The 548,923-nt window shown below is 42.3% G+C and overlaps 3 protein-coding genes, 4 non-coding genes and 1 pseudogene across 11 annotated transcripts; all 8 read left to right on the top strand.

Moving 5' to 3' along the window:
- The first annotated feature begins 46,194 nt into the window (after window positions 1-46,194).
- LOC129549943 (small nucleolar RNA SNORD58) lies at window positions 46,195-46,260 on the top strand. Its single transcript, XR_008684744.1, has one exon. It is a non-coding gene; the product is annotated as a small nucleolar RNA SNORD58 (small nucleolar RNA).
- A 75-nt stretch (window positions 46,261-46,335) lies between these two features.
- RPL17 (ribosomal protein L17) lies at window positions 46,336-49,786 on the top strand. The gene is made up of 6 exons (XM_055417341.1): window positions 46,336-46,390; window positions 46,478-46,518; window positions 46,990-47,124; window positions 47,385-47,483; window positions 48,524-48,715; window positions 49,695-49,786. Exons 1-6 carry the CDS (start codon window positions 46,351-46,353, stop codon window positions 49,740-49,742), a joined length of 555 nt encoding a protein of 184 aa, XP_055273316.1. The 5' UTR covers window positions 46,336-46,350; the 3' UTR covers window positions 49,743-49,786.
- LOC129549942 (small nucleolar RNA SNORD58) lies at window positions 46,589-46,653 on the top strand. The gene has a single exon (XR_008684743.1). It is a non-coding gene; the product is annotated as a small nucleolar RNA SNORD58 (small nucleolar RNA).
- LOC129549944 (small nucleolar RNA SNORD58) lies at window positions 47,231-47,297 on the top strand. The gene has a single exon (XR_008684745.1). It is a non-coding gene; the product is annotated as a small nucleolar RNA SNORD58 (small nucleolar RNA).
- On the top strand, window positions 48,765-48,828 carry LOC129549940 (small nucleolar RNA SNORD58). The gene has a single exon (XR_008684742.1). It is a non-coding gene; the product is annotated as a small nucleolar RNA SNORD58 (small nucleolar RNA).
- Window positions 49,787-49,937: 151 nt separating the features above from the next.
- On the top strand, window positions 49,938-55,426 carry C28H18orf32 (chromosome 28 C18orf32 homolog). 2 transcript variants are annotated; one of them, XM_055417342.2, is made up of 3 exons: window positions 49,938-51,438; window positions 53,707-53,894; window positions 54,846-55,426. In XM_055417342.2, the coding sequence occupies exons 2-3, from the start codon at window positions 53,730-53,732 to the stop codon at window positions 54,909-54,911; spliced, it is 231 nt and encodes a 76-aa protein (XP_055273317.1). In that variant the 5' UTR covers window positions 49,938-51,438; window positions 53,707-53,729; the 3' UTR covers window positions 54,912-55,426. The 2 variants fall into 2 exon arrangements, with proteins under 2 accessions (XP_055273317.1, XP_055273318.1); XM_055417343.2 differs by having other exon boundaries at window positions 53,704-53,894.
- Window positions 55,427-74,109: 18,683 nt separating this feature from the next.
- DYM (dymeclin) lies at window positions 74,110-465,299 on the top strand. Of its 4 annotated transcripts, none has more exons than XM_088833353.1 (18): window positions 74,110-74,398; window positions 97,739-97,930; window positions 128,062-128,114; window positions 137,167-137,260; window positions 138,221-138,354; window positions 148,611-148,683; window positions 178,241-178,366; window positions 179,699-179,841; window positions 216,667-216,849; window positions 221,602-221,780; window positions 224,119-224,244; window positions 240,133-240,246; window positions 241,555-241,649; window positions 291,430-291,594; window positions 337,309-337,411; window positions 384,204-384,386; window positions 399,087-399,200; window positions 463,909-465,299. In XM_088833353.1, exons 2-18 carry the CDS (start codon window positions 97,791-97,793, stop codon window positions 464,056-464,058), a joined length of 2,175 nt encoding a protein of 724 aa, XP_088689479.1. In that variant the 5' UTR covers window positions 74,110-74,398; window positions 97,739-97,790; the 3' UTR covers window positions 464,059-465,299. The 4 variants fall into 4 exon arrangements, with proteins under 4 accessions (XP_088689479.1, XP_088689478.1, XP_055273313.1 ...); XM_055417338.2 differs by lacking the exon at window positions 291,430-291,594 and adding an exon at window positions 87,054-87,159 and having other exon boundaries at window positions 74,113-74,398; XM_055417337.2 differs by lacking the exon at window positions 291,430-291,594 and having other exon boundaries at window positions 74,113-74,398.
- Window positions 465,300-479,760: 14,461 nt separating this feature from the next.
- On the top strand, window positions 479,761-480,245 carry LOC129549602 (ferritin light chain pseudogene; annotated as a pseudogene).
- The last annotated feature ends 68,678 nt before the right edge of the window (window positions 480,246-548,923 follow it).

Below are 548,923 nucleotides of genomic sequence, written 5' to 3'. Positions count from 1 at the left end.
GGACACGACTGAGCGGCTAACACACACACACAGGATAATACAAACAGCGCTGGGTGCCTGCCGCGTGGTAGGCGCTCTCATACCTGGGGCTGGAGGGCTAGAGGGACGCCTCTAGCGACACTCCCCTAAGGAAACAGTGAGCCAGGCTTGGGGATCTCAGCCTCGCAACCAGTGCCGCGTCGGGGCGGAGGCGCGCCACCCCCAGCGAGGGGCCTGAGGCGGCGTCTTGCTCTCCGTCCTGGTTTCGCACTCCTCTTCCCTTCACTGCGCGCGTCCCTGCTCCTCCCGCGGGTGCAGGCTCCAGCTCCGCGCCCGGAACCCCGGGCCGAGGGCGGCCACCGCCCCCCGAGCCTGCATCTGCGGCGGGGGTCCGGGGCTGAGCCCCGGGCCCTCGGTCGCCGGCGGCCAGGACGACTCCGGAGCGGCTGCTCCTCCACAGCCCTCGGGAGCGCCGAGGAGGCAGGAGAGGAAAGCGCCGCGGCCGGCTGCGCACCGCCATCCGCCTGCTCCCAGCCAGGCGGCACCTTTGACCGCAAGTAACCCCGCGGAGGCCTGGAACCGGTCCAGCTCCTGCGGGCGGAGAGGAAAACCGCCCGAGCAGCCCCGCGCCCCTTCCTCGCCGTGTCTGCTTCCCCGCCTGGGAGATCTGTGTGGGGAAACCAGTCTGGAGCAGCTGCTCCTGTTCCGACCTATCCCCGTTCCTTTTGTCACTCCAGTTGCCAGCGCCGAAGCGCGCTTCGTCCGTCCTGTACTAGAATTCATCAACAAGAGGCAGGCCCGATTTTTTCAGTGTAAAACTCACTGGTCATGAGTAAATGGTACTCCCAGATATTTTTTCCCCTCTTCTTAACGCTCCCTTTCTTCACTGGCAAACTATACAGACATAGTCAGGTATCATCTCCATTCTACAGATGGGAAAACTGAGTCAGAGGAACAGGCTGTAGCTCTGAAGCAAGTCTCTGATAACCAGTTCTCTCTCTTCTGCTCTTAGTTTGATTTAGCCAGTTGGCCTCTAAATAGGAAAGTTTGGGAGCCAAATCTCCATCTCTTGCCTGGTTGAGTCAGTAGGAGCCTGTGAGTCAAAAATCCCCTTCTCTGTTCTGAGTTACTCAATTCATAGACCCTAGAACTTTAAGTGGACAGTGTGGAGGGTGTGTCTTGGGGACCTCTGTCACAAATGAGAGTCCCTAGAAGAGCTAGGTACTCCTGCAAAGCTGGTTATCCTACCTGGAAAAAAATAAGATTCAACAAGATCAATACTCATCTTTTTAACTGCCAAGGCTATGAAACCTTTTAGATTTTATTACTGGTTGGTTAGAGCGCCCTCCTGTGTCTCTATATTAAAACATCATGTGAGAACTTTCAAAGGACATAATGAAGCTATAATCACAGCATTAGAGTGAAAAATAATATCAACTCTCTTATGCAAAGCATAACATATGTATAAAATAGGCAAATATTTTCCAGAAGAACCTCAAAGAGGGCTTGGGAGCCTCCTGTGTGGAGGAAAACCCTGTCTGGGGAGTTTCAGCAGAAACTTTGTATCGGGGTCTCAGGTTACTCTAGCAAAGGTTCTGAGCATTTTTCTAGGCAGTCTATCATCTGAAGACACCTTCCTAGGTTAGAGGAATGAACCTCCCTTCCATAAGAGGAGCTTGCTTTCCACTTCAGAAGCTGAAAAGCAAACATACACCTTACCAGCCTCCCTTGCAGCTAGAGTTCCTGGTTTAAACTCAGCCAATCAAACTGTAAGGTGAAAGCCAGTGAGTCTAGAAGCACACAGCCACTCCACTCTGCCAACAGGGCAACAGGAGCCAGCTCTGCTTTGGGTGGGGGAGGAAGAGGGTGGGATGGTGGCATCATCCCCAGACCAGCCTGCAGTGGGACTTGGGCAATGCAGTCTGCCTGAGTATACTTTCCAAGCCTGATTCTTTTGCCCTGCAGATATTCTGATATTTTAATTGCAGTAATTCTGATTAATATTAAAAATATGCTTTTTAACAGTTCCACTCTATATTACAATTATTTTAAATAGATAAATTAAGATTTTTAGTTGGAGTTTCAATATCAAACTCTCAGAAATTGACAGAATGAACAGGAGGATATAGTAGACCTGAAAAGCACTATGAAGCAATTCAACATTAAGATTTATACAGTTTTCACACAACAGCAGGATACAAATTTTATTCAAGTTCCCATAGAGTATAAACCAAAGACACTGGAACATATTCAGGAATACAAATAAAGTAAGGTGCAAAAATTTCATGGTCTAAAAAAGTATTGAAATCATACAGAGTTAGTAACCAGTATCAAAAGATATTTGAAAATAACCCACATATTTTCAAGTGCAATGTGACATTTACCAAGAGAAATCTTTGACTTAGCCATAAAGTTAGACTCAGTGAAGTTAGACTGAATAAAACACAGAGGCTGATTGCAGAGAAGAAAGCATTTAAGTGAGAAATCAATATCAAAGATATTTTTAAAACTCCATGTATTTGGAAATTAAATGTCCACTTTTGAAGGATGGTTGTATCTAAGAAGCCATACGAAGGAAAATCAGAAAGTATTTGTAACAGAATAAAAATGAGAGACCACCACCTGTAGGCACCAGGCTCCTCTGTCCATGGGATTTTCCAGGCAAGAATATTGGAGTGGGTGCCATTTCCTCCTCCAGGGGATCTTCCTGACCCAGGGGATCAAACCCATGTCTCCTGCATCTCCTCCATTGACAGGCAGATTCTTTACCACTAAGCCACCTGAGAATCCTCTGTGTGTGTGTGTGTGTGTGTGTGTGTGTATCACTTTGCTATACATCTGAAACTCACAAAAGAATTGGAAAATATAGTTAAATACATAGCTTACTCAAACTCCACTTTCCAAGGTCAGAGAATGAAATAAAAAATAGAAAAGACTATTAGGCTGAGATGGGACTTAGTTCAGTTCAGTTCAGTCGCTCAGTCATGTCCTACTCTTTGCGATCCCATGAACCATGAACCACAGCATGTCAGACCTCCCTGTCCATCACCAACTCCCAGAGTCACCCAAACCCATGTCCATTGAGTCAGTGAGGCCATCCAACCATCTCATCCTCCTTCTCCTCCTGCCCTCAATCTTTCCCAGCATCAGGGTCTTTTCAAATGAGTCATCTCTTTGCATCAGGTGGCCAAAGTATTGGAGTTTCAGCTTCAACATCAGTCCTTCCAATGAACACTCAGGACTGATCTCCTTTAGGATGGACTGGTTGGATCTCCTTGCAGTCCAAGGGACTCTCAAGAGTCTTCTCCAACACCACAGTTCAAAAGCATCAATTCTTCGGATTTAAAACAACTCTAAAGAAGAAGCCCCAACTCTTGGCTGGCACTTGGATCCCCTGAGTGATGTTGACCACAAAATTTGGAAAGAAAGTGCCAAATCTCCATCAAGGAGGTAACATCCTCTGCTTACTTGGCTCTTAGCTCTGGGCGACAAGCAGGAGTTAAAGTAGCTTGACTCTTGGTAAATTCAAAGACCTGAGGTTTCCAACTCCTGAAGCTTGTATTTCTCAGAAGCAACTCTTGCTCCAAAAGGAATAAGCTAGAGGAGCATTTCCCTATGTGGGTCTGTGATGTTAACAGGTGTCCTATGGAATAAATAGGGCAACACTGAGTTAAGGAAGTTAAAACAGGCTTCTACACTGCAGGACTTCTCAGGGCTTTTGCTGTACTTTAACACTTCAGTAGCTTCAGGTTTGAGATTAAGACCCTTCAAATGGCCTACGACACCCTCCATGGACCGGCCCAGTGAGGGGCACCACCCTGTCTTTTAGCACCCTCCCCTCCTCTTCCTGCCTTCTGGCGATCCTGGCCTTGTCTTAGCTCCTCTGTCTGGTCTGTCCAACCCAATACCCACGGGCTCTTGAGCACTTGAATTGTGGCAAGTCTAAATTGAGATGTAAGTGTAAAATGCATACCAGATTGTGAAGACTTGAATAACAAAGAAAACTAATTTTGTTCTTTTTTTTTTTTACCTCACTGCAACTCATGTAGGCTCCTAGGTCCTTGGCCAGGGATTGAACAAGTGCCTCCTGCAGTGGAAGCTCAAAGTCTTAACTACTGGACCACCAAGGAAGTCCCTATAATTGTCTCTTTAAAGCTTTCTCTTGTTTGAATACTTGTTTTATTTGGCTGCCTCAGGTCTTGGTTGCAACATGCAGGAACCTCGTTGCAGTACAAGGACCCTCGAGTCTTGGCTCTCTGGCTCAGTAGTTTCTCCACGGCCTGTGGGATCTTCCCGGACCAGGGATCGAACCCATGTCCCCTGCATTGACAAAGCAGACTCTCAAACACTGGACCATCAGGAAAGTCCCGACATAATTTTTTATGTTGAGTAAATGTTGAAATGGCAATATTATAGACACATTGAGTTGGGTAAAATGTAATAATAAAATTAATTTCATCCTTTTCTTTTTACTTTTTCAATGATTCCTGGAGAATTTTTCATTTCATGTGTGGCTCACATTTTATTTCTAGTGAACATTCTAAAGGAGAAGGCAATGGCAACCCACTCCAGTACTCTTGCCTGGAAAATCCCATGGAAAGGGGAGCCTGGTAGGCTGCAGTCCATGGGGTCGCTAAGAGTCGGACACGACTGAGCGACTTCACTTTCACTTTTTACTTTCACACATTGGAGAAGGAAATGGCAACCCACTCCAGGGTTCTTGCCTGGAGTATCCCAGGGACAGGTGAGCCTGGTTGGCTGCCGTCTATGGGGTCACACAGATTCGGACACGAATGAAGCAACTTAGCAGCAGCAGCAGAACGTTCTAAAGCATCAACATTTGACCTTTGGCCGATTTAATGCTAACTCTTATCAGACTTCAGATATCTGCTTGGGTCCCTTCTTCAGATCCCTGGTGTAGATTTCCTGTAATAATGCTCTTTTCTTTTATAGAATTTACCCAGGTCTTCAATTAGACATTATCTGTTTGGCTATTTAGTTCATGTCCCTCCCCCTGTAGTGTATTAAGTCCCATGAAAGCAGCAGCTGGATTTGTTTCTGTTGTTATTCTTTCTCCCAGAGCCTAGCATTAAGCTTGGTGCGTAGAAGACTCATTAAGTATTTGTTGAATGACTACATAAATGAAGTGTGAGGTGAATCTCCAAGAAAGGGATAAAGTATTCAACTTTTGCTAAATTAACCGCTGAACCCTCACCCCATAAACGGTTTAGCGAAGGATCAGAATTCCCCAGGAATGCAGTTTGAGAAGCACTGGATTGGGGGCTGTAACTACAGAGAGAGAGTTAATTGAGCCCCAGTTTAAATCTCATCTGCAATAGGACCTCAGCTCTCCTATGTTCTGAAGGTAGCTCTGGTTTGTTTTATGTTTCCTTTCTCTGCAAATCACAAGCTTTAAGACCTTGAATTCTTCCACTTAGAAGACAACTAAAGCAGGGGTCCTAAACTTCCTGGATCTAGTACCTAATTGCCTGAAGTGGAACTGATTTAATAATAGCAGAAATAAAGCGCATAATAAACGTAATGTGCCTGAATCATCCCGAAACCTTCCCCCCACCCCCCATCCTTGGTCTGTGGAAAAACGTTCCTCCATGAAACCAGTCCTTGGTGGCAAAAAATGTTAGGGATCACTGATCGAAAGGAAGCAGAGTAATTCTCCTTAATAAAGAAATTTTCATGCAAATTCATACGCAGCTTATGCATGATTGTATGGTTCTCTCCTGCATCTATACAAGCACAGAGCGGGTGAACCATTGAGTTGAATCAGGAATTTGGGTGGTTTAAAGGAATTTACCTAAAGACCATGTCAGTTCTGACGCATTTCTTTTGCAAAAGAGAGCATGATAAGGGGCTATGTGATCAATTGACCCAAAGGTTGAGGCCCAAGCAAAGATGGTCAAGTCAGACACTCATACCTCCTAAAAAAAACAACCAGGGCGGTTCGGTTCCCATGTTATTTTAACTCTCAGTGTTAAAGCAAGCCTTCTGGGAGACAGTTGTTTTACAGTGTTGTGTTGGTTTCTGTTCTACAATGATGTGAATCAGCCACATGTGTGCTTACATCCCCTCCCTGTTGAGCCTTCCTCCCACCCCACCCCATCCCACCCCTCTAGGTCTTCCCAGAGCCCAGAACTGAGCCTCCTGTGCTGTGCAGCAGCTTCCCACTAGCTATCTATTTTACGCATGCTAGTGTATATATGTCAATTTAAAAAAATGCACACATTAAATGCAAACCTTTGCAAAATATTTTTTTAATAATTAAAAAAAATGTCTTCTGCAACTAGCCCTGCATACAAAAGCTAAATGTCACTAAGGAATTGGCCAAGAGCTTGGGGATTCTGAGCAGCCTGGAGACCAGCACCATCCAGGGAAAGGACCAGAGGACCACGGGTGGCCGTGGGCAGAGTTAGCCAGCTGAGCAGAACCCGCTGTCCCACCTGCCCTACCTTTTCCCTCGCCCATCACTTCCACACAGCAGAACAGAGAGAGGAAGAGTCGAGGCAAAGGGGCTTATTGCCAAACTGAGAAGCTTTGTAAGTGTTTCCAGACTGGAGAACTGGATCACCAAACTAAGTTCATTTTTAAATGCTCTGGGCCTGTCCAAAGCTCGGGGGGCGGGAGTGGGGCAGGGGGAGGAACAAGAACAAAAACTTTTAAACCTGACTCCAAAAGGTCCACTTTCTAGCAAAATATGTTTACAAAGAACTGACCTCAGGATGTCTAAATAGACCAATAACCACAAGAAAAGATTGGAAGAGACCAACAAGCTTATCCACATAGACTCCCAAGATGCCAGATGGACGTGATTCCCCAGGCAAATTTCCTTAAACTATCAAACCCTTGGTTAGATATCATTTTTTCACCTATTTCTGTACCTACACCTATTAACACATACTCACAAGCTTGCTAAATTAAATTAATAATGACTAAGTTCATTGGAAGGACTAATGCTAAAGCTGAAACTCCAATACTTTGGCCACCTCATGCGAAGAGTTGACTCACTGGAAAAGACTCTGATGCTGGGAGGGATTGGGGGCAGGAGGAGAAGGTGATGACAGAGAATGAGATGGCTGGATGGCATCACCAGCTCGATGGACATGAGTTTGAGTGAACTCCAGGAGTTGGTGATGGACAGGGAGGCCTGGCGTGCTGATTCATGGGGTCACAAAGAGTCAGTCACGACTGAGCGACTGAACTGAACTGAAAATTGAAGCAGCCTTTCAATTCTGCCTACCAGTTAGCCATATGTGCTGCTGCTGCCAAGTCGCCTCAGTCGTGTCCAACTCTGTGCAACCCCATAGACGGCAGCTGACCAGGATCCGCCGTCCCTGGGATTCTCCAGGCAAGAACACTGGAGTGGGTTGCCATTTCCTTCTCCAATGTGTGAAAGTGAAAATGAAGTCGCTCAGTCGTGTCCGACTAGTAGCGACCCCATGGACTGCAGCCCACCAGGCTCTTCTGTCCATGTGATTTTCTAGGCAAGAGTACTGGAGTGGCTTGCCATTGCCTTCTCCAGCCATATGTGCTAGACTCTCCCTATTCCTCCTTCTAAACAGTGCTCTCACACCTCCTCCTTTCCCCTCAAACCTCCATGTCCTTACTCTCACCTGATGACCTGGCTTTCCACTTTACTGGAAAAATAAAATCGATCTCAAAAGTACATCCACAAGCCCCACTGCTGCATACCCACCTGTTTGCACACCCATGTCCTCAGCCTCACTTCCAGCTACCAAAGATGAGCTGTCTGTGCTTCTGAGCAACCCCCTCCCTGCACGTGCACACACGCTCCCGCCCACACACACATAGTCACACCCTAGATTCCATCCCTTCTCACTTGTACATGGACATCACTCCAACAGTTCCTCCCTCTCTAATGGATCGTTTCCATCAGCATACAAACACAGGTTACAATTTGTCCATCTTAAAACATTCCAGGGACTCCACTTCCCTCTCCAGAGTCACCCTATTTCTCTTCTGCCCTTTACGGTAACATTTCTTTGGATTCCCTGGTTGCAAGCCCTCTCCTCCCTTTCCCTCTTGAGTTCCACCTTTCCCCAAAACACCTCTCACCAAGGTCACCCTGCACAGCCAGGTGGCTCTCAGTTCTCCTCTGACTCCATCACAATCATTCCTGCTCCTTGAACTCATCTGGTTTTCCTCCCACTCCCTGGTCCCTCTTCCTCTGTCTCCTTTGTTGACCGACTTGGAGGAACCCCGGGTTCATCTATGGACTTCTTCTGTTTCACACCTAAAAATCACTCCCTTGATAATCTCATCTGCTTTCATACCTTCAAAGTCATCCACACATGATTCTCCAGTATATTCTTCTAGACTGAACCTCCTCTCCGAACTTCAAACTTGTTTATCAACTTATAGGCCTAAAAGGCACCTCACACCTACCATGTTGAGAACTGAATCTCTGATCTTCCCCCCAAATCTACCCTTGCCTCTGTCTTCCAAATCTCAATAAATGGCAAACTAATCCTTCCAGTCACTCAGGTCAAAAACTAGAGTCAGCTTTGCTCCCTTTTTCCTTATTCCACAATCAGTATCCAACAAATTAGCGTGACTTCACCTTCCAGATTCATCTGTGGCTGGTGAGAATGGGAAGTTGCCATGCAGCATAGGGAGCAGTGTGGCGTTCTGTGATGACCAGGAAGGATGGGGTGGGGAAAGGGAGGGAAGCTAGCGAGGGAGGAGATGTATGTGCAATTATGGATGATTTGCATTGTTATACGGCAGACACTAACACAATACTGCAAAATTTTTAAATATATATATTTATTTAAATGAAAAAAATAAAAAAGATTCATCCTGAATCTGACCACCACTTACCGTCACCATTGCTCCTTCCATGGTCCAAACCACCACCATCTGTCACCAGAAATAAACCACGTGTAATACACTCCTGCTGCTGCTGCTAAGTCGCTTCAGTCATGTCCGACTCTGTGCGACCCCATAGATGGCAGCCCACCAGGCTCCCCCGTCCCTGGGATTCTCCAGGCAAGAACACTGGAGTGGGTTGCCATTTCCTTCTCCAATGCACGGAAGTGAAAAGTGAAAGTGAAGTCGCTCAGTCATGTCCAACTCTTAGCGACCCCATGGACTGCAGCCTACCAGGCTCCTCCGTCCATGGGATTCTCCAGTCAAGAGTACTGGAGTGGGGTGCCATTGCCTTCTCCAAATATACTCCTATGTTGCCTCAATTCATTCACTGTAAAGATTAATTCTTACAGGGACTTCCCTGGTGGCCCAGTGATTGGAACTCCATACTTCCACTGCAGAGAGGGCAGGTTCAATCCCTGGTAGGAGAACTAAGATCCTGCATGCCTTGTGGCATGGCTTAAAAAAAAAAAAAAAGTTTCACTCATATATTAACGTGTGAGGTTCTGCAAGTTCTCCTCTTGACCTCTTGGACAGTAATGCAGACTACTTCCCTAGCTCACCGCCTCCTCATCCTGGCATTCTGACTGTTCTTTCAACACACCCTGCAAAGTCCCACCTCAGAGCTTCTGTTTTTGCTCTTACCCCTTCTGATCCCCAGATATTGTCAGAGCTCACTCTCCCACCTCCTTCAGACTTTTGTTCACATGTCATTGGGGCTTTTCTGACACCCACTTAAAAATTCAAAGCTCCTCCCAGCACGTCTCCTTCCCCTGCTTTTTTCCCCCTGCTATTTTTCTCCATAACACTTCCCACCATCTGACATATTATATCTCAGCTACTTACTTGTTTACATCCCACTGGCATGAAAGGGATTTTTGTGTATTTTAACCATTTTTATATTCCCAATTCCAGGGCTTAACAAATACTTGTTGAATAAATGCATTAATAAATTCTGAAGCTTTTTAAACTTTTTCAGAGCCAGAGAGGAAAATAAAAGCTCCAAAATGTTTTCTGCAAAGTCAGAGTAACGTCGATCCGAAATCTGACAAAGACTGAAATGCAAAAGAGAGAAAGGAAACTAGAAACCAATCTCAGTTCAAATATTTTCAGTAAATATTGCCAAATAAAATTCAACAGTGAATTAAAAGGAAAATATATCATGACCAACTGAAGTATATTCAATGTAAATATGGCTCAATTCAAGGAAATCCATAAACATAAATGCAAGGAAATCTATAATTCACCACATTTATACATCAAAGTGGACAAAAAAAGTTACTTCAACAGATGTTTGAAGAAATTAAAAATAAGATAATCCAGTAACAAGGGTGATTGCATAATTACTTTGCAAAAATCTCTACTCTTCCAATGCCATGGGAAGGGTTCTTTAAGTAGCATACAAGCATGATAGATAAAAGGAAAACATAATAATCTTGACTACACAAAATTTAAAAAAAAGGCTTCAAACAAACCCAAACTCAAAACAAACTTATCTTCATAACAGAAACAGACTCACAGATGTAAAGAGCCAGACTTGTGGTTACCAAGGGGAGGGCGAGGGCGAGAGGGATGAACGGGAGCTTGGGGTTAGCAGATGCAAACCATCACATTTAGAATGGAGAAACAACACAGTCCTACTGTATAGCACAGGGAACTTTATCCAATCTCCTGGGACAAACCATAATGAAAGAGAATATTTTAAAAATGTATATATGTGTATAAACCGAGTCACTTTGCTGTACAGCAGAAATCAGCACAAATCAACTATTCTTCAATTTTTTTAATGTCAAAAATTAATAAATAAAATAAAAACCTATCTGCAGCTTGAGAGGGAAAAAAAAAAAGACTTCAGACAAACTCAAAAGACAATTTAAGGATTTCCTTGGTGGTACAGTGGAGTCGAACCTGCCTGCCAATGCAGGGGACACAGGTTCGATCTCTGGTCTGGAAAGATTCTGCATGCCAAGAGCAACTAAAGCCTGTGCACAATTACTGAGCCCTGCTGGAGGGCCTGCAAGCCACAACTACTGAAGCCTGTGTACCTAGAACCCTTGCTTTGCAACAAGAGATGCCACCACACTGAGAAACCTGTGCACCGCCACAAATAGTGCGTCTGTGATTCATGGGGTCGCGGAGAGTCGGACACGACTGAGCGACTGAACTGAACTGAACTGAACTGATCTTCACAGCTAGAGAAAGCTCTAGTGCAGTCATGAAGACCCAGTACAACCACAAATAAATTAATTAATTAATTTTAAAGAGATAATTTAAGCTGTTAGAAAGCATTATATACAAGAACTCATTTTCTAGATTTTTAATAAAATTTTATCCAAAAAAACAATTTAATATGTCACTTCATGCATATTAGAAAAAGGATCTCCTTCCTCAAGATACTTCACTTTTAGGAAGGACTATAACGATGCTAATTTTTTTAGGACAAGACAGTTCATTGCTGTCTGCCAGAAAAATGGCAAAATAAATATTAAAATTGGGAACTTCCTTGGCGGTCCAGTAGTTAAGACTTCGACTTCCAATACATGGGATGCCAGTTCGATCTCTGGTCGAGAGTTAAGATCCCACATGGCTCGAGGCCAAAAATCCAAAATATAAAACAGGAACAATATTGTAACAAATTCAATAAAAACCTTAAAAATGGTCCACATCAAAAAAAAACTTTTAATAAATATTAAAATCTATGATTTCTATGATGTGAATAGTATCTGCTAGGTTAGAGAATATGCAACCCACACAACCATTAAGAACATCTGTTAGTCTAGACTTAGATCATTGTAAATAGTATTATTTACTTATATGAACATCCACCAGGATTAAGTTAGTGTTGGATATAATCTTTTTTTTTGTAGAATTACAAGCATTCTTGGTCCCCTCCCCCACCAAATTCCAGTAATACCTTCTAATCATCGGAACAATCCTAAACACTGCCAGAGTTTTCCAAAATCCCCCAGGAGATGGCCCTCCTCTTGGAGAACCAGTGATGTAGATTGACTGGAAGACATAAAGGAAGATTTTAACTCTTCATTTTACACATTTCCATACAGTTTGAATTTTTCACCATGTGCATTCATATAAAATGAACAATTAAAATATAATAATATAAATAAACTACATTACTACTCTAGAAAGGAACTAAATATTAGGGGTGGAAGAATGATTCCAATAAAAGACACAGTATTTATCCCACTATATAATAGTAACAGAGGTCGAAAGTCCACCAGAGTTTCAGCAGTGACTAGTTGAAAGAGCATGGTCTGTAAAGCCAAGAGCTTGGATTTCTTCCCCCCAAAATCAACAAGCACCTCTGCTTCGTCTTGCATCTCGAAACAGATGGATGGCATAGAATGCAGCAGTGTTCAGACTTGCTCAGATGAGAAAGCACCTCAAAGTCATGGTGCTTTTTGCTGAAGAGCATTAAATTTTAAAATATTTCATTTTATCACATGAGCTATGATCTCACATAAAACTGCTTATTTAATAAGTGTGTTGCTTTAAAATGTTGGATTAATTAGGTTTATCCACTATAAAACAAAGTGAAAAAACAATTACAGATACTGATGAAAACCCAGCTTTAGAAGCAATATTGGCCAGTTCTGAGTTTTTCCATTACTACTCCTTTGTTGCTGATTTGTGGTCTTTTATCTGTTGGAAGCACGCAAGTAGTAGGAAGCACAAAAACTTTTTTAAGAAAAATTATGCCTTTTCTGTAAGCCTAAAATAAGTTCAAAGTAAAACTTTTTAAAATGGTAAAATTGAAATTAAAGGCTGTGGCTTGGTTAAGAGCGTTGTACCAGTGTCAAGCCCTGAGCTTTGATCACTGTACTGTGCTCACGTAGGAAGTCAACATTAGGAGAAGCTGGGTAGGGGATAGGAAAGGCTCTGGACTACTGTTACAGCCTTTCTGTAAGGCAAAAATTAACCCAAAATAAAGTTTTTTAAATTATGGGAAAACACTTGAATTTGAGACTACTGTGTACATCAATTTTTTTCCTGCAAATTGAGAGAAGGCAATTATTCCCTTTCAGTTAAGAATGTTTTATCTCTTCTGGGGACTTGCCTGGTGGTCTAGGATCTACCAAAACAGGGATCCCAGGTTCAAGCCTTGGTCAGGGAGCTATATCCTGCATGCGGCAACTAAGCACTAAGCAGCCGAATAAATAAATGAATAAATAAATAAGAATGTTTTATCCCTTCTTGAAATGCACCAGAGCGAGCACAATTTGGAAAACACAGTTTGGGGCTGGGGAAAGCAACCTCAGACCCCAGCTTGCAAAAAGTCCTTAAGTGATTTTAACCCACACCCTCAGCAAGAACCACTGGGGAAATGCTGTCTGAGGTCTCTTTCCAAACCCTTCGTCTTGTCTACTCGGCAAACTCTTATTTATCCTTAAAAATCTAAGTCAGAAATCACCTCCTCCATGAAGCTCTCCTTGCCAGGAAGACACCAACTAGAATTCTAGAGACATTGTTTCCCGATGAGGTGAATTTACACCGTAAACCAAAAGGAGCCAACTCCCTCAAGGGTAGACCATAGTGGATATCATGGTTCATCACCCAAATGCCCCCTTCAGGTCCAAGGCAGGCATCCCCCTAGAGACGATGGGAGTGTCAACTAGTGAGGATTTGTAACTGAGTCTCTCTCCCTGGGAGTTATTCTTGGCTTAAGGGAATTGCCTGCCCAAAGTCACTCTCCCTTCTTTGAGGGCAGCCTGTATATATAATGTCCGGTCAACTGTGGAGTACAAAGGCCAGGTTTCCTTTGCCCCAGTTCAGCACAGCTCTGCAGGCCTGACTGTGAGGCCTCTATGGCATCACAGTTGACCTCCTCCCTCTGCCCACTCCTGCTGCCCTGGGCACTCACGGGTAAGATCCCAAGAGCATTTCCCTAGTAAGCCACCTGCTCCCAAAATCCTGCTTCAGAGTCCATTTTCTGGGGAATCCATCCTATGACAATCACAACTGCCAATATTTGGAATTATCCTACCCCCTTCAAGAAATGGATCCTTCATTTTGCTGTACAAAGTCATTACCCACAGCATAGTTGATTGCAACATGTCTCTAACAGCAACATATTGTAAAATCCATCAACAGAGAACCATAAATCACGGCTATGGTCGAATGATGTGCAGCCATATGAAAGAATAAGGAAGCACTTTATGTCATTATACGATGCAATCTTCAATTTATAAATTTAAGTGAAAAAGCAAGATACAGAAGAGTATGCACTCATGTTGAGGTTTGACAGAAAACAGCAAAATTCTGTAAAGCAATTATCCTTCAATAAAAATAAATAAATTTAAAAAAAAGAAGACTGCAAATTATGCTATCATTTTGTTTAAAAACAAAAAAAATACGTGTACATGTTCATATATTTTTAATTGATTTTATTTGCTCTTTTGGTCTGCTCTGAGTCTTTGTTGCTGTGTGAGTGTTTTCTCTAGTTGTGACAAGCAGGCACTAGCTACTCTCTTGCTGTGATTGATGCTCGGGCTTCTCCTTGCGCTGGCTTCTCTGGTTGCTGAGCACAGGCTCTAGGGTGCTGAGGCTTTAGTAGCTGCATCACTCAGCAGTTTTGGCGGTCAGGCTTAGTGGCTTCTCGGCATGTGGAATCTTCCCAGACCAGGGATCGAACCCATGTCACCTGCATTGGCAGGCAGATTCTCAACCAGTGGACCACCAGGGAAGTTCCATGTTTATATATTTGTAGAATATTTCTGGAAGGATTTAGAAAAAAACTAGAAACATTAGTTGCCTCTGGGAAGGACATTTGAAAGGCTAGGGGACAGGGTGGAGATAACTTCTTCAGGGGGGTTTTGTTTTTTACCCCATAGCTTTTTTGAACCTTTTGAATTTCAAATTGTATAAATACTTTATTCAAAGCTAAATAAATGAAAATAAAGCAAAAGAAAGTTAATGTTAAGGACTGAAAAGAGGCCTTGGGCTTGGAGAGCAGTAGCCATGGAAAGTCCTCAGGAAAGAGCTTTCAATAGAGCCGTGGAAACAGAACTCTTCGGGGGACACCGTGAGCACAGAATAGGAAAAGAGGAAGAGAGAAAGAGGAAACAGAGGTGCCTCTTCCAAGACGTCTGGGAGAGCAGGCAGGAGAGGCTCCTTGGGGCTTCCCTGGGGGATCTGGGCCAAACAAAGCCCCTTGCTGGGCTGGCAAACTAGAACCCCAAACTATGCCCATCCAGGAACAAGCCTCGCCAATCAAGCCTCTCTCCTTTAAGTATCTGACGTGGGAAATGCCAAAGAATTGACTAGGAACCTAAGAGGGAACTCTCTTGCTTTCTCCATGATCCAGCGGATGTTGGCAATTTGATCTCTGGTGCCTCTGCCTTTTCTAAAACCTGCTTGAACATCTGGGAGTTCACGGTTCACATACTGCTGAAGCCTGGCTTGGAGAGTTTTGAGCATGACTTTACTAGCGTGTGAGATGAGTGCAATTGTGCGGTAGTTTGAGCATTCTTTGGCATTGCCTTTCTTTGGGATTAGAATGAATTGATGCTTTTGAACTGTGGTGCTGGAGAAGACTCTTGAGAATCCCTTGGACTGCAAGAAGATCCAACCAGTCCATTCTAAAGGAGATCAGTCCTGGGTGTTCATTGGAAGGACTAATGCTAAAGCTGAAACTGCAATACTTTGGCCACCTCATGTGACGAGTTGACTCACTGGAAAAGACTCTGATGCTGGGAAGGATTGGGGGCGGGAGGAGAAGGGGACGACAGAGAATGAGATGGCTGGATGGCATCACCAACTTGAGGGACATGAGTTTGAACTCCTGGAGTTGGTGATGGCCGGGGAGGCCTGGCGTGCTGTGATTCATGGGGTCGCAAAGAGTCGGACACGACTGAGCGACTAAACTGAACTGAACTAAAAGGGAAGCCAGAGAGATTCACTGAATCAGAATGGCAGAGGGGCCGAAGCCAGCTATGAGATAAAGAAAAGATGCACGGAGCAGCAGGAGATTGTGGGGAGCAATGTTTGAAAGATGAAGGCATCAAACACAGAGAAAGCTGAGTCACAATAATGGTGGCTACATGAGGCTCAGGTCTACGAATGCTGCTCCTGAGGTTGCCAGACCTGCCTTAGACAGGAGGGCGAGGAAGTGTGGTCCTCAGAACAGCAGCATCAGCATCCTCTGACAGCTTGTTAGAAACGCACGTTCTTGGCCCAGCCCCAGTCCAACAGAACCAAAAACTCTGGAGGTGGGGCCCAGTGATCTGCATTTTCACCAGCCCTTCAGATGACCCTGATGCGCCTTACAACCACTGCTATAGACCTTAGATCCAGAGGATTCAGACCCAAGCTGAATTATCAGTCCTAGGATTCTTCTGTGTGGACGATTCCTGCCTGTGTATGTCTTTACAACAAAAGCAAAGCAAGCAAAGTTGCTCAGTCGTGTCCGACTCTTTGTGACCCCATGAACTCTAGCCTACCACACTCCTCCGTCCTTGGGATTTTCCAGGCCAGAGTACTGAGTGGGTTGCCATTTCCTTCTCCAGAGGATCTTCCCAACCCAGGGATTGAACCCAGGTTTCCCGCATTGTAGGCAGATGCTTTACCATTTGAGCCACCAGGGAAGATCAGTACTAACTGGGCCCAACCAAAGATAGCATAAGCTATCTAGCAGAAGACCTCGTTTCCTGCTCCAAACGTGCCTAATACAACCTTACCTCAATGGGAAAGCCAACTCCTGCTCTTGTTTGGAGACTCAGCTCAAAGGCCACCTCCTCCGAGAAGCCTTCCTTACAGATTTCTCTCAGGCTAAGTTAAGTGTCGCTCTGCTATGTTCCTGCAGTCACCCCCTTTGTTGTTCGGTCCCTCAGTCATGTCCGACTCTCTGCGACCCCATGGACTGCAGCACGCCGGGCCTCCCTGTCCATCACCAACTCCCGGAGCTTGCTCAGACTCATGTCCATTGAGTTGGTGATGCCATCCAACCATCTCATCCTCTGTCACCCCACTTCTCCTACTGCCCTCAATCTTTCCCAGCATCAGGGTCGTTTCCAATGAGTCAGCTCTTCGCATCAGGTGGCCAAAGTATTAGAACTTCAGCTTCAGGATCAGTCCTTCCAGTGAACATTCAGGGTTGATTTCATTTAGGATTGACTGGTTTGATCTCCTTGCTGTTCAAGCCACCCGCTAACCTCTGGCATATCCCATGTCCTGTGATCAAGGACCTATTTGTTCATTTTCCACTAGAGTTGGGACTGTGTCTTCACTGTATCTCCAGAACTGGATACTCAATTAATACTAGTTCTTAGATATTATAATTAAGCAGTCAATTAATAAACATATATGGAATGATTACTATTTTCCATGGACCATAGTAGCTTCCTTAAACAATGCCTAACTCCTCTCTTGTGACGTTTCCCAGGAGGGCAAGCCTGCTGAGCCGTGATAATCGTTACTAACAGGCGGGCGGCAACAATCCAAGCTGAATTAGCCCTTTGTTTCTATGCAGGGAATTCCACATAGTTGGCAGATAATCACAAGGCAGAAGCCACAGAAGATGGCCCTGGGACCTGCCCAGCTGACTTGGTCTGTGTTTGAGATGCAGATAAAAGGTCCCTTCTCTCAAGGATCCTGCCTAACAGCGAGGCAGACACGTAACAGATCATTTTAACAGAAACTACCAGTTCTAAAAAGATGATAGAACAATAACATATCAAGGGAAAAGAAGAGGAAAGAAAATAAGAAAGTAATCAGTATACACACATAACATGTATAAGTGAACTAGCTCTGTGTGTGTGTGTGTGTGCAAGTGTGCTCAGTCGTGTTCGACTCTTTGTGACCCCATGGACTGTAGCCCGCCAAGCTCTCTGTCCATGGAATTTTCCAGGCAAGAATACTGGAGTGGGTTGCCATTTCCTTCTCCCAGGGGACCTCCCCAAGCCAGGGATCGAATCTGTGTCTCTTGTATCTCCTGAATTGGCAGGTGGATTCTTTACCACTGAGCTACCTGGGAACCCCCAAACTAACACTGTGAGTGGATCAGTTCAGTTCAGTTCAGTCACTCAGTCATGTCCAACCCCATGGACTGCAGCACGCCAGGCTTCCCTGTCCATCACCAACTCCTGGAGCTTGCTCAAGCGCATGCCATCAAGCCGATGATGCCATCCAACCATCTCATCCTGTCATCCCCTTCTCCTCCTGCCTTCAATCTTTCCCAGCATCAGGGTCATTTCCAATGAGTCAGTTCTTCACATCAGGTGCCCAAAGTATTGGAGTTTCAGCTTTAGCATCAGTCCTTCCAATGAACACCCAGGCTTGATCTCCTTTAGAATGGACTGATTGGATCTCCTTGCAGTCCAAGGGACTCTCAAGAATCTTCTCCAACACCACAGTTCAAAAATATCAATTCTTCAACGCTCAGCTTTCTTTATGGTCCAACTCTCACATCCATACATGACTACTGGGAAAACCAGTGGATAATGAGTGAATAAATAAGGGAAAATATATATATAACGGTTACTGTCCTCATTTCTACAACTAGTCACAAGGCTATAGTGAGTATTTATGACTTTCTTCTCCCTATTCCCCATTTCACATTCCATCGGTCCTCAGCCACTATCTTAACTGCTTGCATTCTTTCCTTGGTACCAAGACCCAGACCTTCATTCCTGAGAAGTCTGAATTCTCAGTGGGTCTGCCTTTCTCCAGTTCAGTCACTCAGTCATGTCTGACTCTTCGTGACCCCATGGACCACAGCACCCAAGACGGATGAGTCTTGGTGGAGAGCTCTGACAAAATGTGGTCCACTGGAGAAGGGAATGGCAAACCACCTCAGTATTCTTGCTTTGAGAACCTCATGAACACTATGAAAAGGCAAAAACATAGAACACTGAAAGATGAACTCCCCAGGTCAGTAGGTACCCAATAGGCTACTGGAGATCAGTAGAGAAATAACTCCAGAAAGAATGAAGAGTAGGAGCCAAAGCAAAAACAGCACCCAGTTGTGGATGTGACTGGTCATAGAAGCAAGTTCCGATGCTGCAAAGAGCAATATCGCATAGGAACCTGGAATGTTAGGTCCATGAATCAAGGCAAATTGGAAGTGGTCAAACAGGAGATGACAAGAGTGAACATCGACATTTTAGGAATCAGAGAACCAAAATGGACTGGAATGGGTGAATTTAACTCAGATGATCATTATATCTACTGCCTTTCTCAGTGGCTGTATTTTTACATTAACTTCTATCATTGGACATGGAAGTCCTAAGAGACACCCCAAAGAACACGCATGGTTCTAGACATAGTCCTCTTTCTCCCAGTGAAATGACAGTAACCAAATTTCCTCAGGAACTGGGGTCAGTCATGCCTGAAGTATGCATAAGCAAGTGGCACTCTTGTCTTCCAGTTCAATGGAATCATGACGGAGTCTCCCAGTGGAACCATTCCTCTCTTGGGATCCAAGACCTCCACAGCCACAGATCCCAAAGATGCAAGAACTGCAGGCAAAAATTCTGTGAATGGGTTAAGTGTCAACATTAGTGGAGCCACTCCCAGTGTATCCCTTGATTTTTAGACCCTATGCTCCACCTGTGGGATAGAGCAGCACCCTATCTTGGTTACCGATTCAAAGCATAGTCTACATCCTGTAGGCTGAAACCTTGGCATTTCAGGTTGTCAATCCCAGTTAGCACTGTACCTAGGCCTTCTATCCCATCACTCAGGCCAAAGGGGGCCACATGGTAAGAACAGTGATGTCCATGGGTTTGAATCCATTGTTAGTTCTTGAAATCAGTCCCTTGGTCAGAAGTAAGGTTATATGGAATGCATCAAGTGTATGAAGCATCCTATAAATTCATAGATGGTGATGGTGCTCCGTGTCAAGACTGGAGAAGGCAAGACTTCTCTGGTGGTCCGGTGGCCAAGTCTCTGTGCTCCCAAAGCAGGGGGCCCAGGTTCGATCCCTGGCCAGGGAACTAGACCCCACATACTGCAACTGAGACCCAGCGCAGCCAAATAAAAATAATTATAGAAAAAAAAAAAGACTGGAGAAGGCAAATCCACTTTCAGAATACTATTTATTCCTTTGGGAACAAAATATTCTCCCCTTCCTTAGGAAAGGGGCTCAGGGTAATCAGTCGGCCACAATGTGGCTGGCTGATCTGCCAGGAAAAACGGCTCCTTTGGGAGCTTACGATGGTCCCTGCTGTTAGCAGGTTAGGCTTTCAGGAAGAGCAGTATCCTTATTAGTTTTGGCCTTCCCACATGGTGCCAGTGATAGAGAACCTGTCTGGCAATGCAGGAGACACAGGAGCATTAAATTCCTCCTGTTTCATAGACCCAGCAGTTTCTCTTAAGCTGGTTAGCCCTATCAATACAGATACATTTGATTGGCTTGGGTTTTGAAGGTACTTTCATAAATTTGCTACACCACCACTGTTGTTTGCCTGGGAAAATCTTATTTCACATCTCAAGGTTCAGCTTGAAAATTCTTTCCTTTCCAAAGACTGTCTTGTCTCCTGCTTCTCCCCATATCATCTCATACTTGCCCTTGATTTCATTGCTCTGCACCTGGACTCTCTCAGCACCTGGATTCCATCACATGTTCCATATTATTGTCCCCATGTCTGTCTTTGACTGGGTTGAAGATTTCTTGTGACAGAAACTAAATTTTATGCACCTATTTATACGTGTTGAACATGATAGGTATATAATAAACTTTCACAGGATGAACAGGAGAGTGATGATGGTGACTTCCTCTCCTTCAAACAAGCACAAGGGGCTGGCAGGAGGGATGAGAGGGGAACTATTGTTTGATGGGGTCAGAGTTTCCTTTTGGGAAGATGCGAAAGTTCTGGAGATGGATGGTGGTGAGGGTTGCACAGCACTGTATTTAATGCCACTGAACTACACACTGGAAAATGGTTAAAATTGTAAATTTTATGCATGTCTACTTTGCATAATTTTTTAACAAAACTAACAACTAAAATACCCTTTATTCTCACCTACAAGATGAAGTTCCATACACTGTTTCTGAGATTGACCTCCAGGATCAGGATCTTCCCACAAGGAAGGAAGCAAGTCCATGGAGTTTCACTGCAGCCTTACTTACAAGAGCAAAAGCAAGGCAGGAGAAAGGACAACTCAAATGTCCAGTAGGAAAATGGATAAATAAGTTGTACCAAGTCATACTATGAAATACTCTATAAAATTGAAAATGAGTCATGGAGAACTTCATTGATTAAGCTTATGTGAATTAATTCACAGATTAAGCTTATGTGAAAAACAAAGGCTGCAAATTTCACCTACAGTATGAGTTAATCTTAAAATGAAACAATATAACATGCTGTTTATAGCCACATTCATATGCTACTGCTGCTAAGTCACTTCAGTCGTGTCCGACTCTGTGTGACCCCATAGACGGAAGCCCACCAGGCTCCTGCGTCCCTGGGATTCTCCAGGCAAGAACACTGGAGTGGGTTGCCATTTCCTTCTCCATTCATATATATACTGTTAATAAAAGTATAAAAGCATGCAGTTTCAAGTGAGTGATTAACCTGAAGAAAGGATGCAAGAAGGGCTGAGAGTCTCAGCCTTCAATATTTTGTTTCTTACACAAGGAGAGGATTCTGGGCTTTCCTGGTGGCTCAGTGTTCTTGCCTGGAGAATCCCAGGGACAGGGGAGCCTGGTGGGCTTCCGTCTATGGGGTCACACAGAGTCGGACACGACTGATGTGACTTAGCAGCAGCAGCGGTAAAGAACCCGCCTGCCAATGCAGCAGATGCGGGTTCGATCCCTGAACCAGGAAGATCCCACATTCCTCGGAGAAACAGCCAGTGAACACGACTATCGAGCCCAAGGGCCCAGAGCCGCAACTACTGAGCCCACGCACCGCAGCTCCTGAAGCGCACGCGCCCTAGAGCCCATGCTCTGCAACAAGAGAAGGCACCGCAGCGAGAAGCCTGGGCACCGTAACGAAAGAGTAGGCCCCACTCTCTGCAGCCATGGAAAAGCCCATGCAACAACGAAGACCTAGCACAGAAGCATCGACAAAGATAAAATAAATAAAGGAGAGAATTCCGAAGTAAATAAGGCAAACGATCCACATGTGTTCAATCAGGTGAACAGGCTATATGGAGGTCAATTCTATTTGTGTGTATCCTGTCTTCTAAAATGATTTCATTAAAAAGTTGATTAAGTAAAGGTCCGGTTCCTTTGTGACACATGCCTTGACTAACCAAATCCTCAGAACACAACAGTTTACAACCCAAACATGTGTTTATTTACCAACGCCTGAGGCAGTGCCAGAAGATTTGAGTTTGATGAAATAATTGCAATAGGATGATTTGGGCGACAAAAACCTCACATCAAACTACCTGATATACATAAGTACAAGTTGGTACGCATACACACAGACAGAAAACAACCAGCTGCAGAGTGCTGAATGAAAACTCCAGAGTGCCCACAGGAGTTCAGCAACAGAGCAGAAATGGAATGTCCTCACTTTTGTATTAAGAACCAACCTAGATAGTATATTAAAAAGCAGAGACATTACTCTGCCAACCAAGGTCCGTCTAGTCAAGGCTATGGTTTTTCTGGTGGTCATGTATAGATGTGAGAGTTGGACTGTGAAGAAAGCTGAGTGCCAAAGAATTGATGCTTTTGAACTGTGGTGCTGGAGAAGACTCTTGAGAGTCCCTTGGACTGCAAGAAGATCCAACCAGTCCATTCTAAGGGAGATCGATCCTGGGTGTTCACTGGAAGGACTGATGCTAAAGCTGAAACTGCAATACTTTGGCCATTTCATGTGACAAGCTGACTCACTGGAAAAGAGTCTGATGTTGGGAAGGAGTGGGGGCAGGAGGAGAAGGGGATGACAGAGAATGAGATGGCTGGATGGCATCACCGACTTGATGGACATGAGTTTGAGTGAACTCCGGGATTTGGTGATGGACAGGGAGGCCTGGCGTGCTGTGATTCATGGGGTCACAAAGAGTCGGACACGACTGAAGTGACTTAGCAGCAGCAGCAGCAGTGGCTGTTGGAAGAGTCTTATAATTTTTAAGGAAATAATCAGAACTAAAGCAGGAGGTATAACAGAACAAGGGCTTCCCAGGTGGCGCTAGTGATAAAGAATCCACCTGCCAGTGCAGGAGGCGCAGGAGACATGAGTTTGATCCCCACGTCAGAAACATCCCCAGAGGAGGAAATGGTAACCCACTCCAATATTCTTGCCTGGAAAATCCCATAGACAGAGGAGCCTGGCAGTCTACAATCTATAGGGTTGCAAATAGAAACCACTGATGCAACGTAGTGGGCTTCCCTGTGGTTCAGCTGATAAAGAATCCGCCTGCAATGTGGGAGACCTGGGTCCGATCCCTGGGTTGCAAAGATGCCCTGGAGAAGGGAAAGGCTACCCATGCCAGTATTCTGGCCTGGAGAATTCCATGGACTGTACAGTCCATGGGGTCACAAAGAGTCGGACACAACTGAAACTTAGCATTCATATAATAGTACAATAACTGTGTAAAATGTGTATGGGTTATCTGTCTGTCTCTGCGTGTGTATTTGGGAAATCATACACCAAAATATAAAATATTGACACGTTTTGGGAACTCCCTGGCCATTCACGGTTAGGACTCTGTGCTTTCACTTCTGTGGCCTGGGCTTGGTGCCTGGTTGGGGAACTAAGATCCTGAAAGCTGAGGTGAACAGTCAAAAAAATAAAATAAAATACTAACAATCCAATCAAACTCTCTGAGTGCTTGAGTTATTTGGTGACTTTTATTTTATCTATTTATTTGTCTGTATCTTTTAAATGAGGGCTGCTCAGGTGGCTCAGTGGTAAAGAATCCAATACAGGAGACACAGGAGACGTGAGTTCAATCCCTGGGTCAGGAAGATCCTGTGGAGAAGGAAAAGGCAACCCACTCCAGTATTCTTGTCTAGAAAATCCCATGGACAGAGGAGCCTGGAGGGTTATAGTCCATGGGGTGGCAAAGAGTCAGACACGACTTAGTGACTGAGCAACAACAAACTTCCATTACGTCATTTCATCCCCAACCCAGCAGGGGAGGTGGTATTAACAGCCTTCCCACTGTCCAGGTGGGTTCATTTTGAATCGAGAAATATTTCCTGCCACACAGCAGGAATGAATGTTCAAAGAGACTGAGAGCTTTGGGCAATGTTATCCCCCAGTGCTCCCTCAATGCCTCAGCGGTAAAGAATCTGCCCGCAATGTGGGAGACGCAGGAGATGCGGATTAGATCCTTGGGTGGAGAAGATGCCTTGGAGGAGGAAACGGCAACCCACTCCGGTATTCTTGCCTGGGAAATCCTATGAATAGAGGAACCTGGCAGGCTACAGTCCATGGGGTCGCAGAGTCGCACATGACTGAGCGACTGAGCACGCACGCACGAATTTTCTACAACGAACAAGTTTCACTTTGGTAAAGTGGGAAGAGATAGTATTACGTATATTTAAGTTTGGTGGGGAGATACTGCCATGGTTCTTCCTCATCAATGTAAAATAAACCCTTTTCTGTTTTGCATCCATTGGTCCCCGGTTCTGTTGTATTCTCAGGAAGGCAAACAGACCCAAGCTGGGCCATCTGAAGAGAGGTGAGGTCAAAGCTTGCACTGTGGCCGGGTCACACTGGACCCATTCGAAGCTTTCCAGTAGCCGTGATAGATTTAAGCATGTCCACACTTGAGATCAGTGAGTCGGGGAAAACCAGTTTCCTCTCAGGAAAAGAAGGCTATAATCAGCCCTCCCCTTCCAGAAATGCAGTGATGTGTTTAAAATATTTATTTATCCATTTGGCTTCATTGGGTCTTAGTTGTGGCACTGGGGTCTCTGCTGTATCATTGGGATCTTTTGTTGCAATGTGTGGACTCTCAAGTTGAGGTTCATAGGCTTTAAGTTATGGCATCTTAGGTCCCTGACCAGGGATCAAACCCATATCCCCTGCATTGCAAGGCAGATTCTTAACCACTGGGCCACCAAAGGAAGTCCCAGAAATGCAACAATTTTAAAGCTAGTCCAGCTAAAGACAAGTTGGTGCAGGGATGTTTTGGTCTGAGCACTCCTGAAGATCTTATAATAACACCTGGCCTTTGCACAGCACATTGAGAGAAACAGTTTCTCAGACATCATCTTCACTGACTCAACCAAGAATTCTCTCTCCTCCAACCATCCCAACCAAAACACACATTGTATCCAAAATACGGTCTGTCTATGCGTACGTCCACTTTCCTGGGAAGAAGGGTCCAAGTTTTCATTAGTTTCAACAGATTCTCCAAGGAGTATGTTGACCCCAGAAGATTTAGGACCACTGGGGTGACAGGTGCAGCCCAGAGATGTTTTTTCCTCCTCTGATACTAGAAGGACTGGGCTGCATGGTTTCTACAACCTTTTCTAGCTCCGACTTCACACTGTCCAGCCCCCTGGGAGCCAAAACTTATTCCCAGATTCTGGAGGTAGCCCGACCTTCAATGTCTATCAGGGCCTCCCACGAGACTGCTTTTAGAGCAATAAGGATGTCTGCCTGCCTGGTGACAGGATTTGTAGCCAACAAAACCCTCCATGCAGGCTGTCTGGCTGCAATTTATTCCGCTCTGTCACTTTGACTGCAGCCAAGTGCCAGAAGAAATTTGAATCTGAATGCTGCTGCTTCTGAAATAAGCTTAGAAAAATATACAGGCTCTCTTCAACAAAGAGCAAGCCTAGCTGAATCTGAAGAACCCTGTTTGGGACGGGTTAAAGACACACAGGCAGACACTGTCCAACGGAGGCGAGTCTCGGGAAACTAGACGGAGATTAGCTCCTTACCGGAAGGAGAACTTGAGCCTGCAGGAGATGCAGTGGCTTTGCCTAGAAAGATGGATGAAGGAAGGGTGTGACCTGGAAGGATGGGGATATGTTAGAAAGCCGCTACTGAGCTCACCTGAAGCTTCCATTGGTGAAATCATGGGGCTTAGTAGGGGAAGGGCTACTTCCATTGGAAGGATGTTTGTTGCAGCACGGTTTGCAACAGAAGCAGATGGAGACACATGTGCCTACTTGTGCATCCCTAGGAGACCAGGTGAATGCACCGTGGAATACTGTCTGGCCGTTAAGTGAGTAAGTAAGAGCAGGAGGGTGTAGAAAACACTTTTCTTCTTAATTGAAGAAGAAACGACAAGGTCAGCACCTGAAGCGCATACAGTGTGCAACACTTCATGGGAATATGCTTCTGTTTTCATACAATGTCTCTGCAAGAATTCTCAAGGAACGGGTTAGGAGTGCAAAGCAGACCAGTGGTGCTAGTGGTAAAGAACCCGCCTGCCAATGCAGGAGACATAAGAGACATGGGTTTGATCACTGGGTCAGGAAGATCCCCTGGAGGAGGAAATAGCAACCCACTCCGGTATCTTTGCCTGGAAAATCCCACAGACAGAGGAGCCTGGTGGGCTACAGTCCATGGGGTTATAAAGAGTCGGACACGACTGAAGTGACTTAGCGCTTTTTACTAGATACCTTTATCTAGACCTTTCATCCTGCATACCATGTGCCTGTATTCCTGCTTGAAAATATAAATAAATAAAGACGTTTTGAAAGAAAAAAAAAACAGCAGCAGCCACTTTCCTCCAAAATTAGCTCTGCCATGGAACCATCTTCCCTTCCCAGATGTAGTGGTTTATGTGTGAACTGGCTGGGTATATCTATCTGCAAGCTTCATATCTGTGGATTCAACTAGTCACAGATCACAGAAATTTGGGGGGAAAAAAATCCAAAGAGTTCCAAAAAGCAAAAACTAGAATTTGCCATGTATCAGCAACAACTTACATAACATTTATATTGAATTTACCACTATCGCATTTACCTTGTATTGGGTATTATAAGTAATCTAGAGACAAAAATGTACACTGGAGGATGTATGTAGGTTATATGTAAATACCACGCCCTTTTGTATAGGAGACCTGAGCATCCTCCAATTTCCGGTTTCCATGGGGGTCGTGGAAAACCACCCCGTGTGGATACTGAGGGGCCACTGTATGGTAGGTTCCCTTCCTCTGGAGGGCCCTGATATGAGGGCTTGAGGGGATCTCTGTGACCAGACCCCTGGAAAGGCAGAGGTGAGGGCACCTTTATTGCCTGCTGGAGAAAGGGCCAGGTGTGAGACTCCCTCAGGGGGGTGGCCACGGACCTCGCTCTTGGGTGGCAGAGCTGGGAGGAAGGCAGCCTAACCTGCCCTCCGTCAGCCAGCACGTGGGGCGAGCCCTGCCCTGGTCTTCCCACGGACACTTTGCTTACTCCCTTAGCATCAACTGGTTGGTCCCTTTGTCTCCTCCTGGCCCTTCCTTACGATGTGACTTTCTTTTTCTCCTCCCGCTCTCCAAGTCTTTTCTCTTCTGTGTCTGCTTTGTGAGCAAGGTTACACCAACACAGCAACAATAAAGATGTTGCCAGGTTTCTGGTTCCTCCCTGCTGTGATCCTATTTGTCTCAGTTCAGTTTCTGGTCATGGCCTCTGAAGCCAGCCATTTCTGCTGAGTGTAAAAGACAGTCAATCAGCCAGTTACTTTGTCTCAGAGAACCAAGAAATAAGTTTAACCGTTTCCCCCCAGCTTTTATTGTTGGACCAAATCAGACCAGGCAATTCAAGATGATTGAAAATGACATGTATAGATATCCTCTTTTTTCCTCTCTTCCCAACTTATGACACACTGCATTATTCATTCCGACTGTGTCATTCAGTCTTCATTTCACCATGAAAGGGGGCATAAAATGATCTGAAACTAACATCCTTGCATTGGGTGGTCCCTTTGAAATAAGTCTCCTTCCATGGATCCCAGCTTTAATTAAGCAGTCCATCCACAAAGACTAAACCAGTTATGATTAAGGCATCACTTTATGCACTGAAAGAAAACAAAGGAGCAGAAAAAGAGCTTATGTGCAAGAGGGCTACACAAAGCACACACACAAATCGATCATAAATTAGCTAAGCAGTACAGAGCTAAACAAACGACAAATGAAGTCACTGTGGGCTAGAGGGCTCTGAAGGCTCTGGCCTGGGCATTGATGACAGACAGAAGTCAACAAATAATCCTTCTTTAACTTCCATTTTAGGGGCTTCCCTGGTGGCTCAGTGGTAAAGAATCTCCCTGCCAAAGCAGGAGACACGGGTTCCATCCCTGGTCTAGGACGATCCCCAGGAGAAGGAAATGGCAACCCAATCTAGTATTCTTGCCTGGGAAATCCCATGGACAGAGGAGCCTGGTGGCCTACAGTCCATGGAGTCGCTAAAGAGTTGGACATACTGAGCACCCGAGCATGCCGCCACGCATTAATGCTGCCATCAGGGCTGGAGCCTCCCTGGTGCTCTGTTGACTAAATAAGAGAAATAGACAAAACTGTCCAAGCGAATGAGAGCATCAACAGATATAAAAGCCCAGAGACACAAGAGGAGTGTGAACAAACCAGGCTGGCTGGCTTATGGGGAGGAAAACTGAGAAAGTGCAGGTCCACTACCAATCCCCCTGGGACACACACACACACACACACACACACACAGGCGCACACACGCACAAACACGTGAACACATACACTCCCCGTTTTCCTCAAATTACACTTCTGCCTGAGAGAGTATGAACAAGCAAAGGATTAATCATGCATCAGCTGAATCAGGGTTGGAAAGGATAGCTTTGACTGATGGGCCCTTGTGCCCCTAGGAATCCACCTCCAAACCCTTTCAGCAGGATTAATGTGATGGTCTGAAAGCTTCGACCTGAGTCTTTCTGACTTCCTGTCAGAAACTCTTAGAGGAAATGATAGCAATTCTTTTCAACAAAGCAAATACATAAATGAAAGGAGCTTTGTTATCTAAGCAAAGTTACACACTTTGTCCCAGAACTGATAACCTTTGGCACAATTTCAGTTACACACAAAAGCATTCTCAGTGAGCTGAGGAATTCGCGCGAGGGGCAGTAAACAGCGGGTGAGGGGTTTACTGCAGCTCATTGGTTCTGCAGCTTCAAATGGACAACTCTGCCATCAGGTGACCAGCTAAGACCTCTCTAACTGGGAACTGTTGCAACCTCAGCCAGTGTGGTCAGGAAAGAATGGAGTATGACCTTCCAAAAGATAGGGCCTCCACTTTTCCCTGGTCAGTGGGTCTTTTTATCCACACAGTCAGGATAATAAATTCAAAGAAAAGTTTCCACGTGGGAACAACTCCCGCCATCATCTTGACCTTAACTCCCAGGCAGATGGTCAGTGTGAGAAGGGGGAGCTTTCTGGGGGCCTCTGGATGGATTCACAAGCAGAGTGAAATCTAACTTCCTCCAGGATATTTCCTCCACCTGGCCGTTGGGCTCTGCAGTGTCCACCTTGGACAACCTCTAGGAAATACAGACTGAGATTGTGAACCCTTGCCAGCAAATCTTCACCCATTGGTGGAATCCCCTCCGGTGTCCTGGACAAAGTTCATCCTGTCGTTGGTGCTGAGATGAAGGTGATGAAGGGAACAGGCCACTTCAGCAGGCAGTCAGCTCATTCTGTTTAAGTCACCTTAAATGCTGTTGCTGCTGCTAAGTCACTTCAGTCGTGTCCGACTCTGTGCAACCCCACAGACGGAAGCCCATCAGGCTCCCCCGTCCCTGGGATTCTCCAGGCAAGAACACTGGAGTGGGTTGCCATTTCCTCCTCCAATGCGTGAAAGGGAAAAGTGAAAGTGAAGTCACTCAGTTGTGTTCAACTCTTAGCAACCCCATGGATTGCAGCCTACCAGGCTCCTCCATCCATGGGATTTTCCAGGCAAGAGTACTAGAGTGGGGTGCCATTGCCTTCTCCACACTGTAAATGCTAGAAGCCCTTTATTTGAGGTTAAAGCTATTCCTGATAATGCCCGGTATTGATTGTAGTTCTATCTGTGCCCTCATCCATGTGGTAACCCGAGTTTCAGAAGATTGTCCATATGAATCCCACCTCCGAGTCCTCTCTGATCCAGGCCAAATGCCCTCTGCTTGCCTTTGTGGAACCCAATGACTGTGAACTTCAAATTCAACAGGTCATGTTTGGAATCCCTTCTCAGAGATGGTGGAGCAGACAGACTCCGAGATGGTCCTATGAGACCCACACCTGTCTTCAGGCCCCTGTGTAATCTCCTCCTCCAAGTATGGACAACACTTGTGACAAGCTTCCCACCCATCAGTTCAGTTCAGTTCAGTTCAGTCACTCAGTCATGTCCAACTCTCTGCGACCCCATGAATCACTGCACGCCAGACCTCCCTGTCTATCACCAACTCCCGGAGTTCACTCAAACTCATGTCCACAGAGTCGGTGATGCCATCCAGCCATCTCATTCTCTGTCGTCCCCTTCTCCTCCTGCCCCCAGCCTTTCCCAGCATCAGAGTCTTTTCCAGTGAGTCAACTCGTCGCATGAGGTGGCCAAAGTATTACAGTTTCAGCTTTAGCATCAGTCTTTCCAATGAACACCCAGGATTGATCTCCTTTAGAACGGACTGGTTGGATCTCCTTGCGGTCCAAGGGACTCTCAAGAGTCTTCTCCAGCACCACAGTTCAAAAGCATCAATTCTTCGGCGATCAGCTTTCTTCACAGTCCAACTCTCACATCCATACATGACCACGGGAAAAACCATAGCCTTGACTAGACAGACCTTTGTTGGCAAAGTAATGTCTCTGCTTTTTAATATACTATCTAGGTTGGTCATAACTTTCAGAAAAACAGTAGCAGCAGTGTTAGTCACTCAGTCGTGTCCAACCCTTTGCAACCCCATGGACTGTAGCCCACCAGGCTCCTCTGTCCAAGGGATGCTCCAAGCAAGAATATTGGAGTGGATTGCCATTCCCTTCTCCAGAGGATCTTCCTGACCGAGGGATTGAACCCAGGTCTCCTGCATTACAGGCAGATTCTTTACCATCTGAGCCACAGGGAAGATCTAGAATACAGAAAAGGTGACAGGATATCACTGCCATGATTGTGTTACATAAGATTCTAACAGACCTGGTCTGGTTTTGATGGGCAAAGGTGGTTTGGAGCAGGGAACAGTACTTGAGAATGTTAAATCTGGAAACTGCCCTGACTTAGAGGGTTTCAGAAAGGAAAGATATCTGAATAGGTGGCAGAAGACAGAGGACTAAGAAAGGGGAGCCGACTTACCCCCATGCACCTTGTTTAAGGAATCAGCACACAGACTTTAACATTCCAAGTTCCAGCACCTGGAGGACTCAGTAATGGTGATGACATCATCTCCAGAAATCATGTCTCCTGGTCTGTGCTCAGCCTACTTAGACTGCTGGCGGTATTACTGCATGTATCCCAGTGTTTCACTTCATTAGGTCTGAGCCGAAGAGCCTTATTTTTTAATAATGTTTATACATTTATTTTTATTTCCGGCTGTGCTGGGTCTTCATTGCTGCCTGGGCTACTCATAGTTGCAGACTTCTCGTTGCAGTGGCTTTTCTAGTTGCAGAACATGGGCTCGAGGGCGTGCAGGCTTCAGTTCAGTTCAGTTCAGTTCAGTCGCTCAGTCGTGTCCGACTCTCCGCGACCCCATGAGTTACAGCACGCCAGGCCTCCCTGTCCATCACCAACTCCCGGAGTACACTCAAACTCATGTCCACAGAGTCGGTGATGCCATCCAGCCATCTCATTCTCCGTCGTCCCCTTCTCCTCCCGCCCCCAACCTTTCCCAGCATCAGAGTCTTTTCCAGTGAGTCAACTCGACGCATGAGGTGGCCAAAGTATTGCAGTTTCAGCTTTAGCATCAGTCCCTCCAATGAACATCCAGGATTGATCTCCTTTAGAATGGACTGGTTGGATCTCCTTGCAGTCCAAGGGACTCTCAAGAGTCTTCTCCAACACCACAGTTCAAAAGCATCGATTCTTCGGCGATCAGCCTTCCTCACAGTCCAACTCTCACATCCATACATGACCACGGGAAAAACCATTGCCTTGACTAGATGGACCTTGGTTGGCAAAGTAATGTCTCTGCTTTTTAATATACTATCTAGGTTGGTCATAACTTTCCTTCCAAGGAGCAAACGTCTTTTAATTTCATGGCTGCAATCAGCATCTGCAGTGATTTTGGAGCCCAAAAAAATAAAGTCTGACACTGTTTCCACTGTTTTTCCATCTATTTCCCATGAAGCGATGGGACCAGATGCCATGATCTTTGTTTTCTGAATGTTGAGCTTCAAGCCAACCTTTTCACTCTCCTCTTTCACTTTCATCAAGAGGCTTTTGAGTTCCTCTTCACTTTCTGCCATAAGGGTAGTGTCATCTGCATATCTGAGGTTATTGATATTTCTCCCAGCAATCTTGATTCCAGCTTGTGCTTCTTCCAGCCCAGCCTTCCTCATGATGTACTCTGCATATAAGTTAAATAAGCAAGGTGACAATATACAACCCTGACGTACACCTTTTCCTATTTGGAACCAGTCTGTTGTTCCATGTCCAGTTCTAACTGTTGCTTCCTGACCTGCATACAGGTTTCTCAAGAGGCAGGTCAGGTGATCTGGGATTCTCATCTCTTTCAGAATGTTCCACAGTTTATTGTGATCCACACAGTCAAAGGCTTTGGCATAGTCAATGAAGCAGAAATAGATGTTTTTCTGGAACTCTCTTGCTTTCTCCATGATCCAGCAGATGTTGGCAATTTGATCTCTGGTGCCTCTGCCTTTTCTAAAACCTGCTTGAACATCTGGGAGTTCATGGTTTACATATTGCTGAAGCCTGGCTTGGAGAATTTTGAGCATGACTTTACTAGCAGGCTTCAGTAGTTGCAGCATATGGGCTCAGGACTCTAGAGCATAGGTTTCATAGTTGTGGGCCATGGGTTTAGTTGCTTTGCGGCATGTGGGATCATCCCAGACCCCACCTTTGAACTGTGGTGTTGGAGAAGACTCTTGAGAGTCCCTCGGACTGCAAGGACCAGTCAATCCTAAAAGAAATCAGTCCTGAATATTCATTGGAAGGAGTGATGCTGAAGCTGGAGCTCTAATACTTTGGCCACCTGATGCGAGGAACTGGCATTGGCAGTGTGGATTCTTAACCACCAAACTGACAGAAAAGCCCTGGGAGAGTCATGGAGGGGGTACTGCATCCTTTTTACCTTTGAGTCTCCTGGTCAGGTCCGTTTCTCAGGCACTGTAGGCGCTCGTTCAGTTTCCATGACCTGAAGGCAGTTGGGAAAAAAGCTCAGTAATTAGTCTTTGCAGAACTTTGCTGGGAAAAGAGGGGAAGAAAGGCACAGAAGAAAGGAGTTGAGGGAAGAGAAAGAGGAGTTGGAGGAGGGAGGGAGAGGCAGAGTGGGAGCCCCAGGGAGGCTGAGAGTGGAAGCCCTGGGAAGGAGTGAAGGACACGGAGGGGCTCTGAAGAAAGGCGGCAGGGGTAGGGCCTCCTGGAGGGCTCCTGGAGTAGCAGACTCAGCCTTCTTCCATGAACCAGAAACAGACTCGCAGATATGAGAACAGCCTTGTGGTTGCCAAGTGGGGAGTGGAGGAGGGTATTTGGGATTAGCAGATCACATCAGATCAGATCAGTCCCTCAGTCATGTCCGACTCTCTGTGACCCCATGAATCACAGCACCCCAGGCCTCCCTGTCCATCACCAACTCCCGGAGTTCATTCAAACTCATGTCCACAGAGTCAGTGATGCCATCCAGCCATCTCATTCTCCGTCGTCCCCTTCTCCTCCCGCCCCCAATCCTTCCCAGCATCAGAGTCTTTTCCAGTGAGTCAACTCGTCGCATGAGGTGGCCAAAGTATTGCAGTTTCAGCTTTAGCATCAGTCCCTCCAATGAACATCCAGGATTGATCTCCTTTAGAATGGACTGGTTGGATCTCCTTGCAGTATAAGGGACTCTCAAGAGTCTTCTCCAACACCACAGTTCAAAAGCATCGATTCTTCGGCGATCAGCCTTCCTCACAGTCCAACTCTCACATCCATACATGACCACGGGAAAAACCATTGCCTTGACTAGATGGACCTTGGTTGGCAAAGTAATGTCTCTGCTTTTTAATATACTATCTAGGTTGGTCATAACTTTCCTTCCAAGGAGCAAACGTCTTTTAATTTCATGGCTGCAATCAGCATCTGCAGTGATTTTGGAGCCCAAAAAAATAAAGTCTGACACTGTTTCCACGGTTTTTCCATCTATTTCCCATGAAGTGATGGGACCAGATGCCATGATCTTTGTTTTCTGAATGTTGAGCTTCAAGCCAACCTTTTCACTCTCCTCTTTCACTTTCATCAAGAGGCTTTTGAGTTCCTCTTCACTTTCTGCCATAAGGGTAGTGTCATCTGCATATCTGAGGTTATTGATATTTCTCCCAGCAATCTTGATTCCAGCTTGTGCTTCTTCCAGCCCAGCCTTCCTCATGATGTACTCTGCATATAAGTTAAATAAGCAAGGTGACAATATACAACCCTGACGTACACCTTTTCCTATTTGGAACCAGTCTGTTGTTCCATGTCCAGTTCTAACTGTTGCTTCCTGACCTGCATACAGGTTTCTCAAGAGGCAGGTCAGGTGGTCTGGGATTCCCATCTCTTTCAGAATGTTCCACAGTTTATTGTGATCCACACAGTCAAAGGCCTTGGCATAGTCAATGAAGCAGAAATAGATGTTTTTCTGGAACTCTCTTGCTTTCTCCATGATCCAGCGGATGTTGGCAATTTGATCTCTGGTGCCTCTGCCTTTTCTAAAACCTGCTTGAACATCTGGAAGTTCACGATTCACATATTGCTGAAGCCTGGCTTGGAGAATTTTGAGCATGACTTTACTAGCGTGTGAGATGAGTGCAATTGTGCAGTAGTTTGAGCATTCTTTGGCATTGCCTTTCTTTGGGATTGGAATGAAGACTGACCTTTTCCAGTCCTGTGGCCACTGCTGAGTTTTCCAAATCTGCTGGCATATTGAGTGCAGCACTTTCACAGCATCATCTTTCACAGATACAAACTATCATATATAGGATGGGTAAACAACAGCGTCCTACTGTATGCAGGGAACTGCATTCCATATCCTGTAATAAACCATAATGGAAAAGAAAAATATAAAGGAGAAATGAATGATGAGGAAAAAATAAAAGGAATTCTTCCTCCAGGAATAAGAGAGCATCTGGACCCAGGAGCGCTGGACTTGCTGCAGGGACAACTTCCATGGTTCCCAGAACAGGAGCACCATCTAGGCACAGTCACTGGTACTTGCCAAAACTATGTCTCAATTTTTTTATCCCCCTTAAAAGTGTGGCCACTGTAGAAATCACTGCTCAAGGTAAGTGGGAATGATGGGCAATCGGCAGCCAGGAGCCAATAGCAGAGAATCCTTTTACCCAAAGACAGGAATAGAAACCTTTCCATAGTCGCACTTGATTGTATCTGCATTAAGAAATTCAAGCAGAATACCCAAGAAGTAATAAAAATGATGGTTACTCATGGACTGACGGGTAGGAGAGTGAGAGAGATGGGGAAAAGGATAAAAGTGAGACTATTTTTATTGCTTTTTAGTATTTTTAAAATATTTAATATTTTAATATTACTTTAAATATTTTAATATTTAGTATTTTAATATTTTGAAATTTGAACACCTGAATGTATTCCCTGTTGTTGCTATTGTTGTTGTTTAAAGAAGTCAAGACTTGAAAAAATTGTCTGCTGCTAAGTCGCTTCAGTCATGTCCAACTCTATGCGACCCCAGAGACAGCAGCCCACCAGGCTCCCCCATCCCTGGGATTCTCCAGGCAAGAACACTGGAGTGGGTTGCCATTTCCTTCTCCAGAAAAAACTGTCTAGTGAATTTCAAATGCAACAAAGAAAAGAAGTCCCTTCAGAAACAAAGAGAGGGGAGCAAAAGTTGCATCCTTTATGTAGTTGCCTTTCAAAGCTGGGAGTGTCACAAAGCAAAAGATGCTAGGCCAGTGTTTTTTATTAGAGCAGTTGGGTAAGTTGGGGGCCCCTTGCACAGAAAGCAACAGAGGAATGTCTCTTCGCCTGTGTAGTGAGAGGGTTAGGCTAGAAGCCCTCATCAGCCCCTTCCAGCTCTCGTGCTCTCCCAGCCTTTGACTGCCTTCTCACCTGGTTTGGTGTTAAAGGCGGGGCTCTGCTTGGCCCCACTACAAGCCACCCTTTGTAGGGCAGAGGCTGCGTCATCCTCAGTCTCTTTCCCCTCCTGCCCCATTCACAATCTCACCTTTGGAAAGCTTGAGAGTCAGCCCAGTTTGGAGGAAATACATAGTTCCTGACATCAAAGTCACATTTACACGTCAAGGTAAACAGAACTTTCCAGGCACACCCTTTGCCCACAGAAATGTTAAAAAGCTTTCAGTTCAGTTCAGTTCAGTCACTCAGTCGTGTCCGACTCTCCGCGACCCCATGCTAAACTGGTGCCATCTAGTGGCCCAGGGTGTCACTCAGGACCTTGTTCTTCAAGGGAAGCTTTGTGAACATTAGGGTTTCTTTCCAGGCTAGCCCTTGGAAAAATTGTGAAATCCAAGGCAAATTTTCCCATAGTTACATCTTTCCCTCTTGAATTCTCCCCCGTGACAGGCAGGCGTACTGGAAAAAGAGCAAATGTAGGTTTCCGGACGCCGATTAGCTGTAAGAGTCAGGGCAAGTGACCAGCTCCCCTGAGCCTCAGGTTCATCCTCTGGGAAATGTGGGTAGCTCAATCATCCTTTCAAAGTCAATGTGGGTCATAAGCGTGATGAAGTGTACACAGCACTCAACATACAGTAGATGTACCCTAAATATTTGTTCCAATCATTATTTCATTTTTATTTTTTGCGGCACCACTCAGCACACAGGATCTTAATTCCCTGACCAGGGATGGAACCCATGACCCCAGGAGTGGAAGCTTGGAGTCTTAATCACTGGACCACCAGCAAAGTCCCTAGTACATCATTATTTTTAAAACAGGAGTGAAAAGGGAATCCCTGGTGGTCCAGTGGTTAGGACTCAGTGCTTTTACTGCCAGACCAGATTCGATGTCTGGTCGGGGAACTAAGATGCTGCTGCTGCTAAGTCACTTCAGTCGTATCCGACTCTGTGTGACCCCATAGACGGAAGCACAGCCAAAAAACAAAACAAAAAAAACAGAAGTGAAAAGATAAATATTGAGCTCCGGTTCCCGGAAGTATTCAAATAGAGGTTGGATAATTTCCTGTTTGGATGCCAGCAGGAAATAATTCCATGCAGAGAAGTCAACAGAAGAGGCATTAAGGAACTCGAGTGATGGGGGCAAAGTTAAGGGAACTAACAAGAGACATTTAGACATCCAGAGACTGGCAACCAGTGAAAGACGTTTCCATACCTACAACAGATTGGGCAAGAAGGTATCAAAATGGAGTCCAGAGCTATCTGAGCTTGGAGGATAGACCACCTGGCAGAGGTTGGAGTCATAAAGGGATGTAGCCGCCCCAGAACCTGGTGTCAAGGCAAGAAGATGGCTACAAAAAAATAGCCCCAGAAGTCAGCTGGCAGGGAGGCTTGGGTTGTAATCCCTGGGCTCAGCTTCATGGGGCACAGACATCAGAGAATGGATCTGGGGGACACCCAGAGAATATCCAGTGCAGGGTGTCATAGAGGAAATCCTTGCTTGGGGGGAAAGAAGCAGATTAGGTGATTCCAAGAAAAAATTCTAAGAAGTGTTAGGGGAACCAGTGACTGAAACCACTCACCCTGCCCAGGCAAGATAGTAACCACTTGCATGAGTTAAGTGGATCCTTTACCAGCTGAGCCACCAGGGAAGCCTAAGAATACTGGAGTAAGTAGCCTATCCCTTCTCCAGAGGATCTTCCTGACTCAGGAATCAAACCGGGGTCTCCTGCATTGGAGGCAGATTCTTTACCAGCTGAGCTAAGACCTGGGTCTGGTCCCTATCTTAAAACAGGAGGAACTAATAAGAACTAAAGGAATGTGAAACTAACAAGCTATTAGTACCAGCAACTGCAAGAAGCTGGGAAAGATAAAAAGGAGAGAGAAGACTCCAGTCCACACAGCCTACCAACCTCCCAGAATCCTCGATGAAATCCATTGTGACTGAGCGATGCACGCGCCACCGGGAAGGACTCTGGGTCAGAATGACTGGCCAGAGACAACCCAGAAATTAGTCCCATCCCCATAAAACCTGAGACTTCGAGCCATGTGGAAGAGCAATTCTCCTGGTAGCCCTTACCCCGCTGAGTGTCAGACAAGAGTCTCCTCTCAGGCCCTGGAAGGGATTCCCCTTCCTGTAACAGAAAAAAAGCAGGAATAAATGTCTAACTTTGCGCGATTCACTATGTCTTTTAACTTTCTCTTTTTCCTAGCAACCCAGTACGATGGGTTTATTATCTTTTTTTTTTCTTCTTCCACCCACAAGTGAAGGAGAAAAGCTCAGCAAAACCAAGTAACTTGCACTGAGACACCTGACTGGGGAGAAGTGGAATTCTATGCTAGTTACTGGATGTCAGTTCCCCTTCTAGAGCTTCCTGGGTGGCTCAGCTGGTAAAGAATTTGCCTACCAATGCAGGAGATGCAAAAGACTCAGGTTCAACCCCTGGGTGGGGAAGATCCTCTGGAGAAGGAAATGGTAACCTGCTCCAGTATTCTTGCCTGGAAAATCCCAAGGACAAAGGAGCCTGGCAGGCTGCAGTCCATGGGGTTGCAAAAAATTAGACACAACAGAACAAGAGAACGCACACACACACACACACATACAATGCCCCTCTATCCCTCAAATGACCCCCCTCCCCCACTAGTTCTAGCTTTGGGAGGTTGGGAAAAGACTGATTGGAGGCAGGGAGGAGTTGACAGAAGCACCCCTTCCTAAGAGGCAAAAGAAAAATGACTTCATCCTTGGTGTAAGGGATTACATTTTCCTTATTGTCATGTAAAGAATTCCCCTTTCCTGGCAGAGGAGGCCAGTTTCTTACGGAAGATCAAATAGCATTATATGGAAGGCTCAGGCTGGGGAAAGCCAAGCAAATCCTGCTAAGGGATTAAGACTTTTTTCCCCTGGCTCTCCGGGAGCCCTGGAACTAACTGTCTGAATATTTTTCTATGGGGCAGGGGAGGTGGATGGTAATTCTACAAGACAGAATATTGAATAGTCTGAAAATCCCAAAGGCATTCTTTTCTGAGATGGTCGGACTAATTTATACTGGCCAGCTGATTGAACAGCCAGGCAGATGAATCTTCTCCTAAGAGATTGATGGCTTCAACTGAAAACAGTTGTTTGGACAAACTGTCAAACTCCTACAGGGCCCACTTGACATCTGTGTTTGTCAGGTCAGCGAGGAGAACGGCTCTGACTTTGAGAGGCTGAGGGTTTGTTGTTGCCTGCTGCTCCCTGGAGATCTACACAGCAATTGAAGCCCCAGTGGTCGCCATCAAAGAATTCACTGGAAGAAGGTCCCAGGGGAGCCATGTTCCAATCGTGTTTGAGGAGTCCAGAAGCATTTTCTGTTCCATTCCTGTTACCCAAGTGTGGCCTCTCTGTGCACCAGAGCCAAATCAGATCAGGGTGGCTCTGTGATATGGTAAAAAAATCTGCCTGCCAATGCAGGAGCTGAGGGTTCGATCCCTGGGTCAGGAAGATCCCCTGGAGAAGGAAACGGCAACCCACTCCAGTACTCTTGTCTGAGAAATCCCACAGACAGAAGAGCCTGGCAGGACAACAGAAAAGGATAGCTTTATTTTTTTGCCAGGCAAACAGGAACACACCGGGCTCCTGCCTAGAAAAACTGCTGCTGCTGCTAAGTCACTTCAGTCGTGTCCGACTCTGTGTGACCCCATAGACGGCAGCCCACCAGGCTCCCCCGTCCCTGGGATTCTCCAGGCAAGAACATTGGAGTGGGTTGCCATTTCCTTCTCCAATCCGTGAAAGTGAAGTCGCTCAGTCATGTCTGACTCTTAGCGACCCCATGGACTGCAGCCTACCAGGCTCCCTCTGTCCATGGGATTTTCTAGGCAAGAGTCCTGGAGTGGGGTGCCATTGCCTTCTCCCTAGAAAAACTAGGTGTCTCAATTCCAGAGGATTTGATTAAGTGTTTTATAACAGTGGCTCAAAGATGGGGTCTTCCCTGGTGGCTCAAACGGTAAAGCGTCTGCCTACAATGCGGGAGACCTGGGTTCAATCCCTGGGTCAGGAAGATCTCCTGGAGGAGGAAATAGCAGCCCACTCCAGTATTCTTGCCTGGAAAATCCCATGGACGAAGAAGCCTGGTAGGCTACAATCCATGGGGTCGCAAAGAGTCAGACACGACTGAGCGACTTCACTTTCACTTTCTGAAAAGATTAGGTTTTGAGCTGGGCTTCCAGTCCCTTCCTTAATCTCAGGCAGTCCTCTTAATCTTGATGAACTTCTCTGATCTCTTTAATCTTGCCTCAGGTGGTCTCTTAGCTGCTGCTTCTTGAATAGCAACAGTTGGGATCCACCCTTTGGAACTCAGGGAAGGTCATGGAGGCTGGAGTCTTGCCCATAAGAAATGGGGGACAGAAAGGCCTCCGAGCCTGGGAGTCCCACAGGCCTCCACTCAGTTTCATTCCCACCTTCTTCACTCTTACCCAACTCATCTTACCTCATCTGCTACAGCTTTTCTGGTATTTTTCAGGGTTTTCCAGAATCTAATCTGAGGTTTCTGGCCTTACCAATCCACCCAGTGTCAGAGCAAGAAGAGTCGTTCTTGACCTTGCTTTCACCAGGTTCACCTTGATGACTGCAGTAGCAGTGGGCTGAGAAAGGGAGACTGTGAACTGGGCACCAGAGAACACTCTAACAGCTGGAATCAATCAGCCAGTCAAGAGATGGACGGTCCTCGGAACTTCCCTGGCAGTCCAGTGGCTAAGACTCCACGCTCCCAATGCAGGAGGCCTGGATTTGATCCCTGGTCAGGGAACTAGACCCCCAAATGCTGCAAGGAAAGATCCTCATGCCACAAATAAGACCTGGCATGGCCCCCCTCCAAAAGAAGGACAGATGGACGGTCCAGAGGCAGGATGGAGAAGCACAGGCTGCCCATAGTGAGCTGAGGTGGTGGTGTTGTTCAGTTGCTTAGTCGTGTCCAACTCTTTGCAACCCCATGGATGGCAGCACGCCAGGCTTCCCTTTCCTTCACCATCTCCCGGAGCTTGCTCAAACTCATGCTCATTGAGTTGACAATGCCATCCAACCATCTCAATCTTCTGTCGTCCCCCTCTCCTCCTGCCCTTAATCTTTCCCAGCATCAGGGTCTTTTCTAATGAGTCAGCTCTTTGCATCAAGTGGCCAAAGTATTGGAGCTTCGGCTTCAGCATCAGTCTTTCCAATTAATATTCAGGATTGATTTCCTTTAGAATTGACTGGTTTGATCTCCTTGCAGTCCAAGGGACTCTCAAGAGTCTTCTTCAGCACCACAGTTCAAAAGCATCAATTCTTCACCATTCAGCCTTCTTTATGGTCCACTCTCACATTGGTACATGGCTACTGGAAAAACCAAAGCTTTGATTATACAGACCTTTGTTGACAAAGCGATGTCTCTGCTTTTTAGTAGACTGTCTAGGTTTTTCATAGCTTTCTTGAAAGTGTTAGTTGCTAAGCCTTGTCCGACTCTTTGCTGACCTCTATCTATGGAATCTTTGCAATGTTATCTATTGCATTTAATAGACTACAATATCATGTAGAAGTAACTTTTTGTTTTTCTTTTTTGGCTAAGCCACTCAGCTTGTGGGATAATAGTTCTCTGACCAGGAATGGAACCAGGTCCCCAGCAGTGAAAGCTAGGAGTCCTAACCACTGGGTTGCCAGGGAATTCCCAATGACGTAACTTTTTTAGTTCTTTTTTTTTTTTTTTTTGACGTGTACACGCTGCTTTATTTATTTTTGGCCATGCTAGGTCTCCACTGCTGCACACAGCCTTTCTCTAGTTGCAGTACACATGCTTATCGCAGTGGCTTCTCTTGTGGAGCGCCACCTCTAGGCTTGTGGGCTTCAGGAGTTAGAACACAGGGGCTCAGTAACTGTGGCTTGCTGGCCGTAGAGTGTGCATGCTTCAGTAGTTGTGGTACCTGGGCTCAGCTGCTCTGTGGCCTGTGGAATCTTCCTAGACCAGGGATTGAAACTGTGTCCCCCGCATTGGCAGGCAGATCCTTGTGCATTGTACCACCAGGGAAGATGCAACTTTTAAATGCACTGGGAAACCAAAAAAGTCCATGTGACTTGCTTTATCACAGTGCTCTGAAACTGAACCCACAATATCTCAGAGGTATGCCTGTATTGAGAGAAGCGGAAGACTGTGGGCTCAGCTATGGGCTGGCACCATAGTTAGGCAGGCTAATGAAGGTACCAACTTTTACAGCTTACAACCACAAAATCATGTGACTTTTACCAAAATTTCTTGAATTCATCTACCATCCTCCATTCTGTTTGCCAAAAAAATTAAACTGAACCTCATCAGTTCAAGCCACTCCCATCTTTTGCCAGCCTCTGGCCTTGCCCCCGAGGCATCCCAAATTTCTCTCTATAGAGTGATCTTTTCAAAAGTGAATCTGATCAGGTCACGTCCCCCATGCCCATCCCCAAGGGTTTAAACACTTTCCCTCATTGACCTTGAAGATGAAAGTGTCTCAGTCATGTATGACTCTGCAACCCCATGGACTAGACAGTCCATGGAATTCTCCAGGTCAGAATACTGGAGTGGGTATCCTTTCCCTTCTCCAGGGGATCTTCCCAACTCAAGGATCAAACCCAGGTCTCCTACACTGCAGGTGGATTCTTTACCAGCTGAGCCACAAGGGAAGCCCGTTGACCTTAAGTTAAATTCAAAACTCCTTGATAGATAAATAGGCTCCCTCCAGATCAGGTTTGCCACTTGCCCTTACCTCTCCCCACCCACAACCGAAAGGAATCCAAACCCTTGCAGTTCCCATGGCAGAATTTCCTTGCTGGCAATAATGATTGTTTCTCTCTTACTGACTGTATTGCCATGACCAGCTAGCTCCTTCTGGTCATTCGTGGTGCAGCTGCCATGTCGTCCGCTCAGGGGAGGCTTCCCCACTCTACGTGTTCACCCTCTTTAGCAATTTCACACTGTGTTCAAACTGGCTGCTCACCTCCTAGTTACCTATCCCTCTGTCCCTACTCTCATTCTAAGACTTCGGGTTCCTTGGAAGCCGAGACTCTTATCTGTTAGAGCACAACATCCAGCACAATGGCAGGCATACAAGTGTTCGATGAATATTCACTGAATGGCTAAATGAACAAGTCAACTGATTGCTAAGGATGACCCCTATTTGCAGTACACAATTGCTTTAATAATTAAGATTTCTTAGAAATAAATATAGTAAAATTAAAATATACTTTTCCCAGTACATGCAAAAAAGAAAGCCTTTTTTCCCTTGAGTATTTTCCTAAGGGTTTGTAAACTTGTGCCATGGACCTTTTTTATACTATGGTTTGTGAACCCCCTCACACGATATTTTTGTGTGTGTGTGCTTAGTCGCTCATTTGTGTCCGACTGTTTGAGACCCCATTGACTGTAGCCCACCAGGCTCCTCTGTCCATGGGGATTCTCTAGGCAAGAACACTGGAGTGGGTTGCTATGTCCTCTTCTGGGGGATCTTCCCAATCCAGGGATTGAACCCAGGTCTCCCATATTGCAGGTGGCTTCTTCACCTTCTGGGTCACCAGGGAACTCCTGTTATTTTTAAATACAAGTAACAAAAATACTATTACAAAAGAACCAATATGATTGCTGTGTGGTTTGCTGCCTACATTCATAGTGGAGAAACATGTTAAATTTCAGACAGAAGTTCAAACCTCAATGTTTAACTAAACAGATTGGAGGACAATATGTATATCAAATACAATTTAAAGAGTTCACTTAAATTTTACAGAAAAGTCACTGAGGCTATAAAAGGAAGACCCAAAGCTAAGTGATAACACCACCAGTGGCTCTAAGTGAATAACCAGTAAGATGACCTGGGTGAGAAAATGCACCTTGACATTTTTATTTTTAAGGAACAGTTATCTTTTGCCATATGAAGATGGACAAGTTGCAGTGGGGAAACAAGATCGCAATCTTGAACCAGACCCTTCAGTTAGTACATCCTTTACATGCGCTGCTTTACAATTGATTGTGTGATATTATCAAACTGAGAATTTATGATTAATATAATTACATCCCTGGAGAAGGCAATGGCACCCCACTCCAGTACTCTTGCCTGGAAAATCCCATGGACCGAGGAGCCTGGAGGGCTGCAGTCCACAGGGTCGCTCAGGGTCGGACACGACTGATCAACTTCACTTTCACTTTTCACTTTCTTGAATTGGAGAAGGAAATGGCAATCCGCTCCAGTGTTCTTGCCTGGAGAATCCCAGGGATGGGGGAGCCTGGTGGGCTGCTGTCTCTGGGGTCGCACAGAGTCAGACACAACTGAAGCGACTGAGCAGCAGCAGCAGCAGCATAATTACATCCCATCCTTTGGATCTCCCTCATTTTTCCTTTTGGGCTTCCCTGGTGGTCAGAGGTAAAGAACTGTCTGCCAGTGCAGGTGATGAGGGTTTAATCACTGGGTCACAAAGATCTGCTGGAGAAGGGGATGGCAACCCACTCCAGTATTCTTGCCTGGGAAATCCCATGAACAGAGGAGCCTGGTGGGCTACATTCCATAGTGTTGCAAAGAGTCAGATATGTTTTAGTGACTAAACAACAACAGCAAATTGTACCTTTACAAATCATTTTCATATAATCACGTAACCAAACCTAATGAATCTCGATGAATAAATGTCTCATCTATACCTAAATAGTATGTAGTATTGTCCTAGAACTACAAACTTGTTTCACTTTGTTTGCGTGCTGTGATTCATGGGGTCGCAAAGAGTCGGACAGGACTGAGGGACTGAACTGAACTGAACTGAACTGATCCTTGATTGCCTCATTTCACTCCCCTGGTGGCTCAGACGGTAAAGAGTCTGCCTACAGTGCGGGAGACCAGGGTTCAATCCCTGGGTTGGGAAGATATCCTGGCGAAAGAAATGGCAACCCATTTCAGTGTAATTGCCTGGAAAATCCCATGGACGTAGGAGACTGGTAGGCTACAGTCCATGGGGTCGCAAAGAGTCGGACACGACTGAGCGACTTCACTTATCCTTGATTAAGTATGTTATGTTAATTTCAGATGTACAGCGAAATGATTCAGTTATACTTCTACATATGTATTTTTTTTCAAATTTCCTTCCCATTTAGGTTGTTACATAATACTGAGCAGAGTTCCCTGTGCTATACAGTAGGTCCTTGCTGGTTATACATTTTAAATAGAGCAGTGTATACATATCAATCCCAAACTCCCTAACTGTCCCTCCCCACCTACACTTCCCCCCTGGTAACTGCAAGTTCGTTCTCTAAGTCTGTGCATCTGCTTCTGTACAAACCTGTTTTTAATTGACAGATATTTAAAATACATAACTTTATTTCTGTATACAAAAAAGGAGAATTTTGACACGGTCCCTAAGCCTCTAATTCGTTTTCAGATCTTCTCAAACATATTCCACATTCCCTTTCTCCTCCGCCTTCCCCCCTACCTCTACAAATCTCGTTTCTTTAGGCCGGGACTCTCGCGAGATGTCGAGTTCCCATGACTTCTCCCATGACCCACCGTTCTTCCTTTTCCGGTAAGCGGCCTGAGGTGAGTGTCTGTTCGGTATCTTTCTCTAGTGATGAATCCTCCGGTAATCCCTGCCATCCTGGCATTCTCGGCGCCAATTTCGAGACCCTCAGAAGGAGGACTCTCGCGGCTACTGATTCCTCCCTGGTGGAGCAGTCCTGTGCGGGGGGACGTGTCGGAGGCCCCGGCTCGGCGTCCCTTTTCTGTCCGGCCTTTACAGGCCGCAACAGGCGCGATGGGCGAAAATGGGGGTGACGAGGTTAGAGGCCGGCTGTGGTCGGTGCCGACTCCTGAGGGCCAGTGTCTCGCGGTGAGTGGGGGCCGCGAACGCAGCGCATTTGGGGCCGAATGAAGAGAAAGTTTGCGGGGGAACGTCAAGTCGGGTCGAGGTTTACTCAGTGGCCGAACGTGAGTTGAGCTGCGCTTAACGCGGGTAATACCCTAAAAGTGTGTGGAAAGCTTGGCTTTTTTGTGTATCTGTGTAAAGGAGGTTACTGTAGAGAGAGCATGTGGAGGCGTGTCGTTGGGTCCAGTTAACTTTGACCTGAAGGATTTGATGCTGAGCAGGGCGCTGGGCTCTTCCGCACGGATACTTGGATCCAGATTTGGATGGAAACAGGCTGTGTTTTCTTCCAGAGGGTTAGGGGAAGGGCGTCCGTGTCAACGCTGCTGTAGGCAACTGGTGGTCGTAGCTGAAATGATTGAGAGGGGCATGGCTGCAATGATGGCATTTCTTAGGACACCTTTGGATTAATCATGAAAACAACTACTCTCTGAGCAGCTGTGGACAGAGTTTATAGTACGTAAATATTAAACTGAGTTGCTGTAAATATATGTTGACAGTTATTCTTGCTCCCAGGTGAACCCTAAAAATGGTGCGCTATTCACTTGACCCAGAAAACCCCACAAAATGTAAGTGAGCAAGCAACATTTCTTATTTTGGAGTATGAGGCACCCAGATACCAAGAGTAACCAAAATTTTTTTCCGGTATTTTTTAGCATGCAAATCAAGAGGTTCAAATCTTCGTGTTCACTTTAAGGTATGTGAACTGTAGTTATGCTCTGAAAGAGTTGTTCCTTGAGTATTTTTTAACCATTCTAAAAAGGTAGCTGCGATGATGTGTTTCTTAGGACACCTTTGGATTCACCATGAAAATAAATCATTTCTGAGCAGCCACCTTTTAATGAACACTTTGATTTAGGATTTGTGGAATTAAGTAAAATTACCAGAGAACTGCTTGAGAACCTAGTGCACAGATCAAGATAATGGGAAACGTAATTGTAGTTTACAAGATAATGGAGAACATGTTAACAGTGAATAAACATGTTTAGGATTCACGTTTCTCCACCTTCAAACCAAGCCTCCCTGGCTCATAACAGATTTTGTATTATGTTGCAAGAATGGAAAGGATTTGGTTCTTGATAAAGGTTGACACGTTGAAAATACTGGAATTTGTTTAAATCTGATTTTTTTGAAGGATGGTTAACTCACAGCTTACATTTATGTTTAGAACACTCGTGAAACTGCCCAGGCCATAAAGGGTATGCATATCCGAAAAGCCACCAAGTATCTGAAGGATGTCACTTTAAAGAAGCAATGTGTGCCATTCCGTCGTTACAATGGTGGAGTTGGTAGGTGTGCACAGGTAAGAATTCATAGTTGTCATTTTAAGAGACAATTTATTAGGGAAGGGAGTAGATGAAGTAAAAATTAAAATGGCCAGCGTCTTCCTTTACTGAGGCTCCTTATGGTTGCTGTGATAACAATCTTGGGACACCTTTGGATTAACCATGGGAAAAAAAACATGTTCTGAACAACCTTGATGTTTGTTGAAGTAAATTCATCTTGTAACATTGATTTAAATTGAGGGAAATTACTAATAAACTTTCTGGTTTTGTTTTTTAGGCCAAACAGTGGGGCTGGACGCAGGGTCGGTGGCCCAAAAAGAGTGCTGAATTTTTACTACACATGCTCAAAAATGCAGAGAGTAATGCTGAACTTAAGGTACTTACACTATAAGCATCTTTATACATGCAGCTTGGATTGTTAACTCAGTTACAGGTGTTGTCTGGATCTATTTCCTTGGTTGACTTGTTTTTTCTTTGATTGACTTGATGAAAGTAGCAAAAGTTCCCCATTAAAAGGGTTCTTTTAAATCTCTTTCAGTTTCCAACAGGAAAAAAGTTTTGTTTATAAAGCATATCAGGAGCATGGTCTGCAGTAATTTCAAGCCTAAGACTCTAGAATTACCCACACACACACAGACATAATTCCCGTACATGCAAGAGAAACGCTTTTTTTTTTTTCTCGAGTATTTTACCAAGGGTTTGTAATCTTGTGCTGTAAGTGTTAGTGCTTAGTAGTGTCCAGCTCTGCGACCCTGTGGACTGTAGCCTACTAAGATCATCTGTCCATGGAATTCTCCATGCAAGAATACTAGAGTGGGATTGAACCAGGTTTCCTGCATTGCAGGCAGATTCTTTACCATCTGAGCCACCAGGGAAGCCTTTTTTATACTGAGGTTTGTGAACCCCTTCACAGGGTATATTTAAATACAAATAAATACAGTTACAAAGGGACCATATGATTGACATGTGGTTTGTTGTCTGCATTCATAATGGAGAGGTTAAATTTCAGAGGTCAAAACAGTAGTGTGTAACTGAACAAATCCTGTGCCAACTAAACAGATTTATCCATTTGAGCAGTAATCCTTTACCTTTTTGCATTTGGAAAACTGGGTTAGAACTGGAATTAATGTAGGTCTGTTTAGCTGTAGCCCTTCTACCTGCTAAGCCTTGCTGTCAAAATCAAGCTTAGACATAGATCCTTTGAGATTCCTGTAACTCCACTCACTAATGAATACCACTTATAAAATTGGTGCAGTTACCAGCACTGAGTTTTGGTAATTACTTTAGATTTAAGAGAGGGAACTTAGAATGAAATTTTTTTAGAAAATAAATATGCAATTTAAAGTCATAAGGACTTGAATGATATAGTTTGTGGTGTTAAGACAAATGTTACTTGATTTTGCACCCTTTTCTCAGGGCTTAGATGTGGATTCTCTGGTCATTGAGCACATCCAAGTGAACAAAGCCCCCAAGATGCGGCGCAGGACTTACAGAGCTCACGGTCGGATCAACCCCTACATGAGCTCTCCCTGCCACATTGAGATGATCCTTACTGAAAAAGAACAGATTGTTCCTAAACCAGAAGAGGAGGTTGCACAGAAGAAAAAGGTACATTACTTAGTCTCTGCTCTGTTTCACTTGGCGCATTAGATTGTGGTTGCTGTGATGACTAACTTAGGACACCTTTGGAATAACCATGAAAGGAAACTATTCTGAGCAACCACCAACCTCTTATAATCATTTTATTTTGGTTTTCATAAGTTTCATTGTGTTTTTTTTTTAATCTTGGAAGATTATTACTTTTTTAATTTATTTTACAATGTTGTGGTCTTTGTTGCCACACATTCACATGAATCAGCCATGGGTGAACATGTGTTCCCCATCTTGACCCTCCCTCCCCATCCCATCCCTCAGGGTCATCCCAGTGCACCAGCCCTGAGCCCTGTCTCATGCATTGAACCTGTACTGGCGATATATTTCACATATAATAGACGTGTTTCAATGCTATTCTCTCAAATCATCCCACCCTCGCCTTCTCCCAGAGTCCAAAAGTCTGTTCTTTACATCTGTGTCTCTTTTGCTGTCTCGAATGTAGGATCATTGTTACCATCTTTCTAAATTCCATATATATATGCGTTAGTATACTGTACTGGTGTGTTTCTTTCTGACTTCACTCTGTATTATAAATAGGCTCCAGTTTCATCCACCTCATTAGAATTGATTCAAATGCATTCTTTTTAATAGCTGAGTAATATCCCATTGTGTATATGTACCACAGCTTTCTTATCCTTATTAGTTTCCTAACAGCGAGTGGGAATTTTGTATTGTTCAGTGTGTTAAAAAAACTGTTGATTAAATGCTGATGTCCACATCTAGGTGGCCATGACCACTTCATATGTAATTTATCTGGAATGGAGCACCTCCTCCCTGCAGCCCCTTTCTCCAAGAAACTTATTTTCAGTAAATGATTATATTTAGTTCTTTAGCCGGAACCCAGGAGTGACTCACATCCTAATGGGTCTGTCTTAGATGCCTGTTTCTGCTGGAATCATTCTTCTAACAGTGCTTTTATTTTTGTTTTCCCCAGATATCCCAGAAGAAACTGAAGAAACAAAAACTTATGGCCCGGGAATAAATGCCGCAAAAAATAAATGCAAATAAAAGTGTTGGTTGTCTTAATTAGTAAATGTATTTCAAGTGTTACCACAAAATGGATCAAATGAGTTTTCATTAACAGGCTGTTTTGCATCTTTTGGTACTTTGTATAAAATGGAATTGAGAACATGGGAAAATTTCTGACGGTCTTTTCCACCTACTTTATTGAACTTAAAGCGCCTAAGTCTGCTACTGAAGTAGCATTTACTGTATTCAGTTATGCATCCATAACTGACTGGGGTTTTAGAGGCTTTTCAGTATCCCAAAGAGGAACCTTAGCAGTGGTTGACTGTCACCTCCTAACCCAATCCAGCCCGAGTTTATGTTGATTTACCTGTTCTGGACTTTTCATCTAAACCACAATGCTTTGACTTAGCATGTTTTTTTTTCAGGGTTTTTGTTGTGGCATGCGGTGTTAACTTCAATCGTGTCCCCTTTACAACCTCAGGGACTAGACTGCCAGGCTCCTCTGTCCATTGGATTATCCCAGCAAGAATACTGGAATGGGTTTCCTCCAGGGGATCTTCCGAACCCAGGGACTGAATTTAGTGAACATTGGAGGACCTGCAGGGCTCCTAAAGCAGTAGCGTTTACTGTGCCACCTGCAATATGTGTGTTAGCTGCTCAGTCCTGTCCGACTCTGCGACCCCAGGACTGTAACCTGCCAGGCTGGTTTGTCCATGGAATTCTCCAGGCAAGAATACTGGAGTGGATTGCCATTCTCTTCTCCAGAGGAACTTCCCAACCCAGGGATCGAACCCTGGTCTGCATCACAGGGAGGTTCTTTACTGTTTGAGCTACCGCAATGTAGAATCAGTGAAAGTTGCTCAGTCCTGTCCTACTCTGCGACCCCACAGACTACAGTCCATGGAATTCTCCAGACCAGAAAACTGCAGTGGGTAGCCGTTCCCTTCTCCAGGTGGTCTTCCCAATCCAGGGGTCAAACCCAGGCCTCCCGTTCTGCAGGCAGATTCTTTTACCAGCTGAGCTACCAGGAAAGCCCAGGATCAACCAAAGACTAGCTGATAGTAGCCGTCCCAGTGGTACAGCCATTTTTTGTAAGATAAATCCCTCTCGAAATCGACTTGGATGTTAATCTCCCCTGCTCTGGAATTTAAGGCCCTTGTAGTGGATCTTGAAATGGGGAAGGAAGTGGCAACCCTCTCCGGAATTCTTGACCGGGAAATCCCACGGACAGGATTCTGGCCGGCTACAGTCCATTGGGTCGCAAAAAGTCGGAGACTTAGCGACCGAACAGGATTAGGAGCTCAGTCACAGCGGCATTAAAAACAGCCTAGCCGTCTCTGAAGGAAGCTTCCAACAGGTGGAGAGCCGCTCGCAAACGCGCCATCCTCCGGGCTCAGCGACCCGGCACCTGCGAAAGGGAGCACTTCCGCGTCGCCAGCCGGCTCGAGTGACTGCTGCGGCCGCGCCGGAAGTCGGCCGCGCCCCCGGCGGGCGTCCCAGTTACGTCCGGCGCGTCGTCAGGACGACGCAGGCGCGCCTTTGTCGGCCCCTCCTGCGGTGGCTCGGCTGCGGCGCGTCCCTGCGACCCCCCTTCCGGAAGCGTGGATAGTGCCCGTGGGACTGGGTCGTCGCCGGTCAGCCGGACCGGTAGTGGCCGGGGAGATCGGGGCGGCGGCCTCGGTGCGCAGCGCGGCTCTCCTGCCCTCAAGGTACACCGGCCCCAGCCCCGCGCCCCCGCCTCCCGTCCACCTAGCCCTTTGCCTGCCCTGCGCCCGCGTCCACCCGCTCCTGCTTACCTCCGGATCCGCTCTCTGGCCTGAACTGTCGGTATCACTTTTTATCATCGTCACCCCCGTTCGCTCTTCCTCTCTTCTGTCTCTCGGTCCTTACCTTTGACTCGGCCTGTCCCGCTCTCTTGTCTCCAGACTGATTTCTGGAGGACTGATTCCTTCCAGGAGCTGACGTTCCCCCTCCACAGCTGCTCCCTGTTCTCATAAAGCTTCAGGTTTTTCCTGTTCCATTGTTTTGGATTAAGTCGAATGAAAGAAATTCCTGTCCTCCAACAGTTTCGATCCATTTATCTCACTGTGTTGTAATATTCGAGAATTGGCTTGGAGACAGTAAAAAAAATTATTTTTTATCAATTTATCATAACCACCTCCAGACCTTTCTAATCCACAGTTTCTAGGCCTTTCCAAGCCATAATTATGACAGAAGTAACTAGTAGTAATTGTTCTTGAGAATTTATTTAAAATAATTTCAAGTAGGTTAGAAACGTGAATCTTTATGATGGAACGGTTGCAAGTCATAGTATTATCCTAGTGCTCGGTAGCGTTGCCAGTTGTTTTGAAGGGTTTCGCTGCTCTTTAAAGTTTGTTAGAAAAGGGAATAACATGATGATTGTGTGTTTTGGGAAGGGAAAATGCAAGAGCGTTGAACTGGGAAACCAGAATTAGGAGTTCTGCTTTTAGCCAGCTCTAGTTAACCTAAAGTGTCAACTTTTGAATCTATTTTGGGTTTTTTGTCTTATAGTAAGGACACTTAAATAGTACTTACCATATTCGGACACTGTTCTGAGCTTTGTATGTCTGTTTTCTAGCCCACACTACATCCCTTTGATGTAGGTACTAATATATATCTTTTTCTACATATAGAAGAATTAAGGCACTGTCTGGTCAAATAACGTGCTCAGGAACACTGTCTAGAAAATAGTCAAAGCAGGTCTCAAATCCAGGCAGCTGCCCTGGTTCCTGCTTGATTATTATGCTACGGTACTTGTAAGACCTAAACCAATCTGAAGCTCTTCAGATGAGATTCTAAAAGTCTAGTAGCCAAAAAATAATGATTCCTTGTAAAATGCTGAAAAAGATTCTCGATTCTTTGGTTTATTTTGATCAGAGGATATGTTCTTTACAATTTTGGAACAAAATATTTTTGGCAAATTCCTAAATTATTGTAATTTGGCTAGCACGTGTGTGCGCTAACTTGGCTTCAGTCGTGTCTGACTCTTTGTGACCCTGTGGACCATAGCCTGCCAGGCTCCACTGTCCATGGGATTCTCCAGGCAGAAATACTGAAGTGGGTTGCTGTGCCCTCCTCCAGGGTATCTGCCTACTCAAGAGATCCAACCTGCGTCTCTTCCGTCTCCTGCCTTTGCAGGCAGGTTCTTTACCACCACTCGTGCCACCTCAGACTAGAGGACTCTTTTAAAGAATCCAGTTATGAATCCTTTGTAAAATAGCGGTCATTTCCTGATGTACATTTACATTTTTATTTCAGATTGGATTATCTATATCATTCCTCGCTTGTATTGTGAATCATTTTAAATTGCCTAGTTTAACAATGCTTACTCGTTCACCAGTAATTACTTCGAATTCCTTAATGTTTTGGTGACTCCTTTTCTTTATATGTAAATGGAAATGCCAGAGTACCCAACCTCACTAAGTGTTTTGAAGATTAAATGAGTTGATGTGTGTAGAGGGCTTAATTGCCTCATCCTCAGTGCTAAGAAGTGTTGGATGACCCCATGGACTGTAGCCCTCTAGGCTCCTCTGTCCATGGGATTTCCAGGCAAGGCTACTAGAGTGAGTTGCCATCTCCTTCTCCAGGGAATCTTCCCCACCCAGGGACTGAACCCATGTCTCTTGCATTGACAGGCGGATTCCTTATCACTGTGCCGCCTGGGAAGCCCTGTCTTTGCCTTATCACCAAATTTACAGTTGTGAAACAGTGATTGGAAAGTTTTGGAGGCAGGCTTATCCTCACTCTTATTTTCAAGTCTACCACCTGTTACTCCTTTCCCGTGTAGATAGCAGCATTTTTATGAATAGACTCTCTCTTTACGATAGTACCTGTAGTGTGAATTAAGTTTTTCCTTCAGTGTAGGAATAGTCTTTTCATATATTTTAATCTAGGTAAATTCCTTCAGTCATTAATCTATGATGATCTAATTTGTTTTTTCTGCTGTTTGTCAGTAGTTCAGGAACTCACATCCGGGACAATGGTGTGCATTCCCTGCATCGTCATTCCAGTTCTGCTCTGGGTCTACAAAAAGTTCCTGGAGCCATATATATACCCTCTGATCTCCCCCTTTGTTAGCCGTATGTGGCCTCGGAAAGCTATACGAGAAACCAATGATAAAAACAAAGGCAAAGTAGACTATAAGGTAAGAACATTAAAATGCCTTGAATGGGTGGGGGTGGTACAATCAGGGTGAAATAGTGACTTTTGGAAAGTCAGGTTCTTTGAACCAGAAGCTTCATTAATATGTTTAAATTTTCAGAGAAGGAGAAATACCATATGATATCCCTTATATGTGGAATCTAAAAATAAATGATACAAATGAACTTACTTACAAAACAGAGACAGACTTACTAAACGAACTTATGGTTGCCAGAGAGAAGAGATAGAGAGTCTGGGATGGTCATATACACACTGCTATTTTTAAAATAGATAACCAACAGGGACCTACTGTATAGCACATGGAACTCTGCTCAGTGTTATGTGGCAGCCTGGATTCGAGAGGGTTTTGGGGGAGAATGGATCATGTATATGTGTGGCTGAGTCCCTTCACTGTTCATCTAAAACTATCACAACATTGTTAATCAGCTGTACTCCAATACAAAATTGAAAGTTCAAAAGAAAAAAAATACTAAATTCTAAATTTCTCTCTTTTTAAAAATAGGTGTTTGGAATTTTCTATTTATAATTAACACTTGCTTTAAATTAAGGTTTTAAATAAGTCCTCTGATTTATGCATTGGCTACTTGCAAGAGAGTAACAGTATTTCCTGTCTGGTAAGAGTAACAGTAACTAGCTAATAAAGGACAAAAGATGATTCTGAATAAGCCAGTTTCTCTGATTGACGACTTTGGTAAGAGATGTAATGAGTAGATTCATAGAGGTTTTCTTGTAATGCAGTTATTGTTTTAAATGAATATTTAGACAGCTGTGTTTTCTTTAGTGTTGGTGATTGTTAAATTCAATCACCTGCATGAATTTAACCATCCTGCACATTTCCAGTAGTTTTTTCATTCTGAAGTTTGTGTTTTTAAAGAGAAAATCTCTTACAATGTCTTTTTGTTGTAATGATATCTAAAATGTTTTTTCATTTTAGGGTGCAGACATAAATGGATTACCAACAAGAGGACCAACAGAAATCTGTGATAAAAAGAAAGACTAAACTGATTGTCCCGAAAGATCTCATTGTTTTAAAAATGGACCTGATACTATGAAGCACCTTCTTTGTAATTGTCTCTGATCTTTTTCCAAGACCAGAATTTGGGTTAGATATTAATAGTTTAGACATTTACCTGACACTAACCAGGGAATACTGTTACTAAGTCAGTACCTAGAAATCTTGGGGGCTCTAGCTTTTATTCAGGCTCTTCAAATTCGAGGAGTGTCATTTTACTGTGAAACATTGCAGTGAGACTGTGCCGTCAGATGAAAGGTAGTTTTTGGAGATGATAATGACTTGAAATAAAGATGTAGTTACTGTCCAACTCAAAGGAATAGCTTATCTGTGAGAATAGTAATTACTGTTTATTGCTCTGAGGAAGATAGAAAAGACAGGGAAATAGGGGAAACCCCTCTGAAAAATGGAACATCTTTTACATAAATGTCTATGTAAAATGTAATATAAAATTCTAATCCTTGTTCCTTCTGTTCCTACAAATGTATTAAATATTCAGTTTAGCTTGTTGTTCCCTTTTTTTCTTTTAAATATTTAGAAGCAAGATTTTTTAACCACATCAGAAAGCAGGATTGGAATAGTGTGATGGCATCAGGATAGTTATGGGGCAGTGATACTTTCTTCTTTTTAAAAAAAAAAATTTAGATTGTGTCAGTTATTTTGTTCCATAGTAACCCTGAAGTTAGTGGTTTTTAGCGACAGTGATGTGACTGGTAAGTTACTTGCTGGTCTGGGCCTGTCTGCGTTGTCTTTCATCCCTGGGCTTCTTCCCTCTTCTGCTGGGATATACAAATATTCAAAGATGACAAGACATATCTTTATATAATGTTTGTTCTCTCTGAAGCAAGAAGTTAGAAGGAACTCCCCACCTTGGGTCCTCAATGAAGTCCTAGATCTTAACTGAGACTCTGTTAAACTGTGTCTGGTTAAGTCATTGATCCACCTTGAACTTCCTCTGATAGAAATGAATCTGTTTCAGCTTTTCTGCCCCAGAACACCTGAGGGATTAGATAAGTTCCTGTTAGCAGCTAAATCCAGTTGATTAGTTTGGATTGCTTTTTAAGGTATTAAAAACTATATTGCGAAAGTAGCAGATGTTCATAGTAGAACGATGCAAGAACAGGTTAAATGAAAAATGAATGTACTTTCTCTGCTCCCTTCCTTTATTCCGGCTCCAGAGATGGTGACCACTGTTGGCTTTTCCTATAGCCGTCTAGCAACTTTGTTAAAAGTAGTTTTTATTAAACATACCATTTTTAAAAAACCAAATAATATTACAAGGTTTATAATATCCTTATTCTCATAGTCCCCAAAGGATTTACTCATTTAGCTGTTCCTTTTATCTCATGATTTATCTTCATATTTCTAAGTGATCCATGTATACAGTTTTTGGAGCTATCAGCTGTAAACATTACTGACTTCTGCCATGACTGAGATATAGCTATTTTACATGATATTCCATCTTCTTCCACATCCTCCAAATATTATTTTTGTAAATTTTGAGTCAAAATTTGCAAAATTTTACCTATTGATCAGTTTGGATATCATTATCTGTGCTCTGGATGTCTTCCATTTGTCCCTCCAAATCTTTGCTTCCCTCACCCTACCCTCCTGCTCAAGAAAGCTGTGTGAACTACATCAGTGGGCTTCCTGTGACCTCTGGCATCTTTTGGTTCTGCAGCAGGAGATGGGAGAGAGGAAAGGAAGGTGGGAGGTCAGGGTATTTTTTCCCTTGGCTCCTTCCCTTCAAGGTGTCTTCAGGTCAGATGTGTTCCTCAGCCAGAAGTCCCTGAACCTCATGGTGGCCAACTCCACACGACTCCTTCCAGTTTCCACTCACCTCTCCCTCTCCTTGCTTCTTTGGGCCTAGGGCTGATGGCATCTGCTAGTACTGGCTCTGGGTCACTGCTTTATCTCACAGGTACCCTCGTCTCCTCGCTGGGACACTGATAGGATGAGCAGGTGACCGCGGCTCACTGTTCGGGTTGTGAGTGTAGTGCGTTCGCAGAGCATTGCTGTTCTGCAGTGACTCCTCTCCCTTTTCTCCCCCTGCACTTCCTCCGTTGACTAGTTGCTGCCTGGTGCAGGGCGCAGGGGCAGTCCTTAGGACTTCTCTTCACCACTCCTGTGTTGCATCTCTTGTTCCCTGGACCCCACATTATTCCTCTGTTGGTTTACCCCTTCATTGTTCCTGAAGCGTAACAATTTTTCTAATTCAGTACTGAATTTCTTAAAGTTAACACAGATAATTATGAAAAGTGATTCCCCTAGATCATCCCAGTTCATTTAAACCTGGCTTCCTTAGAATCTCTGATCTTCTAAGGCCATTTCTACTTATAGCAGTCTCACATCAGAGAGAGAGACTAGTGGTTCCCAATCTTGTGTTTTTACATACTACTAAAAATATATATATATTTTTAAAAGTTGAGTGGATTTTCCTGGTGGTCCAGTGGTTTAGAATCCGCCTTGCAATGCAGGGCCCACAGGGTTGATCCCTGGTCAGGGAACCAAGATTCCACTTGCCACAGAGCAACTAAGCCCAAGTGCTGGAGCCTGAGTGCTAAAATAAAGAGCCAGTGCTGCCAGAAATTTCTTAAAAAGTTGAAGAGGATGATCCATAGTTAGGGGAAGCACAATGATTGAAACCGCCCACCCTGGCCAGGCACCATAGTAACCATTTGCATGAGTTGTTCAACAGGAGGTCCTGGTAAGGAACGTGGAACTAATAAGCCTCCACCAACCAGAAGAGTTTGGGAAAGGTCAAAAGGAGAGACCACATGTCCGATCACCTCCCAGAATCCTCTCTGGCACTCATCTTGGCTGAACAAGGGGTGTACCACCAGAAAGGACTCTGAAGTTAGAATGATTGGCTGAAGACAACCCAGAAACTAATCCCATCACCATAACACTCGAAACTGCAAGCCATGTGACAGCTGTTCTGGGTTCTCTTACCCTACTGCTCTCCACCCGGCTGCCCTTTCCCAATAAAATCTCTTGCTTTGTCAGCACATGTGTCTCCTCGGACAATTCATTTCGGAGTGTTAGACAAGAGCCCGATTTTGGGCCCTGGAAGGGGTCCTCCTTCCTGCAACATAGTTGCCAACTTATTATTTTGCCAAGTGAGAAAATATTAAAAGGATGTGATTTATTATTACCATTAATTTCATAAAAGACATTTTGACAGCAAGAGTGAAAAGGAACATGGGAATAAATAACAATAGCCTATTAACATGAATACATTTATAAAGGATATCTTTGTGTTTTCATGAGAAATTCACAATTTTGGCCATGTTTTTATGGTTGCTGAAAAATCATCTATCCTTGGACTGGATTTGGTTGTCACTGTTCTATACCACACAAGTATTCTCTTGCTCCACCCCATATCAGCCCTAACATGTCAGTCTATATTATATATATGTTAAGTGTAGAGGCTAGGATTCCAAAGCAATACCATTTAAATTGTCTTGAAATATTGACCCTCTGCAGAGCAGTCACGGTGGCTGATAACCTTGTCGGACAGACCTTAGTGGGAATAATGGGGCAGAAGTGGAGAACAGTGTAGACTAATTAACATTGACTTGTTTTCAAGGTTTGATTTTGCTCACCTTTAGCATGACTTTTTATCTTAACCGAGTTTACAACTGATTTTGTGCTGCTGCTGCTAAGTCACTTCAGTCGTGTCCGACTCCGTGTGACCCCATAGACGGAGGCCTACCAGGCTCCCCCTTCCCTGGGATTCTCCAGGCAAGAACACTGGAGTGGGTTGCCATTTCCTTCTCCAATGTGTGAAAGTGAAAAGTGAAAGTGAAGTCACTCAGTCATGTCCGACCCTTAGCAACCCCACGGACTGCAGCCTACCAGGCTCCTCCATCCATGGGATTTTCTAGGCAAGAGTACTGGAGTGGCTTGCCATTGCCTTCTCCGAATTTTGTGCTAGTTAACTGCATTTCCTCTCTTGGACGGATACGTTTTCTCAGACAGTCCTTTGAGGTTCTGAAAGACGGGTTTTGTCATGTCTTTCATTATTGAGCTTCATTCCAAGGAAACAAGTGAGACAGTAGTTACTCAAAATGACCCCCTCTAATGTGTTGATCCATTCAACAGATTGATAGGATTGAAAAGAACTACCCACTGATCCTAAACGTCTTGAACTATCTAAAGCTAAATGTCCCAGGTTCACTTTTAATCAAGAGGAAATGGTGGAAGGGAAGTTCTCTTGTGGTTTCCTCCCAACATAACCACCAGCTAGTTATGTCCTCAAAGTCATATTTGTTAATAAGGCAACAGTTCCTTAAGAAAGACTATGGGTAGATGTATTTAAGTGAAGGGAGAGGTTAGATTGAGAGGGTATGACTGTAGTTGCAAAGTATACTTAAACAGTCCAAATGTTGAGCTGGTATGGACCTTCAGATACACCTAACCCCATCCTCTCATTTCTGCTAAAATGGTTAAATGACCTAAAAAAAAATAACCCAGATGTTGGAACAGGGCAGGTTTTCTGCAGGACTGCTATGTACACTTGTGCTGTGTGCACTGCCCATTTTCAAAGGGTTCTGTTCACACAGAAAACAACTGTAAATAATGCCCTGAGATCTATGCATAACACACCCACATTCCTAGAGGTCCTGCTCCTGTATCGTAATTCAGCAGGTGAAGTTTCACACTTCCTTGGTGTATTCATTTTCTATTGTTGCATAACAAAGTATCACAAACTTAGTGGCTTAAAACAACACAAGTTTATTATCTCACATTTTCTGTAGGTCAGCCATATGGGTAAGACATGGCTGGATTGTCCACTTAAGGTGTCACCAGGCTGAAACCAGGATATTGCAGTTCTCATCTGGTCTTCCAAATTCACTGGTTGCCAGCAGAATTCATTTTCTTATGTCTGTAGCACTGAGGTGTTCCCACTCTTCTCTAGTCAGCCTGGAACCACTCTTAGCTCCTAGAGGCTACTTGTAGTTTCTGGGCATGTCGCCCCTATAGTCAGCTCACAGTATATATGTTCGCTTTCTTCCAAGGAAGGCAGAGCACATCTTTGACTTCTAAACTGGGACCACCAGAGAAAATGCTTTTAAAGGGCTCATGTGATCATGTCAGGTCCAAGTAATTTCCCTAATTTAAGGTCAACTAATTTTGGATATTAATTACATCTGCAAAATTCTTTTGCAGCAGCATTTAGTTTAGTATTTGATTGTTGTTTGAGAGAAGATGTGTGCACATCAGGGGCCAGGAACCTAGGGCAACTGTCTGAGAAGCTATTGGAGGTGATGGAATTCCAGCTGAGCTATTTCAAATCCTAAAAGATGATGCTGTTAGAGTGCTGCACTCAATATGCCTGCAAATTTGGAAAACTCAGCAGTAGCCACAGGATTGGAAAAGGTCAGTTTCATTCTAATCCCAAAGAAGGGCAATGCCAAAGAATTCAAACTACTGCACAATTGTGCTCATTTCACGTGCTAGCAAGGTAATGCTCAAAATCCTTCAAGCTAGGCTTCAACAGTACGTGAACTGAGAACTTCCAGATGTACAAGCTGGATTTAGAAAAGGCAGAGGAACCAGAGATTAAATTTCCAATACCCGTTGGATGGATCACAACAAACGAAAAATTTTTCAAGAGATGAAAATACCAGACCACCTTACTTGTCTCCTGAGAAAACCCTATGCAGGTCAAGAAGCAACAGTTATGCAATTGGACGTGGAACAACAGACTGGTTCAAAATTGGGAAAGGAATACGTCAAAGCTGAATACTGTCACCCTGCTTATTTAACTTGTATGCAGAGTACATCATGTGAAATGCTGGGCTGGATGAAGCACAAGCTGAAATCCGGATTGCCAGGAGAAATATCAATAACCTCAGATATGCAGATGATACCACCCTAGTCGCAGAAAGCGAAGAGAAACAAAGAACCTCTTGATGAATGTGAAAGAGGAGAGTGAAAAAGCTGGCTTAAAACTCAACATTCAAAAATCTAAGATCATGGCATCTGGTCCCATTACTTCATGGCAAATAGATGGGAGAAATGGAAACAGTTACAGACTTTTATTTTCTTGGGCTCCAAAATCACTACAGATGGTGACTGCAGCCATGGAATTAAAAGATGCCTGCTTCTTGGAAGAAAAACCATGATAAACCTAGACAACGTATTAAAAAAACAGAGGCATGACTTTGCCTACAAAGGTCCGTATAGTCAAAGCTATGGTTTTTCCAGTAGTCATGTATGGATGTGAGATTGGACTATAAAGAAAACTGAGCACTGAAGAATTGATGCTTTTGAACTGTGGTGTTGGAGAAGACTCTTGAGAGTCCCTTGGACTGCAAGGAGATCCAACCAGTCAATCTTAAAGGAAATCAATCCTGAATATTGTTGGAAGGACTGATGCTGAAGCTCCAATACTTTGGCCACCTGATGTGAAGAGCCATCTCATTAGAAAAGACCCTGATGCTGGGAAAGATTGAAAGCAGGAGAAGAGGACCACAGAGGCTGTGATGGTTGGATGGCATCACCAACTCAATGGACACGAGTTTGAGTAAGATCTGGGAGATGGTGAAGGACAGGGAAGCCTGGCGTGCTGCAGTCCATGGGGTTGCAAAGAGTCAGACACGACTGACTGACTGAACAACAGCAGCAACATCCTAATTTGACCCCAGCAGGAGGCAGACACAAATACACAGTGACCCCGCTTCCTAAGTTCTTCAAGCACGGCGCGGAGGATAGCTCCACTATCCGCTAATAGGAACTGCAGTGGTCTGGCTGTCCAAGTAACTTTTTTGTGAGGTGTGGCCTCAGGGCTCCAAATAAGGAAAGATGAACAGGGACTCTGTGCACTTAGCTGTGTAGCTGGGCCTTCTTGCAGGCAGGAGGGACTTGAGAACTGAGTAACCTCTCACTCAGCCAGGCAGGCAGCACCCCAGACCTGAGGAGTCACATCCTCTGAGCATTCTGGCAGCTGGGTCTTATCTGACTGCTAAAGGCTGGCATTGCAGGGAATTCATCATTATTGCATGGAGGCCTAAGGGACTGCTCATTCCAGTCTTCTGCACAGCTTACTGGCTGTCCAGTAAGTCTCTGTGTCCTCACAGGTCCCTAAGTCTCAATTTCTCATCTCGAATAGAGTTCAGTTCAGTTCAGTCGCTCAGTCATGTCCAACTCTCCGCGACCCCATGAATCACAGCACGCCAGGCCTCCCTGTCCATCACCAACTCCCTGAGTTCACTCAAACTCATGTCCACAGAGTTGGTGATGCCATCCAGCCATCTCATTCTCTGTCGTCCCCTTCTCCTCCCACCCCCAACTTTTCCCAGCATCAGAGTCTTTTCCAGTGAGTCAACTCGTCGCATGAGGTGGCCAAAGTATTGCAGTTTCAGCTTTAGCATCAGTCCTTCCAATGAACACCCAGGATTGATCTCCTTTAGAATGGACTGGTTGGATCTCCTTGCAGTACACCCAGGATTGATCTCCTTTAGAATGGACTGGTTGGATCTCCTTGCAGTCCAAGGGACTCTCAAGAGTCTTCTCCAACACCACAGTTCAAAAGCATCAATTCTTCGGCAATCAGCTTTCTTCACAGTCCAACTCTCACATCCATACATGACCACGGGAAAAACCATAGCCTTGACTAGACGGACCTTGGTTGGCAAAGTAATGTCTCTGCCTTTTAATACGCTATCTAGGTTGGTCATAACTTTCCTTCCAAGGAGTAAGCGTCTTTTAATTTCATGGCTGCAATCAGCATCTGCAGTGATTTTGGAGCCCCAAAAAATAAAGTCTGACACTGTTTCCAGTGTTTGTCCATCTATTTCCCATGAAGTGATGGGACCAGATGCCATGATCTTCATTTTCTGAATGTTGAGCTTCAAGCCAACCTTTTCACTCTCCTCTTTCACTTTCATCAGGAGGCTTTTGAGTTCCTCTTCACTTTCTGCCATAAGGGTGGTGTCATCTGCATATCTGAGGTTATTGATATTTCTCCCAGCAATCTTGATTCCAGCTTGTGCTTCTTCCAGCCCAGCGTTCCTCATGATGTACTCTGCGTATAAGTTAAATAAGCAAAGTGACAATATACAGCCTTGACGTACTCCTTTTCCTATTTGGAACCAGTCTGTTGTTCCATGTCCAGTTCTGACTGTTTCTTCCTGACCTGCATACAGGTTTCTCAAGAGGCAGGTCATGTGGTCTGGGATTCCCATCTCTTTCAGAATGTTCCACAGTTTATTGTGATCCACACAGTCAAAGGCTTTGGCATAGTCAATGAAGCAAAAATAGATGTTTTTCTGGAACTCTCTTGCTTTCTCCATGATCCAGCGGATGTTGGAAATTTGATCTCTGGTGCCTCTGCCTTTTCTAAAACCTGCTTGAACATCTGGGAGTTCACGGTTCACATATTGCTGAAGACTGGCTTGGAGAATTTTGAGCATGACTTTACTAGCGTGTGAAATGAGTGCAATTGTGCAGTAGTTTGAGCATTCTTTGGCATTGCCTTTCTTTGGGATTGGAATGAAGACTGACCTTTTCCAGTCCTGTGGCCACTGCTGAGTTTTCCAAATTTGCTGGCATATTGAGTGCAGCACTTTCACAGCATCATCGTTCAAGATTTGAAATAGCTCAACTGGAATTCCATCACTCCACTAGCTTTGTTCGTAGTGATGCTCTCTAAGGCCCACTTGACTTCACATTCCAAGATGTCTGGCTCTAGGTCAGTGATCACGTTATCGTGACTATCTTGGTCGTGAAGATCTTTTTTTGTACAGTTCTTCTGTGTATTCTTGCCACCTCTTCTTAATATCTTCTGCTTCTGTTAGGTCCATACCATTTCTGTCCTTTATCAAGCCCATCTTTGCATGAAATGTTCCCTTGGAATCTCTAAGTTTCTTGAAGAGATCTCTTGTTTTTCCTATTCTGTTGTTTTCCTCTATTTCTTTGCATTGATCATTGAGGAAGGCTTTGAGACTTGGTTAATTCCCAGTGTCCCTTCCCAGTGGCAATTTTATTTGATTATCTGTGCATCCAAACTCTGCTTGAATACATGAAGTGATCAGAATCTCATTTTCCTTCCAGGTAGACCATTTCACTACTAGGAAGCTTAATTTTACTTCACAACCTATTGTGAAGTGTTTTTCAGGCCATTAAATGAGCTTTCTACATCAACTCTTTCTCATAGGATTGTCTGGAGATTTTAACAAAATACAGTACATAGGTCGCAACAACTTGTAAATGTGAATGTTTAATTATTAGTATTGATCTTATTGTCAAAAGTTCTTACATGGAACTGAAATCTGCAAGCTGTAACTTCAGACCTGTGGTCCTAATTTGTTTCCCTGGCTCACCAAAAATAAATGGGCCATGGCTTCTGAGAACAGTAATCATATTTTTCTCAAGTCTTCTCTCTTTTTTAAAAAATATTTATTCGGCTGCATCTAGTCTTAGCTGTGGCACGTGGGGTCCTCACTGAGTCATCAGAGGTTTTCACGAGGGTGCTCGGAAGCTCTAGTTACGGACATCAGGCTGAGGTGTGGTGGCCTGTGGGCTTAGTTGCTCCATTGCATGTGTGATCTTAGTTCCCTGACTAGGGATTGAACCCACATACCCCACATTGCAAGGTGGGTTCTTCATCACTGGACCACCAAGAAAGTTCCTCTCAAGTCTTTTCTTAATCTAGTGTGCATCCTCAGTGCTGTGACGGAGAAGGCAATGGCAACCCACTCCAGTACTCTTGCCTGGAAAATCCCATGGATGGAGGAGCCTCATAGGCTGCAGTCCATGGGGTTGTGAGGAGACAGACACAACTGAGCGGCTTCACTTTCACTTTTCACTTTCATGCATTGGAGAAGGAAATGGCAACCCAGTCCAGTGTTCTTGCCCAGAGAATCCCAGGGACGGCGGAGCCTGGTGGGCTGCCATCTATGGGGTCACACAGAGTTGAACATGACTGAAGCGACTTAGCAGCAGCAGCAGCAGTGCTGTCAGCCATTTCACATTGGACATGAGACCTCTCTCCCTCCTGATTGCCCGTCACAGGATAATCTAGTTCTGGTTAATGTACAGTATATGTCCCTTATGAGGGACACCCAGAAACTGGCAACTGTCAGTACATGTGAGTTGATTACCACCTGGATTTTGTAGGTGAATTAAAATTTATAGAAAAAGGCATGCTACATGCGTTACTTAATTTATCTCACAGAAACTATGACATATGAATGGGATGTTACTGTCTCCAGTAGACAACTAGTCTCAAAAAGGTTAAGTGACTATTATCGCTGCATGTTTGTCTCCCCCCACCTCCAACCCCAATTTATATATTGAAGCCCTAACCCCCATGGGACAATATTAGGAGGTGGGGTCTTTTGGAGGTAATTAGGTTTGGGTGGGGTTGTGAGAGTGGAGCCCCTATGACAGGATTCGTGTCTGTATTAGGAAAGAAAGAAACTAGCCCCTCTTTCTCCACCATGTGGGGCTACGATGGCAAGAGCCATCGGCAAACCAGAAAGAGTATTCTCACCAGATAGCAGATAAGCCAGTGCCTTGACACCAGAGGCTGGACTCTCTGACTTCCAGAATTGGGAGAAATAAGCATCTGTTGTTTGAGCCACCTAGTCTATGGTATTCAGTTATAGGAGATAACGAAGAACTGACTAGGGTAGTGACTTTCTCAAATCATTCAGCTCATGATTATGGAACCAGAATTCAAAGTCAAGTCTGACTCCGAAGTCTGCTCTTCTTTTTTCAGAAAAGTTGGAAATGGGAGCACTGTTCACCAACAGGCTTGAAACAATAAGCTAAAGACAGTTTTGATACTGCTTGTGGAGTGGCCTTCTAATAGGCAGAGGTCTTTTTTGGCTCTTTAGTTTCTAAGAGAGACAGCACCCTCCAGGTAAAGATTTGTTCACACGTGGAATCTGTTCCAACTTGCAACACAGGAAATCTGCACTTCTGGACTTTGTAAACTGGTAGTTATAAAAGATTCAATTTAGGAGGTTTTGAGAGACCCCTGGTCTACCCATTTGGCTCCACTTTATGACCCAGCCCTTCTTTCCCTCCTGTTGTTGTTGTTTTTTAAAATTATTATTTATTTCGCTGCATTATGTCTTGGTTGCAGCTTTTTTATGTGGGATCTTGTGCTGCAGCATGTGGGCTTCTGTCTAGTTGGCATGTGGGATCTTAGTTCCTGGACCAGGGATTGAACCTGCGTCCCCTGCATTGCAATGCAGATTCTTAACCACTGGACCAGCCGTGAAGTCCCTCCTCCTGCTTTTAATGTTCTGAATTTTATATTTCATGTGTTTACAAGTCACTTTAAATACTTTGGAGAAGAATCTAAACAAACTAACAACTGAATAATTAGTCCCAGCTCTTTCCCCTTTTCTCCATCGTATCTAATCTGAGTCTTCCGGAATACAGGCAAGCTCTTTTAGTAGCCTGCTCTACTTACTGAATTTATATTTGTCATGTATGGATGTGAGTTGGACTGTGAAGAAAGCTGATCGCCAAAGAATTGATGCTTTTGAACTGTGGTGCTGGAGAAGACTCTTGAGAGTCCCTTGGACTGCAAGGAGATCCAACCAGTCCATTCTAAAGGAGATCAGTCCTGGGTGTTCTTTGGAAGGACTGATGCTAAAGCTGAAACTCCAATACTTTGGCCACCTCATGTGACAAGTTGACTCACTGGAAAAGACTCTGATGCTGGGAGGTATTGGGGGCGGGAGGAGACGGGGACGACAGAGAATGAGATGGCTGGATGGCATCACTGACTCGATGGACATGAGTATGAGTGAACTCCGGGAGTTGGTGATGGACAGGGAGGCCTGGTGTGCTGTGATTTATGGGGTCGCAAAGAGTCGGACACGACTGAGCAACTGAACTGAACTGAACTGAATGGGAGCCTTGGACTATGCCAATAAACAGAAAGTCCCTTCTTTAGGAAATTTACATTCCAGTAGCAAGGAGGCAAATAAACAGATAACTCTACAATGTGTCAAGGGGTGAATAAAAGCGGTGCAGAAATATGAAGGAGGGAAAGGATGGATAGTGCTGGAGTAGGGTACAGGAGGTGAGGGTTGGGAGGTGTCCCTATTTTATGCAGGGTGGACAATATCACATTTGACCAGTCTTGGAGGAGATAAGGGAGAAAGTCTTCACAGTGGTCTAAATTAATTATAATTTGTTTTACTTATTGTCTTCTACCTGAGCACCAAAGAGTTGATACTTTTGAACTGTGGTGTCAGAAAAGAGTCTTGAGAGTCCCTTGGACTGCAAGGAGATCCAACCAATCCATCCTAAAGGAAATCAGTCCTGAATGTTCTTTGGAAGGACTGATGTTGAAGCTGAAACTCCAATACTTTGGCCATCTGATGCAAAGAGCTGACTCATTTAAAAAGACCCTGATGCTGGGAAAGACTGAAGGCAGAAGGAGAAGGGGATGATAGAGGATGAGATGGCTGGATGGCATCCCTGACTCAATGGACATGAGTTTGAGTAAACTCCAGGAGTTGGTGATGGACAGGGAGGGGTGTGCTGCAGTCCATGGGGTCGTGAAGAGTTGGATGTGACTAAGCGACTGAACCGAACCAGAAACAAGGGCTTCCCTTGTGGTTCAGCTGGTAAAGAATCTGCCTGCAATGCGGGAAACCTGGGTTTGATCCCTGGGTTGGGAAGATCCCCTGAAGAAGGGAAAGGCTACCCATTCCAGTATTCTGACCTGGAGAATATAGTCTCTAGACTCTATAGTCCATGGGGTCACAAAGATTCGGACACGACTGAGCAACTTTCACTTCACTTCACCAGAATGTAAGTTTCTTGAAGGCGATAAATAATACAGTTGATAACATCCCAGTGCCTAGAGCCATGTCTGGAATTTATGTGGCATATAATAAAATATTCATTACTAAAAAAAGGGGAAAGAGTGGTCCAAGCAGAGGGAACAGTAGGTGCCTTAGGTCCTGACCTGCGAGTGTGCTAGGAGTACCTGCAGGGAGGCCCTTCCAATTAGGTCTGACAGAGGCAAGTGGAGGTGAGATTAGAGGGGTGGGAAGCGGTTGGGATTGAGGCATCTTTTAGGCCATTTAAATACTATTGGATTAAAAAAAATTAATTTAATTTTTGGCTGCACTGGGTCTTTGTCACTGCGGGGGCTTCTCATGTTGCTCTGTGGCTCCTGTGGCTCAGGGGTGTGAAGGCTTCAGTATTTGCAGTTTCCGGGCTCTAGTGCACAGGCTCCATAGTTGTGGGGCACGGGCTTAGCTGCCCCATAGCATGTGGGATTCAGAGCTGGAACCATGTCTCCTCCTGCATTGGCAGGTAGATTCTTTACCACTGAGCCTTCAGGGAAGCCCTGGTGGTTTTGATTCGGAACGAGGTGAGAAGCCACTGGAAGTCTTTTAGCAGGCAAGGGACATGGCCTGATTAATGGAGATGGAAGGACAGAACTATGTTTAGAGCTTCAGAGAAAATCAAGATTACAGAATAATCTCATTTTGAGATTTGCAGCATATTTCATTCTTTGGGTAAACCTAGGAAAAGTTCCATCATTCCATAGCCATTTATTTGATCATATTAGAAACCATTTACTACTGAATGATCATGGTGGAAAAATTTTTTGTTGTTGATTTGGTTCAGTTCTGTTTGTTTTAACGCTAAAGGAAATTTCAATTTTGCAGGTGTAAATTTTATTAGAACGATGTTGAAGAGGACTTCCCTGGTGATCCAGTGGTTAGGGCTCTGTGTTTTCACTGCTTGGTCCTTGGTTCAGTCCCTTATCAGGGAACTAGGGGCTGCTGTCTAATTGTGGTGCTTGTGTTTCTCATGGTGGTGGTGTCTCTCGTTGCTGAGCCCGGAAAGTGGCTCAGTAGCTATGGCTCCCGAGTCCCAGCGCACAGCTCAGAAGCTATGAGACATGGTCTTAGTTGCTCCCCAGCATGTGGGATCTTCCCAGATCAGGGACTGAACCTGTGTCTCCTGCATTGGCAGGCAGATTCTTTACCTCTGAGCCACCAGGGAAGCCCTATGTGTTTTCTGTTCTATAGTTACTTTCTAAGTAGCATGGCTGTTTGTACAGTCCCAGACTGGGAATGTGTTGGCAAGATAGGTAGCCATTTGGGAGTTTTCTTTTAAATTTATTTTTATTTATTTATTTACTTTTGGATTCACTGCACGGCTTGTGGAATCTTAGTTCCCTCAGTTCAGTTCAGTTCAGTCCAATTTCTCAGTCGTGTCTGACTCTTTGCGACCCCATGAATCACAGCACGCCAGGCCTCCCTGTCCATCACCAACTCCCGGAGTTCACACAAACTCATGTCCATAGAGTCGGTGATGCCATCTAGCCATCTCATTCTCTGTCGTCCCCGTCTCCTCATACCCCCAATCCCTCCTAGCATCAGACTCTTTTCCATTGAGTCAACTCGTCGCATGAGGTGGCCAAAGTATTGGAGTTTCTTAGCATCAGTCCTTCCAATGAACACCCAGGATTGATCTCCTCTAGAATGGACTGGTTGGATTTCCTTGCAGTCCAAGGGACTCTCATGAGTCTTCTCCAGCATCACAGTTCAAAAGCATCAATTCTTTGGCGATCAGCTTTCTTCACAGTCCAACTCTCACATCCATACATGACCACGGGAAAAACCATAGCCTTGACTAGACAGACCTTGGTTGGCAAAGTAATGTCTCTGCTTTTTAATATACTATCTAGGCTGGTCATAACTTTCCTTCCAAGGAGTAAGCGTCTTTTAATTTCATGGCTGCAATCAGCATCTGCTGTGATTTTGGAGCCCCAAAAAAATAAAGTCTGACACTGTTTCCAGTGTTTGTCCATCTATTTCCCATGAAGTGATGGGACCAGATGCCATGATCTTCATTTTCTGAATGTTGAGCTTCAAGCCAACCTTTTCACTCTCCTCTTTCACTTTCATCAAGAGGCCTTTGAGTTCCTCTTCACTTTCTGCCATAAGGGTGGTGTCATCTGCATATCTGAGGTGATTGATATTTCTCCCAGCAATCTTGATTCCAGCTTGTGCTTCTTCCAGCCCAGCCTTCCTCATGATGTACTCTGCATATAAGTTAAATAAGCAAGGTGACAATATACAACCTTGACATACTCCTTTTCCTATTTGGAACCATTCTGTTGTTCCATGTCCAGTTCTAACTGTTGCTTCCTGACCTGCATACAGGTTTCTCAAGAGGCAGGTCATGTGGTCTGGGATTCCCATCTCTTTCAGAATGTTCCACAGTTTATTGTGATCCACACAGTCAAAGGCTTTGGCATAGTCAATGAAGCAAAAATAGATGTTTTTCTGGAACTCTCTTGCTTTCTCCATGATCCAGCGGATGTTGGAAATTTGATCTCTGGTGCCTCTGCCTTTTCTAAAACCTGCTTGAACATCTGGAAGTTCACGATTCACATATTGCTGAAGCCTGGCGTGGAGAATTTTGAGCATGACTTTACTAGCGTGTGAGATGAGTGCAATTGTGCGGTAGTTTGAGCATTCTTTGGCATTGCCTTTCTTTGGGATTGGAATGAAGACTGACCTTTTCCAGTCCTGTGGCCACTGCTGAGTTTTCCAAATTTGCTGGCATATTGAGTGCAGCACTTTCACAGCATCATCTTTCAGGATTTGAAATAGCTCAATGGAATTCCATCACCCCCACTAGCTTTGTTCGTAGTGATGCTCTCTAAGGGTCACTTGACTTCACATTCCAAGATGTCTGATTCCAGGTGAGTGATCACGCCATCGTGATTATCTTGGTCGTGAAGATCTTTTTTGTACAGTTCTTCTGTGTATTCTTGCCATCTCTTCTTAATATCTTCTGCTTCTATTAGGTCCATACCATTTCTGTCCTTTATCGAGCCCATCTTTGCATGCAATATTCTCTTGATATCTCTAATTTTCTTGAAAAGATCTCTTGTTTTTCCTATTCTGTTGTTTTCCTCTATTTCTTTGCATTGATCGCTGAGGAAGGCTTTCTTATCTCTCCTTGCTATTCTTTGGAACTCTGCATTCAGATGCTTATATCTTTCCTTTCCTCCTTTACTTTTCGCTTCTCTTCTTTTCACAGCTATTTGTAAGGCCTCCTCAGACAGCCATTTTGCTTTTTTGCATTTTTTTTCCGTGGGGATGGTCTTGGTCCCTGTCTCCTGTACAATGTCACGAACCTCCGTCTAGAGTTCATCAGGCACTCTATCAGATCTAGACCCTTAAATCTATTTCTTACTTCCACTGTATAATCACAAGGGATTTGATTTAGGTCATATCTGAATGGTCTAATGGTTTTCCCTACTTTCTTCAATTTCATTCTGAATTTGGCAATAAGGGGTTCATGATCTGAGCCACAGTCAGCTCCTGGTCTTGTTTTTGCTAACTGTATACAGCTTCTCCATCTTTGGCTGCAAAGAATATAATCAATCTGATTTCGGTGTTGACCATCTGGTGATGTCCATGTATAGAGTCTTCTCCTGTTTTGTTGGAATAGGGTGTTTGCTATGACCAGTGCATTCTCTTGGCAAAACTGTATTAGCCTTTGTCCTGCTTCATTTCATGCTCCAAGGCCAAATTTAGGATTAAACCCAGGTTCAGGGCAGTGAAAGCCCGGGTCTTGAACCACTGGACCACCAGGGAATTCCTGGAAGTTTTCTTTTTTATTTGTACTTAAAAATTTTTCAGTGTATTTGTTTTCTACTACTGCTACAAAAATATTATCACACATCTAGTGGCTTAAAACAAATAAAATTTATTATCTTACAGCTCTGTGGGTGACTAGTCTGACTCAGTCTCACTGAGCTAAAATCAAGGTATCGGCAAGACTGCATTCTCCTCTGAAGGCTCAGGGGATAATCTGTTTTTCTTGCCTTTTCCAGATTCTGGAGGTCACTCCCACATCCTGTCTCTCGTCATTTTTGAAGCCAGCGATGCCTGATCCTCATGGCTGAATCACGTTATCTTCTGCCGGAGCCATATTTATGACTCACTTTTTCTGTTTCCTTCTCAGTTTCTACTTTTGTGATCACATTGGGCCCACTCTGATAATAAGGGATGATCTATTTTAAGGTCATCTGATTAGCAACCTTAATGTTATCTGTAGCCTTAATTCCCCTTTGCCATGTAACCTAATATCTTTATAAGTTTTGGGGATTAGGATGTGGACATCTTCTAGGTGGCCATTATTCGAGCTGCCACATGGAATGATTTTAATCTAGAGAAGAATTGCAAAGTACAGATAGTTTCAGAATATCCTCTGCCCAGTTCCCTTAAATGTTAGTATCTTACTTAACCATCACACATTTGTCAAAACTAAGAAATTAACATTGGTTATCCTTAACTAGGGGCTTCCCTGGTGGCTCAGAGGTTAAAGCGTCTGCCTGCGGGAGACCCAGGTTCGATCCCTGGGTCGGGACGATCCCCTGGAGAAGGAAACGGTAACCCACTCCAGTATTCTTGCCTGGAGAATCCCATGGACAGAGAAGCCTGGGCTACAGTCCACGGGGTCGCAAAGAGTCGGACACGACTGAGTGACGGAACGGAACGGATCCTTAACTAAAGTCCAGACTTTAGCTGGATTTCATCAGTTTTCCCACTATTGCTGTTTTTGGTTCTGGGATCCAATCCAAGATACCCCTTGCATTTAATGTGAGAGTTTTTATGGCTTTCTTGTTAGTGCTTCTGCACTAACTAGACACTGAAATAGTCAAATCAGTCAAAGTTATTGTGCTATTTGTGAAGGCAGTATTGAAAGTTGGTGACCAAGGATGATACTTTGCACATTACATACACAATAAGTAGTTTTCAAAAGGCTGCTACTCCACCTCATGCATTATATATTGTGAAAACCATTCCTATTATTCTTCTCTGATTTATCGTGTTTGCTTAGCAACATTATGACAGATGCCTAGGAACACTGGTTTCTAGTGAAACTTTTATTTTAAGCTATCCAAAAACTACAAAAGGGAGAGGATATTAAATCTCACAAACAGGATTGCCTCGAAGTAGAATAAGTTGCTTCTTGGTCTATAAGTAAGTTCTGAAGAGATGCTCACAATCATTGCTAGGTCATTCTGGGGTAGAACAGACTGTAGTTTTTGTAGAGGCAAAATTCTAAAGTACTTTGAGGTTTATTTTGGTGCTTGACTTTCTTTTTGCTTCATAAATTTATCATGTAATTCATATATATATTACAAAAAAATTAGAAAACACATTTGAAAAAACTATTTTTAATCATGCATGATCTTATTCCCCAAAGAGAATAACTGTTAATACTCTTTTAGCCTCTCCCCCCTTGGGAGTATTATACATAATCATTACAAACATAATTTATTGTCCAATTTTCAAAAATAAATTATATTTATATGGAATAATACCATACATACTGTTTCTACTCCATGTATCATGAACACGGTAGCCATGGCGTTATTTACAATGGTTGCATAGCCATGTCCACTTCTTTTTAGCTAGGCTTCCAGGTATCTTGTATTTTAGTATTTTTTTGTAGTAATTCTGCAAATTCAGAGAACCTGCTAGCAATAAAAGCTGGAAAAGTATATGTAAGACCTCTATAATACTTCAGTATATTGGCATATACTATTTATATGAAAGAAATAACACTGTTACCTATCTCACAGCGTTATTTGAAGAAATTAAGTATTGGACAGCACATAGAAAACAATCCATAATCTGAGCTGTTGATTACTATCATGACAGCGACAAGCGTTCTGTATGGGAAGTATAATCATGGTCTTGTACACATATTTTATGTGAGAAAACCGGCTGGAGAGGTGAACTAAAGGCTCAGTGACAGCAGTCTGGTAAGCTCGGCTTATCTGACTACAAATTCCATGCTTCTGGCGCTGCACCATATCGACACTTATGTTGGACCTGTTCTTTCTGACAGGATGGCAGGCTGTCCCTGCTACCCGAGCTCCATCGAACACTATTTTCCTATTTCCCAAATTCTTCAGCGTCCTCCAAGGAACTGCTTGATTCTGAGGTGACTACTGGGTAGGAATGAACAGGGGCCTTTAATAAACGTAAGCTCCCAGCACAAGCGCTGCGGGGTAAGCCAGGACGTCAGCACTAGGGTGAGAAAGTCAGGCAGCGTTTGGGTTTTGCCACGTGGCTTTGCCGTTACCCCGGAGGCGCAGGCGGGCGGAGCAACGCCTAACGCCCCGGCTCAGGACCACACTTCCCAGAAGCCCGCGCGCCGCACGCCTCGTGACCGCCGGCTGGCGCGCGCTGGGCCGTTCGGGCCCCCGCGGCGTGCTCCGTTCGCTTCTCGCTTCAGTCCCCGCCTCCGGGCCTCCGCCTTGACGCTGCCCGGGCCGGAGCCGAGCCGAGCCGAGCCGAGGAGCCGGAGCCGTGAAGACGTGGGAGACATGGAGGTTTGAGGCGGCGTGCGCCACCCGGCCGCGGCGGTGACCGAGGCTCGTCGTGTCCCCGCTGTTACCCGACGTGTGTCCGTGCGCTGAAAGCGGATCTCCCCGCTGGCTGAGGCAGGTGGGCTGTGGCGCCGCCCCCCGGCCGCGCGGCCCTGGAAGCCGGGCGGGGCCGCCAGCCCCTCGTCAGAGCGGCTTTGGGAGCAGCCGCCCCTCCCCGGGCCGGGACTGGGCGGAAGAGTGCCCCAGCCGTGCAGGGGCTGTGCCCGGGCCGGGAGAGCCGCCCCCCGCATCTGGGCTTCAGTGGCACTCGGCGCCGCGAAGTGAGGCGGTGTTCACCGAGCGAGTGCGTGGGGCGGGCCTCGGCCCGTGTGGGCCACCGAAGAGCGGGTCGGCGATGAGGGAGGTGGGGTTGAGGTGGCCGGTGGGCGTGTGATGGGCAGCCGGGCAGTAGTACTGATTTTTTTGTGGGGGGGCACATTTTTATTGAGATGTAATTTACATACCATAGAATTCACCCTTTAAAAGTACGATCAAAGTATAACTCAGCGTTTTTTTTTTTTAAACTCTGTATTTTAAAAAGCATAGTCACAGGGTTGTGCAGCTATCTTAATTTCAGAACATTTTTGTCACCCAAAAAAGAAACCTGTACCCATTAGAAGTCACTCCTTATTCTCCACTCCCCGTCTCCCTGGCAACTAGCGATTGTGTTTTAACTGAAAGGTGAGAGGGTGGGAAGTTAGCTCCTCGAGTGTTTGTGAACAGTACTGGGTTAACAGAGCTGATAGGATGAAAGTACTGAAATACAGAGAAGCAATGGGATGATGGTAATAGGGCCAGCCGAGGGGTGCGCAGGATAGACTTGCTAAGGGGGAGAATGAGTAGAATCCTTGGAAGAGGGAAGGTTGGAGGGAGAGATGTGTAGAGAGAAGGTGTGCTGGAAGAGATGAAAGCGTGTGTGTAGGCGGTGGAAGACGGACCCCGGAAGAAAGTGTGTGTGTAAGAGTGTGTGTGTGTGTGTGTAGAGCACCCTTTCAGAGGGACCCTGGCTTTGGGCGGATCTATTGAGGGCTCAAGAGAGGAACTGGAGGTGGGAAGGAAGAGGATCTGTGGGGATGGGTGAATGGTTCCTGCTGAGCTTGAAATTTAGGAATAATGTAGATTTCTGAATGGTTATCCTGCTTTGTGTTGTTTATCTTAGATAATTCTCTCTGCAACTCAGATAAGCTGAGCAAATACAACTCTTCCCATTCTGCAAATGAAGAATCAGCCTTTTAGCTGATAGGTAACTTCCTGAAACTCATTAAATTAGTAAATAAGGCAAAATGAGTGGGAATAAAGTAGTAATTGATGCACGTGGATTAAGTGGCAGAAAATTGAGGTGGGGCAGATGTTATAGGAGGGCTTCCCGGATGGCTCTGGGAAAGAATCCACCTGCCACAGCAGGAAATGTAGGTGAAACTCGGGTTCGATTCCCTGGAGAAGAAAATTGTGACCACTGGAGTGGTCTTGCCTGGAGAATCCCATTGACAGAAGGGTCTGGTGGGCTACAGTCTATGGGGTCGTAAAAGACTCACAACAAATGTTACAGGAAGGAGTTTAAACTATTCAACTATTAAATGTCTTAAGAAATCCATATTATGATAAATAGGTCAGGGACTTTGTACTTTTTAGTTTGGAAAAGTTCAACCTGGGCTAATATAATATACCCCCATGTACCCATTACCCAGCTCTAAGTAACTGAGGCTAATTTAATTTCATTTATGGCTCTGTCAATTCCTAGTCCCACTCCATTTTGTAAATATTTGAGTATATATCTCTAGAAGATTGAGTCACTCTTTTTAATATACCCACAATATGATTAACATACACCCCAAATGATCTCTTTTATATTTAGAAGGACTTATTTTTTAAAATGTGGCATCCATATGATACTGAATAAGCAGTGCAAACATTTTGATGTTTGACTTTCTGAAAAATACAATATTGTTTCCAGATTTTTGCAGTCAATCCTGCTCTCCTGACACTTCTATTTTCTTGGTTAATATGGTTCATCCTTCTATAGAAAGTTTTAAGAATTGTCACTTTGGCTGGCTTTTTAGTGGATGGAATTTTGTGAGAGCATGAGAAAAATAGAAGTGAACTAGGCAACCCACTCCAGTGTTCTTGCCTGGAGAATCCCAGGGACGGGGGAGCCTGGTGGGCTTCTGTCTATGGGGTCACACAGAGTCGGACACGACTGAAGTGACTTAGCAGCAGCAGCAGCAGCATACCACAAAATGCACAAATAACTGTTATCTCTGATAATGCTTTAAGTATTTGGGCAGTTTGATTATGCTTGTCTCCTCTAGATGATTTCACATATTGTTAGAAGTTGTTTAATGTGTGTATGTTAGTTTTCTATGATTATTGTAACAAATCACAAATTTAGTGGCTTAAAACAATACAAACATTCTATTTTAAAATTATTTATTTGGCTGTGCCAGGTCTTAATTGTGGCATGCAGGACCTTCCATCTTCATTGTACCACGTGTGATCTTTAGTTGTGGCGTGCGAACTCTTAGTTGTGGCACATGGGATCTAGTTCCCTCTCCAGGGATGGGACCCCTGACACCCTGCATTGGGTGTACAAGAGTCCCAGTCACTGGACCACCCGGGAAGTCCCCAAGCTTATTCTTTTGAAGTTCTGTGTTTTAGAAGTCCAAAATGGGTCTCACTGGGCTAAAGTTAGTTGGTCAAGCCTGTCTTCCTTTTGGAAAGTTTCTACGGGAGAATCTGTTTCCTTGCCTCTCCCAACCACATTCCTTCGTTTGTGATCCTCTTCATCTTCAAAACCAGCCACATTGCATCTTTCTGTTACGCAGTTGATCTGACCACAGCTGGGAAAGATTCTCCATTTTTAAGGATCTGTGTGATTAGGTACACCTGGGTAATTTCCCCCAACTCAAAGTCCTTAACTTAATGATTCCTGCGAAGTCCCTTTTGCCATGTGAAACACCAGAATCACAGGTGCCATAGATTATAGGATGTAGACATCTTCGGGAATTGTTCCTCTGCCTATCACAGTATGTTCGGGGATACTTTGTTAAGTGACTTTGTTTGCTATTAAAAATGCAGTGTGTCATCTTTCACTTCTAAGATAATGGAGTTAGTGCTAGAGAGGACTGTTTCATTTTTCCTTTAATGACGGTAAACAGATAATGTGGGAAATGTCTGTGACATTTGGAGTGAGACCTTTTAAAAAAAAGTGTAATAATGTGTAAAGTCTTTCTGTATTTCATTTTGGTCTTTTCACATTCATGTTTTTTAAGTATTGTATACTTGCAATCAGAGTGTACATATAATGCTCAAGTCACAGGGTACTCTGGGGCACTGATGGTTCCCTACCTAGAGTGAGAGACCAGGTGCTGTCTGTCCTGGTGGGTGATGGAGGCACCTCCACTTCAATAGGAAGACAGCGGGAGAGAACATTTTCAGGAAGACCGAACTACTGTGAGAGTTGGGCTCAATTCCCTTCCAGGATTTTCCTTAATGTGACTCAGCTGCGTGGTTGTGGGCCTGAAAAGCAGAGGAGCAAGTTGTCCTTTGCTGTCTTCCTTTCCCAGGCTGTGGAGAAGATGCTGAAACTTCTTGGTGGAGATTTCAGTGGAGAAGATGCGGAAACTTCTTGGTGGAGATTTCAGAAAATCCTGTACTTTGGCATCCTGTTTCTTGAGGGGGTTCCACTTTCCAGCTTAGCCCTCAGGGTCTTAACTGCATCTGAGCATGAAGGTCCTGTCTCTCTGATGGTGGTGTGTTTTAGCTTACCGCTAAGCTAAATATAATGAAACTATAATAATAATATTAATAGGTAATAATTACTTATTAATAAGTATAATGGGAATTGTTAAATATCTGTGCCTATCTTTAAGCTTATTTTCTGTAGTAAGATTCTTAGTTGAGCTTGACATTATGAACTTAAAAGCTGCTTTCAGTTTTAAGTGATCCTCGTGTTGGTTTGTTCCTAGACGAAGTAATTTAGTAGGGCTGAGAACAAATTTACAGAGCTCTTATATGTTACAGACTTTTTGTTTTCATTCTTTTAGGAAAGTTTGGTCAATAGTTTTTGATGTCTTCTCTAGTTTTTAGAATTGTTTTAAAAATTCAGACACCAGGCAAGGGGTGGGGATGGGTGAAATGGGTGAAAGTGGTCAAAAGATGGAGACGTCCAGTTATAAAATAAATCATCTAGGAATGTAATGTGCGGTGTGGTGACTGTAGTCAATAATACTGTATTAGATGTTTGAAAGTTGCTAGGAGTAGATATAAAATTTCTCATTACAAGAAAAAAATTAACTTTATGGTGGTAGATGCTAACTAGACTGATTGCGGTGATGATTTTGCAATACAGTATTTGTTGTGTTGTCCATGGATGGCATCACCGACTCTGTGGACATGAGTTTGAGTGAACTCCGGGAGTTGGTGATGGGCAGGGAGGCCTGGCGTGCTGTGATTCATGGGGTCGCGGAGAGTTGGACATGACTGAGCGACTGAACTGAACTGAACACCTAAAACACCTAATATAATGTTATATTTGAATTATATCTCAGTTGAAAAATGCAGGCCCCCAAAGTGACTAACTCTCTGATAAGGTCATTGGGAAAAAAAAAAAACAAAAACTTTTTTGGTATGTAATATGACTGATAATAAATTTCTTTTTTAAATTGAGTCAGTCACTGAATCTTGACAATTATTCCTTCAGACTATCTCTTGCAGCCCTCCACCTTAGGATATTTTCAGAGCCTCCTTTGTCAGTCAAGATTTCATTTGGGTATACATGCAAATACTAGCTTCAGCATATCATCACTTTGTTTCTTATGTAAAAGAAGTCCAGAGGTAGACAATTCAGGACTGATACAGTGGCTCTACTATCATTAGGGTGCTGTGCTCAGTCGTGTCTGACTTTGTGACCCTACGAACTGTAGCCCACCAGGCTCCTCTGTCCATGGGATTTTCCCAGCAAGAATACTTGAATGGGTTGCCATTTCCTCTTCGCAACCTAGGGATTGAGCCCATATCTCCTATGTTGACAGGCAGATTCTTTACCACTGAGCTGCCTGGGAAGCCCACTGTCATTAGTGACCCATCCCCTTTTTGAGCTTCTCACCGTGTCATCTCTAGGGTATGGCCCTTGATTTCTGTGTCCAGATGATTATTTATGGCTTGTCAAATAAATGATCTGACACCCACAAGACGGTTATGGACTAGATGTTCAGTTGCTCAGTTGTGTTGGACTCTGCAACCCCATGAACCGCAGCACGCCAGGCCTCCCTGTTCATCACCAACTCCTGGAGTTCCCCCAAACCCTTGTCCACTGAGTCGGTGATGCCATTCAACCATCTCATCCTCTGTTGTCCCCTTCTCCTCCTGCCCTCAATCTTTCCCAGCATCAGGGTCTTCTCAAACGAGTCAGCTCTTCCCATCAGGTGGCCAAAGTATTGGAGTTTTAGCTTCAACATCAGTCCCCGCAGTGAACGCCTAGGACTGATCTCCTTTAGGATGGACTGGTTGGATCTCATTGCAGTCCAACGGACTCTCTAGAGTCTTCTCCAACACCACAGTTCAAAAGCATCAATTCTTTGGCGTTTATCTTTCTTTATAGTCCAACTCTAACATCCATACATGACCACTGGAAAAACCATAGCCTTGACTAGACGGACCTTTGTTGACAAAGTAATGTCTCTGCTTTTCTTTTTTTTTTTTTCTGCTTTTCAATATGCTGTCTAGGTTGGTCATAACTTTCCTTCCAAGGAGTAAGCGTCTTTTAATTTCATGGCTGCAGTCACCATCTGTAGTGATTTTGGATCCCAGAAAAATAAAGTTAGCCACTGTTTCCCCATCTATTTGCCATGAAGTGATGGGGCCGGATGCCATGATCTTAATTTTCTGAATGTTGAGCTTTAAGCCAACTTTTTCACTCTCCTCTTTCACTTTCATCAAGAGACTCTTTAGTTTTTCTTCACTTTCTGCCATAAGGGTGGTGTCATCTGCATATCTGAGTTTATTGATATTTCTCCCGGCAGTCTTTATTCCAGCTTGTGCTTCCTCCAGCCCAGCGTTCCTCATGATGTACTCTGCATATAAGTTGAATAAGCAGGGTGACAATATACAGCCTTGACGTACTCCTTTTCCCATTTGGAACCAGTCTGTTGTTCCATGTCCAGTTCTAACTGTTGCTTCCTGACCTGCATAGATGTAGATATTTTGAAATCATCACTGTACTGGGGAGGAGTTCACTAGAAGACTGAGCGATAGATGCAGTATTATGGTACAGTGGGCATAGTAGAAGAGATGCCCTTTAGGAAAGTCTCCCCTTCGGGCATCAGCTTGCTTTCTGGCCTTTTTTGCTTCCTTCCCTATTCCAGCCATGTTGAGCTTCTTTCAGTTCCTGGAATGGACCCTGCCTGTTTTGCCTAATCCTAGGCAATGGCAAGCCACTCCAGTACTCTTGCCTAGAAAATCCCATGGATGGAGGAGCCTGGTAGGCTGCAGTCCGTGGGGTTGCTAAGGGTCAGACATGACTGAGCGACTTCACTTTCACTTTTCACTTTCACACATTGGAGAAGGAAATGGCAACCCACTCCAGTGTTCTTGCCTGGAGAATGCCCGGGATGGAGGAGCCTGGTGGGCTTCTGTCTATGGGGTCACACAGAGTCGGACACGACTGAAGTGACTTAGCAGCAGCAGCAGCAGCAGGCCTACTCAGAGGCTTTTCTCTTTACTTTGAACCCCTGCACCCAACCAGGCCAGTCCTTCAGGTCTTAGCTTTTGATGGCATGACCTCTGGGAAGCTTTCACTGAGTCTTGGATAGTTGCCATATTATAATTTTTTGTTGATTTGTCTGTATCTCATACTCAACTGTAAATAAAATCCATCTTTCCCAGTTTTAACCTTGGCTCTTAGTATTAGGCTGGCCACATGATGGGCACTCACAAAATACTGACAGGAGTCGTGCTTCCATAACCAGTATGATGGAGCTTAGGTGTTGCTAGTTTGTTTTTTCAGCCCTGCAACTCTTCTTTGATATTGGCACATTGAGTTGTTAATATGAATCAATGATTGTGAAATAGTAAAGCACATTCTCTCCAATTTAGGAGATTTGACTCCAATTAAGAGTTAATAATACTTAAAGCAACACTTGCGGATTGTTAGGAAAGATAATGTATAATAATGTATAATATTATTTATATTTTATATAAAATATTTTATAATAATGTATAATATTATAAAAGATCAGCAGTCCCATGTCTTACCTGCTATCCTTTTTAGTGTGGTTCCTGGAGACAACTACTTTTAACTATGTTTGTAAGTAATATGTCTAAATGACTATATTGTGATTTATCAATTTTAGGTAATATCTCTTGACTCGTGTTATGGTAGAAGAGGTCCTTTCCTCCTCCTATCCCTCTTCCAGCCCTTTTGGTGCGAAAACTTAAGAATTGGTGCTTAGGGTTTACACTATTATGACTGCATAAATGTTATTGCTGAGCTGAGTTTACCTTGTTTTCCCACCCCCAACTCTATTTACTTTATGTTTCTATGAGCACATTACTGATTTTTACCAAATATGTGGAAGGACCTGTGGGGATTGCAACCCAGGAAACTTATGCAAGACGTTACTCTGGCTACTGCTGTTGCCATGAGCAGTGATTCGCTTTTCATCCCTGTCCCAGAGGCTTCGTTGTCTTTGTTGGTGCTCAGGTAAAGTACAACCCCAGACCTTCGCAGTTCCCGACTTGACTTGAATGTCTTGAATGAAGGCTCCTGTCTCTTATTCATACTTTCGGTTTGGAACTCCTGTTACTAATCTGTTAAGACCTTCTAAATGGCTCTTATTATTTTTTGTGTCCTGTTTTCTATTTGTCTTCTTGTTCTTTTTTTTTTTAATTTTTTGTTTATGTTTGGCTGTGTCCAGCCCTAGTTGTGGCGCGGTAGGCTCTGCGTTGGTGGCCCCTTCTGTTGCAGCCTGCGGGCTCTCTGTTGTGGCGTGCAGGCTTCTCTGTAGTTGCAGCGTGTGGGCTCAGTAGTTGCAGCCCTCAGGCTTAGTGGTCGGTAGGATCTTAGTTTCCCGACCAGAGATTGAACCTGTGTCCCCTGCATTGAAAGGCAGATTCTTAACCACTCGACCACCAGCAAAGTTCCTTGTCTTCTTGTTCTTGATTATGGGTGTTTCCTTGACTTTATCTTGTCTATTGAATTTTTAAATCAGTTTTTAATGTCAAGTTTGTTTTCTTGTTTATATCCTTGACATCTTGTTCTTGGTTTATGGGAACAGGGTGGCACAGTGGTAAAGAGCGTGGTTTCTGAACCTGGACTGCCGTGGCCTGAAGCCTGATCTGTCACTTTCTGACTCTCTCGTCTTGGACTTGGGCACATCACTTAACTTTTCTTGCCTCAGTTTATTCTTCTAGGCCCAGAGTTGGCAGACATTTTGTCTAAAGGGCCAGATCATAAAAATTAGGCTTTGTGGACCCAGAGGCAAAATGAAGAACATTATGTAGATACTCACATAACAGGGGAGAAAAAATTTCTACAGATGTTTATTGATGAAGTTAAAAATATAGTGCTAATAATGGTTGAGAACTTTTTTTGGTAAGAGAGGTTTGCTAATGAGAAGAATGAAATTTCTTTTGGGGAAGAAGGGATACCATATTACTTAGTTGGAGTTCCGAGTTACTGTTTCCTATCATCAGAATTTATCACAGATGTTCATATCTAATGCTGATGTGTAATGAGATTGTCTGTATTTCATCTTTGAATATACCTTTTTGTTATTGTTGTTTAGTAACTAAGTTGTGTTCAACTCATCTGTGACCCCATCGATTGTAGCCTGCCAGTCTCCTCTGTCCATGGGATTTCCCAGGCAACAGGTAAGTATTGCCAGTGGCTTCCCTGGTGTCTCAGGGGTAAAGAAACCACCTGCCAATACAGGAGATGTGGAGCCATGGGTTCAATCCCTGGGTCAGGAAGATCCCCTGGAAAAGAAAGTGGCAACCCACTCCAGTATTCTTGCTTGGGAAATCTCATAGACAGAGGAGCCTGGCAGGCTATAATCCATGGTGTCGCAGAGAGTCAGACACGACTTAAGAGACTAAACAACAAATATTGCCAAATACTGACATCAATTTATGAGCATATATATAACTTTTTGGCTACACCAGCATGGCTGGTGGGATCTTAGTTCCCTAGGCACGGATCGAACTTGTGTCCACGGCAGTGAAAGTCCAAGTCTTAACCACTGGACCGCCAGGAAATTCCCTGTGTGGTTTTAAGGTTTTAATAGTGCGTGTTAATCGCTTAGAAGGCATCTATAGAATTATGTTAGATTCATTTCTGATATTTACCCTTTAGTAAATCATTCCACTGTGACTGATCACTTCCAGTTGAGATTATGTGGAAACTCTTTGTTGCACAGTAAAATAGTTTTTGAAATGTGGAAAGTACTTTTGTACCTGCATTGAGGTCTGAAAAATGCTATTGGAAGTATAGTTTGACTTTGAAAAATTTATCTATTGCATACTTTTGTGGGATTGGAGATTTCAAGTCTTATTTTGATTTCTGACAGCATCAGAAGTGTGTAAAACAGCTTGCTCTTGTGATTCACACAATATCAGTTAATTTTACAGGTCAGTGCTGTTGGCCTTCTAATTTTAGATTGAATTCATTGAGAAATGTTACTAAATCTGTAGCAAAAACTAATTTCCAAAGCCATTCAGTGTTTAATAACAGTGGTTGAAGGGGGTTCTTCTTGTTCAAAACAGTTTCAGTCTCAACCCTGAGCTTGAAAAATTTAAATAAAACTACTGTTACTAAGCCATTGTATTGTTGCATGGTAGAATGTATCAGGATATTCAACTTTTATTTCTAGAAAAACTCTATGGAATTGATAGTTCGTGAGAGTGGATGAAGTTAACTATTGACACTCCTGGTTCAGTAGCAGGATAGATTTAAATATTTTATACCGAGTATTCTGCTCATATAATGAATAGGCTTTAAACACTTTGCATTTTAAAAAAATAATTTACTTAAAAATAGAAATACTAAATCTACATGTTAGCATAAATAACAAGTTTTTGTAAAAACGTGTTTATTTTCCAAAGTAAAACAAAATTTTGTAAACACATTGCATTTTCACAAGGTTTGTAAACTTGTCCAGGTGAGCTTTTTTACTACTCCACATGTTTGCCACCATCTGTTGTTATTCATCTTAGCAGATTTCACTTCAGGTTATACTGAATTACTATCTTCAATTATTTTGGAACCATTCATGGCCGTAGTTGTTCCGTACAGACTGTTCTTTTAGCAGTTATTCTCACTGAAAGACAAGTCTTAAGGATGTTTTATTTTCTCTGGACACATTTCTTTCTCTGCTATAATCAAACACGGTTTAACTCATGATTGGTGAATGACTTGCCTTGCTTGGTTAACAGATGAACCATTTGGAATCTTGCTCAGTTGTAGCCTCATTTTCATTTTTTTATTTTGCTTGTGGTGAAATGATTTTACATTTTTAAATTTTCCTGATTGTTGTTCTGATAAGTTGAGAATGAGTGCTGTGTGGTGGAGCAGGTCATGTTGATAATGTCTTCCCATCTTGTGTTCTGACACAGCTATGATGCTTTTACATGATAAACATAGTACTTCAGCATCTAATTATATATTCATTTTATTTACCTACCTGTTTGGCTGCACTGAGTCTTAGTTGCTACATGCAGGATCTTTAGTTGCGGCATGTGGGATCCTAGTTCTCTGCCCAGGGATTAAACCTAGGCTCCCCGCATTGGGAGCAAGGAGTCTTAGCCATTGGACACCAGGGAAGACCCTTCAACATCTAGTTAGATTTAAAAAAAAAAATCTACACTCCTCTGTGACTTAAAAGTGTGACATCATGGGACTACCCTGGTGGTCCAGTGGTTAAGAATCTGTGCTTCCACTACAGAGGGCATGGGTTTGATCCCTGGGCAGGGAACCAAATTCCCACATGCTGTGCCAAAAAAAAAAAGGGGGAAATATGAATGAATATCAAAAACACTGGAAGGTAAGACAGAAATTACAAAAAAAGGAAAAAACATGATCTCAGAGTCTGCTTTTGTTCTTGTTTTGATGAGAGCTACCCACTGGTAATTTAAACGGTTGAAGTATGGCAGTATGCCTGACACCTGCTATGCTGTCATTGTCACATGTGTCATCGAGATTTGTTGTGCACTGAGTAAGTGAAGAGGAACTAAAAAGCCTCTTGATGAACGTGAAAGAGGAGAGTGAAAAGGTTGGCTTGAAGCTCAACATTCAGAAAACAAAGATCATGGCATCTGATCCCATCACTTCATGGGAAATAGATGGGGAAACAGTGGAAGCTGTGTCAGACTTTCTTTTTTTGGGCTCCAAAATCACTGCGGATGCTGATTGCAGTCATGAAATTAAAAGACGCTTACTCCTTGGAAGGAAAGTTATGACCAACCTAGATAGCATATTAAAAAGCAGAGACATTACTTTGCCAACCAAGGTGCGTCTAGTCAAGGCTGTGGTTTTTCCCGTGGTCGTGTATGGATGTGAGAGTTGGACTGTGAAGAAAGCTGAGCACCGAAGAAGTGATGCTTTTGAACTGTGGTGTTGGAGAAGACTCTTGAGAGTCCCTTGAACTGCAAGGAGATCCAACCAATCCATTCTAAAGGAGATCAATCCTGGGTGTTCATTGGAAGGATTGATGCTAAAGCTGACACTCCAATACTTTGTCTACCTCATGCGACGAGTTGACTCACTGGAGAAGAGTCTGATGTTGGGAGGGATTGGGGGCGGGAGGAGACGGGGACGACAGAGAGCGAGATGGCTGGATGGCATCACCGACTCTGTGGACATGAGTTTGAGTGAACTCCGGGAGTTGGTGATGGACAGGGAGGCCTGGCGTGCTGTGATTCATGGGGTCGCGGAGAGTCGGACACGACTGAGCGACTGAACGGAACTGAACTGAACTGAACTGAGTAGCAGTGAAAAGTACCAAATACAGTCCTTGTCCTCACAACTCAACTGTCGTATCGCGAAAGCCGATTTAGACAATTGTAAACGAATGACCATGGCTGTGTTCTCATCGAACTTTATTTGTCGACACAAAAGTTTTAATTTCATATGATTTCCACATGTCACAAAATACTGTTTTTCTCTTGACTGCTTAAAAGTGTAAACATCATGCTTCATGCAGCAGGCTGGATTTAGCACTTGGGTCATAATTTGCTGACCAATGAGAACAGCAGTACTTGTCTTAAAGGTTGTGGTGTAGGTCAAACAACTCAATGTGTGTCTAGCACTTTGAGTAGGACCTGCTGCTGCTGCTGCTAAGTCGCTTCAGTCATGTCTGACTCTGTGTGACCCCATAGACGGCAGCCCACCGGGATCCCCTTTCCCTGGGATTCTCCAGGCAAGAACACTGGAGTGATTGCCGTTTCCTTCCCCAATGGGTGAAAGTGAAGTCGCTGAGTCGTGTCCAACTCATAGCGACCCCATGGACTGCAGCCTACCAGGCTCCTCCATCCATGGGATTTTCCAGGCAATAGTACTGGAGTGGGTTGCCATTGCCTTCTCTGGGGTAGGACCTGGGGATATAGTAAATGCTATTAAATCTTTGCACTTACTATTTTTATTATCTCCCTGAAGATATTTATTTTTAAATTTTTTCCTTAGAATCACCTGTTTTCTGATTAATTTCTTTGGTTTGTTACTGTTATTATTTATTTATTTTCAGATTGGAGGCTTTCCTCTCACAAGTTTAATCATTTTTGGTGGCCCATTCTTAATTAAGATCAAGACTCCCAGCGTTGGTTGGAAGCTCTGTGTGTGAGCGGATTGTGGTGAGTGGTGGGTTGTAGGCAACAAGCCAGCTTTGTAAATGGGGGAAATCCCATATGTCTCGTTCCCCTTCCATTTCTCTTAGGAGGAAGCCTCCAGTCTACTGCCTGGAAGGCTGGGAAACCTGCTGTGCAGCAAGCCCACCTGAACGTCACTCCCCCGTTTTCATCCTCTGCCTCGTTACTGCCTCCAACCTTGTCTTCAGAGTCCAGAGTGTCTCCAGTCAGATTTCTGCAGAGTGCACACACATGATTTCCTACTGGGGTGGGCGGGCGGTGGGGGGATGGGGGGAGACTTGAGGCCCGTGCCTCACCCAGTCTTTCATGGTGCCCTTCTCAGTTCTTTTGCCTTCCCAGTGTTTCCTGGGGTGGATTGGCTTGCTTCTTGTTAGCGTCTCCTTTGGCAGGCAGGTATGCTGGGGACGTCCTCAGCTCTGCCAGATCAGTCACTGCCTCTCTGTCACCTTTCCATCTTTCACACTTCCTCTGATCATACACTTGTAGGCTTATATCTTTTCATTTTCATTACTCTCATTTCACTGAAGTGGAATACCCAACTGTACTTTCTCAGTATAGCACTTGGAACATAGTAAACTTGAAGAGAATGTTCCATTACTTGGACTAATGGCACTTGTGGTGTTTCACATGTCCTTTGGCCAGTGATTGCTGCCCACTGTTTCTCTGGACTCTTGCTTCAGGGATGAGGTTTTGCCTTAAAGTCTGTTGTGTGCAAATGTGTGTGTGTCTGTATACGCACATATATACATTCTCCAATATAGTTTATGATTTATGGAGCCTCAGCCGAAGTTGGGACAAAGTACACCTAGCATGTTATTTGCATATTTTGAGGGTGTTAGGACAGAATTTGGTGAATCAGTATGTATAGAAGAGGAGATTTACTTTTTATGTGAAGAACTCGCCTGCCAGTGCAGAAGACATAAGAGACGCGAGTTTGATCTCTGGGTCTGGAAGATCCCCTGGAGGAGGGTGTGGCAACCCACTCTAGTATTCTTTGCCTGGAGAATCCCATGGGCAGAAGAGCCTGGTGGGCTGCACTCCCTAGGGTTGCAAAGAGTTGGATACGACTGAAGCAACTTAGTATGCATGCACGCACATATATCAGATATTTCACAAATTAAATGAAAAATGCTGAGCATATTATTTCTTGTTCAGAGGATTGTTTTCACTCATGATGGTAAAGCTGACTAGAGCAAATAACTGATCAGAAAATACTAAAAAGCAGTATTATATAAGTCAGACAGCAGACCAAGGTGTAGTTAAATTAACTATGAAAAGGGAAAGTGTAGTTACTCAGTCATGTCCAGCTCTTTGCAACCCTATGGACTGTAGCACGCCAGGCTCCTCTTTCCATGGAATTCTCTACGCAAGAATACTGGAGGGGATTGTTATTTCCTTCTCCAAGATTAACTATGGTAGTTTAACATGGTAGTTAAATTCCAAATGAGTAGTGAAGCTAATGAGCACCCTTGGACTAGAGAAAAGAGTGTGCTCGTGTTATGTTTAGTGACTAGGGTTTCAGGTGCTGTGGGACAGGTGTGCTGGGGGAACGCGGGTGTGGAAGGCTAGAGTAGAGGAGTGGATGAACAACCTTGGTGTTGAGAACAGGCCCGCCTTACTTTGTTTTGGTTCTTATTTGCAAATTGAGGTTCATACACTGCTTGTATCAGAGTCTCTGTGGATGCTTTTTAGAAAATGTAGGTGCCTGGACTCTACCCTGACATTCTGAATCTTTGAGGCATAAGCATTTGCATTTTTAGCCTCATGCTCCACTGGTGTTTTTTACGTACCTTTAAGTTTGAGAAGTACTGGTTTGGAGGATGGTTGGAAATAAAGTTAGAATGTGAGCTTTCAGACTATTTGAAGGTCTTGAATGTCAGTACTGGGCTTTTCAGGTAATGAAGAATCATTTAATATTTTTTGAGCTGGTGAGTGAAGTGGTGGAAGTGGTAACTTCACTAATATTAAAAATAGGTTTAATATTTTTCCTTGGCTGACCCTACCCTGAACCAGGTCCTTTACTGAGTGCTTTGCATGCGTCATATTGCTTCATCCTCAAAAAATCTTAGGGGTTGTAAGTATTGTTGTTTTCTTGTGATGCAGTGGGGTTTGATAAATGGTAAAATGGAGATTCAGACTGATGATTCAGGCTTAGCAGGGTCTAGCATGCACTAGAACCTTTGGTCTTAATTTCAATGCTGCACTGAATTTCCTGTTTTTTAAGGATTTATGTAGTAGTGAAGTGTGCAGAGTGAATCAAAATGGAGAGACTGGAAGCAAAGAAATGACAACACTCTTGCGCTGAGTCGTGTCAGGTTGAAGCAGCATGGTCCTGCATGGAGGCAGCAGGAGGACCAAGAAATCTGTTTAAAAGATGACGTGGAGGATTGTGGGTATTTCAGCAGAACCCACAAGACGTGGTGATGTTGTTGGAGAGACGCCCTATTAAGTGGTGAAGACCAGGGACCCTGGACTTAGCCAGGTGCCAGTCCTGCCTTTGCTACTTCCTATGTCTGGGACCTCATGTGTGTGGTAAATTACTTAACCTGTCTGTGCCGTAGTTTCCTCACCTGTAAAATGAGAAAACTGTGCCTGCCTTTCAGATTTGTTACTGGGGACTGGATGAGCCAGCGAGAGGAAAGCACATCGTGTATGTCAGTCTGTTCCTGGTGCAGCTGCTTGTGTGGTTCCTCTGCCTCTGGTGCTCCTGTGTATTTATGTAGCTTCGGGTAATAACTCCAGATGGCTGGATGGCATCACCGACTCTGTGGACATGGGTTTGAGTGAACTCCGGGAGTTGGTGATGGACAGGGAGGCCTGGTGTGCTGTGATTCATGGGGTCGCGGAGAGTTGGACACGACTGAGTGACTGAACTGAACTGAACTGAATACTTTCAAATGTCTTATAATAACTTACTGACAGATTTGTCTCTCCCTGCAGGATTTGAGTCCATTAGTGGCAGGGACCTGGTTTTTTACTTCTTTTTCATTTTCAGTAACCGTCACATCACGTGCATTTATAGCAAGTGTGTAATAAGCTTGTGAGGAATATATGCTTGGATAAGTGAGTGAGATAACTTGAGCCAAGGATGCCGATAACATTGACAAGGAATAGTGACTTTTGGAGGGGTTACTTGTTTTGGGAGACAGATGTTAAATTCTACTTTAAGATTTTTGATGATAGCAAGACATCAAATTGAAATGTTCAATAAATAGAGATTTATGCTAGGGTTTTGACTGAGAAGTCAAGACAAAATATTAGTTCTGGTGTCACTCAATAGAGTTTAAAGCACAAACCAGAAGCACATAAAGATCCTTCCTGAAGGACAGCAGAGAAGGAGAACAATCCTTTTTTTTTAAACTTTACATGTTTCTGGTTTTATAAAAAAGTCAAACAGTGTAGAAAGACAGTGTGAAAAGGGACACATCCTCCAAATTTCCAGTCCCATTCTTCAGAGGTAACCAGTCTTGGACCGTTGCTTATGTTTTCTTCCAGAAATGATCTACTCTGTATAAGAATTTACATGTTTATTTAAAATAATGGTATTTTACTATATGAGCTCTTCTGTGTCTTTGTGTTTGCTTTTACTGGTATTTGCCGTATTTGGGATCTCTTTACACATTAACACATAAGGTCTACCTCATTCTTTTCAGTGGCTACATTGTATTCCATTATTTGCTTATTTATTGTAATTAATCTCCAGATGATGGTCATTCCGGTTTTATTGACAGTTTGCTATTCCAAATGATTAACTTCTGGATGTATCGAACTTGTCAACTTGTATGAGTTTATCAAAACCAAATTTTTGGCATACTTAAAAATTTGACAGATGTTGCCAAATACTTACGTATTCATGGTGGGGGTGCCTGTTTCCTTACTACTCTCACACTGTGGTTAAGGTTTTGTTTTTCAACCTTTACTAATCTAATGGGTAAAAATGATACTTTGCTGTTTTAATTAGCATGTTTTGTTCCTCATTTATACTGAAGATATAATGATATCTTTATTAGCTGTGAGACCTTGGCTATTTCAGGAAGTTTTTTTTTGTTTTTTTTGAGTATTGCCTCTTTGGCAGGTGCTTTCGGTTACCTACGGGAATCACGATGTACAGCCTAATTTGTGCTTCTCAGGGGTAATCTATCTTGGAAGATACATCATATGTACTCCAGAACAGTGACATTTAAAGGGAGTTTTTCCATAATGGGCACTTTAGGCTAGAGTATTGGGAAGAGGAGACTGGTTTTGAGCAAGAGTGGCATCAGTTTTACACATGTTAAGATTGAGTTACTGATTACATTAGCTTCCCTGGTAGCTCAGCTGGTAAAGAACCCACCTGCAATGCAGGAGACCTGGGTTGGGAAGATTCCCCTGGAGGAGGGCATGGCAACCCACCCCAGTATTCTTGCCTAGAGAATCCCCATGGACGTGGGAGCCTGGTGGGTTACAGTCCATGGGGTTGCAGAGAGTCGGACACAACTGAGCAACTGAGCACAGAATTGACTGCGTTGCATTAAAGATAGGTCTACTGAAAGCATCAGCATGCTGCTTATTCTATCTGTAAAGAGCACTGTTATCCACAGAATTACTGGAGATATATATATATATATATATGCATGCATGCTCAGTTGCTTCAGTCACGTCTGACTCTGAGACCCTATGGATTGTAGCCCACCAGGCTCCTCTGTCCATGGGATTCTTCAGGCAAGAATACCCAAGTGGGTTGCCATGCCCTCCTCCAGGGGATTTTACCAATGCAGGGATCAAATATGTGTCTCCTGTATTGCCGGCGGGTTCTTTATTGCTGAGCCACCGGGGAAGCCCTTATATAAATATAAATGTAAATATATGTTATATTAAGTTTAGGCTTCTGTGGTGGCTCAGTTGTAAAGATCTGACTGCTAATGCAGGAGATGCAGGTTCGAGCCCTGGATCTGGGAGAGCCCCTGGAAAAAGAAATGACAACCCACTCTAGTATTCTTGCCTGGGCAGTCCCATGGACAGGGAAGCCTGGCAGGTTACATATAGTCCATGGGATCGCAGAAGAGTTGGGCATGACTTCAGTTCAGTTGGTCAGTCGTGTCCGACTCTTTGCGACCCCATGAATCACAGCACGCCAGGCCTCCCTGTCCATCACCAACTCCCGGAGTTCACTCAAACTAAATAACAATGACAACAAATGCTTAAGTTTAAAAAATAACTCAAGTGTTCTAGTAATCAGAGGTTGGTACAGGAGAGATCTGAAAGTAGAATCGTGGAAACCATTGGTGAACCTAGGAGAGAGGCTCAGTTACTGACACATTGAGAAAAAGAAGAGCTGAAAGCCAGAGAAGTCTTCTGATGCGCAGTGAGAGTGAAGAGCCATAGGAGTTGAGGTGATTGGCCAGTGGGTTTTTGAAGTTCCAATTTATTCTGGTTTTCATTAGTAAGGATCCTGGGGGTTCCACACACATTGGGTACAGGTGATTGTGTGTGTGTATATTTTTGGAATCCTTGGCATGAATCAGATGCAGAAGAGATGCCATTGGGCCTCATTTTTCTGCTTTGCTTTCTGTGAGGGTGGGAAGCAGGTGGAACTTTCTGGCAAGAGTACCTCATGGCTAGTTGTCTGCTTGGCTGAGCTTGTTCCTTGGTGTTGCAGCTGCCTCGGGTGCTGCCTTCACTCTCTGTTCTCAGCAGATAGTACTTCGTTGTTGCCCAGGGGAGTGAGGGTAGGGGTAACTGGGCAGGATGTCCTAGGCAAGCCTGTTGCCCCTGGGCTCTGGCCCTTTTCTGGCTGTCTGCCCCTGGACTTGGGTTGCTGTTCATACTCTTGGTGCCTTGATTGAAGGCTCTTTTGCTTGTCCTGTGTCATTTTTCTTTTCAGTCCATCTCCAGCTGTTGTATATTTTATAGGGATTCCTCACAGTCTCTGGTTTTCTGTGTCTTTTTGAGCATGGCTGTGTAGTAATTGACAGTGTGTGTGCGTGCGTGCGTGCGTGTTATTTCTAGGGTTGGGTGAAGAAGAGAGGAGGAGGAGGCACTGCATTCTGTGTTCAGCTGGCTGTCTTGGTTTTCCTTGTTAGCCTTCTGTTCAGTCTCCTCTTGCAGTACAGGCTTCATTCCTGTCGTCTCAGAGAGGTTTCGTATTGGTCCTGGGTGGAACAGTTGTTTTCATACTTTGACCTGTCCTGGCAGCTTTGAAAATAAAATTTATTTTGTATAAATCAGCAGAAAATAGGCAAAGGATATAAGCAGGTAATGGCCTCATTCACAGCACGAAAGATGAAATGCAAATTAATGCTATATTGAAAACTATTTTCATTTATCAGTTTGCGAAGATTGAAAAGTGTGATTAAAGATTGGTGACTGTGGTGTGGAGAAATAGGCATTGCCGAAGAGGGTAGAAGTCAGCAACCTCTAAGGAAGGCAGCGAGGCAGTGTAGGAGAGGAAAGATGATGTCCCCTCTCCCCTTCTGAGTTCTTAACTGAGGCCCTGTGGTGAAAGGTAAACGGGGGAGAAAAGAGAAGTTTGTTAATATGCATACCTCATGGGAAAAAATGAGTGGCTCCTGAGATGACTCAGAATTCAGGTTTAAATGCCATTTTTAAAAGGGGAAGGGAAAGGGGAACATAGGCCTCTTAAGGGGGAGTAAATGGTTTTTAGGAAGGATAAATCGGCCTCAGAAGCACAGATGAGAAGTGTGCTATTTTGTGACAAAGTTTATCTCAGTGTTGTGACAGCTTCTTGGCGCCCCTGTGATAAGAATCAGTCTTCCTTGTGAAACTGATCAATTTATGGTAACAGAGTTCCTTTTGGAGAGTCTGGCTTCAGGCAGATTAGGAGGATTCAGAAAAGGCCTCACCCTGCATTTACTGTTTTCGAGTGCCTGCAGCTCAAAATAAAGTGTCACAGTGGCGTATTTTGAGGTGGCATATTGTGCTGCTCTTTAGCAGTATCTACCAAAATTAGAAATACATGGGATCTTTGACCCAGCAATTCTGTTTCTGTGGATTTTTTGTACCTATATACTGATACATGTGTGAAATATTTTGTATATCAGATACTTACTGGTGAGTTATTTGTAGTTTACAAAGGACCATAAATTATGTAAATGTCCATCATTGTGGGACTTATGGAATTAAAAACCAGAGTGTTACAGAGTTGTGAAAAATAAATGAAGTGCTTTATCTATAGATATGTAATGATTTCTAATACACGTTAACTGGGAAGAGCAAAGAGGCATATGTAGTGTGTTACGGTTTGTGTAAAAAGGAAAAAATATGTGTTTATATATACACAGAAAATCTGTGGAATGACTCCCAAGAAACTAGTAATATTTTCTCTGAGTTGAGAAACTAGGTGGTTAGAAGGGATGGGAGAGAGACTTTTTATTGTATATCCATTGAACCCTGTATATTTTGTACCATGTATGTTACTATAGTATTCAAAAAATAAAATACAAATAAGAAATCAGGTCTGACTTAAATTTTCATTAATAGACTCTATGATATTCTTATTGTTGCCTTATGAGGTGGATGGATGGAGTTTTGCTCTTTTGAAAAATTTATCATTTATGGACCTAATTAAACTGCCAAAGTAAATTTTTAATTGATTGTTGTTAAGGTACCAAAAGAAAAATGAAGTACTTGTCTATTTGATTGAGAACAAAATGTTTTGATCTTCGTTTTTTTCCTCAAAGTAGTTTTATATGCAGCATTTTATTTTTTATTTTTTTTTGTTGTTGGCTGTGCTGGGTCTCTGTACTGGGGTGCAGGCTTTCCCTAGCCGTGGCACAGGGGCTTCTCCAGTTGCAGAGCGTGAGCTCTAATCTGAAGCGCGAGGGCTCAGTAGTTGCAGTGCACAAGCTTAGTTGCTCCCTGGCATGTGGGATCTCTTAGTTCCCCAGCCGGGGATGGAACCCATGTCCTCTGCATTGGAAGGCAGATTCTTTATGTGTCTTATCTTTCCATCCCTTTAATAGGGTTTTCATAGACCAAAAGTTCTTAGATTTGATGGAGCTCAATTTATTGATGTTTTCTTTTATGGGTTGTGCTTTTGTGTAATGTCTGAGTATTTCCTGTCCCCAAGTCACAGTTTCCTCCTGTGTTCTTATCTAAAAGTTTTATACTTTTTAAGTTTACATTTAGATCTGTAATTCATTTTGAGTTAACTTTGGTATAACATTAAAAGTTTAGGTCAGAGTGTGACCTGTTGATACCCAGTTGTTCTAACATCATTTTTTGAAAAAATTGTCCTTTTATTGAATTGATTTTGCATTGTTGAAAAACTCCAACTGGCTGCAGTTTGGTGGGTCCATTTCTAAGTTTTTTTGTTTTGATTTATGTGTTTGTCACTGTGTCTTTGGATTTAATTCTCTTTTTTGACCAAACATGAAACATGTGTGACCTGTCAGTAAACATGCATCAGTCAGTTCAGTTCAGTCGCTCAGTCGTGTCCGACTCTCCGCGACCCCATGAATCACAGCACGCCAGGCCTCCCTGTCCATCACCAACTCCCGGAGTACACTCAAACTCGTGTCCACAGAGTCGGTGATGCCATCCAGCCATCTCATTCTCCGTCGTCCCCTTCTCCTCCCGCCCCCAACCTTTCCCAGCATCAGAGTCTTTTCCAGTGAGTCAACTCGTCTCATGAGGTGGCCAAAGTATTGGAGTTTCAGCTTTAGCATCAGTCCCTCCAATGAACATCCAGGATTGATCGATGGAAATTTTAAATTTAGATTTTGGGAGCTATCAGCTTTAATAATTTATATTATAACATTAAACTGTATCCTACAAATAGATTTGCTTAAGGTTGTTAGTGGTAGGCATCATAAAAGAATACTTCACATTTTTATCACTATTAATTTAGTTATGATGTTTTTTGTGTTTTCCATATATGTTAAAAATTTAAGTTTGAGTCAGAAATGGAATAGTCAAGGAGGTGAAAAAATATTGAAAAGTATCAAAGTAATATATAGACATAGGTTAAAAGTCAAATAATATGATGGACTTACGATGAAAAAACTGTACTACCACCCTCCCCACTTGAGTCCTTTTCCCCAGAGGTGGCTACTCTCAAATCTCTGAGCTGTGGCTTCTTGTTACTTACCTCCTTATTTATAACTAATATGCTTTTACTGTTATTTTCTGATTCAGTAATTTAAAATATTTTCTAAGATTGACCTCCTACCTACTTAATAGAAGCCAGAGATTTCACATTCTTAAAATAATTTTTTAATGTTTATTTTTGTTTATTTGGCTGTGCCGGGTCTTAGTTGTGGCATGTGGGAGTAGTTCCCTGACCAGGGATAGAACCCATACTCCTTGAATTGGAAGTTCAGAGTCTTAGCCACTGGACCACCAGGAAAGTCTCAATTTCACATTCTTAAGCCCCCACTCTCATTTCTTTTTCTGGCGTTTCCCTAGTATAGTTATTACCTCACAATTTTTGTTTTAGTCTTTATATTATAGTGGTTATATAAATATTCATGGCCTGAAATGATTATACCCTATGACTACACAAACTTTTCTTGAACAGTGTTTTGTCCCCCAGAATACATAATTAAATCATTTACTTTGTGTTCTGAGTAACTGTGGTTCCTTCCCCCTACCTTCCATATTCTCTGGTATTTTAAAACTCTACTGAATAAGGTCGGACACATCAGGTGACCTATATCAGTTCTGTGTTTTCTTCCCCAGGAGGTCAGTGGGCCATGCTGACCCTTGTTCCAGCTGTTGCACAGCTCTTGAAATGTAATTTCTCTTCACCTATCTTGTGTTGAATCCTGTTTCCTCAATTCCATGTCTTCATTTTTCTTGGTTTATTCCCTCATACTGAAATTTTCCAGTAGCTTCAAATGTGTGCATGGGAGGTTTTTGAGTGTTGGCAAGTCTAAAAATGCTGTTCTACCTTCACACTATCTGGGAGCTTTTGGCTAGGTATAGAATTCCAGTTAAAATGTTTTTTCTTAATTTAAAGGCATTGGTTCCTTATCCTCTAGCTTCCAGTATTGCTGTTGCGAGATTAAGAAACCAGTTGTTTTCTTTTTAAGAATTAATGTATAAGACAGATAGGAATAGAGGGTAATGAAACAAAACCTTTGTATCTCTTCTCCATTTTCAGCAAATCTAAACAATAATCTGTTTCTGTTCCTTTCCCTTTTCTTTTCTAGAAAGTATTTATGCAACTGAAGGCTCCCCTTTCCTCATGCGATAACATCATATGAAAGCATTCTTCTGATTTTGCTTTGTATTTTTCCCATATGTGTTTTAATACTTGTAGTAGCTATGAATATATCCATAATATTGTTTGTACATTTTAAAGTCATGTAAATGAAATTACGCCATGTCATTATTCCACAGCTTTCTTGAAATAAATATTTTTGAGATGTGTGCATGTTGGTAATTGTAGATCTAGTTAATTCATTTTCACTAGTGTATTGTATCCTATTGTTGAGATTAAAAAAATAAAGGGAGGTATGATTTTTTTTAAAGTAGGTTTATAGTTTGTTATATTTAGGTCATGGGTAGGAAAAGTATGACAGTTATTTTGAGCACGTTTGAAATTTCTTTTTATTCTTTGTAGGTTGTTTTGTGGAAATGAAGGTTTAAGGACAAGTTATCCACCAGATTAAAAGATGGGATCAAACAGTAGCAGAATTGGTGATCTTCCTAAAAATGAGTACTTGAAAAAGTTATCAGGCACAGAATCTGTCTCTGAGAATGATCCGTTCTGGAATCAACTTCTGTCATTTTCTTTCCCTGCACCAACAAGCAGGTAAGAGGTAACTTGGAAATGGAACATTTGTATTGAGGGCCGCATAAACTTGTGTGGGATCCTGGTTTTGGAAAAACTTTTATTTTAATGTTCTCTCTCTGTTTGTTATCCATGTACTGGTAGAAAACCCGAAAGTTGTGAAAAGGAGGAGATAAGATTTTCTCTTTCCTTTTCCCCGCTCAGCCACCTCCTTTCTCCAGAGATGATTCCTGGTAGCAGTTTCTTTTGAATTCTTCCAGAAATCGTAAAACCATGTATTTCATGTAGTTGTACAAGACTGTTTAAAGACAAATGCTAGCATACCACACATACCTTGCTTTTTTCTTCTTGCCTGCTGTCCTTGCTTTTTTCCCACAGTTAATATGTACCTGCCTTATTCTTTTAAGTGACTGCAGAGTATCGATCTGTGCTCAGTAGCTCAGTTGTGTCTGACTTTTTGTGACCTCATGGGGTGTAGCCCGCCAGGCTCCTCTGTCCATGGGATTCTTCAGGCAAGAATACTGGGGTGGGTTGCCAGTCCCTTCTCCAAGGGATCTTGCCGACCCAGGGATGAAACCAGTGTCTCCTTCATTACAGGCAAATTCTTTACCGCTGAACCCCTGGGGAAGCACCAAGAGTATCCACAGATTATATGAAATCATTTTGTTATTGGTGAACATTTAGATTGTTTCCAATATTTTCTTATAACAGATAATGCTGCATCCATAATTTCTCATGCATACAAGTAAATTTCTAGTATAAATTCCTCAAAGTAGTAGTGCTGGATCAAAGTATATGTGCATTTGTAATTTTGGTAGATATTACCAAACTGCTTCATGGACGTTGTACTAATATATACTTCTACCATCAATATATGAGAAGGTCTGCTTTCCCACCCCTTTATCAGTTTAATGTATTCTTTGGCCTTTGCCATTTTGGCAGGTGAGAACCAGTATTTCCTTTTTAACTATTATAAAAACTGACCGACATATAACTATGTAGAGTGACTAGAATGTTGAATTCCCATTATTCAGTATGTGGATTTTAAGGATTTTGATTTATTTTTAATAGTTTTATTATGATAGACTGAATAATTGCCCCCTAAAGATATCCCTAGCCTAGTCCCTGAAATCTTTGACTATGATGATATGTTGTAGCATGTATCAATATTTCATTCATTTTTATTCCTGAGTAAGATTCATTTATATGAATATACAATCATTTGTTTATCTGTTCATCAGTTAACAGCCATTTGGATTGTTTCCATATTTACTTCATCTATATTTTAAAGTATTCTGAAGTAAAGTAAAATACAGACATTTTCTTTATAATCATAATACCATTATCACATCTTAACAATCACAAAATTAACGGTAGTATCACACAAATAACAATAGTTTCACTTACCCAGCCCTTCTTAAAATTTCCCTAGTTGTTTTGTAGTTTGTGTTTTACAATTAGGAAATAAATAAGGTGTATATATTGCATTTGGTAGTTATATTTCTTGAATGTCTATAATCTTGAATAAAGGTATATATTTCCTAACTCCTCCCACTGTTTTTTTTCCCATATGCCTATGCTGCTCTTTTTTTTTTTTCTTTTAAGAAACTGGGTCAGTTTTTCTGTAGACTGTTCCACCTTCTAGATCTACGTGACTACTCCTTATATTTTGGTTTTTTTATTTGAATTTTCTATAAATTGAACATCAGATTTAAAGATTATAAAGTTTGGGGTAAAAGTAATTCATAAGTGATGCTAGGTACCTTATTCAATTAGGATACAAAAAATGTGAAGTCTTAATCAGTTATCATGCTAAGACTGAGAGGTTTGGTTGTGGTTTAGCATCCATTGATGATTTTGGTTCCAATCACCTATTTCATAAGAGATTACAAAATGGTATTATTTTTAATTTGGTCATTTCTTGTGCATTTATTAACTGGAATTCTCCTGTAAAGGAGTGCTTTCATGAATTAAGTTATAGTAAAACATAATTTTTACTATATTATTAATAAGGGGAAACAATTCTTCTACTGATTTTCAGTAATGAAAATGGTACAGTAGTGACAACTAAGTCTGTATTTCTCCTCTCCCTGACCCTAGAGTTGGAAGGTCTGTCTCTCTCTTTTGACTATGAATTAAATATATATATATATGTAAAATGTATGTATATGTGTTCCTTTAACAATCAAGGTTATGTTTGTTTTCATATGTTTGAGGATTAAGGATTATTGGTATTTTCTTTTTGTGAATTGTTTATTTTGGCAATGCATTTTGATTTCTGAGTTTTAGATATAGTTGAATTGGACTCTACAAGGTTGACTTTGTTTACAGTTTTGTGATAATGTGAGTTAGTTGTATATTATGGGAAGCGACTACATATTAGTGCTTCTGAGATCCTTGGAAAATTAAAGGTGGTTGTGGATTGATGAGAGAGGTCAAACTAAAGATGAGTACATTTTGTATCAGTACATTTTGAAATCATTTCCTTAATCCTGAAGGAATTATCATTGAGTATCTCTGCTCATGTTGTAATAAAACTTAGAGGAAAAAAGAGCACATAAAGAGAATATTATTTGTTATTCAAAATAAATTTTCTTTTCACTTATGTAAACTGTATTACAATCCATTTGTGCTCTGCCAAGAGCATCCGACAAGGTCTTTCCTTGTGGTGGTAGTGTGAGAGCAGAGTATGGACTGCAACAGCTGGAGTCATGGTAGGACAGGCATTTAGGAAGTTTTGTCCCCTCTTTGACTATTAGCTGAAAGAAGTGCAGCTGAAACTGTAACCATAGGAGATGTTATGCTTCAGAAAAACCCACAAGGAAAAGTATTGCAAGTAATGATAGTAGCTGTTGGATTGGGCTCTAAAGGAAAGGGTAGAGAGATTCAGCCAGTTAGCATGCAAGTTGGAGATAAAGTTGTTCTCCCAGAATAAGGAGGCACCAAAGTCATTCTAGATGACGAGGATTCTTTCTTATTTAGAGATAGATAAAATCTGAATGGGAAAGAAAGAAATTAATAATAGCTAAAGTGCTCTTTAGAAGGAAAGGAGGAAGAAGATGGTGTATGTGTGTGTGTACTTGATTTATGCAAAGCTGGTACTTCAGAGCACTGGGAAAGGATGAACTTCTAAGCAACAGTGGTGGGAATAAATTGTTAGCCATTACTGTCTATTTCTTGACTTGTGCTGGTGCCTTGCAGTTTGAATTATTATGGCTTTATAGTTTATCTTGCTAATTATTGCTTTTTCTCAAAGATCCTTTGCTGTTCTCATTTATTCTTCATGTCATTCAGTTCAGTTTAGTCGCTCAGTCGTGTCCGACTCTTTGCGACCCCATGAATCACAGCACGCCAGGCCTCCCTGTCCATCACCAACTCCCGGAGTTCACTCAGACTCATGTCCATCGAGTCGGTGATGCCATCTAGCCATCTCATTCTCTGTCGTCCCCTTCTCCTCCCACCCCCAGTCCCTCCAAGCATCAGACTCTTTTCCAGTGAGTCAACTCGTCGCATGATGTGGCCAAAGTATTGGAGTTTCAGCTTTAGCATCAATCCTTCCAATGAACACCCAGGATTGATCTCCTTTAGAATGGACTGGTTGGATCTCCTTGCAGTCCAAGGGACTCTCAAGAGTCTTCTCCAGCACCACAGTTCAAAAGCATCAATTCTTCGGCGACCAGCTTTCTTCACAGTCCAACTCTGGCATCCATACATGACCACGGGAAAAACCATAGCCTTGACGAGACAGACCTTGGTTGGCAAAGTAATGCCTCTGCTTTTAATATGCTATCTAGGTTGGTCATAACTTTCCTTCCAAGGAGTAAGTGTCTTTTAATTTCCTGGCTGCAGTCAGCATCTGCAGTGATTTTGGAGCCCCCCAAAATAAAAGTCTGACACTGTTTTCACTGTTTCCCCATCTATTTCCCATGAAAGAGTAAAAAGCTATAAAGTGAGGAAACTGTACATTGCGGTGGAGGACGGATCAGTTCAGTTCAGTTCAGTCGCTCAGTCGTGTCCGACTCTCCGCGACCCCATGAATCACAGCACGCCAGGCCTCCCTGTCCATCACCAACTCCCGGAGTACACTCAAACCCATGTCCACAGAGTCGGTGATGCCATCCAGCCATACCATTCTCTGTCGTCCCCTTCTCCTCCCGCCCCCAACCTTTCCCAGCATTAGAGGGATAGCTAGTCAAAATATCCAGAAAAGCTTTGTTCGTGGTGGTGCATATACTTTTGTCACTTTGAAGTTCCACTTTCCTCTCCCCTGCCCTCAGCTCCTCAGTGCTAGTATTTGGTATGTGACCTGTAGAATGTTAACATTGAGCTGGCCTTGAGGTGGAAGGTGACACCTCGTTGATAGTCAGGGATGGTATTACTTACTTTATGAATTTTTCAACTCTAAGATGAATATCTGTAGGGAAGACTCTGAATCCAAACATTTCTGAGATTGCTCACTCCTGAAATTCCTTGGATCCCATATGTGCTTTCCTCAAGTGCAGCCAACAATTGATGTCTGCCAGTTTTTTTTAGAAGCACTAAGTCCTTTAGGACTAATCTAATCTTTCCTTACTGTAAACTGTTTTTGGCACCAGGGTAGCAAGATTTTGTTATAGTTTCCAGGCATGGATGAAAAACGTTCAGATTCTTCAGTAGTTTTCAACTTTTCACCTTATTAAAATTCCTTGTGAAGCAAAGGTGTGAAATAAAATCAAGATTAAATCTAGAGTAAATTTTAAGTAATATACTGCTTATTTTTCTTAATAAAGTGTTTTAAAATTATTTATATGACTAATTTCATACTAAAGTGAGAAGGGAAAGTGCTTATTGCTTAATCATGTCTGACTCTTTGTGACTCCATGAACTGTAGTCTGCCAGACTCCTTAGTTCATGGAAAAGAATACTGGAGTGGGTAGCCATTCCCTTCTCCAGGGAATCTTCCTGACCCAGTAATCGAACCCAGGTCTCCTACATTGCAGGCAGATTCTTTACCATCTGAACCACTAGGGAAGATATAGCAATGAAATAAAAAACAGTGCAGAGCTAAAGACAGAGGTAGTAAAATCATCTTTGTCTGCAGTAAATAGTCAAGAGATAAATGAAACAGAGTTGTAAAATATGATGTCCAAACGCTAAGCTATATATGTATATAGTTACATATAAACTTCATGGTAGCCACAGACCAAAAATCAATAATAGATACACATGCACAAAGAGAAAGGAATCCAAACATAACACCACGGTTAGAAGAGAGGACAAAACTACAAAAACTACCAGAAAATGATGAACGAAATGGCAATCAGTACATACCTATCAACAATTGCTTTATAAATAGACCATATGCGCCAATCAAAAGACATAGAGTGGCAGAATGGATACAAAAGCAAGACCCATCTGCGTGCTGCCTGCAAGAGACTCATTTCAGATCTAAAGACACTGAAAGTGAAAGGATGGAAAAGCTTTCCCATGCAAATGGAGACAGAAAGCCTGGATAATGATACTTATATCAGACAAAATAGACTTTAAAACAAAGACCGTAATGAGAGACATTACATAATGATCAAAGGATCAATACAACAAGCAGATACAACAGTCGTAATTTTATATATATATATATATATGTACCCAATATAAGAACACCTAAATATATAAAGCAGTTAACAAACATAAAGGGAAAAATTAACAGTAACACAGTAATAGTGGGAGACTTTTAACACCCCACTTACATCAGTGGACAGATCATCCAGACAGAAAATTTGTGAGGAAACCCTGGTCCAAATGACACATTAGACCAGATGATTGATATATATATACATACACACATACCTCCATACATATTAACATTCCATATAAAAGCATAAGAATAAGCACTCACACATATGATTTCAAGAAAAAATGGATTAATTCCTAGGATATGCAATCTTCCAAGACCAAATTAGCAATAAATAAAGAATATGAGTAATGAAATTGAATCAGTAATCAAAAGGCTCCCAAAAAACAAAAGTCCAGGACTAGATGGCTTCACAGGTGAATACTTCCAAACATTTAAGGAAGAAATAACACTTACTCTTCTCAAGCTATTCCAAAAAACTACAGAGGAAGGAACACTTTTGAACTCATTCTGTGAGACCAGTGTCAACAAAAGCAGATAAAGACTACACACAAAAAAGAAAATTACAGGCTAACACCACTGATGCAGAAATTATCAACAAAATATTAACAAACTAAATTCAGTAATACATTAAAAGGATCATATACCATGATCAGTTGAGATTCATTCCAGGGATGCAAGAATGATTCAGTATCCACAAATCAATATGATATACCATATTAACATATTGAAGACCAAAACATGATCATCTAAGTAGATGCAGAAAAACTGACAAAAATTCAACATCCATTTATGATTAAAAAAAAAAATAAACCCTCAACAAAGTAGATATGAAGGGAACACACCTCAGTATATGACAGGCCCACATCTAATATCATACTCTGTGGTGAAAAATTCAAAGCATGCTCTAAGATCAGGAACAAGACAAAGCTGTCCACTGTTGTCCACTATTTTGTTCAACAAGAGTTTTGGAAGTTCCAGCCAGAGCAGTCATACAAGAAAAAGGAGTCCAATTTGGAAAGGAAGAAGTAAAACTGTCACTTTCTGCAGATGACATGATACTATATATAGAAGATTCTAAAGATACCACCAAAAAACTATTAGAATTAATAAATGAGTTCTGGACTGCAAGGAGACCCAACCAGTCGATTCTAAAGGAGATCGATCCTGGGTGTTCATTGGAAGGACTGATGCTAAAGCTGAAGCTCCAATACTTTGGCCACCTCATGTGACGAGTTGACTCAGTGGAAAAGAGTCTGATGCTGGGAGGGATTGGGGGTGGGAGAAGAAGGGGACGACAGAGAATGAGATGGCTGGATGGCATCACCGACTCGATGGACGTGAGTTTGAGTGAACTCCGGGAGTTGGTGATGGACAGGGAGGCCTGGCGTGCTGTGATTCATGGGGTCGCGGAGAGTCGGACATGACTGAGCAACTGAACTGAACTGAAAGTTTCAGGTTACAAAGTTAGTATACAATCTGTTGTGTTTCTGTACACTAACAATGAACTATCAAATAGAAATTAAGAGAATAATCCTATTTCAAATTGCATCAAAAGTATTTGGGAATAAATCTAAACAAGGAGGTAAAAGATGTATACTCAGAAAACTATAAGAGACTGATGGAAGAAATTGAAGAAAACACAAACAAATGGAAAGGTATACCCTGCTCATAGATTGGAAGAATTAATATTGTTAAAAAGACCACACTCCCAAAGGCATTCTATAGATGTAATGCAATCCTTATCAAAATACCAATGGCATTTTCTGTGGAAACACCGAAGACTCTAAAGAGTCAAAAATATCTTGAGAAAGAACAACAAAACTGGAGATACCACATGCTCTTGATTTCAAGCTATACTACAGAACTACAATGATCAAAATAGCATGTTATTGGCACAGAGACAGACACAAATCAGTGGAACAGAATTGAGAACCTGGAAATAAACCCATGCACTTTTATGTTCAGTTAGTCTACAACAGAGGAGGCAAGAATATACAGTAGGGAAAAGAAAATCTCTCAGGAAGTGGTGCTGGTAAGACTGGACAGCTCCATGTAAAAGAATGAAATTAGAGCATTCTTTGACACCGTATACAAAAATAAAATGGATTAATTACTCGATGTAAGACCCGAAACCATAAAACTCCTAGAAGAAAACATGGGTAGCATATGCTCTTTGACACTCCTGTTAGCAGTATTTTTTGTGTCTCCTTAGGCAAGGGAAACAAAAGCACAAATAGACTAGTGGGACTCAATCAAACCAAAAAGCTTTTGTAGAGCAGTGGAAACAGTTAAGAAAATGAAAAGGCAGTCTACTGAATGGGTAAAGATAATTGCAAATGATCTATCAGGTGAAGGATTAATATCCAAAATGAATAATATGATGAGGGATTAATATCCAAAAAGAACTCATACATCTTAACATTAAAAAAAAAACAAGCAACCAGATTTTTAAAAAATGGGTAGAGAACCTGGATACACATTTTTCCAAAGAAGGCATACAAATAGCCGTTGGACACATGAAAAAATATTCAGTTGCACTGATCATCAGGGAAATGCAAATGAAAACCACAGTGAGATACTACCTCACATCCGTCAGAGTGGCAGTCATCAGTTCAATTCAGTCACTCAGTCATGTCCGACTCTTTGCGACCCCATGGACTGCAGCATGCCAGGCCTCCCTGTCCATCACCAACTCCCGGCGTTTACTGAAACTCATGTCCATTGAGTTGGTCAAAAAGACAACAAATACGTGTTGGTGAGGATCTGGAGAAAAGGAAACCCTTGCGCACTGTTGGCAGGAATGTAAATTGGTAAAGTCGAACTGTGATGCTGGAGAAGACTGTTGAGAGTTCCTTGCACTGCAAGATCAAACCTGTCAGTCCTAAAGGAAATCACCCCTGAATATTCATTGGAAGGACTGATGCTGAAGCTGAAGCTCCAGTACTTTGGCTACCTGAGACAAAGAGCTGACTCATTGGAAAAGACCCTGATGCTGGGAAAGATTGACGGCAGGAGGAGATGGGGATGACATAAGATGAGGTGGTTGGATGGCATCATTGACTCAATGGACATGAGTTTGAGCAAACTCTGCGAGATGGTGAAGGACAGGGAAGCCTGGCATGCTGCAGTCCATGGGGTTGCAAGAGTCGGACACGACTTAGCAACTGAACAACAACAACAAAGTCACTATGGAAAAAAGTATGGGGTTTCCTCAAAACATTAAAAATAAAACTACCATACAGTCCAGCTATTGCCCTTCTGGGTGTTTTTCCAAAGAAAAAGAAAATGAAATACATGAATTCCTATGTCCTTTGCAGCACATTTACAGTAGCCAAGAAATGGAAGAAACTGAAGTGTCTATTGATTGCTGAATGTATCAGAATTCTTATAGCCATTTACTTTTACCATTTGGATTGCTTCCAGTGTTTTCCTATTACGTATAATACAGCAATAGCCTTATATGTATGGTAGAAGTGATTTCTATCCTGTGAGTAAAGGATGGTAAAATGACTTCCATTAATTCTTTCAGTTCATGTTGGCAGGGCATGAGAAACAAGTGTTAACAGGTCAAGAAGAGACTTTATGGAGCACTGATAGTGCTGCCACATGTATTTCTTGTTTTTTTTGAAAACTGATAAGGCTGGTCACATGTGGTGGCCTAGCAGCTCAGAGGGTCCTTTGACCACAGAGGACTGACTGGAAAGATCAAAATCTGTCCACGTGTCACCCATTTTTGGTACACTTGTTAGAGAGCTGAGGATTAGAATTGTGATTCCTTGTGGGTTCTTGTTAAGTGGATTTGGTGAAAGCATTATGGTAAGGAGTTTTCTTTGGGGTAAGTGAGTGGTAGATTGAAAAGTCAACAAACGTTTACTAATACGCGAGGCACAATTTTGTGGTTCATGCACTCTAGTGGTAGAGACAAGTTAACTAAGCAAAATGCAGTATTTAGAATATTAGAACATGAAAATAAAGGAAGAAAAGTTGAAAGATGTGAAAGGGAGACTAAAATATGAGGCAACTTTGATACTTCACAGTTTAAACTTCACACATTGTAATAAAGAAAAAATTGATGTTAATTAAAAATAGACATGCACAATTGGACTATGTCTAAATGCTGTTTCTTGACTTTGTAATCCACAGATTTGTAGTAAATCCCTAAATGTATTTCATGTAATGTATAAACAACAAAGTTATGAAACAGATATTTAAAAACCGATATCTACGTCTCAGCTAAATAAAGGATGCTTTCTAAAACTTTTTGTTTAGTTGCTAAGTCGTGTCCCACTCTTTCATGACCCCATGGACTGTATAGCTTTCTAGGCTTCTCTTTGGGATTTCCCAGGCACGAATACTGGAGTGGGTTGCCAAAAGCTTTTATTTTAAATTGATATTTGATTAGTGCATTAACACTGAATGAGCTTAGCTTTCTAGATTTGAGAGCAGTGCTGAGCAGTGTAGTGACACCTTGTATGCTTACCAAGAATGAGAATCATTCTGCCAAAAAGTGGGCAAAGCGTAGAGAATAGAAAGAGCAGAACATGATTGGGGGAGCATAGATTTTGGAGTCAGGCTGACTTTGTCTTGCACCTCAGCTCTGCTGCTTATTAGCTTTATGAATTTAGAGTGTGTGCATGTGTGTTCCGGAGAAGGCAATGGCAAGCCACTCCAGTACTCTTGCCTAAAAAATCCCATGGATGGAGGAGCCTGGTAGGCTGCAGTCCGTGGGGTCGCTAAGGGTTGGACACGACTGAGCGACTTCACTTTCACTTTTCACTTTCACACATTGGAGAAGGAAATGGCAACCCACTCCGATGTTCTTGCCTGGAGAATCCCAGGGACGGGGGGAGCCTGGTGGGCTTCCGTCTATGGGGTCACAGAGAGTCGGACACAACTGAAGTGACTTGGTGGCGGTGGCGGCATGTGTGTTCAGTCCTGTCCGACTCTTTGTGACCCCATGGACTGTAGTCCATCAGACTCCTCTGTCCATGGGATTCTCCAGGCAAGAATACCAGAGTAGGTTGCTGTTTTCTCCTCCAAGGGATCTTCCCAACCGAGGGATCAAACCCAGATCCCTTGCATCTCCTGTGTTGGCAGGCGATTCTTTACCGTTGAGCCACCTGAGAAGCGTAGGCAAGCCCCTTAATCTCACTGAGCTTGTTGACGCTATGTAAAATGGCAATGATATTACCTACCATGTAGATTTGTAGGGAGGAGAAAAACCATAATGCACATAAAGTGTCTGACTTTCCTCTTCTCTCCCATTAATTTAAAAGATCAAGGGCTCTGTCTTGAGAGTTACTCTAAAATACTTGAGGGTTGGAAGTAAGCAGCACAGATTTAACCGATTTTCTTATGACTTTTATTCTCTGATTGAAAATCGTATGACTCTTTTGAATTAATCGTTCAACTGTTTTAAAAATTAAGCCAAACACAGAGTATGGTAGTATTTGTCAATGTCCTTTTTATAAAGGCTACTTTTTAGAAACCTTCATTGCATAATGAAAATTGTATTGTGTATACTGAGCACTAGATGGTGCTCAAATAAGGCAAGAAGGCAGCTTTTGGCACTGTCGCATGATCACTAAGCTCATTCTTTTCTCAGCACCAAAGTAATGCATGTTCATTTTTAGTACCTTTATATACAGGAAAGCCCAAGGAAGGCAAAAAAAATAAAAATAATACTAATCTGAAGTAACCGCTGTTGACTTTTGGTGCAGATCTTGTCAGTTCTCTCATTTAAAAATGCTTGCATTATATTCTACACGTTGTTTCTTTAACTCACATGTTCCTCATGTCGTTGTTTTCACATCACATAATTTTAAGTGATTATAGAATGTTTTGTCTTATAGATGTCCATAATTTATATCATTGAACGTTTTGGTTTTTGATTAAATGAAAAACTATGATGAACTTCATTTCAGTCAAGTCTTTGTGCTATCCCGAACTGTATATCAGGGCTTCCCTGATAGCTCAGATGGTAAAGAATCAGTCTGCAGTGCAGGAGACCCTGGTTCGATTCCTGGGTCAGGAAGAACCCCTGGAGAAGGGATAGGCTACCCACTCTGGTATTCTTGGGCTTCCCTTGTGGCTCAGCTGGTAAAGAATCCGCCTGCAGTGCGGGAGACCTGGATTGGATCCCTGGGTTGGGAGGATTCCCCTGGAGAAGGGAAAGGCTACCCACTCCAGTATTCCGGCCTGGAGAATTCCATGGACTGTATAGTCCATGGGGTCGCAAAGAGTCGGACAGGACTGAGTGACTTTCACTTTCACTAACTGTGTAACTAGAGTGAGTTCTTAGTAGTTGATTTGCTGGTAAAACAGTCTGTTTTTTTTTAATCACACAAATCTTTCGTTGTATAAAAGTTAGAAAATACAGAAACAAAAGGGAAAATAATAGTGTATCCTCCTCACATAGAGATAACCACTTTTGATATTTTGGTATGTTTTTCCATACTTTAAGAAAGCTGTTTATTTGGTTGCGTAGGGTCTCAGCTGTGTCATGTGGGATCTTTCGTTGTGGTGTGTCAGCTCAGGCTCTCTTACTGTATGCCTCCCGTTTGTTAGGTACTGTTTTTAAGGGCTGAAAACTTTGTACTGAGCATGAGGGACAAGGTTCCTGTCCTCATGCAGCTTATATTGTAGTGGAACAGATGGGCACTAAACAAGTAAAGAAATGAATGCATGAAGTCATTTCTGAAAAGTGAAGCAGAGCAAGCTCATGGAGAGTGGTCGAATGGGAGCAAATGCCAATGGGAGATTTCTTTAGCCAGAGGGTCTCGGGGAAGCAGCATTTAAGCAGATGTGAGTGAAATCAGGGAGCCCTGCATGTTCTGGGGAGAGACTATTCCACCAGGTAGAAAGAACAGCAGGTGTAACAGACTTGAGGCGGGACTGCGTTCTGCATGTTAGAGGGATAGCAAAAAGGCCAGTGTGGCAGAGCAGTGAGCAAGGAAACAAATTACATAAGGACTTTTGGCCATGGCGAAGATTTTTTTGTGCTGTGTGGTATTCCAGAGACGAGCATGCTTTCATGTTGGTATTTGGGAATTTAGTCTGCTGCTGCTGCTGCTGCTATGATTTATTAACTCTTCTATAATGTGGAAAGGTTTTACTCACATAGTTTATTGTGGTGTCATTTACATAATATAAAACTTATCATTTTAGCCATTTTTCTTTTCAGTTTAGCCATTTTTAAGTGTATGATGTGGTGGCATTAAGTACATTCCCAGTGTTTTACAGTGATCACTGCTCTTCATTTCCAGAACTTTCCATCATCTCCAACAGAAACTGTACACATTAAACTCCCTATTCCCCCACTTCCCAGACCGTGGTAATCTGTATTCTGCTTTTTGTCTCTGTGAATTTGCCTATGCTCTGTTACCAGGTATAAATGAAATTGTTTAATATTTATCCTTTTGTGTCTGACCTTTTTCACTTAGCATAATATTTTCAAGGTTGATTCATGTTGTAGTTAGCATACATCAGAATTTCGTTTCTTTTTAGGATGAATAATATCCATTGTATTTCCCACATCGTATAGTGTTTTTTTAAGTACCAGTTTGTTGTACTTTTTCTATTTCTTTTAAATAAATGCCTTTCATTTCTCTTCCACATTGTTAGGTTCTGGTTCTCTCTCTTGATTTTCTTTTTTCAGGGATCCTCTTTGCATTATAAGGAATATGTTCATTCTCCTAAGAGAGTGTACTGCTGTAAACACGAGTGTTAATTTAGCAGTTATTTATCGAGTACGTGCTGTGTGCCAGGTGCTGGGCTCACTGCCTTAGGTGGGTTTCCTCATCTAGTTCTCACATCAAGTCTGTGAAGTTGGTACTACTAATATACCTGCTTGTCAGAAAACAGGCTTGGGAAGGTTTTCCCAAGTCACATGGTTAGTAGCTCACATGGACCAGATTCAAACCAGCTTTATGTGTCTCCAGAGGTGACTTCTGGTGGGTATCATGCTACATGGTCTCCATTTGGAGGTATAGACTGATCACTGTCTAGGCTCAAATAATGGCTAAAGAGATGCAACATGAACTTAGAGATGCTCATCTTCAAAAAAACAGTCCCCAGGTTTATATACTCAACGTTTTCAAGCACTTTCAAAATGAGGTTTGTAACAACACATACTTTGTTTGAGTGCCATTATTTACAATATGAATGTAATAAATATATTATTTACAATTAATATTGATGGATAACCTTGCCTCAAGTGTAGTGTGTCTTCTCTGTTTAAGGGGAGCTGCCAGAATGAGCCCTTCTCAGAATTTCTTGATCTGTTTCCTCAATTGAGAAACAGGAAAAGAAACTTTTACTAAATTAGGTCACAAGTTTTTAACTGACAGAAACTATTAAGTGACTGTACTTTTTTTTTCTTTGAATTTTTGATGCCTGTCTGTGCTTTCATATTTTTATTCTCTTTGGCCCACTTTATATATGATTTTATTAGAGCTTCTCAAGTTGAAACAATCTCCTCTGTCATTAAGGTGGGCCTGGGATAACTCCTAAACCGTTTCCTAAACTCTGGTTTTTTCATCATATGTTCACTTGAATGGTGACCAAGATAGTGTACTTGGCCATTTTTCTAAGGGAATAAATAATTTGAGACTATTTTTTGAATTTTATTTTCCCAAGTTGAGGAACCAAAAGAAGTTTAGTTTTTACATCTTGAGTCACAACCTTTGTTCCCCTTTGTTTTATTTATATACTTTTCTATGCAGAATCATTTGAAAAGACACTTGAGTTTGTCCAGGGTTGATTGCTCCCTTAAACTAAAAGCTTACGTGGGGGAAGACAACTAATTCTGTTTAAAGCATTAAAATAAGGGAGAAAATGAGTTTTGCTCCAAGTGTACTCTTCTTTCCTTTTCTCACTGTGTTGGTTGGAATCTGAATTTTAAGTCATTTTTTCTGTTGTTTTCTTGAGAAAAAAAATTGCTGTATGATCTTGCTGGTGGTGGTTGCTGAAATTTTGACATTTTAATAGTTATGGTTTCTTTCATTTTAGCAGTTGAATGACAGTATATAGGATTGTCTGTGAATCACATGAATATAAATACTTTTTGGTTCTACTTGGTGCATTAAAAAGTGCTATAATAAACTTATATGCAGTTTTTATCCTTTGACTTTTTCCTATGAATAGAGTCTTTTAAAACCTTAATGTTCCCACAGTTTAACCACTGAATGGGCTGATTCTTGTTAGTTTTATGAATGATTTCCATAATTCTTTCTTTGCTAAAGTAAGGGGGGAAATGTCTTTAGAAGTGCTTCTATGCTTTTCTGAATGGTTACTTGTTGATTTTACTTAGGTTGCGTCTTAAACTGACAAACATGCAGTCTGTTGGAGAATGTATGCTGTGGGCTGAAAATGACACTGTTAATATAAAGTGTCAATTTTGACATCATTTTATAGTGGAATTTTCAGTGAAAAAGACTTATGAATTTTCATGTTTATTTTATGAACCTCATAGCTACTTAAATTGTTTAGCAAATCAGTGTCAGAAATCTATGAATAAATCTCCCCTCCACAATTTTCTGCCCATCTGCTTTTCATTAAAAGATTTGAACTGTGAGTTTTTGTTATTGAGATTCATATATGAGATTGGTGTGCTTAAAAGCAAAATAAAACCGGTCTAAATTATTGAAAGTTGTGAGTTAGGGAATATGTAATTTAAAATTTTAGCTTTCTTACCAAACTATGGTTTATGATTTCCTAGCTATTACAAAAATGATCTATCATCTTACCACTTTCCTTATTAGACTTAATTTTTCTATTTTCTTCTACTTCTTTGTCATTCACATACTTTTTAAATGATTTAAATCATAACAGATATAGTTTTTATAATGGATAATACATCTATGACAACTTCATTTAGGTATATATGGAAACTCTGCTTAGTTACTTGTAATATTCTAGGTTGATGTTATGTGGGTTTGCCTTAATAAAAATGTAGCTAAATATTCATATTGAAAGTGTATTACGTGGACTTCCCTGGTGACTCAGATGGCAAAGAATCTGCCTGCAATGCGGGAGACTTGGGTTTGCTCCCTGTGTTGGGAAGATCCCCTGCAGGAGGGCATGGCAACCCACTCCAGTATTCTTACCTGGAGACTCCCCATGGACAGGAACCTGGTGGGCTGCAGTCCATGGGGTCACAAAGAGTCAACACAACTGAGCGACTAAGCACACATTCTTATTTTGTGACCAAAGTTACTTAGCTTCTTTGTTTCCATCACTTGTAGGATGATGATAGTCCTATTTCCTCAGTCAGCTTTTCAGGGTTTTTAAAAGAAGTCACATGAAATAATCAAGGTGAGAGAACTTGGAATAGTATATAGGCTTATACACACTGCTTCCCTGATGGTTCAGATGCTAAAGAATCTGCTTGCAATGCAGGAGACCCAGGTTTGATCCCTGGGCTGGGAAGATCCTGTGGAGAAGGAAAGGACAATTCACTCCAGTCTTCTTACCTGGAGAATTCTGTGGACAGAGGAGCCTGGTGGGCTACAGACCAAGGGGTCACGAAGAGTTGGACATGACTGAGCAACTAACACTTTCACTTTATACATATTACAAGTTGTAGCTAATCAGATATATTTGCATATCAGCAATTAATATGCTGAAGTATTTTTTTTTAAACAAATTTATTAACATGTATATGTCACATGTACCTGGAAGATACCCAGGGAAACTTGGTACCTCCCCAAGATGGCCAAAGCCACCTGCTTAAATATCATCTTTAGCTAAAGACGAAAAAAAAAAAGGTTTCTTTTGGTTGAGGGAGTCAGGGAGGAAGGCCAGTCACGGGAAATTACCAGGAAAAGCTCAGGCTTCTCTGTCCATGGAATTCTCCAGGCTAGAATACTGGAATGGGTAGCCATTCCCTTCTCCAGGGTATCTTCCCAAGCCGGGGATCTTCCCAATCCAGGGATCGAACCCAAGTCTGCATATCGTAGGCGGATTCTTTACCACTGGAGCTACCAGGGAAGCCCAAAAGCACAGTACGCAAAGGTAAATGTAAATCTAAATGCCTTCTCCATTGGTAAGCATTTCTGGAAATAGTCATTTTTCTCTTCCTGGTAATAGGAGACACCTTTACATAAATTAAGATTGTCTTTATAAGTGTAATTTCACCTTACTAAAAGGTACCTCTTACCTTGTTTTCAGAGCTTCTCCTGTTTCTGCAGTTTCTCAATACAACCAGCTCAAAATGATCTTTATATCGAAGAGACATATTTTGGGGTGGCACATTTTGCTCCTCTAATTCCCAACTTTGAGACTGCCCATTAAGTTCTATTTTTTATAATAATATTTATTTTTGGCTGCACTGGATCTTCATTGCTTTGTGCGGGCTTTCTCTGGTTGTGGGGAGCAAGGGCTACTCTCTAGTTGGTGGTGCGAAGGCTTCCCACTGTGGTGGCTTCTTTTGTTGCGGAGCGTGGGCTCCACGGCATGTGGGCTCAGTAGTTGTGGCATGTGGGCTCAGTAGTTGTGGCGTGTGGGCTCAGTAGTTGCCGCTCCCAGGCTCGAGGGCACAGGCTCAGTAGTTGTGGTGCATGGGCTTGGGTGCTCCATGGCTTTTGGGATCTGGGATCCAGCCTGCATCTTCCATATTGGCAGGTGGATTCTGTTATCACTGAGCCACCAGGAGAGCCCCCTGTTGAGTTTTACAGTCTAGAATCTGAGTGAACCATTCCAAGTGAATGATATCTCAGTGAACCATCCCAAGTCCTGAGAGTAGGATCGTTATCCAGTTAAAGGGTCATGTCTCATCTCAGGACACAATTTTTCAAGTGAGCTTACAAAGTTAGGCCTATGTTGTGCAAACAGTCAGATTTATTGAGTCATTTCTATAGAAACGTAAGAAAAGTGAAGGTTAGTGACTAAAACAGAGTGTCAGCCCGGTTTCTGAGTCCTGAGAAGAGCTGGTTAAGAAGATTTCTAGATGATGGGCTCAAGGAATCTTTTTTCTTTTTGTTGTAAAATATAACTAACAAAATCTACCATTTTAACCAATTTTAGGTGTACACTTCACTGGCATTAAATTCATTTACATTGTGTGCAAATGATCACCATCTAGATCACCCTCTAGAACTCTTCAGCTTTTCAAGTATATGCTGAAGTCTTTGCACATACTTTTTTTTTTTTGCCACGCTGAGAGGCACATGAGATCTTTGTGCCCTGACCAGGGATCGAACTCAAGCTCCCTGCCTTGGAAGCACAGAGTCTTAACCGCTGGAACCACTGATGTTCAGGGAAGCCCTGAACATCTCTTTTTTTGTAGAAAGTTAAACAGTTTTTTTCCTAAGTCTCCTCTTCCCATGTTGAAATACTCCCAAATTCTAAATTATATGAGTTCAAATTACTGAAAATTTGCTAAATATAAACAGTACTTAGTTGCAGTTTTGAGTTTTTAAAAATAAATTATTTTTCTCTGAAGTGTGAATAATTTTTTTTAAATTTCTGATTTTATGTGGGAATCCAAATTGATTCTCCTTTTGAGAATATGATATGATTCTTAGGTTGCATTGTTGTTCTACAACCAGTTGGTAAGTTTCTTTTCTAAGATTATATACTATTCTACCTCTTTTTCCTTTCTTTAATCTCTGAGATCCAACACCATGGTCTGACAGTTTCCATTGGTGCTCTTATGTTTCTTAAAAATTCAAAGTGTGGACAGATGAAGAATAAGACACATGGGTGGATAGAAAAGAGAAAGTCAAAACAGAACAAATATGTTGGATGGTAGAAGCTGCCTGAAGGACCACAAACAGTTCCTTCTGAGGCTGTATGCTGGCCCTGTGATGTAGATCATAGGTCATCAGTTACCAGCCTAAGTATGCAGTTTCTGTTAACTCCAGTGGTGAGTATTTTACTGGCTGGGTGTAGCCTGTCTGACCTGTTATACCAGCTGACTGATATATTGTAAATAACTCATATATATTTTTGAGTAAAGTATTAGTTGCTTAGTTGTGTCCGACTCTTTGTAACCCCACGGACTGTAGCCCTCCAGGCTTGTCTGTCCATGGAATTCTCCAGGCAAGAATACACGTGACAATTATCAGGAATAGATACTCAGTTCATTAGATGATCCATTTTATATATTTATTTTGGTTGTGGACACTTGAATTCTTAAACTACAGGCTTCTTATGAAATTAGATTTTTTTTCCCCTACCAACAAATGTTCCTTCTTGTTTTATTTGTCACTTTTGGAAAACTGCTTGTCATCTGACAGTGGTACTCTGTTGATGAATGAAGGGATGTATGCTGTAACACTGAGCTCTGGTTTTTTTATTTTCATATACAAACTAATGGCTGTGTCTCCCTGAGGTTGTGGTGGAGAGCAGATCTAACCATAAGGCCAGGGTTGTTTTTATTTTATTCTGTCACCTTGTGAATTGTAGCTGATGACATCTGGACACATTTTCTGCATAAGGGGGTGATACAGTTGATCATCTCTTTTTATAATGAAAAAATAGCCACAGTTTTAAAACATTTTTAATTGGAAGAGGACAATTGCTTTACAGTGTTGTGTTTCTGCCATACAACAGTGTGAATCAGCCAAAAGCATATGTTTGTCCCTTCTCTCCTGAGCTTCCCTCCCACCCCACCCCCCATCCCACCCCGCTAGGTTTGTTGTCTCAGAGCTGAGTTTGCTGTATCCACTACTTTTTACTTTGTGTTTGCTAAGTTTCTTCATTTTCTATCACAATCGAGCCTTTCGGTATCTTCTTCACTATACCATTCTCCCTATTAAGGCCAGAGTTGTTTGCCATGTCAGAGGATTGTAATTCAGAGTTTAAATCCAGAGAAGTTGTAAACTCGGTACAGTGGTTCTTGATGTGCCCCCCCTCCACGTTAGCTAATACAAAAGTTGATTGCCTGGTACAGTGAATGATTTTACATGGTGTTGAATAGAACTTTTAAAAAAATTACAGTGGCATGATAATTTGCCAGTTAGATGTTGCATCCTTTATGAGTTCCTCTCATAGGCCCTTTTAACGTGGGGAAAATGTCTGAATTTGTCATGAAGGTTCTTATGCTTGCTTACTGTCATCATGTGCTTATCTGAATATAAAAATCGTTGGATTTAGTGGAAAAGATCTGGGTTTGTAATTTTGCAGATTTAGGAATATTTGTGGGTTAAGCCACAGTTATGCATTTTGGTGGGAATGGTAATTGGTTAGCTCTGTGGAATGCAATTTGCAGTATTCACCAGAACAGAAATGTCATTGATCTAGCAATTCCACTTCTAGAATTTATATTAAGGAGATGATTGGACAAGTTTAAGAAATGTATGTAGAGAGATATATGTGTAAAGACAATTGGTAGCAATGTTTATGATAATTGAAAATTGCTAACAATCTAAGTGCCAGTAAGGAGATGTGATGAATGAACAAGGAAATAAAAATGATGCATCTGCACACTGGAACAATATACAGGCAATAATAATGAGTGTTTATAGATACAGAAAAATCCACACAGCGTGTTAAGTGGTTAAAGTCACTTAACGTGCTGTGGATTTTTCATTCATATAGCATAATCTCATTTAAGCAAGACTGTGTTTTATATATATGTATTTTTAAAATGTATATATTTATATAATTCTTCTGTTTAAGTTTTTACAGCTTTATTTTTATGATTTTTAACTTATTTTGAAATAATTATAGATTCATAAGAAGTTGCAAAAAAAAAAATAGTACAGAGAGATTTCTTGCACCCTTCCCTGTTTCCCCGATGGTATCATCTTTTGTAACTCTAGTTCAGTACCCAAACCAGGAAATTGACATTGGTATAAGCCACAAAGATAATTGAGAGTTCAGCAATTAGTGCAGTCATTTGCATGTGCATGTAGTAGTTGTTTTAATCACTAAGTGGTGTCCGACTCTTTTGCAACTCCATGGACTGTAGCCGGCCAGGCTCCTCTGTTCATGAAATCTCCCAACAAGAATACTGGAGTGGGTTGCCCTTTCCTTCTCCAGGGGATCTTCCCAACCCAGGAATGGAACCTGGGTCTCCTGCTTGGAGATCACTGAGCAACCCAGGAAGCCGTGTAGAGCTCTGGACAATTGTTTGACATGTTAAACACCACCACAGTCTAGACGCATCACTGTTGCATCCTGGCATGGCTCCCTTGTGCTTTCCCTTCATAGCCACACCCATTTTTGTTTTATTGGAATATAATGCTTTGCAGTGTTGTGTTAGTCTCTGCTGTACAATGAAGTGAATCAGTTATGTATATACATATAACCCCTCCCTCTTGAACCTCCCTCTGAGCACTCCCATCCCACCCCTCTTGATGGGACCCCCATCCCACCCCTGTAGGTCCCCACAGAATGCCGAGCTGAGCTCCTTTGCTTACAGCAGGTTCCCACTAGTATCTGTTTTACACGTGGTAGTATATGTATTAGAGAAGGAAATGGCAACCCGCTCCAGTGTTCTTGCCTGGAGAATCCCCGGGATGGGGGAGCCTGGTGGGCTGCCGTCTGTGGGGTCTCACAGAGTCGGACATGACTGAAGCGACTTAGCAGCAGCAGCAGCAGTATATGTATGTTTAGTCCCAACTCCCAATTCATCCCACCCTCCCTTTCCCCAGCCCTTTGTCTGCATGGCCATTCTCTACCTCTGCATCTCTATTCCTGCCCCCAAAATAGGTTCATCCATTGTTTCTACCTTCCCCATCTCTAAACCCTGGCAGTCACTAATCAGTTTTCTGTCTCTGTAATTTTGTTATTTCAGGAAGGTTATTTAGAATCATACACCGTGTAACATTTTGAGATTGGCTTTTTGACTCAGCATGGTATCCTTGAGTTCTGTTCAAGTTATTGTGTATATCACAGTTTACTCCTTTTCTTTTTTTGCTGAGTAGTATTCTGTTGTGTGTATACTATAGTTTGTTTAAACAGTGACCTATTGAAGGACATCTGGATTGTTTCCAGTTTTTGGTTTTTATGAATAAATCTTCATAAACATTTGTGTACAGGTTTTTGTGTGAACGTAAGTTTCTGTTTCTTTGAGATAAATGCTTAAGAGTACAATTACTGGGTCATGTGGTAAATGTTTAGTTTTATACAAAACTGCCAAAACTGTTGTCCAGAGTGGCTGTATCATTTTACATTCTCATGAGTAATGCATGTGATATCCAGTTTCTGTAGATCCTTGCCTGCATTTGATGCTATCACTCTTGTTTAACAGCTCTGATAGGTGTATAGCGTTACCTCATGGTGGTTTTAGCATAGTTTGTTTTTGCAGTAACAAATAAAAATCAATTTCTCTTTTAAAAAGAAAAATTGCCTTGATTTAAGTTTCTTTCCTGCCACTTATTAAACATCACTTAATACTGAGAAGTTTTGCTAGGTGAATAAGGAATATTGATTTCCTTTGTAATCCACTGGGGTTGTGATTCTACTGTAGTAACATATTAATGGAAATAAAATCAAAGCAGATCATCTACCATTGTTTGACATAGCTGTTTTGATGCTATTTCAAAATGTAGAACTACTTCAAAAATTACTACATTATGCTGTATACTTCCCCTCTGCCCTGTAGAGAGAAGAAAGGTGAAGATTGGCAAAATACTTATAAGATGCATTAAGGAATAAATAAATGCAAAGTTGACAGTTTAACACTCATGGATTTGTTTCCATTTTTTGTTGAGTACGTGGAGCTGAGTGCTGAGTACTTTATGTGATATAGTGTGAATTGAACTCTTAAGCATTTATCTCAAATAAATAAAAACTTATGTTCACACAAAAACCTGTACTTTCTGAGTACATTATAGTGTAGCCCTCACAACTATCCTATCAGATGGTCGCATTCTTACCTTCATTTACATGTGAGGAAACTGAGATGCTCAAATTAAGTATCTTGGCCAATTGGATTGAGGAAGCTGGAATTGAAATATGTGGCTTTGGAATTTTTCATTATATGGGAACATACGTTGTCTTCAGTAATGGGAATGGTTGGAAATGTATTGTGCCAGAATGAGTTTGTTAATTGATGGTAATGGTTAAATTGAGAGGTAGCACACCTGGGGTATAAGAATTGAAAGTGACCAGCCTGTGAATCTAGTGGCTATAAAGTCATCCATATTATTTCCGTTGCTGTTTCTTCCCAGTGTTCCAATTTGGTGTATTATTTTTAGTGGAATTAAACTAGAATTTTTAGGGATAATGGACTTGGCTGAGTTCTGCTCTGATAACGGTTAGTGGTTTATCCAGGTTTCCTGGCCCAACAGTGGGCAGCAGTGGTCAGTTACAGTGGTTGTTGGGTGAGCACACGGTTAGGCTTTATTGTATGTGCTGCTGGGGGCACTATTATTCCTGTTGTTACTGTCACGTTATCTTGTCTTTGCTAAAAATCTGAGGATGATTGAAGACATTTAACCATTGTTTACCTGAAGCACCTTGGTGCTGTTAGTGTATATTTTTGAGTATCTGTTTATTGGTTTCCTATTTTATGTAGGATAAAATCCAGACTCCTTAAGGTGGCATTAAAGTTCTTCTCTCTTTTGCTTTTTTTTTTTTTTACCTTGCAAGTCTTCTTTGCTACCTACTCTCCCCACTTACTTGACTTTCTCATGGTGAATGTTTGTGCACTCAGCAGAGGTGGCAGAGACGACATTGATTATTTGAGACATAACTTAGAAGTCGTCAGCCGTGTTACTGATACTTAGTGGGGCCTTTTGTTGTGGAAACTCTCACTGGAGCGGGTAGAGAATGAGAGGTTGGTGTTGATGACAGTTCTCTTCCAAGGGATAGTCTCTTCATGAAATCGGAGCAGAGAAAGGGATAGACTTAGGATATAGCCCAGAAATGGCTGTGGTAATGTTTAAAGAACTTCCCTGAAGCTGTGAAAATCTTGATAACCATTCCCTTGCTGAATTATCTTCAGGAAAGCCAGTGGCGGTTCTTAAAACTGGAAAAAGCCCTAGACCAGTTTCAGATACTCCCGTGTGCATGACAGGTTCTCGAGCTCTTCGGTCCCATCGGTCCTGTTGTCCACTGGGATGTCACCTGTAAAACTGAGATTCCTGTTCTGTGAATCCATCTGGTTTTGTTGCTGCTGGAGTGATAGTGCTCTGAGGAGGAGGAGCCTGGTCTGCTGTCACATATAGGGATTGCTTCGGACAGAGCCACACCTGATCCTTGGATCGATAGGATTGTTTATCTAGGGTTTAGTTCCCTTAGCAAATGTCTGCTTGAGATGACTAGTTTTCAGTATTTATTCCTGATCTCCCATTAATGACATTTCAGATTGACCTGCTTGTGGAGTTAATGTATACAGGAAGTTTGAAGACCTCGGTGATGTTAATTTATTTAATCTGTATTGGTGTGACTATTTGACTGCTGCTTCTATGCCCCACTATTGTATGCTTCCGGTGCTCCAGAAGCATTGTTGCTTTCAGAAACAGTATTCAGTTTCTAATTGTAATTGTCTTGGAAACATAGGCATATTTTTCTGTTGAGTTTTACTTTTATTTACTGCAAATGATGATTTGTTAGTTGCCTGCTGCCAGAACATCTGAGCTTATTTGTTTAACTCAACAGTACTGTGCATAGATGCCTGTAACAGTTACCAACCACCCCAGTTGCTTACCACCCCTTTTTAGCTCTAAATCAAGCAAATGGGAAAGAAGATTATTCTTAAAATGTTCCAAGAAGTTCAGAAAATTGGAGGATGGGAGGAAAGGAATTCTATTATAAGTCAGTGTGTTGCTTTTGGCAAGGGTGTCCCTGGCTGATTTCCTTTGTAGAAATAACACTTCAGAGTGCAGAAAATGCAACAAACAGAGCTCTGTAAATCCTTAATTTCATAGGTAACTGTCATGTGTTTTTCTTCTGACTGAGCCACTGTATCAGGCATGGTGGGGGAAGGCACGGGTGAATAGACACTTTCCCTCTTCTCACGGAGCTTATAGTCTGGACATTCAAGATGCTCTGACCTGTGGTGGTGATTTTTGAGGAGATATGATGGCTGGGTATAAGCTGTGTTGGATCATGGCCATCTGTAGGGGACCCAGGCCTAGGGGCCTAATCACAGAATGGCAGTGCTGGCTGGCTCACTACCAGACAGAGCTTTCCAACAGAGGTGGGATGGTCCCTTGAGCGACCAAGAAACCAGCCTGCTTCAAAAAAATATATTATTTTACATTTGGAAACAAATCTGGTTTTGAATTGTGCTGGAGAAGACTCTTGAGGGTCTCTACCACTGCAAGGAGACCAAACCAGTCAATCCTAAAGGAAATCAACCCTGAATAGTCATTGGAAGGACTGATGCTGAAGCTGAAGCTCCAATACTTTGGCCACCTGGTGGGAACAGCCAGCTCATCGGAAAAGACCCTGATGGTGGGAAAGACTGAAGGCAGGAGGAGAAAAGACAACAGAATAAGATGATTGAATGGTATTACCAACTCAGTGGACATGAGTTTGAGCAAATTTGGGAGATAGTGAAGGACAGGGAAGCCTGGTGTGCTGCAGTCCATGGAGTCCCTAAGATCGGACCTGAATTAGTGTCTGAACAACAACAGCAAAGGTGTCTTTAAAAATACTTTAATAAAAAATTTAACTTGGGGATGGACATTGCCTTGAAAGCTAGAGAATGTGAATTGTGTTTCCTGAGGGATGGGGAAGGAATTAATTTTGTCCTCTTAAGTGTCTGACAAAAGGCTTTCATTGATGTGGTGCATTTTTATTAAGTGCGTGATTTGTACTAGGCTGGGAATGTGGTGATGAGCCAGGAGCCCCTCATCTAGCGGGGGACACAGATAGATAACTGGTTTGTCTTGCTACAGGGTGCTCAGTTTCATGGTTGAATGCTTTTGGGATAGAAACCAGGCTTCTTGCCAGGGCTTAGGTGATCCGAGGTGGTTCCCTGGAGGGAATGGTGTCCAAACCATCCTCACTGATACATGTTGGAATTTTTCAGGCTAATACTGTATTCAAAAGAAATCAGAACCTTGTATTGGTTTTTGTTTTGGGAACACTCAGTACATTTCTGTTGAGTGTAAGTTGAGAAACTGAACTCTATTCCAGCCGTCTGGTATATTTCTCCAGACTTGTAGTTAGTTTACTGTTCTCCGGTGTTGACTAACCTCTGCTTCCCAAAATCTGCCAGGCTGTCTGTGACTTCCATGCCTTTGTATATACATTCCTTTTTGTGTGTGCAGCTGCCTTCTCTTCCTCCTTCGGGACGGTTACTTCTTCCGGGATGCCTTTCTTGACTGCTCATAGGGTGGGTTGGGTGCACCTCCCATAAGCCCATGCATCGGGCTGGGTTTGATCTCTGTACTTCCCCTGCACCAGAGAGTCTGCTTCTTCATTCCAGTGTGTAGCCTGGAGGCAGAGACAGCATATTTCACAGAGCCCTGCATGTCCTGGGCACCCAGGCACTGTTTGTTGAACAAGTAAATTCTGAAGCTTTTGAAGGTTATAGCCACATGTGTATAATTGAAGCTCTTGGTTCCAGCTGGTTTTAAGAGAGTGTTATTGACTGAAGAAAGTAGACGTACCAGTGAAACAGATTTTATACATGTGGTCTAGTTATTAACCTCATAAAACTCTTTACAATCTTTTGCATTTTATACCTCTTTTATTTTTGCCCAAGTAACCCATAAATTGAGTAATTCATAGTTCCTACTTCTTGCCAACTACTAATGTATATTATTAAATCTGACCACAGTGATTTATTAATTAGAAGTCTTTTGGTTGTTAGCAAAAATCAATTTGATTTAGCGTATGTCAGTAAAAGGAAGGGGCTTATGTGATGAAGAGACAGGGCTGTCTCGTAGAATCCCAGAAACACAGCTAGGCTTCAGGAAGAACTGGTCCCAAGAATTAGAAGGCCAGCGGGAATCCTGAGTGTCCTTTTTGTTTATCTCTGCCACTCCGTTTATAGAGGATGGCTTCATGTAACCCTCAGTTTGGCAGCCCATTTCCAGCCATGTGGATAACCTGTCTTTCCATCTCAGTTCCAAGTTCCCTAAGACTCTGGTATGGCTTAGACTCTGATCTAGTCAGCTATGGCCAGGGAGTGGGGTCAGGCTGAACAAGCCTGTCTGCCTCTGCTCACCCCTGAGGAGTAGTTGGTGTGACTGTAGAAGAAAGGGAAGGGAGGACAGCAGACAGATAATGTGTGGTGGGCAGACACTCCAGAAAATACCTAATGCAGGGGTAAAGACCAGGGACATATGAACAGTTGACTGTACAATCGTTTCTAGGTAATTTTGGCTATAAGTTTTTCAATCTTAGAAGAAACTTTAAAGATTTACTTTGAAAAAATATTTATCTTTGAATATGAATATAATTTGGGGCTTCCCTGGTGGCTCAGAGGGTAAAGCGTCTACCTGCAATGCGGGAGACCCGGGTTCGATCCCTGGGTCGGGAAGATCCCCTGGAGAAGGAAATGACAACCCACTCCAGTTTTCTTGACTGGAGAGCCCCACGGACGGAGGAGCCTGGTAGGCTACAGTCCACAGGGTCGCAAAGGGTCAGACATGACTGAGCAACTTTCTTAGAGATTCTTAAGGTAATAGCATATTCACTGAAGTAGTTAGTTCTAGCTTTGTGTGTATGTACAGCACTTCTTCTGCATGATACTGACTTCAGTTGCTGGGAGACAAGTTCTGGAGTAGCTTTAATAGAGAAAAAAGGTTAGACTGGCATGTATGTGAAGTTTTCTAGTAGCCATATTAAAAATGTAAAATGAAACAGGTGAAATTCATTTTGAAAGTATATTTTATTTGGTTCAACATATCCCCAAAGTTAGAATTTCATGAACATAAGGACTAATAATGAAGTATTTTCTGTTTTTTAAAAAATCTTTGAAATCCAGTATGTATTTTGTATTCCAGTGCATCTCGGTTTGTACTGGTCACATTTCAAGTGGTCAGTCACTGAGTGTAACTAGTGGTTACCATATTGGACAGCATAGTTCTAGAAACAGTTAAAGTAATCCATTTTCTTTCATAGTTTCTCTAAAATTTTCCTGTTAAAGGCGTCAGTACTTATGGATTGTTCTTTTCAAAATATGCTTCAGCAGCAACAGCAGAGCACCCTGGGAGGTAGGGATTTTTCATCTCGCCCTGAAAGAGTTGACTATGTGGAAGATTCGCCGTGTGCCATGTGTATTGGCAGAAAAGAACATTTTCAAACCAGTCACCAGGCTGTTAAAGGCTGGTTCTTGTTCCTCCTAGACTACTGATTCCTGGAATGTTACTTAAACTCCTTGGAAGCCTCTCTTTGCTTATCTATTAAAAATAGGGTTTGTAACTGTCCTGCTCATTAGAAGAGGTTTTCATATGCTAATAAATCTGAAAGGGCTTTGAAAAACTTCAAAGTTTTTACGTTATACAAACGGAAAGCATTATTTTTATTTATTAACAGGGAAAAAAGTACTGCATTTTGGCATCAGTAGTAGCTATCATTGAGGTTTTACTTTATGCCAAGCACTGTTCTAAGTGCTATATTACATAATTTAATAATAACAACACCTTTTGAAGCAGGTACTTTTTTAAAAAATAATTTCTGTTTTACGTATGAGAAAGCTAAAAGTTAAATGATCCAAAGTTTACACAGCTAGTAAGTAGTTGAATTGGAATGCCCCTTTTTTTAATTGTGGCAGAATATATACAACATAAAATTTATCATTTTAACCATTTCAAAGTGTTCACTTCTGTGATATAAGTACATTCACATTGTTTAATTATCTCCACTATCCATCTTGGGAACTTTTTCATCTTCCCCAACTGAAACTCCATACTCACCACATCCTAGCTTGCCATCATGTCCCTGCTCCCCACCTCACTGTTCCCAAACACACCAGCAACAACCACCTTTCCACTTCGTCTCTGTGGGTTGCTTACTCTAGGAACCTTATATATGTGGAGTCATACAATATTTGTCTTTTTGTGACTGGCTTATTTCACTTACCATAATGTCTTCAGTGTATATCCGTGTTGTAGCATGTGTCAGGATTTTCCTTTTTAAGGCCAAATAATATTCCATTATATACATGTGCCGTATTTTGTGCCATCATTCATCCTTTGGTGGACATTTTGTCGCTCCTACCTTTTGGCTGTTGTGACTAGTGCTGCTGTGTATCTCAGTGTACAAGTATCTCTCCGACTCCGTGCCTTTAATCCTTTTGGGTTATGTATAGCCAGAAATGGAACTGCTGGATCATATGGTAGTTCTGTTTTTGATTTTTTGAAAAAGTGGCATACTGTTTCTCACAGCACTTGCTCCATTTTGCTTAACCGTCAGCAGTACTTACAAGGGTCCCAGCTTCTCTACGTACCCTCCAACACTTTTGTTCATTTTCTTTTCTTTTCCTTCTCTTTTTAAAAAATAACTCCACCTTAATGGATATGAAGAAGTATTCATTGTGGTTTTGATTCTCATTTCTCTAAATGACTGGTGATATTGAACATCTCTTTTCTTACACGTGTTGGCTATTTTTATGTCTTTGGAGACATAAAGTCTCCAAAATCTGAATCCTTTGCAGATATTTAAATTGCTTTTGTGTTGCCTTTGTTGAGTCAGAGTTTTTTAAAAATGTATTTTGGATATTAATGCCTTATCAACTATATGATTTGCAAATATTTTCTCTCATTTGGTTGGGTTGACTTTTCACTCTGTTGATAGTATCCCTTGATATGCAAAAGTTTTAAATTTTGATGTAGTCCCTTTGTTTTCCTTTGATGCCTGTGTTTTTGGTGTTATATGTAAGAAACCACTGCTGAATCCACTGTCATGAAGCTTCCCTACTTTTTAAATCTAAGAGGTTTGTGTCTGTCTCTGTCTGTGCCTCCTGTCTGTGTGTCAGTTTGCATCTGCCTCAGTTTTTCTATATATTTATAAAGTATTGGCGTTTATATATGTGTCTTGTCTCTTGCATGGTTTCTTTTTCAGTGTCGTTGAACTGTTTGAAAGTATAAAAAATAATAGCATTTATCTAAAGAAGTTTAATCCTATAATAAGTACTTCCCTTGGACCTGGGCACATGCGTCTCCTGCCTTGTGCTCTGCATTTGGAAATACCTTTCTTGAATTTTTCTATAAGTCCTTCCAGTCCCACCTCTCCTCTCTGCTTCAATACCTAAAAGGCAATGCACCCCAATTGCTTTCTTTTTAGGCGTTTCATGTTGAGAATTATAGTAAATTTTCTAATTACATTGAGAATAGAAGCTTTATTTTGCTGATGTTATTGTTTACCACTGTACACTGTATTTTCCTTCTGAATTGTTTTTCTTATGTTTATTTTTATATATTCCTTTAACTGGTTAGTATGAACATGATTGAAAGTGAAAGTCGTTCACTCATGTCCAACTCTTTGAGACCCCATGGATTATGCAATCAATGAAATTCTCCAGGCCAGAGTACTGGAGTGGGTAGCCTTTCCCTTCTCCAGGGGGTCTTCCTGATCCAGGAATTGAACTGGGGTTTCCTGCATTGCAGGCAGATTATGATTAGTGTTATAGATAGGAACATGATTAGTGTTGTTATAGTTATTAATTACCTTTCTTCTCTTTCTCCAGTACTGAGTTGAAGCTCCTAGAGGAGGCAACCATTTCAGTCTGCAGGTCTTTAGGTAAGGAGGAAAAATGAGTGTGTGTGTGTGTGTGTGTGTATAATGTGAGGCAGTTATTTTAAAATTTCTGTTAACAAATTTTGTTACTGCAATATGAATTGAATTAATGAAGTGATGTGTTTTTGATGATGATGATTATAATAGTACCAATTATTCTTGGTGCTCATTGATGCCACTAGAGGGTACCATTCAGTTAACAGCAGTCAGACACATCGTTGCTTAATTTGCAGTCATGGTAATGGACTCTGCTAAGACATAGAGCTTGTTCTTTTGCAAAGTTTGAAATACTGAGAAAAGCCCCAAATATCATTTGCTTTGTAGTTGCATGTATAGTTCTAGAGAATATAGGATCATTCATCCTTTGCCAGTTGCAAAAGATGCTGTTGTTGGTTATCTTAACTAGAATAATTATTACTCATTAATAGGAAAATATATTTGGAAGCTTCTCAAATTAGTAATAACAGCCTTGTGTTAATGGGAAAGTGCCTGAGCTCTGGAATTATTTTATGGTCTTAATTATAGCTCTGCTACTTAATTATGAGCTGAGCTTTAATTTCTTAATCTAAATTGCAGAATTTTCATGAGGAAAAGTCAGATAACATGAAATATCCAGTACAGTGCCTAGCATTTGTCATTATTCATTATTTCTGTCAATAAATGTTACCTTTTTTGGACCTTACTTCTCAAATACTCCAATTGTTACCAATTGGAAAGGAATGTATGCCTTAAAAAATGTGGATAATTATACTTAGGTTTCACTGTTGCTTTGAAAATTAGAGATAATATATCTGTGAAACAAGTGGTGTACAAGAGCTTAATGAGTGATGACAAGCTTGTTTTTAAATCAAGCTTATGGATATACTCCATGTAAGCTAACTCCTATTTAACTTTGCCAAAAACAGTCTTTGATGAAATATTTTTGCTTTTAAAAACAAATTACGTTGGTAATGATAGAGGTGTTATTATAATAGTTGCCTTGAATTTTTTCTTCAGTTATAAGCATGGATTTTGAGAATTTTGTACTAAATTTTGTACCAATCCTGGGTGTTCATTGGAAGGACTGATGCTAAAGCTGAAACTGCAATACTTTGGCCACCTCATGCAACGAGTTGACTCACGGGAAAAGACTCTGATGCTGGGAAAGGTGGGGGGCGGGAGGAAAAGGGGACGACAGAGAATGAGGTGGCTGGATGGCATCACCGACTCTGTGGACATGAGTTTGAGTGAACTCTGGGAGTTGGTGATGGACAGGGAGGCCTGGCGTGCTGTGATTCATGGGGTCGTGGAGAGTCAGACACGACTGAGCGACTGAACTGAACTGAACTGAGAACTGACTTTTGAAAACCTGTGTGACAGTTTGCTGAAAATTAATTTTGTTTAACAGTGATATCAATGCAGTTATTATGATATAATTTTTAAGTGACCTTGGGGTTTTTACAAAAATAGCATTTTAAAATTGGGAATAATGCTTATTAATACAGTGGAAAGCATACTAAAATATAAGAAAGGCAGTATTTGCTCATATTCCACAAGCCTCACAAAGCTGTTGTTAACATTTTGCCTTCTGTTATTTCTTCTTTGGATATACATTTACATACATATTAAATACACACATACAATTATTTTAACCTGTGTTTTTCACTTGGTAACATGAGGCCATATCACCTGTGCTATATGACATGTTTAGATTTCCTCATCCTAGACCTGTTGGTTTGTTGCAGCTTATCTAGATTTTTCTCAAACTAAGGAAAGCAGAGACATTACTTTGCCAACAAAGGTCCGTCTGGTCAAGGCAATGGCAAGCCACTCCAGTACTCTTGCCTGGAAAATCCCATGGATGGAGGAGCCTGGTAGGCTGCAGTCCATGGGGTCGCTAAGGGTTGGACACGACTGAGCGACTTCACTTTCACTTTTCACTTTCACACATTGGAGAAGGAAATGGCAACCCACTCCAGTGTTCTTGCCTGGAGAATCCCAGGGACAGGGGAGCCTGGTGGGCTTCCGTCTGTGGGGTCACACAGAGTCGGACACGACTGAAGTGACTTAGCAGCAGCAGCAGCAGCAGCATTGTATATTTAAGTATGTCATGCTATATTTAAAACCACTTTGGAGAATCAGTTCAGTTCAGTTCAGTCGCTCAGTCATGTCCGACTCTCCGCGACCCCATGAATTACAGCACGCCAGGCCTCCCTGTCCATCACCAACTCCTGGAGTACACTCAAACTCACGTCCACAGAGTCGGTGATGCCATCCAGCCATCTCATTCTCTGTCGTCCCCTTCTCCTCCCGCCCCCAACCTTTCCCAGCATCAGAGTCTTTTCCAGTGAGTCAACTCGTCGCATGAGGTGGCCAAAGTATTGGAGTTTCAGCTTTAGCATCAGTCCCTCCAATGAACATCCAGAATTGATCTCCTTTAGAATGGACTGGTTGGATCTCCTTGCAGTCCAAGGGACTCTCAAGAGTCTTCTCCAACACCACAGTTCAAAAGCATCGATTCTTCGGTGATCAGCTTTCTTCACAGTCCAACTCTCACATCCATACATGACCACGGGAAAAACCATTGCCTTGACTAGACGGACCTTGGTTGGCAAAGTAATGTCTCTGCTTTTTAATATACTATCAAGGTTGGTCATAACTTTCCTTCCAAGGAGTAAGCGTCTTTTAATTTCATGGCTGCAATCAGCATCTGCAGTGATTTTGGAGCCCCAAAAAATAAAGCCTGACACGGTTTCCACTGTTTTTCCATCTATTTCCCATGAAGTGATGGGACCAGATGCCATGATCTTCGTTTTCTGAATGTTGAGCTTCAAGCCAACCTTTTCACTCTCCTCTTTCACTTTCATCAAGAGGCTTTTGAGTTCCTTTTCACTTTCTGCCATAAGGGTAGTGTCATCTGCATATCTGAGGTTATTGATATTTCTCCTGGCAATCTTGATTCCAGCTTGTGCTTCTTCCAGCCCAGCGTTCCTCATGATGTATTCTGCATATAAGTTAAATAAGCAAGGTGACAATATACAGCCTTGACGTACTCCTTTTCCTATTTGGAACCAGTCTGTTGTTCCATGTCCAGTTCTGACTGTTGCTTCCTGACCTGCATACAGGTTTCTCAAGAGGCAGGTCAGGTGGTCTGGGATTCCCATCTCTTTCAGAATGTTCCACAGTTTATTGTGATCCACACAGTCAAAGGCTTTGGCATATTCAATGAAGCAGAAATAGATGTTTTTCTGGAACTCTTGCTTTCTCCATGATCCAGCGGATGTTGGCAATTTGATCTCTGGTGCCTCTGCCTTTTCTAAAACCTGCTTGAACATCTGGGAGTTCACCGTTTACATATTGCTGAAGCCTGGCTTGGAGGATTTTGAGCATGACTTTACTAGCGTGTGAGATGAGTGCAGTTGTGCGGTAGTTTGAGCATTCTTTGGCATTCCCTTTCTTTGGGATTGGAATGAAGACTGACCTCTTCCAGTCCTGTGGCCAGCGCTGAGTTTTCCAAATTTGCTGGCATATTGAGTGCAGCACTTTCACAGCATCATCTTTCAAGACTTGAAATAGCTCAACTGGAATTCCATCACCTCCACTAGCTTTGTTAGTAGTGATGCTTTCTAAGGCCCACTTGACTTCACATTCCAAGATGTCTGGCTCTAGGTCAGTGATCACGTTATCGTGACTATCTTGGTCGTGAAGATCTTTCTGTACAGTTCTTCTGTGTATTCCTGCCACCTCTTCTTAATATCTTCTGCTTCTGTTAGGTCCATACCATTTCTGTCCTTTATCGAGCCCATCTTTGCATGAAATGTTCCCTTGGAATCTCTAATTTTCTTGAAGAGGTCTCTTGTTTTTCCTATTCTGTTGTTTTCCTCTATTTCTTTGCAGTGATCACTGAGGAAGTCTTTCTTATCTCTCCTTGCTGTTCTTTGGAACTCTGCATTCAGATGCTTATATCTTTCCTTTTCTCCTTTGCTTTTCGCCTCTCTTCTTTTCACAGCTATTTTTAGGCCTCCTCAGACAGCCATTTCGCTCTTCTGCATTTCTTTTCCATGGGGATGGTCTTGGTCCCTGTCTCCTGTACAATGTCACGAACCTCCGTCCAGAGTTCATCAGGCACTCTATCTATCAGATCTAGTCCTTTAAATCTATTTCTCACTTCCACTGTATAATCGTAAGGGATTTGATTGAGATCATATCTGAGTGGTCTAGTGATTTTCCCTACTTTCTTCAATTTAAGTCTGAATTTCGCAATAAGGAGTTCATGATCTGAGCCACAGTCAGCTCCTGGTCTTGTTTTCGCTAACTGTATACAGCTTCTCCATCTTTGGTTGCAAAGAATATAATCAATCTGATTTCGGTGTTGACCATCTGGTGATGTCCATGTGTAGAGTCTTCTCTTGTGTTGTTGGAAGAGGGTGTTTGCTATGACCAGTGCATTCTCTTGGCAAAACTCTATTAGCCTTTGCCCTGCTTCATTCCGTGCTCCAAGACCAAATTTGCCAGTTACTCCAGGTGTTTCTTTACTTCCTACTTTTGCATTCCAGTCCCCTATAATGAAAAGGACATCTTTTTTGGGTGTTAGTTCTAAAAGGTCTTGTAGGTCTTCATAAAACCGATTAACTTCGGCTTCTTCAGCATTACTGGTTGGGGCATAGGCCTGGATTAGTATAATATTGAATGGTTTGCCTTGGAAACAAACAGAAATCATTCTGTCGTTTTTAAGATTGGAAAATAGCAGAAAAAAAAAATCACTGCTAATCTTTTGTGATAAGATCAAAATCTTACCAGAGTATTCTGTGTGTATTGATTTATATACACAGTTTTATGTAAGTGGTATTATTTATATGTTATTTTCACTTAGCAGTACTCAGGAGCTTCTTTTCATGTCAGTAGATATAAATGCATATAGATTTTAAGGGTTTTGTGGGTATATGACAATTCTCTTTTATTTTTTGGTCTGAAAATGTTTTCATTTTTCCTTTCCTTTTGGAAGATAGGTGTGCTGGGTGTAGAATTCTAGGTTGGTGGTAATTCTTTCCATACTTTAAGGACTCCATTCTGTTATTTTTCTGGTTGTTGAGATTCAAGCTGTCAGTGTTAGTGTTGTTCTTTTGAAAAAAAAAAAATGGAGGTTTTTTCCTTCTGGATACTTTCGTGTTTTTCTTTTTTAATCCTTTGGTTTTCGGCATCTTAGAATATGCTCAGGACTATTTTCCCTTCCTTTCTTCTTTCCTTTGTACCTTTTTCCTTCCTCCCCTTTTCTCCCTCCCTCCCTGCTTGTTAGATCTGTGGTTTGATGTCTTTCATCAATTTTGGAAAATTCTCAGCCATTGTTGATTTATATTAATATATTGTTTCTGTCCTATTCTGTCTTTTCTCTCCTTCAAGGGTCTCTGTTATACTTCTGTTAACATTTTCAGTATGTCCTGCATGTTTGTTAGGCTCTTTTTTTTTTTTGTATTTTACTTTTTTTTTCTCTCTGACCTTCCATAGGATATTTTCTATTAATCTGTCCTTAGTTTACTAATCTTTTTTTCTGTTAAACCCATCTATTGAGATTTCTAAAATGAAAGTTAAATTTTAAAATGGCTTTAGATTTATAGAAAAGTTGCAAAACCATGTAGAGAGTTCCCATATAACCCTCATCAGTTTCCTCTATTGTCAACAAGTTACATTTATATGGTATATTTGTCCCAACTAAAGAGTTAACATTGGTATGTTGCTATTATCTAAACTTGACCCTTTATTCAGGTTTCACTAGTTTTCCCACGGGTCTTTTTTTTTCCAAGATGCTACATTGCGTTTAGTCATCAGGTCTCCTTAATCTCCCCTGGTCTCAGACTTTCCTCATTTTTAATGACTTTTAAGAGTTTGGAGAAATGCTGGTAGAGTATTTCCAGAGTGTCCCTCAATTTGTTTGATGTTATTCTCATGGCGAGATGGGAGTTATGGGTTTGTGGGCATCACAGAGGTGATGTGCTCATCTCAACACATCATATCAGGGGTCTATGCATGAGTTTCACTGATGATGTTGACCTTGATTATGTGGCCAGTGTTGTGTTTGTCCATTTTCTCCACTGTAAAGTTGTATCCCTGTTCTCTGTTGCCTTCACTTTGAGGGACAGTTTTTCTAGATACAGAGTTCTTGGTTGGCATTTATTTTCTCTCATCCCTTTGACTAGGTTATTCCATTGCCTTTCAGTCTCTTTTCAGATGGAAAGTCTGCTGTTTAATTGTATTGTTGTTCTCTTGTAAATAAGTCATTTTTTTTTTTTGTTAATTGCTTTCAAGATTTTGCCTTAACTTTTACAAAATTTTGAAATTTATTCTTTATTTGGGTTTTTACTTAGATACATAGATTAATGTTTTCATCAATTTGGGGATGTTTGTGGCCATTATATTTGTTGGGCTTTTTGTATTCATCTTTATTATTTATACCCTGAATCTACACATGAGGCGCTCTGGGTCCAAGACAGTTTCTTTACCTCATAGTGAATTTTAAGTGCATTCCTGTCCGTTTAGCCCTAGAACCTTGTTAAGAAGCTGTTACCTTTGAATCTGTATAGCAAAGTATCAGGTGAGATGATTAGCATTGAGAGATCTGGTTGGAGTAGACAAAAGTACTTTTAGCAGTTAGACCTGCTAATGATCTAATAAATAAAACTTTTGTTCAGTTATATAGAATTTGTATTTTGTTAATGGGTTTCCTGTTTTTTTGGGGTGGAAAAGGACTGTCCTCACTCAGCATTTTTCATGAGCATTGATTTTTGTGTATTTCTTCATGGTGTTTTATTTTTAATTCCTTATTTAAAAAAATTTCACACCCATCCAAGGGCAGACAGAGAATAACGTAATGACCTCCCGTATGTTCACCTGCCAGTTCCAGTCATTTTCAGCTCATGGCCAGGCTTGTCTCCTCTGCTGTTCAGTCGCCTAGTCATGTCCGACTCTTTGCAACCCTTGGACTGCACCACGCCAGGCCTCCCTGTCCCTCACCATCTCCTGAGTTTGCCCAAGTTTGTGTTTATTGCATCAGTGATGCCATCCAACCATCTCATCCTCTGACGCCCTCGTCCCCTTCTGCCCTTGATCTTTCCCAGCATCAGGGACTTTTCCAGTGAGTCATCTATTCATATCAGATGACTGAAGTACTGGAACTTCAGCATCAGTCCTTCCAGTGAATATTCAGGGTTGATCTCCCTTAAGATTGACTGGTTTGATCTCCTTGCTGTCCAGAGGACTTTCATGAGTCTTCTCCAGTACCACACTTCAAAGGCATCATCTGTATCTCTCACTTATTATTGATATATGAACATGTGTAGAAAAGTGCCCAAATAAAAAGTGTATATGAATCCAAAAATATATCCTCACATAATTAATTTGGCACAAACCTTAAGCATTATATTTTTCATCCATAGATATTGTGGTGTGTATCTCATAGTAATGATTTTTTAAAGGAAAAAATCCAATTATCTACTAAAAATTTTTTAGTATCATAAAACATCCACTGACTATTCAAATTTCTGTTTGTCTCAGTTTGTTTGAATTGGGAGCCAAATAAAGTACACATGTTATTATTAGTTAATATGTCTTTACAATTCTTTTTCATAGCTAATTCCTCTTGAATTTGTCTTTCCCTCCCCCCACCTCAATTTTTTCTTATTGAAGAAAGTGGATAGTAGAGTTTTCCACAGTGAGATTTTGTTGATTGCATCTTCATAGATGTTAGAATGTGTCTGTCCTCTATGTGTTCGGTATATTGGTTATTGGACCTTGGGCATCCATTGGGTATTCCCGATGGGAACAGGTATTTTAGTGAGATTATTATCATTATCTGAGTATTACCTAGATTTTGCTTGAACTCCTGTGGACACAGAGAATTCCTTTTTCACACAGTCATTTTAGTTAACAGATTCAAGCTCTAGAGTCAAATTAGTTTTCTATTAAGTATTATCATTATCTGAATTTTACAGGTGAAGAAACTGAGGTCCAGAGAGGTTAAAGAAGTTGACAGGTGTCACACAGCTAGTCAAGTGGTGGAGTTGAGCTTTGAACCTAGTCACTTTCTGTAGTCTAGTTCCACATGATTTTCTGCCTTCCTGTCAGATATCCCGTGTTCTTAACTCTGACTCCTGAAGCTCCAGAGCACAGTCTTTAGGGGCGTGGGCTACAGTAGTTGGAACATGCTGTCTCAGGAGCTGCAGTGTGCAGGCTGAATTGCTCTGAGGCATGTGGAATCTTCTGGGACTTTTAAGCCAAACCCAAAGCTTAAAAGTAGGAAATTTTTTATTCAGAGTGAAACTCTAATGATATCTAATCACATGTCTATTCTGGATTATGAAAGCTGGACAAAATCTGCCCTAACTTAGTTGCCCCTTGGTACTCATTAGTGGTGTTCTCCACCCAGCAGCAGTGGGCATCACCTGGGATACTGTCACAGATGCAGAATCACCCCACACATGTGGAATCAGAACATAAACTTTAATGAGAATGCTGTGTGTTTTAAATGCATGTTGAACTTTGAGAAGCACTGTCAACTTCAGTAGTGTAGGGTGACCATGGGATTCTGCACTTCTAGCAAACTCCCAGGTAAATGCTGTTGCAGCTAGTCCATGAACCACACTTGGATTAGCGAGGTGCTACACATTTTATCATAATGAGAAGATTATGCAGTTACTTGGATCTGCTCTCAAGCTATGACGAGAACACATACCCAGTAGATAGACCTGGGCTAATTGGACACTATTAATTGAGCACTAAACAGGTGTGCTCTAATGGTGTACTTATTCCCATGTACATCTTTTCTTTGCTGTTTTGAGTTCTGAGATAACTTTTCTCCTATAGTTTCTATCATTTTCATTTGTGAATAATTTTTTGCTGTTTAGAATTAAGACCAAGCAGCGATTTCTCTCATTGCTGATTTCCCCAATTAGATTTGAAATTGACAATAAGCTTGGTCCCTGAGCAACTTCAATTTGACATTTGGTTTTAGAAATGTTATGATATGCCCACTTTGATTTCAGTTCTTAACTTTAACTTTTTAAAACCTTTTCTTCTCTTGCAGTTGAAAATAACCCTCGAACAGGAAACCTTGGTGCACTAATTAAAGTCTTCCTTTCTAGAACCAAAGAACTAAAACTTTCAGCAGAATGTCAAAAGTAAGCTGGCTGCTCTCTCTATATTTAATTTATATTTAACAGTATGACAATTATTCACTTATTGGTAGAAATAGGTTATGGTCTTTTGAAAGCTATAAAGGAATGATTCTCATTATTCAGGGAAAAAGTAAAAGAGGTTTTAATTAACTGTCCAAGTCATTAGGGTGAGATTATAAATTGTGGAATCCGATTTTACTTAGCATTTTAGACAATCTTTAGAAATATTCTTTAAGAAGATTAATTGGGTAATTATTATTTAAAAAGTTAATTTTTTCCTATTTTCACTGCTGGATTTATCTAGTTTAATGACTTAGTGTGAGTATTATTTCATTCTGCATTTGTGTCCTTTATTTCTTACATATTAGGTGAACAAAGGTTCAGATTAGACATTATGGTTTTATATTTATATAGTGGAAGGTTCACCTTTTATGCACTCAAGAGTTTTTTGAAACTATTTTTGGATGATAGTATCTTAAAAGATTGTTCATTTCCCTGTTTTCAAACAATTTATGTTGAATTCAATTAAAATTGTTCTGAGTCCATGATTATTATTACAAATAGCAGGTATACAAATACTGTACAACTGGTGATGCCCCATTTAAAATTTGGTTGTGTATTTGCATATATTTTCTTTATGTTACTGTATTATTTTATTTTTTCTGTTTTTAGTTTTGTTTGAATTGCTTTTATATGGGACAACTATAATGTTAAGAACAAAGAGCAGTCATGCCTAAAGGAAAAAGTTTTTCTAAATTGACTCACTGTGTAAAATACAGAATAAAGTATGAGGTAAACTGTAGTAGATGTTATTGGTCCAGTGTCATAAATCATGGGCCATGAAGAAAGATGTGGACATTATTCTAATATTACAAGCAAAATGAGAAATCATGGACTAGAAATAAATGAATTGTACTCGTGATTAAACACTGATTCTTGTGTGATTTGTTGTTTCCTTTCTAGTCACATCTTCATCTGGCAGACACACAATGCTTTGTTTATTATTTGCTGTTTGCTGAAAGTGTTCATTAGTGAGATGTCAGAGGAAGAATTACAACTTCATTTTACTTATGAAGAAAAATCTCCTGGCAGTTACAGTAAGTCTTGCCTTAGATGACATTCTGGGGGTAGTGTGTGTAACATAAGGATAGAATTTGAAAAATAAAAGTATAATTTTGAAAATTCTATTTTCCCTCATAATTTTCATTTTTAAATGACCCCCTCTTTCTTTGCCTGTATTAATTTAAGCTAGCTGAGACTCATAGATTTTTTTCTTTTTGTTTTTAAATAAGGGAGCTGGTAGGATTGAGACTTACTTATTTTGACTTCTATATATATCACAGATATTTCTTTTTTTAGGAAGTAAATGTTAATTTAAATGCCATTACTGGGCTTCCCAGGTGGCATAATGGTAAAGAATCCTCTTGCCAAGGCAGGAGACGGAGTTTTCGTTCCCTGGGTCAGGAAGATCCCCAGGAGGAGGAAATGGCAACCGCTCCAGTATTCTTGCCTGGAGACTCCCATGGACAGAGGAACCTAGTGGGCTACAGTCCAGGGAGGAGGGTGGCAAGGAGTCAGACATGACTGCATGACTGAGCACATGTGCACGTACAGTAGGCTAGCACGTTATTAAGGGAGACAACCAATCAGAATTACAGATTTTATAAATGTTAAAAGTTACTTTCGTGGGACATAACAGTCTCTGAGTCTGGGTATATTTGGGACTCCTTAATCAGAAATAACAATTTTATTTTATTTTGCTTTTATTCATCATTCTTTCACATCAACCTACATACAAATATTCAATGGCAACAATATGACAGGACCTCATTAAGGGTACAGTAAAATATAAACAAAAAAGATGGAAGCTCAAGCCATATTTGTTTTTAAAGAAGTAACAAATAATTCTAAGTTATAATAAATGCTACAAAGAAAACACGTTTGAAATGAAGACAGAAAATAATAGATAGGAAATAACAGGATTTTTCATTCTTCTTGACTACAGTAATCTTTTGTTCTTTGAGAAATAAAATGTTAAAGGATAGTTTCATGATGCCAAAGTCTTTCTGAAGTTATAGGAAGAGTTTACCATTTTCTCCTGATATTGGTGAGAATTTTTTTTTCCCCAGTAGTGAGGAGGGCCTATAATCAGAATCAACTGCTGCTGTTTCATTTCTTAGCATTAAAACTTACAATCTGGAAAATAATGAGATTATTAACAAATGAAATACAAGGAATGCAGTTTTTAAAATTTATATTTAATTGAAGGATAATAGCTCTACAGTATTGTGTTGGTTTCTACCAGACATCAACATGAATCAGCCGTAGGTTTACCTGTGTCCCCTCCCTCTTGAACCTGCCTCCCACCTTCCTCGCTGTCCCACCCTTCTAGGTTATTACCGAGCCCTGGTTTGAGTTCCCTGAGTCACACAGCAAGTTCCCGTTGGCTGTCTGTTTCACATATGGTCATGTGTACGTTTCCATGTTAACTCTCTCCTACATCCTTCCCTCTCCTTCCTCCCCAGCACCTGTGTCTGTCAGTCTGTTCTCTGTGTCTGTGTCTCCTTTGCTGCCCTACAAATAGAAGGAATGTAGTTTTGCATCTACCTTTCATGTTTGCTTCTCTCTTTCTCAAGGCAGAGGCACTTTTGCTCCTGAGTTTCCTGGGTTCATTGTTTCAAAACACCTCTGCCTTCATTGGGCTTTCTTGCCCACATAGGGCTTTATACATTAATATATTTAATTTACTACTTTGATAATCAGCCTTCTGTGTTTGCTAAATATATATTGGTGTTTAAGTGATTAGAGCTTTTAATGGGGATTGTTCCTTGCATGTGTTAGTTTTGTTAATGTTAGGCTTTGTCTTTGTGGTCCCAACTGTGCCAAATGCAGTTCTGTTAGTGAATTGCGTTCCTTTCCAGGAAGTTCTGTCAACAATAATGGAGTGAATGTTTATCCCCACTGAGCCTGAGAGCATAGCAGCCATCACCTGCAAACCCAAAACTTTGTTTTGCGTTATGTGAGAAGAACTAGGGAAATGTTGTGCTTGTTTAGTATTATATCATTTTTATTTCAATATAAAAGCGTTTATTCATGACTTACCATTGAGAAGATTGATGTGCTTGAGAGATACAGTGTACGTTTTTGGTCACCCTTGCTGTGCCTGTACTCCCCACTCATGTCCATGCTTGAGAACCATGCTTTTGTTGTGCATCTCAGGTGGCTTCATGCAGAGTCAGGGCAGATGACACTCCTCAGTCATGGCCACTTTATCAAGATGGTTGTGTCACTGAAGGAGCCATCAGTGAGGGCTGTGGTTCTATGTGTTGACAGACTATCCTCTTCTTTTATTTGGTTAGCAGTGCAGGATTTTATAATGCTCTTTTGTTCTTTTCATTTGCAGCTGAACTGCTGTTTGTCCACCAGCTTAAGTCTAGTGGACGTCTTCTTAAGGTTAAAGACTTGCTGTTTTTGGCATATGTAAAATTATTTTCATCTTAGCTTTAGGTTGTTCATTTGAGACTCCTTATCACTAGTGTAAGTCTTAGTGACATTGATATTTTCTGTCAGTGTCTTTTTACAGTTTATAAAGGTGTGATAAAACTAAATGATTGCACAGATACTATTGAATGGAAAAAAATGGAACCTCACTGTATGGTAGCTGAAAACATTCATTGATTAGCCAGTTATGAATATTTGACTTAGTTGTGTGAAAGACTATTCAAGAATAGATAAATATACAACGGTAAGGATTCTTTGAAAGTTAAATTGACAAAAGTAGAGGACTGTCTGCAAACAACTGAACAAATCAACTGAGGCTTTTTAGGATTGTTGGGTTATTACAGCATACTGCATTTTTTTGTTTATCCCAGTTCACTGTAATATTGCCATGATCAGATAGATATTGCTGCCATATTCAGTGAAGCTGTCTTTATGAGGGTAAAGTGACTCGCAGTATGCTCTCAATTTATAATTGAAATATGTTAGGATTTCATATTTGAACATTTTCCTATGGGCTCTGTATGATGTGGTAGTAGATTGTTTGCTGGAGGGAATTTGTATCATTATGCAAAGATAGCTCTTTCCACGATTCCATGCTTTCAGGAATAGTTAAAGGGATAAAACCAGCCCTAGGCAAAACTGCGATGTACAGTACAAAATTGTCTGCATTCTCCCATTGCTTTCAGTGCAAGTTTTTCTTTCCTCAGTGTTGGTATTATGTCCTGTTCTTGCTGACACAATAACTGATATTTTACATTTTGTATGCATAAAGCCAGTATTTTAAGTCCTTAGGGACCTAAATCTCTTGCTGGTTTCGTTAAGCACTTAACGGTGGCTTGTTTTCTCAAGTCTCTGATAGTGCTGACTGTGAACTTCTATTTGTTTGATCTTAATCTAAGGCCCCAAGTAAGGGAGGGATTTGCATTTGCTTCTAAAGGGACCCAGGGACTGCAGCATCAACCACTTTAGTCTCCCTTAGCAGTTCTTGGCTTAATGGGGCTGTCAAGTTCAGTGTCCCGGTAGCCAGGCTGAAGGCTTAGGTCTCCCAGTAGCTGGCTTCATCCTCAGGGACACCCTGTCCTTAAGAGTGTGCCTCTTGCTCAGTGTTTTACTTCAGATTCAAGCCACAGAGTGTTCGCTTGTGGTTATTCTTTTTGGTTATGGTGCTGGGGTCCTTGGGAGATTTCCTTTACTTTCTGGAAGCCCATTAGTGCACTGAAGAGTTTATTTTAGCCAAAAACTCATTATTTTTGTACCGGAGGGCTCTTTGGAGTAACTACTGCACAGTACTGCTGCCAGTGGAAGGCAATTATAGTTTCTTTACAAAGTTTAAAACAAATTTTTCAAATGAGGGAAGATACCTTTGGATATTGAGAGACTGAAGATAGAAGCAAAAAGGAGGCAGCCTTGGCAGGGAGAGCTGGGCAGAGCAGGGGCTGTGGGCTTGAGGGGTCTGAGAACCAGTTAGCACAGCTCTGTGCAGATTAGAAAAGAGACTTGTCAAGTCCAGGTAAAAGGCTTGCTTGAGTATGTTTTGTTGGCACAGAGTAGTTCAATATATATATGTTTTAAAACTTTTTAAATTTATTATTTTTTATTGGCATCTAATTGCTCTACAATATTGTTTTAGTTTCTGCTGTGCAACAAAGTGAATCAGTTATATGTGTACATGTGTCCCCTCCCTCTTGAGCCTTCCTCCCCTCCCCCGTATTTATTTTTTTAAATTATTTATTTTGTAGGACTTGCTGTCAAGCATAGTGGATTAAATATACATGATCATCTTTGCTTTCTCCTAAAACCCCCAGAAACTATCAGTAAAGGAATTTTGAACAAGTTATGAATTTATTAGGTTAAAGAGAAAGAGGGGGAGACAGTGTTAATTACAATTTGCAAGTTGGAAAACTGAGTGATGCTGAGCTAAACTGACCACTGAAAGCTGGGAGCTAAGTGCCTTCAGGGTTGGAGAATTCCAGAAACAAAGCCAGTTTCTGCCACAGAACTCTGGAGAGGTTTAGGAATCGGAAGTGCCAGGTGTCTCCAAAGAGACAACCAGGGGGATTGACTGGAAGGTCTCTTACTCTTGTGATGCGCATCATGGGACCACCCCTTCCCCAGTTTAATACTGAAATCTGTTCTCTGTAGAGGCTGGACCAGCGGGGCCTCCCTGTATGAGTTCTCGGGCGCGGTGGATGCAGTGGTGTAGGGAGAACAGGGTTGAGAGAAGAGGCTGCACGTGAAAGAGTAAGGCGTCTTGACTTGGCTTCTAGAATGCTGACAGTGGGGTTTTACCCACTTCACTCCCTTTCCTGCCATAAGGGGATACTCTTCTGAATAAATGAACCAAAAAACAGGGAAAGACTCAGAGAAACTGACATTCGGGTGCCCTTCCATGAAGCATTGCAGAGCCCTCCGCTGGCAACCCCTGCGTGGCAGGCTGTACCTCCGCACCTGGAGCTTCTGTCAGTGTGTGCCTCCCCCTGGCAGGTAAATGGGAGCCAAGGATCCCATACAGATGAGAAAATTTATGATTTGTGAGAGACCAAAACGAACAAGAAAAAAGTATATGACATGGAAATTTATGGAAAAAAATGTCTGTAATCACACCTCTGGAACACAACCACTTTCCTTCACATTCATGTCTGGCTTAAAACTTTTCTGAAACTCTTTGGAATTACCTTCCAAATCTGAGGTGTGTTTGGAGGTGCTTAGGCTCCCATGATGGTGGGCTTTACTGCTCTTTCTCTGCTTGCTCTGGTCCCTCACGCCTGGGGCCGCTAAACCAGAAATTGTGTTGGGGGCACACAGTTGTGTTAAGGGTTTTGTATTTTATTTTTGTCTTAACATAAAACTTCATAGATTAATCTCATTATTTATGGATAAGTAATACAAAAAAAACACCCCACAATAGTTGAAAAATGTGACTCAGAGAAAAAAGAAAGTGTAGATTTAGCATAGATTTATTCTTTTAAAATATTCAGCTTATAAGATTTATAATCTGACTTTGCAGAAAAATAAAGTGTTTCTAGGAATTCTTGACTTCTTTTTGGTCATATAATAGGAGAGAGTATGATTCATGATATTTCTTTCTCTTCCCAATCAGTGGAATAGAATGAATTAAATTTTACTAACAGCACATTTTATGATGAAATCTCGTAGGCTGTATTATCCTTGAGGGTAAACAGAAGCATTTCCGTTTGACCACAGTAATAGCAGTCAACCAGAATCATTGCAGGTTTTATTGGAATGGATAGGACACAGGTTTACAAATATTGTAATGCATGGAAATGTAGACCAGTTTTGTTTTTAGAGAAGAGTGAATTCATTTGCTTTTCCTTAATTGATTTATGGAGGCATATTTGATTTTGCTAATTAGAAGCTTAAGTATGATTTTTAATACTTTAGGGTAATGCCAGTATTAGCTTTACAACTAAAATAGACAATAACCTAGACCCTCAGAAAAACCATGGTTTTTCTGAGAATGAGTTGTAGTAAGTATAATCTAGCTATGTGTCTTCATTTTAATAGTCTTTTGCTCTGAACTTTCAAGTCCTTTTTGAAGTGTGGTTCTGTTAATTCTGAAGTTTTAAGTACCTGTATTAGAACAGTGTTGGGTAGCATTGAGAAACTGACAGTTTGAATGTTTTAAATTAATTAATTTATTTTTGGCTTGTCTGAGTCTTCGTTGCTGCGTGGGCTTTTCTTTAGTTGTGGAGAGTGGGAGCTACTCCTTAGTTGCAGTGCAGAGGCGTCTCACTGCAGTGGCTTCCCTTGTTGCGGCTCTAGGGCACATGGCTTTGGTCGTGGCACGTGGGCTCAGCAGTTGTGGCTCACGGACTCCAGAACACAGGCTTAATAGCTGTGGTGTACAGGTGTATTAGTTGCCCCGTAGCATGTGGGATCTTCCCGGATCAGGGATTGAACCCGTGTCTCCTGCATTGGCAGGCAGATTCTTTACCACTGAGTCACCAGGGAAGCCCTAGTTTGACTTTGTGAATGTAAAGAAAACAACAACCATTTGCTCTCTGTTTTTTAATATTCCTTTCAGTAACGATGTGTAACCTGATTTAAGTGACCCATATGTTTCTTTTTTCTGGCTGCTGCTTAGTTTTCCGTCAGTGCTATTTTTTCCCCTTCCTTGAGTAAGTGCTATAAAAATTTTTCTTTTCTCCCTTTCTTCCACACCTGCCACCCCTCTGACTCTGATGGGAGGCATTTTATCATGACAGTGTTTTATTATCTCTGGTTCTCTCCCTAAGGTCAAAATGAGAGAGTTGAGTCTTCTCTGTGATACTGAATGGGTGCCAAACAGAAAGCACTAACAGGGAGCAACCACGGCTCAGTTTCAGGTGTAGATTATGAGAGCTGTGGAGTGAAGTGAAAGTCTCTGTCGTGTCCGACTCTTTGCGACCCCATGGATTATACAGTCCATGGAATTTTCCTGACCAGAATACTGGAGTGGGTAGCCGTTCCCTTCTTCAGGGGATCTTCCCAACCCGGGGATTGAACCCAGGTCTCCGACATTGCAGGAGGGTTCTTTACCAGCTGAGCCACAAAGGAAGCCCATTAGAGCTGTGAGTGACCAGAAATCTTGTCTTTATCTTTGCGTTCTCGTGTTTGTGCCTCCCTCTGCTGATACTCCTAGGGACTACTGAAGTGGCGTTTGGGCTTTAAAGTGGGAGAATCTCAAGGATAGGGTGAGGTTTCAGTGACCTTGTTCTGCAAAATATTCTTAATAAAAGATTGTATTTATTCATTGTTTGAGATATTTAAGTCAAGGACTTCAGTATGATGGCTGTGTAGGATATCACCTTGATGTGTAAAATGATCTGTGGCATTTCCAGTCTCTTCCTTAACGTGGCTCAGAAATACTCACCAGGGATTTGTGGGGTCTTCAGTGACACTTGGATTGGTTGACTGTGGATTTTTTTTTCTAGCTTTGTATAGAAACAGGTCTTTAAAAGTAATTTGTAAATTCTACCCCCACCCTCCCTTTGGAAGTCTGAATTTAGGTTAAATCTGAACTCTGCCACTTATTGTAGGTAAATAGCCTCTCTGAGCCTTCATCTGTGAAATGGTGATGATACCCACTCCTTAAGAGTGATTGTTAGGATTAATGTGGGCTAGAGAGAATGGAATGTTTATGATTTAAAGTATTAAAATATTTAGCTGGAGCTATGGAGGCAATTTAAAACTCTTTAAGAGATTAAAAAAAGCACACACACAACTCTGGTTTGTAAAACTTCACAACACAGTAAACACATTGAAATCTCTGCAGTCCTTTACTCAAAGAACAACAGTTTACTTTGTCATGGACCTGCACATTTCAATGACTTCTAATATTCTCTTTCCTGTAAGAAATGCATAAATGTGTTACTGTAATTTTTGGCAGGTAAGTTTCATATTTACTTGTTTTTAATTGAAACTAAGGAAGATATTTGGCCTCGTATGGAAGCTGAGTGATAAATGATGCATGGAAACTAAGGCAGTATGAGTGACTTGCTTAATGTAAAGCCTGATAAGCAGTTGAATCTTATAATTCTTCACTTGCCTAGGAATTATTTGCTTCTAGAGTAACCCCAGAAATAAGAATATAGTATAATGCAAGAATGTTTTTGTTTTAGTAAATGGAAATTGTCAGAGATTTCACTTGGAATTTGCTTATTCTTTAGTTTTGTTAGAACTTTGGCCTTGAAATGCTATGTTTTACTTGTATGAGATCAATTTATCAACATTATTTTCTTAGGATTACATTGATAACGAAGCTATTGAATGTACTTCTTAGTAAACTGGCTTAAACTTGACTGAAGTCATGATTTGGATGGCACATGGAACCAAAGAGAGGTCTTTGTCACAATTTTAAGATTTGAAATTTAGATGTGTTTACACCCCTGGAAGGAAAAAAAATCCAATTAGGTGCCATCTGTGGGTCCTGAGCACTTGTTCCCTCACCTCTGTAATTAAAAATCTTGTGCAGGCTGCTTGGCTAAACCAGGGGTATGTTAGTAAACTGGTCAACTTATTTGGTCTAAAATGTTCTCTAGGAAATCAGTGAGTGATTCTGAAAGCTTTTGGGTCTGGGTCACCACATTTTCTAGGGTAAGGCATGGAATGACAGTTCAGCAAATACATGTTGATTATATATTATTAATACTTGCCAACAAACCACTTGTTGGAATAGGTTGTTAACTCTCATGGGTCATGTTGGACAGCTCTGGAGGAGAAAGATTGAGTTGGCTCTTCTGATTTCCTCCACTCGTTGAGCTAAATGGTAGTGACCTACTGCTTCTACAGTGAGACTTAACGTGGTTTTTGAACTTGAATCTTGCCGTGTATTCTTTTTAGCCTTGATTGATGTCTTCAGTATGATTTAATATTCTCTTCAAGCTTTGCACTGACCTCTCAGAGGACTGCTGTGCCAGTTATTTCTATTTGTGGCAAGGCAGGAAGGAATTTCTTCAAACTGAATACCAGGTGATATTGTGGTCTAGAAAAAAGAATTGCTAAACTTCTCTTTGAGATGCCAAGTGCTTTGATGTTTTAGAAGCAACTGCTAAATTTGGACTTGGACACCTGTGTTCAGTTCACTGAACATGTATTGAGTGTACATTTTGTGCCAAACTCTTTGTCTGTCTTTTTCTTGTAAGATGGTCAAAGTCCAGTGCATGTATGTGTGCTTGCAAAGTCGCTTCAGTCGTGTCCGACTCTTTGCAACCCTTTGGACTGTAGCCCACCAGCCAAGCTTCTTTGTCCATGGGATTCTCCAGGAATAATGGAGTGGGTTGCCATTGCCATCCTCCAGGGGATCTTCCTGACCCAGGGATTGAACCCTTGTCTCTGGCATCTGCCTGCACTGACAGGCAGGTTCTTTACCACCAGTGCCACCTGGGAAGCCCCAAAGTCCAATAGGGGCCTGCAGGGGCCTGCCTTGCTTGTAGTCAGAAGCTCTGGGATAGTGCAGCCAGCATTTACAGTAACAGCCAGATGCACCAAGCATAGGTGCTGTGTAGATGATTGCTTTTATTTAGGGTGAGCAAGAGAGTTGGGTGTGTGCCGGTGTTGAAGGGTATTCTGAGGGAGTGGATACTGGGAGTGAATTGAAAAAGTAGTGGGTTAGAAAAAAGTCATAGGAACTGAGGGAAGAAAGAATTTTGTCAATACAGGTGTCAGTAGTGTCCAAAGCTGGGAGCCACATGTGATCCTGATTGACTTTGTAAATTAGAAAGTCACTTAGGTTCGAGAAGTTTGGGACATGGGAGCATTTCTGTTGGAACAGTAGTTTGCAACCAACCTTTGCTGCTTACTTTGTGACTTGGGAAAGCCACTTTGACTTTGGCTCTTTGAAAAGAAGTGTTTGGACCCTCAGTGGGTTCCAGTCTATAATCAGTGGGGCTCCATGAGTTCAGAGAAGGCACTTCTGGGTTTGCAGGGAGATCAAGGGTAAGGCCAGATTTTCATTGGGGGAAGAAGTATAGGTAGTCTATTTCTGATTTAAACAAGACAGCTGGAGCAGCTTGAGATTTTATCTATTTTATATATTTCGACTTCAGTATGAATTTTATTTGAAAAAACATAGTACAGTATAAGAAATTTGAAAACCACTGGTCTACGGAAGTCATAGTTGCCTTCAGACATTAAAAGCAATATAATTACTAGCTGGTGTTCGAAATTCCTCTACTAGATGCAGATTATAGCAGATGTTAACTTGCTCAGCATGTAGATTTTATTCAGAGGACAGCTTAGTGTCTGAGTTTCTGTGATGATGATATTCTCATTAGGTATGAAAACTGAGCTTCCAGACAATTGAATGCTACTTTATACTTTGTTAAACAAAATTTTTTATGTGTCTCACCAGGTTCTGACTCAGAAGATCTTTTGGAAGAATTGCTCTGCTGTTTGATGCAGTTAATCACTGATATTCCACTCTTGTAAGTTCTGGCTAAGCCAGGATCACTTTTCTCTTCTCAGTGTATTGAAGACGCTGATTGATCGTGTTGAAGAGTTTGTGGATTGTGGTGTAGTACTTGCATGTATTGCTTCTATGTATGCCTCCAGGTACATCCATGGGCTTCTTGCTGTCTTGCGTGATAATAGTCAGACTTTGATGACCCGTCATCATCACAAGAATTTCATGTTGTTGAGGGGAAAATAAACTCTTTAGTAACGTGAAGCATATGATAAACACAGAATTAATCTGCGTAAACCAGGGTTTGAGAGAAAAGCAATTTGAATCTGATACATACATGGTAGATACAGCTCCTTGTCCACCCATTATTTATTCTTCCCTTCTTCCTTGCTTCTGGATTTTATATGTGGCCTCTTTTGGAGAGGTTGGATTTCTATTTCTAGCTTCTCTTGAGGCTGGATGTGGTCAGTGAGATGTAGTGGGAAGTGCTCCAGTGAAGCTTACAGGAACAGCTCTTTCTGGGGACCTCCCTCACCTGAGAGACACATGTATATTCTTTCTGGGGACCTCCCTCACCTGAGAGAAGCATGTATATTTTCATCTGTGAGAGCGCACTGTCCTGTTCTCCAGAGTGTGGGCAAGGTCTCCTTAGAGTTGTGTTGGACATCTTGGCATCATGAACTAAGAGACTCACGGCACATTCTGCTTTGATGGCATTGAGCTGCTGAACCAAAGTCATCAGCCACTACCCGCCTCCTGCCCCCACCCCTGGAGTTCTCATGTAAGAAAAATAGACCTTGTTTACACTGTTATAACCAGATTTCTGTTACTACAGCTGAATGCAGTTCCTGTATAATTCAAAATGTTTGTTACTTTTAAAACAGTTGTTCTCAACCTTATTTGTCTCTCAGAGGAGCCTTTTTAGAATTTTTTTTCTTAATTGTCTCTCCAGAGTCCTAATGAAATTTGAATACTCCAGATACACTGGATATGCTTATATGCTATGACTTTTTGGAAGGCCATACGTCATTATAATATCTGTGAAGATTTTCACCCTTGAAAGAACCAATTTTTACCCACTGGAGGGTGATCTCTTACACCGACTATTGAGAATGCATATTTTATTATTTAAAAAAATTTAATTTTGGCCACACCACACAGCAGGTGGGATCTTAGTTTCTTGACCAGGGATCTAACCCATGCTGCCTGCAGTGGAAGTGCAACATCCTAGCCACTGGACAAATGGGGAATTCCTGAGAATGCACATATTAGAGGAGTTATTTTTTGAAATAAAAAAGTAGGTTTTATGATTTATCATCACAAAATCTCAGTCTGTTTGGAGATATTGTTGGGAATATGCCCTTTGCCTGTGACCCAAAAGGAAAGATGGGTATTTGTGAGAAAACGGGCCTCTGTTGTGCATGAGCGCAGCATCCAGAATTGTATTGTGACAGTTGCTCAGAAGTGTCCAACTCTTTGCAACCCCATGGACTATACAGTCCAGCCTGGAATACTGAAGTGGGCAGCCTTTCCCTTCTCCAGGGGATCTTCCCACCCAAGGGATTGAATCCAGCTCTCCTGCATTGCAGGTGGATTCTTTACCAGCTAAGCCACAAGAGAAACCCTTGTATTATAGGCTTATTGTATTATAGGCAGAATTGTATCATAGGCTTAGAAATGAGAATCACCAAACCCTGTTGTGACCTGGTCTGGTCACGTGCAGCCTGGAAGGTAGGGCTGAGACAGCTGAGGAGTCACCGACGGGGAAAGGGCATGGAGAAAGTATCCCAGGTAGTGGAACTCTTATGACAGACACAGTTCTTTCCATGCCTCGTATCCTTTCTCACCTTATTCTCCAGTATTGTTGGGGGAAGTGTGTGCCCAGCTTGGTTTACAGGCTCTTTGGGAACTAAATGTGGCTCCATGACCGTTTAGGCCAGTTACACATAAGAAGTCAGGAGCTTGCAGAGCATGTATCTTCAGCTCATCACCCTTGGCCTTTCTCTTCCTACCTGGATGTGGAGGCAGTGCTTTGGCCTTCTTGAATCCAGGATGATGGGTGCCACACACAAAGAACAGTGTCCCAGGAGCGTGGGGTGTTGATAATGTAATGGAACGATTACACCAGCCCTTGATGACTTATCTTTGGTTTTCTTATGTTAAAAGAGCAAGCAGTTACTTTGTTTAAGCCACTGTGGTTGGCTTTCTGTTACGTATGGTCAGATGTGGGAGGGGGAACACACATATTGCTTGTTGTTGTTTAGTTGCTAAGTCGTGTCTGATTAGTGACTCCATGGACTGTAGCCTGCCAGGCTCCCCTGTCCATGGGATTTCCTAGGCAAGAATACTGGAGTGGGTCGTCATTTCCTTCTCCAGGGCTCTTCCTGACCCAGGGATGGAACCCGCGTCTCCTGCGTTGGCAGGCAGATTCTTTACATTTAGCCACCAGGGAAGCCCTGTGTATTGCCTACCATTTGTTTATCATAGTATGTGTGAGGCTTCTTGTGTTCCTGATATTAATTTTAAAAACAGCACCACCTCTATTACATTTGTTATTACCAAATACCAGCAATTTCATACTTATCCTAAATAAGTACATTGTTTTTGTTACTGCTGTTGATAAAATGTTGCGGTAAAGTTAAGGGGGATGAAAATGATAAATCCCCTTAGATAGTAAATAAGCCGTGAATACAATGTAGAGACCAGCCATTTAAACACTTGGAGAGCAAGTAGACAGTGTTGTAATATATCAAACATTTCAATGTTTTAATGTGTTTATACTTTTTAAATGAACTGAAAATGCACAGACAACCAGATGTCTTGTATTATGTACACTCAGCTTTAACCAGCTGCTGAAACAATTTCTTATGATTTAATGTTCTTGGAACTCCATCCTACAAGAAGGTTTGTCTTGGTAACAGTTTCCATGTGAAACCAAACTCCTCTTCAAATGTTTCATCTACTATAACCATAGTGCAGTGTTATGGATCAGCTTATAATTTAAGGAGGAATATTAACCTATGAAAACTGGCAATGCTCTGACACACCTGACTGTCATCTGTCTTTCTGTAAACGTTGAAGTTTAATGTGCTGCCTTAGTGGGTGAATAGCAAAAGGTATCTAATTTTAATGGCCTTCGTGGGTAATTCAAAACTTTTCTAGCTTAAACATTTGAGACTGAAATCATTCTGTTAATATTGAATGCAAGTGATTACCAAGAACCTAGAGTGATTACAAGAATTTAGAAATCTGTAAAGTTAACTGATTCTTCATCATTAGGAGAATAGGATCAACTGTGGTAAAATCCTAGAATTTCTAAGAATTCATCTGTAGTGAAATTTTTTTTTTTAAGTAGTAAGTGGACATGAGTTTGAGTGAACTCCGGGAGTTGGTGATGGACAGGGAGGCCTGGCGTGCTGTGATTCATGGGGTCACGGAGAGTTGGACACGACTGAGCAACTGAACTGAACTGAACTGAAGTGGATTCTGCTTCTCAGTTTGGATTTGTTGATAAAATATTCATTCTAAGTTCTAATGAGGTGGATGAAACTAGAGCCTATTATACAGAGTGAAGTAAGCCAGAAAGGAAAACACCAATACAAAATACTAACGCATATATATGGAATTTAGAAAGATGCAAATGATAACCCTGTATAAGAGACAGCAAAAGAGACACAGATGTATAAAACAGTCTTTGGGACTCTGTGGGAGAGGGTGAGGGTGGGATGGTTTGGGAGAATGACATTGAAACATGTATATTATCATATGTGAAACGAATCGCCAGTTCAGGGTCGATGCATGTTACAGGATGCTCGGGGCTGGTATGCGGGGATGACCCAGAGGGAAGGATAAGGGGAGGAGGGAGGAGGGTTCGGGAGGGGGAACTCATGTACACCCGGGGCAGATTCATGTCAATGTATGGCAAAACCAACCAATATAATATTGTAAAATAATTAGCCTCTAATAAAAATAAAATAAAATTCATTCTATGAGGTGTTAATCTTCAGTGTCAGATTAAAACTGCACTTCTGGGAATCCTTCCCTATTAACTCTATACCTCTCAGCTTTTGTGTATGTATTTAAAAGAAAGATTAAGTCAGGGATGGTCTTGTGACTTGACTTTTTCAGTGTGTATTGGGTTGATCCCCTAGAATTAAAGTGTCTTTCAAAAGTAAAACTTTGTCTTTTTAACTGTTATATCTTCTTGATCTCAAGGAGTTGAATGGGAGAGGAATAAGGTATGATAAAGGTATGTCTCTTAAGACACTAATAGAGAGTGAAATGGAACATGGTTGGCAGGCTAGAGTTGAAAGCACTACACTTAGAGTTTGGGACACTGGTTGAGGTCTTCCAGTTTTACCATGGAGTTTGAATGGAGACCCCATGACTGTACCTAGTGATGGAGTTTAGGTGGGGCCCTAGCAGCGTAAGCAGTAATGTTGGATGGGCCCAGTACTTGATGTTTTGAGGACTGCTTAGGATGCTTTTCTTATTATGAAATAGAGTTTATTTTGAGAGCTTAAACAGGGTTTCTTTCCTTGTCTGTCTGTTGCTGTTTCCGTCAAAGCTCTTACTCTCAGCTGTTTACAGTCAGGCTGTTATTGAGAGCAAGCTCTGCTCCTTTCCTCTGTGCCCCAATCTGGACAGGTCCTGGGAGGTGTGCTCAGAGCGGGCCTTGCTGTGAGCTCCGGCCTCTTCCTCTGAGATCCATTTATGTGTCTTTTCCTTTATTAACCTGTGAGCTCAATGAGGAGGAAGGACCAGGGCTCCTTAATTCTCAGCCTGGCCCTGATGGGCAGATATTTTAATTCTGTAATCTGGGAAACTTTATCTAGTTTTGTCGTAAGTTGTATATTGATAAAGATATGATATTCATAACGAATTGCCTTCACTGCCTTTTCTGGGGCACTGTGTGTGTGTATATGTGTGTGTGTGTGCGCACTGTGTGTGTGTGGACTATGTGTGTGTGTGGACTGTGTGTGTATATGTGTGTGTGGACTCTGTGTGTGTGTGGACTCTGTGTGTGTGTGGACTCTGTGTGTGTATATATGTGTGTGTATGTGTCTGTGTGTGTGTAGTGTGTGTGTATGTGTGTGTGTATATGTGTGTGTGTGTGCGCACTGTGTGTGTGTGGACTATGTGTGTGTGTGGACTGTGTGTGTATATGTGTGTGTGGACTCTGTGTGTGTGTGGACTCTGTGTGTGTGTGGACTCTGTGTGTGTATATATGTGTGTGTATGTGTCTGTGTGTGTGTAGTGTGTGTGTATGTGTCTGTGTGTGTGTATATGTGTGTGTGTGTATGTGTATGTACTTAGTCTGCTGCTCAGGTGCAGGAGGTCGCTGGTGTCATCTACTGGCTGTGTGTGTGTCTGTGTGTGTGTGGACTGTGTGTGTGTCTGTGTGTGTGTGTGTTGGGACTTAGTCTGCTGCTCAGGTGCAGGAGGTCCCTGGTGTCATCTCCTGGCTGTGTGTCTGTGTGTGTGTGTGTGGACTTATTCTGCTGCCTAGGTGCAGGAAGTCCCAGGTGTCATCTACTGGCTGTGTGTCTGTGTGTGTGTGTGTGTGGACTTAGTCTGCTGCTCAGGTGCAGGAGGTCCCTGGTGTCATCTCCTGGCTGTGTGTCTGTGTGTGTGTGTGTGTATGTGTCTGTGTGTGTGTCTGTGTATCTGTGTGTGTGTGTCTGTGTGTTAGTGTGTGTGTGTGTGGACTTAGTCTGCTGCTCAGGTGCAGGAGGTCCCTGGTGTCATCTCCTGGCTGTGTGGCTGTGTGTGTGTGTGTCTGTGTCTTTGTGTGTCTGTGTCTTTGTGTGTCTGTGTCTTTGTGTGTCTGTGTCTTTGTGTGTCTGTGTGTGTGTCTGTGTATCTGTGTGTATGTGTGTCTGTGTATCTCTGTGTGTGTGTCTGTCTGTGTGTGTGTGTGTGTGTGTGGACTTAGTCTGCTGCTCAGGTGCAGGAGGTCCCTGGTGTCATCTCCTGGCCTTGTCCATGTTAGTCATTCTGCTTCAGTCAGGCTGCTGTTCTTGCTGATTCGGAACTTGCCAACCCACTCCTGTCTTTGAGGCCTGTGACCTTCCTTCTCCTGCCTTGAATATCTTCCCTCAGACATCTGCATGGCTCATCTCCTGTCCTCCTCCAAGCTTCCTTCCTTCTGCTCAAAGTTCGGCTTCTTGGAAACAGTTGCTCTGCCTACCCTAAAATAGCACCCCTTCATAGTCTGTCCTTTCATCATGCTTTATTTTTTTGTCCTAATGCTTATCACTACTTTTCATATTGTTATTTCATGTTATTTTATTTCTCAAATAAAATTAGAATGAAAGCAACGTGAAAACAAGGACTCTTCCTGTGCCAGCACTTTGTTTTGCTCACTTCTGTCCCCTTAGTATTGATGTTAGCCTGGCATGTGGAGGACTCAAAAAATAATTGTTGAATGAGTAAGTCCCTGGGGGCACAACCTATTCAGTGTGCTTAAATATTTTGTTTGTTGCTCATCATGTGGTCTATATGGAAACAAGGTAGTGTGCTAAAGGATAGTCCATTGCAGATAGAGTGATACAAAGCCCCTTGCAGTTGGTGAAAAAAGTGAAAGTGTTTGTCACTGAGTCGTGTCTGACTCTGGTACATTGTATTTCAATCACTAGGTTTCTTATAGACATTAACAGTGTGGAGGGGCAGCCAGAAACCGAAACACTGAGAAATCACATCTCACAACATTTAAGGAAATGGTAGATTGTTGTTGTTCAGTTGCCAGTGTTGTGTCCGACTCTTTGTGACCCCATGGACTGTAGCACGCCAGGTTTCCCTGTCATTCATTGTCTCCCGGATTTGCTCAAACTCATGTCCATTGAGTCAGTGATGCCATCTAACCATCTTGTCCTCTGTCGCCCCCTTCTCCTCTTGCCCTCAATCTTTCCCAGCATCAAGGTCTTTTCTAATCAGTCAGCTCTTTGCATCAAGTGGCCAAAGTATTGGAGCTCAGATAATTAGCTATAAATGCTGAGTAGTCTGGGGCCATTTAGTTTAGGGAAAATTGGTGTAACAGTTTCTTTTCCATTAAGTTAATCTGCAAGAATATATATATTACGAATATACTTTGCTATGTGTATTTACTGTGTTAGGCCCTGGGCAAAGAAAGACATGACTTTGGAAGAGCTTAGAGATGGATGGATGCATAGAAAGCCCACTGAGAAGAACAGTTGATACATGCTGCAGTCATTTGGAGCTGTAGTGATGAGCTGCGGCCAGACCTTCAAGGAGGCAGAGAGGAACTGCTTAGGGACTTCTTGGGTATATATCGTATGTTTGTGGAATACAAGTGGATTCATTTGATTAGAGCAGAGAGTTTGTGGGAGACTAGGGCTGGAGATGGAGAAGGCAATGGCAAGCCATTCCAGTACTCTTGCCTAGAAAATCTCATGGATGGAGGAGCCTGGTAGGCTGCAGTCCATGGGGTCGCTAAGGGTCGGACACGACTGAGCGACTTCACTTTCACTTTTCACTTTCACACACTGGAGAAGGAAATGGCAACCCACTCCAGTGTTCTTGCCTGAAGAATCCCAGGGACAGGGGAGCCTGGTGGGCTTCCGTCTATGGGGTCACACAGAGTCGGACATGACTGAAGTGACTTAGCAGCAGCAGCAGCAAGGCTGGAGAAGCTATGTTGTTTGATGAAGTAAAGACTTGCATGTTAGAAGGACTAAATGTTGATTATGTTTAAGGTTCTCTTTATTAAAATGTATAAGAACATAGTACATATATTTTGAGCTAGTTTCTCTGATGTCCATTTTGGATGTATTTGGGGAGGAATGGAACTGTTAAGAATCTTATTTATAAAATTAATGTTGCTGGATTTAAGAAGTATAATAAAATGATATAAAATGCGTATTTATTTGACTCACAGGTGTTGGTATTGGCTTAGATGTCATACTTTATAAAATTTGAATGTTGAAAACTTTTGGTGCTGATGATGAATAGGTGGTTCAAGAACCTGAAGAGCTGTAAACAGTTCCTTAATGAAGTCTGCAAGTCTTGAGAGTGAAGGAACTGGAGACCCTGTGTTGGCAGTGAAGGGCCTAACTGTTGGGAAAATGTCTTTTTGTAGCCCTGCATGTTGATACCCAAACTTGTGTCAAATCCAGCCTCAACAGAGTGGGTGGCTAAAAGAAGTCAGCATTTAAATTTTAGGTGCCTAGTATAGATTTCTGGCTGGATTAGGTATTCAAGACATTATAAGCACTGAATTCAGGTGATAGCGTTTTCAAATACCAAGACATAATTAAGTTCACAGTAGCTTATTAGTTTGAAACTTGATTTCTGGTGCTTCTGGCGAGGGGGGGAGGTTGGAATCCTAGTTAAAAAAATTTTTAACATGTAAATCTTTACTGGTCTTACTGAAGAAATCTGACTGACATATATCCAGTACCACAAATGTTAATATTACAAGATATGTGCTCATATTGTTCATAGTCACATAATTGACTATTGCCAAGACATGTAAGGGAGAAGTCAATGGCAACCCACTCCAATACTCTTGCCTGGAAAATCCCATGGGTGGAGGAGCCTGGTAGGCTGCAGTCCGTGGGGTCGCTAGGAGTCGGACACGACTGAGCGACTTCACTTTCACTTTTCCCTTTCATGCGTTGGCGAAGGAAATGGCAACCCATTCCAGTGTTCTTGCCTGTAGAATCCCAGTGATGGGGAAGCCTGGTGGGCTGCCGTCTATGGGATCACACAGAATCGGACACGACTGAAGCGACTTAGCAGCAAGACATGTAAGAGACATTTTATAGTAGGAAACAAAACCATTAATTCTGAATCCAGAAGCCAGTGTTTGAATCTTAGCTTTACCACTCATCAGCAGTGCCACTTCAGGCCTCAATTTTCTCATTTTAAAATTGAGGTTCGTAGATCATAGACTGTCACTTGGAAAAGACATTTGAAGGCCTCTAGTTCTGTTTAATATTTTAGATGTGGAGATTGAAGTGCATCAGTTTGGAAATCAACTCATGTAGCCATTGAGGGATGAGCTGGCAAGCCAATAGTGTAATACACCACGACCTTGGCTTCCTAGAGGGACCAGCAGCTGGGAGGGGGCCTCTCATCCTGTGATGAGGTCTGTCGAGGGCTCTTACTGCCAAGGATCTGTTGCTTAGGATTCTGTTGAAGACCAGAGTAAAGCACTCGAAAATGCTTTTGTAAATTTTAAAATGCTTTATGATTATATAAAAGTGTATTGCAGGACTTCCCTGGGGGTCCAGTGGTTAAGAATCCACCTTGCAGTCCAGGGGATGAGAGTTCAATCCCTGGTCAGGGAACTAAGATTCCACACTGCTGTGGAGTACCTAGGCCTGCATGCCACAACTTCTGAAACCTATGTGCTCTGGAGACTGCACACCACAGCTGCTGAGCCCGAATACCACAAGTAGAGTGTGTGCGCAACAACGAAGGCTCCAGCATGATGCAACGAAGACCCCACGTGCCACAACTAAAGCTGACATAGGCTTCCCCCACCACCAAACTGTATTGCTTTACACATAGTAGGGCTTCTCTGGTGGCTCAGATGGTAAAGAATCCGCCTGCAGTGCAAGAGACCTGGGTTCAATTCCAGGATCAGGAAGATCCTCTGGAGAAGGGATAGGCAACTTACTCCAGTATTCTTGCCTGGAGAAGTCCCATGGACAGAGGAGCCTGGCTGGCTACAGTCCACGGGGTTGCATAGAGTTGGACACGATTGAGTGACCAACACACACATTACACATAGTAAGTGTTTAAGAACAGCATTGGCTATATTTTTCTTCTGAGTTAATTTTCCTGTTTTAAACTTCTCAGTAGAAACTAATAGCCCTTGGTCATTGACAAGTATAGTGGTCATAGGAAACAGGATGTGTAAGATTCAAAAGAACAAGGCTGAATCCTTTGTGTGAGAACTGAAGTAAGTTTCTGTTGTGTCAGGCTGCTTCATAGAGCTTCTCTGACTGCTTTGGAGGACTAGCTGTAGCCTGGCATTAGGTGTGAGAGACTAGCAGCCGCTGGAGCAGAGTCCTGAATCCTGACATTTTGCCTGTGTTTGCATATTTCCTTGAAAGTTATAAATTCTATCAGTTCAGTTCAGTTCAGTCGCTCAGTCGTGTCCGACTCTCCGCGACCCCATGAATCACAGCACGCCAGGCCTCCCTGTCCATCACCAACTCCCGGAGTACACTCAAACTCATGTCCACAGAGTCGGTGATGCCATCCAGCCATCTCATTCTCCGTCGTCCCCTTCTCCTCCCGCCCCCAACCTTTCCCAGCATCAGAGTCTTTTCCAGTGAGTCAACTCGTCGCATGAGGTGGCCAAAGTATTGCAGTTTCAGCTTTAGCATCAGTCCCTCCAATGAACATCCAGGATTGATCTCCTTTAGAATGGACTGGTTGGATCTCCTTGCAGTATAAGGGACTCTCAAGAGTCTTCTCCAAATTCTATAGAGGTATATAATCATTGAATTTTTAGAACAGGAGTTAAGCTTATGGATGTACTCAGTCATGTCCGACTCTTTGTGGCCCCATGGACTATAGCCCACCAGGTTCCTTTGTCCGTGGAATTTTCCAGGCAAGAATACTGGAGGGGGTTGCCATCGCCTACTCCAGGGGATCTTTCTGATGCAGGTCGAACCTGCGTCTCCTGCATAGACAAGTGGATTCTTTACCATTAGTGCCACCTGGAAAGCCCTGATCTTATACATTTTCACTTTGTGTATGATGGCACTGAAGTAGAGAAGAAGGAAGTGACTTTCGTAAAGTCTGTTTGTAGGATTCTTGTGTATAACTCAGCCCTGAAAATGTTGAATTTCTGCCTTCAAATAATTTTTACTCTTATAAAAACAAGACTGGTGACTTCCTTGGTGGTCTAGTGGTTAAGAATCTGCTTTCCAATTCAGGGGACGTGAGTTTGATCCATGTTCGGGGAACTAAGATCCCACATGGCTTGGAGCAGCTAAGCCCATGTGCCACAACTAGAGAAGCCCACTCACTGCAGCTACTGAGCTTGAGTGCTTTAGAGCCTGTGCTCTGCCACAGGAGCTGCCTGTGCACCACTGCTGGAGAAGCCCCTGCACGCTGCAGGGAATGCCTGTGGGCTGCAAAAGAGACCCAGTGCAGCCAAAGTAAATTAATAAATAAAATTAAAAAAATAAAAGGAAGACTGGTACAGGATGCTTTTGTTAATTTCTTTTCCTGTTATTAGTACAAGTAATCGCAAAATATGAATGAGCTGGTTTGACATTAATAACTGAATTTTAATTCTACCAATGAACAGTTGATTTTTTTTCCTTTAAAATTTTTTGTCCTACTTATGTATCAATAAGTTAATTATTTATAGAGTTGTTGCTTTTGGGGGTGTAATCCAGATTACATTACCTTTGGATATTTAAAGCTAGTCTTTAATGCTGATGTGCTTGTCTTAGATTATAACGTGTATGTGCATAGGGTTTGGGAAGACAGTCGAAAAGCACAAAGGGGTTATGCTGAGAACCGATTTTGTCTTGTATCTCTTTACTCTCCAGAGACAGTCTTTTTCATTATGAGCTGTTCTGATGGTTTATACATACACCTTTACCCTTATCTTACCTTTATATATTTATCTAAATAATATAACAGTATTTTACTTTTGTAAATTAAAGGCTTTACTTTTCAGAACAATATTAAATTCACAGCAAAACTGAGCAGGAAGTAGAGAATATTCCCGTATCCCTCTTCTTCCCACACGTTGCCTCCTCTGCTGTCGGCATTTCTCACCACAGTGGCACATTTATTATAGTCGATGAAGCTACACTGATGTATCACTATCACCCAACTCATAGTGTGCGTTAGGGTTCATTCTTGTTGCATTGTACATTCAGTGGGTTTTGACAGGTGTATGATGACATGTGCCTGGTGTGCTCGGTCTGTGGAACCTCAGAGTCAGACATGACTTAGCGACTGAACAACAATAGCTACAACATCCATCATTATAGTTTCATAAGCGTACTTTCACTGCTTAAAATTCTGCCTGTTCATCCCTCACACCCCCTTAAACCTTGGTCACCGCACTGATCCTTTTACTGTTTCCATATTTTCACCTTCTCTAGAGTGCCATGTGGGCTTTCCAGGTGGCTCAGTGGCAAAGAATCCGCCTGCCAATGCAGGAGACGTTGGTTCAACCCCTGGGTTGGGAAGATCCCCTGGAGAAGAAAATGGTAACCCACTCCAGTATTCTTGGCTGGGAAATGCCATGGACAGAGCAGCCTGGCAGGCTGCAGTCTGTACGATCGCAAAAGAATTAGACATGACTTAGTGATTAAACAACTATAATAATAGAGTGGATAATAATATAGTTGGAACCTACAGTACAAGCTTTTTTAGATTGGCCTTGTTCATTTACTAATGTGCATTTAAGTTTCCTCTGTGTTCATGGCTTAGTAGCTCAGGTCTTTTTAGATCTGAATAATACTTCATCGGATGCAGTATGTGTACATAAATTCACTTGATACATCTATGCACATTTATAGCCCTCATATAAGTCTTAAAATTGGAATTAAGTGTGACCATTTTAAAATTTGATAAAAATATAGTCAATTTGGTAAAAACTTTTCCCCTGAAGGCAGTATATCATTTATAAGTTCCACCAAAAACATTTAACAGTGCCTTGCCAATACAGTATATTATAGATTTTTTTGTAAGTTAAAACTGGAAATCAAGATGGCAGAGTAGAAGGATGTGTGCTTATCTCCTCCTGAGAAAGCACCAGAATCACAACTGGCTGCTGATTTTTCAACAAGAGAATGCTGGAACCTACCAAAAAGAGATACCCCATGTCCAGAGACAAAAATGGAAATCATATTAATGATCCTTACATGCATTCTTTTATTGCAAGTGGGGTTGAATATCTCTTCATGTATTTAAAAGCCATTTCTAAGTTTCGATGAAGGTTCAGCAGTCATTTCTAATTTTTGAGAGCTCTTTTTCTCTAATTGTTCCTTGTTTGTGATGGAACTTTTAAGCGGGCATAATTGCACTTTGGGTACCCATGTAACGATTTCAGTATATTTGCTTTATTATTGTGTATCAGTGCATCTTAATTTTTTATTTTTTAGAATGTTGAGCTTTATTTCAAGAAGATAATATGGCTGTTTCATCCATTTGATGCATCATTACATATATATCATTAGTTCTTTGAGAAACTGTAAACACTTGGAATGTGTTTAATATATTTGGTCCACTCCATTAATATTTTCCATATGATGAAGTTGGCAGATAAGGTGACTGATAAAGGTAATTGAGGGACATTTCTTATACTAGAATGCAGATTTCTTGACTCCTAATGTCCAGGTACTTTCTGCTCCATTGTTAGTACTTTTGTAATTGAGGAGTATTACCATGTTTTTGAATTTTATTAACTTCAAAACTTCTCTGCTATTGACAGTATCTGAAATATACCACTTTTTAGTCTTTCCTCATATTTTACTTCTGGAATCTTCATGTTGGCATGACATTAATATTTCTAATGTTTGGTATTAATCCTTTGAACTTGTCAGTTTTTATTAAACTTATGTTCCATTTACAGTACTGTCAACTTCTTATCCAGTAGTAAGTCAGAGGAGGATGTTTTTTTCCTGCACATTCCCTTAGCCAACACTAACACCCATTTCATGAAGGCTTTTGTCTTTATCCAAGTGTTCCACTCTGCCCAAGCAGAGCAGTGCAAGGTCATAGCTCCTGTCTTTTTTTTTTTCTTCACATGAAATTAATAACTTGCTCCAACAGTAGTTTGTTCTAGGACATTTCCAGCCCAGATGGTGGAAAGTTCTTGGGATAACATGGCAGCCGAAGGAACATTTTGGCTTTTTAAAGTTGACTTTGTTTTGGCGATTGTGTAATGAAAATCTTCTGAAGATTATACAAGGACATAAAACAAGAAAGATCTGTTGGCTTAAAACATTTTTCATCTTTTAAAAACCACCACACTCAGCATGGTGGAACTTTGGTTTCTTTCAAGTATTGGCCTGTCTTGGCTCTATTCCCTGATTATTTGGCACCTAAGATAGCCCAATTAATAGATTTAAAATTTTGTTGTTTTGAGTATAATGTTGCCTTGAATTCCTGTTTTGAACATTATAGAAAGTTACAGCAAGAATTGACATTAGAGATCATCTTGCCTAGTGTACTTATTTACAAATAAGAAAACTGAGACCCAGGGGAGTTCATTTTTTGATGTGAACAGAGTAACTTCAATAGAGAACTTAGAAGCAGAGCCTCCATTTTCTAACTTGGGAACAGTGACTCATTCAGCATACAGCAATATGTTTTAGGTTTTTGTTTATTCTTATTTCAGTGTCATTGGATTTTAATCAGTACAGGTTTGATTTTATCATTTATGATAATCCTCTCTTGTTAGTTCTTGATTAATTTCATTTTCAAGCAGGTGATACCTTTCTGTTGTTCAAATACCGAACTCACAAAAGTGCACATGAACCGCCTCTTGCCTGTCCTGATTCCTCATCTCTGCAGCCCGCCTGTTTGTCTCCATGGTAACCACTGTTCATGCTTGGTTTCTTAGGTATCCTTCCTGAATTTTTTTATGCATATATATTCATTATGAATTTAGATTTTATTTCCCCCTGTATTCATGTAAAAGGTAGGAAATTATGCAATATTTTGAATTTTCTTTTTTCAGTTAGCAGTCTATCTTGGCAGTTTCTGTATACAAGCATTTAGAGCGCTTTCTCATTTTTGTGTTTTAAGTAAAAAGTTTATTGAGATATACTTTAGGTACTCCAGAATTTACCCTTTCAAAGTATCTATTTACATAGTTTTTAGTAAACTCACAAAAGTTTTAAACCTGTTCAGTTCAGTTCAGTTCAGTCGCTCAGTCGTGTCTGACTCTCCTCGACCCCATGAATCACAGCACACCAGGCCTCCCTGTCCATCACCAACTCCCGGAGTACACTCAAACTCATGTCCACAGAGTCGGTGATGCCATCCAGCCATCTCATCCTCCGTCGTCCCCTTCTCCTCCCGCCCCCAACCTTTCCCAGCATCAGAGTCTTTTCCAGTGACTCAACTCGTCGCATGACGTGGCCAAAGTATTGGAGTTTCAGCTTTAGCATCAGTCCCTCCAATGAACATCCAGGATTGATCTCCTTTAGAATGGACTGGTTGGATCTCCTTGCAGTCCAAGGGACTCTCAAGAGTCTTCTCCAACACCACAGTTCAAAAGCATCAATTCTTCGGCGATCAGCTTTCTTAAACCTGTTACTGCTGTCTAATTCCAGAACTTCATTACCCCAAAAGAACCCCTCTACTTACTAGCAGTCATTCCCCATTTCCCTTGCCCTCCTGCCTGTAGTAACCAATAATCTGTTTCTTGTCTGTATAGATTTTCCCTTTATATACATTTCATATAAATGAAATCATACAATGTGTGGCTTTTTGTAAATGTCTTCATTCATAGTGTCGCATGGTTCATCCATGTTGTAGCATGCCCCGGTACTTCATTTCTTTTTATTGCTGAAAACTATTCCATTGTATGAATATATACCACTTTTTGTTTATCCATTTGTCAGTTGATAAATATTCTGGTTCTTTCTACTTTTTGGCCATTATGAATAATACTTCTGTGAACATTCATGTACAAGAGTTGGTGTGGACGTGGTTTTCAGTTCTTTCTGTATATATCTAGGAGTAAGGACTTCCCTGGTGGCTCAGACGGTAAAGCATCTGTCTACAATGTGGGAGACCTGGTTTGATCCCTGGGCCGGGAGGATTCCCTGGAGAAGGAAACGGCAACCCACTCCAGTACTCTTGCCTAGAAAATCCCATGGACGGAGGAGCTTGGTGCAGGCTACTGTCCATGCTGTCGCAAAGAGTCAGGCATGACTCAGCGACTTCACTAGGAGTAAGGTTACTAGGTCCTGTGGTAACTCTGTGTTTGATTTTTTGAGTAAATGCCAAACCTTTCCGTAGTGGCCTCATCATTTTATATTCCCAGTAGCCTTGTATGTGAGTGCTGATTTGTCTACATCCTTTTTCATTCGTTTTTAAAAGTTGCATTGTATTCTGTTGTATGTCAGTATCAGTTTATATTTAATCATTCCCCTATTGATGGGCATTAGGATTGCTAACATCTTTGTGCTGATGTCTTTTGCTCATTCTTGTATTGGCACCTTTATTGTATCTGTTTCTAGGACCCGTTTTACATTAGAAAGATTAGTCCTTTGTGACATTAAGTGTGTTTTTTCTATATGTACCTTTTGACTTTTTTGCTATTAGTGTGTGTTTTTGCCATGATAAATTTTTAGAAACTATTTTTAAGCAATGGAATTTATCAGTCTGTTACAGCCTTCCACGATCCTTGTTACCTTTTTGGCCTCATCTCTTACCACTTTGCTTGCAAACTCCCTTCAAGCTGCATTGGCCTCTGCCATTCTTTGAATATGCTAGTCGTGTTCCTACCCCAGGGCCTTTGCATGTGCTGGTCTTTCTTTCTAGAAGACTTTTCCCTTGCTTGTTTATTTCTTTCAAATCTTTGTGCAAATGTCAGCTTCTTGTTGAGTGTTCCCACTTAAAATTATAACACACCTGTGATAGATGTCAAATTTTGAGATCAATGAAATATGTATTTACTTTTTATATAACAAATTAGGTGTTAGAATGCTGTTAGTTTCTTATGAAGGAACAAAAATTTCTAGGTGTAAAACCTTTCAAATAGTGCTTAAATGCTTTTAATGACTAAATGCCTTTAATGAGACTGAATCTGTGGCTTTGCTAGTAAGTTTAACTTAGGTCTTTGGCAAGTGTAATGGTTCATTTTTGTGTGACAGTTTGAGCTGAGGGATGCCCAGAGATCAAACGTTAGTTCATTATTTCTGGGTGCGTCTGTGAGTGTGTCTCTGGAAGCGATTAGCATTTGAATTGGTAGATTTCGTGAAAAAGATCATATGCACTAGTGTTGGTGGATGTCTTTCAGTCCATTGAGGACATGAATAGAATAGGAAGGTGGAGGAGGGCCGAGATTGTTCCCTGTCTTTAGTTGAGACACCCGTCTCTTTCTGTCTTTAGATGTTGGCACGCCTGTTTGTTGTGCCTTCCCACTCAGGCCAAGGCTTTCCTGCTTCTCAGGCCTTTAGGTTTGGACTGGAACTACACCGCTGGCTTTCCTGGGCCTGCAGATGGCAGATAATGGGACCTTTTAGCCCCCATGATTGCATGAGCCAATCTCTTATAAATAAATTACTTTCCATATTATATATACTTATATCCTGTCGGTATATTTCAGTTCAGTTCAGTCGCTCAGTCGTGTCCGACTCTCCGTGACCCCATGAATCACAGCACGCCAGGCCTCCCTGTCCATCACCAACTCCCGGAGTTCACTCAAACTCATGTCCACAGAGTCGGTGATGCCATCCAGCCATCTCATTCTCCGTCGTCCCCTTCTCCTTCCGCCCCCAACCTTTCCCAGCATCAGAGTCTTTTCCAGTGAGTCAACTCGTCGCATGAGGTGGCCAGAGTATTGGAGTTTCAGCTTTAGCATCAGTCCTTCCAATGAACACCCAGGATTGATCTCCTTTAGAATGGACTGGTTGGATCTCTCTGCAGTATAAGGGACTCTCAAGAGTCTTCTCCAACACCACAGTTCAAAAGCATCAATTCTTCGGCGATCAGCTTTCTTCACAGTCCAACTCTCACATCCATACGTGACCACGGGAAAAACCATAGCCTTGACTAGACGGACCTTTGTTGGCAATGCAATGTCTGCTTTTTAATATACTATCTAGGTTGGTCATAACTTTCCTTCCAAGGAGTAAGCGTCTTTTAATTTCATGGCTGCAATCAGCATCTGCAGTGATTTTGGAGCCCAAAAAAATAAAGTCTGACAAGGAGAACCTTAAATAATGCAGCAAGTGTGGCTAGTTCATTGCTATCATCTGAATGTTCCTGTCCTCCACAAAATCATATTTTAAAACCTAACCTCTGCAGTTAGAAAAGACCCTGATGCTGGGAAAGGTTGAAGGCAGGAGGAGAAGGGGACGACAGAGGATGAGATAGTTGGATGGCATCACCAGCTCAATGGACATGAGTTTGAGTAAACTCTGGGAGTTGGTGATGGACTGGGAGGCCTGGCGTGCTGCAGTCCATGGGGTCACAGAGTTGGACACGACTGAGCAACTGAACTGAACCGAACTGAACCTCTGCAGTGATGGTGTTAGAAGGTTTGGGGCCTCTGGGAGATGATTAGGTCACAAGGGCCGAGCCTAATGAATGGTACTGGTTCCCTTCTAAAAGATACCCACGAAAATGTCCTTGCTGCCTTCCATAATATGATAACACAGCAAAAACATACTTAATCTTTGTGAACCAGAAAGCCATTTCTCATCAGGTACTAGATCTTCAGGTATCTTGAGCTGGACTCTCTGCTTCCAGAGTTGTGAGGAGTACCTTTCCATTGTTTATTATATGAGTTTGTTATTGCAATTCAAAAGGACCGAGACACTGGGTTGTTTTTCCTAGTTGCAAATCTCCGGTACTTTGATTGTTTACAGTGAAGTGAGAGACAGAAATAATTCAGAAAACCTATGGTCAAAATGAGATTAGAGATGATCCTCAGACCTTCTCTCCTGATACTTTTTTTTTTTCAGGAAATTTCCCAGTGGAGACATCCAGTTTGAAGCAATCTTTCTCCCACTCATTTTCCTTTATGTTCTTCCCATTTTGAAAATTTAAATTAAATATAATAAAAAATAGTCACCTGTAATCTCATCTTCAAGGATTGCTGTTTTTGTTCTTCGCATATTAGCATCTGTATGTGTATTCATTCATATGGTGCACAGTACTGATCTGCTGTCTTTGCTCAGCATCACATCATGAAACAAATATTTAAATATATTGTTTCAAAGCAGATGGAATAACTTGTTTTATGAAGCCAGCATACCCTGATTACGGAAACCTAATGATGACATTTCACAAAAAAGAAAGTCACAGACATATTTCTCATGCTTTAAAAAAATTAGCAAATTTTATTCAGCAACATAAGAATATACAGTATAACCAAGAATTATACAGTATAACCAAGTGGGCCTTATTATCTCAGGGTTACAATATTGTTAACACTTGAGAATCAATCTGCCACATTAATAAAATAAATTAGAAAAGCCGTTTGATTATCTCAGTAAATGTGGAAAAAGTGTTTGACCAAATTCAGCATCTATTCATGGAAAAAAAGACTCTCAGCAAACTAGGAAGAAACATCTTCAACTAGGTTAGGGGCATCCATGAAAAACCTGCAGCTAACATCACACACAGTTATGAGAGACTAAAGCTTTACCTCCTATGTGATTAGAAACAAGTCACGGGTATTTGCTTTAAGCTTTTCTGTTTGCTATTATATGAGGCCCTAGCCAGTTCAAGAAAACAAAACAAAGAATAAAAGGCATAGAGATTGGAAAAGAAGAAGTAAAACTGTCTTTATTTGCTAGAAACATGATTGTTTATGTAGAGGGCCCTGAGGAACATAGAAAAGCTACTTGAACTGAAAAGTGAGTTTAGCAAGTTTACAGTTTATAAGATAATTATACAAAAATCACATATTAGTAGCAAACAACTGGAAATTAAAACTTTAAAACTTCCATTTTAAAACAATGTGAAAATATGAAGTAGTAAATTCAACAAATATGTGTACAACTTATATCCTGATAACTAAAAACATTGCTCAGTGAAGTCAGAGAAGACCTAAATGTAGACGTACCTTGTGTTCATGAAGTGGAAGACTCAGTGTTGTTAACATGTCAGTATCACCCAGATGGAGCTACAGAGCCAATTTATCACATTTGCACCAGGTTTTTTGTTTGTTTCTTCCTGGACACTGACAAGCTGATTCTAAAATGTACTGGGGAGTGCAAAGAACCTAGAATATCTGAGGGAATAATTGGAAAGGAGGAACAAATGGAATGCTTACACCGTGTCTCTTTCAGTGTGCTGAAAAGCTAGTTTTGTTTTGGCTTTTTAGATTTATTTCTTTATTTGGCTGTGGTGGGTCTTTGTTGCTGTGCATGGGCTTTCTCTAGTTCTGGAAAGTGGGGACTAGTCTTTGTTTCGGTGCCCAGGCTCATCACTGTGGTGTCTTGTGTTGTTGCAGAGCACAGGCTCTAGGGTGCACGGGCTTCAGGAGTTGTGGTGCATGGGCTTAGTTGTTCCATGGCAGGTGAAATCTTCCTAGTCCAGGGATCAAACTAGTGTTCCCTTGCATTGCTAGAATGATTCTTAACCATATGGACCTCCAGGGAAGGCCAAAGCTACTGTTTTGAAGATAATATGGTAGTGCCCAAATAATAGACAAATCAATCAGTGGATGATTTTAGTGAAAAAGTGTTAGTTACTCAGTTGTGTTCGAATCTTTTGTGACCCCATGAACTGTAGGCTGCCAGGCTTCTCTCTCCATGGAATTTCCAAGGCAGGAATACTGGATTGGGTAGCCATTATCTTCTCTAGGGGATCTTACTGATTCAGGGGTGGAACCTGAGTCTCCTGCCTTGCAGGCAGATCTTTACTATCTGAGCCACAAGGGAAGCCCTGGAGGGAGCCAAGAAATAGATCTGCTCTTCTGTGGTCAATTTTTTTGAGAAAAACAGCAAAACTATTCAATTGGGGTGGGGAATGTTTTTAAACTAGTGGTGCCGGAAAAGGTAATTATATGAGAAAACGAAACAAAACGTTAACTCTTACCTTCACGTGTAACACAGAATAATATACATAGTCTTGGTTTAGGCAAAGAAAACTTAGAAAGGATACAGAAAGCAGTAGCCAAAAAAGGAAAGTCTTGATAAGTTAAACTTCAGAAATAAAAATTTTGCCTCCTCAAAAGAGACTGTTCAAAAAAGAACAGTCAAGCCACAGATGGGAGAAAATGTCTCTGAAACATAACTAACAAAAGAATTTATTCTTGAATATATAAAGATCTCTTACAGTTTAAAAATAATTAGGCAAATAACCCAATTAAAAATGAGCAGAAGATTTAAATTGATACTTCACAAAAAGGATCTGTAAATGGCCAGTGTAAACAGTAAGTTTTGATGTTATTAACCATTAGAAAATGCAAATTAAAGCTATAGTAAAATATCACCGCTGCTGCTAAGTCACGTCAGTCGCGTCCGACTCTGTGCGACCCCATAGACGGTAGTCCACCAGGCTCCCCTGTCCCTGGGACTCTTCAGGCAAGAACACTGGAGTGGGCTGCCATTTCCTTCTCCAATGCGTGAAAGTGAAAAGTGAAAGTGAACTTGCTCAGTCATGTCCAACTCTTAGCAACCCCATGGACTGGAGCCTACCAGGCTCCTCCATCCATGGGATTTTCCAGGCAGGAGTACTGGAGTGGGGTGCCAATGCCTTCTCCTTCACACCACTAAGATTAGTGTTGTCCAAGGTTTAGGGGGGAGGGAGTGATATAGAACATGGGATATTTTTAGAGCAATGAAACTGTTCTGTATGATACTGTAATCATGGGTACATGTTATTACATTTGTCAAAATTTATTGTGATTATAGAAGTCACATGGCAATAGTGAGCTGTAATATAAATTATGGACTCTGGGTGATGATAATTTGTCATTGTTGGTTAATCATTTTTAACATGTATGCTACTCTGGGGTGGTAGAACAGGCTACACATCTGTGGGGGCAAGGGATATATGGGAATTCTCTGTATCTTCAGTGTTGCTGAGAACCTCAAGCTGTTTTGAAAAATAAAATCTGTATAAAAAATTGCTGTGATATATAAAATGGTACAACCAGTTTGAGAAAAGGTTTGACAGTTTCTCGTGAAGTCAAACATCCACCTCTCCTCTCATCTAGCAGTTTTATTTTCAGGCATCCACCTACGAGAATTGAAAATAAATGTTTGCAAATGACTTATATGCAAATGTTTGTAAGTCTTTTTAAAATACTTTTTCATAATAGCTCTGATACGGAACCAAATGCCTCTTAACATCATCTTGTTGTCTCTCTAGTTTATCCTGGGTTATTTCTTATGACTTAATGTCCAAGTCACTGAATCTCTCTTTAGCTGAGTCTAAATAATCTTCTGCTGTTAAACCCATTTATAGAGGTTATTTCTTTCCCTCCTTCCTTCATTTCTCCCTCCCTCCCCCCTTTTCTTCCTGCGTCCCTCTTCTCTCCTTTTTTCTGTTCTTATTTATTTACTTATTTTTTAAAATCAAGTTTTAAAATTTAGCTACTGTTTTTTCCAGCTCAAGACATTTTTTTCTAGAACTTAAAAAAAAAGCCTGCTATATTTATATAGTTTACAGATCCTTGAGAAAATTTTGATTTGATAAATTTGGTTTTTAAAAAATTCCATAAGTAGAACAAATGTATTTGTGTTTGGTAATTAATTACTATTGAAAGAGGTTTTTTGGTTTGTTTTTTAGGTGTATTGTGATTCTTGTTTGTAGTCTTATCTCTTTATGTGCCCATTTTTGATTGTTTGCAGAGTTGTAAAAAAAAATTTGATAGAATGATTTCATCTTTCTTCAGAGAGGATTGTCTGTTTCTCTGGGTGCCTTGGATTCTTCTTAATTCTGTTTCAGAATTTTCTTGGCCACCCAGGAAACTTAAAGCTCAGTTCTAGTCCATGAGACTGTTGATTTCAGGATCCCCTTGAGAATCTCTGCCCTGTTTGGGGAGTGGATTTCTGCAACTTGCTCTCTGGACAGCCTTGGACTCCAGCTTTTGTACTCTAGACTGTCAGCCCTGTCAAAAGCACTGCTCAGATTCCCAACCACCGTTTATGGATCAGGAAAAACCCCAAGGCCAGAGCAGCTCCAGAGGTCAGGCTGGCTGCTCTAGGTTTTCCTAGTGCCTCAGTCTTCATATTGTACTAGCTCTTTGGTCTTTTTAGAATATGCCCTTCCAGACCCTCCATCAGTGATTTTTGTTGGCTTCATCAGGAATAGTCTTCTGAATTTTCCGTCCATCACTGCTGGAAATGGAGGTAGTCTTAAATCCTGTGAGCTCTTTAAATATTAAATAGTTCTTTCTGTAAGTTAGTGTGTAGGTGGTTTCTTATTACATTTTTCATTACTTTCTAATATTAGTTTTTTTGGTTCAGCGAATATTGTATGATGTAGAGTATGAGAAGCATTATAGTTTTGAGTTCTCTGGAGAAGGTGACACTAGTGCAAAGTCTTGAATGACAACATGAGTCAGCCAAGCAGTTTGGGGTTGAGCATAGAGGGAGCTTGAGCCCTCACACAGACTTGGGAGATGTGAGGGAATATGATAACTAGACAGATAATTGATGGATAGTTACATTTTGTCCATGCGTGCCTATAAAATGTACTTAAGTGACTATTTCAGAGGTTTTTCTGTCTAGATAATTTTCCCCTCGTTGTTCAGTTGCTCAGTCGTGTCCCACTGTTTGTGATCCCATGGACTGAAGCATGCCAGGCTTCCCTGTCCCTCAACATCTCTTGGAGCTTGTTCAAACTCATGTCTGTAGAGCCGGTGATGCCATCCAACCATCTCATCCTCTGTCATCCCTTTCTCCTCCCGCCTTCAATCTTTCCCAGCCTCAGGGTCTTTTCCAATGAGTCACGTCTTCACATCAGATGGCCACAGTATTGGAGCTTTAGCTTCATCATCAGTCCTTCCAATGAATATTCAGGGTTGATTTCCTTTAGGATTAACTGGTTAGATCTCCTTGCAGTCCAAGGGACTCTCAAGAGTCGTCTCCAGCACCACAGTTCAAAAGCATCAGTTCTTTGGTACTCAGCCTTCTTTATGGTCCAACTCTCGCATCCATACATGACTACTGGAAAAACCATAGCTTTGAGTATACAGACCTTTGTTGGCAAAGTAATGTTTCTGCTTTTTAATATGTTGTCTAGATTTAGCATAGCTTTTCTTCCAAGAAGCCCAAGCATCTTTTCATTTCATGGCTGCAGTCACCTTCTGCAGCAATTTTGGAGCCCAAGAAAATAAAGGCTCTCACTGTTTCCATTGTTTCCCCATCTATTTGCCATGAACTGATGGGACTGGATGCTATGATCTTCGTTTTTTTGAATGTTGAGTTTTAAGCCAGCTTTTTCACTTTCCTCCTTCATGTTCATCAAGACGCTGTTTAGTGCCTCTTCGCTTTCTGCCATAAGGGTGGAGTCATCTGCATATCTGAGATTACTGATAGAACCCAAATCTGTGTTCCTTATTTTGAAGCTGACTTTAAAAATACTAGTTATTTTTAGTACCACTTACGATAGAAAATGGAGTAAACGAAAATATGTTCAGTAATATTTTTGCTGTTGCTAATAGTTCTGTAACTGTGGCCCCAGGAGTCTAGTGAATTATTTGGGAGGGGGGCATGCTGTGTGGCACTTGGGATCTTAGTTCCCCAACTAAGAATCACACCCACATCAACTGCACAGTGGAAGTATGAAGCCCTGCTGGACTGCCCAGGAATTTGTGTGTGTGTGTGTAAGTATGAAGCCCTGCTGGACTGCCCAGAGATATATGTGTGTGTGTGTGTGTGTGTGTGTGTGTGTAAGTAAGTATGAAGCCCTGCTGGACTGCCCAGGGATTCCTGTGTGTGTGTGTGTGTGTGTGTGTGTAAGTATGAAGCCCTGCTGGACTGCCCAGGGATTCCTGTGTGTGTGTGTGTGTGTGTAAGTAAGTATGAAGCCCTGCTGGACTGCCCAGGGATTCCTGTGTGTGTGTGTAAGTATGAAGCCCTGCTGGACTGCCCAGGGATTCGTGTGTGTGTGTGTGTAAGTACGAAGCCCTGCTGGACTGCCCAGGGATTCGTGTGTGTGTGTGTGTGTGTAAGTATGAAGCCCTGCTGGACAGCCCAGGGATTCGTGTGTGTGTGTATGAATTTTTGTGCAGAGCACTAAATTAGTGTTTGGAAGCTGTGAGTTTCAGATATTTTTTTGTCATGTAAAGTTTGTGCATGAAGGAATGTATTTTTCTTGGTTTTGGTAAACCCAAAATTAATTTCTCACTGTGCCCACAAGCACAAAGAGACTATTCAGCAAGTGTGTGTGTACTTGTGACCAGTCAGTGGTACCAGAGATAGAGTTGTGAATAAGACATAGATTCTAGTTGTGAGTTGGGTAGGACAGACAATAAGCAAATTTATATATAGTGTTAGAATGTGACAAGTACAATGGAAAAAAGTAATATCGTGTATCTTAGCCAAGATTGTATAGGAAGGCTCCTTATGAAGTGAACCTTTTATTAGAAACCCAAAGTCAGAGAGGGAATCCTGTCACTCTGTGATGGGAGAGCTTCTAAAGCAGAGGCAACAGCAGAGGAAAGGCCTTAAGGTGGGTACATGAATAAGACATAGATTGTAGTTGTGGGAAGGGTAGGTAAACAAACTGATACATAATGTTAGAATGTGACAAGTACAATAAGAAATGAGACTATTATATAAGGATGTGTGTACTTGTGGCCAGCCACAAGATGCCAGAGATACAGTAGTGAATAAGTGAACAGGAACTGAAGAGTCTCTTGATGGGGATGAAAGATGAGCGTGAAAAAGCTGGCTTAAAACTCAACATTAAAAAAACGAAGATCATGGCATCCAGTCCCATCATTTCATGGTAAATAGAAGGGGGAAAAGTAGAAACAGTGAGAGGCTTTATTTTCTTGGGCTCCAAATCACTGTGAACAGTGACTGCAGCCCTGAAGTTAAAAGATGTTTGCTCTTTGGAAAGGAGACAGCATATTAGACAACACGTTAGAAAGCAAAGAGATCACTTTGCTGACAAAGGTGTGTATAGTCAAAGCTATGGTTTTTCCAGTAGTCATGTATGGATGTGAGAGTTGGACCATAAAGAAGGTTGAGCACCGAGGAATTGATGCTTTTGAATTGTGCTGGAGAAGACTCTTGAGAGTCCCTTGGACACAAGGAGATCAAACCAGTCAATCTTAAAGGAAGTCAATCCTAAATATTCATTGAAAGGACTGATGCTGAAGCTCCAATACTGTGGCCATCTGATGCGAAGAAGTGACTCATTGGAAAAGACCCTGATGCTGGGAAAGATTGAAAGCAGGAGGAGAAGGGGATGACAGAGGACGAGATGGTTGGATGTCATCACCAACTCAATGGACATAAATCTGAGCAAACTCCAGCAGATAGTGAAGAGCAGGGAAGGCTGGCATGTTGCAGTCCATGGGGTTGCAAAGTGGGGCATGACTTAGCAACTGAACAGCAGTCATCTGTACAATCTGTTCTCCATTGATTTGAGAATCCATTTTATTGTACATTTCCCTAGAAACACAGGTTTGTCCTATACACTCAGTTCTCAGTTGAGTTCCATTGGTTTGTCTTCTTTTCTGTCTGTGTACTTGCAAATACCATACTGTTTTTATTGCTACAGCTGTGTAACATGGCTTGATATCTCGTAGGGGAAGTTCCTCTCTTCTTTTCAGTTTCAAGGTTGACTTAGCTATGTGTTTATTCTTTCAAAAATGTTAGAGTTTCTGAAAGAAGCTCAATGAGAATTTTAGTTGTGATTAATTTGTGTAGAATTATGTTTGTGGTATTTTGTCATTCCATTCAGTCATCCTTTATTAGCATTTTAATACTAATAAATGAGTGTTGACCAACAGGATGAATAAAATACTCTCTAATAAGTCGGTTAGCAGATCCTTTTTTTCATGAAAGTCCCTTTGCATTTTTGTTGGAATGAGTATTCCTTTTGTATTATGATCCTGTATTATATGACCTCAATATATTTCTTTCTTCCTTTTTTTTTTTTTTTTTTGCTATTCTAAGTTTTGTATGCCTGGCATGCTATTCTGATGACTATTGAGGAAGTTCCAGTTAGTTCCAATCAAAATCAGAGCAGTAGAGATCCCTCTTGTCTCTTTATCCTTTATCCATTGAATGCCTGTTATGAACTCGAGTTGGGAATACAAACAACTAAAAAAAGAATCCCTAGCTAAAATCTCATGTATTCTGGTAAGAAAGATAGACTTGACTGTAAATCATTGCCTCTCATACTTTAGGTCTTAATGTTGCTTTTTCAGAGGAGCTTTTCTTTGATCCTACAGTTAAGATTGGAGTACCATATAATCTTTTCTTCTTGTTACTTGCTGTTTTTTCTTTGTGATCCTTTTTGGAGTAATTATTGAGTTCTTTTTTTCCACTGAAGTGTAACATCCACAAAGGTTATCTGTTGTTAATGGATGTATCTCCAATGTGTAATATAATGCCTGTTTAGACATAGTAAGAATAAGTTCTTTATAAATATTTGTTGAATGATGTATCAACTGGAATACAATATGATAAACACATTGAATTTTTATCTGTGGATCTGTGAAACACACCAGTGGCTCAGATGGTAAAGAATTCACCTGCAGTGCGGGAGACCTGGGTTTGATCCCTGGGTTGGGAAGATCCCCTGAGAGATCCATGGCAACCTGCTCCAGTATTCTCACCTGGAGAATTCCCATGGACAGAGAAGCTTGGTGGGCTATAGTCCATAGGGTCGCAAAGAGTTGGACACAACTGAGCAACTAAGCACAGCACAGCACATGAAGCACATAGGAAGGATTACATTAGTTTCAGTCATTTAAGAATTTTGAGGAATGGATTTTCAGCTTGATAATGAAAATGTCATTTTGAGTCAGTATTCTTTTATGCTACAAGCTTTCCCTACCTTCCAAAGTCAAAACCTCTTTGCAAAATTCTGTGGCAAGAGAGGATGGTCCAAGGATTGAAACTTTTCCTGTTGTCCCGTTTGTGAAGTTGTTAGGCCCAATTAATTTCAAAGGAGAACAGCCTTTTGTTCTAAATCTATACTCTTTCCTTAAGGTTGTTACATCTAGTATTTATTAATAACCATAGTTTTTAGTTTAAACAAATGGTAGCAATTTCTTCCTGGTTCTGGTACCTAGAGTAAGATGTTGAATTGTAAACCACTGTGGGTTTTTTTTTATTAATTATTGATGGAATGACTGAATATATTAACAGATATATTGGAGGTAGTCACCTATCCAGATTACTGTACCCTGTGGCAGGATATTTGTTCTTCAGGATTTGTCTTCAAGCCCTGACCCAACTGAAGAGCCTAGCCAATTGACTGTAGAGTATGGATTCTAACGGGCATGGGCTGTATGAATAAATGATTGTTGTGATTCAAAATCCTTTGTGGTTGGCACCCAAATCATCATTAGCAAAGAATTAGTGAACCATAACACAACACTTCAGGACTGTTTTTGATTCATTTTGAGAAATAAGAGCAAATAAAATAATTGCCTTTTATGTGGTTAATATTTACAGTAATATTTGTGGAAATTTCAGGAAAGAGAAGTGTTCTACTGTATTACATTTCTGAGCAGAAATGAGATTTATTTATTGCATAATAAGATCATTTGCACAGGTCTTTTGGGTTTTGTTTTGTATACTTTACTTGCAAAAGATATTTCTATCCACATGAACTCCATATATATCTGATAGAATTAGAACTTAAAAATCTGGTGAAAGTGAAAGTGTTAGTCACTCAATTTTGTCTGACTCTTTGTGACCCCATGGACTGTAACCTGCCAGGATCCTCCATCCATGGAATTCTCCAGGCAAAAATACTGGAGTTGGGTACGCATTCCCTTCTCCAGGGGTCTTCCTGACCCAGAGATCGAACCTCGGTCTCTGTAGGGAAGTCCAAAAATCTGGTAAGCTTGCCCATTTCTAGAATCAAATCATCTTTAATTTGTTTAATGAGCTTCATGTAAGTAGGTGTTACATGTTTTTCTTTGCACTTTGCATGAATATTTCATTTCTGTAAAAATATTTTGATTTTTTTTGGAGCTGTTATTCTTTGTTGTGTTGTTGAGATTTTCACTTTCCTGGTCTAACATGTTACTGTTTTGTCTGATAATTGTATTTAAAGTTTTGCAATAATTGAAAAAATTTTGATGCATTTATTCCAGTTTGTGCTCCCTACTCGGCTGAAATTGTTTCCTTTTTATTTGATCTAAGATTTGTTTCTAAAAGGGGTTAATGATTTTTGGAGGACAGTTGTAGTCTTTCGTAAAAGAAACATGATTAATACAACAGGGATAATTTGTTTACTATTCATATTTTGCTGAACAGGCAGAGTTGGCCTTGAGAACATACACTCTTAGAGATAGAAGATCTGGAGTTTACCATTGTTCTTATTATAAAGCGAATATCAACTCGGAAAATCATTGTTGTCTTCCCTACCCTGTGACTTCTCTTCAGTTTTACAATCTGAATGTTTGTTTCTGTGTTATAACTAAACAGAGATAAACATAAAGGCTTTAGAGTGGATCTTTGCTGGCAATTATTTCCATTATACGCTAATATACTTGTCATTCATCTGTAGATGGAACTGGAAAATAAGAAAGTAAGGGGATACTTCGCCCATTACAAGAACTAATGACAAGGAAAGGTTTCATGTTTTTGATTGACTTAGTTTTTATATTAAGCATATTAGTATTTGTAAAATAATCCAGAAACACTGAATGTTTTGATTTATTTTTAAATGTATAGTTTATTTCGAAAAAGGCAATATCTTCCTAAATGATCATTATTCTGCTTTGTTTCCTGTTTTTTCAGAGATATTACTTATGAAATATCAGTAGAAGCTGTGTCAACAATGGTGGTTTTCCTTTCTTGCCAACTCTTCCACAAGGAAGTTTTGAGACAGAGCATCAGTCACAAGTATTTGATGCGAGGTCGATGGTATGTTTCTATTTTAAATTTGTCAAGTTCTTTATTGTATTCATCTGTAGTTTGCTTCTTGTCCTCTTTTCTTAGTGTTGTTCCGTATCTCCAAGCAGACATTTCCTCTGGTTGTCCCATCAGAACTTCAGACCGATCACGTAAGGATGTGCTTTCCTGGCTAAACTAGCCATCCTCCCCGCCCTTTCATCCTCCAGTTCCTTTACCTTCCCTAGTGGTTTCTCTGTAGAGTTGAAACTGTGAAGTCCTCTTTTTCTTCCTGCTGAGTCATTCTGTGTGTCTTAAGGAGTCATCCAGTCATATTTGTTCACTCTTCTAGCTTCCCCTTCCCATTAGCTCCATTGAAACTACTACACAGTGTATGCCTCATTACCGTGTGTTTGGACTTCCCTGGCAGCTGCTTCACTGACATCCCTCCTTTAATTTAGGCCACAAATATTTATTGTATGCTAGGCATGTGTTAGGATGTGGTGCTGTGCTCCTGGTGAGTGGGGATAGGAGTAGATAAATATTACGCACACAAACACACATACACCTTTGTCTTTCTCACATCCCTCTTGCCACCTTGATTATACCTATGGCACATTCACAGAATCCTTCAGGACTGTTTTGGAACACATTTGAAAATCACTGATAATAGAGATGAAAAGGCCTTAAGCATTGGTTCAAGAGTCTATTTAAAAGCTTTCTCCAGATGTCAGGAGTTGATTCATGACTAATTTATGAACACATTTCTATTTAACCTGTTTTCTCTCCCTTCTCCTCTCCATCCATTACTGAAAAACAGAGTATTAACATTGAAAAAAATAGTCTGTATATGTATGTATGGATGTGTTTTTGTATGCATGCATAGATTGAATAATTTCATATTTTTATTTATTTTAGAAAATGTAAGGTTCAATATTTATGTTGGTTATATGTTGAATATTTTGGATATATTGGGTTAAGTCAGATATTACTATTCATGTCAGTTTCCATATTTTTTAACTCTTGCTTTTTCCTACTGATTGTTACTACTTCCATTCAAGTGTCAAGTACTGTATTATATACTGAATTTGTAATAGCTCACCTGTTGTCCTGACTACAAATAAAGTAACTGAAGCTTTGGAGTTGAAATGATTTGATGAATAACATATGGCATAGTAAGAGGAAAGCCAGAATTCATTCAACCTAAAGTCTGATCTCAAAGCCCATAATTGTCTCTCTTTTGTGACAATGCTAGATTTTCTTTGAATTGTGCTAAACCCTTTTATGTCAACAGATTATCACGATACAGAGTCAGTTGACTCCCCAAAATATGAGTTTCTTTTCTTTTTTATTCTTTTTGTGTAGTCTTCCATACACCAGCAAACTTGTGAAAACCTTATTGTATAACTTCATCAGACAGGAAAAGCCGCCTCCTCCAGGAACGCATGTATTGCCTCAGCAGTCGGATGGGGGAGGACTGCTCTATGGACTGGCATCAGGAGTAGCAAGTAAGTCTTACCAGAATTTGTCAATTCTCTGGTGTACGTAGTAGGTTTTGTCCAATTAGTCATAAGAAATTCTGTCCACTTGGCCGCCAATACTGTTATATTGCATCTGTGTAGCTGGTTGAATGTGAAATACTGGAAGTAGTTTATATTTTTTCATTTGGTGCACCGATTTATACAAGGAAATATGTGCAAATCGTGCATAGATTGTTTACCTATAAGACAGCATTTTTCAAGAACAATATAAACATGCATATTATATGCATTCTCGCTGTGCAATATAAATACAGTTATGCTCTTGGATTTTATCACTTTACGTTTTATGAGGAAATTGTTCTATTTTAGGGGCTTTCTTGAGTAGGATTTTATATGACTAATTAGGTGTAGTTTTTTTATTATACATGACGTTTCCTTTGTTTGGTGACAAATTAGCACATTTTGAAGAGGCTTGTAATAAATTCTGAGGTGACACAAGCATGAATTTTTTCAGATTGGAAGCAAATTTCATTAACTGAAGAATCCTTTCCCATCATCCAGTAAAGCCTCATTTCTGCTTCACAGTGTTTTTGACTTAAAAGAGACTAGAAATACCAGAGGAACTGGGTCATGTGAGGTTATGTCAACTGAACTTGTGCTTTGTTCTGAAGGAGAAACAAAAACTAGACTGGCACTTTGGCAGTTGTAAGGTCTGTGTGGGTGCTCTTAACTTAAGAAACCGTATATGGTCCACTTAATTATACAGTGCAGAGTTCAGCTGTCTGAAGGAATTTTAAATGGAGCTGAGTTCCGCAGCTGAATTAGGCAGTGACATGCTCTCTACAATCTAGCCAGGGTGTCAGTTTGATAGGAAAATGGAGTAGTGTGTGATAATTTATGAGATGGTTAGTCTCAGGAACCTCTGTGGATTGAAAGACCTCTGTTCTAGGTCGTCTTCTTTTAGTATTGTAAGTTGAATGACATTTGTGATCACTCTTGGCTTTGTCTCTGGTGCTGAGCATGCTGCTTCAACCGTCAGAGCCGCAGAGTTTCATTCTCTGAGTCACCCCTTCTGTGGCCCTCGTTGTTTCAGATAAGGAGGCTTTAGAGGCTTGCTCTTGCGTGGTCTCTAAAGGCAGCACAGGAAGGGCTTTGTGTTTCCATGGAGAGGCTTGTTTAATCTGTTAGTAGTTTGTTTTTTTTTTGGCCACATGGCATGTGGGAGTTTTAGTTCCCCGACCAGGAACTGAACCCAGTTGCTTGGCAGTGAGAGTCCAGAATCCAGTGGTTACACTGGACCACTGGGGAATTCCCAGTGTTTTCTCTTTTCAGTCATTAAACCAGTGTTAGTGTTGAAAAGCTGAGTATTTTCTAGTACTCTCCAGTATGGTTGGAGGAGATGGTATAAATTCATTAACTGCTTTCTTTGAAACAATGGCAATACTTTGCAGTCTTTCATAGATGTGTGTAGTTTTTGATTTTTCTTGCAGTTATGTGTCATCATAAAGAAATCCAGTATGGTATATGATGTCATCTGTACTGGGCGCCAAAAGACTTTTTAATTTCAGATATACTCTGTGTATCAGAAGAAAGTTGCCAGTTTGTCTCGCAAATGTCTATTAAAGTTGGAATAGATAATCTCTTAAGACTATTTCCACATAATTTTGAATGGTTCTCTGATCTTTTTCCGTACCGTTAAGAAGTTTAGTATTCAGCTAAGGGCATTAAAATAGACTTAGGATTTTTGTGTGCCTATAGTGATAAGGCATTTTGCATAGCTTCTTAAGTCTTCTTAAAACTATTCATGTAAAAGTATAAGTGATGGAGTAATTTATTATTTTACAGTATGTGGCCCAAAAGATTATTTTTTTAAAGAAAAACAACAACCAGAGGATATTTTTCTTCTAAAAAGCACACATGTATTTTGTGCAAAAAAGAAAGTGTTAATGAGAAGGAGGTTCAAAAGGGAGGGAATATATGTATACCTTTGACCAATTCATGCTGAGGTTTAGCAGAAAGCGACAACATTCTGTAAAGCAATTATCCTTCAATAAAAAAAGAAAAAGAAAAAAGAACAGTCATAGCCATGTAATTTTGAATTAAGCTACATTCCATGAAAGTCAATCAAGTTGACAAAGGAAATATTTTAAAAATTTGTTTTTAATTGAAGGATAATTGCTTTACAGTGTTGCATTGGTTTCAAACATCAACATGAATCAGCCATTTATTTACTGTTGTCCCCTCCCACCTGAACATCCCTCCCACCTCCTTCCCCAATCCATTGCTCTAGGTTGTTGCCAAATCCCAGTTTAAGTTCCCTGAGTCATACAGCAAATTCCCGTTGGCTTTCTGTTTTACGTTTGGTAATGTGTGTTTCCATGTTACTCTCTCCATACCTCCCACCCTCTCCTTCCTCCCCTTCAGGCCGTGTCCATAAGTCTGTTCTCAACGTCTGTGTCTCCACTGCTGCTCTGCAAATAGGCTCATCAGTACCTACCACCTTTCTAAATTCTAAATCGAAACAGTACTGGTATTTGTGTTTCTCTTTCTGACTCTTTTACTCTGTATAATAGCTCTAGGTTCATCCACGTCCTCTGACTGACTCAGGTGCATCCCGTTTTACGGCTGAGTCATATTCCCTTGTATATGTGCACCTCCGCTTCTTCATCCATTCCTCTGTCACTGGACGTCTGGGTTGCTCCTGTGTCTTAGCTGTTATAAACAGAGCTGCGTTAGGGAACACGTGTGTTTTTCATTTTTGGTTTCCTCAGGATACTTGCCTACTAGTGGGATTGCTGGGTCTTATGGTTGTTTTAACCCTAGTTTTTTAAGAAATCTCCATACTGTTCTCCATAGTGGCTATATCAGTTTACATTCCCACCAACAGTGCAAGAGAGTTCTCTTTTCTCCACACCCTCTCCAGCATTTATTGTTTGTAGACTTTTGGATGATGGTCGTTCTGACTGGTATGAGATGATACCTCATTGTGATTTTGATCCTCATTTCTCTAATAATGAGTTGAAGTTGAGCATCTTTTCATGTGTTTGTTAGCCATCTGTATGTCTTTGGAGAAATGTCTGTTTAGGTCTTTTGTCTACTTTTTGATTGGGTTGTTTTTCTGGTATTGATTTGTATGAGCTGCTTTTGAAATTAACCCTTTGTCAGTTGTTTCATTTGCTATTATTTTTTTCCCATTCTGAGGGTTATTTTTTTGTTTATAGTTTCCTTTGCTGTGCAGAATCTTTTAAGTTTAATTAGGTCCCATTTGTTTTGTTTTTATTTCCATTACTCTAGGAGGTAGGTCATAGAGGATCTTGCTGTGATTTGTGTCAGAGAGTGTTTTGCCTATGTTTTCCTCTAAGGATTGACAAAGGAAATTTGGCTTTAGTTGTGTCTTTTGGTTGGTAGTTAAGGAATTTTCTTTAATATTAGCTTGAGAAAGATACGATTTGGAAGGTCCTCACCAAAAAAAAAAATGATTCTAAAGCCAAATGTAAATTGTAATCCTTTTTGGATTATATTCATTTTCATTGGGATTAAATTTTTCCTGGATTTAGAAAGCATTTCCTTTCATAGCAGGATATGTATAGTATGGTTTGCTTAAATTATTTCCTTTGAATTAGTGTGCCTTATTTCAAAGAACACAACAGTTTTCGACAGTGAGGTTTTTGTTTTAACTGGAAAGGAAGAAGAGACTCTTTGTTAGAACTGGGGTCCAGAGGAGTAGTGAGCCATACATCTGGACCTTCAAAGAGTTAGGGAGGGCCCTCTCCAGTTTATTTTCACTTTTTTCCAGATTTATATTTGGTTGTTTCCCAGACTTTAGCAGAAACTCTGCTGCTTTTTACGTGCCTGACTTTCTTCCTTTTTTATACTTTTGCTTGGGTTATCTTTGTAATCTAGAATCCTTCTTCTTCCTCTCTCTGCTGTTAATTTTTCTGACCCTCCATCCCTTAAGATCCATCTCAAGTACCACCTTCTCCACAAAAGACTTCCTTTTCTACCTCGAAGCTAGATGTGGTTTTTCCTGAGGCACTTAACACTCTGCTTTGTCTTATGATCACTAGGTTCAAGCCTCATCCTCCCTCCACTGGTTCTACATACAATAAAACTTCACAGTTTACAGAGCAACTTTTATGTATCTCACTTTATTCTCATAGAAACCTTGTGAAATAAATGGTTTTACTTTTTTAATATAGTTGGTAAAGAGCTGTTCCTAGTTATTATTTGTCTAAGATCACATAGCAAAGAGGTCATGTTGGTTTGCACTTGAGCTCTGTTCCTTTGACTCTTGACGTTTACTGTCTGGCCTTTTTTTGTTTTTTCATTTTTCCCTATTTAAAAAAAAATTTCAATTGAAGTATAGTTGATTTGGGGCTTCCCTGGTAGATCAGCTAGTAAAGAATCTGCCTGCAATGCAAGAGACCCTGGTTTGATTTCTGGGTTGGAAAGATACCCTGGAGAAGGGTTAGGCTACCCACTGCAGTGTTCTTGGGCTTCCTTGCTGGCTCAGATGGTACAGAATCTGCCTGTAGTGTGGGAGACCTGGGTTCAATTCCTGGGTTGGGAATATCCCCTGGAGGAGGGCATGGTAACCCACTCCAGTTTCTTGCCTGGAGAATCCCTTGGACAGAGGAGTCTGGCGGGCTACAGTCCATGGGATGGCAAAGAGTAGGACACGACTGAGCGACTGAGCAGATTCCCACTCTTTTTTAGATACTTTCCTATATAGGTCCTTACTGTTTGGTCTTTCATTGTCACCACTTGAGTCCTGAGTGTATAAGCTGCTTCTTGACTTATGTGAGAGTGTTCACTGCAGCAGAGCACCTTATATTTGTGGACTGTCAGTAAATACTTGTATGTAACTAAATACCAAAAGCTAATACTTACGTACCTCAGGACCGGGAGCTCACTGTGGCTCAGATCATGAACTCCTTATTGCCAAATTCAGGCTTAAATTGAAAAAAGTAGGGAAAACCGCTGGACCATTCAGGTGTGACCTAAATCAAATCCCTTATGATTATATAGTGGAAGTGAGAAATAGATTTAAGGGACTAGATCTGATAGATAGAGTGCCTGATGAACTCTGGATGGAGGTTCGTGACATTGTGCAGGAGACAGGGACCAAGACCATCCGCATGGAAAAGAAATGCAAAAAAGCAAAATGGCTGTCTGAGGAGGCCTTACAAATAGCTGTAAAAAGAAGAGAAGTGAAAAGCAAAGGAGAAAAGGAAAGATATAAGCATCTGAATGCAGAGTTCCAAAGGATAGCAAGGAGAGATAAGAAAGCCTTCCTCAGCGATCAATGCAAAGAAATAGAGGAAAATAACAGAATAGGAAAAACAAGAGATCTCTTCAAGAAAATTAGAGATATCAAGGGAACATTTCATGCAAAGATAGGCTCGATAAAGGACAGAAATGGTATGGACCTAACAGAAGCAGAAGATATTAAGAAGAGGTGGCAAGAATACACAGAAGAATTGTACAAAAAAGATCTTCATGACCAATATAATCACGATGGCATGATCTCTCACCTAGAGCCAGACATCTTGGAATGTGAAGTCAAGTGGGCCTTAGAAAGCATCACTACTAACAAAGCTAGTGGAGGTGATGGAATTCTAGTTGAGCTATTTCAAATCCTGAAAGATGATGCTATGAAAGTAATGCACTCAGGGTACCAGCAAATTTGGAAAACTCAGGAGTGGCCCCAGGACTGGAAAAGATCAGTTTTCATTCCAATTGCAAAAGAAGGCAATGCCAAAGAATGCTCAAACCTCCGCACAATTGCACTCATCTCACACACTAGCAAAGTCATGCTCAAAATTCTCCAAGCCAGGCTTCAACAATATGTGAACTGTGAACTTCCAGATGTTCAGGCAGGTTTTAGAAAAGGCAGAGGCACCAGAGATCAAATTGCCAACATTCACTGGATCATCGAAAAAGCAAGAGAGTTCCAGAAAAACATCTATTTCTGCTTTATTGACCATGCCAAAACCTTTGATTGTGTGGACCACCACAAACTGTGGAAAATTCTGAAAGAGGTGGGAATACTACACCGCCTAACCAGCCTTTTGAGAAATCTGTATGCAGGTCAAGAAGCAACAGTTAGAACTGGACATGGAACAACAGACTAGTTCCAAATAGGAAAAGGAGTACATCAAGGCTGTGTATTGTCACCCTGCTTATTTAACTTATATGCAGAGGACATAATGAGAAACGCTGGGCTGGAAGAAGCACAAGCCGGAATCAAGATTGCCGGGAGAAGTATCAACAACCTCGGATATGCAGATGACACCACCCTTATGGCAGAAAGTGAAGAGGAACTAAAGAGCCTCTTGATGAAAGTGAAAGAGGAGAATGAAAAAGTTGGCTTAAAGCTCAACATTCAGAAAACTAGGATCATGGCATCCGGTCCCATCACTTCATGGCATGTAGATGGAGAAACAGTGGAAACAGTGGCATACTTAATTTTTGGGGGCTCCAAAATCACTGCACCCTGAAAGAAAAGTTATGACCAACCTAAACAGCATATTAAAAAGCAGAGACATTACTTTGCCAACAAAGGTCCCTCTAGTCAAAGCTATGGCTTTTCCAGTAGTCATGTATGGATGTGAGAGTTGGATCATAAAGAATGCCGAGCGCCGAAGAATTGATTATTTTGAATTGTGGTGCTGGAGAAGACTCTTGAGAGTCCTTGGACTGCAGGGAGATCCAACCAGTCCTTCCTAAAGGAAATCATTCCTGACTGTTCATTGGAGGGATTGATGTTGAAGCTGATGGGAAGCCACCTGATGGGAAGAGCTGACTCATTGAAAAAGACCCTGATGCTGGGAAAGATTGAAGGCAAGAGGAGAAGGGGAAGACAGAGGATGAGATGGTTGGATGGCATCCCCAACTCAAATGAACATGATTTCTGAGTAAACTCTGGGAGTTGGTGATATACAGGGAGACCTGGCGTGCTGCAGTCCATGGGGTTTCAAAGAGTTTGACCCAACTGAGCAACTTAACTGAACACTTAAGGTAAATGTAAACTCAGTTATGTAACATGTCTGTCATTTATTGAAGACTTATGTTTGCCCATCACTTTAGTAGTTAATTTGGTTGTTCAGTTGCTAAGTAGTCTCCAACTCTTTGTGACACCGTAGACTGTAGCACACCAGGCTTTGCTGTCCTTCTCTGTCTCCCGGAGTTTACTCAAACTCATGTCCATTGAGTCAGTGATGCCATCCAACCATTTTATCCTCTTTCGTCCCCTTCTCCTTCTGCCTTCTGTCTTTCCTAGCATCAGGGTCTTTTTCAATGAGTCAGTTCTTCACATCAGGTGGCCAAAGTATTGGAGTTTCAGCATCACTCCTTCCAGTGAATATTTGGGATTGATTTTCCTTTAGGATTGACTGGTTTGATACCCTGCAGACAAAGGCCCTCTCAAGAGTCTTCTCTAGCCACAGTTTGAAAGCATCAAATTTACATACATGATTTTACCTACTTGTTGTTTAGTATTTTCTCTTTTTTTAACATTTTATTGTGGAAAATTTCAAAGATGTACAGACTATCTATGCATAACCCATCTTCAAGACTTATCAACATTTTGCACTTTTTCACTTTTGAGAAGCTTTCTTTGACAATAAACTCACACACACATATATGTATATGTAATAATTCCAAAAATAAACTCCCCAAGTTATCAGTATATACCTTTAACCAGACTGATTTATTGTTGACATTTTTATCTGATTTATTTTGTATTTGTATTCTTCTCTACCCTCTATTCTACACGCACATACACACACAAGTTTTTTCTTCTAACCATTTGAAGATAAATTATATGCATCATGGCCCTTTACCCCTAAATATTTGAATGTGTATTTTTTAAATGGGGGTGTCTCTAGTTTTTTAGACATAAAAAAATTGAAGTATAGTTATGTTATAGTGTTGTTAGTTTGAAATGTACAGTGAAGTGATTCAGTTATTCATATATGTACACACATATATATATTTCACAATATATTAAAAGATAATTGAGTATAGTTTCCTGTGCTACATAACAGTAGGTTCTTGTTTTTTACCTATTTACATATAGTTTGTATATGTTAATCCTAAACACTAATTTTTCTCCCCATCCCGTTTGATAACCATAAGTTTGTTTTCTGTATCTGTGAGTGTCTTTTTGTTTCATAAATAAGTTCATTTGTATCATTTTATTGTTTGTTTAGATTTCACAAATAAGCTATATCATATGATATTTGTCTTTTTCTGTCTTACTTCACTTAGTGTGGTAATCTCTTAGGTCCATCCATGTTGTTGGAAGTGGCATCATTTCATTCATTTTTTATGGCTGAGTAACATTGTGTTTTGTGTTTGTTTGTGTATGTATATATATATGAAAGTGAAAGTGTTAGTCATTCAGTCATGTCCAGCTCTTTCTGACCCCATGGACTGTAGCCTTCCAGGCTCCTCTGTCCATGGACTTCTCCCGGCAAGAATACTGGGGTGGGTAGGCAATCCCTTCTCCAGGAGATCTTCTCCACGCAGGGATTGAACCTGGGTCTCCTGCATTGCAGGCAGATTATTTATCATTGAGCCACCAGGGTAGGGTGTGTGTGTGTGTGTGTCTGTGTGTGCCACCAGGGTAGGGGTGTGTGTGTCTGTGTGTGTGTGTGTGTGTGTGTGCCACCAGAGTAGGGGTGTGTGTGTGTGCCACCAGGTGTGTGTGTGTGTGTGTGTGTGCGTGCCACCAGAGTAGGTGTGTGTGTGTGTGCCACCAGGGTGTGGTGTGTGTGTGTGTGTGTGCCACTAGGGTAGGGGTGTGGGTAGGCAATCCCTTCTCCAGGAGATCTTCTCCACACAGGGATTGAACCTGGGTCTCCTGCATTGCAGGCAGATTATTTATCATTGAGCCACCAGGGTAGGGTTGTGTGTGTGCGCGCCACCAGGGTAGGGTTGTGTGTGTGTGTGCCACCAGGGTAGGGGTGTGTGTGTGTGTGTGCCACCAGGGTAGGGGTGTGTGTGTGTGTGTGTGTGCCACCAGGGTAGGGGTGTGTGTGTGTGTGCGCCACCAGGGTAGGGGTGTGTGTGTGCCACCAGGGTAGGGGTGTGTGTGTGTGTGTGTGTGCCACCAGGGTAGGGGTGTGTGTGTGTGTGCCACCAGGGTAGGGGTGTGTTTGTGTGTGAGCCACCAGGGTAGGGGTGTGTGTGTGTGAGCCACCAGGGTAGGGATGTGTGTGTGTGTGTGTGTGCCACCAGGGTAGGGGTATGTGTGTGTGTGTGTGTGTTTGAGCCACCAGGGTAGGGGTGTATGTGTGTGTGTGTGTGTTTGAGCCACCAGGGTAGGGGTGGGTGTGGGGGTGTGTGTGTGTGCGCGCGTTTGAGCCACCAGGGTAGGGGTGTGTGTGTGCGTGCGTTTGAGCTACCAGGGTAGGGGTGTGTGTGTGTGTGTGTTGCTTCCGTGTGTGTGTGTGTGTTGCTTCCGTGTGTGTGTGTGTGTGTTGCTTCCATGTGTGTGTGTTGCTTCCGTGTGTGTGTGTGTTGCTTCCGTGTGTGTGTGTGTTGCTTCCGTGTGTGTGTGTGTGTGTTGCTTCCATGTCTTCACTGCCATAAACAGTGCCGCTTTGAACATTGGGGTGCATGTGTCTTATGATACTATGAATTAGAACTTTTGCTTTGAGGGATGCAGGATCTTATAGTAGCTCTATTTTTAGTTTTCTATGGAAGCTCCATATTATTTGCCGCAGTGGCTATGCTAATTTACGTTCCCACCAGCAGTGTAGGAGGTTCTTTTTTCTCCACACCCTCTCCAGAATTTGTAGACTTTTTGGTGAAGGCGATTCTAACTGGTTTGAGTTGATTGTAGTTTTGCTTTACATTTCTGTAATAATTAGTGATGTTGAGCATCTTTTCTGCCTGTTGGTCATCTAGATGTCTTCTTTGGAGAAATGTCTGTTAGTTCTTCTGCTTGTTTTTTGATTGGGTTTTTATTGTTGTTTTTTTGAGTTGTCTGAGCTGTTTGTATATTGTGGAAGTTAAGCCCTTGTCAGTCACATTGTTTGCAAATATTTTCTCCCAGTCTTTTGTTTTGTTTATGCTTTCCTTTGCTATGCAAAAGCTTGTAAGTTTGATTAGATTCCATTTGTATATATTTTACTTTAATTTCTTTTGCCTTGGGAGACTGACCAAAGAAAACAATGGTAAGATTCACATCAGAGAACATTTGCCTATGTTTTCTTCTAGGAGTTTTATGGTGTGTTGGATTATATTTAAGTCTTTAAGCCATTTTGAGTTTATTTTTGTATATGATTAGAGGGAGGGTTCTGATTTCATTGATTTACATGTGACTGTCCAGATTTCCAGCATCACTTGAAGAGACTCTCTTTTCTCCATTTTATATTCTTGCCTCCTTCATCGAAGATTAATTGACTATAGGTTTGTGGGTTTATTTCTGGGCTCTCATTCATATTTTTGTTTCTGTGCCAATACCATGCTGTGTTGATTACCGTAGCTTTGTAGTGTTATCTGAAGTCTGAATGTGTTATGCCTCCATATTTATGTGTTCTTTTCCTCAGGATTGCTTTGGCAATTCTGGGTCTTTTATGGTTCCACATAAATTTTAGGATTATTTGCTCCAGTTCTGTGAAAGATGTCATGGAATCACATTAAGTCTGTAGATTGCTTTGGTTAGTACGTATGCCCTTCTTTCTGTTTAACTATTGGTCCTGAGGTATTGGTCTTGGTAGTGAGTGCTTGGATGATGTTTGATTACCACTAGTAAGTTTATTGCAGTTAATGAGAGTAATGAAATTTAACTTCTATAAATTCTGTTCTTTTTTTCTCTTTTTATTTTTTAAATTATGAAAGTTTGATAACACATTTATAGGAGACTTGGAAAATGCAGAACAAAGTTACGTATAGTTCGACTCTATATTATAATTATTTTCAGTAGATAAGTTAAGATTTTTAATTGGAGTTTTAATATCAAACTCCTCAAAGTTAATAGAATGATTATACAGAAAAGTATAAGAATATAGTAGATCTGAAAAGCACCTGGCTCAGATGATAAAGATCTGCTTGCAATGCAAGCAGAAGACCTGGGTTTGATCCCTGGGTCAGGACGATCCCCTGGAGAAGGGAATGACTACCCACTCCAGTATTCTTTCCTGGAGAATTTCATGAACAGAGGACTTGTAGACTGCAGTCCATGGGGTCGAAAAGAGTCGGACGTGACAGAGCAACTAATACACACAAATGCAATTTTTACACAGCAGTAGGATACAAATTCTATTTAAGTTCCCATAGATTATAAACTGGGAGACACTGGATCATATCCAGGGACATAAACAAGATGCAAAAATCTCATGGTCTAAAGGTATCAAAATCATACAGAGTTTATTCTCTTATCACTGTGGAATTATGTTAGAAATCAATATCAAAAGATATTTGAAAGTAACCCATATATTTTTAAGTGCAGTGACATTTACCAGGAGAGATCTTTGACTTAGCCATTGAAAACCTCAATAAGGTTAGAAAACTGAAAAATCAAATTTTGTTCTTTGTTTAAAAAAATAATTTTCATATATGTGTCAAATGTGATTTATTTCTTTTACTGGAAGTGGTCAGAGTGAATTATATATTAATATGTTACTTTATCTGGTAATATCTATAATACATGCTGACAAAATTTTATTCATAGTTTTGGAATACAAAATTACACACTCGTCCTGTTACAGTGCCTGAATTTGTTCTCCTGGGAGCCCATCATGGCAGATAATTGAGTCAGTACTATTAACTACTGGGAAATGTATTGTTTTGAGGCATCTCTAATGGGTTTAACTGACCCTCTCCTTTTGTATTACCTTGCTTTCTCTTCTTGCTCTGTGTAGCTGATGAGGTCTAGTTTATTAGGATTGTTTAAGTCTGACAGTATGGTACTACAGCATGAAATAAGTTGGAACTCCAAATTCCCTGATTCTGGATACTGTATTTTTTTACTCATCTAGAGTAACTGCCCATTAACTGTTTTGGCAGATAGCATTCAGTTGTTAATGGCTTTGTTATTAATTTTATTATCTAAGTATTTTTCCATGTGTAACTTTTATGTCCTATTCCCCTTCAGGTTTTATGTATACGGGTACAGACCTTTCAGTGTATCTATCTCAGGTATAATTTTGTTAGTGTAATGTCATCCATAGCTCCAGCCAGTGCATAAGATTTACTCTTAATTTGAGCCCTGGATTGTCATTAGACAAATATTAATATTTTGGGGCTTCTTGCTTTATTCACAGTTAGGTGCTAGACATCATATTGAGAGGACTGGTACATTCTAATTCCAGTGTGGAAAGCAGAGTGTTTATGTAGGTGGCGCATGTGAAATAACAGAGTAGTATTACTATAACTAGGGATTTTTTGGCTGTTCGGCGTAGACGAGATCTCATTTCCTGGGTTCCCAGTGAGGATTTGCTGTGAGGGCAGTAAGTAGTGTGGTTTTCCCAGATGGCAGACTTTTAGAGTTAAAGTGGATTCCTACAGTTAGCCCTGACTTTTAGGACTGACATACAAGGATCTTCATGAAACTGGAACTTGTAGTCGCCCAGTGGCAGGAAGTGCTGAGCTAGCCTTTTGTGAGTTCAGATGAGGCCCCCTTTCCTCCTGTATCTCCTCTGTTTGGATTGCACCACAGAGACCTCTCAGTTGCTCTTTCTCTCCTCTCATTCTTGAAAGTTCTTGTGGATAAGGGTGGGTTTCCAGAGTTTGATATGGAGAATTGGGTTATTTGGGATGGAGCCCGAGCTTAGCATGGTCCTTAGACAAGTTAACTCTTTATATCTCATTATTCTAGTTATAAAGCTGAAAAATAAGGGCTTTTGTATTAGGTTATTGTTATTGTGAAGAGTAAGTAAGATAATGTATATAAAACCAATTTTAAAACTATACAACATCCCTCCTCAGATAAATGACTCTTGTTATGTGTCCTGAAACTCTGCAGTTTCTTGCTAATCAAAATAAAAATAATTTAAAAGAAAATGTATTAAACAGATGACATAAGTGACCGGAAAGTCTCTTAACAAATTTATATAAGACAATTAAAAAATCTGAGAGACTATTTTATCTTTTTCGTCTGCTCAAGCCTTAAAATTTAGGTAAAAAATATTTTGAAATACTGACCAAACTGAATATACCAGTCATATTTTTGCTCATTCTCCAACTCACTTTTCATTTTATGTGGTGCAAAATTTGGCTAATGACAGTCAGAAAGGAAAATCTGATTGTTAAATAGATATTGCCCACAAGAGATTTCTCCTTGCTTCCTAAATGAACTTGCCTTGACAACAGTCACTATGGTACTCTTTCTTACTCACTAGTTTTTCATAAGATTATATTTTCTTTTTAATATTTTGTTTATAAACTTAGCGAAAAATTTTAGTAAAGAAAAAATGCTGACCCACCCTGAATTGTAATAAATATTTTAAATGTTCAATTAGTCCAAGATATCTTAGTTGTTAAGACAGTTGATTCTTGATGCTTACTTTTAATCTATAAACAAACCACCTTACGCTGTTAGAGATGTTTTACAAAACATACGAATGAAGACTTCTACCTGTGTGACTTGTTATGTGATGGAGCAGGGTATATGGTGGTAACATATTGTCAGATCACCGACTCAATGGACATGAGTTTGAGCAAGCTGTGGGAATTGGTGATGGACAGGGAAGCCTGGCATGCTGCAGTCCATGGGGTTGCAAAGAGTTGGGCATGGCTGAGTGACTGAACTGACTGACTGCTGTAACAAAATAGCATAGACTGTGTGGCTTGAACAGCAGATATTTATTTCTCAACAGTTTTAGATGCTGGAAAGTCTAAGATCAAGGTCCTGGGAAGGCTCTCTTCTTGACTCGTTGCATAGTATCTTCACATGGTGTTTCTTCACTGATGTCTCTTCTTCCTCATATAAGGTCACAAATACAATCCTGGGGGTTCCACCCTCATGACCTCAGCTAAACCTAATCACTTTCCCAAAACCCCCACCTCCTATTACCACCATATTGGGGTTCAGTTCAGTCACTCAGTCGTGTCCGACTCTTTGTGACCCCATGTATCACAGCACGCCAGGCCTCCCTGTCCATCACCGTCTCCCGGAGTTCACTCAAACTCACGTCCATCGAGCTGGTGATGCCATCCAGCCATCTCATTCTCTGTCGTCCCCGTCTCCTCCCGCCCCCAATCCCTCCCAGCATCAGAGTCTTTTCCAGTGAGTCAACTCGTTGCATGAGGTGGCCAAAGTATTGCAGTTTCAGCTTTAGCATCAGACCTTCCAATGAACACCCAGGATTGATCTCCTCTAGAATGGACTGGTTGGATCTCCTTGCAGTCCAAGGGACTCTCAAGAGTCTTCTCCAGCACCACAGTTCAAAAGCATCAATTCTTCGGAATCAGCTTTCTTCACAGTCCAACTTTCGCATCCATACATGACCACAGGAAAAACCATAGCCTTGACTAGACGGACCTTTGTTGGCAAAGTAATGTCTCTGCTTTTTATTATGCTATCTATTGGGGTTAAGGCTCAATATATGAATTTGGTGGGGAGGACTCAAACATTCAGTCAGTAGTAGGTATTAAGTAGGTCATGCTGGAATTTTCCTCACTGAAATTCTCAGTTTTGGAGGCTGTTAGTCCCTTATGTTTTTTGATAGCTAAAGTACCGTTTAGCTCCAGTCGTTCTTTATTTTAAACCACAGCCTGTTTAGTGGTGGTGCTGAGGGTTGTGGCCAAAATAGATCACCCACAGGCCATTCAAACCTCACTAACAAACAAAACAGAATAAGAGGCATTCCAGATTGCATAAGAGACTTTGCAATAATAATCCTGTGATTAAAACAAATTATTTTCTTTTCTGATTTTGGAGGCAACCCCATATTATTGTCCTTTGGAGGGATTTGGCTCTAGATTTTGATAATTTGGTATCATGGACGAAGCACAAGTATCAGTCTGGCTGTTGGTAGTAGACCTAGAACTGAATGCCAGTCCTGCCATTTACTACCTAGATGCTCTTGGGCTATTTAACCTCTCAGTGACTCAAATTCTTCAAGGTAAAATGAGGATAACTCTTTCCTTTGTCGGGCCTCTGAGGTCATCAGATGAGCCAGTGTGTAGGCAAGAGCCTGTTACCCAGTAGGTACACAATAAATGGTCACTATTAGTAGCAAGTATTACATAGTTATATTTGAAAGATAACTTCTGTTTAGAAAAAATTCAGTGACGTTTTAATAATTTACTAAGATTTTTAATGTAAATTATGAAAATATCTGTTATTTGGTATATACATTTATAATAGAGACTTCAGATAGTCACTAAAAGAGTTCGGTTGAAAGTTTATATTGTGAGAAGGAAAATAAGTTATAACATTTATTGTTTTTCTTTTGATTCTATCCTTCTTTGATCTTGTCTTTTAATATATTTTCAGGCTTCTAAATAGCCTCTAATACCTAAAAAAAGGATGAAGCAAAGGAAGAGTTGACTTTGAAATTTCTTGTGTATTTTTTCATTATAAGACAAAGCTGTGATGTGATTATAACTGAGTATTTAATGTTTTAAAGAGCCAAGCCTAATTAAATGTGTTCTGCCAAACTGTGCTTTCCATCATAAGTACTGAGGTTTTACACAATAACTTCTGATATATGGCTTTTCCATTTGAATGAGCCATCAAAAATGTTTTTTTTTCCTTTGCTTGCTGAGCTGGCTGTCCCAGCCAAACTATAATGCCAAAGTAGTGATTATTTGTTTAGGCAAATGCTATACTAGAAATTAATAAAGATTTGAAGATTAAAATTCATTTCCCTCAATTGTTATTGAAAAAAGTTACTGAATGCATTATGATAGGTATGGTGTGTAGTAGTTGTAATTTATTTTATGTGACGATTGTTTTTCTCTTCAGTTTTGGCTTCTTCTGGGCTGACTCATTGAGAGAAAGTAAAACTACAGTAAGAGAAAAAGTATGTGACACTCAGAAACAGGCATAGTTGTGAAAACATTTCTAATTAAAACACTTTGAACTTTCAAAAAAGAAAGTAGTTTATAAATAATAATTACATTCTTGATTCATTTTTATTTGAAATGATCTGATAGATCTTTATATACCATGTGAAAGTGACTTTTTCTTTCCACTTGTTTATTTTCAGGACTGAACTCACTTTGTGGCTTATAAAGCATAGTTAATTTCAGATTCTGTTTCCTTCTAATGGTTCCTTGCAGGGCTACAGTGAGCATTTAGATTGGTATCTGCAACACAAACATCATATTTTGTTGTAGAGTCATAAGTTATTTACTTCTAATTGCTCTCTGAAAAAGGTATTGTTTTAGGGACTTCTTTGGTGGTCCAGTGGTTAAGAATCTGCCTGCCAGTTTAGGGGACACGGGTTCAATCTTTGGTCTGAAAAGATTCCACATGATGTGGGGCAGCTAAGCCCCTGCACCACAATTACTGAGCCTGCACTCTGAAACAAAAAGTAGCCCCCACTTGCCACAACTAAAAAAAGCTGTTTTGCAGCAATGAAGACCCAGCACAGCCAATAAATTAGTAAATAAGTAAAAATTTTAAAGTATTATTTCAGATTTTAGAGTTTTAAAAAATGTTTATTAAATGATATTCATTGAAAATGTCAAAATAATAGTATTGACTTGTTATCTTTTATCCTTGTAATTTGCTGGAAATCACTCCTAAACCAGTTTCCAGAAATGGCTTTGAAAAATCAGTATGCCAGCCTTCTGTTCTCATTTTCTTCTTAACTGATTAGAAGGGAGGACTGAAGCTTCTTTTATTCCACAGATAGTTTGGGAATCAGTTCATTCACATTCACCAGGCAGAAATCAGAGTAATGAACTCCATTTCAAATGAAGTCTTAGGGATGAACTTCTAAGACTTGCTGTAAGTGTCGCTTATTTGACATCAGTGATTTAATCTGTTTTTGAGAATCTGCTGACATAATCTATTTTATTGTGGAATTTAACATACTAAAGATCCTTTAAACATAAGAATACTAAGGTTACAGAATTCTAATTTTGGGGAATGTAAATCTTATTTGAAAAATGAAGCAGTTAGAGCAGATTTGCTTTAAAACTGTTAAATTCTATCACAGCCAATGAGTGCAACTTTCATTAAGCAGCTGCTTTAAAATTTACATTGATTTCAGCGTGGATGTTTGGAGTAAATAAAAAGACTAGATTTATTCAAGATTACTTGCTGAGAGAATTTGTGAATGGTAGTAAAAACCCTCATAAATTATAGTTGGTATAGTTTTGAGACCATTTTTACATGAATAAATAATCATATAAAGTCTCGAGTTAGGATTCAGAGACTTCCTTCTTAAAATGTTTCTGCACCTTACTTTGAAATGCATAAATAAAATAAGTTACATTGATGGGGAATATGGGGATGCATGGATGGATAGGAGTGTCATCTTAAATAAAGCAAAATGTTGATGTAAAATCTAGATGGTTAGTATATGGATTTTTAGTATATATATAATTTTAGTATATATATAATTCTTTCAACTTTTCTGGATGTTTGACCATCTTTATAATAAAATGTTGGGGGAAAAATAGAATCACTGTGATGATGGATTAGTGTTGTAAATTTCAGTTTGTCTGTTAAAAAGTTGTCTTCTAACTTCTAATCCTTCCAGAATTTCTGGCTAAGATTTTAAAGAATATGGGGGTCTGTCCAGACCTGGACTCACACCCTTACTGCCAGCTAATTAGCTCTATAACCTTGTGACAGTTTTGTATCTTCTCCAAGTCTTTTCCCATTTGTAAAAATGAAATCATGGTTCCTTTCAGGATTATGATAAATGCCTCTTCATTTTTCTCTTGTACTTTGCCAGACTGTGATCCTTGAAGACTCATTAAATCCAATTGGATGCAGTGGTGGAGAGAGAGAGGGAGGTACCATTCATTGTGTTGGCCAGCAGCCTCCAGAATCAATTCTGCAAGGCCATGCAGGTCCCATACTTGACAGAGGCTAGACAAAAGAAAGGAGGGGGAGAGCAGCGGCTAGCCATCCCCATCAGATCGCGGATAGCTTTTGGCATCAGATAGGTCTGATCTGCAAACCGGGCTCTGGCTTCTGTTGGTTTTGTTTATTTAACTCCTAAATTTTCTGGTTTTAAAAGTGGGACTTAGGACTTCCCTGGTGGCTCAGTGGTAAAGAATCTCCCTGCCAATGCAGGAGACACAGGTTCTATCCCTCATCAGGGAAGATTCCACATGCCGTGGAGCAACTAAACCCACGTGCTGCAACTACTGAGCCTGTGCTCTAGAGCCCAGGAGCCACAACTACTGAAGCCCCCGCACCCTAGAGCCCATACTCCGCAACAAGAGAAGCCACCACAGTGAGAAGCCCATGCACCGCAGCAAAGAGTAGGCCCCTGCTCGCCACAACTAGAGAAAAGTCTGTGCAGCAGGGAAGACCCAGCACAGCCAAAAATAAATACATAAATAAAAATCTTTCAAAAGTAGAGTCCCACGGATGGAGGAGCCTGGTAGGCTACAGTCCACGGGGTCACAAAGAGTCGGACACGACTGAGTGACTTCACTTTCACTTTCTTGAATATCTTTACCTGTGGGCTTTGTTACATGTAAATAACATATGACAAGTAGTGAATATATGTCTGCTGCTGCTGCTGCTAAGTCACTTCAGTCGTATCCGACTCTGTGTGACCCCATAGATGGAAGCCCACCAGGCATGGTAAATGCTGATAATAAATACTAGCTATCGTTTGCCTGCCTCATCTTCCCCAGCCCACCTGTGTCAATTTCTCTGGTTTTCCAAACACCTTACATATTTTTATTTTACATGTTTCATGTTCCTTTAGCCTTTCCGCTTAGAAAATTAAGAAAATTCTCCCCCTCTTTTTTAGATTATAAAAAGGGAAGAGAATCACAGATGCAGGATCTTAGCATCCTTAACCGTAACTTCAGGTTGAAAACCTTGCTAGTTAGCCGTACCATTTTTCAGGCCATTTGAGTGGTGCAAAGTGAAAGTCACCCAGTCATGTCTGACTCTTTGCGACCCCATGGACTATACAGTCCATGGAATTCTCTAGGCCAGAATACTGGAGTGGGTATCCTTTCCCTTCTCCAGGAAATCTTCCCAACCCAGGGATCAAACCCAGGTCTCCCGCATTGCAGGCAGATCCTTCAGCAGCTGAGCTACAAGGGAAGCCCGAGTGGTGCAAAAGCAAGCCAAATTGGAGCCAATTTTGCAATTAAACACGTCACAAGTTGATAAACCATGTATTTTCATAGTCTGACATGTATTCTCTTGGCTCCTGATGCTACAGCTGCTGCTGCTAAGTCGCTTCAGTCATGTCCGACTCTGTGCGACCCCCATAGACGGCAGCCCACCAGGCTCCCCCGTTCCTGGGATTCTCCAGGCAAGAACACTGGAGTGGGTTGCCATTTCCTTCTCCAATGCATGAAAGTGAAAAGTGAAAGTGAAGACGCTCAGTCGTGTCCGACTCTTAGCGACCCCATGGACTGCAGCCTACCAGGCTCCTCCATCCATGGGATTTTCCAGGCAAGAATACTGGAGTGGGTTGCCATTGCCTTCTCCGATGCTACAGATTAAGGGGTAAATGTTGAAAAATTTTAAACCTGTCTTTTCAAAACTCATTCTAATATTTCCTATGCCTCTTTGAAGTTAGTTTCTAACCCTCAGTTTATTGTAGAAAGTGTACACAGATGAACAGATATTAGCTTTAAGAAAGGAGGTTTTATTTCAGTAGTAATTATTCCAAAGTATAAAGTGTTCCACAAATATTTCTAAAAGTAAAAATAGTTTTGCCAAGAATTGTCTGTCGGTCCAGTGGTTAATACTCCACACTTTCACTGCTTTGGACTTCTCATCCTTCCTCCCCCCAACTCAGTGTCTTCTGTTGTCTGCTCTAACTGAAGCCAGCAGGCAGAGAAGTTTGGAAAATAGAGTTTACAGGTTTCTAGCCCCCTGCATTACAGATCGTAGATGGGGAGAGTGTGTGGAAATGAGAGCAAACAGATATTAGATGTCCAGATCTGTGATACTTACTTTACAGAGGTTATATAATTTCATCAAGTCGCACAGCTCGTAGATGTCATATGTGGCTGTCTTTCCCTACACTGTGTGCTCTGTGAATGTGAGGAACATGTGTGTGTTCACAGTCTTAAACCTTATGGCACAGGTGCACTCGTAAGTTATGAAAATTAAAAAAATAAGATTAGCTATAATTCTGCCACTATAATTAGTCAGTTATTTCCATTTTTTCGTTATTTTCCTAGTCCCTGTCCTTGTATATAGGTATATATTTATACATATAACAAACTATATATTAAATTAGGCATTTAAATATGCAAATAATATTAAGTTTATCTTGTCATTAGGGTTATGAAAATAAAATAGCACATTATTATATACTTGAAAAGTTTGATTCCTAATAAAGAAAAGTGCAGTTTGAATTCAAGCTGTTACTTTTATTAATTTCATTTCCTGACTTGGTCAAATCAGGAGAGCAGGCAAATTTTTGCTGTAAAGCAGCTAAAATTACTTCCTTCTTTTGGCTGTATGATTAATAGCACATGTTTTGAGGTATCCTGTTGCTAGTATTCAAAGGGAAGATGTCATGGTGCCAGTACTTCTGTCAGTTCTCATGTTGCTAATGGAGCTCACTGGTTTACCTGGGCATAGTTTCCCTGAGTGAGGGTAAAGAAAGGACTCAGAAGACAGGGTACCTACAGCCGATTAGTTGCTCCATCATCTTAAGGAGGAGGGTATATTTTGGGGACATTGCAAAGGATATATTCAAATACGGCATGATGATGACTGCTGATTGGTTTCCTCCCATTTCATCTGACTACATGGATGCCAAGAATAGATCATATTTCTCAGTCCTCTTTGAAACCATGTATGTATGTGGTCTGTAGTTCAGCCAAGGCAATGTAAGGAAGAGTGGTTTCGGAAACTTGCAGATAAGAGTTCTTAAAGGAAGTGGGTGTCACCATCTCTTACCTGTTGACTTGAATGAAAACGTAGTGGCTGGAGCTGGATTAGCCCCATTGTATCATGAGTGACTTTAGAAGTGGAGATATGGTACACAGTGGAACAACAGGAGGAAAGGAACCAGCTCTGGAATATCATGGAGTAGCATGCGAGCTCTGCTGCACCTACTTTTGGACTTCTGTTGAGGCCATAATTAATACAGGTCTGTTCCCTGTAACTTACCCTAATCCTGACACATACTTGGTTGACAATGTATGGTGTATGAGACAAGGTAATGTAATAAAGTAGCTTTCTAGGACAGATTATTTGTGGGAGTTATCAGAATAGTCTCTCAGAGATCAGAAAATGTGATGAGATAGAACCTAGTACTTCGCCCTCTCTGCGCACCAGTTTTATCCTCAGTTCCCCAGCATTTTTGTTACACTCTTCACAAAATACAGCATTTAAGTTCAGAATAAAAGAAACAACAAAACAGTGAATTATGTAAGTAATCTTTTTTTGTTGTTAAATTCTGTCAACCATGGTAATTGATGCATTATTGAGAAAACTGTTAGAGCCATTAACAGTGCTTTCTCAGGCAGCCCATAACAGCTGAGGCAAATGAGTAATAACCTTAAAGACCCAGGAGTTTGCCAGAAACCACTTGACAGTGTTCAGGTTTTGTGTTTTATAAATTAATGTTCATTTAAGTTCTACTTAAGTAACCATATCCACATTTGTTTTATTCCTATTAAGATGGAATTACATGACAGTCCAGTGACTTTAATTAACTTTCTAAAAATCTTAGTGTAAAGTTAATGGTCCAGGGAAAAATATCATGTTTGTTTTCTGACCTTGCTTATTTCTGGCACATCATGGATTATCTCTAGAAAGTTTAGCCTGCCTGTTGGAGAAATAACATGTGTATGGTTTGGGCCTAGTGGAGTTTCTCAGCTGACTGGATTTTTCTTTCTCTCTTCTGTCAGTTGTGTGATACCTTGTAAAAAAGCCTGAAACTTGGATTTAAGCCTGCTAGTTTTTTGACATTAGGGAGTGATGGAGAGCATTGAATTTCTACTTTCTGGTAGCTTTTGTGATCTGCTGTTTTGTTGTGTTATTTTTCTGACTCTGCTATTCTTTTTAGGGGGCTGCACTGCATGGTTTGTGGGATCTTAGTGCTCTGACCAGGAATTGAACTTGGGCCCTCGTAGTGCAAGTCCAGAGTACTAACCATGGGACCACTAGGGAATTCCTCTGTTGTTCTTTTTACTTCTGATATTTCTGTCATGTCTTCAAAGTCTTAGAATTTCATTTGTCTGTCTGAATTCTGAGTAATTTCTTCAGATTTATCTTTCAGTTCACTCATTCTCTTTCCAGTTGTCTCATCTGTGAGATCCTTTCACTGGAGTTTTCTAATGTTTGAAATAGAACATAGGTGCAGTAAACTTTATGCATATTTAAGTGAGAGGTTGATTAAGGAGAAGCCTTAGAATTGACTGTTGAAATCTAGTAAGATGGAACTTATTGGTACTTTGTCAAGAATCACTTAGGTGGAAAACTAATTAGGGTGGGTTGAGGGGAGAATGAGAATCAGAATATGAAGACAAACAAGGCAGCGACTGGAAGGGGACATGGATTTTAGGGAAGTTTTTTTGTTTGTTTATTTTTGGTTGGGAAAATGGCACAGCATGTTTATATACTGTGATAGGAATGATCCATTTCAGTTCTATAAATATTACTAAATGCTTGCACTTGTAGAACTTACATTTTAGTAGAGATGGAAAAATTCTTATTCCTGAAGATAGGAGAAAGGGGTATTTCAGTCCTTTACAACAGGAGTGAAGGCAGAGTATGTACATGCTGACGCAGATGTGTTTGTGGATTTTAAAATGGAAATACAGGGTAGTTCTCTGATAGACTCTATTGAGAGTCAGTTGAGCATGAAGTTTGGGGGTTGGTGTTGGAAGTTTACAAAACGAGAGCTGTAGGAGAGTTAAAGAAATGGACACCAAAGAAAGGTAATAGGATTGCTAGACAGAGCTGAGGGCCCACTTGAAATTCACGGGGAGGAACTTAAACGCAGTTGGAATGGTTATATCATTGTTCTTTAGTATAGCCGCTTTGGAACGTGGAGTTGGTGGAGAATTGAATTGAGTCAAGGCTGGAGTTCTGCTCGGCAGATACAGTGGAGGAAAGCGGGAGCATGAGGGAGTTGGGAAGGAGTCTGCCAGGGAGTGACCCTAGTTCTGGTCCCCCGAGTCTGAGCTGGGTTAGGAAGGAGTGAGGGCGTGGCGGTGGTGGTGGACAAAGACACAGGGGTAGAGACAGCCAGTCAGGTCAGACACTGTTGGATTTGGATATTAGAGGAAATGGTCTGGAGCTTTGGGAGGTGGCATTCAGAGTGGGATATATGAGTTTAGAATTGTGGTAGTACAGTCATTAGCAAAGAGAATGTGTAACCTAAGGCATGACCATGGGAATGGGTAGTTGGGGTAGGTTAGAGCAAGTGAACAAGCAGATCAAGGCCTTAACAACCATATTTTTGGGTGGCTTGACTATGAGTATGTTGGTATTTTTTTTTAAAGATTTTTTTTGTTATGGACCATTTTTAAAGTCTTTTTTGAATTTGTTACACTATTGTTTCTGTTTTATGGTGGGGTTTTTTTTTGGCTGCTGGGCATGTGGGATCCTAGCTACCTGACCAGGAATCAAACCCACACCCCCGCTATTGGGAGGTGAAGTCTTAGCCCCTGGACCATGAGGGGATTTTAAAATGAGGACTGGACAGTGTGGAGGGGCAGACAGTGAACCAGGTGCTCAGCTAAGGAAAAAAGCAGTAGTGACGACGCTGTCTATAGATGACTGTAGGAAGAATTGTTGATGGGTTGTATAGTCTGATGGGATGTTTTAGGACACCTGGGATGTCAGGGGAAATGGTTTGGAAGCTGTAGTGCTTCTCTGTGGTACACAGGTTGTGGCGAGAGAAAAGCACATCACCACTTAAAAAGGCTCCAGAGAAAGCGCTGTCCTTGGGGGACACCCAGGTTTCTGTTAGATCGGGGCAAAGAGGTTGAGCTTGAAAATATTGAAGATTTTTTCTGATAAAATATGTGAGTTCTGGAGGTGATGGGGAGAGAGCTATGGGAAAGTCTAAAACAGTTTTAGAATTGCATTTAAAAAATTTTTTTTTTTTTTTTTTTGCCATGCAGCGAGGTTTGTGGAATCTTAGTTCCCTGGGCAGTGAAACTGCTGAGTCCTAACCACTGGACCACCAGAGAACTCCATGGTTCCATTATTTTTAAAACAGATTTTTATGCGAGTCAGTTTAGTTAAACTAGACATATAATCAAGCACAGTAGATCTCAGTAAGTCTCCTTATGCTGCAGAAACCCCACTCAGGGTACCTGGACCAGTGAAATGACGAGTGACTGGCAATGTGTGAGCATCACACCAGTCTCGGTAATGTGTACCAAGGCTTAGTGTCTTCATATTTCTTAGATGAAACACGAAGTTCTGATATTTTCTCTCCTTACCCACCCTGGAGACTACTCATGTTAGTATGTGTTTATGGACTGCTAACTGGATTGTATTGAATGTTCTAGGGATATTTCTTCAGTCTCATGAGTACCTTCAGACCATATGATCTATAGTGTTCACTCTTATTTGTATTTGCTACCTCCAGCTTGACTGGTTCAAATAGGAAAAGGTGTATGTCAAGGTTGTATATTGTCACCTTGCTTATTTAACTTATATGCAGAGTACATCATGAGGAACGCTGGGCTGGAAGAAGCACAAGCTGGAATCAAGATTGCTGGGAGAAATATCAGTAACCTCAGATATGCAGATGACACCACCCTCATGGCAGAAAGTGAAGAGGAACTCAAAAGCCTCTTGATGAAAGTGAAAGAGGAGAGTGAAAAGGTTGGCTTGAAGCTCAACATTCAGAAAACAAAGATCATGGCATCTGGTCCCATCACTTCATGGGAAATAGATGGGGAAACAGTGGAAACAGTGTCAGACTTTATTTTTGGGGGCTCCAAAATCACTGCAGATGCTGATTGCAGCCATGAAATTAAAAGACGCTTGCTCCTTGGAAGGAAAGTTATGACCAACCTTGATAGTATATTAAAAAGCAGAGACATTACTTTGCCAACCAAGGTCCATCTAGTCAAGGCAATGGTTTTTCCCGTGGTCATGTATGGATGTGAGAGTTGGACTGTGAAGAAAGCTGATCGCCGAAGAATCGATGCTTTTGAACTGTGGTGTTGGAGAAGACTTGAGAGTCCCTTGGACTGCAAGGAGATCCAACCAGTCCATTCTAAAGGAGATCAATCCTGGGTGTTCATTGGAGGGACTGATGCTAAAGCTGAAACTGCAATACTTTGGCCACCTCATGTGACGAGTTGACTCACTGGAAAAGACTTTGATGCTGGGAAAGGTTGGGGGCGGCAGGAGAAGGGGACGACGGAGAATGAGATGGCTGGATGGCATCACCGACTCTGTGGACATGAGTTTGAGTGAACTCCGGGAGTTGATGATGGACAGGGAGGCCTGGCATGCTGTGATTCATGGGGTCGCGGAGAGTCGGACACGACTGAGCTGAACTGAACTGAACTGAACCTCCAGCTTTCATTTGGGGATCATTTAGGTCTTGGGAACTTTTTGGGTTTATTCATTTGGTTTTCTGTTTTTCAGCTATTTATGAAAGTCCTCTCATTTCATAGATTCTAGTTTCCTAGTCCCTTCTAAGCTTTAAAGGCAGCTGTTGCTGCCTTTGAAGCATTTAAAAATTCATTTTAAAATGGTCAAAATTTTGGAAGAAGTACTTCTCATCTTTCCTTGAATGTCACTTTCAACCAAAGAGTAATAGTTACTCACAGACTCTCAGATTTAATGCCCAGAGAAGTAACAGCTGGAGAACTATATGGAAAAAATGATTGTTACTGAGGTGGGAATAAATCTGTTCTACATACTTTGTTATGGTCTTTTGATTTATATTTACTCCTTCACAAGTAGAAGTTGGATGCTAATGTAGGCACTCATTCTAAGATTTTACTATTCAGTTCAGTTCAGTTCAATCACTCAGTTGTGTCCTACTCTTTGCGACCCCATAGACTGCAGCACGCCAGGTTCCCCTGTCCATCACCAACTCCTGGAGGATTTTACTATTAGAAATTTATTTATGGATTCCAAATTGATTCTTTTTGGTTATTGATACTATTTAAGTTAGTAAACTCATTAATATAGTTTTTGACAAAATCTCTTGCATAATTCACACTTCAATCTTGATTTTTATTTGGAGAAAATAATTTCATACAAATGTTTTTACATTTAAGGTAAATTCAGTCTACAAAAACACAAAATTAACAATTACTCATTTTCCTATTTGATGTAATATAACAAACTACAAGGTACAAAGAAATTTCAAGGTACAGAGAAATCAAACCACAGTATAGAAGAGAGACACTCATCTCAAGCATCCCCCAGTTGGCAGGGAAGACAGTCATGCCAGCCAAGGGTATGCGGTAGTACAGCCGTCTATAAGAGACAGAAGACGTTTGTAATTAACAATGAAATTTATAGCCCTGATAAGGACCTATTGGAGAAGGAAATGGCAACCCACTCCAGTGTTCTTGCCTGGAGAATCCCAGGGACGGGGGAGCCTGGTGGGCTTCCGTCTATGGGGTCACACAGAGTCGGACACGACTGAAGTGACTTAGCAGTAGCAGCAGCAAGGACCTATAATTTTTACGTGGGTGACAAACAGTACTGTTGGATATAGTACATTGAGCTGAAGGAGGAGTAAATGGTTGTATTTGGTTGAAAGGTATTTACCGTATCTCTTCCATCACTAACACACATTATGTTTTGTTGGGGATGCCTCATTGCCAGTAGATGGAAGGGTGGCCAGGGTGTTGAGGGGTTAAAGACCATGTATCATGGAAAAATATTTTGGGAACAGGGCTTTTTTGGTTGAAAGAGGGGAACTCCTGTGAAACTATACACTGCCGGATGTTTAGAGCTGTGATACGAGGGCTTGTCCTGTTTTCCTATAGGAATATTTCCCCCAGCTTCACCCACATCCTTGCAACCACCATGACTTTGTCTTATCTGAGCGCAGGTTGAATTCCAATTTACTTACTTCACTTTTTCAAAAATTTAAGCACATTATTTACTCTATCCTTATATTAAATGGTAAAGTCCTTGAAAATTGTGTGATTGATATCCTCGTTTATATATTTCTAATATACATAACTCTGAAGATTTTTAAAAAGTTAAAAATCTTAACCATCTCTCACTTCATCAGTATGGAGAAACTCTGCTTTCAGGGCCAACCCTGGGACAGATGGAATGAAGTTACTGGGGAACCAGATACGGGCCTGTTCAAGGAAGGGCTGCCTGTTCTCCGAGCACACAGGCACAATGCCCATTTCTTATTGGATCATAGTTATTTGCATGGGAACATGAGATAGGATTTATCTCAGAGGACACTAGATTTCTTATTCATTTTGTTTCCTTTCATACTCTACACTTTAGTATTCCACCTGGCTCATCTTAGGTTCTCATAAATGTTTATTTAGAGGTGTGATTCTCGAGTTTTACTTAGACAAATGATTTCTATTACGTTTCATTGTTTTTCCTTTTTGAAAACAGATGTTATTTCATAAATACTGAATTATTTCAGCAGGTTTTTTTTTTTTCGGTTTTTCTTTAATAGTTCTATTTTCTACTCTTAAGAGAGTAAGACTTTTAAAATTTCATATGGCTTATATTATGCTGGATTACAAATCCGAGATTCTGACAGATTTCAAACTACAAAGGTGGATAAAATGTTTTAGTGTGCTATGAGTTTCTGAAACATTTTCCTCTGTTCTTTTATGGTGTGTTTTTTTTTCTTTTCTGAGATGGTCAAAGCATTCCTTTTGGGAGACAGGCTGGGGGTAGTAATATCATGTTGTTTTGTGTTAGGAAAATTGAATTTGACTCAGAACTGTTTTAGGAACTAACAGTCACCAGATATTTTAAGAGTGCTTTAAATGTGAACATATGTAAAAAAGTGAAAATATTAGTGACCTTCTCACCACCCTTTCCCCTTTCCTGGCACTCTAGTATGATTGGCTGTGGTTCAAGATTGTGTATGTTGCTGTTTTATATTCATTTTAAAATGAAAAAAAAATTGCTAATGAAAGTTTCCTTAATACAGGCTGATTACATAGAAAGAGAGATACTTGAGGACTGGGTGGGCCCTTTAATAAATAGGGTATGTTTTCATCAATAAACTAATGTTTTAGTATAGTTCTTTGAAGAGATACTGTTCTAAAGATATGATGTAAAATTTTTCAAATTTTATGGTTTCTTTTACTACAGTATTTTAGAAATTAAAACATTCTAATCAGAAAAGCAAATTGCATTTAGTACCAGTAATCAGAAGTAACCACTCTAAGCATTATGGTATATACTTATCATCATCTTACAAAAGGGAATGCCTACTCTGTTTTTTTAGTGGTATGCGTTTTAATTTAACATATAGAAAAATGTACAATTAGTGTATAGTTCAGTTCATTATCAAAAATGAATGAACATACATGTAATTACCAGTCAGGACCAGTATTCCCAGCACCCCGGAAGCTCCTTTCATGCACTCTCCTAATAGCTCTTCTCTCCCAGCTGCAGGGGAAACCACTGCTGTGACTTGTAGCACCATAGATTAATTTTGAACTTTATATTGATGGAATCATATGCTGTGATTATCATATGTATTCTTTTCTGTCTTCTTTGATTTGTAAAATTCATTTATGTTTTTTCATGAGGTGTAGTTTGATCATTTTTCTATTAGTCCATCTTAAGACTATCTCATATTGTATTTCTCCTTCACACTGTAATAAGTATTTGATTATTTCCAACTTTTGCCTGTTAAAATAATGCTATGTACATCTTTGTACATGTCCTTGCACATATGTAAGCATTTTATTGAGTATAATCATTAGGCAAATTGCTGGGTCCTAGCTGTGCATTCTTCACGTATAGTGGGCATAATTAAACAGTTTTCCAAATTGTTTTCACCTATTACACTCTCACTAGAGTATATGAGAGTTCACCTTGTTCCATATCCATGCCCAACATGTTTTTGGAGAAGGAAAGAATGGAGTTGTGTTTATTGAGATATAATTTATATACAGTAAAATTTACCTTCTATTAGTTTAACGAATACATAGTCATGTACTAACCACCATAACCATAAGATATTGAGCATTTCCATCATCTTAAGAAGTCTCCTTGGATTCCTTTGTAGTCAAACCATAACAACTGGCTCTCCAAAATAGTTAAGCATTGCAGGTATCTACCACTTAATATCAGTAATCCATTCATGAAAATCAGATATTCTGCTAAAAATACTGATCTGGAACGTATCTACCATTATTTTAAATTTTAAAAATTGTGTATATAATAACTCAAAATATTCAACCGTTTTTAAAAGCACAGTAATTCCAGTGTTTAACAAACTAGTGTGTTTTTATATAAAATGCTTAAAACATGGCTTCCTGATCAAAGTAATGATTTAAATAATTTTTTCTTTTCTGTTTAGTCATTTTTTCCTCTTTCTTGTTTAAAACCTTTTCAACTTTTGCCTCTTACTGTATAACACTTAGCAAAGTCAAGGGCTCGTTGTGAATGGTCTTAGAAAACACATTTAGTATATGTGCCCAGTGGTGGAGAATGTCTCTCACAGGGCATGACACTGAGATGCCCTGTTAGTTATCAATAACATCTGAGACATTCGTCTTTTTTTTTTTAACACTCAGTTCAGTTTCAAAATTTCAGTGATTCTGTCTTATCAATTACCTTTGTAATGAAATTTGATTCCCTCCCCCAATACATTATATATACTTTTTAATGTTTTGAGTTTTGCAGGTATAAATATAAAAGACTATTTTATAAACACTAGTTGAAAAGGATTATGCTGAGTGACATGTTCTAGGAACTTTAGATACTAAAAACTAGGTAACAGTCCACTGGAAAAATGTTAATTTTGTTGACATTCTGGGTGATATGCCTGACTTTCTAACCACAGGCTTGGTTTTCTCTTGTGCTGATGAATATGTCACAGTTAGTTCAGCCAGTTCCTTCTTATTTAATGTTTAAGTATATATGTTTTCACTGAGCTTTAAGATGGCTGGTTCTCTAATTTGATCTTTGTATTCATTCATTTTTTTTTGGCTGTGTTCAGTCTTCGTTGTGGCACACAGGCTTTCTCTAGTTATGGCGTGGGCTTTGCTTGCTGCAGCGCATGCACTCTAGAGCACTCAGGCTCTGGAATTGCGGTGTGCGGGCTTAGTGGCTCCGCAGCGTGTGGGATCTTAGTTCCGCAGCCAGGGATAGAAGCCTTGTCCCACTCATTGGACGGCGGATTCTTAACCAGTGGACCTCCAAGGGAGTCCCTGTATTCATTCTTTCGAATAAACTGTAGAGTTGGACTTGTTAGACTGAATAATCTGCACACTGCTAATGCTTGTGATGCACATTACTTGATTTCCCTTCCTAAAAATGGGGCCCATTTACAGTCCTGCCTCTGGTGTCTGAAAATACCTGTTTCCTAGTATCCTACTCACAGTTAAAGTATTATAATTTGAAATGTAGGACTAAAGCCAATTTTTGAGACCTATATTTAGACATTTAAAAATAGCATGCTTTCCCTTTAAATACCAAATATAAAACCCCTGTAGTTTATATACTTTTAAAATATAAGTTCTGTCTTATACACTGTAAAAATAACCTTTGGTAAGTAACTGAAATACTAAAGAAAGTAAAGTTGAAGTAAAGGAGCAAATTAAGTTTATAAGTTGAAGCCCTGTAAGGAATATAAAACATGAAAAAGATGTAGCTCTTTTCCATCAAGGAGACCACAGGAAGATTTGTGCGTAAGTAACATTGTTCAGTGATGTTCAGTTGCTAAGTCATGTGAGCATGCCAGGCTCCTCTGTCCTTCACTATCTCCTGGAGTTTGCTCAGATTCATGACTGCTGAGTCAGTGATGCTATCCAACCATCTCATCCTATGCTATCCCCTTCTCCTTTTCCCAGCATCAGGATCTTTTCCAGTGAGTTGTCTCTTTGCCTCAGGTGGCCAAGGTATTGGAGCTTCAGCTTCAGTCTTTCCTATGAATAATCAGGGTTGATTTCCTTTAGGATTGACTGGATTGATCTCCTTACAGTCCAAGGGACTCGGAAGAGTTTTCTCCAGCATCACAATTTGAAAGCATTGGTTCTTCTGCACTCAACCTTTGTGGTCCAACTCTTACATCCATACATGACTAGTGGAAAAACCATAGCTTTGACTCTATAGACTTATGTGAGCAAAGTGATATCTTTGCTTTTTATATGCTATCTAGGTTTCTCATAGCTTTCCTTCCAGGGAGCAAGCTTCTTTTAATTTCATGGCTGCAGTCACAGTCCGCAATGATTTTGGAGCAAACAAAATGAAATCTGTCTCTGTTTCCACTTTTCCCCCTTCTGTTTGCCATGAAGTGATGGGACCAGATGCCATGATCTTAGTTTTTTGAATGTTGAGTATCTAGTCTGCTATTTAACTCTCCTCTTTCACCCTCATCAAGAAGCTTTTTAGTTCCTCTTTGCTTTCTGCCATTATAGTGAAACTGATGTGAAGAGCCGGCTCATTGGAAAAGACTGATGCTGGGAAAGATTGAAAGCAAAAGGAGAAGAGGGCAGCAGAAGATGAGATGGTTAGATAGCATCACTGACTCAGTAGACGTGAATTTGAGCAAACTCTGGGAGATAGCGAAGGACAGGGAGAACTCTTAGAGATATATACTCTGCAAAGAAGTTAAATAAGCAGGGTGACAGTATACAGCCTTGACATACATAAACCTGTATGCAGGACAAGAAGCAACAGTTAGAACCAGACATGGAACAACGGACTGCTTCAAAATTGGGAAAGGAGTAAGTCAAGGCTGTATATTGTCACCAAGCTTATTTAACTTCTATGCAGAGTACATCATTTGAAATGCCGGGCTAGGTGAATCACAAGCTGGGATCATGATTGCCAGGAGAAATTATGAACAACTTCAGATATGCAGATGACACCACTCTAAAGGCAGAAAACTAAGAGGACCTTAGCCTTTTGATGAGGACGAAAGAGGAAAGGGAGAAACCTCGCTTAAAATTCAACATTCAAAAAACTAAAATCATGGCATCTGGTCCCATCACTTTATGGCTAGACTTGATGGAGAAAACATGGCAACAGTGACAGATTTTATTTTCTTGGGCTCCAAAATCACTGTGTATGGTGACTGCAGCCCCAAAATTAAAGGATGCTTGCTCCTTGGAAGGAAAGGTATGATAAACCTAGACAGCATATTAAAAAGCAGAGACATCATTTTGTGGACAAAGGTCTGTGTAGTCAAAGCTATGGTTTTTCAGGTAGTCATGTATGGTTGTGAGAGTTGGACTGTAAAGAAAGCTGAGTACCGAAGAATTGATGCTTTTGAACTGTGGTGTTGGAGAAGACTCTTGAGAGTCCCTTGGACTGCAAGGAGATCAAACCAGTCCATCCTAAAGGAAATCAACCCTGAATATCTACTGAAAGGACTGGAGCTGTGTAGCTCCAATACTTTGGCCACTTGACGCAAAGAGCTGACTCATTGGAAAAGATTTGGATGCTGGGAATGATTGAGGGCAAGAGGAAAAGGGGGCAACAAAGGATGAGATTATTGGATGGCGTCACCGACTCAATGGACATGAGTTTGAACAAACTTTGGGATATGGTGATGGACAGGGAAGCCTGGGGTGCTGAGTTCATAGAATTGCAATGAATTGGACTTGACAGCACTAAACAACAACAGCAACACGTAATTGTGTTAGGTTACTGGTTTGGCTTTTAATAGAGATCAGATACCAGTGGCTTAAAAAAAATAGATTTACATTTCTCTCACGTGAAAGTCTAAGCTAGTCTAGGGGTATAGGCATGTTTGCTTCCTGAGGCCATCTAGAGAACAAAATTCTTTCTTGTTTTGCCAGTCCCTTGGTCGTATCCTCATGCACAAAGCCGAATCTGCCTGCCCACCCCTCTACCTGAGTTCTCGCACATGTGAAGCGTGAGGATTGGAAGAGAAAATAAGTTATTTTTAAGGATATAATCTAAAACTTGCATGTGGTGTTCCTACTCACATCCTGCTGGCTGCAATTAAGTTATGTGGCCATAGTTTTCTGTAAGAAAAATTGGAAAATGTAGTTCTACCCAGCTAAACGTCAGGGCATTTTATTAATAAAAGGAAAGAAAGCATGATACTGGGATCAGGTAGTTACTCTGCCCTAATTTCTGCCCTGGAATGCATGTTCAATGACTTCCTTGGCAAAACTGTCTTCCCTTATTTTACTACACTTATCGAGGAAAAGTATAGATGCCTTAAGAGGTATATTTGTTGGATCATTATGGCAATTAAAATTGATATGAATATTTGCTTCCCCTTTCTCTAAACTCCTCAAAGTATGATTTTTTTCTTGTTTGTATTTTTTATACCTGGCATAGGGCCTAACCGTAATTAGGTACTCGCTGCCTATTCATTGACCGATTACCCTTTTTTCTGTGTTGATTGAAATGTCTCTGGCAGAATTTTCATAAATATTTATCTGACCTGCTTTTTCCTTAATTTCTTTATGATATCTGTTTTGTTACAGGATTACAGCTCAAAATATATGAATATGATCCTTTTATCAGATTTTTATAGCTATGGAAGACAGTATAGTATGTTATGTGGTTTTGGTATAGTTTTGCTTGAATAATTAGTGTTTTATAATATAGATGTTAGATATAAGAAAACAGTTGTAGTGTGGCAAGTGGCATGTTTAGTAATGTGAAGAAAGTAGTAATTTACCTTAATTCCATTGTCTTAATAGTTTTGAGTTCAAAATTTATTAAAATGAGTTGTTTTTTCTTTGATTATTATTTTACTGATGTTTCAGTTTGTCACACTTTATATTTTTCTCACATTTTTATCCTTAAGGATAAATAATCTTGAGTCACTACTTTTAAAAGGTTGAATCATCAACACTCAGTTTTTTCTTTTAGTTAATTTAGGTACTCTCTTAGATGAATTTTAAGCATTTATTTGGAGACCTGATGGATACAATTAAAGAACTTTGGAGATCATTCTTAATTTGGTTTTTAGAACAGAAGGAAATATACTGTAACTTTCCCTTATTTTTCTGGTGGAGAGAAACTTTTTTTTGCCAGCAGGAAAATGCAATTCCACTAAGATTCTTGGGTCAGAGATCAGAGGCTTGGATCAGCAAAAAGAAATGAACTTTTGGAAGAATTTTAGTCCAATATTATGGGCCAGTTTAAACTACAATGTAGGCAATGGCAGGGTGCCTTGCTTTTCCCTATAAGGAAGGAAAAGCCACATGGCAGTGATATTTACCAGAATAAGGAAGGAGGGCTGTGTGTCGGGTTGGGGTGGGGTGGGAGAGCTTCTCAATAAAATATTCACTTGTCTGACATTATAAGCCTCTTTGCAGCCCTCTTGGAAAAACTTGAAGGGGGTAAAAAAGAAAAAAAAAAAAGGAAACTTGAAGTTTTATTAAAAGAGAATCAGAATTTTGTTTGTTAAATTTGTCTAGGGCTAGTCGACTCTAATTTCTCCTAGTAATGAAGATGTGCATCTGTGAAGAGAATCCAAAAAAAAAAAAAACACTTATATTTTACCTTGGAGAGCATTTTGTGCTTATTTTTATTGCCTATTGAACTTTCTAGTTGTGTTTTTCTTTGCTTGCAATCCTGGAACACACAGTGGTGGATATAGGGGTAGGCAGTTATAGAGCATACTCTGAGTGGAAGGAAGTGACTGGAAATTTTTAAAAATGTCAAGATAAACAGCAAATCAGTTCCAAATCAAACAATACTTGGCTACTGGTTGTACTTTCTTATATAATTTTTCTTTTCTTATTAAATGCCTCAAATTTCCTAACTATATTGTGAATATTGTTTTGAATAAATGTAAGTTTGTGTGTAGTGATCACTTTTTTTTTTAGTTTGTTTTTGATTGTGTGTGTGTGTGTGTATATATATATATACACACACACACACATCCACACACCCACATTATTTTTTAAAAATATTTTTTTCCATTTGGTTTATCATGGGATGTTGAATATGGTTCTCTGTACTATACAGTAGGACCATGTTGTTTATTCTTTCTATATGTAAAAGCTTATATCTACTAACCCCAACCTCCCACTCCATTCTTCCCTCACCCATCCCCACTTGGCAACCACTGGTTTCTTCTCTATGTCTGTAACTCTGTTTCCGTTTCATAGATAGACTCATTTGTGTCATATTTTAGATTCCGCATATAAGTGATAGTCTTTTTCTTTCTGACTTATTTCACTTAGTATGATAATATCTAGTTGCATCCATGTTGTTTCAGATAGCATTAGTTCATTCTTGTTTGTGACTGAATAGTATTCCATTTTATGTCTGTACCATATCTTCTTTATCTGTTTATCTGTGGATGGACATTTAAGTTATTTCCATGTCTTGGCTATTACGAATAGTGCCACTGTGAACAGAGGGGTGCATATATCTTTCCCTGGAGGCTCAGAGGCAAAAAATCTGCTTGACAGTGCAGGAGATTCAGGTTTGCTCCCTGGGTTGGGAAGATTCCCAGGAGAAGGAAATGGTAACCCACTCCAGTATTCTTGTCTGCAAAATCCCATGGATAGAGGAGCCTGGCGTGCTGCAGTCCATGGGGTCGCAAAAAGTTGGACATGAATTAATGACTAAACAAAAACAACTGGATATATGTAGAGGAGTGGGATTGCTTGATCATGCGCTAATTCTATTTTTAGTTTTCTGAGGAACCTCCAACAAAAAAGTCTTTTACCTCTTGATTAGGTTAGGTTTATTCCTAAGTTGTTGTTTTTTTTTATGTATTAAATGCATTTTTTAATCCAGTTTCAGTGTCACAGAGATTTTTCTGGCCTTGTCAAATGAGTATATAGCTATATATATAAAACGGGGTTTGGTAGACTTATTTGTAAAATAAAAATTCGGACTTGGTTTGTTTTTAAAGGTTGGCTCTTTGACTCTGGTTTACACTCTTCTAAACCAGTCCATTCTAATGGGGATCAGTCCTGGGTGTTCACTGGAAGGACTGATGCTGAAGCTGAAGCTCCAATACTTTGGCCACCTCGTGTGAAGAGCTGACTCACTGGAAAAGACTCTGATGCTGGGAGGGATTGGGGGCAGGAGGAGAAGGGGACGACAAAGAATGAGATGGCTGGATGGCATCACCGACTCGATGGACATGAGTTTGAGTGAACTCCGGGAGTTGGTGATGGACAGGGAAGCCTGGCATGCTGTGATTCATGGGGTCGCAAAGAGTCGGACACGACTGAGCGATTGAACTGAACTGAAAGTTATCTTTCCATTCAAACGATGCTATCAAAATTAGCATCGTCTTTGCTAATTTTGGTATTTTGTATTTTCCTAGATATGCATATTTTGCTTAGGTTTTAAAAAATATTGGTATAAAGTTGTACATGAAATTTTCTTATAATTGCTTATATAAAGAAAAATTGAGAAAGGTATATAAGAAACTTAATCTCCTGATTATGTTTGGAAAGTGTAAGTGGAATTATGGGAACAGGAAACGGTAGTCTTTAGAAGTCTTATGTCCATGGGCAATATGAGAATTTCCAAATGATGGACCTGTTTTACTTTCATAATCAGAAAACAATATTACTTAAAACTTTAGAATATGAGAAAGTATACAATGTTGTACAGAAACAGATTCATCTTGCTAGTCCCAGCACATTTCAGTTGTGTGTTTTCTTCTCAAGCTGGACTCTGGACTGTCTTCACACTGGGCGGCGTGGGCAGCAAAGTGGCTGCTGCCTCAGAACTTTCTTCCCCTCTGGCCAACCAGAGTCTTCTGCTTCTGCTGGTGCTGGCCAACCTGACAGACGCTGCAGATGCGCCAAACCCCTACAGACAGGCCATCATGTCTTTTAAGAACACACAAGGTTTGTGGTAGTTTTTTACTCTGAATATTCTTTTCTAATGAGGAAAGAGGATATTCCTTACCCCGAATTGTTTACTGTTTTTCAGCAGTGGGGATGTGTATTTGTGTATTTTGTGTATTTTCATATTGGTGTATTTCATATTGTGTATTTTCAATTTGTGCGTTTTCATATTGGTTTAAGATGAGAAAAACTTAAATTTTATGTCCGTATTCTCAGGAAGGTCAAGTAAGTTTCAGATGATAACTACGGTTCTTTATATCTATTTATATTTACACTTCTTTCCAAAATAACCAAGCCAGCATGGGCTTAATTTGGATCCACATTTCCTACCTATTGGGGCTTCCCTGGTGGCACTAGTGGTAAAGAATCTGCCTGCAATGCAATAGATGCCGGAGATTCAGGTTATCGGGAAGATCCTCAGGAGGAGGGCATGGCAACCCACTCCAGTATTCTTGCCTGTAGAATCCCATAGACAGAGGAGCCTGGCAGGCTACAGTTCATAGGATTGCAGAGAGTTGGAGACGGCTGAAGTGACTTAGCACATAGTCCTACCTATTAGGTGAAGGAATTAACCAGGAAATGATACGTTGTTTGAAATTTTTTATTTAAAGTCTGTGTTCCAGTTAGAGTTTCATAGAACTACAAATAATTACAGAGCTTAGTGAACTTTTCCTGCAAAGGGCAGATGACTTTGCAGGGCATTCTGATCTCTGTCACCCCACCTCTTAACTGCCCTTGTAGTATAAAAGCAGCACAGAAAGAAAGCGAAAGTCTCTTAGTTGTGTCCAGCTCTTTGCAACATCATGGACTAAAGAGTCCATGGAAATCTCCAGGCCAGAATACTAGAGTGGGTAGCCTTTCCCTTCTCCAGGGGATCTTCCCAACCCAGGGATCAAACCCAGGTCTTCTTCATTGCAGGTGGATTCTTTACCAGCTCAGCCACCAGGGAAGCCCAACAATACTGGAGTGGTTAGCCTATCTCTTCTCCGGTGATCTTCCCAACCCAGGAATTAAATAAACCAGGGTCTTCTGTACTGCAGGTGGATTCTTTACCAGCTGAGCTACTGCTGCTGCTAAATTGCTTCACTCGTGTCCAACTCTGTATGACCCCATAGACGGCAACCCACCAGGCTCCCCTGTCCCTGGGATTCTCCAGGCAAGAACACTGGAGTGGGTTGCCATTTCCTTCTCCAATGCATAAAAGTGAAAGTGAAGTCGCTCGGTCGTGTCCGACTCTTAGCGACCCCATGGACTGCAGCCTACCAGGCTCCTCTTTCCGTGGGATTTTCTAGGCAAGAGTACTGGAGTGGGGTGCCATTGCCTTCTCCAGCTGAGCTACTAGGGAAGCACAAAAAAGCAGCACAGGTAATACATAAGCAAATGAGCAAGGCTGGGTGCCAGTAAAACTTTATTTCCAAAGCAGGTGGTGGGCTGTCTGTGGGCTGTGATTTGCCAAACCCTGAAGTAGAGCATGTGCAAATATTTCCATATTGAAATAGTAATCACTTATCAAAAGGTTACACTCCTAAAGCAAGATTAATATGGTAGCTAGGTTTTCAAAATACATCCAACACTAGTGTAATTAAGATGGGTTAGAAGCACAGTTTTGGATGGGAACACTTAACAAGGCTTCTGGTGTTCTATGCTTTGTTCCTTTTCAGGGCAGTGCTAGAATATTTCTTCTAGACAGTGGATGAATGTGCCAGTTTTTGTGCCTTTGTCAAGTCTGGCATTATTATTTGCAGGGGGATATGTGTCTCTAGGGCTTCCCTGGTGGCACAGTGGTAAAGAATCCACCTGCTAATGTAGGAGATGCAAGAGTTGCAGGTTCGATCCCTGATTTGGGAAGATCCTGTGGAGTAGGAAATAGTAACCCACTCCAGTATTCTAGCTTGAAAAATCTCATGGACAGAGGAGCATGGTGGGCTACAGTCCTTAGGGTTGCAAAGAGTTGGATATGACGGAGCAGACACACACACACACGTGCGCGCACGAGTCTCTAACAGTTTAATAGGTAAGTAATGAAAACTCACACTTCCCTGGCTATTCAGTGGTTAAGACTCTGCACTTCCAATGCAGAGGGCGCAGGTTTGATCCCTGGTTGGGAAACTAAGATCCCATATGCCATGCAGCACAACCAAAAAGAAAAGAAATGAAAACCCTTGTATCTAATAGTATTTTGTATTCTCATTTCTATACTCTTCTTAGTGACAGTGTGACTTTAGGGTTAAAAAAGGAAGCTTTAGAGGCAAGGTGATCTGAGTTCCTGTCACACCCCTCTTACTTCAGAGCTATCAAGCCTTTCACCATGAACCTTATCAGGCCATGTCTCATTATCAGGCCAATATCAGGCCTTATCTTAGTAAGTCTCAATGGCTTTTTCAGTAAAATGAAGATAGTTTCACCTAATCGGACTTGTGTAAGTACTGCACAAGGTAAGGTTTTAAAGTAATTAGCTCAGACTTGGCAGCATATCTGGTGTTCAGTATATGATACCTGCTGTTGTTACTTTTGCTGCGCTGGCCAAAGGGTACTGTTCAGGATTGAACCTTTGAGAATCATCTTTGGAGAGACTGTGGTATAGTGATTCAGAACATTGGCTTTAGGGTTAGACTGACCCTAAAGGAGTCATATCCCAGATTTTAAGTATTAGATTCCTTATTAATGAATCAGGGGTTATAATTCTGGCTCATAAGGTTTTATAAGAATTAAGTGAGCATTTATCATAGGACAGGCTCACTAAATTATTGCTACTTTTGTAAGAAACAGTATAATGTGGTGGGAACAACAGGAGCTGATCTTTGTTTACTTAGGAATGTTATTGGAAAAGTTGATGTATGGCAGAGGCCATCACAATATTGTAAAATAATTATCCTCCAATTTAAATAAATATTTTAACAAGTTGCTTAATCTCTGTAAGCCTCTACTTTGTGAAACTGGTCAGAGTAATGACATGGTTGTCATACGGGTTAAATAAGGGGTAATATGGATAAAACTGTCAGTATAATGGCTGGTTCATAGTACTTACTAGCTAGTGACAGACACACAACATATGTGTTCCATTTGTAGTCAGGCTGGTGAATTTGTTATTTTACTTCCATTGTAAGGAGGAGTACTATGTCCAGGACCCTCCTACACTGCGTCTTCTGTAGATTGTGTAATATTTACATCCTCAATATATTCAGCCCTTCCTTTTTCCATCCCTTGCAAAAATATAGGTCAGTCTTAACAAAACAGTTACTTTTGTATGTGTCAAAAATACAAAGTACTAAACAAGGATTAGGATTGAAAAAATAATCTTTGTTCTGAATGTGGAAGGAAAGTGAGGGCATTTTGTAATAAAGATTTTTCTAGGTACATTATTCTCACAAATGTGAAGTTTAGAAAGGAAAATCTGAGAATTATAGGGCTGTGCTATCAAAGACTTTGCTGGTACACGTTTCTTTTCCATAAGAGCACAGCTTCTGGAAATGTTAGAACAGTGTTATTTATTTTTTTAATTTTATTTTGTTTTGCTAGTGGTTCTGTGTCTTGAAAAAAAGTTCTTTGTGCTTACTTGTCAAAACATGTTAAAATATTGTTCTTTGTGCTGCCCTGTGCTAGTGTTTTACCTGTTGAAACTATAATTTTCTCTTAAGTCAGTTAACCTAACTTTACCTCCTTTTTAACTTCCTAACCTTGCTTGCTTCAGTTTTTAAACAAATTCAGTAAACTGTAGGAAAGGGACTATGTCACTTTTGGAATATCAAGAATTTTTCCTGTGTGGGTTGTAATTTATGCTTTTCATCACTTCAGTAATACCACTTAAAAAAAAGGTTCTTAGTAGTTGTAGTCAATTAGTTTTAAGTTTTCCTTTAAACAAAAATGTTTTATAAGTTTGCCAGTAGTTGTCTTAGGTTTGGTATGTTCTATTATAGAAGACAATGTTGAGCAAACTGATTTTAATATTTTTGTTATTTAAATTATATATTATCCTAGCCATTTTCTTCATAAATGGATTAATTACATAGATGAATACTTTAACTCTGATAATTCATTTGAAAAAAATTAACTTCAAGGCGGTTGTTTTGTTTTTTCTTTTTAACTTTTATTTTACAAGAGGATTTCCTGTTTGTCTCTGGATATTTTTATTTAGGACTGATGGCTGTTTAGTTTTGGTATTAATAACAAAGCATTTCAATGTCGTGGTTAAATTATATGTGTTAGAGTTTTTTTTTTTCCCTACCTCCATAGCTGTATTTATTTAAGTTTATATTTCATTGACAATTTAATTCAGCTGTATTAATGCAAAAATAGTAATGGAATCAAACTACATGACTTAGTTTAGGTTTGTTTTTGTTGTTTTTAATACTTGGCTTAAAAAAAGCCACTCTGTTGCATGGTATTTGCTCATATGTTTATAATCATTGGAAAATTGTGGCTTTGTTAGTACCAAGAAATAAATTGTCCTAGTTTGGGTTGGATTGGGTTGGGTTTTTGTGTTTCTTTTTGTGGGGGATTGTGTGTGTGTGTGTGAGAACATTTCAATTCTATTCTCTTAGCAAATTTCAAACATACTATCAATTGTAGTTTTAGTCTAGTTCTTTTTTAAGTAAAGTTTAGAACACTAATTGCAATTTTGAGCCTGAAATTTAGCAACTTACATAAAATTAATTGGAATTGAATTGTATACATTAAGAGTGCTTTTATTATTTATATCAGGCAGTCTAGAAACTGTAATATTTTTAAGATTTTGTGTTTTCTGTATTCCAGATAGCAGTCCTTTCCCCTCGTCAATTCCACATTCTTTCCAGATTAACTTCAACAGTTTGTACATGGCCCTGTGTGAACAGCAGACATCCGACCAAGCTACTCTTCTTTTGTATACATTGCTCCATCAGAACAGCAATATTAGAACATACATGTTGGCTCGCACAGATATGGAAAATCTTGTAAGTATCATATTAAGCATAGCATTTGTGTTTTATAATGTTTTGAAGAGTGATTTCTTTTCCCAGGAGGATACGTATGTTGTTTGCCTGCCTGCAAAGGTGGATAGTCAGAGGTTGATAGGGAGATGCCCCCAGGAAGAGGCAGAGGTCTGAGTTTTACAGTGTAGGAAAGGGCTCATGTAGAGCTGGGGGACACAGCAGAGCAGAGCGCACAGGTCCTGAACAGCCGACCTGCTGCCCAGGATTCAGCCTGGATCCGTCCCTCAGGACGTACTGGCTGCCGTTCTCAAGAAGACACTTAGACCCTCTTGGTTCCTTTCCACTACTAAGTGTCGTCCCACCATGTTCAAGTCTCAGTCGCTGTGTATTCCTGATAAGTATGGCTAAAAGGAAGGGTGATTTTTTTCTACTCAACTCCCAAATGTCCTATCCCTTCAACCAGCTTAGATGCTAAGGCTGTCTTGAACTCAATTCCTGGAGTGTTATAGTTATTTTAAGGTACCATTGCCAGGCATCACATAATTGCACATTATCCTTCACTGTGTGAGTGAGATTGGTTCCAGATTGGTTCTATTTTTGCTCATAGATAGAAACCCCTGTAGGCCATCACTGATTTCCATTGTAACTAATATGTAAATAATAATGTTTCTATGAAAAGTAAACTAACTCACTAAGGTGTTAATGTCACATTTGAAATACATATTGTCTAGGTAACGTCGAACTATTCATGCATTAATAAAATTGTGACCGTCTCTGAAATAGCCAGCAGCTTGCAGGTGGCAATAGGAATGTCCCCTCTACATCAGTTTTTACAGACTGATAGCAGGATTCCCCAGGGATTTGGTGGCCGTTTTTTTCAACATTTAGGATGAAAATAGTAAGCATGGAATATTAGAATTTGTTTGAAGAGTATATTCTATGTCAAAGTGACACTAACAACAGAAAAATGTGATGAAAGAACCTGTTTTCACACCAGCTATATGTGGAAAGCATTGGCTTAAATAGTGAAATTGGGTGTGACAAGGTTCTGCTCATGTGAGTAAAAATTTGTAAAGAAAAGGCTTATTTACTAATGGGTGAGTGAATATAAGGAGACAGTTCTGAGCATGGTGTAACCTAAGGGAAATGATGGCAATAGTCAGAAAGCCCATGACATCGTCTGCTCTAGAAAGTTCCATGGTAAGGATGTTTGTTGGTACATAAGATCATGCAGGAGAACAATTGTCTGTATATGATGACTTAACACCAGTGAAGAGTTAAAAGGTTTTGTTTGGGGATTTTTTGGGGGAGGAGTGGGAAGAGGTGAGGCTTGTATTGATATATTTGTTTTCATTTTTAATGTTTTGCATAGATTACTTTTATAGTATTTTAGCTGATGTCCTTCCCTGTCCTTTTTGTTCTGTAATTTGTTGAATCTGATTAGAAAATATATTACTGGTAGGAAATTCACTGTGCTGGTCTGCTTTTGTTGTTAACAATTCTTTTATCCTAGCATCTTTGCTATTAAAAGGGTAATGTTTGACATATTACAGTGTTTCTAAGAACGTTGTTGTTTAGTCGTTAAGTGGTATCCAACTCTTGTGACCCCAAGGACTGTAGCTTGCCAGACTCCTCTGTCCTTGGGATTTCCCAGGCAAGAATACTGCAGTGGGTTGCCATTTCCTTCTCCATGGGATTGTCCTGACCCAGGGATCAAACCTGAACCTGCTATTGCAGGTGGATTCTTTACTGACTGAGCCACCAGGGAAACCCTGTTTTTAAAAGTACTATATTATATAAGTTCCTGCTAGACTGGAGACGTGTCTCTTTGAGTGTCAGGTGTTGGCCATGAGCCTGAGTGGTTTCTGTAAGCTCAGCCTTTTTTTTTGGCTGCCTTGGGTCTTCATTTCTATGCACAAGCTTTCTCTAGTGGCAGTGAGCTGGGGCTGCTCTCTGGTTGTAGTGTACAGGCTTCTCATTGCCGTGGCTTCTCTCGTTGCAGCACTTAGACTCTAGGGCCCAGGCTCAGTAGTTGTGGCGCATGGGCTTAGTTGCCTTATGGCATGTGGGATCTTCCCGAACCAGGCATCATGGCCGTGTTCCCTACAGTGGCAGGTGGATTCCTAACCACTGGACTACCAGATAAGTCCCTAAACTCAAACTTTATATGGTGGCAGAGCTTTGCAGTAGGGGATGGTTTTCTCTTCTGATACCTTAGCTCTGCAAATGGAAGGTAATTTCAGTCACAGGCTGATTTATGAAATTAAAGCAAAGGATACATGATAAAAGTATAGAGCTTGAAAACATTAGTTTTATAATAAAGTAATTGAAATGATAAATTAAAATTTTTATTCACTAGGTTTTACCAATTCTCGAGATTCTGTATCATGTGGAAGAAAGAAATTCACACCATGTGTATATGGCTCTTATAATATTGTTGATCCTTACAGAAGATGATGGCTTCAATAGATCCATTCATGAAGTGGTAAGTTATCTTCACGTTGATCAGAGCTACTGAATGGACACGTCAGTCCATAAAATTTACCACCCTTAGTGAACCCTTCTTCCTTCTTTTCCTTCTAGTAGGTGTTTCTGCACATGCCTGACTTAGTATTTTTCTTCAGATTTATGAAGTGGTCCTTTTTTTTTTTCCTTCTGAAGAACTATTATTAACTACTATTAAAAACTCTCCCCAAATAGTTTCTTTAGTTTTTTAGATAGAAATGTTTTAGATGGAAATTTAGATAGAAATGTTTATGCTGTCCTGAGGTCATTTTTCCTCTCCATTTTCACTTTTTAATTGTGGTGGAAATGACCAAATAGATTTCCTCCTTTTATATAGAATGAAAGAATAGGGAAGAAGAAAAGGACTGAAAAATTGTTATATAAAACAATGTAAAATAGTGTACTATAATTTAACTCCTTAAATTCTAGTCCTATCAGTGAGTTTCATTCCCAAACTGGTTTTCTCTTCCTCAGTGGTATTTTGTGTCAAAGTAATTCATGTACATAGTTTTAAAACTTACACAGAAGTACTAGGTTTCAGTGCAAAATAGCAGACCGCATGTCCATCCCATACCTGATTGCCCCTCCCCAAAGACGAATGCCATCAGCTCTGTCCCTGTTTCTAAATATTTCTTGATTTTTCAGATTTACAGATATTAACTGTTACCATCCTAAGATAAAATATATGATATTAGTTCTCCTTACCGTACATCTTGAGTGTGCCCTCTGGGTTCCCAGGCCTGTTTCCAGCACGGAGACTTTTTTCTCTCCCATCTTATTAGAGTTCTGGGATAACTCAGCTTTTTACATTATTGTGGTTTTGTTAACTGTTACTCTACCCTCAGAGGGACTGTGTAATAATTGTGTTTCCTTTCTTGTACATGTTTTAATTTATCTGTAGAACACCATTGCTTTGTTTTTATGTTCATGTGCCAATCACTAATGCAACTCCCACTACTTCAACAAAACTGAGAATCCCTTCTCAAGCTATTACAGCATACTGCCTATTTTCTCAGTTTCATTTTTGTTTTTGGCTCCTGTCTTCATCCTCATTAGGGGATTTCCTCAAATGTGTGGTGATTCTTGCTTGTTTCTTTCTCTTTAGGAGCAGGCTACTAAAACTTTGATTGAAAGTTCTTTGTGTGGGCAGGACTTACTCAATATAATGTGCTCTACACATTCCGTTTCTCTGGATATCCTGCTCCCTGCAAGCCTTTTCTTTTGGGGTGGTCAATTTCTTAGAAGGGATTCTTACAGTCTACATTGGGGGTCTAGTATGAGACAGAGCTGGAAGCTTCTCTCTTCAGGTATAAACACTTGCTTCTTTAGAAGAGATTTTATGTGATCTTTTCTCTCCTGTTCCCACTCAAATTATTTTTGCCTCTTATGTAGTGTGACTGTCGTTTCAACTAAGGTTTAAGGAATACTAGTGCTATAGATGGAGAAGGCAATGGCAAGCCACTCCAGTACTCTTGCCTAGAAAATCCCATGGACGGAGGAGCATAGTAGGCTGCAGTCCATGGGGTCGCTACGAGTCAGACATGACTGAGTGACTTCACTTTCACTTTTCACTTTCACACATTGGAGAAGGAAATGGCAACCTACTCCAGTGTTCTTGCCTAGAGAATCCCAGGGACACGGGAGCCTGGTGGGCTGCCGTCTATGGGGTCACACAGAGTCGGACACGACTGAAGTGACTTAGCAGCAGCAGTGCTATAGAAGGCAATGGCAAGCCACTCCAGTACTCTTGCCTGGAAAACCCCATGGACAGAGGAGCCTGGTAGACTGCAGTCCATGGGATCACTAGGAGTCGGACATGACTGAGCGACTTCACTTTCACTTTTCACTTTCATGCATTGGAGAAGGAAATGGCAACCCACTCCAGTGTTCTTGCCTGGAGAATCCCAGGGATGGCGGAGCCTGGTGGGCTGCCATCTCTGGGGTCGCACAGAGTCGGACACGACTGAAGCAACTTAGCAGCAGCAGCAGTGCTACAGAAAGAGGATAAAACATATAAAATTTTTGATCCTTATGTAGTGGGATCAAATGATCATATTTAGTAAAGTACCTCTAGAAAAAACATTTGCATTGCTTTAATTTTTTTAAGAGCATTTATCCTTCTTTTGATAAGGAACAAAAAAGTATGATTTTTAAAAATGCTTTTCAATTAAAGTACAAAATAGAAAGTACTCAGATTTTAAAGGTACAACTTGCAAGTTTCTACACATGTATCAGTTCAGTTCAGTTCAGTCACTCAGTCGTGTCCGACTCTCCGCGACCCCATGAATCACAGCATGCCAGGCCTCCCTGTCCATCACTAACTCCCGGAGTTCACTCAAACTCATGTCCACAGAGTCGGTGATGCCATCCAGCCATCTCATTCTCCGTCGTCCCCTTCTCCTCCCACCCCCAACCCTTCCCAGCATCAGAGTCTTTTCCAGTGAGTCAGCTCGTCACATGAGGTGGCCAAAGTATTGCAGTTTCAGCTTTAGCATCAGTCCTTCCAATGAACATCCAGGATTGATCTCCTTTAGAATGGACTGGTTGGATCTCCTTGCAGTATAAGGGACTCTCAAGAGTCTTCTCCAACACCACAGTTCAAAAGCATCGATTCTTCGGCGATCAGCTTTCTTTACAGTCCAACTCTCACATCCATACATGACCACGGGAAAAACCATTGCCTTGACTAGACGGACCTTGGTTGGCAAAGTAATGTCTCTGCTTTTTAATATACTATCAAGGTTGGAATACTATCAAGGTTGGTCATAACTTTCCTTCCAAGGAGCAAGCGTCTTTTAATTTCATGGCTGCAATCAGTATCTGCAGTGATTTTGGAGCCCAAAAAAATAAAGTCTGACACTGTTTCCACTGTTTTTTCATCTATTTCCCATGAAGTGATGGGACCAGATGCCATGATCTTTGTTTTCTGAATGTTGAGCTTCTGTTAATACCACCCAGATCACGTTATTGAATGTTTCTAGCATAATAGAAGACTCTCTTTTGCATATTCTGGTCAATACCCCACACTACCCAGAGTTAACTATATTCTAGAAGAATTCCCTCCCAGTAGATTAGCTTTTACCTGTTCTTGAAATACAGTTGTTTCTGGGGAAAAATTGGTACGGGATACATGGACTCTCACAGCATTTTTCTTAAAACTACAGTTATTTCAAAATAAAAAATTTATTAAAATTTAATTTAAAACAGTGGGGAGAAATTTGGAAAAATACTTCTCGAGAGAAGATATGTAAACACATGGAAATTATATAAAAATGGTATATATAAGTATATAAAATGGAATATAAGTATATAAAAATGCCTGTCACTGGGCATTGGGAAAGAAATTAGTGTGTTCTCTTTTATTTTGGCTTCTTTCACTCAGCATAGTATTGCTGAAATTCACAAATGTTACTGCATCATTAGTTTGTTTTATTTATTGCCATATACTGTTCCATTCTGTGAATATGCCACTGTATATTTATTCATCCCCTTCTTGGTGAGTATTTGGCTTTTTTTCCACTTGGGGCCTATTTTTGCTAAAGCAGCTGTGTATATATGATCCAGCAATCCCACTCCTGGGCCTATATCTAAAGAAAACCATAATTCAAGAAGATATATGCACGCCAGTGTTCATTGCAGCACTGTTTACAATAGCCAAGATATGGAAGCAATCTAAATATCCAGTGGCAGAGGAATGGATAAAGAAGATGTGGTTCAGTTCAGTTCAGTTCAGTCGCTCAGTCGTGTCCGACTCTCCGCGACCCCATGAATCACAGCACACCAGGCCTCCCTGTCCATCACCAACTCCCGGAGTTCACTCAAACTCATGTCCACAGAGTCGGTGATGCCATCCAGCCATCTCATTCTCCGTCGTCCCCTTCTCCTCCCGCCCCCAACCTTTCCCAGCATCAGAGTCTTTTCCAGTGAGTCAACTCGTCGCATGAGGTGGCCAAAGTATTGCAGTTTCAGCTTTAGCATCAGTCCCTCCAATGAACATCCAGGATTGATCTCCTCTAGAATGGACTGGTTGGATCTCCTTGCAGTATAAGGGACTCTCAAGAGTCTTCTCCAACACCACAGTTCAAAAGCATCGATTCTTCGGCGGTCAGCCTTCTTCACAGTCCAACTCTCACATCCATACATGACCACGGGAAAAACCATTGCCTTGACTATTACCTAGCCATTACAAAGAATGAAATAATGCCATTTACAGCAACATGGAGATTGGGGAAATATTGTATGATATTGCTCTTATGGGGCTTCCCCTGTGGCTCAGCTGGTAAAGGATTGGCCTGCAATGCGGGAGACCTGGGTTCGATCCCTGGGTTGGGAAGATCCCCTGGAGAGGGGAAAGGCTACCCAAGCCAGTATTCTGGCCTAGAGAATTCCATGGACTATACAGTCCTTGGGGTCGCAAAGAGTCGGACATGACTAAGCAACTTTCACTTGCTCTTATGGGAAATCGAAAAAGAAATGATTCAAAGGAACTTATTTGCAAAACAGAAGCAGACTCACAGACGTAGAGAATGAACTTATGGTTTAGGAGGGATGGGTGAGGGGAAGGGATAGTTAGGGACTTTGGGATTAACATGTTCACACTGCTATATTTAAAATTAATAACCAACAAGGACCTACTGTATAGCAAAAGGAGCTCTGCTCAAAATATTATGTAACAACCTAAATGGGGAAGGAATTTGAAAAAGAAAAGTACATATTCATACATATATATGTATAACTGAGTCACTTTGCTGTATACCTGAAACTATCACAACATTGTTAATAAGCTGTATAGTAATATAAAGTTGAGAGTTTTTAAAAATTAATTCTGTTTTCACTGCATATGCTGTAATTAAATTTTATTTCTATTTCTTAATGAAAAAGAAGTATGATCAATGATTTGTGCATTTAAAAGTTTACGATCACCCTCGTGTGTGTTCTGATCATACCATGGATAGGAAAACTTCTTTTAATAATTTAAAAATATCTCTTTTACTTATTTTTGGCTGCACTGGATCTTCGTTGCTTTGCTTGGGTTTTCTCTATTTGCAGTGAGCAGGGGTTTCTCTTGGCTGTATTGTGTGGGCTTCTCATTTTGGTGGGTTCTCTTGTTGCAGAGCACAAGCCCCAGACAGGCAGGCTTTGGGAGTTGCAGCACGCGGACTCAGTAGTTGGGGCTCATGTGTTTACTTGCTTCGCGGCCTGTGGAATATTCCTGACCAGGGCTGGAACCCATGTCCCCTGATTTGGCAGATGGATTCCTATCCACTGTGCTGCGAGGAAAGTCCCAGCAAACTCTTTCTTCATGAACATTGTCTGTTGTCGTATTCGTTATCTGTTTTTCATGCTCTTTCTTGGTTATTGGATGAGCCCCAAGAATAATCTGGGATCTTTTATTCCTGAAAACAGACACAGCATTGCTAATTTGCTATGCTCTATAAATCAGGAGCTGAGCATATTATATGCTGATCAGTTTCATTGTCCCATTTGTAAATATGCTTGCTGTGGAAATACTTGTTTGTGGCTCAGGAAAAAAAAATGTGTACTTTAAAGCATAAAAAATGAGTTGTTTATGAAAAAAGAAGTTTAAAATTAAAGGAAATCTAAATGGCAGTATTTGTAAATGTTATAATTGACTACCTAGAAAATTCAAGACTCTAGTATGAGAAATGTTAAGAAATTGAACAAACTTTCTGGATCATAGATCCAGAAACTAAACTATACAAACTAAGTACTGTTTCTGCACACAAATAACAAAAAACTTCAAAATGTGGTATAGAGATAGTGCTTAACTATGGCAATAAAACTACTGTGAACCTCGGAACCAATCTAAAAGAGGTATAATTTTTTAGTGCCGTGAATTGTCATTTAGTTGTTAAGTTGTATCCAGCTCTTTTGTGACTCCCGTGGACTGTGACCTGCCAGGCTCCTCTGTTCATGGGATTTCCCAGTCTGAAACAGTGCAGTCGGTTACCATTTCCTTCTCTAGAGGATCTTCTTGACTTAGGGATAGAATCTTCGTCTCCTGCATTGGTAGGTGGATTCTTGACCACTGAGCCACCAGGGAAGCCCAAATGAAAAATACTATATATGTATTAATAAATAGAGATACTGTGTTCACAGATCGGAAGACTCAGTGTCATAAAATTGTTAATTTGCCTTTTAATTAATTACTGTGTTCATCTGATCAAAATATTAGCAGTTTTGTGTGTGTGTGTGTGAAAGCAAAAAGCCTAGAAGTTTTTGGAACATTTCATTGTGGAGTTATTCACCCTACCAGATAGATCAGTTGTAAAACTTTTATTACTTAAGATTGTGTTTTATTAACAAGAGAATAAAAAATAGACAAATGGAAAGAACTTAGTTCAGAAACTACACATTCAAATATGGAAATGTGAAGTGTGACAGAAGTTCATTCGCTCAGTCATGTCCGACTCTTTGCAACCCCGTGGACTGCAGCATGCCAGGCTTCCCTGTCCATCACCAACTCCCAGAGCTTGCTCAAACTCTTGTCCATCAAGTTGATGCCATCCAACTATCTCATCCTCTGTCATCCCCTTCTCCTCCCACCTTCAATCTTTCCCACATCAGGGTCTTTTCCAGTGAGTCAGTTTGTCATATCAGGTGGCCAAAGTATTGGAATTTCAGCTTCAGCATCAGTCCTTCCAGTGAATACTCAGGACTGATTTTCTTTCGGATTGACTGGTTTGATCTCCTTGCTGTCCAAGGGACTCTCAGGAGTCTTCTCCAACACCACAGTTTAAAAGCATCAATTCTAAGTAGTAAGTACATTTTTTTTCTGAGTTTGAGAACATGGCTCATCCAAATGGAAAAAGTAAGATTATCTTGTCCCACATACAGAAAGAAATTCCTATTGGATTAATAAGGCTAGCTGTGAAAAATTACACTTAAAAATCTTCAGAGATTGAAAGATAATATTTCTATAAACTTGCTGAGAAAAGGATTTCTTAAGTGCAAAATGTATAAACCATGAATGAAAATAAATAAATAAACATTAAAATGAAAACTTTCATTGTTCTAACAAGTGAAAAAACGATACAGACAGAAAGATGGGTTAGTGTTTTTAATTTTAAGAACCCTTATAATCAATTACAAAACAAAATGTTGCTAGAATAATGGACAAAGTAATAGAAAAACAGAATAAAAACCTGAATGACTGGTAAGCTTTTTTAAAGGATGTTCAACTTGATGATTCCTCAGCATCATTCTTATTAAGGTAACTGAAATATTGTGTGCTCGTCAGATTGGCAAAAAGTATGAGATGTCATATGTTCAGTTCAGTTGCTCAGTCGTGTCTGACTCTTTGCGACCCCATGAATCACAGCACGCCAGGCCTCCCTGTCCATCACCAACTCCCGGAGTTCACTCAAACTCATGTCCACAGAGTCGGTGATGCCATCCAGCCATCTCATTCTCGGTCCCCTTCTCCTCCCACCCCCAGTCCCTCCCAGCATCAGAGTCTTTTCCAGTGAGTCAGCTCGTCACATGAGGTGGCCAAAGTAGGAGTTTCAGCTTTAGCATCAGTCCTTCCAATGAACACCCAGGATTGATCTCCTTTAGAATGGACTGGTTGGATCTCCTTGCAGTCCAAGGGACTCTGAAGAGTCTTCTCCAACACCACAGTTCAAAAGCATCAGTTCTTTGGTGATCAGCTTTCTTCACAGTCTAACTCTCGCATCCATACGTGACCACTGGAAAAACCATAGCCTTGACTAGACAGACCTTTGTTGGCAAATTAATGTGTCTGCTTTTTAATATGCTATCTAGGTTGGTCATAACTTTCCTTCCAAGGAGTAAGCGTCTTTTAATTTCATGGCTGCAATCAGCATCCGCAGTGATTTTGAAGCCCAAAAAAATAAAGTCTGACACTGTTTCCACCGTTTCCCCATCTATTTCCCATGAAGTAATGGGACCAGATGCCATGATCTTAGTTTTCTGAATGTTGAGCTTCAAGCCAACTTTTTCACTCTCCTCATTCACTTTCATCAAGAGGAATTTTAGTTCCTCTTCACTTTCACTTTCTGCCATAGGGTAGTGTCATCTGCATATCTGAGGTTATTGATATTTCTCCCGGCAATCTTGATTCCAGCTTGTGCTTCTTCCAGCCCAGCATTCCTCATGATGTACTCTGCATATAAGTTAAAAATGCAGGGTGACAGCCTTGACGTACTCCTTTCCCAATTTGGAACCAGTCTGTTGTTCCATGTCCAGTTCTAACTGTTGCTTCCTGACCTGCATACAGGTTTCTTAAGAGGCAGGTCAGGTGGTCTGGTATTCCCATCTCTTTCAGAATGTTCCACAGCTTATCGTGATCCACACAGTCAAAGCCTTTGAAATAGTCAATAAAGCAGAAATAGATGTTTTTCTGGAACCCTCTTGCTTTTTCCATGATCCAGCGGATGTTGGCAATTTGATCTCTGGTTCCTCTGCCTTTTCTAAAACCAGCTTGAACATCTGGAAGGTCACGATTCACATATTGCTGAAGCCTGTCTTGGAGAATTTTGAGCATGACTTTACTAGTGTGTAAGATGAGTGCAGTTGTGTGGTAGTTTGAGCATTCTTTGGCATTGCCTTTCTTTGGGATTGGAATGAAGACTGACCTTTTCCAGTCTTGTGGCCACTGCTGAGTTTTCCAAAGTTGCTGGCATATTGATTGCGGTACTTTCACAGTATCATCTTTCAGGATTTGAAATAGCTCAACTGGAATTCCATCACCTCCACTAGCTTTGTTCGTAGTGATGCTTTCTAAGGCTCACGTGTTAGGTGAGGATATAGAGAAAAAGGACTCTCATATACTGGTAGTGGCAGTATAAACTAACAGAACCACTTTTCAGAGGAATTTAGCCTCTCACATTCCTCATATTACCTGCAGAAATAAATACTTTACCTCCTACCAATTCCATTTCCTGATTTGAGTCCTAGGAAAAACTTTATTCACAAGAGCACATTTGATGGAATCTTCTTGTAGTGCTGTTCATAGTGTTCCATAAACTGAAAACAGCAATATCATAAATGAAATACTACAGAGGAACTGTTAATACAACGAATGATATAGAACTACATGGTCTGATCATAATAAATTAAAAAATATTCATTATAATGAAGTATCACATTTAGGAGTGTGGTTCTCAGAGGTTAGCTGTAGAACTTTAGGTGCTTCACAAGGGAAAGTATTAACATTTGCTAAAACTGGGTGATGGATACAGTGTTGTTCTCTAACCAGAATATTCAGTCAAGTTTTCTGAGTTGATGGAAATCTTCTGTAACTGCACTGTCCAGTATAGCAAGCAGCACTTGAAATGTGGCCAGTGTGACTGATGAATTCAGTTTTTAATTGTATTAACTTTTAATCTGTGACTGGTGCTGCTGTGGTTGGTGCTGTGTTGGATACTGGTGCTCTGTACTTTTTAGTTAATAATATTCCGATAGCTCAGTTGGTAAAAAATCCTCCTGCAATGCAGGAGACCCCAGTTCAATTCTTGGTTGGAAAGATCTGCTAGAGAAGGAATAGGCTACCCACTCCAGTATCCTTGGGCTTCCCTTGTGGCTCAGCTGCTAAAGAATCCGCCTGCAATGTGGGAGACCTGGGTTCGATCCTTGGGTTGGGAAGATCCCCTTAAGAAGGCAAAGGCTACCCTCTCCAGTATTCTGGCCTGGAGAATTCCATGGATTGTATAGTCCATGGGGTTGCAAAGAGTTGGACACAACTGAGTGACTTTCACTTACTTAACCAAAACATACATACATTTGTAATTATTTATTTTTAAAAACAGTTATATATTTACTTATTTTTGTCTGCAGCAGGTCTTAGTTGCAGCATGTGAGGGTTTTATTGCGGCACCCGAGCTTCTCTCTGGTGGTGGTACACGGGCTTAGAAGAAAAACATACACATATTTTTAAAAGAAAGTGTTCAGTGGCTTCGCAGTTCTGCTTCCTAACAAATTCTTGGTGACACGCTCATGAAGTCATTAAGTACCACAGAGTAGCTTAAAAAGGACTTTACAGGTATTTTTGTTTTCAGAATGAATATGATTCCTAACTTAAGGTAATTAATGTCAGGGTACAAAGAGCATGGAGAGTAAGGACTCCCTGTTTCTGAGTTTACTGTAGTGACATTTTGGATAGTGAGGGCAAGGATCTGTGTTGCAGCATTGTTTTTCACAGGGGAAAAACTGGAAATAACCTAAATTTCCATAATAGAAGAGTGGATAAAGCAGTGGGACCTCCTGCACAGGACTGTCCAGTGTTTGGGTGGAGTGAAGTCGAGGTGCTGTTCAGCTGTTTACCTGGCATGGCCCCAGAGAGAACAGTTATCCAGTGAGAGTGGCTCTCAGCTAGTTCGTCCTGTGTTCTCTACTCTGCGTTAATTGCCAAACCAGGAGGAGGTCCTGGTGTAGTGGCTGGGGGAAGCAGCATCTTACTAACTAGTATAGAAGTAGTTCATTTAAAAAAATTAGTACTATCAATACTAGTTTGGCACATATGATGAATATTCATTCTTCTTATATGTATCCATACAGGAGAGTTGCAAAGATGTATTGAGTGAAAAAATCATGGTGCAAGCAGATATTTAAGTATATCAGTTTACTAGTGCTGCCATAGCAAACTGGGTGGCTTAAAATTAAAAGAAATTGATTGTTACTGTTCTGGAGACTTAAAGTCCAAAAGCATGGTGTCAACAGGGCCATGCTATCTCTGAAGGACCTAAGGGAGGTGATTCCTTGTCTCTTGTTATCCATCCTTGATATTCTTTGGCTTGCAGCTGCATCCAGCCTCTGTCATCACATGGCCTTTTCTCATGTGCCTGTCTGTCTTTCCTCCTCTTCTTATAAGGACACTGATCATATAGGATTTAGGGCCTACCCTAATCCAATTTAATCTCTCTTGATTGTATCTACAAAGACCCTGTTTCCAAATAAAGCTCTCTCATTGACAGGTTTTGGGTGACACCAGTTTGGAGGACACTATTCAGTGTGATACATTATGATGTTGTTTATGTAAACTAGAAACTATACAAAGGAATGTGTGTGTGTGTGTGTGTGTGTACATGTGTGTCTGTGCATGTGCACATGTATCAGTTTACTCTACACATAAAGTATTTGAAATGGACTGGAAAGATATACCAACTCAAGATAGTGGTTGTTCCTCTTTGGGGGAATAAAATGGAATATTTATCTTAAAAAATAAAACGTTACGTGTTAATGTTAATAAAATGTTACTGTCAATTTTGGGAGTATGGAAGTTAATCATTTTTTGTGCTTTTCTATGTATAAATTTAATTTCTTGAGTTGATATTATATATTAGTATGTGATATTCTAGCCTATGTAACATATGGAAGAAATGTATTCAATAAAGACAAATCATATGGGGGAAAAGGCTAAAAAGAAGACATGAACAATTATATATATTTTGCAAAGAAGGGTATTTTCAGATCCTCCAGGGCTTTTCTTCTACATATTAATTGAGTTATCTTAGCATAAAATGATAAATAGATATATTGTGTAATCAAGCTGATAAATCTATAGGTATTAAACTATATGAACATTGAATGCAAGAGATGAGGAATTTCTCTTATAAGAACCAAATAAATATTTCAAGATCTACAGCTTGGTTACCAAGAAAATTTTCTGTATGCTGCCTATTATATATCAGTGTCCTGTGGAAAGCTGTGTGAGCTCTGTAACTAATTATTTTTAATTTTTCTTAGACACTACCAGAATTTCCAGACAGTAATTTACTTTTCACAGTAAGATGGACCTTTATGTAAATGCTAAATTGGATTTCTAATTTTCATAGTAATGTCGTAAGTTTACTATGTGGATACTTACTGAATATTTACTGAATGTTGAATGAATAAGACTACTTTTATTCAAAACACTTCTTTCATCCAGTTTTCTAATTGACACACACAGGCAGATGTTAAGAACCAGTGACCTCGGTTTCAAATAAGGGTGGCTTATGATAATTTATTTGTAAATACAGAAGCCAAAGGAGAAGAGAAACCAAACTATATTCAAGCTTGTGACCTTTTAAAAGACAGAGACTCCTCTCACTAGTTAATCTGCCTGTTGAGTGTCCTGGGTTAGTATTCCCCTGGAGACTTAGAGCTGTGGTTCTTAACCTTCTTGATCTTTACACTTAAAAATAGTTGAGAACGGCAAATAACATCTTTATGTAGGTTATTGTTCTCTATGTTAACTGTATTAGGAATTAAAACTGACATTTAAAAAATATTTGATTAGTTAATTTAGAAATAATTATTACAGTAAACCCATTACACATTAGTATCAGTAACAGATTTTTATGAAAGTAACTGTTTTCCACAAACAAAAATTTAGTGAGAAGGGCAGCATTGTTTTACGTTTTTGCAAATCTCTTTAATGAATTGCCTTAACAAAGTCTCAGATCTCCTTCTGTATTAAATTAATTGTGCTATTAGGCATGTTAGGTAGCCTTCAGAAAACTGAACTGTACACTCATGAGAGAGTAAGAGTGGAAAGAAATGTCTTGGTATTAGGATGAAGACAGTTTTGACCTTGAGAATGCTCCAGAAATGTCTCAGGGACTCCTAGAGGTCCTGGGAGTGCATTTTGAGAACTGCTGCCTTAGACACTTAAGTCAGAGGGACTGAGCATCGTGTTGTTAACAAAGATTCCACTGGCAGATGTCATCGTTTTGAATATTTTCAGGTAGTACCATTTGTTTTACATGTAGGTTACCTCTTCTAGTTGATTAAGGTCATTATTAGTCATGAATAAGTGGAGATGCTTCAAGTTTTACATTTTTTACTTCACAGACAACACTCAGTTACCATGTACCGGACATTTCTATGCCATCCTTGTGTGGCGTGGAGCCTGATGTCCATGGTCAGGGTTGGGTTATCTGTGATGGGGATGCTGGGTGACTTAGGTCTCTTGCTAAAGAGTTGAACTGAGTGAAAAAACTATGGGTACTTATATGAAGGTGAAGATGATATTTCTTTACTTTTTTATTTTTATCTGTTTCCATGCCCCTTTTCTCATTTTAAATATTGTTTGGAATTTGGGGGAAGGCAGACTTAGCAGAGAAATGTGTATTTTATTGGTCTTTTAGAAGAATTAATGTCAACCATATTATTTAGATTTAGGTATATTTTTCTGGTTTCATGGATTGTAGTTATGAGATTGGGGAGTTGGTCTTGTTTTGTTGTTGTTGTTGTTTAGTAGTGCATATTTACCTTCTCTTGACTTTTTCCGGCTGTTTTATTGTTTCATCATGGTGATGAGGAGGGGCAGGGAAGCACTTACGTGTGTGGTGGTGTGCTTTTTCCTGGGAAATAATGCACGGGTGGTTCATGCTGAGTCGCTGCAGACTTAAAAGTACTTTTCTATACTTATGTGTTGGTTTCTCTAGATAAGAATTCTAGAATGATCATATATTCCTCCAAAATTTGTAGACGTTTTTATGTTGTCCTTCAGATGTATACTGTTCAAGATGAGAAATCTAATGTTAGTCTGCTTTTCTTTCTTTTGGTGATAACATGTTTCTTCTGTCTAGAAACCAGTAGGATTTTCTCATATACTGTGGATTCAGAAATCTTATCAGAATACATTTTGATTTTTTTCCCCTGTATTTTTGCTTAAAGTGTTGCAAGTTTCTCTTTCCCTCAAAGGAATTTTCTGTTACTAATGTTTCTGTTTTTCTTCTACAGTCCTTCCTCAGTGTCAGTGGGGATTGGTTCCAGGACCTGCCGTGGATATTCAAATCCGCAGATGTTCAAGTCCCACAGTCAGCCATCTGTATCCATATCTGAGGATGCAACCGCCTAATCCGGAGGGCTGACTGTTATGCTTATTGAAAAAAATAGCCCCATATAAATGGACCCATGCAGTTCAAACCCATGTCATTCAAGGGTTGATTGCAGTCTCTTCTTTCTAGAACTCTTATTATAAAAGTATATTTTGGATCTCCACGTTTCTCTTATATTTTGTCTTTTTGCCTTTTATTGCTGTTATCTGAGGGGACCTCTGAGTTTTCTCTTTCAGATCACAAATTCTCTTTTCCGTGGTGCCCGTTCTGCTAATTCTTTCCTCTCTTAAGTTTCACCCGTCACTCTTCTGAGTCCTCAGTGGCTTTTCTTCAGTCTGTGATTCTCATTTTTCACAGTGGCCTGTTCTTATTTTGTGGTTAACAGCATTCTGTCAGATCTCATCAAAGATACTGATTAGAGTTTTTAAAAAGTTTCCCCAGCCTCTTAAATTATCTTTAATTGGGGGTCTGTTTGTTCTTGTTTAGTTTCACTTTATTTATTTCATGCAATATTATTTATAATACTTATTTCATACAATATTAGCTTTCATATTATTTTTTATTTAGTAAAATTTTAATTATAAACCCAATAAATGTAAACATAATTGGAAAAAAGAGTATAATGAATTCCTGTGGATTCATCAACGGTCTTCTGATCTTATTTCATCTACCCACTCCACCCTCTTTGCCTTTTCTGTTTTGGCTAAAATAGATTTCTTAATCCTATAAATCATATATATATATAAAATTTCATTTGCAAATATTTAAATATTTCATGCCTATAAATTTGGGCATAAAAAAATAAATGTAGCACCATTATCACATCCAACAAGATCGACAGTATTTTATTGTGCCTACTAATATTCAGTTTTCTTTAAAATATCTTTGTTGAGTTGGTTGATTTGAATCAGTTTCCAAAGTCTGCTTAATGCATTTAGTTCTCAAATCTTAATCTGCAGCAGTGTTTTCCTCTCTCTCCCTACTACACCATTTATTTTTTTTTCTAGAAACTGGCTTGTTTATTTAGTAGAATTTCATATATTTGGCTTTGGCTGATTATATCATTGTGTTATTTATCGTGTTTTTCAGTCCTCTGTATTTCATACTTACTGGCAGTTAGAACAGAGGCTTGATTGGATATTCAGCTTATCTTTTAGATTACTGAATTTCTCTTTTTCTGTAGCTTCCTGTTGTCTGTTCATAGCTGTAAAAGAAAGACTCACTTGTTTTGAAAGGTGGGGGGTGCCTCCTTTCGGAAGATGTGGATGGTAAGAGTCCATTGCAGAGAGAGGGCAGGAGTCGTCTTGTTCTTTTTCAGGTGTAGATGGAAAGACTGTGGCACCTTGGCTCCATGTCAAGGAGGAAAGAAGTAGGGGTGCCCTCAGTGGAAGAGGCTGTTAGGGGAGTTCTGTGCCAGCTGAGCCTGTCGGGTTTTGTGCATTTTGCCTCCTTCGCTGTTGCCCAGAATTGACTGCTGTGTTGCCCAGTTTTTCTCTCTCTGTCTCTCTGTGTTGCATGTCTGTGGAACTACACCAGCTGAAGCTAGACAGTTCTCCCTTAACCGAGGCCTGGAGGCAAGCCCCAGAGCCACCTGGCTGAAGAGCCTGAGCAGAGTGTGGGCCCATCTCTTCTTGAAGACCGTGGCTACTTTACACTCTTGGTCTTTCCTTGACTCAGGGGTGCAGATTTTCTGTGGCTGTTGTGACAACTCTACTTTTCAAGACACTCCTTGGTTTTCTTATTTTTTTGCTTTCAAATGAGTGACCTCTGACGGTTGTGCTGTCAATCTTATTATCCTCCTTACCGTACCTTTTTAGATATAGCTCCTTTTTTTGTCTACTAATGATATTGTCGTCTATTTTTCTTTTAATTTGAGAAGGAAGTAGTAGTAAATACATCACAGTTTTGCTATCTTGAACTGAAATTCTCATGATTTATTTTTACATACTATTTAACTCACCTTCAGAGCAAATCCATGGCTTATCAGAAATTGTAGGCATGGATAATCCCTTCTTCCATAAAGCAATCATACTTACTTAAACTTTTCTTCCCCATTACAGATGTTAAAAAATATTACTTGGTATTCAGAGCGGGTTTTAACTGAAATTTCATTGGGAAGTCTCCTGATACTGGTTGTAATAAGAACCATTCAGTACAACATGACAAGGACAAGAGTAAGTATCCCGTAGCTGTTTTTCTACCTTTGTATATACAATGCAACGAAGACTATAGTTTAAAGCAGTCTCAATGTTTAGAGTGCTAACTTTCTCATAGAATATGGTAGAAAAGTATAGATCAGCATATATTCTCTGTCTTATGATCCTAAGGTAATGTTTCTAGTGTCTGCATCTGAGTATTTCATAGGTTGTATGATCAGAGAGATTTTACATGAATAGAAAATAAGCAGTGTAGCAACTTAAGATAAAAGATATTGTATGCCTTTGCTGAGCTGTTAAAACTGACTTAAGTTTAAGAAGTGGCAACAGCAAACTTTAAGAAGATGCAGATATGAGAAAATGTGAATTCAGATGGGACAGAAGCATAGGAAAAAAGAGAATACTTTAAAGAGTGAAAGGAAAATTTAAACTAGGTTGTATTTGGTATACCTTAGAGCAGATGTCCGGAGAAGGCAATGGCAAACCACTCCAGTACTCTTGCCTAGAAAATCCCATGGATGGAGGAGCCTGGTAGGCTGCAGTCCGTGGGGTCCTAAGGGTCGGACACGACTGAGCGACTTCACTTTCACTTTTCACTTTCACACATTGGAGAAGGAAATGGCAACCCACTCCAGTGTTCTTGCCTGGAGAATCCCAGGGACGGGGGAGCCTGGTGGGCTGCTGTCTATGGGGTCACACAGAGTCGGACACGACTGAAGTGACTTAGCAGTAGCAGCAGAGCAGATGTCATCTCCAGCCACTAGAGAAGTAGTATACAGAATTCATAGCTCAGGGAAATGGTCGAGTTTACTGCACCATTTTCAGTTACTCCCTTCTGGGAGGCTGACATAGATACATGTCTGCAATCTTTTATCTGAAACTCAACATGTCTACAGTCTTTTATCTGAAGCTCTCGGAGCCACATGTGTGTTTTAGGACGGAGAATTTTTTTTTAGAAAGATAATTATAGTTCTTATGCTACACAATATGTAATCATCAGGTTCTGGAGCCGCACACTGTAACTAGACATTAATATTTTTGCAGTGAAATATTTCAGTCTTCTCCAGGGCAGGCTTAATGAAGACCATAAATACAATCGTCATCTTTTGTGCCAGATGTTGCTTCAAATTAGTGGTGAAAAAACTTTCTGCACTTTACGGGTTTTGGAATTAAAGGAAACGGATTGTGGGCCTGAATTTTCTGAAATCAGTGACAGTTGACTTTCCACTTGCTTCTGGTTAACCTTGCTGAAAATATCTAGAAGACCTGATGTGTGTTTTAAACTTCTGCTCTCTGATGTGTGTTCAAACGTCTGCTCTCTGGCAGGACAAGTACCTTCACACAAACTGTCTGGCGGCTCTAGCGAATATGTCTGCGCAGTTTCGTTCCCTCCATCAGTATGCTGCCCAGAGGATCGTCAGGTAAACACAGCTAAGAAAGAGATGCTGGTTTTGGCTTTTTGAAAAGAATACTATGGTGGTCCCTTTTTAAATGCTATCTATGAGGAATGTCACATTTTTCTACTTAATTTTTAATCACCTTCTTGTTTGGTTGAAAATACCTTGTTCTGCTTTCTTTTCTAACTTAGACTTTTTAATCAAAGTCAGTTGTGTTTGCTTTCAACCTTTTTATGAAAATCTAGGTTTAAGCTTGTGTGATAGCCTTTTGCAGAGGAGCAGGTCTGTTTCTTAGTAATGCAAACTAAATCTTGATTCACATATTTGCTGAGCATCCCTCTGCCCTTTTAAAACAGAGTTATCTACTTGTTTTAGAGAATTTTTTTCATAGCAGTTAACCATTTTATTATTTCCTGTTGCTGGAGAAGGAAATGGTGACCTATTCCAGTATTATTGCCTGGGAAATCCCATGGACAGAGGAGCCTGGCAGACTACAGTCCATGGAATTGCAAAGAGTTGGACACGACTGAAGCAACTAAGCATGCATGCGTTCATTGCTGCCATAATGGATTACCACAAATTAGTGGCTTAACACACATTGTATGGCAAAAACCACTACAATAGTGTAAAGTAATTAGCCTCCAGTTAAAATAAATATATTTAAAAAAACATTTATTATACAATTCTGTAGGTTAGACATTCAACAGGGGTCTCACCAGGCTAGAATCAAGATATCAGGAGGGCTGCATCCTTTTCTGAAGGCCCTCGAGGAGAGTCTCTTTCCTTGCCTTTTCCAGCTACCATAAGCTGCCCACATTCCTTGGGTCATGGCCCCTTCCTGTGTTTTCAAAGCCAGCAACATTAGGTTGTTGAATCCTCCTCACATCTCATCACTCCATTGACCTCTTCTACTTTGAGGACTCCTATGAATGCCTTGACCGTACCTGAATAATGAAGGATGATCTACCCACCTCAAGGTCCTCAGCTGAATCACAACTAGAGTCCCTTTTTCCTTGTAAGGTCAAATATTCGTAGGTTCGTGGAGAGTAGATGTGGACATTCTGAAGGAGCCATTATTCTACTTGTCAAAACATCACCAGAAACTCCCATCCCTTCCCTGTTCTTTGCCAAAGACAATCTTTCAGGTTAGGAAAACTAATTAACAAGTCAAGATTTTACAAATATGGGTACTTTTTCGTCTTCAGGCAGGATGCTCAGTATTGTCGTAGCAACTCCCAAGTAGAACATTTGTTATGTATTCAGTGATACTAGATCCTTTAATTCTTGATTTTGAGGCATTGCAGGCCTGACGATTATTTGTGTTCCAGTCATCAGTGATTATCACCACTCCATGTCACTTTTAAACTCAGATCTCACTTTCCATTCTTTGGTTAGAGACAGTTATTGACCTGGGCTCTTTTTTTTTTTTTAATTTATTTATTTTAATTGGAGGCTAATTACTTTACAATACTGTATTGGTTTTGCCATACATTGACATGAATCCGCCCCGGGTGTACATGTGTTCCCCATCTGATTAGTCATAATTAACTTATGTTCTTAGTTTATTTGTCTTCAGAATTTAGCACAAGATAATTTTCTTTGATTCACTGTTTTAATAGTACATTATTTTGAATTTTATTTTATTTTTTTGATTTGTACTTGAGAGATTATCCATTTGACTGACTTTGGACTCAACTTTGGAACTCAGCTTTCTGTGCTGACTAAAGTAGAAAACCTGTGGTATTTGGAGAAATAAGAAATGTCATTAAATTTGTGATTTGGGAATATTTAGATCAAGTTTATTATCATTAAGGAGTAGTGATAATACTACTCCTTAATTCATTTTACTGGAGCTTTTTTTTAGCATTTAGTGCACAACTGTGTGAGGCAGTGCCAAGCGTATCAAAATTAGTTATAAGAATTCCTGCCCTTACATAGTTTGTAATTCAGTAGCCAAGATAAGGCAAAAAACCAATATATTATAAATTCCAGCAGAATGCAGTAAATATTAGAGTGAAAAGAAAAATCTCTGCAATGAGGATGAGGGGTTGGTCCAGAGAATGGTGGGGTCACATCTCATTAAAAAACGGGGCAAAGTAAATAGAGAGGGGCAGCTCTCGAGACTGGCCTGATAGGGGGAAGCATCAACCAAGCAACCCAAAACGAGAGGTGAGAGAGCATGGTTTACGTTTAGAAGATAACTGCTTCATTCATTTGGTGTGTTGTGGACCAGTGCAGGGATTATAGGAGAGAAGCTTGGAAGAACCAGCTGGATCCTTCCTGGGGAGGGGTTTATCAGCTCTTAGATTCACAGTTCAGGACAATGGAAGGAATAGAAAGAAAAGGTCTCATTTTCTATACCAACAAAAAAAAAACAAAAGAAAAGTCAATGAATGAGTTGTAAATGGATTTGAAAAGAAAGACTTTAAATGTCTAGGAGTTATCAGTGTTAGCAGCTGATGTTGGTCTGTTGTTTGTCACACTGAAGGCCGTGCAGTTCTCACGGTTCCCCAGTGTAGTCAGCGCTTCTGGTCCAGGCGCCATAATGGAGTAGCTAGACTAGAGCATCTGTATTGTGTTGGAGGGAACTTTAGAAAGGCAGAGTGTTGGCCCGACTTCAGATCTGCCGAATCAGAACCTTCCATTTCTACAAGATCCCTGAATGATTTGTTCATGCCTTAAAGTTTGGAAAGTACTTTGAGTTTGGGCCTGGAAATAAGATTTAATTCCTTAGGAAACACTTGTCTTGAATTGGAAGTGGGAGCAAACTTTTTTTGTATTTTGAGGAAACTCATTCTCCACTAAATGTTTGTGTTTAGGGTATAAAATTGTAAAGTATAATAAGAAATGCATAACCCAAAACTGTTTAGATAACACAGGAGATTTATTACAGCAGCACAGCTCAGGACTCACCAGATGCTGTAGCAGCTCCTTCAAGTGAGAAGTCATTAGTTTTCACATTTATGTTTGCTAAATCCTATTTTAGAAAGAGACTGCACAGTTTTGTATCCATCATTTGCAAAACTTAGAGGAGTCAGAATTTCATGTGCTCATCAACAAAATGCAAAACAGAGTAACGTGTTTCATTGCTGTGAAAGTTAGATGTGAATAAAGCTTTAAAAAGCCTTCAGTTCAGTCGCTCAGTCGTATCTGACTCTTTGCGACCCCATGAATCACAGCACGCCAGGCTTCCCTGTCCATCACCAACTCCCGGAGTTCACCCAAACTCATGTGCATCGAGTTGGTGATGCCATCCAGCCATCTCATCCTCTGTCGTCCCCTTCTCCTCCTGCCGCCAATCCCTCCCAGCATGAGGATCTTTTCCAGTGAGTCAACACTTGGCGTGAGGTGGCCAAAGTATTGGAGTTTCAGCCTCAGCATCAGTCCTTCCAATGAACACCCAGGACTGGTCTCCTTTAGGATGGACTGGTTGGATCTCCTTGCAGTCCAAGGGACTCTGAAGAGTCTTTGTAGCAGTCTAGCAATCACACAGTCAGCTTCTGGTCTGGGAGCTAGTTTCTAAGGTAGAAATGGAGAGGAAAGAGGCCAGGGAAAGGAAAAAGTCACATGTTAGAAAATATGGATTCTCACAGAGGAGAGTGTCGGGGAGAGAGAACTTCAGAATCTTGACCTGGCCGCTGTAGGTCCTTGTGACTCACTGACCTGACCCAAAGTTGTAAGTCTTGTTGCTTAAGCAGAGTAGTAATTACTGGGGGTAAAGGATCTGTCTTGGATTTTTTGGGTCACTTTACGAGAGTAGCTATTAGTAGGCACACAAGAGGATTTTAATAAATACCTAGTTACTGATTCTTAGAAGATGGGCTGGCAACCTGAATTTAAAGCTTAGTTCTGGCACTCATCATTCTGAGACGTCATCTAAATTTATTTATCCCATTTTGCAGATATTTGCTGCTTCTTGAAACCTGTAAAGTTAATGACAAAACCTATTGCTGAAAATTTTATGGTCTTTTAAATTTCCTGAGAATAAAATAAAACATAGATTGTAACTGAAACTATTTGGTTAGTGCAGTACAGTGCTGTTGGGATATTTTTGGTAAAATCTGATCATGTAATTTAAAAAATATTTAAATTCTTCAATCCATAATTTATGCCCCCTTTTCTTACTGAAAACAGCCACTAGCAGTAAACACATACTCTTCAGATTTTAACCAAGTTCACTGCTTTCCATCTTTTCTTTGTCTAGCCCAGGTTGGCAGTTTATGTGAGGTGGTTTGCTTGCTCTGCACATGTGATGATGTATATATGATGTATGTATATATTACAGCTTTTTTCTGAAGACTACAAAAAGCACAGGTTGGCTTATTTAATGCTGGGTGGTTGGTTGCTCTGTTTTCAACAAATTTAGATATTTTAGAATAGCCCATGGGCTCAAAGAAAGTTGGAGAATTTGCTTTTAAATACCTTCTAGTATTAGCTTACCATCTTAGGCTTCCTCACTTTTGTCCCCACTCAATTACGTCTTCAGGAGTTGTTTTTTTTTTTTTTCCCAGAACCAACTAATACATTGAACTGGAAACATACAAGAGAATGTTAAGGAGCAAAAATGGACTTTTTCTTGTTGGGATGTGTTTATATTATACAACATAAAATATTCAAATATATAGTAACACTGGTTGTTTCTCCTGATTTTGATGTTTCAGGAACACTGTCTTATTTTAGAAGATAATGTGCGTTTGATGGTGAATTCATACCTGTCACCCATAGTGTCTTGTTATTTGTCTCTCTTTTGTTACATTTAGGACTAGCGGAAGTCTGGAGGCTTATGCAATTTAGGGTGTTGGTGTTGCACAGTTGATAAGTGCTATCACAAGTTTGTCCAGATTAAAAGCCCATGCTCATTCCCCAGCACTTCATGGAAAGACTGGCAAACATTATTAATGAGAATAACTCACCTACCATGGGACCATCGATGCAAACCCTCTGGGGGTTCTGAAACAGATGGTTCTCTGTAATCTAGGGTGGACAAGCCCTTGATTATTCCATTTGCTGCTCTCGAACTCTCATTCCAGCTTCCTTATATAGCTGAGTCCTTACAGTTATAGTGGCAAAGACTGGAGGGTCTTTCTTTTCCCCATCCTCCCCTTCCTTTTCTCTCTTTCTTTCTTTCTTACTTGAACTGGATAATTGAGAAAGGTCTGGATGTGTCAGGTCTTGCAATGCATAGTATGTGGATATGTTCCTGGAAAATAGACATGGAAAGACAAGAACTGTGTATCTTCAGTCTGCAATGTTTAATATTTTTCTTACATCTAATCCTTGATGTTAGATTTTACTTGCAATTTAGTAAGTATGTATTGAGCTTTTGCTCCATACCTACCACTGCCAAGGTCTTCTTTAGTTTCGTATTTGTTTACATTTTAATTTCAAACTAATGCCATTCATTGTATCTAGAAATTAAGTGTTATAGTCATATTGGTTTTATTTTTTAAAACTTAATTCAGTTTCAGCCTCATACCCTTATCTGATTTCATTGTAGTCAGGAAATTGTTTCTTTAGGGAAGAATTATCTGATATTAAGAGTTATAACAAGTAGTTCAGTTTTGTTTCTAAAATCTTGGTAAGTTGTTTAACTTCTGTTTTCCATCTCTAAGATGATATATGATACCTACTTTATTGTAGTGTTGTCAAAGTTAATAATTGGCTTATAAAGCTTTTGTAGCTCTACTTTATGATAACATTTTGAAGTCATTTTAGTCTAAAAATAAATCTACATAGCTTTCCTAAAAAAAAATTTCTTGCTCTTTGTTAATATCCCTAGATTCTGATTCCTTGCCCAAAGAATCATCAAATTGAGGGAAATATTTGGGAAATATAGGCATTGAATATATATAGGAATATATGTATAGACCTCATTGAATATATATAGGAAGTTTTTGTTTTGTTTTTTAGATGGGGAGTTTAATGATAGTATTTTATTTTGGATTGGTAGGAGGTCTGAGCAGTGGTTTTGCAGTGTATTTCTTTTAAACTTATGTGATTTATTTTTTAAAAGAATTAACTTGTTCTAGCCCAGTGCCTGGGCCATGAAGTAGTTCCAGTTTCTCCATTGCTTTGGTCTTTGCTTATCCTTGTTTGCTCTTGGCAAAGCAATAGCCAAGAAGGGAAGGAGAGGAATGTTTTGCCTTAAAAATCTGGCTTCCTGTACTTCCTAGAGCCAGTGGTACTTTGAAGGTAGCTACATTTTTTAAGAAAAGCTGTGACATGGTTTGCTTTTCAGTTCAGCCCTTTCTTTAGAAGTTAAATTGAGAGCATTTAGACAGCTCCCAGTTGAAAACTTGTAAGTTTCCAATAGAAAATTGCTTAATGTTCAGAGATTCCTACCATCATACAGCATAGCATCTTGGTAGATTTGAGGGGACACGTGGAAAGTTTGTACATGAAAGTTTAAGTTTCAGTTTAGACTGCTGCACATTCAAAATGTCAGTATTTAAAGAAGCATCTCATACATTTATCTGAATTTTGATTTAAGTAAAATTTGACCTTTGTGAACAAAATTGTCACATGGGAAGTTAAACATTAGAATAATTTGCATAGCTCTTTGTAAAATGTTGCAGTCACATTACAGAGGTAATGGGAGAGTTCAGACTTTGTTCTCTTAGCCTAGAATTCAGTTCAGTTCAGTCGCTCAGTCATGTCTGACTCTTTGCGACCCCATGAATCACAGCATGCCAGGCCTCCCTGTCCATCACCAACTCCCGGAGTTCACTCAAACTCATGTCCATCGAGTCGGTGATGCCATCCATCCATCTCATTCTCTGTCGTCCCCTTCTCCTCCCGCCCCCAACCTTTCCCAGCATCAGAGTCTTTTCCAGTGAGTCAACTCGTCGCATGAGGTGGCCAAAGTATTGGAGTTTCAGCTTTAGCATCAGTCCTTCCAATGAACACCCAGGATTGATCTCCTTTAGAATGGACTGGTTGGATCTCCTTGCAGTCCAAGGGACTCTCAAGAGTCTTCTCCAACACCACAGTTCAAAAGCATCAATTCTTTGGTGATCGGCCTTCTTCAGAGTCCAAATTATCTACCCCCATTCCTGTCTACTATGAAGGATCTGAGATTCTTACTCAACCTTCAGGTTAACAAATGAGCCAGCACAGTTTTGTGGGTCCTGGTGGAGGGAGACTCAGGATTTCATGGGTGAGTCAGAGACAAAGGACGGTTTACTGCTCACAGTTGTGTGAACCAGAGTCTCCTCATTCTCGCCTGACCAGGGTCCAGTGACATGTGCACATGCAGTGGTTTGCATCAGTAGAGAACCTTGAGCTCAGGAAAGTGAAGGTCGCTCAGTCGTGTCTGACTCTTTGCAGCCCCATAGACTATACAGTCCATGGAATTCTCCAAACCAGAACACTGGAGTGGGTAACCTATCCCTTCTCCAGGGGATCTTCCTGACCCAGAAATCCAACGGGGGTCTCCTGCATTGTAGGCAGATTTTTTACCAACTGAGCTATCAGAGTTTAGGAAACCCCATCTTTTATAATAGGCTTCAAGCAAACCTGCCCAAACTTTGCTTCGGATGGAGACGCCTTTAAAATATTTGATAGCAGCAAACTGCCCTCTGTTTTTGAGGGGAGTCGTTATTTCTACTTTCTGTGTCTGTTCACTCTACAAAATCCATGAAAAGAAAACCCAGAGCACCAGGCTGTTAATGCCTCTGCTTACAAGATGTGCAGAAACCTCAGAGAACCGCGGGGACTCTTCCCCTGTGGTCTTAGTACCTAGTTATGCCTTTCTGTTGCCAATTGGAAAAGTCTGTCATCAGGTCATTAGGTAGCTTAGTTGATCCTGTTGTAGCTTTTATATCTCACTTGCTAATACATTGGCTTTATGTATCTAAGAAGCAGTAAAGGACTGACTGGCCTCCCTAGCCTCTGGGTTGTCCACGTGTCATAATGAATCTCCAGCTCTGGAGTCAGTATCATGAATGCAGCCCTTAAAACCTTGTTTCTGAGTGGCTTTGACATTACCCAAATATTTTGGTATTAAACACAAATCATGAAATTTTATATTTGGAAGGACCTTTAAAGAACATCTAAGAGAAGTTTGCACATTTTACATGCGGTGTATTGACACCTAGATTTATTATGTGACTGGTGTCAGTGAACACTACTGCAGAAGCAGATGTAGCAATCAGGCCTCCCAGCTCCTTGCCTAGTGTTCCTCCCAGAACAAAAGAGAAAAAAGGTGTATGTTCATGCACACATATTCCCCTCCTTCCCCATACACACATAGTTGTGATACCTGATATGCTGATAATGCTAAGGTCAGGTTAGAGAAATAAAAATGACTTGCTGAAGCCTTTTCCTTCTTGATGAATTGCACATGCTTCATGGACTTTGTTAAAAAGCCGTTTCCAAGGCAAAAAAAACCAAGGGCTGTGCTAAGAGGAGAAATGAGAGTAAACAGAAGGGTGAAGAGATTTAAAATGACTCATGTGCTCAATAGAAATACATGGAGAATCAAATATATTGTACATGAGCCAGGGACCCACAAGGGAAGGGAGAATGTGGCTTTAGGACAGATGGGAGGATAGCTGGGAAAAGGCAGATACTGCAGAGGTAGGTAAATACTCCCCACCACCAATCCCTATGAGTACTCTGTGCGTTTAACATTTGTTTATTCACTTAATGGGCCTCAATTTCCTCATTTACAAAATAGGAATATCCTCCTAGGACTGCCATGAGGAATAAATGGGTTATTATGCCTAAAACACTTAGAATATATTGTCTTTTCAATAACAGTTATCTAGGAATTACCAGAAGAAAAAAATTCTTTCTTGTTAGAGGACAGACCGCACCATGTCTTGCTTATGGTGGCTCGGTAGCTATTGGAATGAATGATGAAATTCTGACACTGATTGGATTTAAAGAAAATGGGTGAAATCTTTGGCTCTAGGTGAGGAGAAAGCAACATGCCATATAGACCACTGTTGTTATTTTTGTTTTTATTTATTTATTTTTGTGCAGCTGGTAACTGCCATACGCTACACACTGAACCCTATACATGTTATTTGTGTTATATGATGATACATGTACTGTTATTTTCACTTGATAGTGAAGAAACTAAATTTCAGACAGTAGTTAGTTTATGGCCGCCTTGCTGAACAGTGAGAGCACTGGGGTTTAAGCCCTTATCTGTCCTTCACCCCAATACTGTACTACCTCCCACTGTCAAGTGCTTCTTATAAACGAAGCTTTAAACTAAAAGCATGCAAATAATTTATGTACAAGATATTTTAACATCACATCCTGTCCTGAGTAAGTTATTTTCGATCTTTGTAAGTATGTGACCCCCTTGTTGACGTATTTTTAAAAATTGGTGACTTTTAGTTAACTGAGAAGAGTCTAGGGTGAATGAGGGGAATCTCAGACTCTTTGTAATACTGTAGCAGCTTTTCTCGGTTGGGGTTCCATGAGGGAATCCAGCCCTGTGGAGAATGAGATGAGTGACAGTTTGCTCAGTTCTTCCAAGGATGGCACACAGACAACACCTTCCTAAACATGTAGGAGAGAAGTTGATTGATTAAGCAAACTCACAGCTTCTTAGGAATTCTGGTTGAAGAGGATCTGAAGGGCTTTTTCGGTTTGAGACCCACAAGTTAAGATAAACTACTATAGGAACCCAATATGACGTTCGTGCTAAATTTTTCCATCATAACTACCAGGAGTGCCTGTTTTCTTACCTTCATTGGTCAAACATAAGGATCATACTGAAGCCCAGGAACATTTGTATATTATTCACTTAATGAACTTTGATGCACTCAGTAGTCCTAGAAATTCAGGAGTGTACATAACCCTGTCATTATTTACTACTTAAGCATAATCATGGGACCTTTGTATGTAAGGTAGTCAGAGACCTTCATATCATTACAGATTTCCCATTTAGAGTCTTAAATAAATTACTGGGATTCTAAATGTTCCCTTTGAGAAACTAGAGTAACTGCTTCTAATAATGTTTTCTTCACGGAGTATTTTATGACATGGTTGTGATTTTTTAAAACAAGGGTAGGTATTTAGGGGTCATTTAGTCATCAAATATTTTCTACGTCTGCTTTGTGTTAGACATTGCTGGTTGTGGGAGATTCACGTCATATATTTGTGCTCTGCTTTCAAAGAATTTCTAATCTGGCCAAGGCAGTGGATTAATAACCACAGGGCAGCATAAGAAGTACACTGATGACAGGGCGACAAGGGAGAAAGCAGACGGCTGACCTGACTACCACTGCAGCCTTCCCCAGTCGGGTGATGCTCGAGTTTTCCATCCTTTTAACTGGTGATAAGGGAGGTGATTCTTTTCTCCAACTGTCTTGCTCTGCTAGGTTAAGGTTTCATTTATATAAATATGGTTACCTTTTAGCTAGTTACAGAAAAACTCACAAAACTTTACTTCAACTAACTTGATTCCTAGAGGAAGCTCATAAAATTTTTTAAAAATATGTATTAAAAGCAATTATTGCATAAGCTATCTGGCAAGCTGACCTTAGAGCAACTTTATTTTCCTATTCTGAAAACTTTTCAATTTTTGCTGTAGTTGTCAGATTATTGAAATACTCATATGACTTTAAAATTTGATGTGACTGAAGATGCACATTAGGTCAGCACTTCGCAGATGGAATGGGATGGGAAGTGGCAAGGAAAGCGTGTGCTGTGTGTTGTTGTGGAAAATGTACTCGTATAGAAAGGGACTCACTGAACCTGTGAATTTGTAGATTATCAAGTTAGCTAGAGTCAGTGGACAAAGTTTTGAGTATCATTTTAAAACTTTTCACATAAGTGGTCAGGTTTTTCTTTTTAGCTTGGAACTTCAAAATGTATTTAAAGAGAATACTATAATGAATCTTTAGGTTCCCATTCAACAAATACATTGATTCATGACTGACATTATTTTGTTTATGTATCTACCTTTGCCTCCTTTGTATTGAAGCAGTTTCTGACAGTTCACCTAGTAAAACTGCATCGTTTGAAAGGATGAGTTTTTAATGAACATCTGTTATGATTTGGTCCCTCCACAAGTGGAGAGAAAAATAAAATCATTGTTACCACTGTCATTCAGATATGGACATTAGCCATATTTTTGGTGCTTAGTCATTTAAAATCCTGTTTAGTTTAGGACTTACTCTTTGTCATGCACAGTGCTTGTCATTGTTGCTTGGAGACTCTCCAAGTGTGACTATAACCCTGTATGTGGTACATAATTTCTGTTTCATAGGTGAGGAAACAGAGAGAGGTAAGGAAACATGTTCAGGATCAGACACTTCAGAGGGTCACAGAGCTGAAATTGGAATCCTTGAGTGGCCCTAGCCTAGAAGTGTTATTTCTTCTCCTGATGGCAGACCTGACATTGATAAATACTGAAAAGGAGAAACAGATGTCAATACTTTAAACCCAAGTTCTCCAGTTTTGAATGAGTAGAATGTCTACTTTCTAGAGTTTCTACAGTCTTTTTTTTCTTGAATCACACCAGTGTTGAGGTTCTCAAAGTTTCCTTCACAGACCACAGAGGTGCCATGGATCTAAACCATACTTTATAATAAGATATCTTATGCCATTTCCACTGTGCTGACATTTGCACCAGTGTTATAAAAACACTGGTGCCTTAGCATAAATCAAGGCAGTGACACCAGACTATACTGGGAATCACTGTATTTTTCACAGTCACTGTATTTTCCACATTTGCAGGTGAAAAAGAAAGCCACAGTAAAAATGATTATTTATGATAAATCTTGATGCTTGAGCCCATGTCTTTGTAATATTCTATGTGATGAAATGAAGTACACATGCAAACGTGTCCATTACGTACTGAACTACAGTGATTATGTGTGTGATGGAGTTGTGAGCTGGACCAGCCCCCCCCCCTTTTTTTTTCTGATAGGATACCATTTTCCCATGAAAGAGCAAGTGACAATCTGTGATTATTTAGACATGGCAGACATTTTCTTGAAAATTAATAAAATGAGCCTGTCATTTTAAGAAGACAACCTCCAGTGTTGGTTGCAAGTGATAAAATTGGAACTTACAAGCAAAAATAGAATTTTACAAAACTTGTTTTGGCACCATGAGTTTGACAGCTTCCCAATAATTAAAGATGTTTGTGATGGCATTGACAATTGTATTAATAAACATGGGACTTTGGGGAGTGTGTCGACATTTGGGAGATCTGTGTAACTCAGTGAAGTGGTATTTTTCAAATGACCAATGCATCAAGTTTCAAAATTATGTATGAGTGAAAAGATTCATTAAAAGTACAAAATGTAGGTACAAAAAAGATTTAGACTAATGGATCTGAATGCAACAGACTCAAAAGGTTTTTTTGATATGGTGTCTGATGCAACCTTTTCAACCTGTCTTTAAGAAACTACCACTTGTTTTATTGAAATATCAAAGAATAGTGTGCACCTTTCTGTAAAGGGCATTGAAATACTGCTCCCTTTCCCAAGCTGATACCCTTTTGAGGCTACATTTTTTTGTGTGTACTTCAATTAAAAAAACATATAGCAGGAGGTTTGACTTCAGAAGTAGGAAGGAGTATCTGTTTTCTGTTAAGCTAGATAGTAAAAAGACAGAAATAAAAAATAATGCTCCTCTTCTCCGCATTTTCTTTTGGATTGGAAAGGAGTTGTTTCTCATTATTTATGTTAACATGTAATGTGTTCGTGATTATATTTAAATGAATTAATGGTGTCTCAAAGAGTCGGACACGACTGAGCAACTGAACTGAACTGAACAAGTATTTTATATTTTTCTGTTTCACTTCTACTATAGTTAATGTTTATAGGTTTACCCCACATATAAAAAGTTCTTTGGGGTCCTCAGTAATTTTTCAAGGGTCTAAAGGAGCCCTGAGATAAGTTTTGGAATCACTGTTTTAATGCCCTTGTAGAGAAAGGGATGGAGACAATGAATGTGAGTGTGTTTGTATCACAGGGGTCACTGTATATACTTTTAAAATATCTACTGTTTCTGAATTAATTATACCCCTACTTCCTTCCATCAATATAATCAATAGCTGGCTATGTTTGTATTATTCATGCTTCCATTTAATAAATATTTATTGAGAACAGAGTTATCAGAGTTTGGAAGAGAAAGGGGATATATTGAATATATAAATCATGTTTATTCCCTGTTAGTGCACGTGGTTTCCATCTTTAAAAGTCAGAAGTTGGGGCAGTTACTGTACTAAATTGTCTTCTAAGTTTATTGCCCATCTTGCCTGGTGTAGCTATAAAATAAATTTGTCCTAGTTGTCTATTACTGTGTAACAAACCACCCCAAAACTTAAAACCACGATATATAGTCCTCTCCCCCAGTGCTGTGGATTGATAGCTTAACCGAGTGAACCTCACTCCAGGCTTTTCACAGATTTGCATTCAGACAGCAGCTGGGCTGGGTGTCCAGTGTGACCCAGTCTCCTGGCTAACAAGTGATGCCAGCTGTCAGCTGGGAGGTCTGTTGAGATGGTGACTGAAGCACCTCATTTTTCTCACGTGACCAGTCCACCAAGTTTGGTTTTTTCACAAGTTCCCAAGAAGGATGCTCCCAAGAATGAACATCCCAAGAGTGGCAGAAACAGTTTCTGAGACTTCCCCGGTGGTCCAATGGTTAAGAATCTGCCTTTCAACACAGGGTACCTGGGTTCGATCTCTGGACAGAAAACTAAGAGCCCACATGCCATGGAGCAACTAAGCCCAAGCAACACAACTACTGAGCCTGCAAGCCACAGCTCGAGAGCCCCTGGACTGCCAAAAATCCCGCGTGCCGCAACTAAGACCTGAGGCAAATAAATAAATATTTAAGAAAAAAAGAAAAGAAACTAAGGTTTATCATGACCTAACTCAGCTGTTCCTCAGTCTCACTTGCAGCACATTTTATCAGTCCTGAGCAGGTCACAGGACCAGAACAGATTCAAGAGGAGGGAACCGCACAAAGACATGAACCCTGGGAGGCTTAGCCGTCTTTAGATACTAGCTGCCACACGACTAATAAATTATTACCCAGGGTAGCTGGAGAAATGAACTGCTACTTTCATCCTCAAATTCTACGCTGAAAATAAATGTCTAAACTTCGATTCCGAAGAGAAAATTAAGGTGAATCTGTTCAAATGCTATCTACATTTTCGCATTTGACATAAAAGTTCTGTGACTTTTACCTGTGTTCAGTTTCTTTGGTTCAGAAGAAAACGCCCACTTTCCAGTAATGGTGTCTTTACTTACACCGAGGTGGGCAGAGTTCCTGTCCTGGAATTGCTCATGGGGCTACACTTGCTGGTCACCCAATCATTGACAGTGGCCAGCTCTTATCTTTGGGTTGAGAAAGAATAGGGCTGTGTGACCTTATGGCAGTGTGACTGGCTAGATGTTCCATCTGACAGGGGCAGCTGCAGGAGTCCTGTTCGAGGGAGGTTGAGGGGCAGCATTAAATATGGAAGGCAGAGCATGGAGATGGTTTGGAGGGGCATTTGTGCAGCAGTCACATGGACTAGGGTTGAATATGTGTTTGCTGTGGCTTTGAGACCTGACTGAAGGACATGATGGGGGGTATGCTTCAGCTCAAGCTCCCCTTGGTGGTGCTGTTGCGCTGTCAGCTTCCAAAGAAAACATCTTTTGTGCCATTTTTGTTTGTTTTGGCAAAGATTTTATTGGACACCTAAGGTGCACCAGACCCTGTGCTAGACTGAGGGGGATTAGTGAAAGTTGCTCAGTCGTGTTCAACTCTTTGTGACCCCATAGACTGTATAGCCCACCAGGCTCCTCTCTGTGGGATTCTTCAGGCAAGAATACTGGAGTGGGTAGCCATTCACCCCTCCAGGGGATCTTCCCAAACCAGGGATCGAACCCAGGTCTCCTGCATCGCAGGCAGATTCTTTACCAGCTGAGCTACCAGGGAAGCCGAGGGGAACTCAGACATGGTTATTGTCTTCATAGTCTAATCATTGCTATTCACTTCCTTGACATTTTCTGAAAAGGGGAAAAAAAATAACACATAATTGAACACAAGCCAGGTCCAGAGCTGCCAGTAGAGTCTCTGAAGGTAGACATCAATTTGCCTAAAGACGATGTATTCACACAGTTTAAAAAAGTTTTAAAGTTACATAAGAGGGTATCGAATAGTCCTTAAATATATTTTTAAATGCCCAATGTCACTCTAATAAGAAAAATGCGATTTAAAACTTCACTGAGATGCCAGTTCCACCTGTCAGATTAGAAAAACTTGTTTGCATGTTTATGTGGAAACATTTTTAAACTTTTCTGGTGAGAGTGTAAAAATGGTATAACTCCTGTGAAGAACAGCGGCCATATGTGAACAGATCCTAAATGATTACCCTGTGACTCAGTAGTCACACCTGCATTACGATGTACACTTTATTTTGGCAGTATTTTTTAATAAAAGAAAAAGGTTAGAAACCACTCAGGTATCCATCAGTAGAGACATTTCGGTAAATATGGTACGCTGATACATCGAACAGTATGTAACTACAAAGACTTTAAAGAGTAAGGGTACTGAGAGAGGACTTTCCAAGATATATTACATGAAAAAGCAAAGCATGGGCCCATATGTATACAGTTAGTTCCCCCTTATTCAAGATTTCGCTTTCCTCAGTTTCTGTTACCTGTGGTCAGCTGTGGGTTGAAACAGTAAATAGAAAGTTCCAGAAGTAAACAATTGATAAGTTTTACCATGCCATTCTCGGGCTGTCCCACCCAAGACGTGAATTATCCCTTTGTCCAGTGTATTGCTTAGTAGCCACATCGTGTGTCTGTGTGTCCTCTGTGTTGAGAAGGTTCAGTTCTATAATATGGCTTCAAAGATTCCCTGAGTCTATTCCAGTAAAATTACTGATGCCATGTATTTGGGGGTTTAAGATGTTTGCACGTATGCGTGCACATGTGGCTCTGGGAAGCAGATCCATGTGCATGCATGGGGTCGAGAGTGTAAGACAGTGATCAGTGCACCCTGGAGTGAGAACCACCCTGCCTCTTGTTCACTGTGTGATCTTGGACTAGTCTTGCCGTGTGTACATTTCCTCATCTATAAAATGTGGGGCATAATAATTCCTGTTTTGTAGCATTATTGTGAGGATTAAATCAGTAGCAGTATGAAAACCTTTTAGAACAGTGTGTAGCACATTTATATGTTAGCCAGCCTTTTCTCCAAATACGGGGATAAAATGGCAGACTTGCTTCTCAGTGACTGTTACTGTTCATTATTAACGACCCTCAAAACTCTTCACAGATATTTGTGTGTAGCTCGTCTTTTGGGTGCTGTCCCCCAGAGTGATCCCTGGGGTCTCAAGCAGGAGGCCCTTATGGATAATTTGCATGAGGATACCCAGAATCAGCAGCTGCAGGGGAGTTCGCTTGGAGGAGCTAAACCTCATTGTACTCCCGAATCTCCGGTGTGTCTCTGTGTCATTCTGTAGCAGGGAAGGTCTTTCAGGCGTCGTTCTGGGGAGCGCCCAGTCACCTTGCTGGCTGATGTGAGCCAGGAGGAGACCCGTCTGGACTGATCTGACAGCTGAGTTACATGCTGCGTTCTCCTGCCACCGCAGAGGCCACATAGTTGCCTTTGGGAGCAGCCAGTTCGTACTTTTCCGTCTCCCTAGATTCTTAGTTTTAAAAAGCTTTATGTTCATTTCCTATTTATTGATAATCAACTTCTAGAATTCATCCCTGCCTGTTTTTCTCCCTGAGTTGCACCGTTTATGAAGAAATTTCTGTAGGTTGGTTCTCTTCAAGTGGGCTATGCTTGATCACGTTGAAGCACTTTTGAAATACAGATAACATGACTGAGAATGGCTATTTATATAAATATTTCCATTTAATGTATTGGGCTTCCCTCATAGCTCAGTTGGTAAAGAATCCGCCTGCAATTCAGGAGACCCCAGTTCGATTCCTGGGTCTGGAAGATGCCCTGGAGAAGGGATAGGCTACCCACTCCAATATTTTTGGGCTTTTCTTTGGTTCAGCTGGTAAACAATCCACCTGCAATGCAAAATGGATATTTTACAGACCACCCTCACAGAAAGGAAAAGCTCTAAGTTCTTTCTGATAGGTTTAAAAAGAAGGTTTTAATTTTTAGATTATTTAAGAGTTACACCTGAAATGTGAATAAAGCATTCCATGACCCCGCCCCCAAAATTAAATTTTCAAGTCTTTTATACAGATTCTGTTTTCCTCATATCCAGATTCAGACATTTCATGTTTAGATTGAATTAACTTAAATAGATTTTGTTTGCAGAAGGCTTTGCTTCTTTTTGAAGAAAAAAGGATAGTATGAAGGTTTTATAGTAGTCTGTTTTGCAATTATGAAATAGAGTATTAAATAATTAATGCTGTGATAATTAAAAGACTTAAGCTTTTTTTTCAAGCCATAGGTTTTTTTTTTCTTTCATGGTGACGTATAGTCCTTAGTTAAAATTGTGCTTTGCTTTTCTACCAAACCATTTGCATCTATTTTGCTCATGTATATTGTATTTCATGTTGTTGTTCAGTTGCTAAGTCATGTCTGACTCTTTGTGAGCCTATTGACTGCAGCACGCCAGTCTTCCTTGTCCTTCACCATCTCCTGGAGCTTGCTCAAACTCATGTCCATTGAGTCGGTGACGCCATCCAACCATCTCATCCTCTGTCGTCCCCTTCTCCTCCTGCCTTCAATCTTTCCCAGCATCAGGGTCTTTTCCCAGTGAGTTGGCTCTTTGCATTAGGTGGCCAAAGTATTAGTTTCAGCATCAGTCCTTCCAGTGAACATTCAGGATTGATTTCTTCTAGAATTGACTGGTTTGATCTCCTTGCTGTCCAAGGGACTCTCAGGAGTCTTCTCCAGTACCACAGTTGGAAAGCATCAATTCTTCGACATTCAGCCTTCTTTATGGTCCAAAATAGCTACTAATCCTGACTAGTCCAGATACTGATAGCAATGTAATCTTATGCCATTTTGTTTAGATTTTCTTAAAATTGGATCATGTACTAAGTGTTATGAAGTTTGAAGTAATGATATATCTCCTGCAGGTAAAAAAAAAAAGTGAAAATAAACCTTATTGAAGACTGTCTATTGTCATTTCCTATATGAAATGTTCACATTTTTGAAGTAGTATTTTCCTTTAGCCTCTTACTCTTTATAGCAGTTGATTATGATGCTGTGCTATGTTGAGAGGATTTCATCAAGTACCCCAGTCAAATTTCGGTTCAACTATGAGTAACTGAAAACTGACAATCCTAGTAGTTTTGTCTTTTTTGAGAGTGATTGATTTGTTTTTGGCTGTGCTGGGTCTTTGTTGCTGTGTGTGGACTTGCTCTAGTTGCAGTGAGAGGGGCTGCTCATCACTGTGCTGCTTGCGCTTCTCGTTGCGGTGGCCTCTCCTGTGGTGCAGCACGGGCTCTAGGCATGCAGGTTTCAGTAGTTGCGGCACGTGGGCTCAGGATTTGTGGCTCCTGGCCTCTAGCGCGTGGGCTGAGTAGTGTAGCAGCACATGGGCTTAGTTGCTCTGCGACATATGGAATCTTAGTTGCTTCCACGACCAGGGATCAAACCCAGGCATTGGCAGGTGGATTCTTGCCCATCGACCACCAGGAAAGCCCCTAGTAGGTTAAAAAAGAGAGCTTTTTTTCCTCCAGGTAAAAATTAAAATAGACCTTCACGGGCTGATGAGGAGGCCCTGCCCCAGGAAGTCTGTGTCAGCATCCTTTATGTGCTGTAATAAATCACCACAGTCTTAACTCCCCAAAACAACACAAATGCGTTATCTCACAATTCTGTCGGTCAGCTGTCTGACTTGCCTCACCGGTTGTCTCTGCTCCAGGTTTCACAAGGCCTAAATCAAGCTGCTGGGCTCTTCTCAGGAGACTCCAGAAAGAATCTGCTTCTAGGTTCCAGGTTGTTGGCAGAACTGGTTCCCTGTGATGGTAGAACCAAGGTTCCCAGTTCCTTGCTGATGCTCCACTGGGAGCTACTTCATAGTCCCTAGAAGCCGCTCTGGTTCTTGTGCGTCTCCGAGCCCAGTGGCGTGCAGATGATCCACATGCTTGGAATCTCTCCTATTTCTCTTCCACACCCCGACTCTAGCCAGAGAACGCTCACTGCATTTGAGGGCTCTTGTGATTCGACTGTGCGTATCTGGATGGCCTGGGATAATCTCCCTATTTTAGGGTCTGGGTCGGGAAGATCCCCTGGAGAAGGAAACGGTAACCCACTCCAGTATTCTTGCCTGGAGAATCCCATGGATGGAGAAGCCTGGTAGGCTATAGTCCACGGGGTCACAAAGAGTCGGACACGACTGAGTGACAGAACGAACGAACAAATCTTAAAATAGGGAGTTATGCGTGTGTGCTCAGTCATGCCCGACTGTTTGAGGCCCTTTGGACTATAGCCTGCCAGGCTCCTCTGTCCATGGGATTTTTCAGGCAAGAATACTGGAGTGGTTTGCCATTTCCTCCTCCAAGGGATCTTCCCGTCCTGGGGATCGAATCCATGTCTCCTGCGGCTGCTGCATTGCAGATGGTTTCTTTATCCGCTGAGCCACTGGGGAATCCCAAAAGGATGCACTCAATGTGGACTCAAACCCAGTGACCCTGAGATTCAGAGTTTCATATACACGGATCCCAAGGATTAGGGCGTATGCAGGTCAGGAAGCAACAGAACTGTACATGGAACAACAGACTGGTTCCAAATAGGAAAAGGAGTACGTCAAGGCTGTATATTGTCACCTTGCTTATTTAACTTATATGCAGAGTACATCATGAGGAACGCTGGGCTGGAAGAAACACAAGCTGGAATCAAGATCGCTGGGAGAAATATCAATAACCTCAAATATGCAGATGACACTACCCTTATGGCAGAAAGTGAAGAGGAAGGAACTCAAAAGCCTCTTGATGAAAGTGAAAGAGGAGAGTGAAAAGGTTGGCTTGAAGCTCACCATTCAGAAAACAAAGATTATGGCATCTGGTCCCATCACTTCATGGGAAATAGATGGAAAAGCAGTGGAAACAGTGTCAGACGTTATTTTTTTGGGCTCCAAAATCACTGCAGATGCTGATTGCAGCCATGAAATTAAAAGACGCTTACTCCTTGGAAGGAAAGTTATGACCAACCTTGATAGTATATTAAAAAGCAGAGACATGACTTTGCCATCAAAGGTCCATCTAGTCAAGGCTATGGTTTTTCCCGTGGTCATGTATGGAAGTGAGAGTTGGACTGTGAAGAAAGCTGATCGCCGAAGAATTGATGCTTTTAAACTGTGGTGTTGGAGAAGACTCTTGAGAGTCCCTTATACTGCAGAGAGATCCAACCAGTCCATTCTAAAGGAGATCAATCCTGGGTGTTCATTGGAAGGACTGATGCTAAAGCTGAAACTGCAATACTTTGGCCACCTCATGCGACGAGTTGACTCACTGGAAAAGACTCTGATGGGAAAGGTTGGGGGTGGGAGGAGAAGGGGACGACAGAGAATGAGATGGCTGGATGGCATCACTGACTCTGTGGACATAAGTTTGAGTGAACTCCGGGAGTTGGTGATGGACAGGGAGGCCTGGCATGCTGTGATTCATGGGGTCGCGGAGAGTCGGTTACGACTGAGCGACTGAACTGAACTGAAATTCCTTTCATTGTACCTCCACCATCCCTAGGTTCTGATCTGCCTATTTATGGGCCCAGTCAGCATCTGAGTTTAAGCCACAGGATAGAGGAAGAGACAAAGAATAAAAGATGAGGCAAGGCACCAGGTGACTCTTAAGGAAGGTTTACAGAAGATGCCTTCATACCTTATAAGCCAGAACTTAGTCACCTGACCACATGGAGCAGTAGTGGAAGCTGAGAAATGTAGTTTTTATTCGCTGCAGCCATATGCTCTGCTAGAAGAATCTGTTCCCATAGAAGGGGGAAGATGGGCCACTGGGAAACAACGAACAAGTTAACATTTTTCCAGTTTCTGGAAAACAAGAAACTAGAGGGTGTTGTAATAGCACAGCTACTATCCTGTAAAGAGGGCAGCAGTGGGTTTCTGGGTGAGCTAAAGGCCCTCAGGGGCAGATTGAAGCGTATCTTTAAATAAGCAGCGTCACTTGACACCAGAGCACCAAGTTTCTATACCTAGAAGAGCATCTAGTCTTGATTTATTCATCTATTCTTGTGTAACTGGCGCAGTGCTTTTACAGCATGGATTTTAGTTCATATTTCTGCAATGAACAAAAAATGTTATTGCTCACGTGGCACTTGGAGTAAAATTGTTTTATAAAGTTACAGTGGATTTTTTTAAATCCAACTTTCTGTGAAAATACATTCTTGGATATTATATTGAATCCCAACTAGAAATCCCCACGGTATATAACCAATCTGTCCTTTTTTGCATTATGTGGGTCCTTAATGTCCGAAACATTTAAGTGTCTAACCTACTGGGAAAAAAATGTGCAAGTATGATTTAGGAATAAGAAATTCCGTTTCAATCCAATAAAATTTCTATAAGACCAACTGTAAAATAAGACAGAAAATGGTAAGTTGTTCAAAGTGCTATAGGAACACAGAAGGAAGTGGGGAGTAATTCTTACCTAGGATAAAATGGATGAGTCCATGAAGTCCATGGCAGTCAGCTGTGAAAGTATGAATAATATTTCAACAGGTGAAGGCAGGGAACCAGTAGAATCATATATGTAACTAAAAAAACATCAGTGTGCTGACAAGGAAGATGAATTTTGGAAGTATTTAGAAATTCCTTTCTTTATCGTCTGGTGGCTCAGGTGGTAAAGAATCTGCGGGCAAGGTGGGAGACCTGGGTTCAGAGCGTCCCTGGGTACCATGAGATCGCAAAGAGTCGGACACGTCTGAGCAACTAACACTAATGCAGCCTATGTTATTATAGAAGAAATACTGAAGAAATACTTTTTTTTTTTTTTTTTACTTTATATCAATGAATGTTTACTTAAGAGCCTTTCTGGTCTGCAGCCTCTGTTCCTTTTTCTGTTGCTGCTGCTGCTGCTGAGTCACTTCAGTCGTGTCCGACTCTGTGTGACCCCATAGACGGAAGCCCACCAGGCTCCCCCATCCCTGGGATTCTCCCGGCAAGAACACTGGAGTGGGCTGCCATTTCCTTCTCCAATGTGTGAAAGTGAAATCGCTCAGTCGTGTCCGACCCTTAGCGACCCCACGGACTGCAGCCTACCAGGCTCCTCCATCCATGGGATTTTCTAGGCAAGAGTACTGGAGTGGCTTGCCATTGCCTTCTCCGTCCTTTTCCTGTTAGCAGAAGTAAAATCAGATACTGGGACTTTCCTGTCAGTCCAGTGGTTAAGACTTAATGCTCCCAATGCAGGGGTCATGAGTTTGATCCTTGGTTAGGGAACTAAGATCCCATATGCCACACAGAGCTGCCAAAAAAGAAAAAAAGATTTTCCTAAGAACCAGCAATAAAATTAAAAAGAAAAATCAGATACAGACACTTTCTGTTTTAGGTGTCATGTTAATGTAGCCCTCTTCAAGACTAGTGAGTACTCTATTTGCATTTAGACTTTGACTAAGGTGGTTCTGGTAATTTTTTAGCTTTAGATATGCTGGTACAGTATGAGGCATTTTAATGGCTGTTTAATGTCATAATCTTTGAATCAAGACTGCCATTAATTCAAAGGAACTGGACACAAATAGATTTACCCCACCCTGCTCTGTTTTGCAAAGTGGGCATGCTGACACTAATAGCTAAAAAGGGTGTGGTAGCTTTCATATATTTCAGTGTCTTTCACAAAGAACAGTGTAACAATGGCCTTCATTTCAGCTTAACCTGGGAAAGGACTAAGGTCATTTAAGCTGTTCAACAGTGTCTGCACACCTTTGAAGGAAGCATAGGAGAGGCTGATGAAAAGTCAAGACAGTAAGAAGATGCTGTGCGTCTGATTTTGTGTTTTGTAGATACCATTATCTACAAATGTTTTGTGTTCCTGTAGATACCATTTTTCCTTGGTGGTGGCCACATGAGCCGCCAGGGCTCTTAAGCCACCTTACTCCTCCGAGAACAGCACTGCTCTACTAGTATCTCTGTTCCTGACTGCATTTTCATTTTAGATTTTGTTTAAAGAAAGGGTTTCCATTGCTTTAAATACGTGTGTTGCAGAAAGCAGGGGACCCCTTTCAAGGCCCACAAAGTGGCTCTTGTCTAGCAATTGGAGGTGAATTGTCCGAGGAGACACATGTGCTGACAAAGCAAGTGACGTTATTGGGAGGGGCGCCCAGGCAGAGAGCAGGAGGGTAAGGGAACCCTGGAGGACTGCTCTGCCATGGGGCTCGCAGGCTCGGGTTTTATGACTGTAGGGTTAGTGTCCAGGTTGTCTTTGGCCAGTTATTCTGACTCAGGGTCCTTCCTTGTGGCGCATGCATTGCTCAGCCAAAATGGATGCCAGCAAGAAGGATTCTTTGAGGTGGTAGGACACGTGGCATCTCCTTTTGACCTTTCCCAAACTCTTCAGGTTGACAGTGGCTTGTTAGTTCTGTGTTCCTTACTAGGACCTCCTGTTGTAAAATAACTCACACAAATGATTACTATGATGCCTGGCCAGGGTGGGCAGCTTGAGTCAGTGTGCTTCCCCTAACACATACATACATACTCACTTCTATGATAAATGACTAAGGTGAAAATTAGAGAAGACTTCCTTAAGTGATGTAGTAATGATGTTGATCTTCAGTTTCCTCATACTTCTCAGAAGGCAGTATATTATTCTAAGGTACGATAGCCATCTAAAAGATCTAAACTATGAATATCATAGCATTTCTAAAGTAACAGTAGTGAAGTCAGTGTTTTTTAAATAAATAATGGGTTTATTTGGTTATTTTAAACTCTGCATTTTCTTATATACATGTAATTTAGACACATTTTCTTCTTTTTTTTTTTATGTCTAGATATAGGTTATTGAGTTTTTCTACTTGGCTCTTAATCATTTACTCTCTCTTGTTCGCTGCTCTGCATAGAATTTTGTCTATGGAAAGATAGAATGTAGGTTCTTGTGGAGAAAGTCTGTTTTATTAATTATAAGGCATATGTCCCATACTGCCAAACCAAGTATACTGAGTATTTTGAATTAAATATTTATTGTTTCATTGACTATTTCCTCTGACTTCCAGTAAGACCTCCAGAAATAATGCTTCTTTAATAAGCCTTTTGTTTGTTTTGGGCCAGTATGCAGATTGGTATGGAATGAACCATTGCTCTAGCACTCAGGGTGTGGTAAGTTTTTCTTAGTAGCACATCTAACTTCAATATAGTTCATTTCTGGTGACATGTTCAGTCTCTGTCATGGTAGGAAACACTTGGGTTTTGTTCTCATTAGATAATAGTACTTATTTGGAAATAGTGACAAGTTTTTGATGATGGCATGGAATAAGAAACTTTAGACGTGTGCAGAGATTTAAAAGGGCTTGATATTACAGGTTTGTCTTTTTTTTTTTAATGAAGACAAAGGATCTGTGCTTATATAGAACTGAGCTTGGGATCTATAACCTAATTTTCTTCTTCCCTTGAATACATTTAGTGTGTCTGACTAGCAAAGACTAATATTTCTTCATGGGTGATGGGAATTTTTTTTAATTTTTAGGACAAAAAAAATTGCTTTACTATGTACAGAAAATTTCACCTTTTTGTATATAGCTTTTTGTGTTGACAAACACCTATAGCCATGAATCTACCACCATGATCAAGATAAAGGTAATTTTATTCCCCTGTGCAACTCTATAGGCATACCCTTCCAGCCACCCAAGCCTTTTTCTGTTCCTGTATATGTGAAATCCTATGATATGTAGTCTTCTGAGTCTGGCGATTCATCCATGTTATTGTATCATTTCTTATTACTGAGTAGTATTCCATTGTATGGATACTGTAGTTTATCCATTTGTCTATTGAAGGACATATGGATTGTTTTCATTTGGAAGCATTATGCATGAAACTGCTATGAATATTTGTAATGAATTTTGTGGGAATGTAAGTTTTCATTTCTCTTGGGTATATGCCTAAGAATGGTGTCTTTGGGTTACATAGTCAGTATATGTTAAAGAAATCGCCAAACTCTTCCAAACTGACTGTACCATTTTGCATTCCTACTAGCAATACATGAGTTTGTATTTTCACCAATAACTAATAATAACTTTTTGTAAAAGTCTTTCTAGTAAATACATAGTAGTATCTCATTGTGCTTTTAATTTGCATTTCCCTGAGGATAATAATGTTGAGCAGCTTTATGTTCATATAATTGATTTAGCTTGTTTATATTTATATATTCATATAACTCATTATATTCATGTAACTTCTTTGCTGAAATGTCTTTTCATACCTTTTTTTAATATTGGATCATTTGGTGTTTGTTTTTTTTTCTACTTTTGCGAGTTCTTTTTGTATTTTGGATATAAAACACACAGGTATGTGTTTTGCAAAGATACATCGACCAGTCAGTGACTGTCTCTTCCTTTAATAGCATCTTTCAAAAGGCATAATTTTTTATTTTGATGAAGTCTAATTTGTCATTTTCTCTTTTATGAGTCATAGTTTTGATATCCCTTTGATATCCTTTTCCTAACCCAAGGCTACAAAAATATTCTGCAGTGCTTTCTTCTATAGAAGTTTTATAGTTTCAGGTTTTATTTTTCATTTTTTTGCATATGGTACAAAGAAGGAGTCAGTGTTTATCTTTTGCTCATGGATATGTAATTATTCCAGAAATAATTGTCAAAAAGATATCCTTTTTCAGTGAATTTGGCAATTGTAGCTCCTGGAGGTTTTTTAAAGAATTTATGGGGATGAGCCTTTCACCATCAATGTCCTTTGTATTTACCACGTATAAAAATGAATAATGAATGAAAGAGAAATTTAATAAGTCAAAAGAACAATGATAAAACTGGCAAACATTTGAACTCCCTGCCCCCGCTTTTTAAGAGACTGACCTAGTTGTATGTATGGGGTCATTGAATTCGCCCCCTGCAGCTGTACCTTGGAGCTTCATCCAGCTTGTCACTGAAAGAGCCCATAAACATCCTTGTCCCTTCCCCATTCCTTTCTCCTCCAGGTTTCGCTCTGATGGTGGTCTGTCTTAAGCTGATAATCATCTGAATCACAGAAGCCACACTGCAAATTATTAAAGCCACATTTTTACCTTCATATTTATAAATTGACTTAATGTTGGAATGATAGATTTATAAACATCAAAACATTTTTTAAAGTAAAGAATTACGCTGAAAACAACCAGACTCACTTGGGTTTAAATTAAGTCAGCACCTATGCTCTGTTGAAGTGTGAAGGAAAAATTGCTTCCCTTTCTGGACAATATACTGTTTCCCTGGTGGCTCAGATGGTAAAAGTGTCTGCTTGCAATGCGGGAGATCCGGGTTCGATCCCTGGATGGGGAAGATCACCTGAAGAAGGAAATGGCAACCCACTCTAGTACTCTTGCCTGGAAAATTCCATGGATGGAGGAGTCTTGTAGGCTACAGTCCATGGGATCGCAAAGAGTTGGACACGACTGAGCGACTTCACTTTCTTTCTTTCTTTCTGGACAATAACGATTTGTATACCAGACTTTGAATATGCTTCATGTACAAGTCTAGCATTTTAGAAAAGATTAGAGCTATATTTTCTTTATATCATCCTAAGTTACACCATGTGTTCTTGGAAACTACTAAAGTACTCTAAGAAGACGTTAAGAATACTGAAAATTCACTATGTTTGAGTGTGAAGGTAGAATTTGCATAAATTTTGCATTTTTGCTTCTAATTCTGCTTTGTCCTTATACTGTTGTTAATGAGTAGCAGGAAAATGCTTGAGGAAAGCTAAGTGGTCTTTAAGGTTTGTTTTTTTTTCCTGTTTGGAGTCCTCCATTTTAAGTAATGATGAAATTGGAACAAGCAGAAAGGCCTGCCTGCTGCTGCTGTTCTCGTATCTGCTGGCAGTCAGGTTCCTCCCCATTGTCTCATCTACTCGCCTCAGCTGGGAGGAGAGGAGAGTCTACTGAGCCCACAGGGGAGGGGTCGTGTTGATGGGATGATACATATTCTCATCATTTCCAATTGAATGGGTACATCTTGACCCCTGTACCATTAAATAGTTTCTTAAGGCTGCCGTAACAAAGTACCAGAAACTGGGAGCATGAAACAGCAGAAATCTATCATCTCACAGTTTTGGACGCTGAAACTCCAAAACCAACTTGTCAGCAAGGCCACGTTTCCTCAGAAACCTGTAGGATAGAGTACTCCCTTTGCTTTTCTAGCTTCTGGTTCTGCTGGCATTCCTTGGCATGATTTGGCTTATAGTTAAATCACTTGAGTTCCTGCTTCTGTCATCAAAAGGCCATCTTCTCCCTGTCTGTTTGTCTCTCTTCTCTTCTTATGCAGAGACCAGTCAGATTAGATTAAGTGCCCACCCTACTCCAGTATAACCTCATCTTAACTAACTGTCTGCAACTCCACACCCAAATAAATGACATGGGATTCTTTTTAAATTAAAAAAAAAAAACAAACAAAAACTAGCAGTTAGGCCCTTTGAGAGAAATTATTGTGTCAGTTCCTGTTACTTGTAATTTGTAGACCTTTGCTTACTCCTAAGGAAGGAAGTAATTTTATGTTTATGGTTATGACTCTGAATCCCCACCCAGCCTACAGTGTGATTGTTGGTGTAGTAAACTGCACAGATACTCTCATAAACAGGATAACTTGTGGATTATTGAATATGGGACATTAATTTCTGTCAGTTTTCCTCTAGTGAATCACTAAATACTGTGCTTTCTTAATGCTCGGCATTGTTCTGGGTGCTAGGAAAGCAAACATAAAAATCCAGCATCTGCCCTCAAAGAGGTTATGGTTGAGTGAGAAGACAGATAGGAAGACAGGTACAAGTACATTTCGTTAAGTGGTATATTGGCAGTAAGCACAAGGCAAAATGGGAAACTAGAATGGAAAGCACCAAAATGTGCTTGAAGCCATCAGTGAGGGTCTCATAGGAGAGAAACACTGAATGGAGGAAGAGGAGTTTGCCGAAATGACAGGGAGAAGGGGTGAACATCTCCAGATAGTTTTGGCAGCAGGTGCAAAGACCCAGAGGCAAAAGAGCCCTGTGCCTGCCTGTCTTTACACCCAAGGAAGGGTGTCCTGGCGGTTACTGTGGCAGTGAGGCTAATGCTCTAGTTAGGCTGGTGAGAGCATTAAGCTGGTGAGACCAAGATTGGGCTTTTCATCTCCACCCACCTCCACCAGGGAGATTTTTCAATTTCACGATGACCACATTCTTGTAGCAGAAAACTCCCATGACCCTTGCCCGCCAGCTTACAGATGTGGGTATAGAGTGTGTCACCACGTCCATGTGGGTGAAAAGTGAAGGAGTGTGGTTCTTTCAGTGTATATCCATGAGCACACTAAAAAAGGACTCCAAAATGGTCTTCTGATGATGCTGCTGATGGTTGTTAGCATAATTTCTGTATGTGAAGGCTTGTTCTTATTTTTAATGACCTCAGTAGATTTTGTGTAGCATTTTTATCTTGTGTGTATTTTTCCAGCTCTGTCTGCCATAGAAAGGATATGACATAAATATTTAATTAGTGCTAACAGAATTGGCCTTTTCTCATGGCTCCAGATTATCTTACTTCTCTGAGCTGAGACTTGTGCCGTGTAGATTGAGAGAATTAAAAGTTGGAACTCAGATTTTTCAGAATAATTTTACAGTAGCTGTAAATTTCTCTGTGCCTTTTTGTCAAGAGAGAGTTTGTAAAATAAAATGACCATAGAAGTAAGCATGCTTTTTTGATGGTCATAAAATGTGCTGAATATGCTATTTTGTACCTAGTTCATTGTGAACTCAGTCTTTCCATTACATTCTTGGTGTTTATACCCAGACTACTTAGTGTAGACAGATGTTTGTGGACTGGGCAACACTTCTGAATGTAGCATATAGCCGTTTTGAACGTCTCTTGAAGACTAGATTTTAAAAACAAGTCTCAATTTCCCAAGATGATGTGTAAAGATAAATTTAAAAACTTTCAGGCTAAGTTCTCTGTCTTTAATAACTGTTTCTGTAATGAGCATGTGCTTTAGGCCTTTCTTTCCTTGAGTTAAGTCCACCTGCACTGGAACCAGTTTGGCATCTGTGGGTGGCATTGCTTAAACGTGTGCTCTGTCAGTCTACCACTTCCCTTGACATAAGGAGGAACATAGTGACATATAGAAATGTTTCTTTTAAAATATAAATTGTAAACAAATCCCATCAAGAAATTGTTTTCAAGTAAATTTTATTTCCTTGAATAAAGGAACTTGAGGATGAATGTCTGCATTTGTGGACTTCTTAGACCTTGTTATTAGACCACAAGCAGGATACAGTTTCAGGCCATGTAGCATAACTGCATTGCTGGGAACCAAGCCAGCTCCACGTTGCTGCGTGGCCTTATTGGGCACTTGTAGAGCAAACTGTGATGGAGAGCCATGGTGACATTCTTTTTGAATAGTTACCTTGTCTAAAGTTAGAAGACTTTTAAAAATACATATGCCATGTAAAAAGGAACTCTGGTAATAAATCGATTTGTTTATCCACACCTGTAAATATAGATTGTAACATCATCTTTAAAACAAGGGGGTGATGTTATACTTAATGAGTGCCATGTAAGTTGCCATCTGCTTAGTCTAATATTTTTAGGTATTTGGTACATATGACACCATTTACAAAACTTAAAAATATTTCAAGTGACTTATCGCTTTTGCTTTTGTAGTACATATGTGAAAATCAGTGTCTTTAACTTCTCGGTTTTCTATAAAAAGGAGAGATTCTAAAAACTATGATCAAGTCTCCAAAAGCAAAGTTGAGGTTCTCAGAAACATCCTTGGAAATAAAGTTTGTCCCTAAAAGTTTGTATAATTAATCCTATAGATACCATCAAATGTATATTTTAAAACAAATGTTTTAAAATTAGTAAGCAGGTACATTTACAGTGATGTCATGAAATTGCTGTGTAACATATTTGCCTTTTTTTTTCACTGCTTCCTACCCTCTTTTTAGTTTTAGTGTGCTTGTTGTACAGTATTATATGTTACAGATATATAATATAGTGGTTCAAACTTTTTAAAGGTTGTATTCCATTTATAGTGATTATAAAATATTGGCTATATTCCCTAGGTTATACAGTATATCCTTGTAGCTTATTTTATACATAGTGATTTTTAACTTTGTACAGGAGGCAATGATCAAAGCCATCCCAAAGAAAAAGAAATCCAGTAAGGTAAAGTGGTTGTCTGAGGAGGCTTTACAAATAGCTCAGGAAAGAAGAGAAGCAAAAGGCGAGAATGGGAGAGGTATACCCATCTCAATGCAGAGTTCCAGAGAATAGCAAGGAGAGATTCAAAGACCTTCTTAAATGAATAATGCAAAGCAGTTCAGGAAAACAATAGAAGGGAAAGACTAGAGATCTCTTCAAGAAAATTGGAGCTGTCAAGGAAATATTTCACGCAAGAATGAGCACAATAAAGGACAGAAATGGTAAGAACCTACAGAAGCAGAAGAGATTAAGAAGAGGTGGCAAGGTTACACAGAAGAACTGTACCAGAAATATCTTTATGACCCAGATAACCACGATGGTGTGGTCACTCACCTAGAGCCAGATATCCTGGAGTGTGAAGTCAAGTGGGCCTTAGGAAGCATTACTGCAAACAAAGCTAGTGGAGGTGATGGAATTCCAGTTGAGCTATTTCAGATTCTAAAAGATGATGCTGTTAGAAGTGCTGTACTCATTAGGTCAGCAGATTTGGAAAACCCAGCAGTGGCCACAGGACTGGAAAAGATTAGTTTTCACTCCAATCCCAAAGGAGGACAGTGCCAAAGAATGTTCCAGCTACCGTACAGTTGCATTCATTTCACATGATAGTAAGGTTATGCTCAAAATCCTTCAAGCTAGGCTTCAGCAGTACATGAATCAAGAACTTCCAGACTTACAAGCTGGGCTTAGAAAAGGCAGAGGAACCAGAGATCAAATTGCTAGTATCAGTTGGATCATGGAGGAAGCAAGGGAGTTCAGTAAAACATCTATTTCTGCTTCATTAAATACACTAAAGCTTTTGACTCTGTGGATCACAACAAACTGTGGAAAATTTCTTCAAGAGATGAGAATACCAGACTACCTTACCTGTCTCCTGAGAAACCTGTATTCAGTCAAGAAGCAACAGAACTGGACATGGAACAAGTGATTCAAAGTGGTTCAGTAGTTCAAAATTGGGAAAGGAGTACCTCAAGGCTATATCTTGTCACCCTGCTTATTTAACTTCTATGCAGAGTACATCATGTGAATGTTGGGCTGGATGAATCACATGGTGGAATCAAGATTGCTGAGAGAAATATCAACAACCTCAGATATGCAGATGATACCATTCTAATGGCAGAAAGCAAAGCAGAACTAAAGAGCTTCTTGATGAGAGTGAAAAAGGAGAATGAAAAAACTGGCTTAAAATTCAACATTCAAAAACCTAAGATCATGGCATCTGGTTCCGTCACTTCATGGCAAGTAGAAGGGGAAAAAATGGAAACAGTGACAGAAATTCTTTTTTATGTGTGTGGGGGGCTCCAAAATCATTGCAGATGGTGACTGTAGCCATGAAATTTAAAAATGCTTGCTCCTTGGAAGGAAAGCTATGACAAACCTAGACAGTGTATTAAAAAGCATAGACATCACTTTGCTGACAAAGGTCTGTGTAGTCAAAGCTATGGTTTTTCCAGTAGTCATGTACGGATGTGAGAGTTGGACCATGAAGAAGGCTGAGCGCTGAAGAATTGATGCTTTTGAACTGTGGTGTTGGAGAAGACTCTTGAGAGACCCTTGGACTGCAAGGAGATCAAACCAGTCAATCTGAAAGGAAATCAGTCCTGAATATTCGTTGGAGGGGCTGATGCTGAAGCTCTAATACTTTGGTCACCTGGTGCGAAGAACTGACTCATTCGATTCAGACCCTGATACTGGGAAAGATTAAAGGCAGGAGGACAAGGGGACAACAGAGGATGAGATGGTTGGATGGCATCACCAGCTCGATGGACATGAGTTTGAACAGTCTCTGGGAGTTGGTGATGGACAGGGAGGCCTGGCGTGCTGCAGTCTGTAGGGTCGCAAAGAGATTGATCTGAACTGATGGTAGTTTTAGTTTTTTGAGAAACCTCCATACTGTTTTTCACAGTGGTTGTATTAATTTACCTTTAGATCATCAGTTTAAGAGGGTTCCCTTTTCTCCTGTCCTCACCAACATTGGTAATTTGTGCTTGTTTTGATGGTAGCCATTCTGACTAGTGTGAGGTGATGCCTCACTGTGGTTTTGATTTTCATTTCCCTGATGATGAGTGATGTTGAGCATCTTGTCATGTGTCTGTTGGCCACCTGCATATCCTCTGTTTTTTTTGGCTCTATCTCCTAAAGTAAAGAAAAGAAGAACAAAAATAAACCAGTGGGACCTCATTAAACTCAAAAGCTTTTGCACAGCTAAGGAAACCATTAACAAAGCAAATAGACAACCTACTGAATGGGAGAAAATATTAATAATATAACCAATAAGAGATTAATATTCAAAATATATAAACAGCTCATATAACTTAACCTCAAAACAATTAAAAATGGGTAGAAGACATGAAATATTTGCCTATTTTTAAGTTTTCTGATTAAGTTCACATTGTAAGTCTTTGTTGATTTCAAGGAGAGTAATTTAGGATGCAAGTGCTTATTCGAAGATTTTTGAATTAGGGAATTTGATTAATTAAGTATCAATGATAGTATAAATTCTGATTAAAATATTTATTACATTGCAAATCTAGGGGATTTTCTTATTTTGAATTTCTTTAACACATGAAATAAATCACAGAAAAGAAGTTTGTATCGTAGTGTTGCATTGTTGTTGAAGAGATCCTTTTTTATTATTATTACAATCTCTATTACTTTCTAGACCTGGCAGTGGCATATTAAGTCATTTCAGCCTTTCTGAGCTAGTACTAGATTGTTCCTTTAAATGTATTTTCCAATGTTTGGGCCAGTCTGTTAATCCTTCATACTAGAGATTCTCAGGATCTTCTTTGCTGGCAATAGGTTTTGCTCCAGGAAAAATGACTTCTGCTGCCAGGGAGTTAAATGATTCAAGGGTTGTGCTTCCACCGCTGCTGTGTAGTTTCCTGACACTCGTCCCAGATTTTCCTTTGCTTATTTTCTTGGTTATCCTTAGATATCCACATTGTATTGGAAGGTTTATCCTGTGTAAAATTATGTTTATGAAAGATTTTTGTTTATGAGAGATTTTATAAATTTTTTGATTTTCAAAAATCATCCCTGGCAACTTAATGATATTTAATGCATGTTAATAAGCTAATCAATAATATTAAATATGTCTTGTATCCAAGTATGTGTTTTAATGAATGGCATTTTTTTATGTTGCTAACAAAAGGAAGTGTTGCTCACCAATGACTTTCATATTTCTAAATCTAGGGGACATTTTTTCTCTCTTGTCTCCTCAGTTGCATTTGACCCTTTTAACTACTGTTTCCTTAAAACAGTCTCTTCTTGATGTCCTCATCTTCCTTGTGGGTTGATTGGTTTGTTTCTGTGAAAGTTTGTCTTCCTTTAGTTTAGATTTAACATGATCTTATGAAGCTATCAAATGTTGGCGTTTCTCAAAGTCACCTCCACTCCTTCCAAAGGTGGTCTCAGCCACTCCCACTTACATGTGGGTGACTCACAAACACACGTCTCCAGGCTAGACCTACCCTTGGACTTCTGAAACCTTTTGTGCAGTCAGATACGTGGTATCATCTTTCAAGTTTCTCAGCATCATCTCAAAGGCTCCAAATCCAAAATGGAACTGTTTTCCTTTCCTAGCACTCCCTGATCTTCTTTCTGTTCCTTGCCTCAGTGAATGACATCACCTTTTATGCAAGCCTGAAAGCTGGGAGTCATTTTTGACACTTCCTTTCTCTTACCTCCCACATCCAATTCAGGCCCCAGTCTAGTAAGTAACTCTCTCTCAAGTTCATTCGCTTCACTTCTTTACCCATCGCCTTAGCTCCCTATTCTACTGCAATAACTTCCTAACAGGTCTGTTACCAACTCACCTGTCTACAGCCAGACTGATCCTTCCCAAATGCAGATCTTAGCTTGTAACTCTTCCGCTTAATAGACTTCAGATGTTTGCCATTGTTCTTAGGGTAAAGAGAGGCCCCATCTCCCTCTCTTCTGCAAGGTCCGATCCTGCCACCCTGTCTTTCACTTGCATAGGAGACATGTTCCCTTCGTTATGAATTTCACTGTTGGTCTTCTGCATGATGGTTTCATCTGTTGATGATTGACTGGTTGCATTGTAGGCTGCCCAAAGGAAACATTTTAATTATTATATTACAAGTGTATTTTTAGGTGGAATTCTTTTTTCCAGTTACATTTAGTTGGAAAGGTAGGATTAATGCTTAATTAATTCCTTCCCTTCAAGAGTCCTTGTTATCTCCAGTTGTAACAAAAATGCATTTTTGTTTCTTGTTTATTTTATTATGACCTCTTTGATCACTCTATTATGTAGAGAGAAAATTTTGTGTATATAATTTCGGATGTCATAACTAGGTAGAAATCCAGCTTACTTTAAGGAATAAAATTCTAACTGTTGCACTTACTTATCTGTGGGATGGGGCTGTTTGTCAAATTAGAGCAGTCCCTTTTGCTTAGAGATGTACAGTAAAGGCAACGTGAGCAACTGGCAAGAGTGCTTTGAAAGACGTGTTGTGGGCAGAGGATTGAGTGTGATGACCTCCTGCTTCCCTCCGAAGCCCATTATCAAGCATCCTTATCTTCCAGTCCCATCCGCTGAGAAAACCTCACAGTCTTAGTAGCCATCATGGTCAACAAAAGAGTCCGAAATGCAGTACTTGGATGCAATCTTAAAAACGACAGAATGATTTCTGTTCATTTCCAAGGCAAACCATTCAATATCACAGTAATCCAAGTCTATGCCCCAACCAGTAATGCTGAAGAAGCTGAAGTTGAACAGCTCTATGAAGACCTATAAGACCTTTTAGTACTAACACCCAAAAAAGATGTCCTTTTCTTTATAGGGGACTGGAATGCAAAGTAGGAAGTCAAGAAACACCTGGAGTAACAGGCAAATTTGGCCTTGGAGCACGGAATGAAGCAGGGCAAAGGCTAATAGAGTTTTGCCAAGAGAACGCACTGTTCATAGCAAACACCCTCTTCCAACAACACAAGAGAAGACTCTACACATGGACATCACTGAAATCAGATTGATTATATTCTTTGCAGCCAAAGATGGAGAAGCTCTATACAGTTAGCAAAAACAAGACCAGGAGCTGACTGTGGCTCAGATCATGAACTCCTTATTGCCAAATTCAGACTGAAATTGAAGAAAGTAGGGAAAAGCACTAGACCATTCAGATAGGACCTAAATCAAATCCCTTATGATTATACAGTGGAAGTGAGAAATAGATTTAAGGGTCTACATCTGATAGATAGAGTGCCTGATGAACTCTGGACGGAGGTTCATGACATTGTAGAGGAGACAGGGACCAAGGCCATCCCCACGGAAAAGAAATGCAAAAAAGCAAAATGGCTGTCTGAGGAGGCCTTACAAATAGCTGTGAAAAGAAGAGAAGCGAAAAGTAAAGGAGGAAAGGAAAGATATAAGCATCTGAATGCAGAGTTCCAAAGAATAGCAAGGAGAGATAAGAAAGCCTTCCTCAGCGATCAATGCAAAGAAATAGAGGAAAACAACAGAATAGGAAAATTAGAGATTCCAAGGGAACATTTCATGCAAAGATGGGCTCGATAAAGGACAGAAATGGTATGGACCTAACAGAAGCAGAAGATATTAAGAAGAGGTGGCAGGAATACACAGAACTGTACAAAAAAGATCTTCACGATGAAGATAATCACGATGGCGTGATCACTCACCTGGAACCAGACATCTTGGAATGTGAAGTCAAGTGGGCCTTAGAGAGCATCACGACAAACAAAGCTAGTGGAGGTGATGGAATTCCAATTGAGCTATTTCAAATCCTGAAAGATGATGCTGTGAAAGTGCTGCACTCAGTATGCCAGCAAATTTGGAAAACTCAACAATGGCCACAGGACTGGAAAAGGTCAGTCTTCATTCCAATCCAGAAGAAAGGCATTGCCAAAGAATGCTCAAACTACCGCACAATTGCACTCATCTCACACGCTAGTAAAGTCATGCTCAGAATTCTCCAAGCTAGGCTTCAGCAATATGTGAACCATGAACTTCCAGAGGTTCAAGCAGGTTTTAGAAAAGGCAGAGGAACCAGAGATCAAATTGCTAACATCCGCTGGATTATGGAGAAAGCAAGAGAGTTCCAGAAAAACATCTATTTCTGCTTCATTGACTATGCCAAGGCCTTTGACTGTGTGGATCACAATAAACTGTGGAAAATTCTGAAAGAGATGGGAATCCCAGACCACCTGACCTGCCTCTTGAGAAACCTGTATGCAGGTCAGGAAGCAACAGTCAGAACTGGACATGGAACAACAGACTGGTTCCAAATAGGAAAAGGAGTACGTCAAGGCTGTATATTGTCACCCTGCTTATTTAACTTCTATGCAGAGTACATCATGAGGAACGCTGGGCTGGAAGAAGCACAAGCTGGAATCAAGATTGCCGGGAGAAATATCAATCACCTCAGATATGCAGATGACACTACCCTTATGGCAGAAAGTGAAGAGGAACTCAAAAGCCTCTTGATGAAAGTGAAAGAGGAGAGTGAAAAGGTTGGCTTGAAGCTCAATATTCAGAAAACGAAGATCATGGCATCTGGTCCCATCACTTCATGGGAAATAGATGGAAAAACAGTGGAAACCGTGTCAGACTTTCTTTTTTTGGGCTCCAAAATCACTGCAGATGCTGATTGCAGCCATGAAATTAAAAAACGCTTACTCCTTGGAAGGAAAGTTATGACCAGCCTAGATAGCATATTAAAAAGCAGAGACATTATTTTGCCAACCAAGGTCCGTCTAGTCAAGGCTATGGTTTTTCCCGTGGTCATGTATGGATGTGAGAGTTGGACTGTAAAGAAAGCTGATCGCCGAAGAATTGATGCTTTTGAACTGTGGTGTTGGAGAAGACTCTTGAGAGTCCCTTGGACTGCAAGGAGATCCAACCAGTCCATTCTAAAGGAGATCAATCCTGGATGTTCATTGGAAGGACTGATGCTAAAGCTGAAACTGCAATACTTTGGCCACCTCATGCGACGAGTTGACTCACTGGAAAAGACTCTGATGCTGGGAGCGATTGGGGGTAGGAGGAGACGGGGACGACAGAGAATGAGATGGATGGATGGCATCACCGACTCGATGGACATGAACTCCGGGAGTTGGTGATGGACAGGGAGGCCTGTCGTGCTGTGGTTCATGGGGTCGCTAAGATTCGGACGCGACTGAGTGACTGAACTGAACTGAACTGACCTGACCTCCCCTCCTGTTTCCCTCCCAAGCCCATTATCAAGCATCCTTTTCTTCCAGTCCCATCCGCTGAGAAAACCTCACAGTCTTGTTCATGTCTAAGCCCTGTTAAAGTTTATTCATATCTCTTTCAGTTAAAACAGCAAATGTTTTTGTTCAGTTATGGAGTAAAGAATGTAAGATAGTTCATAGTGTTTTGAAATACTTGAGAAGGTGAGGTTGTAGTTCTTCTCGGCATTCATTTCTCAGCTCAAATGTCATTCCATTGATGAAATCTTTCCTAACCACCCAAACTAGCCCCTCCAGTCCCACCACCTTTTTCATATTTTATTTTATTAACTGAAATTCTCTTTTTTTTAAACTCTTGTATTCTCAGTCTTCCTCGGTTCTACTGTATATTCTGTGAGATCAAATCCCATGTTCATAAAATGTCCATATTCCTGTATTCCTGCCATTCCCATCAGCTTTTTTTTTTTAAGACATTTTCTATTTTGATGGCCAAAAATTGTCTTGAAATTTTGCTTTTTTTAATCACTGGTGAGAGTAAACTGTTTTCAAATGTTTATTGCTTATGTATTTTATGAAATATTAGCATGTGCACTTTATCAGTTCTGTTTTTCATCATTTATTGATTTTAAAGACCTCTATATAGACACAGTGAAAAATTGACTATCTTATGTTATAAATATTTGTGTTCTCTTTTAATTTTATTGATTCTTTGACATTTTGAATATTTATAAAGTCATATCAATAACCCCTTTTCTTATGGCCACATCTCTCATTTCCCTCCTTTATTTTTCTCGTCCTTTGATGGATGTTTCTTTAGATTCAGCTCTAATTGATTTGAATTTTGTTTGACTTGCTGGGTAAGATATATGTCTCCTTGAGGGTTTTTGTTTGTGTGTTCGTTTTCACATATGTTGCTTGGTTTTTCCATATCAAAGAAAAAAGTCCCTCTCCCTTCCAAAGTTTATACTGGATTCTGGTTTTTGGTTTTCTTGGCTGTTACATTGATTCGTATGTCTGTTTTTCTTTTAGTACCTTTTCCTGATACTGTTATTATTGTAGACTTACATATTTGAATAGCATAAGGTTAAATTCCTCCTAATTACTATTCCTTTTCAGTCTTCTTGGATCTTTTTCCTGTTTCTTCTACACAGTTGCTCAATAGTTGTGCTTCATGCATCTGGGATGTAGGGGTCATATGAATGGACTTCAGGCATCCTCTGAAGATCTTGAAATTTTATATAAAATATTTTGTGTGACTTGGTACACCTTACTGTAAGGGAATTCATATCTTTTATTGGCTTTTAAGATGAGCACTTAAAAGAAATTTAGGAATCACTGTGAGAGAGTTATATTGTCAAAATCAAATATTCCTATTGAGATTTTGAATTGGTGGAGGATAATGGCCTTCTTTGTACTTCGTTTTCCCATCCAGAAGTATATTGGTGTCTCTTCATTTATTGAAGATTTCTTTATGCACAATAATAAATTTTTATAATTTTCTTCATACTGGTCCCAAACATTTATTATTAATTTAGTTTTCTTGGTATTTTGAACCTACTGGTGAATCTTCTGACAAGCTTTTTTGAAAGAAAGTATAAAAGGGCAAGAGGAAGGGAAGGAGAATGAAACAAAAACAGAGTTTGGAAAGGAATACACAGAATATTTTCGGTAGTCCATAAAGTTTAACTTGCCCCTGGTAATCTCATTTTTATGTTGTAATTTTCTTGTCAAAGTATTGTAAAATGCATTATTAGAAAGCCTGACCCTAGGGTCTTTTTAAAGCATCACTCTTTTGCTTGCGGTTTGGGGATGTTTTACAGACTTAAATGTTGTTCCAGGACAGAACATTTTCATATTTTACTCTGGTGAGGCATGACCATATCAAGTAACATTTCAGAACTATACATTGCATAACCTTGGACATTTTCATATAAGAAGGCACTCAGGGGAATTTATTTTTTTATGAAAGTGCAACTCTTAAGTAACAGTGACTGTTTTTTATGGGATAGCTCCAGACCGCATTTGCTTACTTCCCACGCTCTAGTTTTTCTGACATCCTAAGCTTTAAGTATGGAGGTCAGGGTGACATTTTAGGGCTCTACATTTTAATTCCATAATCTCAAAATGGATATTATTCACTGTATCAAAAAGGCTAGTTTGATTTTATTTTCTAGATTAAAAATAAATTAGTTTTTTGATGTTTTAATATCCATTTTTGAAAATCTTTGAAATTGCATACTTAAAAACATAGTATAAAGATTTCTTACTTACCTTTAACTCAGAGTCCCAAAATGTTAAGTTTTCATCACATTAGCTATATTGTATCCTATTTTTTCCTGAAACTTTGAGAATAAGTATATAAACAAGATGTACTTTTACCACCAAGAACTTCAGTATATATTTCTTTAAGTTAGAAAATTAACATCGAGAAAATACTCTTGTCTCATCTACAGGCTCTCAAATTTTGTCAGGGGAGAAAAATGCTTTTTTATTTCCCTTGTCTGGGATCCAATCCCAGAATCACATACTACATTTTAGTTGTCCTCTTTATTCTTCTTTAATCCAGAACAGTCCCTTGGTAGGTTTTTCCTTATCTTTCAAAATGTGAGCAAAACAGAGGATTTTTTGTTGGTTTTTCTTTTTCTTTTTTTTTTAAAGAATACCCCTCAGTTTGGATTTGCCTGATGATTTTGTTGGTTAGACTTAAGTTCTGCTGTGTCATCTCAGGAGTCATGTGTTCTACTTTACTGATGTTAATATTCACTGTGATCACTTGTTAAATTAATAGTGATGTGCATTTTAAAAGAGCACAATGTTTATGTTTTCTTTAGTTTTTGCTTTCCTTTGGTGAACTGAGCCCTAGAGTCCTTTCAAGGACTCAATAAAAATACCTATTTAATTGTTCAGTTCAGTTCAGTCACTCAGTTGTGTCCAACTCTTTGCGACCCCATGAATCGCAGCATGCCAGGCCTCCCTGTCCATCACCAACTCCCGGAGTTCACCCAAACTCATGTTCATCGAGTCGGTGATGCCATTCAGCCATCTCATTCTCTGTCGTCCCCTTCTCCTCCTGCCCCCAATCCCTCCCAGCATTAGGGTCTTTTCCAATGAGTCAACTCTTCGCATGAGGTCGCCAAAGTATTGGAGTTTCAGCTTCAACATCAGTCCTTCCGATAAACACCCAGGACTGATCTCCTTTAGAATGGACTGGTTGGATCTTCTTGCAGTCCAAGGAACTCTTCAAGAGTCTTTTCCAACACCACAGTTCAAAAGCATCAATTCTTCACTGCTCAGCTTTCTTTATAGTCCAACTCTCACATCCATACATGACTACTGGAAAAACCATAGCCTTGACTAGACTGACCTTTGTTGGCAAAGTAATGTCTCTGCTTTTAAATATGCTATCTAGGTTGGTCATAACTTTCCTAAACCTGTTTTAAAAAATTTTAACCCTATCTCCTCTTGTACTTTTATTTGGAAGAAGTGGGCAGGAATAGGACTTGGAGAACTTCCAGAGCTGGTGGGTCCTGGACTTGGTTATTCATTGACACAGTTAGAAGGCCTCTGGGCTTGAGTGTGATAGCATAGTTGGTGGATTCCACTGAATTCCATAGAATTCTTCCATTACTAATTGACAGGATAGTTAACATATCACTTCTTTATTCTGAAGTTTTATCATTTGTTAAATGGGGATTATAATACCTAGTTTTAATCATCACAGTGGACTATGGGGACAAAAACATAAGTAGGCCATAAATGTGAAAGTGTTTTTCTTTTTTCCCCACATTTCTCCTTCATATATTTATAGCTGTATATAGAAAAACATAAAAAAGCTATTGATGAGTGTGATTTTCTAGGAGGTCTGTCCTTGACTCGTTTCTATTCAATGCTTCTGTTAATGACTTCTTACAAGAAATCATTAGATTCTCAGTTTTATAGATGACCAAGTCAGAGCGCTGATATTCAAAATTATCTTAACATGTTAGAAGGAAACCAAGCACTGCAAGATGACATTTCCTAATTTAAGTTCCAAAGATCAGTTGTAAAATAAAGGATTGGAAGGTTTGTCCTGTAATACATTATGTTTGGTCACTTGCTAATATATGAGCAACTGGAGAAGGCAGTGGCACCCCACTCAAGTACTCTTGCCTGGAGAATCCCAGGGACGGGGGAGCCTTGTGGGCTGCCGTCTATGGGGTCGCACAGAGTCGGACACGACTAAAGTGACTTGACAGCAGCAGCAGCTCCAAAAGCCTAATGTAAACTTATACTCATCAAAAAATATGATATTGGTCTATGCATGAAAGGTAATAGTAATATTGTCACTGTGTTTTAAGAATATTTAAAAGTTAGAGTATATCTAGAATAAAGTAACTTGAGATGTTGATATTTCTGTCTCAGCAAGATTTCAATCAGATGCTGTATAACTGCTTTTCAGTAGTGGTTGTCAGAAGGTGTTCTTTTATGTAAAATGCTGAAGTAAGGGCAACATCATATCTTTTTATCCATTTTCCTATTTGTACCTTTTGAAATGTTATACTAATTTTTTATAGACTACATGCCTTTAAGGCTTCCCTGTTAGTTCAGATGGTAAAGAATCTGCCTGCAATGCAGGAGGCCTGGGTTCAATCCCTTGGTCAGGAAGATCCCCTGGAGAAGGAAATGCCTTACCACTCCAGTATTCTTGCCTGGAGAATCCCATGGAAGAAGGAGCCTGGTTAGCTACAGTCCATGGGATAGCAAAGATTTGGACACGAATGAGTAACTAACACACACATGCCTTTAAAATAATTTCATAACTATAGTCTTGTTCATCCACCAATAAGTATTTGTCCAGTGGATGCTCATAAAGACTAGCTTATAATAACAACTGAAGGTAATTAAAAGTCATTTTTCTGTGCCTTGATTTATATTTAAGGACTGCAGACTGTTTGAACTGGATTCACAATAGCAATTTCAAAGTCTAGGGGCTTACTGAATTTCTAAATTCATTTTTTACCATTGTTATAATTGCTGTGAAAATATGCAGATAGACTTCATGATAGACTTGTGTGTGTTTAAAAGATAGCTATTAAAAACTAGTTTTATTGTTTTTTTGTTCATTCCTTGTTTTTTTTGTTGTTGTTGTTGTAAGCTTGAAGTATGAAACCAAATAATTTTTCACATAATGAGAATACATCTCTGACATGTCTGATAGTAACCGGGGTATTTCCGTTCAATCTCTGTTAAAAAATAGAGTATTTCAAGAGGATTAAGAGGAATGAACCCTAAATTGAACAGTAGCTCTGTTTATGAAAATATTTCAACTATTTTAGTTATACAGTTTGAAAAGTTTATTATTTGTTTAGCATAAATGGAAATTATCTTAAGGGTATATTATTACCAAGACCGTGTTGAAACACTTTTTTTGTTGATTTTTGGCAACACTCAGATTTTCTTCCTGCCACCCTAGCTGCCACTCAGTTTTCATTATCAGCTCCTCTCCCCCCTCATCCCTCTCTCCCTTCCTCTAGTTTGGAAACACTGTAATTCCTGGGGCCTGGTTCTGTCTCCTCACTTTGACTGTAGATTGTCTCAGACACGCTCTCAGACTTTTGATTTCCCTGCGTGTGTCAGGGTCTGTATTCATCTGTATCTCTAGGTTTATTCCACTCCCCTCCTAGCTTCAGATTTAGACATACAGCAACATTTTCTGACGTCTCACAACTGCAGTACCTGAAATTGTACCTGTTCAGAACCAGAGTCATGATCTTTTCCATCAAACCCATCTCTCCTCCAGTTTCCCCTGTCGCAGCGTGTATAGTTTCATTTAGTTCATGATACCAGAAATCAGGCTCTCTTGACATCTTCCTCCACTGACATCATCTCCCACTCCTGTCAGGACGCAGGTTTTACTGGTTTTTCTCTGCCCAACCCGTATCTAAGCCATCCGCAGAGTTTGCCTAACACTGCGGCAGTAGCTTCTCACTGGTCTTTGCTTTTGTACTCTTGTCCGAGTCTAGTTTTATCTTTCAGCTTTTGCCCCTCTCCAGCTTTTATCCTTACATTGCAGAAATGTATCTTTAAAAATGTAAATCAGAGCTGGTGGCTCCCCTACTCAATCCTTTCCTTAATTTTCCGTGATAGTATAGATTCGTTAACACAGCCCACAAGCCCCTGCGTGCACCTGCCTTACCTTTGACTGTTTATTCACTGTTAAAACCACCATACTGAACTTCTCAGGTCTGTGAACGCGCCTAGATCGCCCTGCTTTAGGATATTCCCTCTGATCAAAAGTATTGCTCTTGTGCCCCTTTAAATTTTAAAAAATTAATTCTTTAATTTGTTTCCGTGATACATGAAAATGGCAGGAAGTTCAAATAGTACAAAAGATGGTACAAAATAGTACAAAAGATGGTACAGGGTGAAAACTGATTGTCTCCTCCTTTCATTTTTTCCATTTTTGTGGTCAAATTCATGAGTCTTATTTTTAAATGATTCTCGGGTATATGGTTAATTTTTGAACTTTTTTGTAGCATTATTTTTCCTTCAAGTCTTTGACCAACTTGTAATTTATTTTAAGAGGAAAGGTAGAGAGTTAGCTGTATTTTTTTTTCTAGTTATCTACCCAGTTATTCCAATATCTTTTAGTGAATAACTTACCTGGTTTTCTGTTTTAAAGTGCCAGCTTTATCTTATACTAGATTCCTGTCCTATTTGAGTCTATTCTGGTGTTTGGTCTGCTCATGCACTGTACCAGACTTTCTGACAGTGTTGCTTTAGAGTGTATTTTAATAGGTGATAGAACTGGTTCCATCTTCAGGATTTCCTGGCCCTTCTTAAATGTTTAATTTTCTATATGAACCTTAGTATTGCCTAGTTTCTAAAAAATCTTACTGATATTTGTGAGCATATTGATTTTTAGAATAACATAAACATTTGATAACTTTACAATCCTAGAGTTTCCTGTATAAAAATATTTTTTCCATTTTATCAAGTCTAAAATTTTTCCTTACTGCTTTTTATTTTAAAATTTTCTAAATGCATTCTTTTTTATTGGGGTGTAATTGATATATAACATTATTAGTTTCAGATGTTGTTGTTGTTTAGTCACTAAGTCTCATGTCTTGACACTTTGTGACCTCATGGACACATGCCATGCTCCTCTGTCCGTGAGATTTCCCAGTCAAGAATACTGGAGTGGGTAGCCATTTCCTTCTCCAGGGGATCTTCCCGACCCAGGGATTGAACCCGAATCTCCTGCATTGGAAGGCAGATTCTTTACCACTGAGCCATCAGGGAAAGTTTCAACTGTACAACATAATGATCTGATATTTGTGTGTATTGAAAAATAATAATAAGACTAAAAACCACAGTAAGTCTAGTTAGCATTTGTCATCATACATAATCACAGATTTTTTCTTCTAAGTGAGAAGTTTTTAAGATTTACTCTCTTATGCATCTGTGTGAAGAGAGCAAATATGCAATACAGTATTATTAGCTTTAGTCACCATGCTTTATGTTATATCTTCATACAAGGCATGTATTTTAATAACTAGAAGTTTGTACCTTTGGACCACCTTCACCATTTTATCCCACACCCCCAGCCCCTGCCTCTGGCAACCACCAGTCTGTTCTCTGTATCTGTGAGCTTGGATTGTTGTTTGTTTTATTTTCACAAAGAAGTGAAATCCATTCTTCAGTCAGTCAGTAGAGTCACTCAGTCGTGTCCAACTCTTTGCGACCCCATGGACTGCAGCATGCTGGGCTTCCCTGTCCATCACCAATTCCTAAAGATTGCTCAAACTCATGTCCATCGAGCCAGTGATGCCATCCAACCATCTCATCCTCTGTAGTCCCCTTCTCCCACCTTCAATCTTTCCAAGTATCAGGGTCTTTTCCAATGAGTCAGTGCTTCCAATCAGGTGGCCAAATAATTGGAGTTTCACCTTTAACATCAGTCCTTCCAGTGAATATTCAGGACAAATTTCCTTTAGGATTGACTGGTTTGATTTCCTTGCAGTCCAAGTGACTCTCAAGAGTCTTCTCCAACACCACAGTTCAATAGCATCAATTCTTCAACACTCAACTTTCTTTATAGTCCAACTCTCACATCCATACATGACCACTGGAAAAACCGTAGCTTTGACTAGATGGACCTTTGTTGGCAAAGTAATAGCTCTGCTTTTTAATATGCTTTCTAGGTTGATCATAGCTTTTCTTCCAAGGAGGAAGCATCTTTTAATTTCATGGCTGTAGTCACCATCTGCAGTGATTTTCGAGCCCAGGAAAATAAAGTCTGACACTGTTTCCACTGTTTCCCCGTCTGTTTGCCATGAAGTGATGGGACCTGGATGCCATGATTTTAGTTTTCTGAATGTTGAGTTTTAAGCCAATTTTTTCATTCTCCTCTTTCACTTTCATCAAGAGGCTCTTTAGTTCTTCGCTTTCTGCCATGAGGGTGGTGTCATCTGCATATCTGAGGTTATTGATATTTCTCCTGGCAATCTTGATTCCAGCTTGTGCTTCATCCAGCCCAACATTTCTCATGATGTACTCTGCATATAAGTTCAATAAGCAGGGTGACCATACTGCCTTGACATACTCCTTTTCCTATTTGGAACCAGTCTGTTGTTCCATGTCCAGTTCTAACTGTTGCTTCCTGACCTGCATACAGATTTCTCAGGAGGCAGGTCAGGTGGTCTGGTATTCCCATCTCTTTCAGAATGTTCCACAGTTTGTTGTGATCCACACAGTCAAAGGCTTTGGCATAGTCAATGAAGCAGAAGTAGATGTTTTTCTAGAACTCTCTCACCTTTTCCATGATCCAGCGGAATGTTGGCAATTTGATCTCTGGTTCCTCTGCCTTTTCTAAAACCAGCTTGAACATCTGGAAGTACATGGTTGAGGTACTGTTGAAGCCTGGCTTGGAGAATTTTGAACATTACTTTGCTAATGTGTGAGATGAGTGCAGTTGTGCAGTAGTTTGAACATTCTTCAGCATTGCCTTTCTTTGGGATTGGAATGAAAACGGACCTTTCCCAGTCCTGTGGCTACTGCTGAGTTTTCCAAATTTGCTGGCATATTGAGTGCAGCACTTTGACAGCATCATCTTTTAGGATTTGAAATAGCTTAACTGGAATTCCATCACCTCCACTAGCTTTGTTTGTAGTGATGCTTCCTAAGGTCCACTTTACCTTGCGTTCCAGGATGTCTGGCTCTAGGTGGGTAATCATGCCATCGTGGTTATCTGGATCATGAAGATCTTTTTTGTATGGTTCTTCTGTGTATTCTTGCCACCTCCTCTTCATATCTTCTGCTTCTGTTACGTCCATACCATTTCTGTCCTTTATTTAGCCCATCTTTGCATGAAATGTTCCCTTGATATCTCTAATTTTCTTGAAGAGATCTCTAGTCTTTCCCATTCTGTTGTTTTCCTCTATTTCTTTTCTTTGATCACTGAGGAAGGTTTTCTTATCTCTCCTTGCTATTCTTTGGAACTCTGCATTCACGTGGGTATATCTTTCCTTTTCTCCTTTGCCTTTCTCTTCTCTTCTTTCCTTATCTTTTTTAAGGCCTCCTCAGACAACCATTTTGCCTTTTTTCCTTTTCTTTTTCTTGGGGATGGTCTTGATCCTTGTCTCCTGTACAGTGTCAGGAACCTCCATCCATAGTTCTTCAGGCACTCTGTCTATCAGATCTAATCCCTGGAATCTATTTGTCAGTTCCACTGTATAATTGTAAGGGATTTGATTTAGGTCATATCTGAATATTCTGGTGGTTTTCCCTACTTTCTTCAATTTAAGTCTGAATTTGGCAATAAGGAGTTCACGATGTGAGCCATAGTCAGCTCCTGGTCTTGTTTTTGCTGACTGTATAGAGTTTCTCCATCTTTGGCTGCAAAGAATATAATCAATCTGATTTTGGTATTGACCATCTGGTGATGTCCATGTGTCTTCTTTACTATCATTTTAAAGATTTCTTCATACATATTTGTGTATAACTTTTTATTTGTTTTGAATACATCATCATTTTTTCATATCATTGTGATAGAATCATGGTATTTTTAAAAAACTGATTGAAGGCTTTTTAATTTTGAGCTCTCTTATTTTTTTACCACAGTCATCTATTTTTTGTAATAGATTTTTAATTGAATCGTGTCCCCCTCCCTAGCCCACACTGTTAATTTAGCTAACTTGAATACTTCCTTAAGATGTCAGCTTAAAATTCACTTTGTAAAAGCCCTTCCTCAGCCTTCAGATCTCAAGATCTCCATTTTATTCCTCTTGAAGCATTTTATACTTTTCCTTTAGAGTGCTTATTGCACTTTGAAGTTTGAAATTGTACAATTTTGTTGGAATTTTGTTATTGTCTAACATCTGTCTTTCTATATTGTAAGCTGTATGTATGGGTAAGAATTGTGTGTATTTTCCTCCTCATCCTATCTTCAGTGTGCAGCACTGTTCCTCCATGCAGTAGATGGTATTCTGTAGATACCAGGTAGCTGATTTACTTGATTGATTGATTACTTGGTTGAATGTATGATTGGATTGTCCATTTTTGGCAATGTTGCCTATTTCTGTTCTTTACATCTCTTAGTTTTATTTTCAGTTCTACCACACTTTAAAGATTACTTGCTGCCTTCTTAGGAACTTGATATACTTTTGGTATCGTTTTTCATACATGGTTCTCAAAGACAAATAGTCTAGGCATATCAATTGATGTGTTTACTGTTTGGTTAATTGACTTTGTCAAGTTGATTTGATATTTTTCTCTTTCAAAATTGTTATTTTTAAGTAATCTAAAATGTGACACAAATGAAATTGCTCTGACAATAATAGCATTAAATTATTTTTACCTTTTTATAATATCACTTCAGAGTTTTGAAGTAATTGAAACTTTTTACTTTCATGTTGCAGTTTGTGGAATCAAGGCTTAGATAAGATCAAGTACCTGCTATTCTAAAACTGCCAGTGGTTGGGCTGAATCTCGATTGCTGAGTTTTCTGACTCTAGGTCAGTACTCCTCTACCATGGCGTCTTCCACATTGCTGTAGTAGTCTTGCCCGTCTTCCAGGAATGTATTTGCAATACTGCAAAGAGCAAATATCTCACATTACTTTGCTCTACCAAGACAAATTTTATATAGTTAACTAATGACACCATATTTTTAGACTTTTCCCTCTGTCAGTGTGTATCATTATTTTCCTTTTAAATAAACTTCTTCTTTAAGAACAGTTTTAGCACAGCTGAGCAGGTAGTACATAGAACTCCCACCATACTTTCTACCCCTCTCTCACTTGACCTGGCCCAGTATCAGCACTCTGCCCCAGAGGTGACACATTTGTTACAACTGGTAAGCCAACTTTGACATTGTCATTATCACCCAAACTCCACAGCTTACGTGAGGGTTCACCCATGGTGTTTTGCATTCTGTGGATCCGGACACATGAATAGTATCATGCATCCACCATTATGGTATCATACACAATAGTTTCACTGCCCTGAAAACCCTCTGTGCACTGCCTACCAATCCCTTCCTCCCCACCAACCCCTGGCAACCATTTTTTTTTAACTGTTTCTGTGGTTTTGCTTCTTCCAGAGTATCATAGAGTTGAAATCATACATTATATAGCCTTTTCAAATTGGCTTCTTTCACTCAGTAATATGCATGTTAAGTTTTCTTCATGTCGTTTAATGACTTGATAGCTCATTTTTTTTTTCGTGCTGAATAACATTCCACTGATGGACCACCGTTTATTTATCCTTTTACCTACTGAAGGAGAACATGTTAGTGATTTCCAAGTTTTAGCAATGATGAAAAAAGCTGGTGTGAACATACATTTTCAGCTCATTTGGGTAAACAAGCTCATTGGGTAAGCATGGTTCCTGGGTTTTATGGTAAGAACATGTTTAGTTTTGGAGGAAATCTAAAACAGTCTTCCAAAATGACTATACGATTTTGCATTGCTATCAGCAATAAGTGGGAGTTTCTGTTACTCCACATCCTTGTCAGCATTTGGTGTTGTCAGTATTCTGGATTTTGGCCATTCTGATAGGTGTGTAACGGTATCTCATTGTTTTAATTTGTATTTCCTTCGTAACATATGATATAGAGCATCGTTTCTTATGCTTATTTGCCTTCTGTATATCTTCTCTGGTGAGGTGTCTGCTTAGGTCTTCTGTCCATTTTTTTTTAAAACTCTGGTTGTTCGTTTTCTTTTGTTATCTTTTTAATATTCTCTTTTAAAAGTCATTTTTTCTTGGGCACCATTTAGTAAAAACACACAGGCAGCTTTGAGGTCATTAAGAATGATTTATTTTTTCGAAGGAAAACTCTCTTTCTGTTTCTCTCCTTTTGCCCTTGTCTTTCAGTTATACCTGCCGCCACTTGCGGAGATATGTTTATGTGTTGGACAAACTGTATTTCCCCCACTCTCACTGTTCTACGCTTCAGCATTGCTTCTCGACCCTCAGTGACAATGGAGAGGAACTCTTGTCTTTAACTTGCTCTCACATTCTCAGATCCTATGCTTCCAGGTTATTAACCTCTGCTGTCCATTTACTGCATGGTGCATGCTGTATGCTGTGTATGACTGATAATTGCATGCTTTAATGGGATACATGTCAATTAAATGATTAAGGAAGAAATTTATATTTGAAGTGATACTAAATTCTTTAAAAGAATGGCTGAGATTTTTGGGGTTTTTTAAAGCAAATGTCTTAAGTACTTTGTTATGTTTCATGGGAGAGAGAAAAGTTTTCAACCACATAGTTGTTATGTAAACTCAACAGAACTTTTCTCTACTTTGGTTCATTTGGAAATCTTTTTTTTTTTGTAATTAATTTATTTTTTATTGGAGGCAAATTATTTTACAATATTATATTGGTTGGTTTTGCCATATATTGACATGAATTCACCCCGGGTTTACATAAGTTCCCCCTCCTGAACCCCCCTCCCACCTCCCTCCTCCCTTTATCCTCCCTCTGGGTCATCCCTGCATGCCAGGATGCTCTGTCTGGTTTATGTATGAAACAGACTACAGTAACTATTAATTACATATGGATTTTGAGTTCTCTTTCTTACTCTGCTTGTAAGTTGAAAGTTAGCTGTGTGGCTTCACTCGTATTTTGAGAGACATATGTTCAGCTAACCAGGTTTGATTTTATAAGAAGGTTGAAATTATTCATTGGAATTTTGTATTTCTTACTCATTTTATTACATACAGAGGGGTTGTAAAATCAGCAAATTACATGTGTCATAGATGAATCTAGATTAAACATAAATGATGGGTGGGAGTAGTAAAAAAGATACAAGCCATCAGTCTCACACGTCAGAGAAAATCAGTGCCTGCTGTTTAGTAAAGGGGCAGTATGACATTACTGCTTTGTACTGGCACTTGACATTTTGACACTTTCTGTAAGTCAGAGATGATGCAGATCAGCACTGTGTACTGTTAGCCAAGTATGGTGTGTGAAGGCAGTGTCTTCACTGCCAGTTGATTCGAGGAAGAAAGAAAAAAATTCCGTGACCATCCTCTAGAAAAGAACAGGCTTTTAAAATTAAAGTAGAGCTTTTCAGGTGAAGATGTATAGGAAAGCTTCAAAATATTCAGTATATATCTAAGTGAAAACACTTTGAGTATTAGGAATTGAGAACAGTGTGACATCTAAGGTGACAGCGTTTTCTTGGCAGCAGAAACATTTTAGACTCCCATATTCCCAACCCAGGGATCAAATCCAGGTCTCCCCCTTTGTAGGCAGGTTCTTGACCTCGTGCCTCAGCTGGTAAAGAATCTGCCTGCAATGCGGGAGACCCGGGTTCAGTCCCTGGGTTGGGAAGGTCCCCGGAGAAGGAAAAGGTTACCCACTCCAGTTCCGGCCTGGAGAATCCCACGGGCTGTAGAGTCCACGGGCCGCAGAGAGTCAGCAGCGGCTGAGTGACCTTCACTCTCACTCAGTCATGTGGGTCAGGCTCCTACTGAGTCAGTAATGACAGTTTTAAGAAATGAAAAAAATCAGGGATCGGAAAGCAAGTGGAAATCAGCTCTTACATATGTAAGAGAGGAGAATTTACTAAAGCCAGTGACTTTCACCTGACTTATATAAAGTGAGTGAACATCAGGTAAGTGAATACTCTTTGAACCTGGAGACAGAACTATCCGATTTCAAGGAATGGAGAGAGCAGCTGCTAATCACTGCACCTCTGAATTGAGCAGCATGATTGACCTTGTCCTTACTTGCTAGTGTACTAGTCAGGGTTCTCCAGAGAAACAGAACTGATAGCGTGTATGTGAGAGTGTGAGTGTACAGAGGGAGACATGGAGATTTATTTTAGGGAATTGGCTTTGGCAGTTGTGGGGGTGAGTCTGCAATAGGATGGGCAGAAATTTGGGTATTGATGTTGCCACCTTAATTGCTGTATCCAAAGGGCAGGCCAGCAGGCTGGAAACGCAGGCAGGACTTTTATGTTGTAGTCTTGAGACAGAATTCCTTCTTCCTCAGGAAGGCTCAGTTTTTGTTGTGAAGGCCTTCACCCAGATTATAGGGTCATCTGCTTTCCTTAAAGTCAACTGATTATAAATGTTAATCACACAGCCAGATACCTTCACAGCAATGTCTAGATACGTGTTTGACCAAACAGCTGGGCACTGTAGCCTAGCCAAGTTGGCACATAAAGTTACCATCATGCTACACTGTTTTTCCTGTGTGTCTTCATGTGCATCATGTCTGTCGTACCAGACTGTGAGTTTCCTGGGGGCATAGACACTGAATCTTAACTCTTACTGTACATCCTACAGCGCCCCATGCCCGGTGCGCTGTTCATTAATACCAGTTGCAGCAGTAATATCATCTGCTCACGCCAAATATCTGCCAAACCATCTGCCACGTGTGACAGCATGCCCCGGTACTCTGGAGTCTCCCTCCTCACTTTGCATGAACAGACAGGAGAGAGAAGTGCATGGTCAGCTGGGAAGATAAAAGGAAATGGAAGGAAAAGGACCAGGAAATCAGAGTAGGCAGGAAGAAAAGAGAACAATTGAGACAGGGAAAGATGAAGGTCCCACATGGCTGAAGAAAGCAGCGTGCTTTCTCGAGCCCCTTCACCCAATTCCTGGCCAAGTTAAATCCATGCTCAGTTTCTGAGTCACTGTAGCATTTCTTTCCCATTTTCCTTTTGCTCAAAGCCACCCCTTCTCCCCCCTACCCCCAGCCTGTCACCACTCCAGGTCATTTCTCATCCTCAGGAGGTTGTTCTGAACTCTTAGCAGCGATGTAAGGTGTTAACCCTGCAAACAGAATGTTTTTCAGTCCAACATCCTCATCAGGACTGAAAAGCCTTTAGGACACGTTGGTAAAGAAATGTCAGGCCCTAGTAGGCCTGATTAAGAAAAGATTCTGATGCCAGCAAAACTTACGGCATTTTTGAAATGCTGCCCGCTTGCAACTCTGACTGCCCTGACATCTTATCTCATAACAGCATTTGCATCGGAAGTGTGTGCATGTCTCTTGGCCTCCAGATTCTGCCCGGCCTGTCCACTTTACATGAACAGCAGAGAAGAAGTGCAGAGGTTAGCAGCATCCTTCCCTGCTGGCTTTATCCGACCCCAGCACTTGCAGGCTGAGATAGTGGACAGGAAACACTTCGATTCAGGACAGAGCTCAGAATGGGGGCAGAATTCACATAAAAGGAGATATCTGACCACCTTTGTTTCGTGTTCATCTGCAAGTGTTGAACATCCTGCATACACAGTGACACATGGTCAGATGGGATCTAGTCCCTGCATTTGAAAGATTTTTCTTTCAACAGAATTACGTTGTATAGAAGGACAAAGCAAGCCCAATGTCTGAAAAAAGCAATCACAGACTTACTTAACAACCTCAGCTTTTGGTTATACAGAATGTTTAAAATATAATTCAGTTCCTAGAAAGAAATATAAGCCAGTTCTTAAGAAGGAACTTTTTGGCTGTTGTTCAGTCGCTCAGTCATGCCCAACTCTTTGTAACTCCGTGGACTGCAGCATACCAGGCTTCCCTGTCCTTTACTATCTCCTGGAATTTGCTCAGATTCATACCCATTGAGTTGGTGATGCTAACCATCTCATCCTCTGCCACCCCTTTCTCCTTTTACCTTCAATCTTTACCACCATCAGGGTATTTTCTAATGAGTCAGCTCTTTGCATCAGGTGGCCAAAGTATTTGAGCTTCAGCATCAGTCCTTCCAATGAATATTCAGGATTGATTTCTTTCAGTTTAGTTCAGTCACTCAGTTATGTCCGACTCTTTGCGACCCCATGAATTGCAGCATGTCAGGCCTCCCTGACCATCACCAACTCCCAGAGTCTACCCAAACGCACGCCCATCGAGTCAGTGATCCCATCCAACCATCTCATCCTCCGTTGTCACCTTCTCCTCCTGCCCTCAATCTTTCCCAGCATCAGGGTCTTTTCCAGTGAGTCAGTTCTTCGCATCAGGTGGCCAAAGTATTGGAGTTTCAGCTTCAACATCAGTCCTTCCAATGAACACCCAGGACTGATCTCCTTTAGGATGGACTTTTTGGATCTTCTTGCATTCCAAGGGACTCTCAAGAATCTTCTCCAACACCACAGTTCAAAAGCATCAATTCTTTGGCGATCAGCTTTCTTCACCGTCCAACTCTCACATCCATACATGACCACTGGAAAAACCATAGCCTTGACTAGACAGACCTTTGTTGGCAACATAATATCTCTGCTTATAAATATGCTATCTAGGTTGGTCATAACTTTCCTTCCAAGGAGTAAGCGTCTTTTAATTTCATGGCTGTGATCACCATTTGCAGTGATTTTGGAGCCCCCAAAAAATAAAGTCTGACACTGTTTCCGCTGATTCCCCATCTATTTCCCATGAAGTGATGGGACTGGATGCCATGATCTTAGTTTTCCGAATGTTGAACTTTAAGCCAGCTTTTTCACTCTTCTCTTTCACTTTCATCAAGAGGCTTTTTAGTTCCTCTTCACTTTCTGCCATGGGGTGGTGTCATCTGCATATCTGAGGTTATTGATATTTCTCCCAACAATCTTGATTCCAGCTTGTGCTTCTTCCTTCAGGATCGACTGATTTGATCTCCTTACAGTCCAAGGGACTCTCAAGAGTCTTCTCCAGCACCACAATTTGAAGGCATCAGTTCTTCGGCACTCAGACTTTTTTATGGTCCAGCTCTCACATCTGTGCATGATTACTTGAAACACCATAGGACTATACAGACACTATACATAGGACTATATAGACCTTCATCAGCAGTGATGTCTTTGTTTTTTTAATATACTGTCTGGGTTTGTCATAGCTTTTCTTCCAAGGAGCAAGCATCTTTTAATTTCATGGCTGCAGTCACCATCCATAGTGGTTTTGGAGCCCAAGAAAATAAAAGTTGTCACTGCTTCCACTTTTCCTCCTCCTATTTGCCAGAAGGAAAGTTATGACCAACCTAGATAGTATATTAAAAAGCAGAGACATTACTTTGCCAACAAAGGTCCATCTAGTCAAGGCTATGGTTTTTCCAGTGGTTATGAATGGATGTGAAAGTTGGACTGTGAAGAAAGCTGATTGCCGAAGAATTGATGCTTTTGAACTGTGGTGTTGGAGAAGACTCTTGAGAGTCCCTTGGACTGCAAGGAGATCCAACCAATTCATTCTAAAGAAGATCAATCCTGGGTGTTCATTGGAGGGACTGGATACTAAAGCTGAAACTCCAATACTTTGGCTACCTCATGCGACGAGTTGACTCACTGGAAAAGACTCTGATGCTGGGAGGGATTGGGGGCAGGAGGAGAAGGGGACGACAAAGAATGAGATGGCTGGATGGCATCACCGACTCAATGAACATGAGTTTGAGTGAGCTCCGGGAGTTGGTGATGGACAGGGAGGCCTGGCGTGCTGTGATTCATGGGGTTGCAAAGAGTTGGACACGACTGAGCGACTGAACTGAACTGAATATGACTAGATACCATAATCTTAGTTTTTTGAATGTTGAGTTTTAGACCAGCTTTTTCACTCTCCTCATTCACCTTCATAAGAGGCTCTTTAGTTCCTTTTCACTTTCTGCCTTTAGAGTGGTATCATCTGCATATCTGAAGTTGCTGATATTTCTCCCAGCAATCTTGATCCCAACTTGTGATTCATCCAGCCTGGCGTTTCACTTATGTACTCTTCATAGAAGTTAAGTAAGCAGGGTGACAGTACACAGCCTTGTTGTACTCCTTTCCAAATTTTGAACCAGTCAGTTGTTCCATGTCTGGTTCTAACTGTTGCTTCTTGACCTACACACAGGTTTCTCAGGATACAGATAAGGTAGTGTGATATTCCCATCTCTTTAAGAATTTATACACAGATCGCTGAGATAGAAATTTCAGTCATTCTACTGTAAACGTATTTCTAGTGTATGACTTCTTTTTATAGAATCCTTGAGAGATAGCTTCTGGATGGTCCCTATCTCAGGAAGTGGTAGAGTTCTTGCTGTTTTGTTGTTAGAAAGATTGTCATAGGAGAAGTGTGCCTGCCAATAACATTCATATATTGGTCTGGCTCTGCTTGAGAGAAATACTTTGCTGCTTATCAGAGCCCTTCTGGTTTTTAAAAACATCTGTCATGCTTCCCCTTAATGTTTTTTCTTTAGCTTAAATAGCTTGGTTATGCTAACCATTACTGAGACAAATGATGTTTAGATTATTCAGCCTTCTTTTTCTCTTTCCAGATAAGTATACTCATCAGCAACTGTTGCAAGAATTGGTGTCCAGTAACCAACAAGCTTTGCATGAAATGTTCCCTTGGAATCTCTAATTTTCTTGAAGAGATCTCTTGTTTTTCCTATTCTGTTGTTTTCCTCTATTTCTTTGCATTGATCGCTGAGGAAGGCTTTCTTATCTCTCCTTGCTATTCTTTGGAACTCTGCATTCAGATGCTTATATCTTTCCTTTCCTCCTTTACTTTTCGCTTCTCTTCTTTTCACAGCTATTTGTAAGGCCTCCTCAGACAGCCATTTTGCTTTTTTGCATTTCTTTTCCATGGGGATGGTCTTGGTCCCTGTCTCCTGTACAGTGTCACGGACCTCCATCCAGAGTTCATCAGGCTCTCTATCTATCAGATCTAGTCCCTTAAATCTATTTCTCACTTCCACTGTATAATCATAAGGGATTTGATTTAGGTCATATCTGAATGGTCTAGCGGTTTTCCCTACTTTTTTCAATTTCAGTCTGAATTTGGCAATAAGGAGTTCATGATCTGAGCCACAGTCAGCTCCTGGTCTTGTTTTTGCTAACTGTATAGAGCTTCTCCATCTTTGGCTGCAAAGAATATAATCAATCTGATTTCGGTGTTGACCATCTGGTGATGTCCATGTGTAGAGTCTTCTCTTGTGTTGTTGGAAGAGGGAAGATGGGCTCGATAAAGGACAGAAATGGTATGGATCTAACAGAAGCAGAAGATATTAAGAAGAGGTGGCAAGAATACACAGAAGAACTGTACAAAAAAGATCTTCACGACAAAGATAGTCACGATAACGTGATCACTGACCTAGAGCCAGACATCTTGGAATGTGAAGTCAAGTGGGCCTTAGAGAGTATCACTATGAACAAAATTAGTGGAGGTGATGGAATTCCAGTTGAGCTATTTCAAATCTTGAAAGATGATGCCGTGAAGGAGATCAATCCTGGGTGTTCATTGGAAGGACTGATGCTAAAGCTGAAACTGCAATACTTTGGCCACCTCATGCAATGAGTTGACTCACTGGAAAAGACTCTGATGCTGGGAAAGGTTGGGGGCAGGAGGAGAAGGGGACGACGGAGAATGAGATGGCTGGATGGCATCACCGACTCTGTGGACATGAGTTTGAGTGAACTCCGGGAGTTGGTGATGGACAGGGAGGCCTGGCGTGCTGTGATTCATGGGGTCGCGGAGAGTCGGACGCGACTGAGCGACTGAACTGAACTGAACTGAACCAACAAGCTCCTATTGTATAGCACAGGGAACTCTCCTCAACTCTGCTCAGTGTGGCAGCTTGGATAGGAGCGGAGTTTGGGGGAGAATGGATCTATATATATGTATGGCTGAGTCCCTTCACTGTCCACTTGAAGCTATCACAACATTGTTAATTGGATCTACTCCAATATAAAATTAAAACCTTTTAAAAAAAGTTAGTATCCAGAATTGGATGTAATATTTCAGTTGTACTTCATAATTTTGGCCTTTGTAAATCAAAACTATATAAATTACAAGCTAAGTTATAGTTATAAATTATACTCTGTTAATTTGTCCTAAGACAGACTATACTGACTTTTTAAAGCAGGCACACCTGAGCTCATGTGAAATTTCCAGATCTTTCCCACATGAGCACACATCTCCATAGACTTGTTGCACATTTGAATTGTTTTAACCTAATTGCAGGGTTTTACATTTATTCTTACTTTAGTGTGTTGATATTGTCCTGTCTTTCTCTGAGTCAAACCTTGTGAACCTATAAGCTTTCCATACCTGGTAGCTTCTTCTGTTTGTCCTCTTAGCACTGGGATCAACCCTCAGATTACTGACCTGAGAGTTGACATCTGTAGAAATAAATTTAGAATTCTGAGTGAGCATTTGAGAATTTTAATTAATCACTAGTAACTACAAGTAAACTCTGTCCTGTCAACCCAGTGGAATATTTTGCAGGATTAAAAATATTTTAAGGAAAACTGAGTTAGAAATATGGAAGCGATCTGATATTAATGTTAAGTTTAAAATTATATAAAGTTACGTGTTGTTGTAAATACAGTTGTATGAAATTATATACATATGGACAAAAACTAGATAATGTATAAAAATAGTTGTGGAACATTAGTAAAATATACATGCTGCTGCTGCTGCTGCTGAGTCACTTCAGTCGTGTCCGACTCTGTGTGACCCCATAGACGGAAGCCCACCAGGTTCCCCCGTCCCTGGGATTCTCCAGGCAAGAACACTGGAGTGGGTTGCCATTTCCTTCTCCAATGTATGAAATATACATGACATTCTTTTAAAACTAAGTTTATTTTTTTAGGCATTTTAAAAAATATTTGCAAATTTAAATTGCTTCTCCCTTTTCTGTGCTTCTCTGTACTGCCCCAAGTAGAATCTGTGTCTTTGACTTTTCTCCTCCCTCCCTGCATATATAATATCTTTTTTATTAATTGACAAAGACCTGCAGTGTAGTTTATGGGAATAGATAGGAGTTCCTGATCTGATCACAGAAAATTTCACCTGTGACTTACGTTAGAATTTTCATAAATTCTTTTTTGTTTGTTTGTTTCCTTTTTGAGAATGGGTTTATAATTCTAAGCACAACATTAAGTCATTTCTCTAACCTGTAGCACTCTCAAATTTAGGAGTGCTTTTCCCCATTCAGTATGTCTTTTATATTGTGGTTTAAAAAATCACATCTGGTGCCTTTTTATTGCTTTGAAAGGACTCATCTTCAATCTAAATCTATGATAATATTCTAATGAGTTTCCTCAAAAGAGTTTTTTAAAATCCCTGGAACAGTCTTAGCATCATGTACGCTGCTCACTAAATCTGTAATGAATAAATATTTAAAACCGTAGTCATAATTTTTCATGCATCTGATACTGTCTTAATAATTCTGTTGTGGCTATGTGCTGTATTGATTTTTGTGCTACTACTTTGGCATGAATGAAATGTATTACCCCACTTAAACCATTACGGTTTCCTTTCGAATTACATATTCACTACTTGATCTTGTCATCAAGCATATCCCATTTTCTATATTGCAGTGTTCAGTCTTAAGATTTACTACTTTAATTCTCAATGCCATGTAAATCAAAATAGAACAGGTAAATTCAGATCAGAAAACTAGAGAGGAATGAGCAGTAGTTAAATTTTTTTTAAATCACTTTTTTAAATCGGTACTGTTTTCTGATCTGGGGATTTGGGGTTTTCTCTTTTCATCTCAAGATTTATAGGAATGAATCACTGCCATACACTATAGAGGAGAGAAGAGGGCACAGCCTGGCGAACCCAGCAGCTGCCTTTGCTCGCTCTCAGAGCTGTGCCCACACCCTTTCCTTCACATGTGACTGCGTGCTCTGGGCTATCTTCCCACCATTTTGCTATTTCTTTTTAGGCTCTTTTCAAAAAGATTAGAATTCCTTAAAGTTTGACCGCTAAAGTCCTCCTCTCTTTTTAACATAAACTCTTACCTTAGGCATCTTAATCTATTTCTATTAATATGACTCTACATGTCATCTAAGTGCCAATTGATAATGCCTGCTGCAACGCTGAACTCTGGTCCCATGCCGTCAGCCGTCTTCATGGCGTCATCACCACTCGCACCTCTCCACAGGCCCCATCTCCCAGGTGAACTCTTAGCCTTTCTCCATTAACTTTTTCTTTTAGTCTCTTCCATCTCAGTAAATCGTGTCTCCATCCACCAAGTTACTTATGTCCATCCCATGAAAATCTTCGGCATTTTCATTCCCTCACCTCTTGCATCCATCTTCTGTTCATTTCGTTTCTGTATCCGAAGGGTAAGTGGTATCTGCCTTGTTTTGTGCCCCTACTGCCACCACTGGAGCTCAAACCATCTTCTCTCAGCTAGACTGAGAAATCCCACCTGGTTTCTTCTCTTCCAGGCTCATTGCTCCACCCCAATTCCACATTTAGCAAGCATCTTCAGATCCTCTAAATCCATTTTGTGCTTTTCCCTGCTCAAAACCCTTCACTGGGTCCCTTTGCCCTTAGGGTGGTACATCCTCCAGTCACACTAATACTTTTCTAGGATTCATGGACCCCATTTCCATATTTAGGCTATTTGCATGCTCTTCCCTGTCTAGAATGTTCTTTCCCCAATTCTGTATTTCTTATGTTTTTACTTCCCCAGACATTTCCCCTTATCCCCAAAACCATTGTTACACATAATACTCCTTTTTCTCTTATACACATGTTCGTTCTCTGTCTCAGAGTAGACTATACACTCCATAAGGGCAGAAAATATATGCTTTTTTAAAATTTATTTTTCCATAAATGGATTTCATTGGTAAAGAAGGCATTCAAGTCTTAGTTAACATACGTGTGGTGCATAGGTGTAACCAGAGTTCCCGAAGATGAGTACTCTAAACAACAAAATTAAAATGTCTCATGTAGTTTAGACTATGTAGGATTTGGAATGGATACAGAATTCCCCAAGTTGGATGCTCTTTCCCTTGGGCTCTGTTTGCAGGGAATTTCATGTACATATTCAGACATGCAGACTTGCATAACTGCTTATTATAGAAGTATTCTTGGTTACTAAATGTCTAACAGACTTAAACATACAGGGTTTCCTGTATATGGAAGAAAAGTGATTTCACCCTTTCTCCATGCCTTGGCACGTCGTGACGCCAGCCTTACATTTACTTGTCTTCCAGAATTTAAATAGGTGGTGATGTAAATCAGAAGTTATGTTTCGCCTACCGACACTAAGTAACTAAAGCATCATACTCACCATGAGAGAGGTAAATCCTTCTCAATTTGGCCACAGACTGGGAATGACATTTACTCTAATCCCATCCCTCTAAGTTAGATTGACAACAGAATGATTTATTTCCATCATGCAAAAGATGAGGAATTAGAGGAGAAGATGGAGAAATTAACTTGTTTTACAAAGATCGCGCAACAGGCTGAACGTCTCTGGAGATCAAAGTCTCACCTTACTGAGTGACACTGCATTAGAAAAGGAGGTAAATGCATCTCGCTGTACATGTGCTTGATGAAGTGTGCTCAGTACATAGTGCCTCTAAATTTATTTCTGCACGTGCAGTGAGAAAAGTTCATTTGAGGAGTATTATTCGTAGTATAGCTGGTTGTACTGTAGCCTCTGGTTTCCTCTTTCTATCCGTAAATGGTCAGGGAGGGAACATCATTGTTGATTCAGTGCAAATCTGTAAAACGCAATGGGCAGTCATCTGTTCTGTGGGCTTTTTAATTCTTGCTGTTTTCTTGTCTTGCGTAACAGTGTTTTGCTTAGCGGGCAAGATTCTGAGGCAGTGCGTGGTGATAAGGAAGGAAAGAAAAGAGCTTTAATTTTCATACTTTTAAAAATACTTGTTCTCAAGAACACAACTGGCTTGATTTCTGTTGCTGGCACTGAGTATCAAATGCAAGAGATATCCAGGTTACCGAATTTTGCATGACTCTTGGTAAGAGTTTGTGGTATTTCCTGTTCGAGAATCTTACTTCTCTCAGTGTCTGGTTTTCTAGTCCCTCCCTTCCCTCTATTTTGTGAATATGATATATTAACTGGTTTATACAGTGAATCCGTATACACTAATAACTTGGAGTTCCACAGAACAATGATCGCTTGAGCTAGAATTGTAATATAAACTAAGAGCTGCTGCTGCTGCTGCTGCTGCTAAGTCACTTCAGTCGTGTCCGACTCTGTGTGACCCCATAGACAGAAGCCCACCAGGCTCCCCCATCCCTGGGATTCTCCAGGCAAGAACACTGGAGTGGGTTGCCATTTCCTTCTCCAATGTGTGAAAGTGAAAAGTGAAAGTGAAGTCGCTCAGTCGTGTCCGACCCTTAGCGACCCCACGGACTGCAGCCTACCAGGCTCCTCCATCCATGGGATTTTCTAGGCAAGAGTACTGGAGTGGCTTGCCATTGCCTTCTCCGAAACTAAGAGCTATAAGTTGCAAACTTGTAAATATAAACTACATATGCATTTTTCTTTTAAGTGAGACCAAAGTCAATTGGCTTGAATTTGCATTACTTTTTAATAGCCAAAATGGTGGTTTTGTTCTGCTATCGTGGGAATATTACCCCAAACAGTAAAATGAACGCTTAAAATACTGCTTTGTTTACTAACTCAGTGTATTTGTTTTCTTGGGTTTGAATTTGTTGGCACATGGCTTGAAGTTGCATACTTAAAATGAGTCAATGTTCATTAATTTCAAGAATTTAAAATTAAAAAGTAGTCTTCTCAAAGGGTAACATGGCCTTGTTTGTCTACAGCTTATAGAAATTTGACATGCCTCCCCATAACCCAAACCATAGAACTTACTTTCCCAATACATGTTGCATTCTTTAGCCTAATGAAGCTATGTGTGTTATCATCGTATTCCTAATCTGATTTTGGGGGTGCATTCTCTGATTTTGTGTATTTACAGAAGCTTGTTTTCCCTCTTATATAATCAAATGACATTTCTTCTGATGACCTATGCTTGTATAAATGCAATAGTTATGTCTTTGCTTAATAATATTTGTTATTCAAATATTTTTCTGAGGAGAGTTTAGTTTTCATTTTATTACTTTTAGATATGTTGCCTCATTAAAAATAACTTTTTGGCGTTGTTATTTCAGTTTTGAATTTTAATGCCTGGTTATTTCAAACTGTGGTGTTCAAAAATTACAGTATTAGCTGGAACTACTTATCTTCCTCCTTGAATGTAAAATACCACTGAAAAGAATAATATGCAAATGAGATGTATTATACGTTAGTTTGGGCATCCTGGTGGCTCAGCAGTAAAGAATCCGCCTTCAGTGTAGGAGCTGCAGGTTCGATCCCTGAGTCAGGAAGATCCCTGGAGGAAGAAATGGCAACCCACTCCAGTATGCTTGCTGGGAAAATCCCATTATCAGGGGGAGCCTGGCAGGCTACAGTCTAAGGGGTTACAAAGAGTCAGACATGGTTGAGCAACTGAGCATGCATGCCATACATTAATTCATTAGACTGATTGTCTAAATATCACTAATCTTTAGCCTAAAAGAGAATTTTCCATGGATATCTTGTTTTTCTAATTTTTCTCTGTAGCAGATACCTCTGTCCTTATTGTCAAGTTGTACACACAGAGCTCTGGTGTTTAGAATCGGACAAGTTGTAGGTGATAGAATCCGGGTAAGAACAGTGTTCCAGTTCACTCATTTTACCCACAAAACTTAGAGTAATTTTTTATTGTATATTACCAATGAATGTGGTCTTCTTTTTGACAATCAAATTTTCACATATGACTGTGTGTTCCTGTATCCTCTAAAAGCAGTGGTTTATCTACTGATATGATTTTTAGTAAGATCCATCTGGATTGCGCATTCTCTTTGGTTAATATAGGTATATCTAAAAACCCTACTTTTAAGCTGTGTTGTTTGTCAGGATTCACATTCTCTTTAGTGTCATTGAATATGGTGAACCTCATAGTAGTATCATATCAAAAGCAATTCAAATTTGAACCTGATGGATTCAGTTCATAAGTAGGACAGGTAGGTGGATGGGTGATCTCAGGTAGGCTTCACTGACTAAAGTGACTTTTAAAAAGTGATTTGAGGGCAGATATTTGGTGGACTAGTAGGTTGTTCCATCATGGGGGGGGGCATGAAAGAAAATATGGGCAAGAGTAGGCGAGAAAAACAAAGGGTTCCTTTAAGAGAAAAGGGCGACTGGGACAGGGTGTGGGAGCAGGTGAGATCAGACGTATAAATTGGGAGAGAGCTGTGGGACCATTCGGAGACAAGGAAACCATTGTACTTTAAATGCTGAGGAACCGAACACCTGATTAGAGGAGAAGGTATGGGGAGGGACACCCCCCCTGGTCCAGTGGTTAAAATTCCGCGCTTCCAACGCAGGGGGTGTGGGTTCAATCCCTGATTGGAGAACTAAGATCCCACTTGCCATGAGGTGCAGCCAAAAAAAAAAAACAGGTGTGGTGAACTTACACTCCAAAAGAGAATGATGGCAGTTCACTGTTTAAATTGGGCGGAGCAAAAAAATTGAAGTGATTATTAAGTGGGAGACCATTAATATATCATTCAAACTAGGACCCTTAATAGAGTGAAGGGGAATTCTGTGTAATAGTTCTGCTGGGACAAAGTGTGTAAAGTGCGGCTTGTCCTGGGCAAATTGGGGCTTATGGTTTTCACGTTATTATTCAATGCTTACTTGGAGTTCATTCATAGATTACAAAGATAGGAAATGTTAAAATCCTGAGTTTTGAAAGTGCTATACCATAGTATTCCTTAACAAAATAAACTGTAAATAGTTGTATCAGACTCTGGCCAAGACTAGCAGGACCCATCACAGAGGTTGATTTACAGATGCTGGCGTTTTCATGACAGTGTGGGCAGGATGCTTATGTGTTGAGACAGGCTGCCTAGACTTAAGAGCTACTTCTGCTTCTGGGTAGCTGGGAATCTTGAGCAAGTAAGATGGAGATAATAGGGAAACCTCCTCTCCAGATTAAAGTCAAATTTAAATGAGGTGACATACACAAAACACTTAGCACAATGCTAATGTCATGTACTAAGCAACCAAATTCTGTTCTTATTGTTTTTCCTCTGATTAGTGCAATCACTACTCCTGTTTATATATTGGTGGTTAGCATGTTTGCAATTTAAGCTAATTTAAAGTAACAAATACTGATGTTGCTGGTAGCTTTCCACCTTTTATTTGTAATGATAATTCCGTAATTAAAGAAATGTTTGGAAAACTTATTTTCATTCCAGCTTTCATAGAACACAACTCATATTTCACCTTCTATCTGTCTATGCCAGTTCTTATTTTACAGATGTAGACAGATTGTCACAGCCATGTTACTGAATTATTGAATACAATAACTCTCATTTTGCTTTCAACTAAATCTTAAAGATGTTTTCAGTAGCATTGTGTTTTTCAGATCCACTTCCTGTTGTGCAGCAGACTGCTGGCTAAAGAGTAATCATTTAATTTTCTGTTTTAGTTTTTAAGAAAAAAAGGATAAATTTAGTTTTGCTAGGGGGTGGTGTATGTCTTGGCAACTAAAAATAATGATGTGTTTTAGATCTTTTCCTTGGTGGCTCAGGAAGTAAAGAGTTCGCCTGTAATGCAGGAGACCCAGGTTCAATCCCCTGGAGAAAGGAATGGCTCTCCACTCCAGTATTCTTGCTTGGAGAATTCCATGAACAGAGGAGCCTGGCTGGCTCCATGCTGGGGGTGGGGGTGGGGAATTGCGTCACAAAGAGTCAGACTTGACTGAGTGACTTTTGCTTTAGATCTTTTATGCTTTATGGAGAAGGCTGCGGCACCTCACTCCAGTACTCTTGTCTGGAAAATCCCATGGACGGAGGAGCCTGGTGGGCTGCAGTCCATGGAGTCGCTAAGAGTCGGACACGACTGAGCAACTTCAGTTTCACTTTTCACTTTCATGCATTGGAGAAGGAAATTGTAACCCACTCCAGTGTTCTTGCCTGGAGAATCCCAGGGACGGGGGAGCCTGGTGGGCAGCCGTCCATGGGGTCGCACAGAGTCGGACACGACTGAAGCGACTTAGCAGCAGCAGCATGCTTTAAATAATTCTTTAGAGAGATTCTTGAGATTGTTATCAGTAATGCAACCTGGACATGCCCTTCTTTGGTCCACTTGCATTTTTTAAATTGAGATATACTTTCTCTACAATATTGTGTTAGTTTCTGCTGTTTGGTGAAGTGAATTAGCTCTATGTATGGTCCACTTGCATTTATTGTTCCTTTTTCCTAGAATGTTCTTTCCTCAGATATCTACTCACCTCACACCCCCACTTTCGTTAAGTCTTAATATCATTTCTTCAGTGAAACCTTCTCTGACTACCCAATCAGAAACCAGAGCCTCTCTCCACTCTGTATTCTCTCTTTAGATTCATTTTCATAAATGGCAGTTATTTCAGAAGCATTGTGCTCATCCCCATCCTTCTGAGATATATGTAAACTGCTGGAGTGATTATAAACTCTACCTCTGTGATGCAGTAAAACTTATGCTTCTTTAATATCTCAGTGACCTAGTCCTCAGGGAATTGAGTTTTCTTTCTGAATTGAAATTGCTTGTAAACAAGGTTATAGAATGTCTGATCTTTTTGATTTGGGGTAAGTTGCATTGTCAGTGGTTAAGGGTGAAATAGCAGCACTGTTTCAAGTATAGCCCTCTGGAGGAAAAGCAGAAATGAATTTCTCTTTAAACAGAAGAGAACATTCCTACTGCTGGTCTTTGAGACTCAGGAACCCTAACCTGCCTTCTGGTTGGGAGAGAGGAGCTACCTCAGCTTAACAACCTCTGTGTGTGTTAGTCCACTCAGGCCACCGTAACAAAATATCATAGACTGGCTGACTTGCTTAACAGAAATTTGTTTTCTCACATTTCTGGAGACTGAAAGTTCAAGATCAAGATATTACTAACAGAATTGATGTCTGGTAGAGGCTCTGCTCTTGACTTGCAGATGGCTGCCTTCTGGCTGTGAGCTTTTCTTTATACCCATGTAGAGGGAGCTCATGGCTCTTCTTATAAGGACAGTAATTCTGTCGGATCAAGGCCCCATCCTTATGACCCCATTTATCCTCAGTTACTTCCTTACTCCAAATTCAGCCACACTGGCGGTCTGGACTTCACTGTCAGAATTTTGGAAGGACACATACGTTCAATCCATGACATGCTGCATCCCAAACTTATTTCTGTTTCTGAGTTTAGTTAATTAAACTTTTTTGAGAATCTTTCCTTAGGCACCTTGCTAGGTACCAGGGAGATCGAAGTGAATTATTCCATGCTCAAGAATGTAATAATTTAGTGAGGGACATAAACGTGGATACAACTAACTAATATGATCGATGTTTTTTCTGAGTTTGAAGGTGAGTAGAAATTTGCCAGGCAGATTTATGTAGAAAGGGATATAAAAGCAAAGAGGGTAGCATGAGCAAAGGGTAGTGTATTCAGGAAATGATGAGCAGATCAATGTGGACATTGTGTGGAATGCAGTAGGGGGCGAGGGACTCGAACTTGAAATATGAAACTCCTTTGCAGTGTTTGTCTTCCCTAAAGGTGTCACAGCATTATCTGAAAAAGTAGAAAGATAATGAAGAATAATGGAAAGACTAGGAATGACTTCCGCTTATAACCTACAGAGGAGACTAATAGTACAGATAAAGTGCAGCAGCGCAAAGCCTGTGATTAGTGAGATTGTTTTCAGGGAACAGAATTTCCATACACATTGAACTAAGTGTATATACTTTGTGTCATATTTGAGAATCAGGGTGAAATTTTAAAATCTGTGATTATATTAGAGGTGGGAAAAATGTTGCAATCACCACTTAAATAAGGAAAGATATTAGATTAAAAATCTTTGGTTTTCTCCATTGTTTCTATGTAAAATTTGTTAAACTGTGCATTTTTTTTATGTAAATATTTAAAAATCACTGTTCACTTCCCATCAAGATAGAGTAACAAAGAGTGGATTTACCCTTCTACCTGAAACAACAACAAAAACAGACAAAATATATGGAACAGTGGTTTGCAACATACTGAGCATGAGGCAGTCAAAGAAACTAATGCCTGATAGATGAGAAACCAAAGGAAATGATCCCAACGAATACTGCAGATAACTATTGTAAGAGAATTTCTGGATCACTGCTCAGAATTACAGCTAATCAGTCAATAAGTGGACTCATACACGCACAAAAAAAACACCCTAAATTAATCTAAAAGAAGACAGAAAAAAAGGAAAAAGGGAAAGAAAAAAGAATAGATGAGACGAATAGAAAACGGACAGCAACGTGAGCGACATAAGCTTAATTCCATGAGCAGCACTGGTCAAAAGAAAGAGGGGGTAACTTCAGAGCATATGCTCTCCAGGAATGAGAAAAAGCCAGTTCTTAATGGTAAAGGAGCCAATCTGTCAAGAGGACTGTTAGAATCCTAAATTTATGTACCAAAGACACAGCAACTTCAAGATACGTGAAGCAAAACACAGGTAAAATTGCAAGGAGAAATAGGCAAATCCACATTTACAGTTGGAGATTTGAATACTTTCTCAATAGTTGATAGAAGGAGTAGACTGAAAATAAGCATGACTATTGAACACGCAAGCAACACTATCAATCAACTTGATCTAATTGATATTTATGGAGTATTCCAACGAATAACATTCTAATACACTTCCTTCTCATTTGTATACAGGAACATTTATCATTAAAGACCATAGTCTGTGCCATCAAAACAAGTCTCAATAATTTTAAAAGGGTTCCAGTCATGGAGAGTATGTCCTTTCACTATAAAGGAATTATGATAGAAATCAATAATAGAAGAAACTTCCTGGAAAATCCCCCAAAACTTGGGAATTTAAAAATATACTTCTGAACAAGCCATGGATCAAAGAAGAAGTCAAGGAAATTTAAAAAGTAATTTAGACAAAATGAAAATACAACAGTTCAAAATGTGTAGGATGCCACTAAAGCAGTATTTAAAGGGAAATTTATAACCTAAAATGCTTATACTGAAAGAGAAGAGAGATCTCAAATCAGTGACCTCAACTTTCACCTTAAGAAACTAGAAAAAGAAGAGCAAATTAAACCAAAATAAGGAAATGAAAGATAGTAATAAAGAGCAGAAAGCAATGATATAGAAAATAGAAAAGCAGTAGAGAAAATCAGAATTCATTCCTTCAGAAAATCAGTAATATTGATACCTCTCTACCCAGGATTGTATGTTGAGTAATTTTGTATTGTATCCTGGACATAGGAATGTTATGGCATGGAGAATTTGGATTCTGTTGTAAACCAAACGATCTGTCTCTGAGAGAACATACTCTCTTTACTGGAGAATCGGGAATTAAATGGAAATGCATTTATACAAACATCAAAGATTTTAAATTGGAATGTAAGTATAGTACTAAACTATCTCAAAACTATGGTTTTCCAGGGAAAAAAATGCCCTTTTTGCTTTGAGTCTTTCTCATGAAATCACCCTAACCTGTGCCCTTGGCTTTTCCTGCTGAAGCACATCCCTTTCTTTTAGAACAACCATCTAACCCCAGCACAGCCTTGACTCCAGATGCTTTGCTCAGTTTCAGGACATGTGGCATTTCCAGTGATTCTCCAAAACAGAAACTGCATACTGACCACCTGTGGTCTAGACTCAGTCCAGAGAGGTACTGTGCTTGGTTTTGTACAGTATGTTTTAAAAGTTAGCATTTGTTGCTAATATATAACAGATAAATGGTAACCCAGGGCCACATTTCTCCTTAGGCTCCCCATGAAGTGTTTTTACACAAATTGTCTCATTTAATCTTCACAGCAATTCTTACTCAGTAGCTTTCACCATCATCACTACCACGTGTAAGGAAATTGAGTCTCAGAAAAGTTAAGTGACCAAGTTCCTGTAGCTAGTAAGTGGAGGACTGGTATTTATACAGAAATGTATCTGAATTATTCTAAACTCTGTCTTTATAACATCAAAGCAAGGTTATTTTTATCTTTCATTTCAGTTGAAAAATCAACATCCTATAATATTATATAATGATAGCTACAGAGCTCCAGGTGACAAATTTATCACATTATTTAAATTGTGCAGGGTTAAAATTTTCATTCATCTGTCAGTTTTCCCTAAATTCCTTAAGGCTGGATTTAACACAGGCTGCTTTCTCATTTCTAAAATGTTGACATTTGCTGTTTGTACTGTCTAAATAAGTTACTAATAAGTAATTGAAACATCTATTCATTTTAACACTATTTTCCTATTTATTTAAATAACATGTTTCCCTTCCTTGAAAACAACAGCTAATCACTGCCAGAAAACAAGGATAGGCATTGATGTCTTTATGTTTTCTAAAGGAACATAGAACTTAAACTTCACTTTGAATAAAAATTGTTCATGATTTAGATAACAATTTATATCTTTCATCAAGAAACAAATGTCTCTTCCCTGTGAAGATAGACTTGTATATTCTAGCTTAATAAATATTTACTTTTTGTCTGAATAGATTAGATTGTTTAATCCCAGACTGTTTGTGTCTATCTAAATAGTACTGTTATCAGACTAGAGCTAGTATTTCCAGTTTTCTACACATAGACTGTTTGACGAATAATTAAATACATCTATTATATGAAAGTCAACTGGAATTAAATGCTAACTTATTCTTTGGGAACATTTATGGTATAGGTCATATACCTTACTCAACTAAAAGTAAGTGAAGTATTAACCCTCCCCTACTTTAGCTTAAATTTTGAAAGAAACTAAACAGGTTCATTCTTTTTTTTAATAAAGTATCTTTTCCCCAAAGCTTTCATTTTTAATTGGGCACTGTCCAAGAAAATTAGAATCAGAGACATTCTTTGTATGTCTGCAGTGAATATTGGTCAAATGCCCTTATCAGTTGGAGTTACAGTTCAGTGAAAAATCCCTGTGTGGCCCAAAGATACCAAGCTTCAGATTTTAGATACTTGTAGCAAAGTATAATTTTGTACATGAATCCATTGACATTGTTATGGAATAGAAGGAGCACTGGGTTAGGAACCAAAGAGACCAGAATTATTCTCTCTTTCAGCATCCTGTGTGACCTTGGTCAAGTTATGTATCTCTTCTTTTGTTTTTCCTCAAAGCCCAAAGGTGGCTGGATCATATCTTTGCGATCACTAATCTAATGTACCATTGCCTTTCACTGCGCAGTAACAAGATTGCATTGTACAAAATATCTGCTAAGAATGGGTTTTAACTATAGCTATAGGACCAGCAGAGGGAGCACAAAGCATGAATTTACGTCTGGATCTTAGGAAAATGGGGGTGGGGGGGTTGCGGCGGGAGGTTATATGGTTAAACATTAACCACAGTTCTTAAAGCAGAAGATTATGTTTTATCAGGTTATGTTCAGCTTGATTTGAGCTCTGATTTTGTCTTGAAATGGTGACATTTTTATAACAATGGACAGAATTCTACCTCTAATTACTGGTAGTTATAATAAAGAGCTATGTTCTAAAATGACATTTAATAGTGGTTACTTGTGAGGATTACTATGGTTTACGTTCTGTATTGTTAAATGTATTTTAATTTAAAAATCATAGTTTTTATCATACCAGAAATATTCTGGTGATAACTCTGCTGTTTGAAATGAGCCCAGAACTAAAAGAGACTGTGACTACAAGTATTATATAGGCTTTTAAAAGCTCTGTGTATGTGGTACCTCATTTATCCCTGGAATTACGGATTTCCACATATTTTCCAGATAACAAAAGTATGTTTCATAAAAGTACTACCGTAAAACGGTTTAAAAGCATTTCAGATAGGAGATGTTGCTGTTGCGGGGTTTCTCAAGTTTTCAGCTACGGGGCATGTGCACATTTGCGTCTTTTTCTTGATGCTTTCTTGCTGTGAACATAGCCTGTTGTGCTGAAGAGTGATGGAACTCTTAAGTGTGCCCCTGCTTTGGTGTCAAAACTCTTTTTTGTTTTATAATTACACTGTTAAACATTTTGGGAAATCATCTTGGCTTTGTCTTCTTCGTTAATTTTATTATTTGGAAGTTTTAGCTGAGGAAGCCAGTAGTTTATCTGGTTAATAATTGGGTTAAATCAGACTAATGAGACTTTTGAGTTAAGTTCACAGCTTTCCTTTGGCCATCAATAAACCATTTCTTGCATGGAAATCTTTCTACACTTGTGATTTGAGTTTGTCTCTAGAGGTGGGAACGGGGCTTCCCCCTCTACTAGAGAAGGGCTTCTTATGTAGTTCCTGCGAATTTATATTTGATTTCTTGGTGATTCTAAAAAAGTTTTCCTAAACTTTAACTCAGAGTATATTTTATCCACCACCAATCAGTCAATGAATATTTTTCCTAAAAGGAAAGTAGAGTAGGGAATAACTAAGTCTCTTTGTAATTAAAGGAGGCATTGAAAAAGGAGTTGGAAAAAAAAAAGAGGAATGGACATCTCTGTCCTTGAAACTGTGTTCACAGAAGAAATAGAATAAATATACAAGCAAAAGATAAAGATGTGTGTTACAATGTGTAGAACAAGTATAAATTAGTAACTAAATACACAGGGACTGAAAGGAAGTGGAAATAAGAGGATAGAGTTTTTACAAGTCTTAAGGTTTTTAATAGTAATGAGGCTGACAGATGTTGAAAAAAGGCATTTACCAGTAAAGACCTATAATTCCAATTAAGACTTCCTGTTCCTATAGCCCTCCCAAAGACTAATTGTATTTGCTAAATTGAGATGAAGGGCTAAGCAGAAAGAAATCCTGAAGTTCTAGTTGGGATCCTTGAGTTAAGGGTCTACCACCATCTTCCTGATAAATGGGTTGTAAGAGTAGGTATTCTGCATCATTTTCTAAATACAGTTATTAGTGTCATGTTTCCTTTGCCTATCTTTGTAAAATCTGACATAGAGTAAACATACTTTATTTGGTTGGTTTCCCCTGAGAGGAAATTTCTTTACACTTAGGAAGTGCCTTACGATTTGTGATAATAACTTATAAACTGTTCATCCTGGCTCCTCTTGTGTTCACTATGAGATAATCTCTCTTTTCAAGTGAATGTTCTCATTAGCTATCATTTCAATCCTAATTGTTGCCATAAATTAGTGATACTGTGCTACAAAATTTTTATTTTTAAGTGGATCTGCTTAGTGTGCAGTTTTTCAAGGGACTAGGAAAGGGTGGCAGAGAAAGACAGTCTGATTTATGTCAAGTCAGAAGATGCATTTCTATTCTTTGTAGAATATTTTTGTATTTTTTTAACAGAGAAAATACCACAGAACATTTAATAAAACTTGATATCTTTAGAATTATTAGGTTGGTACAAAAGTAACTGTGGTTTCTGACCTTGAGTTTTAAATAATTATAACTAAGTTCAAACACATCTTTATTAATCAAAATAGTAACCATTACAATCAACACATTTTTGCCAACACGAAATAGGTTTGTTTATTCCTGTAGCATAAAAATTTGTGCTTCAGGATTCAACAAACTCTTGGAAAGCATTTTCTGCCTCCTGCTGGTTGTGGAAGCATTTTCCCCGCAAAAAGTTGTTGAGATGCTTGAAGAAGTGGTAGTTGGTTGTCAAGAGGTTGGGTGAATATGGCGGATGAGGCAAAACTTTGTAGCCCAATTCATTCAACTTTTGAAGAGTTGGTTGTGCGACGTGTGGTTGGGCGCTGTCGTGGAGAAGAGTTGGGCCCTTTCTGTTGACCATTGCCGGCTTCAGGATGCAGTTTTCAGTGCATCTCACTGATTTGCTGAGCATCTTCTCAGATGTCTGGTTTCACCAGGATTCAGAAAGCTGTAGTGGATCAGATGGGCAGTAGACCACCAAACAGTGACCATGACCTTTTTGGTGCAAGTTTGCCTTTGGGAAGTGCTTTGAAGCTGCTTCTTGGTCCAGTTGAGCTGGTCATTGCTGGTTGTCATATAAAATCCACTTTTCACCCCATGTCACAACCTGATCAAGAAATGGTTTGTTGTTGTTGCATAGAATAAGAGAAGATGACTCTTCAAAATGACCATTTTTTTGATTTGCAGTCAGCTCATGAGGCACCCACATACCAAGCTTTTTCAGCTTTCCAATTTGCTTCAAATGCCATAAGACCATAGAACGGTCAACATTGGCAACTTGTGTAGTTTGTAAAGGATCAGCTTCGAGGATTGCTCTCAGTTGGTCGTTGTCACTTCTGATGGCTGGCCACTGCTGTCCTCATCTTCACAGCTCTTGTCTCCTTTGCAGAAACTTTTTGAGCTGTCACTGCACTGTATATTCATAGTATTTCCTGGGCCAAAGATGTTGATGTTGCGAGTTGTCTCCACTGCTTTATGATTTAAAAATCCACCTGAATTTGCTTTTTGACTAACATCATTTTTATAGTCTAAAATTAATATAAAATAAAAAGCACATAATGCATCATTAGCAAAAAAAAAATAAAGCAAGAAATGCACATTAAAATCATGTATAATATAACCATATTTAGTTCAGAATATATTCCAGTATCAAATGGCAAAGTTCAAGAGTGTAAAACCTCAAGTACTTTTTCTCCAACCTAATGACACTACCCTATGGCAGAAAGTGAAGAGGAACTCAAAAGCCTCTTGATGAAAGTGAAAGAGGAGAGTGAAAAGGTTGGCTTGAAGCTCAACATTCAGAAAACAAAGATCATGGCATCTGGTCCCATCACTTCATGGGAAATAGATGGAAAAACCGTGGAAACCGTGTCAGACTTTATTTTTTTGGGCTCCAAAATCACTGCAGATGCTGATTGCAGCCATGAAATTAAAAGACGCTTGCTCCTTGGAAGGAAAGTTATGACGAACCTTGATAGTATATTAAAAAGCAGAGACATGACTTTGCCAACAAAGGTCCGTCTAGTCAAGGCTATGGTTTTTCCCGTGGTCATGTATGGATGTGAGAGTTGGACTGTGAAGAAAGCTGATTGCCGAAGAATTGATGCTTTTGAACTGTGGTGTTGGAGAAGACTCTTGAGAGTCCCTTGGACTGCAAGGAGATCCAACCAGTCCATTCTAAAGGAGATCAATCCTGGGTGTTCATTGGAAGGACTGATGCTAAAGCTGAAACTGCAATACTTTGGCCACCTCATGCGACGAGTTGACTCACTGGAAAAGACTCTGATGCTGGGAAAGGTTGGGGGCGGGAGGAGAAGGGGACGACAGAGAATGAGATGGCTGGATGGCATCACCGACTCTGTGGACATGAGTTTGAGTGAGCTCCGGGAGTTGGTGATGGACAGGGAGGCCTGGCGTGCTGTGATTCATGGGGTCGCGGAGAGTTGGACACGACTGAGCAACTGAACTGACTGAATACATACTAATTACAAAATACCTTGTGTCTTGCATTGTGCTTGAGTTTATATAAGGATACACATTTTTTAAGTATATTATCCGTGAAAGAAGTATAAACAAGTAAGTGAAGACTAGGGATAAAGTTTTTCTTTTGAGATAAATTACCAGTCTTTAAATTTAGTTAGATCATTCTTACTCATAAGCATTTCTGACCAAATTTAGTCACAATTGGAAAAATCTGCTTAAGAAAACAACGCTTCTGCATTATGTCCACTTATTATGTCTTCCACTGAATTACTTTAAAGGTTAAAAACATAAAATAATTTTTGCATGCGTGTCTTTGTGAAAAATAAAATTGTTTTTAAGCTAATGATAGGTTCTCTTATTTCATGCCTTGTTTTTTTTGTTACTATAGTTATCAAGTCATGTATTTTATCCATTATTTTAAGAATATTTTTACTTATAATAACTCATATAGCGTTATTTTAAAAGTTGTTAGTTATCTCTCCGTTTTCTTTGTTTCCTCCCTGTGTTGTCTCTGTAATCAGGAAAATTCAGTTCCTGAGTGTCAAGCATTTTTTGAAAGAAATATTGTTTAGTTGAATACTTGGTTGTGTTGCCTGACATGCACACAGTGCCAATTATACTGGACATTGTAACCATAATTTCAAGTTCTTTCCAAGATACCTGGTGTGTTTTTATGGCAAAGAGATCAGATTCTCTACTTGCAATTCAGGATGTGCCCTTGCTTTCTAGATTTTATAAATGAATGTCTTTGTATCTTTTGCTTTCAGTTCAGAGTGTTAGCAGATGAGTTACTGCATTTTCCTTAGAGTGTTGAACCAGGGAGCAGTATTGACTTGATGGCATTTCAGTGTGGGCCAACACATCTTCCCCTGCGTTGTGCTCTGTCCTGCTCGTCCACTAAACATTTGCACTTTAACAAGCCTTACTTGACAATCAGCAAGCTGGTGATACTGAAGTTTCTTATTTTGTATTCTACCTTCTTCTTTTTTAAAATTTGGCTGAGCCAGTTCCTAGTTGTGGCATGCAGGCTCTAGTTCCCCAACCAGGGATCAAACCCAGCCCCCCCATTCCCCCCTCCACCTCCTGCATCTTAACCCCCATCTTAACCACTGGACCATCAGGGAAGTCCCTGTATTCTCCTTTCTGTACCATAAAAATCAATGCCTTTTTACCACTTGTCCGGGATGAAAATGAATTTTAAGCTAGTTACTCTATACCTAAAATAATGCTTATGGTTATTAAGTCAAGTATGTGTGAATGAGTGGGCTGTTTGCTCTAACCTTGCTTCTATTTGTAAATGTCGGTGTTTTTAGCAAACATAATTGTGTAGTTAGTTGTTTGCTTCATCTTAATTTTATGTCCTTAAAAATAAGATTTTTGTGTTCTAAAAATAAACAAAGACCTCTTGTTTCCAATTTTGTAAGGCAGGATTATGGATGTCTTTGCAGTTTCTTTTACTGGACTAGGAAAGATAGAAGAGAAATAGACATTATTAGTAGCAAGCATATTTGGACCCTGTTTTATGCAAAGCATTGTAAAAAGATCTTCAATCAAAGCTGTACATGAACTTAGCATTTGGGAGAAAAGCCATGTTTATAATACATGTATGTATTTTACATATGTGTGTAGGTGCATAGCAATTTAATAGCATAAAGCAGCATATTAAATAAGTAGGAGTACATAATTTGATAAAGAGGAAAAGCCTGCCGGCTAAGGTCCTTTTTTAAAATACCATTTCTGTTATATTTTGCAAGTATCAATACAAAGGGACACATATTTTATGAAATGAATTTATTCTAGTCTTCAAAGACTTTGGGTCTTTAATCACTCATAGGTGTTCAATGCTCAGATTTTCTCCATGTTTATTAGAACCGTTTCTCCCTCAGCCTTTCCCCCAACCTCTGACTTGGTCTGACTGTCTTTGGCAAAGGCTACTGGATCTTGTCTTTGGCAATCATTGCTCTGCTCAACTTTTCTCTGGATAGACAGAGGGATTTTTCATGAGAAGCACAAAAGTGGAAGAAGAAGGAAAACATTCTGTGTGAACAGACCAATATTTCAAAAGCAATAGTTATCATCTTCTACTCCCCTACAGATAGGTTCATCTACATGCACAGCCTCCAAGGTCCTCTACCCCACGCTCCCAATACAGGTCAGCAGTCATTTCACGCTGCATCGGTAGTCAGTCTTTGCATGATTATAACCAGATATTTTTCATTGATGATCCATATAGTATAATGTGATAATAATTACTTCCTTAGAAAAATGTCTTTAATCTTTAGAATAAAATTTTGGCAGGGTTTGGTGTTGTTTTCACTCTGCATGTAGAAAGGCATGGCTCATTGCTTTGTAGTTGTTAAGACGTCTAATGCCGTACTAATTCTTGACAGTTTGTATATGGTCCTCTCTCCCTTTCTCTTTCTCAGTTTTTATGAAATTTTTTGTCTTCAGTGTTTTAAAATTCCACTCATACGCTATTATGCTTCCTTTTTACCTATTTTCTGGATTCATGATGAGCTCTTTCAGTTTGGAAATTCATGTTTCTCAGTTTTGAGAACTTTCCTTGGAATAATTATTTAGTAATTTCCTACTTTTCCCTTTCCATTTTCTCTGCTCTTTTAGAACATCCTATGTTAAACTTTGTGGACCAGATCTCTGCCATTTTTCCACTATTTACCATCTCTGTCTTTTCTGTTCCACTTCCTGGGAAAGTTCTTCAAATTTAATTTTCAACTCTTCTATTGGTTTTTTTCATGTCTACTGTTATATTTACATTTTCCAAGAGCTCTTTTTTGTTCTCTGATATTCCTTTTTATATGACTTCCTTCTTGTTTCATGGCTGCAATAGATCTCTTCCTTTAGCTTAGTAATTGTAATAATTTGGGGGTTTTCATCTTGTCCCTTCCTTTTCTGTTTCATCCAGGTTCTTTTTTTCTTTTTGACTTGTCATTTTAGTGGCTTTTTCTGGTTATCGTGGCAGAGTTGATATTTAAAAGCGAGCCACTAAAGAACATCTTGGAAGTTCTGTCTGTTGGGCTTTGGTGGCTGGTGACTTCATTTCAGAGTCCTTCAGCTGAGCTAGGTTTTTGGAGAATCTCCAAGTGTCAATATCTTCAGGTTCTTTTGTCTTTGACTTCTCATTTTCTTTTGTCTTTTTTTTTTTTTTTTTGGCTAAACTGTACAGCATGTTGTTGTTATTCAGTTGCTCAGTGGTGTCTGACTCTTTGTGACCCCATAGACTGCAGCACGCCAGGCTTCCCTGTTGTTCACCATCTTCCAGAGCTTGCTCAAACTCCTATCCATTGAGTCTGTGATGCCCTCCAACCATCTCATCCTATGTCATCGCCTTCTCCTCCTGCCTTCAGTCTTTCCCAGGATCAGAGTCTTTTCCAATGAGTAGGCTCTTTGAGTCAGCTGGACAATGTACTGGAGCCTCAGCTTCAGCATCAGTTCTTTCAATGAATACTCAGGGTTGATTTACTTGAGGATTGATTGGTTTGATCTCCTTGCAATCCAAGGGACTCTTCAAGAGTCTTCTCCAACACCATAGTTTAAAAGCTTCAATTCTTCAGCACTCAGCCTTCTTTATGGTTCAACTTGTCACATCCATACATGACTACTGGAAAAACCATAGCTTTGTCTTGATGGACCTTTGTTGGCAAAGCAATGTCTGTGCTTTTTAATATTGTGTCTAGGTTTGTCATAGCTTTTCTTCCAAGGAGCAAGCATCTTTTAATTTCATGGCTGTAGCCACCACCTGCAGTGATTTTGGAGCCCAAGAAAATAAAGTCTGGCACTGTTTCCATTGTATCCCTATCTGTTTGCCATGAAGTGATGGGACTGGATGCCATGATCTTAGTTTTTTGAATGTTGAGTTTTAAGCTAACTTTTTCACTCTCTTCTTTCACCTTCATCAAGAGGCTCTTCAGTTCCTCTCCGCTTTCTGCCATAAGGGTGGTGTCATCTACATGTCTGAGGTTATTGATATTTCTGCAATCTTGATTCCAGCTTGTGCTTTATCCAACCTGGCATTTCTCATGGTGTACTCTGCATATAAGTTCAGTAAGCAGGGTGACAATATACAGCCTTGATGTACTCCTTTCCTGATTTGGAACCAGTCTGTTGTTCTATAACCTGTCATAACTGCTGCTTCTTCACCTGCATACAGGTTTCGCAGGAGACAGGTAATGTGGTTTGGTAATTCCATCTCTTCAAGAAGTTCCCACAGTTTGTTGTGATCCACACTGTCAAAGGCTTTAGCATAGTCAGTGAAGCAGAAGTAGATGTTTTTCTGGAATTCCCTTACTTTTTCTAGGATCCAACAAATGTTGGCAGTTTGATCTCTGGTTTCTCTGCTTTTTCTAAATCCAGCTTGTACATCTGGAAGTTCTCCTTTCACGTATGGTTGAAGCCTAGCTGGAAGGATTTTGAGCACAGCTTGTGAGATCTTAGTTCCCTAACCAGGTATTTAACGCAGGCCAATGGCAGTGCAAGTGCTGAGTCTTCAACAGTGGACTGCCAGGGAAATTTCCCACTTTTTATTTTCTCTTAAGTAATTTGTCAGTAATTTTCCTGAGTTTATAAACCTCACTTGATAGCATTTTCTGAACTGATTGGGGGATGAAGCCAGAGGTTTCAGTGTTCAGCATCTAGGTTTTTACCTAATTACTTTAAATTTAGTACTCCCATTCTCACTTGGGCCTTATATCCCTAAGTCCAGAGTCTGCCTGCTTTATCCTTTGGAGAGTGATCACCGCCATTCTTTTGCCAGGATGGAGGTAGGCACTCATTGAACTGAGTGGGGAAGGAGAGGGAACCCAAAGTCTGACTTCTTCAAGTTTTGTTAATTAATTAATTTTTTGTGGCCCTGGGTCTTCATTGCTGAATGGGGGCTCCTCTGTAGTTGGGGTGCACGGCTTCTCATTGTGGTGACTTCTCTTGTTGCAGAGCATAGGCTCTCGGTGCACAGGCTTCAGGAGTTGCAGCATATGGGCTCAGTAGTTGTGGCTCGTGGGAAGTCTGACTTTTTAATCGAGACTTTCAGTTCCCTGTGTTGGGCCTCATCTGCATCCTCCTTTAAATACCTGGTACTGTCTGTGCCTTGCTAGAGTTCTAGAATATAGGCTTAATGTAATTTAGTCTTCCTTCACTTCTAGCTTAGGTTTCAGCTTTTTCTAGTCCCTCTCCCACTCTCTATGTATACTAGTCCCTGAGTTTTCTCATCCATTGCCATGGCTTTAATTTCTGACTGTATGTTTATCGTTCTCAGATGCATATCTCTAGCCTCTCTTTCCTGAAGCCAGACTCATCTTGCAAATGTGTGCTTGAAACTTTCACTTAAATAGTGAGTGAGCATCACAATCTTAGCAGATCTAGAAAGGATTGCCCAGAGGTCCGCCTGGAGCTACCCCCCACCAGCAGACAGTCTCCCGTCTCAGACTGTGATGCACCTGCCTTTCCCTTTGCTTCTGCTGAAACTCGGATCACATCCTTGACTGTTCTCCTTCACCTTAAATCCAGTCTGGCAACAGATCCTGTTGGCTTTGGCTTCAGCTCAGTGTGTGCACCAAGGAGGGAGATAGGAGGATTGCTCTCAGGAGAAACTGAAGAGTGCTCAGACAACTGTATTTCTGGGCAAATGGAAGAGAATGCTTGTTTTTGTTTTTGTTTTTTTTAGTGCAGTCAAAACATGGAAAGGAGATATTTGCCTAACCATAAAAATACCAGGTATTTGTGTAAAGAATCAGAAACCAGATAAACTTTGAAATTTTAAGCTTAGCAAAAGTACTTTTCAGGGAACTTCTACTTCATAATATATTCAGTGAACTAATATTGAGTACCTGCTATGCACCAGGCATTGTTCTAGTTACTGGGAATATGTATGCTCAGTGTTGTCCAACTCTCTGTGACCCCATGGACTGTAGCCTGCCAGGATCCTCTCTGCATGGAATTTTCCAGGCAAGAATACTGGAGTGGGTTGCCATTTGCTCCTTCAAGGGATCTTAAGCAAAACAGGTGAAAATCCTGGCCATGGTGGAGTTTACCTACTAGTGCCAGATCAGAAAACTTTTTCTGTAAAGGACTAAGTAAATATTTTAGGCTTGGCACATCGGATTGTATCCATCATTGTAGCATGAAAACAGCCACAGCCAGTGTGAATGGATATGACTGTGAGCCAGTAAAACTCTCTATACAAAAGTAGGTGGTCGGGGAAATTCCCTAGCAGTCCAGTAGTTAGGCCTCTGCACTCTCAACTGCCAAGGGCCCAGATTCAGTACCTGATCAGAGAACCAAAATCCCACAAGCTGCGCGGCCAGAAAACCAAAACACAAACAAAGAGAAACAGATGGTGTTCTGGATTTGATTTGTGAGCTCTAGTTGGCCAGCCTCTGTTCTAGTGGATAGAAACAGTAAAAACATGTAAGTAAAGCATATAGTATTTTATAAATTGAGGAATAGTATAGGAAACATGGAGCAGTAGAAGGAAACTAGGGCAAGCCAGGTGTGGGTTATGATGGACCTCAAAGAAGAGATGACATTTGAGCAAATACTTGAAGATAAGGGAGCAAGCCATTCCAGACTCCAGCATGTATGAAAAAGGAAGCACTTTGTTTTCAGGGTACTACGTGGAGAACAGCTCACAGAAGAAATGCAGGGAGGGCTGGGAACCTCAGAGACTTGAACTGAGGAGTCAGCACCTCCAGAGCATGGTCTCGGCCTCCCTCCCCTTCTCCCTTTCTTCCTGGGTGACTTTCTGTGTTTGTGTGTCATGTCTGTGGCTTCTCTTCTCTTTCACTCTATCAGCTTAGGTTCATTTTCTCCTCTTGCATGTGGATTTTCTCCATGAAGTGAAACCATGACCTTAGGCACCTTACATCTTTACAGTCTTCTAACCAGAGAGGAGCAGCAGTCTTTCTCACCCCTAATTGGGAAAATCTTAGGGAAAGTTTTCAACTGGCTCAACTTGACTGTTCTTTGTGACCCAGGGGATGGGGTATTACAACTGACTCAGCATGTACCATGGACTCACCTTTTTTCAGGAGAGTCAGTTCTTTTCCTAAAAGAAGTAAGTGGAAGTGAATCATGCTGATCAGGAAAAAAAAAAAAAAAAGCCCACCCTAGATAAGATGATAAAATAGAGTGGTTATGAGTATAGGCTCTAAGGTTGCTGCTGCTGCTAAGTCGCTTCAGTTGTGTCCAACTCTGTGCAACCCCATAGACGGCAGCCCACCAGGCTCCCCTGTCCCTGGGATTCTCCAGGCAAGAACACCGGAGTGGGTTGCCATTTCCTTCTCCAGTGCATGAAAGTGAAAAGTGAAAGTGAAGTCACTCAGTCGTGTAGGACTCTTAGCAACCCCATGGACTGCAGCCTTCCAGGCTTCTCTGTCCATGGGATTTTCCAAGCAAGAGTACTGGAGTGGGGTGCCATCGCCTTCTCTGCTAAGTCAGGTTACTGAGGTATAAATTCTGTCTCTTCCACGTATCAGCAGTATAATCCTTGACAAGCTAATTTGCCCCTCTAATGCCCTAGTTTCCTCTTGTGATGATAGCAGTAATACCCTCTTCATTAAGCATGTTGTATATTAATTTAGTTAAAAATGTGAAAGATTAAAAAGGTACGTGGCATAAAGTACAGCTTAAGCAAGTGACAACTTACTGTCATTATTTGTCCTCAACACATAAAAGGATAACCAGTAGGATCTGCCCTAGGAATGTAAGGCTGCATTAATATAACACCATCATTCAGTACAGTCTGCTGTATTAGTAGACTTAAACTGTATGGTCATCTTAATAGGTATAGGAAAAGCAGTTAGTGAAATTCAACACCTGTGCATGATGATAAGAAAATTCAGGTAGCAAGGAATAGAGGGGAATTTCCTCACACCTAAAGTCATAATTAATGGTAAAAGACTAAAAGCATCTTCCCATGGATCAGGAAAATGGCAAGGATATTTGCTTTCATATTTATTGATTATTGTGCTAGAGATCCTAGGCAGTGCAGGCTTGAGAAAAAGACATGTTAATAATCTAGATAAGAAGATCTAAAGCTGTATTTATTCCCATAAAACATGGTTAGATGTTTAAAAATCCTAATGAATCTATAAAAAATCTGCTAGAATTAATAAATGAGTTTAGCATGAGTATAGGTTAAAAAGTCAGTATAAAACAATAAGTTTACTTTAGTATTTTTTGTGATAAACAACCAGAAATTGAGATTTTAAAACAATGCTATTTATAATAGCATAAAAATATGAAATAGCTTAAGAATGAACATAGCAAAATCTAGGCAGGATCTATACGATGAAAACTATACACTGCTGAAAGAAAGAAGACCAAAATAAACAGTGATCTCATGCTTATGGGTCAGAGACTTAGTATTATTAAGATCCTGAAACTGACCTATACGATCAAATAATCCATTTCAAAACCCCACCATACGTTTTGGTAGAAGTTGACAAAGTTGATTCTAAAATATGTATGAGTGTACAGAGGACCAAGAATACCCAAAGCAATTTTGACAAAACTTAAGTTGGAGGACTCACAGGATTTACTCTATAGCTGGAGTAACCAAGACAGTACGTGGTAGACCAATGGAAGAGAGTCCAGAAATACACCTGTGCATATGTGGTCAGTGAACTTTTGACAAGACTGCCAGGGTAATTCACGGGGTGAAAGGGATAGTCCTGTCAACAAATGGTTCTAGAACAATTAAGTATTTATATGCCCCAAGCCCCAGTAACAACAGAATGAAACTTGACTCTTACTGTGTGCCATACATACATATTAAAGTTCAAACGGAGCACAGACCTAATTATAAGAGTTAAAATTATAAAACTTCAAGAAGAAATTATCGGAGAAAATCTTTGGAATTTTGGGCTAGGCAAAGATTTATAATACAAAAAGTACAAATAATTTTTTTAATTTAATGAATTGGACTTCATCAAATTCTAAAACTTGACTCCACTTCCCCTACCTCTCTCCAGAATGGGAGAAGTTGTTTACAAAAATAAATAACACCCAATAATGAGATTCAGAATAAGGAAATATAGATTCTTTTCTCAGTGTATTTAAGGTCACTGTTTAATCTTCATCAGTGTTAAGTTCTTTTTTTAGTTTTATATCACACACCCTACTCTGTGTTGTACTTAGTGTATATTTGCATATTTATAACTTACAGGTCATGAGAGACAGCTGCCTCTGAATAGACTAATTTTATCTCAATGACAGTACCCAAATGTTTAAAAAATGATACTACAACCAGTTTGATGTTCAACTGATAGCAGGTTGGTCAAGAGGATGAGATGGTTAGATATCAACACTGTCTATTTCATCCATAGACATGAAATTGAGCAAACTCCGGGAGATAGTGGAGGGCAGGGAAGCCTGGCATGCTGCAGTCCACAGGGTCGCGAAGAGTCAGACATGAGTTAGAGACTGAACAGCAACAACAAAGTTGGTCAAAGAGCACAGATTTCCAGTTTGGTTTTTTTTTAACTGGTAGAAAATTGCTTTACAATTTTGTGTTGGTTTCTGCCATATGACAACACGAATCAGTCATAGGATATATTACCCTTTAGAAAGTACCCTTTCTTCCTAAGTCTCCCTTCCCAAACTTCCAATTTTAAGTTCTGGAGATCTGATGTACAGCATGGTATAATCACACAACTGAGTGACTGAACTGAACCAAACTGATATACTTGAAAGTAGCTCAGAAAGCAGATCTTGAATGTTCCCACCACAAGAAAGAAATGGTAGTTATGGGATGGGATGGAGACGTGAGCTAAAGCTGTGGTGATCATCATTTTGCAGTGTGTTTGTGTCAAATCAACATGCAGCACACCCTCCACAATGTCATATATCATTTATTATCTCAGGCTGGGAGAGAATATTTTAAAACTGACAAAAAAGAAAAATCTGATAAAGGGCTTGTGTCTGGAATATATTAGGAACTCTCACAACTCAAAAAGAACAAACACAATCCTTTTTTAAAAAATGGACCAAAGATATGAATAGACACTTCAGCAAAGAAAACGTGAGCCCAAGAAAATTCATTAGGGGAAGACAAATAAATACAGTGAGATCTACTTCACATCCACTAAAATAGCTAAATGTCAAGTCTGAAATATCAAGGCTTCCCTACCTTCCACTTCCCTGCTACCAAAAATGTAGAACAAAGTTTGATGGTTTCTTATAGAGTTAAAACAATTGGCATACAATGCCACAGTCCCACTTCTAAGTATTTATTCAAGAGAAATGAAAACATATGTTCACATAAGAACTTGTACAAGAGCATTTATAGCCGCTTTATTCATAATAGCTCAAAACTGAAAACAACCCAAATGTCCACAAATTAAGATTCATTCATACAATGGAAAACTACTCAGCAGTAAAAAGGAATGAACTACTGACACACAAAACAATATGGATTAATTTGAAGAATATTATGCAAAGGAATAGAAGCCAGACATACAAGCATACATATGGTGTGATTCTCTTTACACGAAATCTAGACAAGGCAGAACTGTAGTGATGGAGAACAGACCCCTGGTTACTTGGGGTAGGGTCTGGGGAGGTGCATATTGGGCGAGGGACTTGACTTCAGAGGGGTACAAGGGAACTTCCTGGGGTGAGGGAATCGTCTCTCTCATGATTATGTTAATGAGTAATTTCATGGGAAATAGATGGGGAAACAGTGGAAACAGTGTCAGACCTTTTTTTTTTGGGCTCCAAAATCACTGCAGATGCTGATTGCAGCCATAAAATTAAAAGACGCTTGCTCCTTGGAAGGAAAGTTATGACCAACCTAGATAACATATTAAAAAGCAGAGACATTACTTTGCCAACCAAGGTCCGTCTAGTCAAGGCTATGGTTTTTCCAGTGGTCATGTATGAATGTGAGAGTTGGACTGTGAAGAAAGCTGATCGCCGAAGAATCGATGCTTTTGAACTGTGGTGCTGGAGAAGACTCTTGAGAGTCCCTTGGACTGCAAGGAGATCCAACCAGTCTATTCTAAAGGAGATCAATCCTGGGTGTTCATTGAAAGGACTGATGCTGAAGCTGAAACTCCAATATTTTGGCCACCTCATGCGTAGAATTGACTCACTGGAAAAGACTCTGATGCTGGGAGGGAGTGGGGGCAGGAGGAGAAGGGGACGACAGAGAATGGATGGCATCACCGACTCGATGGACATGAGTTTGAGTGAACTCCGGGAGTTGATGATGGACAGGGAGGCCTGGCATGCTGTGATTCATGGGGTCGCAAAGAGTCGGACACGACTGAACTGAACTGAACTGAACTGAATTAATTAGTAATGAGTAATTATGGTAATTTTTCAAAACTCTTTTAATTGTCTGCTTAAAATTGGTCCGTTTTATAATACAGAGATCATTCCTCAATAAAGCTGATTAAAACTATCCAGCAGCCTGAGACTACATTTGGTCACGAACTGAGTGGTGAAGTGAGTGTGGCTCAGTGGCAGGGCGAGCATAGCCTCTCACAGAGGGTGTGGAGTTGTGCCTTGAAGGGGAGGCGGCACTGAGCCCGCCGAGAGGAGGAGGGGCTCGCTGCCCCGAGGAGGAGTCCGTGTCTGCAGCAGAGACAGCGGGAAGCTAGGCGTGGGGAGACTTGGTTTCTAGCTGTAACGCTGCTTTAATAAATAACTTTAATAAACTTTGTATTTCTTTGCATTTTAATAGCTCCGGAGGGTTTATAAAGGACTTTTATATTCACTACTCTGTGTCACTTTGACCTTGGCTGAACCACCAGCTCTGTTTCCTCATCTGTGGAGTCGAGGTCGCCTCATGTCTCTGGTGGCGCCCCTCGTGAGTGTGTCAGAGGAAGGACTGGGGCGTGGAGAGGCCGTGACCGCACGTTGTGAGCAGCGGCAAGGTTCTTGTGGGCATGTCTGCGGTGGCCAAGGAGGGACCCCCACCGCCCCTCCTAGTCACTGGCCTCTGTCTGCCTTGCCTCCTCCGCAGGCTTGTACGCTCACTCCCGTCACCCCAGCATCGCCTGTCTCCCCACATCCTGCTTCCCCCCCAGCCGCCCTGGCGGCTTCTGTCTCCTCCTCCCCACCGAAAAAAGTTTCTTTTCCCGTCACCATTGATGCCTTGCCTTGTGTCAAATCCGGTGACTTTGTTTTTTTCAGTCCTTCTTTACTTTTTAACAGTGGCGCGAGCTCTCCCCTTAAGATGGTTCTCCTGACTTGCAGAAGAATGTCTCCTCCTTCCCTTCTCCTCCGAGCTTTCATCGAGTACTCTTTACTGGCTTTACCCAGAATTCTGTCCTTATCTTGTTTTATATTAGTAATGTGTTATCCTTGGGTGATCACCTGTACTTTTGTGATTTCAACTGATGCTGACAGCCCTGAAATTTCTTACCGTCCCTCCTGAGCACCTGGTGAGTGTTTTTGAAATCTGGACATTTCTAACCATGGGCATCTGCATATTCTGGAGCACCTCTGAGTTTCATGGCAGAACTGTTAAGAACACCACTCTGAGAGCCCATCTGCCTGAATTTGACTCCTGACTCCACCACTTAGTAGCTATAAGCCTTAGCTACTCCCCACCTCAGTTTCATCATCCCTTCAAAATAAAGGCTGGAGAGTAACAGCACACACGTCAGGTGGTATCTGATGATGAACAGTGTCTAATGCACAGGAAGCTCCGTCAGTCTGTCTGCTGCTGCGCTTGTTGTCTTTGAGACACAGTTCTTTGTTTCCTAGGTCTTCTCCCTGCTCTTTGGCTCTTCTTCTTATATCCCTGGCATGTTCAGTCACATTCTCAGCCAGCCACTAGATTTCCCAGACCTGAGAGTCATCCAGGATTCCTTTTTTCCCCAAATAGCTCATATCTGCTTCAATTCAAGTCCTCCTCACCTCTCACTCTTAGCAGCCTAAAAGATATGCCAAATTATCTATTTCTGCTCCTGTTCTCTTGCCCACCCTGTCCAACCTTCCCATCCCGTCTAGGGGCCGAGAATCTTTCTCAAACAAGTGTAATTGTTGTGTCCCTGTACCTTCTTGCACAGGTGTGGGGTGTTCAGGTCTGACAGGGCCTCTGCAGCCACCTCGAGATGAGAGAGCATCGGGGAGAGACGGCGGACAGAGAAGGACGAGGGGGCTCGGTCACCCCTCCTCTCTGTCACTTCTCGCCCACCTCCCACCTGGACACCAAATACAGCAGCTCTGCATTTTTCTCTCTTACTTATCTTTGTAGTCCTGCTGTCAGAAAACACTTCTGGCTTTCAGGATGAAGTCCAGGGTCTCACTAAGGCCCAAGAGGCGCCTTATGAACCGTTCCTGTTCCTGCCCTGGCCATAACGTGGTGTGCCAGATACTTAACACTTTATGAGCATGTGTGCGGTACTGTTGACTGTACCCACGTGCTCAGATTTCTCTGCTTCCTCTCATACTCTTCTCTCTGCCCACGTTACCTCTCCCGTTGCCTGATTTGCTTGGCTAACTTCAGATTGCTCCTCAAGATTCAGCTCAGGCATCATCTCCAGAAATGATTTCCTGTCCCCACTTCAGGTGTGGTCAGACACCCTCATCTTTGTCCCCATTTCTGGCCACGCATCTCTCCATCACCAGTGACAGGAGCACTTGTATACAAGCAAATCCTCCTTGACCTGACTGTGCCCTCCAAGAGGGCAAGACAGAGGTCTTGTGGCTTTTGCTAGTAGCTGTATCCTGAGCAGAAAACTTGCTCACCCCTGACACGTAGTCAGTTCTTGGTAAATGATTGAGTTACTGTCTGTCTCAGTAACTTGATGGTGCAGACCTCTTGGCATTTTTTAAACAGGCCCTGCCGATCTCACTGGGTTCATCTCTTGGCCTGTCTAATGCTCCCTGCTCTGTGGACTTGCACTGGCTTTGCCTCGTAAGCTCTGGGTACTTCCCTGACATCTCTGTGCCTTTCTGTATGCTCCTCCGCCTTTCAGAATGGCTTTCCCTTCCCCTTCATGTTTCCCCACAGGCAAACCCCTTAACCTTCAAGGCCACCATCAAGATAGATTTCCTCTGGGAGATGTACCTAACCTTCAACTCTACTCCCACAGCATTCTCTCAGACCCATGGCGTTCTCTGATTCCAGTATTGTAGATGTTTCCCCCCTTATTCCATTAGACTTGAGTTCCTTGGGGGCAGGGAACCACGTCTCTTTACTCATTTTCTAAGACCGATTAGCTTCCATTAGCTTCTCACACCATATAGAAAGGTCTAGGACTTTTGATGTGCCATAAGTGGCCCTTCACAGTCTGTCTTTAAACTGTCTTATCTCATGCCACCAACTGGGAACCTAAATGACAGCCCTGTGCAGCAGCCAGTGGTTTTCTGAGCACGTTCCAGGTTGGACTCATCATGCATGTTTATGTGCTTCTTTCTTTTATGAAATGCTGACTGTTGGCAGGGGCTCTGTTTTCTTCAGGATAGTGTGTTCTTTTTTATTAGTTTTTAAAATGTGTAATATTTCAAGCATACACCAAAAAAACAGAATAACGTAGAAGTCCCCTAGATCTGTTGTTGTTTAGTCACTAAGCTGTGCCCAACTCTTTGTGACCTCATGGACTGTAGTGCATCAGGCTTCCCTGTCCTTCACTGTCTCCCCGAGTTTGCTCAAACTCATCTCTAGTGAGTCGGTGATGTCATCCAGCCATCTTATCCCCCGTGGCCCTCTTCTCCTCCTGCCCTCAATCTTTCCCAGCATCAGGGTCTTTTCCAATGAATTGGTTCTTTGCATCAGGTGGCCAAAGTATTGTATGTATAGTATGTATATATCTAGTATAACCAAAAAATATATATATAGTATGTATATATTTAGTATAACTGAAAGAATATTTGAGAGAGAGAGCATGCTGAACCTCTCATTTCTTCCTCCCTGATCTCATTTCCTTCCTTTCTCAGAGAATGATGACTATTCTAAATGTCGTGTTTATCATTTCCATGTGTGTTTTATTGCTTCAAAAGTTTTATCTGTAGAAAATATATAATGTTGATCTGTATGCTCAAGACACTGAATAAATAATAATGCCTTGTTCACATTCTCTACCAGGGTCCTTGCTCATTCAATAACATTGTTTTTTTGAGATTTATCCCGTTTAGATAACCTTTAATTGCTACACAGTATGCCGTTATATGACTATCCCACAGTTTATTTACCCATTGTATTCTTGACCAGAGTTTTTATTGCTTTTAGTTTTTCACCATTAAACCAATTTATAATGAACATTCTGGTACAGAAGAAAAAATCCAGTCTTTTTCTAATTTAAATTAAGTGTCATGACAGCTATATTCTGAGTATCAGTGCACTTGGAGGTCAGTTTCACTAACTTCCAGAATCAGAATTACCCCTTCCGTGCAAACATCATGTGTGTTGCTCACTCTCACTAGCATTTAACTGGGGCTGGTATTTTGAATGCAGAAGCTTTAAGCAAAAGTTACTTTTCTCAACAATTTGCAGATTGTGTCTCATATACATTTAGGTCATTGTGCCCTAAAAATGCTAAATGGAAGACAAAATTAGAATTTTTTAAAAAATTAAAGAAAACTTTGAGAGCTCTGGCTAACAGAACTGAGAAAAAAGCCTATTTGATGGCAGAAGAATAGTAGCCTGAGTAAGTGTGAATTCTGTTTCTCATACGCGATAGAAAACTGGAAGTGACCTCAGATCATCTGTTCCTACACCGACCTTCTTAAAAACAGCTGGGAGCAGTAGCTACAGGTTCTGAGGTGGACCATATCAACACTGCGGGCCCGAAGCAGTCAGATTTCCCGTTGTGTCCTACTGAGAGAGCTTATGTGTGAATTGCAGCTCCCTTCCTTGTTTTGTCTTCTACTAACAAGGAAAGCAGATTGTTAGTATTCTCTTTTAAAATAAACAAACTAGCCTTTCTTCTCTGAAGAAAACATTGTCAAACCCTCTTTGCTTTGATTCCCAGGACTCGTGTCATAAATGTCTTCAATTAATGATAAAAGCTACCATAGATTACCTCTTTTGTCCTTCTCTGAAGGGTACACTCTTAGAACACTGACTGAGAAAATCCCAGGTTTGTTGAACTCAGAAACAGTTCTGGTATTATGTAAACATACAGTGCGCTGCTGTATGTCGCTTGCCCCCTTTCCTCTTGCTAATAACAAAAAGCTCACTTCTTCCAGGTACATTTCCTGCTTTAGCTTTCTGTTTAGGCACCCAGTTGATGCCCCTTTGAGTCTTGCAAGGCATATACTAGAATCAACCACCAAAGACCATTCCATCTCAAAAAACTTCTGAAACTCCACTTATTTCAGAAAATGTGCTAAGTAGTATATTTAGTTATGTAATATAATGGCCTTGAAGCCATGCGCAGAGCTGGTGTGCCTGGGTGTATGTCTGCTTCTGCAGCCAAAAGTGTCCTGAGCAGAAGCCTGCTTTTGTAGATAGCTCTGTGATTTCAGAGGGCTGCCAGAGTGGCACTAGTGGTAAAGATCCCGCCTGCCAATGCAGGAGACATAAGAGACATGGGTTTGATCCCTGGGTCAGGAAAATCCCCTGGAGGAGGAAATGGCAACCCACTCCAGCATTCTTGCCTAGAGAATCCCGTGGTTAGAGGAAGCTGGCAAGCTATAGTCCATAGGATTGCAAAGAGGCAGACACGACTGAAGTGAGTTAACATAACAACATACTAATTAGATGAATCTTACTAATTTCCCCCTTTTATGCATTTCCTTGTGAATATGCTTTATACACTATTTCAACATGTTTTTATCTCTTCATTTTCATTGCCTGAAAAATAATTTGTATTTTTAAGAATATTTACACTTTGCAGTTCAGTACTATGTTCAATTATTCTTTTACTCAGCAGTTTTACTTTATCCTATAGTCAGTCTCATCTCAGGTATGCTAAAAAGTATGTACAGGGGTGTTCACTGCAGTACTATTTATGATACAAAAAAATTGTAAACATTGCAATGATACTTTTCTAATGGATTAGTCAAAATGTGGTGTATACGTATGCTTCCATGTCAGTTAACTAACAGTCAATATATGTTTTATTGAACAAATCAAAGATTGTATTATTAAGTGGAAAAAGTGCAAGGTACAGAGCAATACCTGTTTTCTGAATTAAAAAGCATGGATGTATATGTCCAGTATGGAGAAGGCAGTGGCACCCAACTCCAGTACTCTTGCCTGGGATATCCCGTGGGCGGAGGAGCCTGGTAGGCTGCAGTCCGTGGGGTCGCTAAGAGTCAGACACGACTGAGCAACTTCACTTTCACTTTTCACTTTCATGCATTGGAGAAGGAAATGGCAACCCACTCCAGTGTTCTTGCCTGGAGAATCCCAGGTACAGAGGAGCCTGCTGGACTGCCGTCTATGGGGTCGCACAGAGTCGGACACGACTGATGAGACTTAGCAGCAGCAGCAGCATATGTACAGTATTCGTTCCTATACATGCTTTGATGAATATAACATTTCTGGAATCATAGACAGTAAACTGCTAACATTTGTTACCAGTGGGTCATGGGAGTGAATGTGAGGAAAAAGCATGATGTTTAGTTTTAACCTGGAAAAAGAAAAAAGAAGGCAAAGCTAAAACTCAAATAAAGAAGACCCATAAAAATAAAATGACAGAAACAATGCACAAACCCTTACAGATTGAACTTTTTCCTACTTCTTTACACACTTCCACTTCGCTCTTCTCACTGTCCCCTGTTCTGCCTCTGTGCTTTGCCTTCTGTTTGGAAATGCCTTCTCCCTTTTCTTGCATAGATGTTTTTTCCTCTTCAAGACTTTATGTATATAAAGTCTAACCCCTTCATGATACTTTACTGGACTATTTCATTTCACAGAAATCTCTCCTAATCAACATATGCTTGATCAGTGTTACATGATTTCACATTTATTCACCCAGTAATTATGTCACTGATTTTCCTGCTTTTCCTGATTTTCTCTTTTGAATCATTTTACTGTTCACTTATCTGTATCTTCAGATTTACAAGTGTGGCTCTTATAAATAGCATGTTTTTGGGTTTAGTTTTTTTACCTAGTCTGACAATCTCTTGTCATTTAACCAGAGGGTTTAATCCATTTATATTTAATGTAAATTTGTTTTATACTTTGAAAATCGCTCACTTAGTTCTGTTAGGATCCATCTTAGAATAATCTTTACTCTTGGTTAGAATACTACTCCTAAAACATCACCTTTCCAAGAATTCAACTGAGTGTTATCCACTCTGACAGGTTGGGACTTCACCATACCTCCAGTCTTTTGTGATTTCTAAAATCTCTTCAGTTTGTGCCTCCTGAATGGTGGTTCCCTGTCATACTTTGTGAGGTCTGTCTTTGCACAGCACAGCTTAGTATTTAGCCAAACTCAAGAATCGACACTGAAGCAGGTTTTGGACCTCCCTCTTGCAGTTCCCTCCAGTCTAGCAATCTGCTCTGCAAATTCCAGCTGCCACAGAAGCCCCAGATTCGTATCTGTCTTCTCAGTACAATACTCTTGTGCACTGAGCCACAGTCTAAAATGTTCCTCTGAATAGAAACTCCCTTTCTAGGTAATGAATCACATGAGCCATCCAAAAGGCTCCCCTAGTGGCTCAGATGGTAAAGAACTACCTGCAGTGCAGGAGACCTGGGTTCGATCTGTGTGTCAGTAAGATCCCCTGGAGAAGGGAATGGCTTCCCTCTCCAGAATCCTTGCCTAGAGAATTCCATAGCCAGAGGAGCCAGATGGGCTACAGTCCATGGGGTCCTAAAGAGTCGGACACAAATAAGCGACTGACACAACACTGTGGATCTCTCTTATTTTAGGGATCATAATCCTGTCTTCAGATGTTGTTGAGCATCTGAAAGCAGTTATTTCATATATTTTGTTCAGTTTTTAGTCGTTTATGTAGAAAAGTTATTCAGTACCAGTTAATCCATCATGGCCAGAAGCAAAATCTTACAATATTGAAAGTCAGTCTTTTTGAAAAATAAGAATATAAAGCCATAATATAGAATCATGGACTCTATATTATGCTAGAGAAATAATCTAATACACTTATTTGAAAGGTGAGAAAATTGAGATACAGCAAGCTCAAGTGATTTGTAACAGAGTATAGTAAAGTTGTGCTCAAAATTCTCTAAGCCATTCTTCAGCAATATGTGAACCGTGAACTTCCAGATGTTCAGGCAGGTTTTAGAAAAGGCAGAGGCACCAGAGATCAAATTGCCAACATCCGCTGGATCATGGAGAAAGCAAGAGAATTTTAGAAAAATATCTATTTCTACTTCATTGACTATGCCAAAGCCTTTGACTGTGTGGATCACAATAAACTGTGGAAAATTCTGAAAGAGATGGGAATACCAGACCACCTGACCTGCCTCTTGAGAAACCTGTATGCAGGTCAGGAAGCAACAGTCAGAACTGTACATGGAACAACAGACTGGTTCTAAATAGGAAAAGGAGTACATCAAGGCTGTATATTGTCACCTTGCTTATTTAACTTATATTCAGAGTATATCATGAGGAACGCTGGGCTGGAAGAAGCACAAGCTGGAATCAAGATTGCTGGGAGAAATATCAATAACCTCAGATATGCAGATGACACCACCCTTATGGCAGAAAGTGAAGAGGAACTCAAAAGCCTCTTGATGAAAGTGAAAGAGGAGAGTGAAAAGGTTGGCTTGAAGCTCAACATTCAGGAAACAAAGATCATGGCATCTGGTCCCATCACTTCATGGGAAATAGATGGGGAAATAGTGGAAACAGTGTCAAACTTTATTTTTTGGGGGCTCCAAAATCACTGCGGATGCTGATTGCAGCCATGAAATTAAAAGACGTTTACTCTTTGGAAGGAAAGTTATGACCAACCTAGATAGTATATTGAAAAGCAGAGACATTACTTTGCCAACAAAGATCCGTGTAGTTAAGGCTATGGTTTTTCCCATGGTCATGTATGGATGTGAGAGTTGGACTGTGAAGAAGGCTGATCACCGAAGAATTGATGCTTTGAACTGTGGTGCTGGAGAAGACTCTTGAGAGTCCCTTGGACTGCAGGGAGATCCAACCAGTCCATTCTAAAGGAGATCAATCCTGGGTGTTCATTGGAAGTTTCAGTTCAAAGCTGAAACTTCAATGCTTTGGCCACCTCATGCGACGAGTTGACTCACTGGAAAAGACTGATGCTGGGAGGGATTGGGGGCGGGAGGAGAAGGGGACGACAGAGAATGAGATGGCTGGATGGCATCACCGACTCTGTGGACATGAGTTTGAGTGAACTCCGGGAGTTGATGATGGACAGGGAGGCCTGGCGTGCTGTGATTCATGGGATTGCAAAGAGTCAGACACGACTGAGCGACTGAACTGAACTGATACACTCTGAGTTACTCGTAAAGTCAGTTCATGTCCCAGGTTTTCTAAATTTCTGTCCACTGTTCTTTCCATGATAGTAATCTTCTGAAAGTTTCTCTTGTGCTGGCAAGACAGTCTTAAACTGGCAAACTTTTGTTTTAGAGCCCTTAGAATTTAAACATTTTTTTCACTTTATCATTTATTATATCAATAGTATTGTTAATCTCGCTGTTCACACAGGCATGAAAAAATAATCATTTACAAGTATATTTTGAAATAATTGACATTCTGTGTTTTTATATAATTCCATATAAATCCTATGAAAGGAGACACTTAGTTCTTTTAATATAATTGGGCTTTTGTTTGTTTTTTCAGCTTGTTTTCCTTGCTGTCGAAAAAACACAACAAAGTTCTGGAACAAGCCACACAGTCCTTGAGAGGTTCACTGAGTTCCAATGATGTTCCTCTACCAGATTATGTAAGTAGTTACCTTACTTGTCAATAAAAAATTTTTCCTTTCATTGCTAAATTAAAAAGTAACAATTCCCCCTCTTCCCAAGTTCTGGCTGTTCTTGGCCACTGAGAAACCTGTAATAGAAAATAAAGAAGAAACATTTCAAATCAAGGGAAAAAGTTTTTTCAAAGATTATTAACACATGGTTGAAGAAAGTCAAACCTAAATCAATGATTGTTAATAATTAGGAATCTTATTACCTTAGGAAGGCCACCCAAACTAATTACAGAGAAACGAAAGGAGGGATTTTATACGTATGCAAAGGTTTCTAACTAAACTCAAGGGGAAGATACACACCTGGATTTCAGAGAACAAGAACCTAACGTTGAAAAGCCATTGGATTCTTCAAAATAGCCTGTCTTTCTGGACATTTAGTTTTGTTATCTGCTGCTTTTTGCTTCAGATTTATTCTGCTGCTGCGTCCCGTAGGCCACTTTTATCTAGTTGCTGTCTGAAATAGCACCCCTCACCCCTCCTCGCACCCCACTTCCCTCCCAAGCCTTAATGTGTGTTAGTGAGAGGCACGCCTTGTGCTGAGTGTTCCGAGTCCTCTGATTCTCAGGCCCTGGGAGAGAGAGAAGCTAACCGGCTCTGCTGGGGTTCTCGTCCAGCGTGCCTGCCCTGGACTCAGTCAGTCGTGGTCAGCAGAGAACAGCAGTAACATGGCATTTGCTCCCCTGCTTTAAAGATGAAGAGGTTATTACCGCCTGACCTCAGAGGATGATGACAGAATAGAGTAGACACAGCCCAGAGAAGAGCACTGTGGAATAAGAAGGGGAAGCCGTTGTGTGGATTCCTTTAGGACAGCAACATTGTCCGTGACACTTCTTATATTGTGGAGCATGCTTAGATGACAATACGAAAAACTTTTATGTCACGAGTCACAGAGATAGTTCATCCAGTTCTAATAAGAACCTCCCTATTTGTTTATCTGGGGACAGCATAAAGTCGATATTCAGAAACTTGAGCAGAGAATTTTTATATTCTGAGTTTGAAGTGGTGATATGTACCAGACAGCCAAAGAGTTGTTTTGCTTGCTTCCTGCTGTGGTTTGTTTCATTTCTAAATGGTTGTGCTGATACGAGACTGTGGGAACAGCACCCAGTCCGGATATCAGACACTGATAAACAGAGATAGCTATGTGCAGCCACAACCTGACTGGCGCTGTTTTTCTTCTCTTTTATTTATTTATTTATTTAGTGTGTGTGTGAGAAAGATGTTATGATCTGTCATCCCATTAAGGTATTAAGTTTGAAATTCCAAAGTACTTCTCTCTTAACAAAACAAAACAAAACAGTATCTTTTAAAATTTTCCTGCTAGCTGAATATTCTCATCTTTTTTAAAAAATGAGCATTATGGCTGATTTAATTCTTTCCTTGTCATAACTTGTTCTAAGAAAAGTCATTCTTTATACTTGCTCCTTGGAATCCACATTTGGGGCCAGAGTGGCAATAGGGTTATGTTTATTAAGAATATGAATTTTGTTCATCTGTAAATGTTTTGTCATTTTTATACACATGTAATTTGATTTATATAGTATTCCTGTTGTTTCATTCCACACAAAATATGTAAAATGTGTATGCTGAGGTTGCCTTAGTAGTATTCTCCTTTAATCAGAGGCCTGAACATTGACATTTTCTTTTAGAAAATGGGTCACATTTAATAGCATTTGCCGGTTATGGAGGTGATTATGCAGCGACAGCACAAGCTGAGCTCATAATGGATGTATGAAGTCTGCTGTTGAACTGTACAATGTTTAGAGTCCTTGTTTTCCTCTTGCATGAAATTTTCACTAAGTGTTAATAAAAAGGAACTTCTTGAAGCATCTGCTTTCTAGAAATATAAGGAAAATTCCATATGAAGCTGTCATTGACAGTCTTATTTTAACATTTGTATGTATGAGACTTTGCAAATGACAGCGTTTTTCAGATAGGTTTATGAACTTGAGTTTTGCTGCCTTTCCTTAGACCTAAGTGAAGAGGGTGGGTAACACTGATTCTGTTATAGTATCGATAGTTGTGAATCACTCCTCCTGCCACTAGGCTGAAAGGTGACTAAAGAAAACAGTAGCAACCTCAAAAGTAAGTGCCATGGTAGTTCTTCTTGGTGACAACTCATGTTTTATTGGTCATTCTCATTGCTCAAAACACTATGTATGAGAGCGTGAACTTTTGAAACCATGTTCTCATTATTGTTCTCTTTTAACGTGGCCATTAATTGGACGAATGAAGTATGTTCCCTTTTTCTTCCCCAGAAATTTCACTTGTTAAGTGTCTTTGCCAGCAACCACATAAAATTCTGTGTCCTCAATGAATGCATTAAAACACTTGTTTGTAAATGACGGAAAAGGAACATGAAAGGGCCTAATGCAGCAGTGACTTCCCAGACACACACTGTCTGCACCAGGACAGAGCACTGCATCAGCAGAGGATTGGATACGTGCACAGAGATGAGGATTTGAGTTTCTGCTCGCTGTAGGACACAGAGTACTCTCAGTCTACCTAGAGATTTTTGAGTTTATTAAGAAAAGTTTATTGTCATTATACTGTATAATTCACCAGGCAATTGAGTAACAGCATAGAAAACAAATAGCATGTTATGAAAACATTAATATTAGTACTTTAGTACAGCCATTTTGTCTGAACCTCTCAGGGGAAACCTGAAACCTTCAGCCAGCTTCTAGATAATGAGGAAATGCCCTGACTGCTTAAGGGAAAATAAAACAAAAATTGCAGTTGAGCTCTCCATGGGGAGAGAGAATGCTCACCACGGTGATAGCTGGTCAGAGAGTGATTTAGGCATCTAGGAAGGCTAGTGAAGTTCAGTTGACTTGGCTGAGTTTTGGTGTCTTTATATCAGAGTTTCATAAAATTTAATGCAGTGACTAAAAAGATATGAGAGAATTGTTAGAGAAGAATCTTTCAACACTATTTTCATAAGAATTAACCCCATAGGACTTCTTTGGCAGTCCAGTGGTTAAGACTCTGCACTTCCACTGCTGGGGGTACAGGTTCCATCCCCAGTCAGGGAACTAAGATCCAACTTGCTTCAAGGCTCAGCTGAAAAAAAAAAGAAAAGAATAAAACTCTAAAATAACTTTGGTCATATAAAATAAAACCTGAATATAGGCAGTGAAACAAAAATAATAAATGAATTGTACCTGCTTTTTAAATGTAACTGTAGCTTTTAATTAGGACTGTTGTTACAATTACATGTAAACGTTGTTTCCCTAATTTCTAACGGTTATCTTGGCAACTAGTTGAGATGACTAGTTTATTCGAGGTGGAATCTTAAGGAACCAAATTATATTGCCGTTTGATCATCATAGAACCTTTTCATAGGATCCACTTTCCCATCTCATTCCAAACATAAATGCAAAGGCACAAGCCAAGAAGACCCTGGCCACAAAGAGTAAGGAGCCAGGTCAGAAAAATCCCCAGATGTAGAAATAGTAACTAAGGGCTTATCATCAACTTGCTAAGCAAGTACAGTCATCCACCTCTTAGACCCGGTTTTGCTTTCCGAGGTTTCAGTTACCCAAGGTCAACTGCAGTCCAAAAATATTAAATGGAGAATTCCAGAAATAAGCAGTTGATAGTTTTACATTTCACACCATTCTGAGTAACATGATGACATCTCTTGATGTCCAGCTCCATCCTGCCTAGGACATGAATCATCCCTTTGTCCAGCATATCCCGACCATTAGTCACATAGTAGCCATCCAGATTATCAGCTGCCTGTTGCAGGATAGCAGTGCTTGTGTTTAAATAACCCTTATTTTGCTTAATGACCCTAAAGCACAAGAGTAGTGATACTAGCAGTTTGGATATTCTCTTCTAGTACCTAATTCATGAATCAAACTTTATCATAAGCTGCACGTATAGAAAGAAACATAGTATACGTTGTCTCTCAATGTCTGAGGGGGATTGGTTCTAAGAGCCCTCACATATACCAAGATCCAAGGATGCTCATGTCCCTTATTTAAAGTGGTATAGTACAGTCAGCCCTCCATATCCTCAGATTTACCCAACCACAGATAGAAATTTCTATCCAAGGCTGGTTAAATCCACAGAAGTTAAACCTGAGACTATGGAGAGCTGACTATATTTATTGGAAAAAATCCATGATCCGGTGCAGGACGACCAATGACTGCTGATGGTTCAGGGTTTCTTTCGGAGATGATAAAAATGTTTGAAAATTAGATTGTGGTGATGGTTGCACAATTCTGAGTGTACTAAAAACTGTTAAATTGTACATTTAAATTAACAAAGTTCAGTTCAGACAGTCGTTCAGTCGTGTCTGACTCTCCGCGACCCCATGAATCACAGCACGCCAGGCCTCCCTGTCCATCACCAACTCCCGGAGCTCACTCAAACTCATGTCCACAAAGTCGTTGATGCCATCCAGCCATCTCATTCTCTGTCGTCCCCTTCTCCTCCCGCCCCCAACCTTTCCCAGCATCAGAGTCTTTTCCAGTGAGTCAACTCGCCGCATGAGGTGGCCAAAGTATTGCAGTTTCAGCTTTAGCATCAGTCCTTCCAATGAACACCCAGGATTGATCTCCTTTAGAATGGACTGGTTGGATCTCCTTGCAGTCCAAGGGACTCTCAAGAGTCTTCTCCAACACCACAGTTCAAAAGCATCAATTCTTCGGTGATCAGCTTTCTTCACAGTCCAACTCTCACATCCATACATGACCACGGGAAAAACCATTGCCTTGACTAGACGGACCTTTGTTGGCAAAGTCATGTCTCTGCTTTTTAATATACTATCAAGGTTGGTCATAACTTTCCTTTCAAGGAGTAAGCGTCTTTTAATTTCATGGCTGCAATCAGCATCTGCAGTGATTTTGGAGCCCCAAAAAAATAAAGTCTGACACTGTTTCCACTGTTTTTCCATCTATTTCCCATGAAGTGATGGGACCAGATGCCATGATCTTTGTTTTCTGAATGTTGAGCTTCAAGCCAACCTTTTCACTCTCCTCTTTCACTTTCATCAAGAGGCTTTTTAGTTCCTCTTCACTTTCTGCCATAAGGGTGGTGTCATCTGCATATCTGAGGTTATTGATATTTCTCCCGGCAATCTTGATTCCAGCTTGTGCTTCTTCCAGCCCAGCGTTCCTCATGATGTACTCTGAATATAAGTTAAATAAGCAAGGTGACAATATACAGCCTTGACGTACTCCTTTTCCTATTTAGAACCAGTCTGTTGTTCCATGTGTAGTTCTGACTGTTGCTTCCTGACCTGCATACAGGTTTCTCAAGAGGCAGGTCAGGTGGTCTGGTATTCCCATCTCTTTCAGAATTTTCCACAGTTTATTGTGATCCACACAGTCAAAGGCTTTGGCATAGTCAATGAAGCAGAAATAGATATTTTTCTGAAATTCTCTTGCTTTCTCCATGATCCAGCGGATGTTGGCAATTTGATCTCTGGTGCCTCTGCCTTTTCTAAAACCTGCCTGAACATCTGGAAGTTCACGGTTCACATATTGCTGAAGCCTGGCTTGGAGAATTTTGAGCATGACTTTACTAGCGTGGGAGATGAGTGCAATTGTGCGGTAGTTTGAGCATTCTTTGGCATTGCCTTTCTTTGGGATTGGAATGAAGACTGACCTTTTCCAGTCCTGTGGCCACTGCTGAGTTTTCCAAATTTGCTGGCATATTGAGTGCAGCACTTTCACAGCATCATCTTTCAAGATTTGAAATAGCTCAACTGGAATTCCATCACCTCCACTAGCTTTGTTCATAGCGATGCTTTCTAAGGCCCACTTGACTTCACATTCCAAGATGTCTGGCTCTAGGTCAGTGATCACATTATCGTGACTATCCTGGTCGTGAAGATCTTTTTTGTACAGTTCTTCTGTGTATTCTTTGTTACAAATTAACAAAGTACATGGTTGTAAAGGCTTCCCAGGTGGCTCAGTGGTAAAGAATCTGCCTCAATACAGGAGATGCATGTTCGATTCCTGGGTCGGGAAGATCCCCTGGAGGAGGAAATGGCAACCCACTCCAGTGTTCTTGCCTAGGAAATCCCATGGACAGAGGAGCCTGGCGAGCTGCCGTCCGTGGGGTCACAAAGAGTCGGACACGACTAAGCACCCGTGCACTCTCGTGTGCACGTGGTTGTGGGTGTTATCTCAGTGAAGCCATTTAAAAACAGTAGTACTTGGAGCACTATGGAAAGAAAAGCACTGTTTGTTGAGTATAATAGCATATAGATAACAGCTTGGCTGGCATTGTGGCGTGAGAGTGAATTTAGAAAAATTAATTTTATACTCTGAAAAAGTTAATAATTTCAAAGAGGGAAAATATGTTTCTTGAGCATGACCTGACTTTAGAAACTGCTAAAATCAACTAGATAATGCAATTACACAAGTGTGTTCAGTTGCTCATGTGTCTTTGCAACCCCATGGACTGTAGCCTGCCAGGTTCCTCTGTCCATGGAATTTTCCAGTTAAGAATATTTCAGTGGGTTGCCATTTCCTCCTCCAGAGAATCTTCCTGACCCAGGGATTGAACCTGCATCTTTTATGTCTCCTGCATTAGGTGGTGGATTCTTTACCATTAGTACCACCTGGGAAGCCATCTTTTTCGGCCTGGTTTAAGAGCAAAAATACGGAAATAAGGGGAAAAAAATCTGTCTTTAGGGAACTGATTAAAGTTTAAGTTTATCCAATGCAGTATTCTTCAGACATTTTTAAAACAAATTCAATCCATATAGATTTATATGAAAAGATATCCATAACACTTTATTTGGTAGAAAAAAACAGAAAAACATACTTTATAGTATATAGGTTATATGTACATGTATGATTAAAAGTATGCATTTAATTTTCCTGGAATAGTGCATAAGAAAATATTAAATAGTGGTTACCTATGAGGAGTTAGACTGAAAAGAAGGAAAAATAGAACTTATTACCTTATACTTTTCTTTGTAGATAAAGATCTTTACGTTTTTGTCATGTTTATGACTTATTTGCCCCTCACTTCTCTCACTTCTCTCCCTTCTTTCTTTTTTCCCCTCCCTCAGTCCTTTCTTTCTTTATTCTTTTCATATAATGTTAGACTTACAAAGGATTTTTTAAATTTTTTAAAATTTTAATTGGAGGACGACGGAGAATGAGATGGCTGGATGGCATCACCGACTCTGTGGACATGAGTTTGAGTGTACTCCGGGAGTTGGTGATGGACAGGGAGGCCTGGCGTGCTGTGATTCATGGGGTCGCGGAGAGTCGGACACGACTGAGCGACTGAACTGAACTGAACTGAATTACTTTATAATATTGTGGGGTTTGCCATACCTTCACATGAACAGCCATGAATGTATATGTGTTCCCCATTTCCATATAGCCTTCACCAGCTTTCCCCTTTGTAAATATCTTACATAATCATAGAACATTTTTTAAAACTAAGAAATTAACCTTGGTCCAATACTGCTAACTAAAACACATTTCCTTATTTGAATTTTACCAGCTTTAACACTGTTGCCCGTACTCTTTTCTGGTATCTACTCCAGGATCCTACATTGCATTTTCTTGTCATGTTTCCTTAGTCTTTCCTTGGATATCAGGACCTTTGACACTTTAGAAGAGCACTAATCAGTTATTTTGCAGAATGTCCCTCAATTTGGGTTTGTCTGGCATTTTCTCGTGATTAGATGATGTTATGCATTATTGGAAACGATACTACAAAAGTGATGTGCCCTTCTCAGAGCATCATTCCAGAGAACACATGGGGTTGGTCTATATTACTGGTGATGTTTGGCTTTCCCAGGTGGCACTAGTGGTAAAGAACTCGCCTGCCAATGCAGGGGATGTAAGAGAGGTGACTTCATTCCATGGAAAAGATCCCCTGGAGAAGGAAATGGCAACCTGTTCCAGTATTCTTGCCTGGAGAATCCCATGGACAGAGGAGCCTGACAGGCTACAGTCTAGGGACGCATAGAGTCAGACATGACTGAAGCGACTTAGCACACATGCACTGGTGATGTTTTCACTTGATCACATCACTAGGATGATGTCTGCCAATATTCTTCACTGCTGCTGCTTCTAAGTCACTTCAGTCGTGTCTGACTCTGTGTGACCCCATAGACAGCAGCCCACCAGGCTCCCCCGTCCCTGGGATTCTCCAGGCAAGAACACTGGAGTGGGTTGCCATTTCCTTCTCCAATTCATGAAAGTGAAAAGTGAAAGCGAAGTCGCTCAGTCGTGTGGGACGCTTAGCAACCCCATGGACTGCAGCCTTCCAGGCTCCTCCGTCCATGGAATTTTCCAGGCAAGAGTACTAGAGTGGGGTGCCATTGCCTTCTCCAAATACTCTTCACTATAAACTTGCTAATTTTCCCTTTGTAATTCCTGTATGCTTTATATAGTAGTTATTTTCACTATACTGGAAATACTTTATTAGATTATTAAATATTTCCACTATAGTGGAAGAGTATATAGGGAAGATACTTAGAGACAATGCCAGTATCCAGTTTTTTCCTAAACATTTTCCCACAAATCCTAGCATCCATTGATCAGTCTTGTCTGCGTCATTATTTTACTGAGTTTGGAATGATTTTCTATTTGTCTCATTCCCTCTACATTTATAAATGGAATTCTGCAAGAAGAGTTGTCACCTCTCCCCAAAGTTCTTACCTGTGTAGTTATTTATTTCTATCAGTATAAACTCCTGGATACTTATTTTCTTCTTATCATCCAGGACTGTTGTTATTTTGTTACTCAGGTTATTCCGACTTTAGCCATTTCAGGTTTTGTCCGCTACCCTTTGAATATGCATCAACCTTTTATTTTTTGCAATCTTCGTAGTGCTCCAACTCATCTCATATTTCCTCTGCTTCAGCCCTAAAATCAATCAGTTCTCCAAGGAAGATCATGAAATTTGAATCAAGATCTTAATCGTTACTTTCATAGTGTAAAAACAATGTAAAAAACAAGAATCAAGCATTGTGAATAAGATTACAAATCTTACTGCCTTCCCTACAACTGCTCTGAACGTGAGTAAATTCCGCCCCACTCGGATTAAGTCCCAAGAAGTTTCTTCTTTAGAACAGTTGATTTAAAAAATCAAATAAATGAGGCCTCCAGCAAGTGAGCAGGCTCCACACCCCGCCCCTGCCACTTTTTCTTCCTAATTAAAAACCAGGACTTTAACATAATCAGACTGATTTTCTTGGTTGTGTTATAAGTTGGTTCTGAACTGGGAGTTTCAGAAATGTTCTGAGAATGCTTCTAAAGACAATTTGAGTTGGAGAAATCCCCACTTGCTTAAAAGAGAAAAATAAATTCCTTCAGTCTTAAGAAGCACACCTGAATTGAGATAAAGACCCTTTATTCCTAGAGAGGAAATTTGTCCTGTCCCTTATTATAGAATACGGTAGAATATCCTTTTTAAGGATTTTTAAAAATTATCATGAAAAGTACTTAAGTAACTTTTATGTTCCCTCTACTGCCTTATAAATGGATGTTTGCATTGAAATCTGGCAATGATTAATTAGCTTTCTAAGAGAAGTTTAAAGAATACAGAAAAAATAACCCATGCATATTAAATTCAGTAGCAATGTGTGATAAATTTGTGAAAACCAGTGAGCACAGTTTCCTTCTTCCCTCTCCCATTGCAGTGAAAATATTCTTACCTGTTGCTGTAGAGAGCTAGTATAAAAACATCTTTTCCTAAGATTCTTCAAACTTTCTCTGTTAGAAATCAGTATTTTAATTTTCTCTTTGCTCAACTGTTTATTGTTTTTCCCTCTCTTTCTCCCTTTCTGCCTGAGTTCATGGTTCCTAATAGGAAGAAAAGAAGTCTACTATTTGGAATTTTCTTTGATATATCCTTGATTTACATGGCAAATAGAAAGCAGCTGTCTATTTAAGCATCTAATTCTTGAAACCATAGTCCCCTCAAGCGTCATCTGGAAATAATGTAGCCTGTAAAACAAAGCTAAGAAGAAAAGGCAATGTTTGTTTTATGTGGGATGAATGATTTCTGTTGGGGTCCTTTAATTCGGCTATTATGAGGGTTATTAAAAAGCAGTATTACAAAAGAGGTTTAAATGAAAAGAATTTTTGAGCTGGTATCTTATTATTACAGTTGATTATAGTCAAAGCTGCAAATATTTTATAAATGGCACTTTATTATAGTTTCTCCAAATAAGACCCCCAAAAACTAGTAATCTTACTCATTGTATGAGTGGAAACTCAACTCTTTCCTTAGTGGATTTAATTTCTGAGAAAAAAAAAAATTGTATTGAGAATTTAGCTCTGCTTGTTTTGTTGGAAATTTCATGGCTTTCTGAAAAATTCTTAAGAAATCTTTACAAGAATATTTGAGTATTTATAAATGCAAAAATGAACATGAAATCATCAGAGTTTACCTAGGCTTCAGGTATTATTAGAAGATTCAGTGAATACCAGAGAGAGTTAAGCCTAAATTGTTTCTCAACTTATTCATAAATTATTTGAGTTTCCAAGATGTGAGTTTGAAGATCTCAGTCATGAGAAGTGATATGCTTTGGGAAGCAAAAGACAAGTTAATTTGCACTTTGACAACTGTTAGGGGCTCTTCCATGCTTAAAGTATATTGGTTTTCTTGATTTGTTAACACAACAAAGTAGTTGTTTTTGGAAAATGGACTTATAAGAATTAACTTTCAGTCCTCGAAACTTTAATAATAAACTGGGCGGTCATGCGTGGTTAATTATTTTTATGCGTTTGGGTCTAATCTCTCATTTGGAATTGGATAATGAGCTAAAGCTCTGCTAATAATGAAACAAAAGTTATTCTTACTCAAATTTCAAATCACTGACCAGTATGATACATCTTCATAAGAAAGTTAATACTGATTATTAAAAGTTTAGTACATTTTTAGGCTTAGAAAAGAAAGTGAAGTCGCTCAGCCGTGTCCGACTCTTTGCGACCCCATGGATTATAGCCTACCAGGCTTCTCCATCCTTGGGATTTTCCAGACAAGAGTATTGGAGTGGGTTGCCATTTCCTTCTCCAGGGGATCCTCCCAGCCAGGGATCGAACCCGAGTCTCCCACATTGCAGGCAGACGCTTTACCCTCTGAGCCACCAGGGAAGAAAACAAAGTAAGAAAGTGAAAATGAAAGGAAGAAAGTGAAAGTGATGCTTTCATGGATGTCTTTTAATAATGTCATTAGCCTTTTCAACTTTTTCTGAAGATTGGGGTCTCCAGGAACAGTATGATAGTCTATTCCTAGAGCTTTCAACACCCCTTGAGCTATGGCAGCTTTAAAGATGGAGCCATTGTCATTCTGAACTTTAAAGATCCCACTGACATGAGAAGTCAGTACAGTAAGATTTTGTCTATTCATTAACCTCGGATTTTAGTGAATACTGTTTTTGATGTGAAAATAGGTAAGGGTCATTGAACTCTTTTTAATGGAACAAGCCTTAAATCCTGGAGTGTGGGCTGATGGAAAAACTGTGGGTTGAGCACAAAATGCTTAGAATATGACCCTAAAAAAAGTTTGTCATTAATTCAGTCACTAAGTTGATCAGTAAGCATTGTACATTAAAAAAAAAGATATATTTTAGAGCAACACAATAGTCTGTCTGTGACCTCAGTCAAAATACAAATTTGAGATCATGGAAGATAGCAAGTGAGAGGTTAGACTCAAATGCATAAGTCCTAAATTGCCCACACCTGTTGTGAATGCTCCACTGCTGCTGTTGTTCAGTCACTAAGTTGTGTCTGACTCTGTGATCCCTTGAACTGCAGCACTCCAGGCTTCCCTGTCCTTCACTATTTTCCAGAGTTTGTCTAGACTTAATGTCCATTGAGTCGGTGATGCTCCTGTCCTCAGTTTTTCCATCTTCCAGGGTCTTTGCCAGTGAGTCAGCTCTTTATGTCAGGTGGCCAGAGTATTAGAGTTTCAGCATCAATCCTTACAAAAAATATTCAGGGTTGATTTCCTTTAGGATTGACTGGTATGATCTCCTTGTTGTGAGAGTCTTCTCCAACACCACAATTTGAAAGCATCAATTCTTCGGCGCTCAGCCTTCTTTATGGTCCAACGCTCACATCCATACATGACTACTGGAAAAATCATAGCTTTGTCTGTACAGACCTTTGTCAGCAAAGTCCGTATGTCTCTACTTTTTAATATGCTATCTAGGTTTGTCATTGCTTTCTTTCCAAGGAGCAAGCGTCTTTTAATTTCATGGCTGCAGTCACCATCCAGTGATTTTGGAGCCCAAGAAAATAAAATCTGTCACTGTTTCCACTTTTTCCCCATCTATTTGCCATGAAATGATGGGACTGGATGCGATGATCTTTGTTTTTTGAATGTTGAATTTTAAGTCAGCTTTTTCACCCTCATGAAGAGGTTCTTGACTAGACGGACTTTTGTTGGCAAAGTAATGTCTCTGCTTTTTAATATACTATCAAGGTTGGTCATAACTTTCCTTCCAAGGAGTAAGCGTCTTTTAATTTCATGGCTGCAGTCAGCATCTGCAGTGATTTTGGAGCCCAAAAAAATAAAGTCTGACACTGTTTCCACTGTTTTTCCATCTATTTCCCATGAAGTGATGGGACCAGATGCCATGATCTTTGTTTTCTGGATGTTGAGCTTCAAGCCAACCTTTTCACTCTCCTCTTTCACTTTCATCAAGAGGCTTTTGAGTTCCTCTTCACTTTCTGCCATAAGGGTAGTGTTGGAGAAGACTCTTGAGAGTCCCTTGGACTGCAAGGAGATCCAACCAGTCCATTCTAAAGGAGATCAATCCTGGGTGTTCATTGGAAGGACTGATGCTAAAGCTGAAACTGCAATACTTTGGCCACCTCATGCGACGAGTTGACTCACTGGAAAAGACTCTGATGCTGGGAAAGGTTGGGGGCGGGAGAAGGGGACGACAGAGAATGAGATGGCTGGATGGCATCACCGACTCAATGGACATGAGTTTGAGTGAACTCCGGGAGTTGGTGATGGACAGGGAGGCCTGGTGTGCTGTGATTCATGGGGTCACGGAGAGTCAGACACGACTGAGCGACTGAACTGAACTGAACTGAAGAGGTTCTTTAGTTCCTCTTCACTGTCTGCCATTAGAGTAGTATCATCATATCTGAGGTTGTTGATATTTCTCCCGACAGTCTTAATTGCAGCTTGTGATTCATCCAGCCCGGCATTTCATATGATATACTCTGCATATAAGTTAAATAAGCAGGGTGACAATATACAGCCTTGGTATATTCCTTTCCCAATTTGGAACCAGTCCATTTTTTCATTTCCAGTTCTAACTGTTGCTTCTTGATATGCATACAGGTTTCTCTGGAGACAGGTAAGGTAATCTGGTATTTCCACCTCTTAAAGAATTTTCCACAGTTTGTTGTGATCCACACAGTCAAAGGCTTTAACATAGTCAGTGAAGCTGAAGTAGATGTTTTTCTGGAATTCTCTTGCTTTTTCTATGATCCAATGGATGTTGGCAATTTGAAATTTGATCTCCATATAATTAATAATATTATCTGGGTTAACAGTAATGCTACTTACAAAAGAGTAGTACATGCATAAAAAAACTCCACGTGGTATTTGACATTCCTTATTATTTCATCCAAAAAGTAGTGAGCAACTGGTATCTTCTCAGCCACTTTTTTCTCTGTTCTGTGAAGACATCAGTGAAAAAAATTTCTGTCATCATGAAGCCTACATTCTAATGAAGAGAGATGTATAATGATTGTATGCACAGGCAAACAAATAAACAAGTGAATGAAATGTAAGAAGTTCCCATGGGAAAGTAAAACAGGATAAAGGGATTGGGAGCACAGGCCAAAGGAAGGTAGCAGTGTAGTAATGGGTGGCCAGTGGAGGGTTTGCCTCATCGGGAAGGTGATGTTTGAGCACAGCCTAAGAAAGGAGCCACAGTGTGTCATGTAGAGGCAGTGAGTTCCAGGAAGATGGAACAGTGAATGTAGAGGGCTTGAGACAAGAGCTTCTGTGAGCCTGGCAGGGTTTAGGAGCTGGAGAGGGGATTATCGGGACCATATTTAGAATCATCTTGAACAAATGCATATTGATGAGTGATCCAGAGAAGTTTTGGATAGAGTAACAGCCCGAAAATTAGAAGAGAAAGAAAGAGAGTGTGTGTGTGTGTGTGTGTCTGTGTCTGTGTGTGTGCACACGTGCACGCACACACACACACGCTGAGTCATGAGCAGCTCTTTGGGACACCATGGACTGTAGTCTGCCATGCTCCTTTGTCCATGGAATTTTCCAAGTAAGAATACTGGAGTGGGTTCCCATTTCCTTCAAAGTTAGAAGACCTGTGTTCTGGTTTTTTATCTTTAATTTGCTGTGGTCTTGGGCAATTCATTTTGCCAGTCTGATTCTTGATTTACTTGCCTTTAAATTGTATCTTAAAGTAGATTTTTTATGTGTGACTTCTTTAACATTGGCTTTCTCTGGTTCCATTAGTTCTGTGGAGATACACTGGGTATATAGGAAGGGATGTGCTTTCCTGCAATGCACAGGAATTACAGGGAATTCCACTCTCTTTGTATTCTGTGTGAACCATGTCCCTGAAAACCTCAGATACGGTGTGCTTGGTGTACCGTGGAGTTACACAACAGTAGTGGGCCTGGGTGTGTGACAAGGCTTGTTAGGAAATACAAAATGATGATGCCGATCCTTTCTTTAAGGATTTGAGATAGACATTTGTAGATATCACAGTGATGTATGTGTTTATAGATATGATAAATATCAGCTTATGTTTTATAGAATGCTACAGATGAAAGGCTGCTCTGAGAAGTCATCGTAAAAGGTTTTAGTGGTTTTCATATGAGTCTTACAGAGTCGAAGGGCTTTTAATTAAGAGTATATATAGTGGTTAGGCATATAAGCTTTGTGAGGAGAATTCCTGGGAATGTGGATCCAGATGCGAAGTTTTTTAGTTTTTTTGAAATTTTCCCATGAAAACAACAAATAGAACACATCAACAAACACAACGTTTACAACTAAACTAGGTGACAGTGTAGCCACATGAAACCCAAAATACTGGAGTGTGGGTAAAAACTACCTCGAGCTACAAAATCCTTGCAGTATCGGTGTGAGAGGCACTGGAAGGAATAAGGTATCCAAGGGACCGTGAGAAGGAGACAAAGGGACTCAATTGTACACTGTAACCCAGAGTTCAGTGTCAGGAGTCTGCTGTAAGAGCTGAAGGGGCTCCAGCCTCTGGGCCCTGTCAGCTCATAAAACTAAATGGCTGAAGCTCTTTTCTACGACTAAGCCCCACAGTGAGGTGAAACTACCAGAAATGGAGCCCCCAGAGGAGGTCAAGGATTATAAGCAAAGAAAAAAAAAAGTTTAGATAAATGTAGGCTTGGGAAAGAGAGCCAGGAGATTCTAGAAGGTGCATGGCCATGTTTATGGACACTTCACAGAAAAGTGAAGAAAGGCAGGAAAACTAACTTTATTAAAAATGAGCAAAAGAGAGAAGTCACAGTCAAATCCAGTATAAAGAAAGAAGAGAATAAGAAGAATAACTCCTGTATTGACAATATGATCATGAGATATACCCACAAAATAGATTAAAACTGTTAAATAACTTTTCACAACAACTTAAAAGAAACTAAGAAAATGATAGAACAGAACAACATAAATCAGGATTATAAAAACTCAAATGGAAAAATTTTATTTCTAAATAAAATTAGAAATCTAATTTCTAATCAAATTTTATTTCTAAATAAAATTATCTACCCACTCCAGTATTCTTGCATGGAGAATCCCGCAGAGGGCTATAGTCCGCAGGGTTGCAGAGTCAGACATGACTAAGTGACTAACACTTAGGTAAAAAAAACCTGGATATATATGAATATAACATAAAATTATATGTGAGAGCATTGAAACCAAACAAGTTGATCTTCAGTCTAAAAGTATTGATAAGAACTGGTTGAATAAATTTTGGCACATTCACATGATAGAGTACTATCCATCTATAAAGATAAATGAAAAATATTGCTATATGAAGTTCTGTATGTTGCCACATAATCATCCTCAGGATAGGTTGGTGATACCCAACCTATATCTGAATCTATTTATATTTATTTATCCATTTGGATCTATTTATATTTGAAAAACATGGAAGGACAAACTATAAAACAAAATTATTTTTGACAGTTACCTATAAGGAGAATGAAGGAATAGGATGAAAGTGATTTCTGAAAAGGATAAAGATAGACTCTGTAATTCCTGTTGCTTTAGGTTTAACTTAAATTAAACCTATATAAAGAGTTCCTAAGTTACGAAAAAGTTCCTTCAGTAGAGCTAGTTTGAATATTTTTGATTATACATATAACATGATCACAAAACAATTTGAAAGAATAGTCTCTAAAATTTAAATAAATTGAAATAAGCCTAAACATATATGCAGTCAGTGGTATAACCAAACATCCTAGTGACTCATCTTCCCTAGTAGGCTGTACCTTAAAGACACAACTGAAAAAAAATTAAACTGTTTTTACTAATCACAGTTGTGTAACAACCTTGGTATTGTTATTTCAAGACCTGTGCTTGTAACGCAAGATAAAGCAAAGGAGCAGTTATACAGTATTCTAATTTTGTTTTCCCTATTGCCTTGGGAACCTGGAATCAGTGTATGTATATATAAAATAGAAGAGATTGAATAAAAACTCTTTGATCTTAGTTTAAATAGGAAGTCTTTTGTGTGGACTTAGGCTTTTGTTTTTTAATATCTGTAAGTATGTTTAGTCATTCTGTTTCTGTTCTTTGAACTCACAGAAATAGTGACCAGCCTAGTAGCACAGCATTGAACATCACTAGCAACAAGATTTCTACTAAAAGAAACAAAGGATTTATCCTGCCTTTCATATAAGATGGTAGCAAAACAATGGATATGAGAAAACACCTCTATAGGGAAATGTTACAGCTGACAACTGAAAAGGGAATGATACAATTAGAATATCACCATTTAAGGAACCTTAATAAATGAATGGAGCCAAGCAGTGAACATGAGTAACTGCTGACTTTCAAAAAAGAGAACCAGACATGGTGTGTCTCCTGATATAGAACACACCATTATTCATGAACTATGGGGTCACACAGAGTCGGACACGACTGAAGTGACTTAGCAGCAGCAGCAGCAGCAGTCTTGCTTTAAAAAAAAAAGACAAGAAACGCCTAATGTGATCAAGCCTCTAGATTCATCTACTAGTTTATTGGAAGTGTCTAGAATAGAGAAACATGAAACGCCACCATCAGAATCAGTATTGCAAGAAACTGTATAGGACAAATAACCTGATTTAATCAACTAATACATTACAATGAAAAAGAGAGAAACATCCTTTAATAAAGTCAAGTTGTACTATAAAGACTTTATTTGAATCCTCATACTAGCATACTCTTATTAAAAACAACAACAACAAAAACCATTTTTTTTTGCCAAATAAAAAATTTGAAGACTGGATATTTGATAATTTTCAGAGATTACTATTAACCCTCTATATTTGAGGATGGAATTATAGTTTGGAGAGAAGAGTCTTTTATCTTTTAGAGGTACATATCAGTATATTAATGGCTGAAAGATATGTCTGGAGTTTGCTTCAAAATGGCACTTGAGGGAAGAAAGTGGGTAGATGGGCCATAAGTTGAATCATGGTTGGAGTTGGATAATAAGTAAATGGAGGTTCTTTATTTTATCCTATCTTTTTATATATTTGAAATTTTCCAATTAAAAAGTTAAAGAGGTTGCAAGCCGTGTGAGTGTACTTACACTTAACACTGCTGACATGGTAGAAAATGGTTGGATGGTGAATTTTATGTTACCTGTACTTTACCACAATTTTTTTTTTAAGTTAAAGAATATGAGCATATGAATCTGAAAAAACTAGGTTTAGCCTTCATGTGACCTTGACTTTAACCCTGCTGATCTTTGGTTCCCTCATTTGTTAAATAAAAACAATAAAATCTTGCCCATGGGATTGTTGTACAAATGGAATGAGATAATACATAGAAAATACTTAGCACAATATCTGACATATAACTGTAACTTTATAAATATGTGATAGAAAATCCTCTTGCCTGGGAAATCCCATGGACAGAGGAGCCTGGCGAGCTACAGGTGTTCATGAGGTTGCAAAAGAGTTGGACACAACTCAGTGACTAAACAACAACATATAAATATGTACTGTGTAAATATCAGTGCCAAGTATTACTACTACTACGGCTTCTACCACCGACAGTAAGAAAATATGTCCTTCATCCTCCCATCACTAAAAACTAAAGCTTGTTATGAAATAAGTTAAACAGACTTGAGTTAACTCTAAGTTTTAGCACTTACTTGATACACTACTTTGGTTAGTAAATATTTGGTGACCTCAGAGGAGTTATTGTAGCTCCCTAAGCTTTGGTTATCTCATCCACAAAATGAGGATGCTAATACCTACTCTGTAAGTTGGATTGAATATTGGTGATTATACATATAACGTTCTTGACTTAATACCTTGATTGTAGTAGGCTCACAGTAAGTGATGGATATTATCATACCATGATTGTATTCTTTCATATATGATTATCATTATTCAGGAATGGAAGGAAAGATGGGCTTTTCCATTTATCCTTCCTGGCCAGTATTTATCTGGACATAAGAATAAGCCTGGCGTGCTGCAGTCCATGGGGTTGCAAAGAGTCAGACACGACTTAGCAACTGAACAACAATAGAAAGAATAATGGATTTCTGATTTAATTATGGACTTAGATTTTAAATGGACTTAATAAAACATATTATTAAAATTGTACCTATTTTTCTCAACTTTAGAAATTTCAGTATCTTTTCTTTGTTTCACTGGGTTTTGTGTATCAATAGAGCCTTCTCTTCCTTGTAGCTCAGACGGTAAAGAATCCACTTGCAATGCAGGAGACCTGGGTTTGATCCCTGGGTTGGGAAGATCCCCTGGAGACAGGAATGGCAGTCCACTCCAGTATTCTTGCCTGGAGAATCCCATGGATGGAGAAGTTGGCAGGCTACAGTTTGTGGGATCTCAGAAGAGTCGGACACGACTGAGCGACTGACACTAATGACACAGAGCCATATGCCTTTCTATTCAGAGGCATGAGTGTGCCTCGCAGGAGCGCTGGTGGCAGTTTGAAGGTGAATGAGATAGTCGTGCCCATTGCTAACCTTCTTTTCTTCTAGTTAAAAACCCTACACCAGAAAGGACTTGTTAGGTCCCAGGTGTAAATAGAAAAGCATTCTTTCCCACTTGTGATTCAAGTACAACAAAGATGAGGTCTGCACCTAACAGAAGTGCTCCAGAACTGCTTCCAGAAATACAGTGGAGGTGACTACTCAGATATCTTTCTAACTCTGTATTCTGTGAATTTTTGTCTGTATTTGTGCTATCCTCACTGCTTTATTTCTTCTCATCAAATAACTCAGCATGACATTTCTCTCATTATAGCATCATCATTACTACTTACGGAGCGTTCACAAGAGATGAATCCTTACAGACGGCTTCATGGAGCTTGCATGATGCTAGGAGGCCTGGCCGTGGTCTTTAAGGAACCTATAAGTCACTAACATCACAGGGGGCAGCCACAGAGATTTTTTAAATGAATTGATTGTATTTATATCCTCAATATGTAAATAATAATACTTATCTACTTACTTTCCCAGAAGAATGAAAGAAAGCTTTCAAGTTCTTATTACATAAGTCATTGATAAATCATATGTCTGAGCTTCCATTTTGCTATCCAAGAACAAAGACTCTAGAATCAGACATCCCTAGGTCTGAATCCTGCTTCCCTCTCTTAATAGCTGTGTAATAGTAAGGAAATGACTTTATCTTTTGAGTTTTAACTTCTACTTCTGAAAATAATCAGAACAGTCCTACTATCAGTTACTTGTTAGTTTTAAAATAGGATTAAATACAGTAAATACAAAAGTAAAACAAGTATAAATTTAAGGAGGGAATTATCCATTCAAAACATATGATTTTATTAATGTCATATTTTGCCCCAGGTTGGGAAGATCCCCTGGAGAAGGAATACTCTAGTATTCTGGCCTAGAGAATTCCATGAACTGTATAGTCCATGGGGTCACAAAGAGTTGGACACAACTGAGCGACTTTAACTTTTACTTGAGCATATAGTGATGATTGAACAGACATGGACCCTGCCCCCTCCCCACCTCAGGGAGGCAGATGAATACAAAATTATAAGTAGGGTAGGCAAAATTACTGTAGCATAATGCAGAAGAATTGTGAGAATCTTAATTTAGATTGGGGGATGTGGTGAGCTCGACTGCTTGCTCTGTGAGAAAGTGATATTTAGCTGAGACCTGATAGATGAGTAATAGCGGAGAAGGAGTGGGAGTAGTATGTTTTCCAGCATATGCAAAGGCACTGAAGCAGGACTGAAGCAGGGCTGTTGATTCAGGAAGCTCTAAACAGACCAGAATGTCTTGCAGTGTGGATATGCTGAGTAGGGAAAGTATTAAGTGGGATTAGAAGTATAGGTCAGTATCGTCAGCCTGACGGGCTCCTCCTTATAAGGAGTTTAGATGTTATCCATAATTTGGAATAAAGTCATTAAAGGGTTTTTTTGTTTGTTTTTTGGTTTGTTGTTGTTGTTTGGCTGCACTGGGTCTTTGTTGCAGCCCACAGGCTTTCTCTAGTTGGGGTACGTGGGTGTAATTGCTCCACGGCGTGTGGGATCTTAGTTCCCTGACTGGGGACTGGACCCACATCCCCTGCATTGGAAGGTGGATTCTTAACCATGGACCATCAGGGAAGTCCTCATTAAAGCGTTCTGAACAATAGAGCATCTGGCCTAATATGCCTTTGAAAAGAATATTGTGGCGAAGTGACTTAAAGAGGTGAGAGTAAAGACACCAGTTGAAGCATCCCAGTGAGAGATGATAGTGGCTTGGAACTCAGAGAATTCTAGGCGGGAGATGGAAATGCAGAATGAGATATTCACAGTCACAAGGGAGATGAGAGCACGGTGAGAGAGGAAGTGGCATGAGAAGGAAAGAAGGATCCCTGGCGGGCTGCCAGGCTTCAGAGGTTGGATAGATGAGGAAGTGTGTGATGTCAGGTAGGCGTGTCTTAAAAGGAAGAAAGAATGAACCCACTATAGGTTGAAGATTGAGGATGAGATGAGGATTAAAACATAGCCACTGGATTTGGCAAAACAGATGATATCTGGGCATGTAGAAATGGGAATTATTTTGAATAGTATGAACTGACAGGTAGCTAGATTAATCATGAGAAGATTCTTTTAGGGATTAGATTTTTTAAAGAAAGAAAGAGTACGACATTGCTTATTCTCAGTCTCCTGGTTAGGACTTCCCTGGTGTCCCAGAGGTTAAGAATCTGCCTGCCAGTGCAGGGGACATAGGTTCGATCCCTGATCTGGGAAGATTACACATGCCCTGGAGCAGCTAGGCCTGTGTGTTACAACAATAGAAACCATACCAATGAGAAACCCTTGCACCGCAACTGGAGAGTAGGCCCCGATTGCTACAAGTAGGAGAAGCCCACGTCCGGCAATGAACACCCAGCCCTTCCTACATACCCTTCCTAGCATGCCCGACTTCTGTGAAGTTTTTATGTGGACGAATGGTAACAGTTACGCATGCATGCTCAGTCGCTTAGTTGTGTCCGACTCGTTGTAACCCCATGGACTATATATATAGCCCGCCAGGTTCCTCTGTCCATTGAATTTTCCAGGCAAGAATGCTGGAGTGGGTTGAAATTTCCTTCTCCAGGGGATCTTCCCCACCTAGGGATAGAACTGGCACCTCCTGTGTCTCTTGCATTGGCAGGCAGATTCTTTACCACTGCGCCACCTGGGAAAGCCAATTAAATAGTATAATGCAGTAAACAACATCTGCTGTCTTGCCTAGCGGATGGAAAGTGCTCATTACATGGTAGTTACATGGCAGATACCTGTGCAAGTTGGTGGGAGAGGTGGAAAGGCAGGAGGAACTGCATGTCCAAAAGGCCCCGTGATGAAGTGGACCATGGGATAGTCAGGACACAGGGACATCCAGTTTGGCTAGAACATCAAATATAGGAGAGGAATAACAAGAAGTGAAACTACATCAAGCAGGCCTCACAGATCAAGACAGGTGAGTTCAAACTTTCCTTAGTGCAAAGAGGACCTGTAGCACTCCTTCCAGCTGAGAAGTACCCAAAGAGAGAAGGAAAACAAAAACACTTCTAGCTTTTAAAAAGAAATATCCCTGGAGAACTTGAAGTAGCTGTTGGAGACGAAGTGGTGAAAAAAATAAAAAACCCAGAGAGGTCCGGGGAGCACATTTTGAAAACCTACTGTGGTAAAGATTCAGGCATATTACTTGCCATTCATAGCAGCAAGGGCATAAGAAATGGAAAAGCAGAGCAGAGACTAAAAGTAAAGGGTGAACTTTGGAACTGCTATCTAAAATTCTGAAAAATAGCAAAGGGAAGACATTCTTCTAACAGGATACACAAAGTTTTACTAGTTAGTACATTAGAAATGATGCGATAGAAATAGAGTTGTTCCTTTTAACATAGGGTGCTTCCCTGGTGGTCTAGTGGTTAAGACTTTGTCTTGCAACTCAGTGGACACCAGTTCGATCCCTGGTCTGGGAAGATCCCACATGACACAGAGTAACAGCCCATGAGCCACAGCTTCTGAGCCTGTGGGCAGCAGCTACTGAAGCCCAAGTGCCCTGGAGCCCATGGTCCACCTCAGGAGAAGCCATGGCAGTGAGAAGCCCGTACACGCAACTGGAGAGCAGCTTCCGCTCTCAGCAACTCGAGGAAGCCTGCACACAACAGTGAAGACCCAGCACGGCCAAAAATACATACTTTTAAAAAGTAAGTAAGTAAGAGAACACTGGGAAAAAAAGAATCCAGAAACATATCCAAGTATACATAGCAATTCAGTTAAATTATCCAGAATTTCACATCAGAGGGGATAAATAATTGAATCATTGTTATACTGGGTTAGTTAGTTCAGTCGCTCAGTCGTGTCCGACTCTCTGCGACCCCATGAATCACAGCACGCCAGGCCTCCCTGTCCATCATCAACTCCCGGAGTTCACTCAAGCTCATGTCCATCAAGTCGGTGATGCCATCCAGCCATCTCATTCTCTGTCGTCCCCGTCTCCTCCCACCCCCAGTCCCTCCCAGCATCAGAGTCTTTTCCAGTGAGTCAACTCGTCGCATGAGGTTAGCTGAGTGATAATTAAATAGAAAAAAACTATAATAGTTAAACTTGTTTAAAACACAAGTTAGGAAATTTCCTGGCAGTCCATTGGTTAGGACTTGGCACTTTCACTTCTGTTCCCAGGTTTGAACCCCTGGTCATGGAACTAAGATCCTTCAGGCCACATGATACAGCCACAAAAGGAAAACAAAAAAGCTTATACATCAGGTTATACATCAGGACTGTAATTAACAACAACTCATGATGATAAACTTATAATAGGTAAATATGCTGGTTACTTTTCTTTAAAACTGTGTATCTGTCAAATTTTAAATTAAGTTGTGCTTACCAAACAAAGTGAAAAATGTACAGTATGCCCACAACTCAGGTTATAGGAAGCTCCAAATGTTTTCCTCATAACACTGATGTTATTTCCATGAGATGGCAGGATCTGTTTAAATATCACTTACCTTATATAATAAGCCTTGCATTCACCATCCCATCCATGGTTCAAAGGAAATACTCTTTGAAAGCATGTATAAACGTATTTTTGCTTTATAAATGTTTGTCATTTTCCTCTCAAAAAAATATAGAGGAAGAGGTTTTGAAAACCAAGTACAAATGAGGGAGATGAGTGCTATGTAACAGAGAATGACAATTAGAGAGGCAGACAGAGAGTATGTGTCTGAAAAAGCTTTAGATTATTATTTTTTTCTTTTCAGTCTTTCATCCTAGTGTCCTTACTATTATACTACTTATGTAAAGCCTTCTGTCCATTGCGTTCAAAGCGCTTACAATCATCAAGTCATTTATTTCTTGGATTTATTGAATGGGTGCCCATTGTTCAAAAGCCCGTGGGCGTAAGTACAAAGTTATAAAAGCACACAAATTAAATGTAATAGCACAGGAGCAAGAGAGAGTGCCAGCAGGATCACTGCTGTGCCTATTGAGAATGCCAGACTCTTGAAAGAAAAGAAGAGAAAAAGAAAATAAATAAAACAGCCACATAGGATTCATCAGATTCTGAGAGTTACAAAATAAATTTGTCAGTCAGAAGTAGTGACCATAGGGTACAGTTAACAGGTCTAATTGAATTTAGAGAGTGCTCTGGAAAATGGTACAACTCTTCAGACTCTGATTCTACTCCAGTAACAAGGCAAGAGAAACGATCGTTCTCTTACCCTCATTTTACAGAGACGATATTGAGGTACAAGGGGATTTGGTGAACTACCGTTGTATCAAAGTCATAGAATTTGGAGCATGATCTTACACTGAGTTCAGTTCAGTTCAGTCACTCAGTCGTATCTGACTCTTTGCGACCCCATGAACCGAGCACACCAGGCCTCCCTGTCCATCGCCAACTGCTGGAGTCTACCCAAACCCATGTCCATTGAGTTGGTGATGCCATCCAACCATCACATCCTCTGTCATCCCCTTCTCATCCTCTGTCATCCCCTTCTCCTCCTGCCCCCAATCTTACCCAGCACCAGGGTCTTTTCAAATGAGTCAGCTCTTCACATCAGGTGGCCAAAATATTGGAGTTTCAGCTTCAACATCAGTCCCTCCAATGAACACCCAGGACTGATCTGCTTTACAATGGACTGGTTTGATCTCCTTGCAGTCCAAGGAACTCTCAAGAGTCTTCTCCAACACCACAGTTTAAAAACATCAATTCTTCGCCGCTCAACTTTCTTTATACAACTTTCTCAAATCCATACATGACTACTGGAAAAACCATAGCCTTGACTAGATGGACCTTTGTTGACAAAGTAATGTCTCTGTTTTTTAATATGCTGTCTAGGTTGGTCATAACTTTCCTTTCAAGGAGTAAGCGTCTTTTAATTTCATGCCTGTAATCACCATCTGCAGTGATTTTGGAGCCCCCCAAAATAAAGTCTAACACTGTTTTCACTGTTTCTCCATCTACTTGCCATGAAGTGTTGGGACCAGATGCCATGATCTTAGTTTCCTGAATGTTGAGCTTCAAGCCAACTTTTTCACTCTCCTCTTTCACTTTCATCAAGAGGCTCTTTAGTTCCTCTTCACTTTCTGCCGTGAGGGTGGTGTCATCTGCATATCTGAGGTTATTGATATTTCTCCCGGCAATCTTGATTACAGCTTGTGCTTCATCCAGCCCAGCATTTCTCATGATGTACTCTGCATATAAGTTAAATAAGCAGGGTGACAATATACAGCCTCGACGTACTCCTTTTCCTATTTGGAGCCAGTCTGTTATTCCATGTCCAGTTCTAACTGTTGCTTCCTGACCTACATACAGGTTTCTCAAGAGGCAGGTCAGGTGGTCTGGTATTCCCATCTCTTTCAGAATTTTCCAGTTTGTTGTGATCCACACAGTCAAAGGCTTTAGCATAGTCGGTGAAACAGAAATAGATGTTTTTCTGGTACTCTCTTGCTTTTTCGATGATCCAGCGATTTGATCTCTGGTTCCTCTCCCTTTTCTAAAACCAGCTTGAACATCTGGAAGTTCATGGTTCACATATTGCTGAAGCCTGGCTTGGAGAATTTTGAGCATGACTTTACTAGCGTGTGAGATGTGTGCCATTGTGTGGTAGTTTGAGCATTCTTTGTCATTGCCTTTCTTTGGGATTGGAATGAAAACTGACCTTTTCCAGTCCTGTGGCCACTGCTGAGTTTTCCAAATTTGCTGACATATTGAGTGCAACACTTTCACAGCATCATCTTTTAGGATTTGAAATAGCTCAACTGGAATTCCATCACCTTCACTAGCTTTGTTCATAGTGATGCTTCCTAAGGCCCACTTGAGTTCACATTCCAGGGTGTCTGGCTCTAGGTGAGTGTGAGTGATCACACCATCGTGATTATCTGGGTCGTGAAGATCTTTTTTGTACAGTTCTTCTGTGTATTCTTGCCACCTCTTCTTAATATCTTCTGTTTCTGTTAGGTCCATACGATTTCTGTCCTTTATTGAGCCCATCTTTGCATGAATGTTCCCTTGTATCTAATTTTCTTGAAGAGCTCTCTAGTCTTTCCCATTCTATTGTTTTCCTCTGTTTCTTTTCATTGATCACTGAGGAAGGCTTTCTCATCTCTCCTTGCTAGTCTTTGTAACTCTGCATTACATAGGTATATCTTTCCTTTTCTCCTTTGCCTTTCACTTCTCTTCTTTTCACAGCTATTTGTAAGGCCTCCTCAAACAGCCATTTTGCTTTTTTGCATTTCTTTTCCATGGGGATGGTCTTGACCCCTGTCTCCTGTACAGTGTCACAAACCTCAGTCCATAGTTCATCAGGCACTCTATCTATCAGATCTAGTCCCCCAAATCTATTTCTCACTTCCACTGTATAATCATAAGGGATTTGATTTAGGTCATACCTGAATGGTCTAGTGGTTTTCCCCACTTTCTTCAATTTAAGTCTGAATTTGGCAATAAGGAGTTCATGATCTGAGCCACAGTCAACTCCCAGTCTTGTTTTTGCTGACTGTATAGAGTTTCTCCATCTTGGGCTGCAAAAAATATAATCAGTCTGATTTCGGTGTTGACCATCTGGTGATGTCCATGTGTAGAGTCTTCTCTTGTGTTGTTGGAAGAGGGTATTTGCTATGACCACTGCGTTCTCTTGGCAAAACTCTATGAGCCTTTGCCCTGGTTCTTTCCGTACTACAAGGCCAAATTTGCCAGTTACTCCAGGTGTTTCTTGACTTCCTACTTTTGCATTCCAGTCCCCTATAATGAAAAGGACATCTTTTGGGGGTGTTAGTTCTAGAAGGTCTTGTAGGTCTTCATAGGCATCAGCGAACTAAGATGGACTGGAATGGATGAATTTAAGTCAGATGACAATTATATCTATTACTGTGGGCAGGAATCCCTTAAAAGAAATGGAGTAGCCATCATAGTCAACAAAAGAATCTGAAATGCAGTACTTACACTGAGATTCCCAGTTAAATCTTGTTTTATTTCTTTCAGCATTTTAGCTTGTGTTCTTAGGGGCTAGCTCAGCTGGTAAAGAATCTGCCTGCAATGCAGGAGACCCCGGTTTGATTCCTGGGTTGGGAAGATCTGCTGGATGAAGGGATAGGTCACCCACTCCAGTATTCTTGGGCTTCCCTTGTGGCTCAGCTGGTAAAGAATCCACCTGCAATGCAGGAGACCTGGTTTCAACCCCTGGGTTGGGCAGATCCTCTCACTGTACATGTTTCTTTTTAATTGTCTCCTTCATATGATGATTTTAAAATGGATATCTTCAGGGATTTACCTGATAGTCGGGTAGTTAAGGGGCTTCCCTGGTGGCTCAGCTGGTAAAGAATCTGCCTGCAGTGCCGGAGACCTGGGTTCAATCCCTGGGTTGGGAAGATCCCCTGGAGAAGGGAATGGCTACCCACTCCAGAATTCAGGCCTGGAGAATTCCATGGACTCTACAGTTCATGAGGTCTCAAAGAGTCCAACATGACTGAGCGACTTTCACTTCCGGTGATTGAGACTCTGTGCTTCCAATGCAGAGGCTGCAGGTTTGATCCCTGGTTCGGGAACTAAGGTTCTGCATGCTGTGTATGGTGTGGCAAAAAAAAAAAAAAAAAATTTTTTTTTTCTTTTCAGTTAAGTAAATCAGAAAAACTTAAGCTAATTCTCAAATGAATTTAGAAGAGGAAATGCCTGATTTTTCAAGAAGTCAATAGATAATTAAACATTCTAAAATGAAGAAATAACAGTATACACATATTATTTCAGAATAAGAAGACAGATATTGGAGGAAATAGCTAAAATGGCTCAAAGTACTCACCTCTGGGGAGTGGGCGTTAGCAGAAGGGAAAGGAGGATGGATCCAGGGACTGATTGCCCTTATTTTGTTTGAAATCTGGTCGTCATCCCAACTTTCACACTATTTGTTACTTTGATAGAAATTAAAACAGAAAGAAATAAGAAACAGGAAACTATACACATGTAACAATAAATATTTGGGCTTGTTTTCAAAACTGAATTTAATATATTATTCTCTAAGGCTTAGCCTATAAAATAGCAAGCTTGTCAGTACCCTCACTTTATAAAGCAGAGTCTGATTTTTGGTAATTCAAGAGAGATTGGCTAAAACTGCTAATAAATTATGCAGTCCACAATTAGGCATTTTCTCCTACTTTTGGTATTTTTCTTTATTTAATTGGAAATCTCTAATGACGTTGACTGAAACTCTTGAAAGCATTATAATGTGAAGTCTTAAATGGGACACTTCCTGTGCTTCTTTATTCAAGTCTCAGTCTAAATTGCATTTTTTTATCCTCCCGTTTCTCCCTTTTCTTTGCCTTGAAGGATTTCCCACAATTCACAGTTCTCTCCCACTGGACTCTAGGCTCCGTCTAGGGAAGGACTGCATTCATTGGTCACTGCTTGAATCCTGAGTCTCATCCAGTGCCTTTTCACAGTACCAGTCTTCCAGTGTTTGTTAAGTAAATGACAGATTTTGTCTGGGAATGTTGTGTTAACTAATAAATAGCCATTGGGAGGATTGATTAAATTGCACCAATTAGCCAGGTCACCTGAAAGAGTTAATAAGATTCCCCCAGCTGCCTAGGATACCTTGAACCAGATCTTCCAGGGCCAGTAAATTACAGGGGAGCATGGAATACTGGGCAGGTGTTCAATATCCTTCCTGTTACCAAAGCTCTTTGGAAGTCTAAGGAATTTTCACATAGCAACTGTTTTTTGAGGTCTTTTGTAAAAGGCAGTTTGTACTGTTTTTTTGTGTGTGTGCAGTTGATGAGATGTTAATTTCTCCCTCTGTCTTTATATGTCTTTCAGTTTTTGAATTCTTTTTACCCAACATGACCAATTCCTCACCCCATTTACTCAGATTGTGAATGGCATAGAGTTGAAGCCATTAAGAAGGTTCTAATCATTCTTTTATTTGGTTTGTTGGCACACCAAAGAGTTAGAGTTAGCAGTCACTGTTGAATAATAACCAGTAAATTAGTTCAAATAATGTCACAACATGTTTTCTTAAACATAAATCAAACACACATATAAGGAGAAAAACTGCTTCCTAAACATTTTGGTTGGAGAGGCATTTTTATTAAGAAAGCAACTAAATTGCTAAAATTGATTTTATACTGCTATTTTCTTATTCTTTGGATATTTGAGAATTCTTGCTCACCTAGCTCTCAGTATGATCTTTTGGTAAAACCCAAGTGATTTTCAGGTAAGTTCAAACTGACCATTGGCTTTATTGGTGCAGTGAGGCGGGAGTGTCTCTGTAGGCGCAGCTGTGCCTGCTGAGCTCTTGCCAAACTGTGAGTGGCGCCGGTCACAGAAGGCTTCCTCGCTCACTCACGTCTGCAACTGTTGCCCATGTACTCCAGCATGTTCAGTCTGCTCCACTCAATCCTGTGCACATCTGAGAACCTGACTTTGAACCTTAAGGAAGCCATGGTTTTCCTTTAACTGAAGAAAAACTGAAACTGCCTGTCTTTATTTACAGACCTACAAGACAGTGGACCAAAGAGAATTACCATTAAATTGCAACTTAATGGTCTGCACGTTGTAGAAAAAGCTGCATCTTTATTGTATTACTTCCTTGTACTGTCAGTGTGCTTTTTTTTTTTAACGAGAAATGCTAATTTTAGCTTTATTGTCAATGATACTAGCATTGGTACTTAAAAGTTTTCTTGTTACAATGTACTCATTACCCTAAAATGTCTTTTACTTGCATTTCCTATCTTCCTCCTAACAATTTTTTTTCCTATTCCCAAATTGATACAAGTAGACTTAAATATATGCAAAGAGGAAAGGAAAGGGAAAGTCTATTCCTTGTTGTCAAATAAATTTTGACTGCAGAGACTCCTTTAATAGCCTTTTCCCACATTTTTATAGTAATATCACCTTTCCTTTTCCTCTAAAAGAAGTATTTGTTTCAATGCTACCTTAGCCCTCCCCCATTTTGATTTTATATTTTACATATTGATAGTTGTTTCTACAAACTTTTGTCCAGGAAAAATTTCCAGAAAATAAAATTAAGTGTCTCTCTTTTCCCAAGAAATCAACACCAAATAGCAAAATGGCGGGCAACCCCAACTCATGACTTAACTGCTAAACTATGTTCCTAAGATGGGGCAAGTCCCCCAAATTAATTTCATGTTATAGAAACATTAAACTAGATGTCAGTGAATGGAAAATTTGTAGTTTATAACTCTATGTTCACAAACATCAGCATGTTAAAATTTGTTTTGGGTGCCTTTGAGGCTTTTGAAAATATAAATCCAATGAAATTTCAACTGAAGACATCTTGTTTTAGTAACTCTTCCTGTAGTAAGCATTCTTCATTACTCTAAGGACCTTCAAACTGCTTTTAAAATTAGTTTCTGCCACAAGAAATAAATTGCAAATTTAATACAGGATTGCCTCCCAAAGTTTTTGAATGGTAATTGCTGGGCAATAGGCAGTTGCCATGGCAACTTCTTCAGTGATCCCTCGCTCTAATTGTAGCAGCAGACTGAGTCACCCTCATTGCCATTGACCTTGACTAAATCGTGAGCATTGGCAGTTGTTTGGATGAAACATAGGCATTGGTCCCAGACATTAAGCAACCCTAAATACAAGCTTTGGTCGTTATGTGGAATATAGTTATAATGCAGTGGATTTCAAATCAAGCTGTCTTCAATCAGGAGTCACTTATATTTCAGCGGTAGACTTGGAATATTTTTGAACACAGTATTTCTTAAAAGGATTAACCATTTAGTATAGCAAGGGTATAAGATCTCAGATTCACAGTTAGCTCAGAGCATTTCATTGAAATGCACACAAATGTTTTAAAACTCATTTAAAATTTCAGTGTCATGGAAGCACTTCTCTGTGTAAGTCAGAGAACAATGCACTTGTTTGATTGACTTAGTGCCTAACAGTTAACATACATCCCAATTACATCTAAATCTGATATGAAACTTTGGTTTACTATTACTATTGCAAGTAAAAGTAACGATTTCTTGAGCTCCTTTTGCAGACAAGCATTGGTATTTTACATACACATTATCTTGTTTCCACTCTAATAGCTTTGCTGATAAAGAAATCAAGGTTTAGATCTTGCCTGTGATCACGTGAGCAGTAATAGAACAGGGATTCAAAGGCCAGTCAGGTTGACCCCAGAGCCTTGTCTGTTAACTACTGTGCCATAGTACTCCTCTTCTATATTTCTGGCCAATTTCCCATAAAATTGGGGAATCATAAGAGTAATTGCTGATGATTTGAATCCATAAGAATCTTTTTTGGTTTCTAGATTGAGGTTTAGCATACCTCAGTTATATTTGCAATATTTCCAAATGAAAATAGCAAGCTAGCTTTTTGTTCCCTTTTGTAAATGTTAAATTCCTTATGTATCTTGAAAACAGTGTCTTTGAGATGTTTCTGTTTTATAAAATTAGGCTGGATTCTGTAACTGCAAGGTGTAAAGGACAAGGACTACATTTTATTTTATAGCCTCAGAATCTGTTCCCAGTGCTTAATACTACGCTGTTATATCATGACATTGGCCTTCAGTCACTGTTTGTGAAGTCATTGTCTTCTGTTGTTATGTTCGTTACTCTATTTCAATCAGTTGGGAGTCAGTTCTGTCAAATTTTGTTAAATTGTGGGATAGATTTGTTTATTCCCATCTAGAAATAATTGATAGAGATAGCATTAGTTTTGTGATAGAGGGAACTTCTGTTTTAAAAATAAAAATGCCTCAAGCATAAAATATTGTTTGGTTCTTAACATTAACAATTCAAAAAATGCATCCTATATTACTGCTTTTTATTTTGATTTGCTAATTATCTGAAAAATAAAGTCGAGTGCTATTTAATGCTACTTGAGACAGTCTCTGTACAGACCTTTTGCAAAAGCTTATTTGCCAGTGCTTTGCTAGAAATCTCACAGACACCTAGATTTTCATGGCGTGAAGTTTGAAGACCATTGGTTGAGTGGGGAGGAGGGCTTGCAAGATCACTGAGCTAGTTGTTTTTTGAAATTTTTCAAATCTAAAAAAGTAGAAAAATTTTACAATGACAACCCATAAACCAACACCTAAATTCTGCAGTGGATATTTTACTAAACTTGTTTTATTACTTACCTGTTTATCTCTAATGAAGAAGGAAACAACATCCTACTCCAGTATTCTTGCCTGGGAAATCCCATGGACAGAGGAGCCTGATGGGCTACAGCCTATGGCGTCACAAGAGTTGGACACCACCACCAAACCACCACCATCATTCACCTCTGAGCTTCTATCAGTCCCTTACTGTCTTTTATACATTTCATAGTGAGTTGCCCAGTACCCATTATTTTAATAACATAGATGGTATTCCATCATCCAGATGTTCAGTTCAGTCGCTCAGTTGTGTCCAACTCTGCGACTCCGTAAATCACAGCACGCCAGGCCTCCCTGTCCATCACCAACTCCCGGAGTTCACTCAAACCCACCTCCATCGAGTCGGTGATGCCATCCAGCCATCTCATTCTCTGTCGTCCCCTTCTCCTCCTGCCCCCAATCCCTCCCAGCATCAGAGTCTTTTCCAGTGAGTCAACTCTTCACATGAGGTGGCCAAAGTATTAGAGCTTCAGCTTTAGCATCAGTCCTTCCAATGAACACCTAGGACTGATCTCTTTTAGAATGGACTGGTTGGATCTCCTTGCAGTCCAAGGGACTCTCAAGAGTCTTCTCCAACACTACAGTTGAGAAGCATCAATTCTTCGGTGCTCAGCCTTCTTTGTGGTCCAACCCTGACATCCATACATGACTACTGGAAAAACCATAGCTTTGACTATACAGACCTTTTTTGGCAAAGTGATGTCTCTGCTTTTTAATATGCTGTCTAGGTTTGTCATGGCTTTTCTTCCAAGGAGCAAGCGTCTTTTAATTGTGTGGCTACAGTCATCATTCACAGTGATTTTGGAGCCCAAGAAAATAGTCTGTCACTGTTTCCAGTGTTTCCCCATCTGTCTGCCGTGAAGTGATGGGACCAGATGCCGTGATCTTATTTTGTGAATGTTGAGTTTTAAGGCAGCTTTTTCACTTTCCTCTTTCACCTTCATCAAGAGGCTCTTTAGTTCCTCTTCACTTTCTGCCTTTAAGGTGATGTCATCTGCATATCTGAGGTTATTGATATTTTTCCCAGCAGTCTTGATTCCAGCTTGTGATTCATCCAGTCTGACATTTCACATGATATACTCTGCGTCCAATAGTCTATTGTTCCTTGTCCAGTCTAACTGTTGCTTCTTGACCTGCATACAGGTTTCACAGGAGGCAGGTAAGATAGTCTGGTATTTCTATCTCTTGAAGAATTTTCCACAGTTTCTTGTGATTGACACAGTCAAAGGCTTAATCAGAGACAGTGAAGCAAAAGTAGAAGTTTTTCTGTAATTCTCTAGCTTTTTCTCTGATCCAACAGATACTGGCAATTTAATCTCTGGTTCCTCTGCCTTTTCTAAACTCAGTTTGTACATCTGGAAGTTCTCGGTTCACATAATGTTGAAGCCTGTCCTGTGTACGTGCTCAGTCACTAGTCATGTCCAGTTCTTTGCAATTCCATGGACTATGGCCCACCAAGCTCCTCTGTCCATGGAATTCTCCAGGCAAGAACACTGCAATGAATTTCCTCCTCCAGGACATCTTTGTGACCCAGGGATTGAACCCATGTCTCCTGCAGCTCCTGCCTTAACGGGCAGATTCTTTAACACTGAGCCACCTGGGAAGCCCATGTTGAAGCAAGCCTAGCTTGATCGATTTTGTACGTTATCTTGCTAGCATGTGAAATAAGTGCAATTGTGGGATAGTTTTAACATTGTTAGCATGGCCCTTCTTTGGGCTTGGAATGAAAACGGACCTTTTCCAGTCCTGTGACCACTGCTGTGTTTTCCAAATTTGCTGGCATATTGAGTGCAGCACTTTCACAGCATCATCTTTTAGGATTTGAAATTGCCCAGCTGAAATTCCATTACCTCCACTAACTTTGTTCGGAGTGATGCTTCCTAAGACCCACTTGACTTCATACACCAGGATGTCTGATTCTAGGTGAGTGACCACACCTTTGTGGTTATCCAGGTCATTAAGAACTTTTTTTGTACAGTTCTGTGTATTCTTGCCACTTCTGCTTAATATCTTCTGCTTCTGTTAGGACCATACCATTTCTGTCCTTTCTTGTGCCCATCTTTGCATGAAATGTTCCCTTGGTATCTGATTTCGTTTAGGGTGATTTTTCTTGAAGAAGTCTCTAGTCTTTCCCACTCTATTGTTTCTATTTCTTTACATTGTTCACTTAAGAAGGCTTTCTTATCTCTCCTTGCTATTCTTTAGAACTCTGCATTTGGATGGATATGTCTTTCACTTTCTCCTTTGCCTTTCACTTCTCAGCTATTTGTAAAGCCTCCTCAGAAGACAGCCATTTTGCCTTTTTGAATTTTTCTTGGGTATGATTTTGATTACTGCCTTCCATTCAGTGTTACAAACCTCCATCCATAGTTCTTCAGGTACTCTATCAGATCTAATCCCTTGAATCTATTTGTCAGTTCCACTGTATAATTGTAAGGAATTTGATTTAGGTCATACCTGAATGGCCTAATGGTTTTCTCTATTTTCTTCGATATGAGTCTGAATTTTGTAATAAGTGGCTCATGATCTGAGCCACAGTCAGCTCCCAGTTTTGTTTTTGCTGACTATATAGAACTTCTCCATCTTGGGCTGCAAAGAACATAATCAGTCTGATTTTGGTAATGACCATCTGGTGATATCCATGTGTAGAGACATCTCTTGTGTTGTTGGAAGAGGGTGTTTGCTATAACCAGTGAGTTCTTCTGGCGAAACTCTGTTAGCCTTTGCCCTGCTTCATTTTGTACTCCAAGGCCAAACTTGCCTCCTACTTTTGCATTCCAATCCCCTATGATGTAAAAGACATCTTTTTTGGTGTTAGTTCTAGAAGGTATTGTAGGTTTTATAGAACCATTCAACTTAAGCTTTTTTGACATTAGTAATTGGGGCATAGACTTGGGTTATTATGATGTTGAAGGATTTGCCTTGGAAACATACTGAGATCATTCTGTCATTTTCGAGGTTGCACCCAAGTACTACATTTCAGATTCTTTTGTTGACCATGAGGGCTACGCCTTTTCTTCTCAGAGATTCTTGCCCATAGTATAGATACAATGGTCATCTGAAATAAATTCAACTGTTCCTGTCCATTTTAGTTCACTGATTCCTAAAGCATTGATGTTCACTCTTGCCATCTCCTGGTTAACCACTTCCAATTTACCTTGATTCATGGACCTAACATTCCAAGTTCCTGTGCAGTATTGTTCTTTACAACATCAGACTTTATTTTTACCACCAGACACATCTACAACTGGGTATCGTTTCCACTTGGCTCAGCGTCTTTATTCCTTCTGGAGCTATTTCTTGGCTCTTTTCCAGTAACATATTGTACACCTACCAAACGGGGGGCTCATCTTTCAGTGTCATGTCTTTTTGCCTTTTCATACTATTCATGGGGTTCTCAAGGCAAAAATGCTGAAGTGGTTTGCCATTCCCTTCTCCAGTGGACCACATTTTGTCAGAACTCGCCACCATGACCGATCCATCTTGGGTGGCCCTGTACAGCATGGCTCATAGTTGCTTTGAATTTCACAGAGCTGTGATCCATGTGATCATTTTGGTTAGTTTTCTGTGATTGTGAGTTTCATTCTGTCTTCCCTTTGATAAATGAGGATAAGAGACTTGTGCAAGCTTCCTGATGGAAGGGATTGGCTGTGGGAAAAAGTTGCTCTGGTGGGTAGGACAATGCTCAGTAAATCTTTAGTCCAGTTTTCTGCTAATGGGTGGGACTGCGCTCCCTGCCTATACTTTGGCTTGAGGAGTCTGCAGTCTCTATTAGGGCTGCCATATAGTACACTCTATGGTGGGCTAATGGCAGCCTCCTCCAAGAGGACTTATGCCAACATGCTGTGCTTCCCAGGACTGCTGCTGCCATAGTCCCTGACCCTTTGGCAGGCCGCTGTCGACCCACACCTCTGCCCAAGACTCCCAAACAGACAAATCTGGCTCAATCTCTTGTGGCGTCGCTGCGCCTTTCACCTGGGTCCTGAGGCTTTTGTTTGTGCCCTCCAAGAGTCTCTGTTTCCCCAGTCCTGTGAAAATTCTGTAATCAAATCCCGCTGACCTTCATAGTCAAATTCCCTGGGGATTCCCAGTCCCTTTGCTGGATCCCCAAATTGGGAAGTCTCTTCTGTGGCCTAGGACCTTCACAACAGTGTAAGAACTCTGGTATGTTTGTTCTTCAGTTTGTGGATCACCCACCAGGTGGCTATATGGTAAGGCTAGTGGCGACCTCCTCCGCGAGGACTTAGGCCTCACACTGAGCCTCCCGGCCTGCTGCTGCTAGTGCCCTTGTCCCTGTAGCAGGCTACTGCTGACCCACACCTCCGCAGAAGACCTTCAGACACTCACAGGCAGGTCTGGCTCAGTCTTTTGTGGGGATCACTGATCCTTTCCCTGGGTCCTGGGGCACACAAAATTTCGTTTGTGCCCTCCAAAAGTCTCTGGCAGGTATGAGGTTTGATTTTAACATGATTGCACGCTTCTTACTGTCTCATTGAAGCTTCTCTGTCCTTGGACAAGGGGTATCTTCTTTTGGTGGGTTCCAACGTCCTCCTGTCGATGGTTGTTCAGCAACGAGATGCAATTTTGGTGTTCCCGCTGGAGACGACGAGCACACGTCATTCTACTCTGTCTTGGGGCTTAGTCCCCAGCATCTACCAGATCATATGTTCTGTTTTACTTATGGGTCAGATCACTTATTTTATGTATCTTATAATTTTGTATTCAATGCCAAACATTGTGTCTGGCATTGAATAGAAACAGAATCTGAAGCAAAAATTATTTATGACTGTAAAAGGGTACACCTCTGCTGCTAGGCTGCCAATATGGAGTTGGATCCTTCCAGTTAGGACCGGAGTTGAGTTTGGGTTTTGTATCTTCATTGTACCACCAACTTCAACTTCCCGAAGCAGTTGTTACCTGTGTTTAAAGAATGGGTCTGTGTTTTGTGGGTTTTTCCCAGTATTCCCTTACCATACTCTGCTTTCAGCAGTCCATGTAGTGGAATTAGAGAAGAGAAGGAGTATTTTCTATTGTCCTGGTCCAGCCTTAATCTTGGGAGTCCTTAGTTGCACCTGGGTCTTAGAGGTAAGGCTTTCTCAGCATCTCTGCCTCTCCTCCCCTTGGCAACCAAACTGCCTAATATCAGTGGTGGGCCTTGAGTGGGCGTTGAGTGCCCCTTCCCCAGTGATGGTGGGCGTCTGCTTGGTATTGGGAGAGGCATAGGATCCTGGTCCTCCAGTGTTAGATTTTTGTTTCCGTCCCTTCAGCCGGAATGGATCTTGGCCTCCGTCCTGGGGTAAGAGGGTTATTGTTTCTCATTCAGGAGCAGTTGGGTTTTGTTCCGACTTCTTCCCTAGAAACAGTGAAAATTTACGTGTGCTCTGGGCTAAAAGGATTTGCTCCTCCAATAGCTAAGCATGAGAAGAATGTCTGGGAAGGAGCACTCTTGGTGCCTGCCTGCAGCTGGTCACCTGCAAGCTTGAGCCAAATGGAGGGGCTCCTGAGCAGCTGGTGGAGGCCGGTGGAAGAGAACTTTCGGGTGAGTGCAGACACCACTGGATCTGAGGCTCTCGCTTTGCAGACTGCACACTAGACCACACTGAGCAGTTAAGAATTCATTAAAATTGTAGCTGATTTCTTCTTACCCACTTCTGTGGAGACCACCTCGTCTGCCTGCGATTGGCCAAAAGCGAGGGACTGCTTGTCTTCCTTCCTTCCTTAGAGGAGCTTGTCCCTCTTGGGAATTCATTTCTCTTGATTGCCTTGCAGAATCGTTCTCTGATGGCCTTAAGAAGACTTTTGACTTTTAAATTATCTAGCTATTCCTCCTTGTTACGGTAGGAGATGGCATTCTTTGCCACTTTCCACATCCTAAGCAGAAGTCAATCTGGGTCTCTTAGTGCTTCCCTACGTTACCCAAAGTGCCCATGAGACCCAGAAAGTGACTTGTCCAGTCGATAGCAAAACTGAGACAAGAACCTATGTTAGAGCTTCTCTCTATTAACTTGTAGCTACCTCTCTTTTTCCTTTTTCCCGTTTTTTAAACATCAGAGGTAGAGCTCTCTTAGGTGTGGTGCTTTACTGCCTTTCTTAGCACCACCCGTCCTTCTCCCCAAGAATGAAAAAGGAGCAACAAACATCTTAGGTCTCTGATGTTTGTGTGAAATCCCTGACCTAGAGTTTAGCGATTATTTCCCTTCTATGCATTAACAATATCAAAGATAATTAACAAATACTGCAAAAAAGTGAGTATAGAAGAATCAGTAGATTCCCTGGTTTAGAGACTGTTTTCGAACTTAGCCCTATATATTTTTATTGTTAAAGTTGTTTGTTTTTTCCCTTTCTAAATGAACAGTGACACTTAGGTGCCACAGTAATCTAAAGTAAATTCTAAATTTTATTGAAGTTTGAGGTCACTGTAAAGATTTTTCTACTATGAGTTAACATTTTTGGTTAGTCTAATAAAATTTGCTTTCTAAATTCAGTATTTTCTGCATTCTTTATGGAAATTAAGACTTGAGACTAGGAAGGGATTTTTAAAATCTCACAAGCACTTATTTTCGCAAATAAAAAGCTGCAACTCAGGTTAAGTGGCTCCCTAAACTCACATAGCTATTTACTGGCAGAATTGGGATGGAGCTGGGACTCATATCTCAAAGTAGGCTGATAGGAAGCACTCAGTAAACTGTCAAAGTCATTTTTAAAAAAGCAGTACATCTTCCTAGAGATTTATTTTACTTAGATGTTACTTTTATAGGATCTGGAAGGCCATTGGTTTTATAATAAATAATGTATTGTGGAGAAGAGTAGACGTGAATGCTACTGCTAAGTCACTTCAGTCGTGTCCGACTCTGTGTGACCCCATAGACGGAAGCCCACCAGGCTCCCCCATCCCTGGGATTCTAATGCTTAATATAAAACATTGCTGTTTCCAAAAAATTATTTATTTGGCTGTGTCCGGTCTTGGTTGCGGCGCCCCGAATCTTCAGTGTGTCATGAGGGAGCTTTCATCGTGGCTCTCAGGGTCTCCGGCTGTGGCGCGCGGGCTCCAGAGCTCGCCGACTCAGCAGATGTGGCACTCTGCCTTGGATGCTCTGCGGTATGTGGGATTTTAGTGACCCGAACAGGGATAGAACCCGTGTCCCCTGCGTTGCAAAGTGTTCTTAACTACTGGAGCACCAGGGAAGTCCCAAAACGTTGCATTTTTAAGAACAAAATGGAAAACTCCAAGCTCAGGGGGCTTCTTTGGTGGTCCAGTGGTTCAGACTCTGTACTCCCAATGCAGGGAGCCCGGGTTCGATCCCTGATCAGGGAACTAAGATCCTTCATGCTATGTGGCGTGGCCTAAATGAATTAATTAATTATATTTCCTTGTTTTAAAAAAAGCTTCATGTGCTTCCTCTTTTCTGCCAGCAGGAGGGCTGGGGGAGGGGTGAGAAGCACAGTTCTGCACCCCAGTGCTGCTTAGTGTGAGTAGCCGGCTAAGGTAGATGCTTGTGGGGTTCTGCAGCCTAGCTGGATTTCAATCGGCACATTCCTTTTTTGGAGTTCTCTGGCTGTTTTCCGGGTGTGCAAAAACATGTAAAGTTAACCCATGTCCCCGGGCAGTCACCATTATCTTGCTTTCCCGCCACCAGTAAGCATGCTGTAAATAACAGACTTCCCAGGATTCTAGTTTAGGCTCATGGGCCACATTCAGACCCTGCCCAGGGGATGAAGACAACAACCACTTCATTTTACCCCAAAACAGTGGTGCCAGAGCTCAGCCTTCTGCGCCCCCGCCCGCCACGTTATTAATGTTTCACATCATTTCCTCTGGTCGCAGGATTATTCTTCAGCTGTAATTCTGCATGTAGGAGAAAGCTAGTTCTTGCTATCAGAATCTCAATATTCTGGGACAGTTCCAGTTCTGGCTGGAAATAGTGTGGTCACAAAACTTTTCAGCAATGTGTGCCAGTGAGTTTTAACAACAGAGAGATAGCAAGATTCCATCAATGAATGACTGGCTTTGAAGGCCATTTGCACGTTAACTTTAAGAAAAGAGTCTTGCCTGTAGCTTCTGCCCCACTCTCCCCCACTTTGGCCAAGTCCCATTAATTTTGTTGAAGGTTTTTATTTTCTGCTGAAAATGCAGGAAATTTAGACAACTCTCTTGGAATCCTCCCAAAACTAATACAAACAAGATACATATGCTTCTCTTAAGGAAACTAAAAATAAATGATTTGGAACGATTTAACTGTATAAATTCCCTCTTAAAAGAAAAAGGAAGTTTATATAACGAAGCAGCCCTGACTGCTGTTGACAGGGTAAGGTGCTCCCACAGCTGCCAGCTTGTCCATTTGACGTGAATTCACTACTTAGCACAGATCATGTTCACTGTTCATTACCAACATGTGCAAAACCATCAGAAACATCTGAAAAGGGGGCCATTTTCTCAAGGCCCATGTATTTACATTTGAGACTTTTTGCAATAAAATAAGCCTGGCTTTTTTTTTTTTTCTTTTTTTTTTTTTTTGAGAAGAAAGTCTGTTTGACGTAGGATCCATTCCTGGCATGGAAGTTGTATGTACTAAAAAGAAAATACCATGAATGAAAAAGACACAATATTCTCCACATATTTTGCTACTCTACCAATGAACCATCTGATTTTATCTTTGACGAAGCTCATTTTGGTTAGTTTTTGGAAATGTATCTTTTAAAAAAAAGAAAACGTCTTTTTAAAAAACTTTAAAGGACTAGTTTTGAAAATTAATAAAAGTGGGATTTAGCACATATCTAAAGGAGACGGGGATGACAAAGAATGAGATGGCTGGATGGCATCACCGACTCGATGGATATGAGTTTGAGTGAACTCCGGGAGTTGGTGATGGACAGGGAGGCCTGGTGTGCTGTGATTCATGGAGTCGCAAAGAGTCGGACACGACTGAGCGACTGAACTGAACTGAACTGAAAGCTGAGAGATGTGATTCTTTGCACTTATAATATTTGCATTAATTTATCCACTTTGGAAAGGCAGTTATCTTTATGTTCTTTCTGTAATAGTATTTAAAATTTAAATGATTTATAGAGTTACATGTTAAAATAGGTATTATCAGAAAATTATAATCAACCACTCCCTAATTTAAACCTATTTTTAATTTCTGAATTACATTTAATTTCTCATTTTTGTTTTGTAATTGTTTTTGCGACATTAAAATATACAGTATGCTTTCTAGTGTGACAATATGGCAAAATATGATATTGTATAAAATGTCTTTGCTCTGGCTCCTTTGATTATATTTTCAGTCAGTTTTAGTAATGTCAGAAAAAACTTTATGTTCTTGATATTTAATTTATAAATCTGCAGCTGAAAATAATCTTTGAAAGATAGCATTAGAATTAGAACTTGTCACAGAAACAGTTAAAAAAAAAAAAGAAGTAAAATACCTAGTAATTCCTTTAAGTATAAGAGAATTAGTATAACTTCTAAGGAGCCTCAGTCAGACTGATGAATGTAAGTTGAAACCTAATGTGGAGTATATTTATTGAGGTAGTTTCCAGTTTATACTTTACCTGACTTGGGGATAAAATAAATGATCAGTAGTTTGGTGTGGGTTTAAATGAGCAGGTACCTGTTTGCGGGTTGAGTATATTATCCTGTTTGTTGCATCAAATTACTTAATAAAATATCGAGAATAAATTATCAATATGTTTGAAAGCAGAAAGTGTAAGCTATCAATAGGTAATTCATTTTTTATATTTAAGCTTAATATATTAGGACTTAAGGGTCCTAATACATGTAACATGTTATATATGTTATATGTAACATAAATGGGTACAAAATACTTAGGAACATGAAATTCTGCCGAAAGCTAATGTTTTGACTTGTATTACTATGATAGTCATACCGTCTCACTGGGCTGCTCTTAGATGAGAGAAATTTGAGAGAAAATTCTGAACTCAAAGTTCCTTTCTCCTCCTCTTCTAATTCAAGTAGCAACGTAAGATGAAAATACAATTGAGAGAACTATTCTCACGATTATGTTGTCAGTTCCCAATATGAAGGCTAATCCCTTTTCTTTGCTCCAAACACATAAAAGTTACAGATGAACCATAACTAGGAAAAAACCTTGAAACCACACCCTAAATTAAGAGAGATAACTTCTTGATCAACGAGAAATAGAAAAAGCACTTGAAGCAGATAGCAGGGTCTGAAGCTGTGAGGCTGCCAAGCTTCTTGTCTGGAAGAAGGCAGGAGTGGCTGGAAGCTCAGCTGCTGCAAGGCAGGCATAGCACTCGGGGGCCCTTGGGAGGCAGCACAGTAGTGCCAGGTTCCCTGCTAGAAACTAAAAGGTAGAATAGATCCCTTACTGAAAAGAGCCTGAATAGAGGCACTAATAATGACCCTTAAGTTCTGTGTCTAGGGAGGTGGGAAGACCCAGAACCAGTCACTCTGGAATCTTGAGCCTGTTGTGAGGGGATGTGGCTTGGTGACAGACCTTGCTTATCCTGCCTTTAGTGTGATTGCAGGGCAGCAGCCCTGATAAACCAACAGTGTGACCTCATTTCAGACTGGTAGCTCTGGAAAGCTACTGCATGACCTGTAGGCTTGGGGGGGGATTCAGCCATACTAAGTGAGCCTACATAACCAAAATTCCAAAATATACGCTAAAATCTAACTTATAATTAAGAAAGACACCCAACATAGTCATGATCATGTTTAAGATAAGTTTATCCAAAGAGAAGCAAAAATTAATAGGATAATTTTGGAAGTACTCTTAAGTATTTTTAATATCCTCAAAGATAAATGAAGGATATATTATTTATTAAGAAGAAGAAATAAATATAAAATAGAAACAGGGCGAAATGAAACAAGAACATGACTCAGAACTATTTCACTAGAAAGCTTAGAATGAAAAATATAGTCATTAGATTTGAAAGCTCAGCAGAGAAATTCTAAACTGGGCAGTATCAAAGTCGGTTAGTAAATTGTAAGATAATGAGAAAAAATTATCCAAATTATCTTCATGGAAGAGACTAGGTTGTCAGATGGAAAGAACACTCTGAATACTAAGCAGGATAAATAAAGATAAATCAACACTGAAACACATGGTTGTGAAACTCAAGAGTGTTAAAGAATGAAAAGTAAATCCTAAAAGCTATCAAAAAGCTTTTCCACAGGGCAACAATAGTTAGGTTTATATAATAAACTGCTCAAAGCCAAAAACAGATGCCAGAATAAAGTGAACAAGTATCTTTAAAGTGTGTAAGGAAGTAACTAATCCTATACCCAGATAAAATATAAGAGTAAATGTTGAATAGACATATTTCAACCACCCTAGGACTGAAAGAGTTTGTTATCTATAGATTTCACTGAAAGCACTATTAAAGGATGTACTTCAAATAGAAGAAAAGTTTACCTGTAGAGAAGCGGAATGCAAGAATCAGTGGTGTGCACTGAAATTTATATGTAAAGTTAGTTAACCGCTGACTTTTTGTTCAGATGCTCAGTCCTGTTCGACTCTTCGTAACCCAATGGACTGCAGCATGCCAAGTTTCCCTGTCCTTCACCATCTCTCGGAGTTTGTTCAAACTCATCACGTCAGTGATGCCATCCAACCATCTCATCCTCTGTTACCCCCTTGTCCTTCTGCCTTCAGTTTTTCCCAGCATCAGGGCCTTTTCCAATGTATTGGAGTTTCAGCTTCAGCATCAGTCCTTCCAGTGAATATTCAGGATCAATTTCCTTTAGGATTGACTGGTTTGATCTCCTTGCTTTCCAGGAGACTCTTAAGAATCTTTTCCAGCACCACAGTTCTAAAGAATCAGTTCTTTGGTGCTCAGACTTTTTATTGTCCAGCTCTCACATCCATACATGACTACCGGAAAACCATAACTTTGACTAAATGGACCTTTGTAGGCAAAGTAATGTCTCTGTTTCTTAATACGTTGTCTAGGTTTGTCATAGCTTTTCTTCCAAAGAGCAAGCATATTTTAATTTCACAGCTGCAGTCACTGTCCACAGTGATTTTGGATCCCAAGAAAATAAAGTCTATCACTGTTTCCATTTTTTCCCCATCTATTTGCTGTGAAGTGATGAGACTGGATGCCATGGTCTTCATTTTTCGAATGTTGAGTTTTAAACCAGGTTTTTCACTATCCTCTTTCACTTTCATCAAGAGGCTCTTTAGTTCCTCTTCGCTTTCTGCCATAAGGGTAGTATCATCTACATTTCTGAGGTTACTGATATTTTTCCCTGCAATCTCGATGCCAGCTTGTGCTTCATCCAGCCCAGCCTTTCACATGGTATAGTCTGCATATAAATAAGCAGGATGACAGTATTACACAGCCTTGACTTACTCCTTTCCCAATTTTGAACCCGTTTGTTGTTTCACGTCAGGTTCTCACTGTTGCTTCTTAAGCTGCATGCAAATTTCTCCGGAGACAACTAAGGTGACCTGGTATTCCCTTCTCTGAAGAATTTTCCAGTTTGTTGTGATCTATACAGTCAAAGGCTTTAATGTAGTCAATGAAGTAGAAGTTTTTCTGGAATTATCTTGCTTTTTCTATGATCCAGTGGATGTTGGCAGTTTGATCCCTGGTTCCTCTGCGTTTTCTAAATCCAGCTTGTACATCTGGAAGTTCTCAGTTTACATGCTGTTGAAGCTAGCTTGAAGGATTTTTAGCATTAGCATGTGAAATGAGTGCAGTCATGTGGTAGTTTGAACATTATTTGGCATTTCTCTTCTTTGAGATTGGAATGAAAACTGGCCTTTTTGAGTACTGATTTTTTAAAAACCAATTTATGTTTTTTAAAAAAAACATGAAATTAAAAACCTAAGCAACTGTAACAAAACAAGAATGGAGTCAGCACGTTGCTGTTCAAGGAGAAGTTAAAGTGTGTTAACCTCCTTTGATCTTGTTCAGGAGGTAAATAGTAGTATTCTATCTGTTTTTATTTATTTATTTATTGGTTACAGTGGGTCTTCATTATTGCGTACGGGTTTTCTCTAGTTGCAGTGAGCAGAGGCTATTCTCTACCTGCAGTATGTGGGCTTCTCATTGCAGTGGCTTCTCTTGTTATGGAGCAGGGCTTTAGAGCACGTAGGCTCCAGTAGTTGCAGCTCATGGGCTCTAGAGTGCGGGCTCAGAAGTTGTGGCACACAGGCTTAGCTGCTCCTCCGCAGAGTGTAGGATCTCCCACATGCTGGAACCCATGTCTCCTGTATTGGCAGGTGTTTCTTATCCACTGGACCACTTTATCCCTTGGACATTGTTTTTCACTTTCCTTTTTTTTCTGTCCCGTAAATGTTGATTTGTTGCTGGACTTTGTTCTTAAAACAATACAGGTGGAGGTAAATTGTATGGAAATAAGTGTACCTTTTTGTGTGCTAGATCAGGGTGGTAAACTTTTCCATCAGAGTCCAGATAGTAAATATTTTTTATTTTGTAGGCCATGCAGTCTTAGATGTGAAGTGTATTTTACCTAATAATAATATAGCCATTCCTACTTTATTTTAATTAATAGTTCATGTTAAATCTTTTTCCATTCTTTTACCTTCAATCTAACTTTATTTAAAGTGAGTTACATTTGAAGTTTCTTGTAGATAGCATATAGTTGCATCATGTATTTTTTATCCACTGTGTCATTGTTCAGATTTTAATTATTGTAATCTCTTTGTATGGATTTGCTCTAGACACTTTACATACATAACTTACATAACTTGTCACATCTGGTAGTGTTGACATTTTCTCAATTCAGATGAGAGGTAGAAAGTATCCTCTCTTTAAATTCCTTTGCTCTCCCTGGTTTATAATATAATTATCTTAGGTGTTCCTTTGCATCCATTGAGAACCACATCAGTGCTACAATTTTTGCCCCAACTGTCAAACATAATTTAGAAAACTCTGAAGAAGGCAAGTGTCATATTCACCTATGTTTTTGCCTTCCGTTGTTCTTTCTTTCAAGAGATGTGTTGATTACTAACTTTGAATTTTGCTCTTATTAACTATTTCACATTCAGATTTCCAAAGACTATTAACTCTCAGGAAACAGAAACAAAACATTAGACTGTTTATCTGTAAATATGAACGTTGAAATGACAGTGCAGAAAAATAAGGTCATATTCCGAATTAGAAACTCTTCTTGGAATTGATAAGACCCTACCACCACTTTATATTGAGCAAGTTTAGTGATTTAGGGTGGTACATTGATAAGAGTACAAATTAGAATCTATTCATCAAAGCTCCAAATTTTCTTCTAGATTGGCAAGTCTATAATTTATTAATGTAAAATTTATTATCACCACATTTAGTTCAAAAGGTTATAACTCAAATCCTTTAGTAACTGATAAACTTAATTCTAAAAATTCTTGACAAAAATAATCTTGTAGAGTTCTTGTACGTGATCTTTCCAATGCTGTTATAATTGTAAAGCAGTTGCCCTCATTCTAATTAATTCTGTGTCAAGGAGGAAAATACTGACTCTTACGGGGATTTTCTTTCCTTATCAGGCACAAGACCTAAATGTCATTGAAGAAGTGATTCGAATGATGTTAGAGATCATCAACTCCTGCCTGACAAATTCTCTTCATCACAATCCAAACTTGGTATATGCACTTCTTTACAAACGAGATCTCTTCGAACAATTTCGAACTCATCCTTCATTTCAGGATATCATGCAAAATATTGATCTGGTAAGTGTAAATGGAGATATTTACTGTTATTCTATTTTAAACAGAGAAAGTTTAAAAAAACTTGAAAAAAACCTACAATAGTCTCTTGAACGTTAACTGTATTTGCCATCTATTCTAACAATTGTCACCTTCCACATGTGTGTATGTATTATATACGGACATATATATACATGTACATATATGTCTTTAGGAGAATTGAGATCATATTTTATATCTTTAATAGTTCTGGATTCTGCCATTTTTACTTAACACATTTTCCTGTGATATCAATTTTTTGAAAATCTCATATTTAATAACTATATAGCCTGTATTTCATGGATCACAGCCTTGTCATGGCATGTCAAAGGGGCTTGAAGCTATGAGCCACGCTATGCCAGGCCACCCAATAGTACAGAGTTCTCACAAAACGTGGTCCACTGGAGGAGGAAATGGCAACCCACTCCAGTATTCTTGCTGGAGAACCCCATGGACATATGAAAGGGCAAGAGGATTTGACACCAGAAGCTGAGCCCTGCAGGTCAGAAGGTGTCCAGTATGCTACTGGGGTGGAGTGGAGGGCAATTACCAACAGCTTCGGAAAGAAGGAAGCATCTAGGCCAAAGCGGAAATGACCCCCAATTGTAGATGTGTCTGATGGGGAAAGTAAAGTCCAGTGCTATAAAAAACAGTATTTCTTAGGAACCTGAAATGTTAGGTCCATGAATCAAGGTAAATTGGACATGATCAAGCAGGAGATGGCAAGAATGGACATTGATATCTTAGGAATCAGTGAACTAAAGTAGATGGGAATGCGAATTTAATTCAAATGACTGTTATATCTACTACTGTGGGCAAGAACCCCTTAGAAGAAATGGAATAGCCCTCATAGTCAACAAAAAAGTGAAACGCAGTACTTGGGTGCAACCTCAAAAACAATAGAATGATCTCAGTTCATTTCAAAGGCAAACCATTCAACATCACAGTAATCCAAGTCTATGCCCCAACCACTGATGCTGAAGAAGCTGAAACTAACTTGTTCTGTGAAGACCTATAACAATTTTAGAAGTAACACCAAAAAAAGATGTCCTTTTCATCATAGGGGATCGCAGTGCCAAAGCAGGAAGTCAAGAGATGCCTAAGATACAGGCAAGTTTAGCCTTGGGGTACAAGTTTGGCCTTGGGGTAACATTGTATGGGAACCAGTGACCAAAACCGTCCCAAAAGAAAAGAAAGGCAAGAAGGCAAAGTGGTTGTCTGAGGAAGCTTTACAAATAGTTTAGGAAAGAAGATAAGCAAAAGGCAAAGGAGAAGGAAAAGATAATACCAACTGAATGCAGAGTTCCAGAGAATAAAAAGGAGAGATAAGAAAGCCTTGTTAAATGAACAATGCAAAGAAATAGAGGAAAACAATAGAATGGGAAACACCAGAAATCTCTTCAAGAAAATTGGAGATATCAAGGGCTAGTTCATGCAAGGATGGACATGACAAAGGATAGAAATGGTAAGGACCTAACAGAAACAGAAGAGATTAAGAAGTAGTGGCAGGAATACACATTCAGTTCAGTTCAGTCGCTCAGTCGTGTCCGACTCTTTGCGACCCCATGAATCACAGCACTCCAGGCCTCCCTGTCCATCACCAACTCCCGGAGTTCACTCAAACCCACCTCCATCGAGTCAGTGATGCCATCCAGCCATCTCATTCTCTGTCATCCCCTTCTCCTCCTGCCCCCAATCCCTCCCAGCATCAGAGTCTTTTCCAGTGAGTCAACTCTTCGCATGAGGTGGCCAAAGTATTGGAGTTTCAGGAATACACATTAGAACTATACAAAAAACATCTTACTGACCTGGTTAACCACACTGGTGTGGTCATTCACCTGGAGCTAGACATCCTGGAATGTGAAGTCAAGTGGGCCTTAAGTGGCAAAATTCCAGCTGAGCTATTTCAAATCCTAAAAGATGATGCCATTAAAGTCAATATGTCCGCAAGTTAGGAAAACTCAGCTGCGGCCACAGGATTGGAAAAGATCAGTTTTCATTCCAATCCCAAGGAAGGGCAATGCCAAAGAATGTTCAAACTCCCGTGTACTTGTGCTCATTTCACATACTAGCAAGGTAATGCTCAAAATCCTTCAGTTAGCTTCAGCAGTCTGTGAACTGGGAACTTCCAGATGTACAAAACGGATTTAGAGAAGACAGAGAAACCAGAGATCAAATTGCCAACATTCACTGGATCATGGAGAAAGCAAGGGAGTTCCAGAAAAACATCTGCTTCATTGACTACCCTGAAGCCTCTGTGTGGATCACAACAAACTGTAGAAAATTCTTAAAGAGTTGGAAATACCAGACCACCTTACCTGTCTCCTGAGAAACTTGTATGTGGGTCAAAAAGCAACAGTTTGAACCAGACATGGACCAATTGAATGGTTCAGAATTGGGAAAAGAGTATGACAAGATCATATACTGTCATCCTGCTTATTTAACTTCTATGCTGAGTACATCATACGAAATGTGGGTCTGGATGAATCACAAGCTGGAATCAAGGTTGCCAGGAGAAATACCAGCATCCTCAGATATGCAGTTGATACCACTCTAATGGCAGAAAGCAAAGAGGAACTAAAGAGCCTCTTGATGAGGGTGAAAGAGGAGAGTGAAAAACCTGACTTAAAACTCAACATTCAAAAAACTAAGATCATGGCACCTGGTCCCATCACTTCATGGCAAATAGATGGGGGAAAAGTGGAGACAGTGACAGATTTAATTTTCTTGGACTCCAGAATCACTGCGGACAGTATCCACAGTCATGAAGTTAACAGACGCTTGCTCTTTGGAAGGAAAGCTATGACAAACCTAGACAGTGTATCAGTTTGCTGACAGAGGTCCTTGTAGTCAAAGCTGTGGTTTTTCCGGTCGTCATGTACAGATATGAGTGTTGGACCATAAAGAAGTCTGAGCACAGAATTGATGCTTTCAAATTGTGATGCTGGAGAAAACTCGAGAGTCCTTTGGACTGTGAGATCAAACCAGTCTATCCTAAAGGAGGTGAATCCTGGATACTCATTGGAAGGACTGTTACTGAAGCTGAAGTTGCAATACTTTGGCCACCTGATGCGAAGAGACGACTCTTTGGAAAAGACCCTGATGCCGGAAAGATTGAGAGCAGGAGGAGAAGGGGGCAGCTGAGAGAGCGATGGTTGGATAGTATCACCACTCAGCGGACATAAATATGAGCAAACTCTGGGAGATGGTGGAGGACAGAGGAGCATGCTACAGTTCATGAGGTCACAAAAAGTCAGGCACAATTTAGCAACTGAACAACATTAACCTGTATTATGGAGATCCTAAAATATGTTAACCCTTACTCCATTATTGCTTATTTGTTTCTAATATTTTGTAATTAATTCATAATTAACAGTTTCTAAATAAATTATAGCTCACCTTTTTTAGTTCTGTTGTTGGTGTAGTCTTAAAATTGGAATTGTACTAGTTTTTACTGTCAGAGGTGTCTGTATTTTTAAGATTCACACCATGTGCTGTCTAGATGTATTGTACAACTAATGTATCTGTGCATCATCTCATACTTCTTTCTGCAAGTGATCTGTGAGAGGATCCACCTCACTATACTTGTATAGCTTTGAGTATTATATTTATTTTAGCGTTTGCTATTTTGTATTAAAAATGATATTTCATTATTGTTTTTAATTTTTATTTCTTTCATAATTAGTGTGATTGAACATTTTTCACAGTTCTATGAACCTTCACTTCCTGTTCTTTTTAAAAAGATTTTTCTGCTAAGCCTGCTATTGCTATATTAATGTTTCCCAGTTCGATTTGATTCCACAGATACTTGTTGTGTCTCATCAGGTTCACAGTTGCTATGCGCAAGAGGAAGCTGAAGAGCTGCCATCCCTGTCCTTGTTTTACTTACATTTGTTGTTGTTCAGTCGCCCATTCGTATCCGATTCCTTGCAGCCCCATGAACTGCAGCACGCCAGGCCTCCCTGTCCCTCACCATCTCCCGAAATTTGCCCAAGTTCATGTTTATTGCATCGGTGGTGTCATCCAGCCATCTCATCCTCTGACGCCCTCTTCTCTCTGCCCTCAATCTTTCCCAGCACTGGGGACTTTCCCAACAAGTCAACTATTTGCATATCATTTACTTAAATTTAGGAAGATTTTAAATAATTATTGCACAAGTATAAATACGTACAGTTATTTCCATTGTGACTGAGCACAGGTGATGCCTTCCTCCAGGATGTGCACCTCATAGTGAAATTGCTGCATAACACACACCATCACCTTTGTTGTGTGTGTGCTCTGCTAAGTTGCTTCAGTAGTGTCTGACTCTCTGTGAACCTATGGACTGTAGCCCTCCAGGCTCCTCTGTCCTTGGGATTCTGCAGGCAAGAGTACTGGAGTGGATTGCCATTCCCCCCTCCAGGGGGTCTTCCCGACCCAGAGATGACACCGCGTCTGTTACGTCTCACCTGCATTGGCAGGCGGTTTCTTTACCACTAGTGCCACCTGGGACGCTGCCATTTTACTCTTTGACCAGTGGTGTGTAGAGTTCCTGTCGCTTCACATCCTCGTGGACCTTCGTTTTGTCAGTTTTGTAATAGCACCTCATTGTGGTTTTCATTTGGGTTTCGTCATGTGATGCCTAGGCAAGTCTTCTGCCAGTTTTTCTACTGAGTTATTCATCTTTGTGTAGATTCTTTTATTTGTTCTAGTTACATTGTTAGGCCTGTCTTCATTTGCAAATATCCAGTCACTAACACAAACTTTCTGACATAACTTTTCATGTCAGTGTATGGCAAAACCAATACAATATTGTAAAGTAATTAGCCTCCAATTAAATAAATTTTTTTAAAAAATAAGTAAAACTCCTCTCAGAATAGTCAGACATCCAGTTCTCAGTCCTATTCTTTTCTTGGAGAACTGCTTCCAGCGCAGCCAGATTGGACTCTGGTTCTCCTGCCCAATTGCAGAGCCTTCTGAGAATTTCTCTCAGCTGTCCCCTTGGTTGATCTTGGCTCCTGTGAAGTCCTCTTTCCTGGTTTACTGCTTCAGATTGGTAGAGTTTACTGTAGCTTTCTGGGAGAAGGGTATATGTGAGATAGGTTTTTTACTTTTTTAGTTTCTAATGTCTGAAAATGTTTTTCTTCTTTTTTAATATATGACTGTTGTCTTGGGAAGCTTTGGGGATCTATTACTGTGTCCTGAAACTTCGTGATTTGCTGTGCCTTGGTCGGTTGTATTTGGTGCTTAGAGGGTCCTTTTAGTCTAGAGACTCATGCTCAGAGCTTTCAAATACTAATTTAATTATTTCTTCCTTGTTGTTTCTCTGTCTCCTGCTGTTTCCTCTCTTTGAAACTTTTATGAGAAAGATAGCCATTTCTTTTCAAGCCACTTCATGTTGATGTCGCTAAGTGTTATTTCTTAGACCCAGTTTCCTCATATTAAGAGTCCTCCAAGCTCCTGCCTGGGGTCTGTGCATCCATCTGTGAGGGTTTTAAAAACTGAGGTAGAGGGAGACTGCATAATATTGAGGGTGGGGAAAAGAGGGTGAGAGTGACCTCTAAGGTATAAACTTCCTGGTTTCTTCCAGGATAACAGTAATACATAGATGGATGTGTGGACTCTGATCACATTTAAGATATTTAAGAACAGTTCTATCCATTCTTATAAGCCAAGTAGATTAATTTTTGCTCATCCCAGTAGAGGCTTGTGTACTTGTTAGGTACTTAATTGAAACCAGCTTTGAACTATAACCAAACTCCCATTCCAGACTCTTAACACATAAGTTCTATGAGTTGCTAAATACTCTGGAATCCACACAATTACGCTGTGAGTTTAGTTGAGTTTAACTACCACCATGTATATACTCTTGCAGATCTGTTCATTGATTTGCTCCATATTACTGCTGTGTAATGATTGCTGGTAAACAGAAATAAAAACTAAAACTCTTCACTGTCAGTTTAGTTAGTGTTTTCATGGACTTTCCTTAAGCTGCCTCAACTGTATACCTAACAGTTGTAGGTATAGCAAGTTATTTTGCCATTCACACCTTTGTCATTTTCCTAAACTACTATCAGTATTATTTAGATTTCATTAACAAAACTGGGGCTGCTGAGAACCATTGTCATCTTTGTAGTTAGAATAAAGCAGAAACATCATTTCAAATGAGCATGGTTATATCGTAAAGTTAGACTTGACATTTAAGGTCTGTAATTAAATTCTCACCATTATGAATAGGTATGTAGATATATTGATATTTAGGATGTGTAATAGCATCCTCAGGCCACTTCTCAAATATTTCTTCTCTGGCCCCATGTCCTTCTTGTTAAGTCTGGGTTTAACCAGAACAGCATCTCCTTTTAAAATTGACAGGTATTGTTAATAGGATCATGAAACAAATGATTATCCAAGAGACATCCATCGCACCTTATTCCTACCTTTTTCTGTTGGCTAGATTCTTTTTGACAACTGGGTAGTCTAGTTTATGGTCCAAGAATGCATGTTAGTGTCTGTGCTTTGATGAGAAAACCCAGGCACCGAGAGATCTTTACCTCCATGGAAAAAGTAGAATCTACAGAGAGAGTCTCTGGGAATTGCAGTCCCTTCTCTGATCCCAGTTCTCAAAGAAACTATCCAGAAAGGAGAGTTTCTGGATAGGAAAGGCAGAGCCTTTCTTATTCCTCCTAATAGTGTTTTGCTCATAGCAGTCTTAACAATCACTGTGTTGAGAGGAAATCAATTTTCTCTATGAAGACAAACTTTAGAGGCTAGTTTATATCTAAAAAGCCACTTCTGGAGATTTCCTGGCAGTTCAGAGGTTAGGACTTCACACTTCCATTGCAGGGGGCACAGGTTTGATCTATAGTCAGAGAACTAAGATGCTCCAAGCCACGTGGTGCAGCCAAAATAAAGTAAAAAGCCAGTTCTAGCCAGCCTATCGGAGAAGGCAGTGGCACCCCACTCCAGTACTCTTGCCTGGAAAATCCCATGAACGGAGGAGCCTGGAAGGCTGCAGTCCATAGGGTCGCTGAGGGTCAGATACAACTGAGTGACTTCACTTTCACTTTTCACTTTCATGCATTGGAGAAGGAAATGGCAACCCACTCCAGTGTTCTTGCGTGGAGAATCCCAGGGACAGGGGAGCCTGGTGGGCTGCCGTCTATGGGGTCGCACAGAGTCAGACACGACTGAAACGATGCAGCAGCAGCAGCAGCCAGCCTCTTTATGCATTTGTCCAAATTCATTTCTAGTTTCTTGCTAATACCATTTTGGGGAGTAAAATACTGAGGTTACGATTCATTGTGCATGTGAGTAAAGGTTCAACAAAACCCTTTTCTCTGTTACATGGGAAATTGGCCTGGGTTAATCCGTTTTTACCTCTGTTCCTTGGAAATCCTGTGAAGGTAGAATGTCAGCTGTGTTAATTCAGTAATACTGCTGTGATAAAATGAGAATATAATAAAATGACACTTGGTTGGTAAGTTGAGTCTGGGCTAGAAGAACTGTAGCTTTGGGCTTCCCTGAGTGAAAAAACACTCACAGCCAGGTATGTCCTTTTCAGGGACCTAGAAGCTGAGAGTGTCACAAGGGGTATTGGTTTCTGTTTGGTATCTGGCTTCTCTGCTTGGGTGGCTGTTGGATCTGCCCATTGTAATCTCTTTCTCTCATATCAGCACTATCATTTGAGGGTCCAGAGGTTAGCCCTGAGACTACTGTGAGCATCCCCAGAGAAAACAAAAGCCTGTGGCTATACTGTTCACATTCTCTTTTTCTTGACCTTGTATCCTTTTAAATTAATCTGATGCGAACTATAGCCTATTATACTTTTTTTTATTTTAAAAACATTTTATCATAAAAAATTTCAAGTGTATACAAAGTAAACAGAATGGCTATTACACTCTTGGGTCTCTTGATGTCTAACTGGGTCTACAAATACCACTTAGGAAAGGTCAATGCAGTACTAACATAATATCTTCTTAGGGTACTTATAAATGTATCTCTTTCAAGTTGCAGAGTGGAGAATATCCTGCTGTTTCCAAGATTTATCCAGATCTTTGAATTATAGAACTATCCAATATATACTTTTTTAACTTTCATATTTCTAACCTGCATCACCCTAATTGTTTTTAGTCTGCCCTATGGCAAACTCCTCCCCTTTCTATCACAACTTTTACCTTTCTCTGGACCTCTCTGATTTCAGTTTCTTTCTTCTTTCCTTCCTGTCTTTTTTCTCCTGTTATCCTTTCCTTCCTTCCATCCTCCCTCCCTCCTTCCCTCCCTCTCCCTGCTTTCCACTCTTGTTTTCTTCCTCTGGATAGTCACTTGAATTGTGTACAGTATATGTCAGATAAACTATATCTGTGGTGTATTGGACGGAAATGTTTTCCCTTTAATTACCAATACCTCTTTTCATAATAACCCATTTTTTTCTCTTTCTTTCTGCTAAAAGACTAACTCAAAATTTATTTTTTCCTATGTTTGTAACTGTAATCAGTGATGGATGATGATGTTTTAACACATTGTTTAGATTATTTAGTGTTAAATGTTTAAACCACATCAAAAACCATTTGTTCCTTTTCTATTAATCATTAGCACTGCTAGCTTTATAGCATGCTTGCTGAGCATTTACATGTATTGTGTCTCTTAATTTTCATTAAAAACAAACTTGTAAGGTATATTTCATTTTAATTTTCAATTGCAGATAAAGAAGCCAGCTTAGAAAGATTTAAGTTGCTCATGATCACACATTCAGAAAGTGATAAAGCCAGAACTAAAACCAAGGCAGTTTGATTAAAAAAGAAAAGAACCCTTGTTTGTAATCATCTTGCCTGATTACTGTCACCATTCACTAAATGTTCCTCCAGTTTCTCATGGATTTGTCTATTCACTACCTGAAAAGGTCTGAAAACAAACCTGGAAATTTACTTTCTCCTTCTAACTTCCAGTGATGTCAAATCAGTCTTTACTCCATGAGTAAAGTAACCAACTATTGAAACTTTAAAAATAACCCTGAAGGACCATATTTTTCTTGAAAGGACATACAAGAACCATGCAAAGGACTTAAACTACATCCATTTGAAACTTAGTCTCCTTTGGAAGAAGCAGAAAGCAGAGTCAAAGTGAAGAAATAGAAGGGCCCTCACTGTTTTTCTCACAGTATATAAGCAAGTAGAAATAAAAGTGGAGTGTTAAACTAGATTTATATCCTGCCCTTGTCACCAGAATGGACTGCTTATTGACACTGCAACTGTATTCAGTGAAAAATGCAACCTCAGGGTAAACATTTGGCTGTGTGTTGTTGTGCACTTCTTAAAACTAGATAAATATCCCTGGTGGCTCAGAGGTTAAAGCGTCCGCCTCCAATGCGGGAGACCCGGGTTCGATCCCTGGGTCGGGAAGATCCCCTGGAGAAGGAAACGGTAACCCACTCCAGTATTCTTGCCTGGAGAATCCCATGGACGGAGAAGCCTGGTAGGCTACAGTCCATGGGGTCGCATAGAGTCGGACACGACTGAGTGACGGAACGGAACGGAAACATTTTTTGAGTCTCTATTAAGTGCTGGGAATAAGACTTAAGTACCTTTACATATATTACCCTTTTATTCCTCTTAAACCAGTAAACCTAGTTATTATTATCTCACTTTACAGATAAGGAAACCAACAGGCTGCAAGGAGGCTTCCTAGGTGATTTTTAACACAGATCTCCACCTAAGAATCATCCTGTTAGGGCGTTCCCTGCCAGTGGTTGGGACTCAGCACTTTCACTGCCAGGCCTCAGGTTCATCCCTGAGTTGGGGAATTAAGATTCTGCAAGCCACACAGCACAGCCAAAAAATAAATAAATAACAGAGTCATCCTCTTAAATAATGATTACATGTTTGCATAGCGCTTTATCACTGAGGGTTACTTGCATATGCCTATCTCACTTGACCTGTAAATTATCCCCATTAGGGAGGCAGAGCAAGGCTTCAGAGGTGAAATTGTTGGTTCAAGGTCACTTAGGTAGTAAATCACTCAGCCTTTAATCCAGGTCTTCTCATTATAAACTCCATATTTTCAGCATTCACTTGGATAAACCTAAATAAGATTCCAAATGAGCAGATTTCCCAACAACTTTTTGTTGAATACTGTCACCCAAAATAGTGTTGGGCACGCTGGAAGTTCATTCAAAATCATTTTAAACTCTTCTTACATATTTTGAAAAGAATGCCATGATAAAGACATAAATAACGTTTCCACCTTTTGCCTCTTTCAGCACTTTACCTTCTCCTGCCCTCGCCTAAATGTTCCTGAAATCTTGGCTTAAACAAACCTTTGCTATTTCTTCTTTCATGGAGTTAACCTTGAAAAGTATTGGTAGAGGAGACTATGAATCTACTGTTATTTTTAACTGACAGGAAGTTGAGAGTCGATATTTTTTATTAAGACATTAAGCAATAGTGAATGTCTGAGACAAGAGTGACTAACTTTGGAGTACTTCTAACTTCTGCAGAAGGAGCTATACATGTGTGTTTCAGGTAGCCAAATTATTATTAGCCACTAGCACATAGCCTCTGCATCTAACTCATAAGATGATATGATCTGGCTGAATTCAAGCAACAGGACAAAATAGAAATACCACACCAAACAGGAGAGGGCATGAAAGAAATGTCACGGCTGACTATAAGTAGAGGACAGAAACAGTGAACAACAATAGTTTTGTGGTATGATAAAGGCAAGAACTGTCTTTGTCTCTGGACAGTGTAAAATTTATACTAGATTTTCTGTATCCAGACCTGGAAATACAGAAAACCTAGTTGCCTTAGCACATTCAGTTGCCTGTGTAATAGTTCCACAAATGTTAAACAAGGTTAAATGAGAATTCATTATTTTCTTCCAAAAAAAATCAAACACAAAATGAATCAACTTTTTTTCTGCAGTCTTCCTTAGTTCTGTAAATGACATCAATATCTACAAGTTGCTATGTCAAAAAAAAAATAAAAGAGAGAAATAATGAGTACTATTTGGAATAGGGTTGTGAAATTACAGGTCTAAAGAGTGAAGTCAGAGAGGACCTCTCTGAGAAGGCACATTTGAGCTCAGACTTGAGAGAAGTAGAGAGCGAGTTGTGGAGATACCTGGAATCAGCTGGGGGAAGGTTGGGGGCGTGTCTGTGTTTCCCTCTAGAGCAAAAGGGAGACATGATACTGACCATTATAAGAGTTTGTGTTCCCTAAGCTCAGAGTTCTCTTCCTATAATATAACCCACTGCATTTGCAGGGGTCATCTGTTCATCTTGAAATCACCTTGTACAGCCCCACTAACACCAATGGACAGATCATTCAGACAGAAAAATCAGTAAGGAAACATTGGCCTTAGATGGCACTTTGGACCAAATGGACTTAATAGATTATATAGAGAATATCTTTTCCAAAAGCAGCAGAATATTCTTTTCTAGAGCACATTGTACAGTCTCCAAGATAGATAACGTGCTAGGTCACAAAACAACTCTAAGTAAATTTAAGAAAACTGAAACCATATCAAGCATCTTCTCCAACCAGAGTGCTGCTGCTGCTGCTAAGTCACTTCAGTCGTGTCTGACTCTGTGTGATCCCATAGATGGAAGCCCACCAGGCTCCCCTGTCCCTGGGATTCTCCAGGCAAGAACACTGGAGTGGGTTGCCATTTCCTTCTCCAATGTGTGAAAGTGAAAAGTGAAAGTGAAGTCGCTCAGTCGTGTCTGACCCTTAGCGACCCCATGGACTGCAGCCTACCAGGCTCCTCAATCCATGGGATTTTCTAGGCAAGAGTACTGGAGTGGCTTGCCATTGCCTTCTCCGAAACCAGAGTGCTATGAGACTGCAAATCAACCAGAAGGAAAAAATTGCAATAAACACGTGGAGGCTAAACAATATGCTGCTAAACAACCAAAGAGTCACTGAAGAAATCAAAGAGGAAAATGTTTTAAATCCTGGAAACAAATGAAAATGAAAATGATCCCATGACCTATGATCCAAAATCTATGGGATACAGCAAAAACAATTCTAAGAGGGTAGTTTCTAACAATATAAGCCTATTTCAGGAAACAGGAAAATTCTCAAATAAGTAACTGAAATAGAGACTGAAAAAAAAAATAGAAAAGATTAGTGGAACTGAGAGTTGATTCATTGAAAAGATAAACAAAATTGGCGAACCTTTACCCAGATTTAGCCAGAAAAAAAGAGGGCCCATATCAGTAAAATCAGAAACAAAAAAGAAGTTTCAACTGATACCACAGAAATACAAAGGATCATAAGAGATGGCTGTAAACAAACTGTATGCCAGTAAAATGTACAGCTTAGAAATGGACAAATTCCTAGAGATGCACACTCTCCCAAAACTGAACCATGAAGAAATAGAAAATATGACCAGACCAGTTACAAGTAATGAAATCGAATCAGTGATTTTAAGACCCTCAACAAGCAAAAATCCAAACCAAATGATTTCATGGGTGAAATCTACCAAACATTTAGAGAAGAATTAATATCCGTTTTTCTCAAACCTTCTAAAATTGCAGAGTAAGCACTTCTGAACTCACTCTGTGAGGCAGCATCATCCTGATACCAAAACCAGACAAAAACATCCCCCCCAAAAAAAATTACAGGCCAACATCACTGATGAACATAGATGCAAAAATCCTCAACAAAATATTATCAGGCTGAATACAGCAGTACATTAAAAGGGTCATGCACCATGGTGACATAGGATTTATCCCAGGGATGCAAGGATAGTTCAAAATCTGCAGATCAATGTGATATGCAACTCTAAAAACAAATTGAAGAATAAAAATCATATCTCAATAGATGCTGAAAACTCTTGACAAATTCACCATCCACTTATGATTAAAAACTCTCCACACAGTAGGTATGGAAGGAACATACCTCACACAGTAAAGGCAGGATATGACAGGTCCATACCTGATATTTATCGGTCAGGAAACTCGGGTATGGAGATGTTAAATAACCTGCCTTAGTTTATAAGGAAAGCTAGGATTTAAATCCAAGCTATCTGACACCTGATAAGTGCTCCTAACCACTCCACAGTTCTACGTCTGGAAGAAGTTGAGGGTCACATTGTTAGTAAGTATCACAGGCAGGACCCAAACTAGGCCTCTGACGTTTCGAGAAGTTTGTGATGTACACTACCGTGAAGTCTAAATCCATCTCATTGTACATGTTTAATCAGTGTCTGGTCCCCTAGTTACATTGCATTTTTGTCTTTTTTACACACTGCATCTTTTTTAAAGACACATAATATCATCTATTTCTTTATAAATTCTCTGAATATCTCTTCCAGTGAATAAGTTGTCAAGGGTATCATCAGTGTATTGATTAAAACACAAAAACTTGAGGTACAATCAAAAACTATTTACACATACAAAATGTCCATTTAAAAATAAAAAGACAATTACGATTTATAAAAATCAATTTCAGTACCTGCTGTGACTAAACTCTGAACAAAATTTTATCCCAGAATTCCCCTAAAGAGCTTAAAATCTGACTTGGAAAAAACAAGAGCTGTAGGCACATGTTGAAAACCAACCTGTCATGGACAAAATAAGCAACTTGCAAAGGAGCTGGTGCCAGCAAACTGCCTGAGATAAAAAGACGATTTATTTGGAATCAACAGCAGTGTAGCCAGGCATTGGCTGCCTTTGTTTTCACTCACTGCCACCGTCTTTCACGGCACAAGCTTGTTAAGGTTCTGGCTCTGGCTGGATCTCTGCTTTCCAGAATAAATCCATTTCGGTGGCATTTCTGTCATATCATGCACCTTCCCCACTAGAATGGTTAGGAGAAAACTGATTGTGCATTTGAACAATTGATATTTAGGAGAGTAATCCTGAAAGAAAATTTAGAAAAAAATTTGAAAATAATTCTTAGTAACTTAAAATATCTTACCTATAAAACAGAAAGCATGTAAATGGAAATACTCAACTTTTTAAACAACATAAATTTTTATATTTTGCGGGCATCTCTCTAAACACTTGTCTATAGTGTATAGTATAGCTCTTAAATAAAAAGTGACCCTTGGTCATCTTGATTTATTAACATTGTGGTTTGTAAGTTATTTCCTAAGAAATGATGATATTCTTTTAGTTTTTAATGACAAGTGTTAGGAGGCAGTGTTATTTCCAGAATGTTACTATCTTAGCATCTTGCTACATATTTCAGGCTGTGCTGTGACATGAAACCAAAAAAAAATTATAGCTTGCTGTTGATTTTCCCTGGTGATCAGAGATAAGAGTATTGTGGATAAATTAAATTGATAAATAATCCCCAAAACATCATTTTAGCCATTAGTTTCAAATTCCCTTCTTCCTAAGACTTGTTTTTACAGTTACTGTTAAGCCTCAGTATTAACAGATTTTAAACTTTGGCTTTCTCTTCCTGCCTTCTGATGAGTGCTTCTCTCTAAATGAAATATAAATGCACAAGAAAGCTCAGAATTGAGGAACCTACTTAATTCACAGAATGGATAATCAACCCTGAATATTCAGGGGGTTGGCTCTGATTCAACCATCAAACCCTTTATAGAGAGGACTGATTTAGGAGAACAGGTGAGTTAAAAGCCAGGTCACTCTAACAAATGGAACAGTGATTGTTTGACTACCATGTGAGAAAGGCATCTACTGAAAATATATCTCATGTATCTACTTGTTTAAAAAAATAACACTTTGCATTCCAGGTGATCACCTTCTTTAGCTCAAGGTTGCTACAAGCTGGAGCTGAGCTGTCAGTGGAACGAGTCCTGGAAATCATCAAGCAAGGGGTTGTCGCACTACCCAAGGACAGGCTGAAGGTAGGACTGGGAGAAGAAACATACTGTTGTATCTGTTGATGTAAATGTTATTGTCTGAGTAGGCTCTATTCACAATCATACTACTTACCCAGCACTTGTGCTGGGAAAAGCTCTCTAAATATTGCCTGCTCTCCTATCCACTGGCACCCAGAGCTGTGATGAAAGATTCTGATAGTTTTCCAAAAGGACTGTCTTCACCACTGCATCCATATCCTATGAGTAACCTCTGCATAATACTATGAGTAATTCAGATACTATGAATAAAAGAGCACCTTATTTTTTAACCCACTGAAATAAATTCAGTCTGTGTGTATCATCACGGGTTGATCAGTAGGTGGTGTGGTGGTGATAGTACTGATGATCTGTTAGCTTCTGCAGTAGCTGGTATTTGCACAGTGTTTACTCAGTGCTTTTGGGGGGTCTAAGTGTCTCATATATTAACTGAGCAATCCTCCCAACAGCCCTTTGAGGGTAAGTAGTGTTATCATCCTAATTCTCAGATGAGGAATCTGGTACAAAGATAGGTTAAGTAATTTACCCCAAGTCATAGAGTTAGGGAATTAATGAACTAGGAGATCCATACCTGAGCCTTCGGCTCCCAAGTCCGTACTCATTCGTAATCACCACATTATTTACCGTGTATCTGGGTGTAGCTACAGAAAAAGGAGTATTTTGTGGAAGAGATAGGGGAAATACAGTGTTTAGAGGAAACATTTAAATCTGTACACTCAATGTGTTCCTGAGGCAATCTCATGATATAAAAATCATACTTCAAGACTGATTTTCCCACAGGAAAAGATGTGAAGGGGATATTTGGGGAGAAATGCGTGGATGTATGGCATTGTCGCCTATTTTTACCTTAATACTTCTTTTAATTTTTTCTTTCATTACCTCCTTTTTTTTTTTTTAGAGTGCTCATTCCTAAATGAACAACACACAGGGTATCATAGTGAATGTTTGACCTTCTTCATAGTGTTTTATCGCAACTGACTTCTTTCCAGAGTTACTGTTTGGGTGTTGTGCTTTGCAGCACTGTCACTGGAACTGCTGCTTAATGAACATTGTAGAATATGAAAATATTTTCAGTTATAATAACAGAGTTTGTCAAGCAACAGCACATTAGTCATGATCACTTGCAGAACTTCCACTGTACGCAGACAGCCTTGCGGCTCACACAGTGCTGAGCAGAGGGCGGGGGTTGGTCTGCTCCTCAACCAAAATGGCACCACCATGTGGCACCAACATAAAACCTGATCACAGTTCACCAGATCCTCCAGCTCTGACGTGACTCTCTTTCCTGACAAATCCGTAAGTGTAGAGAATTCATATTATTTCCTCTCTTACCTAAAGTAAGATATCTGAGGTCTCTTGGGTTTTTTCTCACCTTTTCGAATTTATTTGAACTGTGCCATGTTACAGGGCATGACAATTAGAATGGCATCTCACAGGAAGTGATGGATCCTGGTGTTTAGGAAAGTCAAGAAAGAGGTGTAACAATCAAGAGACTGTAAGGAAAGGATAATGCAGAGGAGTGAAGGGAAGGGGGATTTGAATGAGATCAAAGAACCGGTGAAGTGGAAGTCATGGAAATTGTGATTAGAGAGCAGTATATTTAGACTGAAGGTGTTCACAAGGAACAGATCTCCAGGACAACCTGGTGTGGGTTCAGCCATGAGTGGGGGACTGAAATGATATGGATGTGAACAGAAGTCAGTGTGATCGAGCCAGTCAACCATGGGCCATACACGTGGGCATCATAGTCAACCCAGGATGATAAGCCATGGGGGGAAGAAAGACTGAGCCAAACACTGCGGTAAATGGGAGAGCGGCCTAGGAATCAGCACACGGCAGGTAGAAGGAAGAGAAGAAGTTGGTATTGGCCTCAGATGAGCAGAGCTTTGCATTTAAGGGTAGAGGGTAACAGCCAAGCAACAGCAGTGCAAATGAAGACACCAGCTGCATCTCCACGCCCTGAAGACTGGGGAGTGTGAAGGACCATCAGCTTCTACTTCCAAAGGCTCCAGGGGTTTGGGAGTCCTGAGGGGCGAACCAGGCTCTTGTTAAAGAGGTGGGAGGAGAGACAGAAGATCCAGTGCAGGTATTGAGAATGTCACGGGACATAATAACCATGAAGTCAGGGTTTGAAAAGGCAGTGTTGGGCACGGGAGTCAGAGAAGTAAAGGGAGGTTGGATCACCAGAGAGAAAGCCCAGAGCAGGATGGGAGTGAGAGTTCAGGAGAAGGGGGTGATGACCAGTGATGAGGACGTGTGACATTAGGTTGAAGCTCGCTGCAGGTTCCATCAGCCCTGAGGAAGCCTTTATCAGGCTTCTGCTCTGTGACAGCTGTCACTCTTCGGTGCCTGGGCACAGAGTGAGCAAAGACCCCTGCCCTCTCAGGGCTTGTAGCTTAGCAGGTGGGAAGAGACAACAAATAATCAGCATGATGTGATAAATAACAAAATGATCAGAGTGGTAGATGCTCTGGAAAATAAAGAAATGATCAAGCAAACTTAAGAGGGTATGGGAGTGCCAGTGAGGATGTGGTGGGAGAAAGTTGTAGAATTAACAGAGAATGGTGTGGCCAACCTTTAACCAAAAAAAAAAAAGATGCGCAAATTAGATATGCTGATTCAGACTAGAATCCTAAGCAGTGCCTGAAAAGGCCCAAAGCCAGGAGGATGCCAAGCATGTTGAAGAAATAATGAGAAGAACAAAGCAGCTAGAACTGTGGTACAAGGGGAGAGGAGCAGAAGGTAAACAGAGATGGTAAGGGGTGGGGCAGGGCAGTGGAATGAGGAGCCAGGGCCAGATTTTGAGAAGAGAGGCATGGTGGGGTTTTGATTCTAGTAGGATCACTCTGGTTGATGTGCTGAAAGCAGACTCTAGTGTGACTGTGAGAGCAGAGGGATCAGTTAAATTATTGCTTGACTTGGACCATGGTAGAAAGATGGAAGTGCTAACAGTTTGTCCAAGTAATTGTCTGGTTGGCAGAGGAGTCCACTTAGGCCTTTTAGGAGATAGTTATAGTCTGCATCAGACTTCCCAAGTAGTGCTAGTGGTAAAGAATCCGCCTGCTAGTGCAGGAGACACAAGAGACATGGGTTCAATCCCTGGGTTGGGAAGATCCCTTAGAATAGGAAATGGGAACCTGCTCCAATATTCTTGCCTGGAAGATTCCATGGACAGAGGAACCTGACAGGCTTCAGTGCATGGGGTCACAACGAGTCAAACACAACTGAGCATTATCTGTATTATTTACAAAAGCTCCAGGGAATGGTGGCTAAACATAGGTTCTGATGGACTGGTTGGAGAATTGGTCTGCAAGTATTGGAAGAATTATTTATGAAAGTGAGTTTGGACTTGGACTAGGCGGTGTCAAGGACAATTATCAGACATTGGCTAGCTGCATCTTTCATAGATGCCTGGCTGCACTTTGCTAAATGTTGTGTGACTTAACAGTGTACCTAGGTCAATGTACGTATAGATAGCTAGTAGTATTTAGAGGCTGTCTGTACTAGGAAATTCAGAGCAAATTTTGGAGGCAACGCCTTAAGACAATTTGGAAAACGTTCAAAGAGTCACCAATAGTGTGGAAGAACAGAGGACATACTTACAGGAAGTCACAGGATCCAAGCAGAAAAGACTTACTATCTCCAAGTACTGAAAGAATTGTTTACGAAAGCAGAGTTGGCCTTACTATGTTGATCTCAGGAATAGGACCTAGGGGGTACACGCTTTATACAGAAAAGTTGCATTTCAGTCCCATATAAGGAAGAGCTTTCTGCAAAATGGAACTACAGTCAACTCTTAAGAAATGTAGGGATTAAGGGCACAGACCCTTCACACAGTCAAAAACCCAGATGGAATTTAGTTGCCCTCTGTATTCCCGTGTAGCTCAGTTGGTAAAGTATCTGCCTGCAATGTGGGAGACCTGGTTCAGTTCCTGGGTCAGGAAGTTCCCCGGGAGAAGAGAGTGGCGACCACTCCAGTATTCTTGCTTGGAGAATCCCATGGACAGAGGAGCCTGGCGAGCTACGGTTCATGGGAACGCAGGAGTCGGACATGACTTAGTGTTATCTTCCTTTTCTTTCTTTCTTTTCTGTGTTCACAGTTCTTCTGAAATCATGGGTTCAACCCACCGTGGAGGGTGCAGTACTGCAGTATTTACTATTAGGGGAAAAAAACCTATGCGTTAAGTGGATCCATGCGGTTTAAATCCTTGTTGTTCAAGAGTCAACTAGACTTAGAGATGGAATAGGCAACTTCTGGGCAGTGATGCAGTCACTCTCACAGGAGTTGTTAGCATTGGAGAATGATGGCCACTTGACAGGGAGGCAGACAGGTTCCATGCTGGGAGGCTTTTATCTGTTGGCACGAGCTGGCCAGCACAGAGAGGGGAGGAGTCTCAGGCTGCGTGCAGGTCCAGCAGAGTGCTGAGATCCATTCCCAGAGCCTGCCATTGGCAGCAGGGACAGTAAGGTGTACATGAGCAATTGTCTGCCATTCCAACTGCACGAACTCAAATATTGGTTGGCAAATCCAACTACGTGACTTTTAAGAAACTTTCCATCCCTAAGAGTATCATTTTGTCTGTATATACCAACATTATTATTCTCCTCAAAGCAGGAAATTGCATACATTTTCGATAACAGTTTTACTCTCAGATGATGCAAGAAACAATAAGGCTATATTATTAATCTGGGGCTTTTTTTTTTTAATGACAAAGAGCTCACACTTCAGTTCATTATAGCAAAGGAAGAAGAAGTCAGATTTGTATGCCAGAAGCACAGAAATTGCTTAAAGTTGAATATGGCTCATAACAAGAAAACATATAATACAAGAGGGATGGGAAAACAAATAAAATATTAACTGTCCAATCACTGATTGTCCTGTGCAAACGAACATGAGAACTGCATTTGTACTGAAGTATGTTTTCAACTCTGCCTCGCAGTCACTGCCTTCTCCAGTCCCCTCTGAATCACAGAAAAGCACCAGGGTGCATTTTCCGGAATCCTCCCGTCTTGTAGTTCTGAGTTAAAGTCGCCAAGGAGAGGCACACTTGCACAAACGGAAAGCAGAAGAGTTGTTGTTGTTCAGTCGCTCAGTTGTGTCCAGCTCTCTGCGACCCCACGGACTGCATCACGCCAGGCCTCCCTTCACCATCTCCCAGAGTTCGCCCAACTTCATGTCCATTGAATCAGTGATGCCATCCAACCATCTCATCCTCTGCTGCCCTCTTCTCCTTTTGCTTTCAATTTTCCTCCGCATCATCTCTTCATCAGGCAGATGAGAAGGAGCTATTATTCTCCAGTGGCAGCTCCTGCTTGGCGTCATGCTGTGTAGGCAGTGAGGGTCATCGATGGCTCCCCACAGATACTGAGGTTTGCCACAGCTGCTTGCTGTGAGCTCTTGAGAACCACCCGCTCCAGTGCTGTAGACAGTCTTCTGTCACAGCTTCTCTGATCTTGCTTTTCCAACAGTTGCATAAATCTGTTTTCCCTACAAAATCCTTTATACTTAAGTTATAGAGAGTAACTTCTGTTCTTCCTACCTAACCTGTCAGAGAAGTAAAACCCCTGATTGCAAACAGAAAGCAATTTAATATAGGAAATTTGGCAGTCATTGAAAGTACTAGGGAAGCCAACTTCAGCAAAAGCCAGTGCTGGCTTTCAGGAAATCAGAAGTGGCAAGAATGTCGTCACCGATGGTCTGGCCTGCCTGCAGCATCTTTGTGGGGCTCTGTAGGAAGATTGCTGGAAACCACTGGCAAAACGTCTGCTGAAGCCCACAGCCTGCCCACCGCTGTTACCAGAGCACCAGTGGCCTCTGTGTCTCTTCTACCTTCTGAAATACAAGTTTGTCTCCTCGCCACAGTCTAACCCAAAGCCCTTCTGGGGAGATGCTGGGGGCTGTGGTTTCCAGGCTTTCACCATGAAAGGGGAAGTAAGGTGCTTGAGTCACCAACAGTGTGGCATACCATCAGAAGAAACAAGCAAAATGAGAAGCTTCTTGATTAGCACGGAGTTTTTAAAGGATGTGTGCAAAAGATGGAAAGAATGTTATGTATAGAGAACAAATGTAATGGAGTGGCATGAGCTTAAATAAATGTTTTCAGAAGACTCAAATTGGAAGGGGACTTTGACCCTCTGAGAGGAGAAAGCAACAGAATAAGTTGTGGGCCTTCAGCATAGGAACAGTGGACAAAATTACATAATTGATTGATGTTTCTCCCATTTTCAAATGCTCGTTTATCTCCTTCATTGAGAATAATCTTAAACTGGAAAAGAATATATCTTTTAAACAAAATCAAAGCCCAAGGTGAGTATAACAGTGGTACAAGAGCTGACAGACTTTTTTCATCTTAAGCCTCAGATACAGTTTCTCATAATGCTGGCAGATAGAGTCTGTGTGTAAAATTTGAGAACTCAAGCTCCACTTTAATACTAATAGTGCTATAAGACACTCTTCTAAGCACTTTATAGCACCATGAATTCGTGCTGTTGTCCTGATTCTAGGCGAGTCAGCTAAGCCTCAGAGAAGTTACTGTCCAGAGGCAAAACTGAGGTTCAAACCAAGGCAATCTTTTTCCAGAGTCTGTTTCATTCACCCTGTCCTGTACCTTACCTTCTTCCTTGCTGGTAATACCACACTATGATTGTTTGGTTCCATCTGAGCATCTCATCAGTAAAATAAACTGTGTTCACAAGCAGGTGAAGTTATAGTAAAGACCCTGTTAAGTCACATGAGGTTAGGAGCAGAGAATATGTGACTTGGAAAAAAAAGGAAAATATAAGAACTGTGTTCAACTACTTTAAGGATTATACTCTAAAAGAGGAATTAAGCTTTTGATTTTATACCACAGGACAATGAATGGGTAGTGACTGAACACAGACAGGTATTAGTTCCACCTAAAGAAATGTTTTCTGATGGGTCAGGTTCTTTAGTATTCCATATAGAGCTTCATGAAGTAGTGAAGTGTTGTATTCACAATAAAGTCTGGATGGTAAATGTGAAAATTGAGCCAGATGACAAAGGGTCTCAAATCTATAAGACAGGGGAAAGATGGAAAGGGTTCTTGTTGATAAAAAGTTGTACGGGATGATCCCAAAAATTTCAGGCAGTTCCTTTTTTTCTTTTTCTTTTTTTTAAATACTTATTTATTTGGCTTAACCAAGTCTTAGTTGTGGCATGCAAGATCTTTAGTGGCAGCATGTGGGATCTAGTTCCCTGACCAAGAATCAAACCCAGGCCCCTGTATTGGGAGCACAGAGTCTTAGCCGCGGGACCACCAGGGAAGTCCCTCATGTAATTCTTGTGCTGTGCTTAGTCACTCAGTCATGTTCGACTCTGCGACCCCATGGATGGTAGCCTGCCAGGGTCCTCTGTCCATGGGGATTCTCCAGGCAAGAATACTGGAGTGGGTTGCTGTGCCCTCCTCCAGGGGATCTTCCCAACCCAGGGATTGAACCTAGGTCTCCGACACTGCAGACAGATTCTTTACCATCTGATCCAACAATTCTTATGCATAAGAATTCTTGTAATTCTTATGAGTCTAGAATTCTGTCTTCTAAAATTCCATGAATTTTTGTAGGGCAGTGCCCTGATGACATCCTTCAGCTGTGTAGAAGTCAGGCTCTATTGCGGCCTGATAAGGTCTGGAATCCTTAGGCTGGAATTCTAGACCATCCACCATCTAGCCCAGCCTGCCTTTCCACTCCTTTGTCTCCCTACTTAACACCACCCGGTGCTCCAGCCAAGCAGAACTATCTCTGTGCCTTCTTCCTTCCTGCATTTTTTTATATGTACATTTTTGGGAACTCCTCTCCTGTTCTACCTTTATGCAGTTATTTAAATATTTTCTCTCTCCCACTCACCTATAACTTCCTGGAGAAGTAGGGGTCATGTCTTAGTCACCTGCATCCTCTTGATGCCTACCTAGTTCATTGCCTGGTACCTAGTAGTTACTTAGTAAATATAGTAACTAGATAAATGAAAAGCTCATTTTATATATTCTAAAAAGGAGATGGGGACTTGTTATAGAATTCAAGAGTTCTGGAGTGAAATTTCCTATCTCCAGACCTGCTTTTCTAATTTTTAATTTACCACCCTCTTCACAATTTTAATTCACGTAATTGTCTCTCCCTATATGTGTCAGGCACTGTTCTAAACTCTGGATATAACAGTGGGCAAAATAGACAAAAATCCCTGCCTCATAAAGGTGTTTTTTTTGTGTGTGTGTGAAGGAGATAGACAATAAGATAAGTAATTTACAGGTGTGCAATATAGTGATTCACCATTTTTTAAGTTTATTCCATTTATAATTATTATGGAATATTGGCTCTACTCCCTGTGTTGTACAGTATATCCTTGTAGCTTACTTTGTAAGTTCAGTTCAGTTCTGTTCAGTCATTCAGTCGTGTCAGACTCTTTGCGACCCCATGGACTGCAGCACCCCAGGCCTCCTTGTCCATCACCAACTCCCACAGTTTACTCAAACTCATGTTCATTGAGTCAGCGGTGCCATCCAACCATCTCATCCTCTGTCGTCCCCTTCTCCAGCCTTCAATCTCCCAGCATCAGGGTCTTTTCAAATGAGTCGGCTCTTCTCATCAGGTGGCCAAAGTATTGGAATTTCAGCTTCAACATCAGTCCTTTCAACGAACACCCAGGACTGATCTCCCCTAGGATGGACTGGTTGGATCTCCTTGCAGTCCAAGGGACTCTCAGGAGTCTTCTCCAACACCACAGTGCAAAAGCATCATTTCTTCGGCGCTCAGCTTTCTTTATGATCCAACTCTCATATCCATACATGACCACTGGAAAAACCATAGCCTTGACTAGACAGACCTTTGTTGGCAAAGTAATGTCTCTGCTTTTTAATGTGCTGTCTAGGTTGGTCATAACTTTCCTTCCAAGAAGTAAGTGTCTTTTAATTTCATGGCTGCAGTCACCATCTGCAGTGATTTTGGAGCCCCAAAGAATAAAGTCTGCCACTGTTTCCAATGTTTGCTATCTTAGGTAGTAGTAAATAAGAAAAATGGGGGCTCCTCTGGTGGCTCAGTGTTAAATAATCCTCTGCCAATGCAGGAGTCCCTGGGTCGGGAAGATCTGAAGAAGAAAATGGCAACCCATTCTAGTATTCTTGGCTGGGAAATCCCATGGACAGAGGATCCTGGTGGGCAGGCTGCAGTTCATGAGGTCACAAAGAGAGTCAGACATGACTTAGCAACTAAACAACAACAAATAAGAAAATCAGAGGACTGTAGACAATATTGGGGAGGGAGCAGTTTTATTAATAGATAGTAATAGGGTATTGAGAAGAGAAGATATTAAAATCAGTGCCACCTTGATTGTCTTTTACATTTTATTTTAAAATGATTTTAGATTTACAGATAAGTTGCAGAAGTAATAGAGACAGTTCGTTTAAACCCTTCATCTAGGATCCTCTGATGTTAACAACACATATAACTATATACAACTATAGTACAATTATCAAAACCAGAAAATTAACGTAAGTACAGTACTGTTCACTAAATTACAGACCTCATTTGAATCATGCCAGTTGTGTTTTTCTCCCAGTGTTCTTATTTTGTTTCAGAATTTTTTCAAGACCCACATTGTATTTGGTTCTTAAATCTCCTTAGTCTCCTCCAACCTGAAATTGTTCCTCAGTCTTTCCTTATGGTTCATGACCTTGATGCTATGGATGTTTGCTGGTCAGTTATTTTATAGGATGTCGCTCAACTTGGGTGTTTCTTATGTTTCCTCATGACTATATTGAAGTTATACAAGCATTTGGCAAAAACGCCACAAGAGTGCCATTGGCCCTCTCTGTTCGGTATCCCAGGAGGCGCCCGGCACTGGCCTAACGCACCACTCTTGGTGCCACGCTCGGCCCGTCAATCACTGTGATGCCTGCCAGATCGCTCCAGGGAAGTCACCGTTTCTGCCTTTGTTTTCAGTTACTATCTTAGGAATGAGACTTTGCTAACATCCTGTTTCTCCAGACACTTTGGCCTTGATTTTATCATTCATCAGTGGAGCGTCCCTACACAATTATCACTGTGGTGTTTACCTAACGATAATTTTGTATTTTATCCTATAGATTATAACTCAATACTGTCATTTATTTTGATGCTCAAATTGTTCTAGCTCTGGCCAGCACGAGCTCCTCCAGATTAACTCCTGTATCCTCCCCAGCCCTGGAATCAACCACTTCTTCAATGACCCCTGATTCCCTTTTTTTTTTTTTTAATGGTATTTAGGAAGCAAGACCTGGGTGCTAAGCCACCATCTTCTAAGAACTTTCTGTGCTCTTCCACTCGCCTGTCCTTTTCTACCTCCTTTCTCTTCAGATAGGTAGCATGTCCTCACTCTGCTGTGATCCCCAGGTACTCTTGTATCTGTCCCTCCCCTATGATCGGAGAAGGAAATGGCAACCCACTCCAGTATTCTTGCCTGGAGAATCCCAGGGATGGAGGAGCCTGATGGGCTGCTGTCTATGGGATCGCACAGAGTCGGACACGACTGAAGTGAGTTAGCAGCTCCCCTATGATAAACCTCAGCTCCTCTCTTTTGGGTTGTCTCTCACTAGTTCTGTTTTTGGTCCATTTTTTTCTACTTGTTCAGATCGCAAATTTTATTTTCTAATTTCTTTAGTGAACACCCTTGGCCCAAGACCCCCTCCATGGGCCGTCGCAGATACTGAAAGTTAATTTTATAGTTCACTGTAATACTTGCTGCTAAGTCACTTCAGTCGTGTTTGACTCTGTGCGACCCCACAGATGGCAGCCCACCAGGCTCCCCTGTCCCTGGGATTCTCCAGGCAAGAACACTGGAGTGGGTTGCCATTTCCTTCTCCAGAGCGTGAAAGTGAAAAGTGAAAGTGAAGTCGCTCAGTCATGTCCAACTCATAGCGATCCCCTGGACTGAAGCCTACCAGGCTCCTCCATCCATGGGATTTTCTAGGCTAGAGTACTGGAGTGGCTTGCCATTGCCTTCTCCTCACTGTAATACTTACCTTAAAGCAAAATGAATTACACTGTACAGGCTATATGTTTGAATATTACTTTGTTGTTCATTTATTATATATTTAGAAAGGAAATATCCTTTATATTTGAGACAGTAAAATATAAATGAGAAATATAACTCTTGGTTTTTTTATTTATGACTGAATAAATACAGAGATTTATTGATCTGTGGAAGGTCTCAGGCCAGTTAACTCTAATTTAGAGGAAGATCCCATTGAAGCCAAAGTCATGGATAAATTCCTTAAGTGGGACAGTTAATTTTATTCTGGAACATAACAAGAAACTGTATTCTTGACAGCAGCTTACCATCTCACTCTGTGGTTGCAAGAGAGACAGATAGATGGAAGATGGATGATGCAGCTTAAAAAAAGAGAGAGAAATCCATTCCCAGTACTAGAAAAGAAACCAAAATTACATTTACTCACAGATGGTGAGTCACCCTCTGTTGGTTTAAATGATAGCACATTATTACCACAGATGTTTCCAGAAAAAAAGACTGTTTATAATCAAGCCTTATCTCAGTTATTTTAATCATCTTTTTGTGTTGTTTATAATAAAGTGAATCACTTAAAACCTCTAGAGTTTAATTCATAGGATTGTGCTATATCTAAAGTTGATTGAAAATTCAAGCTGTGTGTTGAATAATATTTGTACTATGCCACATGACAGCATATTATAGTCTTTTGGGTGGTTCACTAATATATACTGATAAAATAATTGTTGGGTATGTAATAATAGCTTTGTATATGAGATTGATGTAAAAGAGGTTATTTCAAACTGGAAATGCTGTTATAGTGAGCTCTTTGTGAAAGTGTGCAACAGTGTGTACTTACTGATTTGTTCTTTCTTAAAATATAAATTAAACATTTAGAAAATTTAGAACCGCCTTTTGGGTTGTTAAGAGAAGCACAGTGCCTCTTACTCATGAGACATTAGCCAGCTAATGTCAACTGAAGAAGATGAGCCAAAAGTTTTTGAAGTTTTCCTTGCGTTGCAGAACTGAAGCCAAATTTGTTGAAGAATTATTCTTCCAATTTTGGGCAAGTAAACATTAAGATCTGGAAGCCCATGGCATAGTAATTGACTTTCAACCAAATAAAATATTTTTCAATCAAATGTTATTTGACATAGCCTTGTAAAATATTTGTATAATATCCTGTGTGGGAATATATACTCTTTGGATAAATCTGTCTATATAGTTAAACAACTTGGCTGTTCAGAGTAAATAGTATTAATATCATTCTAAACATCCTCTTCTTACGGGTATTGCATGAAGTCTGGGAAAGGCAATACCAGGTAATTAGTTTTTTGGGACCCTCCTGCATAAACAGAGACATAAAGAACAGGCTCTGAAATCCTATGATGCTTATTTCTCCTTTTGAGTTTGGAAGGAAATAAATAAAACTAGTGTGTCCTCCAGGAGCTCAGTCAGAAGCCACAGCTCAAAGTTTCTCACTGTCTGCGTCTACAGCAGGGCCCGCCCGCTGGCTCCCATTTCACTGACTAGTGAGCATTTGAGATGTCATGATGACCGGTCAGAATTCATCCAGGGATTTCCCTGGCCTTACAGTGCATAAGAATCCACCTGCCCGTGCAGGGGATACCAGTTCGATCCACGGTCCGGGAAGATGCCACGTGCTGTAGAGCAACTAAGCTCATGTGCCACAACTGCTGAGCCTGCGTGCTGCAGCTATTGAAACTCACACGCCTAGGGCCTGTGCTGCGCAACTAGAGAAGCCTGTGCACAGCAACGAAGACCCAGCGCAGCCACTCAAATTAATTTGTTAAAACTTCATCCAGATCCGTGCAGGTTCTCAGCCACCACCACACCACCTTGTACTTCATTATGTAACGTTTCCTGGTCCCCTCTTGGCTTCGGTTTAGTGAATTACACATGTCATTTGAGGATTAAGAATTTTGCCATATCTAGTGTTTGAAAGTTAGGTCATGCTTTTCAGGGGGAATGAACCAGAATACAACTCCTCTTTTAGGGTAAATAGGAAACTATGCAGTAGGAGAAGTTACTGGCACTAAGTGAACTTTTCATTTCATTCCCTTAAGACACCTGATAAATTACAGAAATTAAGAGTGGCCAGGCAGTGTCATGCTAAATGAATTTTAAAGTCTTCGTTTTATATCCACCTCTTAGAATCCTTACACTACTATTAATTGTTGCAAGAAAGACATACAGAAAGTTGGCTGAAATTTTTAGTTTTTTCAGAGCATCTTAATACTGACTGGGCTTCCCTTGTGGCTCAGCTGGTAAAGAATCCGCCTGCAATGCGGGAGACTGGCTTCAAATCTTCCCCCACCTCCCATTAGGAGTCTGTCCCTGTTCCCACCCCAGGCCTCTCTTGTTCCCCTGTCAGTTCTGTCTCCAGGGCCGAATACGGAGTGTCACTGTGGCGTGCCCACTTCCTCCTGGATGCCCCACCTCTGGGTCCACAGGAACCAACACTCATCGTGTCCACAGACACACTCTTCTGCGTCCTTACACATCCGCTCTCTCACGTTTTCACCCATGGGAATACAACCAGCCGGGCTTTTCCTCTGGGGCCAGGACCCAGCCATGGCCTCTGAGTAACTCCTGATGTTGTCGTAACTCCTGAGTTTAAGAAGCACAGAGCAGTAGATAATCCCCCAGACACGCTGACACTCTCCACCCTTTGGGCCTCTGCTTGGGCTTCTTCTTGCCCGCCTTGTTCTCCCCCAGGTCCCTGCACATCTCTCACCTGCATCTCCTTCAGGTCTTTACTCCCATGAGCAAATGCAGCCTCTCTCTCAGGGAGGCCTGCTCTGACCTGCCTGCTTAAATTTCAGCACTCTCAGTCCCCCTAATCCCACCATAGGTCTTCCTTTTCCACAGCATTTATCACCTAGCCTACTACGATATGGGCTTCCCTGGTGGCTCAGCTGGTAAAGAATCCGCCCGCAATGCAAGGGACCTGGGTTGGGACGATCCCCTGGAGAAGGGAACAGCTACCCACTACAGGCCAGTATTCTGACCTGGAGAATTCCATGGACTAGTCCATGGGGTCGCAAAGAGTCGGACACGACTGAGCGACTTTCACTTTCATACAACAATATGGGGGCTTCCGTGGTGGCTCAGACAGTAAAGAGTCTGCCTGTGATGCGGGAGACGCGAGTTCTGTCCCTGGGTTGGGAAGATCCCCTGGAGAAAGAAGTGCCTGCCCACTCCAGTATTGTTGCCTGGAGAAGCCCATGGACAGAGGAACCTAGCAGGCTACAGTCCACAGGGTCACAATGAATCGGACACAACTGAGCGACTAACGTTTCATCACTTCTTATTCATACTATGTTATTATTATTCTTTCAAATAACATAAGCTCCAGGAAGGCATGGATCTGCACGTTTTGTTCACTGATGTATCTGCAGTTGTATCTGGCTCATAGTGGGAGCTTTAGTATCAGTATTTGCTGAATGGAAGAGAGAGACAGACAGGAAGGGGGACTATTCCTATTGACCACTGAGTGATGGTCTCAGATGCTAGTTCAAATGAAGATTGTTTTTTGGAGAACAGCTCTTTATAGACTTTTGCAAGGTCAGCTTTCTCATGAAAATATTACAGAGAAGCTAGTAAGTTCACAGTGGAGGCCCTGGTCACTTTGTGAAATAGTTACGTTTTTAAACTGCGATAGCCGTGCCACCTTCAGTACATTCTTACATCCGCAGCACACTGGCCTGAAGACCTCCACTCTAGTACGCCTCATCAGTAAGTTAATCACTATGTAAATTGGCCTCGCTAAATTTTTAACAGTTTCTCAGGGGTTCTCTTCTTGACTCTGACCTGCCGTGATTTCATTATAGTTCAAGCAGAGTAAAATATTCAGATTTATGTTATTAGAATAAAGTTTCTTAGGTGATCTTATTCTATTGCCGAGTCTTTCTTGAAGGGTGAAGAACATGTGGGAACTATCAGGCTTATTTGAAGCCATTTTTGTTTCCTGTATTTTTTAAATCATTTTGGACCTTTTTTTTCCTCACTGTTTTCTCTTTTTGAAATATTATCTTAGTTACGTTTTACTTGTAGGTGATGATTAAGAAGCATTAAGCGTAAAAGGGACAGCTCTGTGCTGGCCTTCTCTCCTTCAAAGGGGAGACAAGCTACATTCCTGCCATTTCCTTCAAGCCCCAGATGATCTCTGCAGAAGGTTGGCCAGCAGAGTGGCTCTTCTTCCCATTTTAACCCCCTCCTTGAGTTTCTCGTCCAGGAAAGAGAGAGATCGAGTCCTGTTTATGAGTTACTTCTGCCTCTCATAGAACAGTAAACATGATCATAAATGGTTTCAGAAACTACTGAAATAATGCTGGCTTTCAGTTCAGTCTCTCAGTCGCTGGCTTTAGGACCGTTCAGTTCCCATGCAAGGAGTATCGTGTGTAAGATGTGATCCCAGATGCTCATGTGCACACCTCTCACCACGCATGCAGAATGCCATTCTAGCTTTCCAAGTCACCAATCTTATATGTTATGAAGGGAGCAAATGGTAAAGCTTAACCGAGGACAGTCAGACCCTCAGTTGAATCCCTCAGGGCAAGTTTTTTAAGATAAGGACTATAGGAAAGTGAGAAAGTGTTAGTCACTCAGTTGTGTCAGACTTTTTGCGACCCCATGGACTGTAGTCCACCAGGCTTCTCTGTCCATGAGGTTTCCCAGTCAAGAATACTGAAGTGGATTGCCATTTCCTTATTCAGGGAATCTTCCAGACCCAGGGATTGAACCTGGGACTCCTGCATTGCAGGTAGAGTCTTCACTGTCTGAGCCACCAGAGAAGATCCAAGGACTATAGGAAGCACAGTAGAAATTTTTAAATGTTGATATTAAAATTTCTTCTGTATAGTCTTCAGTTCAGTCACTCAGTCATGTCCGACTCTTTGCGACCCCATGAATCACAGCACGCCAGGCCTCCCTGTCCATCACCAACTCCCGGAATTCACTCAAACTCATGTCCATTGAGTCAGTGATGCCATCCAGCCATCTCATTCTCTGTCGTCCCCTTCTCCTCCCACCCCCAATCCCTCCCAGCATCAGACTCTTTTTCCAGTGAGTCAACTCGTCGCATGAGGTGGCCAAAGTATTGGAGTTTCAGCTTTAGCATCAGTCCTTCCAATGAACACCCAGGATTGATCTCCTCTAGAATGGACTGGTTGCATCTCCCGGCAGTCCAAGGGACTCTCAAGAGTCTTCTCCAGTACCACAGTTCAAAAGTATCAATTCTTTGGCGATCAGCTTTCTTCACAGTCCAACTCTCACATCCATACATGACCACGGGAAAAACCATAGCCTTGACTAGACGGACCTTGGTTGGCAAGGTAATGTCTCTGCTTTTTAATATGCTATCTAGGTTGGTCATAACTTTCCTTCCAAGGATTAAGCGTCTTTTAATTTCATGGCTGCAGTCAGCATCTGCAGTGATTTTGGAGCCCAAAAAAATAAAGTCTGACACTGTTTCCACTGTTTCCCCATCTATTTCCCATGAAGTGATGGGACCAGATGCCATGATCTTCGTTTCCTGAATGTTGAGCTTCAAGCCAAACTTTTCACTCTCCTCTTTCACTTTCATCAAGAGGCTTTTTAGTTCCTCTTCACTTTCTGCCATAAGGGTGGTGTCATCTGCATATCTGAGGTTATTGATATTTCTCCCGGCAATCTTGATTCCAGCTTGTACTTCCTCCAGACCAGCGTTCCTCATGATGTACTCTGCATATAAATTAAATAAGCAGGGTGACAATATACAACCTTGACGTACTCCTTTTCCTATTTGGAACCAGTCTGTTCCATGTCCATTTCTAACTGTTGCTTCCTGACCTGCATACAGGTTTCTCAAGAGGCAGGTCAGATGGTCTGGTATTCCCATCTCTTTCAGAATTTTCCACAGTTTATTGTGATCCGCACAGTCAAAGACTTTGGCATAGTCAATGAAGCAGAAGTAGATGTTTTTCTGGAACTCTCTTGCTTTCTCCATGATCCAGCGGATGTTGGCAATTTGATCTCTGGTACGTCTGCCTTTTCTAAAACCTGCTTGAACTTCTGGGAGTTCACGGTTCACATATTGCTGAAGCCTGGCTTGGAGAATTTTGAGCATGACTTTACTAGCGTGTGAGATGAGTGCAATTGTGCGGTAGTTTGAGCATTCTTTGGCAATGCCTTTCTTTTGGATTGGAATGAAGACTGACCTTTTCCAGTCCTGTGGCCATTGCTGAGTTTTCCAAATTTGCTGGCATATTGAGTGCAGCACTTTCACAGCATCATCTTTCAGGATTTGAAATAGCTCAATTGGAATTCCATCACCTCCACTAGCTTTGTTCATCGTGATGCTCTCTAAGGCCCACTTGACTTCGCATTCCAAGATGTCTGGTTCCAGGTGAGTGATCACGCCATCGTGATTATCTTCATCGTGAAGATCTTTTTTGTACAGTTCTTCTGTGTATTCTTGCCACCTCTTCTTAATATCTTCTGCTTCTGTTAGGTCCATACCATTTCTGTCCTTTATCGAGCCCATCTTTGCATGAAATGTTCCCTTGATATCTCTAATTTTCTTGAAAAGATCTCTTGTTTTTCCCATTCTGTTGTTTTCCTCTATTTCTTTGCATTGATCGCTGAGGAAGGCTTTCTTATCTCTCCTTGCTATTCTTTGGAACTCTGCATTCAGATGCTTATATCTTTCCTTTTCTCCTTTGCTTTTCACTTCTCTTCTTTTCACAGCTATTTGTAAGGCCTCCTCAGACAGCCATTTTGCTTTTTTGCATTTCTTTTCCATGGGGTTGGTCTTGGTCCCTGTCTCCTGTACTATGTCACGAACCTCCGTCCAGAGTTCATCAGGCACTGTATCTATCAGATCTAGTCCCTTAAATCTGTTTCTCACTTCCACTGTATAATCATAAGGGATTTGATTGAGGTCATATCTGAATGGTCTAGTGGTTTTCCCTACTTTCTTCAAGTCTGAATTTGGCAATAAGGAGTTCATGATCTGAGCCAAAGTAAGAACAAATCTGCTTACACTGAATCTCCTTTCATCAAGGTGAGGATTCCAAAAGAATGAACACTGTTGCCTGGAGCATTGTTTTCAGATACAGGTCTCTGGATCCCATCTCAGTTTCTGATTCAGTGGTCTGATGATAAACTTGAGAATCTGACTTTTTAAACAGTTCTCTGAGTAATCTCAATAATCTGCTAGATTGGAGAACCACTGTTGTATGGCCCAGTTTTCTCCAGTTCCTTGCCCTTATAAAAGCCAAAGAAATGATGGCCAGCATTAACTGGCCAATCCAGTGCCTTGATAGGATTGGAATGATTTTATCTTCCTTTCCTACAAATGACAGAGAACTTTCACTTCATGAACCTTAAAACAGAAGATTTCTTTTAAATAAATTTCTTTTACATGTAACCCAGATATAAGAATAACACAATTATTTTGTAAATTAAACAGTAGCAAAAAAATTAAAGGCTATGGTCTTTTAAAATGGTGCAACTGCTCTTTAGTCTGATTTACGTATCCTCCTTTTGACTCAGCTCCTTTTTCTTTGTTGTTTACTATCAAGTTACGTATATTGAGCATTTGCTCTATGCCAAGTCCTCTGGTAGGTATTTTTTCTTTTTTTACAAGTATTCTCATTTCGTCTTCCCAACAACTATCTGAACTATAAGGAAAATTTACATTTTGCAAGTGAGAAAACAGGCAAAAGAGAATTTAGAGATAAGAGAATGGCTTGTCCAAGATGGTTTCAGTCCATCTTAGCTTTGAGCCATAAAGAAGCTATTCCTTCTTTGAAATCTTAAAAATTTGTCTCCTCCTAACTCACAAAGCCATTTGCCTAGTAGATCAATTTGTTTAACCTAAAACATTCATAATACACCTATTAAGTTCTTGGTTTTGACAGTATCTATATACAGTGTTGTAATCTTTTTGAATGTTTGAATAGTTATACCCATAGCTACTTCAAGGAGTACTAAAACACTCTTGAGGTTTTCTCATATGTAAAGATGAAATTGTACTACACATGCAGTTCAGTTCAGTTCAGTCACTCAGTCGTGTCCGACTCTCCTCATGTTATATTTACTTTTAAGATAGGTATTCTTGATAAACAAACTGACTCATATATATTATAATGTCCTACATTATTTTTGTTTAATTAAACATATCATAGATTTGTAAGCAGTTTATGGCTATTTTGTCTTCCTTTCAGTGGATAAGAATTAAGCTTAATTTATATTTTTTTACTTTATGATCTCAAAGAGTATAAAAATTTGGTCTTTATTAGCATTACATCTTACATATAGTTATGAAAACTAGAAGTCTTAATTGAAAAATGATAGATATCTGATTTTTCTATACGAAAAGAGATTTTTGCCCAGTTCTGCAAATCATAGTTTCTTTCCAGTGACAAAGAGACACAAGTTCATTATGCAAGGGCAGCTCTGAAAAATGTTGATCCCCTTCCTTTGAAAAAGGGATCAAATTAATGTTACTTTATCCTTACATCTCTACTATTAGTTTTGATATAATTATTTTCTTTGGTATAATCCAAAATTTATGATTCATAAACTAAAATTTCCTAAAAAGAGAATCTACTGTGTTGGTTAAAAAACAGAACCAGTTATCATTCTTTATCTGTCCCAATCTTGACTTTTCTATTAGGTTGACTATATGAAAATTAATGATGTTGTTTCATTTTCTCTACAGTTACTGCTCAAGTCATTTATTACAATCCTTGCAGAATATTTTGTAATCTAATATATGCCAAGAAATAATGGCTTCCAGATAGTTACAGAACTATATATTTTTAATGGATGATAAGTAAAGACTGAATTAGTTCTGATAAAAAGGGTGACTAACAAATTATATATAATAAATTTCTGAGTTCTGTTTCTTTTTTTAGTATTCTCAATACAGCTTTTCTGCATAGGTTTTTTTAAGTAAAAGAATAAGAAAACTAAATAATTGTATTTGGTTCTTATGATTTTTGAAGGGCTGTTCTTAAATTGAGCATGTAACCCAAAAGTTTGAAAATTTTTAAGGTGATATAAGACTGTAAAGAGACCAAAGTCCACTGTCTTATTAAACACTAATATGATTCATTACACATAGCAAAATGGTCCTTTGAAGGCACAAAGCTGCTTTCATTATGGTGGCTTTCATTTCTGGGGCAAGTTGGAAGGGGCAGTGATTGGCATATAACTAATTACACTGAGGTAACTGCTAAGTATCTGGCCATACAGTTAGTTTTTTATACAGCATTTGTTGGTTTTAGAAGATTTGAGGTCCTAACACCCTAACACAGTTCTGTGAAGACTGTGAATACAACTGATACTTAACAGTGAATCTGAGACAATTAATTTATTAACAGTTTTTGTTTGCTTGTCAATTCAGCACACCAGGTTCTATATAGAATTCTTGCCCAGGAGCTCTGAGGACAGTAGGAAATACCTTGGACACTGAACACAACTGTTAGAAATCTAATCCATTTTGAAACTTGGGAGTAGTGATACAGTCTTTAACCCAAGCATAGCTTAAAATATGAAATTTGGACAGATAGTTGGGATTTCCTAATCTGTGACTAATATAGTGCCAATTATTAGATTGTGAAGAAACCTATATGCCCCTTTTGAAGAAAACCTAATATACAAAAAGTCCAGCATTAAAAAATGATGAGTTATAGACTAATTAGTGGTGTCCAGGAAGGATCTTGTCTCATCAGAAAGATTTCTCGCATGATCTTTCAAATGGAACTGATTCTGTTACATTTAAATAGGAAAGAGTTTTTTTAAAGCACTTATCAGCTTTTCTCTGGTACCAGCTGAGTTAAACCAGCAAACTTTTGCTCAGTAAGATTGGAAGAAATATATTTCATACCCATTTTCAGAAGTATGTTGAGTCTCAAGAATAATAACCTGTCTGTAGTTGTAAATCACACCTAGAATGAAGTCAGTGTGCTGGCCACTGATAAATGCACCCCCCCCCTTTTTTTTTTTTTTAATTTTTAAAATTGTGAGACAGTGAATGTCCATGTAATCACTGCTCAGAATAAGAAATGGAACATTGCCAACAGCCCAGAAGTCCCAGTGTATGTACCCTGTCCCTCTGTGAACACACTGTCTTGACTTTGGAGATGATTATCTTCTTTTTCTTTATAACTTTACCATCTGTATAGTGCCAAACATTATGGTTTCCTGTTTTCAAACTTTTTGTAAAAGGAATCATGCAGTTTATTTTCTTTTACACCTTTCTTCTTTCACTTAATGTAGTTTATGGGAGATGTTTATGTTGTTACACAAAGTTTATTCCTTTCCACTGATGTGTTAGTATCACATTGTGTAAATAGTCCATGATTTATGCATTTTACTAATGGTAAACATTTAGATTATTTCCAATTTTAAGCTGCTAAAAGTTCTCATGCTATCTTATATATAAGTATGTATGTATATATGTTAATCTCATTTGATTTTAAGCTCCTTGGTGTATTTTCTATATTTATATTCCCTCCATAGTGTTTAACATAATACACTGCCTTGCACAGAATACCTGCTTATTAAATATTATTGAATTAATTTGTTAGTTCATTAAGCGTGGTTGAAAATTAGCTTAAGAATACTATTTTAAATTTATTTAATTGGAGGCTAATTCAGTTCAGTTCAGTTCAGTCGCTCAGTCGTGTCTGACTCTTTGCGACCCCATGAATCACAGTACGCCAGGCCTCCCTGTCCATCACCAACTCCCGGAGTTCACTCAAACTCATGTCCATCAAGTCGGTGATGCCATCCAGCCATCTCATTCTCTGTCGTCCCCATCTCCTCCTGCCCCCAATCCCTCCTAGCATCAGACTCTTTTCTAGTGAGTCAACTCGTCGCATGAGGTGGCCAAAGTATTGGGGTTTCAGCTTTAGCATCAGTCCTTCCAATGAACACCCAGGACTGATCTCCTCTAGAATGGACTGGTTGGCTCTTCTTGCAGTCCAAGGGACTCTCAAGAGTCTTCTCCAGCACCACAGTTCGAAAGTATCAATTCTTCGGCGATCAGCTTTCTTCACAGTCCAACTCTCACATCCATACATGACCACTGGAAAAACCATTGCCTTGACTAGACGGACCTTGGTTGGCAAAGTAATGTCTCTGCTTTTTAATATGCTATCTAGGTTGGTCATAACTTTCCTTCCAAGGAGTAAGCGTCTTTTAATTTCCTGGCTGCCGTCAGCATCTGCAGCGATTTTGGAGCCCAAAAAAATAAAGTCTGACACTGTTTCCACTGTTTCCTTTACAGTATTGTGGTGGTTTTGCCATACATTGACATGAATCAGACTGATACCCTACTAGATAATGCCCATTGCAGAAAACAACTATAAAACTCAGACGGTTAACACAAAATAACTGTAAAACTCAGACAAATAATACACAACACAACTACCTATAGGTACTGAAGAGTGAATAGAGGCAAAGAGACTCTGGCAGGGAGTTCATGCTCATTTAGAAGAGGGAAACAGAAAGCTATATAAGTAAAGCCATGTGGATGACTTTAGCCTGGGACTAAGCACAGTCCATGGAGTTTACTGTGTGGTGGCGAGGGACTCACATGGAAAAACTCTTAGTTTTTCTGACCTGGAGAACCTCAAAAGTGAGGCTGGCAAAGTGTGAGTGCTAAAGAGAGTAGCAGAATCCCAGAAGGGGAAGAACCAGAGAAGAGCCCTCAGATTATATCTGTCTACACCTCTGACTGGTGCCTGAACCATATGTGAGAAGCAGACTCAGAGCAGCTCAGCCCGTGACCAAAATTCTGAACTCAGACCAGACTTGCCACCAAAAGATGCAAGGAAACTGGTAGAGACAGTGCTTGCACTTGGAGGATGGAAAGAAAATAGCACATTTCCCATCTCTGAGATCTTTTAGCCTAAGGCCAGTTGCGATCCCAGGCATATACAGCAGAGATGGGACATACGGGGAAAGAGGTAGCCTTCCTGGCCTGAAGAACCAAAAAAAAGAAGCTGAGAATCCACGAACTCTGAAAACAGTGGAGGTATCCCAGAAGAGGAAGAATCAGAGAAGAGGATCCCTAACGTCTGCCTACCTACACTTTGAACTAAACATTGAACTACACATCTGTAGACCAGACTTTAAGCAGCCTAGCTAAAAACAGAAGATCTGAACAGAGATTGGTGCTGCTACTGAGAATTTTATAGAGTTTGCAGTTCAAACACAGACAAGAATCTCCACAACTTAATGTTATTCAGGATGCAATCCAAAGTTTCCCAACATCCAGGGAACCAAGAAAATGGAGCATGTTCTCTGCGCAAAAAGAAAATCAATTGGTATCAACCTGAAAATGAACCAGATGTTGAAACTAACAGACAAGGATTTAAAAGCAGTTACCGTAACTCTCCTCAATGTTTTCATTGCATGAAACGTGTTTTTAACACATGAAAATCTCAGTGGAGACATGAGAAGGCTCAGCTGAGAAATAATGACAATAAAAAGTCAGTAGTTTAAAGATATGAGATATTCACACCAAACAGAATAAGTATAAATAATCCCATATCAAGGCATGTTATTGTCAAAACTGTTGAAAGCCAATAATAAAGACCAAGAGAAAAAATGACATGGTACATACTGGGGGACAACAATCCAATTAACATCCCTTCTTATTACAAACTCTAGAGTATTGAAGAGAATAGAACAAAGTCTTTAAAGTGCAAAAGAAAAACAATTAGTCAACCCAGAATTCTGTATCCAGTGAAAAAATCTTTCATGAATGAAAACAAAATAAGACATTTTCAGGTAAATGAAAACCAAGAGACCTTGTTGCCAGCACACTTGCATTATAAAAAAATGCTAAGAAAGTCCTTTGAGCTGAATGAAAATGGTATCAGATGGAAACTCAGATTTTGAGATGCAGAAAGAAGGCCTGTTTACCAGAAATGGCAAATATCTAGATAAATGAAAAATATTCATATCTATTTCTTCCTTTCACTCCCCCTTTTTTGCTTAGTTTTTTTCTGTTTACTTTTAAATGAGCTATATAGTTATTTTTATTGTATTACAGTATAGTTGATTTGCAGCATTGTGAATCAGTTATACATACACAGATATCCAGTCACTTTTAGATTGTTTTCCCATGAAGGTCATTACAGAGTACTGAGTAGAGTTCCCTGCGCTATGCAGTAGGTCCTCATTAGTTATCTTAAAACCAAAGTTATCACACTGTTATAAAGGATTTATAATGTATGTAGATGTACCACACAAACACATATACACACACACAGATCTGTGGCGTAAAGGGTAAGAGACAATGAATATGATCCTGTGTGAGGTGGTCCTGTATGACATTCTGTATTTTCCCTGAAGTAGTAGATTATTATCTGTAATTTGACTATGAAAAGTTAAGGGTATACATTGTAATCCTAGGATAGCCACTATTTTAAAACATATGAAAATCACCAGCTAAAAAACTAACAGAAGAATTAAAATAGAAATTTTAAAAATATTCAAATAATTACCCCCTCCTCTCCCCGGGTAGGAAAGGTGGAAAAAAGGAACAAGACAGAGGATTCAAACAGAAGCAAAAAATAAGATGATAGAAACTTCTCTGGTGATCCAGTGATTAAGAATACTCCTGCCAATGCAAGGGACACAGGTTTAATCTCTGGTCCAAGAACTAAGATCCCACAATGAGAAGCTTACACACCACAACTAGAGAGTAGCCCCCGCTTGCCACAACTAGAGGAAGCCTGCACACAGCAACAAAGATCCTGCATAGCCAAAAATAAATATTTTTTGAAAAATAAGATGAGAGACCAAGCTAAACGTATCAATAATTACCTTTAATGTTAATGCACTGAATACTCACTAAAAGGCAGGGATCATCAGAATGGATAAAATAAGACCCAACTATACACTGTCTGCAAAGGATGTACTTTAAATGTAAAAGTATAGGTGGGTTGAAAGCAAATGATGGAAAGAAAATCAAGTACCTTACAGACAGTAAGTATAAGAAGATTAAAATGGCTATTTTAGCGTCAGCTGTGCTGTGCTGAGTTGCTCAGTCATGTCCAACTCTTTGCGACCCCATGGACTGTAGCCCTCCAGGCTCCTCTGTCATGGAGATTGTCCAGGCAAGAATACTGTAATTGGTTGCCATGCCCTCCTCCAGGGGATCTTCCCAACCCAGGGATCGAACCCAGGTCTCCCGCATTGCAAGTGGATTCGTTACCATCTGAGCCACCAGCGAAGCCCAAGAATACTAGAGTGTGTAGCCTATCCCTTCTCCAGGGAAACTTCCCAACCCAGGAATCGAACTGGGGTCTCCTGTATTGCAGGCGAATCCTTTGCCATCTGAGCTACCAGGGAAGCTCCCTAATATCAGCTTTTATAAAATAAAACCTAAGATGAAGGGGATACTTCAAAATCATCAAAATATCAGTTCAACAGAAGACAACATAATAATTGTAAATGTGTATGCACCAATGACAGAGCTTCAAAATCATGAAGCAAAAACATAGACAATTCCACCATTATTTTAAAGATTTTAACAGCCTCCTCTCAGCAACTGGTCGAACAACTAGACAAAAAAAAAAAAAATCAGCAAAGGCATAGGACATCACTTTGACTTGATTGATATTCATAGACCACCTTGCCAGTGATGGCAAAATTCATCATTTTGAATGCATATGGCACATTTACCAAGATAAACCAGAATACTGAGCCACAGAACAAGCCTCAATAATTTTTAAATCATTAAAGCTGAATTAGATAATTAGAAATCAATATAACACTAGAAAAGGCAAGATTGTGACTGAAAAACAGATCCGTGGCTGCCTTGGACCAAGGGGGACAGGGCTGGGATCAAGAACAAAGGGCCAGGAGGGGTCTCTCCTCTGTATCTTGATGGTGGTGATGGTTGCGTGATTATATTCAAACAGCAAAATTCATCAAATTGAACATTGAAATTAGTGACTTTTAATTGTACAGTGCTTGTTGCTGTGTTCAGGCTTTCTCTAGTTGTGGCAAGTGGGGGCTACTCTCGGGCAAAAAAAGAAGGAAACAATCAGTTTGGTCATTTTCACCTTATAAAGGCTTCCCATTGCCTTGGCTTTTCATACTGCAGGGATGGTGGTGTAGGCACATGGGCTCAGTGGCACAGGAGCTTTGTTGCTCCACAGCATATGAGATCTTCCCAGACCAGGAACTGAACCTGTATTCCCTGCGTTGGCAGACGAATTCTTAACCACTTGGCCACCAGGGAAGACTCCGCCACCCCAAGGGGTTTTTAAAAACAACGTGAACAACTCACTCCTTCCCAGGTGTCTTTAGGAAATGAACATTCTGCACTTTACATTGTCATTTCATTTTCATGTAAATCTTCATATATGAGTCAAATGACTCCAGAAAAATTTTTGTGCAGCTGCAGTCTCAAAACCTAGACAACATAGCACTTGCTCTTACATTGGAGTTGTGAATTACTTGAACAATTACAATAGTGTGTTTTACCAAAACATCTTTCAGTGGTTTACTTCTGGCATAATCTCTGTCGCATGGAGAGCACACGACAAGTATGAAATAGCTTAAAGGGTCATCTAGAAGTAGGCAGGCATTGGCAATTTTTCTTAATGTGCCTCCCAGACTCCCAAAACATCATAATACTTTTCATATGGTTGCAACTATGGTCGTATTTATATTTATACATACACACTTACTGTGTGTGTGTGTGTATTTATATTTATACATACACACTTACTGTGTGTGTGTGTGTGTGTGTGTGTGTGTGTGTGTGTATCACCCATCTGAATGTAGGCCCACATACACAAACAGAAAGATTATTCCCCAAAATGAAAATATTTACTTACTTTGAGTAGTAAGGTTAAGGGTGGGCTGGGTTGGTTTGGTTGCTTGCTTGCTTTGCTTTCTGAAAATTACCTTGAATGTTGTTCTGCTGCAGTAACAGGGTGCTCCTGCTAACACATTTCTGACATTGCTCTGTCTAAATGGAGGATAAACATGACCGCAGCCTCTACAGGAAAATACGTGCGAGCAAGCTTTTAAGTGTATAGGGTTTAAACTCTTCCCATGTTATATCAGATCCTTACTGTAAATTAGCCAGACTCTTTCCCAGCAGAAAATAATAATTATGTCTTCCACTGGAAAGAGCACTTCATAAAACTTTTTTTTTTCCTAGTAAACATTCTTTTGATCCCTCTGCTTCCCTACCTCAAAACTTAAACTACCATTTCTTGTTTCCAAGACTCAGAGCAGAAAATGTTTTGAATTCTTTTGAATTCTTGGTATTGGAAAAATTCTGATATTTTCTAGCTTTACCCACTACCCCCATCATCAAAACGTGGATAAAATTTCAAGTCTATAGCTTAGCTCATCGTGCTGTTGCCAGTTTCCCAAGGAAGGATCCCAAAATGTGTGTTTTTCTCTTGATCCTGTCATTGCCGCCCTGTTCATCCTTCGCTGAGCCTCCTGGTACCTATATCTGCTCAGCTGTGTGTTGGTCCTGTTTGTTGTTGGTGACCCCAATCCTTGGAGGGACGTTCAAGGAGAGGTGTGAGGAGTAGTGGGCATAGGGGAGCAACCCCTATTCAGACCTGCACCCAGCCAGCAGGACCTCCATCCTCAGGAGCTGCACACTCAGCTCTCAGACAGGAAAGTATGGTGACTCATGTTGACAGAAAAGAACCTAGAAGGAAGGAAAAGCATCCTGAAACAGGGAGTTTCCCTGGCTTCTCCTCAGAATAAGGACCTTATCCCCAGGGTCACCAGTCCTCATCCATTGTCTGGCTGTAAAGGCCGTGCTGTCCGTCCTTCTCCAGCAAGGAGGCAGCGTTGAAGCTGGGTCCCTGACCTCCTGGGCTCTGAGTTGATGCTCATCTGGAGAAACCCTGCCCTGCCCGCCTCCCCCCAGCTCATCGACAACTTCTCTTATCAGGACTCTGTGAGTCTAGTCACGTCAGGCCTTTTCCACGGCTGTTTTGACATTATCGCTGTCCAAGCTTTCCGCTCCTCTCTCCCTGACTCTCATGCCATCCAGCTCTTGAACTTGAGACTGATGGAAAGCAGCCATGTTCAGAAGAAAATGGAAAAATGTTTTAGTTCTCTTGGAACTTACCGTATAAGAAACTCAAGTGCTTTGCAGAATATTTACAAGAAACAGTTCTTGAGATTAATTAAAGGGCTCAGATGTGCTTTTTGGCCGTTAAACTCAGTAGTCATTTGTAGCTCTGTCCACAGAGCACTGATGATTATCCTTTAAATAACTCAGTTTTCATGTTAGGAACCAGGCTCATTCTCCTACCACAGGTAATGAGCCCTATTTTTAAATTAAACCTTTCAGTTGTGCTGGTTTTCTCAGTTTAAAAGTACCATGTACTGTTACTATAGATGTAGATCATTGACATTTGAAGTGGTTCATAAACATAATATTGAGAAATTATTTTTGCCCTTGACTTATAAACTGTCATGTGACTGATCAGAGTCACAACTCAGATGGTTTTAAAAGAACCTAGGAAACTTCCTTTCACTTCAGTCTTTCCTTTCTTTTACCAAATGATTTAACCTTTGGTAAAAATAAACCGACTCCCTGCAAGTGAATGCATAGACTTCTTCCACTCGTCTGGTCCTGGTGACAATTCAGCTCAGTGTCACCAAGAATCTTAAGAGTGGAGTCCAAGAAAGAATACATCTTGTGGTCCTAAAACCATGAAGAAAAGAAAAAGACAGATTGAATGCCCAAGGAAGCTAGAGGGCTCATTGGCTTTTCCTCTGTCCGAGTTTTCTGCGTTATTCTTGGTGGATGAAGTTAGCATTCTCCCTCTCCGTAAACCTCGACCATTTCCTCATTGCTGCTGTGACGTGCTTTTGCGAGATTGAGGCTAATCAAGTCCAGGTTCCTTACTGCTAGTCCAAGCCTGCGAGCTCACTAGTTTCGGATTTTGTTTTCTTTATTTTTTATAATTAAGGGCCTGAAGCCATTATTTAGAACTGTTTCCCTTCTCCCACCATCAAGTGTTCACTTGACTATTTTATGTTAGGGTAATTGTGTGTGTTTTCTAAGCAAGCCTAAATTCAGTTCAGTTCAGTTCAGTTGCTCAGTCGTGTCCGACTCTCCGCGACCCCATGAATCACAGCACGCCAGGCCTCCCTGGATGTTAAATCTGTCAAGCTAACCTTTTATGAAAATTTACTTGAAGTCAGCACACATATTTTTAAGCATATGCTTTGACCAATTCTGAATTAATGTAAAAAATATTCTTTAAGATTTATTTTTTGCATTTTAAGCATAAATACAGCATCTGTGGTTATATTTATGAGAAATGCCTTTTCATTTACTTAAACATATAGATATTTGTTTCTTTTCAAGCTTAAAATGTAAATGATCTCGCAATTAATTACACTATTTACTTTTCCAGTGACGTTGTTTCCGTACTTTGAGGTACTTTCTATGTAACTCCCCTCAGATTGACTTCCTGCATTTTTCTCTTATTTATCTGAGTATTTGTTGGTTTTAGGTATTGCGTTTCCCCAGTTCTAAAGCTAAACTCATTGGTTTTGGTCGGATCGGGGGGAATAAGTTTAAATGATGAAGACCATTGAATCTGCTGTTCTAAAATAATTTTAATAGGCATATGTTTGTAGCCATGCAAGTTAAAAAGCCCAGTAGAATGGAAGGGATCTAGCATGGGGGTGTCATTTCTTAAAGGGATACCACATGTTTGTGAAGCCCTCTTAATCACTCTTGAGCGGGCTGTGAATGGAGTCTGGCAGCTGCCCTGTTTGCGCGGGGCTGGCTGGCCCAGCAGTGATAAGCAATAGACAGGCTGGCTCCTTCAAGGAGTCTCACAGTAAAGTCTGAGCGCTCAACAGTTCTGAAACTCACTGGCCGACTTTCCCCTGTGGGCCATTCATTTATCAGGAAATGAAATTGGTTACAGGGTTTCTCACATTGCCAAACCTCATTGACGAAATCTGGTTTCTTCCAGAGTTCAGGAGGAGTCTTAACTCTTTACTGTTGCCAAGCATTTCTTGCCTTGATGACGGGTACCTCTGTCCATACTAGGATTTGAGGAACCCCACATGGAAGGGGCTGGAGTAAGGAGCAGGCCGTGGAGTGGGCCTGGGGGCTACTTCCATAGGTATAAAAGATGACCCTTTGTGATAGGATTTTCTTTTTCAAGGGGCTTTTGCCAGTGGCTCAGATGGTAAAGAATCTGCCTGCAATATGGGAGACCCAGGTTCGATTCCTGGATCAGGAAGATCCCCTGGAGAAGGGAATGGCTACCCACTCCAGTATTCTTGCCTGAAGAATTCCATGGACAGAGAAGCCTGAGGGACTACAGTCCATGGGATCACAGAGTCAGACACAGCTGAGCAACTTTCAGTTTCTCTTCTTTTTCAGTGTTGATACCTTCATCTTTCAAAGTGAAGTGTCAGTTTCATAGAACTGATTTTTTTTTTCATTAAAAAAAAAAAAAAAAGCCTTTAAACATGACACAAACCACCTTATTGGCAACATATCCTTGTAACTTAGACCAAAGATCATTGTTTCAATTTTGTGAAACTGCAAGGAACAAAAGTAGAATCTCGGAGTTGTGCAGGGAGCTGTACAGCATAGAGAATGTTTGGATAAGTGAAGGTTAAATTATTACAAAGTATATAATCTAGTTCATATGTTTAAGGAGCGGAACTAGGCTAAATTATCTAAAATATTCTGACGTACTGAATCATTTCATTTTGTAAAACAAAATCTGACTAGCAGGGCATTTGGCTGTGTGCTGGTCTGTGGAGTGCAGTCTGCAGTCTCGACCTCCTGTGTTTGGAATTAGCAGGCCTAGAGGTAATACGCAGCGGGCATGTGGCAGTTATTATGGCTGTGGAAGTGGCTGCTGGCTAATTGATAGCAGTAGCAGCTAGGAACCAGCCTTATTTAATTTTCAATAGTCCCTAGGAAAAGATGCTGTAAATGAGAACCTTTGTCTTACCATTATTGTCCTTTCTCTGACGTTAAGCATCTAATATTGTATGCATCTAATAATGTATGCACTTGGTAATATTTAGGAGTGAATTCCTTAGACTCTTTCTTTTCCCCCTCTTTGAAGAGACTTTTCTTCCAACTTTTAGCCCTGATTATTTTAGGCCCCCAAGTTAGTAAAGAATTACTGTCAGTAAACACTAGTTGCCTTGACTGGCATGGCTCCTGTTTGCTAAAAATATATAAAAGTCACAAAGCCAACCCTTAGCCCATTAAGGCAAGTGATTTTGCTCATAATCTGAACCCCAAAGAGACACACTGGTTGCATAAAAAAGATCAGTGAATGAATCATTTTCTCTCTTCATCACTAGAGCTAAGCTTTTGTGAACTTGAATTGCACGTGGAGCATTATGTCCATGGTTTCCTTTGTACCCCGGAGTGTTACACAGACTGAAGTGGGTGGTTAAGAGGGGTCTTATTTTTCTCCATTCAGCTTCAGTTTGTTTGTAGCAAAAGACCATATTTGGGGGCATTGAAAGCACAGCCTTTCTTTTAAAATGTATGTTAGAGGAATTTCACAAGGAAAGTAGTCAAATAATATGTCTAGCTCTTTTTCTTGTTTCTAACAACCTCTGCCATTAAATAAGAAGCAGTCTTATTAAATTTGTTCATTCAGCCTTCTTCCTGTTGATTCAGAGATGAGAAATAATAGCAAGTAAGGTGCTATAAAAGATTTGCCTTCCTTTCTGACCATCTGTATCTCTGCCCTAAACTGCAGGATCTGAACATGAAAAATCAGGGAGTATTTTAGTCCTTTGTACTTGTTCTCCATATTCTCTCACAGAGCTTCTTGTCATTAACAGTCCCTGTTAAAGAAAAACACTGAGCCGTATTGAGGTGTTTTCAGATCAGGATATAATGGGGTACAGGGAACCGTGTGGGTTCTGGGTCATTACATTTATTTATGTTGTTCCCACAAGTCCTCAGACCTCTGAGTCCTTGAATAAATATCTCCAACATCCAGTAAGTACCATTCCTATTCTTACAAAACTATTATTTACAATTAGGATTTTCTTGCTTTTCATTTATTTGTTCAACTAACATTGATTGAGCAGCAACTCCGGTTTACACATCACTCTACTAGAGGTTGTCCCTGAAAGAGCCTTCTCGTTTAGGAGGGCACAGCTCATAGAACTGCAGTCCAAGACTCATCTTTTTCAAATGAGAAATCTTAAGTTAGATTAGGGGATGCAGTGGCAAAGGAAAGAGACCGCTCTGACCCTGCAGGACTTTGAGGTGCCTTGATTTCCCTGACTAGAAATAAGAAGTGACGATGGACAGAACATGGACCCCACCTCAGTGCCCTGAAGCATGCCAATGGAGAGGCAGGCAGGATGCTGTCAGTCTTAAGAGTGAATCGTGTGTCCACTGCCGTGGAGTTTTGGGCAAGTTACTTAACCCTCACTGCACATCAGTTTCTCCCCTCCAGGGCAGGTCTGTCTCATGGCCTTGCTTCCCTCCTGAGGTGGCTGGGGAAATGTAAGAACCAGTAATGCAAAGTTCCTAGCACAGAGTAAGCCCTCAGTAATTGTTAGTCGATGTCATTTTTCCATTATCTGCCAACCTCACTCTTCAACAGCAAAACCAAGAACTAAATCTGTAAGTTCTAAACAGTCAAATTCTGCACACTTGATTCCTGGAAGAGGGCTATGAGCCCTTTGCTTACAGCCTGATATATAATCTTAACAAGCTTGGCCATCTGGTTCTCAAGTCTGTAAGAGATTAGAAGCCACAACTTAAAAGAACTTCCACATAGTAGGTCAACAGTAGTGAAAATCAAGGGCCACTTGTCCTGGTTTATCAAGGGAAAGAATGTAAAAAGAACACGTGTGAATCTTACTTTTTGCTATCTTCTAGGAACTTGCCTGGAGAATCCCAGGGACGGGGGAGCCTGGTGGGCTTCCATCTTAGGGGTCACACAGAGTCGGACACGACTGAAGTGACTTAGCAGCAGCAGCAGAAACTTTTGCACACAGTTCATCAAGAGAAGTTGCAGGTCTATAGAGGCCTTGACCCTGGGGAAAAGGTGGGGCAATTATAGGCTCTCCAGTTGAGGTCATCTCTGTCTTAGAGAAACATAAGACCTCATCTTTCAGAACAGCACATCACTGACCCAAGCCCAAAGAAGGCTCAGATCACTAATCTGAACACTCAAAACAGAGAAGTTCCTGTTGCTGTTGCTCAGGTGCCAAGGCATGTCTGACTCTGTAGCCGCAGGGACAGCAGCACACCAGGCTTCCCTGTCCTTCGCTGTCTCCCGGAGTTTGCTCAGACTCATGTCCGTTGAGTCAGTGATGCTGAGTGATTTTATTTAACTGGCTGGTGGGTCTGGTATTTCAGTTTGAAAGGAATCATAGTCAGATCCTCTTAAACAGCAACTAAAATTCTTTTTAAATAGCAACTGGTTTGATTTATAGTAATTTACAGGTTAGGCACCGTTTTTCATGATCACATCAGTAGCTCTGTCAGGACTCGGTTGTCTCATTTACCTCACACATCACTCCATCTAGAATGTTCCATGTTGTGAAGTAAGGCCGAGCCAGCTGATCTAACACTGAAGCTCTGCGCTGTCTATAACCAGTCCATTGTGCTACTGCTTTTGTTTTGTTCATGCTTCCTCAGTATACATGCTATTCTCAATATTAAAAAAACTAAAAACTTGGTATTACAGATTTTTTTCCTGATTCCAGTGTTTTTAAAAGACACTTTAGGGACTTTCCTGGTGTTCCATTGGTTAAGACTGCCTTTCCACTGCAGGGGGTGCTGGTTTGATCCCTGGTCTGGGAACTAAGATTCTGCATGCTGCATGGCATGACCAAAAAAAAAAAAGACACTTTAGTGTCTGTATTCATGAAAAGAACTGTCAATTCCATGTTTACTGTTTACAGTTCACATTTACTGTTAGAGTTGGCCCTGCCTGTATCTCACAACTGTACCGCTCTCCAGTTGAAGAAAACAGGCAGTTTGGAATGTAATCACTCCTGGAGGGAAAATAGGAGAAGCCACGTCCTTGTTTTAAATTTCCGCTCTTATCCTCAGCATGTGAGAGCTGCACATGGTATTGAAGTTGTAACAAAAGCAGCCAAGTGCCAGGGTTCACTTCACGGGTTGTTTGGATTTGTCTTACACTTCTCACTTCCAACAGCCCAGACTAACAACAAAACTCTTCAAATAATGTAAGAAATAGTATTCTCTGCAGTTTGGCTTTGTTTCTCAGGAATAGCATCGGGGTGTGCCTGTTTACTCCTATAAGCCTCAAGGTTTGTGAGAAAGATACAGAGGAGCCAGACAGAGTTTTTCTCACTCTTAAGGAAGTGGACAAAAATATGCCTTCTCTCAGCATTCATTGTTATAACAAAGAGATAAGAGATAATTTAGAAACCCTGTTTCAACCCCTTTATTTTATGAATGGAGAGATGACGCAAATCGACTCATGGCCCAAGGTCACAGACCGCAGGGGCAGCTATACCCCCAGAGCCAGGTCTCCTGACCCATCTGTACTGAGTGACACTTCTCGACATTCAAGGGGTACTGGGACTCCTAACGTCAGGTTGAATCATCCGTCAAAGCAGCCTCAAAATTTTTGAAAGTCCAGCTATTACTAGTAATTGGCTCTTGGCTGTTCTTATATAGAAAAATAATGCCATGAGTTTGTGCTTGCTGTTGATGACGTGTTTGTGTTCATTCAAATACTCTTTTCCTGACCTGTCTTCTTTACGACCACCAGAATGTCTTCCCTAAAGGACCACTTCTGGAGTATTGCGTGGCCTGTCCCAGTAACATCGCAGATCTGTCTAGGCCTTTTCACAGTCTCAGGCTAGGCCTCAGGGGCTCCGTGTTCTAGTGCCGTGTTTTTAGAGCTGCATTTCGGGCTTGTATTTGAATGCACATGAGCACAGTAGGCAGCGCATCAGTCTCATAATCAGAAGGTCCTGAATTCAAACTTCAGCAAGGGCAGCGCAAAGCTTTTCTGGTTCCCTGGTGGCTCAGTGATAAAGAACCCGCCTGCCAGTGCAGGAGATGTGGTTCAGTCCCTGGTCAGGAAGATCCCCTGGAGGAGGTCATGGCCACCCACTCCAGTGTTCTTGCCAGGAGGATTCCATGGGCAGAGGAGCCTGGTGGGCTACAGTCCATGGAGTCGCAAAGAGCTGGAAATGATGGACTAACACTTTTAATTTTACTTTCAGTAAAAGTTTGGCCTGTGTGCTAAAGTTGAACAAATGTACACTGTTTCACTCCTTGGTGTACTCCTAACATGAATTCATGCCCTTGTGTGTCAGGAGGCACGTATGAGAATAGCTATAGCATCATGGTTCATAATTGTCAAACCTAGACACAACCCAGTGTCCATTAGTAGTGGAATTAATTTAAAAGTCGTGATGTGTTTAAACAATTGAGTACTGGATAGCAGTGCAAATGAGTGAACCATAGGAAGCCCGCTGTGCATGAACCTCACATGTATAACGTGTAATGAAAGACTCCAGTGAAAGGGTATATATACTGTGTAATTTCATTAATATGAAGTTCAAGGAGAGGCAGACCTCAAAGATAGTGCTAAAGAATGCAAATGTAGGTGGTGGAGGAACAAGAAAGAACAAGAAAGTGATGCTGTCAAGGTCAAGACAGTGGTAATGAGGAATGCTGTGGGAGTGTTCTTTGTCAAACCCGAGCGGTGGTAACAGGAGTGCTTGCCTTGTACCACCTTAGTTGTCCTGTACTTGTGTTTGTGGACTTTTGTGTCTGTGTGTTATATTTCGTAACAGAAAAGGCTGAAAACAGTGAAGCAGTCCTTGAAGACTCCTTTATTTTAAAAATGAGTTAAATATGGTAAGTCATTGAAATGTTAAACAAGGAAATTTCAGTGAAAGCAAAAATATTTTTATCGGTATGTAGGATTCTTCTCCCTGTTTTTGTTTGCTTTTAGAAATCAAATCACTTATCTCTCCTAAAATATAATCTGGCTTCCCTGGTGGCTCAGTGGTAAAGAATCTGCCTGCCAATGCAGAAGGCACAGGTTCAATCCCTGGGTGGGAAAGATCCCTTGGAGGAGGGCCTAGCAACCCACTCCAGTATTCTTGCCTGGAAAATCCCATGGACAACAAGCCTGGCGGGCTGCAGTCCTCGGGGTTGCACAGAGTCGGACACAACTGAGCATGCACACGGGGTCAGAGGAATATGCATCGAAATGTTTAATAGTTGTTGTATTTGGACTGTGGAGCTAGTGATAATTTTTTAAATCCCTGTTTTAAAATTTTTCTTAAGTGAATAATGTATTTTACTATGAGACATGAGGTGGACATTTTGTTAAAATTTCAATTAAAAAACACATTCATTCTGATTGCCATTATTTTAAAAATAGCAAACACTGGTGAGGGGATATGGAGAAATTGGAACCTTTGTGCACTATTGGTAGGACTGTAAAATGGTGCAAGCACAGTGAAAAACAGTTTGGAGGCTCCTCAAAAAATTGAAAATAGAGCTACCAGTGGTCAAGCAGAGCCACTCCTGGATATATATCCCAGAGAGTTGGAAGGTAGGATCTCAACTGTTCCTGCTCCTTGTTCCTAGCAGCACTCACTGTTCATCATAGCCAAAAGGTGGACAAGTGAATAAACAAAATCTGGGCTGTACATACAGGAGAATACTGTTCAGCCTTTAAAAGGAGGGAAACCCTGTCACATGCTACAGTATGGATGAGTCTTGAAGTCATTATGCTCATTGAAATAAGCCAGTCACAAAAAGACAAAATGATTCCATTTATATGAAGTAGGTAAGATAGATTCATAGAAACAGAGAATGGTAATTGCCATAAGGGAAGAGAAAAAGAAGAGTTGTTTAATGGTCTGGAGTTTCAGTTTTGCACAGTGAAGAAATTTTTGAGATCTTTTTCACAACAGTGTGTATGTACATAACAATATTGTACACTTAAAGTTGGTTAACATGGTAAATTTTATGTTGTTTACCACAAAAAGAGAGAAAAAAAGGAAGATAGCCTTGTCAGTATGAATTAGAGAAGTTATTATGATGAATATATGGACTTGGGAGTTAAGGGAATAAGAAAATAGATTATATCCCTGCTTTTCTCTAAAACAAAGGCCACATCTTCTGTGGGTATTTCAGTGATGTGATGTGATGTGCATAGAAGCCCAAGTCAAAGCTTGTGGTTGGCCTGTAAGCACTTTTTAAACAATTTGTGTTTCTGAGTTATCTTCTCTGACCTGGCTGAATTAAACTGATAACTTTAATTTCATAGCTACAGTCACTGTCAACAGTGATTTTGAAACCCAAGAAAATAAACTCTGCCGCTACTTCCACATTTTCCCCTCCTCTTTGCCATGAAGTGATGGTACCGGGCACCATGATCTTAGTCTTTTGAATGTTGAGTTTTAAGCCAGCTTTTTCACTCCGCTCTTTCACCCGCATCAAGAGGCTCTTTAGTTCCTCTTCACTTTCTGCCACTAGTGTGGTATCATCTGCATATCTGATGTTGTTGATATTTCTCCAGCAATCTGATTCTAGCTTGTGATTCATCCAGTCTGGCATTTCACATGATGTACTCTGCATATACGTTAAATAAACAGGTGGACAATATACAGTCTTGGGGTACTCCTTTCCCAATCTTGAACCAGTCAGTTGTTCCATGACCAGTTCTAAGTGTTGCTTCTTGACCCATATACAGGTTTCTCAGGAGACAAGTAAGGTGGTCTGGTATTTCCATCTCTTCAAGGATTTTCACAGTTTGTTGTGATCCACAGAGTCAAAGGCTTTAGCATAATCAATGAAGCAGAAGTAGATATTTTTCTGGAATTCCCTTGCTTTCTCTATGATCCAGTGGCTGTTGGCAATTTTATCTGTTTCCTCTGCCTTTTCTAAACCCAACTTGTACATCTGGAATTCTGTTCTCGCTTCACATACTGCTAAAGCCTAGCTTGAACATTCTTTGGCATTGCCCATCTTCAGAATTGGAATGATCTTTATCAGGTGGTTAATCAAAACTTGGAGGAGTGAAAGAGAAAAAAAAATTAATGTATAGACATTGTTTGGGTCTTGATTTAAATAAGCCAACTGCAGACAGGCCTTTTTGACATTTGGGAAACTACATACACTGGTAAGTATTATATAATAGTAATTATTTTAACTTTCAACTCTGATACATTACTGTGGATTGTATTTTTTAAATGTGGTGGATAAGAATTTGGGCAGACTGGATAATTTTGAAGCTCGCCAGTAGTTACATTGTGTTTCTTATGCTATACTCCCTACTTTTGTGTGTCTCAGTGTGTGAAATTTTCCATAATAAAAATTTTGGTTTTTTTAAGTAAAGCAAAACTATAGTTTTGAACATGGGAAAAAATTAAATTTATTTCAGTTGGACATCTAGATGTCTAAAAAGGAAAAATGTATATTTGGAAGATGGTATCCCAGAAGCTTTATTAAGAGAACTGAATATACTCTTGCCGGACATCTCAAATACATGTTAGCCTCTCTACATATGAGTACAAAGCTTAAAAATTCCCTTGCATCAGTTTACGATAGTTGTTTTTATTATTTTTAACTTTCAAGTAAGATTTAATCAAATAGATCATAGCTGAAAATTCAGAGTGGACCTCAAAAACTGAGTGTAAAAGTTCTTACTGTTAACAGTTTCTTTAGGGAACGTGAAATCATAGAGCTCATTATGGAAGACTTCACAAAAACTAACCTGTTTTCAAAATTCTATGTTTGATATAAGTTTTTGCATGTTTATTTCAAAGACATTTTCTTTGTAAATGATAGATGACTTTTTGGAGAATAGATAAAAAAAGTAAGATCACTGAAATCTCAGAAGTTCATTTTTATTAACCAGTGACTAGGTTTGTGAGACATCCCATTTTAAAATCAAAGAATGTATGTATTTCCAAGCTAGAATCTGCCTTAAAAGGTTGCTTTGCTAGGCATTGCAGTTGTTCTGATAAAAATTTTTGTAATGTATGCAGTTTTATGATAAAGAATCTATAGAAAGTTTATAAATTATAAACTATCCATTTATATGAAGTAGAAAGCATGGGACTTCCCTGGCGGTCCAGCATTTCTTCTGCTCTTTCACTGCAGGAGGCTCAGGTTCAATCCCTGATTGGGGAACTAAGATCCTCTATGACCAAAAAAAATGTATAAAACCAAAATTTTTTAAAAAACCTCATTCTTTGGGGAGTGACCAGTTTTTACTATCTCCCTATTGTTTTTGCATATATGACCCTATTCACGTTTTTTCCCCAGTGTCTTAAGTGCTTCTTCCCAGTCAGAACTCACCCCTTTCTCTCTAGATTTAGAAATTACCTCCTCCTCAGCAAAGCCTTGCCCCACCACTCTGCTGGTTTAGCCTTTAGAGTCCTTCCCAGGGAACCTGCCGGGCTGCAGCCCATAGGGTCACAAGGAGTCAGGCACAACTTAGCACACACACAGGGCTGTCCCCTAGACAGGAAGTTCCTCTGGATCAGGGACTGTCCTAAACCACACTCAGCTTCTTGACTCTGTGATACAGTATCTTTCAGTATTACAAATTAATATTTCTTTAGTTCTGTCTGTGTATTCATTTATTTATAAACTACACCTTCAGTACAACTTACACCCTAAAGCTTTTTATATAGTTCAGAGGGAAATTCTTTAGGCATAGATGAGAAACATGTTGCTTTTTATCTCTTGTGAATAATTCAGAATCTGACTGTGTTTCCATCAGCTTTCTAATGTGAGTTTTCCATGTACAGGCCTGTGTAAAGTGTGAGAAACTGCAGAGTATGTAATAATCTTAGTGGAAGGGTCCCTTGGAAGTATATTATGTTGAATATGTGCTTGTTCTCTTGTTTCTTTGTCCTGAAAATAATTGTGTTTTCATGAAAGTTCCAGTTAGTAGGGGTCTAGTTTCTAACTGGAGAAAGGGAAAGTGAGAGCTGAGTAAAAACTAATGATGACAGAATATTCCAGGTACAGAAAGCGCCAGTGTGAGAATTTGGTTGCCTCTTACCCTTAGATGAAGTCAGGTTGCCTCAGTGGCTTTCCAGGTTTATCCTAATCGCCTCCTTTCTGTCACCCACTCCATTCCCATTCCTCATTTCCAGAAGTGAGAAGGAAATGCCGTGGGGCAGAACCCAATTTGCTTGCACATTTCTGAGTGGGAGCATATTGCCTCAACTTTGTATAGAGCCTGAACTCCCTTATTGGAATCAGTTTTCTTAAGCTGGAACCCTTAACCCTAATGTGTCCTAAGGACTCCTGTTTTCTTCCCAAATAATTCAAAGGGCAAGGTTGGGGGGTGAAGTGGGGGACACATGACAAACAGTGTGACCTTGGAACCATGTGCATTCCAAGCCTGGGAAACAGGGTCCTGTGAAGAACCTTGAGTTCAGTCCAGTTTAACTCTCCTCCCAGGAACCTTAGGGCTTACTGTTGTCCCCCCGAACATGTGAGAAGTGATTTTCTGGCTCAGACATCCCGCAGGAAGACTGTCCATTAAGTCAGTGTGCATCTGCAGGCCCTGCAGATAATAGAGTCAAGGCCCGGGGACTGACCAGGGCATTGGTCAGCAGGTCCTGAACCTGAACTAGATGTGGGTGCATTTCCTGAATTGGAATCAGAAACTTAAGTCATTGACAGTCGGTCTCTCCTTGTTCCTAAGCTGTCGTTACTGCTCTCTGTATCCACAGGCTGATGATCAAAAGCTGAAATTGACAAAATTAAGGAAAGCATCTCCCTTCAGAAATAGGTGTTAGGACTTCCTTCCAGACTGTTTCCCATTTCCAGCTTTCGAAGCTAGAGGCCGAGAACGAGCACTGTGATAACCCCTCCAGACGGCGCACTTAGTCTGAGACTGGCGGAACTGCAGGCCGTTGTCAGCAGCTACCGCTGGCCTAAATACACAGGCTGTGTGACGTCAGCCGCACCAAGACCCCTTCCCAGACGCACGCGGGCTCAAGGAAACCGTATCACAAAGATAAAGACCATTAGAGTGGAGCCAGACGGAGGATGGAACCGGATTTTATTTGTCTGTGCCTTTGTTTCTAGTGAAAAACAAAAGTAACAAAGGTCATTGGACTCACCATATGACCATCAGCAGAGGAGACTCTTGGATTTATTTCTGGATCTGCCTCTTCTGAGCCCTCGTCTCCCTTTCTGGGGAGGGGCAGCGGTGAACAGCAGCCAAGCCTCCCTCTCTCCCTGCTCCCTCCCTTGCCCGGGTGGCTGTCACCCTCTCCTCTGGTCACCCCTCTGCTGTGCCGCCGTCATCTCAGGTTCAGGCCCTCACCCTGTCACCTGGACCCCTGCTCTAGTCGCCCACCTCCTCCTCTGCTGGGGGCTTGCTTCCTGCCCTCCTCAATCAAAGGGATCCCATTGCTTCCTAAGTAATCCAGCACAGCAGCATTCCAGTCCGACCACTGCTCTGCTCAAACACACGTAGCGGCTTTTGCACAGACCAGAGTCTAGAGTCAGGCTCAGTAAGGATCTGTAAACCGGCCTTCAGCTCTGTTTCATATGACTCCCCCTTTTAGTCCCCATTTTCTCAACAACTTGAACTTGGGCTGGTCCTTGGGCACCCTTGTGCTTCTCTGCCTCCGTGTCTTCTCTTATATCTCCCTCTCTGTCCATAATGCCTTTCTTCCTGTCTTCACATGCCCGACTTCTGCCCATCGTTTACAGACCACTCAATTGCCACCTCCTCCTTGAAGCCTTCCTTGATGCCTCCATTTAAAGTGATGTCTCCCTGCCGTGAACTTCCTTACCTTATGCTCATTTGTACACCTACACAATACTTATCACTTCTGCCTTGTCTTATACTTATTTTTATAAATGTTTTATCTCCAGATGTAGGTTGTAAACACCTTGGTGCAGGCTTTGTCTTTTCTTTTTGGTGTTTTCTATGGCAGTAGTTCTCACTGGTAAGTCATCAAAGGTTTATTTTCTTTAAGCTGCAGAGAACCAGGACCAGATTTGGGGAGTGGGGGAAGGGGTGGGCACAAGGTTCTCAGGATCCTAGTTCGCCAACCAGGGTTCAAACTCACACCCCCTGCAGTGGACGTGATGAGTCCTAACCACCGGACCACCGAGGACGTCCCCCTTGGTCAGAACTCACCGTTGCTCCTGTGGCCCTCTTGTGCATCCAGGAGGAGCTCTTTGGAGGGCTGAGACCTTTTTCTTGTTTGGCCAGGCCTCTGAATAATTCCCTGTGCTGAAATGCTGCCCCGCCTCGCCGCCTCCTTCAGGACCACTCAGGTCCACCATCACATCCCAGCCTCCCCACCTGCTCTCATCTGCAGGATCTGCGTCTTTCCTAAGCCACCGTAGCTCCTGACAGGAGAGGACATATTCCTCACTCAGCAAAGTCTGCATTCAAAACATAAGCCATATGCAAACCTGTGTCCAGTCCAGGCATCATGTGGGAAGTGTACATACGGATGCCTGTGGGTGAGCCAGCAGGCACCCAGCACTGGAGGGGCCTTGAAGGACCTTCAGGAGGATGGGAAGCGTTTGAGCCTGCCGTGTTGGAAGTGATAATGTGGTGGGGAGGACATCTAAGCTCTGAAGAGCAGTCTCAGAAACAGAGCAGCAAGGAGCAGGGAATTGCCTGGGGTTTGCAGAGGACCTCAGAGAGTTCATTTTGGCAGAGGCTGATGGTTTGTATAAAGGAGAGGAAGCAGATGGAGCTGGGAGGTCACTTGGATTGTTCGTACACATCCTAGAATCCATCTAAATCAGGACTGGTAATTAGTGCATTGCTTCTTCTAAACAATGGATTACACTGGAGAATTGCTTTTTGATGACTCCTTTTTTTTTTTTTTTCATTTGCACTCATCTTAACTCTCCAAGTAACTGTTAAGATTACGTAAAGGCCATATGACATATTTTTTTGTCAAATACTTTTATGGTACAAAGGATCACTCTGTAACTTAATTTTATTGAGTTATCTTAAAAGTAGAGCAAGAAATGTTTACCTGATTGATAATATGTAGGTTAATATTTGGGGATAAAATTGTAGGATTGATGCCAAAATAATTCAGAGGAAGGAAGTTGGGAATAGCTGAAACAAAAATGATCATCAGCTGACCATGATGCCAGTGGTCGAAGGGCACACTCTTCTTTCCACTTTTGTGCATGTTGTTCATTGTTCATTGCTAAGTCATGCCCAACTCTTCAAGACCCCATGGACTGACCGGCTTCCTTATCCTCCACTATATCCTGAAGTTTGCTCAAACTCATGTCCATTGAGTTGGTGACGCGATCCAACCATCTCATCCTCTGTCACCCCGTTCTACTCCTGCCCTCAGTCTTTGACAGCATCAGGGTCTTTTCCAATGAGTCGGCTCTTCGCATCAGGTGGCCAAAATATTGAAGCTTCAGCTTGAGCACCAGCCCTTCCAATGAATTTTCAGGATTGACTTCCTTTAGGATTCACTGATTGGATCTCTCTGCCATCCAAGGGACTTTCAAGAGTCTTCTCCAGCACCACATTTTGAAAGTATCTGTTCTTCTGTGCTCAGCCTTCTTTATGGTCCAACTCTCATACCCATCCATGACTGCTGGAGAAACCATAGCTTTGACTAGACGGACCTTTGTTAGCAAAGTGATATCTTTGCTTTTAAATATACTGTCTAGGTTTGTCATAGCTTTTCTTCTGAGGAGCGTCTTTTAATTTCATGGCTGTGTGTGGGCATCCCTAATAAAATATTGAGGGAGATGTTGGGCCTTCAATGGTACCAAGTAAGCCTGCAGCTTGGGCTGCTGGCCCAGCCCTCACAGCAGCTCTGGGGCCACCATCTGTGCCTTGCTTTGCACTGCTGCAGCCCTGACCACCAGAAGAGCCAGGAAAATGGCCAGGAGTCAGCCAGTCGGTTGGGCTCTTGGTATAGTCACAACAAATGATGAAGACCCATCAGCCAGATGGCAAAGGAGACCATTATTTTCGCATCTGCCATTGTGTTAAAATACCATATTTGTTAAATCATCGGTGGTTATAATTAAAATGTAAATATTAATACAAAGGAAGGAAGGATGCATGGGTTAACAGGTCACCTTACAAGAGGGATTTAATCAGAAGTTTTATCTTAACATCCTTCTTCATCAGAAAGTGTTTTATATGTTCACTGGGATGGAGAAACTGTGGAAGATGTATCAACAATGTAAATTACTCTTGCAGTAAGCACAACATTCTCTCTTCCTTAAGAAAGTGAAGCAGTATTGTAAAAGCCCCAAAACTCAGATGTCATCCCTTTCATGCTAAATATACAATCGTTCTCTTTAGGGGAAATTTATAGTTTCACCTTATTTTCCCAAATTTTTATTTTTTAAAAAATAGAGCAAATGTTCTATAGTCTTTTCTCTAAGTAAACCATGTTCTTTTCTCTAAATATAAAAAGTGTTTTATCATTTAAGTATTCCTCTAAAATATAATATGTTGATTGTTTAAATTTAGAATTTCTCTTAGAAATATCCTTCAAAATGTTTCTGAATACTTTCAAGGTAAATTCCAATGTTAGTTAACACGCTTGCAGTGTGTAGCAAACTGAGTTATCGGTGGTTAGTCCCTGAAAGTAAATTAAGAGATAAGCAATGCATGTTTCTTTATTGAAATATGTAAATTTTGATTAATCAGAGCCTGTATTGTAAAACATAAGACTGCTTCCTCTTAAACTACTGTCGGGTTTTGGAAATGACCATAGATCTTCAAATACTTCACCCACAAATGTTTTTCTTGCCTTCTGTGGCATTGCTTTGAAAAATAAATAAATAGACCAACCAACAAAAACAGAGAAGGCAGGGGTCCCACTATTCCCAGTTTTCCTTTGACTGTACCTGTCCCAGGGCAGGAGATGGGCTCGTTTAGGGCCCTTCTGGGGCACTGCTTCTGTGGACAAGGCTGGGGTTGTCCAGCAGCCTTGCCCAGCCCTCGCTGTGCTCCCGGCCCTGCGTGTGTCACTTAAACCTCACAGCCAGCCTTCCACGTCGGCCCCTCACCGCCGGCAGAGCGGGCCTCATCAGCAGTAATGGTTTACAGATGAGGTCACTAAGTGTCAAAGGGGTGACGTTATTTGTCCAAGTTTATTAGTGTCAGAACCAAGTCTAAAATTCAGGTATCCTGAATTTTCGCTCCATTATACCATTCAGAGCCTAGATGGGAGAGATACATATTAGTCTTCAAAGTTTATGCCTCCTTATCATGGTGTTTATTTCAGTCTCACGTAATTGGTACATATGACCATTGCCATGAGGAGCATCAAAGTACCAGCTGCCTGCCTTTTACAACCTCCAGCCTGTCTAAGCTGGGGGATTAAAAGGGACAGGAGTCCAGTGTCCTGCCTGGTCCAGCCTCGGCTTGCAAGCTGTGAATGACAGAGGACACAGGGCTCCAGCCCCTCAGTTGATACTTGCATTTGTCCTACCTTGGCCCGTCCCCGCCGCACATGGAGTCACTGCTGCCCGGAACACAGGCACCAGCATCTCCCAGCCTTCTTGCTTTACTCTTTCTGTTGTTCCCCAGGTCTGTGATCCTGTGGGTGTATATCCTCCTATTTAAGACTTGCAGATCATTTAGCTGTTTCTCCTCAATTTTAGAATTTCCATTCATCTCAGAGCACATTCAAATCTTTTATTCAGGTTGCTTTGTACCTAATGGGGCTTAAAATATGGCTGCAGCATCTTTAGCAAAGTGTTTTGGACTAATAAGTGATTTATGATTTGTCTTTTGTCCTGAGTTTCAGGAATACCTGCCTCTCAGGAATTGCCCTCAGTCTCAAGAACTTGAGAGTGAGACTTGGAAATCAGAGGTGTTCCAGAAAAGGCTGCATCCTTATGAGGTTAAAAAAATAGTGTCATTCAGTGGTGGACAGAAGTGTGAATGCCCAGGCAAGGGAAGAAGTTCCAGCTTCTCTGAAGTGTGCAGGAAAAGATCTGGTGTTGATTGCTGATAAAGCTGTGGGTTAGAATGTTTCATGAGGGTCACTCATCACCACCTGGTCCTCCTCGCTGTTCTGGAGCCACAAGCTGGTAAGAATTCGAAGCCGGTCCCTTTCGAATCCTGCACCCACGTCCCTGAGAGGAATCAGGTGCAAGTATATGGCCAGATCAGAGAAGAACGCACATATAAAAGGATCTGCGTTAATGAGTCTGAGGGGCAGGGACTACTGCCTCCATGTACAAAGGACAGTCCTTTTTTTTTTTGGCTGCACCAGGTTTTCTTTGCTGTGCTCAGGCTTCTCATCGCGGTGGCCTCTCCTGTTGCAGAGTGCGGGCTCTAGGGCGCTCCAGCTTCAGTCACACATGGGCACATGGGCTCCAGAGCATAGGCTCAGTAGTTGTGGCCCACAGGCTTAGTTGCTCCACAGCATGTGGAATCTTTCTGGATCAGGGATCGAACTCGTGTCTTCTGCATGGGCAGACAGATTCTTATCCACCATAGCACCAGGGAGGTCCAAGGGCAGTCCTTTTTATGTGATTTTTCCAATTTATGAAATACCCCTTTTTAAGATCGTACAAAGCTAGTAGGGGAGGTGTGAGGCTTTGACCCAGGATATGAGCTGTGTCAGTGCCAGGCCTGGGCTCCGGGAGGAGCCCTCTTCAGAGCATGTAGAGTCACTCTTTTCTGGGCCTCCCAGTCCAGTTGGTTAGTACCACCGCTTTGCCACCTCTGAGCATATGTTTTAAAAAATTTGCCTGCAGTGGTATTGCTTATTCATAAAATGGTAAAACATTCCTTTCTTAAGAAAATTATGGGAAAAAATTAAAATCATGTGAACTTAGCTGGTATACAGTGCAGTTAAATTTCCAGCCTGCCCTGAAGCCTGCACCACACTCCATTTTAAATATGGAGGGCCAGCTTTTAAACTTCTAACACACTAAGACAGGAAACGTAAAACTTACATTTTTTGGTATAGGAAAGGGTAAAAGTAGGCTCCATGAATGGCAAAGGACAGGCTTTTGTCAGTGGAAGATTAGATCATCTTGAAGCACTTTTTTTTTTCCCATCCTTTCCCTTATTTTCTCTCTTATTACCTTCACTGTGTTTTCAGACTCCACGGAGATGGTTCCCAACTTCTGTCTGTGTCTTAGGGCCAGCCTACCCAGTGGCCCCAAATACTTATTTCTTGTTAGGTCTCTGCCACATTTTAGCCATCTGAAATTGTTACTGTTCAGTCACTAAGTCGTGTCCGACTCTTTGTGACCCCGTGGACTGCAATATGCCAGGCTTCCCTGTCCTTCACTATCTCCCGAAGTTTGCTCATGTTCATGTCCTATAGGTCGATGGTGCCCTCCAACCATCTCATCCTCTGTCATCCCCTTGTCCTCCTGCCCTCACACGTCCCCAGGGACTTTTCCAGTGAGTCGGCTCTTCACATCAGGTGGCCAGAGTATTGGAGCTTCAACTTCTGCATCAGTCCTTCCAATTCAGGACTGATTTCCTTTAGGATTGGCTGGTTTGATCACCTTGCTGTTCAAGGGACTCTCAAGAGTCACCTCCAGCACCACAATTTGAAAGCATCAGTTCTTTGGTGCTCAGCCTTCTTTATGGTCCAACTGTCATATCTGTACATGACTAGTAGAAAAACTATAGCTTCAACTGTGTGGACTTTTGTTGTATAATGAAATAAATGGTTATTATTAAAGGCCTCAGTATCCCCATGTGCCAGTTGAGGGAGCCATACATGATGTCTGTCCTTCTAACTCGCCTGTGGGAGGATGCCCTTTGCCATTCTGCACTATCCTTCTTCCTGATTCTTGAGAACCTGTGCTCCTTCGTATGGCTCCTCCAGAATGGAAATTCTTTCTCTCTCAGGTCATTCTTTCCCTTCTGCCTTCCTGAATCACAGAATATCTGGGACCCAAGAATTAGATTTTCTAACAGGTGATACTGATGCTACTGGTCAGTAGATCTCATTTCTGTAACTTGGGTGGGGAGAGGAAATGGGTGTAGTTTGTTGGGGGAAATGTCTCTCATTCACACACACACACACACGTAAATGTCACCGTTAGCACCACCACGTCTACCACCCAGTCATCTGAATAAACTTCATCTCTTACATTCTGTATAGCCCTCTCCCTGATGCCTGAAGAGGCCAGGAAAAATGAGTGCAGTTCAAACTCTGAGCCCAGTCCGCATGTTCTCTGCCCCCCAGCCCCTGAACCCTCTCTTCATTCCTGCCTTGCCTGTCCCTGCCTGAAGTGGTGGCCTCCTCAACCTCTTCTCTGCCTTAACAGCCCAGGTTCCCCTGCCTCCATGGGGACTGTCCCAGACACAAAGCTGTATTCATCTCTTCCTGCTGGAAACTTTTCAGTAGTTCACTGCCTGTGTCACTTCTCTCGGTATTTAACAATGAGATGGATATTTACATGTTTAGTTTGTGCTTTTGCAGTTTGTCTCTGCACTAGGTTTTCAGCTCTTTGAGCGTCTGAACTTTGCTTTATACTTGCCATACTCCATAAAGTTCTCCACCTGACAGATTGATTAGTCGATTAAGATGGAATGAGAAGTCTGGTAAGTTAGGGAGCCTCTGGTCCTTCCGTGTAGTTGTGCGTATTTTGAAATATATACATCTTTAACTTGCGAAACTTTCAGAAGTTTAAATCTCAAGCACATTTTTTCACTCTAAAATAAAATAAAGCCTGTATTCCCTAGGTGTGTATGAATGTATTCCCTAGATACATAAAATACCTATTTTATACAGCTTTTTGGTTAATTCTTCTGTAATTATAACATAGCAGGTATAAGTGCTAAATCGTATACATCTGTGGTGGTCCAAATTAGAGGGAGGGATAGTACACCATCCAGTTATTTCAGCTTTATAGTTTAATGTACAGCAGGACGGGTTCCCCTTCTTAGTTTTGGTCCCAGTGGTCAAATCACATAGCTGTCCTGTGCTAGTGTTTCTCTCGCTCCACCACCACCACCCACCCCCCTTCACAGACATACCCCACCACCCACTTTGCTCTGTCGTTGCTTCTTCCTGTTCACGGTTTCCTTGGGAAAAATTAAACAAACTGCTTCAGTTAGTTCATTCTGATGCATTCGTTGCTTATCTCCTATCTTGGGGTTTTCAACGAATTGAGTGTCTCACAGCTGATAGCTGTTTTACGTAGTGAGACGATGTCTTACAGTGTGGTGTGTGTGTATGTCCTTAGTCGCTCAGTCGTGTTTGACTCTTTGTGACCCCATGGGCTGTAGCCTGCCAGACTCCTCTGACCATGGGATTCCCCAGGCAAGGATACTGAAGAGGGCTGCCATTCCCTTCTCCGGGGGCTCTTCCCAACTCAGAGATTGAACCTGGGTCTCCTGTGTTGCAGGAGATTCTTTACTATCTGAGCCACCAGGGAAACCCCTTACAATGTGATGCATGATACCAAATGAAGCTTTTGAATCATTTGATAATGTGTTTACTGGCTTCAAAGGGATAAAAACAACTGTTTTATCAATAGCATTTTTTTTTTAATGTTGAGGCAGTGTCAATGGCTTCCGCAAAGGGAACAAGCCCAAGGGAGTCTAAGGGAGTTTTAGACTAAGGTAATGAATATGTTCCCTACATTAGAACAGTTTCTTGAGGGAATCACTTTATAGTCATTTAATATGAATTCCAGTTAACTTGGTGGACCTTATGACTGTTAAGGACTTTGCTGGTTTTATTTGTATATTTTTGTACCTTCTTTTTAAAATTGAGAGTCTTCTGGTGCTAACATGCTGTGATTCCAGGACCCCATAGTGTCACGGTCCAGGAAAGTAAAACGGGTTTTCCTCGGTGCGCTGGGCCTGCCGAGTGGAGCCAGGAGTGCCCGCTTTCTAGGCAGCCCTGCCTCACGGCGACAAGCCCGTCACTGAGTGGGCTCTAAGGCAGACTGGCCTCCTGACGGCAGGCACGGTCGTTCGGGACCTTCCAGAGCTTTCTGCTTCCGTGCCCTTCCTCTTGGCTTCCTCTGTCCCTTTATTAGTCCTCACGACTGTGCAGAAGGAAACGAACCTCGTTTTGTGCTTTTAGTTCACTGATCACGAGTGTTGGAGTAACCACGAGTCCAGGACTGAGCATCTGACAGGGAGTCACAGATGTGCTTCATCCATTCACGGATCGTACTTGCGTCACTGGGAAAGACAGCCATCGGAAGCGCTGAGACTGAACTTTAGGTTGTGAGACGCTGGCCTTTAGAATCATGGGATTTAAGTGGAGTTTCCTCCAAGTAGATTGAAGAAAGCATAATTGGTTTAGCAACCACAGGCTTTTCATAGAACACTGGGAATAGATTATTCTTTCCATAAATAGAGGGGGAAAATTCTCCTATATAGTGGACGCATAGGGATATTGATGATCAGAGCCTTGTTTTAACTTCCTGCTAAGGGGAAATAGATGGAAAAACAGTGGAAACAGTGTCAGACTTTATTTTTTTGGGCTCCAAAATCACTGCAGATGCTGATTGCAGCCATGAAATTAAAAGACGCTTGCTCCTTGGAAGGAAAGTTATGACCAACCTTGATAGTATATTAAAAAGCAGAGACATTACTTTGCCAACCAAGGTCCGTCTAGTCAAGGCAATGGTTTTTCCCGTGGTCATGTATGGATGTGAGAGTTGGACTGTGAAGAAAGCTGATTGCCGAAGAATCGATGCTTTTGAACTGTGGTGTTGGAGAAGACTCTTGAGAGTCCCTTATACTGCAAGGAGATCCAACCAGTCCATTCTAAAGGAGATCAATCCTGGGTGTTCATTGGAGGGACTGATGCTAAAGCTGAAACTGCAGTACTTTGGCCACCTCATGCGACGAGTTGACTCACTGGAAAAGACTCTGATGCTGGGAAAGGTTGGGGGCGGGAGGAGAAGGGGACGACGGAGAATGAGATGGCTGGATGCCATCACCGACTCTGGACATGAGTTTGAGTGTACTCCGGGAGTTGGTGATGGACAGGGAGGCCTGGCGTGCTGTGATTCATGGGGTCGCGGAGAGTAGGACACGACTGAGCGACTGAACTGAACTGAACTGAAGAAATAATTCAGGCAAGACTTTTTAAGAAGGCTTGAAAAATGGCACATTTGCTTATAACTTAAATCCTTAGAATGTTCAAAGGAGATAACTCTTAAGAAATTAAAGACAACTTCTTATCTCTGCATTCATCTTAATTGGAATTCCCTTTCCGGATATCTCTTTGACATACTGTGGTGAAGAGTGTCTTCTCGCCTGATATCATCACAGAGACTCTCCTGCACTCAGAGGCACCTCAGTCTGTCGGGGGCGTGCCAGCAAAGCCTCTTCTGTGTCTTTGTCCCCACAGCCACCACATGTCACCCACATGTATCTCCCAGCATAGACACTTCAGACATGGCGAAGATCCTTGCTTTGCCAGAATTTGTCTAAACAGGATTCAGAATCTTTCTCCAATCTCCCACTCCTTTTTAAATTCACATATTAATCTGAAAAAAAAAACCCAGTATAAAGAAATACTATCACAGACACACTAATTAGGACTTACCGTTTACATTTTAAGGCCTTATCTCCCCCCTTTTTAAAAACCATATTATAGTCTTGACAAAAGGAAAAAGTAAAGGACTCATTAAAAATGAACTTTTCTCCATTCATATATTATGTGTTGGTTCATAACTAGTGCATGTTGATGAACTCAAGTTTATTTTCCATAATTAGGTATATATTGAAATATAAAATATGACTGTGACTATCTATATTAATGTCAGCCATTGTACAGGATCCAGTTTCCTAGATAAGCTAGATTATGACAGTGGTAGGATGGTGGTAAGCAAGAACAGGTAGTTTGAAAAGTAAGTTAATCTATTGAGTTTATAAGTATTGCCTCCAAATCCCAGTAAGTCAGTTCATTTGCATCTCAAGTTAATTTGGCTCATTTTGTCCCAAATAAATTTGGGCAGTTATTCCACTAACTCATCGAGTGTGCAGGACTCAATTTTCTCCTCTTGTCTCCCACCTCCCCAAAATGCTTAGCCGCTTGGTCGTATCCGACTCTTTGCAACCTCATGGACTGTAGCCCACCAGGCTCCTCTGTCCATGGGAATTCTCCAGGCAAGAATACTGGAGTGGGTTGCCATGCCATCCTCCAAGGGATCTTTCGAACCCAAGGATTGAACCCATGTCTCCTATATTGCAGGTGAATTCTTTACCATCTGAGCCAACAGGGAAGCTGAAGAATACTGGAATTAGTAGCCTATCCCTTCTCCAGGGGAACTTCCCAACCCAGGGATCAAACCGGGGTCTTCTGCATTGCAGGCGATTCTTTCCCAGCTGAGCTGCCAGGGAGATCCGCCACCCACCCACCTCACTGCACCCACCAGTAGCTCTGAGTTTTCTACGAACAGCAGTTTTGATCTCTTCATTCATTCCTTTATTTATTCACTCAGCAAGTATCTCTCAAGTCCGTGGCAATCTTCTCAACACTGCTGGATGCATCATTAGGGGAAAGAAAAGAATCCCTGCCCTCATGGAGCTTTTATTCTACTTGGACTTTTATTTCCAGTAATGCATTTTTTCCCCCTGGGATCTCACTCTCTTAACCAGGTATGTGAAAGTGAAAGTGGCTCAGTCTTGTCTGACTCTTTGCAACCCCATGGACTGTTACAGTCCGTGGAATTCTCCAGGCCAGAATACAGGAGTGGGTAGCTGTTCCCTTCTCCAGGGGATCTTCCCAACCCAGGGATTGAACCCAGGTCTTCCGCATTGCAGGTGGATTTTTTCCCAGCTGAGCCACAAGGTGAAGCCCAAGAATACAGGAGTGGGTAGCTTATCCCTTCTCGAGTGGATTTTCCCAACCCAGGAATCAAACCGGGGTTTCCTGCATTGCAGGCAGATTCTTTACCAACTGAGCTGTGACGGAAGCCCTAGGTATGTGAGTCCTGTCCAAAATAAGGAGCCCACTGCAGGAAGAATACACTTTTCCGTCATCTGTGGCTCCTCCTCTGGGCTGGCTTTCAGCCAAGAAGTACTGCCAGTAAATTCTTAACTTTTGCCCTTTATCTCCCACCATGGAATCAAAACATTCTCCTCCTCCCAGTCTTCTGTATTCACATTGATTTGCCTTTAGAACAGGGTTTTGAATACTACAATACTCAGTCAGTACTCAGTCAATACTCAGTCAGTACTCAGTACTGCAGCTCAGTCTTCTTGAGGAGTTTATACCCTTGGCAACTTCAGCTGCCATCTCAGAGCTAATGATGTTTAAATTAGAAATATCTATCCCCAGCGTGCCTCTTCTCTCAATTCTAGGCTCACTGAATGAATCGATGTGCTATCCCAGCCCTTGAGGCCCCTCTCTGTCTTCATCCCTTCTTCTCAGCGGCATCCCCAGCTGCTGGCCTTGGAGCCTGTGTCCGGGCCCCCTACGACTTGCCAGGCCCGCAAGTGTGTCATCGGCCTCAGTGTTTGCTCACAAGGTCTCTCCACGAGCAATGCCAGCTTCCTCCCTGCCCCCCCTGACCCCCTACAGGTCAGTACCCACTTGTCAAGGCCTGTCTCAAACTCTCCCTGTAGCAGGAGAGCCTGTTCTTCCGTCCTTCTTCTGCAGGCTGCCCTACCAGCACCCCTTCTCCTGAAAAGAGAGAGAAATTTCAAACGGAAGACATCCCCATTTCATGACACCCTTTAACCTGAACCTGTGAGAGAGAGTCTAACAGGGATATTTGCTCTGACTTCAGACTCCAGCAGGCTTCAGATTCTGGCTGATGGTGTGATGGTGGCGAGTTCATCGCAAGTGTAGGCTCAACCTTATATTGTATCTTTCTGTTTTTCCTAAGAGGTTTGTTGTTTTTTTTTTTTTGCCACCAGTCACAGAGCCATTAGTGTCCCTTGTAATCTCAGAGGTGGTCTTCTGGCGGGAGCTTTCAAAATATTCACAGGTGTCCACTCACCCTGGGCCTCCCAGGTGGCACTAGTGGTAAAGAACCTGCCTGCCAATGCAGGAGACATAAGAGATGCAGGTTTGATCCCTGGGTTGGAAAGATCACCTGGAGGAAACAGCAGCCCACTCCAGTATTCTTACCTAGAGAATTCCATGGACAGAGGAGCCTGGCAGGCTACAGTCCATGGAGTTGCAGAGTCAGACACAACTGAGCGACTTAGCATGCCTGCTCACCTTGTAGCTCCCTTTTTCCTAGGGAGATCCTGAAGGTGCCCACTGCCCAGCCAACCATCATGCTCTTAGACATGCAAGGTATTGTGACTGTATTCTGAGCCACCTCATGACAGACTTCTTAATGTCAGCTTTGTATCTCTTAATTTATAATTTTTAATAAATGGCCCTTTAGGGAATTCCCTGGCAGTCCAGTGGGTAGGACTTCACACTTGCACTACAGGGAGTGTGGGTTCGATCCTGCACACCACACGGACCAGCCAAAAGTGAAAGTCGCTCAGTCGTGTCCAACTCTTTGTTACCCCATGGACTATACAGTCCATGGAATTCTCAGGGCCAGAATACGGGAGTGGGTAGCCTTTCCCTTCTCCAGGGGACCTTCCAAACCCAGGGATCCAACCCAGGTCTCCTGCATTGCAAGCGGATTCTTTACCACCTGAGCCACCAGGGAAGCCCAGGAATACTGAAGAGGGTCGCCTATCCCTTCTCCAGCAGATCTTCCTGACCCAGGAATTGAACCCAGGTCTCCTGCATTGCAGATGGATTCTTTACCAACTGAGCTATCAGGGAAGCCCCCCAAAATAAAATTAGATTAAAGTAAAAACAAATGACCCTTTCTAATTTTCTATACTTTGGATTTAGTTTTTCATTCACATTGAAACTAATTTGCGTAAAATAAGACTGCTCCATATCCAGTGTTGCTGTTATTCACAGGCCAGTGCTTATCTCCTTTATGTCAGTTAAGCAATAATATTTGATCCATTTACAGTGGATTCCATCACACAAAGAAGAGCCTGAAGTTCAGGCTTGTTCAGATTGTAATTTAGCTGAACTGATCATATGGATGCTTCTCGTAGAGCTTGCCGTTCAAGCCCACCCACAGTCGTCTGACCCCAGTGTTAGCCAGTCTGCCTGGGGCACTACCCTTGCATCTTGTGTCATGCTCCCGCCATTCTTATTCCTCCTGCTAACTTATCCCCCCTGTTAGAGGAACAGCAATTATTCCTTTTCCTTTCCTCCTTTCTCAAGTCTAATGCTTCATATATAGTTGGCACTCACCTCCTGTGTTTAGTTTAAGGACCCGTTCCTGAGGGACCCAACATTACACAGTGAGATTAAATCAGGGAAGGAATAGTAGGGAAACTGGTTCTTCATCCCCAATTCACCCCACGATAAAATAATTGCGTGTAAATGCCTTCCTGGATATCTTATGATGGGATCTTGAAATCAGTTTGCTTTCCATATGCACAGAACCTGCCTACCACAGCCCCAGGGCATTCCACTAGCAGCGACTCACCTCTCCCCCCCCACCCCATCTCCCAGCAGTGACGGGCTGCCTCGTTGCCAGCCATCACCCATCACTTGTCTATTCAGAGGCTTGATACGGTCTTTGAAAGAATTTTTTGTGATATGCTATCTAGCCGTTTGATTTTGAATCGCACTAAACTTTCTGGAGCCACGCCAGGGACTTGCTAGAGTTTCTGATGCTATCTATATAAATGGTGGAAGGGGGAAAACTCCATTGAACTTTTGCGGTAATAAAATTATTGCAGTTGAGCCCTACATCTGTTCACTGAACTTCCTGTGGGTTTCCACCAGATCACATGGCTGACAGCAGAGACAGTCTTTAAAGCGTTTGGTCTGCTTATTATACCCGAGTCTCAACCACCAAATCAGACCTTTGCTTTGTCTCTGGGCTGGGCGTCCGGATGTCCCACTGCGGTGGGTTGATTCACTGGAGCTGATAAAAAACATTCCAGCCAAACTCGGAGAGTCTAGCATTACCTCTGGCTCCAAAAGTCAAAACAACAAGATTGTTGTAAGTAGCTTTGGAGTGAGACCAAGCCCTGAGCTTGAGAGATGGGTCTTCCCTCCTTGTTGAGCTGAGTCACAGCTGTCTCGGAGGAGGGGGTGAATGCCGGGGCCTGCGGTGCCCGGCACCCCAGCCTATCCTCACCCTTCCTGCTGCAACTGTCACACCAAAGCCCCCACCCCCAGAGCCCTCTCCTCTGCTTTCCCAGATCTTCAGTGGGTTCCCAAGCCACTCCTCTGCCCAGGAGTCTCTCACTGAGGCCCACGGGGGGCCTTAGAAGGCAAAAGAGGAGATGAGGTAGACAGGGGAGGACAGCTTCAGAGTTGGGAAGACCCCGGTGGCCTGGGCCCTGCTGACCGGGTCAGGAGTGAAGTTGCTCTCAAGTGAGGAACCTGGGACTCCCTGAGCCAGCGCAGGATGGCATTAGCGTTCTTCACAGGCGTGAAAAGAGCAGAGGAAAGAGTGACTTTATCTAGGTTGTTGATGTGACATTCAGACTATGACATTTCTTGGACTGAATCTTAACAAAATGTGTCCCCAGTGTCTTTAGTGCAAATAGAGCCTTTTGTCTTTCTTTTCCTTAGCTTTCAGAGTTCTGAGAGTATTGTTGTTGCTGTTCAATTGCTAAGTCATATCCGACTCTTTGCGATCCCATGGACTGCAGCACGCCAGGCTTCCCTGTCCTTCACTGTTTCTCCCAGAATTTGCTCAAACTCATGTCCATTGAGTCAGTGATGCCGTCCAACTGTCTCACTCTCTGTTACCCTCTTCTCCTTTTGCCTTTAATCTTTCCCAGCATCTCTTTTAGAGGAGCACATATATTTAAGAATGTCTGTTTCAGTCTCAACCCAGGTGGGCTCTCTCTCCGACTAGATAGACAGGGAGATGTTGGGAAGGGTGTCAAATTCAATGCTCCTTGGACAGAGTTCGTTATGCAGAGGCTGTGCTCCCATTCAGTTTGACTGAATGGTGTTTTCCAAACTGTTATGATTTATGCCTATTATTTGCCCTTTTAAAATCTTCCTAGTACACAGTCTTAAAAACAGCTCATTGAGGAAAAGAGAAAGCTTTTTACCTTGTGCTTTGTTATAGCCAATCCTGGAGAAAATGCTCTGTTTTTCTTACTGTTTATGCTTTATCCCCCTTTCTGAACCTTTTAAGTGCCGGTGAAAAATTTCAGGCAAATAACCCGGGAAGCAATCTCCCTCAGCCCACTTGTTCCCTCGAGGAGGGAGGAGCTGGTACTAGAACTTGAGAGGCGTGAGCGTGTACTGTCTCCAGTGTTTGGGTTTTGCTAGTAACAGAAGCGTGTCCATGCCACTCTGTCTCTACTTGCTCTCTGGGTTGCCCTGTGTCCAGTGGAAGTGGAAGTGGCCACGCCTGGGACCTCAGCCCACTTAGCCACGAGCTCTCAGACCACAGCAGGTCAACCACAGCCTCGTGTGTGTCTCGATTGTTAAACATTTGGGAGTCTTAACCTTTAAAACCCAACTGTTGTCAGCCCCCAGGACAGCTCAGGAACCTTCAGATATTTACCCTCTCCGCTGAGACTGCCCCCAGGTGAAGCCTGGCTGATGGCAGCCCGCAAGTGCTTGACTTGAGGGCTGTCCCTCAACCCAACTCATCCAGCCCTTTCTCCAGGTGGACCCAGCAGAGCCTGTGGGGCATACAAAGAATCCCAAAGTGGAGCCCTTACTGGGGTCACCTCATAAAACCACACCCAGGAGACTCAGAAGGAGCCCAAGACCCTTCATTTTCTACAAAGCGAGAGAACCAAGTCCTGCAGAAATGCTGTGACTTGCCCCAAACGGTTCAGCCTGCCAGTGGCCAGGCCAGGAGAGAGCCGACGCCTCCTGACCCCCAACCTGGGGCCACGTGGACTCCAGAGCTGGAGAGCAGTCCTGCCCGTTTCCCATGAGGACGCTCAAGCACAGCGGGCCAGTGACTTAGTGGCTGGGAATGTGGAAGAAATGCTTGAGGTTCTTTATCATGATTAGAGAGACGTGAAAACCTCCCGTCTGTGTGGGATATAGGCATTTTGAGGAAACGCACACCTGGGTCCCTGTCTACTCTGAGGGGCACGCAGGGGAGAGGTATAGTTTTGTTTGGCCTCCAGCTCCTCCACTTCCTAGCTCTGTCCTCTTTGGTGTCTTATTTGTCCTTTTGAGCCTCAGTTTTCTTATCCATTCAACATAGTTAATGAACAGATGTCACAGGGTTATGTGCAGAGTTGAGGTCATGCACTCATTCATTTAATTCGTCTTTCAGCAGACATTTCCTCAGTGTCAGTAGTAGGCTAGATGCTGTCATCTTAGCAGGGTCCCTGCCTTTCTGGGACCTGTGTTCTGGAGGGGAGCAGACGGTACCCAAGTAAACAAGCAAATACGCAGGCTCAACCCCGATGGCTGTGAAGGAGACCAGCGGTGAGCTGAGAGGTGCCGCGTGTTACTGGGTGGTCGTGGGTGAAGTGACCCACGACCCTGGCCCCTGGGCACCCTCGGTGTGTCCCTTCCTCAGAGCGCCCTGCTGGGTGGGCTCTGTGAGCTACCAGGAGGCCTGGCATCCCCACTCCTGGCCCCTCAGCCTCTCCAGCCGTGTCCTCTTGGAGCTAGACGTCACACCCCTGTTGGAGTCTGTTGCGTCTGCCCCAGAATTATCCAGGGAGACCGATGTCAAATACAGCATAGAGGCGACCCCTCTCTTCTCATCACAGTGGCTCTAAACTCCCCTCAGAGCCAGGCCTCATCTCCCGTCCAGTTAAATAGCTGCATCACAGGGCTGTGCGCAGACGTGAAACCGTGCGTTTGTTCATATGCTCGCTGTTCAACAAGTGAGGATCCAGAGACAGAAGGCCATTCTTCAGAACCTACCTCTGCTCATGACAAAACTTGGTTCTTTAAAAACGTTAATGAAGAGAAGTCTGTCGCTTTTAAGCCATTTGTCAGCGCATTTCCTGGGTTTTTATGTGGGAAAGCTCAGGTTCTTTACATTTCTATTATTATTAACAGTCAGGAAATAGGGTTGCCTAGTTAGAAATGTCCATGTGGGTAAAATATGAGAAATGGGCCTAGGACAAGGCCAGGGGTGGTATTTCTAGACTTTGGATTTCCTTACTAAAAGTTCTAAAATAAAAGCGTACCTTATATTTGCATATCACTTTAATGTCAGTAATAATAGCCAACATTTATTGAGTGCTTCCTCTGTATTAGGCACTTAATCTCATTTATGTGAAGTAAACAGAATGGTTAAATTAAAAATCTCAGAGTAGAGTAAACTTTTATCTTTTAAGAGCCTAAGTCGGAATGAGGGTACAAGACTTTTCCCAAATCACCTGGCTAATCAAGAGTGGACTCTTAGCTCTTAAATGCTGAAATTGTGTACATCTTATTTACAGCTATGTTTTTAGTACTGTGCTTGCTACACAGTAGGCTCTCAGGAAGTTTTGCTGAATAAATGAATGGATGGATGAATGAATGGGAAAAGCTGGGGCTAGAACTCAGATCATGTGACTGCTTTTCAGATGCTTTTTCTAGTTACTTCAAAGATTAAATAAGTAACTATATGTCATGTGTTTGAACATGCCTGCCATGTAATAGATAATCAGTTATGGTAGCTATAAATGTTACCCATAATCTCAGAATTAATTAAGCTTTTATGGAGAATTTGTATAGAAATAATCATTGGTCAGCTTGAAAAACTTTGTAATGAAATACATGTCTGCTATTGTCAAGTAAACTTTATAGTATTTCATATTACTTTTATGTACTATTATATATGGATATTCACCTGGGTATTACCCTATGTTGAGGTTTTGTTTACTACTCTTTCCAGAGTGAGATGGATTATTTTGAAGTAAACTTGAGCAGAAATAAAAACAAGACATTTTCAACTCCGTTTTTACCAGGTGGTAGAAAGGGAAACCATGCGGGGTGCCAGGCGCTTCTCCTAGTGGCCTTTTCCTGGATCTGGCTGCGTGTGACCTAAAGGCAGCGTTTGTCTCATGACTTGTCCTAATGGGAGAGTCGTCAGAGTTTCCCCCAAACCACGAGGGCAAGTAGACCTGGTGCCAGCGCATGAACGCAGTGCCATCCCACTGAGCAGCTCTTGCCTAAGTTTCTTTAATTTAATTGGAGGGAATTCTTGAGAAAGCAGTTTGCTCGTTTTATTTCCATCCCACCCTCCCTGGAGGGACAGAAAGCAGTCTCGGGTAAGCTGCCTCATGTCCTTTCCTAAGGCCTGCCTTTGTAGGAAAACCCCTGAATGTTCACTTGATGGAGAAAAGGCTTCACATCTTTTAGTCATTTTTGTCACTAACAACCAGAAATGTGTCGTATTGGTGACATTCCCACTTAGAAATGTAGGATGTTATTATTCCAGCTGAAAGAGGCATTGCTGTGTTGGAGGGCAGGTTTCAAGCCGCCACCTCTGAGCCCCCAGCCCACTCCCTCCCCTCCAAGACAGTGTGAAAGGTTTTCTAAAGTTGAGGCCACTCCAAGACTTGCATCCTCATTATTAGAAGGTAAAGCTATTTCTTCTTCACACACACAGTCCACCATACTTCCTTGATTCTTTTTTCTTTTTTGGCTGTGCTAGGACTTCATTCGGAGAAGGCAATGGCAAGCCACTCCAGTACTCTTGCCTAGAAAATCACATGGACAGAGGAGCCTGGTGGGCTGCAGTCCATGGGGTCGCTACTAGTCGGACACCACTGAGCGACTTCACTTTCACACATTGGAGAAGGAAATGGCAACCCACTCCAGTGTTCTTGCCTGGAGAATCCTAGGGATGGCGGAGCCAGGTCGGCTGCTGTCTATGGGGTCGCACAGAGTCAGGCACAACTGAAGCGACTTAGCAGCAGCAGTACTTCATTGCTGTGTGGGGGCCTTCTCTAGTTCCAGAGAGCAGGGGCTGTTCTCCTGTTGAGGTCTGTGGGCTTCGCACCGCGGTGGCCTCTCCTATTGCGGAGCACAGGCTCTAGGAGTGCAGGCTCCAGTAGTGGCCACACTTGGACTCAGTCGTGGCTCTCAGACTGAGGTGCTCCGAGGCATGGGGAGCTTCCCAGACCAGGGATCAGACTGGTGTCCCCTGCATTGCCAGGTAGATTCTTAACCACTGGACCACTAGGGAAGCCCCACTTTCTTGATGCTTGACATCATTGTGGGGTTGGTCATTTCTTTCAGGACCAGCAGTGTGTGTGCTAGGTTCTGTCCATATAGTGGAAGGGCCCCGTGGAGCCTTGGAGAATTGGATCTGGGGACAGAGCAGTAGGGTGACTGTGGTATCTCTTGTCAAGCTTTCCCACCAAGTCAGACCCAGGCTCCAATCCTGACTCTTCCCCACATGCTGTGTAACCTGAAACGAGCCACTCAGCTGCTCCAGGCCCCGCCTCACCTTCTGTCTGTGGAGTTGGCTGCGTGGACCTCGCCAGGACACCGTGGTGACTGACCACGACACGTCAGGGGAGCTTCTAGGCCGGCCTGGTGCTCAGGGAGTGCGCAGTTGGTGGCAGCCGCTCACTGCGCCCTGTTGCTACAGATGCATGTTTATCATGGAAAAGAAGATCCTTGTGTTGCTACCCGTAAAACACCCTGTTCCACGACAAAGATCTTTTGCCACCTCCAAGAACCCTGTCCCCATACCTGAGAACTCCTTGCCAGGCCAGAAGCGACACAAAGCACGCGAGGAGGCTCATGAAGGATGCCTGGGCCCCAGGGACCACCCAGCTGCTGAGTGGTTATGGTGCATCCAGAGATTGTGGGCCCAGGGTGGGAGGGATCCAGCAGGATGGAAAGCTGGGGGACTGAACTGCATTCCAGTCAGACCTGTAAGGGCCAGAAGTAGTGCTGCATCCCCCGCTGCTCGTGCTTTGTCTGCCAGACTGGCCCCCAGAGCCCAGCAGAAGTTGTCCCCATGCACCGGAACCAACACAGCCCGCAGCGCTCACTGAGACCATTAGCCTGCGCTGAGGGGAGGAGAGAACTGACTCGGAAACACTGGTGCCCTGCAAAGGCCTGGGTTTGCATTAAACCTGAATCGTTTTGCAGAGTATGGGATAAAATGTCTTGAGGGCGGATATAGTGGTGGGTAAGGCTGAAGTCTATAAGGTGGGCCGCTTATAAATCCTATTTGCATATAGACTGTATTTACTGACGCCCTGAGAGCCGTGGAATAAACTTGGTTGCCATTAAAGCTATAACAGATGGGGACTGTGCCGTCATGGTATGTCGAGGTAACAGCCATGACCAGAGGACCCGCCTTTCCATGATTTCCTATACATTTTGCTAAGATTTAACTTAAAACTCTACTTGCCACAAAGCATTTCCTGCTTAACCCCGCCCCACAGTCATCATTCTGGAGCTTTGAGGATCCAGCACCTAGATGTTTAGTCTTAATCACTGCACATGGAATCTGAAAAATCTCTTAACTCTGTGTGAAAGTGAAAAAAGTGAGTTAGTCTTGCAGTTGTGTCCAATTCTTTGCGACCCCATGGACTTTAGCCCACCAGGCTTCTTTGTCCATGGGATTCGCCAGGCAAGATTACTGGAGTGGGTTGCCATCCAGGGGATCTTCCTGACCCAGGGCTTGAACCTGAGTCTCCAGCATTGCAGGCAGATTCTTTGCTGTCTGAGCCACCAGGAAACTCCATGTAGCTCCCTTACTCCCTCCCCGCTCTTAGCCCCTAACCCACCCCCACCACCTACCACCACCACCCCTCCCTCCACGCCCTCACTTTTTGTTTAAAATCTTTTAACTCATTTTAGTTCAGGCTCATTTTCCCTTCACCCCCCAGTGCCCTCTAGTTCTCCACTCTGTGATCTAGTGGTCCCTGCACAAAGCCACTGCCATCAAGCCCCCTTCTGAGACCCTTCAAAGGTTGCAAAGGACCTTCGAGCGGAGGCCAGGACTCTTCATGCGACTCCATCCTGCCCTCTGGGCCCTGCTTGCCAGGCCTGGCTCCCCCACCGTCCCTCCTCTTGCTTCCAGCAAAAAGCACCTCATGCCTGCCCTGCCCGCTGTTCCCTCAGAAGGAGCACGCTTCCCTCTTCACTTGGCTGCCCCTTCACCTCCCACAGGCCTCTGGAGCCAGTAGTCCTTCCTTAGTGGAACTCTATTTTTACGACAGTAAGTTCCCTGCATACAGACCTTCAGGTTGCAGACTTTCAGAGACGCATTCGATCAGCATCAGTCACAAGTGAAATCGCAGCTCGCCCTCCGTCTCCTTTTGCTGACGATCCTTCAGCTCTGCCATCTCCCACCTCCTCTCCCTCCTGCGGTCTGTAATTCTTGCCTGGTCACGCAGTGCCAGCCCTGTATGCCAGCTGTGCAATACTACTGTACTTCCAAGGTACTGAACTGTAAGATTAAAAATGTTTCCTTTATTTTTTGGTGTCTTATTTTTCTGTATTATTTGTCTGAGAGGTATTATAAATCTGTTACGTTATAGTCCTGTGTAGCCGACTGTGTCAGTTGGGTACCTCGCCTAACTTGGTTGGACTTACAAATATGTTATCGAAACAGAGCTCATTCGTATGTAGGGGACTTACTGTACTCTGTTAGGATTGTTCTGTGGCTGCCGCTTCTTTGTCCCTCTGCTCCACGAGAAGGAACCTTCTGTGAGGACAGGGATATGTATCCTGAGGCCCTGATGCACACACTTCCCAGCATGCAGAGGAGCAGACATTCAAGCAATAGAGTAATGAATAAGTGACTCACGTAAGAGAGATTGACTACCATAATATACGTAAGGTATTTACCATTGTGTCTGGGGTATAATTGGTCCTTATATGGTTGATTGCGTCTTTGAGTCATTCATCAAATCATTTGCTAAGTGTCTGACCACTCTCTAAGGGGACACAGCCACAAACACAGTGGATAGAGACTCTCTGCTCCCGTGGGCCGTGCGTTCTGTATGTGTGTCTCCCTCCTTCTCTCTCTCAGCCCTGCCACCCTGCTCCTCCTCCTGGGACACCTACCTGCCCCTTGTCCCTATCCTACCTGGGACACAGGTCACCAAACTGCAGCCACTCCAGCTGGCGTCACCTTGGCCTGGGAAGCAGCCCCACCAGGGACCTTTGGGGACCCCAGGCTCCCTGGCTGCCAAAGGGGTGGGGGGATATCACTTGCCCTGCCCTGGCTGGAGTGAGGTTAGAAAATGAGAAGCCCCAATCCTGGTGAAATGCTGTGGTGAGAGTGCCACTTCCAGGAGTCTGCGCATGTTCTCCCTTCTCACCTGGGACTGCAGAGTGCAGCCAGGCCGCCCAGAAGTGTGGCAGAGCCGGGCTTCTCTCTGCCGCCCACTCTGCAAGGCTGGAGCGCCCCCGCCTCACCCCCACCCACCACGTCCGCACAGTCAAGGCCGAGGAGCAGTGCGGGGGACGTCCTCTCCTCCAAGGTGACTCAGCCCTGAGAGGGGAGGTGTCTCAAGGAGACCCAGCCACACAACAGACAGTCTCTGCTTGAGCACTGTCTGCCCCGGGCAGGGCCTGCTTTCCCGCCTGATGTCTCTCGCTTTGCCCTGTCTGGGCCCTGCTGCTCTCAGAACACTGACGTCCCTGACCAGGGCCGGTGGGCTTGTGTGACCTTCCCACGGGAGATTCACCCAGTCTCCAGGGGCTCATCAGGAGGCTGGATCTGTGGTCCAGGGCTCCCAGGCCCCTGTGCCCCCCACACACCGTGTACAAACTCCTGCTGCTCTCACACAGGCCTGTGAGATTGATCGCCTCATCTTGTTTTTGTTGCAGAAATTTCCAGAACTGAAATTCAAATACGTGGAAGAGGAGCAGCCTGAGGAGTTCTTTATCCCCTACGTCTGGTCCCTGGTGTACAGCTCGGCAGTAGGCCTCTATTGGAACCCGCAGGACATCCAGCTGTTCACGATGGATGCCGACTGAGAGCGGCCCACTCCCCGCTCCTGCCCTGCCCGGCCTCTGACCCCCTCCAGCCGCAGCCCTTCTACTTATTTTCTTTCTGGGGAACAGAGGTAGACAGATTCCCTGGTGCGTCTTCTATTAAAGAGGATCACACGGGCATGTTTCCCTTGCACATGTGGGTTTGGAGAATTGGTGCCAGTTGGCAGTAGATCACTCAGTTTAGATTATAGTGCAAAAAGTGGGAGGGGGTACGCCACCATAATAAATGTAAAAACCAGCTATTTCACACGCAGTCTTATTTCTAAACCAGAAATGGAGAGCTTTTTCAGGAAACCTGATGCCTTAGGCATGTAACACTTTACCAGTTCACACTTCTTTTTCTTTTCATTTTTGCATGCTCAGGATTTTCGTTTTGAGAGTGTGTGTGTGGTGTGTTTGTGTTTGAGCATTGAGAAATATCAATCTGAAAAGATGACAGGACAGGAATTATTAAGGAAATGAAGCCGTATATGTGTGTAATGGCCTTTCAGAGGACCCGTGATGGAAGCCTGGGCAGTTGGATACAAGCCTTTAGATCCTCCACCTCTTTCCCTCAAATAAAGAAATGGCTCCTCCTCATGAAGCCCAGATTAGCTTTTCTGTGGATTTGGCCTGTGAGCTATAGCTGAATTAAATTGGAGTCTAGCACAAATTAAGTTAATCTTCTCTGTATTAATCATTAGGAAAAGAAAAGCTTCATTTTGAAAGCAGTCTTTTTTTCTTTAACCAGACCAGTAGGAGAAAAAGGAGACCAATTTGATTAATACAGTGTTCCACGCGAGATGAAAGACATGTTTTCCGGTCTGTCTCTGACTTTGTTTAAGCTCTTCTGAGGCCTGTGTGAGCCACAGTTGGCTCCCTGAGCTCCAGCCGCCGGGCTTGCCCTGAACAGAGCAGCGGGCACCGAGGACAGAAGGGCCTGGCCTTGAGAGCCACGCTCTGGGCCCACGGCCACCCCTTTGGGCCTAGTTTCAATCTCAAAGACACAAAAGTTGTGTGCTTTTCTGCATGGGAAGCACCCGTTTTAACCTGCTGTTGCCTAATCTATATCGGAAGCAGCTTCTCTCCTGTCCCCGGGCTGGCGACCAGAGTCACTTTGATCCATCACCATCTTCTGAGGGCCTTGGAGGAGCCATCTTCTCTCACATGGAGCTCTGGGAAAGGTTAAACATGTGACGTGTCAGTGCGCATTTGCGTGGTTTCCCGCCTTGAAAAGTCTGGCTGCCCATCCCCTGGGCAGTATCTGAGGTCGGCCGGTTTCATCATCGTCAGGACGGGGCTGAGACCAGAGCTCCCTGAGGCTGGCTGACTGAGGCAGGGCCTGCGCTGGGTGGACATGCAGCCTGGCCGCTGCCTCCTCAGCCTCAGGCCTCAGTGTCTCTGCTAGTGGCTGGGACCCTGGTGTTTCCCTGAAGGTCGCACAGACAGGGCCTCAGACCAGCAGGAGAGGCCTGTGAACGGCTTCTGCTTAGTCTGTCCTGTGGGGGAGGCAGTGTGAAGGTGGAAGGTGGAATCCTCCGGTCAGAAAGGGGAAAATACTAGATGCCCATTTCAGGTCGCAGTTATTTATATTTCCTCTATGGAAACGTGATCCATAGCTTTAATTTGTTTCCTGAGCATTCTGATCTGCTTCCTTTGCTTTAAACCAAAACGCAACCATTTTAAAAGGTCACGTGGCGCAGAGGAGCCCCTGATAGGACCGCAGCACTGTCCTGAGAGGCTGAGGAGCATGCGGTGACATGGAACAGTGCCTGGGCTGCGGGACTGTCAGCTCTTCCGACCGGAGGACTGGAGTCCCCAGCACTCAGCCACAGAGGGCACACCCAAGAGTCTTGACGGGAGTCGCGCAGTCTCTTCCTCAGGGCCCCTGGCTCACTGCGTGCCCCCACAGCCCCGTTCTCCAACAGTGTCCTCCCCTGCCCCCCTGCTTTTAATTAACCACACAGTAGAAGTCCTCACTGGCCTAAAAGTTCGGCTGGGGCTACGGCCTCAGAGGCAGCATGTGAGTACACGCTCCAGACACCACTGCATCACTGCCTCGGCTCTGCAAACCCTCCAGAGGCTTTTCTTTATTTTTGTGAAAGATTTATTACATGACAATAAATTTGAAATGATAAACTTGAATTACGCTTGTATTAATTTGCTTTAGAAGTTTTTTCGGTTTTCCACAAAGTAAAAACATGTAGAATGAAGCAACACAGGATCATTCATTGTGTGTTTGCATGTAAACTCACATCTGATTTTGCCCAAGATACAGAGCTGTTTTTGCAGTGTGTCATCTGTCATAATGTTTGTTTTTAAAAGAATGTGCTCCTCTCAGTAGCACCTTTCCTTAAGAGTTCAAGGCACTGTGCAAACAAGCTTCAGAACTGTAGCTCTGGTCCCATCACCCATTGAGGCTGGTGTCGCAGGATCTGTGAACAACAGCCTTGCAAGGTCGGCATCACAGAATGGCCAGCAGTACAGATGGAAGCGGGGCTGTGGAGGAGCTCAAGGACAAAGACAGAAAGGAAAGAAGGTCCCTGAAGCACAGAAAGTACCCAGTACACACAGTCCTCTCCTTCGGAAGGAAATGACAGGAGCTGGAGAAGACAGGAAAGAACATAGGACCAGCGTCAGTGGGAACACTCAGCTGTGAGTGTTCCTCCAGCTTCTTAGAACATCCCCACCCCCTTGGCCCCCCACCCCGCAAGAGGAATGTGGCAGGGGGTGCTTTTAGGCCCTAAATTTCTTAATATATCATTGTTTAGGCAAGGTACTGTCCTTTAGGTTCTGTGCAGCTGGGGTCTTGCCTCAGGCACTTTGGTTCTCTGCATAACTGAGTCACTGCTTTCCAAGAGCCATAAATTAGAGCTGTGGTACTTGCTGATACTTAATAGACTTGAGTTTGCAAGGTCAACCCTTTGGTCTCTTAATTTCCTCCTAAGCACAGTGCTTGTAATTTCAGTAGCTGCCACTTGATATTAGAGACTGATCCCCAGGCTTTCTGACACCAAATTCAGAGTTATTCCAGTGTCTTAACATTGCCTCCAGGAGTCAAGGAGTTCAGGGCTTCTAGTCTCTGACGAGCCAAGCTTCCTATGATACAGCTGAGGAGTGAATTATATAACACAATCCACAGCAAATAATGCATTTTTATTTTTAAGAATTCAAAGCATAAAGTTTAATCTTATTAGGGATCTCCCACCCAAAATAAGAGATTCATCAGGAACTTCCCACTGCCTTGGTCAGGTCATGTATGGCAGCCCCTACCCTTCTGACTTCACCAGGCTATCGAAAGTGCCAGCTACTCAGACACAGCCTCTGGAAAGAGGAAAGCCATCCCGCATGACTTTAACCAGGTAATGCTTTATCATTTTGTTGGCGCTGGGATGACTCCAACAAAGTTTTAAAGTATTTTGGCAGGTTTCCAAGCCACCGTTACCAGAGCATTGGTTTAGATTACCTAGCACTCCATTACCCACTCCAGTGTTCTTGCCTGAAGAATCCCAGGGACGGGGGAGCCTGGTGGGCGGCCATCTATGGGGTCGTGCAGAGTCGGACACGACTGAAGCGACTTAGCAGCAGCAGCAGCACTCCATTACTATCAGTAAACTATCCTTCGTGGATACTGTGATCCAGCTTCTAAATCACTTCATTCAGTCCCTGAAAGTGGATTGAGGTGAAACTACTAGTGGTCCCAGTGCTTAGCAAACTTCACATACTGAGCCCTAATCTCAGGATGATGGTATTAGTGGGTTGGGCCTTAGGGGAGTAATTAGGTTTAGATGAGGTCACGTGGAGCCCCATGATGAGATTAGTGACCTTACAAGAAGAAAGATGAACCATCTCTCTCCATCAAAGGGGACACAGCAAAGAGACCACTGTCTGTAAGCCAGGAAGAAAGCCCTCACCGGGAATGGAATCATTCAGCAGCTTAATCTTGGACTTTCCAGCCTTTTCAGAAATGAGAAAGAAATGTCTCTTATTTAAGTCACCCAGTCTGTGGTATTTTGTTAGAACAGCCCAAACTGACCTTATATAGGAGCATAACCCAAGGCCTCAAATTATCTGTTAGAATCAGAAATATCCAGGTGTATGAGAAGACCAAATAATATGTTATATGAATTAAAACCATCAGAGGGGACTTCCCTGATGGTCCGGTGGTTAAGGGTCTGCCTAGCAACGCAGGGGATGCTGGCTCGATCCCTGGTCCAGGGAGATCCCACATGCCAAGGGGTCCTGTGCACCACAACTCATGAGCCTGCATTCTCGAGTCCTTGAGCCACAGCTACTGAAGTCCACGTGTTTAGAGCCTCTGCTCTGCAAGGAGAAGCCCCTGCAATGCGAAGCCTGCGCACTGCAAATAAAGAGTAGCCCCTGCCTTGCCACAACTAGAGAAAGCCCTCAAAGCAACAAGACCTAGTGCAGCCAAAAGTAAAATAAACATTTTTTTATTTTTAAAAATTTAAAACATTTTTTAAAATCAGAGGGAAAAATTGCCCACAGTCTCCAGGTGTCTCAGTCACGGAATTCGAACCAGCTATGCTGTGATTCATGGGGTCGCGGAGAGTCGGACACGACTGAGCGACTGAACTGAACTGAACTGATGCTTTCTGTGCTTAAAAGGAAACAGTGTGCCCAAGAATTGCAGTGAATTAGAAACAAAAAGGACCAAATGGAAATTCTAGAACTGAAAATATTATAGCAAGAATTATTAATTCGGTCGATGGGTTTAAGAGCAGATTAGTCACAACTGAGGAAAGAATAAGGTGAAAAATTCAGAGCAAAAGCAGAGTCAGAAAGCGAATCGGGGGTAAGAGATGCAAAGGATACAGTAAGGATGTCTGCCCTAAGTGTAGTTCAGGTCTCAGAAAAGTAGCAGAGTGAAATCAATACTGGCTGAGAACTTTTCCAAAACTCGAAAGATATCAAACCATAAATTCAGTAAGCCCCAAATCTCAAATGGGATAAATAAAAAGTCCACACCTAGACCCATCATAGTAACACTCTTGAAAACCAAAGAAAAGATGTTAAAGCTGCTGCAGGGTGGGGCATGGTTAAGAGAGGGATTACCATCAAAGGAGCAACAATTTAACTGACAACTAACTTCTCAGCAGGCATAGTGAAATACAGTGACTTTGAAGTGCTGAAAGAAAATGACAGCCCACTTCAAAATTTCTAACTGGGGAAAATATATTGCAAGAATGAAGAATAGACATTTATATGCAAATAGTTGGAAGAATTCATTAGCACACATACCCTAAAGGAAAATTAAAAGTATCCTAAAGGCAGAAGGAAAATAATCCCAAATACAAGGACAGAGCTTTAGGAAAAACTGAATAGCAATGAGAAAAATACAGGTCAACATAAATACTACATAAAACAATAATTGTCTCATGAAGTTTATATATGTGTTAAAGGCATATAGATGGGGAGGGCTTAAATAGGGTTTAAGTGTTCTAAGCTCCATGCATCATACTAGAAGAGTTTTTAAAATCTCATTTAATATTAGATTTTTGGTAAGTCTAGGGTGTATATTGTGATCAATATTAGTTAAGAATGTATAACTTGCAAACTAATGACAGCTGCTGCTGCTAAGTCATTTCAGGCGTGTCCGACTCTGTGTGACCCCACAGACGGCAGCCCACCAGGCTTCCCCGTCCCTGGGATTCTCCAGGCAAGAACACTGGAGTGGAGTGCCATTTCCTTCCCCAATGCATGAAAGAGAAAATGAAGTCGCTCAGTCGTGTCCGACTCTTCGTGACCCCGTGGACTGCAGCCTACCAGGCTCCTCCATTCATGGGATTTTCCAGGCGAGAGTACTGGAGTGGGGTGCCATTGCCATCTCCAAAGTAATGACAGAAGAGGGAATAATTCCATGGACAGGATTAAGAGCTTCACAAGGAGGGTAGGAGAAAAGGATAGGCGAGGCAAATAGCAGGTTGTAAGAGATACACGATAAATCCATTATTACATTAAGTGTAAATGGACTAAAAGAGACTGTTGGGCTTGAGTTTAGAAGAACCACCATAGTACAACTGGAGAAGAGAATGGCAACCTACTCCAGCACTCTTGCCTGGAGAACTCCATGGACAGAGGATCCTGGTGGGCTACAGTTCATGGGGTCACAAAGTCAGACACGACTGAGTGACTACCACACACACACCATAGTACATACCAACTTCCAGTTATAAGCTCCAGGGATATGAAGTAAAACATGATAAATGTAATTTACCGCTGCTCTAAGTTATATATGAACATTATTAAAAGAACAGTTCATCAGAGTTCTCACCTCAAGGGAAAACTTTTTTCTATTTAATTTTTTATATGAGATGATAACTGTTCACTAAACTTACTGTGATAATCATTTCATAATGTATTAAAGTCAAATCATTATGCCATACACCTTAAACTTCCAAAGTGCTGTATGTCAATTGCATCTCAATAAAACCGAAGAATTTAACAGAAACAAAAACAATTATATGCTATTTATAAGTAACACTTTTAAAACATGTGAATTTTGAAATTTTGAAGGAAAAGAGAGAAATACATACCCAGCAAACAGCAACCCTAGGAAACTACGTTAACATTACAGGAAACTTTAAGGTAAAAACATTATTAGAAATAAAAGCAGTCATTTCAATTCCCAGAAAGAGGTAGTAATTCTAAATCTTATGCACTTAATGATACAATCTTAAAAAGTTGATAGAATAGGAAATTTTGGCAAATATGCAAGTATAGTGAGATTTTAACATTTATTTCAGTAAGAGTAAAAACAAGCATACAAAAATCAAGTTACAGAAAATGTTAACAATGCAATTAGAAAACTTGGCCAAATAAACACATGTAAAACACTACATTCAACAGCTTCCTTTTCAAACACAAATAGCACATATGCCAAAATTTGTATGCTGAGCTATAAAAACAAGTCTGAACAAACTTTAAGGGAGTTAACGCCAGTGAAATATGTTCTCTGACCACAATGCAATTAAGCTGGAAATCAATTACAAAAAGATAATGTAATAATCCTCATTTATTTGGAAGCTAGTCAAAGCTACGCTTTTTCCAGTAGTCATGTATGGATGTGAGGGTTGGACCATAAAGAAGGCGGAGCACCGAAGAACTGATGCTGAGTATTCACTGCAGGGACTGATGCTGAAGCTGAAGCCCCAGTGCTTTGGCCACCTGATGTGAAGGGCCAACTCATTGGGAAAGACTGAGGGCAGGAGGAGACGGTAACAGAGGACAAGATGGTTGGATGGCATCACTGACTCAATGGACAGGAGTTTGAACAAACTTGGGGAGATGGTGAAGGACAGGGAAGCCTGGCGTGCTGCAGTCCATGGAGTCGGCAAAGAGTTGGACAGGACTTAGTGACTGAACAACAACAAATTTGGAAGTTAAACGCATTTCTAAATAACCCATCTGTCAAAGAATAAATCATAAAGGTAATTTGAAATATTTCAAACTGAATAATGAAAATACTACATATTCAAACTTCGGAAGAAAACTTGTGGATTGCAACTAAAACTATGCTTATAAATTTATATCTTTAATTGTATATGTTGAATGGAAGACTTCCCTGGTGGCTCAGATGGTAAAGAATCTACCTGCAATCATGGAGACCTGGATTCAGTCCCTGGGTTGGGAAGATCCCCTGAAGAAGGAAATGGCAACCCACTCCAGTATTCTTGCCTGGAAAATTCCGTGGACAGAGGAACCTGGTGGGCTGCAGTCATGGGGTTGCAAAGAGTCGGATATGACTGAGCGACTGAACTAAACTGTAGCAACCACCTAGAAATTTTTCTATAAAGCAAATGAAACCCAGAAATAAAAGCCAAAATGTAGAACACAAACGATAAAGGGAATCGAGAAAGCAAAAAGTTCGTTTTTTAAAAGGATTGACAACCCTGTAACGAGATTGATGAGGAAGGAAAAAACAGGTGGAAGGGTCAGGGAGGGACAGGACAATAGCCAGTCTCAGAAGAAAACCAGATGAATGCGTTCAGCTGAGGCACACGTTAAAACCTTGGAAGAGGATAGTAGAGATACTAATCAAGTTTAAATATAGGTGGAGTGATGTTTCAGGACTGCATTCAGTTCAGTTCAGTTCAGTCGCTCAGTCGTGTCCGACTCTTTGCGACACCATGAATCACAGCACGCCAGGCCTCCCTGTCCACCACCAACTCCCGGAGTTCACTCACACTCATTCCATTTAGTCGGTGATGCCATCCAACCATCTCATCCTCTTTCGTCCCCTTCTCCTCCTGCCCTCAATCTTTCCCAACATCAGGGTCTTTTCCAATGAGTCAGCTCTTCACATCAGGTGGCCTAAGTATTGGAGTTTCAGCTTCAACATCAGTCCTTCCAATGAACACCCAGGACTGATCTCCTTTAGGATGGACTGGTTGGATCTCCTTGCAGTTCAAGGGACTTTCAAGAGTCTTCAACACCACAGTCCAAAAGCATCAATTCTTCTGCGCTCAGCTTTCTTCACAGTCCAACTCTCATATCCATACATGACCACTGAAAAAACCATAGCCTTGACTACGTGGACCTTTGTTGACAAAGCAATGTCTCTGCTTTTTAATATGCATGCATATATGAAAACTAATCAAATCATGCACTTAACATATGTGCAGTTTTTGTATGTCAATTATGCCTCAATAAAGCTATTTTTAAACTTTGAATTAAATGAACAAATTTCTTTTTTTGAAAAAAAAGCTCTCTAAACTGACATCAGTGTGGGATGAATTGGGAGACTGGGTTAACGTATATACACAATTGATAATATGCATAAAACAGATAATTAATGAAAACCTACTGAGTAACACAGGAAATTCTATTCAATGCTCTGTGGTGACCTAAATGGGAAGGAAATCTTAAAAAAAGGAGATATATGTAAACATATAGCTGATATCTTTTGCTGTACAATAGAAAAATTGTAAAGCAACTATACTCTAATAAAAATTAATTTTAAAAAATAGGTAAAACTGACATCAGAAGATCTTGAAAATTGGAATCATCCTGTATCTATTGCCTAAATTGAAGCCATAATTTAAAATCGCTTCACAAGGAAATCTGCAGGTCCAGATGGCTTCACTAGTGAATTCAATTAAACATCTAAGAGAGAAATAAATGCCAATCTTACACAAACTCTTCCAGAAAATAGAAAACCTCCAAATTGATTTTATGAGACTAGCATAACCTTAGATATCAAAAATATGATTAACAGTATAAGAAACTAAAATTACAGCTCAATCTTTCTCATCATCATGGTTAAAAAAGGTCTATTCATTAGCAAATAGAAACTAGCACTATATAAAAATGCATCATGATTGGGACTTACTTGGTGGTCCAGTGGATAAGACTACCTGGTCCTCCTCCCAATGTAGGAGGCCCAGGTTCGATCCCCAGTCAGGGAACTAAGATCCCACATACCACAACTAAGCCTGTGCATTGCAGCAAAGACCCAGCACAGCCAAAATAAATAACAGAAAATATTTTTAAGTACATCATGATTAAATTGGGCTTATCATTCAAAAACCAAAGTCATTCACATTAACAGAATAAAAAGAAAAGTATATGATAACAGATGTGGACAAAATTCTTTTGATAAAATTCAACAATCATTGAGTGATATGTTTCACAAGCTAGAAAAATAAGGAAATGTCCATCTGATAAAGTTATCTACAAAAACCTACAGCAAACACATCATACTTACAGTATCAAAAATGTTCCTTCTAAGATCGGGAGCTAGAAAATTATGTTCCCTTTAACACTTCCATTCAAAATGATACTAGATATCATTCAAATGATACTAGATACTGATACGCATGCCACAGTACAAGGGGAAATTAGACTGATTTCTGCTGCTGCTTTGAAATGCATCACCGAAAGGAAAAAAGAACGGACTCATGGAGGAATAGAAGGATGGAAAGATGTATAGAAAAGCTAGTTTGGTAACCTAGGTAAAATCTAGAATGGTAGGATCTAGATGGTGGGTATATTGGTGTCCACTGTAAACTTCTTTCAGTTTCACTGTGGGACTTCCCTAGTGGTCCAGTGGTTGAGAATTCGCTTGCCAGTGCAGGGGACACGAGTTCGATCCCTGGTCTGGGAAGATCTCACATGCCATACGGCAACTAAGCCCATGCACTGCAACTGCTGAAGCCCACACACCCGAGAGCTCGTGCTCCGCAATGAGAGAAGCCACTCCACCGAGAAGCCCATGCCCTACTGAAGAGCAGCCTCTGCTCGATGCAACTAGAGAAAGCCCACACATAGCAACAGAGGCACAGTGCAGCCCAAAATAATTAATTAAAGATTTTTTTTAATTTGTTTTTAAAAATTTCACTGTGTATTTTGGGGGGGCAATAGTACCTGAGGTCTTAGCCCAGTGCAATATTTTTTTTTAAAAAATTGGATCAGATGGAAAGAAACTCATCTTGTGCAGATGACATGATTATTGTAAATAAAAGAATCTACCAATAAATGGGCAGAACAAGCAAGGCTTCTGGGCACCAGGTCATGTACAAAAATCATTCGTGTTTCTATACACCAAGAACAATGAGAAAAGGAAAATTTGTAAGTGTACCATTTACAGTAGCTTTTTAAAACTCCATCAAGTACCCAGAGATCAATCTTAAAAGAAAAATGAGTGAAATGAAAACCCTAGGTAAGTGGAGGCATATTAGATTCATGAGCTGGAAGGCTCACCATTGCTATTGAAGCTGCAAAGGGAGTGAAGGAGGAATCTCCTGCGGGTCTCCATCACCCACGAACAGTCTTGTTTCCCGGCAAGGAGCACCACACACACCCCTCAAAGAAAACAAGCCCACATCCAGCCTGCCCCTGCACCCAGCCCAATGTCTGGCCGTGGCCTTCCTTCCTAAGTATGGGAGGAAGCAGCTTGACCTAATACTTTCCCACTGCCCAACAAGAAACACTGGTTTCTCACCCCCTGTGAGTGGATTCTTACCATCTACAACCCAACCACCTCCTCAAGCTCAAAGGCACATTTTAGGTGATGTTATTTGCAGCAATTATGTAGCATACACAAACTAATTTAGGCAGAAAAGGATTTATTTCTGGATATTGGGCTGGGGAACTAAGGTACACAGCCAGGAGAAATAGCCAGTTCCTCCCCAGGATTGAGAGGCAGCCTGACTGCTACCCTACCCAGCACTCAGCACCCCTCCACGCAGATTAGAGTCCAGTCACTAAACTCTTCCCACAGCTGCCGCAGAGGAACCAAGAGGCACCACTTTGCCTGAATGCCCGTACCTGCCACCTCCCCATGCTCTCTCCCACCCACGCCTCAGCCGGTGCACTTGGGGAAAGCCAGGTGCTTGCAGAACCCCGGCTGCAGGGGAGCCTAGAAAATGAAGCCTCTTGCTCTCCAGCCCCTGTCAGGAAAGTCCAGTCCACAGAGGTGGAAGTGTACTGACTGAACCAAATTGTGGCATCTGTCGCTTTACCTCATGCAGTTGTTTGAATCTTAAGTGAGATAATGCTTAAAGCACAGAGAAGCTAAATTCTCTGAGTCAGGGATTTATGTCTGATTTCTGCATGTCTGTATCCCACACCTTTAACAAAAACCTGACCTCAAGAAACACTTGTCGAATATGCCAGCATTTAGCACAGCTTCTAGAACATTGTAAGCACTCGATAAATAATAGCTAGTATTATTTCACATGATAAGAAGTCTCAAAGAGGACTCATGCAGCAGCCTGATGCCATCTAAAGGATCCATACTCTGCCCATCTGTACCTTTGACACCCTCTGACTGGTTTACCGCATAGTCACAAGAAGGCTGCCACAGTTCCTGATGTTGCATCAAGGCATGATCTCATCTAGGACACAGCTTAGGTCTTCTCTTCCAGAGTTCCCCTCACATTTCCAGCCCAGGCCTCCTTCCCACGCCTTTTCCTATAGCATCATTGGCAAGGAGAGGTTTCCCCCATCGTATCAAACTAATCAGGATCTGGAACCTGGATGGATCAGCTGTATAAGAGGGGAGTGAATACTGGAATGTAAATCAGTCTCTTTTAGGAAGAAGGAAATAAGAGGCAGGGCTGGAAGGGTACCCAACAGTAGACTATGATCAGGGGCAGAGAGGAAAGACAGAGACGCCCCCATCCAGAGGTCTCCTGAGTCCCAGCTCTCAAACCTTTCAATTGAATGAGACTGCCAGGGAGCCAGGGGACCGTTCTCAGGACGAGGGCCTGTTCCAAGGTCAGGATGTGTGAGGGGTGGACGGACCCACAGCCACTTCCTCACCAGGGCTCCTGCTGCTGCTAAGTCACTTCAGTCGTGTCCGACTCTGTGTGACCCCATAGACGGAAGCCCACCAGGCTCCCCCGTCCCTGGGATTCTCCAGGCAAGAACACTGGAGTGGGTTGCCATTTCCTTCTCCAATGTGTGAAAGTGAAAAGTGAAAGTGAAGTCGCTCAGTCATGTCCGACCCTTAGCGACCCCACGGACTGCAGCCTACCAGGCTCCTCCATCCATGGGATTTTCTAGGCAAGAGTACTGGAGTGGCTTGCCATTGCCTTCTCCGCCAAGGCTCCTACATACAACCTAAATGGACAAATGGCGGCTCCTCCGTCTCACAGAGTCAGCTTAATAGAAAACAGGGTTTGGTGGGGAACAAACAATTTATGACAACCGAGCCCTCAAACTGGAAACATCTGTCCTCACCGTAGCACAACGCCTCCTGCCCAGCCCAGCCTGGCTCCTGAAGGGGCCCACCGGCCAGGCTGGGGAACTCAGGAACCTTCTGGGGATTAACATAGAGGAGCCCCCAGCCTGGGAGGGGTCCCCAGGCGCCCAAACTGAACCCCTGAGGCTTACCGGTTCCCAGCCTCCTCACGCCCCCACCCCCAAAGCCCCCACCCCTAAATCCCCTAAAGCCATGGCCAGGGGGAGTTAGGGCTGGCGGTCCCAGAGGAGACCTGGCTTTACCCTGTGAACTCCTGGAGGCCAGGGTTGGGCAGGGAGAGGGTCTAACATCAACACCACTGCCTGGGCCCAGGCTCTCCCTGGATCCCCCTTCCTCTCCTTGTCTCTCTGTCCCCCCTTTAAGACCAGGCTCAGAGTGGGTTTTGCCAGGCAGCCCTGCCCAGGCTGGTTGGACGAACCCACCTCCCTCGCCCAGGAGTCCCTGTCGGGGCCCTTTGCTGTGAAGAGTTTCACAGCAGCACCGTTGGGGCGCCCATCAACCTGCTACATCTGTAAGGCCCCCAAGGAACATCTGGGGCAGAAGTGACGAAACGTACCTGGGAAGTAAGGGGGCACTGCAGGGGAGTGGGGCCCACCAGTTCCCAAAGGCGAAGCTGACTCCTGCACATACAGCCCCATCCGGGGCATCCGTGCGGTCCTCCCGGCCCCACCAGAAGGAACCTGGCTTCGGAGCAGCTGGCCTGGCTACTCGGTGGGTGTCTATGCAGCTGGGTCGTCCAGTCTGCCACAGGGATGACAAGCGTGTTGCGGTTGGGGCTGCAGGAACGCTAGAGATGCGAGGCCTGGGCAGTGGGGGCCTCAGCGGATGACAGGGGGCTTCGTAGTGGCAGCTGCCCCGGGCAGGCTGCCAACAGTGTTGGTTCTGAACTGAAGTCACCTGGGTGACAGCCTCAGGGGAGGCACTTCCCCGCCTGCTGTGGAAGAGATGGGGTGCTGAGGGACCAGCACTTTGGCCGCAGAAAGCTGCGGCACAGCGGGCCTCAGGGGAGCGGGGCTGGGGGGCGGAGGGGGCAGAAGGAGCCCTGCACGTGGCCAGAGCAGAGCGCATGTCCTGGCTGCCTCCGAGGAGGCCTCACCCTGTTGTGTGTGTGTGTTAGTCGCTTAGTCGTGTCTGATTCTTTGTGACCCCATGGACTGTAGCCTGCCAGGCTCCTCTGTCTATGGGCTTCTCCAGACAAGAATCCTGGAGTGGGTTGCCATTTCCTTCTCCAGGGGATCTTCCCAACTCAGGGATCGAACCCGGGTCTCCTGTATTTACTGCATGGCAAGCAGATTCTTTGCCTGCTGAGCCACTGGGGGAAGCCCCCACACCCTGTTGCTCATCCTATTAGTCCAGTTTCAATCCAGCCTCCTCCAAGAAGCCACTCCGGACTAGCCCAACATGTGTCTGCCCTGCCTGGGGTCCCGTAGCTCAACTGCAGGCCTGCCACTACAGGAGGTGTTCAAGGTGGGGAGGTGGGTGGTGCAGTGCCCCTGCCAGGTGGCAGCCTCCCCCCAGCCTTGGTGGCCCCCCCGAGCCCCCCGGTCACTCCTCAGAGCATCCATCCTGAGCTTGACCTCAGTAGGCAGGAGACTGGGGCCCAGGGAACAGGCACCCACCGTAGACTGTGCTTCCGTGTCCATTCCCTGCCTCTCTTCTGCCCAATGAATCATGGGGAGAACTGGCCTCAGGGGCTGGGCAGGGCTGGAGGAGGCCAAAGGGGCTGCTCTCTAGGGGTAAAGCGTTTGTCTGCCAAGGCCGGCCAACTGGCAGGGCTCCCGAGTGTGTGGAGCAGGGACACCCAGGGAAGGAGAGTCCTGTGCGGTGACATTTCACCCGGCCCCTGGCTGCCCCGTCCCCCTGACCCTAAGGACCCCTCCCAGTGCCCCTCCCTCTCAGGCCTGAGCCTCAGTACCCGCTGCCCCCTGCCAGCCCCAGGCCAGTGCAAGCCCCCACCCAGGGCACATACTGGAAGAGCAGGGGCTGTCCAGGCGATGAAAATACCCCAAAACCAGCCCACCGCCCCCCGACCAGAGTGCAGGAAACCGAGAGCCAGCCCCCCCCCACCCCCACTCAGTCCAGAGACCCGAAAATCAGATGTGGGCTGAGACTGCCTTTCCAACATGCACACATCTTCAAAGCAGGGCTATTTTCCATGTCCTTTGGGCAATTTTAAAACAAGTCTGTAAAACTGGAATTTTAATAGATGACATATTGGCATGAGTGTAAACACATGGGCACACGTGTGTGTGTGTCACACACACACATCTGGGCACCTTTGGAGATGACTGTGGCTACAGGATCTTGGGAGATGGGTGGGGTGTGGTGTTTCCTAAAGGACCTCCAGTTTCACTTCCACATTCACTGTGTGTTTCGTAGGAGCTGAGTCTTCGAGAACTGAGAGAGGCAGTGCGCTCAGTGGCCCCGAGGATCTGCCTCTTGCTTCAACAGTGCTCGGACGGAATGGATCCAGGGATGCCCCTCGCTCCAGCCTCTGACCACCCTCCATCCTTCTTTGCAGACGCAACCTTCAGAATCAGCCACTCAGTTTTCCGCCATCACCAGGGCCAGCCAACACCATTTTTTGAGCTTAACACCTATCAGCAACTCAATGGACATGAGTTTGAGCAAGCTCCGGGAGATGGTGAAGGAGAGAAGCCTGGCGTGCTGCAGTTCATGGGGTTGCAAAGAGTCGGACACCACTGAACAACTGAACAACAACCACCCTATCACCAGGGCTTCCCAGGTGGCGCTAGTGGTAAAGAACCTGCCTGCCAGTGCAGGAGACATAAGAGACGCAGGTTTGATTCCTGGATCGGGAAGATCCCCTGGAGACGTGCATGGAAACTCACTCCAATATTCTAGCCTGGGAAATCACATGGACAGATGAGCTGGTGGGCTACGGTCCATAGGGTCTCAAAGAGTCAGACACGACTGCAGCGACTTAGCACGCACACAGGCCCTATTACCGATCAACCATGAGCTCCCAGAACGGTCAGAATTATTCCACTAAGGTGGAAGCCACTGTCATCTTCCTGGTCAACACACCTCTGCCAGCCTCCTACACTTACCTCTCTCTGGGCTTCTATACTGACCACAACGATGTGGCTCTGGAGGGCACGGGCCACTTTTTCCACGAATGGGTTGAGGAGAAGTGCAAGGGTGCCTAGCATCTCTTGAAAATGCAAAACCAGCGCTGCAGCCGCTCCCTCTTCCAGGATGCGCAGAAGCATCTCAAGACGAGTCGGGTAAAACCCAGGACGCTCTGGAAGCCGCCCTTCTAATGGAGAAACACCAGAACCGGCCCTTTTGGATCTGCATGGCCTGGGTTCTGCTTGCACAGAGTCCCACCTCTGTGACTTCCTGGAGGGACATGTCCTAGAAGATGGGGACCACCTGACCAACCTCTGCAGGCTGGCTGGTCCCTTACCTCCTCCAAAGACTCACCCTCAAGCATGACTAGGAGCCTCGGAAGCCCAGCAGCCTTTGAAGAACCCCCCTCCCCAATGTCAAGGCTTCCGCCAGAAGCCCCTCTCTGCAGCCACTAGGCAGACTTTTAATAGCCTAGAGCCTCTCCCAAGTCTTTAACCAAATGGAAACCATAAAGCTTTTTGCAGCAAAAAAAAAGAACTGGGGAGAGAAGGGCGATGCTTCAGAGCCAAAAGATGGGGGTAAGGGAGCCCCGGAGGCCCCCTATGTAGGGTGGGGGCGGAGAAGCACAGCTTCATCTGAAATCACTGCTGCGCCCCCCAACATTCATACACCCTTTCTCCTGTCTCAGCTTGGAACCTAGATGTCTGTCTGCTGCCGGGCTGCTTAATAAATAAGTTCCACGAATGGGGGGCTTAAAGCACAGGCATTTATTTCTTCCAGTTTTGGAGGCTGGAAGAGCAGGATGGGGGTGTTGGTGGAGTTGGAGCCTCCTAAGGCGCCCCCTCCTTGACCTGGGGATGGCGGCCTCCTCCCCGTGTCCTCACACGGTGTTTCCTCGGTGTGTCTGTGGCTTAATCTCTTCCTTTAAGGACACCAGTCATATCGGATGAGGGCCCAGACTAATGACCTCCTTTCACCTTAACTGTTAGTCGCTCAGTCGTGTCCGACTCGTTGAGATCCCATGGACTATAGCCCGCCAGGCTCTTCTGTCCATGGGACTCTCCGGGCAAGAATACTGGAGTGAGTTGCCATGCCCTTAACTACGTCTGTAAAGATCTTTTCTCCAAATACAGCCACATTCTAAGGTTCAGGGCTTCAGCATATGAATTGGGAAGTGGAGGGGGGACATAATCCAGTCCATAACCCCAGACGCCATCCCTGAGCTCGCTCCCACCGGCAGCCCTCCGTTTTCAACCCCGCTTCTTGCTTCCCTCTTCGGTTGGGCACGCAGGGCAGTTGCCTTTCCCCCCAACCAACCCCTAACACACACGCACCCAGGGCAGGGCCTCGCCATGCTCTGTCTCTGGCTTGGAAAGCTGGACCCGCCTCTGGCTGAAACCACACTCAGCCACACCGGCCTCCCCATGCTTCTTCCACCTGCCAAGGCCACTCCCCACCAAGTCACACGAAGGCCCCCGCGGGGCTCTCCTGATGGGTCTTCTGACAAGTCCGCAGCCTCAGAGGAATCCACGCCCATCCGCCCGAGGGGTCCTCCAGCTCAGCCTCGCGCCACAAGGTCCTCCCCCTCCCTGCTTCCAAGGTGCCTTCCCGCACCCTACGTGTAGTGGCTTCACCGGTTCTTGACCTTGGCCTGTCTGCCCATCCGCGGGGGCACTCGGGGAGGGCAGCACCAGCCCTCAGGCCTGTGCTCAGGGACACTGCCAGCTTCACCCCACTGTCCACAAGCTCGGGCTGAGTCAGAGCTGAGGCGGGAGAGGGCAGAGGGAATAAGTGGAAGCAGCAGGCTCTGCTTTTACACTTTGCGGACAGAGAGCAGAAACGTCCATCTGGGCCGCGCGTCCTTAACTGGGCTGGTGGGCATCAGAGGAAAAGCTGCAGTTGTGTTCAGATTCTCCCGAAAGCCATGAGTTGGTTACTGGGGAGCACTGCCATGGCCCCCAGGGGGTCAAATCTGAGTACCTTCCCATCACCTCTGTCCCCAGCCTGACGGGCACCATTTCCCTCACCTCTGCCATCCCAAAGGTTGGCTCCACACCCGTGAGCCACGCTGCTCAGACCCCCCCTGGGGAACAACCTCAGGGACAGGGCTGGGTGGGGGGTGCTCCCCTGGAGTGGGGATGGGATGAGAGGCGATGGGGCTCTGGGACGTGGTCTGCACCCAAGACGTGGACTTGGAGTCCTGTGTGCCAGGAGAGAAGCAGGAAACTCAGGTGGATTCCTAAGAACACACACATTCAAGGGGTGACTGATGGAGGGAACCCCATGAGGCGAGGCCCAGCAACAGGAGAAAAGGAGGAAACTGGGAAGGAGGGAGGCGTCAGAAGCCAAGGGTCAGGGCGTTTCCTGGAAGCCGAAATGGCGGCTGAGAGGTGAAGAAAGGTCAGGCAGAAACCAGCCCATTAACTTTAGCCACCGAGAGATTCTGGGTGGAGACGGGGGTTTCCGTGCAAGTGTGGGAGCAGGAAGCAGACGGCAGCTGTCTCAATTATCTACTGCTGTGTAACAAATAACCCCAAATTTAGTAGCTAAAAGCAACTGATGCCAGAAACTCAGCATCTCTGTGTACGGGAGCCAAATCAAATCTCGGAGACAGAGTTTCGGGTGAAGTAGAAAAGGATGAACTTCCCGGTGGGTCAGACGGTAAAGCGTCTGCCTACAATGCGGGAGACGTGGGTTCGAACCCTGGGTCGGGAAGATCCTCTAGAGAAGGAAATGGCAACCCACTCTAGTACTCTTGCCTGGAAAATCCCATGGACGGAGAAGCCTGGTAAGCTACAGTCTGTGAGGTCGCAAAGAGTCGGACACGACTGAGTGACTTCACCTTACCTTACTGCTTAGCCGAGCAAACGGGGACACAGCTAGCTAATGCTCTCAAAACCGTGTATCTTTCCCCCATTTGGGAAAGATAGTGAGAAATGTTGTATTAATTGTCCAAAGAGAGTGTGATCAGCTCATGGACACTCTTCTGATTGTTTGGTGGTGAGGTAAGTGGGAGTCAGCACCAACGACCTTCAGGTCCCCCTGGTCTAGGGGCTACACGCTTGTGGGCAGCATACCATGATTAACTGTTAACTTCTCCTACCTGGAGGGGGTTTCAGTCTCTCTAAAATAGCTCGAAGATATTGTTGTGTGTGTCCTGTGATGGGGAAACAGGACCTTGCCCAAGGCTATTCTTGACTGTTTCTCCTTGGTCTCCTGTTCCCTCCAGTCCCTAATTAACAACTGCTGGAATCTGCCCACTGGAACTCAGGGGAGGTCACGGAGGATGAATGCAGGCTGTTTCCTATAATCAAAGAAATGGGGGTGCAGGGGGGACTTCCCTGGTGGTACAGTGGATAGCAATCCACCAGCCAATGAAGAGGACATGGTTTCGATCCCTGGTCTGGGAAGATCCCACGTGCCGTGGATCAACTAAGCCCTGGCACCGCAATCACTGAGCCCACACTCCAGAGCCCGTGCTCTGCAACAAGAGAAGCCCTCACACGGCAACAAGAGAGCAGCCCCTTACCTCCGCAACTCGAGAAAAAGCCCTCACAGCAACGAAGACCCAGCACAACCAAAAAAAATATATAATGAATTAATAAAAAAAAAGAAATGGGAGACACAGAAAGGCCTTGTGCGAAGGAACCCCCCTGGGCCCTGCCCGGTGTCACAGCTGTGTCATCACACTCACAGCTTCTGTCGGTCAGCATGTCCAAACTGCTTGGACATGCTTGGAGGAGACATCTACCCTGTGATGTCTGAAGCTCAGCTGGTAAGATTCTACAGCTGGAGGACACTCAGCAGCTGGGGGCCAAAGTGACCTCACGGCATCTTCATTCACACGGTGGCCTGTGCCGACTCTTGGCCGGGACCTCAGCTGGAGCTGGCAACTAGAAAACCTGCCCATGGCCATCCTGTGGCCTGGACTTCCTCACAGCATGGCAGCCTTAGGGAGCTGAGCTTGGACATGGCGGTCAGGGCGCCAAGCAGGCTTCCAGCAAACAAAGCAGTAGAGCATCACCTATTCAGGTCTAAGGTCACACAGCCTCACTCTGACCCCATTCTACTGGTCATGGGCCCCCCTGGATTGAACAGGGTCACGATCACGGGGCGGAAGAGGATATGGGATCAGAGAGGCCGTGGTTAGCATCTTTGAGGATATGGCCTTCCACATCGGTGAGCAGAGCAGGGGACAGAAGAGGAGGAGATTGCGCAGTGGGGGTCTCAGCGGACAAAGAGAAGCGTCTGTTCTAGGCTGAGGGGAGGGAGTCAGAGAAGAGACAGGTAGGAGCCTCAGAAGCGGGAGGGCTGGCGTGAGGGCTTTCAGGGCTCAGGGGAGCCTCCAGGATGAGGTCACATTTCACCTGGGCCTCAAGGTCTACGTGGGGGACATGAGGAAGGGCCCAGCCACTCAAGGGCAAGAGGCAGGTCCTGAGGATGGGCAGTGACTCCTCTCCACCAAGGCCTGGTCCCCACGGGGTCCAAGTTAGGGTCTTGATGGTAATTCTGACTTTGGGGAACATGGAGCAGGCTTCAGTTCAGTTCAGTCGCTCAGTCGTGTCCGACTCTCCGCGACCCCATGAATCACAGCACGCCAGGCCTCCCTGTCCATCACCAACTCCCGGAGTTCACTCAAACCCATGTCCACAGAGTCGGTGATGCCATCCAGCCATCTCATTCTCTGTCGTCCCCTTCTCCTCCCGCCCCCAACCTTTCCCAGCATCAGAGTCTTTTCCAGTGAGTCAACCCGTCGCATGAGGTGGCCAAAGTATTGCAGTTTCAGCTTCAGCATCAGTCCCTCCAATGAACATCCAGGATTGATCTCCTTTAGAATGGACTGGTTGGATCTCCTTGTAGTCTTAGGAAAGGGGTTTTAGAAGCAAGGCAATTCAGATTTTCCATTCTAAACCCATGCCTCTTGTTCCTGGAACCCTAGGCCACAGTCACCATTACTTTGTGGCTGCTGCCTTCTTTAAACAGGACAGAAGAAATGTGCACACATCAGGACATCCATGTAAAAATGACTCAGCTAAGTGTGCGCCTGTGTGTGAGCGTGTGAGAGGGAGAGAGGGAGCGGGAAGGAGAGTGGAGCCATCACACCTCACATCCACAGCCATCCATCAAAATGTGTGGAGGGATCGCCTCCTAGGGTGAAGCAGTGCACAACCCTTGCAACCGTACTTGGCTGCCTGAGTGTAACCTCCCATCTGCTAAGGAAAGTCTTTCAGGCCCAGGCCCAGGCCCCAGGCCCCTAGTCCTGCCTGCAACAGCTGCTCCCTAGGCTCCCCACCCAACAGGCTTAGCCAGGTAGGAGCTTGCAGCTTGCAACTCCCTGGCCCACCAGATCATCAAAACTCCCCTCCGGGCCCTGCAGGCTTCCCCTCACCACCCCCTGGGGAGGCTGGTCCCTTGGCTGAGCAGGAATGGCAGTGCCTTCCAGCCCTGGCCACACACCTCTACAGAAACAGCAGAGACGGGGCGGGGGGTGGGGGGGGCAGCAGGGCCGCGTAACCTTGGCTCTGAGACTTTGACAGGGCCCCACCCCTCTTACCTGAGTCATGGAATTCTCCAGAAGTGGGCAGGGCTGCTGCCTGGAGCCAGGAGAGGTGAGGTCATGGGTCTTGTCCAGCAGGGTCCCGCCCCTCCCTGGGGCAGGGCCGCTGAGCTCATGCTTCTGGAAGCTCGCTCACCCGACCTGGAGGCTCACCCCGACCTGGAGACACAGCAGCTGGGAGGCTCCCTGTTAGAGCTGTGTCTCCTTCTGGACTTGAAAGCTCCGCCTTTCCATCCCCCCAGTCTGGGAGAGAAGACGGGGGCCTGGGGACCCCCATGAGAGGATGGGGAGGAAATAAGGGCCTTTGGGCAACAAGGATGGAGTGCAGCGTGAAAAGGCGTCGGGGCAACGAGGGCTGTCCCCCCAGGGGAGTGGGCCGTCGTGGGGAGAAGCTGGATGGGGGTACAAGGGCATCAGGTGCGGGCAGCAATGGATTCCGGGGTACAGACCTCAGTCCTCCAGGGCGCGGAGCCAGGCATGGCCTGGCCAAGGTCAGGGTCACTCTGCCAGAGGCGGCTTAGGAGGTTGAAGGGTGGGGTCCTCGGGAAGGCCGTGAGGCCCCACGTGGAGGGCCACAGGTTCCCTCAGCACCGTGACTTCTCCGCGCCGCACCATTGTCTCATCCATCCTCCCACCCACCCTGCCCAGGCCCAGCTCACGGCCGCGAAGCCACAGTTCCACGCGGGAGCCCTGGACTCTGGGTCACAGGGGGCCCCAGCAGCCTGACCCGGCCCTCCTCCCCAGAGCAGAGCTCCCCTTGCCCCCAAGCCCCCTGCCAACCACGCTCCCCTTTTCCCAGAAGTGGGGGGGCTTCGGCCCAGGTGACCAGGCCAGAAATGGGAGTGGCCATGAGTGGAAGGAGGCGGGCCGCCCACAGGGCGAGCAGAGATGGGTCGCTGACACCCCCGAGGACAGGTGTAGACGCTCCCGGATACACGGGGCTGGAATGCACAGAGGCCAGGACCGGGGCTTCTGATGCCACCCGCCCGGAGGCAGGAAGGTCGACCCCAGACCACCTGAGCCCTCAGAAGTGTGGGGGGGTTTGGAGGGCAGAGATGCCCCAGGCCAGACTGTCAGAGGGCGAGGTATCACCCTGGGGATCCTGGGGGTCCACAGACTTCAGGGCTAAACCACAGCGTGTCACCCCAGAGCCCTGACTCTGGAGCTGGGACGATCTGCGGCCCTGGGTAAGGAGGATGCACGGGGCGGGGGCGGGGGGAGCCAAGACCACCACCCAGCCCTGGGCATGGATGGAACTCCCCCTGCCCCTCGTTGCTTAGGGGGCTGGAAAGGGCCTGCAGGGGAAGATTTAGAGCCAACTCTGCCCCTTCCCCCATCGGCCAGGCCCCTCTAGGGATCCCGCTGGTCACTCTCTGCATCCTGGGGACTTCCAGCAGCCGCAGGACGTAGGGAGGCGGGCTGGGGCACCCGGATTGCTTGGTTTGGAGAATATTCGGGCAGCTGTCTTCACTCACTTCAGAGCTGCACAGGCACACTCCCGACACAAACACACACAGTCACACATTCACACCCAGACACATTACACACGCTCACACTCATGTGCATCCCTGAAGCCAAGATGTGGTCCTCTCCTAGAACCTGGGGGCATCCCAGGAGGGCAGGTGGGAGGGGACCCTGGCCGGTCACATTTCCCAGCCATAGACTGCAGCCCTGAAGAGGGCAGGCTGAGCCAAAGTTACCCCACCCATGGGGATCTCCCCAGGGCTAGATGCAGACACTGCAACATCTGCCAGGACTCCCAGCAAACCTCCCCTGCTGGCCTCCAGCTGTCCACTTCCCCACAGGACAGGCTGGGGCCTCCGCAGGCGCACGCCTAATGCCCAGGGCCCCACCCTAGGGCTGGCTTCCCCAGCTTGCACCCTGAACACCAGATCTTGGGTAGATGGGGCTTCCCTCCCTCTTACACACACACGTGGCCTGAGTGAGGAGGAGATGGATGAGGCCACAGACGGTGAGGCCACAACAGGTATGCCAGCTCCCGCTGCACAAGACCCCAGACTGAACATACCCGCAGCCCACGGCCCCGTGAGTTCCCCCCGAGTTGGGCCCAGGGATGGGGCGTGAGCAGTGCTGGTGGGGCCTGGGACACTCCAAGCAGGCAGTGAGGGAGCAGCTCCTCTCTGTCATTTACCGTGTCTGTGACCTCTGTGACCTCCAGTAAGGAAGTCCCACTCTCTCATCGGGACACGGATTTAATGAAACCGCCCATCTCATAAGGCTCCCATGGGGCTTAAATGTGATGAAGCATGAAGATGGCAGTGGAGGCTCAGTAGACAAAACCATTTTTCCAAGGCCTGAAGGCTGGTAGCCTGTCCAGAAGCCCCCCGACCCCTGTCCCCAAGCTCAGGTGGGAAGCAAGGACAAGCCAGATCAGGACCACAGGTAGAGAGAAGCCTTGCCCAGCTAGCAGGTACCTGGGCCCCCAGCTGTTAGGGTGCCCAGGGTTTGAGGAGCAGAGTCCGCCCAGGATGCTCAGAGGCCTGGAGAGAGAGGAGCCAGCCAGGGAGACGCAGAGGACTCCGGTGGGCTGCCAGGCCCCAAGCGCAAAGCCATCCCAGAGCTGGGTGGACGGTGGCCCTGGACATAAGGGGGAAAGTGTCCATGTCTGCCACCTTCACCCTGAACAGGGCCATAGGCAGGGGCGGAGAATAGCAGCACCCGGGGCAGGGCCCTCCCCCATCGAGGCCTGCAACGAGGGCACCACGAGTCCGGAGCAGGGGGAAGGGTTCACCCCTCCTTAGGGGTTCTGATCGGCTGCTCCCAGCGGCCCTGTGCACGGCCACCTGCCCCCGTCCACACTCGTGGCCTTGCTGCTTCACCCCACCCCCCAGACTCCCCAGAAAGTGAAAGTGTTAGTCACTCAGTTGTGTCTGACTCTTTGTGACCCCATGGACTATCACCTGCCAGGCTCCTCTGCCCATGGGATTCTCCAGGCAAGAATACTGGGGTGGGTTGCCATGCCCTTCTCCTGGGGATCTTCCTGACCTAGGGATGGAACCCAGGTCTCCTGCTTTGCGGGCAACTAAGCCACCAGGGAGGCCCCAGGCCTCGGCCTCACTTTCCCCAGTAGGGTCTGGTGTGCAGCAGCGGCTTTGCCCTGTGAACCCTCTCCAAGGGGCAGCTGCCAGCACGGGTCTGAAGACGGTGAGGGCGATACTAGTCAGGAGGGTCGGGACCGGAGCGGGCCTGCACCCAGCCGCCCTCTAGGAGCAGACTTGCCCTTATTCCTGTAGGTTTGGTGAAAGAGGACGAAGGAGATTTCTCTTTCCTGAATCGCTCTGGCCCTCAGGGAGGCATCTCCTGATGGCTCTCTCCCTCCTGGGCCTCAGCTGTCCCCTCTGCGAGCTGGAACCCGCCTGGTGCACCCGTGAGCACTGAGGTCACGGCTGGGAGGCCACGCGCCTCCTCTGGGTGGACGCGTCATAAATGCCTCCTCCATCTCTATCTTCATCAGGGCCCGGAGCCCAGGCGGGGCCCGGGAGTCGCCCCGGGAGAATGGGGCCTCTCTCCGGGGACAGAGGATGTGGGAGCACGGGGTCCCGACGCTGGCTTCTCGCCCGGCCACCCCCTCACCCATCCTGCGTCTCCCAAACAGACGCACCTCTGTCTGCACACCTGGGAGGGGCACGTGCTCTGTGCCGAGGTCAACCGATGATCTGTGCACGGGGCTAAAGGGCCCAGGGGAGCCTAGGGGGCAGGAGGGGTCGCCCCGCTGGAGTGGAGTCCTGAAGAAGAGCTAGGAGTGAGAAGGAGGGAGGTAAGAACGCAGGAAGCAATGGGCCCTGTAACTGAAGAGGGGAAGGGCTGGGGCAGAGAGCGGGCAAAGATGCCCCCGGGCCAGGGCTAAGCCCGGAGCCCAGGTCTCCTCTGAGGGCAGAGCAGAGAGTGTGCACCTGAGTCCTGCGGCCCCGGGTGGAGATCAGCAAGACGTTGCTCGCTGTCTGGGGGTGGGGGGCGGGCAGCAGGGCCCATCAGCACTTTCTGAGCTGGTGACAGGGGCCTATAGTCCCCCTAACATCTTCCCCTGCCAGCCCCGCTTCCACCCTCTGGTTAAAGTCACCCCTGAGCAGGCCGGGCAGCCGAGAGCCCTGAGCTGATTGTTGTTAGAACTAGTAAACAAGTTCAGCAAGTTGGCAGGCCACAACATCACAATGCAAAACCGGCTTTATTTTTGTACATCAGCAATGAACAATCCAGAATGAAATTAAAAGGGGAAATTCCATTCATAATAACAATCCAAAAAAAGTAAAATACTTAGCAATAAATTTAACTGAAGAAATGTAGGTCTTATATTCTGAAAACTACAAAACATTTAAAGACATTTTAAAGGCTAAAATAATCCACGCTCATGGACAGTCATTCCCTCAGGACAACACCAGAAGGCTGCCCACTTTAAAGTGGTAAGTTAGTTGTAGAAGGAAAATTCAGACTCTGGAGCCAGATAGACCTGGAATAAATCCCAATGCTGTGTCACCCTGGGCATGTTACTTAACCTCTCTGAGACTCTCTCTCTCTCTTTTTTTTTTTTTTCGTTTCACAAAACAGGGTTTGATACCACCTATCTCACAGAGTGGTAAATACAAATGAAACCGATGTTTGCAAAGCACCTTGTATGTGGTCCAGAACACACCGAGATGAGTTTCCAACACATTCCTTCTTTCCTCTTTCTGCTCCCGAGTCAGCTGGGTGCACCTTTCTTGAGATGAACCCAGGCCTAGGGAAGGCTTGGGATCCAGGGGGATGTATACTCATGGATGTTGTCCAGTGGCCCGACATCCTGTAGAAGAACTGGGACCCACTGGGGTCTCCCAGAGCCCTCAGGATCCTTGGCCATTGGCTTAAGGGTAAGCACCCTGCTACACAAACACAAACCCCTACAGTGCTGAGCATGTATAAACTCCTTAATCCCTCCATTAATAACAACCCTATGAGGCAAGTAGCATCTTTAATCACATTTCTGTAGAGGCGGTAAGTACAATCTTTCATCACAATTTTACAGATAAGAAAACTGAAGCATAGAGAAGTCGCTTGCTCGAGGTAGCACAAGAAGACGGTGACTGAGCTGGCACTTGAACCAGGCTGTCTGACTCTGGAGCCCTTGGCCACTTCTTTACACAGTCCCTCAAGGTCTAGAGGGTGAAGGTTGCTGCCTCTAAATTGGCCACAGCGACCACAAAGCTATGACCAACCTAGACAGCATATTAAAAAGCAGAAACGTTACTTTGCCAAAAAAGGGCCGTCTAGTCAAAGCTATGGTTTTTCCAATAGTCATGCACGGATGTGAGAGTTGGACTATAAAAAAAGCTGAGCGCTGAAGAACTGATGCTTTTGAACTGTGGTGTTGGAGAAGACTCTTGAGAGTCCCTTGGACTGCAAGGAGATCCAACCAGTCCATCCTAAAGGAAATCAGTCCTGAATGTTCATTGGAAGGACTGATGCTAAAGCTGAAACTCCAATACTTTGGCCACCTCATGCAAAGAACTGACTCATTAGAAAAGACCCTGATGTGGGAAAGATATTGAAGGCGGGAGGAGAAGGGGATGACAGAGGATGGAATGGTTGGATGAGATCACTGACTAGATGGACATGAGTTTGAGCAAGCTCCAGGAGTTGGTGATGGGCAGGGAAGCCTGGCATGCTGCAGTCTATGGGATTGCAAAGAGTCAGACAGGACTGAGTGACTGAACTTTCGGACTGAACTGAACCACAAACTAGGGCTTCCCAGGTGGCACTAGTGGTAAAAGAACCCACCTGCCAATGCAGGAAACATAAGAGACGTGTTTTCGATCCCTGGGTTGGGAAGATCCCCTGGAGGAGGGCATGGCAACCCACTCCAGTATTCTTGCCTAGAGAATCCCCATAGACAGAGGAACCTGACGGGCTACGGTCCATAGGGTCACTTAGAGTTGGACACAGCTGAAGCAACTGAGCACGCACACACACAGCATTAACTGAGTAATAAGACCTCCAGGGTCGTACCTATGCTAAAGTTCAGAAGATATAAAAGGTTCATGGAAGGTTCTGGGCCCTCCCAGGTAGATTCTGGGGCCTCTGAGCAGGCATTCCGCAGGGGCCTTCCCATTTCCCCAGGCACGGTCAGACCCGCTCTGGCGCCTGGGGCACCTGCCGTTCCCGTGGATCCCTCCTGTCCGTGTCTCATCTAAGTTTGCCAGTGGCTCATCTTCCACCTGGATGCCATCTGGACAACTTTCACCCCTTTGAGGGCTACATGTGCCCCAAAGAAAAGCTGCCTTGGCAAACATGTCTGAAGACTCTGCCCAGGCTGGTGGTGGCCCTGGATGAGTCCTGCCCTCCTGGATTTGACTCCCAGACTGCCTCTGTGACCTTGGGCAAATTCCCTTAACCTCTGTGAGCCTCAATTTGCTCACCTATAAAACAGAGCTGTAATCAACTTTTCCTGGTTGATGCCAGACTGACAGATGACATGCAGAAAGAGCTTGCATGCAGTAGTTGCCCAATAAATGACAGAGATTTTTATTAGGCTTTTAGAATGTAGGAATGCAGGGTGAGAAACAAATGCCGGAGGAGCAAGTCACTGCCTGGAGGGTGTCATAAAAGCTTGAGGCATTTGGATTGGGCCCTGATGGAGAAGCAAGAGAGTCCCATGCAAAGAGAAGGGAAAAGCGATACCAAGCCTTGGGACTCGGACTAGCCTCAGTAGGGAGGTGGGAAGTTTCAAGGGTAAGAGCCAGCGTTTGTATGCTGCTTACTAACTGGGCCAGACGCTTTTCAGGTATGACACATCCATTGCTCCCAATGTCTCGCTTTATAGAGAAGACATTGAAGCTTATAGCATTTAATTACCCGCCTGAGGTTGTACAGTGGTGACGGGAGAAGGAACTCTCACCTGTGGATGGTGAGACTGGAGGCCAGAGCAGCCCTCTCCACAGGTGAAGCTTAGGAAGGTGCAGACGCAGGCGGGGGTCTGGAGCTGACCCACGAGCCCACCCTTGAGAACACAAGGCCATTGACCTCGCCCGTTCTTTACCACCTGAGCCATTAGGGACTGTGTGTGTGTTAGTCGCTTATTCATGTCCGACTCTTCGCAAACCCATGGACTGTAGCCCACCAGGCTCCTCTGTCCATGAAATTCTCCAGGCAAGAGTACTGGCGTGTTTCCATTTCCTTCTCTAGGGGATCTTCCTGACCCGTGGATCACATCCCGGTCTCCTGCATTGCAGACAGATTCTTCACCATCTGAGCTATCGGGAAGTCCCTGAGCCAACAGGGAAGCCTCTAAGAAATAGAGATGCAAACAGGCAAAGCCAAACTACGCAGGACGGATACAAAGGAAAGCGAGGAAGTGATGAGCACAGTCAGGATGGGAGACCAGGAGGCTATGGCTGGAAGGGCCCCCGGGGTGTGGGGTGGCTTCTGGGCTGTGGAGCTTTCTCAGGATCTGTGTGGTGGGTGTGGGCATTTCTTTAGAATCCTTTAGTCATCCCTACATTTGTCTTAAACACACTTTTATCTATGCTTGTTTCATGATAAGAAAGGTTTTTAAAAAGAGGAGAAAAAAAAAGCACAACACTAAGACCAGGGAAAAGGAACCGAGCTCAGATAAGCGTGAGACTTTTAGATCATTAGGAAGTATCGTGTGTCACATTTTAAAGTCAAGATCACGTCGTGCACGCGTTTTTGGAATGGCTGGGAAAAGAGGCTCAAGAAGGGAGAGAAACTCAGATAAGCCCTGGACAGACTCCAGGCCTGGTGGGGGGAGTTAGGGGGCCTAAGTGACTGGTACATTCCACATGGTTCATTTCTGGGGTGGCTGTGATTTTTGCATGTGGTTTATAGTGTCTTTGGGCTTCCCTGGTAGCTCAGCTGGTAAAGGATCTGCCTGTAACGCAGGAGCCTGGTTCGATCTGGGTCAGGAAGATGCCCTGGAAAAGGGATAGGCTACCCACTCCAGTATTCATGGGCTTCCCTGGTGGCTCAGATGGTAAAGTATTTGCCTGCAATGTGGGAGACCTGGGTTCGATCCTGGATTGGGAAGATCCCCTGGAGGAGGAAATAGTAACCCACTCCAGTATTCTTGCCTGGAAAATTCCATGGCCAGAGGGACCTGGCAGGCTACAGTTCATGGGGTCGCAAAGAGTCTGACATGACTGTGGGATTAAAGCACAGCACAGCACATAGTAGCTCTGTAAGAGGGAAACCCCCAAATGTTCAACAACTAGAGGGCAGCCATGGTCATTACTACTGAATGGGGGCCTGGGTGTGGGAGGGTGGGGTGGGGGTAGGGAGAGTGCAGGGTCTGCTCCAGAGGCCGCCTCCACTGACCCATTTTCCGGAGGTGCCCTGCAGAGGCCCCAGAGATAAGACTGGCGTCTCTGCTGGACTTGAGCTGTGGTCAGTTGGTCTGCCCACTGGAGCCCGAGCCCCAGTCTTTGCGGAAGAAGCCATTAGCATATCTCTCCTATCTGGGCCTTGGAGTCAATGCTCCCCCGCCCTCCGCTCTCCCAGCAGGATGGCGTCTGGAGACGGGTGCGGGGGAAGCAAATCCTGTGTCCTGCTCTCCTTCTCTCCCACCTCCCTGGCCAGTGGAGGCCCAAGGAGAGAGTCTGCAGGCTCCTGGGGGCAGAAGGGATTGTTCCAAGGGCAGCCAGAGGCTACGGTCCAAGGCTTCTGTCAGAAAAAAACACCTCTGGGGGTAATGCCTATGGGCTGGGCTTTTGTGCCAACAAGGTCTGAGTTCCGCATCAAGCCCTCCTCCCACCATGCCATCATTTTTAGCTTGAAGGGTAGTATTTACGAGATATGGGGACACCCAGAAAGCAGAAAGGAATCATTTGGCTACTTAGAAACTGAAAGAGGAGCAAAACAAAGCATAAAGCAAAGCATAAACCAAGTTCAAAGACACATGACAGACCACAAAACATCTATATTTGTTTGCATCAGACGTAAAATATAAAGGACGTGTATCCTGAATCTGTGGTGCATTGTATTGTGCTCAGTCGCTCAGTTGTCTGACTCTTTGCAATGCCATGGACTGTAGCCTGCCAGGCTCCTTTGTCCATGGAATTTTCCAGGCAAGAATACTGGATTGGGCTGCCATTTCCTCCAGGGGATCTTCCCCATCTAGTGATCAAACGCGTGTCTCTTGCATCTCCTGCACTGGCAAGTGGATTCTTTATCGCTGCACCGCCCGCCTGTAGACAAGCAAAAGATAACTCAACAGGAAAAAGTTGCAGGGAAGAAATTCCCAAAAGAAAGTGAAAATTTTCATAAATGTATAAAAAGATACTTTTTCTTTCCAGTAATCAGTTCAGTTCAGTTGCTCAGTTGTGTCCGACTTTTGGGGACCCCAGGGACTGCAGCACACCAGGCCTCCCTGTCCATCACCAACTCCTGGGGTTTACTCAAACTCATGTCCATTGAGTCAGTGATGCCATCCAACCATTTCATCCTCTGTCATCCTCTTCTCCTCACACCTTCAATTTTTCCTAGCATCAGGGTCTTTTCTAATGAGTCCGTTCTTCATATCAGGTGGCCAAAGTATTGGAGTTTCATCTTCAGCATCAGTCTTCCAATGAATATTCAGGACTGATCTCCTTTAGGATGAACTAGTTGGATCTCCTTGCAGTCCAAGGGACTATCAAGAGTCTTCTCCAACACCACAGTTCAAAAGCATCAATTCTTCAGTGCTCAGCTTTCTTTATAGTCCAACTCTCACATGCATACATGACTACTGGAAAAGCCATAGCTTTGACGAGATGGGTTTTTGTTGGCAAAGTAATGTTTCTGCTTTTTAATATGCTGTCTAGGTTGGTCATAACTTTCCTTCCAAGGAGCAAGCACCTTTTAATTTCATGGCTGCAGTCACCATCTGCCATGATTTTGGAGCCCAAAAAATAATCTGTCACTGTTTCCCCATCTATTCCCCATGAAGTGATGGGACCAGATGCCATGATCTTTGTTTTCTGAATGTTGAGCTTTAAGCCAACTTTTTCACTCTCCTCTTTCACTTTCATCAAAAGGCTCTTGAGTTCTTCTTCACTTTCTGCCATAAAGGTGGTGTCATCTGCATATCTGAGGTTATTGATATTTCTCCCAGCAATCTTGATTCCAGCTTGTGCTTCTTCCAACCCAGCGTTCCTCATGATGTACTCTGCATAGACGTTAAATAATCAGGGTGACAATACATAGGCTTGACGTACTCCTTTCCCAATTTGGAACCAGTCTGTTGTTCCATGTCCAGTTCTAACTGTTGCTTCTTGACCTGCATACAGATTTCTCAGGAGGCAGGTCAGGTGGTCTGGTATTCCCATCTTTTTAAGAATTTTCCACAGTTTGTTGTGATCCACACAGTCACATGCTTTGGCATAGTCAATAAAGCAGAAGTAGATATTTTTCTGGAACTCTCTTGCTTTTTCGATGATCCAACGATTTGATCTCTGGTTCCTCTGCCTTTCCTAAATCCAGCTTGAACATCTGGAAGTTCACGATTCACGTATTGTTGAAGCCTGGCTTGTAGAATTTTGAGCATGACTTTGCTAGTGTGTGGGATGAGTGCAACTGTGTGGTAGTTTGAGCATTCTTTGGCAATGCCTTTCTTTGGAATTAGACGAAATACAAAATGACACCACTGAGTTATCATTTTTCTTCTATTAATGTGGGAAAAAGCTTAAAAAATTAATAGCTTGCAATGTTGGGAGGGATGTGAGGACAGTTGTCAAGCACTGTCAGTTGAAAGCTAAGTGGGCCTCCTCTTGCGGGGTTAGTTTAGCAGCAGCAACCAGGTGCTTACACATATACCTCACTTGCTGTTTTTTAATCTTTATTGAATTTGTTGCAATGCTGTTTCTGGTTTATGTTTTGGTTTGGGGGCCACAAGGGTGTGGGATCTTAGCTCCTCCACCAGGGATGGAGCTCACACCCTCTGCATCGGAAGGCAAAGTATTAACCACTGGACTGCCAGGGAAGTCCCTAAACCTTGCTTTCGACCCAGCAGTTCCACACGTGGGAAAATACTGTACAAGTCCACGAGGATGGTTTTAGGAAGATGTTCGTGCAGCTTGGTCTGAATTAGCAAAGCATTAAAGACCACCTGAATGCCCATCAGTACAGATTGTTCCAGCAAAGTGCAGCCTCATACCACGCACCTCAGGCATTACATCCATTCCAAGGAGTTTCCATGATATTGTGCTATTGAACGAAAAAGCAAGTTATAGAGGAAAACACAAAAGGTCGGCCCAAATTTATGGAAACAAAACAAATCAAAGCTGAACAATAATACAGAATACAAATATTACAAGTCCATGAGAGAGAGAGAGGAGAGAGAAGGAAAGAGAAGAAACTCTTAGCTCCAGGGGCCAGGACTGAAAGAAGGAAGTGGCCAGACCAAGGATGGGGCAGATTTTCATTTCTTATTTCTTTACTTTTGTGTTGTTTTATAATTTTCAGCCAACACATATTTGATATTCTAAAAACTAATGAAGAAAAAGACTTCCCAGGTGGTTTAGTGGATAAAAAAGCCACCTGCCAATATAGGAGACCTAAGAGATGCAGGTTCGATCCCTGGGTTGGGAAGATCTCCTGGAGGAGGGCATGGCCACCCACTCCAGTATTCTTGCCTGGAGAATCCCCTTGGAGCCTGGTGGGCTACAGTCCATGGGGTCGCAAAGGGTCAGACACAACTGAGTGACTGACACACACACACAAAATAAAGAAAAATTAAAATAAAAAGATATGACCTTGGGACTTCCCCCGTGGCCCAGTCGTAAGGAACTAACATTGCAATGCAGAGGATGTAGGTTTGATCCCTGGTCCAGGAAGATTCCACATTCTACAGGGCAGTTAAGCTTGCCCACCACAACTAGGACTCCATGCAGCCAAATAAATAAATTACTCAATTTTGCTAAAAAAGATATGCTCTTGAAAAGTAAAGAAAGTGAAAGTGTTAGTCGTTCAGTCATGTCTGACTCTTTGCGACCCCATGGATTGTAGCTTGCAAACTCCTCTGTCCATGGAATTCTCCAGGCAAGAATACTGGAGTGGGTTGCCATTCCCTTCTCCAGGAGATCTTCCTGACCCAGGAATCAAACCTGGGTCTCCTGCATTGCAGACAGATTCTTTACCATTGGAAAAAGCAGTCAGCTATGCGTGATTTTGTTGCTGGCAAAGGGTGGGAGTGGGGGTGAGGCCGCAGGTCGCTAGCAGGAATGGGGCAGCGCCTCGGTCTTTCTGTCCCTTCGATCCCCTTCTCGTCCCTTTTGCCGGACAGTGGCTCAGCTGCCCCCCTCTATACCCCCACAGGCCCTGGGGTGTGGTCCTCAGGCCTCTTGCCCTCTTCTGCAAGCCTCCTCCAGGTGGCATCTTTCTGAAATGCCCCAGAGCTGTCTGGATGAAGGCCCTGAGAGGGTCCTGCAGCCTGCCTTCCCCACCCAGCCTAAGCCTCTTGTCAAACCCTGCTGCTTGGGCAGGACTTGGCCCTGACCTCTGTGTTCCCCTTCCCAGAATAGTTCCGCCCTCTCTGCCTGGTGACCCCCATTCACCTGGGAGGTGTCCTGCCCTTGGCTCTGCCTCTGACAGTGAACCAGCCCATCATATGGGAAGGCTGGAGCTGGAAGCAGGCCATATTTACAAGGAAAGAAAATGCTTGTGTCGGTGAGATTACAGGACCCTCTGCAGTCGCAACTGGGGCCCCAAAGTCAATGATGAGTGGTTCTCTCTCTAGGTAAGGAGCTCTGCTATGGTGACCAGGTGGGGCAGGGACAGGGACAGCCATCGTCCTCTGCTCCCCTCACGGCCGTCAGTCATCCTCAGGAGTGACTGGACCCTGGGTGGTCCAGAGTGCACCCCTGTTGACCACCGGGCCCCACAGCCTCAGCTGTAGTGCAGGAGGTGAGGGGGCATCTGACTCTTTCCCCAGGACAATTAAGGCTGACCTCCCCACCAGCTTCCCTGGTGGCTTCCCTGATGTCTCCGATGGTTAAGAATCTGCCTGCAATGCAGGAGACCCAGGTTCAATCCCTGGGTTGGGTAGATCCCCTGGAGAAGGAAATGGCAACCCACTCCAGTGTTCCTGCCTAGAGAATGCCATGGCAGGCTACAGCCCATGAGGTCGCCAAGAGTCAGACACAGCTGAGCGACTAGCGTTCACTTTTCTTTCCCCACCAACTACCCTGCAAGGACCAATGTGTCTACTCAGTCCCCTGCTCCAGTGGTTCCAAACTTTCTTCCAATCTGTTGACTTTTAAAAAATTGCAAAATGACTTGTTCTTTTAAAATTCAAACAATGGCAAAATATAAAAAGTAAAAGTTGAAAAACCCTCACTCTCCTGCTCTCCAGAGATTACCCCTTTTAACGATTTAGAGTGAATCCTTTCAGACGTTTCTTCTGGAAGAAAGGAACAGAGAAGCATTTTTCATACACATACCCACTGTAACCAAAATGCACCCCACTTGCCACCGCCTCCAGAGTCAGCTCCTGGGCCTCTAGGATCCTGCGTGATGGGTCTGGCCTGGCATATCATCTTTCTTCCTTTCTTGGTTGTCTTGTTCCATAACCAGGTACGACTCTGGGCAGGTGGTGGGAAGACAGGGAAACGAGACAGACAGACTCCAATCCAGGGGAACCTGAATGCTGATGAGGGAGGAGTCGAGTCAGTGAAGGGGATCCGCCCGCCCGTTGCCCAGTGTTTCTCTCTCCCTCCAGTCAGACCCACCCACGCTGCCTCCCTGCCTGTCCCTCTGACTCTGCAAACCCTCCCATCCTTCCAGCCCGGCTCTTCCTAATCATCTGGGGCCCCCGGATCTCTATCTTCTTCCAAATTTCTTCCCTGCTTACTGGGTGATCTGTATGTTACCTTTCACTGTTAAGTCACATTGGCCCTAAGAGAGTCACGCATCTCTGTGAAACCCTGATGATGGGCCATGTTCCAGGACAGAGTAAGGCCCACTGGTTAAAGGTCATTTAATTATCACAACCCTACAAACTTGTTATGACCATCTGATGTGTGAGGAAATTGAGGTGCAGAGAGGTCAAATGCCTGGCTCAAGGTCACGCAGGGGCTGAAGCCCGGGTCTGCCGGTGCCCTAAGTCCCCGATAACTCTGCAAACTCCACTGCGGGAGTTGGGATAGGGGCCGGTAGCTACAGTGACATCCATCCCGGGCTCCTGGGGCAGCCCTGATGCCAAACCTTCTGTAAGCATGAGGTCCATCCTCTGAGCCTTGTGACAGCTGATCAGCATGGTTTATGAAAGAGACGGGGTGTGCGTTTTGTGGGTGCCCCCCACTTTGCCAGCCTCAGGAAGAGGGGGAAGGGGGTCGGCAGGCAGACGACGTGCCAGGTTGAGGAGAGCGAGTGGGAGGAAGGGGCTGGAGGGAAGGGGCTGGCCCCCGGGCTCTGCCTGTGCTGACGACCCTGCGTGTTTTGACACGTCGCTCAGAGGAGGGTGTAATTATTTTCAGTAAGGGTTTCCTAACGTATCATTAATGGATCGTTTCCCACCTGCTGCAGGAGGCGGTTGCTTAGAGACTGGGTGAGGGGTACACCCTCTGAGGGGCTGCATGCGAACCAAAGGAAGGCTGGATGACAGCCGGACCACCACACCAGCCCACCCGCTCCCCACCCCCTCCTCGCCTCCAGCAGACTCGGAGGAGCCTGGGTTCTCTTCTTTGTTCTCTTATCCACAGATGGACGGGCCCCAGTTGGCCAGGTATGTCTCCCAGACACAGTGGGTTTACCCAAGCGGCAGCGTTGAGACTGGCCACCTCCTATGGGGGCTGCAGCCGCCTTTGGGGGACACAGGTAGAGGGCTTTCAGAAATGGCTGCCTGGGGTCAGGGAAAGAGCAGAGGCCTCCGGATCAGAAAGACACCAAACTCCAGCCCCTTCTTGCTGGGCAACTTTTGGCACACTGCCTAACCTCTCTGAGTCAAGTTCTTAATCCATAAAATGAAGCTTGTGCTATGTACCTTGCAGGAATTTTGAGAGAATCAGAGCTGATGTTTGAAAAAAAGGTCGGAACAAAATATATGCTCAACAAACGGTAGCTTTTGCTCTTTGGGGTCGTGTGGATTTTCATTCATTCATCAAACACACCCTGAAACAGGCACCATTACTGGCACTTTGGATGCATCAGTGAACAAAGAGGAAGTCCCTTCCAAGGGGAACTGACATTCTAGTGGGAGACATTAGCCTCTAAGCAAGAAGCATGAGAAATAAGTGATGCAAAGCATCAAACAGTAAGCAACGCAATTACGGAAAAGAGAGTTGAAGTTTTTAAACTGTGGGCAGGAAGGCCCAGTCGAGAAAGTGTCATAGAGCCAAGACTTGAAGGAGGCGAGGAGCAGGGTGGGCAGCCAGGGCAAAGGTCCTGGGGCAGAGATGTGTCTGGGGGTCGAGAAGGTGGCTTGTTTGGCTGGATTGAAGTAACTGCTGGGGGAGGGGAGGCGACGAGGTCAGGGAGGTGGTCGGACCAAATGAAGCGGGTCATTATCAGACCAGTGCTTCCCCAGCACAAGTGCACACCTGAATCGCCTGCTCTGAGAAGCACTGCAACAGAGGATCATCAGGCATTTGGGTTTTGCTCTGGGCCAAGCACGGAGCCACTGGGAGGCTGGGGCTTTGAGCAGAGGTGGGATATGGCTGGCATTCTGAAAGGCTATTCTGCTTGCTGTGTTGAGATCAGACTGCAGGGACACCAGGGTGGCCCAGGGACACCAGTGCATGATGGACACTTTCAGATGAGACTACCGTGGTAACAGAGGGGACAAGAAGGGGCTGCGTTCTAACTATACTTTGAAGGCGGAGTCCGTGACAGATTGGACGTGAGGTCTGAGAAAGGAGAGCTCAAGGATGACTGCCAGGGTTTAAGGAGTCACAGAAGGACGGGGTTGCCATTGACCAAGCAGGGGAACCGACTCAGGGAACAGTCTGCAGGGAGCTTAGGAGTTTGAGGTTCATCCTGTTGAGTCTGACAAGGTCACTAGATGTCCACGTGGAGAGGTCAGAGAAGCTGGTGGATGGAGTCTGGAGTTGAGGAGATTGGGTGAGGCCACCAGGATCTCCTTCCTGAAGCTGACAGCCCTACTCAAGGACCACGTTCTGAGCATCTGACTGAAGCTGGCAGAGAGAAGACGTGGAAGCAGCCTGGGGAGAAGGACGAGGAGGAGGAGGAGGAGGAGGAAGACTGGAAGGGATCAGTGTTTGCTGTGCCTGAGCCAAGAGGGAGGGGCTGATCCTCCCGAATTCTGCGGACAGCTGACTCAAGGTGAGGGTTGAGAGCCGACCTCTGGATCCAGTAGCATGGAGGTTGCTTGGGTTCACACCATCCTTCTGGTTCATAATCAACGCGGTGGTCATGCATTCAATCAGCCTCCATTGAGCACTAGCTCTGTGCTGGGCTGCGTCCCAGGCACTGTCCGGGCCATGGAGAAACGACAGCCCTCTTCTCCTCTTTACCCCAAAGTGTAGACAGCTCTTGAGCCACTGCAAATTGTTGCTGCAGAAACGTTTTATTTTCATTCTTCACCGCACAGGAGGAAAAGAAAGTACTGTCAGCCACCTTCTGTAGCGGAAGGCTCTGCTCACATACGTCACTAACATAACTTATTAACTAGTCACTTAAGACAAAACTGCTTGCTGGGCTTTGGGAGCGTGGGAAACATGCCAGCTTTGGAGTATATGAAGCCAGGAGTGTACTGGGCGGGGCCACAGATGTTTCCCCCTAATTACCCCACAGACTGCCTGATGAACCCACACACACCCAGCTTTCTCCTTTCCATCTTTCCTGCCTCCCTCTTAGGCCTACCTCCAGCCTCCTTACCCTGCCAGGGAGGAGCTGCCCCAGAGGCCGGGGGTGAGGGGCAGGGGGATGGGTAGGGGGTAAGCAGACTCAGGTCTCAGTTGGGACAGGCTCAGAGTCAAGTAAAAGGGACACATTTCAGGCCCTTGAGGCAAGACGGCCCAGAGCTCCTGTCCACCCTGGAGTGCAGGTCCTAAGATAGCTCAGCCCTGAGTGCTTTCTCCCACGTAGCCCTGAGGCCTGTACCCTGTACAGGAAGGGACCACTGTCCAGGCCTGGCTGAAGCCTAGCATTATGCCAGAGGGCATGATGCCGCTGGCCTCACTAGAGGGATCAGAAGCCCTGGGCCCAGGGAATAAAAATCTCTAGGCTAGAATCCAGGGCTTCCCTGGTGGCTCAGACGGTAAAGGATCTGCCTGCAATGCAGCAGACGTAGGAAGATCCCTGGGTTGGGAAGATCCCCTGGAGGAGGGCATGGCAACCCACTCCTGTATTCTTGCCTGGAGAATCCCCATGGACAGAGGAGCCTACTGGGCTACAGTTTGTGAGGTCACAAAGAGTCGGACACGACTGAGCAACTAAGCACAGCACAGAGCCCAGGTCTGGGGACTCCAATGGCCATGGAAACCCAGCCACAGGGACTGCTTGCTGCACCAGGTCTCCACCTTCCATCCCACCAGCCCCATTCATCAATCCAATCAGGCGATGAAGATCTAAATATCTGTGACCCAGGGGACCTCCCTAGTGGTTCAGTGATTAAGAATCTGCCTTGCAATGCAGGGGACGTGGGTTCAATCCCTGGTCTGGGAAATAAGATCTCACACATTGCAGGGCAACGAAGGCTGTGAGCTGCAACTACTGAAGCCTGAGCACTCTAGAGCCTGTGCTCCACAGCAAGAAAAGCCACCGCGACGGGAAGCCCACGTGCCGCAACCAGAGCATAGACCCTGCTCATCACAACGAGAGAAAGCCCGAGCAGAGCAACAAAGAAGCAGTGCACCGCAGTGAAGACCCATCACAGCCAAAAATAAAATAAATATGAATAAATAAATAAATATATACACGCGAACAGGGATTTGGGTGCAAAGCCACCTGCAAACGCAAGGAAGGGGTGCTTACCACCAGCCCTGGAAGAGGAGCAGACAGCGTACTAGGGTCGAAACTTTTATAGCCAACATTTACCATATACAGGTGAGTAATTTTTTTTCCTCAGTGTAATTGATTTATAATGTTTCAGGTGTACAGCAAAGTGAATCAATTATGTATACGTAATGTATTGTTTTATAGATATGTGTGTGTGTGTATAAATTTTTAAAAAGTGAAAAGTGAAGTGAAAATGTCAGTTGCTCAGTCAAATCTGACTCTGTATGACCCCACAGACTGTAGTCCACCAGGCTCCTCTGTCCATGGGATTCTCCAGGCAAGAATACTGGAGTGGGTTGCCATGCCCTCCTCCAGGGGATCTTCCCAACCCAGGGAAGATGCAGTCAAGGAGTCCCTGGCACTTTCATCCTCCCAGAACCCGTGATCTAGATTTTTCTTCCCCAGAAGATAGACCCTTAGCTGGGGGCTTGTTCCTCTACATGGCAGAGAGTCCATGGCACTCTGTGAGGTGCAGGAGGAGAGTCTTAGAGTAGAGCTCCAACAGCCAACATCTTTTCTAAAAATTTTGCTATATTTACTGCTAGAATTAATTGGTAGGTGTAATGTTGCTTTGATTTTTATCTTAATCTTGAGGTCTAAATTTTATTATACAAAATGCAATTAATTGATTCTTGTGTGTTCTTTAATTATTTGGTCAGCTCTCTACTGTATTTAAAAACTGACCAAGGATCTGCACATTAAAGACAGCAATCAAAAGAGAAGGCAACCTACAAAATGGGAGAGAAGAATTGCAAATTGTATTTCAGCTAAAGGATTACTGTCCAGAATATATAAAGAACTCCTACAACTCAACAACTAAAACCAAACAAACAAAAAAAATAGGCAAAGGACCTGAATAGACATTTCTCTGAAGAAGATACATGAATGGCCAACAAGCATATGATAGATGCTCAGTCATTAGAGAAACGAAGATCAAAACCACAATGAGATATCACTTCACGGCCATTAGGATGGCCACAGTTAAAGGAAAAAAAAAAAAGGTAACATGGAAACATGTACACTACTGTATGTAAAGTACGGTAGCCAGTAGCCAATGGGAATTTGCTGTATGGCTCAAGGAACTCAAGTCGGGGCTCTGTGACAACCTAGGGGGTAGGATGGGGTGGGAAGTGGAAGGGAGGTTCAAGAGGAGAGGACCTATGGCTGATTCATGTTGATGTGTGGCAGAAACCAGCACAACATTGTAAAGCAATTATCTTTCAATTTAAAATAAATACAATTTTTTTAAAAAAGGGAAAAAACACAGGAGGGAAGAGAGACAGAAAGAAAATAGCAAGAGGATGAGAATGTGGGGAAACTGGCACCATTGCTGCTGGGGAGGATGTGAAATGACACAGCCACTCTGGAGAAGAGTGTGATGGCTCCTCAAAACATTAGAGATAAAAGACCATCTGATCCAGCAATCTCACTGCTAGGTATATACCCAGAAGAATCGAAAGCAAGGTCTTGAGATATTTGCACACCTATGTTCATTGCATCGTGGTTCACAAGAGCCAAGAGGTGAAATCAGCCCCAGCGTCCACTGACAGATGAATGAATAAAGAAAATGTGGCATTCATGTGGGAAGGAGTACTATTCAGCCCTTTAAAAGAAGGCAGTTATGCAACACATTGCAACATGGGTAAGCCGTGAATATACTATGCCGAGTAGAGCAAGCTAGTCCAACTCCACTTCCATGAAATACCCAGAGTGGTCAAAACCACGGAGACAGAAAGTAGAATGGTGATTGCGGAGGCTGGGGATGCGAATGACTGTAGAGTTTCCCTTCTGCAAGATGAAAGTGACCCAGAGATCTGAGACCTAGCAATGCGAACACAGCTGTGTACTGTACCGTCGTACAGCATCACACTTATGGTTAAAAATGGACAAGAGTGTGAATTTTTTGTTGTTGTTGTTGCACATTATATGGGATCTTAGTTCCTCCATCAGGGGATCAAACTTGTGCACCCTGCAGTGGAAGCTCCGAGTTTTAACCACCAGACCGCCAGCGAAGTCCCTATGGTGATTTTTATATTGTCTTTTTTTCTTTTAACAACAATTAAAAAATAAAGTGAATGAACAGATGACTCATTGGAAAAGACCCTGATGCTGGGAAAGATTGAAGTTGGGAGGAGAAGGGGACGACAGAAGATGAGATGGTAGGATGGCATCACTGACTCAATGGACATGAGTTTGAGCAAGTTCCAGGAGTTGGTGATGGACAGGGAAGCCTGGCGTGCTGCAGCCCATGGGGTCACAGAGTCAGACACGACTGAGCGACTGAACTGAACTGATGCTTGCTTGTTTGTGAGCTCTACTTTACTAATACTCACACTGCCTTTTATTATTATGTATATGATGTAGAATATAATATGATGATAAAATATATAACACATATATTACAATATATTCTCAAAGCCCAACAGCCAACTCTTACCTTTACTCGTTACCCACCACCCCGGGAAGGCCCCACCTTCTCCCTCCCTAGTCCCAGTCCAGCACCTTTCAAGGAGTCTTGACTTTTCCCCAGCACCCTCGAGGGCCAGGGTTACCCGTCCAGGGGAGTCTAGCCCTGATCAGGACATAGTAGGCTGGCAGTCAAGGCTTGATGCCTGGCTGAGGGCCTAGGAGCCTGGGGAGCGAGAGAGAGGGCCCTGGGATGTCAGAGCTTAGGGGTGCCCGGGACTCCAGACACACCTGCCAAAAGGGAAAAAAATGCTAACTGGTCAGGGAGGTGACATGATGCCTGGTGACGTTAGAATTTCACTATTGCATCAGATCTGTGTTTTATGACTCCCCAGGCGATTGCAGTGCAGGGTCAAGGTTGAGAAGGAGTGCTCGAGAGAATGGACTGATGTGCGGTCTTTTCCAACCAAGACCTGAGCTCATCCTCAGTGAGAGCTCTGGCCCAGGGGCCGGGACGCCCTCCCCAGCCACCCCCAGGAAGCTCAAGAGCCCAGCTCTCAGCTGAACCTGACCTTGGTCAAGAACTGGCCAGCAGGCACCAAGGGTCCCGCCTGGAATTCCAAGGCTGTCACACACGTTCCCCATCACCCCACCCGGGAGCCAGAGGTGTTACATCATGTTCAAGGCCCTGAGTCACTGTGTCTCTGGCGGTGTCGGCGGAGCAGCAAGCAGCCGGTGGGAGGGAGGAAGCCATGAGCACAGCCAGGCCCCTGCGTCCCCTCTCTCACGGCGGCCCCATAAACAGGACCAAGCTATTTTAGGGGAATAAGATCAAATGCGGGTATCAGTTCCCTCAGCTACTTTGGACTGAGTGCTTGGGGTTATTTCTGTGAGGGCATAGGCTGGTGACATCCCACATCACCGAGCACTCTGGGTCTGAAATTAAATGTGCGTCTGCCTGGAAGGGCGAGTGTGAATTCCTATAGGATAGACGGTTGCCAGGCAACCGCAGTGTCAAGACCAAAACACAGGCCAGGACTGGATGGGCGCAGGAGACACTCAGGTTTGCAGCAGGCCGATTCAAGCGCGTGACGACGGTCTCGAGGGTCTGCACTACTCTGGACCCTGGAGTCTGTCCAGGACAACAGAGGGCCTTTAATCACCTGGAGAGGGGATCCCATGGAGCCAAGAAGCTTGAACCTCAGGGTCCCTCACAGCCCAGGCCCCTGCCTAATTTTGTCTAGGAATTCTGAAATTATTTTTCTTAGGGAGATGCCCTCACAAATTATGGACGCTTCAGGGCTCTGGAGCAACCTCTGACCCCTTATCATAACAAAAAATGTTGTTCTTATTATATCCAGGTAGCATTCACTTATAACAAGCACCACTACAGTGAAAGATGGAGTTTGGTTAAACACCCAGCTTTAATCAGTTCTGTGTGTCTAACTGGGAATGGACAGGGACCTTAACAGCCACCTAGCTCAGCCCATTTTTAATATGAGGAAACTGAGGCTGTAGCGGGGAAGGTGGAGAGATGTCAGCAGAGCAGATGTCTGTCGATGGGTGCCCCTTCCCTGCTTCCACCCCTGGCCCCTGGAGCTGGTCCTAAGGAGAACGGACCTGTGTTATTTTGAAGAATATGCCTCAGAGGTGAAAGACACAGAGTGCAAAGTAGCATTTTTTTTATTATTATTCTTGCGATGTCATCACCTTGAGAAGATTATCTGTACACACATCTCGCCACCCCAACAACAAAGTCAGATTCAAAAAAGAAAGCCCTGAAGCAAGCTGTTTGTTTCACGAGTTGCTTAGCAAGGAGAGGCATCTGCTTTTCAGATTCTAAAACTGTAGGTGTCGTGGGCAGCGGCGGCTCCCAGGTCTTGCTGGCCCCAGCCATGGGGCAGCGGTGTCTGGGACCTGGGGGCGGGAGCCGCCCCGGAGGAGACTGCTGAAGGCAAGAGTCAAGCTGGGGAGGCAGAGGGAGACCCGACGTCTCCTCTTCTCCACCATCGGCCCAACCCCAGGGTTTCCAGAACATTCTGCCCTGCCTCCCCATCCTTGCTCACTTCCCCCTCTTGCCAGTTCACCCATCCTCTAGGAAACAAGACCTAGGAAGGATCTTGGAGCTCATCCAGTCCAGAAGAGATCTTGAGACTCTGATATGCTGAGGGCCTGAGGGCCCCGTGCTGCCGGCTTCTGTCACCCTTTTGTTTTTCTGAACTCCCAGTCTTTTAAAAGTCTTAAAATTCACTGCCCTGGGGAGTTTCCTGATCTCCAAGTGGTTAGAATTACGCATTGTCACTGGCCTGAGTTCAATCCCTGGTGCAGGAACCGAAATCCCACAAGCCGCATGGTATAGCCAAAAATTTTTTTTTAAGAAAGGCAAAAATAAACAAATGGCGGGGGGGATCAAAAAGTGGGGGAAAAAAAGATCATTGCCCTGGGTCCTGATTCTTTGGGGATTTACTAGACCTGTGGTTTTCAGTGTGGTCCTTGGACCAGCCACAGCAGCATCACCTGGGACCTTTCTAGATCAGCAAATTCTCAGGTTCCATGTCCGACACCTAGTGAATCTGGAACTCTAGGGTTGGTGCCCAACATTGGGCTTTAACAACTCCCTGAGGTGATTCTCACGCACCCAAAACTTGGGAATCCCTCTGCTAGACTGTACACTCTATGAAAGCAGTGGCCCACGTGCTTTGTCTACTGACGCGTAAGCAGAGCTCTGGGAAATCCCATGGCCAGAACAGCCTGGCAAGCTACAGTCCATAGGGCCGCAAAAGAGTGGGACATGACCTAGTGATTAAACAACAGCAAAAGCAAGCAGAGCTCCTGGAAGCAAGTGGTGCTCAATCAATGTTTGTTGAAATTATGTTAATTCAAGCTAGGATTTAACCACTGGAAAGGGTTTGGTGGTTCTATTAGCATTTGCATTTTAACCGACCTTTTGGGAAAGTGGGTGATAAAGAGGCTGTGAATACCATGGAGTGACAAGACCCCAAGTTGGTTGGGGCGGTCGGTGGGCTGGGCAGGCTGTCCCGGGGCTATGGAGCGCACTTGGGAAGCCCTGTCAGTTGTGTTGAGAAATGAGGAAGGTCCTGGCTTCTAACTCTACTTTTATTTGTCTAATCTCTTTTACAGAAGTGTTACACTTGGGAGTTCCCTGGTGGCCTAGTGGTTAGGATTCTGGGCTTTCAGTGACACAGCCAGGATTCAGTCCCCAGTCAGAGAACTTAGATGCCCCAAGCCACTTGGCAGGGCCACAAAAACAGAAGAAATGGTCCTCTTGATTTTCTGGGAGCAAGGTCACCAAAAGAACAGGAAGTGAAGGATGGATCATCACCAACTGAAGACTTGGCTGGGGCTCAGGACACCCTGTCAACCCTTTCTGGGACAAAGGAGCAATGGAGGATGGCATCACGGAGGCTCCGGGCTCTTTCAGGCAGGCTGGGCAGCTTTTGAGGCAAAGCTATGGCAGATCCAGAAAGGGAGGCCCACTGGCCAAGGCCTGGGCCCAACGGGAAGGAGGCTGCAAGGACCAAGACATCTGGTAAACAGCATACGTCCCTCGGGCTCCTGAACTGCGCTGTGTTAGGCCACGAACACGTGCTGTCCCCACCAACTCCATGCTCCCCACTCTGTGTTCCAGGTGATATGAGGACGGGCAGGGTTCCAGGCACAGGCCCGAACCCCTCTCAGGGGCTCTCGCTGCAGAGGTACAGGCAGCTCCACAAGCACTCAGGGAAAGGCGGGCGGCAGAGACCTCAGAAGGCTGCCCCAGTCCCCAGGGGTCAGCTCAAGGCTGCTGGAGGGGAGCCATAGGACAGGGATGGGAGAGGGGGCGTGGACACAGGATGTGCCCCAAGAAGGTAGGTCTCGGAGGGCTGCTGGTGGGACGGGGCCAAGAGGGGCTCTTGAGAAGTGGGGAGGGGTGGGCGGCTGCTGTGGGTTAGGTTGGTCAGGTCATGTTTGGGAGGCGTGACAACTGTCCCTGATGCCTGCACGCTTTCAAACTCATTGGGATTCACTGGAGAGGACACAGTGCACTATCCGTTCCCCCAAACCCCCTCGCGATTGCCAACCATCTCTGAGCCCAGCTCCTGGCCTGAGTTTCACGAATGAGGGAATTCCTTGGTGGCCCAATGGTTAGAACTCTGTGGTGGCCCCGGGTTCAATCCCTGGTCAGGGAACAAAGATCCCGAAAGCCACACAGCGCGACCGGGGGGAAGAAAAAACCCTACAAAGTTTCACGAAGGATATTCCGCATACCCTTCCCTTTGGGTTGTCAGAGCAGTAAGGTCATTGCATGGGCGGTGGGGTGGAAGCAGGGTGAGGGAGAAGAGAGCGAAGAGCCTAGGGAATCATTTCTATATAAATAACTTACTATTTTAGTTCCACTACTGGGCTAAAAGCCAGATATCAATTAGATTTTTTTTTTAAGAAAAAAAAAATAGATGTATTAATCCCTGCTTCAATCCATTGTTGGCATGCCTGCCCTTTGCTGCCTGTGAGGTGGTATGTGGGTGTGAATGTCTGCGTGTGCACACAGAAGGGTTTACAGTGTGTGTGCTGAGCACGCACTGTGTACACACACACATTCATGTCCAGATGATATGGGGGGTGCCTTTCAAAAATCATAAAACTGCTTCATTAATCCAACATCAGAAATGATGGGGCTTAGCGTTTCGTGGGTTGAGATGGTGAGGCACCTCCCCTCCACATGCCATCTCCCATGAGGACAGGAAAGAACATCATACTTTATTTTATGACCAGCGGGTCATTCGTCTATATCTGCTCTTTAAAGCCACCGAGGACATTTTGCCAATCACTAGGAGAAACTAAATAAACAGAGCCAAACAGTGTCAGCTCTCTGCGGCTGAGTAATTATGAGGAATTCCTCTTTAAATAGAAGTTTAAGTAAATACAGCAAGATCACTTTACAGAAGGCAGCTCGGAAAGAGATGGGGGAGCGGGCCAATGCGAGACCCCTTCGAGGTCAAGGAGGAGAAGGGGTGAGGCTCTGGAAAAGGAGAACTGGGGAGCCTCGATTCACACCATCCCCACCTCTCTGTCTGGGAACCATCACTCCTGTCTTCACGTTGCCAGGTTTCAATTTCAGATGCTTCATTCATAAAAAAAATGGCTTCTGTCCTGGTCCTGGGACTGAAAACCAGCCCTAAAGATTCACTCTCAGTCAACCAGCTCGCTGGGGTGCCTTCTGTCCCTCTCAGGCGTGATGCTAAATCCTCTAGGGCATGGTGCTAAGCCCTAGGGGACGGCTAGGGTGTGGATAACAGGTAGACCTCGGGAGCTCAGCCAGACACAAGGAAAGAAGTCACTGGTCATGCCACATAAGTAGTTAATAACACTGTTTCATTGGTGCTAGGCTGGCTGAAAGGCAGGTGGGCAATAGACAAGTTAAAGGAAACAGTCGCCTCTCCTGCCTGGGGAGACCGAGGCCTGGGGAGCCTGGCACAGTTCAGATAGGAGGGAGAGGTGGAGAAGGCAGTCCGGGCCGGGGGAGCAGAGGTGCAGAGGTAGAGCTGTGTGGCTGGGCAGATGGAACTTGCTGGGAGCTGCAGGAATCACACCAGAGAGGCGAGGGCAAGCTCTGGATTGCTCAGTGCCAGACTGGGTAGCTCCATCCTGACCTACAACAAAGGGACTCTGAGCTCTAACCACACCCTTCCCGGACCTGGCAAGCAATTTCAGGGCCTCTCCGTTGGCAGCTGTTGGGGGATGGCCTCACCTTAGCTTCTCGCACCGTCAGAGCACCCAGGCTGGCCAAATCCAGTGGGCAACAGGAAGCAGTCGAGAGCATTCGCTCACCCAGCAAACATTGCAGAGCCTCACCGCACGCCGGCGCTATGCCAAGCGCGGGGGAGGCAGAGAAAATCAGCCGTGGGCCCTGCCCCTGGGGGCTCACTGTGCAGCGGGGGGGACTCAAGGACATGGCAAATCCTGCTAGGTGACTGTCACCCCAGGAGCAGAAAGAAGCCACATTAAAAATGACTTTACTGGGTGCTGGGGTTGACATGGGGTCCATCACTTACCTGGACCTGATTGCATTGTCAGGTACAGTCCCAGCCCAGGACTTCACGTGGGAGTTTATGGGGATCCCTGAGGGGTCTGTTGAAAACAGCAGGGGTCACATGCTAGGATAAAGCATACCCACTTTAGGCCACTAGTGCAAATGCAAACTATAAACCCCAACAGCCTCCAGTCCCTCCGGGAAGAGCTGGGATGATTCTCAGCTGGGAGCCTGGGCTGCCTCATTCAGAAGCAGGCAGAGCGTCCCCTCCTGCCTGCTACTGAAGCATCATACCTGTTCTGGAATGCCCTTCCCCCTTCTTCTGTCAAACTCCTATTCAGTCCTCAAAACCTCACTTGAGTGCCACTTTCCCTGGAAAGACTCCCAGGACCTCCAGCGTCTCTTCTCCTGCCCCAGACTTCTGCTTTCTTGCACCAACATTTTATTGGAAGTTGTTTTTAAATTGTCAAACATACTGCAAAGTGGCAAGGATTTTACAGGGAATACCTGCTTACCCACCACCAGCACTCTACGTTGTATCTCTCTCCCCTCATCTGAATATTCTGTGGTTCCCTCTCAGGACTCCAAATTCCCCCTGGGTGGTGGCAACAGGAAGAGTTGCCACCTTGGAAGTCAGAGCAGATTTGCTCCATCACAGGCCAAGTCACTCTTGCATGCAGACCAGAAGGTCCTGGGAGGCTTTCCAGGGGAAGCGGCACTCAAGTGAGGTTTTGAAGACTGAATAGGAGTTTGCCAGGTGAAGTGGGGAGGGACATTCCAGAGCAGGTTGGTGTTTCAGTAGTGTCATTCACAGTAAATTGGAGAACTCTAAGGAGTCAGAACGACTGGAATGTTCCCCCTCCACTGCAGAGGGCATGAGTTTGATCCCTGGCCGGGGAAAAAAGATCTCACAAGCCGTGCAGCACAGCCAAACTTTTAGAAAGAGTGAGAATGGTGGGAGGGAGCACTCTAGAAGCCAAAGCAGAGGCCAGAGGAAGGGACGGTGACTGAGAGGTCCTCAATGGGAGGTCCTAAAAAGTGGATGATGTCACGGTGAGGCTGGATGGCCATCCAGGAAGGAACTGGACACCCCAGGCTGGCCTGGCTGCACAACTGGCCTGCCCAGCAGCTGCCACCAATCACCACCCACACTTCCAGTGGCTGTCAGGATAGTGGAGGGTTGGGGTACTGTCCAACTAGTGCTGGATGGGGGATCAGAGGAGGCACAGATCCATGACTCCCTGACGCGTCTGACTTGAACTTGAGGCTGAGGGACAGATATATGATGAGACTTTACTCCCACCTGAGCAGAAAATGCCACTCCACTCAGCTGGCCGGGGTGGCCAGGTAAGGTGGCTAAGCCTCACTTGCAGGAAAGACAGGTGTGTCAACAGTCACCCCAGGTGAGAAAGGTGTCCTTCTGGTAGGACCTGGGGGGAGGAAGAACCTTCAGGTACTGGGGGAGGGGAGGTGTGATGGAGAAGGTACCCTTCACCTGGAGACAGGTAAGGCTCTAAAGGCAGGGGTTCACACTGACAAAATCAGAATCCCTGCTGTGAGTCTGTGCACCTGTGTTTGTTAAAGCTGTCCAGGGGATTCAAACCCTCCAGGGTTGAAATCTTCCCTGGTGGCTAAGATGGTAAGGAATCTGCCTGCAATGCAGGAGACCCAGGTTTGATCCCTGGGTTGGGAAGATCCCCGGGAGAAGGGAATAGCAACCCACTCCAGTATTCTTGCCTGGAGAATCCCATGGACAGAGGAGCCGGGAGGGCTAGGCTATAGGGCAAGATTGGCCTTTCTTTCTCCCTCTAACCCTTAGAAGACCACATGTTATCTGCTCCAGGAAGGGTGCTCATCCTACCCCCAGTCCCAGCCTTGATCCAGCAAAATCTACTCAGGCCCCTTCCTCCCTTGCCACTGGGAGGCCTCCAGGCAATCCCAGCACTACTAAAAAACCCCCCTCGATGGGTCTTTGTATGGGCCAAGGTCACTGCCATGGCTGTCCCACAAACAACCCTAACGCTCTTCTCCAGTGTCAGGTTGGTAGAAGATAATCTGAAGGCTTCTCAGCTTGCATCTGTCCTTGGATTAGATCAGAGAGCAGCAAGGGGGTGGGAAGCCGGCAGGGTGGGCAGGGGAGCGCTCAAGAGAAAGAGGGAAAGGCTTCAAGTTGAGGGAGCTGCCCTCCTTCATGGAGGTCAGGAAAGCTTCTGGGAGGTCAGAAGACACGCTGGAATCCAGAGATTGCAGACAGAGAATCAGGATCCCATCCTGCCTTGGGGCAGGGCGGCCCTTGCACTCCTCCCCTCCCCAGAGGAATCTGGGCATGACTTAACCCAGCCATAACCTGTGACCTCCTCCTGGCCTCATTCTTAACAGGTTCTGCAGAGAGAGACTAATGGAATCTCCTCCTGGAATAGAAAATGAGAATGCCACAGAGAGGTTAGGTGACTTTGTCAAGGTCACACAGCACAAGGCTGCCAAGTAGGTTCTAGAATCCAGGTTCCTGACGTGTGTTCCCAGGGAATTTAAAATGAACCACATGAACCTTCACAGTTAAGAAACACGGAACCCTGCCTTCTAGAGGCTCACTGAGGGGAGGGGCGTGTGTGTGTGTGCGCTTGTGCAGTCTAGGAGCCAGCAGCTCCTGCATACACACAAATCAGCCTGAAACCTGAAGCCATGAAGGCAGGCCCTCATGGCCTAAAGTGTGTACTCTGCTGTTCGGCCCTGCATGAGCTCGTGGGGGGTGGGGGGTGGAGGGGTTGCACAGACCAGGTGAGCAGTGAAGCAGGCAGAGGGTGGGTGAGGGCTGACTGGTGATGGGGGCACCCGCTACAGGTACGGACAGGCCGGCCCCGAGGCCTGGCCCATCACACCAGAGCAAGAGCCGCCGTCAGGACATGGGGTCAGAAGACAGGACCCAGCGTCCAGGCCAGGCGGGACTCCTCAGGCTGTGTGCAGGCCTGGCTTCCCCTCCCCTTTCTCCTTCCTACCCACTTGTGGGCAGGCAACCGGGCATCCACTTTCAGAATTGTCTTCAGGATTGGGAGTCTATGGAGAGTAATAGGGGGCCTCGAAGCTGGGAGGGGGAGAAAGCTCTGCAGAGCGGCACCAAGGATCTGGGACTCAAGCCGCCTCTGAGGTTCTCCTCTGCCTGACTGGCCTCTCTCTGGGGACTCTGAGCTCCCAGCCCTTGCAGACCAGCTCTGTCTCCACCCAAGTTAAGGGAGGCTGGAGCTGGATAAGAATTTGAGGCCTGGGCCTTTGGGAAGCAGAAACTGCTAATCTTATCCACTGGGCTCTGAGGAATTTGGCAGGGCAGGAGGGAAGGGGCTCCAGGGACAGGGCCGGCTGGCCCCGAGCTGTCTCCCCCAGCCTGGAGCAGGGATACGCTCATTATTAATAGCTCCACAATAAACCCCGGTGATAACCAGCTTCTCCTCCCACGACACAGATAGTCCTTTGCGAGTGGAACAAGGAACCAGATTAACAAACTGCCAGACCCAACATGGCTGTGTTTTGTCCATTTAACAAATCTTTGGCTTGATGCCACAGACTGTATCCAAAGAGGTCTTGTGTTCGCCGGTCCACCCAACACACCAGGAGAGTCTCTGCGGATCTACAGATGCAGTATCCATCCAGCCTCTGTGCCTTCTCCAGGGATGCTGTCCTGTCTCTCTGCTGGCAGAGAGCTAACCCGCATCTGGTTGGAGGCCTGCCTTCGGGTGGCGGTCTTGTTACTAAATCCAAGCTTGCTCAGCTCGCCACATGACAGGCCAATGAATCCGAGAGACAAGGAATACGACTTTATTTGGAAAGCTGGCAGATGGAGAAGATGGCCAACTAATGTCTTAAAGTAACCACCTTTCCAGGATCTGGATGCCAGTTTCTCTTGAAGAACCAGAGAGAGAAGCGGTGAGGAATTAAAGTCAAAAAGCAGAATGGAGAGACAGCGGCAGGAAGGAAGTAAAGTAAAAAGGGCCATCAGTCCCGTAAAACATCTCCATGAATGGCCAGCCTTTGGAAAAATTGAAAGTGTGTTACTCAGTTGAGTCCGACTCTTTGTGACCCCATGGACTGTAGCCTACCAGGCTCCTCTGTCCATGGGATTCTTCAGGCAAGAATACTAGAGTAGGTTGCCATCTCCTTCTCCCGGGGAATCTTCCCGACCCAGGGATCGAATCTGGGTCTCCCGCATTTCAAGCCTTTGGAAGGGATGTGTTCATTTCTTCTTTTCACAGGTGGGCAGGATCAGATTATTTCCCTTGCAAGCTGAACAAAGGCACTTTAACAGGCAGAGGGACAGCATCTGCTGAGGCAGGCCATTAAGTATTATTATAATAACAGCAAGGAAAAGCAAGTCAAAGAAACAGTTCCAACAACGTGGAGTCAGAATTGGTTCTTCTCTGCAACAGTCTATGGCTTTTCTCTGAGTACGTCTTGTCTACAGCGTGCAAGAGCCCCAAGGGAACAGCAGCCAGTCTGCTCCCCACTAGGGTCTAAAGCACCACCTTCTCAGAGTTATTTTATTTCTTTGTTGAATGAATGAATTAATGAAGGAGTCACGGGAGTTAATACACCTGGTTGCTAGATGGCGCCTTAAGAGTGATCACATCGCAGGCGGAATAGTTTGTGAAAGACGAGAGAACGGGAAGGGAGCACAGCGGGGAAGGCAGGGGCAGCTAGGGGATACTAGGGGGTCACCAGCCCTAGCACCTCAGGGCCTCCATCAGGATGGCAGAGGTTTCTAGATGGAATTCATCCCCTTTCACAGACCAGAGGGGCTGTGCAAGACCTCCTCAGGAACCGAGATCTGGGCCAGGCCCAGGTCACAGGGCACAGCCAGAGAGCCTGTTTCAGACGGACAGATCAAGAGCCCCCTGAAGCACTAAGTAGCCTACTTTCTAGGGTCTAACAGGAATGCCCAGAACCCCTGCTGGGCAGCTCCGCTCTGCCTGATTCTGGCCTTGGCCTTGCCAGGCAAGGGCCTGGGACCTTGGGAAGGTCTGCCACCTGCACAGGGCCCTTCGCATCCTCCCTTAGCTTCCACCTCAAGGGAGGCTGCCTGTGTCGTGAGTGAGGCTCCCCAGAGGCCTGAAGCCTGCTCTGAGCTCTGAGCTGCAGGGGGAAGGCCTGGGAGGGCATCTCTGTCTCTTTGCTTCCCTCCACCCGTCTGGTCCAGGCCACCAGCATTTCTCACCCAGACCCTGCAATCATCTCTTAATTGTCTTTCCTGCTTCCCTTCTGGTCCCCCTACAAACCTTTCTCCGCAGGGCACCAGTGGGAAGTCTGAAGCACAGGAAACTGGATCCACTCTCCTCTGCCTGACAACTCCCCAGGGCTCCCCAGTGCCCTGAGACAAAGTCCTCTTTAAGGAGACTGACCCTTCCTTCAGCTCTGCCCCATCTTCTCCTGAGACTGACGCCAGCCACAGGTCCAGAGGAGCCGTCCCGGGCTTTCAGAAAAACATGACTCTCTTCCTCAGTATGAGCAAATTTTGGAAAACTTTTAAACAAAGAAACCACGTGGGGAGAGTGGAAAAGGGAAAGAAGGAAAGGGCAGGAGAGGGTAGCCTTTTTTTTTTTTGAGAACACTTACTTCTCTCTGAGTCGCCAAGCAAGGCCTAATCCCAGCAGTTTTGGGGCCAGATTCAATAAAAACTCTGTCTGCAGAGGCCTGAGCAAAGCCACAGAAAATAAATACTCCGTGGCTTGTCCGGTCTCCTGCCGCCTGGAGCCCCGAGGGCCGTTCTATTGACTCTCGGCCCAGTGGGATATGGACGTTGTGGAATTCTCTCCCCAGCCAATCAACTTCCTCTCCCCAGTTAAGACCATTTAAAAATCATAAGTAGAGTTTCCGGTGTGGAGAGGGAAAAACAGAGGAGAGCATATTTTGGTTGAAGGAAGAAAAAAGAGAACTGCAGAAAGACCAATTTATTTTCAATCAGAGCCCAGAGCCGTTGGATGGTCTTGTTTGTGTAAAACACTGGGGCAAGGGCCTTCCCTCAGCTCTCACACTTCCCCCTCTGTGTCTCCTTGAACAAATTCTCCTCTCTGCGGGGCGGGGGTGAAGGGGACGGACAGGGACTGAGAAGCCAGTGCCCTGGGCTCCAGCCAGGGCCAGGGGCTTAGCAGGCTGCACACCCTTCTGGCTGACCACTGAGAAAGTCAGGGGCAAAAAAGAGCCAGGGAAAACCAAGAGAGAAAAAGACTCAGGACCGCAAACAGTGACGAGCTGAGCCAACCACGCTGGGCTTTTATAAACAGGGGATGTACCAGATTTGATGTCACAGGGAGGCTATTCCAGGAAAGGTAAGAGGTGCCTGATCGTTGGGTGGACGGTCCAAACCAGCGGGAGGATGGCAGGAGAGTGTGGTTAAACTCCACCCCAGAGCCTCGGGACAAACAGCCCCCAACTCTTTCCTGGATTACAGGCCGAAGGGTCTGCACAGTCATCGTGGGGTGTGAAAAGTCCTAAGTAACCCCAAAGTAAGGCCAAGAGAACGCGACCTCTTTCTGCGCCCTGAATTTCCTAGACCTTCGCTCAAACTGGGGAGCCTCATAGGGAGTGGGGGGTTAATTCACACGGCTCCCACCCGTTTCTCCCCATGCTCACCGCCCACACCCTTGTTCCACCTCCAGGGCAAAAATGGTGACCGTTCTTCTCTTCCAAGGGAAGGGCAAGGCAGAGGGCGGGAGGGCTCTGGGCCTGGGTTCTGTCGGGGGCGGCCTGAGCCAGGGAGCTGGGTCCCCCTCCTTTAGTGCTGCCACCTCTGAAGTTCTGACGGGGCTGCTGGAGGGCCCTGGACCCAGCCAACAAGTGTGTCTCCTGACATGACCCAAGCCCTCAGGGGCTTTGGGTTAGCTGTTCCCCAAAGCTCTCCCCGATAGAACTCAAAGTCAGGATTTGGGGGCTCATTGTACAGAAGGAGATTCTCAAAGTCTGATTTGCAGGGAAAGGAAAGAAGAAAAGGCTGAGTAGAAGGTGCTGAGGACAGTCTAGGGCCTGCTCCCCATTTCCAGGGGGTAGTCACGGGGAGCTGAAGATAAGCTTTGGAAACAGGAGCAGATTCCCCTCTTTAGTATCTGTGTTTATGATCAGTGGTAACCTCAACTAGTTAATATTTAAAATACCCCAGGTATGTATCGGAGAAGGCAATGGCAAGCCATTCCAGTACTCTTGCCTAGAAAATCGCATGGACAGAGGAGCCTGGTGGGCTGCAGTCCATGGGGTCGCTACTAGTCGGACACGACTGAGCGACTTCACTTTCACTTTTCACTTTCACACATTGGAGAAGGAAATGGCAACCCACTGCAGTGTTCTTGCCTGGAGAATCCCAGGGACGGCGGAGCCTGGTCGGCTGCCGTCTATGGGGTCGCACAGAGTTGGACACGACTGAAGTGACTCAGCAGCAGCTGTTTAGTAGCAGTAGCAGCAGCAGGTATGTATGCATGTATGCTCAGTCATGTCTGACTGTGACTGTAGCCCGCCAGGCTCCTCTGTCCATGGGATTCTCCAGGCAAGAACACTGGAGTGGGTTGCCATTTGCTTCTCCAGGGGATCTTCCTGGCCCAGGGATGGACCCCCATCTTCTGTGTCTCCTGCATTGCAGGGGGATTTGTAAAGAACTTGAGCCATCGGGGAAGCCTACAGGAGCAGGATTTAAATAGAAAAGACTTCTGAGCAGCCAAACAGACGTCCAAAAGCCTTGCTTCAAAACAGAAGCTCTTCACTGGTTAGATAGACTGGTTAGATAGGTTCAAAATCTTTGAACCTTTACGTTCAATTGTAACTGCTTGCATGAACTAGTGTCCAGACCCGTGGATGAGTAAAAGGTGAAAGGAGGAGAAAATGCTGTCAGAAGGAAAAAGTGATCCAGACTCAGCCATCTGAACTGTTTGGAGTAGGATGAGGGGCTTGCCTTCATATATGCTCTGAAGTTATGGCCCAAAGAAATAACGAGATTCGCAGATGGGACCACAGTCACCAAGAAAGAAAGCATTCCATTCTGCTCAGGGGGGGATGTGATAGATTCAGGAAAGATTTCTATTAAAAACGGAACAGAGAGTTTTACAATGAACATAGCCTTTGAAGGGATAAACGCTCACTGAGCATCAAGTTCCTCCTCCAACTAGGATGGGAGTAGTGATTTAACTACATGGAGCTCTGATTCCAGTAAGCTCCCCGGAAGCACCCCTGAAAGCAAGAAGAGAACGGGGTCCTGCCCCTCAAGCCTACATCAGTGACCCATTGGCACTCAGACCCCCAGGACTCTCGAGCACTTGAGCGCTCCACTGTAGCAGGTGCAACTGTGGAAATTCATCTTTCGTTTAAATTTAAATAATAGCCACGAGAGGCTGGTGGCTACCATTTCTGAAAGCACATGACCCTTAAGGAATCCTTAGGGTCCCCTCAGGCTGCAAGGAGAAGTTGCCCATGGCCTTGTCGGCCCAGACTACCACAAGCATTCACTCATTGCACATGCCACAGTTATTAAGCACCTATTGTGTACCCAACAGAAAAAGATTATCTGGTGAAATATTTGGGTGAGCTATCAGCCCCTCCCTTCTCCTTTATTATTCCTCCCTTTCATTAGCAAATCTTGAAAGTCTTAGAAGATCAGTCGTGTCTGACTCTTTGCGATTCCATGGACTGTAGCCCGCCAGGCTCCTCTGTTCATGGAATTCTCCAGGCAAGAATAAACTGGAGTGGGTAGACATTCCCTTCTCCAGGGGATCCTCCTGACCCGGGGATCAAACCCAGGTCTCCTGCGTTGTGTGCGATTCTCGTCTGAGCAAATGGTGCTGCATAAAAATCGTTCTAAAACTCTGGTGAGCACCAGAATCACAAGGAGACTCGTTAAAAATGCAAAACTCCCCCACCCGCAAACTTTAGGTCTGCTGAATCCAGACCTTCAGGTGAGTCCTACATCTGAAGCTCCTTGCTAAGAATACAAAACAATGACAGGTACTTTTCTGCCAAGAGTTTAGAACTTAGAAGGTGCAATTTTAAAAAACCCAAAAAAAACAGGCCTGTAAATAGTGAGCTCTTTATACAAACAAGTCTTTCCGAGGGACTGTCTGCAAATACCCCAGAGAGGACCAATACCAGAAGCCTTTTTATGGTGACATCTTAAGGGAATTTGTTGGGCAGATGTTTTTCCTACCCAGGAGGTAAATAGCTTCCAGGGAAGATCCAGCCTGCAGTCCTACCTGTGTGACCTTGAGAGAAGCCTTACCTTCTCCCCTTCTGTCCCCTATCTCTCACCAAGCTTCATGGAACCTTGAACTGGGGGATTCTCACCTGCAGAGGGGGTGAGGAACCCCCAAGCAAAGGACAGGTAGAACTTTCTGCACACTGGGGAAATTTCAGCTTGGAAAACATTGTTCTTATTGTATTTCAGTTCAACTGGAAGGCATTCAGAAAATGCATACATGTGCTTCCAACTCAAGTTCATTGGGTACTTTGTGTTTTTTTTTTAAATGGATTTTGTAAAGCAATTATCCTTCAACTAAAAATTAATACTCTCCTTATTCTTAGATATGTATTATTCTGATTGTTTTCACTAAGGTCAAAGGTGCAACCCAGGGAGCAGATGTATTTTGCTAACGTATGGATCATGTATGGCCACATACTGTGTTGACAGACACATTCAAGACACAATCATGTTTTATTCTGTATGTGCTTTTATTACACTTTTATTTTCTAAGTTTTAGATTAAAAAGTCAAAATAAATTATAAATGTTTACTTTAAAAATTATGTAACTTTCAAAAAATGGATTTAAGTAATGAGTCAGTAAAAAAAAAATCTGAGTAAATGGTTGAACATTTCAGGTGGAAGGCTTTGAGTCACTGGTTCACCTCAAGTCCCTTGTTCAGATCAACTCAAGAGCATTTATTTAGCACCTGGTTTCTTCCAGGAATGGGTGTGGGACAGTCTCAAGGAGATGCTGCTCTGCCAGGGAAGGAGACAAGTAAACAATCTCGCTCCCTGGGAGCATAACACCCAGGAACTCTGAAAGGGAGCGACAAGTTCAGGGTGAGGCTGGTCGTGGAGGGGTGATGTGGGTTTGGGCACCGAACAGTCAGTGAGGAGGGGTTTCCCAGGCTGTGGGGACAAGAAGAGGAAGCAGGAAGGTCATGAAGCTGTGGGGTGTACGCAGACCCAGAAGACGGGAAGGGGGCACTTTGGTCTGCGGGGGCCACAGGCTTGGAGAGGCGCCCGGAGGACCCCACGGGGACCCCACGCAGGGCCTCTGCACGCGACACTGACCCCCTCCAAGGTGTGGGAGCTGCATCAGGACCATAAATCCCCCAAAAGGAAACAGTGCTGCATTTATCCACATACTTATTTAACAGCTTTACTTAGATATAACAGATATAACAGTCCATTCATTCAAAGTGTACAATGAAATGGGTCTCAGAATATCCACAGCTAACTGGAACCATCCCCACTGTCAATTTTAGGATATTTTCATCACCTTAAGGCCTTTCATATCTAGCTATTACTCTCAAATTCCCCAACCACAGACCCCCCTCCAACCGAGCCCTAAGCAACAGAAACCGCTGTTGTTGCTCAGTCGCTAAGTCGTGTCCGACTTTTTGTGACCCCATGGATTGCAGCACACCAGGCTTCCCTATCCTTCACTATCTCCAGGAGTTTGTTCAAACTCATGTCCATTGAGTCAGTGATGCCATCCAACCATCTCATCCTCTGTCGTCCCCTTCTCCTCCGGCCTTCGATCTTTGCCAGCATCAAGGTCTTTTCCAATGAGTCGGCTCTTCACATCAGGTGGCCAAAGTATTGGAGTTTCAGCTTCAGCATCAGTCCTTCCAATGAATATTCAGGACTGATTTCCTTTAAGATGGACTGGCTGGATCTCCTTGCAGTCCAAGGGACTCTCAAGAGTCTTCTCCAACACCACAGTTCAAAAGCATCAATTCTTTGGCACTTAACCTTCTTTACGAGACAGAGTCCCTTCCTAAAACCAGGTTCCTCTGCCAAGTTTATGATTAACCTTTCTATCCAAAATGTTATTCCTTTTCTTGTCCAACACCTCTTTCTCTCAAGATTAAGAAGTATCAAAGAAGAGGGGGATTGAAACCAAGTAGGACGCTGTGGGACCCTGCTATGCACAAAAGCTTTTCCATATCCCCCATTTCTTGTTTGGAGGGGAAATGTTTCAGCCTCCTAGACCTTCCCTGAGGTCCAAAAGGAAGTCTCAACACTTAACTAATTAAGAGAGCAAGGGAATGCAAAAACAATAGTGCAGGACAGGGAGGTGGGGGTGGGGGGCATGTAAAACAATCTGATACAGATCTCTGAGTTCTTCCCAGGAACTAAGGCCCCCACCCAGGTAGAGGATGGTATCTTCAGGTTGAACACAAGAACGTGGACCCCTTCTGGTTGGAACTAGAAGGCTGATGATTGAGATTCCTAGAACAACGGCCCTGTTAACCTCATCACCAACCAACCATAGGAAGGTCACACACCCTGCAGATCTCCTCCAAAATCTTGCCTATAAAAACTCTTCCGCAAAATTCATCAGGGAGCTTGGGTCCTTGGAGCATGAGGCACTCTGTTCTCCTTGCTTGGTCCTTGTGGTTTAGTTGATAAGTCCCGTCCGACTCTTGCGATCCCATGGTCTGTAGCCTGCCAGGTTCCTCTGTCCGTGGGATTTTCCAGGCGAGAATACTGGAGTGGGTTGCCATTTCCTTCTCCAGGGGATCTTCCCGACCCAGGAATCGAACCCAGGTCTCCTGCATTGCAGGCAGATTCTTTACCAACTGAGTAATGAGGGAAGCCCCTCATGCTTGGCCCTTGTAATATAATTTTCTCCACTCCAAACTCCTACGCTTCCATTCGTTTGGCCTCACGACGTGTTGGGCAGATGAATTCGGGTTCAACAACACAGCCACTCACCTACTTTCTGTTTATATAGACTTCCTTACTCTGAACATTTCAAATAAATGGAATCATAAAATAGGTGACTTTTTGCATCTGGCTTCTTTCATTTAGGATCTTCATCATGTATGGATGCGAGAGTTGGACCATAAGGAAAGTTGAGCGTGGAAGGATTGATGCTTTTGAACTGTGGTGTTCAAACAAAGAGTCTTCTCCAAGAAGACTCTTGAGAGTCCTCTGGACTTCAAGGAGACCCAACCAGTCCATCCTCAGTCCTGAATATTCATTGGAAGGACTGATGCTGAAGCTGAAGCTCCAATACTTTGGCCAGCTTATGTGAAGACTGACTCATTGGAAAAGACCCTGATGCTGGGAAAGATTGAAGGCAGGAGGAGAAGGGGATGATAGAGGATGAGATGGTTGGATGGCATCACCAACTCAATGAACATGAGTTTGAGCAAGCTCCGGGAGACGGTGAAGGACAGGGAAGCCTGGTGTGCTGCAGTCCATGGGGTCGCAAAGAGTTGGACAGGACTGAGTGACTGAACAACAACAGATGGTGCAGCGGTAAAGAATCCACCTTCGATGCAGGAGACCCAGGTTCAATCTCTGGGTCAGGAAGATCCCCTGGAGGAGGGCATGGCAACCCACTCCAGTATTTTTGCCTGGAGAATCCCATGGACAGAGGAGCCTGGTGGGCTACAGTCCATGGGGTTGCAGAGTCAGATATCACTGAGCGTTCACACAAAAGCTTTCATTTAATGTTTTCAAGATCCACCCACGCTTTAGCACGTATGAGCACTTTATTCCTTTTTATGGCTAAATAATACTCCGGCTGAATGGATACACCATATATTACTTATTCATTGGTCCTCTCATGGACATTCCGGTTATTCCCACCCCTTTGGCTGTTGTGAATAATCCTGCTGTAAATATTCCCATACAAGTTTCCATACAAGTCCTTCCTGTTATGACTCCCATGTCACAGATGAGGACATACGTTTCCATTTCTCTCGGGTATACACTTAGGAGAGGTGCTGCTGGGTCCTAACACAGCTCTCGCTGTTTGAGGAACAGGCAGATGTTTGATATTTACATATTTATTTTGAGGAGAAACAAACAGACGAGGGAATGGCAGTGATCATGGAAATCTGCTCAGAGCCAAGGTGAGCCCATGTTTGGAGAAGGGAGAGGTTAGGAAAGCAATCCGATCACTGTGAGCGCCACTGCCACTCTCCCAGTGATGGTGCCAACTGGGAGGAGACTGGCACAGGGCCAGGACCCGTGGCTATCCACCTAGTGACCGAAGGAACCTCCCTGCCGCCGCCCCACCCTCCACTAACCAAGGCGCAGCCTGCGTCTCGAAGGAACACAGTAAACACCTCTGCCTCCAGTCCGGCATCTCTCCCTTCAGACACAGTTAAAGGTCCGGCAGGATGAAGAGACTGGTTTGAGGGCATGTCCGTGCTGGCACATGGGTTGAACTCCTCCTATGTACCAGGGCCTGCTAACCATGTACATATATTGTCTACACACAGGGCTCACCAGGTGCCACACACTGTTTGGAACCCTTGCCCAACTGAAATGCTTTAAATCCTCCCAACACCCCTGTGAGGACTTGCTGTTCTGACCCCTGTGTTTCACACAAGGACACTGACTCAGGAGTGAGCTAGCTTGCCCAAGGCTGAACAGAGCAGCTCGCAGTGACGAGGCCAGGATTTGAAGGCAGGCTGTGAGGCGTCCATACCCGCCTCACCACATCGCCTCAACAAGGACAAGGACACTGAAGCTGAGTCGGACACCCTTTCCCAAGGCTGGGGACTCAAGCCAAGGCCTCCCTTTACAGTGACAGAGGACACAGCTCGCATGCTGTGAGTCACAGTGAATGGAGTTTAGGGCATGCACCTCCTCCAAGAAGTTCTCCATGACTGCTCCCCTAGTCAGGGCTCCAGGTGCCCCCTCTGGGTTCCTGCAGCTCCCATGGATGCTTCAATCATGACCCAGCTCACTGTGAGTGACCACTGGCCTGCAGGGGGCTGATGTCCACTGACTGAACTTGACCTCGTCCCCTCTGCATCTCCAGCACCGAGCCCAGAAACTGGCTCAAGCAGGCGCTGAACAAGCTTGTGGGGGCTAAACAGGTGAACCCTGACAGTGAGATCCAGGTGATAAGTGACAGAGGGGCACAGGGAGGGAAGAGCTGAGCTGTGCCTTAAGCCAGGTCCTGGAGGAGGGGCACGCAGAGCAGTGGAGGGGACTTCCAGTGGGGAGACCAGGGGTGCCCCCAGGACCCTGAGGTCTAACCGTGCAGAGAGGGCTGCAGGTGGGGGCACTGCTGTGCCGTGGGGGGCAGGCCAGAGGCTGGGGAGCTCAGACCCAGCCTCTGTGCAAACGAGAAAGTGCCCTTCCTCCCTCAGGGGCACCCAGCCCTGCCCAGGACCCTGGGAGCTGCTCGGACCCCTCAACTAGGCCCGGAGGGGAGGCCACAGCTGTGCACTGCTTGAGAGATTGTGTGTGTGTGTGTGATGTGTTTCTGATGTGTCTGAATCTGCTCTGCGGTTTCTAAATCTCCCTGGCTGGTTGGCCTCTGAGCAAGGAGGAGTGGGAAGCAGAGGTGTCGGGGTCCTGCCTCCCAGAACCAGAGACACGGGGTGTCTTTCAGAGGAGGTCGCCGTGGCTTTCACCCCGCTTTCTGGGAACGGGGCTGACACGGATCCCGAAAGACGCTGCGAACAGGCTGTCTGTCGGTCCCCGCGGGCACACACTTTCTTCCCTCAGTTCACTCCTCAGTTGTTGAGGGGAAAGGGTCAGGGCAGAGAAAAGACGAAACCAACGGGGAAAGGAGGAAAAATTTCCCCAGGGGGTCACGGGGCCTGGTCACCAAAACTGGTCAGAGAGAAAGAGACCCGGGAGGACAGACCGGGGGCCACATGAGGAAGAAGAATGCTTTAGAACCAGAGATGCCTAGCAGTGGAGGAGGCTGCCTCATGAGGGATGGAATCCCCTCACCCCAGGACACATACCAGCAGAAGCTGGGGTCCATGCTCACAAGGGGTGTCGGAGGATGCTCCCCTTTGCGGGGCAGGGTGTGGATTAGGAAAAACACCAAGAGATCCCTTCCATTCTGAGGCTCTGAGAGGGGGGCACAGCCTCTCGGGATGCCTCCCTTCCAGGAACTGCACTTGCCCTGCACATTATTTAGTCCTTTTCTCCCCAGCTAACCGTCCAAACCCTCCAGGCTGTCAGGGAGTGGAGGGGAACTTAGAGCCCACCCTCCCATGTGACAGGTGAGGAAACCGAGGCCCTGACAGAAAAGGGGCTTGCTCAGGGTCACGGCGGTGCCAACATTCATGGGCACCTGTTGAACCGGGCACCCAGCTGAGCACTTCCCAGCTTCTCCCTACAACTCCTGAGGGTCCGGTCTCCAGTTTACCCAGACCGAGGGAGGGTCATTTGCCCCAGACCCTAACACTAGAAAGAGGAGGGGCAGGGTTCCAACAGGTCCCCTCTGCTTCCAAAGCCCTTGCTGGTGACCCCGAACCTCATACCTCAGTGTCCCACACATAGCGATAAAATCAGGTACATCCACTAAGAAATGCAGATAGTCCTTCTCATTGATGACAGCCAGGACAAGTCTAGTGAGGCTGGCGAGTCATTTTATCTCTTTGAGTTTGCTTCCTTCATTGTAAAATGGGGGTAGTAACAGCAATATTTGGGACTTGTACTATTTCAGTAAATAATATACGCAACAACTTCTCTTCAGAGCCTTCGACAAGTAACATTGCTTCTTCCTCAGTCCCTTCTCTCGCCAGTTTTATAGTATTTTAAGTTATTTCTCTCGATGTATTCTCAAATGTTCAGAATGATGCCGAAGGCTGACAAGGTTCCCAGACTCCTGAGACTAATGGCCTCGGTGAGTTATTGAGATATAATTTACACACAATAAAATACACCCATTTTAGAGTCTGGTGAGTTTTGACAGCTATATACATACACCCATATAACCACCTTGATCAAGACGGTTTCCATCATTCTTGAACTGCTCTGTCCTCATCACAGTCACCTCCCTTGCCCCCTGCCCCCAACAACCAATGGTGGTCTAGGATCAGATTTGTCGTTTTTTTGGCGGGGGGTGGTCCACACAGTATGTACTCTTCTGTGTCTGGCTTAGATTCATCCGCTGTTGCTTGCATCAGTAATCTGATCCATTTCATTCCTACACAAGGATCTAACAAGTGAACCCTCTGGTTCAAGGTGGCTCCTCTGACAGGCCGGGCTTAAGAACTGGCTAGTCTCATCTTTCACACTCACCACGCAGGGCCTGGCCCTAGGTAGGCGCTGAAGTTTACAGCGAGGAGATTAATTAAACATGCAATATTTGTGAACAGTCTAAACCGCCAGGGCCTAGGCGGTGAGTCACCTCGTGGCTTTTCAAGCAGCTCCACCAGAGTGCAGAAAAAGGCGTAAAACGGGAACAGGAGGAAGTGCGGAAAGAAAGGTTTAAAATAAAACGCTGAAGCCGACCTGGGAATAATCCCCGAGTTCAATTACGCAGCCCGGCTCGGCTTTCCCCGCCACTCCCCCACCCCGACCCCAGCAGGGGGATAATTAAAAGTTCGTCGCCTCGGTCGCGTCCCCGGGGAGGCGGGCGATGCCCCGGGAGTGAATGGACTCTGAGGAATGAAGAGCCACACAGTGGCCTCACTGTTCGGCGGCCGGGGAAACTGAGGCCAGAGCGAGGCCGCCGGGCGACTGGAGGCTGGCTCACCGCGTGAGTCAGCGGCGCAGACAGGCGAGGCCGCCGTCATTAAGGTTTACGGGGCCGCCGCCGCCGCGGCTGTGCGGCCCGCGCCCCGCCCGGGTCCCCGCTCGGGCCGCCCCGCCCCGGCGCCCAGCGACGCCCAGGGCGCAGCCGCGGAGCTCGCCGCCGGCGGGCCGCGGGGCGGGGCGCTGCTGGAGGGGGCCGCCCCGCGCCGGTTCCGCCCCGCCGGCCCCGCCCCGCCGCGCCTCCGCCCGCTGGCTGCGCGCGGCTGCCGGCCGAGCCCGGCGGCTGCAACCTGAGCCCCGGGGTGGCCCCCGCCCCCGCCCCGGCCTCTACTTGTGCCACCCGCGCGGCGCCCCGGGAGGCGGCGCGGGCACTCGGAGCGCGGCGCCGGGCTGCCGGCGCACGGCCGGGCCCCGGTCCCCGCCCGGCGCCTCGGCTGCGCGCGCGCTCGCCGCCCCACTCCCCGCTGCACCCCACCCCCGCCCTACAGCCGGTGCTTTCGGGCGCGCGCCGAGCGAGTCCTCAGGGCTCCCTGCCGGCAGCACCGGCCGAGTCCCGGGTGACTCGAGCCTTGGACCCCCGCAGCCCGGAACGGGGCTGGAAGTTCCCGGGGATGTCCCCGAGCAGCTCTTTCAGAGGCGCACCGAGCATCTCCCCCCGTCCCTCGGGAGAATCCCCCGCGCCCCGGCGGCTCCGCCTCCTCTGAACCCCGCTGGGAATGATGTACCCCCTCTTGGCGTTCTCCCACCCTCCTCTGGATCCCGTCTTTTAACCCGGTCTCCTCGCCAGGTGGGACCCCGGCGCCACCGACCTGGCCCTTTACTGCTCCCCCAATGCCTGGCCTCGGGTGGGACTCGGGGGAGGCCGGGAGAAAGGCAGATGCAGTTGGTGAGGGGACCTGGCCGCGGGCTGTGTCTAGGGGTATGTGTCTGTGTCTGTGTGTGTGAGCGCCTGTGTCTAGCTGGTGTGTGTGTGTGTGTGTGCGCGCGCCTGTGTCTAGCTGGTGTGTGTGTGTGTGTGCGCGCGCCTGTGTCTAGCTGGTGTGTGTGTGTGTGTGCGCGCGCCTGTGTCTAGCTGGGGTGTGTGTGTGTGTGGACTGCCAGGACGGTGGCGCCGGGTCAGGCGGAACCGGTGCCCTGCTTAACCTGAGGGGTGTGGGCCTGAATGCGTCCTTAACTGGTTAAAAATAGTCTGGCTGTATAGAGAAGAACACTGGAACCTTTAAGTCTTCCTCCCTTGCCTAGGTGCAGAGAGAAACTCCAAACATACTTATTAAGAAACTGTTGCTTTATTTTGACTGGTTTACATAAATTTTCCGTATGGGGTGGGGGTGGGGTGGTGGGGAGATGATGGTGGGCTTGTGGAATCCCGAAAATAACTTTTAATGGAGCGAAGGCTTCCATTATGGGAAGCGCCTAGACGCGAGAGGCGTCTCCAGGCCTCCTTTCCCGTCACAGCCTTGCCACCAACTGGCTGAGTGACTGGGTCACTTTGCCACCCCACCCGGCCAGTGTTAGGAAAGTGGACTCGGTGGGAAAGGCCAACACCCCTAACCCGGACTAGAGTGATTGGAGGTCTTGACCGTTCAGAGACAGAGCACGTGGGTTTTCCTTCCTTAAAATGCTCTGATACTGTAGAGAGGCAAAACAGAGATGAGATTTAAGATAAAAAAAAGTGACAGCAGTTTGCTTTTCTGTATGCTGTGCCGTGTCTAGCTCCAGTTATATTTATCACTCAGTCAAGGTCAAGGTAACCTTCACAGGTCTGTGCAGTTCCATTAATTATAGATTACCTTACTCCGCAAAGAGTCGGACACGACTGAGCGACTGAACCAAACCGAACCAAACCCTACTTCCATGGGGAAACCTTCCCCTGAGAACTTTGTTTGCCACATGGCTTCAGAGCCTTTGGACATTTGTACAATCCTCCCCTAAAGGGACATGCTGGGAGGGCCACCAAGGGCCTGAAAAGAGGGACTTTGGCTAGAGGGAGAGAAGAGTGAAGGTGGACAGGTGATGTCACCTTGATGGATCTCATTTCCGGGAGCCAGAAAAGGTTTATGGCCCTGTCCAGGGGAGGCCCTGCCCACCCCACCACCATGGCCAGGTCATGTTAGTGGACATCCCGGCAGCACTGCCAGGAAGCTTCACTACCTGGTCATGTGCTCTGGGAACCTGTATGACTCTTCCCCCCTCTCCTCTCTGCTCTGCGGGAGGGGTGGGGGCGGTGATGAGAGCCAGATAGAGTCCTTGTTCTTTCTGTGCTAAGCAAAGCTAGTCTCAGGGCCGCCTTCCAGCCCCCCAGCTGCACACATGGGTAGTGTCACTTCCCTGATGGGCCACAGGCAGCGCTGGGAGAGAAGCAAAGGGTTTAATTTTAAGTGATGGGATAGTGGGAAGCGTGAAAGAGAAGACGGTTAGTGCTCCACTTTGAAAGAAGGCAAGGGAACAATTACTTTAAGAGGTTTTGATTGGTCCTGTTCAGAAGAACTCACTCCTCCTGTGCTAAAACCCCAGGCCAGCTCAGACCTGCATGCTGGATTGCCCAAGCACCTCCCTGTTCTTTCCCTTTGAACACCAGCTGTCTGAGCAAAGGCCTCTATTGCCCTCCCTGTGGTGCCTTCTCCCTTCTTGGGTGGGTGGGTGGGTATGTGTGTGTCTGTGTGTGTCTGTGTGTGTGTGTAAGCCTGGCAGGAGGAAGACCTCTCCGATTTCTTCTCTCAGCTCTGCACCCTGACTCACTTGGGGCGGGTCTCAGTCGAGTGAGTGAGGAAAGTAGCTTCAAGCAAACTAGAGATCATTTGGGAGAAGAGCTGGTAGGCAAAGAGGTTGAGCACATACCCGAAATGCAGCAACAAACCAAAATCAGAGGAAAACCCCACAAAACATCAAACTAGATTTAAAATTATTTGCAAACAGCTAGTTTGTGCTGCCTAATAAAGCTGGGCTATTTCCAAGCATCTTGAGGGGAAAGGGGGTCAAAACTGGCCAATCTTCTCTTTGAACAAATGGCTGATTCTAAGGCCTGGGCAGGAAAGGCTCAGAATAAGTCTAGAGACCCTTGTAGTGCCCGAAAGCAGGAAAGTGCTCAAAGATCAAAAGGATGGGGCCTGTGAAAGGGACACAGGAGCCACCTGAAAGCTCTCCTGATGGCCAAGGCTGAAACAATTCGAGCAAAAGAGTAAGCAACATCATAGAGGATTTTAATGCAAAGTGTAAAATAAATATCCGTGAATGAGTCCATACTGATACAAAGAAATGATTGGTTTAAGGAATGAGTGAATAAGGGAGGAGTCAAATCGCCCACACCGAGAATGCCAAATAATTCATGTAGACATTCTCCCCTCAAAGAAGTGGGGCCTCAAACCCTTCCCCCTGAATGTGAGCTGCACTTCGTGACTCGCTTCCGAGGGTACAGTGTGGGCAGGACAGTGGGAGAGGGTTACTCTGCAGTGCAGAAACCCGCAGACACAACCGCAGTGGGGTGACCAGGATCAAGGTCACCAGGGGGAAGTTATGTCAATATCGTGGCCTCCTGATTCGCTGTGGTGAGAACAACACTTCATCTCTGCAACCTTCCTCCCCAAAACCCATCGCCACGAGGCAGATAGCGGACACACCCAGTTGAGTTGCAGTCTACAAAATACCTGACCAATATTTCTCTAAACTCTCAAGGACATCAGAAACAAGGAAAGCCTTGAGAAATTGTCACAGTTCAGAGAGCCTAGGGAGACAGGAGCATTAAATGTAATGTATGCCCTATCCTTTTGATCTTTGAGCACTTTCCTGCTCTCTGGCACTGCACAGTTCTCTAGACTTATTTTGAGCATTTCCTGCCCACACCTTAGAATCAGCCATTTGTTCCAAATAAATAAAAAGGACATTAGGGAAAAACTGTGGAATTAGAATCAAGTATGAGGTTGAATTAATTGTAATATACCAATCCAGTTTCTGAACTGTGACAAAATGGTACCATAGTAATGTGAGAGGTTAACAATAGGGGAAATTGAGTTCAGGGCATGTGGGAACGGGCTGCACTGTATTGTAACTTCACATAATGTAAAACTATCCTGAAAGGAAAAGGTGTTTGTTTTATTTTTTAAGTTAGTCTGAATTTGGTCTTAGAATCACAGGATTTAGGTGATTCTGACCAGGGGAAAGGATACTAGCAAACAAAGGAGCCCCAGGGGCCTCCAGAGAGACTGCTGAGATTCACATGGTGAGTTGATCAGGCAGAGTAAAATACTTTGGTTTCAAATCTCTTCATGGTCCATATAAAGTGAATTTAAAGCAGCTTGCGGGTTGCCCAAATCAAAAACAATGGCATCCCCAAATTCCTTGTCGTGTAAATTTTTAGTTGCTTCGAAAGAAAGTGCGTTTTAAAACATGGTCATCCCTTTTACAGAAAGTTCAAAAGCAGGCAAAAGTAATCCCAGGTGTGAGGAGTCAGGAAAATGGTTAGTTACCATGATTGGGGGTGACTGGGAGGGAAGGAGAAAGGGAGTTTCTAAGTACCAGTGATGTTTTTGACCTGGGAGCTGGGTGTATTCAGTTGGTGATAATTGATCAAGTTGTATGCTTACGTACACTTTTCTGTACGTAAGTTATATGTCAAGAAAAGGTTTATAAATCAAAAAGTAAGTTTATTTTAAGCATTAAACTTTTTTTTTAAAGTATTACTATTTTATTTATTTATTTTTGGCTGTGCTGAGTCCTCGTTGCTATGAGGGCTTGTCTCCAATTGTGGAGAGCAGGGGTTACTCTCTAGCTGTGGCGTGTGGGCTCAGTAGTTGCAGCTCCCGGGCCCTAGAGCACAAGCAGTTCTGGTGCAAGGCTTAGTTGCTCCACGGCAGGTGGGATCTTCCTGGGCCAGGGATCGAACCCGTGTCTCCTGCGTTAGCAAGGGGATTCTTAACCACTGAGCCACCAGGGAAGCCCCAAACTTTAAACTTTAATGCTGGGAGAGACCAACACCCCCTCTCGCCACCCTCCAGGAAGCACAATCTAGAAAGTCAAATAGTTTGCCGAAGGGCAGATGCAGCACGCCCTCCCAGAGCCCTGGTGTGTGGATGCCTGCTAACTGGGGCTTTCCTGCTGGACTGCTCTGTGGAGCAGCATGAACCCTTTAACCAGAGCACAGGGCTGGGCACAAGCACGTCTGTGGGGAGGGCACTGCCAGGAAGGGCAACCCCAGCACCAACCCTGGATGACCTTGATCAAACTTTGATTCTTCTGTGCCTCAGTTTACCTACTGTTCAAGAGGATCTCCCACTACTGTATCTGTAGAACAGTCAAAAATGTTGCCCTGTTGGAATTCTGACAGTCCAGGGGTTAGGACTCCGCTCTTCCACTGCAGGGGGCACAGGTTCCACCCCTGGTTGGGAAATTGGATCCCCCATGCCTTGCAGCGTGGCAACAACAACAACAAAAAATGTTGCCCTGTCACTAAGTTAGACTCGTCTTGGTCTATCAGCTCCCTCAGATCCCACTGTGTGCTTAGATCTCTGGAAATTTTGTGCCTGGAAAATAGGCGCATGGCAGAAATGCTGGTGACCGTAGCCGTGTCTCAGGGTGACGAAGAGGCGAGAGGCTGGACCAGAGCTGAATGCTCTGCTTGGAAAAGCTAATATAATCTGAGGTTGTGATAATAAACCTCTGGGTTTCCCTGGGGGCTCAGACAGTAAGGATCCGCCTGCAATATGGGAGACCTGGGTTCAATCCTTGGGTTGGGAAAATCCCCTGTAGAAGGAAATGGCAACCCACTCCAGTATTCTTGCCTGGAGAATCCCATGAACAGAGGAGCCTGGCGGGCTCCAGAAAGAGTCCACATGTCCACAAAGAGTCAGACATGACTGAGCGACTAACACTTACTTTTGTGATGATAAAAGGGAGATGATAGTTCTGGTATATTATGGTGCTAATTGGAGAATTTTGTCCATTCATTCACTCAGCATTCATGTGGGGGACTTTCCAGACCCAAAATGCTGTGATCTGGGTCCCAACTTTCAATAGGATGATAACCAACTGAGAGCCTCCAGAGCAGTGCGACAGGACAGTGAGGGATCAGAAATCCTATTCTGGGTCAAGAGCCCACAAGAACAGGGTATGTTTAGTTAGTAGGAGAGGAGGTGAAGAAGACGTGGTAAAATTGTCAACAAGAGCTGGTGTGTGGAGGGAGGTTACATTTGTTACGTGACTGCTAAAACGAGGAGTTGCATGGGTGAGGGGAAGTTATAAGAAGTCAATCCAGTTCAGTTTGGTGTCAGCCTTTTAACTAGAAAGTTCACCAAGAGAAGAGCAGGTTTCCTTGAAAACAGGGAATTCACAGTCTTGAATGCCTTCAAACAGGCCAGATGATCTGATCTCCTATTGATCATTTCTAATGTTCTTCCTAATCCTGAGTCTATAATTCCTGAGGAATTATAGGAAAGAGATTTTCCAGCATGTCTTATTTCAGAATGTAAAATTCCATCTTTGACTACAAACAGAGTCATCTACCTCTTAGTATAGGAGGTTTTTTTCATCTGTGAGTCAACTTAAATAATGATAACACTGATGACTGTTATTTTACAGCTAACACGGAGCTACATGTCAGAGATTTTCTAAATGTTTTGCTATATATACTAATAAAAGTATTAATTTATTTAATTCAGAATGATCCTCAATGAAGGTGCCATGGTCATCCTCCCTATTTTACAGATGTGAACACTGAGGCACATTGCTAGCAAGGGGCAAAGCCAAGATTTGAACCCTGGTAATTTGATTCCAGAGTTTGTGCTTCTAATTTATTTATTTGACTGCACACTCAGAATCTTTGATCTTTTATGTTGCATATGGGATCTAGTTCCCTGACCAAGGACAGAACCCCTGCCCCCTGCATTGGGAGCACAGTCTTAGCCACTGGACCACCAGGGGAGTCCCAAGTTCGTTTGTGCTTCTAACTACTTCTCATGCCATACGTTTTTCTGTATTTTAATTGAAGGATAATTGTTTTACAGAACTGTGTTGGTTTCTGACAAACATCAGGCTTCCCTTGTGGCTCAGGCTGCAATGCAAGAGTCCTGGGTTTGATCCCTGGGTTGGGAAGATCCCCTGGAGAAGGGAAAGGCTACCCGCTCCAGTATTCTGGCCTGGAGAATTCCATGGACAGTATAGTCCATGGGGTCACAAAGAGTCGGACACGACTGAGGGACTTTCACTTTTCTGTCAAACACCAACATGAATTGCCATAGGTATGTATATGTATGCTGTCCGTTTTGACAAATGAGGAGATGGTACCCAGTGGGATTTAGTGATGTGCTCATAGTCACAGGGCTACGTGGTGGATCTGGATGGAACCCCAGAGTGCTCAGTGTGGAAGGTTTTTATGACCTATGACCCACACATCTGATTAGAGTCCTGGACAATATATTGCACTGAATGAGATGAGTCCGCCTTGAAGACTGAAGCAAATGCTTTGCTAACATGGTGAAGTGCTTGCCTGGCCTTACTTCCCAGGATCTGAAATACCTGCCCCACTTCCTCCCTATCTATAGAAATCCTACCATTCAAGACCTAGTTATTGGCCATGAAACTTGCCAAGTCCTAAACTCTACCAGTACTTAACTTCTGCTCATATTCCTCCCATAACATACCCTCTCACCTGTAAGAGCGAGTTCATGGTAGTTTGGGCCAGCAAAGATCTGAGTATTTTTATGCTGAGTAAATTTATCAATCTTTTATGGTTAGATTTAGAAGACTTTTCCCTACTCTGAAATTTTTAAAGAGTTTCCTCTTATATTTTTCTAATATTATGGCTTTGGTTTTTATGTTGAAATCTTTGATCCATCTGGAGTTTCCTTTATTATGTGAAGTGAATAACCGGTGTTTTTTGTTTTCCATATCCCCATTGAGTTGTCCCAGTGTTATTTATTGGATATTCATTTTTTTTCAAGTGATTTGAAGTACTATCTTTATATTTAACTAAATCCCATATATATATTTGAAATAATTCAGGGAATGTTCTCTGACTGCTATGAAATTAAGTTGCAAAAAGGGAGCTAGAAACTCCCCCAAATGTTTGGAAACTAGGCAACACACTTCTAAAATAAACTATGGGTCAAATGGAAAGTAGAAAATATTTTTAACTAAATGACAATGAAAATACATCAAAGCTTATAGGCTATAGCTAAAATTATACTGAAAGAAATGTATAGTTTTTATGCAGTGTTATAAAAGAAGGAAGGCTAAAAAATCAATGATCTAAGTATCTAATTCAATTAGGGGGAAAGAAACACTTCTGAAGTCCAAAGAAAAAAGGACAACAGAACTCAGAACCCAGAAATTAACAAAATAGAAAACAAACATATAAGATAAAAACTTAGCAAAGCCATAAGTAGATTCTTTGAAAAGAAATATATTTAAACTGCTTTCTGACCTCTCCATTCTGTTGCATGGATTTATTTATGTTGCTGCTGCTGCGTCACTTCAGTCATGTCCAACTCTGTGCGACCCCATAGAAGGCAGCCCACCAGGCTCCCTCGTCCCTGGGATTCTCCAGGCAAGAACACTGGAGTGGGTTGCCATTTCCTTCTCCAATGGATGAACGTGAAAAGTGAAGGTGAAGTCGCTCAGTCGTGTCCGACTCATAGCGACCCCATGGACTGCAGCCCACCAGGCTCCTCCGCCCATGGGATTTTCCAGGCAAGAGTACTGGAGTGGGTTGCCATTGCCTTCTCTGATCTATTTATGCATGTGTAAGTAAAAACCTGTTTTCATTACTGAAGCTTTATAGTATCTTTTAATATTTAGTTGAGCTAGTCCTGATGCCTCTTCTTTTTCAAATTTTACCTAGCATTTGCTTTTCATTTGAACTTTACTCTTAGTTTTATTAGCTTGGCCAGCTCCCCTGCACATCTTTAGCTTAAACCCTATTGACATTTCTATTGTGATTAAGTTAAATTATACATTAATCTGAAAAGGATTGACATCTTTGTAACACTGCCTTTCTATCCAAGATCAGGGTGTATGTTTTCATTCATGCAGGTCTTCTTTAGTGTTTGAAAAATGCCTTCCTTTAGATCATGCATTATTTGTGGAATGCTTTCCCTAAGTATTTTTTGTTTGTTTTGTTTGCATTGAAAATGGGAGCTTTTCTTCCATTACATTTTGTCCTTTAGGTTATCAACTTCTAATTCTTCTATTTAACAAATAATGAAGATTATATTTTGGACATTTTAGCTAAACCCATGTGAATCATACTTGTCAACCACATTCTTCTCAAACGTGAAATATACATTTGACCTTATGTTTCGTATTTCTGATATATAATCTTTAAGCAACTGCTTTGTATAATCCCCCAAATTTCAACAAAACTGCTACTGACATCCCGAAGCAATAAAGTATTTTTTACCACAGTTACATAATCACAGATATTTATCACAAGTATCTCCACTGTGCCGTGAGTATTTTGTAGACAATGTACATTACAGACCTGATTCATCTTCCAGGAGAGCTTTTTGGAAGTCTACCCTATGAAACATTGTGTGTGCCACTCTCTGCCTGAGCATACCCAGATCCATAAGGGATCTAGAGACACATCTGCAAGCTCTATAGTCCTTTTAATATTGAATTACCATTTTTCTGAAATATAAAATAATTAATACATACTCATCAAAGAACATTAGGACATATGAAGAAGAACATAAAAACATGCCTATAATCCCTACCACCCAGAGGTAACCAACAGTTTGTTTCCTTGTGACCTTTTTCCTTTTTCATATAGTGGTATCGTATTCCAAGATTGCGATCACTTTGGGCAGATGGTTTTGAGTCCCGTTTCTCATGAATATTTTGCCATGTCATTATATATTCTTCAAAAGCAAGCTTTTTATTGGCGGCATGGTGTTTCCTAACACAGATATTTTATAATCCGTTTGCTCATTCTGCTATTATTTCGCCCTTGGACTGTCTCCAGTTGTTCCAAAATAAGACTTAAGTCAACACCCTTATACAAACATCTTTGCCCTCTTCTCTTATTATGTCCTTTGAATACATTCCTAGATGGATTACTGGGTCAGAAATGGAAGCACTTTTTAAAACTTGTGGTAAAAAATACATTACATCAAATTTACCATTTAAACTATTTTTACATGTACTGTTTATTGGCATTAAGTATGTTCACATTGTTGGGCGACCATCGCCACCATCCACCTCCAGAATTTTTTTCATCTTGCAGAATTGAAATTCCATACCCATTAAACACTAACTCCTCATTCCCGCTGCCCCCTGAGCCTGTTGTAACCTCTGTTCTTTCTGTTTCTATGAATCTGACTACTCTAGGTACCTCATGTAAGTGAAATCATACAGTATTTGTCCTTTTGTGACAGTTTATCTCACTTAGCATGTCCTCAAGTTCCGTCCATGTTGTAGTATATGTCATAATTTCCTTCCTTTTTAAGGCTGAATAATATTCCATTGTATCCCATTATGGTATTCCATACCACCTTTTGTTTATCCACAGAAATATTTTTAAGGCTCTTGGTCAAACTCTCTACTGCTGTCCAGAAAGATCACACCAATTTATGCCAGGAATGCATAAAATTAAAATTCTGAAATTTGCACAGGTGACAGTGTATTATAGTTTTAAAAAAAAGGTAAATGTAAAGGTGCATGCTCAGACATGTTTGACTCTTTGCAGTCCCATAGACTGTAGCCCACTGGGCTCCTCTGTCCATGGGGATTTTCCAGGCAAGAATACTGGAGTGGGTTGCCATTTCCTACTCCAGGGGATCTTCCCAACCCAGGGATCAAACCCATGTCTCTCACATCTCCTGTACTGGCAGGCAGATTCATTACCACTGTGCCACCTGGGAAGCCATATTATAGTCGTGAAGTGAAATAGTGAAAGTCGCTCAGTTGTGTCCGACTCTTTGTGACCCCATGGACTATACAGTCCATGGAATTCTCCAGGCCACCATAAGCTAAGTATTCATATCATGTTTGCATAAGGTTTTCTGTATTTGCAGATATACAGCCCCAAGTTATTGCAAAAGGACCCTCAAAGTGCGGTCCTTCCTGCACACCTTCCTAGTGTATCTGTGTGTAATACATGTATACATACATATAGCTGAAGATGAATGTAGTTAGTATTTATCAAAGGGTAGAGGAGCTTGTCCACAGTTTGGATCAGAGCCTCAAAATCTAAACTCATGCCCTATGACACTTGACCTTTGACCTCTCAGAGTTCCACTCTTTCAAATCTCATTCAGTTTTTTGTGCCTATGAAGAAAGGCACTAAAGATTTTATTTGGGAGGAAATATGTGGCATTTGTATGCGTTTCAAACTTTTCAGAGGGCGTCGCCTGCATGACCTCATCTGGTTTCTACCGCATCCTCAGCCCCAGGAGGCAGGCAGAGTGATCCTGTTGATGGTATTTGTGCAGACGCAGAGTCAGAGAAGTGTTGCTCCCTGCTGGAACTTGCACAGCCCCATTTGGGACCCCAGGACTCAAGCTCCCATTTCCTGACTACTGTGGGCGCCTCTGTGCTCTCACGCCTTTCCAGCTCACTCTTGCTGTTGCTAGAGTATGTTTTTCCTTTCCTTGGCATGTCAACATTCTTGGGTTATCCAGGAATGTACTTTCTTGGAGAGGAAAGGGAATAGATATTTTTGCCACACACAACACACTGTGCTTGCCAGGCACCTAATAGGGACACTCAATAAATATTAATTAAAGAATGCAGCCACAGTGGCGTTCATGCCGGCCAGATCCTTTAAAGTGTCAAGAATACTCCTTGAGGGATTGAGTGTCGGCCTAGAAAACTGGAGGCAGAGAGGACAGTGACGTCCTGGACTAATGGAGCATGTTCTGTTGGAAGATGAAAACACGCCCTGGGGGCCCCTGTCTATCACCTGGAGAGAAGGAGGAAGGAAACTCAACAGTTGTTCAGAGCCTCCTGGGACCTGCATTTGTCTAGCTGGGTGGGATATATCCTGCCCTTCCAGGTGGCGCTAGTGGTAAAGAACCTACCTGCCAGTGCAGGAGGGGTAAGAGACTCCGGTTCCATCCTTGGATCGGGAAGATCCCCTGGAGGAGGGCATGGTAACCCACTCCAGTATTCTTGCCTGGAGACTCCCGTGGACAGCAGAGCCTGGTGGGGTATGGTCCATAGGGCTGCAAAGAGCCCTCTACTGCTGTGTCTGTCTCAAGCCAGTGGGAGATCCGGGCAGACAGCTGGCTGGGTGCAGGACAGTGTGATTGAGGGGCTGGGGCAAAGGTGAGAAATGGAAAGGTGTGCCCTTCCTTTGGCATTCTGACGGATGCAGTGCCTGTTGAGCTTCTTTGGCTCTGCAGAGAAGCGGCAGGAGTCTATTTGGATCAGCAGTTCCGGGCACACCGGCCATTGTTGGAGCCTCTCCTCTGGTCTGAGCCCATGGTGGCTCCCAGAAGGCAGCACTGGTGTTCCCTGAAGCCCAGGGTCTGGGAGAGGGGACAGCTGGGCTGGGAATGAGTGGGGCAGAGGCCTGGGTCGTGAGGAACCACTCGGGGAGGGCTGTGGCCCAGATGGCTGATGTGCCAGGGGAAGGCCCCCTTCCTCATCCTGGGACCGTAAGGGAGATGCAGACCTCTAACCCCACCCTGTGACCACCCTCTCTTGGCTCCGGATCTGTTAGATACAAAAGCACCTGCATGGAACTTAGAGCTCATCTGGAAATGCAAGCACCAAACTCATGGTTTAAGACCATGAGTGTCTTACCAGTGTTTACCAGTGAGCTTGTTTCTGCTTTCCTTGGCCTCTTTGGGTGGTTTTTCTTTAGTTTTTTCAGAAGTAAGATTTGTGAGTTTGTGCAATTTTAGACAAATGATCAATTTTAGATGATTTTGGTATCAGAGAGCTTCCTCAGCATCTTCATCAACAAACTGTATTTAATATACTCCTGTTAATCAAGGAGAATAAGAGGAATGGACATGAGCCGTGTGTGTGTGTGAACTGCCTGCCAATGCAGGAGACTCAGAAGATGCGGGTTCGATCCCTGGGTCAGGAAAACTCCCTGGAGGAGGAAATGGCAACCCACTCCAGGATTCTTGCCTGAAAAAAGACCCATGGACAGAGAAGCCTGGCAGGTTACTGTCCATGCAATCTCAGAGTCAGACAAGACTGAGCACACACACATACTAACATATAGTGTGTACACATATATATTGCTATGATATAATAACAAACTTAATGCACAAATGCTTTCAGCAGTAATTCCGCAAATGGAAGGTTTACTGGTCAACCAGCTTGTATAAGTGGACCACAGAACTGGGTACCACAGAATTGTTCTATGTTGGGTTCAGAAATGCCTGATTGGGGTTTCTTCTTAAATCATAATTCTGTAGACTCATCTCCACAATATTCTTTGATGTCTTATTTTTCAGTTTTTATTTTATATTAGAGTATAGTTGATTTACAGTATTGTGTTGGTTTCAGGTGTACAGAAAAGTGATTCAGTTTTAAGTATACGCATATAAATTATTTTTCAGATTCTTTTCCCTTATAGATTATTACAGACTACTGGTCCTTGTTGACTATCTATTTTATACAGAGTAGTGTGTACATGTTAATCCCAACCTTGTAATTTATTCCCCCTTCCCCTTTGGTAGCCACAAGTCTGTTCTCTAAGTCTGTGAGTGCTTCTGTTTTGTAAATAAGTTCATTTGTATCATTTTTAGAGCCCACATATAACTAATATGTTTGTCTTTGTCTGAATCACTTCATTTGGTAAAATGTCCTCCAAGTCCATTCATGTTGCTACAAATGGCATTATTTCATTCTTTTTATGACTGAGTAATATTCCACTGTGGGCTTCCCTGGTGACTCAGATGGTGAAGAATCTGCCTGCGATGCGGGAGATATGACTTTGATCCCTGGGTTGGCAAGATCCCCTGGCAGAGGGCATGACAACCCACTCCAGTATTCTTGCCTAGAGAATTCCCATGGATACAGGAGCCTGGCAGGCTACAGTCCATAGGGTCAGTCACAAAGAGTCGGACATGATTGAGTGACTAAGCACAGCACATCATAATATTCCATTGCATATTTTATCATCTCATTTAATCTCAAGACAGCTCTGCACTGGTGAGTATCGTTATTATCCCCACTTATCCAACTGAGCGACTTCACTTTCACTTTTCACTTTCATACATTGGAGAAGGAAATGGCAACCCACTCCAGTGCTCTTGCCTGGAGAATCCCAGGGACAGGGGAGCCTGGTGGGCTGCCGTCTATGGGGTCGCACATAGTCGGACACGACTGAAGCAACTTAGCAGCAGCAGCAGCATCCATAGGGAAATCAAGGTCTTAGGTAACACTGCTAATGGTAACAGAGTTGCTATTTGAACATGGCATTTCTGGCTCCTGTGATGGGTGCTGTGTGCTTCCCCTGAAACTAATTATCTCCATTACCCTGTGTTTGCTGGCATATTCACTTAACAAGCATGAACACCTCGGGGGCTCTGCATGATCAACACCCCCCCGCTGCCCTCCCACCCTGTAGCTCTCTTTTCCGCAATTCTGATCACTCTGCCCATGCTGTCACCGTGCCAGCCAGGCTGGCCTCCCAGCTGTTCCTGTAACTTGCCAGCTCACCTGTCTCAGGTTCCAGGCCCTGGCTCCCTCCCTTTCCTGGAAGGGTCTTACCTGATCTTTGCTCCTCTCCAGACAGGCCTTCCCTGATCACAGACCTAAAACAGCCATTCTCAGCCCATACCAGCCCTAGTCCCTCACTCCACTGGCATATTTTTTCCAAAGCTCTAGTAACTATGTGAAATCATATTTGTGTGTGTGTGTGTGTTTACTTAGTTCTTCTCTGTCTCTCCCTAGAGTGCAAACTCCCCATGGGAGAGACCATGTACCTGAGCGATGCTTGGCCCATAGTTGGTATGAAGGAGAGCCAAGGAGTGGTCCCTGTTCACCCAGCCCACGGTATAGCCGGTAACCGGGCCCTGGGGGACTGGGAAACATGATCCTGTGACTGTAGGGTTCAGACGATGAGTCCCAGAAGAAAGTCAGAGTGACCAGTCATGCAGGCATGCATTCACTCATAGAGCACCAACTTTGTGCAAACAGCCAGGGTCAGCCAGCCAAGAAGAGCCAGACTGCTTCTTTCTGTTTGTTTTCTTACCTGTGCATTTTAGACAGCTGGGACAGCTACACACTGCTGGGTGTAGAGACATGTCAGTGGAGGGATAGGTGAGTTCTGGACCTGAAGGTGTTACTAACCAGGTGCGCAATCTTGGGATCTTCTCTCCATTGGCTGAGAAAATGCATGTAGTGAGCCTCAGACAGGAAAGGGAGGGAGGGAAGGACACAGGATTGGAAGTAACTGAGACTTCTAACTATGTCCCCCTCGACTTTAGGGCACCTTATTCTTCTGGAAGGTATTTAGGCTCCTCCAGGATTTCTGGATCTGAGATTCTATCCTTGGGCTTTAAGCAGTAGTTTGTCAGCTTTAGGGTTTTGCATCGGGAGACCCTCCCTTCAATTGTCAACATTTAATTTTTCTAAATATGTCTTTCAGTAAGCGCTGTCTATTATCATCACCTTTTATAAAAAGATAGGGCACATTGATACCTTGAACTAGGAAGGACAGTGTCCCAAAAGAAATGGTTTACGGACTTCCCTGGTGGGAAGGCGGTTAAAAATCTGCCTGTTTATGCAGGGGACACAAATTCCATCCCTGGTCCAAGAAGATTCCACCTTCTGTGGGGCAGCTAAGCCCATGAGCCCCAACTGCAGAGCCTGCTCATCTAAAGCCTGTGCTCCACAAGAGAAGCCAGCACACCACAACTGGTGTTTGCCGCAACTAGCGAAAGCCCGTGCAAAGCAGGGAAGACTCAGTGCAACCAAACATTTAAAAAATGAAATGATTTATTCTTTCCTTGTCGGTCAGTCTTTCGTTCAGCCAGTATTAGTTGAGTGCTTGCTCTATGCCAGTGTTTGATGTGCTGTAATCTGGGGCTTCTGCCATCAAGGAGTCATCTGGGTAGGTGGGCGTGCCTAAGTTGCTCCAGTCATGTCCGACTCTGTGTGACCCCATGGACTGTAGCCCGCCAAACTCCTCTGTCCACGGGATTCTCCAGCCAAGAATACTGGAGCGGGTTGCCGTGCCCTCCTCCAGGGGATCTTCCTGACCAGGGGATGGAATCTGCGTCTCTTCTGTCTAGGCTGCATTGGCAGGCGGGTTCTTTACCACTAGCGTCACCTGGAAAGCCCTGGGTAGATGGGGAGACAAACATGAAGCAAGGACTTGGAATTAAAGGTGAAATTTCCAGTGTAGCAAATGCTACCGCAAGGAGATGCCTGAGGCTGTGAGAGGGCAGGAAAACAGGGCCGGGGTTACCTAACTCAGAGACAGAGAGGAGCATCCCAGGCTGAGAGACAGCACGTGCCCCGTCCCCGGGGGTGGAAGGAAGGTCCTGAGGCCCCGTCCCTGGGGGTGGAAGGAAGGTCCTGAGGGGACCACTCAGGGCTTACAGGTCACGGAAGGGCTGACCTTGCTCTGAGGGCTGTAGGAAGACTGCTGGGTGGTGGTGCAGTCAGGCCAGCACCGAGACCAGCCTCAGCAGAAGGGTGTTGGTGGGTCTCAGTGAGCCAGATGCACAGGTGAGCAAAGTACTGTGGGCAGTGGTCCCAGGGAGATGCTGAGGGCTTGCATCCTGCTGACTGTGGTGAGGGAACCTGCAGAAGAGCGGACAGACTGAAAAGCATCTCAAAGGTAAAACTGACAGGATGTTGAGCCGGGTTTGGATGCAGGATGAAGAAGAAGGAGGTTGCTGTCTGGGCTGGTCTTCTGATTCCCACCACTGGATGGAGATAGGCAAGCTTTCTTTTATTTTTTGGCCACACTGTGCAGCATATGGGAATCTCAGTTCCCCAACCAGGAATCGAACCCACACCCCCTGCATTGGAAGTGCAGTCTTAACCACTGGACCACCAGGGACATCCCTAGGCAAGCTTTCTGAGGGTGGAGATCTGGAGAAGTAGGTTCTAGGAGGAAGATACTGAGATATGCCCTGTTTGGAACATAATGAATTCAAGGTACTTTTGAGCCATCCAAGGGGAGGTGTCAAAAAGGCAGGTGGCTGCGAGCTGGAGTTCAAAGCAGAGGCCAGTCTTTTCACTTGGCTCACCTTCTCTGTTTGGCTGTGATGGGGCCGTCTCCTGAGAGAGAAGCCAGTGGCGTGAGTGGAAGCCTCTCTTTTCTCTTCAAGCCCTTTTGTCCTCTTTAAGCTGTGTAGCACTGTGCATGTATTACATATTCAAAAATCAATAAAACAAAAAAATTATCTAATAATTTAGCATTTGAGAAAATATATGGTGTTGTGGAAACTTGACCACGGATCACAGGTGTTGAGGCCTGAGCTGCTGAGGACAGCTTTAAAATCCCTTCTAGCTCTCACTGCACGTTACTGCAGGTTTTCTCTGTGGGTCTACTAGATGTGAGCAATGCTGAGTAACACCGTATTCCACAGACTTTGAAAGCCTTCAAAATAAGTGGTTATGGAGAAAGGTGGGATGGAGACTTCACTGGGCAGCTCCTTCCCCCTGTCACCTTCCTCCTCGCTTGTCACCGTCAGCAGCAAAATCATTTCTAGGACATAAGAAAATATGACTCAGAGTAACCCTAGCAAAGAACTAGGAACACTAGATCATGTTCTCATGTACCCCTCTTTCATTCTAAGAAAAAGATTTCCCAGGTTTATTAGTTGGCTTTTAAACTCTAATGCTGGTCCTGTTCCTTTGACAGTATCTCAACTGATCCTGGTAAAACCCACAAAAAGTCCCAGACACTAGAAAGACTGGCTTCCTTCTTCATTACCCTATCACTCGGACACTTATCCCAGCAAAAATTCATTTCCTAGGCTTGGAAGGTTAGGCAAAATTAGCTGATTGGGTGGCTCCTGCCGCCAAATCCATGATAATCATGACGATTAGCATCTGTATACCAGCTAGTTTACAGAGCACTTGTGCTGGCGGTGTGTCCGGCGTGCCTGCGCTGCGTCCCGGCAACCCCCGGGGTGAAGGCTTTGTTCCTGGAGCCTCTCACCGGGTCTGGCACACACAAGATGTTGTTAATTCAGTGTTTGTTGTATGAGGAAGGCAGACAGAGACGGAAACAGCTTTCCTAAAGCCTTGAGGCTAGTAATGGCAGAAGAATCTATTTGATCCGAAAACTGGGCTGAGGGTCCTGTCTACTCCCCTGGATCCTCACAGTGGAAATGCCTTGGCCATCACTCATGGGGCTGGGTTTCTTTGGTGGGTCCCAGGATGTGCCAGGAGCAGCGTGTGTGGTCACCTATGACTCTCCACTCTACTACAGACAAAACATCACCCCTTCTGCAGGCTGCCCAGTTCTGATTCACCATTAACAGGATGTCTCGTCGCTATGAAGTTATCTGGCACTTACTATGCAGAATTTAGTTCCAAAGTCATCCTTTAATGACTTAAGGGAATGGGAAAGATAAAAATGGGGGGGGGGAATCAGAAAAGAGTGAAGGTTAATTTGGTAGCCCAATATGACCAGGAGCTTGAAGTCCATTTGTTGGTGTCTTGAAGTTCAAATGCAGCCTGGATAATGAGGAATATCAGCAGGGCTCCTGGGGGTGCCTCTGAGCAAAGCTCAACATTTATTTTCCTGTTTTGCTGTCTTTAAAATCAATTTTTTTACTGCCCGTGGAAATCAGCCAAATTCTATGTCTCTCTGTCTATACTGCAATGACGAATCCTAATTTTTCATTGTCGGCATTTGAAGCCATTATCTAAGCAGGTCCATTACTGAGCCATCACAGGCCAGCTTCATGCTGGAGGCACTTCCCTTCTCCTTGTGTTAAAAACTGGCATTGTCTCCTGACATGAAGCAGTTTGCTTCAAGTGAGGCCTGACTGTTGATTTGAGGAGTGGAGATCATGGAGATTTTCCCAGTTATTTGAGAAGAAACTTTTCTGTAGTTACAGATGATGTCGTGTTGTGCCTGCAAATTCTTTCTACAAGGAAAAACTTCACTCTGAGGAAGGTGAGCTCCCTGAACATCCCTTGCAGGGGCCACACCTCCATCTCTGACCCTCCTCGAGGCTTAGGAGTGTTTATAAGTGAAGTTATAGACTCAAAGTGACAAGTGTGCTTTGGGTTTTGAAGACTTAACTAAAAGTGGACAGAAAACAACCAGTTGTTTCTGTATCATGCTTTCCTTTTGAATAGAGTCATTCATTTCAGGCGCACCTCTGCCTGACTGTCAACTCACCCAGTCTAGTTCCAAATATTTATACCTTTAAGAAAATTTCTGAGATGCACCCCGCCCCACCCCCCCAACAGAATAAATCCCTTGATTTTCTGTTCTCCCAATCGGGGGCCTCCATTCTTTCTCTTTTTGGCTGTGCTGGGTTTTCCGTTACTGCACACAGGCTTTCTCCAGTTGCAGTGAGTAGGGGCTGCTTTCTCTGGCTGCGGCACGCAGGCTTCTCATTGGGGTGGCTTCGCTTGTTGCAGGGTTTAGGTGTGCGGGCTTCAGTAGTTGGAGCCCCCAGCTCCAGAGCACACGCTCCATGGTGGTTGTACGTAGGATGAGTTGCCCCATAGCATGTGGGAGCTTCCCAAATCAGGGATCAAACGTGTGTCTCCTGCATCGGCAGGTGGATTCTTTACCACTGAGCCAGCAGCGAAGCCCGGGGCCTCCATTCTTGCTCGTACTGTTCCTGTTGCATTCTCTTTTTTTCCTTGCTCCATTCTTGAAGGCTGACTATTTTCCTATTTCTAGCCCTCTCTTAAATTACACGCTTCTTGAGGGCAGAGGCTGTTTAATACACCTTTCTGTGTCTCAGAGGTCACACCTGGTACCTGGCACCACCTCTTGAACCAGTGCTGGTGAAATGGATCGAGAATCACAAGAAGCCCTTTCTGTTTCCAAAAGGTGCCACTCTCCTCTTCTCAGGTGGGGCAGGCTCCTCCTTCCTGTGCCCCTCTGGTCGGGACGCCAGCGTTTGTGAGACTGTTCTCCCGGTTTAGGACCTGCACCTCACTGATATCTAGAATGACTTTTGATTAGGACTGGTGTGTTTCCTCACCGACTCTTGCCAGGGTCATGACAAGGCAGCCTCCGCCCTTGCTGTCTGGGATGACACATTGGCCTCTGTTGTCATCAGCCTTCCTGTAGGAACTGCCCCACAGAGAGAGACGCTGTCTGCAGCCTCACTTCCACATGGGACCTCGCCAACTCATCCTTTTCTACAAGGACATCAGAACAGCAAATTTCAGGAAATGAGAAAAGCAGACATGGATAAAAAAAAAAAAGAGCAAACCTTCAAATTAGTATATTTTTGAATAAGTTTCACATTCACAAGGTGCACAGTTGAAAAGGTACAGAAAGTTACATGCAGTTAAGTTTCCCTCCCAGCCGTTTCCTCCAGCCATCCCTGGAGG

This window comes from Moschus berezovskii, chromosome 28, assembly GCF_049115385.1.
Source record: "Moschus berezovskii isolate FMDL1 chromosome 28, NW_MosBer_1.0, whole genome shotgun sequence".
NCBI lineage: Eukaryota > Metazoa > Chordata > Mammalia > Artiodactyla > Moschidae > Moschus > Moschus berezovskii.
The sequence above is the reverse complement of the archived record's forward strand: the minus strand, read 5'-3'. Positions and strand labels throughout refer to the sequence as shown.

What these genes read in the sequence shown, in the direction of transcription:
- RPL17 (XM_055417341.1), top strand. Translation starts at nt 46,351, where the DNA reads ATGGTGCGCTATTCACTTGACCCAGAAAACCCCACAAAAT. An exon ending in ATCTTCGTGTTCACTTTAAG is followed by an intron (nt 46,519 to 46,989) that starts GTATGTGAACTG and finishes ATTTATGTTTAG; the next exon opens with AACACTCGTGAAACTGCCCA. An exon ending in GAGTTGGTAGGTGTGCACAG is followed by an intron (nt 47,125 to 47,384) that starts GTAAGAATTCAT and finishes TTTGTTTTTTAG; the next exon opens with GCCAAACAGTGGGGCTGGAC.
- DYM (XM_088833353.1), top strand. Translation starts at nt 97,791, where the DNA reads ATGGGATCAAACAGTAGCAGAATTGGTGATCTTCCTAAAAATGAGTAC. An exon ending in TTCAGTCTGCAGGTCTTTAG is followed by an intron (nt 128,115 to 137,166) that starts GTAAGGAGGAAA and finishes CTTCTCTTGCAG; the next exon opens with TTGAAAATAACCCTCGAACA. An exon ending in TATTTGATGCGAGGTCGATG is followed by an intron (nt 178,367 to 179,698) that starts GTATGTTTCTAT and finishes CTTTTTGTGTAG; the next exon opens with TCTTCCATACACCAGCAAAC.
- C28H18orf32 (XM_055417342.2), top strand. Translation starts at nt 53,730, where the DNA reads ATGGTGTGCATTCCCTGCATCGTCATTCCAGTTCTGCTCTGGGTCTAC. An exon ending in AAGGCAAAGTAGACTATAAG is followed by an intron (nt 53,895 to 54,845) that starts GTAAGAACATTA and finishes TTTTCATTTTAG; the next exon opens with GGTGCAGACATAAATGGATT.